The sequence below is a fragment of the Amphichorda felina genome (assembly GCF_050947745.1).
Source record: "Amphichorda felina strain 45539 chromosome Unknown scaffold_5, whole genome shotgun sequence".
Lineage (NCBI taxonomy): Eukaryota > Fungi > Ascomycota > Sordariomycetes > Hypocreales > Bionectriaceae > Amphichorda > Amphichorda felina.
Genome location: NW_028145045.1, coordinates 2154199 through 2652185, shown reverse-complemented (window position 1 = coordinate 2652185; position 497987 = coordinate 2154199). Strand labels below are relative to the sequence as shown.

The following is a 497987-nucleotide window of genomic DNA, read 5'->3' as shown; positions in this document are numbered from 1 at the left end:
CATCTTCATATAGAGTATACAAAACTAATAATTATCCTCCTCAGAGCCATTAGACTATCATTAGCCGCCAATGGCCCAGGCCGGGGGTATGACAGACTCCCACGCTACGCATACCTCGTATCGCAGCCAATTTTGGATCTTTCCGTCTTTGCTAGTCGCTAAAGGCCTCTGATGTACCCAACCAGACTAAGCTGCAGTTTAGACCTGCTCTCTCTACTATTCCACCAGGATCACGACGTCCGATATATCACTTTCCATCATGATGATCTAGACTTCACGTTCAACCGCAACATGGAGGGGAGCAGGGTCGCTAAACCAACACCTCTTCTAGTGTCCTTCTCTCTCTCGGTACGTACTCTCAGCTCATCACGCCCAGATCTGACTCGGTCTCCCTCCCCCCCGAGCTCTATAATAGGTGGGAACTTGTTTCGTTCGCCACAAACAGTCGCAGAAAAAACCTCGGGCACTGCCGTCGGGCAACTCACTTCCCTTTCCTCGGAGCAAAAACACTAGGTTGGAACAGGCGGAACCGGTGAGGCGTCAAGCCTTCGGAAGCGGTTTCAAGCGGGCGGAGTCGCTTCTTGCTCCCGACACTACGGGACGTCAACACGGCCCAGAATGCTTGCCCGCCCCTCCTTTCCCCTTCTTCTTCTTCTTCTTCTTCCTCCTCTTCTCTCTCTTCTAGCCACCCCGTCGTTAAAGGGGGTTCCATTTTCTTCAAGTCACAAGTAGTTACTAAACCTATTCGCACTCCCCCCCCCTCCTCTCTCTTCTTCATCATGACTCGATAGTCCCAAACAACAAACCCGGCGGTCGGCATGGAAGAAGACGGGAAAAGAAAAGAAGACGATAACGATTTCATCATGGGCCTTCCCTCGGCGCCCGATGTGTGACTGTGGAGCAGAACATGGCCCGGCTCGCCCGCAACCGTTTGTACGGCACGATAGCGTCACCCACATTCCAGACGGCGGCGGACGTGAACAGGAAAACGGTGTCGGGGCCGGTCCTCTTCCGTTTGGGCTCGGGGCGGCATCGCGGCCAAAGCCGTTGGAGTTTCTTTCGCCTAGACTGAAGTTCCCGCACGTCGCTAGGGCCACGAATGCGGAGGATTCGGAGCCTTGTCATGGATGATGATGGGCATGTTACATGTCTGTAGTATTTCCTAGGACACATGATATGGTACTACTAGTTCATTCAGGCTTTTCACTATGCCATGGCCGCGTCGGTCTATCTACCAATTCTCGTACTACCTATGTAAAGGAGGGGGTGACATGAGCAAAGCAAGCCATGTTACCTCATCCGTCGCGTGACACCTCCCAAAGTCGCAGAGGATGCGGAGAAGATAAGGCACGAGAGAAGGGAAACAGTGGACAGCCGCGCGGCCCGGGAAGCCATGGCGAAGTCAAAATCATTGGGAGATGATGCTACGTAGATGGCTGGCGAGACATGCCAGACGCGGCACGGAAAACCGTTGCCCAGATTTCAGAGTCTGGAGAAGGGGGCACGGGATTTTCGATCCGACTCAGACATGCCGTCCAGATCTCACACAGGCCACCAGGCGGGTGGAGGCGACAGACAACATGTGCTGCATGTCTTGGACAGGATAACGGTGGTCCGTGGGAAGGCAGGTTTCGGGAAGGGCCTCGCTCTCTCTCCTCCATCCCCATCCCCCCCCTCCTCGTCCGATCAGATACGAGGATTGGCTTCCAAGACGTCGACATCGGCGAACATCTAGTGACATCTGACATCTGATGCCATCTCCCTTCCACTGTCTCACCCCGTTGCTGTCTCGGACCCTCTGTACTCACATCGAGATGCTAGTGACCGCACACAGACCACTCTGCTGCGCTGTGCTCCGGACTTGTACAAGCCGACCCAGGTTGAAACAAGTCGAAATGAGACCAAGACACCCGCCTCGGCAGAAAAACGTGTCCAGTGGCCCTCTGCTGGAGCGCCCAGATCGCAAACCTTCCCGCCCAACCGCCCCTCGACGCTTATTAGCCGCACACCACCTATTCTCTGATGGTTGACTGGCGTGGTCTCCATCTCTGGTCCCCATCTCTGTCTGGCCTGTCCAGCTGGTCCCCTTCCCCCCTCCCCCCCCCCCTTTCCCTTACACGCCGCGTAAACCTTGACGCCTGGCAAAGTGGATGACGACGGCCACCACGGGGCGCACGGCAGTGCAAATGTGTCAAAGAAAGCTGCTGTCGGGAGCGGGATTGCCCTCATGCAAGGCACCAAACTCTCCAACGGCCCTCGTCATCTCTCCCCCTCTCTCTCTGTGTGCAGTAGTAGTGCTCGCAACGAGTAATAACATCTCTCTCGCTCTCCTGCCTCGGGATTTGGGAGGCTCCCACAAGGTCGCCGGTAGCCTCGTAGGGCTGCCCTCCCATATAGCACCATCTAGATGCCCATCCCGTGTCTCTGTGCCAAGTCGCAGATTGCGGCCGCTCGTGCGCCCACCACACAAGACACGTTTCTTGCCCCAAGTGACTCGTCCTATTGTTAAATGTCGAGGCGAGACAGAGCATCATACATACCGACGTGACGACGTTGCATCCCTGTCCGTCGGCTCGCCCATCTGCCACACGAGTCGAACTGTCGAACTCTTGGAGTCGTCTTGTCTCCCCGCGGGACACGTCCTCCTGCCCGCAACGCCTTCTTGTTGCGGCCTCTCTCTCTCACTCTCTCTCTCTCTCTCTCCATGTCTCTCTCTCTCTCACCCCCTCGGGCTCCATCATCCCCCCGTCACCACCACTCTCCATGAGCGATCTAGTCTCACCGAGGAAAAAAAAAAACAAGGTCTCCCCACAGAACCAAAGCCCTAGCCCGTCCCAACCTTGGTGGTGGTCCCCGAGTCAACTTCTGCACCTCCCCGTCGCCATCACGAGACCCCCCCCCCCTCCCTTTCCCTTCTGTCATATCTCAAAGCCTACATACCAAGTAAACCACCTAGTACTACAATCTAGGTACAGCCCAAAAAACCAGGGCGATGAAGACCAAAAGAGAGAGAGACACACACATGGAAACCCCCCCCCCCTTCTCAGCACCCAAACAAGTTCCCATCGTCAGCTCCCGCGACAAATAATAGACCACAAACCACCACCACCACACCGCATCCGAACTCCCTAGCGTCATGCCGCCGCGTAAAGTGGTCCCTTGCCTTAGCCCAACATGCGCTCCCCGTCACGGGACGCACCTCCCCTCGACTCCTCTCCCCTTGGCCCTTCCTGGACACCCCCGTTCTCTCCGTTTCCCCTCTCTTTTCTTCCTCTTTCGCCGCTTGCTCTGCCCCTCCCATCCATCATCTCCCATCTTCCCAGCACCTCATAACGCTCAAGTCACCACCACCAACCACCAACCACTACTGCACACTCCCCCTAGTCCCCGGCCGCCGCCTCCCCCCCTCCCCTCCCCTGTGCGGCCACTACGGCACTAAGGCAGACAGAAGCACAGCTAGCTGGTTACCAGCTACCAGGAAAGGTCCCAAGCACCCGGGCAGCGTTCCAACGCACTAAGAGGCTCCGTAGACCAAGCGCCCGAGAAGTCGGACCACCGCCCGCCGCCGCCGCCGCCGCCCCCCTCTCCAAGGGAAACCCATCCCTGGGTATCCGTACTACTACTTACCACGTAGGCAAGCAATGCGTGTACGAGGCCACCGCCCCTACGCCATGTATGTACGTTGACGCACATAGCAGTCGACGTACGTATGTACGGATACGTAGTCCGTAGTTGCAGCCAACCTAACCTGCAGGGGACCAGGCCCCCGTGAAGGACTTGCCTAGGCCAGCTAATTCCCCCCCCTCAAGACCCCCCCTCCCCCAACCCCCCTCTCAACAAGACCCCTCTGATTCGGTCGTCACTTTTTTCCATCCGTTTCTCCAGTCTGCCAGTGCCTAGGCAAAAGCCCCCTCCACCTTTTCTCCCCTCTCGCGCCTCTGGCCGCCTTCGCAACGACGGGTAATGGTCGGGTCCCACCCTCCACTGTGAAGCAGCAACTTAGCGAGCCAAAGCAGAGGAGGCAAGGGGACAGCGGGGAGAGGGGGGGGGAAGAAGAGGAACGACGGGGGGTGGGAAAGTGATGGTGATAATTTTAAAGAAATTCCCCGTGAAATACTAACAATATTGGACGAAGGATCCGGTGGTGAGGAACACAACACGGGAGCCGGGAGTCGGGGGTTACCCGCTGAAGGTTGCGTCGGAAGCACGCATGGCGAGCGGCATGGGGGAGGGGCGCTGGCGTCGCCATAGCAAAATTTCCTAGCCCCTCCCCCCTAATCATCACTTTGCTGCTGCTGTGTCGGCGGATGATCCCGAAGCTCTGCGACCCGTGAGCGACAGTAGGACGGGCGTGGCGGGACTGCCAGGCCCGGAAGAGAGAGACACGCAGGGGTAGAAAACGGTACAATCAGTTTGCATTAACGCCCACAACGAAGCTATGTACCGGCAAGCCCACCGGCTGCCCAGCCATTATCCAAGACAGTGAACCACTGCCCAAGACCTCAGACATCCTATCCTCCCCATCCTAAACCGAAGAAACGCTTAACTGGTATGAAGCCGTGAGGCTAATCCGTCTTTTTTGCTTTGAACAAACAGGGAAACACAACCGATTAAACATTGTCCTAAGCCCCTCCCCCCTCCTTTTTGCAGCGCCGCTATCATTCCCCTCCCCTCCTGCGCGTAGGCACACAGGCAGCGGAGAAAGATCAACGACGGGCCCTGGGGAGCAAGGTGGGATAAAAAAAAAGAAAAAGAAAACAGAGAAAAAGAAAGCTCCAAGAAACATGGGGAAGCACTTCGATGACCCAGAACCGCAACAATATTCGTGACAGCGAGTCTGTTTGTCGCCAAACTTGGTGTTCTAAAGACCTTTCGCTGACGCTGTATTGCCCAAAATGCCAACCCCCCCTTTTTTGTGTTTTTCCCTCTGCCGAAAACCCAGCGTGCATAATCTCATAGCGCATCGTCGTCGCGGAAAATTAGAGCTCTAGATTCCTTGGTGCCGAATCGTGATTCGCACGTCGCCTTCCGGCTCGCTGTCCAGCAGCGTCGATTCCGTCGCATCGGGATCGTTCCGTCGACCATAATTACTTCGGATCCCTTGGTCGGTTCAACCGATCAATCATACCCTTGTCGATGTCATTCTTCTCAACCAGATTGCTCAAGCTCATGACCGAGGACCCCTGCTGTCCAGGCGGGTTCGTGGGCGTCTGGCTCGCTGGCTGTCCATGGCGAGCGGGGGTCGAGCCACCGCTGGAGCCTGTGTGCGCTGCAGGAGAACGCCCGTCGTGCGAGGGCTGGCTGCCTTGACTCGCTCCTGTGGAAAGCTGCGGAAGCGTCGGGTTGCGTGGACTATTCCTCGAGAACGGCGGGAATCCGAGCCCTCCAGGGCTACTCTTGCTCGAGAACTCGGCGGGGGATCGTCTCCGGGGTTCTTCTTCTGTGGCCCCGACTCGAGGGGGAGGCAGTCGGTAGCTCTCCTCCTGATCCTCCGAAGACCGCCGTCGTCTTCTGGCACCAGTCTGGGAGCCTTCGTCGCCTCTGGCAGAGTTGTACGAGTAGGAAGATTCGGCGGGTGACTGGGCAGGCGGACCTTGTTGTCCCTGCGCCTGTGGCCCCTGGTGAGCGGCCGGCGGCGCTTGCGCCGGTGGGTGGGGGTAGTAGTTCGCGGGCGGCTGCTGCTGCGGTTGCGAAGGGGCGCCGGGCTGGTACTGGTGAGGCTGCGGCGCAAGCGGTTGGCCGTAGGCGCCGTAGAGGGGTGTCCCTGGAGGAACGCCACCTGGGACGGCTGAAACGGGGATGAAAGCCGTCGAACTCGAGGATGAAACCGGCTGGAAAACGCACTCCTGGTTCATGCGTGCGCAGTTCTGACACTTTCCTCCCGGAGCGCTCTGGTAACCACTGCAGCGAATCTGCACATGAGGTTAGCATGATCTGAGGCAGAGGAGAGAGATGTGGCGTTTGTATAAGCAGGTCGACTTGCCTTTCGCTTCCGACAGTATTTGCAAGCGATAGAAGTCCTCTGCCGGGGCGCAGCCTGTGCCATGGGAGGTGCCCCGCCTTGGGCCTGGCCGTACTCCGGGTATGGCATAGCAGACGAACCCTGAGGATGGTAGGGGTATGCGTTAGGAGGGCCGTGGGGCGCCTGGGGCGGAGGACGGTAGTAGTAGGGGTCATGGTGCGGGTACTGGGGGTCCTGCGAGTACTGGCCAGGCTGTCGTCCGGGATTGTACTGCTCCGGGGGCCGGTAGCCAGAAGACCGTGGATCTGACTGCTGCTGCAGAGGTGGGAGATAGCCCCCAGCTTGCTGGCCAGGAGTCGGGTACCCATTCGTCGTGTTGGGCGAGGCATAGCGAGGGTCCGAGGGGTAACCATGGCCCTGGGAGTGAGGTGGCTGGCCATAGCCCGGAGGTCGAGGGTCGTGCATAGAGGGCAGAGATACAGACGCAGCCATGTTTCCCCGGGGGTCTTCTGAAGGTCTCTGAGCACCTTCTCCAGGAGGAGGATAATGCGGCTGCGGGTGAGAGGCGTGCGGGGGTGGCTGGGCGTAACGATCCTCTGCGTGACTGGGCGGGGGATAGTCTTTTCGATAGCGGTCGTCGGCCATGCTACATCAAACCAGGTCGGTGGGCAACACAAGTCACCAGCCAACAGTGGCCTGGGCGTTGATTCGGGGCTCTGTTGATGCTAGATGCGACTTCCTTACCCAGGGAGAGTGGCACAGCTGCATTTGGAGGTAGCGCAGGACTAGACGGTTTCGCAAGATTGGTGTCCTGCCCTGCGTGTCACCACTGGGTCCCGTTGCTCGTGCTCTAGTGGCGATGGTTAGATTTGACCTCTGGAACCCCGAGTTCGTGTGTGCGTGCAGTTGTCTGGTGTGTGGAACTGAATATTGAGAGCCCCCAAAAAGTGATGTGGAATGGGGGATGAATGGAGGAGCGGGCGGTTATGGGGAAAGCGAATGGACAGATGTAGCGACCACCGGGATAGAGGTGTGTTATGGCTTCCGGTGTTAGGATAGGACGAGGAGAGGCAGGAATTAGAGGGCAAAGGGCAAAAGATGGATGTGGAAAGTGTGGAAAAGAAGGAAGTTTGAAGTGTGTCGTGGCGGGGAGAGCCGCGGGAGAGTGGGAATGCAGAAGGCAGCGGATAGGCCGGTGTCAGGCCGCTCGTCCCCAGCACTAAGACCCAAGCTGCTGGCCCAACCCGGGCCCTCGTGGTGGCCACCTTGCACTAGCAAGTCATGTCACTAAGGCAAGGGGACGCCCACCCCCCCAATCCGAGATCAGCCAGATGGAGTCCGGCGCGGGAGTCGAAAGACACCGCTTGGTAGCTTTTCTGCGGCCGGAGGGGTGGGAAGAGCCTCGATGGGCCTTTCTGGCTCCGAGAAAGGGTGTGCGGGTTAGACTTTCTCCCGAGCCTTCGCTGGAATGCCAATTCTCGACGGCCGTCGCCCGGGCTCAAACTTGACTCGGGCGTGGGTTGACTCGTGGTCGTCGTCCAGCTACCCCGCCAGCCGCTCTGCCATCCCCAGCCGCATACAGATCCGGGAGAGCGCGAGGCAGAAGGTAAACGACGGTTGAGGTTTTATACCGGCGGCCAACCGGACGCACTGGGCGAGAATTTGAGTTTGGTGGCGGCGGCACGGGTGTTGTGAGCCTCGCAACGGCGCGCAAGCAAGCCGAATGCGACAAGATGACGATGTTTCCTCTGGCGCTCGTCATGAACAAGGCCCCGATGTCACCCAGAAAGCCCGCCGCTCTCGCCCGCCTCGGGCTGAAAGATTGAGAAGCCCCGACGCAAATGCTCGGATTTCGACCGCCCCCAACTAAGCTCCGCCAGTGTCTGTCTGTCCGTCATGGCGCAATGCGCTGGGCCCTGGGCTGGCTGGCGGGCAACGGTTGGCTGCCACGACAGGACAGGCCAAGGCGCGAGCTGTTGGCCCCAACTCGGCGAGTTCCATGGCCACGAGGACGGGGAGAAATGGGGCCAGAGAGGGGGGTGTGTAGTGTGGAGAGTACGTTGGACGCGAAGGGGCAAGAGACGAAAGGGGGAAAACGATATATGAGGTGGAATGCCGCAATATGGGTGGTGTACGTACCTGGGAAGTTGAGAAGTGGTGAGACAAAGTGAAGGTGAAGATGAAGGATTGATGGGGTATGACGGGGTACAGTGACCGAGAGCGGCAACGGCGTGGTATTTGGTCGATTCGAGGGCTGATCGCGCGGCCGAGTCCGGACGTGCCTGCTGGGCGCACAGTTTCCGGCCGAACCCAACAGTCTGGATGCGGATGCAACAATTGGTGGCTGTGAGGCTGTGACGGAGGTGAGGTGGTGGTGGTGGAGGACAAGGGCGAAAAGGGCCGGGTGCTATCGAGGTGGGAAGCAAGGTGAAGTGAGCCCGAGATCGAGGGCTGCCAGTCAGGACTTGTCAGGTCTGATCAGGCCGGCCAGGCCCACTGGGATTGCCAGCAGCCCAGCACCCAGGCCAGGGCACCCAGGTTTGTTCGGGGACACCAAGCAGACTCCTCACTGACGTCGCGTGCCCTGGCAAACCAGCCCTCCGCTAACACCACTCCGGTGCAGTAGTGCGCACTGCGCGGCCTGGGAGCCTGCAACGGGGGCCCTGGGGCCCTGGGAGGTGCCCGCTGGGGCTTGCCGTAGTCCGTAGTCCGTACTCGTACATAGTAGGGCGGAGGTGTCAGATGCCCACAGCACAGGGCAGTAGCCCAACGGGTGCAGGTACGAGTAAGCAGCAGGGCAGTGAAGGCACACTCACACTGGGAGAGAGAGAGAGAGAGAAGGGGGGAGGGGGGGCAGGCCTCGTGAGGGGCGTGTGCCCACGGCGTCCACGGCGTCCATGGCGTTCAGGGCGTGGTGTTCAGGGTGTTCAGGATGTTCAGAACTTCAGGGTGCCCAGTGTGTCCAGGGTGCCATGGCAGGCCCATCCGCCAGACAATCCAGGCCCGGGGCGGTTCAAGTCCCCACAGTGTGCGAAGTTGAACGCCACCAGCTGGAAGTGGGGAGCAGCATGCAGCCAGATGCCACGAGCCACGCCCAATCAACAGCCGCCTTGGGCAAACCTCCGTCTGGGGCGTTGGGGGGGGTGGCCACCACCAACGGTAGCCAGTCATTGGGCTCGCTGGAGTCGCTGGACCAGCAAGGGGGGGCTTGTCGCGGTGCGCTTGGTCCCGGCCGACAGCGGTGCGGTGCGCCGCCGGGTGCAGTGCGGTGCGGTGCGGTTCGGTGCGGTGCGTCGCGGCGCCAAAGAGCGGTTTGGCGGTTGGGTTGCAGACGCGGCCGCAGGAAGCACAATCCGTGTGTTTCACTGTGGGCCGATGCAAGATCCGATGCAGTACGGAGTACGGAGTACTTCCTACGTACATACGTACATATAGTAGTAGTACATATAGTACGCAGTACGCACGTCCTCCGTGCAGAGCACCATGTCTGAGATTTTGCCTGCTTCCCGCCTCCAAGCCACGCCGCCGCCATGGTGCCTGCTCACTCATCATCAGCCTGACAACCCTCTGCTCCCGGCACGCGGGGAGGCGCAATCATGTTTCTGGCACCCGGATTCCAACAGACTCACTCGCCCGTCTAGTCGTATCGATAGACCGGGCGGATGTGGGTGGGTAAGCCGTTTGATGTGCCGTTTCTTGCTGATTCAAACCGCCGCCAAGAAGAACTGTAGCGGATGCCATGAAGCTGCTTGCTTACTTGCCCTCTGAGACACAAGGCGGTCCAACCTAGGCAGTCCAAACTGGGCGGTTCTTGCTGTCTCTTCCCGCTCTACGGCAGACAATATTATTAGATTCCACCCAGTGGACGAGGCAGCTGTGTTAGCTGCGCCGGTTTGGGAGGTTCTGAAAGGCTCCAAGCACGAGATGCACCGGAAGCCAACAGGAACAAATGTGAGACCCGTTGTCTGGTCGGTTGGCCGTGGGGCAAATCACGGCCTTGGTGTCGGGCTCGCGCGGAATCAAATGTCTCTAGTGTCGATGAGGCACGCGACGATCTCGGAGCCCGTTGAGCGCGTGGGCTTGTTGGCAGTTGCGGCAGCCCGAGCCAATCTGAATCTGGTCCAGATCAACTACAGTAACCGATCAACCCGCACACTAATGAGTGCGGGGAGAGTTGACAAACTAAAGACAAATACTTGCACAGGAAACTCGCTTTCATCCTCAGGTGGGATGGAGGGAGATGAAGCCATTTGACCTTGAATTGGACTCATGAAGTCCAACTTCTTTTCAGATTCCCATGGCCCGCCCAGCTGGTTCCCCCCGATGTATCATGTGGGCATCCTTTAGCAACCGTGGTTGCGAAGGGATATAAAGGGTGTTTGCCCAGCGAGCTTACCGACCATGTGCATCGTAGTTAGTCGGCGCCCCATCCCGGGAACCACCTGCTAGTCAGTATTATAGTACATGCTAGTCTTATGTACGTAGCCGTATCGTTTCGCGAATGAGTGCCATCGGGAACTGATATTGGTACTAAATGCCCGCTACTGTGGCTTGCCTTGTCGCGAACCCGCATGTCGGTGTCGAATGAGGCCATATGAGGGGAGGGGTGACCGTAACCAACTGCATGCAGTCATTCGTGTCTTGGCCTTCATGTGGACGCGTCGAGGCGCCTTCACCGCCCAACAGGACAACAAGGGGATTTGCGTTCACACATCGAACAATCCAACGCCAAACATTGCCGATGAATCGAGCCCACCAGCCTTGTCAAGCCCTTTGCGACCGCATCTCCATTTTGCTCCTCAAATAAACGAAAACTGGGGGTGAGGTTGAGAGGAGTGTGGCCTTGCCAGTTTTCACGCATTGGTCCTGCGACGCACAACGATTTCATCCACACCAAGGTGTCTAGTGGTCAGCGAGGAAATGGTTCCATGAATCGTAAACCCAGGACGCAGGGTCCTAACATGGTCAGAACTCATTGTCGCGCAACTGGGCCATCAAAAGGAGTTCAGCCCCCGATGCTGCCACCCTAGCCCAGATCGCTCTTCGCGGCTTGACGCCCCTAATAACCATATACAAGGTTCTACCATCGCGCCGTCCGGGCCGTTGTGGCCCGTTATTGTATGCTGTGCTTCCGCTTTGGCGTGGCGTACCAGGATCACAAGGTTTCTGACACTCGGCAATCTGGCAGGCACCATCCGCCCGTCGTCCCGTACCGCAGTGCAGTGGTCAATGGTCACGCTCCGCCATTACTATTTGTGGGGTGAAGCCTCAAGAGTCCGAATCAGAGACCAACAAAGGCAATGGCAGTGACGGCAGCCTCAGGTCGTACACCAAGACGCCCACCATCATTGTCGTTTGCCTGCAGCAGCTCCAAATCTGCGTGCACTTGGCCGTCACCCATCACACCCAGCTGCATGGCGTGGAGCGGCACGGCACGGCGCACCCTTCTCTCACCCATCCTTCCAGGTCTGGTTCATGCCTCTGTAATCTGGGGGCTGTCGGTGTTTGCAGTGCGGCCGTGTATCCTCCGTTTCTCGACTTGTCAGCACTGCCTCGAAGTATAGCGACACAACACGCCACAGCATGCGTGCGTCTGTCGACAAAAGTTCTAGCCAGATGGAGAGATGTAGCGGCAATATGATGCTTGATCGGGCGCCATCTCCCGGAATACAAACGTCGACACTCATGAGAAAATCGTTGTGAAATTGGGGGGAGGGGGAGAAGGTTCTGTGATCACCATGTTCTCGGAAGGGCCCCACCCACCACTGGCTTACCTGAACAGGTAGACCCTTGGAGCACCAGGATCCAGCGATATGCATTGCGGTTGAGCCCGTGTTGCCGCTGGTTACTTAACTCCCGAGGTCTTTTTCGGGCACCCCTCTCAACAGGGGCTTCGCCCAACTTAGAGTCCATGTACTTGGTATTAGAGCATGGTATCTGTATTTGTACTCCGGGGCTGGAATGTCTTTAAAGTCTTGTCGTTAATATCGAAAAATCGAAAGATTAAAAGCATGTGGGCGCCAGCCAATTCCAAGAAGAAGAATATCTGTGCACCAACTTGTCAACTGTGAGCAACCCAGACGTTGTTGTGAGGTGCAGCGTTGGTGGTCGAAAAGACGCCTGTTGCCGACGGCAATCGTTGTTCACCCGCGTGTCTCGTTTCATCCGTAGCTGTAGCCACTAAACTCGTCCCGTGCCGGCATGGTCCTTGACCTCCGACTCTTCTCGCAATTGGATATTTTTGACTCTCAGAGGGCAGGGTGCGAGGTCTGGCAGACTTTGTGTCATCGGCCGAAATGCATGAATCCACCCACCCCTCCCATCCACACTGTGGTCTTGTGGTCTGGGGTGACCTGAACGTGACGATGCTCTGCCCCCCCTCCCTTCGGCGAGATCCCCGCCCACCTGGGATTTCACGTCAAATCACTGGTGCTGGCTTTCATTGGTTTGTTGGCTGACGTCGGCTACTCCGTTGCGTTGTCGCTGCCAGAATCCTGGCATCGGCCCCAATCGGGAACCCGCCAACAACCTCGGAGCCTCAGACTGTTGGTTTGTCAAATTGTCGGGTCAAATTGTCGGAGAGGACTGGGGGAGCTAGGGTTTCCAGAGAACAGCAGCTGGTGTCAAGGGCCCGCCCAGGGAGAAAAAAATCGACAGTCCCCATCGGATCTAATTGCAAGAAATCGCACCTTGGCCGTACCGAGAGGGCGTACTCTATACGATCGTCCCCAAAACTGGGATGATATCAGTTTACTCCGTACGTAGTACAAGCACTAGACGCAGTTGTTGGGAACACCCTAAAGAAGCTGCTAGTACTGTAATGGCAATCACAGTGCGCCCGACAGCCTTCCAGAAGGTGGCAAGCGAGACTGGCACCAGTGGATGCGGGCGGCTGGATCGAGTATCGGAGACGATCCGTGTGGTGGAGCGACGCTCCCAGTCGTTTGGGATCGCAACAACGCTTGGCCACCCCGTGACGCGACCCTGTACTTGGCACATTGGGTTTTCGGCCAATCACTGACACATAGGCCTGCGTCGAGATTTTTCACAACCACGAGATTCCTTTCTCTTGGGGTTGATTTGCGCACAACGTCCTGCCTAGTCCCTGCTGAGGAACTAACGACAGTCAGGGTAAAATGGGTCTGACGGCGATGCTGGATTTCACCCAGCAATCCTGAAAAAGACATGTGACAGTGCCCAAAGAAGAAACACCAAGGTTGCACCTGACCAGTGTTGACTTGCAAGGCACAGCCGACTTGACACAGCCAACAAACATGAGGATCTTTGGTGGCAACAATGGCCATGACGCAACACCCTGCGTTGGATATCAAGTCAGCTTTCGAGGATGGAATATATCAGTAGGAACTAGACGTGTTCCTAGAGTCTGAGTGAGAGAGACTCGCCGAGGATTCCCCTTACCTCTACATGCCAATAAAATCAATCAACCCTTGGCGTTGTCTAATCTCAATACGTGACACCCACTGCATGTGGAAGCATGCTGAATTGATGCCAACGTACTGAAGACACTAGGTACCCAAACGTCCCGATTGATTGCTCCGGTTGCGCAAAGTGCCAGCGGCTAGGTTCATCAGGTTAGTGCACAAGGAAAGGATCGTAAGACAACGAAATCACAGACAAGATCCAGTTGAACAACAATACTTACCTACTCATATGCGTTGTTACGTAGAATCTATCAATGCGCGTTCTAAAATAGACCAAACGGTCCATCTGGCGAGTAGGACCCCTCAATCTACTAATAACAATGCGGCCGGTTTAGCCCCAGTTGCCAAGACATTTAGAGCAGGAAGTTTAACCTTACATACCTGTTTTGGGAGCTGTAGTCTAGGAGAATCGGAAACTCCCCTCACCCTACCGATGTAGCTGACGTCTAACAGTGATCATTCTAGTCAGATATCACGTTAGGTGCAACGAGTTTACCCAGTGCCAGATGCATACCACCCGACTTAGGCCCATGGCCAAGTGAGGGGTGAGACAACAATGGTGCGTAGGGGAAACAAAGCATGCAGACCCATCCATGCATGGGGTTGGGGTTCTGGGGCTCCGTTCGGTTGCAGAAAGCCCCGGGTCTTTGGTGGCCGCCACCCTCGCTGGTGCAGACCCGCAGGTCATGCAAAGCAACAGAATGACTTTGTCGACAATGCATATAGCTCAGCGGGTACCGCGCGAGAGGTTTCGAAAGTGTTTGTGTTAGGCTCAATCCGCATAAGAATCGCTAGCACAGACTGCAGAATGGTGCAGGGTGGGTTCAGCGTTAAGCAAGGCGCTGCCGTAACAACGCCCCCCTTGCGCTATACTCGTAGAATCCAGGGGTTCGTCCGGGCGGGTTACTGCTTGTAGCACCTTGGAGCTCCTAATCCACTATGATGGGAGTAGTATTTACCTAGCTGTCTCCACGTCGCCTGGGAAGAATGAAAGTTAGCCCTGGCCTGCAACTAACAGTAACGTAAAGGAGTAGTCTTAGATTCGAGTCCAAGAGCAGGGAACCATCCTTTGAGCTTGAAATCGTCCGCCAATGCTCGTTAGTGGTCCGAACTGAGCAAATTATTCGTGAGAATCATTGTTTCTGGTGTGAAGTTGTGAGGATACCCGTAATGGCAAAGAGTAGAAATTGCCGTGCTCAGAAGGCGATAGATTTAGTGAGGTGTATTCCATGGGTCTGGAGGGCAGTTGCGACCCTTTGGCCCAAGCTGCTCCAGCACATTCCTCAAACCTCAGCACCACGGGATATGCCCACCTCACTACCACCTCATGCAGGTGCTCAAGAGCGCGCAGACAAACAGGTAAGGCGGGCTAATAGGTAGTTCCTACCTTACTTATTTGCTCTTTCCATGGGACCCCAATAAATAGTCCTTACGGTTGCTTCCAGACTTGCCTCGGGGCACCATCGCTCCAAGTCATTGCAACGGAAGAGTGTGCCTCCCCTCCAAACCCAACCCTAGCAACTGATTGCCGATCTGTTGATACTTCGTTTGGCTCTAAGCATTTCTTCCATTGAGGATGGAGTTATTTCGCTACCTAGCGTCCACAGATCACGTTCGACCGCACAGTTGTTTGAACCCTTAGCACGATTTCAAATCGCATTTCGATGTCCGCTACGTAGCAACGATATGTCCTCTGTGTCTACTACTTTAATCACGGCCGACATAAACGACCCCCATGTTCATACTGGACGCCTGGCAGAATGCCACGGGGGGGTACAGCGGCTAGGAGACAACAAAGTGGTGACGGGGGTGGTGCGGCTGATGAACTGTCCAACAAGACGTTCCACCCGACGATTCCAGGGATCATCAAGCATTTCTCCTTCTGTTTCACGGACAACAGCTTCCAGTACAGGCATCAAGTCGGTTACCTATCCATGCTATCAGTGGACGCACTTCTCATGCCACATGTGCGCATCATCGCAGAAGCCCCAAGAAGAACGCCCAACACTGAGACCAGTGAGGTGAGATAACATGTCTGTCCCGTACGTCGTACCCTTGCAGAAATCGGCCGATTGCAACACTCACCGACACTTTGCTTCCTCTTTTTGGCGCACTCTCATTCGCCCGGGGCCAGACGCTACTATTATTGGTGACCCGAGCTTCTGGGTTTCGACAGGACACCTCACCGTCAGGCCAGGCAGGGATGCATCTAATTGGCCATTGAGGCAAAACATGGATCGGTCCGCCAATCGCACGCGTACGCCTTGAGTCACGTGAGCAAAATCTCATGCGGGCCATACGTGCAAGCTGCATAGCTCCCGCTCATAGTCCCTGGCCCAGTCGAGCCGGATTTGTCACTTACTTACCTAGTACTCCGTAGTATTCATCAGAAGTGCGAGTACGGATACTGAGGCATGAGCTCTTGCCCGTAACTTGATTCATTTGATCAAGTCAGGCCCGGCTCATTTCACAGCCTCTTACAAAAGGGGCTTCGTGCAGTGAGACCGTGATAGAGTAAGGTATGTTGTCGGCCACCCTCCTCCACTAGCATACTTACAATCGACTTGCCCGAGAAATCACAAGGTATCACAGAACAAGGATGCCTTTTTTGTGAGACAAAACATCATTAGTCACATGCTGGGCGGTTGACGAGAACCAACAGACAACCAGGTCAGACACCCACCCAAGTCTTGTAATATCTCCTCCCAAGACACGTTCACAATCAGACCAAATGAACGCTCCACTAATATTTCAGATTGAATCTTGCTATCCAGCCCTAGGCAAGATGGGCACATGGACTACCCTGTCGCAATTTCACAGCATGAGTCGACCCTCGACCATACACAAGTACATACTACTCGTCGTTCTTGTGGTACTACTCGCAGTATTAGCTATATGCGTTACTCGTACCACTCCCTCCCTGCACATCATTCCTCGTTAAACTTGGCTAGTCCTAGCAAAGATGACATGATGATACAGTGCGAGCGGTTCGTGTCGTACCCCCACCGACTCGTCAGCCCTCGATAAGATCAGGTCCCCAAGAAAGAGCGCCGGCCCATCGGACCCTACCCTAAGCCGTATTCGTGTCCAAGAAATCAATCATTTGATGATCACTGGGCGGCAACTCGGCTGGTCATATCCGTTAGGACATGGCTGACGAATGAATCAATCTCCCAGGTGATCCGATTAGAGCCCCGGAATCGGCTCCACATTTGCAAATCCCATTATTATTATCCGTACACTATTATCATAGTACTATGTAGTATTCGCAGTCCCTGGGATGTGGCACTTCTTGATGTTCGGGGGAGCGCCGTCGGCCAGGGCGCGGGTGGATGACGGGGAAATGAGGTTTCCTGTCAAGTTAACAGTGCCAATGCGGATCCACGCAAAAAGCAAAGCCGCACATCGATGTAATCACTCTCACAGCAACAAGGCAAAGACGTATATGACTCAGCCGCCACGGGACCTCATCTGCATGCACGGAGGCTTGCACATAAGCTGATGGACAATGCAGGCCAGGGAACGATGGACGGTGTCGGCTGTACCAGCCACTCGTGTCCCACCCCAATGCACACTCCCCAGTTCCCCAGATGTATGTACGTTATGTATCAGGGATTCAGGTTGTCCAAACCCCCTTTCGGGCCTCACCCGCAGCACACTTCTGCCTGTCCAAACTGCCTTGCAGATGCGCCGAAAGCATCCGCGCGGCTGGTCTCACGCCTAACACAACACAATGGCAGCACAATCGATTCTCTCCAGTCTTTGAGAATAATTTCCCGTGATGGGGAAGGGATTCGGGATTCGTCTTGTGCAGGTGCGGCTCGACTTCTTTTTCCCCCCAAGAAATTCGGGGGGAAAACTCTCTATTCGTACTTATCCGTGCCAATAGGTCGGCCACAGTTGGGTTGCCAAGAATGGAGAGGTTGGGCATGAACAGGGTACCAGACCAGCCTTGTTTTTTTGTCAACCCTGCTTCCAGAGCATATGATCCTTTCGGTAAGTGCACGCATACGTGCAAATGCAGGGGAGACACCTCCCAGAAACATGGGCGAATATCGCAGACGGCTCGGCACCGGATCGTGCAGAACTGCCTGATGAGACGACAATGACACGGCATGGCAGGCAAAGTCAATGCAGGTATGACAGCAAAAGAAACCCCAACACACGATTGATGGGCCCCAGACTGACTCGTCCCCAGCTTTCGGGCACACGATTGTGTTTGGTGCAGAAAAGCCCACATGCTCACATCTGCAGCAGCCCACGTCAAACCAGCGGTGAGCAGAAGGCAGCCAGGGAAACCTGAGCTCCGTCGCCCATCATCGCCGACAAGTGCGGGCCACAATGCGACTCTACGCCGATACGAGTACTCGACAAATGGCAAACAGCGCAAAGCTCGGCAACCATCGTGCCCACTACCGGATCAGCTAGGAATCAGCTAGGCGAACCCCAATCTATCCAGGGACGCCCAAACCAACGGACAAGGTACTAAAGGCATTGGCTTGCAGCGAAATGGGCAGAGATACTTCACAACAGCCCTCCTGGGGCTTGGACTTGTCCTGTGAGGCGAACAACGAGCCAGCCGACCATGTGTCGCGATGGTCATCAAGGTCAGACATGTCTGGCGACAGCTGCGCTGCGACATCGCTGAGGACACTCTTTTCCACGACCAGCCGGTGCTCACCACTCTTCCCCACATCCCAAAACCATATACTACCAGGGTGCATACTAGTACTACTACTAGTATTACTACTAGTACGAATACATGCGCGGAACTTATTCCTCGCGGATGAGATGCTTCGTGCTAACCCCGAGGCCCATGCACGCAGGCGCCGTCTTGGGGGCATATTAACAGCCCTCTATGATGTAGGTACGGACAGGTACCCAGCAATGATACTCAGCTACACGTGTCCATTGTCTCTTAGAGGGGTGTCGGTCAATTGTTCGGCACGCCCACCCGCGGAGACGGGCTCAGTCAGTTAACTAGCTGTCCTCGGTGGTCATCGTTTTCAACCGTGACGACTCTAGCACCAAGTTTACAAGCGCCAGCCCACGGGCCACACACAGTGGCACACACCTGACTCGGGGACTACCGGTGCGTCGTTTCGGGGCTAACACTATTAACCGTACCAACGGGAGGGGGTCACTACGGTCCGAGGCGCTCGTGCAGGTAAGATCAGCGGCCCGTCAACGATCAAGCAGGGCCGCAGGCTCAGCAAGGTTCAGCGTGGCAAGCTGCTGCCCCATGCTGCCATGCACACAGCCCCGGGCTATAAGCGCCTCATCAACGCCCGCCACCGACGGCCATGGCCGCGCACAAATTGGCGCCCAGCCCGGCATCATGCTGTGTTGGTCCATCCTCGGAGGGAACGCTGCGAACGTGCGGTGATCAGCTGGGTGTATCGGGAAGAGATGGGTCATGTATCCTAAAGGGGCGTCACCGAGCTGGTGCGCGATCCCAGAAACAACTGGTTGAGAAAAGGCATCGCTCTACGTATCGCAGCCAGCCACGTTTCTCCACGGCTGGTTACCCAGCAATGGTTACCCGGCGATGACCACCCGGCGATGGCTACCCGGTGATGGCTACCCAGTGCGAGATCCTGGTAAGGGATGGCCAAGCACCATGCAGGCTGCCGCAGTAGTACTACATAGGAGCACCCACTGTTGCCCTCCATGCTCCCGGCGCCACCAACAGTCTAACCGTCGCAGCTCTGCAGCCAACAGCTTTGCGCCGCAGGGGATGAGAAATAGGAGCGTTGGTGATTCCGACGGCGAGGCGCTTCGCGCTGCCACCGGCGCAGCTCTTGAGGGGTTGCTACCTCGACCCCGGTGGACGGTGTTTGGGCCTTACCGTCAAGGCAATTCTGGCAGCAATCCCTCGATATGGGCCTACCCCAGAGCATCCCTCCTTAATGCGTGGACTCTTCCATTATAATGAGATAGTGGCGGTTTTGAAAAAGACGCTGTGAAGTCACCGAAGTGTTCTCCGAGGTTAAGGTGAGAGCTTCCGGGAATGCCCCGTTAAGTAATAGTATCCGAAAAGTCTCCGCCCGCGCAACTTAAAGAGAGTGACTGTGTGACTTAAACTCTCCAACTTCCGCGTAGCAACTTTAAGCTTTATACAAGACTGGCAGACGACTTGGTTCGAAATTTCAATCCCATCATCGAGACTATAGGAGAGAATCTTTACAAACTTCGCAATGGCAGATACCACAGCTCTCAACCAAAAGTACTTCAAGTAAGTTGCGGCATCCTACGAATTCACACCATGTGGTGTGCTTGGGCATCAGACATGTAGACGAGAGAGCCTGGCAAAAGTAGATACCATCATTGTTGCCTCATACGCGTCTCTCCAACTGCACGACTCTTGTCCCGCACCCTGAAATATATTTCACCATAGATCTCCAGCTAACGCCATGGACACAGCCAGATCGCCTCCGAATATGACACGAGGTACGAGAAGACTCTCGGTCAACTGGAGAAGGAGGTCAAGAACAGTCGCGACTTCATCGGCATGAAGCAAGGGGGGAGGCTCCTAGACTATGCCTGCGGGACAGGTCTGCTGTCGAGAGTGAGTCTCCAGCCCTACACCAGGATATGAGACAATACGCCGTATTATCATTCTGACACTCGGGCAGTCTATAGGAGAGGAGGCCAGCCAGTGCATTGGAATTGACGTTTCCGACAGCATGGTAGAGGCGTACAACGCCAAAGCCAAGACCGAGGTGAGAAACCCAACCCCCCCCCCCCAAATCAAACAACCCCCATCGTCCCGAGACACAAACAAACTCCCTTCTTCTACTCAAATCTAAACACCTCGAACAGCATGCCTTCCCCGAAAAGCGCGAGGCACTCGTAGGCAACCTCCTCGACCCGTCCGACCCTAGGCCCCCGGCCCTGTCCGACGCCCGCTTCTTCGACTTTGACCTCGCAGGCGTGGGGGCCGGGTTCCACCACTTCGACGACCCGGCCCTCGCGGCGCGGCGCCTGGCCGAGCGGCTGCGCCCGGGCGGCGTGCTCTTCATACTCGACTTCATGCCGCACCAGCTCGCGGGGGAGGAGCACCTGCACGCGCGCGGGGTCGCACACCACGGGTTCTCGGAGGAGACGATGAGGACCATCTTCGAGGGGGCAGGCGTGGGCGGGGACTTTGGGTTCCGGGAGCTGGAGGAGCCGGTCGTGTTTCACAATGCAAGGGGTGAGGGGCAGCACATGGTCCGAAGGGTCTTCTTTGCCAGGGGGACCAAGTTGTGAGCTGAGAAGGAAGGGAGACGACAACTCAAATACCAGGGAATAGGGAAAGGAGTCAGTAAGTTATGTGTTTGTTTTCAACATATTGCAGGTACATGATGATGCTATGATAAGGGCATTCCCGTCTCGTCCGTGTCGACCTCAAAGGCACCGCCAAGCAGAATAGCAGGCTCCTCAATGTTGTGATGCTCGTAACTTCATAAAGCCAGTCAGCGGTTATATATCCTCTCTCACAACGAGAACGTGGACAATAAAAACTCACCTCAAGGTTCCCACACCACCAGCCTCGAGAAGAAACGCGGGTCCGTCCTGAAGCTCCCTCCCCGTCCACCGCAGGGCAAGGGCGCGGAGGATGTGGCCGTGAGCAACGATGAGGACGTCACCGTTGGGGTGTTCCCCTTTAGGCTTGCCGATGACGGGCTTGTGGTACTTTTCCCGGATCTCGTGGATGAGGCGGTCCAGCCGCTCCGTAACGTCCTGGGGCATCCTGTACCTCTTTTAGCATTTGAAATATCCGAGGGGCGGCAAGGGTACATACTCTCCCCAGGGGCAGCCATCCTTCCATATATCCCAGTAACCCTCATAGCCCTGCTCAGCGCGGAGCTTGCGGATGTTAGGGCTTGTCACGCCCTCGTACTCACCATAATCCCACTCACGGACATCCTCGTTGACTTCGACCTTGGCGGCGCAGCCGGAGAGGCCGTCACGGGGGGCCGGCTGGTCACCGTGGGGGGTCCAGGGCAGCTCCGAGGTGGGGATGCCCAGGTTGAGGAGCTCAAACGTGCGCTGGGCACGCTGCCGGGGCGAAACGTAGCTGGTGAAGGTGTTAATCGTGGAGATGAGATGTAAAGGGCTAAGTCGAAACTCACATGTGGGCTAGTTTCTTGGGGACGATGAGACGGTCATCGCCAACCATGGCCTGCCCCGTTGCCCTCACTCTCCTCTCACCGTTGGCAGTCAGAGGAATATCGCTGACTCCCGTATGTCGACCGCTGAGGGACCACTCGGTCTCGCCGTGGCGGATTATGAAGACGCGAGGCGTTGTCATGGCGCCTCGTGGTGTGTCAAACTTGTCGCTGAGCTCTGGAGAGATCGCTGTGGCTCCAGGGTACGTGGGATGCGGATGACTGGAATTGGAACACCCTTTCAGATCTAACGAGCCGAGCAATGGAGCTCTACAAAGGGCCTAGACGGTGCCGAGGCGTAATTGGGCGTTGAGGGCAAGGCTTGTCTGAAGGTTAGAATTGGCTCAAGTTTGGGCAAGTTGCCCCGCGCTGGAAGCATTTCAGCGTACGTTTCATGCTATTGTCAGTGTCGTCACCGGGGCTTTAGCGGAGTCTTCGGAGGCAACCTCGAGTCCTCGGCCATGAACCTAAATCGTCTGCAGTCAACCGCGACCCAGGCAATGAAAGACAGCTCTTCCACCCCAATTCACAGTACCTAGAAACCTAAGAGAATTCACGTAACTCTCCAGCATATTTTTTTTAATTTTTACTTACATGGCATTGCGCATCAGTTGGAACTCTCAAACATGACACCGTCCCCGTCTGGCCGCTTACTAAGAGCCCTGCACCCGGGCCCGTCCTCGGCCGAACCAGCCGGAGCCCGCGACCCTGGGAGCTCCACCTCCAAATCCCACCCAACCGCGCCTCCAACCGCGACGACTCCATCCTCCACATCCGCATCCGCATCCGCATCCGCATCCGCATCCACCTCTGCCTACGCCTTCGCCCCCACGGTCGACGACATCGAGCTCCTCCCTCTCCATCCTAACCGCTCCCTCCAGCGCCGGACCTCCCACCCCGGGCCCTCCTCCTCCTCCTCCTCACCCCCCCGCGCCACCGCACCGTCCCTCCCGCGCCGCCACACCTCCACCAGCGCCGCCTCCACGACATCGCGGTCATCCGCCGACCACCGCCGGGACATTCTCTGCCAGAGGCTCTGGCGCGAATACTGGTAGAGCGGAGGTAGTCAGGGAGAACGTGGGGGAAAAATCGGAGGAAAAGTAAAAGCAAGGCAGAAGCAAAGCCAAAAAGGCTGTCATGTCCGCCCCCGCCGCCCGCACGGCGTGGTCGCGCGCAACAAAGGTCAAGGCCGGCGTGTGGGCGACGGGCCTCGCGGCCGTCATCATTGTCGGCACGCTGACGGGCGCGCAGCTGAAGCAGGACCAGCAGAAGGAGCAGGTGAGAAACCCCTCCCCCCTTTCTCCAACACATACATGCCCCTCAGGTTCGGCGGAGCGTGTGCGCATAACCCTGGAACACGGGAGGTGCTGACTGCTCTTGGCGGGGTGTAGGCTATTCGGCAGTTTCGTGAGACGACGCCCGCGGAGCAGATTGCTGTTCTTGAGGAGCGCAAGGTTGAGCTGCTGGAGCAGAGGGATACACTGCAGCGCAAGCTTGATGTGTTCCATGAGCGGGTCAAGGAGCGCGAGGCGGAGAAGCAGAAGAGGAAAGAAAAGGCCGAGTCCCTCAGGTGATGGAGAATGTGAGTCGTGGCCCGCCTAGGTCATGCTGTATAAATATTGGTTGTATACATTTGGCTTCATAGGAGTTTGCATAGCCATGGGTTGGTAGCATCTTGGGCATCCTAAGATCATGGCGTTCCGAAGGGGGGGAGGGATTACAGTTTTTTCATCATTGAATTCCACACCTTTCGTTACCAATCGTGAAGAAACTAGGCTGCCAATCTATGGGCCCAGGTTCCGGGAACCATCCGCTCAACGCCAAATTGTCTATGACAGTTACGCAATGTCCCCATCATACCTTACTCCATGAGACCCTCGGCTGAAGGAAGAGGGATGGCCTTGTACAGCAGGATCAGTGCCGAGTGCGACTCGCCTCCTCCCGCCAGCGTCGCAATCTTCTCTGCGGGCACCTCGGTGACCTTGTCGTCGTTGAACCACCACCACTGATCATCTTCCTCCGTCTTCTTGCCCGTCTTGGGATCCACATAGCCAGACTTCTTCACATATGCCGTGTAGTGACCGCTGTCAGCGCTGCCACCCTGGTGCGTCACCACACCTCGCAGCTCGTACAGACCCGACTGGTTGGCACCGTCGTCCTGGCGGAGAGCGGGGTCGATGAGAGCGTTGAGCTCCTTCTTGGCTTGGAGTAGGGACGCACTTCGCTCAGCGTCGATCTCGGCATCGGTTTTGTAGGTCTCGCCCTCACCCATAACAGTGTCGCCGTCCGCCTTCTTCTCCTCCTTCTTCTCGCCCCTCCGCTCTGCCCTTTCCTTCTCCTCCTGCTCCTTCTGCTTCCTCTCCTTCTCAGTGGGAAGTCCGGCACCGCCGGGAATGTCACCAACGTCCTGCTCGTGGGACTTCTTACGCCGCTTGCGGGCACGCTCAATGTCCTCCTCGTCCTTCCTGATCTCCCGAACCTTGTCGCGGACTGGGATCAGGGCCTTCTTCAGATCATCCGAGCAAAACTCCACAATGTCAAGCTCGTGGGGGAACGTGACCTTGCGCATAATCTTGGCCTTCTTCTGCGTCTCGCGCTTCCAGAAGAAACGGACGAAGTGGACGGTCAGGTACTTGGGGGCGCGGGAGATCTTGGACTTCTTCGTGTAGACAGCATCGCGCCCGAGGACCTCCGACTTCTTCTCCAGCTTCTCGCTCAGCGCCGCCAGGATACCGTCCCTCAGGTGGTTCGTTTGTCCGTCGATATGGCAGTTGAGCTTGTAGAACTGGTCCTTGGCAACGACGGCCTTCTCGCCACCGTTGCGTGCCTCCTCTTCGTCACATTCGAGTTCCGAGGTGAACTCGCCAGCCATGTACTTGTCGATAAAGGACATCTCGGGCGCATCCGCCGACTCCTTGACCTTGACCTTTTGACTCAGCTGCTGAACAATCTGTGACCACGCCTCCTCCGCATCCTGCTGTGCGTAACCATTTCCAGACTTGGACTTTTCCGCAAATTGGGGAAACACAACTCGCAACGCACTGAGGAAGTTCAAGGGCGGGAAAGGCTCCAGCGTCTCGCCCATTCTCTTGTAGAGGCCAGCGAGTTGCGCGGCTAGGTCCATCTGCGACATCCCTCCCATGAGGCCGGAAGAGGCGGGGCTGTACTTCTCCAAAGCCTTTTGGAGTTCTGGGATCGACCGAAGCGCCTGGAGCGTCGAGTTGAGGTAGCATGTATTCCCCAAGTTGACCAAGCCAGCCGGCGTCGCACCGACCTGCTGGGCTTGCTCAGCCTCCGTCATATCCTCGACAAACTTGACCACCTCCTTTGGCCGCACAAGGGTAGATCCACCGGATCCCGGCGATCCCATCATCATGATGGTCTGCCCAGCCTTGAGGCCGAGCTTGCCCATGTCGGCATCATCCTTGAGTTGGCCACCCTTGACAAGGATCTTTTGTCGTTCGGGCTCGACGTTGGTCAGGCTGTAAAGCTGGAGCTTGAAATCCTCTCCGGTCGATGTCGGGTCGACCTCGACTTCGTACTTCTTGCCCTGGTGCTTAACGACAACTGCGAGTTGGTCAATAAACGATGATCACCAGTGGGGTTGGACTTTGGAGGGGTAACGAACCTGTTGTTGAAGCCATGATGCTGAGCAGAGTCTCTTGTGTCGTTGAGACTAGGAATGTGCTGGTTGTGTAATGGGGTTTGGAGCTTCGCCGGTCTTCTGCGCAACCTTGAAAAGACGAGACGACCGAGCGGTTGTCGTGGCAAGTTTGCTGCCTCGTTGAACCGACAACGCGGGCAGCTGCGTCACGAAGGTGGTACCTGACAAAAAGTGGGGGCTTTTACCGCCACAGGTTCCACGGGCTTCCCTGAGCTCAAGCCACAGACATCGTCCGCCGGCCGTACCACAGCTCATCTGTTCACCCTCACGTGACACATCCCGTTCCCCGTTGCGACGAGCCCCACCAACAGACGTCAGGCCGGTCTGAGCGGTGCTGGAGCTCCATCCTCCAACCGCAAGTGACCCCGCTGGGAGCCTCCAAGACGACACGACGACGACGAGTGAGACGACACATGCCCACCTAGGGCTCCAGCTTCAGCAGTCATGGTGAGCAGAAGCTCTCCCCCGCATGGTACCATCGGAGCTTTCTGTGCTGATTTGCCAATGTTCCGCTAGTCTCAATCTCTTCGGCCGTACCTCCAGTGCGTACGGAGCAGCCTGACGGCCGCGCTGACGCTCTCCAACTTCGCCTCCCAGACGGCCGAGCGACACAATGTCCCCGAGATCGAGGCCCAGACGTCGCCCGAAGTGCTCCTAACGCCCCTGACGGTAGCCCGCAACGAGAACGAGCGGGTCCTCATCGAGCCGAGCATCAACTCGGTGCGCATCAGCATCAAGATCAAGCAGGCCGACGAGATCGAGCACATCCTCGTCCACAAGTTTACGCGCTTCCTGACGCAACGAGCCGAGTCCTTCTTCATCCTGCGGCGGAAGCCGATCAAGGTCCGCATATCCGCGCCCGCGCGCAGTTGTATTGTTGTTGAGTGAGACGGGATTCTAACGCAGTGCAGGGATACGACATCTCCTTCCTAATAACCAACTTCCACACCGAGGAGATGCTGAAGCACAAACTGGTCGATTTCATTATCCAGTTTATGGAGGAGGTCGACAAGGAGATTTCGGAGATGAAGCTCTTTGTATGGAACCCAAGCCTTCCGTTGGGGCGGAGAACCGCGCTGACCTGCCACTAGTTGAACGCGCGGGCACGATTTGTGGCCGAGTCTTTCCTCACACCAGTAAGCTCCTGCAGACTTTCTCGGCATGCGAATCTTTCTAACATCCTTTATAGTTTGATTAAAATCGCAAACATCGCTAGACGGGGTTGAGCAAGCATAGGGAACTACCGAGGCGCAAACATGTTGGAGGCGGGCAGAAGACGCCTTGTTGAAACGTGTGAGAGTTAGAGGCTACGTTAAATGACTATAAAATACATAGGAACGATCGCGGTCCAATTCGCCATGCCCTCGCAGACCGAATGTGCTTGGAATTATGTTCCCGGGTATCGGCACATCTGCTCTCCTGAGCTCTAGTCTGCTATCCGTTGAGTGGGTAATGGTGGCACTCCTGATCTAAATTGCCCTTACATCCTCTGCCACTTGATGGCACACCATCATCCACGTAGCTTGGGTTCCTGCGCAAGTCGCAGGTCATGTCGTCCAGACGGAGATTACATGGCACATAGATACATGTGGCGCCCCCCTATTCAAGTCGACCCAAGGAGCTGATGCCAGAAGAACAACTTCATTCAATCTCCAGAGAAGTTTAGGCATTCAATGCCGACGTACGCGAATCGCCGTTTCGGCCCACTGGCAGCTGTCAACACTGCCCGCCCTATCAGGGGCTAATATACCCTGTTTCTCTTCCACTCGCCGCCTACCTTAAAGATAGTGTATGTGCATTACCTATTGGGGGTTTTTCTTATAAGCCAATCATGTTGTTTTCCTACAATCACTAGTCTTTGTGTGTGAGGTTTTTAAGTCGTGTGAATGCACCCCTTTTCAACTCCGGCACTCTCCTCCCACCACTTCCTCACTTCACCTTCACTCCTACTACACAACTGAAGCAAATTGTGGTTTGAATGACGGGTCTAGCATTGTTGGCCCTCTTCTCCTCCATCATTCAACAAGCACGATAGCACTTCTGTTTCTTCGCTTCATCGTCTCGATCTATATCACCTTTGCCCTGATTGAACACACACCCTCGACATCACCGTCTCGTGTTGTCTTCGTCTGTTCCATCCAAATCTTTCGTCACACCTCATACCAAATACCTCTTGCAAAGTCTTCTTTCTCCATCTCGCATTATCTGAAGAAAAACAAGGTCCTACTGAGATCTTCGATTCACTGCTCTTTGGTTCATTCGCAAGGTATGACTATCTGCTTCTTTTCCGTTACCCTAAGAGCCATCACTAACCCACTCTTGTAGAGCCCAATGGCTATGACTACCAACGAGGTGAACCTCGCTGAGGTCCAGATGCTTGAACATGCCCTCAACGGCCACAGCCGCGGCACTAGCTTGGCTTCTGGATACACCTCGTCGGCGCCCACCAGCGTGTCGACCCCCATGCTCAACAACAGCCAGTGTGTCCAGCTCCCCGTCGCCGACAACAACGCTTCCAGAAAGCAGTCCATCCTGAACCCGGCCACGGCCTCGTACTTTCCATTCCAGCCACCCGCGGCTGGAGTTTCTCCTCAGGCACAGCACCCTCCAACGCGACCAGATGAACGAGACTGCTAACTTCATCAGTTTGACGGCACGGTTCCCAGATATACCAATGGAACCCCATTCACCAATAACCCCGCTTGTACTCCCCAGTTCAGCAGCGATGTGCCCTCCAGCGATCATGGGCAGTACCCCGTGATGCCTGCGCATGATGGCACCACTGGAACACCTTAGGTAGGTGGTCTAGTTAACGGACACGGAAATGGCGCTGCGGCCCTAAATGTTGCTTCACCCCGGGGACATGAGCGCACGATGGCCACGCAGGGCACCATGTACACTCCCCAGCATGTCGTTCCCACCTTGAACGGGAACGGAAACGTTGCTGGCCAGCCTCAGAATGGTGGCATTCCCCAGAGCCAGTCGTTCCAAGGTATCCCTTCTCTCCCCATTTCCCAGGATACTCCAAAGGGTGAAGGCAGCGACGGTGATGCGGGTCAGGCGTTCAGTCCCAGCTCGTCCCAGGCTGGCCACCTCACCGAACCACGCAACTATGCCCCCCGAACTTCTGGTCAGCCAGCCACCCAGGAGCCGCCCCCAAAGTTCAACCTCGGTATGGTCCCTTACAATGCTGCTGGTCAAGGAGAGTCACAGGACGTTTTCTATCATGGAAATAGTATGAACGGTGCAGCGGCGCCGCTCATTGTAACCAGCCCTCTTCCTTCGACTTCCATCCCCGCAGGTCCACCTGCTCATCGCTCGGACAAGCTACAGGCACTTCTTGACACCCCAGCAGGCGTCCCCTCCTACAGCACTGCCATGCATCCGGAGAATTTTCCTTTTGTTGAGAGCTGCCGGAGTGGAAAGGCCATCAATTATGGCGTCGTCAAGATTGGCAATGTGAGTGTCCATGCCCCCTCCCCCAATGGAACGATTTCAACCTTCTAACCCCCGGTCCGCCCTAGATTCCCTTTGCAACCAAGCGTGCTGAGGTGATTGCATTCCTCGGTCGAAATTCCAGAATCCTCAATGATACTGATGAGCCTGTTCACATCATAATGGAGAGGGTGACGAGCAAGACTATGGATGCCTATGTCGAGTTCTGCACTCTCGAAGATGCGATGAAGGCTGTGGAGAGACACCACAACAACACCCTAAGCGGGCGTCAGACCCGCCTAGGCGAGCGCAATGTTGATGTTGAGCTTTCCAGCCAGGCTCATCTCATGAAGGACCTCTTCCCTCTCGCTGTTGGTCTTCTTTGGAACGGAGCGACTCCTGATTTCAAGCCCCACAACCCCAATGAGCCATGGGATAATTTCAAGGGGTTTATCTCGGAGGAGGAAATGGTGATGCTTGTCAAGCATGTTGAGGTCCCTCATCGGGTAAGCAGGACGGACTTTCTTTACTCACCGTGGGCTCTGGCTAACCTTGCCCCTTTAGTCTCCCTTTTCCAAGGAGTGCCCTCAGCGGCCATACGAGTGCCTCATAAGCACTTTAAAGAAGTTTCCTTGGTCTTTCACGGGCCGCATCACCATTTCTCAGCGCCGGGCGCTGTTCAAAGCTACTTGCGAGCTCATTCGCCTCCTTGGAAGAGCTATTAGCAAGGGTGACGATATTTTGAATCTGAACGCGCAGCTCTACAGACGGCTCATTACGACTGCCATGTCTTGCCCTGGCTTCACGCCGCTCATGAAGGACGACCTCGCGTGGATGGTCAACATGAGCTACGGCGAACAGCGCCAGTATGGACAGCCGCCTTCTGCCCACTGCTGGTGCCACCAGTACGCGCTGGCCCTCAAGCCCGGCATGCCGCTAGATGTGGTTGAGGTGAGATGATCTCCACATCACGACTTACTGAGTAGAGACTGACAGCACGGCTGCAGTGGTACATTGCCGTCATCCGGGAGCAGAGCCACCGCGACATGATGAACCGCCACGTCCGGGAGCGCAACGACCAACAGGACAAGGCCCGGGACACGGACATGCACTGGGGCTATTTCTGGGTGGAGCTCGGGTACGAGCAGTCCATGGGCCCGGCGTTTGATTCCATGACGCTGGCGCAGGCTGCCAATGTTGAGTTGTCTGCCATTGAGCGCATCCTTGCTCGTGCTCTTCCTCACTACTGAATGGGATAGACGGCTGCTTGGGCTGCTCCTCGGAAGCCTTTGGAGAATGTCACTTGGGGTTTTTTGTTCTTTTTCGAAAAGGTTTGGAGAGAGGGAGAGGGAGATGAATGGTTGACATGGTGTTGCCTGTGATCGGATGCTAGTGGATAATGCAGAAAGACGAGTTTTGGGCAAGGCGTTTTGATTTTCTGTTTCTTCCGCCCTCGTTCGGAGCGGCAGGACTTGAAGGTTGGTTGGGGGGGAGGGGGGGTTTGCTGATGGTGCTGGCTAGATGGATGGTTGTCGAGTCTGACATACTGCTACATTGCTCTACTCTGGTACGTACCACTAAGTAATAATGAGTTGCTGGCACTATGGCGCATTGAGAGCTGGATGCACAATTCCGACACGCATAGCAAACAATGCTGAAGATGGGCTGGTGTCGATGAAGAGCAGGTGGAAGGCCTCGGACGAGGTCGGAGATAATGATCCGTGGATGTGACAGGTCCATTGCACCGTGTCCCCCCTGTTCAGTGGCTTCCCGTTGGTGGCCAGTGCTCTGCAGCCGCGCAGCGTTCCCGCCAGGCAGCTCACCGAATCGCTGCAGCTGACCCCTGCAGGACCCTCCCGGGCCATTCAAGCTCAAGCTCGCTGATCCCCCCAGCAGCTGCAGCTTGCAGTGGCTCCACCGCCTGGCGCCAGTCGTCACTCCCCTCATCCACGCTCACGTCAATATCAACAACCAGCCGTCAGCCATCAGGGGCCGCCGTCAATCTCTGCTTCCTCTCCTCCATCCTCAGCCATCACCGCTCTCTTCACCGCAAAGACGCCCTGTTGTGGCTTGCTTGGTTACTTGGTTACACCTAATACCCCAGACAAGACCGAGAAGGGGTGCTCCCTCGAAATCAAACTCCGAAACCCACTACATCCCTGTCTCGCAAGTTTGCCCACGGTTTCCCGCAGTTGCGAGAACCGGTGCCCTGTTCCAGCCTCAGGTTTTCATCGGCAGATATCAACCAACGTCTTCCTCCTTTCTTTCTCGCTTATCCTCATCCTCTTCCAACACCTCCAATCCCCCACAGCCCCTGTACATCTCACCATGTCTGCTGAGGAGACCATCACTGTTGCCCCGGCGGCTGCCGCCCCTGTGGCTGCTGCTCCCGCAGCTGCTTCCCCTCCGCCAGAGACTCCGGAAAAGAAGGAGGAGACTTCTACTCCCGCCGCTGCCCCCGCCCCGGAGACGCCCTTCTCCAAGCTCGCCGCCCGTCTGCCGGAGATCATTAAGTCGGCCGCGCACGGCGAGATGTGGGGTGTGGAGCTGTCCTCGGCCGAGCACGTCCCGACCAAGGTGGTGCTGCAGAAGTTCCTGCGCGCCAACAACGGCGACGCCGCGGCCGCCGAGAAGCAGCTGACCTCGGCACTCGAGTGGCGCAAGAAGCTGCAGCCGACGGCCCTCGTCGCGGACACGTTTGACGAGAGCAAGTACGGCGGCCTAGGCTATGTCACGGTCCACAAGGACGACAAGGGCAAGGAGACGGTGATTACGTGGAACGTCTACGGTGCCGTCAAGGATAACAAGAAGACCTTCGGGGATGTCCAGGAGTGAGTTTTCCCTGCCCCTTCTGGCTAAATATGAGAACGACCAGTATAGCTGACGACGTATAGCTTCATCAAGTGGCGTGCCGGCCTCATGGAGCTGGGTGTGCAGAAGCTCAACCTCAACGCTGTGACCGAGCCCATCCCGGATGGCGGCGAGGACCCCTACCAGATGATCCAGGTGCATGACTACATGTCGGTCAGCTTCTTCAAGATGGATCCGTACGTCAAGGCTGCCAGCAAGGAGACCATTCAGGTTATGGGCATGGCGTACCCCGAACTGCTGGCCCACAAGTATTTTGTCAACGTGCCTACTATCATGGGCTGGATGTACGCCGCCATGAAGCTCTTCCTCGCGCCTGCTACCCTCAGGAAGTTCCACCCCATGAGCTCTGGCACCACTCTGGCCACGGAGCTGACCAGCATCGTGGATACGCTGCCCAAGGAGTACGGTGGCAAGGGAGAGAGTGTCAAGGAGGTTGGAGAGACGGTGAAGCTGATCGACATCGAGGGCCAGCCTAAGAAGGAGGACATTCCTTCTGAGGCCCCCGAGGCGCCAGTCGCGGCCGTCAAGGAGGGTGAGGCTAAGGAGGATACTAAGGTTGAGGAGCCCAAGGCTACCGAGACGAAGCCTGAAGAGCCCAAGGCTGAAGAGCCCAAGGCTGAAGAGCCCAAGCCCACTGAGACGAAGCCCGACGAGCCTAAGGCCCCTGAAGAGCCCAAGTCCGGTGAGCCCAAGGCTGAGGAAACCAAAGAGGAGCCTGCTGAGGAGACCAAGGCTGCCGAGCCCGAGAAGAAGGAGTCGGCCTAAGCCTGCGTCCCTCGAACCAGGGATTGATTTGTCCTTCTGTTCTGGCTTGAAATGCTCGTCTTCTATTGTTGATATACCTATACCCCACTACTTGGTTTCCATGGCGTCTATAGAGGCGCATGGTAGATACTAGATACCTTAGTTTGTTGTGTGCGCTCCTCTTATCGAGATTCGATGCATTAATAGATATTGTTCTGCTTGATATGCCCTTTCTGGAGTGTTAGTAGTAGGCTGACTCGTCGTTGCGAGTAAGATCTCGTTACCGTCATTCGTAAGACCTGGAGGTATGGCGTAGCGATTTCCTAGCGGTACCGCGATCATTTCGCGATGATGACTCGCGGCGCGGTTTTGGACGAATTTGCTGCGTGGATCCTTGCCACTTTGCTACTACGCCGAGAGCGGGATCGTGACCACCTGACGACGCCTGCATGAAGGGGGCCACCTCGATCATAGCAATCTGTACAATTTCTTATTGACAGCGAGAAATTGACTGCTGAACCCGCATAATTCGTGTGGTCATCTCACCTGGCACGCCGGTGGCTTTGTGTACCTCACTGTTCAGTGATTCGGCGGTTCGGCGGGTAGATGGTCATCCCGATGTATCCGCGGTTTGGTTCGATAGAACCCAAGATAGACGCGAGAGAGAGCGATCATCGACCGCTGGATTCTTCTTTGCTAGCGGGTAGTTTTTGAATGAATTGTCGCCCACTCTCCTTGCGCGAAGGGTGATTTGCAGTGCCCTTGAATTATGTGCCCTCTCTTGGCGCTGTGGCTGCGAGGTAGGTGGTGGCTTTGAGGGGGTTACGGATCTTTGGGGAACTAACCCATACCGCATTTTCACAGCACCAAAAACAATGGAATATCAGTACTCTGCTCTGTCTATTATTTCCCTGGGATAGAGAGGGTTTGCAAAAGTGGTATCTGGCAATCTGTTGACTAGTTGCCGTTGTATTGCTGTTGGTAGTAGGAGGTGATAATCACCCCTTTGGGCCGGGCGGGGCGCTGGGCAGGCTAGCCGGAAATTTCTCCTGAATTTTTCGAAGCGTTTCTTTTATAACAAGTGTTTTGTAACTTGCGACGCTTGGTTACTATGGATGTGGATATTACTGTGCTCAGGTGTTCGGCTGTGAGGTTGATCCTTGACACCAACATTAGGATTCGTCGTGTACCATCCCACCTCCAGCCGTGAGTGTCCCCGAGGGGGTGAAGGGGCAAAATTTGGGTAGCGAGACACGATGAGGACCACACAGCCTGTTTCCGATCGATTGTCTCCGATTGGGCCATAGTCGGACTCTTTCTGTGCGAAAATCGAAACCGTAGCGAGAATTTCTAGCAACATGGCCCTTCAGTCTCCTCGGAAGGGCCACGAGGCGTGGAGGGCCGTCCCGTGTCCCCAGGTGAGACCGCGGCCGCGTTTCGCGATAAGAAGCGCAAAATTTGCTCCGAGTCTAAGCATAAACTAGATTGATGGATTTGATTGAGATATCTCGTGAATATAGGGTTCCTGGGCAGAGGGGGCCGAGTGTCACGGGGACAGCCTCGCTGGCACAAAGGTGCAGAACCACCCAATAAGGCACCAGCGGGCAGTTTCCAGGCAACATGACACACTCACGAAAGAAAGAACTAGCTATCCAGTTTGAACGCGTTTAGGACAAGTGTGTTCATTTCGAGTAGTATTGCGCAGATCCAACTCCGATAGTCGAGTGTATCCGAGCAGGACAACTACTACCTATCGACCCTACCAGGCCTGACACTCGATTGTGCACGCCCCCAATTCTGCGTGTACATGATGCACGGGCGATCCCCGCAGGACGGGAGAGTTATATCAAAGGCGATGGCACTAGTTTGTGGTTTTGATCGACGAGTTAGGGGGTGGCGGATGGCAAGTGGGTGACATGGAGGAGAGGACGTGAGAATGTTTACGGCGAGGTGTTCGATGAGCAGCAGTTCCGTGCGCCTCGCCAATCATTGATGCGGGCCCTTATTATTTGGCTTTTCCGTCTGGCCTTATTAATAAACCAGGCACGCTCTCTCGCCCTCTCCTACATCCTACAAACTTCCCTTGCCTCACCTCTTACCTCTTACCCCCCCTCTTGCCTTCTCTGACTTTCTCCCACAACTCGACTCTCCTCTCCCCAACGTCCATTTCCTCATCACCCTTTTCATCACCCTTTTCACCACCCTGACAGACCTCCTAGCCTAACGACGCGCGCACCGGCCTGCATCTCAGACAGCTGCTGCGGGCCGCTATCGAAGCTGTCAGGCACTACTACCTACACCTGAACGCGTATCCATCGCCAGCAGCTAGTCTCGGCCTTCCCTTGTGCTCATTGCCCGAAGACAAGCTCAGCAGTGGCCAGATCCGACTGTGTGTGCCCGCCGTCTCTATTGCGGGACTCTTTCGGGTCAGCGTGAATCTGACCCCCGACCCGAAGAAAGCTGGAAGCTCTGCCGTTGTTTGGTGGTGTGCTCCAGTTGGTCCGTTGGCGGGCTGTGCTGGCTTCCAGTTTACTGGCTGGCCCACGCTCACACGCGTTTGTCTTTTTGGTTCCCACCCTTACACCCACCCTCCCGCCCCAAAACCCCTGCGGGTTTCCCAATTCCCATACCTGCCAAGTCCCAAAGTAGGGACGTGCCATAATAATACCTACCGCTCCCGGATACACGCACCTGTGCCGCGCTCGCTGTCACCCCTTCGACCGCGACACTCGACACTCTCCTATCCTCGCCGTCCCCGTCTATTCACGCTTCTTGCCAATCTACGCGGCACCCACGCGCACCCATCCATCCCTCGCTTCATATGTGCGCCATTCGCCATATCTAGCTGCTCCAACCCGCCTCAATGTCGCTGTCTCCCGAGAGCAGCTTCTCGGCTCCCCCATTGGATGTCTTGTCCAATACCGCGTCGTCCAAGTCCACGCCGCCCACCACTGTCGCCGACAGCGACAGCCTGCACTCCGACACGTCCAAACACGATGTCATAACTGTCGCGGTTGGGCCGGATGCTGGCCCCGTTTCCGAACAAGCCGGCGCGCCCCAGGACCACGCGCAGGAAAACGACCAAGGACCTGACCATGGACACGACCGCAACGCCGATACACCCGGTCGCGTTCGGCGGGCACGCGGTCCCCCTCCAGTCTATAACCTCGCCAAACTGGTTGGCACGGACGGCCACGGAAAAAGACGCGCTAAGGGCGATATTGTCTCCAACCGCCGCCGCCGGACCATTGGCAGGGCCACCATGATTGACCTAGAGGAGCATGCCGACGAGATCTCTGAACGGAAGCCTACCAAGGCTGCGCGGGCCACAATTGACGCGCTGAATCTCCAGTGGTCGCCCAAGGGTTCGACTTCCCCGCGCACGCGCCGCCAGATCAAAGAGTCTCCTCGTCCCCTGCGTGCCTCGTCGCGTCGAGCCGCTCCCGAACCTCCTTCCCCGACCTCAAAGGTATCCGCGGCCACCGCGAAGCGTAGCCGCAAGTCGACTAGCAAGATCGAGGTATCAAATATCCCCCGCGAACTTAGGCGCCTCCAGGATACCAAGGAGTTCTCCCATGTCGACGACAAGCCAGTCATCTACACAGTGTGGGCCAATGGTAAATATGTTGATCCCAAGGAGGCCAAGGCACCGCCGGCGCGCAAGAAGGCCAAGGTTGATCCCGAGCCCGTCGACGCGCCCGAAAAAGAAAGCTCAGAGCCCATCACCAACACCAAGCAGCGGCGCGTCAAGAAACACCTGGACAAGGGGCTCTATGCTGGTCAGGATGCCCCTCTGGACCAGGCCAAGGGCCTGACCCCGGCTGAGAAGAAGACGCTCGCCGAACTTCCCGAATTGATCCCCAGCGGCCGTGTTAACAAGATCATGCCGTCGCCCATGTACACAGGTCTGCGCCTCCTCATTGCTGGCCGGGACTTCAAGCTCCCCTACAATATCTGCAACCCGCTGCCGCCTGGTCAGCCCAAGCCGGACGAGTGGAAGAAGATGACCAAGAGTAAGGACAACACTAGCTCTATATCAGACGAAACAGGATTTCTGACCAGGTACAGACCGATTTGTCGGAGAGTCTAGGGAAGTCTGGCGGAAATCACCGCACTTCCACGACTACCAATCCAAGTGTGTATGCAAGCCGGAAGACGGCTGCGGCGAGAGCTGCCAAAATCGCATCATGTTATATGAATGCGATGCCACCAACTGCAACGTTGGGCGGGACTACTGCACGAACCGTGCTTTTGCTGATCTGACGGCTCGTCGGGCGAAGGGCGGCAAGTACCGCGTTGGAGTTGAGGTTATCAAAACCTCTGACCGTGGCTATGGAGTACGGAGCAACCGCTGCTTCGAGCCCCACCAGATCATCATGGAGTATGCGGGCGAAATCATTACTGAAGAGGAGTGTGAGCGCCGCATGAATGAGGTCTACAAGGACAATGAGGTCGGTCACCCTGAAAAACCCCCCCTATTACGATGCCACCATTAACCCCGGACAGTGCTACTACTTGATGAGCTTTGACCAGAACATGATCATCGATGCCACTACTGGCAGCATCGCTCGATTCGTGAACCACAGCTGCAACCCCAACTGCCGGATGATCAAGTGGATCGTGTCGGGCCAGCCACGAATGGCATTGTTTGCAGGGGATAAGCCCATCATGACCGGAGAGGAGCTGACGTATGACTACAACTTCGATCCCTTCTCATCCAAGAATGTGCAGAGCTGCCTCTGTGGAGAACCCAACTGCCGCGGCGTCTTGGGCCCTAAGACGCGTGAGCAGAAGCCCAAGCCTGACATTCAGAAAGCTGTCAAGGCCACTATCAAGGCCGGCAAGCGTAAGCTGCAAGACTTGATGGGTGGTGAGACGGCAAGCAGCAATAAGCCTAAGAAACCCCGCATCACGAGCACCAAAGGCGCGCTGGCGAACGTCGGCTTGCAGATGGCCAAAGGGACAGCAACTGCTATCAAGAAGAAGGTGTCCGCTGTGGCCTCCAATGCCAAGAAGGTTGCTCTTGGTGCCAAGACACCAGCCCAGCGTCGCGTCAACGCAAGTGCCGTGATTAAGAAAACGACGACGAGCCGCGTCTCCAAGGCTTACGGCAAGACGGGGGCTGCCAAGGGGATTGCTAAGGGACCTGCTAAGAAGAATCAAGTCGCAGCCCGCTCGACAGTCGCGGCAAAGGCAAATGGGGGCAAGGCAGTGAAGAAGACGACGACTACGACAAAAAAAACCACGACCACCAAGGCGGCCACTACCAAGAAGGCGACGGCGAAGAGCGGCGGCGTAACCAAGGCTCGCCCCACCAAAAAGCCCACCGCTGCTTCGCGAATGAGTGTTTCGGAGACGAAGAAGAAGGAAGAGTTGGACCGCCAATACGAGATCACGGTTGCTGACCCCGATTGAAGGACGTTGCATAAGAGTCAAGACGATGAATGAAGATGGACGGTGGATGATGATTCGGACACATTTTTGCTAGGGATAACACTGGAAGTGGGTTATTTTGCTCTGGGGCAGGCGGGAGTATGGTGCTCGGATATGTACAACAGGAATTGCTGGGCGTAACGGGACTTGCTTTTGCTTCTTGCTCACTCTGTTCTATCTTGCTTCATTCTGAGGGCCACCGGAGCATTATTGCCAAGGAGTTCCGGGGGAGGTGTAAGGTGTACGTATAGGGAGCTGCAAACACACGATTTCTTGCTCATGGTGCCAGTTGGGAAGGGCGACGTAAATTATTATTTTTTTAATGAGGATGTATGGTTTCTTGGTATTCTTCTGTCTATCGCCTGTGTACGACCCAACTACTATCCAGGCAGGGTATATATATATATTACTACTACTTGCATACTTTCCTTAGACCATCTGCCCACGCTCGTTGTGCTCGGCCCTCACGTAGTCCACCTTGTCGACGGGCAGCGGCTCAGTCAGACCCATGGCGGCGGCAATCTCGGCCAGCCTCGCCTTCTCCTCGTGGGCAGCGGTGTCGCCAAAGACCATGTCCATGTCCTCGAGGCTCTTTCCGCGGGTCTCGGGGACGAAGAAGTAGGTGAAGCCCAGGGCGAGCAGGCAGAAGGCGGCGAAGAAGATGTAGGTGCCCCAGCCGAGCTTCTCCAGCATGTCCGGGGTGACGAGGCCGATGATGAAGTTGCACATCCACGTGGCCGACGTGGTGATGGCCATGGCCTTGGAGCGGTTGCCGAGGTTGAAGATCTCCGAGGGCAGGACCCAGCCGATGGGGGCGAAGGAGAAGGAGAAGTTGACGTCGTAGATGTAGATGAAGGCGATGCCGGCCCACCCGGCGGCCTTGTTGGACACGAGCGAGGCGCCGTAGCCGCCGACGATGCCGCCGACGATGACGAGCGACACGAAGGTGCCGGCCGCGCCGCACATGAGCAGCGGGCGGCGGCCGACCTTGTCGATGAGGAACAGCGCGGGCAGGGTCGACAGGGTGTTGACGATGCCGTAGACGCCGGTGGCGAGGAGGCTGGATGTGTTGCCCGAGAGACCGAGCTGGGCGAACATGGTCGGGGCGTAGTAGATGATGGCGTTGCATCCCCTGGAAGCGTGTGTTAGTTAGTCCAGTCCCAAAGAGTGATGAACAGCTAAGAGGACAGGGAGGGGGGAACTCACATGAACTGCTGGAAGAACATGATGCAGGTGCCGATGGCGAGACGGCGGAACGCAGGCCAGGTGGACACGAGGGCCTTGTGCTGCGACAGGAACAGGCGAATGCCGGACTGACCGGGGAACTTGTCGCGGGTCATGGCCTCGTCGAAGAGAACCTCAGCCTTGATGGCCAGGTACTCACCCTGCAGGGACTCGGTGTCCGGGTGGACGCGGCGCAGCTTGGCCAGGGCGGCCAGGGCCTTGGTCTCGTCGTGGCGCATGAGGAAGAAGCGGGGCGACTCGGGGAAGAAGAGCATGCCCAGACCGAGGATGAGGGCCGGCAGGATCTGGATGGACAGCGGGATGCGCCAGGCGGCCTCGGACTGACCCGTGCAGCCGTCAGGGCCGACGTCTTTGCGAGGGTCAAAGGTTCTGTGCGACTCGGTGCCCCCCGTGTAGGGGATATCCGGGGCGCAGCGGGCACCGCCGATGTACTGTGTGCCGTACTCGAGCCAGTAGCTGATGAGAATGCCCAGGGTGACGCTGAGCTGCTGCAGGACGACGAGGGTGCCGCGGATGCCCGGCATGGACACCTCGGAGATGTACATGGGCACGATCATGGTGAGCTGGCCCACGGCGAGCCCGGCCACGGCGCGCCCTGCGAAGAGCATGGGCATCGAGTTGGCTCCAGCCTGGATGGCGGAGCCGAGGGTGAAGATGACGACGGCCAGCAGCATGTCGCCCTTGCGGCCCAGGCGATCAGCGATTGGGCCATTGACCAGCGACCCGAACCACGCGAACAGCAGCAGCGTCGACACGAACCAGCCCTTGAAGCCCGTGTCCTGCGAGATGCGCGGGAACGCGACGGCGAACGACTCCATGGTCAGGACCCCAGAGACGACGCCCTGGTCATAGCCGAAAAGGAAGCCTCCCATGCTGGCAAACTAGAACATGCCCCGGCGTCAGCAAACGGAAACTCAACAGCCACATCACGAATAATGATAACTCACAGCAGACAGGCCAAACAGGTACGGGTTCTCCCGCAAGAGGCGCCAGACGCCCTTCTTGGGGGCCGAGGCATCGTTGGCCGCGGTGGGCGTTGTGGTGGAAGTAGCTATTTCAGCCATGGTGATCAGCTCTACGGATACTATTCGCAGATTCGCAGTTGGCAGCTCTCAACTCCAGGCCGCGATCCCCGCCCTTTATAGCTGAGGGGAAGACTTCCCCCATGCTCGGCCAACGTCCGGCAGCCCCATGGGGAGCGGAGCCCCGTGGCACGGCCGAGTGGGCATCATGGCCCGATGCGACGTAATGGTGCGTGCATCTGGTCACCTGGTCACCTGGTGATGCCGGTAGACGGTAGACGGGTAGACGGGTCGACTCCACTGTGCCTCACCGGTGGAGGATCGTGTGCCGGTCAGCCGCATCCGGGCGACTGTCGTCCGGCCCACCAGCAACGACCCAACACCAGCATCAATGCTCCTTTGCTAGCCTCGCGCCTCCTCTCTCATCCTGTCACAGTCCTGGACTCCTGTTGTCGCCGTAGTCTGCCCGAGGAGCCCCCCGCTGGCCCAATTATCTTTTCGCCCTCACTCCACTCTGACAAACTTACCAAGAACCCGGGTTTGGGCAATCCGGGGCTCCATCAAATACCGGGGTCGAGCCGATGGACGACTGCCCTCCGCGTATACGACTTGCCAACCTGCAAGCTTGCCAGCGCTCGGAGCACAGTGACATGAATGCGTCGCGTCCCACAATATCCAACGTCGCGGCTCGGTTTGGGACATGGGTCGCAGTATATACTTTCCATTGACTACTAATCTCAACAGAATTTGCCAGTCCTGAAGTGGTTTGACATATGCCGGGAGGCTCTCCAAGTCCAGACGCCATGAGCCCACCGTCCAGCCTCGACAAGACAACGCTGGTGCTCCAGGAGCGCATTGAGCGACTTCTTCGGCACCAAAAACTTTCCGACCCCAAGAGGCGCATCCTCATCGCCCTAGCCGGCGTACCTGGCTCGGGCAAGACGACCGTCTCCGACGCCCTGCTGCGCACCCTGCCCAGCCATGGCATCACAGACGTCGCGGTACTCCCCATGGCAAGTTGGCGCCCATTTCTCTCCCCCCATTCCCCGTCGTTGAGGGGGCCATGGCTGACCCGAGACCAGGATGGCTTCCACCATACCAGAGCAGCCCTGGCGACCTTTGACGACCCGGAGCTAGCCTTTCGCAAACGGGGTGCCCCGTTCACCTTTGATGCCCGGGCCCTGCTCCGGCACGTTCTCGACCTGAAGGCCATTCCGGTCACGGAATGCGACGAGCCCGAGGTGGTGCTCTACGCGCCGAGCTTCGACCACGCGGTCGGGGACCCGGTGCCCGACGCCATCTCCATCTCTTCACGGTGCAGAGTCGTCATCGTCGAGGGCAACTATACATTGCTCGACGAGGAGCCGTGGAGTCAGGTGGCAAAGGCCGTGGACGAGAGGTAACAGGACCTGCATGGCCCCACTGCTCTGGTAACCAACCTTGCTGACTTGCATGACCAGATGGTTCGTCGATGTCCAACCCGATGTCGCCAGGGAGCGGCTAGCTCTCCGGCACCTACACGCGGGCATCGAAAAGACAATGGAAGACGCTGTCGCTCGCGCCGAGGACAATGACCTTCCCAACGGCCGCCTGATCCGGTCGAAGCTCATCGCGCCAGACGTCCGGATTGTTAACTGAATCAGGGAGGACGCGCCTTGGAACAGATTCTAATCAAATTGGGGGGCGTGGGGGTCCGGGCTCAGACTCCTGGCCCTGGGGCCGCCGGCCAGCCAAAGAGCCCAAAGAACTCGCCTCCGTCGCTGGGCCACGTCGAGAAATCAACCAGGCTCGGGTCGAACTGCACGCTGTCCCAGGGTACCGGGCCAGCTGGGTTGTTTGGCACCATGACATCCAGGATGTCTGCGCACCGCTGGGCCATGGGGTTGTCGGCGTAGGTGATGCGGAAGACGCCCCGGGCGGCGTCCAGCTCGGCCTGCCATCTCCCAATCTCGGGGGACTCTGCATCCCCCAGGATGGCTAGGGCAATGACGAGAGACGCATGGAAGAGGAAGTATCTAGCGCAGCCAGTTAGCCCCTAGATGGGAGAAGTCCCGGGGGGGGAGACCTGTACTTACATGGAATACCACGCCACAAGCCTCGTCATGATGCCGCTCTGCGAAAAGCTTTGAATGGACGTAACCGTAGAGCTGGCCGCATTGACAGCCGTATTCCTGCTCCTGACATCGGTCTCGCTGGAAGTAGTAACCGAGAACGTCTGCTTGCTGCGCTCGACCGCCCGCTTCAGGAGGATCTGGCGGAAGAGAATGATCTTGAGATTCCAGAACCGCCACCACAGACGGCAGCGCGCAAACAGAAAGGCCGGATCAGCAGATGTAGGACCCTGATCCGTGCGGAAGTACAAAGGCAGCCTCTCAGACCACGAATCCAGCTCGCGGTCCATCGAGATTGCGTCTTCCGGTGACAGCCCCGTGGACGAGAGCAGGCGGTTGGAGATGTGGTTTGAGTGGACGTGCAAGTCACCCTGCCATTTCAGACCAGAGTAGATTGTTGGCTCGAGTGACTCGTCGGGCACTATCGTAGTCCTTGCCGTGAGGCACTCGTCGGGAATGTTGAGAACAGGTTGGACATCCATGGCGTCCTTCTCGGGGAGAAGAATCGGTCTCCCAAAGGTAGTCGACGCGCCGCTGTCGAATATGTACAGGCCCCACCAGACCCTGCGGCGCATCTCCCGCTGGAGCACATTGATCTCCCAGTCGGGCAGCTCCCGATGTAGCCCCAGGCTGAGCGCCATACGCGTAGCCAGTCCCAGGAAGTTGGAGCCCGTGTTGGGCTTGTTGCGTTTCTGGCTCAGATTGCTGAGCAAGATCAGAGCCTGCACGAAGGTGAGGTTTGCACTCTCGAACAGGGACTCGTCTTCGCCAAACGAGATGGCGCGATGGTAAAGATCCTCGTCGACCCCAGACTGCGCGCCGTCTATGCAATACGCACCCAGGGCCAGGACCGTATGCACCAGCATCTGCCACGAGCGATAGCGTGGCCGGGGTATGACCTCGTGGTACTGGGCCCGGAAGGTTGCCTCGTGGACAAAGGGATACGTCCGGTGGTAGATCGAGAAGTAGCTATCAATCAGCTGCTCCACGACTTGGCGGGATTCGATGGACCTGGAAAGCCGAGAGGAAGCTTCCATGCGGCTGTAGCTCTCCGGCGAGTCGGCGAGCCTGGCGTAGGAGTCTGACGTAGCGTTGGAGTGGCCAAGCCAGAAGAGCATCGATCTCAGGAAGAAGACTCCCGCCGTTGATCCTATGATATGATTAGCATTCCCCGTTAGATTGACAAGTCGGATGGGGCGTCATACCTAGATAGCCGGTCCCTTTGGGCTCCACAGACAGAGAGGCCATACCGTCAGCCAGCTCGTTGACGTCCTCCTGCCAGTCAAACCCATCGGCTTCGTCAGGAACAGCTTCCGATATGGATTCCTCCACCTGTTCGGGCGCTCTACGGGATGTTACGGGGACTTTGGGCGACGACCCAGACGGTTCTGCCAGTGGCGCGGATGAGCGCCCTGCAGATGCCCCCGACCTTGAGGCGAGTGCCTCGTCTAGGTTGACATCGGGCAGCAGCTCGGCAAACAGGCTCTCAAGACTAGCAAGGCGCTTCTCAACCTGGGTCAAGTACCTGCGGGATACACCATGTCAGCAGCATGGACGAGTATGGCAACGGGGCGCAACGCGCGGTGTTTGCCCGGTGGAGCTGGGGGTGTGTTTCTCACACTCGAGTGAGAGGCGAGCGGGCAACCTTTCCGCTGTAGTTGCAGATTCGCCCATGGTGCCTGCATCCGCTGCATATAGGCCTTTGCTTGGAACACTGGGCGTTGGTCAGTTTTGCGCTAGATGTTGATGCTGATGGAGTCGATGGCCACTCTCACCTTCAGCTTCTTGACGCGACACGCATCGCACTGGGTCCAGAGTCAGAGCTGATTTCATCTCGATGGGGGTTCCGAAAGGTTATAAAACACTAAAATGGGGATCTGGCACATACAGCAAGGTTCTGCTCGGCATGTGTTGAGGTGGAGCTCATGTCGTTGCGAGATGGTGGTGGTTCAAAGATCTGAAATGGTTCTCTTTCTTTCCTTCTCCGTCCTCGGCCTCAAGTTGCGCGACTTAGCTACCCTGGACCGCATCCGTCATCTTTGGGAGGCTTACTTCACAATTCGCGACTTTCCATAAATGACCCAGAAATTAATAAGAACGCATAGACTTTTTTTCACTTTCGATGCCCGAATTCTCCATTTTGATGTTGATAGCCTAGCGTCATTGTTTCTGATACTTAGGGGGGCGGCGTGATACAACTACATGCTATATGCCCATGCTCTAGGCACGTCAGGAGTATCGCAGCTATATCCCAAACATCAAGCCATAAAAGCCTCACAAGGCAGAATGCTGTAATTCCACCTTGATGATGCATCACGACTCTGGCCTCCTACCTTACCGAACCGTGAGGGATAACAAGCCGGCCATCAACAAGGGGTTAGCATAGACTGCGCCACTAGCTATTATGAGCCTGTAACAGAGGAAAAGCCTCACTGCTGACATAGGCTGACACGTAAAGCCTGTATACTGGTTCTGGAGAAATTCTAGAGATCGTGTGACGTTCGATCCGGGGGTTGCCATGCCACCTGGCGGTTCACGGACTCTAATTAGTAGCGGTGAAAAGTGCACCCACCTTTTTGAAGAGCCTCATTCTAAATCTGACATCATGAAATATTGCAGTGCTGGAAAATAATAGGAAACGACCGGATATTGTATTCAAACCGAGTACAACCAAGTAATCCATAACTGTCTCCTACCCGTCATAAGCGCTTGGCTGCGTGAGCAGCCAGCCTCCCCAGACCCAGACCACCTAGACCCCTTCTATAACGTGCTGAACATGTGCTATTGCTAGCCTTGTCTAATTTCTCTAAACGTGCCCACCCTCTCTATCAGTATTGATCTGTGGTTGTCCCCTCGATGCCTTCAGCGTGGAGCTCTGTTGTTGTCGGAGTCTTGGGTGAACCACCGGGTCCTAGGTCTGCGGCCTTGAGAATGACTTGTAGATCCCATGTTGTTGAAGCGGAAATGACTGTGGAGGGCACGGCACCTAAGGGGGTGCCAAAGTGCCAAAGTATCAAGGGAATGAAAGCTTGAGCAGTTGTAAGCAGGAAATCACTTTTTCGGAGGTTTGGGGTTCTCACAGCACCACGCCTACTCCACGTCGCAGTTACCGCATCGCCTGTGCGAGGTGCACAAGTTATTGGGGCAATTGATGTCGGTAGGTACCGACAGATTGCCCATGAGACACTGGCAGCAGGTCCATCGGACTCCATCGTTGGCGGACATCGCGATAAAAGCAATGTATAAGATTGGGTATGTGGTTTGCGATTCAGACCGGTAGACTCGATGTGAGAGTCACTTGGTTGAGAACTCGACTAGGACGAGAGCTGTTGATGGTTATATAGGAATTGTGAGAAGTTGAGTTGTTGATGCTTGTGTAGAAATTACGAGAAGGTGAACTAGACTACCTTTCCATCTTATATACTCGGTAGGTTGCCCAAGTTTGTATAGGAACATACGGTATTAGTAGGGCGTGAGTTTGTAACGTATTGATTTGATCTCACCGAGGGCGGAACCGCCATTACACTGCCCTGAACAATCATCCACCAGTCGTCCATGGCCGTGTTCAGGGCGAGGGTCCTAGATTGGCGTTGGAAGGGTTGAATCCAACTTCATCTCGGTCATCTCCAGGTGCGAAGGCTAGAGGCAGAATGAGGGAACTCCAAACGAGTGGCAGCGAACCCTGGACAGCTGGGGCACGTGTTGCGAGGAAACATTCAGTCCGGGCGTTTGCCTTTCCTCGGAGTGTCATGAGCTGACTTGCCGCTCTCCAGCTTGGTTGCGATGACGCGTGAGATGCTCGGTGAAATAAGGGAGCAAGGCTGTATCTGCTTTCGGCGTTGAGCTTCGCCCGTGACCTAAGCCGGGGAGGAACTAGGCGTGCGGAAGCTTCACCCTTAACCGGTCACGGGCCATTGAGCAGCGCACGGTTGTGTGGCCTCGCCTCACGGAGAAGCAAGATTGTTCGAGGTTGTGTTTGTCGTTTGCCCACCATGGCTACACCATACACACTATGTCTTGGTGACTAGGGTCTACGTGGTGCCTCGGTCAGCATGCCCAACCGATGAGCATGGAATTTTCCAATGTTCTTTTTAAAAAACCTTAATTTTGAGCCCCATGGTTTGATAGAGGGCCGTGTGAACTGTTGATGAAGCAACGATGCGATATTATTGAATGTGTTTGCGCTAGCCTCGTCAAGTCAGTCATCCGTCATAATAGTAGTACTCGGGCGGATCGTGGACACAGTCGGTGAGTGCACTGCCACCGCAACCTGTGCCCGACCCAAAAAAAAGCGCAAAAAAGCTTACCGATATTGATCACCCAGATTATGCCCGGCTATACCGATGATTCTCTCTAGTAATATTGGCACAAGTGCGGTCAAGGACTCGAGAACGAAACCCAAGGTCAAGGCGAACAATGGCGGCACGTGTAGGTGCAAGACCAGTGCTACTGGCCCAAATTGGCGTGACATGGCTCGAACACAAAAATATACGCTTTATAATGTAAGTAATCGGTATGACATGCTTGACTTGCGAAAATGACTTCTTCGACCAAGTTTCGGGGAGTCTGGGAGTTGAAGAGCAAGGAGGACCGGGACGTGCAATAGGACAGACGGGAGTAAAGCGCCAAAACGAATCCGAACTACGAATGAGATGATTATAGTTCGTAATGAAACCTTGTGCGTTTAAGGTGCTGCGTGGAGGTTTTCCTTCGAATCTCTGTCCGTGGGAGGAGGGTGAAGTTCCCAAACATGCCGTTGGCACCACCAGGTTCGGAGGGCTCGGGGAATATAGTTATATCCCGCAATAAGCTGTTAAATGACTCGGGATTTGACGCATCTGAATTGTGTCCGTTGTAGTTTCTGCCCCGGGCGTGAATTATTGGGGTCATTATTTCGTGGGTGATTCGTTGCCGCGCCCCTTGTGACTGGCCGATTTAACTGCCATAGTTTGGCAACTGTGCCGTTTACCATCTCTCGACGATGAATAGAGAGGGATCTGGAAACAATCCGATAGTAACAAAATTGAAGGGAAAACAATTGGATAAAAGAGGGCACATAACTCTGCAGAGGGAAGCGCCGGGACGACGCCGGATTTTTACCCGCGCAAGAAGAAGAAGAAGAGCCCCTGTGCCACGGATCAAGTCATGAAGCCAACGTAGGGAGGACAAGCACGTCTTATACGCTTGATGCGGCTCAACGCCCCCCATAAATGTTCTTTTAGGACATATTCAATGTGTACACGCAAGCACACAATTAATCTTGCCCTTGGTGACGTGTATTTGCAGAGTTGGTAGGAGAGACACAAGGCTCTGCACTCAGTTGGGCGAGTGTGCAGAACCATAGAGGCTGCATCAGAGCCTATTGGATGCCGCATGGTAAAAACAAACTCGAAAAAGTAGGCAGAGTGTGATGTTTATCTGGTTAATGCAGCAGTTTTGGGTATGTGCAGAGAATCTCCATCTGAGGGTGCTCTGGGTTTCATCACGTCCTACTTGGGCACGAGGCAGAGAGTAACATCTGATAGCAATAGGCATTTGGCCAGAAGGCGGAGCTCCCTGGGTATAAATATCAAAGAATATGGAAGAAAAAGGGTAAAAAACAGAATATGAGAGAGGAAGAAAGTTAGGTTGATATGAGCAGACGCACGCGATCAAGGCGCAATACACAACGGCGCCAACGACCCAGGCGGCTCGAGCAGCCCAGGCAGGCGTCACTTGCCAATGATTGCTATGTCGTAAACACGAGCACAGCGGTCTCTACCTTTTGGCTCGATCGTATTTTGCCTGTGCAGTCGAAGGGTCTCAGCCGCCGGGCGTACGCGACACTTCTTGTTTCTGGCACTAACCAACGGGTTCTGGCAGACAGGATCTGGGCTGGTTTCCTTGCAGTTTACAAGGAAATAATGGCAGATCTGTAATCGAGAAATCCACCAAAAAGACAAACGAGGGCTTTTGGGGTGGGAGGGAGGCTGTGCGGTGTCGTGGCACGTCGACGTGTTGTTGTGGCCTTGGCTGAGCTGAGATGTTGTATGGAATTATTAGAGCATGTAAAAGTGGGAAGACGGGAACTGGAAGGATTAGAAGCTGGACTGCACGTGATGACTCTCTATTTCCGTGCCTAACATTCCCATCATCTCCCTACTGGTAGTAGTACGAGATTATTATTATTACTCACTTCGTGAGTTCCCTTGATTTGGAATTTCAGACATGACTTGGCAGGTCCCACTCTATGCAGTTGTTCCCACTCCACTGTATGGAGCAGAGTGAACAACATGCTGGGCTCCGTGAACCTGGCCGTAACGTAGAATCCTATCTCTACGAGTGGTATTACTAGGACCTAGTTGGTACTGCTATAGCGATGGGCACTCGGATTTACAACTGGGGTAATGCGGTCCAACTAGAAGCGGATTAGGTACCCGTAGTGCCTGAGCCTCCCGCGGGAACAAGGCCACGGCTTATTTGTCATCTCTCAAGAAGAAACATCGGCCACTGTGCGTTGTTTACTTCTCTGCGAAAGTATAATATCAAACCTATGCCCGTACCAAATTCCAATACATACTATTCTATCCTCGCTGGAATCGCCGGGCGTCCACGCTCTATTCTCCCCACAATACTCCGTACCTATGGGACGGCTGTGAGTCTCCACCTCCCGAGTTCCGACCCCGGCCCCCGACTCCTATCCCCCCGGTGAGGCTCCGGCCCGAGAGCCCGGCAACCTTGGGCGTTTGCGACGCCACGACCCACGGGCCACCATCGCCAGTCATCCTATACCCTACCCATAAGAGAGTCGTCCACCACGGGGCGTGAGCATAGCATTTCCGGTTATTTACATCAAGTTACATACGGAGTGTGATAGTGGGTGCCCTTTCGGCCTTTCCCTATGGGGAAGTGGTTAAGAACTTGGGGCTCCCTATCGGCAAGTAACTGTTCAAACAAGGATACTAAATATCTTTCATTTTGAATACATTTGGATTTCGTTGCTCATTTGAGGTAGATATTCTACCGGATTGTCGCTGGAACCCTCCTTAATCATCCACCATAGACGAGCGTCTCGCTCATTAGCCCTCCCAAGGGATACATCGCCGCCTAGATCTGCGCTGGCACATACAACTACGAAATAAACCTTAAATATCTGTCAGAGATCCGGTTTTGCTAATGCATACACCCAAGCCGTTGCCTCCCTGTGGTACTGAGGTTGCTATTACCTCGAGGGAATGGACGTGATCCAAGCAAGAGGCAGACCACGCATGGCGTCACTCTGCTCATTCGATATTGGTAATAAGAAGACTGACAAGTGTCCTGTAGCCTAGGCTTTCAAATGGGGGGCTTTTGGCTAGTATAGTGAAAACTTGTACGAATATATGTTGGGCCATTAATGATGGGGGTGCAAGGAGACACTCGGTATACCTATGGCATGTGAACTCCTTGTTCGCTCTATCACAGCCCATATAATATTGAAATATCTCCAAAACCATGCCCCGGTGATCTATGTCATAATCTAGATGCCTATTTCCGTTGGCCGACGTTCTGCAAATCCCAACTCTCGTTCAGAGAGAACGAAAGTTATCCGGATGTATCCCTAGCACCATCTGTCAAGTCTTAGCTAGTTCCCCACATACTCCTAGTGGTATTGATCAAACAGACAAAACAATGGAATCCAGAAAATTAGAGCACTGCAAGACGCCGTTGTCATCTCCGTTACCCAAAACTAGTTTCTTGGCAACGAGATTGCAGCCCGCAGGGGCAACGCATTCGACTGCACGACATGACTAGAAAGGAGCTGAGCGCTGCATACCAGTAACAATGTGTTTACTATTACAGTACTCGGCTTTATATGATTGACCCTGCATGTCTACCGGCCGTGACTTTCACCAATTACCGGCAGGTGGTCTATCGACAGTACCTAGGCACAGTATTGGGCCATATTAGTCGGGTGGGTTGCTACAGTGTAAATACAGTCTGCCAACACCGTACGGCAGGAGCGAGCCTCGGCGACGAAGGACAACACGCGTCGCAAAGCTTGGTACCACTGAGCACCAACGACGCTCCCTTCAACCCGGCGGCCACAATGCTGCGATGCCGTGCCAGGGTCCTGACAATCACGCTGCAACGCAGTGGACGATCCGCATAATCCCATTCTTTATCTTTGGCGCTTTCGGGTATGCCAAGTATGTCGTGATCGCACGTCTCTGCGGTATGTTTGCCTGGTACCCCGTACTACCATCCAATCTCCTGCCCAGTGCTGACACCTTGCTCGTGCAGTCGACTACCTCTACCGACAGGAGCGACAGCATGGCACAGCCATTGCCCTTATCATCCTTTACTTTGTCTTTTTCTTTCTAACGCTCGCGGCGTACCTCCGCACCTTCATTACGGCGAATCGCAACCCCGGCTTGGTTCCCTTCAATGACCGTCGCAAAGCCGTCGACGACCAACGCAAGACCCTTCCGAAACGCGAAAGGGAGCGTATTGAATCGCAGCCCGAATGGCTACCGAGTGATCAGGACCCCGACAGCCCGGGTCTCGAGGAATTCTATACCAAGGAGGTATTCGTGTGCGAGCAGGACGGCCGCCCACGCTGGTGTAGTCTGTGCTGGCACTGGAAGCCTGATCGCGCGCACCACTCTAGTGACCTTAGACGCTGTGTCCGGAAGATGGATCATTTGTGCCCCTGGGTTGGTGGCATGGTTTCCGAGACGTGTACGTTGCTCCCCGGGATCGCTGTGAGACAACGGCTTGCGCTGACGCGATACCAGCTATGAACTTCTTTGTCCAGTTCACATTCTACTGCACATTATTCCTGGCAGTATGCATAGGAACCGGGGGATACTGTCTTTGGAAGCAGCTGCGCGACCACCGAGCCCTAGACGCCCGCATTGTTGTCTTGCTGGCCCTGGCCGGCTTTTTTGTGATCTTCACATTGGGTATGACCCTGTCGTCGGGAAAATTAATCTTTGACAACATCACCAGTGTTGACGTTCTTAACAAGTCCCGTCAATACCACCTGGCAGTCCGCGTCCCGCTCGATAGCCCGTCGACAACAGAGTACTGGACTATCACATACCCGCTTCTCCGACCCGCTGGCCTCACACAAGGCGCGGACGGCCAGCCGCTCGCGCCGAGGGACGCGCGGGCGCGGCGCACTTTTGCCATCCTGCGCACGCGGCCGGGGGAGAACCCCTGGGACCTGGGGGCTTGGCGTAACTTCAAGTCCGTCATGGGGAACAGCGTGTTGGAATGGCTGCTGCCCATCAGACACTCTCCGTGCTGCAACCACGAGAGCGCGGAGAGCGAGTACGAATTTGGCCCGGTAATACAGGATCTGAGGAAGCGCTTCAAGACCCCAGAATTTGAGGAGGGCTTGCCGGTAATGACCGGTATTGAGATGCAGGAGACGACACGTATGGGGTCGTAGAGTCTTGCTCGCCAGTTGCGGACTCCTGGTACATATGGCAACGGCAAGTACATAAACAAGCATAATAGAGCAGCAGAGAAATAGAATTAGTCCTATAAGCGTGGCGTTATTATCTTCATATTACGTTCTTTCCCGGCCTGCTTTTTAACATCCTTCTGGCTACGGGCCACTAAGGACTCGCGGCAACACTTCATGCAGGTTGATCAGTGCTTGGAAGCAAGTGATCCTGGAAAACTTGGATGAGACTGTCGCAACTAATTAACCCTTCGGCCTGGCTACAGAAAAGAAAAGAAAAAAAAAGGGTAGGTAAGTACTTAGTACCTTTAGGAAGGCTCATATCGCTGTTGCCTGATGGTCCAATGCTGTGAGTTGCGAGCTGTGAGTTGTGACTTCCCGCGTTGCGGCTGTGACGCATTGGCTGATTGATGACTTCCAGCCGAAGGGCGAGTATTCGTAAATGCAGGTGGGATGGGATCCTGGTGGGGCAGGCGCCATCTGTCTCTGGCCTGGCGTGCAACTCTCTCCCCCAACTTTCAACCTCGCCTCTGCTTCAACTCCCTCCCACCTTGACCGCTCAAACTTCTAGTCTGCGATTGATTCCCTTGTCGTGGAGCTTCGCTGCTCACGATGCAGCCGTGATCACATTGCACGATGCCGTCGTCACCAATGCCGGGCGGAGCCTCCTCCCCCATTCACATCACCGCTGGCCGGCGCTCCCGATTTACGTATCGGCAACTCTCGCAGATGGCCTCGTATCAGACATCAAACCCACTGCGAGTGATTGCCCACATTGATCTGGACGCGTTCTATGCTCAATGTGAAATGGTCAGACTTGGCGTTCCCGAGGACAAGCCTCTGGCCGTCCAGCAATGGTATGCCACGTCTCTCATCCACCCATCAACCACGCGTTTAGCGTCTCGCTGACGATGTCAAGGCAAGGTCTTATCGCCATCAACTATCCCGCCCGTGAGGCGGGTATCAGCCGCCACTGTGACGTTACCGAGGCCAAGAAGCTCTGCCCAGATCTCATTGCCCAGCACGTCGCTACCTGGCGAGAGGGAGACGACAAGTGGGCCTACCGTGACGACGCCGCGGCCAATATCGCCAAAGACAAGGTATCTCTGGATCCTTATAGACTAGAATCTCGTAAGATTCTGGCTCTCATCAAAGACGTGCTTCCATCCAACCTGCAGAAGGTGGAGAAGGCAAGTATCGATGAGGTGTTCCTTGATCTATCGGCTCAAGTTCACTCTATACTTGTGGAGCGCTTTCCCGAACTCGCCAACCCACCGCCTTATGACGATCCGACAGAGGCGCTTCCGCTGCCTCCAGTCTCAGCTCTCGACTGGCAGGCCGATGCACTCGTGGATCTCGATGAGGAGGAAGAGTCTGTTGATCCAGACTGGGACGACATAGCCATTCTCATTGGATCTGAGGTGGTACGCGAGATCCGTGCCCATGTACGTCGGGAGCTGGGATACACCTGCTCGGCTGGCGTAGCGAATAATAAGCTCACCAGCAAGTTGGGCTCTGCTTTCAAGAAGCCCAACCGCCAGACCGTCGTCCGCAATCGGGCTGTGGCCGTGTTTCTACGCGAGTTCAAAATCACCAAGATGCGCAATCTGGGTGGAAAGCTCGGCGAGCAAGTTGTTTCGAGTTTCAGCGCAGATGTCGTGAAGGACTTGCTCAGCGTGTCTCTAGAGCAGATGAAGCAGAAGCTCGGAGATGAAACGGGGCTCTGGGTATACAACACCATTAGAGGCACCGACACAAGCGAGGTCAACTCGCGCACACAGATCAAGTCTATGCTGTCGGCCAAATCCTTCCGCCCCTCCATCCACACCACAGAGCAAGCCGTGAGGTGGCTTAGAATCTTCACCGCCGATATCCATGCTCGCTTAGTTGAGGAGGGTGTGTTGGGAAACAAGCGGCGGCCGCGCACCATTACATTGCATCACCGCCACGCCAGCCAGACACATTCTCGGCAAGCTCCCATACCACAAGGCAAGAATATCGGTGAGGATGTCTTGTTCGATCTAGCCAAAGACCTTCTTCGCCAGATCGTAGCCCACGGCAGCGTTTGGCCGTGTGCAAATCTGAGCCTAAGCGTTGGAGGATTTGAAGACGGTGTCAAAGGGAACATGGGGATTGGTGCTTTTCTTGTCAAGGGTGACGAAGCAGATGCACTCCGATCCGCCACACCGGAAGCTCGTTTGGGTTCCACCGAATCTGAACGGGTTGTTAAGAAACGCCGTGTCGATAATGGTGGGATCCAACGTTTCTTTCCCAAGCAGCCATCCGCGGGCAACATTCCAGCCGAAGATACGAGTTTGTTTGTCGCCAACCGCCACCACAAGCATTTCGCAGTGCAGGTCGACACGGCCTCTGTAGATGGTGGGCCCGGGCAAGCCATCCAAGAGGACGGTGCCATCGAACGATTCGACAGTCTGTTTTCGTGTTCACGGTGTAAGATCGGCTTTACCAACCCAGAGGACCTGCAGAGTCACGACGACTGGCATATGGCCAAAGACCTTCAGGATCAAGAACGTGTCAACAGCACATTCGCCGAACGGAGGCCTGCCTCGCGTAGCCTTAATCCAAAAGGGGCGACTGCAGCATCGAAACGGAACCGAGCCGGGAAGATTGAGCAGGGACAGAGCAGGCTCAAGTTCGGGTGACGAGCTCCGGGATGGGATGAGCACAGAGCTATCCTATGAATGGTCTGAACATATGCTCCCACATCTCAAGGCTCCATCGAACGCTTAGAACGCCTTACAAAGTGGTTTGGGAGGCGCATGGGTTCGACATCAACAAGCATGGTTACCCTCGTGCGAAGCTTGAGCTGGGCTTGGGACTCTGCGAAAGGCTTTCTGAATCAGAAGGTCTTGGTTTGATCACGATTTCAAATTACCGTCACGGGTTTCACAAACTGCTGCAAGGTGACGATTGACGGATAACCTAAGAAGGTAAAAGCAGAGAATGCACCCAGGGCTGGGCTGCCCTACGCCAGGTATAGCTTGGCAGGTCATTCGAGGCACGAGACCGCTCACCATGTGCGGAACGCCTGCTCGTCCATGAAACCGAGAGACAAGATGGGTTACTTGGTTCCCAAAGCCTAATACGGATCGTTCCACTTAAGCGACTGGCGAGACATGGAGGACTAGCGGATGGCGCCGTCTCGCCAGTCAGAACTTCACGGTTCAATACTGACAAGGCGTTGAGACGACAATCAAAGTTCCATGCGCACGAAGGACCCGTGGTATGTTGCCACTACGACACAAACCGGGCAGTGATTGGCCAGGATTGCATTGGGCATCGCCGCAACTTGGCGAATGGAGACGGGAGAGGGGTCGGGGCGTTGGGCTGCCATTACGGTGGAAGGCGTTGATACCCAACACATCGGAACCGCCGCACATGAACACCCTGGGATTCCTGCCAACCTCTTGGAACGTACATTTTGCTCGAGAGACATCACCAGGCTCTGCACAATCTTGCCTGGCGGTCAGATGATGCCGGCATCGGTGCAAGGGTATCATCCTAGGCATGTTTGGGACCTCACATCTCAGTTGCGTATCGGACCAGATGAGAATGGAGGGCCGTGGCCCCGTTTAGCAACGCACATACACTAATATCCGTCCGTATTTCATTCTCGTACCTATGGATGGGTACGTGTCGAGGCAAGGTTCGCCTTGCATACGGGATATGCACAGAAACACCCGGCGACAAAAATGTCGAAAGTGCAACTCGCCAGTGATTAATCGCATCGCGATGCTAAAGTCGCTGATGCTTCCCAATTCCGCAGTGTTCGTGTTCGCGTTGGCTCGTCTCATCTGCGCCGTACAGAGCACCTACAGCGAACCCTTCCCCGTCTAGGTATAACGGGTATAATTAGAGCCCCTCCTAGCTTCAACTCCCATCCCGTGTCTCTGGTATACCCCGGGTTGATCGTACTTCCTTACCGCCAAATTCTGGGAGGAGGTCCCGTCAAATGTCGTCATTGCAGTCTTATGATCCCATTACTAGTGTCAAAGCACGATCTCCCGGGCTTCGGGAAATAGCCTGGTTGTCGCACAACCGGAGCTCAGACAGAGCCCAACCTCGCCATCTCACAACCATCTTTGGCTTTGATCTGGCGGCTGACACTGCCAGCCTTTATCGCACAGGCCACCGAGGTGTTTTGGGATCTTTGTGTCTCCGTCTTTAGCGGCGAGAAACCATTGGGCACTGTGTGGCCAACGGAGAGGTCAACACGCTGCAGAGTGGCTGCATCCATCGCTGGGTGAGGCGTCTGCGAGAGTCGGCCCCGACAAGTACTCTCCCATTGCCGTCATTAGGACTACCTTGGTCCGGACATATCTCCAAGTTCACCGAAAACCTGATAGCCCGGTGTAGTCATTATCCAAGGTGTGTTTTTGGGCCTCCAGCACGTGAGCAAACGGGAGCAACAACACCACCATCGCCACAACGACAAGGCGAATCGGCGAAGGCGCCCGCCTGCGATCGAGGAGGTCTCCATCGGGCAGTCTGGCCAGTGGATCGCGTCGCAAGTCGAAGAAGTGTGCTGGGATTGGATCCGAGTGTGCATTCGGGCCCACCAATCATCGCCAGGCGACTCCTGACTCCTCCCTCTGCTCTGCTGCCTGCGTTGGGTGAGTGTGAGTGGTGAGTGGTGGTCGGTCCACGGTCCTCCACCTGCTGGCGCTCTCCAGGGTCAGCTGCAGCACCCTCTCGTCAGCTCTGTGGCCTGGCCATCTGCAGCCTGCAGTCTGGGTGTGAGGTGCAGTTCTGGGTGGATAAGGTAGGACAGTCTGCCCTGGACAAGAAAAACCTGAACCCCCCTTCCCCCCCACCATTGGGTCGTCACCTTGGCTGGGCACCTATCCCACCACCGCCACTCCCTTTCTCCCACCACCTCTCTCCTCCTACATCCTCGCCAGGGCCATTTGCCGCCTCTCCTGTCCTCTATTTTCGTCACCTTCTCCCTCTTCTTCTTCCCCCGTTTTCTCCCTCTTTGCCCTACACGCCCGCCGTCCCCGTCTTGTCGCTGTCGCTCCCTGTCGCGACCAACTCATCTATTATGTCAAGACAACCCCTCAACCAGGGCGGCTCCGTCCCCTTTGCTACCGCCCGACACAACGAGTACTTCGTCCCTCGCGATGGCATCGATCGGGAAGTTATTTCGGCCGATATCTGCCGCTACTTGGGCAACGATGCGTTGGTCCGGCCTGGTCACTATGAGGTGCGTCGAGCGGCATGAAGGCACCGGTGGTGGTGTGCGACCGGCATCACCCTGTCTGCTCCTGCCATGTATCCCAAGTCAAGCTGCTAACTATCGTTCATGGAAACAGGACCCTCAACGTGGACAGGTCGTTCACGGCTACTACATCACGGCTTACAGAAACCTGACCACCGTGAGCCTGCCCCCTTGCCCCCCAACATCGCCGGAGAAGGACTTCGACTAAACGTACATTAAGGCCATGATTGATGACCTAAAAGCCGATTCCCTGCGCTGGGATAAAGAGAGGCGCGCGCAAACAGCGCGCAGTAATACCTCTGGAGGTAGCTTTATCTCGAGAGATGCCTCCGGTGCTTCTGCCCGACTTTCGTCTAACTCACCCATAGGGCAATACCGTATGTCCGAGACGCATCAGTCACGCCAACATTACGGGCCGTCAGAGAGCGATGGCTATCCTCGATACCCTGGATCTGGCTCCGGAGGATTTATTGGCGCTGCCGCCGGCTTTGACAGGCAACAACAGCCGCCTCAACAGCAACACCCTGGCAATGGAGGCGGTTATGGCTATCAACAGCAACCCCCGTCGCAGCCTCTCCAGCAGAATCCCGGATATCCTGGAGGATTTCCCCAAGGAGCCCAAGGAATGGACCGTGGGTTTGCCCAGAACCAGGACAACCAATCTCCCTACGTCCTCACCGGAGCAAACATGAGCATACCCAGGGATTACCCCCCGAATGATGCCTACAATAGCAACCGGATGCCACAGTCTGCGCCGCCCCAGCAGCCCATTTATGCTTCTTCTGGTCCTCCTCAGCCGGGATACCCCGCTGCCACTTACCCATATCCAGGTCAAATGTCTTCGCCAGCGGGCGGCCAATCGTACCAGAACATGCATCCTCAGGATGGTTACGGTCGAGGTATGTATCACGCAATGCTGTCGTCTCCTCTTCATCTTCGCATCCCCATGTTACTGCCTTCTCCAACCGGTGTCTAATCGTGTAGTTTCCCCAGCAGGCCAGGGCTCACAGCAGCCGCAAGGGTATCCGGCCCAAGGACAACAGTATGGAGAAACCCCCAATTCTCGCACCTCAGTTCCCCCTCCGTCAGTTCCGACACCATCCAGTGGTGCAACCAAACGCCGTAGTGACCAGGATGACGACAGGCACACACCCACCGATCGCCATTCCCGCCCACCGCCGAGACGGTAATCACATGGAAGGACTAAGTCTTCCCGGTTGTCCAACCAACAAGGGTCCACACTACCTGACCGTGCGTTGATTTTTGCATATTCGGTTCTCTCTTAATTTTTTACCAATTGGAGTTCGACGTACCTGGACCGGCGTTTTGAGTTTTTGTTCCCGGATGAAGCCATCGGAACCGGACGCTGCCTCTGTTGTGGAGTTTTATAAATTACCACCATACTGGAAACCTATATTACAGTCCAGGGATCTTGGAGGCAACGAGCCGATCCCTGCTTCTTCACTGGCCACTTGGTATTCACCGAATCATGGGGACACCTTCAAGGCTCTTGTTGCCCAAGAAGCCGCCAGGGGATCACGGTGCGTTGCACATTTCTTCACCACACCCGGATGCTTGATTTTTTTTCCCGACCAATTTCAATTTAACGACTATCTCCACGGCCATTGGGATGATGATTATGCTGCATATTTCTGGATTCGGTGGCCGGCGCTGAGAGGGAAAAGACGGGCAATGTTGATGCAAGCGCCCTTATTTTGAATTCCTCTTTCTTATGAAGCGACCCTTGTTGCCCGGACACACGGCCACTGATGGTTTTCTGTGTTTTCTTTTTCCGGATCCGGATCTTGATTCCCATCCACGGTGTTTTTTCAAGCCGGGTTCCGATGGTCACTAGCGCTTGCCGCTTCGATAATAGAATGGTAAGGCCAAGTGTCCGGGCAGCGAGGTGAGTCCTCCTTGAGTTTGTTGTATACTAGCGAACCCACATCAAAGGACCTGTTTCTCGCTCATCTCTTTCCCTACCCGGGCGTTTCTTCCATGGACATGACTTGACTACAGCTTAACTACACAGCGACATCCGGACAGCTCGCATCGGGGTTGGACCCAACCAATTAATCCCTGGAAATTTACCGGATCAAGTGGCTTCCTAAACCTTTGGATCATTACCTGGAAACAACCAACTGGACTCGGAGACCTTATATTTTGGTGCCTGTACCATCTTACATGTGGACTGCTAAACGACCAACTTTGATCCGGCGTTTTAATCCAGGTGTTTTGGATCCAGGAGGTGCAACAGTCGTAAGTGCATTCTTGAAATCTGGTATGACCCTGATTTTTCTGCACTATCCGGCCGACCCCTGTGGAGGATTCCAGGACATATAGTACGAGCCAAGGATTCAGACAGTCGACTCTCGGACATTGACAACTTGCCCTATTCACTGCCAACTTCCTATGGAGATAAGGATTTCAATTTCTCTATGAATGACACGTTCAAGGAACACCCAACTCGGGTATTACTAGCAACTTTTATCATACTTGCATCCCAACCAGAGCAAGATATAACAAGCCTCGATCTATGGCCCCAGGATTCACCTTTACCGCAGGATATCAACTTCAGTTTGGCACATTGGGCACCTTGAGCAATAGATTCTTTCTTTGCTAGACTTTTACTACTTTGACGACAAGGAGGAGCAGTTTTTTTTTTTGGATGCTCACCACCCTGGAGCCTGGATCAATGCCAACCTCCCGGCTAGACTGCTCGGAAATTCCTACCCCACGGACATGCGAACTGCTACGTGATTTCCAACTTGCCAGGATTTAACGCCTCTCTTCCAGGTGTCTTGGATTCCTAGGATCAACGGCATGCATACCCCAGATTGTTGAGGACTTTTTGGACTTGAGTGTGTTAGGTGGATGGGATGGTACATTGAGGGGTCTTGGGCTTGAAGGAAGGGGCGATGTTTTATGTGATGATTTGATGAGACTAGAAGAGATTTGGTTAGAATGAACTTGGGGCAATATCATTGGGCTTTGGCATCAATCATAGCTTTGACTCGCATGTTCCCATTAATGTGACCGCCTCTTGCGGTACGCTACAACGCGACATAACTTCGGTGTTCCGGTTTATATCTAAGTTCAGATTGCAATTCCGCTACAGTCGTGAATTTCATTTTATCGACCCTGGCTGGCTCTACTACATTGACAATACGATCTAATCATCTCCATATCTCAATTTCTCGCAACATTACCACCAAAACAACCCCCGAAGCGATGTCAAAAGTCGGGGTGGAAGATGCAGAGAGTGAGGAGGTGCGCCCAGATGGTAGTTGCATCTCAAGGTGAAGAGGTCCACTAGCAGATAGCAGCAAGCAGTAGGGAAATACGACTTTCTTGATATCCAAGGTCTTGATTTACAGCTATATGGTCGAGTCCTCCTTTTTACAACCAGCCCGTAGTCACGTGGGCACCCTCTCCGTCAACCACCGCCCCCCAGCAAGCCAAGCGCACAGCATGCTGCTACCTTGGTCATGAAGAATTCCTTGTTGAGACACCCCCAGGATCCTCCCCTGAGGCTTCGTATTCCGCGTCGAGATCAATTAACCCCAGCCGGCTGCCCATGAGGAGCGCTTCTCGGATCCAGTCGGCCTCGTTGAACTCCGGGCGACTCCAGTCGGGGAAGGGCGCCGGCGGCCGGTACATGGAGCTGCACTCGTCTCGGAAGTGGAGGAGATGGTGCGGCGTGCCGTAGAGGTCGCCCACGCGCATGTGCCCGACGCCGAAGGTCATGAGGTGGGGCTCGTAGCCCGGGTGGGAGTGGAACCTCATGTCGTCGGCCGAGTGGTAGATGTAGATGCCGTCGAAGGGATGGGAGCAGGGGTAGGTGTGGATGTACAGCCGTTGGGAGAGGCGGTTCGGATCCGGGCTGTAGGGGTTCATGAAGGAGGTGACGTGGAGTGCGTAGCGGGGGGGAGCTGGGGTCGTGGGGGGCTGGAAGTAGACAGGCAAGGCTAATGTGCAGCCTATGCAGCCGGGTTCTTTAAGGGGCTCGACTAAGTAGCAGTCACTTCTGTATTCGGGTTCGTTTCGCCATGCGAACCTGTCGCCGGATTCAGCTTGGTTGTCGTGGTGGGTGTCGTGGTGGGTGTCGTGGTGAGTGCTGTCATGGTAGGTGTTGTCGTGGGTGTTGTCGTGGTAGCTGTTGTCCTGGCGGGTGCTGTCGTGGTAGGTATTGTCGTGGCAGGAGGTCTTATGATTCTTGGGCCCCTCTACACTAGACTCGGGGGGGTTGGACTCGGACTCAGGGTCCAGAGGATCGGGCTTATCGAAGGGCAATGGCTGAAGCTGGCTCCAAGTAGTTATGGGGGGCCGGTTGGAGTCCTGTGGAGGCGTATTGGGCCCAGTCCTCAGTTTCATGCGATTATAAAACTGTATGGCCAGCTCCACGTCATCGTCGTTGTAAATCTCTGGTCTAGTTTGGGGCCCATTGGCCTGGTTTGGCGCAGCAGTTGCCGAGGTCACCCTCATCTTCATCCTGTTTGTGTGTTTTCAAGGGTATCAAGTCAATAAGAACAGACAGAGGAAATACACAATCCAAGTTGGTGGAAATAATAAATAATGGGACGTTAAAAGCCCAAACCTGAAATGGTTATGCTAGAGCGGCTTCTCCTTGAGCCCGGGAGCATGCCCCCTTTTATGCTTTTCTCTAACAGTTTCGGTCAAGGCGTGGGAAGCACCCTCTGCGTTCACATGTTGGTACTTTTGAACCGTTAGAAAGGGGGAGTGACTTAGTAGGTACATAGTATACTAGTAGTTTTACCTACTCTTTAAAGCACTCCTCTTTTCTTAACAGGTGCCACAGAGATTACGAGACCATACTCGATCAAAGAGTTGTACAACAAGTGATTGATGTCGACCTCCACAAGCCATGATGTGCCAAGAGTTCGTATTCACGGAGTTAGGAGGTGGCACGAGTTGCGGTAGTCTTTGAGGCTTCCACAAGTTTAGAAAGAACTGTCCTCCTTAGTAGGTTTGAGAATAAACGTCTGCTTAGTCTACTGGTTTAGAGAACCACGGCGTAGCAGGAAGGGTCTGGGTGACCCGGCAGGTACGTGGGTTTATCCTGAGTGGCGCTATTCAAAAAGAAGCAGCCAACAGCCACCAAGATTGTACGATAGGCTGTGGCAATATGACTTGCTTATGCCTTCGGCGCCGCGTTCTCAAACTTAGATGATATACTGGCTGGCGGGGCCAGCGGGAAATCGTCATCGACTCATCCCACAGACCATGACAACCCCAAAAAAAAATGCTCCGTCGAAACCGATCTAGAACTTATTAGGGTGCGAGATAAACCCGATCTACGTTTAATTGGGTGTGCTTGAGAGTACTGCGTAGAACATGATTAATAGATGTCGATGGGTGATGATGACGGTGGCTTCCACATATTGTCCCTAAGAGTGCCGTGTATCTGGGAATCTTATGGTTTGAGACCCTCAAAGCGAACTGTTCCCCGGTTGAGAAGTGGGTTAAGAGAACAGACAAGGGGGCATCGCATAGACGGTGGGGAGGGAGCGCTTTGTTACCAATAAAAGCGAGAAACTTCTGTGATTGACAGTCAAGTGGCGGGTTGGGGGAGCAGACGAAATGATATCGCGGTGACGGCTGTGGAGGGAGCACCCTATCACCAGAAAAGTGAGGAATCCGCGTGGTTGAAGTTGGACGCCTGAGTCCTGGGGCTGTAAAAGTATAATGTTCCATGTCAGAAGTTCCAGGTTCCAGGTTGCCAGCCACGCACGAATTGGCGAGCGCAAGAGCAGGCGGGATACGCGGCAAGAGCCGTGACTTCCAATGCTCAAACCTGCACCAGGTCTGGACACCTGGGCCAGACCGCTGGACCAGACCTTTCCATGGGCCCTGCCCTAAGTTCAGGTTTGGAGTCTTAGTAATGCCGCGAGTCGTGTCTCCCGTGCACGCTTTTGCTGACATCTCGCCAGGTGTACGAGCACGAACTACGAGTCCGGATACAACTCCGTACCTACGGATAGTTCTAGCGCCAAGCCCTCGATTCCTAACTAGGCTCAGGCCCACCACGTGAGTCTACGAGGGTACTTCAAGGGTCGTGGGGCACGTAATGCCAAGGCATTCCGGGATTGAACGAGTCTACCTTCGAGCCCAACGTTGATACACCAGGGACAAACTTTAGGACCAAACCCTTCAGGGACGGCGGCTTGATCTGGGTATGACAATGTAGCATTCTTTCCATGTGCTACAACAAAAGATCAGATGGCTCTGGTGAAATGATTCTGAGAATTTCGACCGAGTTTTGTGGATGGCCCCACGGAATGCCGAGTGTTAGCCGCACCCATCCAATCCAACCCAAACCCTAGCAGCAATTTCTGCAAATCGCAGCACACAGAAAGGTGCACTGGTTTGGGAGCCTCAACAAGCTCGTCGTCCGGGTCGGCCCCCCGTCGTCGCCTTCACCGCCTTCGTCAATATCGACTACCTACATACCTACCTAAGTAGCAGCAGAGTGCTTAAAAGCTGGTACGGGCTGACATCCCGGTTCAAGCCATCCGTATATCCATCCCCGTAGCCGTATTTTTGTAATTGTGCGCTGCATTTGTGCTTTAGAGGATCTCCAAGGGAACGTGTGCCGCGTCGATATCATTCTGCTGGAGCATTTTTGGGGCACAAGTGTTACGGGTGGCCAGGGCAGTGATGCCAGGTGGACTTGACCCTCTGTCAGTGAGACCAGGCCCCCTGTCGCTCGCCGCCCCTCGGCCAATGCCCCGCCATTCACCAGCCCGCCCACGCCCAACCGACTCGCACTGATTGACTTTCTTCCACTACTCCTGTTTTATCGCCGACCACGACGACGACCAACGCGACGACGCGGCCACCAGGACCGAATAGACCTTCTATCAGCGCCTTCGCCATGGATTCCGCCGCCGTTAGGGGCTTGCTTGTCGCAAGCTTGGACCCCGATGCGGACAGTCGGCGTCGTGCTGAGCTTCAACTCAAACAGGTATGCGATCCCATCCAAACAAGTGTCCAACGCTGCATCGGGCTTTGCACGCTCCCGGGTGGCGCCCAGATCGTCGTCCGAGGTGGCTTACGTACCAGGGGGGACCCAAGCTGACGTCTTTGTCTACTCCTGCCTTTAGATCGAAGAGACCGCCGGCTTCCTCGACTGCTTGCTCGACATTCTCCATGCTGAGCAAGAGGCCAGCATCCGTCTCTCCAGTACGCCCAAACTCCATCCGAAGACCACTTACGCCCTATCGATTCTAACCTACGTGTCCAGCCGTCATCTATATTAAGAATCGCGTCAACCGTGCCTGGTATGAGGGGGAACAACGCCCGGATGGGGGTTCAGTCGTGAGCTCGATAGCGGAGGTGGAAAAGGCCCGCGTGCGCGACCGCCTCGTCCCTCTGCTGGCCGCCTCCGAACCGCTCGTCCGTCAGCAGATGATCCCCGTTCTCCAGCGCGTACTACAATGCGATTTTCCGAGCCGGTGGCCCCGCTACACGGACTTTACCATGGAGTTGCTGAACACCAACAACCCTGGTTCTGTTCTCGCGGGCCTACAGTGCCTTCTTGCCCTCTGCCGCGCGTTCCGCTACAAGTCTGTGGACAGCCAGGATAGGCAACACTTTGATAAGATTGTCGAGGCCAGCTTCCCCCGTCTGCTGGCCATCTGCGGCGAACTTGTCAACCAGGAGAGTGATGAGGCTGGAGAGATGCTCCATCTTGCACTTAAGGCATACAAGCACGCCACCTGGGTAGGCTGGCCTCTAGACTTCGCCCAGATGATCATAGGCTGACCATTTCTGTAGCTGGAACTCTCGCCTCACTTACGTGAGGAGCAAGTAAATATCGGCTGGTGCACTGTCCTTCTCCAGACAGTTTCCAAAACTCCCCCAGCAGGTGCGATGGCGGGCGATCAATACGATCGTGAGAAGCACCACTGGTGGAAGGCAAAGAAATGGGCCTACTTCAACCTCAACCGCCTCTTTATTCGGTACATCCCCCTTTCAGTCGCCGATATGAATCTGATAGGATTGTGCTAACCACGGTCCCAGTCACGGAAACCCATCCCAGCCAGGCAAGGGTGATGACGCCCTCCAGTTCGCCAAGAACTTCACCAATAACATCGCTCCTGAAATTATGAAGCACTACCTCCAGGAGATCGAGAAGTGGGTTGCCAAAACCTCGTGGCTCAGTCGCCCGTGCCTCTCGTACACCCTGATCTTCCTGGATGAGTCCGTCAAGCCCAAGGAGATGTGGGTTCACTTGAAGCCTCATCTTACAAATCTTGTCACCCACTTTGTCTTCCCGATTCTCTGCCTGAGCGATGAGGACTTAGAAAAGTTTGAGGACGAGCCGGAAGAGTATCTGCACCGCAAGCTCAACTACTTCGAGGATGCCTCTGCTCCTGACGTGGCTGGTGTCAACTTCCTCGTGAACCTGACCAAGAACCGCCGCCTGGAGACGTTTGAGATTCTCAAGTACGTCAACCATGTTGTCAACGAGTACGAGCAGAGCCCCGACGACAAGAAGAACCACGTCGCCAAGGAAGGAGCTCTGCGGATGATTGGCACACTGGCTCCCGTGATTCTCGGCAAGAAGAGCCCTATTGCCGGTCAGGTCGAGTACTTCCTCGTCCGCTACGTCTTCCCTGAGTTCACGAGCGCCCAGGGCTACCTGCGCGCCCGGGCCTGTGACACCATCGAGAAGTTTGAGCAGCTCAACTTCCAAGACCCCAACAATCTCATGACGATTTACCGGCACATCCTGGACTGCATGGCCGACCCCGCGCTCCCGGTCCGGGTCACCGCCGCGCTGGCTCTGCAACCTCTGATCAGGCACGACGCCATCCGCCAGGAGATGCAGTCGAGCATCCCCACCATCATGCAGCAGCTCCTCAAGCTGGCTAATGAGGCTGATATCGACGCCTTGGCCAACGTGATGGAGGATTTTGTAGAGGTGTTTGCAAACGAGCTCACACCGTTCGCCGTTGCCCTGTCGGAGCAGCTCCGCGACACGTATCTCCGCATAGTGCGAGAGCTACTTGAGAAGGAGGCCCTGGCCGGTGACGATGGTGATGGGTTGGGCGACTATGATGACAAGAGTATTACTGCCCTCGGTGTTTTGCAGACCATCGGTACCCTCATCCTGACTCTGGAGAGCACACCTGACGTCCTCCTGCACATTGAGGCTGTTCTCATGCCTGTCATCAAGGTTACCCTAGAAAACAAGCTCTACGACCTATACAACGAGGTGTTCGAGATTATCGACAGCTGCACATTTGCGGCCAAGAGCATCTCGCCCAACATGTGGCAGGCGTTCCAGCTAATCCACAGCACCTTCAAGGCCGGCGCCGAGTACTATCTAGAGGACATGCTGCCTGCCCTGGACAACATTGTCCAGTATGGTGCTCCTCAGCTCGTGCAGACCCCTGAGTATGTCCAGGCTCTCTACTCCATGATCGCCGATATGTTCACGGATGAGGTACAGGGCCTGGAGAGGATAAGCGCTTGCAAGCTGGCGGAGGCAATGATGCTATGTCTCAAGGGCCATATCGACCAGTGCGTGGAAGGCTTCATCGTCATGGCCATGAGCATCCTCGCTTCCCAGGACGTGAAGGTCAAGACGACAAGAATCCATCTCATGGAGATGGTTATCAATGCCATCAACTACAACCCGATGCTGGCCCTCCAGGTCCTGGAGAACAAGGGGTGGACAAACCGCTTCTTCAGCCTCTGGTTCAGCAACATGAACACCTTCAGTCGTGTACACGACAAGAAGCTGTGCATCATCGCCATCACGGCCCTTCTCAACCTCAACCACGAACAAGTCCCAGCAAGCATCTCTGTCGGTTGGCCGAAGCTTCTTTCAGGCGTCACGGAGCTGTTCAGGTCCCTTCCCGGCGCTATCAAGAGTAAGTTTTGATATTCTCTCGTCGTTTTTTATGATGCTGACATCGTGCCCACAAGATCGTGAAGAGGCGCTTCAGGATGACTTCCAGTTCGGTGGCTCGTATGAGTACGGGGACGAAGAGGAGTGGGCTGATGAGGAGGCCAACTGGGCTGGTGAGGAGGGACTGGACGAGCAACAGGAGCTGTCTTCCGAGGCCAAGGATGAGAACACGGCCTACCTGGAGTTCCTGAACGAAGAGGTGCGTAGACTCGTCTGGCTTGTTGGCGGGCACTGCTAACAACGAGAACAGGCTCAGAAGTTCAGCCGTGGACTCGACGACGACGACGACGGTGTTCTTGGAGAAGACAACTTCCTCGACTCGCCCCTTGACAAGGTGGAACCGTATCAGATGTTCAAGGGGGTGATGATGAGTAAGTCTTGTCTTATTCGGAAGTTAGAAGCGGAGCAGACACTGACAAATCTGAACAGGGATGCAACAGGAGCAGCCGCAGTTCTATGGTTCGCTGACTACGCAGCTGTCTCCCGACCAGCAGGGCGTTCTCCAGACCGTCATGGTTCGGGCCGACGAGATTGCCGTGGAGCAGATGCGGGCAGCGGAACAAGCAGCACTGCTCGCGCAGCAGCAGCAAGCCGGAGGTCCCACGGAGGGCTAGGAGTCTTGGAGCCTGATATCTAGACAATAGCCGGGACCAGGCCCTCGACCCTGTCCATGGTCGAGGCGATGTGATGTCGACTGCACACCGACGTCGAGCTGGGCCGCCATGCGGCTGGTCGTATGCTAGCAGCAATGGCGCAGGGAATGAAGACATGAGCCATGACCACCACGCCAAGACTTCAAGGAACACAAAAAGAAAGTAAACAAGCCCAAAAATGACAAAGAAAAGAAAGAATCTAGATAGTACGATCGTGCAAACAAAATTATACGGCGGGACGGGGAGGAGATTCTAGTACTTGATTGTGGAGGGCGCTACGATACCACTAACGGGAAAATAGGTAGGTTGGGAGGGGAGGAGGAGGACGGAGAGTTTCAAAGCCGGCGAGGGCGGCAGGTGAATGCGACCGGGCCAATATATTGAATACACATTCTACAAGATGCGCTAGGTAAAGCCTTTGAAGAGTTACCCCATAGTGCTGCTACCCGTACGTAAGTAAGAACCTGGAAGCAATATTAGTCTTGTTCGTAGCTTCCTTGGTAGTTGACGTTTAGCGCGTGTTGGCGATGAGACCTCCATCCCCCAATCGGAGGCCGTCAGTCGCGGACTGCGGCGCCTGCCGCGTCTGGCCGCGATCTCACATCGACGTGAAACGGGTTGCGCTTGCCATCACAGAACTGTCCTCGTCTTCCCATCTCTCATCGCTCCTAGTTCATCATAGAGCACCCCAGTCTGAACACGCATCTTCATACATCTCCATAGACACGGATTCGAAGCACCTCAGACAAGATGACGACTCGGTACCGTGTCGAGTGTGAGTCGCCGCCCTGCCCCTCGTTGCCCCCCCCCCCCCCCCCCCCCCCCGCCAGGCCATGTGACGTTATCCCCAGAACCCAGACTGACCCCGGGACTGTAGATGCTCTCAAGACGCATAGGCGAGACCAATTCATTGGTACGGCTCCGGTCATTCATCATTGCGGCACCAAGTGATGTTTTTCGTGAAAGACCTAGTGCTGATGTGGACTCCCAGAATGGGTCAAGGGCCTGCTGGCCGTCCCCTTTGTTCTCTACTCAGAGCCCACGGGTGTCTTTGGCGAGGGCGCCAACGTTAGCGAGATGGCTGAGGAGGCGCATCGCCGTTACGCTGAGATCATGCGCGACGTTGAGCTCATGATTGACGACCACAGTACGGCCCAACCACGTCCCCTCGAGGCTCAAGCCGTGCTCGAAATCCCGACTGACTGACCATCCGCAGTGACACGGCAGGTACAGCACAACGCCTTTCCCTCGAAACTACGAATGTTAGTACCTACTGCAGGGCCATTCTTCACCCGCCTACCGCTCGAGGCCGCCTTCAAGTACCAGGATCGCAAGCGGTACATCTCGTCACGGCGCTATGTGGCGCCCTCTTTCAACGATGTGCGGCTGGTTCTCAACTCAGCGCAGATCATGGCCGTAACGGGAGGTACGCTGCAGCTGGCTACGTTTGATGGTGATGTGACGCTCTACGATGATGGAGAGAGCCTAGAGCCAAGCAACCCTGTCGTGCCTAGGCTACTAGGTGAGTTGCCCCAACTTTCCTCGACATGATGGGTCGAAGGCGGCGTGCTGATGTGACAGACCTTATGCGCAAGAACATCAAAATCGGTATCGTCACGGCGGCAGGGTACACCACGGCGGAGCGGTACTACGAGCGTCTGCACGGGCTGCTCGATGCCATCGCCGAGTCCACTGACCTAGACCCCGTCCAGAAGCAGAACATTGTCATCATGGGCGGCGAGGACAACTACCTCTTTGAATTCTCGCAGCCATCCCCCCATCGCCTGACGCCCGTGCCTCGTAGCCGCTGGCTGACCCCCGAGATGGCCGCCTGGTCCGAAGCCGATATTGCGGCCCTGCTCGACGTTGCCGAATCGGCCTTGAGGGACTGCATCCGGACCATGAACCTGCCAGCTATGCTGATCCGCAAGGACCGCGCCGTCGGAATCGTACCCCGGGATCCAGAGGTGCGCATCGCCCGTGAGAGCCTTGAGGAGACGGTCCTGGTGGTACAGCGCATCCTCGAGGCCAGCGCACTAGGCTTCGCCGCAGGCGGCACCGGCACCTCAGTGGCGGCGACCAACCGCCGAGCCAGCGTGGCGCGGCCCAAGGTTCCCTTCTGCGCCTTCAACGGCGGGCGCGATGTGTTTGTGGACATTGGCGACAAGAGCTGGGGCGTGACGGTGTGCCAGCAGTGGTTCGGGGCTGGCCCGGGGCAGAGCATCCGGGGGGAGAACACGCTGCACGTCGGGGATCAGTTCTTGAGCGCGGGTGCGAACGACTTCAAGGCGCGCAGCGTGGGAACGACGGCGTGGATCGCGAGCCCGGCCGAGACGGTCGAGCTGCTGGACGAGCTGGCCGATTTGATGCAGAAGAAGTTGTCCTGAGATGAGCGAATATAATAACAATAGGGCTTTGGCCAAAACATTGGCCGACAAATTCAATCACTGTTCGATGTAGGGTGGAACAGACCTTTCCATGGTGTCCAAGTCCCTGCTCTTTACTGGTTGTAATCATGGGGACGCCAGATCCAGCCTACCCCTTTCTAAACCAATATCAGTCTCCAGGTCGTACCCACGGGCAACATGATGATCTAGTGCCTATGCAAACCTCCAAGGTTTGAAGCAACTGAGGGGGCGTCTTGTTGTTACCTGTTACTTCGTACAGCACTTTTCGTTGGGGGTAGGGACGGCATGTTTTCATAGCGTTCAAAGTCATGCAACTGCAGCCACGCATCATATCAATAATGAGAGTGAATGCTCTTTGTCTCTTCACAGCCTAGACGACACATCCAACTATCCACCCCAAGTATCTGCGATGCAGACACCCTCCATCTGCGTGCTTATCACTCCGGATATGGTCACATCACGTCTATTCCGCGCATCTTCAGCTACGATACGGATACACGTACGGAGTATGTACAAAGTAATACTGAGTTGTCATACAGACAATGCGGCTGAAAACGGCACATCTCTGCCGAGTACCTCTTATTTCCCCCTCTCCCCCACGCAAAACCCCGGCAATAAAGGATCAAAGGCCCCCAACGCAGGTGACAGCTCAAACCACTCAGACCAGAGAACCAACAACACGGATGCGCTGTCCTTAGAGTCCCGTGCGGCATCAGGGAGGGGGGGGAAGCTGAAAGGGGTCGTATTAGCCAGAGGCCTCGCTGACCTGCACACCTTACCGGTCAGAAAAGAGCCGCCGGCGCGGCCTGCCTGCTGGGAGGGAGGGGGGAGGGAGAAGCCGACTTAGCCGTGATGGCGTCGGCGGCGGCCGTGGTCGGCTCCATTCATCAGCCCGTTGCATCCCACCAGTGTCCCCAGAAGAATATTCTCTCGCCAGAGGGATAACAAACGTTTCCTCGACGTTATTAATAATACAGAAAACAACGGAGACAGCACACAGAAAGAAAAAAAAAAAAAAAGAAGAAGAAAAAAGGGACACAAAAGAGAAGTGCTAAGCCCCTACGCGCTTACCTACAATCAGAGGGCCGGGCCCGGCGGCAAAAGTGGACGGGCGTTCCCCACACAGCCGTCCCGCCAAGCCGGCTTTCCCCCGCCGGCCGTCGCTCCCTACATACAAGTAAAAGACCCAAAACTTCGCCTTTTTTCGCAAAGAAGGATTTCGGTCTGCAACGAGCTCCGATCACCGTCCACGTGCTCGCGTAGTTCGCCTTGCCCCCCCTCCCCAAAAAAAATCCCATCCCCGCCGCCTCCCCCTCCTTTTTCCCCCGGAGGCGTCTCTCTAGAGATCCCCAAAAGGGGGAGGGGGGACAAAAAAACCACACACCGCTTGGTCGTGCTGCAGTTTACCTTACCATGTACGGATAAGGCATTCAGTTACATAGATAGCCATGTACAACAGAGGACAAGACGCGGGGTTTTTTTCGCGTGGGCAGTGTCGCATCACAGCATCATGTCGCATGGGACATGTCAAGTATGGATGGTGTCGTGTCCGACGCCGTGTCACCGGCCCCAAATTCAGCCGACTTTGGCGTCTGAGGCCGACCTTCTCCTCGGATCTGCCTTTCTCCTCGGACGTTATGGCTGCTTTCTACTCACCGTCTGTTCCAGATTTCGGCGTTAATGGCAGGTCACATACATCAGGGAGGAATGGGTTTTTAACTTTGGCCGGCGGCCCACAACCACGCTATATACCAAAGTTCACTCAAAGCGGGAGAAGCATAACCTTATTTCCACCAGATTCGATTCTCAATTAAGGTCCGGGTATGATGTAATTCGGGCGCGCGGTGTGTGTTGTACCCACGGCAGCCTTAGTACGCTAACACACGTCGTAGCCCCATTAGGATTTCTCTATCTACAGGCCCCCCTCCCCATCTCCAATAACACGGCGAGCCTTGCTCGTATAGCCCAGCTCGCTCGCCAGAGGGATTCAATGTGGCCGCCGGCAACTCCGCGCCTTGCGGGGGCCGATCCCTGCTCCCAGCTTTCTGTGTGCTGCCGCAAATAATTCCCCTAATATAACGCCGGTATGCGGGGCTAGGCTCTAACAAGGGCCCTGATGTGCCAATGCGTCGTGCGTGAACGCTGACAAAGAAGGAAAGAAGAAGGATTCATTGATTAATACCGGTAGCGGTTGGCAAGGAAGGCGTTGGGGGGGAGAAGGAAAAAGGTAAAAACGGCCATTTTATGTGCGTTGTGGCTCTCAAGTCGTAGCGTGGACAAACACAGCAGCTCACATGCTCGTGTCGTCCTGTTCGTGGCGTATATACTGTATGAGATTGAGAAGGCAAAAATAAAAAAAAAATAAGAAAAAAGTCGTAAAGCTCGTTCTAATATCCGGGCTGCCCGGGCATCTTGCCCAGTGAGTGGCCCTGGCTCTTGGGCGGCAGGTGGTTGTGGCAGAAGATCTTCTTGTGCCCATTCCAGGTGGCGTCGCGCTTGGTTGCATCGATAACCTGCCCAGGGTCGTCGTAGGACTCCATCTGGCAGCACTCGACATTCTTCATCCAGCGGTTGTTCACCACATCCGCAATGCTGATCCGACGCGCAGGGTCCGGGTTCAGCATCTGCAGGAGCACGCGTCGCAGCGCTGGCGGGCTGACCATTAGGTCGAACGCCTTGTGGTGCGGGTAGTCCATCTCGGTGATACACGCGTCGGGGTCGGGATGCTTGGCGTTCCACCTGTCCCAGCCGCGCACCAGCGTGTCGTAGTGCTCATTGCCCGGCGCGGCCCGCGTCCAGATGGCACCTCCAAATGTCAGGTACACCATGACAATAGCCGTGCTCCACACGTCAAGCGGTCTCGGGTCGTAGTCGGACGACTTGGCCAGCACCTCGGGCGCGATGTACGGCTCGCTGCCGCAGATGCCCGGGGGGCAGAGCCGCACCTCACCCATATTCCTTCCGCACTGGCCACCAGACTCCCGCAGCCCCGGGTGCGTTCCCGAGAAGACCTCGGACACGCCAAAATCGGTGATCTTGAGCTTGCTGTCCTTGGTGATGAGCAGGTTCTCCAGCTTGATGTCGCGGTGGGCGATGCCATTCTGATGCAGGTAGTTGACACCCTGCACCAGCTGCTTGAAGAGACACAGGCGATCCTTCTTCCTGTTCTCGTCCTTGAGGTACCCCTTCGAAACCAGGCTGAAAAGATCACCCTCGGAGCAGTACTCCATGACGTGGTTCCAGCGCGAGTGGTCCGTACACAGGCGGATCGTCTCGACAATGTTAGGGTGGTGCAGACTCTTAGCGATGCTGAACTCCGATTTGATCTTCTTGTCATAGTCTTCTCGGCTCTCCCGGTTCGACTTGCCCCGGAACTCTTTGACCGCGTACAGCTCCTCGGGGCACCCCTTGCGCGCCATGAGCGTCACCTTAGACGCCGCGCCCTTGCCGAGGTGCTTGCCGTGGCGTCCCAGAAGCTTGTGCAGGTACTCAAACTCCTGCGACAGCTCCGCCACGTCCACGGTGAAGTCGTCGGGGAGGCTCAGACTCATGCGGCGGGCCTTGGCGCCCGTGCCGGCATCCGGGGGCAGCGCCCAGGGCTGGCGCTCAGGCGGGAAGGTGTGCTCCTGACCATGGGAGCTCTTGGAATAGCGGCCCTTGGAGTCGGGACGCTCCGTGTCGAAACTACTGGCACGGCGCGACCGTAGCTGCCCACTTCTAGTCGTCGGCGTCAGGAAGTTGATGGTCCTACCGCGCAGTGACAGCCCTGTCGAGGAGCGGTTCTTCTTCTTGGCGTCAAAGTCATTGGCCCCGGGAAGGCCACCGTTGGGGGCCGACGTCGGGGTGTTGGACATAGTCCGCTCGGCGGGCGAGCCGGGTGATGGGGGCGTATTGGATCGAGTCGTAACGGCCGATCTGGTCATGGAGAAGCGCCGGTGGTGTTTGCTCGGTGGAGGGCCGCCATTGACGACGGTACCATTTGACTTCTTGGGAGTATCATGGATCGCGCTATGCGGGCGCAGTGTAAGACCGTCGGTAGGAGCTTGCGCCAGAGATGGAGGGCTGGGGGTCCCGTCCATCTGCGGGACCGGCAGCGAGGTCTGCGAGCCTCGCCGGAAGAGACTCGACATGGTGCGCTTGAAACTGCTGGAAGTGCTGCCGCGTGTTGAACGGCGTGAAAGGGAGCCGTAGGGATCCTGTTCGGAGGGCGCAGGCTGGGACGACTGTTCAGTGGGGCCCGAGGCCGGATTCCCAACGGTCTCCTTGGTAGATTCGGAGGCGAGGAGGGGCGCCTTGGGAGGTGACGAGGAGCGGATATTAGAGCGGGAGTAGTTGTACTGGGAGAAATAGAGCTGCTGCTCGTCGACAGAATTCTGAAGCTTGGTGAAGTCCTGCGAGTGGCGGCCGCCGTCTGGGGTGGTGGGGGTCACGGGCTCGATGGGGGAGTCGCTGACAGACTCGGCGCACTCCTCAAGGATGGCGTCAGGAATCTCGGTAAGCAATTGACGCGGCGAGATGGTGTCGATGCTAGTATAGCATGACTGGTGCTGCTGCTGCTTCTGCTGCTTCTGCTGCTTCTGCTGCTGCGAAGGTGCGGTTCGGGGCGGAATGGGTTGCGAGGCGAGCCCATCGGAGGTGGTAGCGCCTGCAGCAGGGTCGTATGAATGAGGCGACGGTGAGGCTGCGCGGGGAACGAGTCAACAACAGGGCCAGAGGGAGAAGTTCGGAAATTAAAGAATCGTGGCAAAGGGCACAATAAGAGATTCGGGATTTGGCTTGCCGAGTCAAGTAAAAATTAGGCAGTGGGAAGGAAGAAAACTGGAGAGAGAGGGAATAAAAGCAGAGGCCTGAGTCGGAAATGCGACGGTCTGGGTGGGAAAGTGGGCGGGCACGCAGCCGACCACTTTGACTTCTGGATGGGGCCTGGAGCTGGGCCTGGCACCTGCTGAGCCTGCTGAGCCCGCTGGAGCCCGCTGGAGCCTGCCCAGGTGCCAATGAGCCCACTGCGCCAGCGCTGCTAGGACCATCCCAGGGCCTCTCGGGCGCTCTCTGGGCAGTCGCGTGCGTGCCTGCGTGGTGGGCAATGGCCGCCTGGCGACAGCAGGGCAACCTCGAAACCTTGCAAGGCCTGTGCAACACTGCAGCCCGCAACAGTCACGTCACCGGCTGCCAGGTGCGAGGCGATGCACCCCGATGCGAATGTGGGGAGCGAGCAGGCCACCGCCATTGGCGCGCGTTGGGGGCGCACAAATGTCGCAAAGGCTCACAGGCGCCAGGGATTGGCGGTGTCGGTTGGGGGTGTGTGTGTGTGTGTGTGTGTGTGTGTGTGTCAGTTTGTCTGAACCTGTGCTGACCTGCTGGCGGCGGGAAGCATGGAAATGTGGGCGAGCCCAGCCCGTAGGCCCCCCCAAGCCCCCGTACGACAATGAAATGCCCCAAAAACGCAGGGCAGTGGGGTGCATCCAGGCACAGCGCTCTGCCACTCACTGGAGCTGCTGCACTGTCACCCGGTGCTGCAAGCGCCACCAGACAACTCGGCCAAGCAGGGAAAAAAGCTGTGCAGCGATGGGGTAACACATATTGAAACGGGACGTGACAACAGGAAACAACTTACCGGAGGCGCCGGGGATGGGCTGCGGACGAGAGCCCGCGGCCGCGGGGGCCGCGGGGGGCAACATCCCTAGTGATGATGGTCCGTCCGGAAACGCCATGGCTGCTAAGAGCTGAGGAATGGAGGGGGATCGATGATTCGAATCCACCGATGACGATGCCGGTGGTGGTGTCTAACAATTGGGCCAATTGCCAACCTGAAAGACCCAGGATCAATTGACTTGCCGTGGCGGCCGCGGGCCCGAAGATTGGCTAAGCCAAAGACCTGTCAGCGGTAGGATAGACAGCTCGCCAAGCGCAAGAATTGGGTCTTGTTGGTGGGTGGGTGGTCGCTTCGTTTGGCTGGTCAGAGCTCGCGTGGCTTGAGTCTTCTTCGAGGCTTCGAGATCTCGGATTCGGTCCTCCTCGTTTCGGCCCTTCCAGCAAATCAACTTTACTTTGAATTTCCCACCAGGCTTTTCCTCGGCCCGAAATCAAGTCAGATTACGGCGTGCAGCTGTCAACTGTCACCGTGTTGATCTTGCTGTAACCGCAGGACCCGGATGTTTGGGAAGCGCTGCGATCCCGGGGTCGCTGAAATAGCCGAGTCAAACGGTATGAAGGCGATGGCGGTGGTAAGGTTGTGTGGGGAAACGGTTGAGAATACCGCCAGTGAGTAAAAAGGAGAAATTCGATATGTCCCGGAAGATGATATTCGAAGATAGTCAAAGGTCCCTCGTGCTTGATAGAAGGCAGCTGTCGTTCAGGGCTGAGTGGTGTCTGGGTCCGGCGCTCTAGGCGTGCACCGTCGTCTGTTTCGATCCCTACGGGCCCGTTCCATCGATTGTCTGTTGCCGACGAGAGACGCCCAGGTGAAGAAGGTGTTGTAATATGTGCTCTCAAAATTCGATGCTGTCGACTTCCTTCTGCGGTGGTGGTTTGGTGAGATGGTGGTCACGACCGGATAATGGTGTAAGTGACGGTGCGAATCCGAAAAATTGGTGCCAAGGGGAGAATAATAATTGAGAGGTGGTCGAAGGGGCTCCAAGGAGCCTAGTAATAGGGGATAGGTATAATTATAAAGACAGGATAAAAAGAAGGCCAGGCTTGAAACAAGAGGTGGAAGCCAGTGCTGGGCGTCCAAGTGGGCGGGTGGGTTGGCGGGTACGGGTAAGATGGAGTACCAGGCAGGAGGTAATAAAGATGTATCGGTGCAGGCCAAGATTAGCCTTTGATTCACCGGATGGGTCCTCGTCCTCTCTTACGGATACTGCTAGGCACTCTGTATACAGAGGATATATCAGCAAAAATGGCATTTGGGGGACTGCTATGGTTTTGAAGCCAAGTGCCAACAAGAGTTGTGCTGGTGACACTGGGTGCAACAAGAGGGTGCTCCTCGGAGCTCTGTCTTTGGCGGCTCTGGGCCCGTGACGGGCTGGCACTGGGCTGTTCTCCAGCAGCTGCTGGGCAGTCTTTCAGAGGGAGGGGTGTCGCCAAAATGGATCCCATCTGCATCACGCCCCCATCCTCCCCACCCTCCACAAACACCACCCCCAATGGAAAAAAAAGACGCGCGAAGGTGTGCCATTGCCAGCAGCATGTGGGTTTTGGTGGCATCTTCAATGTTCCGTTCGTGACTTCAAGTTTGCTTACCGCTATTACAGCACAGTACCACTCGGCTTCTGATCGTCACAGATCCAGAACCGAGGGGTCGGGATCGTTCGGCAGAGCCCCTCCCAACATTCAATTCCGGGTCTGAACCTTGAGGCGCCCTCGATGACGAGGAGAACGCCGCACGAAGCACCGCCGCATATGCCTTGCAAGGTCCCGCCTGCGGTGGATCTTCCCAGGGTCCTTGGGGTCCCGGACTCCTGAGCAGTGAGGCCAGAGCAATGCCGCAACACCCGACGATTCGCCATGCTCACGATGGCGGGTTGGCAAACGGGCTCAGGGTGCTGTTGCTGCTGTTGCTGCTGTTGCTGCGCGCCATCATCCTCGTTCTTTTGCTCCGTGTTGCGGCTTTCGCTGTGGCGGGCCGCGTCACTTCGCATGGCAACCCGCAACGCGGCGGCTAAGAATAGACGATATTACAATGGATGATTTTTTGCATGTACGAGATGACTGTGAATGTACATGGTATTCCAGCAACTGACAGCCGGCACAGCAAGCCCAGTTTGTACGTGAGACAGTTTGTCAAACGGTCAGGATCGGGACGCGACGCCATTACCGCATGTCGACGGTCCATCATGCCAGCGGGTGCCGTGTCAGTTGAATGCCTGTGTCACAGCATGCACAGTCACAGCCTACTCGTACAGGTGATCTTCACGCCGTTGGTCCGCCGGGGATGGCCATGCCCATTCCCGAATCCCGGCGGCTCCAGTTTCCGGCATTATGCTGGGGCTGCTCATCAAGGAGCAGCAATATTAATAAATGATTACACTACGGAGTACACATAAAGTAGTGATAGTACTGATAATAGTACGTATACTAGTTAGTCTTAGGATATAATAGATAAGTACTACGTAGCTGTCTAACACGGCCCGCAAAAACAGTGGCAATGGTCGGCTTTTGCTAGCATTGTTAATAGCCCCTCGGCCCCCGACGCGGGATGCCCCCAACTCCGCCCATCGTCATCGGCCTCGCGCTCGGTCTCCTGGCCAAACAGGGCCTGGCCCAGGCAGGCTGAGACGGTGAGAGCCTATCGTGACTCGGGAGCTCGAGTGGCTCCCAACTTCCCGCTGCCCGTGGTTCCCCCCTCTTCCGGGAAAAGTCATTCCAGCGTCCCTTTCCAGCGCACGCAGGCCGCTAAAAATACCCGTTAGTAACATCTTGGGAGCTGGGACACCGCCTTTCGCCCCTGCTGATTGGGACGCGACGGCACAGTCGGCAATGGCACCATCCTTGGGTCCAACAACGACGGACCTCCAGTCTCCAGGGGCGGACCTCCAGGGCAAAACAATCTTCCCTCAAAAACGGCTCGCCCACATGCAACACTTGCCGCCTCAATTCACATGGTTCGAAGGATGGATCATGGGCTACAGTTTCACGACTGATCCCGCGTGGGACCGGCACGCCCGTTGCGGCCTTGCGGCTTGTCCCAGGCGAGGGCCATGTGCCGACAGTCTCAGTGACCGGATCCTGTACTCGTACTCCGTATTATGCACGGGAGGTCAAAGTCTTTCTACGGGTACTCGCGATGATGCACACCGCATATACCCTCAGGCGAGCATTGTCGTCATCCCACGGTGGACAAGACTATAATAGGGCGAGAAAAATGGAGGATCGAAATTCGCCAACTTGGCGCCAGAGGCGACAATGGTGGCAACACTGTCTGTCGCTGGTATGCCAAGACGGGGCCAGGGATGAGAGTGATGGGCAAAAAGGCACAGGAATCAAGACATCGTGACAGTGACCCGCCGTAATGAGCGCGCCCCACGCAAATCATTTCTAAATTCCGGGGACAAGTGTGGGAAAAAAGCAACGTCCCGACTGCCCCCCAAGGCCAAGGTGAAGTGGTGAACCGGTGACGGGCCCGACGTGGATAGTAATGGAGAGACACGTTGATCGTCGCCTGGCCAATTTGGTAGCTCTCTTTTTCTGCCTCCGACTATTCGTACAATTGTTCAGCCAAGCATCACCAGTCAACGACCGAGTTCAGCATATCACATTCTCTCCCACGCTAATAGCGCTTGTGCCGGTGATTCTAACCGTTCATATCAACGTCGGAACCCTTCTTCGACTTCGCCTTACCAAATTCCGCCAGCTAATCCCAACGATAAGGTTTCCCGCGACATCTATCCGTTCTTGTGGCTTTTAGCTTAACATTAAGTTTATTTCCCCTGTCTAGAACCTCCCAGGCTCCCTCCTGATGTCTCTCCTTTATCTCAGACCCGGTCACCCACCCGCCCCAGCGAATTGTCGTAGATGGCATTTCAGTTGAGAGTCGGTCTCACCTGCGGTGTGGCGCCATGGAATGGTTCGCCTCATTTACGAGCATCACTACGAGTAATACGTTAGTACTCTTACATTACGGTCTCGAGACCCTTCGAGTTTTAGGGCTGGCTGGCAAGACTAAAATCCACTACGCAAGGTATCTTAGTGACATTGGCCGTCAGCAGCATCAGACCACTGCTATTGGTACATCCTCTGGTCGGCACCCGGTGGGAAGACACATACCATGATGAACCAGAAGACAGGACGATCCTCAGCCCAGCAATCAGTTCGTGGATAGTCCCAACAGGGCCAAGAGCAAGAGACTCAAAGACGGCAATGCCGCGAAGTAGGAAGTATTACAAGTAGAGCAGATGGGCCCTGACCAGCACGGCCACTCTTCTTTCGCAGAATGTCTCACAATGAAGCTTAAAACCTTGACGGCGAGGTTAACAGCAATAACCTCGCACTAGGGAGGGCTGTGAGATTGCATCATTGCGGATCGTCAATACTCGTAAGCGGCCGTCTCTTGGGTGGTCGAGAATCGACGCTGATTACGAGGCCTCCGCGTAATATTGTACGTACGTGCTTGTATGTACAAGGAGCACCTGATGACCCTGCCGGGCGTTGATGAAATGTTTCGGTCGCAGACTCGCAATGGTGCCAGTGGCCGCCCTCCATCAAGTGCCGGGCGGGTGCCGGGCTGTCATCGATGCAGCCCCGGTCGATCATGACATGCCACCCTTGACTGGATGGGGCTTGGGACAAGGTCTTGCCAATGGAGGCAGCAACCGGCATCTTGGCAGTCCTTGAGTGTCTCACTATTTTTCTGCTCAACCTTGATGTTCAGAGTGGCAGACGGATGCCAAATTTGTCACATCGCGAACGTGGAGTTGCAGATCTTCTTCCAGGGTGGGAGTGTTGCATCTCGTACGAATCGTAGAGCAATTGGAAGCGTCCTGGCGTGCTTCGTGGCTGTGTTGGAATTACAGGCAAGTACGAATAAGGTACTACTACTCCGTACTAGCAGTTTGCCAAGTGCCTGCACAGGAATGCTGGCGACGATCGGGGCGGGCAGGCACAGCGGCGCAGGAGTGCAGGAGTAGTGCAGAGTGCGACAGCGCACGCACAGAACTACGCAATCGCCATCATCAGCCGCCACCACCACCTATGAATCACGGCCAGCAAACCTCCCTCGTTTCAGGAGTCGTCAGCCGATGGCGATTGCAAGACAGAGCAAGGTCATCTTTGGAACATGGGGCTGTTGATAGCATCACGCCCGGCAGTGTCGGTTGCCTCAACCTTCCAGTGCGCTTCCAGTGCTTTCCAGAGCTCCTTCCATGACTCTCCCTCGCGTTTGTGTGGCGGTTCTACGGACAGACATCCAGCCCCTTGAAGCTTGGGGGTTTATCATTAATGGTCCGTCCAGAGTAGGGCTCTGCCAAGCCCAATACGTTAACAACTCACTAGGTACCTATTGCCGGAGATTCTACAGAGTACCGACACGGTACCTGTTCAGCGGAGAATACGAGGAATCCCGTCAAAGGAGCGGCATCGAAGAGGCTGGCTGTCGGCTGACACTAACAGAGAGTGCCCCCCACGTTCAATCCTCAGTATGTTGTTCCCTTGCTTGACCTAAAGCATGCATGCAGGCATCCCAATGCGAATCAAAAAGGGTTCCCCGGGTTCCCCTCGCAGAAAGAATCAGCAAGGGCTAGGATTCACCAAACACGGTTTTTTTTCTTCCCTTGACCCTTAACCCATGCCTATGCGTCGGCGGACCAGCACTAACAGCGGTGCTCCGGATTCCATTGAGGACGAAATGCGCACATTGAGATAAGACATCCGCACAGGAATCTTGAATCCGGATCAATGGAAAGCCACTTCCACCTAAACGGCAAAGCCGACCAGACGCCAAGCGAACGGACAGCAAGTTATCCCAACAATATCGCCTGCCACCATCCTGCAGCAACAGCAGACGTTGCAGGCCAACAACGGCCGACACCACTCTGTCCTCGTCCTGTTGGCGACTGTGACATCGCGCGGTGAGACGCCTAGTAGTCTCCGTGCACGCCGTGCAGGAGCTGGAAGCCTGGAAGCCTGGAAGCCTGGAAGCTTGTTAACCGACAAACACCTGGAGGTTGCGCCACCGCCGACCTTCTCGATTCGACCACCTGCGCTCCTCGATATGACCACACAGCCACCTCTCGCAACCCTCCCGAACGCAGAGGAGCGGAGCCGAGACGGATAGCTGGGAATCCTGGGATCAATGTTCCCTGCGGGCACGCAGCTGCAGTCTGCACAGGTGAAATCTCCCATCGTCAGGTGATGGTCCGATGGAGGACCCCCATGTCTTTGATTGATATTGGTAGATTCATGATTTCTAGTTCCCCCCGGGGACGCCCGGCTTCTACGGACTCTCCACCCCGAAGCAAGCCCCTGTTTCCCGCGGCCACATATGTTATTTTGGGGTAAGGAGGGGTGAACGATGCTCTTCACGATGCTCATTTGCTGCGTTCTGCTCGCCCCCAGGAAGTGAGGAAATAAATGCCTCACGACAACTAGCAAACCACCATCAAGATCACCAGAGGCCATGAAATGGCGGAGAGCAATCACGGTCTGGAACGGCGCCCCCTTGTTGAGATTGGGGCTCCATGAGGCCATGTCCCCATCCACATCTCGGGAGATTCCCTCCCCACACGGAACGTACACCGAAACCGAGATGACATGATTGCCATCTCGATACAGACCGCTTTACCTGAAATAAGGGTAAACGCGGACGCGCCCTCGGATGCTATACAACGCGGGGCTATATTTAACGTGCCTGGCTTGATTAGGACATCCGTCTGACGGCGGCTAAATAGGTTCAGTCACTCCTCGCCTCGATCTGATACCGATCCTCGTATAGTGGTACTCACCCGGTACTGCATAGTGTTGCATCTCGTTCCCTATGGCCGAGGGTTGCAAGCATACCCGTCGCCCCGACCTTTCTCATCTGATGCTACACCTCCTTCGGCCGTATTCTCCTCCTAGGTGTCGTACCCGTCGTCTTCCCCAGATTTGCTTGATATTATGTATATGCGCCTCATGGGATCTTCGAGCTGACCACCTATTACTATATGTCGGACCAGCAGATCTCCTGCGCTGCAACCTGCTCCGCAAGAATGTGCTTTTCATGAGCATGTCATGTGACGGGACTCCATCCTTTGCTCTTCACTTCTCGTGTTCCCGAGCTACAATCGGATCACTATCTCTAATAGAGGCTCGTGAAACCCACATGCTTGCCTAGAAGGCACCGTAGACATCCGTGTCCTCTGTCGGCTTTAACACGTATTCATGTCCTCGTGATGGGGTCACGTAGCATCCTCCGTACATGCTGTCTTTCGGCCGATATTGGCGTATGAAGGTGGTTCAATTGCTGATACCATCCCCATCCCATGCCGCACGGATGTCGCTGCCCGTGCCCATTCTCTGACGTAGCTCTACATACGTGCGGGCGCCCTCCACCCCTCCACGGCGCTGTGTCTGTTGTCGGGGGGTATCGGTGATCATAGGTGTCTCGGAGTTTAGGTACCGACCCACGAGCGGAGAGCCTCAATTGTCCAACCGGCACGGTACATCTTGCGGATGAAAAGGATACAGCTAAGTACTATGTTCACATGTGTGGTCCCGAAAGTGAGGCGACGAAGGTACCTTACGATGAAACGGAATGCCGGTAGTTTATTTCTCCTAATTATTAGACCTGCGAGCTAGGGATGCCTGTCTGCATACAGCTCGATGAAACTGTGACTTTGGCGAGAGTGCGGTGACAGTATTATACTACGACACCGAATGTACGTCTCGTGTATTATGGGGGGCGTAGACAGAGATATACCGCGTCTCTATAGATTTGTTGAATTGTCCGATTTTGATGAGTGACTAGCGAAGAGACGTATCATGTGTTTCTCGGCTTGTTAGCCCCATGGCTCGTTCGGGGGAGGACAGAAAGGGAAAGGGGGATATGATTACTATCCCTAACACACTGCCTTTAAGTGCGTGACATTATCATAGCAAGACATTACGAGTCGAATCTGCCCCCTCGATTCAGTGTCAATGTCAAAACGCTGGGGATGCGCCTCTACCCACTGGAGTTGCTGTTTATCGTACCCCAGTGGTTGAGGACCTCTATATCTGTATCACATAATTATTTATCACTATAAAGACAATTATGGCGCGTCGGCGTCAGATTACTGCCAATAAGATAGGTAGGTTTGCATGACACATGTCGAGACGGATGTCAACCCCAAGCGGAGAGAGCATGGTTCCATGATTACATTCCTTCGATCCATCTACAAGAGAATGGATTGTTCCAAAAATTCTCTTCTAATTTTTACATCTTTCTAATTCTTCCATGAGAAATTTGGGGATAGGGACTGTAGCTTGCTGGGACCCGGTCTCTCAGCACAGGCTTACAACCAACCCGGCAAACAAATTCTCAAATAAGGCATTCCTTGTTATAAGTACTCAAATTCTGGTTTCTCTTCTTTTAAAGCTGTTTGAAGCGTAAAATTTCTTTCCAGACAAAGTTCTTTACAGCAATCAACGTCGTGGAGTAGGACTACCCCTGAACTTGATTTAACACTTAAGAAAAGGGGAATAGTTCGTGGGCACGAACTGCGCTCCCGAAGCATCGTAAAGTGAATTATAATTAACGAGAATATATTTCTATATCAGTCTAACCAGTTGGACAGTACTTGGGCTTGCGAGCCAGAAGGGTCCTCTAATTATGAGCAAGTGTCAATAAGATGCTCCCACCGTTCAAGTCAATTAGCTTCGAGGTATCCCATGATTGGGAATAATTCAGTCTAGCTTGTGGATGAGCTATTCGAATTTTTCCATATTGAATATCTCCAATCATCCCTGTGGTGATTAACATTGCTTGCGTTGATACAATTTTCGTTTCTGGCATGCATGGCCAGTCGAGATCCTCACCCAGGTCAAGTTTCGTAGCTAGCTTCTGCATACCTAGGTCCCACTGCTCGCACAAGTGAGATATAGTTGCCAAACACCCGTTAATAAATGGCCGTTGTACTACAGTATTTACAATATCAGTATATGACCCCTGGGAGATCCAGGAGGGAAAGAAGGGGCGCCCCCTGAGAGGTTGTAGACCCTAAACAATCAAACCGAAGTCAAACAAGGAGCATGTTCAGGGAGCATTGAATAATACCAAAACGAGAACCTATCTAACTCTACCAACAACGTGTTGGCCCGAGTTGACACATCATGTGCGAGCATGTGCTGGAATCACATCCGAGGCAGGGGACAAAGAGTCGCCGGGATGCCATTGGCGATGCAACGACGCCCCCAACCCCCGTCGAGATATTTATATGCACATGAACCGATAGCTGATATCGTCGAGAAAACTCCCCCGTGCCTCGGCTGGAGGGTACTAGACCGCGGGAAACAGCTAAAGCAGATGTGTAGATAGTGATACAAGTGAAGAGGGGAACACATAAGGGCTAGAAAGACTTGGTCTCGTGATATTCAGAAGTCTACGGGGCTTAAGATGGAGAGAATATAAAAAATCCTGATGTTATAATGGCAAAAAGATGCCACCATGTCAGTAACTCCTTACTAGGAGCCACGTTGAGTCGTGGAAACGGGAGACGGGCTTTGGTGTAGGGTAGGCAATGAGCGTGAGGGGAATCGGTGAGTCGGGCCGGCAGATTGACAAACACGGCAAGTGGCGGGGACTTGCGGGTAAGCGGGTCTCGACAGCGTGCACCATGCCCCAAGCAACGCATTTTGGGCGATGGGCGATTGGCAATTGCAGAATTGTGCTTCGCGGCCCGCTGAGGGCAAACAAGCAAGCCTCCACTACGCCGGCATTTGGAGAATAAAAAAAAACTTGCCAGTGCCGCTCGGGGCGGATGCTGGCGGTGGATACATCGGTGGGCACGGTGGGAGAGGGGCACGGGCCTCTTGGTGTTTGAGGGCATCGTGACCAGCTGCTCGACTGGGTGCGTCTGGAGGAGCTGGCGGTGAGGCCGCAGGTGGTGGTACAGCCTGCGAGTATAGGTTGGTGGTGCGTGAATAACTGCTACAGTGCGAGCATGATATGCTGTTACGTATCACTTGGTCCCTAATGAGGTAGTATCTGTGCATGGGTCTCGGGAGACTGCTGCATCTGGGTGCATCCGCTCGTCCATGTTTGTACATGGCGTCTCAGTGGTCTGAGGCTGGGCGTCTTGAGGAGCAGATAGACCCAGGGGGCAAGGCAACGAAAGCACCAGATGGAAGAGGGATATTATTACTATGTAAGAACGGATTGGTAATTGCGGCAAGATGGTGAGCTACTGGCGTTCCGGTGCATTTCGGGGGCAAACCTGGGTTCTCTCGGGTCGTTCTGCAGGGTCCAGCGACGGGATGAATGAGGTGGCATTTGCCAAGCTGAGCCTGGTCACTGGACCCTGAAGGGATCAGCGAGATGCCTCCAATATTCACCAACCATCACTCCGTGCCACATTCTCCTCACAATAAGCCCATCAGGCCACGCACATCGTCCCAAGACCTGGGGCCTCCGGAACTGCAAGCCATCTCTCACGTCGCCGCTGCGTCCGCTGGTGCTATTTGTACGGAAACTTGTGCCTGAGCTAGACTGTCAGAGCATGTGCCTGTGCCTGTGCCTGTGACGTGGACAAGCATCCACTAGATCGAGCCTGTTGGCGCCACGCGGCGGCGGATCAGGCCGCATTGCAGGGAGTCTCTCAGCCAGCCTCTGGACGCTGGACTCTGGACGACTGTTTGTCGTCTGCCGTCCTGTCGAGTTGAGTCGCACGGCATCCAGCCCGCTGCTTCTTTTCCTACTTCCATCTTCGGCGTCTTCAGCCAGCCACCTGCTCCTGCGTCGTCGATACAGAGCTCGAGAAGCGGGACAGATCGGGACAGGAAACCCGGCTGGCGAACAGAGTGGAAAAAGAAACTCCAGAGGTTTGGGGTTCGTTCGCAGGTCCAAGACCAAGTTTACCGGCGAGATATCAATCCGTCGGTTCGCCCCGAGCACCCCCGTCGATCTCCCCCCAGTTGCGACGCTGCAACTAACATTAAAATCATCCACTCGAAAGTCTCGAACACAAGCTGATAGCCTGATACCCGCTCCCGGCTCCCAGGTGCCAGGTGCCAGCTGCCGGAACTTGATCCTTCACACCGATTCTTCTTTTACCCGGCCAGGCCTTTGGCGTCATCCCAACCCGCCAGCGCCCTCGTGTGAATCAATAGCCGACCGCCTCAACCTCGACGAGTCATTGACTCACTGCACCGCCCACGCGCCGCTCATGGAATCACCCACATTCGGTACTGCCTGAACCGAAGCTGCCCACAATGACGACCAAGCTGGCCTCGGACGCCTTCCTGCCCACCGGCGGCCTCGACATAAACCACCACTTCCACACCGCTAGCAGCCCTCACTCCTCCAATCGCCTGCCGCCCACAAATCAATCGCATGCCAACGGCAGCAGCTACAACGGCAACATCCCGTCGATCTTTTCTCGTCTGCCCAGCGCCTTCCCCCCTTCAACCCTCCCCCCATCGAATCCGAACGATCTTCTCCCTCCTTCGGGACAATCTCCTCCGCCGAGCCAGCAACGTTACCGCAGTAGTCTATCCCCGACCCGACAGACCGCCAGACACTACCCAGCGCCCTATCAATCGAGCCCTCCCGACGTCAACGGCGCCTCCTACCTCTACCGATCTGTCTCGGCCGATGCGACCTCGTCGTCGCCAACACACGCGCCAAACCACTTGGTGCAGCGCCTGGCCCAGCAAAACGCTTTGATCCGCGAGGCCTGGGAGGCTGAGCGCAACTACCTCGAGGCAAATAGACGGCGCGCAGAGGAGGTCTACCAGGAGGAGCGCATCATCATGGAGGAGGTACGAGAGGCATGGGAAAATGAAAAGGCCGCGCTGTTGCGCGAGAACCAGACACTCAAGGAGCGCATACAACGTTTGGAGGGCGAGAACACGACCTTGAAGGCTGTGGCTGCGCAGCAGGGTGCCCACGCACCAGGCCTTATGTCACCGCTCTCCAGCCAACGTGGCGACAGCGTCGATGCTTCAACCGAGTCTGGCCCTATTGGCCACTCTATATACCAGAACATTTCGCAACAAAATATTGCGCCTGTGGCTGACCTGACCTCCCTCCCTCCCGGTCTCGACGGAGCATCTCGTCGCCCACGACACCTTAGCCCGGGGAGTTCCAGGACCTCTCCCGTTGGACAACCCGAGTCATCTCCCTTTATCCCACTTGATCCTCGCATGCAACCTCAGACCCAGAACCCCAAGGACTTTTTGGCACCGGCCTCGAGAGACAAGGAAGAATCAGCACCCGTCATAGACGTCCGGGAGGTCCACCCTAAGCTCGAAGGCATCCCTCTGAAGGCAAACGCCCTCCAGAGGCCTACGTTTGGTGCTTCTAACAAAAGCTCTCCCGCGACATCGCCTCCCGCGGTTGCCGACGCGGGCCAGGCCGAGTCACGACACGGCCTCAAGCGCCTCTCGCCCAAAGACCAAACTATCCAGGTGCTGCGGGCCGAGGAGTCGCGACGACTCACTATGCACGCCGGGCACACGCCCAACCACTCCCTCTCCCTCTTTCCCACTATGAGTGTTGCAGGCGGAAGCGCCGCTGCTACGCACGACGGCGACACTGCACCGTCTCAAGGCGCACCTTCCGCTCCGCCCGAGCAGGAAGAAGAGATCGAAATGCATGAGGCTCCCGAGCAGAGAATCCGAGAGACAGAGACAGCCGAACATGGCCACGATGAAGATCAGCACCGTGTACACGGGGACGGGGCTGAGGACCCAGAGGAACGGTTCGAGGCGATGGGCGATGTGCGACTGAAAGGCCCCCTGATGGTCAAGAACATACCTGCGCAAGACGAGATTTTCTGGGATCAGGTCAATAAGAAGCTGGAGCCAATCAGCCACGGACGAGACGCTCTGCCTACCGTCATGCGGTCCTCATTCAGCGACGAGGATGCCGCCGGCCCCTCGGGTACCCAGCACTTGCCCCGTCATCAGGGCAGGTCTGGCGCACCTATGGGAGGCGACGTTTCACACAGCCTCCATGCGGGCATCGAGGACACCGAAGAAGACGTTGGCGATGAGAAGGGCGTTGAGGGCGACGTCCCACTGAAGCTCAAGACCACGACCAACTTTGGAGCTCCGTTTGGGGTAGCCTAGAGGGACCCCCAGCGAGCGCTCAAAGAGGTCGCCGACAAGCTGGACCAGGTGGAACTGGAGCGACGCTCTCCGGACCTACTGCTGAGGAGGCCGCCTTCACTCAACTTTGATGCACCATTTAGTGATGTGCGTTGGTCCCCCGTGGCCTCGAGAATTTCAGACTCAACCGAGGGGGTCACTGGACCAGTGAATTCGGCCAAAGGGTCGGAAGCGGCACCCTGAGTTCACACCTCCTTCTCTTTTCTCGAATCCAAACCTCTCCTCACACTTCCGATGCAGGACATAGCATCTTCGCACAGTCCACAACTTTCAAGATTCCCCTTTGTTAGAGCTACTTGTCCCCTTCAAAGATGGAGGGATCAGCTCTGCTCAGCATGATGACAATCATTCGTTCCCACAATAGACCACCCGGCTCTCTTCTTTTTTCTTATCTTTTTTCCTCGCATAGCCTCACAGGAGCACTGCATTTAGGCGGAAGAAATTGTTGAATACCCCACCTTGTTATTCACGGAGTGACGGAGCAGGGCGACCGATAGGGCTTGGTTTCGAGATAGCAAGGTGTTCTTTTCCCGCGGGTAGATGGAGCTAGGTTTCGTTGGTGAAGGATTATGGGTGGCCCAAGTTGGATTAGGCGTCAATACCAAGACCTAGGGCAAGGACATTTCCTGGCGTTCCCTGCTGGGTACTGAACAAGGGATGATGTTCGTTTATGAATATGGGTGCGAAGTCTAGCGTTGCATCACATCACATATCTGATGTCGGCCTGGGGCCAAGCGGTATTCGTATGGAGTATAGGATAAAACAACCACCCGAAGAAATGCTACTACCTAATAAGTAGACCCGTAAATTGTTCCTTCTAGACATTATTCAATACAATAGACCTAGAAATTCAGTATCGGATATCTAAGAGCGGCTACTCCAGAACGAAACTCACAACACGGCCCCCCTTATCAGTCCTAGAGGCACCTCGCCAGGTTCGAATTTCATTCCCCTGCAGTCACAAGATTTCCCCCGGGGACCAAAAGGGATGGATGGAAAAAGCAGAAAATGTAGCACATATGTTCACTGGATATCCAGTATATTGGGGAGATGTTGGTTAGCTTTTCGAGTAGATGGCCATATTTGCAGTTGTATCTCTCCGTATATACTACGTACAGTATATAGGAAATTTATATGGGCAAGGTTCAGAAACAGCTGGGAGATATAGACAGTATATACCGTTATACCATATGTTACGTCCACCCTATGTCCCTGAAGAGTGTTGGATTTATTTCGATTATAACCCTTTGCCCCAAGGAGGCTGGGTGCACCAGGGCCGAGTGAGATCACGGATACCTAATCCTACCCGAAACATAACAACAGCCTAAATCTCATTACCCCCCTTACTGTCCGTCATTAAACTCCATTACTCCTAGAAAATTCGTTTCGTTCATAGTCGGAGAGCGCATCAGACGCCCATGGTGAAGTCGTGCTCGATGCCGGGCGTCACGCTGGCCATGAACTGCATCTCGTTAGCCAGGGACACCGCAGAGAGTCAGCGGGTAAAACCAACCTTGAGGAAAACAACGAGGTACTGGTCCACCCTGATAGCAACCTCCTGGTCATCTACGTCCGTCTCGTGCACTTCCTCCCACTCATCCTTATCAGCAGCCTCCTGTGCACTCTTGACGTCCAGCCTGTCAATCTCATCCACAAGGCCCTCCATGCCCGTCTGGGCGCCCTTTCCGCTGGCGGTGGCTTCACCCGCGCGCAGCTTGTCGCGGCGGATGCGCAGCGCGGCGTCGGCACGGTCGAGTAGCGACTTCATAACGGGCGCGTGCTTGCAGGGATGCACTGACGCCATCTTAATGTTGTTGGCGAAGAAGGGGAAGTCCTCGAGCGTGACTGTCTTATCTTTGTAGTCGCCGACAATGTCATCCATCATGGCCTGCGGGGGTAGGGGCTGGCCGTTGGGGAGGTAGCCCGAGAGGTACAGCCGTGGGGTGCGGTAGTATGGCGTGTACATGATGTACAGGGTGTACGTACGACGGCCACTTTGAAGTCTTGTTAGGAGCGTGATTCGAAATGGGGGGGGTGAACATGGAGAAAGGCATACCTGTTCTTGGAATCAGCACCAGCGTCACGGATGATAGCCTCGTCGTCATCCTCATCCTCCATATCTGGGATATCATCGTCCTCGATATCGTCCTTCTCCGCGTTCCCCGCGTCGTCCACAGTGCGGACCTGCTTCGCCTTGAGGGGCTGGGAGCTAGCCAGCCCGCCCGTCCTCAGCCACCCGTCATCATCGTCGCCCGCGCCCTCGCCTCGGAAGTCCTCGCCGTCGTTAACGAGTGCCTCCTCGTGTCCCGCGTCCCCCGCAAAGTCGTCGTCGAGACGGCGGTGACAGGGTACGTTACGGGTGACGAGGAACTGCTTGCCGGGGGGCAGGTAGCTGACGCGGCGGGACTCGGCGTCGGCGTCGGCCCAGGACCAGGTGGGGAACTTGTAGACGAGGTAGTCGCCGGCGGCGAGGAACTCTTCTGGGGTGATCTGGCCGGTCTGACGGAAGGTGGAGGTATGGGTGACGGGCGTGTAGCGGTCGCGGAGGGTGTTGACGGTAGACTTGATGTAGTTCATGGTCAGGGAGTCCGTTGAGGGACGATCCAACAATGCGGGGTGGTTCTCGAAGGTTGGGTGGGGGGATGTGCGCCCGTTGATGAACGGTGTCGTCAGTCTTCTGTGGGATTTAACAAAGCGAGACTTGTCTGATCCAAAGCGTTCGGGGGTGAAAAGACTGAGAAAGGAAGCAAAGAAGGATAGATGACCTGTGGTTGCCTGCCTGCCCGACCGATGACTGTGAGCAAGTGACGACCTGGAGGGGATCACATGGCGGGGTGGGTGGTGGCTGTTAGGCTGTGGCTGGACCTGGACCTGGAGGCTCTGGAGCTGCCTTGTCACCTGTGGCTGGTGGGACCTGTGGGTCCGCTTGCGGCAGTGGGCCAGTGGTCATGCCCGCCGCCCAGGTGTGACTTACGGTGGGGAGAGATCAAGCCGCCAGCAAATGATAAGGTTCTAGCGATTTCGGACTCTGCCTAACTACGGAGTAATTGTTGTAGCTGTGGTTGATTGTTTGCTGAGGCCCTCTCAGTTGTTCCATCTGCCACGGGCCAATAGCATCGCACGGCCGTCAATCTGAGGCTGAGGCCTGGGAATAGGCTAGGAGATCCATATTTTGCTTATTTTCAAGCAAAAGCTTCCCAGGTGCTGTATGAAAACCATGGCCGCGAGCGGCGAGGACTCTAGATGCAATAGCTCGAACCTCAATCACCACCAATCGATCCCCAGCCCACAATATCTCTGAAGAGCTACTAAGCATGTCTTTCCTTCAGCTTCCACCCGAGATCCGGCTCAAAATCTTGCAGAGGGCAATATCTTCTCCAGCTGACACACCATCATGCCCTGCAGCCAGCCAGGAAGGACGTACGAGCCCGTATAGTGGCATTTGGCAACTGCCCATAAACAACCCCGCTCTTCCTCTTCTCCTGGTCAACAAGCAGATTCACGTGGAGGCCAAGGATGTACTCGAGCGCCTACGGGCCAACTATCATGTCGATATCATGTTCGTCAAGTCCTACGGCCTCTGGACGACTTGGACCATCCCAGCTCCCCCGCGAACGCAGTACATAGACTCCGTCCATGCCTCATTTCGACTCTTCGAGCCTACCAAGGATCTTGATCCTCGCTTTGAGCGCAGTCTGAGCTTTCAAGGCGGCGACGGCGGCCCCCCCGGTGCCGTCTGGTCCTTGTACGATCTACTATTCGGCCTGGTTAGGTCTGGCCCGGGTTACTTGGGCTGGAAAGATCATCTTCATCAAAAAGGGCTTGCACCCCGATTTGTCGTCAAGAGAATAATTATTGATATTAGCGCGCCTACTGACGGCGTAACCCATAAGAGCATTCTCTGGGAGGACGGCGAGCATGGGCGACTGCACAGATGGGAGATAAACCATGGACCGCACAATCCCTCGACCCCCCCGGAGGAACGGCTTGCCGATTATATGGTAGCTTTTCTCGATATTCTCTTGAACCTAAGCTATTATTCGATGAATTACGGGGCCTTCCTCTACGAAAGCGTGCTGGAGGATATTACAATCCTAGTCAGAGGCCAAGAGTATAAGCGATACGATATGAATCAGCTCATGGAGGAGCACGACGTTACTTACTGGGGAGGGACGCCAGAAATAATTGCACAGCGCCAAGAGGCGCATGCGAAGTGGCTGGCCTGGGTTCGCGAGCGAAGAAGACGGATGGGAGAAGGCCTCAAGTTGGACAGCGATCGTCCGGTCACAACCATCATGTAATGCCTCGTGTAGTGCATCCAGACATTCTCTACAATGGTAGGTGTGAATCTCTGACATATCTGCTACTACGAGTAGTGCTGATCGCCCAAGAGTGCAAGTTGTAGAATACTGCGTACTACCAGCGGCTATTGCCAGTTGCATTAAAACGTCCATAACACGACCACAACCTACATAGTAGTAGAGTCGGCCTCCAGTGGCCAGACATGGATAGCGACTGCATGTCAGCATATCTACCCCATAAATGCAGATTGACAAGGCACTTTCTCAATCTCTCCAATAAGGCCACAGCGTGGTCCGGCGACCCTGTCAGGCATTTGCGCCACCAATTAATTGATGGGAGTGGGCGTGCGGCGATGCACACTACAAGTATCCAGAAAGAGGGGGAGAGGGCCAGGCATTTAAGACTTGTCTCCTTACTCTGCACGTACGAATAGCCATGTCCGGGCTTGAAATCGTCGGTCTCGCTTTTGGGGTTGCGGGCCTCTACAGCTCGTGCATCGACGCCGCCGAGAGAGTCCAGGCCTACAACTCATTCAAATCCGACTCGCAAGTGCTGGATGCGCAGTTCAACGCCGAGAGGCTGCGTCTCGAGATATGGGGCGAGCGCATCGGCCTCAAGCATCTCATTCCTCACGGGGGGAAGCTCCCGGATCAGCCACTCGACAAGAACATCCACAGGGCGCTGCGGAACCCCAAGGTTCTTGAGGCGGTGGAGAATTCACTTCTCGTGATTGAGAACATATGCCTCGCAAATGATGATGTCCCCAAAAAGCCTACTCGCACAAAATCAGGCCTGGCAGGAGCCGAGCCAAACGACCATAGGCACGGCTTTGAGGGAACTTCGAAACAGTCTCGGAGGACGAAGCTGGCATGGGCCTTTGGAGGGAAAGGGGAGAGGACGACCCGGATCAAGCTATTTTGCGACCTTGTTCAGCAACTTCACAACCTGGTCCCCGTCTACGACAGTACGCACACGCCAGTTGGCGAACAAGGAGAGGACCAAGGCCAGGACATGGCCGAGAATGCCTACGGCAGCACACCGGTAGGAACTACGCTTGACCTGGGCATGTCTGAGGAAACACGGGAAATTTTAGCAAGACTCGGCGAGGCAAGTCGAGCTGCAACTCGCCGGGAGCTCAACTCTTGGCTGTTGGGGCGATCTCTGTCTAACGAAATCTACGAGTCTGCGGTCGAGAAGAGGCTTTCCGGAACGTGTGACTGGATCCTCGAGCGGTCAATCTACGCAAACTGGACCTCCTCGTGGGTTGAGTCCTCTGAAAACAAGCCCAAGCTCCTTTGGATTTATGGTCCGGCGGGCTTCGGCAAGACTATGCTCTGCTCAAGAGTAGTCCAGCATCTCTCGTCTACCCTCACAGCCCCCGTTGCGTACTTCTTCCTCTCGGCCGACTTCCAAAGCCGCAGCGACCCTTACATGGCCATTCGCTCGTGGTTAAGTCAGCTTGTCGCTGTCGACCAGGCTGCTCTCGAGCTCGCCAGTCATACGTGGATGACCGAGGAGAACCGCGAGGCATCACGTAGAACCGTCCTCAAGCTTCTTGCGGAGGTTGTTCAGAAGAGGCCTGACTGTGTGCTCATTCTTGACGGTCTGGATGAATGCGCCGGCATGGAATTGATGTCCTCCTCTCCCGTCTCGGACTTCCTTGAGGACCTTGACAAGTCTTTGGTGGGCACACGAACCCGCGTCATGATTTTCAGCCGCGACACATCCGAGATTCGACAGGCCCTCGAGAGCCTTGAGGTCTCCGAGCTCATCAAGTACAAGATATTACCCGAAGACGTCCACGCTGACAATGCGGCTTATTCTCAGAGCATCGTGGACAGGAGGCTGCCCAATAAAAGCTTAGAAATCCGCACGGACTTATCCCAGAAGATGGCCGACCGATGTGAAGGCCAGTTCATTTGGGTGAAGATGCAGGGCGAGTCGCTCATCCGCGGTTTAAATAAGAGACAGCTCTACAACGCTATCGACCAAACTCCCACCGAAATCGAAAGCATCTACGATCAAAATTGGATGAGAATTATGGGATTCCCAGGCCAGGAAAGACGGAGGGCGTTTTCATTGCTCCGCCTGGCTGCATTTGCGTTGCGACCGCTGACAGTGGCTGAGGTGGCCGAAGCGGTCCTCGTCGAATGCGAGGAGCTTGGTGAAGAGGAAGAAGAGAAGGACGAGGACTTCCCGATGCTGGAGCTGCCCGACGACATAGATGAGGACTATGTCAACAGCAGGATATTAGACCTCTGTGCACCGCTTGTGGAAGTCCGCAGCCCCGCGTCCGATCCGTCACCCGCTCTACAGACGATCCACCTGACGCATTTCTCGGTCAAGGAGTACCTACTCCGGAAGCTCCCTCCTCAGGCATTGCTCAAGGCCAATGGAAGACTTTGTGCTTCAAACGAACAATTCCAAAATGCATTACTGGCAAAGCTATGCCTGAGATATCTGGCCTTCGAGGCCGTCTGGGGGGAGCTACCCCTTCTCGCCGAGGATATATCATTCGAAGCCTCATTTCGCAAATATGCAGCATCTTCATGGCATCAACACGTCAATTCAGGCGGATATACCAGTCAAGTCGATTTAATGGCACTTGTGATGGAATTTCTGAGCAAGAGCCACCGGACTTGGGATTCCTGGAGAAGCTGGTTTGACGCCCGAGAAGATGAGAAGTCCCAGGATGAGGAGTCCCCAGAAGAGGGGCGATGGGGCGATAGATTGCCTGAACCACTCTACTATGCCGTAAAGCTGAATCTCGATGACGCAGCTATCTCACTTATCAGGAAGGTGGAATGGGATGAAGACCGAAGGACAGTCCTCGGCAATGCGGCACTCTGGGCTGCTTGCGAAGAAGGGAATATCGCAGTGGCTAAAGAGCTTCTGGACTTGAACTGCGATATCAACGCCACTACCAAGGCTGGTCGGACGGCCCTTTTGATATCCTGCATTGAAGGCCATAGCGATGTGGTAAAGCTGCTTCTGGATAAGGGGGCCAAGCACGCAATTGCAGATACGCATGGGACGTCACCCATGGAAACAGCCTGTTTGAGAGGCCACAGTCGCGTAATCTCACTACTCCTCCAAGCTGGCGCTGACCCAAATGCCCCAGACAAGGATGGCTGGCCACATCTAAGTCTAGTGGCCGACAAGGGTCATCTCGATGCTGTCAGGATCCTACTCGAGCATGGTGCCGACATCGACAGAGAAATGTCTCCGGGTGGCTACACAGCTTTGTATTTGGCTTCCTTTAAAGGCCATTTAGGGATTGTCAAGCTTCTCCTTGAGAAGGGAGCCAACGCTGCGATCCCCAACAGCCATGGATGGACGCCCCTCAATTGTGCATCCAAAAAAGGATACATTGATATTGTCAGACTACTACTCGAAAATGGGGCTCATATTGCCACAGCGACCAGTACCGGCATGACACCTTTGCATTCGGCTTCCATCGGTGGCCACCTGGGACTTGTCAAGATTATTCTTGAAAAGGGCGGGGATATTGTGAAACCCGATCATGGTGGATGGACACCCCTCAACTGTGCATCTGAAGAAGGCCACCTTGATGTTGTCAAGTTTCTTCTCGAAAAAGGAGGCGACATTGCGACCCCCGACAACGATGGATGGACGCCTCTGAATACTGCGTCTTACTTTGGCCATCTGGAGACGGTTAAATTTCTCCTTGACAATGGGGCTGATATTACTGAAGGGAATAATACTGGCCGGACACCTTTGAGTGCGGCTGCCCAATGTGGCCACCTCCATATAGTCAAGCTCCTCCACAGCCGGGGGGCTGATATTGCGGCAAAGGACACTGACGGGGATGATGCAATCAACGCCGCGGCAATAGGAGGTCACACAGATATAATCCGGTTCCTTCTCGACCATGGGGCTGACATAGCCACAACCAACAATCTAGGTCGGACACCGTTGATTACAGCGTGCGTGAACAATAGGCCAGAGACAGCAGAACTCCTTCTGAATAGAGGGGCAGATATCAGCGGCTCGGACGATGAAGAATGGACCCCGATTCTCCTGGCAGCAACAACTGGCTACATCGAGCTCTTCCGGCTGCTTCTCGATCACGGGGCCGACGTTACCGTCCCAACCAGCCGAGGATCTTTGCCCTTTACCATGGCAGCCTTAAACGGGAACTCCGAGATAGTAGAAATTCTTCTTGAGAAATCTTTTATGACAGAAGCTTTGATCGAACCGTATCTTATGGGCGCGGCAATGGGGGGACATACCAAGGCTGTCGAGCTGCTTCTTGCAGTGGACTCAACTGCATTCGTCGACCTCGGAACTAAGCTACAGAACGCAACACCAAAAATGAATGATATTAACGAAGGACCCTCAGATCCGCCGCCAACGCTTGGTTCCAACAAGGATGATGACCCCGGCGCAGTGGCTTATGGGCATGATCCACTCTTAATAGCAGCTGTTTACGGCCATACAGATGCTGTGAAGATGTTACTGGATGATGGCCGATTCTCAGTGGGCGATATCGACTGGAAGGGCTCGACGCGGCTCTGTATGGCTATTAGGAATGGCCATATCGAAACAACGAAGGTGATGCTCACCTACGCAAGCAACGAGTGCCTCAACGCGACCGACGGTTTCGGACGAACGCCTCTGTGGTGGGCGAGGCAGTGTGGGGAAAATTCCATGCCTACCTTATTGATTGATGAAGCCAAGAAACGAGGCATCCAGATGGAATTTGGCGACGAGGGACCGGTAGAGTTCAGCAAGGCAACACCTGAACTAACCCGTACGTGGTGTGACAGCTGCTCGTTGAAAATTCCGGGGGAGTCAGAAATCTACATGTGCCTTATATGCATCAACGGGAGTTTGGCAATCTGCTTTGAATGCCACGGCCGAGGCATAAGGTGCCTTGGATCTCACACGTTGGTTCGACGTACAGTTTCAATGGAGGGGGATATCAATATGGTCTAGGCAGGAGAACTGTTGTACGAGGAAGCCTGAAGGAACACCACGAAATAAGTCGCTCAGAGGATCATGTGTTTGATCCAGATAGGAGTATACGGTATCTACACTTACGGAAATGATTGACGCTCGCAATGGTGCAGCTCAAGGATTGCGGGAGATTCCCATTAATACCCCCTCAAAGACCTATCGATACTGGAGTTGCAGCCCATTGCTGGACACCCTGGCAGCCCTCAAGTTCCCTGCCAGATATTAATCTGAAGAAATTTGTAGCAAGGACATTGACTCGGGTAAGGTAAATAAACAACTGGCGTTGCAGCAACCCATTGCGATATGGAGAGGGGGTTTGAGAAAGACGAGCTTGGGAGTCCTTCTGGTGAGCACGTCGAACCATATTAGTACTATACCAGACAGACTAGGGTCTCGTTCGTTCTTTCTACGTGTGCCGTAGAGCTCTAAATGGACGGAAATAATGCAATCCCTGCCCTGTGGTGGCAAACTATCAGGACTAAAGGTTGTCGATGATCCTGACTCGTGATCGTTGGTAGTCAAACTTCGAAGGATGTAGGGAAAGTTATGGGTCCCATAATTAGTCAGCCTTCTAGAAGCTCGGGAAGCTTCATATTGTCGTCTTCAAAATTCCAAGTTCAACCCCAGGACTTCGCATCAACAACTCCACGACTCATCCACGGTCAATATAAAAGATAATGGCCGATCCAGAATCCACAGCGGCGCCCGAGGCCGCTAACGCGCCTGTAACCATGTTCAAAAAGCGAGGCACCAAGGGCAAGGCCAACATCCGCAAGCGCCCCACCACGCCGCCACCCGTCAACAGCGACAGCGATAGCGACTACTCGTCATCCGAGGACGAATCCGGACGGCGCTTGAAGCGGCGCAAGAAGACAGCCGTCGTGACGGCGTCGTCAAAGACGGCGTCGTCAAAGACGGCATCGGCGGGAGCGGGCGACAGGGACATCTCGGCGACGGTGTACACGGCTGACCGCAGCGGCATCACCAACTCGAACGATGCGACCAAGCAGACTAACTGGTACGACGAGGAGGCGGAGGGCGCCATGTCAGCCAAGAATCTGCTAGGGTCGACGAGGTCATCGTCAGCGGCCAAGGACTCGCAGCCTGATGGAACATACAAGGGCCTGGCGAATCAGACGTCCTTTATCCAGAGGAACCCCGATGCGCCGCAACGGCAGGTTGGCCCCATGAAGGCGCCGACAAATATACGGACAGTTACATTCATGGATTTCAAGCCGGATATTTGCAAGGATTACAAGTTGACTGGGTAAGTTGCTTTCCCCCTCCCCCCTGGTTCACCTTTACAGAACAGCAACTGACATCGTCAAAAGGCACTGTGGTTTCGGAGACGCGTGCATATTTCTCCACAGCCGTGAGGACATGAAGCAAGGATGGCAGCTTGATCGCGAATGGGAAAACGTCACGAAAGGAAAGAAGAACCTCGGGGGTATGGTGGTGGCCAGCGCGAACAGGGACAATGCGGGAGACAAGACCCAGGATGACGAGGACGAGGCGATCCTGGAGAAGATCCCGTTTGCGTGCATCATCTGCAAGCAGTCATACCGGGAGCCCATCGTGACGCGATGTGGGCACTACTTCTGCGAGCCCTGCGCGCTGAAGCGGTATAGGAAGGACCCGACGTGCGCTGCGTGCGGCGCGGGGACCAACGGTGTGTTCAACTCGTCAAAGCGACTAAAGAAGCTGCTAGAGAGGAAACGGGAACGGGCGGCTAGGAAGAGGCAGGAGGCGATTGAGGCTGGGGAGCCGGTCAGTGACCAAGAGGATGATGATACCAAGGAAAAGGTATAGTAGTGAGGCGCAGATATGCGATTTGACTTAGCGGCATAAATGATATCCACGTGGCAGACGCTCCACCTAACCAAGGCAAAATTGGTCTTTACTTTAAAATTTGCCTTACTCGTAACCAGAGATTGCAGGAGTTATGAGAAGTTAGGTAATACCTGTGGACTCTTGGGTCCAAAATGTCGTGTTCATGTTGAAGGCATAGGGTAGGATATCGGGCGTACCTAGCCGCAGTATCTTCGGAACACTATAGTAACATTAGGCATTCAAAACATAGCAGCCAATTCAACACGGCCATTTGTCCTTTGCTGGATCCATCTTTGTGTGTCAATATATAACAGAGACCTCCTGACCTCATGCTAGGATGATTTGGGATGTTTTTTACAACGTGCGGATATTATTCTTTGCGCCCAAGCCGTCTTGTCTCCAGATGGCGGTTTCATGCATTGGCAGCTGGCCCCGGTTTCGTCGAATATGACAATATGATTGGTGAGATACACCCCCTGCATTGTTTTCTTTGACCGAAATGAGGGATGGCCATGCGCGCGTCATTGTTTTTGATAGGGATGACGAAATGGGATTGGGCCTTGACAAATTTCAACGGGTTATCATCAGAGCTTTGATCACTTTGCGCGGCTGAGCTGGCCGAGTTGGAACTTGAGGCTTGCCGCGAACCAGGGGGACATTGCGGAGAGCCGTGAGAGAGCTTGCCGGGAGAGAATGAGCCGACATGAGCACGTACGAGTATCTGTACTCCGAGCACGGAGTACATACTAATAGCAATAGTAATATCACCTAAGTGAGGTACTCCATACACAGTAGCAATCAGATCAGTTCAAACATGTCCCAATACGGGTAGGGCGATGATGCGGCTGCTCGAGCGTGATCTGCCTATCATCTACGGTGGATCGCGTTGTGCGATGGCTTCCTTTGTTGAACTTTACAACAGGGGCAGAGACACATCTGTAGAGATGGTGGTTCTACAAAGTGCGAGGTAGGAATGCGTCGTCACTAGGGGAGAAATGAGGCTTTGTAGTGAATGCCAGATGGACAATTTATTACTCGTATTGACGCCAAGTCGCGTTGAGAAGAAATCAGAAACCACGGACGGCATCGCGCCGGCGGCTCTGAGAGTCGAGACAGGAATGCCACCTGGAACGCTCCACCGCACAATCCACCCCGGACGCCCCAAATTTGATGGGAGGCACTGCATTGGAGAGCGGAGGCTACGAAGTGGGATGTGGAATCATTCACCTTCTTTCGTCCTTCTCTCTTCCTCCTTACACTTCACGACCCATTCTCTCTCTATCCTTCCCTCTCGCCGTTCTTTCGTCGCCTTTTGTGAGAAGGACGGGCTCCCGGCAGACTCTGAGATCCGCGTGACTGGTTCTGGGGTTTGGCTTGTTTTGACGACTGGTGCAGCGCCAGACGCGTCTTCAAACTTGCAGCAATCGGGACAGCCCTCCCATCTCTCTTTTTTTATTCTTCTTCTCTTCGGCTGCTTTTATTCGGTGCTTTTATAGCTCGCCTCACCAGACCTGAGCTGTCGAGTCATTTTGACTTTCGGCAACCAACGATCTCGGAACGGCCCTTTTTTCGTTTTATTTTTCTTTGGTGGAGTAATGCCTCGCCCCGAACTTAATTCATCTAGGTGGGAGGGGAGCTGACAGTCGTTTCAAGAACCGCCGAGGTACGAGTACTGCGCGCGCCACAGCTACAACGCATCGTGCATTGGTGGTGGTCGCGTTAAGCACTGCACAGCAAAGCGCCAACACTGCGGCAGCGCCTTTAATTTCGGGTGAGGCTCACGATTAGAGACACCTCAGTGGCCTCACAGACCGCCCTCGTACACGCGACTTCAAGCAACCTTCATTCCATACCCTCCTTACTCGACCCTTTTTTGATTTTCAACTTTCGAACTCGGCCTTGTTTCTGTTTGTTTCGGTGCAGCTCTTCTCTCATTGTGCTGCATCACTTTGTCCGTTTCGTCGACTTTTGCCGCCGCCGGTCCTGCCTCCTTGGTAACGGTACCTAATACAACCTCCCCACTTGTGTGTCCAGCTTTCTCCGCGCCGGTGGCTTCGCACACTCAGCTTCTCCCTGCAGCATCTTCCTGGTGCACCTCACGCAAGGGGCTACCACCTCAGGTCAACCACAACCTGAGAGTTCAGGGTTGCTCACGATTGAGGACGGCGTGTCTGACATTGTCCATTGGGTTTTGTCGACTTGTTTCGCTCGCATCCACACGTACACGTCGCATACCCACGCCACGTCGCGGCACCACACGACACGGCCAGCCAAGATTTGATGGTCTCACAGTGCTTCTAGACAGATCTTCTGTCTGTCTGCGTCGTCTCATTTCTATCAATCGAGACCATCTTTAACCGCCGCCATGGCTTCCTATTCTTCCGACAATAGAGCCAATCTCTTAGCCCCCTCCGGGGCCGACTCCCCGACCGCTAGCTCCGACGACCCCTTTGTGTCCCGCGCCTCCTCCGCTTCCGCCCATCACCGATTCTCCAACTACGACCATGAGCAGTTTGTTGCCGGGCCTGGGTCGTCACCCAGCCAGGCCAAGCGGGCCTTGGAGGCACACCTCGCAGAGACCGACCGGAAATTAGACGAGGCCGGCAAGCTGGGCACCGCCCTGGTGACCCAGCGGAAGGCCCTCACCGAGCGGCTGCAGGAGGTCGAGAAGCTGGAGGCGGAGGGCCAGCTAGGCCCCGAGCTTCGAGAGAAGTTGATTGAGATCGAGAAGGAGTACAACGATCTGGCCAGGGAGTCGGCAAGGGTATTTTTACCCAAGCAGAGGGTACCCAGCAATGAAACCAATCCTGGCTCACCGCTTGTTTCCGAGGTAAAGAGTGGAAGGGTGAGTATCTGTGAATCATTCTGTCGAGAGCATGGACTGATTGGCCACTCTAGCGTTCCGTTAGCCCTTCCAAGTTCGAGAGTCAGGCCACCGCGTCTCCTGCCAAGCTTAGCGTACCCAACAGGAAGGTTAGGAACCAGCCGTCGAACCGTGTCCATGACATTGAATTCGCCGCCGAGATCAGCACTTCCCTGATCGCCCAGGTCCGTAGCCTGCAGTCGATGCTCGCGGAACGAGACGAGGAGGTCCGGGATCTCAAGACTGACAAGTCCTCGCTCGAAATCGAAACCGAGAACCTGCAACAGCGTCTCAAAACATTGGACGAGAGCGAGCACCGCTATAGGGAGGAGAACTGGAACCTCGAAACTCGACTTCAAGAGCTCTCCTCGTTGCAAAGGGAGGCGGCAGACCGCGAGAAGAAACTCACCCAGGCCCTCAGCACGTCAAACGCAGAAAAGAACGCCACCCAGAAGGAGCTGGATGAGGTTAAGCTCTCCCACGCGAAGCTCACCGAGGCGCATACTGCTACCGTCAAACACCACGATATTGAGCTTGGCACCGCGAAGCGCAATGCGGTCGTGGCTGAAGGCGAACGAACTGCCATGCAGCGCAAGATCGAGGACCTGACTAGCCAGAACCAGGAGCTCGCCAAGGCCTTCTCTACGCAGCGAGGCAGGGCTCTGGACCGAGAGAACACGTCTGGCCACAGCGATGACGATTTCGAGACGGCTGCTGATAATCTCACACCTGAGCAATCGCCGCCTCCATCTCCAATCAAGGGAACGCCCCGCCACTCGATGCTTGAAACGGAGACGATGAGGTCGTCGCTTCACCACGCCCAGAGGACTATCCAGAGCCAACGCAGTCTGATTCACCGTGAAAAGACCGAGAAACTGGAGCTCCGCCGCATCATTCAAGACCTCCGCGACGACTTGGAGAAGACTCGGGCTGAGCCTCATGCCGGCACATCCAACAGGCGCAGCAAGAAGGCCGAGGCGAAGGAAGTTAAGAGGCAGCCGCGTCTTCTCGGAAGCCACAGGCCTAGCCGACATGAGATTTTCTTCGAGGACCCGGAGTGGGAAGATCAGGAGGAGCAGCCATCCTCTGTGAGTGCCAGCCCTGCCAAGGGTGACGACGATGTCCAACCGACCGACACCACGGATCACTTCGACACTGCCAATGAAGCGAGTGAATCCGCCTTTGAGACCGCCAACGAGCGTGCCACCGAGACGGAGGACTTCCAGACCGGTAACGAGGGCCTGTCCGATAGCGACGATGGCGCTGCTACGGAGACGGACGCGGTCTCGAGAGGTTTTGGCAAGATGAAGCGTCCGCCTAGCCTCCCTGCGGGCCCTTCCAGACACGCTTCCCGGGGTTCTTTCGACAGCACCGCCTCAACATCCGGTGACGATGACGACTTCGAGGCCAAGACACCAACAGGTACCATTTCGTCCCAAAGGAGCCGATTCCGTGCTGGCCGTGGTTCGCTCCGCCGTAACTCACGCCACGCAAACGAAGAGCCTGCGTTGCGAGGCAGTCCTACCAGTCTCATCAGCAGCGGCAGAAGGACACCCCAGAACGGCGGGCAGAGCCTCTTTGCCGAGCTGCAAGACTATGCCGTCAGTGATGACGACTCTGTCGGCAATGCTACGCCTAGTCGGAGAAGCGTTCGTTCGGTCACCCCGGGCTCGATTCGGCGCCGCCCCTTTTCTCCTCCTCCAGCTGTTCCAGCTCTGCCCAGGGTCATCATGGTCGACAGTGGCGTCATGACCGACCCTGTGGAGATCCGGGCTGACGTCGTTGCAGCGTCGCCTGCCCCTCTAGAAATTGATGGCGATGAAATGCAGCGACCCGAGTCTATGGTGCTTGTTGCTGACAATGCTGCCAACCGCGAGTCGATCTCTTCGCTCACTACCAGGACTAAAAATTCTCGACCTGTCTCCACGGTGTCCTACAGTGATGCAGGTGCTCAGTACGAGGCCGATATGGACCCTAGGCTTTCTCAATTCCCAGTACCGCCATCGACTTTGGCCCTACCAGTTCTGAGCCTCTCGTCCATTCAAGTCGTCACTGAGAATTTGGCGCCTCAGCCCGAACCCGAGACGCCTCCTCCGGCTTTGACTCTGTCAACTATCGCCGCCGAGTCCCTGGAGCCTGTTGCGGAGCCAGAAACGCCACCGCCGACGTTGTCTCTGTCGGCCGTTGCCGGAGAGCAGGTGGAGCCTATTGCAGTGCCACCGCCGACGTTATCTCTGTCGATGGTTTCTGCAGAGCAGGTGGAGCCTATCGCAGAGCCGGAAGTGCCACCACCCATGTTGTCTCTGTCGATGGTTACTGCAGAGCAGGTCGAGCCGATTGCAGAGCTAGAGACACCACCGCCCACATTGTCTCTGTCGACCGTTACTACAGAGCAGGTGGAGCCTGTTGCAGAGCTAGAAATCCCACCACCCACCTTGTCTTTGTCGACGGTTACTACCGAACAGGTGGAGCCTGTCGAAGAGCCGGAGACACCAGCTCCCAAACTGACAACCACCTCGATCATGATTGAAGTTGTCGAACCAAGGGTTGAGCCTGAGGCCCCGCCTCCTGCCCTGACTTTGTCAAGCATCCTGGGCGAGCAGATTGAACCTGTGGAGGAGCCGCAGCCAAAGCCAGAGCCTATGTCCGTAGCTGCGGTACCCGAGCCCGTTGTTCCCGAGCAACCAGAATTGAGCATGTCGGGGCTCGTTATCGAACATGTCGAGCCGGTGATCGAACCAGAGATCGTGGTTCCTCTGCCTGTGCTGGGCCTATCTTGCATCCAAGCCGAACACCTGGAACCCATAGCGGAACCCGAGGTGATACCTGAGCCAGTCCCGCTAGGCTACTCGGGCATTTCTATAGAACAGGTTGAACCAGTGTCCGAGCCAGCGCCTGGTCTGCCAACGCTCGCCTACACGGGCATTTCTACAGAACAAGTGGAACCAGTGCCCGAGCCAGCCCCTGTTCTGCCAACGCTCGGCTACACGGGCATTTCTACAGAACAAGTGGAACCAGTGCCTGAGCCAGCTCCTGTTCTGCCAACGCTCGGTTACACGGGCATTTCCACAGAACAGGTCGAACCAATGTCTGAGTCAGCTCCTGTTTTGCCAACACTTGGCCTGTCCTCGATCACTGTTCAGGATGTCGCGCCCGTTATGGAGCCGCTCCCTGCACCACCGAAGCTGGTTTTGTCTTCCATCGCTGCCCAGGGCATTGAACCCCTGCGCCCCGTGGAGGTGGATGTACTTCCCCCCAACTTTGGTTTTTCAACTATCGAGTCCATCGAGACGCTGCCTACTTCACCCAGGAGCCCAAGGAGGGACGCTTTCATCCTCCCGAGGGATATGGACCAACCCGAGACACCCAAAAAGAAGGTTTCTGGCTCTATCTTTGGATTGTCCAATAACACCGACTCGCCCCCGATCATTGCCGAAGATGAGACGAGGCAATCCCCTGGAGAGACAGCTCAGAATGACACCCCCGAATCTCAACGGCCGTTCAAGGAGATCTCTGCTAATGCCGAGTCTCGTTCACTGCGGAAGTTGGCATTGTCCACAAGTGATCAGGGTGCTCAGACTTCCCTAACGGCCGATGCTATTGATCAACTCTTCAACAAGGCCGGCTCGCGTCCAAGCTATGGCCACGAGAGGTTCTCGTCTACCAGCAGCATTGGCAGCCCGGGCACCCCTGGTACAGTCCGGATTCATCGTTCCCATGATGGTGTTGTAAGCCCAACTCCCGATAAAGGGAAGCCGCTGGAAGATTCGATCTCGGAGGCTGGGTCCATTAGACGGCCTGGCAGCGTCGCTAGCGGTAGGAACTCCATGCAAGACGCGCCACCGCTCCCTGCCAACCACCGTGAACTTATTGAGGCTGCACGGACTGGCTCTGCGAGTGGCTCGCAGAGTAATATGGGGCCTCCCTCGTGGCCGGCATCTGCCATAAAGCACCGATCTCGTACCCCAAGTGTCCAACGCCCGACGTCAGGGCACTCAGGTCGCGGAACACCGACGCCTCGCGTCATGCAGACAAACTCGAACCAAGGAAATCTTGAGGTTCCCCACTCACCAAGGACGACTGTGCGGTCACGACAATCCTCAGTGTCATCTTTCGCATCCGAGCTGGACAACCGCTTCAATATCCGCCAAGGAGGGATGATAGACCCGACCGGATTGGGCCCCCATACAGATCCTCGGATGATACAGGCTATTACGCAGACAATGATTGGAGAGTACCTGTGGAAATACACCCGCAAGACCGGTCGTGACGAGATGTCCGAGAAGCGACACAGGCGTTACTTCTGGGTCCACCCTTACACGCGCACGCTGTACTGGAGCGACCGCGACCCGTCGATTGCTGGACGTACCGAACTCAGGGCGAAGAGCGTCCCAATTGAGGCTGTGCGTGTCGTGACAGACGACAACCCGATGCCACCAGGTCTCCATCGCAAGAGTCTCATCATCGTCTCGCCGGGCCGTACTGTGAAGTTTACCTGCACTACGGGCCAGCGACACGAGACTTGGTTCAACGCTCTGTCGTATCTATTGCTGCGAACGAACGCGGACGGGCAATCTGATGTTGAGGAAGTTGCCGAAAACATTACCCGGGAAGACGTGGATGAGTTTAACCCCCAGTATGGACAGCGGGCAGCAAATGGTACCCGGGCGCGTGGGACTCCATCACTATCGTCGTACAACTCACGGACAACCCCTAACCGGTCACCTATTCCAGGAGATGTGTCAATGGAAATTCCCACCCTGACACCTTCTCGGCAAAGAAGCCGGCCCTCACCAGGGCCGAAGGCCTCGGGCGGCTCGCTCAGCAAACTCGGCGGTTACTGGAGGAATAGTGGCGGGAAGTTCTCGGGGAGTTTCTCCAGCAGACGTGCCCGGAGACCCGCTCTTCATGACAGTGTCTATGAAGCTAGCGAGGTCCATGATAGTGCCGAGGACCTGCGTGAGATAATTGAGCGGCAGGATAGAGAGTCTGATCGACTGGAGAACGTCAGAGCTTGCTGTGATGGTAAGATATTATGATATTGGTATTTTCGAGATGCGAAAGACCGAAGAGGCTAATAAAGCTGCGTATAGGCAAGCATGATGTGGGCCAACTGTCCCACTCAAGGCGAGGACGTGGCGGACACTCCCATGCGCATCCTGGACCCTCGCCGACGAGCGCTCCCATGGCGTCTGTGGCATCTCGGGCGTAGTTTCACACTGCCCAATGTCAGCGCCATAGTACCACCTGTCAACCTGAACCTGTCAACCTGTCACTCTAGACATCTTCGAAACACGCGTTTCTGTCACGACAACTACCATTCGACGGAGTTTTAACGACCCTGACGATTTCTTTCACTTTTTTTTCCCTTACACTGTCGCCGCGCATTGGCAACTAATCATATATCAATCAATCAAATGAACCAACCAACCAACTGATAACCATCGCTCCTGGGCCTGGCCCTCTTTTCCTAATCTATACAACTTTCCCTTCACTTGGACCTTCTCGGCTCATCCTCCGACTACCAAACGCCAACCCTCTTGCTACGGCTTGGCATGATTTTGTTTATATACCTACGCACACCCCACTTCACTCAACCAGAGGCCGGGAAAGAATGGCCTCGTTGGCGTTTTGTCATTTACGTTGCAGCGTCCAGACAAGCTTTACTGGGGCATGTCTGGGCAACGGTGGGCGTCTTGATGTGCGATGGAGGAGCATTTTGCTCTCCGGATACAACTCTGTAATAATTGAGATTACTGGCTTCCGGATGGGAAATACGGGTTTCTTTTCATCTCCTTCTGCGGTCTTTGTCTCTGTCTCTTTTATGACTGTCTGTGAAGAACAAGATCTGCTATTTGTACCAAATCGCACACAGATGTTCGGAGGATATACTCGTACCGGATCATCGGTGGAGCGAGCAGGCTTTATAAATGTGGGAACTGGAATGGCAGACAGAACTGGAAAGTAGCGGCCAACCAGACTGCAGGAAAAGAGGGCTGCTGTGCGGGGTAGTAGAGCATACATATTGATGACTGAATGAAGGATCTTTTTTTCGTTCTATTTTGTATGTTGATGAACTCGATCTGGGCCGATCGTGGTTCTGGAGGCATTGGAGGGAGGTGGTTGCAACAGCCAGGCACAGACGGAGAAGGAGCTCCGCAGGGCTGTGCCGAGCCTGGGGTGTGCCTGTTGTAACTTGTGTGCTGTAGCCTGCTGTGCCTGCTCCTCAAGGTTCCCGCTGAAGTGGGGCAGACCCCAGCGGGTCACATGACGTAGCGCCCGCCATGACAGTGGTGGCTTCAGCGCCGACCTGTCATCAAGACAGACATGGGCCTGCTGATGAATCGCTGTCTCGAGTCCCTTGCTCCCACATTCATTCCCCTTGACCTTTTTGTTCCTGCGTGCCCTTTTTGAATGTTTCTCCATCTGGAAGCTTCCTGTTCAATGCCTTGATCTTCCCTCCCATCTTCCACTCTTCAGTGCCGAATCGTGACCAGAGCGGCGGCGGCGGTCCCCACACTGGACCTGCTCAGCCGGCGGACCACCTTGAGGAGCGATGGGGAGCTGGTCGGCGTTGCTGCTTGCTTACCTGTTCGGCGGTCTCACATTCATCCCGCTCCTTATCCTTGCTGTTCTTGCCCATGCGCACTTCTCCTTTCCATGCAGACACGATGTCGACCTCTCGCGAAACCCATCCGGTTCCGGCACTCCCGTCGCCAACGCCACTGACGACGACCACAACGGCAAGGACGGCATCGTCCAGCCCGGCGACGATACGACGGCCCTCGATGCGATGAAGCGAGATGGACTCGGTACATCTTCATCATCGACGAACGAGACAGCAACGACGGCGGCAGCGACCCGGCCGAGGGACCACCTAGATGTAGCGTCGGGCTACTTTGCCGTCTGCAGAGAGTACACGCCCATGGGGATCAACGCGAAGCCCATAGAGCGTTCGACGCCCGTGGGCAGCACGACAGTGGCGGCCCCAAGCCCTAGTGTGTACCAGACAATGTACCGGAGTATCTTTGACCGCAAAGCTGCACCGGGGGCCCCGACAGAGAATAGCGGTATGAGCCAGCGGCCGAAGAAAGCGGGCAACGTGTTCTACGTGGTGCTACGGTAGGGGTTACCCAAGGGGGTCATAGTCATAGACAGGGATTCATCGCTAATGATTTTGGGGGGATAGGCATGGGCATCTGATGCTGTTTGACGACGAGGAACAAATCGAGGTGCGCCATGTCATTTCGCTTGCGCACCACGACGTGTCCGTATACTCGGGTGGGGATGTGACCCCTGAGGGCGAACTCTGGATCAAGCGCAATGCTATATGCCTCTCGCGAAAGCTCGATGGCACCGAGCTTGGGCCCGACAGCCAGGTTTCGAAGCCGTTCTACCTCTTTTCGGAGAACTGCTCCGCCAAGGAGGACTTTTACTTTGCTCTCCTCAAGAACCAGGAGCAGACGTTCGGTGCCAGCACGTCAGCACCTAGCCCGAAGCACTTTGACGTCAAGAACATTATATCCTTGGTCCAGAGACTGCATTCGAACGAGGATAACGTCCACCTGAGATGGCTGAACGCCATGCTGGGCAGGGTTTTCCTGGCCATCTACAAGACCAAGGACCTAGAGAACTACATCTCGGAAAAGATTACCAAGAAGATCTCGCGTGTGAAGAAGCCGTCCTTCATGACCAACATCACCATTCAAAAAATCGACACCGGGGAGGCTGCGCCCTACTTCAGCAACATGAAGCTCAAGGATCTTACGGTGGAGGGAGAGTGCGTCGTGGAAGCCGATGTCAAATATACGGGCAACTTCCGTCTCGAAGTGGCAGCTACGGCCAAGATTGATCTGGGCACGAGGTTCAAGGCGCGAGAGGTGAATCTCATTCTCGCCGTCGTACTCAAGAAGATCGAGGGCCATGTCCTCTTCAAGGTCAAGCCACCCCCGAGCAACCGTGTATGGGTCTCCTTCCAGACCATGCCCAAGATGGAGATGGTCATTGAGCCTATTGTCAGCTCGAGACAGATCACATACACTCTTATTCTCCGCCAGATCGAGAACCGCATAAAGGAGGTGGTCGCTGAGACCCTGGTCCAGCCGTTCTGGGACGATATCCCCTTCTTCAAGACGGAGCACAAGAAGTGGCGCGGTGGCATCTTTGAGGGCGATGATGCCGTTGAGACTTCTGCGAAGCACGTTGAGGCTTTGTTAGCCCAGGCTGGAGATGTAGAAGCCGTCGAACGTGCTGAGGAAAGCCCGGATCTCTTGGCTGAAACCAGACCAATGGAGAAGAGTCACAGCATGCCCCTTGCCGATTCATCGCATCCGGCTGCCACTGGGCTATTTGGGAGGAAATTGGGTAAAGGCTCCAACGGCCCTACGCCGTCTGCATCCTCAACAAGCATCGATACGAAACCCCAATCCCCCGCGGCTCCTTCACCTAAGACGCTGAATACCGCCCCTGAACCGGTGGTTGGAACCGATGCGGCGCACGCAGAAATCTTCAAACCGCCATCCTCACCCCCGGACCATGCCACAAACTACATGGCAGCAATACACTCGCGATCGCAGGATACTCTGCCGTCAGGAACCCCGAGCGAGTCACCAGCGAAGCCGTTCCCTGTGATCCAAACGCCTAGCTTCTCTTCCGCTTCGCCGGCCGATTACAACAAGGAGGGTGGCGGGGAGAAGGATAATGAATCGGACACAACTTCGAGCCCGATTGGGCGTAGGAATACCACATCCTCGGCAGGCTCTGCCTCAACACGGGGGGACCAGACGGAGCCGCACGGGAAGACGTCGTTCAAGGACCAGGCTGGCTCGCTCGGCCGGAGCTTCTTCATGCGCAAGGAGAACTCTAACCTCTCTGTGGCTTCACTCAGCGGCGATAGCAACGGGTCCTCCCAGAAGAAGAATACGCTGGCTGCCGTCACGAACGCTGCCGCACAGGCGCGACAGTGGGGGTGGAACGCCATCCAGAGGCAGAAGGATGCGAGAAAGACAAGTGACGCGTCGCGTCAGCCAGTAGACCTTTCTCAGCCTATGGGGCGTGGGCAGCCTTTCCCCCCGATTGGTACACCGCTTCCTGGACCGACGAACGGGAAGACAAAGATAGGGCCTATTCCTGTTCCCAAGCGCAAGCCCGTACCTGGGCAGCAAGGTGCCGACCGGACATCTGATGGATCCAGCGAGGAGACGCACACGCACGCACAGACGCCCACAAAGCCAACCCGCAGGAGACGCGGGGCGAGTTACGATGCTGGGGATGATGGCGAGCACGGTATGCTCGTCGTTGCTGCTCCAGATGACTCTGAACCTGGTACACCAGGGGTGGAGGAGGATAGGGCTGAATACTTGGCAACGTCTGAAGGTGCCAGTATCACGGCAGCTGAGGGTACAGACGATGCGGCTTCGTCTAAGTTCACGGCCGAGGCCACTCAACTATCGACTCCGCCCACCGAGCCTATCCTGGAAGAAAGCCCGGTATCGGAGGAGGAAGAGGGCCAAATTAAGACAGCGATCCTGCCTCAAGAAGAAGAAAGCCCTGCAGAGACAAAGAACCTCAACATGGCAACTCCACTTGCCCCTGCGGCGACTGCAAGCCTGCCCCAAGAAGAGACCCCTGCAGAGGCAGAGAGCCCCGGCGTAACATCTCTGACTGTCCCTACGACCACAGAACTCGACGATGATGATGACTTCTCGGGCTGGATGGATGATGACAATATGGAGATGGATTTAGAAGAAGAACCACGGAAACACGGCAGCCCTCCGGAAAATGCGCCCACTCTCATTGCATAGGAAACCAAGACATGAATGGCTTCGTCATTTTTTATAGGAACAAGCGGGGAGTTGTGGGAATTATGGTGCATTGCCTAGCAGATAGAACCTTGTTTACCAGCAACAACGTTGATTGCGGTAATACGAGGTATTTGCGTGGCATGGATATGTTTAGGAATGATACGGCGTTGGTGGAATGGGGCTGGTGTTCTCGGATGAGGGCATCATATTATACGTATAATATATGCCGGCATTACTCTCCAGTGGATAGAAGTTGAGACATGTCAAAAAGGTATCATTGTTATCCTGCGTATCGTACTGTCGTAAAACGCCCAAAAAGACAGGCCCAACTCGCAACACCAAACCGTGCCCAAAGTGAGGAGCATAAGAAAAATGAAACCCCCTGAATTCAACCGTAAGAGACCGATATATTCCATCATGTCGTTGTTACCACTCTAACGCCAACCTGTCCACACCCTCTGCCAGACACCGGATCGCCGGCTCTGTCGCCGCCCTCTCCTGGCGCACCTTGCCCAGCTGCCTCATCCGCGTCCAGAACACAGGACAGTCCTTGCTATCGCACTTGACCTCCTCCGCGGGGCTCAGGCCCGAGCAGCTGCGGCACAAAGACAGCACCTCCTCGTACCGACGCTCCTCAGCCGTGAGTCTCGACTGCAGCGTCAGGAGAGAGGCGTCTGTCTTCGCGCGGCACGTCGGGCAGAGAGGGGTGCTGGCGTGGCTTCCCGTGCCCTCGCTCGTGAAGCGCCGCGAGCAGACGAGGCAGTGCGTAGACTTCATGTACGACTCGAGGGTGGTCTTCCTGCCGCCGTGGCTGGCGTGCTGGTGGATGCGCTGGACCTTGGGCATCTCGTCGTACCACCCGCGCACGCTGGCGCCGACGAGGTTGAAGATGCGCTCCAGAGGCGGGATGAGGTTCTTGGAGATGTAGTACTCGGCGTCGAGCTGCCAGTGTGGGTTGGCCAGGAGGTCCTCGGGGGCCACGCAGCGGTCGATGAGGCGCGCCCCGGGGGCCCCCGTGATGACGACGTAGGGCACGCGTTCGCCGTACTGGGGCTCTGCGCGGGCATCCTCGAGCATGCGCTTGGTGCTGATGAGGGCCCCAGCGGGTGCGACGCCTTTGTCCGAGTACGTTCCCAGGCGGACCTCCTTGGCGAAGCAAAAGTCTTGCACGGAGACGGATCCGCGCATTATCTTATCGCACTGCTTCTGGAAGTACTCCTTGATCTGGCTGAGGTCTGCCGTCTCAAAGAGCAGCTTCAGTGCCTTCTCCTCAATCTTCTGCTCCGCGGGAGTGCCATCCCGTCGGACAGTCTCGATGCCCTTGGCGTCGAAGTCAGGTTTGACCTGATCCTTGCTCTCATACTTGTAGCCCACGTATCGCTTCTTGGCAAGGAGAACGCATGGATGGTAGACCTTCTCGAACTTGAGCTTGACGGGCCGCGGGTTCATGTCCGTGACGGCCTTGGCAATTTCGTTGCCAATGTCGAAGGCTTGATCACGCGTCCTGCCCTTCAAGTACACAAACAAGCTGTCCGTGTCGCCATATACGACCTCTGCGCCCCATTTCTCTACCGAGTGGATGTATGCAATGGCACGTTCTAGTGTCTCGCGGCCGGTCTGTACGATGCTGTCCGCAATCTCTGAGCAGGGCATGCGGCCGGAGTAGGAGGCCGAGGTGTAGCCATAGGTGACGTTGGCCAGGAGCTTCAGGGCGAGCTGTCGGTTGTTGAGCAGCTGCTGGAGCATCTTGTCGTCCTTGTCCTTCTTCATGCCACTTTTGACCATCACCCTGGTTTCGAGAATCTCGGTGAGCATCTTTGCTAGTAGAGATTTTCGAATCTCCGTCTTGACATACATCATCCCGTTGGGGGCGATGTTGATGCGGTCCCGCAGCAGAGAAAGGAGGCCTTGCTGGCGCTTGTACTCGGTAAACCCCATCTTGTTCATCCCGCGCCAGTTTGCGATGCGCCCCAGGAAGGTCGAATAACAGTAATTGTAAGCAATCATGACGCTTGGATATAGGCTCTGAAAGTCGAGCACTAAGAGCGGACTGTTGTAGAACGCGCTCTGAGGCTCCATCACCAGGGGCAAACACTCCAGCGCATTCTGCCCACCCACTTGCTTCCGACTCGGCGAGACGAGAATAAAGTTCTCCGGTTTGGCGATCCTGAACATGATGGATTCCACCTTGAACTGCGAGCCCCGTGAAAAGACAGAGAAGAAGTCGACACCGAGAAGTCTTGCTTGTTCGCTGGTTCTCGGGATGAGCTCGTTGGCCTCGAGGATCTCAATGTCCAGTCTGGTGCGGACTTGGTAGTAGCGCACCAACTTGCTGAGATGCTGAGGATTGCCGCTCGTGTACCAGTTTGTAAGTGTTTTCCACGGGTAATGGGGTATACGTCGATGGAGGACATGCCATACGACGTTCTCCATGGTGTACTGGAGTAGATTGAGCTCTCCTCGCATCGCTCGCCAGATATTGATCATGTGTCTCCCCGTGACGCGAATGGTAGATGTCGTGGTGAAGCCCCATCGATCGTTCTCTTTCCCAAACCTCCCGTGAGACTCGGACTTCATTCGGGAGAACTCATCACATAGAGTGTAGTCGTATTTTAACCTTGCTCGCTCAATCAAGTAGCCCCAGGAACTTCCGTGTACTTCATACCCGGTGAGGACATCGGGGTCGTGAGTCCGTACAATCTCAACCATTCGCACCATGAGGTCAAGCTCCGAGGCTTCTTCTATAATCTCGACTGAGCTCTGCCTTTGTATTCTCTGAGCCAGAGTACCGTCGGCGTCGAGGACAATGATGCCGGACTGGATTGCTGCTGATGGGTCTTGGCTGTCCAGAGCCGTCTCGTCTGACTTGACGGACCAGAATATGCACTGGACTTCGTCCTCCTCGGGATTGGGGACAAATTTGCCCCGAGTATTGACGTGAATCTCTATGCTCATGGTGCTCATGTACTGAGCTTCGTGTTCCACGCTTGTCGACTTCTTCTTTTGCGTATAGGTGAACCCATGCTTGTTCTTGGGAGTGGGACCATCGATCTGGGACAAATATCGCTTGGGGGTTGCTCCAAACTGGCGGCTTTTGCTGTTCTGTAAAATAGCCTTTGCCTTCTTCTTGTCCCACCAGTTGCTGACTTCTTCACGGGATGGAGGGGGTTGGACAAACTCCCAGCTTACCCACGAGCACTGTTTCCCCTGCCGCTCAAATTCCCTTTCCACTGCTATTCTGTCTATTGGCTCATTTCCCTTTACACCATAACTTGCTGCCGATGTGCCAGTGGGATCAAAGGGTGGAAGAAACGGGAGTGTGTTGCTTTCGAGGCGATACTCACGCCCGGCGTATTCGCGTGGCCGGGTAGGGACGTCCTTTTCCTTGCTGTAGAAAGCATCCTGGTAGATGACGTTGGGTATGTTCATGTCTTGCAGTAACGAGGAAGCGGATGCAGGCTCAGGTGGTCGAGCTGCGAAGATCAGCGTCCTCGACGCTGGGGCAAAGGCATCCAAAGACTGCTGAATCTTTGACAAAGGAGTTTCTATTGCCCTTCCACTGGCAGCGGTTGGCGAAGATAAAAGGCCGAATGATGAATCCGCGTCCGGAAAGGAGTAAGTTGGGCTAAACGTCACTAGTTTCTTTTGAGTGGTGTCTCTATGATGAGAAGATGGTTTCTGGCTGCGCTGAGATCTTGTATTCGTATCATTGGGATCTTTGATAACTGCAAAGTTTAGAATATGGTTCGTTGCAGGCGACTCTCCAGACTTTTGTGACAACCGCAACTCCTGGGACGAATACGGCCTCACACCGGTGCCAAGGTTATTAAAAGACTGTCTGTTGCGCAAAACGACTTGACTGGAGCTGGGCCCAGAAGGTTCCGATACCGCTGAAGCCGAGGGACTGTGTCTTGGTTTTTTGGCACAAATGGTGACCGAGATTTCTGATCCTTTACGTTTAAGAACTGGCACAGCAGATACTTTCACATCCCGAGACCGTTTAGTTCGACCGACCAGGCCCTCATCTTCTGCTGCGTCCAGGAGCTCCTGGCAGATTGGGATACGGGGAATTCGGCCAGTCTTGAGACCGCTCGCGCAGACCCCAACCGGGTTTTCCAAGGGGTTCTCGTCCTCTACTTGTGGTGGTGTAAATTTCTGCTTTTGAGATCGCGAAGGCGTGGCTCGGCTCGGCTCAGCCATGTGCATTTCTCGTAGAGCTTCCTCATCAGAGTCGTCAGGGAAGAAATCCTCGTCGCCTTTTTGCGCTCGTGGCACCTTCTGCTCATCAACTTCAATGCTACTGGCCGGATTGCCCACCCCTTGTGAAGCATTGGATGGCAGGCCAAGAACGGGCATCAAGTTGGATGGGTACAGGTCCTCCACGGATTGCAACGCCGTATTGATGGTGTACTCGTTGGCAGCAGGCTTAACAAAGGTGTCGAAGTCCAGTTCTGTGTCTTGAAGGCCAGCCTTCTCACCGTCCATGAGTGCATGGATTTGCTCTCGATACTCTTCTTCGTGTATCCAGCCCATCGGTTGCGACTGGCGCGGATCTGCAGACATCGTGACATGAACCTCAGCGGGAAAGGGGCTAGCAACCCCCTCTGGAAGACCCATTTGGCGCCTCCTTCGCTTGCTCTCGTCCCTCCACAGGCCCGCCATACTGGAAACCAGTTTCATGTCGCCTGGTAAAGGGTTGGTACGTTCGATAAAGTCATGATGGAGCGGGCGCTCCTTCACCATCTTGCGATTTATGATGTCCTGGACACAGATATCGACCTCCACAGAGCAATGGCTAACTCGAGGCAGGGCGGGATCATCAGTGATTTGTTCACAGGACACAGACTGGCTGTGCCACAGATGGGATGAGTGGGAACCATCGTCCGGGTTGGGGACTGGCGACCTGAAATGAGTCCTAGAAGAGTCGAGATAGTCGCAGCCGTAAAGATTATAGTCGGTCATGAACTGTAGCAAGTACTGTAGATGTGCCTCGTAGGGTTGGAATTTCCGCTTCATTATGACACCCTGTTGGAGCAGGTCCGACAATCGCGTCATAACGATGGGATTGAACATGTAGATCTTCAAGAAGAAGCGGTATCCAACATGGAAGCCGAAGAACGGAATCCCCTTCACCAGGGTGATTCGAGCCACGAACCTGGCATTTTCTCCATATTGGTCGCGCCTGTAGCTCACAGCCAGCGCGTGGTCAATGGATAGATGAAGACGATAGATGAAGGCACCAACTGTGGTCTCCATTTAGCCATTATTCAGGTTTCACTAATGCATCGTCAAACGTACCTTCATCTGGCACTAAGCTTCCTTCATACTCCACATAAAGGTAGGGGAACGCTCCATGGATGTGGGCGCACACCTTCTGACCGGTTTCTGTTGACCCAAAGACCCTGACCACTGGTACCTTTGGCCCTTTAGAGACTTGCGACGGCCGAATGTCGTTGCGCAGCTGCGGATCATAACGCGTTGGGGTTGCCTGGTAATGATCGATACAGTTCAGCCTGACACGGAATAGCTCCATCGCCTTCGTTGCAGGGGTCCATTGAAATCTATGCAATCATGGTGCCTCTGTGCGCCTTGTCAAAAAAAGGAACGAAGCAAAAAAAAAGAAACAAATCGTTTGGCAAACCGTCATGCATGACGCGACTCGTGATGAAATGTTGCCTCGTATAGCTTACCAGCATCGCGAAGTCACGTGGGATAAGACCTCTATTAGTAAAGCAACTTTTCGATAAGGCGCCTTCCCGCTATTAACTTCTTGACCTCATCGGCGCGGATACTCAAGCTTGCGAACCTGACTTCTGGGTAGGGACACTCCTGGGAGTGCACGACGCGTACTCACTCTTATTTTTTTATCCACTGTTGCGATTGGAGGAGAACCGTTCTTGGCCTCTTTTCAAGCTGGGAGACATTGCTTGAGACTCCTTGACGACTTAGTTGCATCGACACGAATTAACCTGACAATATGCCACCACCTCAAAAGCCCGAGACGGGCGCAGCGTCAAAGGAGGAGAATATCTACATCCCCTCATTCATCAGTAAACGACCCTTCTACGCGGGCGAAGAGGGCGACGACAATGACTACCTCAAGCATCAGCGACGAGAGAAGAAGGACGAAAAGTCGCAATGGTACGACCGTGGCAAGAAGGCCGGCCCTGCTGCGACTAAGTATCGCAAAGGCGCATGCGAGAACTGTGGCGCTATGACACACAAGGCCAAGGACTGCCTGAGCCGACCGAGGGCCAAGGGCGCCAAGTGGACGGGCAAGGACATCCAGGCGGACGAAGTGCTCCAGGATGTCCAGCTCGGGTGGGATGCGAAACGAGATCGATGGAACGGGTACGATACAAAGGATTATCGCAACGTCGTGGAGGACTTCAATCAGATGGAGGAACTGCGCAAGCAAGCGCATAAGTCTGCCGCTGGGGACGAAGATGAAGATGGCGGCGATAAGTACGCCGAGGAGAACGACATGAGCAAGCACCAGAGTACAGCCACGCGACAACTCCGAATACGCGAAGATACTGCCAAGTATCTCCTCAATCTCGATGTCGAATCCGCCAAGTATGACCCCAAGAGCCGTTCGTTGGTGGATAGTGGTGCGACAAAGGACAAAGCGGCTGAGCTCTTCGCCGAGGAAGGATTCATGCGGTCATCTGGAGATGCGTCAGCTTTTGAGAAGGCTCAAAAATACGCGTGGGAGGCACAAGAGAAGGGCGGCGACACATCACAACATCTGCAAGCGAACCCGACAGCAGGAGAGTTCTACAGAAAGAAGGAAATGGAAGAGGCCGAGAAGAAGCGAGCCGAAAAGGAAAAGCAGCTGCTTGAGAAATATGGCGGTGGCGACCAGAAGGCCATGCCGGCAGCCCTGAGGAACCTGACGGTCACAGAGTCCGAGACGTTTGTCGAGTATGACGAAGCTGGGCTGATCAAGGGAGCCCCAAAGAAGCAGGCAAAGTCCAAGTATCCCGAAGACATTTTCATCAACAACCATACATCTGTATGGGGAAGCTGGTGGTCGAATTTCAAGTGGGGATACGCATGCTGCCACTCTATCATAAAAAACAGTTACTGTACGGGGGAAGAGGGCAAACAGGCATGGGAAGCCGCAGAGCAGCAACGGACAGGGGCCAACTTGATCGAAGCGAAGCCCGAGGATGGGGAGAAACAGGATGAAAATGAGGAGAACGCTGAGAAGGAAAAGGATGAGGGTGCATCAAAGAAACGTACTCGTGAAGAGATGCTCAATGGCGTTTCCGAGGCAGAGATGGAGGAATATCGGCGGAAAAGGACAGCAGCCAATGATCCCATGGCCAAGTTCTTGGGGAAGGATGAGCTTATCAGTTAGCATAGAGTGCTGCAGCGTAGAGTACTGCAAATTCAATACCCAAGCCAAACGCGTATAAAGTCTACATATAGATATGTGCTGGAAGGTTGCTCCAATACGCATCAGATCACAAATTATGGAAAGAGTCAACAGGCTAAATGTATTTGGGCGAAATCATTCCATTTTGTCCTCTGGCTAACGCCGCAACTATGACGAGAATCCATTTCCCGTGAGAGGTATTCCTTCCCTACCATCATTCCAGACATTGAGGAAGAACCATTGTCACATATGCTCGTGCATTTACTCCTCCTCCTCCTCCTCGACGTCCTCAGCGGCCTCCTCAGCAGCCTTGGCCTTCTTTCTGCGGACACGGCCAGGGCGGCCGCCACCGAAGGGCGAGGTAAGGGCGAAGTCGATGTGCTTCTGGGAGTCGAGGCGGACGATGAAGGAAGGCACATTGACCATCTGCTTGCCGACGCGGATGTGGCGCTGACGGATCAGGACACGGGCGTGGTGGATGGACTTGGCGAGACCGAGCTTGTAGACGCAGGTCTGCAGGCGGCGCTCGAGGAAATCCTCGATCTTGAGGGCCAGAACGTAATCGAGCTTCATGCGGGACTCGTCAAGGACACCGACGCGGACGAGACGGCGAATGAGGGCGTTACCCTCGAAGAGGCGCTTGGGATCCTTCTCATCGAGAGTGAGGAGCTGACTACACTGGAGTTAGCGCGCCCGAAAAGCCTGACACTGCGTAGGTCAAAGAGACATACCGGGCAGCACGACGGATCTTGGACAGAGTCAGACCGACACGCCAGACCTCACGCTTGTTGCGGAGGCCATACTCGCCGACGAGCTTAAGCTCAGAGTCCCTGGGGTATTAATGTCAGTTTCTTGGTCACAATCGACTTAAACAGAGTCAAGCTCATGTTCAGTGGCCGGTGATACTGACAATCGAGCGGCCTCGAAAGGACGACGAGGGACACGCGAGGTCTTGGAGTACGCGCGAGGAGGCATTCTAAAACAACTGTTAATATTCGTATCCTGCGACTGCGAGGTGGATTGGCGACGCTGTACTCACTTGACTTGCTCCGGATGATGTTGACTGGCGGATGCAACTTTTACACGGAGGTCAGGAAATCGGGAGGTTGTGGGGTGGTAATTTTTGGCGATCGAGGTAGTAGGGTCACGTGGCCCTCACACAAAGAACCCTAAGACTTGGTGGTGCCCCGCCCTCACAGTTTCGTGCCCTACCGTCAGTCCAGAAAATTGAGGGAAATTTTCGGATTATCTTTTCGCCCGCTCCCACAAGCTGCAGAGGAAATCCACAACACCAAAGCGAAGGCCTGATCATCCCCTTCGCCAAATTCCGAACACGATCACGACGAATTCTCCCCACGGCACCCCGACAATCTAGACGCCATGGGTCACTCTTACGGAAAGCGTGCGGGCACCCGCGTACGTTTCATCACGAATTGCTACTCGATTGCCGTCGCTAACACGCTTTGTAGTATGCCTTCAGCCGGGACTTCCGCAAGAAGGGCATGATTAACATGAGCACCTACCTGAAGACCTACCGGTCAGTCTGGGGATGAGAGCGATTCGAAGAAGACAGACGACTAACAACTGAGCAGTGTTGGTGACATTGTCGACATCAAGGTCAACGGTGCTGTTCAGAAGGGGTAAGGATTCGGCTACTCTGAGAATTGCGACCAAACGGAAGGCTGATACCTGGATAGTATGCCCTACAAGGTCTACCACGGAAAGACTGGTGTCGTCTACAACGTCACCAAGTCCGCCGTCGGTGTCATCATCTACAAGAAGGTCTGGGGCCGCTACATCGAGAAGCGCATCAACGTCCGCCTCGAGCACATCCAGCCCTCCGGCTCCCGAGACGACTTCCTGAAGCGCGTGAAGGAGAACGCCCAGAAGAAGAAGGAGGCCCGCGCCGCTGGCATCACCGTCGAGGTCAAGCGCCAGCCCCTCCAGCCCCGCGTTGCGCACACCCTGTCGCTGACCGACAACCCGCCTGAGACCCTCACCCCCCTGCCTTACGAGACGACTATCTAAACGGGGAATCTGGGAAAAGTGTGGTTATTGCGTCTTTTTTCTTGGGGTGTTAAGTCCGGATGGGAAAGAACTGAGCATGGCCAGGGTCTGCATTTCGGTGTCTATAGGGAACAAGACCCAATGACATCTTCATGACCAAACATTTCTCTGTCTCTCAGCTGCCAGGCATGACGAATGAATCTACCATGGGATCCGTGTATGAGGCTAGCTCTAGTGGCGCCCGCTCGATATGGACACTCCCCAAGAGGTCAAACCTTCACCCACCGTTTAAATCGCCGAAGTTCCCTCCGAGATATTCTAGTCGTACGTTGTGATGTTCCATTAGCACTTAGCATGTTCCTATCGACATGATGTGAACTTGCCGCGACCTCTGTCGTATAATTTGACAAAGCGTTCACCGCGACATGCCCCTCCAGTTTTTGTTCACTACCAGAAATTATCCACTTTCCGATAAACTATTCCTACGTTTCCTCAATCCAGTGGAATTAGATAGTAGTGGCAGTGAATCAAGAGAGCTTTGAGGCAGAAGAGGATAATATTACGAAGAGTAAAGTTGAGATCGAATGAAATGTCCGTGAGGCGGGTACGGTAGCCCGTCTCCATTGTGTATGACCTTAGATATTACGAAATCACGTAGGCATTGATTTGATTTCTTTTCCTCATTCTACCTACATATTCTTAATGATAAGGAAAACAATGCTCTAGAAATTGTCGTTCCCATCTCATCCAATATGCGTGATGTCGATTTGCGGGTCGGAATTTCCAAGCGCCGATAGTGCGGCGCCGGCTTGGGTGGTCCCCCAGTGATGTATGATGATCCAATGCTTGCTGCCCAAGCCAGTTGCATCACACGCATTGACTAGGTAGCTTCGTCAAACGCTGACGACAGCTTTCTAGGCACCTATATTCCTAAGAAGCACCCTTTTTCTGTGGTCATTGACAGTCTAACCCGGACTTGTCGAGACTAGCCTATCCTTATTGAGCTGCGCCTCGGGTTCTAAGGTCCAGGGGTGTGCTCACACCTCCGACTTGCGACAACTTGGTGCACCCCTTTATCGTTGCTCCAACCGCAGACGAGCTGCGGTCGAAATAGCCCGCCATGGCTTCCCTTCGCAGCGCGGAGCATACCAAGTACGTGACCCGACGACTATAGTCCAGCGCAGCTCTCGGGCTGCCGGGCCATAAAGCAACGCATGCTGACTCGCCCGACCGATCAGAACCGACCAGGAGCTTGCCATCAACATCCGCAAGGCTACCAACAGCGAGGAGATTTCCCCGAAACGCAAGCATGTGCGCGCATGCATCGTCTACACATGGGACCACAAGTCCTCGCAGGCCTTCTGGGCCGGCATCAAGGTGTACGTGCGATCCGGCCTCGCCGCATGTATGTTAAGTGGGCTAAATGGTTTGCAACAGGCAGCCGATCCTGGCCGATGAGGTCCAAACGTTCAAGGCCTTGATCACGATTCACAGGGTCCTCCAGGAGGGCCACGTCGTGGCCCTACGAGAAGCAATGGCGCACCGGAATTGGATCGACAGCTTGGGGCGCGGAATGACGGGCGAGGGTGTTCGCGGTTACGGCCCTCTGATTCACGAATACGTCTACTATATCCTGGCGAAGCTCGCTTTCCACGACGCGCACAAGGAGTTCAATGGAACATTTGAGTATGAAGAGTATATCAGTCTGAAGGCGATCAATGACCCGAACGAGGGCTACGAGACGATCACCGACCTCATGGCGCTCCAGGATAAGATTGAGCAGTTCCAAAAGCTCATCTTCTCGCACTTCAGGAACGTTGGAAACAATGAGTGCCGGATATCCGCGCTGGTGCCGCTTGTCCAGGAGAGTTACGGCATCTACAAGTTTATCACGAGCATGCTGCGAGCCCTGCACTCGAGTAGGTCGGCCGACTTTGGAAAGCCAATTCCCGTCAAGCTAACACATTTTCTGTAGTCACTGGTGACGACGATGCCCTTCAGCCCCTACGGGAAAGATACGACGCACAGCACCACCGACTTGTCAAGTTCTACTACGAGTGCTCCAACCTTCGATACCTCACCAGCCTCATCACCATTCCCAAGCTCCCCCACGATCCTCCCAACCTCCTGGCGGAGGATGATAAAGCTCCCGCACTCCCGGCGCGCCCCAAGCAAGAGATTGAGCGTCGCCCGAGCCCTCGACCCGAACCGAAGACGGAGGAGCCTGGTGAAATTTCCGAGTTCTGGAAGAGCGAGCTCGACAGACAGAACCAAGAATACGAGGAGCAGCAACGAGTCATGGAAGAACGAGCCCAGGCTCAGCTACTGGCACAGCAACAGGCTCAGATGCAGGCACAGCGCGATTTCGAGGAACAGCAGCGCCGGCTCGCTGAGCAACAGCAAAGGGAACAAGAGGCATTGCTGGCTCAGCAAGCTCAGTGGCAGACTCAGGGCCGGCTCGCAGAACTGGAACGGGAGAACCTCAATGCTCGTGCGCAATATGAGCGAGACCAGCTGATGCTGCAGCAATACGACCAGCGAGTTAAGGCGCTCGAGGGAGAGCTCTCTCAGATCCAGAATAGCTTGGGCCAGCAGATGTCCAGCAGGGACGAGCAGATCCAGGCGCTTCAGGAGCAGGTCAACACATGGCGCACCAAGTACGAGTCTCTGGCGAAGCTGTACTCGCAGCTGCGCCAGGAGCATCTTGATCTTCTGCAAAAGTTCAAGGCTGTTCAGCTCAAGGCGGCGAGCGCCCAGGAAGCCATTGACAAGCGCGAGAAGCTCGAACGTGAGATCAAGACCAAGAACCTTGAGCTAGCAGACATGATTCGCGAGCGTGATCGTGCACTTCACGACAAGGATCGGGCAACTGGGAGCAGCAAGGACGAGGTCGAAAAGCTCAAGCGCGAGCTTCGCATGGCTATCGACCGCGCGGATGGCCTTGAGCGGAGCAAGGGTAATGAGCTCTCTACAATGCTAGCCAAGTACAATCGCGAGATGGCCGATCTCGAGGAGGCGCTACGCAACAAGTCGCGAGCTCTGGAGGAAGCGCAGTCCATGGCTCGTGATGGTAGCTCGGACCTGGAGCAGCTACTCCGCGACAAGGAGGAGGAGCTCGAGGTGTACAAGGCGGGGATGGATCAGACCCTGATCGAACTCAACGATCTCAAGAATAACCAGGGCGAGACGGACCATGCCTTGGACGGCCAGATTGACGCCCTCATCATGGCCAACTTGGACAAGATCAACGACATTATTGACTCGGTGCTTCAGTCGGGTATTTCGCGGGTGGATGATGCCCTGTATGAGATGGACTCGTCGATGCAGGCCGGAAATCAGAACGCGTCGCCGTCGTATGTGCTTTCGCAGATCGAAAAGGCCGCGGCCAGCGCCATGGAGTTTGCTACGGCATTCAACAACTTCATCGCCGACGGCCCGAACAGCACACACGCCGAGCTCATCAAGTCCATCAACATCTTCTCCGGGTCCATTGCTGATGTGTGCAGCAACACCAAGGGCCTGAGTCGTCTGGCTACCGATGACAAGAAGACCGACGCCCTCATGGGTGGCGCCCGTCAGTCAGCTCTGTCAACGATTCACTTCTTCAGGGGCCTCCAGAGCTTCCGCTTGGAGGGCATGGAGCCGCTGCAGAAGACGGATGTGGTCATCAACAACAATAATGATGTCCAGATGAACCTCCAGAAGCTCAACAAGCTGGTTGAGGCATTTGCCCCTGGCTTTGGCAAGCTCACCAACAACAAGGGCGACCTGGGCGACCTGGTTGATTCAGAGCTTCACAAGGCTGCCGATGCCATTGCAGCAGCTGCGCAGAGACTCGCGAAGCTCAGGAACAAGCCGAGGGACGGCTACTCGACATACGAGCTCAAGGTACACGACTCGATCCTCGACGCAGCCATGGCCATCACCAACGCCATCGCGGAACTCATCAAGGCAGCTACGGTGACGCAGGAGGAGATCGTGACGGCGGGGCGTGGCTCATCATCGCGCACGGCCTTCTACAAGAAGAACAACCGTTGGACAGAGGGACTGATCTCCGCAGCCAAGGCCGTCGCCTCTTCCACCAACACGCTGATCGAAACTGCCGATGGAGTGATCTCAGGGCGCAACAGCCCGGAGCAGCTCATCGTGGCCTCGAACGATGTGGCGGCCTCGACGGCGCAGCTGGTGGCAGCGTCCCGTGTTAAGGCTGGCTTCATGTCCAGGAGCCAGGAGAAGCTGGAGTCGGCCAGCAAGGCGGTGGGCGCGGCCTGCCGGGCGCTGGTGCGCCAGGTGCAGAACATGATCAAGGAGCGCAACCAAGGGGAGGAGCAGATTGACTACTCGAAGCTCGGCTCTCACGAGTTCAAGGTCCGAGAGATGGAGCAGCAGGTAAGTTCTCCCCTCCTCTGCATACCCATGCTACAACCCCTCCCTCTCCCGCTTGTTTTTGCCTAAAGAGTGTCCCCCCTCCGTATTCGCATGACGCCCGTAACAGAATACAGCGCCTCACTTTGGCAACATCCATCTCCCACTGTAGCCGTACTGTGGGGGGTTGAGTGTTCCAGGGTGTGGCAGGGACAAGGGGGCTAATGTCGTTTGCCTGCGTGATGTTGTTGCTAGCGCCAACACTCCTTTCCAAGTCGAGATGGCTAACGTCGGCACTCTCCATAGGTCGAAATCCTCCAACTGGAGAACGCACTGGCGTCTGCGCGGCACCGTCTAGGCGAGATGCGCAAGATCTCGTACCAAGAGGAATGATCCAGGGCCTGCATTGGTCGGTGTTTTCCGTGTCGAAGCACTGCGCCATCTCTTATGTATGTATCCCAGTAGGGCTTCTGTGTCAATAGTGGAGAAAGGGAGAGCGAGACGAAGGAGGCGGATATTTTGTTGGCCTTGCAGTTTAGTTTAGAGTGTTATTCCACCGCAGGGCTGGCCGGCCTGGCGTCTCGGTTCGGTCGCTTGTCGACCGTCTGGCGCTTGTTCGAACATGACCGCCATCGCCTAATGTAACCTAACAGTCAGACACACCACGCAGCTTCGTTCATATACCCTTCGACCATGCAGCTCGGCTCTCTTGTCCTACTCCAGGGCATCTGTAAATGTGATCAACGTGCAGGGTGCGGTGACGTCTGTTGACGGTGGCCATTGGGCGCTGTGATGAACGTTCGTCACCCCCGACATCCATGGATGTTGGCCACGCATATTATCTCCATGCCAGACTGGTAGTTCAACGGCTCCTACCCCCAAATCCAGCGCTAGGTTGCGCCTACTACTAATAGCTGTCTAACATTACACAGAGTACCTCAACGTTCTGCAGGGCTGATATTATCCGTGCCGTGTCTCGGACTCTAAGTTGCCCATAAGCCCTGCTAGCTGGGTCTTGGGCCAGGCTAAACTCGGAGCAAACCAGTCACCTGGGGTTATCCCAAAGAGGATTCACTGGCATCAACGATCCCCTCACCTGGGGTTTATATTTTGGTGATGTTTGACGCCACAGATGCAAGTTGACGACCCCTGATTTGCTTGGTTCATGGTGGCTTGCACGTGTAGGGTAGGATTGCACATACCGGCACAGCCAGCAGGAGGGCAACTTGGGACAAACTACTGATACGGCGCTCAAGCGGCAAGCGGCTTCCTCAGGCTCCTTCTCGCGGAAATCTTTAGAAAAACAAAATTGATTAGGGGGTAAAGAGCGCAATTTGGGAGAAAGTGAGAGTCGGAGTTGGTCGCTGCTCAGCTGACCACAACCACCTGCAGGCGAGCGGCACAGTGCCGAGACATCACGCTTCCCCGGTTTTGACAAACGGGTCTTGTCGCGGGTATGGCCCGTATAAGCATCAAGGGTCTCAAATTCCAAGCTGGGAGCCTGGGATCTGCCTCACCGGGCGCTTATCTTGCCCCTGGCTGTCATCTAGACTCATCACTATCAACAACACACTTCTTCCCCCTCAGTCTCTGCGGGAGAAAGTTGCGGTGGGAATAATTTGAAAACGTCATGCGGACTTCGTGGTATGGTGCTTCTCGCACGGATCATGTCTTTTAAAAAGTCAATCATCGCTCAGCACCTTGTGTAAGCGAGGAATGAAGAACTACTAGTACGGATACGGACACTTGGGACTGAAAGGGGGGTTCATAAAGGGACGTGCGCTGGTGCAGGTGGCCTGTCACGATGTTGGAGTGATGTCGAGGTGGCTGGGAACGGGAATGTGAAAAGAGGGCGGGGGAGATATGGCCGTTGCTGAAGATGTAGAGGATCAAGCCTGTTTGTGGATACGGTGAATTGGAGGTGAAGTCGTCGAGGATACGAATAGTGGGGGGCCATGATGCATCTTGGTTGGAGCCTTGGTTGGAGCCTTTGAGGGCAAGCTGCAGATGGAGGAGTGTGGATGCAGAGGTGCCTCAGGCCCGCACCTTTGTCTTTTTTTGACATCTGGAGGCTGGAACGTTGGAAACGAATCTGGTGGGGCCGTGGTATTGAGTTGGAGTTGGGAAACACCGGGCTGCCTGGCAATACTGGCGGCTGTCAGGCTGTCAATCAGTTGCCTGAGAGCATTTGGAAGTCAAAGACCCCTGTCTCCAGCCAGTCTGTCACGGTGGATCCCCGCGGCTATTGCCCACTCGGCCATGGATCCGATCGCCACCCCTGCGCAGGCCTGGCAGGGATATTCGTTCTTGGGTTGAAGTCGAGGGGCTAGATGCACTGTCCGTCAGGTACTGTGCGACGACGGGCGTTGTGCAACAAGCTGACAACGTGGCCTGGTGTGAGCTTGCCGCATTCCTGGGGCCATGTTTGTTTCCCTGAACTCCGCCCGACTCCGGTCAAACCTGAGTGGCCATGGCTTCGACTGCGAGATTGCCCGTTTGGACTGGGGAATTGGGGGCCATCCCTATCCGAAAGTTGAACCCCTACCCATGTATCCGGATGTGATGGCTCAGCTTGAGTTTGATCTGTAGTTAATGCTTACCTTTCCTATAATGATGATGGATGTTTGCACGCGAAATTCATCCCATCGGATATGGGATATGGAAGAGGAGGGCGCTGAGAATAGCTCGTGCTCCTGCTGTGGAATGCGGAGGAATAAAAATAAAACCTTTTCACGTCAAAGCCCCAAAACGACGCCCACCATCTAAATGAAATGCAGGAGGAACTTTCGTCCGGACAGGCCGATCAGCCCCTCGACAAGAAAGGCATAGGAGGGAAACGTCCGCAAAAGGGCGAGGTCGCGTTTACGCGTGTCTTGGTACCGCCCTAGAAGTGAAGAAGCGAGGGCTCTAGCTTTGTGCCGAGTCTCATACTATCGGGAGGGGAACACTGAGAGGAACCCCAGAGCCTTGCCAAATATCGGTGGTACAGCAGCGGGATTTGGGCGCTTTGCGACCATCAGCCCTGCTGCCAAGTCCTGACGTCTGATGGATCTGGATTCCACGGGGCGCAAGGATCTGGTGTGATGCGAATCCGGGGCCGTATCCGTAACTCAGGATCTAAAAGTGATAGGCGAAGGCGAATTGGAAGCATCGAGCCTCGTCTAAAACTGGTCATCTGGACACTCGGACAAACAGATGGCGTCCATCTGCATCCCTAGGCACACCGGTGATCGTCTTGGAAGAGCTGGGGAACGCTGTGATCAGCCAGGACCAGAGAAGGATCTACAAAATCCGCCAGCGAGGACCGTCATGGCTAACAAGGGCTAGGTGCCGGATATACCTGGGGATCCAAATTCTGAACGGCAAGGCGGGAACAGCCAACGCAGCCGGCGGTTCTTGCCTTGATGTCTCTCCTCTGGGAGTTGTGGGCCTGCGCGCACGGCCGAACCCTGAACAGTCTTTCCATTCCTGTCGCTCGATGTGGGGCACAAAATGGCGCCAGCCGTCAACCCCGTCGGAGGATTCTGGTACACCCTACTCCGTAGCTGGTCAATGCACATTGGTCTCGGCGCCCCAGCCCCACCCGATTTGGACGACGTTTCACCGTGTCAGTCACCAAGTCCTCAGTCCTGACACCTCAGTCCTGACCGACACCTCAGGCCTCTGACTCCTCGCTTGCCTTCACTCTCATCTCACTTTACCCAATCGCCTCGGTTACCCATCTTGGCCTGTCACAATCCCACCAAATTGCCATGCCAGTTGGGGGCAAAAGTGTGCATTTCTCATTAGAGGCGTCTTGCCAAACCATCTGCCTGAGCTGTCCGTCTGTGTCCCTGTCCAAATCTATCATTATCTAGGTAATCAGCCACCTCAATGGTAGTACCGTAGCTCCATAAACCCGTAGCGCCAAAAAGAAATCCCCCCAAAATCATTGGGGCTCCATAACATGAGCTGGAAGTCCCAAAAAAGGGGGGGTGGGGGGTTAGTGAAGCCCACGTTTCCCTCATTCCCACACTCTGTAAGCCCTAGGATTGTGTTCATATCGTACGAATTGCCCGCATCGTAGCATTCATTCTCGGGAACTGTATCGAAGGTTAAACTTGTCTCGCAATAGAGAATCAAGATCAGGTGAACATGGTATCCCAAGACTCCGTATGTTCGGACATGCTCCAGCTCTCTTCAATCATAGCAGGATAAAACTGGCCCTCAATGCTTGGAAAAAGCTGCTCTCCGTCGTTTTGGGAGGATTTGAAATCATGGACAGTGAAAGAATCCATCGGCTGAATGATTTCACTGCCAAAATCCCAATTCATGTCAGCGCTGTGCAAGTTTTGTTGACCAGCAGTTGCTATTCCACCTCCATTATTAGGCTGAGGAAACATCTCACTGGGAGAGGGCTCTGAAACAAAATGAGAGCTGGCTTGAGGGGCAACTTGGGGTCCAGAAACGCCGTAGACATGAGAGAGACAGGCGCTCGGCGCAGATGTATTGGGTGGCGGAGGTGCCGCCGACAAATTCTGTCCGTTTATGCCAAATTGGTGGGGATTTTGGGAGAGATTCGCAGCCGGGTCGGTCGGTGCTGGAAATGGGGTCGTAGCCTGGAAGTATGATCGTGGGTCGGGATGAGCGACAGCGGGCTGTTGAGCTTCTTGGGATCAGTGAGGGCTGTTGTTGACGGTTGGACGTACTTACATTGAGGCAGGTCATACAAATGGTTCCTGCATCGCTTCAGAACCTCTTCCTCGGTGGCACAGGGTCGCATCGTGTAAGATATGGCCTGCGTGCCGCCATTCATGATGTAGGCGACTGAGAAGCCATCGTTGGATTGACTCGTGACAGTCCAGAAACCCCCAGCGCAGGGCTCAAGTGCTTGAAGAGCAACCTTTGGGAGCACACCAGGCATTGCCGCAACCGCATTGCTTTGGGACGCTCCCGCCGGAGATTGACTTGACGGCATGATTCGGGAGGGCGATGAAAGGTCGGGTTTCTTGGCTTGTCTGCTTTGATGTGAAGGCGTAGAGAATGTGAAGAGAAAGTGTAGGAGAAAATTGACGAAAGTTTGTAAGGAAATAAACGGTGGGATGGGGTGGTTGGCGAGAGGTGAAATCTGAGGGCAGGGTGAGGCTGTGAACATCTCCGGTCGATGTCGAGACTAAAAGTTGTCTGAGCCATTGCTGAATATTGGAAAGCCAAGAGTGGGGCAATCCAACTCCTTTAAGTTGTGTACCCGCCTGGATGATATGATACACCGAAGATGGGGGTTCTATTGCAAAAGGGTCAACATTATTCTGCAATGACCAAAGGGTATCATATTAATTGCCCACTGGTTTGATTTCCTTGGAGTTGATCTTAATGAAATCGAAATCTTTACAAATCTTGCAGAAGAGAAAAGCATTTTAATCCTGCTACTTACTCTTAATCCCCATCTCGTGATTCAAGTCCGCAATGGGACAGGAAAAGGAGCCTTGTCAAGATGAATTCCAGGAGCGCGTGTCCCAACTTTGGGAACGCTTCCAAATACGTCTGATTAAGTAGGATGATAAAATTTTAAGCAAATATTCCGGGGAATTTATCATTGTAAAACTAGATCGCGGAATTCCACTCATCGTTGAATCGTCTCCTATTCCAGAGCGAGAGCTCGTATCGCTAGATTACCATGGCGCTAAATAGCCACAAACCGGTCGTAGTATATCTAGAGAAAACATTTGTTTTCTCAGTGCGTTCTGTGGGAATGGATATTGTTATACTCTTCAATGCCATTTATTCGTACCAGAACTGAAAATGAAACGACTTAAAATATAACCATAAGCTGTTGTCTAGATTTCTTATTACTGCTGGGGCATGTTAATCAGTGGCAAGGGAATTTAGAGATGCGATACATGTAGACTTATCCAGCACTTAATATTCGAAGGTAGAAATGTTCTACCAGGAGTTTGAGCTGAGGCATCTCGTCTGTTACAGCATCTTGAGTTGAACCGTGGCAAGAGACACAAGAACTTGTCTGGGGGGTTCAATAAAGGAATAGAGGGTAGCTGGCACTGAACGTCATGGTATGGTTCCTTAGATGACTTTGGGAGCCTATGATCTATAATGTTCGGGGGTAATCCTCACAGCATGGTGAGATATCCAAGCAGTGTGAGGGTAAGCACAGTGCCGAGAAATTATGCGTAGCAGTAGCAGGGGAGCCTGGGTACCCAGGTACGAGCGCTATGGTGAGCTTGGAGTGAGATGAGGGTCAATAGAAATATCCTTATTGACAGCTGATGTCAATTGGACCTGACTTCTCTGTGCGCTGCCTGGGCTATGATTGGGTGACTGACAAGCTGTTTCCGACTTAAGGACCCCCACCTCCTCTTTCCCTCCTCCTTCTTTCTTTTCTTCACCTTCACCTTTAACTCGACCTTGAAAACCCCATCAACTTCGTTTTAATTCCCTACATAAGGTGGTCGTGGAGCAATTCTGAACCAATTTGTCCCATCTGATTATAAACCTCCATCTTCGCGCTCGTCTACTATCGTTGAGATACCTGGAAACCATGAGCAGCCACGCCCTCGTCTTGCCCGTGGGCGTCTTCACATCCAAAAGTGATTGGACTGCAGCTCAGCTCACCGCTACCTGGGTTCGCCTTGAGAGCCAAATCAATCCCTTTAACAGAGTTCTCAACATTCCCGGCGATCTTTTCCGCACCTTTGACGTTGGAGCAAAGAGATTCATTGCAAACGCTTTCATGTTGGTTATCTCACCTAAACGGATGTTCTGGAATGCTGACTCAAGAAGGCAACAAACTCAGGAGATGGTCATGTTCTGCCGCGACGGAACTGGATACGACCGCTACTTCCTCGGCAATCCTCGCCATTTCCTTGGGGGTAATGGTATCATCATGGAAGTTTCTGACAGCGAGCCGTTCTGGTTTCCCTGCTTGGACGCCCTCGAGATTACTAGGGCCGCAATGACAAAGCCAATTGTGCCTCCAACCAAGAACAAGGAGAAGAAGATTCCCCGGCCTCCCAATGCATACATCTTGTACCGCAAGGAGCGCCACACCATCGTGAAGGAAGCTAATCCTGGAATCACCAACAATGAGATTTGTGAGTTTATGCTTTACCAGTGGCACATATCCACTAACATCAAGAAGCCCAGGTCCTGGGTTCCGCCTGGAACACTGAATCTCGCGAGGTCAGGCAGAAGTACAAAGATATGGCCGATGAAATTAAGCGGGCTCTCCTTGAAGCTCATCCGGACTACCAATACAAGCCTCGAAAGCCTTCTGAAAAGAAGCGACGAGCCCGCCGAAACCCTCAGCAGACTCCATCCCAAGAAGATGGAGATGCACTCATGGAATCGTCCCCAGGCAATCTCGATGAGCTGGATGGTCCCACTGACGAGCTTTAAGCCTGTGCTCAAGTTGACTTGAACGCACCAAGGGTTACCGCGAAAGGGTGGATATAAACACGGCGGGGAAATGAGTCTGGAAATTAGAATTTTGCTCACGCATTAATGCCTTGTTATGATATTTAAGGGAGATTCCGAAGCCGAGCTGTCCATTTTCGTTGGACAGTTTCGCCCTTTTTCTATGTCAAGGGATTGGAACTCCATCACGAACGGAATGATTTTGCTTTTCACACTTTTTCTCAAAGTACTTAGATAATAGAGACTCTTCCTGAATATACCCAACCCGGTCAAGTCCCACTGTACTATTTTCATACCTCCAGCGTTGTACTTGACAGAAACTCACGGAGACATAGTGAGATGTTGACCTAGGTTCCTGAGTCAAAGTCAAATGGAGACTTGTGGACTTCAAAAACGGCGAAAAAAGGGGGTGGGGGGGTTTGTGCATCTAAACTCAAACGACGCCGTGGTTAAGTGTTGCCCATGAGAAAACCCCAAAAGAATGATTGTATAAGTATCACCCCATGTATCTCGTGGTCTATGATTTCCATCCCTCAACTCCCTGTAGGTCCCATCTCGCGAGGTTATTGCGACTGCGACTTGTTCCAATCGCTGCTCCAGATGAAGGTCCCGCATCGCCATTCCGTGTCCTTCTCCTTCTCACCGGAGGGGCCGAGCGGCCGGGGGCAAATATAGAATGATCGACCTAGCGCCAAAGTTAGTCCCGATCGTGCCACACAATTCGATCCACAAATTGCCTAATGGGAGGGTGTGCGGGTCAATATTGGAATAGGGATGGGAACGTACCGCAATTGACCCCAGGCTTTTTGGTGGTGAGGCTGATGCAAGGCTCGTTGTGCTCGCACCGCGGAGCGACCCGTTTCCCCAGGAGCTTCGACCAAGACTCCTTGGCCTGGATGGGGTCAAAAACTGTCTGTGATTCGAGGCTGGTATTCTTGGAAGACTCGGTCGGCTCTGGTGGTGCAGCCTGATCAAGACCTGGATGTGGAGGGGTTAGGTTCTCGGAGTCGGCAGGGTTGCTGGCGAAAGACGACGGGATGACCGCATCGCTGGCAGGCCCTGCATCGTCTTCTACTTTGGGAGCAACATTCTTCGGCTTGAAAAACCCCTGTAGTGTCTTTTGGCCAGGGGCGACTTTAGTTTTTGCATTGGTGTTTGTCTCTGCGCCCTGCTTACTGCGCTTTGATCTGACCGGTGTGCCTGTCGATCCTGCAGGTCGCTTCGGGGCGAGTGGCTTCTGTGGGCTTGCTAAACAGGCGGCCTCGGCCTCAGTGCCAGAATTAGCACTGCCGACTGTGCGCTGGCTGGCGGCTTCGCTGTTTCCAACGATAGCTGTGCTGCGCGGAACTATCTCGGCGCTTGTCAAACCGTCGGAGTACTCTGGTGTTGATAGCCCCTGTGAGGATGAGCTCGGATAAGTTGCTTTCTTTGTGAACATGTCGCGGATGTTTTGTCGACGATCGAATTCTGGAATTAGCTTCGCAGAAAGGGGGAGAAGATCCTTCTGGCCCCATTCACGTAGACGCTTCCCACCCTCAAACATGCCAGGGGGGTTCACGAGATCTGATAAGGAGACCTCCCTGCCACCGGCCTTCACAGTATCCGACGCCACGGCGAAGACGGGGCAATGGTCTGAGCCCATCAGCCCCTCCTGGATATTGGAGTCAATGAACCAATCCTTCAGCCCATCACTGCACAGCACGTAGTCGATACGGCTGCCGTAATTGGCTGGGCGGGTGTTCTTCTTGGTGTCCCAGCATGTGTTCATCCCTTTTCTCGTCGGGTGAAAACACCGGCAGAGATCCCATAGGACAGGCTGCTCCCGTCCTTCATCGCGATCGCCACGGACTGACCCTTCAAAGAGGAGCTGGTTGAGGATGCGGCGGGATGGCAAAGATGCCCAATCTTCCATTGTCATGTTTGACTTGCGGATACTTTCTGTAACGTTTGTGGAGTCTATCTCGGACCTTACGACATTCAGGTCCCCAGTAAGTATGACTTGCTTGCCTGCTGCGACAAGGTTGCGTACACGAATGTCGAGGGCTTCGAGGAAACCCACACGAAAATCGTCGCGGGACTCGTCTCGGTTTGCTGGACTGTACACTCCCAACAAGACAAAGCCAGGGAACTCCAAGGCAACACATCGCCCTTCTGAGTCAAGCGTCATCTCGTCAACAATTCCGGAGAGCTGCCCCGGGCGAGGGTACCCGCCAATGTGCTGATCCTGGGGCAGATCGCGAAAGCTAGTTGAAGACTTGGGGGCTGTGAGTATACCGGTAATACCCTCTTCCGCGCGTATCGGTGCGCATGTTGAGTTTCGTGTGTAGATGGCGACTCCGGAGTACCCTTTAACGCTGTCAGATCTGGGAACTTGAGATAGGGGAGGGAAACAAGTAACCCTTCTTGTGGCGAGGAAGACTGAAGTAAACATCCCATCCGGGGACTAGAACCATGTCGTCGCGCAGATCCTTTCTCTGGATTTTGGTCTCTTGCATCACCACGATGTCGGCCTCGAGAATGTCGAACATGGCCTGGACTGGAATCAGCCTTAAGTCCTGGGGTGCGTCAAGTTGTAAATCTCACCTGGAATGTCCTATTTTCCCTCCATGGCTGATAAGAGAATGGATTTCTTTGAATAATACATGAGCATTTATCATAGATGAACAGTTTCTCGCGTGGCTACAGACCTGATGCCATTCACTTATTGGCCTGGTCAGTAGACAAACAATTTGGAGAGTAGTAGCAAGCTCACCATTCCAAGTAGTAATGCGAAAGCCCATAGTGACAATAGGTTCTAATTAAGGACACAGGCCCGCGACAAGCTCCTTTAGCGAAGAGGAGAAGCCATGGACTCGTGCTCTCTTACAGCCACCGAGAGGCGGAGCTGGGGACTGTCATGGAGAAGGGTAAGATTTAGTTGGGCAAATAATTGAAAAGGCAGTTCAAGAAGTATAGGAGCTCAGACTTTCGGTCTATGTGCAGAATGAAACTACTCCGCACCACGTTGACCTCTGTAGATTCCAAACTGGATGGTTGAAATTGAAACTCAGCGATTGGGAGGCGTCATCGGATGCGCCCCACACCGCGATCCACGGTTTCGGCGGTCGCGCTGGGCTCACGGTGTCACGTGCAGCTTCAGCAAGTGGCGCCTCAATTATCAGGCAACCATAAATTAGCCCTCCAAGCTTCTCGGCAATGACCTCAGGTCAGGTCATGTCGTTTCAAACCTCAATTCTCTCGACACCACCCGAAAACCACCATGTTCGCCGCTCGATTCGCCCGATCTTCCCCGCGCGTTGCCGCGCAGCTCCGTGCTCCGGCTCAGCGTCGCTTCGCCACCGGTGCGACTGAGAACCAGTTCATCACCGAGCGCGAGCACATCAAGGAGCACGCCAAGGGCAGCACCGGTACGTCCGCACCCGGAGGAGGAGTCAATTGGTGCTGGCAGAGCGGGAGCTAACTTTTCTCAGAGCTGTGGAAGAAGATTTCCATCTAGTATGTTAACTGCTGCCGACCGAGACACCTGAGTGAATTCTCTCGTTGCTGTCGAACTGGTGCCGAGCTTTGCCGGTAGAGGGGCAATTGTTGGAGTATAAGCTGACAAGTGATGAAGCGGTGTTATCCCTTGCCTGGCTCTCGCCGGCGCCAACGCCTACTGGCTGTGGAATGAGCATTGGGAGCACTGGTCTCATATGCCCCCGCTGGAGGAGCGCACCGAGTACTCGTACCAGAACATCCGTACCAAGAACTACCAATGGGGTGAGGGTGACAAGGTTAGTTGACCCAAAGACTCCTTTGATACGAGAATAGATATGCTGACTGATTATAGACTATCTTGTAGGTGTTACCCGTTGGCTCAGATGGCTGATGTGAACTGCTTCGGAGGATCACACCCCGTTGTGTTGAATAAGATTGCTAACTGTCCCTCAACAGCTGGAACGACAAGGTCAACTACCACCGCAAGGACAAGGTCTAAACTGGATCGCTGACCCTTTACCATGGTTATCGACGGTGTTAGAATAGTATCTCTTCAATGAGACGTCTGTACAGGTCTATAGGACAGAGACTTTGAAATCAAGATTCCCTTTGTATCTCGCCTAAGCTCTACATTTCTTTTACTTCTGTGTGATTGTCGACAAAGCTTCAAGTCCTGTGTTTAATCGTTTAAGATGTCGGTCCACACAGAATGGCTGCCGAGTTGAGAATAACTATTGTGCTCCGAGGCACCTTGATCATCTTCCGTCGCATTCTCTGCAGATTTGTTTATGCGACTTATATTCGTGTGTTGCACTTGTATGAATATTTACAATGACAGTTTCTCTTAACCTTAATTTTTTCTTTCGTTATCTCTGTGGTGTTCTTCGTGGTTATGTTCGGTGTGCAGCGTGTGTGGTGATGTGGTTGGCCGAGGAAAGACCGAACCACACCACATAGCGGTTTCCCTCCACGGATCATGACTGCTGGACGCGTCTCCTACCAACTCTCCAGCTTATTTCTCCTTCCGTATCGTGCTCGAACTTCGAAACCGTACAAACCACGGTGCCGAATTTTGTTTTGTTTCCAGACCATCGCTAAGTTAGCCAACATGCACCCTAAACAAACTCACTGAGCGCTGCCACGAACCAAGTCGCGGGCGGCGCGACTGTCTGGAGGCAAAACCTGAGAGTCGGAAAGGGCTGCCGTCTCTACTGTCAACAGCACATGAAAATGGCTCGCTATCTCACGCCAGCCAAGATTGGGCTGCTGGCTCTCATTGAGCTGTACACTGATGAGGTGGTTCCTAGCGATGCGATACTCCCCGTCTTGTCATTCATCACCTCGCATCTGACGGATCGGGTCTCGACACCTGATTCATCGGGCGTCTCTACGCGATGGCGGAAGGCAGAGCAAACGGTTAGCCTCGTTATTTCAATCAAGGACTTTGAGAAGCTTCTAGGGAGCTATCCTTTCCTCATGGGCATGCCTGGAAGAAAACTCTGGGATCAGTTTCTGGGAAAGCTCTGGAGCATCAACTCGCTAGATGCACTACATGTTTTCTTTGAAGACCTGTCCAACATGCTAGCGAAGCCGAGAGACTCCGAAACCGGGATTAAACTGACCAGGAACTCACTATTCGGGGCGTTCATTCGCAAATCCCAAGTCGAGTTGGGACGGTTGCGATGGCACGACACGACGGAGCTTTGGAAAGATTTTGTCCGTTACCGTCAGCCCACAGCTCATTATCTAAGACGCAAAATCCCGGGCTTTGGGCGTCTCAGCTTTGACCACGTCTTGTTGATGGGCGAGCAGCAGGACTGGGACCCAGAGAGTATATGTACCTTGACCTCAGTGGCGTATGGGGATATGCTGGCCGGTGGGCAAACGAGCACTTTGCCAGTGAGCACGGATGATATCGAGAAGCTGCTTGAATTTCAAATTGAACAGATGCAAAGTATGTCATGAAGTTGGGGAGTTTGTGGCAGCTCTGCTGACTGTGACCCATCAGAATACGGGACCAGAGTCCCTTTGGAAATTCGCCACCAGTTCCAAGATTTGCTTCACGACAGCTTTACAATACCGAGTTTGACCCACCTCCTCAAGTAAGGCGCCTCGTTCGTGGTCGAGGAAGCAGTGCTGATGCAACTTGCAGCTATATGGACGCATGGAAGGCAGGAGAGTACACGACGTCATTCGACCTGCTACACAGGTATTTCGATTATACCATGCAAAGCCGAGATCGTCCGTTCTATCAGTACGCTCTCATGAGCTTGGCTACGCTGCAAGCCGACTTTGGGTGCTATAAGGACGCATTAGCTACGATGATGGAGACCGTCTCCACGGCGAGGGAGAACCGCGACATGGTGTGCCTCAACTTTGCCCTGAGCTGGTTGTTTCATTTTGGTCGGTCCCATCCGAAGCTGGTTCAACATCTGGAGTCCAACAGCATGTTAGGCACGGGCAAGGAGAGCTTGGCCTTCCTCCGCGTCAAGACTAAGGAGGCGGGGTCATGGTCACTCTGGAGCTCCGTCTTACTCACCGAAGCTAAGCTGGGGCTCGTCAACGGCGACAGTGTTGCAACGTCACTTGAGTCCATGGTTCGCAGCTCCCAGATCGTCGTGGAGAAGAATATGAAGATCCTGTACGGTTGTCAACTGTCCTTGTCTTTTGCTCTTTGGGCTAGGTTGGGCGTAACGCATCTCTCAGCAATGTCATCCGAGGTGTTTCTGCGTTGCCATACTTCAGCTGCTCATGTTGTCGACGAGGTGGGTCTCACGTGCCAGCTTGCACTAATACTTGCCGACAAAGGGAAATATGACGAGGCTCTCAGGAAGCTGGAGAGTCTAGATGAGAATAAATTGAGGTCTTGGAAGGAAGGCCAGTACTGGCACAAGTATAGGGGAATCATCAAACTCAAACGCGATCTGCGGCACAACAACCTCGATGGAGCAGAGCAGCTTCTGGACCAGCTATTGCAGTCCAAACACGACGATGCAGAACCCGACTTGGCGTTCTTGATAGACACTCTCCACCTCGAGTACCTCACTCGCCGCGGCGATCTACAAGCTGCGTTCACAAAAGTGGGCTCTGTTTTGTCCCAGCTTCGGGAGGAGAATAGGGACATTGCGCTTAGAGTAGGACTTCTTCTCTGGAAAGTCTTTCTTCTTGACCAGGCTGGACGGCCACAAAGGGGCTTCTCTATTGCCATGAAAGCAGCTGGGATCGCCTGGCGCGCGCGGTTGATTCCCTATCTGTGGAAATCCATCGGTTCTATCGCCAACATCCTGGTGTCGCTGGGCGAGTTTGAAGCAGCGTCTCAGCTGCTCGTTGCCACCATTCCCAGAGCTCTAGAGTGCGAATCACCAGAACTCGTCAGCCAGCTTTACTCCTATCTCGCGGATGCAAACATGGGTCTTGCTGGAAAGATGGGGCCAAAGTCTGCCAAACGCACGGAGTACATGACGGCGGCGTTGGCTGCTGTGAACAAGGCCTTTGACCACTATTCCAGCATTGAGGATATCAACCACCAGTGCGAGATGATGGCGAAGAAGGCTATGATTATGAAACTCTCAGGGGACATGGTGCTGGCGGCGGATTATGCTGCGGCGTATGTAGCGCTTCGGAAGAGTGCAGAGTCTCTGAGTTTGGGAGGAGGATGAATTATGATGGAATGAGTATATAATTATTGGACGTTGACATGTTATACATTGATGAATACACAGTTGTGTCCCTTGCCGTCCGTCGGACAAACTGGCTCGAGCGTGTAACTGATGCCCGAGCCAGCACTCGTGAGACACTATTATCTGACGATGAAGCATTTACGTGCGACGCAATGCTCCTTCTAGTCGGGCAGCTAATAACCCAATACGCGGGGGCATGTGTTCCCCATACCGCCGTTACCACTGAATCTTTTCGCCCTTGCGGTTCTTTAAGCCTTTTGACTCTTCCCCTTCCTTCGCATCCTCGGCACCAGCTATCGTAGCGCCCTCGTCCACCGTGTTGGTGGCCCATATCCTCTCTATGCACAGCTCAAACGGACCCTCCACCCGGTCCGTCAGCCCAATGCCCACCGTCTTGACCTTTTGCCGTAGTAGCTCCGTCTGCGGCTCCACCACAAAGCCGTAGTTTGTCCGCACAAAGTCGTTCCACCGCACCATGACTGTCTCCCACTGCCCGGGGTTCTTGGCAAAGAGCCGGTGCTGGTGTAGGTCCGACGGCTCCACGCCCTCGGTCTGCACGTTGATGAAGTAGGAGCGGTGGTCGGCCTTTATGCGCAGCGCGAGGTAGGTGTAGGGATCAATGTCCCACAAGGCGCGGCCGAAGAGCGTCGAGGGCTGGTCGGGTGTGCGGAAAGCGGCGTAGCCAGAGCGCTTGACTTTGGGCTTGTCGGCGGGGAGGGCGGTGGAGATGCTGCCGTGGAAACGGGCGTAGGAGGATGGCGAAGGGGGAGGCGAAGAGGAGGAGGAAGTGGAGGCGGAGGTTACGAGGTCGAGATTGCTTTTCGAGAAGCCACCGATGAGGTCGTCGCACATGACGACGCAGCTGTTGACGGAGTCTTTGTCGTGGAAGTCGTAGAGGTCTCGAGGGCCCTGTGGGCCTTTCACGGCTTCAAGCTTGAAGGCTAGAGGGAGGTGTTAGACCACAGCCAGCTAATGTATGGAGCGGAACAAGCCAACCTATGCTGGAGCGCCGCGAGAGCTCGTCGAAGCTCCGGCCTAGCAGGCCCTTGACGAAGAGCGGCTGCGTTACTCTCATGGCGGCGACGGGTGGTATTAAGTCGGTTCGGCTAGGAATGTTCGGGGAAGTACGAGATGAAGGAGCCAATTGGCTCAAGGAGCCACTTGTGTCATGGGACCGAGGCGTAGATTCGGATTGCGCACGCTGTAGATTGTTCTACAATGAAGCACCGGTTGGAAGTGGGACGTAGTGGGAGGCTGTCGAAGAAGAGGGAGCTTCGCATGAGGAAGATTCACACAGGGCTGTGGTGTGAATATGATTGCGCTGCTGCACAATCGGTTTTGGCACCGGGTACTAGTTGCGACGACCCCGGGATATAGATGATCCGGTGCTTTTTGGAGTCCTGGAGGAAATTCTTCGACCCGCGTCGCCGGCATCACCATTCCACTATGACGCCTCATTGGCGGTAATACCGGTCTCTCTTTCACCTTGGTTGGATTTCCTTCGTCTCTCTTACCACAATGTCTATGCCATACCGGTTAGGGACGGCGGCAGCGCCGCTACGGCGCCCCGCGATCGTTGCCTCCCCCCACGCCCTCCTCGTGCATCCCCGGACCGGCCAGCGATTCCAGCTCAGGGCGAAAGGCGATATTGTAAACAGAATGGGTCGCGAGCTAGAGAACCGGGCGAAGAAAACTCAGTCGGACTTCCTCATGTCCCAGGCTCAACGAGAAGCAGCCGCCTCGGAATTCAAGAGTGGAACGATGCCCATGTTCCCCAGTAAGACCTTCCCTGTGACTGGGGCTCAACCGCCTTTCGAGTCTTTGGAACCCAATTGTTTGGAACATATGGGCTGACTCGTGCTGAATCCTTGTAGCAACTTTCGTGTCCGCTCCTCTGTCCCAATACCCCAGAAACCCCACCGAGTTCCTCTCCTACCAGTGGCACCGAACAAAGTCCTATTTTGCTTCTAGGATGAGTGTCTTGGGAGCCAAGGTGGATTCCATGGGCAAGAAGTGGACGACCAAGCCCAAGTTGAAGATCCACAGCGGGAAGATTGCGCCGACGGCTAAGATTATGTACCGCGAGCTGCTCGAGGCTTTTGCGGCCGGCGACAAGGCCACCATCAAGAAGCTGTGCACGCCTGCTTACGCCGACAAGTTCCTCATGGCCATTGAGCGCCGCAAGCCCGGCGAGCAGCTCCACTTTGAGCTCAAGGACACCAAGACCCTCTTCTACCCCCGACTGCGGTCGCACATGATAGGCGATGGCAGCTTCTACGAAAAGGGCACTCTGCTGGAGCAGGCCGTGGTGGCCATCTCGACGGAGCAGAAGCTATACAAGACCAAGGCTGCCACCGGCGAGACTATTCCGGGGAGCGTCAAGGTACAGGACCGGGTGGAGCACGTTGTCCTTTCGAGGGAAATTAAGACCGCCACCTATACTCGGTCCCCGTGGAGGATATGGGGTACGACGAACTTCACGACTCTGGAAAAGATGCGTGAGCGGGCAAAGTTCTGGGAGAAGGAGCAAGCGAGGATGGCCGGGTGGAAAACGGACTGATAGTTGATGTGTTAAGAGATGGCGGTGGAAGTCCAGGGATATCCTGGTCAAGACGAAATCTGTAAAACAGTGTATATTTATGGCATGAATATGTACCATAGCCTAGCATGAGAGCGGCCAATGTGTGCCTTGACAGTTCTTAATGCTGAGCGAGCTCTCATCATGCTCCAGTTGCCCCGGCGTAAACACCAGCTTATCAATGGCGCTCCTACAACTATGACGACTTAACCACCAAGAGGACCCGTCTTTCCAAGCATGGTTCCAGTACCGAAACATCGTAGGATCCCCCCAGCCTTAACTCTTCTTCAGTTAACTTGGATAGCTAGAACTTAGAAGAATTTGCCCGCTCCTTTAGGAGCGACGCTTTCCTGCTGGGAAATATCATCTACGGCTTCTGCGGGCTCGAACTCGAGAGGCCGATCCAGGGCATCGAACCGACGCCCCTGCTTCTTGGCCATGGCATACTGGATGGCCAGACGGAGCCCCAAGGCGCCGAAACCCCAAATGAAACTTCCCACGGGGGCAGCCACAAAGGCGCCGAAGACGCCCCAATCGCCAGCGTATAGACCCTGCTGAATAATGAGGAGCTCGGCACCTTGCTTCGCGTCGCCGTAGTAGATGGTGCCGAAGATGAAAACGGTGAAGAGGCCGCCAAGCCCGCCGACCACAATTTCGCAGCCGCGCAGCCAGTAGAAGCGGTCCGAGAGGCCGATACAGAGGATGGGGATAGTGGCAGCCGAGACGAGGTCGCTGATGAGGTAGATCTGCAGGATGGAAGGAGCCTTGAGGGCGATCACGACGACGGGGAAAATGATCAGGACGACGAGAGCCCGTATGAACCAGATGTTGATCTTGTTGCGGAAGAGGTCATTGGAGGCGGTGGAGACCATGGCGGACTGGATGCTGTCAAATGCGGCGGTGCTCAGGCTGACGACCATGACAACAATGATGCCGACGACCCAGCTAGGGAGCGAGTTGAGGAGGGAGAAGAAGGCCACAGAGCCGAGCTGCGGAGGGTCGCCAGGCCAGACGCCAGACCACGCCGCGATGAGGCCGGTCGAGCCAACAAGTGTGAGGATGCACACCAGCGCGACACAAGCAATGGATGCGCCGATCACCAGGTCCTTGTCGGTCTTGGAGGAGAAGGTGCGTAGCCAGAACTGTGCAAGGAAGAAGTCGTTGGTGAAGACAGCGACGGGGAGGATGTAGAGTATATGCCAACCCAAGAGAGTCGGCTTTAGGAGGCCCGATTCTTCGATCAGATGGGGCTTGATGTCCACGTTCACGCCGATTGTGATGGCGGCGATGATGATGAGGCCCATCACCATGGTGCCTTGGATGACATCGGTAAAGAACGAGACTTTGAAACCGCCAACAGCTGGGCAATGTCAGTATATCCAATCTCTGTGTTCTCCAAGGTGATCGTACAGGTATAGATGGTGGTGATGACGCATTGCACGATAATCACCGGAAGCCCGTTAAGCCCCGTCAGCAAGTTGATAACCTGCCCGATGGCCGAGAGCTCCGAGATCATGTACAAAAACAGCGTTACAAGCGTCATGAAGCTGAGGTACAACATCGTGACGGTGCCATATCTCTGCCTTGTCCACTCGGTAAGGACGAAGCCTTCAGGGCACTTCCGGCGGATAATGGGGCCCAGGGTTGCGAAGATGAGCATCGGCAATCCCGACGCCAACGCGTAGATGATGAGACCCTGAACACCCGCAATGGTGGCGAGTTCGGGGTACGAGAAGAGGATTCCGGATCCGAGAGCTGTTTGCTGCTGTTAGTATATCTGTAAGTGTTAAGGGGGGTATAGGAGTAATCGGAGCGGCAGCACGTTTCCCACGCAAGCATTAACTTGATCGAGTATGACGGTACAATCTCAGCTTCGTTATACGACAGAGGCGAACATCTCCGGGGGCGTTTGAAAGCCCCAGGTTGGATGAACAGCCACCGCGTTAACTCAGCGCCCGTAGTGAGCCGCATCCTCTCCTCTCCCTGCGCAATGTTCCCAGAGTCTCTTTGCCTGAACGAGACTCCCAAGAGTCTTGGGTGAAGATCAGTGGCGACCCCACAGTGTCCATTGCGGGAGGGAGGGGAGAAGATACAAAGATTTTGATACGAACCTTGTCGTCTATCATACTTTACTCGAACAATAGTTGATAATGCCTCATGGCCCCGTCGGATATCGTGTTGCACGATTCGCTACCGCTTCGATCATGGTGCCGAGCATGTCTGCTCTACTCACCCGAAGCGATGAAGTTGAGGGCCAGAGGAATGGCTGTAAAATGTTAGCCTCTGCATTCGTGGACACCGGGGGGATTGGTCGCTCTGTTGGAAGTATCCAGCAGCTATATTGGCGGGTTCTCTGACCAGTCTGAGTTCTGTTGCTGGAGAGGAAGTCCATCTTGCCCTGGTCCTTCATCCGCCAGGCAATGACTGTTCCCATCACCCTATTCAGTCGGTATCAGTTTCAGACTCACTAAGAGGCTTGTCCAACTCACAGGAAGGCTCCATAGGTGAGGTAGATGAGGGCATTTGATGCCTCAAACGATGGTTGCCCCATGCTGTCGACGAAGCTGGGGTCGTGACAGTGAACGATCCTCAATCAGGCAAATGGTAATTCAACGACGATACAGAAAGAGATGGAAGCTTGCTGTTTGAGGCTGACTCGGAAGGTGTTGATGAGGAGAGAAAACCTTGTGCTCGCCAAAACTTTGCGCATGCCAAGGTATCGCCATGGGGGTTTGCGACGGCCGGGACACCGTTCTAAGTGGGGAAAAGCAAATGATTTCGTACCAACATGGTAATACGTAATCCGACCGAAAGCGGACGAAAAATTATGGAAGAATCATCGACTTGACAAATCGTCAAACGCAAGACATCATTTGGTGGGAAAAGCCCTTTTGTGATATTATTCCATCTACTGTTGCCTACTGAAAGAAGACCAAACGAGCACAACCACCACAAACGACTTTAAACTCTGAGGCACTTTTATCATCTATGATGAATCTAGTCATCCTCGAAAGAAGATATCGCGAGACATTCAAAGCAAGATTGTTCGTCCCCAGTCCCACAATTACCTGCCTCCCCCAAATCCCCGTTTCCTGAACCCCCACGCGACAGGAGACTGATATACCTGCACCAAACTCGCCGGAAACCTAAAGTCTTGGGAAACCCCGTCTGTCTACGCAAGTCAACCCCGGCGTTCCCCGCCAAACTTTTGAAAAATGATCCTGAGAAAATTATTGCGGACGTGTAAAGCCGCGTTGCAGTGAAAAGAAGAAGAGTTTGTATGCAGCATCAAAACGTCGGTGAACAAAGCGTGCCATTATGAGTCAGAAGCCATCGAAGCCACTGTGAGGAACTAATGGACCACACCTTACAGCCTAGGTGAGGAGTCGTGACAATGAAGTCATGATGGCCAAGACTCATCGCGTACCGCCCGGATCAAGCAAAGTAAAGGAACTGCGAAACTTGAAACTTGATAGCAGGGCAAAACAGAATATATATTTTTTGGATTGTTGCAGCCATTGTGAGCGTGTGAGTTGTGATAGAGACACAGCTGATGTAGGCGCAAGCAGTGTTGGCGATGATAAGTCGAGAAAGAAGCTGCAGCAAAATTCGAAGCTTTGTTGCAAAGAAGCTGAATTTAGAGAGATGAGCCGCCGTTTTACCTGGGTACGACATAGTCCCAGGTAATTAGCACGGTGTAAAAGACTTGAATCCCGAACCGAGATATTTGGTTGATCTTGACTGGTGGCGAGATGCGAAAGGGCAGATCAGCGCAGTGTAAACATAAATGAAGAAGGTAAAGAAGACAAGGAAATTTATGGCATTGAGTAGCCGAGATTATTGGCGAAAAAAACCACTTCGCGATATCTCGTATCGTTAGAGAGCTCGAGGGTAACTCTGCTTACTTGAAGGAGCTTTTGCCTTTGTCGTTGTCCGGAAAAGGCTCGGTCGACTTTTTCTTGGTCTCAGAGTGCTCGGGAGATTTGCCCGCAGCCTCAGAGGACTCATGCAATTTATTTTTGTTCTGAGAGTCGGCCGCACCGGTACGAGTTGGCGTTGGGTGGGCATCCGGAGAGGACGATCTCTTGGGTGGACTGGTCATCCCAGGTCCAAGGCCAGTATACATGGGGTTGCCATATGGATCGGACCAGATGAATCCTGGTGGGTAGCCCATGTAGCTATTCAAAATAGCTGGGTGAAGTGGGGGAGCATAAGCACCTCCCATGCCATATGGCATTGAGGGATGGCCGTAAGGGTTGATCGGCGAAGGTATGTAGCCGTATGGCATTGAATATGGTGGTGGTGGAGGGGGCGGCGGCGCAAGATGGCCTGGTCGCTTCTCTGGGGCGTTTCGTTCCTCGTCTTCGGACTTCCCATCTCCAGGTTTTCCATCTTCAGACATCACGTCTTCAGTCTTCTCACCCTGAGCTTTCTCGTCTTTCCCCCTGTCATCTTCATCATCAGCATCATACTGACGAGATGCTTCAGCCTTAGCTTCAGAATTAGAATCCGATCCTTCTTCTTCTTCCTCAGCTTCTGCAGACTTGATCTTGTCGTCCAACTTGGCCTTAGGGCTCGTATTTGGCTCCTTCATGTCCTGTGAAAACGAAACTCGCGGTTTGGCCTCGCTGTGCTTGTAGAGATAAACAGGGCGCACAGGCGCCTTTCCCTTGTACTTGGGGGTAGTCTCTTCATGCGCAGAGGGCGAAGATGAGCTCTGGATAGAATGCCGGACTGAAGAAACACGCTCAGGGATGAACCGAGCTGGCGTGCTCCAAGGTTCGCGGGTCCGTATCCTCGAAGAGCTCGCTGGAGTCCTGCGAGTCTCACGGAAAGATTCTTGAGAAGAGTCGCTGAATCTCGATGTTGGCTGGCCTGGGGTGTTGTAAAAGTTGCGGACAGGAGTTCGCATCTGAGCATTGTAGCCAGACGAAGGGGAGTCTAACACCGGAGGCCTGGATGACCGGCTCAAAGAAGCAGAGTGTCGGCCATAACTGGACGGTCCAGCGGGGGTATAGCCTCTCCCTCTGTACTGGTAAGGAGAGGGCGCTATTGGGGCCGGAGTACGGGGATGGGGACTCTGCGGAGGGGCTTCGAAGATCCTAGATTGCTTTCGTTGGACTCGGATGATGTGTCCGCGCAGCTCGAAATTGTGCTAAAACGATGTTAGCTATATTAACCCATTCGCGGGAAGAATGGAAAGTTAGTTATACGTAGGTCCGTACAACATCTTCGACCGAGTCCGGTCGAATGAACTCTACGAAGCCGAACACGGTTTCGGCTGTGCTTAGTGTCAGCAATCTACTCGTAGTGGGGGCAGTATGTTGACGGCTCTCTTGCATACCGGAACCACCAGCGATTGGTTTGCGGTTCAGCGTAACTTCGCCAACCTGTCCGCAAGAAATTGCAATCTCTCGCAGTTCTTCTTCCGTCATATCTCGAGGAAGATTGCCAAAGTAGGCAGACCGACGATCAATTTCGTATCGTGCCAACTGATCCATGGTATTCGCTCTACTTCGTTGAGCTGAGCTGGGTGTGGAGGTCTTCGTGACCTTTCCATCCCCGTATGGTAAAACCACGAATCGTTTCTGGCTCTTGACAGCCTATAGATGCATCAACACCTGGCGGGCCTAGTGGTCTTTGTTTCAATCTTACCTTGAGTACGTCTCGTCGAGAATCGTACATCTTGAAGTATACGACAGCAGCAGGGGGTAATCCAAACTCCTCGCGCAGCTTCTCGTCGAGCAGCTCGATGTTGGAGATAGCACCAAGAGGGTCAAGAAGTCGAAAAGCGTCATTCTCGGAAATGGGGCTGCCTGAGGCCTTGTAGACGATAAAGACAGCTGCAATTTGGTTAGGAGGAGCTCAGCTATATTCGGGAGGAAAACATACAGTTGGCCTTGGCCTTCTCAGTCCGACAAGCACGGCCAAAAATGACTATGCCTTTTCCTTCCTCAACAGCGAGTTCGGCATCCTTCTCGCACTGGAGGAGGTTAACATTTATCGCGACAAAGGAGCAGATAAAACCCTACAGTATACTGGCAGAAGGCAAATGGCATCTGTCGGCTATCTCGGCGGATTTTGACAAATGTTGTACCAAATCGACTGAAAATTCTCGTGACCTCAGCCTCAAGCCGGTCATCACGGACCGTTTGCGTGAGGCTATTAAATTAGACAGTCGTTAGCCGATCAGTACAAAAAAGAGCAATTAAGAGCTGAAACATACTTCGCCACAAAAATGCATGCTGTTGGAGGATAGATCCCCTGAGCATCAACCGCAGAAGCTTCAGATTGGGCCAAAGCAAGCTCTTCGCTCTTCTTGAACTCTTGCGGGGACTTGGGCCAAATGGCTTGCTCATCCTCATCATGTTGAGGGGGGAAATCTCCGGGAAATCGGTCCACGAAGACGTCATCTTCGTGTTCAGGCTTCAGATAGGCACCGGTTCTTGGGTCAACGTTAGCTCGGAGTTCTACGACACTGGGAGAGTTAGCTCATACCCAGGCTCAATTTCGGGCTGCTCGTCATCTTCCTCATCATCATCGGAAGAAGATGGCGATGACTCGTGCTTACAAAAGCTAGAAGGCGGTTAGGTGTTCTGCTAGAACAGTCCTTGAAAATGCGAGTAAACTTACGACTTGAGAGGTGACATCGAATTGGCCTTCAGGCGACGATGACCGAAGCGAACACCTTATTAGACAGTCAGCTCGGGTCTGGAAATCACACTGGCTGAGAGCTCAACAACTAGACAAAACAGAATACAAAGAGGAAAGTGAGTGTCACTCTCACTGGTAAGGGGAGTCTTTTAGAAGCCTACACGATCCCAAAGAGAGGTAATAGCGGCTGTTGTAGGAAAAGGGGCTGAGATTGTTTGTGAAGCATGCTGGGCGGCCCCCGGGGAAGCCAATCTCCTGATTGACACTCAACCAAGTGAGAGTCTCCCAGAGGATGTGGAAGGTGTTTTAGAGGTATTATGGGGTACGTTCTTCTCTCCCTTCAGTCATTCGATGGACGGACTCGATTGAATTGGATCGAAAATGGGGTATCAAAACCGAGACGGATGAGAACCGTGCAGAGTAGGAAGATTCAAACGTACCTCCGTCTGGGGAAGGCCTATCTCCATCAGATGAAGACGAGTCATTCAGATTAGCGAGAGGCTCATAGGAGAAGGCCTTGCGAAGTCCATCTCCCGTAGACGAGTTCATCGTCGGGTGTCTGTGACCAGACATCTACAGACAAGAAGAAACGGGTCGTTAGTCAAAACCATCTTAACCAAGGTAGAGAGCATGGATGACCAAACAAATTAGATGGGGACTTACCTTGATGTTACTAACTCTAGGAGAGCCCAGATAAGATGGATGACTCTCTCTGTGATGCTTAACGATGAGGAGAGGTTGTGATAAGTGGCAGAGAAAAGAGGTGAAGCGGTATAACCAGAGAGTTGACGGAACAAACTTGAGAGACGAATCGGGGGCTTTGGCGAGAAAGGGGGCTAAACAGGAAGAATATCCCCAAGCGAAGGTCCTGCTAATGCAAGTGAACGCCTGGGTGTTCTGCTGGTGATGCCCTATTTCTCGACACGAAGTGAAGGCGCGATGTTGTGATGTTTTTGAGAAAATGAGAAGAGAGGGGAGAAGAAGTGGGAAGAAGGAAAGGGGGGAGTGGTCAGGAAAGAAAGCAAGTCCAGGGAAAGTGCGCCACGGCAAGTCGAGGCCAGCCAGTCCTACAAGGGCAAGAGCAACCAATAGGCCTCCACCCCCCCTATACTGCCCTGGAGAGACTTTTATCGTAAAGACCAGAGTGGTAATTTAGGAGCCTCTATGAAATATTTCACCATCTTCATGGTTTTATAGGTCCGTCCATCTGTGTCCAGCATAAAGATTCCTGTACCACAGCAAACCTCTTCGATCGCCCTCCCTCTATGTGTCCTCTTGTATATACTTGTACGAGACAAGCGTCCTATTCAGGGCTACATGAAAACAAAAACACACTTCTGTTTTCACTGTTGGTATGTCTCCTTTCTGCAGTTATCCGCAAACCTACCAGTAGACTGACAACCGTGTTTGCTCAGACTCTGCCGGTTTACCGTTTCTGAACAACGCCCACCTCAAACACGACAACAAGGAACTAGTTATACTTCAGGATTATCTCGAGACCTTGTCTTAAGATCCGTTTTATCAGAGCTTACATATACTTAATTCCTAGCCCGAAGACCCCGCTCTGTTGTGTCGGGGATGCCGTCGCCGCAGAACCATAAAAACTAGTCTGACCGTAGCGAAACGAAACCAGCCATACTCAATTACCAACTCGCGATGAGTCCTGACTACCAAGGACAAAATATTTAATGTCTTTGAAGAGAGAAGAAGAGAGCGGATGACGAGAACGGCGTATTAGAGCCTACCCGATTGCATCACAGGGCCCAAGCCAAACAAACTCGGTGGGACACAGCTGCTGGGAGCATTTTCGGTACCTGGAGTCCTCAATGATAATTTGCCCTTATATACTACACCGTAAGTAAGCTTCAAAGAATCCCAAAGCTGCATAGCTTGAGTTAAAGAGAACAACCTGACTGTATCCTTCACAAAACACATGTCATATATTCCCATCCCCAGCTTCTGTCAGGGAGGCCAGCGTTTGCTGCACAGTTTCAAACAGAGACAACAGTCCAACTCCTCCACCCGTACAACCAAGAGACTACCAGATACTCCTAGGGAAAGCAAACCCAATAGCGAGAAGAAACCGTTCGCAAGATACCCAGGCCAACAGGGCATGGGTGGATTGGCCTATCGACGACGAACACAAGTCAGAGAGACATAGAGTCCACCGTGCTAGAACGAGACCTGTTAGAGAAGTAGTCCTAGGCAAAGTACCCGTGGAGTACCCAAACGTCAAAATGTGACTGACATTGTATAAATAGGTAGCTGCAAAGGCTCTTGGCGACGGTTCTCTGAAGAGAAAAGCCGAACCCGGACCGACTCAATCCACAAGAGGAATAGCGATTCGAGCGAGAGACGTATATTTATTGGGTGGCTCCAGAGCTAATGGGGTGGTATGGAAATGTAGATGACAAAAACGAATTCAGTTCCAGGTACAAGAAATCGTTACTCACCTACAACACCAGCCTGACCCTAGCCAGTGCTCATAAGCTCAATCCCCCCTTTTCGGGATTCTGTACAAATCCTCCTGTTGCACCTATAGACGGAAAGCCCAAAGCAAGGTCAGCCCAAATATTGTCACAGACCTTGAAGGGCCTTGTCGAAGCAGGACAGGGTAACAACCATACGATTCTACAATCAATGCAGAGAGAACATTCGGGTTGTTCTCAAAGAGCTTGGAGGGCGTTTTTCCTATGGGGATCGGTTTAGTCCTGAATAAGGCGCGAAGGATTACTATTCTATAGATTCTAGATACTTACTCCCACAGAATCTCTTCGTTTTTAGGTAATATAATCCTCCGTTTAAATATATCATATAGTTAATGATAATCGCTAGCTAGATAGAGGGACAAATTTCTCGACTATTAAGAGGTATATTTAGAGCTCTGGAGTATATAGCACGGTTGATCATCATACTCTTGGGCGGCCTGGAACTCCCAAGCCATTAGCATAGAAAAGGTATGGGAAAACAAATACATATTTCGCTAGACCAAATCACCAAATTATAACATGGCATGCAGGCAGCTTCGGGTTTTAAGATCAGTGAGTATATAGAAACTCTCTCAATATCCACCTGTGTCAACAAACATTGAACGATATCAACAGAGGCGTTATAATTTGCCCCTATCAAACTAAGCGAAGCTACGGTCTGGTGGTACCTGGAGGGTCCGAAGAGAGTTCAAAGGGTCTGCAGAGAGCGACGCCACGGTTATTTTGAATTTGAGTTCTTTCATATCTTCGAGGATCGATGCCATCTTTACTTGGAATTAGACTTCTTTGGGGCTTTCAAGCATCGACACCACGGCTAATTAGAAATAGACTTCTTTGAGGTCTGCGAGGAGGCTTGGTCTGACGTGGCCGTTAGCTAGTGAGCACCTTGAGAAACAACAACAGCCTTATAAACCCCCCGGCCCCTGATCTTCTACACATCCTCGCTACCCAAATTCATACTCATACCCACCTTGACCTTACATTCCGAAATCAAACCATTGATTGTCCGTTGTCCATAATGATGGCTTCTCCCGCCAACAATAAGGCTCTCACGCCCATCCTCCCACCAGAACTTCTGTTTCTTATTGTGGAGTCCTTTATACCCGACAACCAGCGAGCCATACTCCCCCCATGGCACGAGTCAACGAAGACACTGGTCTCTTTGTCCAGGGTCTGCATGGGCCTCTACTTCCCAGCCACAAGAATCCTCCGCCGACACTGCGTGTACCTTGATTCCAGAGAGCGCGCTGAGACTTTCGTCCAGTGTCTATCGTACTCGCCCCCGTCGTTCATCGGAATAGACCCGAGGGCGGGCCGTGGCCTATGCGAGGTAGAGAGTCTGTTTCTCGCACCCTTTCCAGAGGAGCACGACGGTTTTGATCCGGAGGGAGAGAAACTTTCGTTGTCTGGGGCTCAGGCTCTGGCCGGCCAGTATTCATTGGCAGAGTCCACCGTAGATCTTCCAACCGCATCATCGCCAGACCAGCTCCTAGCGGGTAGCAATCCAGCCAGTGGGAGCCTCTCATTGGAGAATTATAGCTTGGTCGGCTCAGAGGAATTCCGGCTCCCGGCCCTTGACAATCTCACCATCGCCAAGGCCGTGCATGCCATTCTCGTCAAAGTCGCCCCGACGCTCAAGCGACTGATCATCGATATGCCCTTACGCAGTCTCTATCCGGGGGATGACACCAGAGGCGTCAAGCCAATACTCCGTTGCGCATTTGAGGCTCTCGTCAACATGGAGGAGTTTGTCAGCATCCGAGATGAGCTTTTCCTCAGTCTCTCTTCCAATCCATCCGTGGAGGAGCCACCAGTCTGGGAAACGGCTTGGCCAAAATTACGTCATATTGCCCTCTACAATGCTGACCTAGATACCGAAAATACTATCTGGCGTTCTATGGCAAAGCAGCAGCATATCGAGCTGGCCGTCTTTACTCGCCCGGATGGTCTGATTAACTATATGGACGAGTTCCTGGATGTTAAGGATGCCTGGATCTCTGCCATCACCGAGACTAGTGGCCAGTCTCGAGAAGAAGTTCTGAGTGGCCCCCGAGCCTTGACTTTTGTGCAGCTGGATGCTCTCTTGGACCAAACCGACTGGTCCTCGCTTGTTCGTTCGTGGCGCGGCGTCGATCCTGGCAACCGCATTCGAGTCAAACAAGGCATGCTTAAGGACTTTGTGGGTGAAACCGCCATAAATCCCGAGCCATCTTATGATGACAACGCTTGGGACATGGCAGGATACCCCGACTTTTGTCAGCGGAGGGTGCTGCAGCTTGCTGTCGAGGGGGCACTATGGGATGCTGCTGCATCCGGTTCATACGAGCCTTGCACTGACCCGGATCTCGCCTAAACGAGGTATCCGAGCAAGAATATACTTGGGTATTCATATTGGTTAGTCAAGCGGCTCCGGCAACTGTCTCCGAATCATAAGACTAACCCTGTTCTGCTGATACAGATCAAGATTGTACGATTATTCTCGGCATTATCGTCACGGAGAACATGGAGCGCATAGATCATATTTGAATACTTCATTAAGATTGGACAAGATGTTTCAAGTCGCCCATAGCGTATATGATTGGATTTCTCCTACCCATGCACCATTGCCGCTCTTAAGATCAGTTTCAACTGTACGGATAGTAATCATTCACTTTCTGTCTGTGGGGCCACCCGCTGGACTTATTTGTTTGTGTTACATACCTAGGTAGTATCAGCAAATGCATATTAGCCACCTTAGTGGAAGATTCGCCTAAACACTGTGACACTATCCTCGTGCCTGCTTATTTGGGTATTGGTTCGACCACTTTTCGGCACGTTCTGGACCATGCGTGTAGCATATCGCGCCAATAAGTAATCTTATCTCCCATGGCCGAGAAATCAGGAATGAGGGAGAGGTGGCCGAATCCGAGTCCCCCAAGTATTCCCATGTTGGACTCAAAATTATCAGTCGGAGGATCAATTGCCCCATGATTACTTCGGGTCGTTTTCTGCATTCTAAGTCCCTGGGCAACGAATGATAGTATTGTATTCTGTCGCCAATTAGCGCCCAATCACGTTGCACACAGATTTGAACACTGTGGGAAGAACCAACGAACTCAGATTTTCTCGTAATCTACCAGTCAGCCTTCGATGACGTTGCGATATCCAAAACAAGTAAATGAGGCAAACCCAAATACTATTGGAAACACCGTTTCCTACACCCTCCAAACTTCCCGCCGGTCTCTCCAAATCCCCCACACCAAGAGGTGCCCGTGACCCACCCTAGCTGTAATAGTGAAGGGCTGGACCTGAAGACTGAACCACCCACTGAACCCTGAAACCCCTGTCCCACATCGTCGTCATCCCTCTCCCGCCCGCCCCCAACTCCTCTGTCCTCTCCAGAGGCAGAGGTCTCTCACCCCCGAAACAAAACCAGCGGAATCCCCCCACCGCCACCGCCGCCGTCGCCCTCGTCCCTCTCCCCATGGCCCCGTCCGTGCCATGGCCCCCCGCGCTCGTCAAAGCCGCGCCTCCTCTGTCCCATCGTCACCCACCACCACACCGACGCCCACGCCCATAAAGCCGTCCTCGTCCTCCTCCGCGGCTCCCGCGGCCGCCAAGCACCCCCGCGCGACCGAAGTCGCTCAGCGAGCCTCCCTCCTTCAGCCGCGCGTCGCCGTCGCCCTGAATGTGCCCCGGCCGTGGCACCCCTGGCTCTTTGCCCTCCGCCTGAGCTCTATTCTGCCCGCCGTCTGGTGGGGTACCCCGTCGGCCTTGCGGCTGCTCCTGCGGGTACTGGAGATCCTCGTCGAGAGGAACCATGGCGGTGTCGTGGACGCGGGGGATCCCTTCGTGCCGCTGACAGAGTCGGCGCTCGCAGCAATATGGTGCTTCGCGTCCGGATACCTGTCCTTCTTCTTCACCGACTGCCTCATGTCAAGATGGTACTGTTTGGCTCCCTGTGGCTCGATTTAGCCTTCTGAGGGGTATCGCGAACTGACCCAGGCTCCTCGCAGGCTCATAAACTACACCCCACAAGCTACCATGGTCCGCCTCCTGACCATTAACGCCATCAATGCCTACGTCACGTCCATCCTCCTTTCCCTCGCCGGGGGCTTCCATGATCCCCGCCTCCTCCTACCAGGCTGGATCGGCATCGCGACGGTACACTTCCCTTATCGAGATGGTGGGCAAGACTCTGAAGGCAAAAGAGCTAACCAAGAGAACTTTTCGCTGCAGACATTGACGGTTTGCTACCACATTACCCACCAAAAGATCAACATACGCAAGGAGACGTCGACGTCCGTTAACGTCTTCTCCATTGCCAGCTACATCACCATGATCACCCTGCTCGCATATATATACGTCTCCGAGTCCGCATACCCGGCTATTCCCGTTCTTGTGCGAACTCAGCATATATGGGACGAAACCCGTCGGAGAGCGTCCCAGATCCGAGATTATCTAGAGCAGCATAAGGAGTTTTAAAGGAAGGGCTAGAACAGGCGTTGGGAGTACCGAGTACATGGACTTTTGCCATATTATATTGCAGAGCTGTTAGACGCTAGGCATGCTAACCTAGCATTTCGTTTCGAGTTTACAAGGAATATGAGACCACGCGAGCAAGGAGTTGGTTGGGACACCTGATTCTGGCAATCTTTCACGTATAACCTGCCTAGACTACTACTGGGTTCACCTGGAATGCAACGAGTGACCGGCAAGCCACAATGGTTTCCCTGTTGTCCATAGTCCGGCCCCTGCGCGTGATCATAGCAATGCAATGCAGACATCTACCAAAGTCATGTCCACCTAGCCGCCAAAGAGCACAGGCCAACAACACGCGGCCCTTGACCCAACACGAATCCACCGCCGGTGGATGCCCGTCGTCCTGGAGTCGTCAGGGACGGAGCCTCGGATGCCGAAGCAATCTCGTCCAGATGGCGAGGCGCGCAGAATCTGGGGCTGTGCGTTCCCGACGCGCACTCTCACCGTCAGGGAGTGGCAAGGCACTCGCCGACGAGGCGACGGGGCATGGTGAGTTTAGAAACCGTGAACCTTGATCGTCTTACCGTCAAGGCCCAGGCCCTCCTTCTTGTCGATGAGGAACTCCTGAACGTCCTTTCTCTGGTCTCCCTGAAGCTGAATCACCTCGCCCATCTCGGTGTCATTGACAATGGTTCCATTGCAGGCTGCGGATTGGTCAGTTGATGCTTGCCCAACGCCAGCCAGGGATGCGACATACCGAACTTCTTCTTAATGACCTTCAGAATCTTCTTCTGGTCAAACTTCTTGGGGAGACCCTGGACGGTAGTCAGGGTCTTTCGTCCATTTCGCTCTGTGAGTCACCTGTTAGCATGACTGTTCGGTATGGCTGTGACTCCACGCCCACCACCTCACGTGAGGGTGGCGAGAGCTGTTGGAACGGCAATGGGAGTCTGGGACGGGGGGACGTACGTTGAATTCGTATATGGATATAATTCTGCGCCTGCTTGGTCTCTCCGGTGTCTTCGTCGGCTTCGGCGAAGGGGTCTGTAATGAAGGCCAGTCAGCAACTTGTTGTGGTTGATAGTGTGATGCATAGGGGGTTGGCGGGGGTGGAGGGCGGGGTTGCCACCATGCAGGAACAGGTGAAGCGCAATGTGGCATGACGATGCGGCAGTGCAGCCATCGGTGGGGATGGTACGGAAAATGATGGAATCTGCCAAAAAATTCCGCAGACGAGGGCCAAACATACCGTAAGCCTTGAGATTTTCGATGGACATAAACTCGGAGGTCTCGGGGTGTCCTTGGGAAATGGGTCTTGTAGGATAAGAGGGGAAAAAAGCGACCGACGGCTGTCAAGAGCGGCCTCGCTGAAAAGCTGAGCTGGTTGTTGGGTTTCGAGTCGGAGTGGCGACGGAGTTGCGTAAACGCGACGAGAGGAGGAACGGAGCGGTGTTGCTTGGGTAGCTGAACCTGCTTGATGCTACTACTGTTGCTTGTGACTGGGAGACTTTGCAACGTTTGCAGAGGCGGAAGTCAAGTTTGGTGGTAGTGAGATGTTGGACTCGAGGAGAAGAGGGAGGAAATGGGGCAGATAAAAGAGGGAAGGAGGGGCAATCCGATTGCACGTTCAACTGACCTCAGCCACGGCGGTGCCGATGGGGCCTGAAATATGAGGCACCTACGCCGTATTTGCGTGGGACGAAGGCTGCTGTGCTGCTGTGATTTGGTGAACGCAGTGGGCGCAGGGGGTGGTGGGAAGCGCTGAAGGAGCCGCCCGCACGAGCCGCAGTCATGGGCACAAGGGCACATTGTGGCGCATCCCCCACCGCCATTCACCTCCCAGGCTCGCTGTCACCACTCAAGCAACGGCAAGGACGGGGCGCGGGATCCAACTTTGGCCACCAGCATCTCTCCGATTCCGACGATTTCCACCGATCACTGTTTTCCCGTTTCCAATCCCCTCACAACCAAATCACCTTCGGCGCCTGCCTCTGCCCCCATCCACCCACAACTGCCGAAGATCTCGAGGTGACCTGGGCTTGTGACACCTGCCACCACCATCTCATGCAGGCGATGACTCCCTGCTCACCCGTCGTGGCAGCACAACCCACCATCCGCGCCCGGCTCCTGGCGCTATAGCCTATACGCGTCTCCCCAGCCCTACACCCCACCCTTTCGCTGCCGTTGAAAGTGAGATTCACTTTGCTACAATCTCCATTTCAAAGTAGCACTAGTCTGCTGGCATGCCCGGTCAAACAGAGGCCTGAAACACAGTAGTTTTAACTTTGTCGTCCTGTTGAACCACATCTTGCCCTATTTCCCCCCCACTACCAAGTACTACGGGTGGTTGCATCTCCTTGCCGTGCTAAAGCTGCGGGTTGGTCAATACCGGTCACAGGGGACGACTGCTTAGGCGATCGACACTCGTATATTATCGACAAGGCAACTTCGTCCAAGCCTTGCTCAACATGGTGTTCAGCCCAGATGAGATAGCACGTGGTTCGCCACCGTCCTTCGAGGATCTGTCGGGCGATGTCTGGGTGCAAATGTACCGCCATGACTGCTCCTTTGGCCCGGATATCTTCTTTGACAAGATGATGAACCTTATCAAAAACCCCAATATCAACTCCTCCTGGCTCTTTCGCGCGGACATCATTTACGACGACCGAGAGAGCGCCCAAGTCGGGCACGGCGACGATGACACCCGACCTCGAGTTCGAGAGATCCGGGATATTGCTCGCAAGAGGATATTGGTTCGAACCCTGATTCCCAGAAACACGCGAAGAGATGCCCCTCTCCATCAGACCTGCACATTTCACCAATCCACAGATACAGATGGCTCGATGAAGTCTCTCGTTATCTACATCCCTCACACCTCATCTCCCGAGGAAATGCCGTTCTACCACCCCAAAGTCAGGGGGATAGCCCATTATCACGAGTGGGACCCGTCCACGAGCAGTGGCTTCGTATCGGTCCATTTCTTACCTTTCCCTGATGATCCGCTGGAAGACAAGAAACTGCAGCGGACAGCATACCATCTACTTCAAGTCTTACACAAGCATGGGGAGGGCGCAGCGTCAGGCTACGTCAAGCGAGTGCACCATGATGTCGTTGTGCCGCAGGCCAGGTTCCAGGACCGGTACGCGTCGCTCAAGACCAAGTATGCGAAATTGTTGATCGATTCCTGGGCAGAGAAGACGGATCCCCTCAAACACGTGTTCGAGGACCTCGGTATCGCTGCTTTTCTCATCGAGCTTTGGGCCGACATGTACAAAGACCACGAAGCGTTCCCTGGATTTGTCGATATTGGTTGCGGCAACGGCCTCCTCGTGTATCTCTTGAACCAGGAGGGATACAGGGGATGGGGGTTTGACGCCAGGGCGCGAGAGTCGTGGAAGCAGTACAAGACGTCTACTTCAACTTCACCATCTGGCGTCTCCCTGGAGCAGCGCGTCTTATTGCCTAGCATTATCACGGAGAGTGGTGAAACCGATATCGCAGAGCCCTTGGACCCCAACACCACACACGATGGCGTCTTCTCCCCCGGTACCTTCATCATCTCCAACCATGCTGATGAGCTTACTCCCTGGACCCCAATCCTGGCCGCCGGATCTGGGTGTCCATTCATCATGATACCCTGCTGCAGCCATAGCCTTACCGGCGACAAGTTCCGAGCCCCTCCGCCGCGAGACAAGTCCAAGGGTCATTCCACCTATGCCTCTCTTGTCGAGTGGGTCACCCAGATTGCCGACGGCTGTGGCTGGCAGGTCGAAACTGAGATGTTGAGGATCCCGAGCACAAGGAACACCGGCTTATTGGGTAGGACCAGACGAGCTGGGGAAGAGGACATCGATGTGGCCGATATCCTACAGAAGTATGGAGGTGCTAGTGGCTACCGCGAGAATGTTGTCCAGCTCCTGAGCTCCGGCCCCAGAGCGCATTAGACCAGGATTGGAGTTATGGAAATATATTCCTAGACTTGGATTAAACTATAACGGGAACAAAGGAGAGGTCAGGGATAGAACTACAAATCATTCTCAAGTTGAGATAGCGTTCATACCCATCCACATGCACATTGCCAAGCACAGAACGAATCACATACGAGTTTCAATCAGTACGGCCGTTGAGACAAAATTCGCATATTACCCTCGCCGGATATCATCCTCTATCGAGTCTGTCAATCATATTATCGGACCAGTCCACTCCACCAAGGCTCACCTCAGGTCCCCCTCCATCCACTTCAATGGCCAGATCACAAAAACAAGTCGTAGAACCACCCACCCAAACCAGTCTAGCCAGACAGCAAGCAAAGACGGTCTTTACCTGACACCCGATCAAATCGTACAAAAAACGTGGTATCTGCCAGAATGCTAACTAAGCATGCAAACTCCAACCCCCATGGTCATTTCATGGTCGTGATGCAACAAAAATCATTTCCTCCGACAATCAGATCATCAATGGCCACCGGTGGCCATACTTCTCACATATGCTCTGGTATCATCTCCGTACTCTCCCGTAAAGAAAACCCGGCCATGACTCATCCATGAAATATCACTGATGCTGCTTCCTCTCAATACTCTTCTTCATCCTCCTCGATGGGCGCTGGCGTACGGCGCTCTGTGCGTCGTTTCGGGCGGCGGTGGCGGGAGCTGCTGATATTGCTCGCAGAGTCGTCTGGCATAAGCTCCACGTCGTCCATACCCCATTCGCTATCGCTGCCGCCATCGAAATCGCTCCCGGCAACTGAGAATGGCCGGTCAGGGCCCGGAGTCTGTGCGTTGACAGGCAGAACGTCGATGCGCCTCCTGTTCTGCAGGTTCTGCATGAGCCCTGCTCCTCGCTGGCGCAAGGAGTTCCGAACCATCTCAGCCTGGTGGTGCAGCTTCTCAAATGCGTCCTCTAGACGCTCCATGCCACTGTATATCTCCCTCTCAATCTCTGCAATGACGGCCATCTCCATCTCCTCATCATTGGAAACGGGCTGTCGGCCTCCGGGCGTGGAAGATGATGCAAGGCTGATGTGGGATGCTGGAGTCGCTCCTCGAGAGTACGGCGAGAAGGGAGTTGTGATTCTCGAGCTCATCGCCGATTGGGGTCTTGAACCAGGGGTCATGGTAGACCGACCCGCTGGCGTAGGACCTCTCGAATCGAAGATTGGACTCGACCCATCCGCGTCAGCGCCGGACCACAGAAACCCATCAAAGCGTCCGGATGTCAAAATCTCCCATTCCGAGTTGTTGATGTTTGACAGTGTAACCAGCAGGTCGTGGGTGTGTGGATTCTTGATGAGGTACATGACACTCTCAGCGTCGCGTGGGGTCTGCTGAAGCCGATAAAGCCGCTGCAAAGACAGTCCAGTCTTGATGATGAAGTCGTTCCGTAGATGCTTTGCCGGCGTTGGAGCCCGTGTGGCCGGACGAACCTCCCTAGAACCAGCCAGAAGCGCATTGAAGAATGGGCGATCCTCCAAGTCCAGGCTCGTTAAGATGGCAAAGGCCAGCGTCTCATCGTCGACGTCTTGTGGCGGTGGGATAGGAGTTTCAGCAGTCTTATTAAGCCACTTGTCCACCGCCGAGCGGACCTTCTTCGACTGGCGCAAATAATGTTCTCTGAACTGCTCATCGATGTCTGGGTCCATCTTGACGGGCGACGCTGGTCGCTGCGGCACCTCGGCAGAGACCTCGGCGGCCTTGTTCCCTATCTCGGCGAGGTCGAATGGCGGCCATTCGGGGAGCTCGATCCGGCCGCTAGCCCACTCAAGGACATCTCCCCAGGTCAGACCCCGGTGGATCTCATGCCCCTGTGTCTCACACATGACACAGGAGCAGCCGTGGGGAGGAAGATCTCTCGAAAAGACATTCTCCAGTCGATTGAGCAGCCGGCGTGCGATCGATCGGTGGCCTGTGGCGACGGCTATGGAGCCGTGCTTGTTGAGAACAGTCGAGTATTGATCTAATAGGTTAAAAAAGGGGGCGAAGAGGGTATCGGCACCAGCCAGGGGCGGGTTGGAAGGTCGTGTTCCGTTCTGCCGGGGCAGTACGCTCAAGAAAGTCTTGGGAACTGGATAGGCAAGTCCACCATTCTGCAGTAGGTAGTCGACACGGGGTAGGTCCTGGATATCGACAGCGGGCGGAGGAGGTGGTGGCGGTGGTGGAGGAACCCCCATGCCCGAGGCTGGCGTCGCCGTCTTTGAAGGGACATCAATATCATCTTCGTCGATATCAGGAGTAGCTGAGGGCTCTGGTCTGGGGCCTCCGTAAACATGGGGCGAGAACTGTGCGGATTGGGTAGGGGTTTGCGGTGACAAGTCTTGGGGAGTGGACGGCGACGAGTCTGCCTCTAGAGATTCAGGATCTTTGCTGTCCCGTTTCGAAGATCGCTTCGCCGAGCGCCGAGAAGAGCTCGATGCCCGTGAATCGGAGCGCTGTAAGTCATGCGACTTCTTGGTGAAAGCCTTGACAAATGTCGCCTGGCTGGACGACCGAGACTTGTCGCTCACACGAGACTTTTCATCCCGCAGCGAAGCAGCTCGTGAGATACCAGAGGCCCTGGACTTGGGTCTCGGCGGTTCTTCTTCCACTTTGAGCTCTCCCTCACGCTTCTTATCGGCGGAGAGGTCTGTATCGGGTGGTGTTGGCGGCCGGGAGGACTTCTTTGATGCCGAGGGCTCGGCGGTAAGGTCTGCCGACTTTGACCGCTCCTTTTTCCTCTCGTCTTCTCCTCCTGTTCCGCCACCAATATCGGTCGTGTCGGGTGTGAAGGGGATCGACGAGCGCCGGCTCGAGGACACATCCTCGCGGCTTACGACAGCTTCCTTGCTGTGCGCCTTGCTGAAGGAAGGGTAGGGGAGGGAGATTCGCGGCATGTCGAGAGATGTCGTGGATACACCCCCGAAGAGTTCACTGGCCGACGTGGAGCGGCTCTTCTTGATCCTGTCCTCATCCTTGCGGTCACGGTGGTCACGACCCTTCCTGCTGCTGCGGTGCCGCCGCGTGGATGACGTCTCGCTTCCCGCTTCGCTGAGCCTACTGAGCGTCGACCTGGAGGAACGGTGTTTTTCCCTGTGTCTGTCCTTGTCTTTATCTTTATCCCTGTCCTTATCTCTGTCCTTGTCCTTTTCACGGTCGGCCTTGCGCTCGGACTTGGAGCGGCGGTGCTTCTCGCGGGGTCGATCGTCGGCAGCGTCGACATCGACGTCACGCTCCTTGGAGGGCATTTTGTGTCATCGGGGTGAGGGGAGAGCCGAGCGGGATGTCAAAGAAGCGTAGGGGACGCGGGGAGGGGGGAGGCGGGTGGAGGTGAGGAGACCCTGAGGCTGGGGCTGTCGGTTGGTCGATATGGCGGTGATGACTTCAGAGGATCCCAGTGGCGCAGGTTTGACTTTGGCGAGGGGGAGATGGGGAGATGGGCCCAGAACAAGAATGAGGTACAACGGACTATGAATAGCAAGATCAAATCAATGCAGGCTGCTTTTAGAAATGGAGAAGGTGATGATGGAGAAGACGGAGAAGGTGAAAGACGAAGAATAGGACCCCAGCCACATGAACTGCGCGTGGGGTGAGGGATGTGTTGGTCAGTGGATGCTCCCGAAGCTAGAGAGAACGGTCGTTGGTCTGAAATCACGCTGGCCATTCTTAGCCCAGTCGAATACCTGGGTACCAGCGTTAGGTCACTAAGGTGGGCAGTGGCCGTCAGGCAGACGGCGCTGCTGGTTGGTCGGATAGCGCTGGGAGCGGCTCACTGCGGGGTCACAGGCGCTTCGGTCGGGCAAGAAGCACCCAAGTGCGCATTGCAAGTCCCTCCAGGGCTGGCATTTTGACGGTGCATCGATGCCTAAAGCTGTGAACCAACAACCCCATATTGTCGGATCATTGGGCCTCCAAACACGTCTGCTTGACATCAACCAGCTCGCCGTGTCCAATCTATTGGAACCAGCTTCACCACCCCAGTGCGACCCAACAGCACTCTTTGGCCCTGGGATCTCAATTCCACCATCCATCGATGGCCTCGTGTGACGTGCAGCCCCTGCGTACGAACGTAGCATCCAGCTCTCTTGTCTGAGACATCGAATCTTGCACTCCACAACCACGAGAACGGGCCTCGTCCAGGGCCTACTCTAATCATCCGCCGTTTACGAGTACTACACATGCACGGAATTCTGCTCTTCCATACCTATGGACTGCAGCCCGCTTCACTTTGTGCCGGAATGACTAGGTGGTCATATCAGATCTCGCTTTCTATTCTGAGGTATCCGACATCTCTATCAAAGGCACAGCACAGCCACTTCGAATATGTGCCGCCAAACGACATCGACATACCGTATGGTTTGGCACCCCTGATCTAGTACATAAAAGTTGTGTTCATTTCCTTCAAGATCGTCCCAAAATTGTTCAAAACGCCGCTCTAGACCATGTCTAGAACAAATTGTGGTTCTTCCTCACGTCATATATATATGTGTCTTCTCCCTTCTCCTTCTGCCTCCCTCGCCATTACACGCGGTCGAGCAGACCACGGCTCTCGAGAAGCAGGATGATCTCGTGCACAATGGAGCGCACGTTCTGCTTGTCGAGGCTGACGACCAGGTCGGGCTTGGAGGGGGTCTCGTAGGGGTCGTCGACGCCGGTGAAGCCCTTGATCTCGCCGCGGCGCGCGGCGGCGTAGATGCCCCGGCGGTCAGTCTTCTCGCAGTACTCGAGTGGGGTGGCGACGTGGATGAGGAAGAAGGGGCCCGACTTCTCGACGGACTCGCGGGCGTGCTGGCGGGCCTCCTCGAAGGGGGCGATGGGGGCGGCGATGACGGCGGCGCCAGCCTTGGTCAGCTCCGAGGCGACAAAGGCGATGCGCGAGATGTTGAGGTCGCGGTCGTGGCGGGTGAAGCCCAGCTCCTGGGACAGCTCGTGGCGGACCGTCTCGCCGAGCAGCATGGACACGGGGCGGCCGCCGTCCTGGTTGAGAGTGACCTGCAGGGCGCGGGCGATCTGGTCCTTGCCGCTGTTCTGGTAGCCCGTGAGGAAGACGGTGAAGCCCTTCTCGCGGGGCAGGGGGTTCTGCTCACGCAGCACCTTGACGACCTCGGGGTAGGAGAACCAGGCGGGGATCTCCTTGCCCGTCTTGAGGCGGTTGCGCAGCTCGGTACCAGAGATGTTGAGGGTGCGGGTGCCCTCGGGGATCTGGTTGGCGGGCATGTACTCGTCCTTGTCGGGGATGTAGATCATCTCCTGGAACTCGACCATCTTGATGCCAAGCTCGTCCTGGTACTGCTGGACGAGGTGCTGGGCGTCGTAGGGGCCGTAGTGGTCCTTGCCGTTCTTGTTCTTGCCGGGACCGGCGTGGTCACGGCCGACAATGAAGTGGGTGGCGCCGTGGTTCTTGCGGATCACGGCGTGCCAGAGAGCCTCGCGGGGGCCGCCCATGCGCATGGCTAGAGGCAGCAGGGCGAGGGCACCCATGCCGTTGGGGTAGCGGGGCAGCAAGGCCTTGTAGACGCGGACGCGGGTGAAGTGGTCAATGTCGCCGGGCTTGGTCAGGCCGACGACGGGATGGATGAGGACGTTGGCCTGCTGGGAGCGAGCGGCACGGACCGTCAGCTCACGGTGGGCGCGGTGCATAGGGTTGCGGGTCTGGAAGGCCACGACCTTCTGCCATCCCAGCTTGTTGAAGTGGGCGCGGAGCTCGGAGGGAGTGACTGCGAGAATGAGAGAGGGTGTGAGCGAGCTGCGATTCTCGCGGTGAGAGACAACATGAAGTCTGGCAGTGGATACTTACAGCGCAGTTCCAGGAAATCGTAGTGTTCGAGGCGCTGGACGGCCTCAAGCTTGCCACCGACGTAGTAGTCCTTGGAGGTACTAAAGAGGTACTTGATACCAGGGTGGGTGTCATCGTCGCTGCCGAAGACCTTGATGGCCTCGTTGACGCTGTCTTGGTGTGAGCGAGGGGCACTGCGCCAGAGCTGGGGTGAGGACTCACCGGTCGGGCTTGTAGACATCATCAACGGTCAGGATGGCCAGGTTGCGGTCGTCGCGCAGGTCACGCAGGGTGATCTTGGCGCCGGGCTTGATGCCCAGGTCGTTGATTTGCTTCTCGTCGACATCGAGGGTGATGGGCATGCCAAAGAGGGCACCATCGGCCAGGCGGAGGTTCTCGACAACGCTGCGCAGTGCGTCAGTCAATTGCAAACACCTCCGCTTCCGCTTAATTTACCTTTCGTAGTCCTTCTGGGACATGAAACCTGGATTTCAGCCACGATCAGCACACTGCCGCCCCTGAAGCTCGTAATTTTGACTTCAAATCCCCCTGGTCGGGCGATCGCCCGGTCGTGTGCACCCCACCACCACAACCAAAAACAGGCTCGCAACGAGCCAACACGGCTGCCACAAACCACAAAAAAAAGATGGGGAAAAATTGTAGAACGAACCTTCCAGAGGCGAGAAGCCACCATTGAGGATCAGCTCAAGATCGCAGAGATGGCGCTCCGTCAGGGTGAGGGCAGGGAGGGTGTCGGCCTCGGCGAGCAGCTCAGCAGAGCGCGGGGCATCGCGGGCGAAGAGATCCTTCAGGACGCCGCCGTTGGGAGTATTGGCCATTGTGAGAGGGATTGCAACTGTCAAGAGGGAGCAGATGGCGTGGTTGCAGCAGTGCAGCAAGAGAGGACCGTCAGGCAGAGGACCGACGTTCTGATAAAGTTTCGGCAACAGAGACCACCAGTGACCACGGGGCAATCACGCAATCACGCAATCGCACAGACGAGAGCCGGTGACGCAGGTGAGGCAGGCGAGGGATTATGAATTGGGAATCGGGGAAATGGGACTCAAATGGCGAGAACTCGAGGGGGTATGGGACGAAGGACCATCGATTTAAATAGGTACCTTCTATATCCATCAACACATCATCGACTGAGCAGCCGTGCAATCCCCGTCTCTGCCAACCTGCTTTCCTCAGCATGGCCTAATACCCCTTAGATCATCTCCCTCATACCGTTGTACTCCGTCCTGTAGGTACGTACGTAGGTACGTATGGGGAGTGGATAGTATTAGGTACATAATGACGGAGGTGCAATTGGCCCCTTTCCCTAATCCAGCTACCGCAATCCACTCGTGGCCACTCGTGCCAGGGTCGAACATGCCCATCTGGGTGGGAGGGGAAAAAATTGCGTGCACTAGTCGTCGTGGTGGGCAGCCCCAAGTCAGCGCAGTTCAGCAATACTCGGTACCTAATAGTGAGCGACTTTGACGCCAGTCTCTTCCCCGATTGGGCAGAATGCGGGTGTCGTTGGTGTCTTTCTCGGCGGAATGGCGTGCTCAAAACACATGTAGCCGGACACATCTCCCCGCGGTCTTTTGTATGCAGAAGGAGCCAATCAGTCACGAGGCTGTCCGTGATGTCTCTTATATGCCGCTGAGAGCATGACTAGGTGTTGCTGGTTTCAAATCGGCCGAGGATTGCGAAATACCGCCTTTCCATGGGTTGCCAAATGGCATCCCCAGCAGAGGTGCAGAAGCGGACTGGGAGGTGCGCATCTTGCGTCACCCGGTCCCAAAATTCCACCTTCAACCGACATATCGTTTATCCTATGTAAGGTTATTAGGAGCTCGTTTAGCCTCGTCTCTAATGTTATTCCGTTTCTTTTCTTATATAGTGTCAGGACTAGATGCACGGAGGAGAGTGAAGAGGTATAAGACGTTCATCTCTTAAGAATATAAGGCCCTGATGGGAGGGACTGGTCTTATAAGTCCCCATCACGTGGCTCCTCCTTAGCCTGCTGCACGTCACCTCATGCCTCCAGGGCAGGTCGATGCGGTCTCGCCTCTTCTGCCTCTGACATATTAATAGTTCCGATTATCACAGTAAACTAAGGATAAATAGATCGTATAATCGTTCACGCCGATTATAATGCTTAGTATCGTCCCGTAAGTAAGTTTGTCTGCCTAGTTAGGCTAGATTAATTCCACTTGATTCTATAATATACCTAAGCTCCTATTATAATCAGTTCCCTTCTTAGCCCTAACGAAGCACTGATTTATTTAAGTAGAACACAAGCGCTTCTTATACTCCAACGCATCCGCCACTTTGACGGAGATATCAGAGCTCGCGCAGATAGAGGAGTTGCACTGATCGCCCTCATATAGTCACCATGTTAGCTGCCGTCAAGGCAGTCATGGCGGCTAACGACAGCATTCTGCTAGAAGAATCATCGTACGAGCCGACCTCCGTTCTTATACCGTAGCGAGAATCAGGTCTGCCCTTACCAGACGCCAACCACCATCCTCCCAACGGCTCGTCCTTGAAAACCCCATTGTATTTCATGCCGGACCTCCTCGAGGCAACGTAAATATTCCTCCCACAGGAAAGAGCCTTGGCCGAGATACACGTGTCGGCAGTGACCTCAGACACGTCGAAGTCCAAGATCGTGTCGCGACTCTCGGTGTATATGTCCAGCGTCCCCTCCCACTTCGCCTGCCCGGGCAAGCTGCGCACCTTGTAAGTTCGCATGTGCCTGCACCTCTCGCACCTATGATCAAGGTAATGCAGATACGGACAATCCAACGTAAATTTTTCCCGTCCTTCGACAATGTTGGCCGCTGTCCAATCAAATCCTTGTCGCATCAGGCGCGCGACGCTCTCAACCTTCTGGATATGCAGTCTGGCCGCCCAAAAGGGGTGTTTCTTCTTGCTGAACATTCGACGAGGGTTCAGCTTGTGTCGATGCATTTCAGGGATGCACACAAACAACAAATGGACGCCTGAGAATCCGTCGTACTTGGATGGATATTCCTGTTCCCATTCTGCGATAATTTTCTCATCTTCTTCATCCAGATGTGGTAGCATGGTGGAGTCCTTGTAGATAAATGCTGGCATCCCGGGCGTAGGAGTCGGCTGAGTTAAGACTTCCGTTTTGTCAGGCTTGGAGCTGCCTCGAAGCATCTCTAGTGCTGCTTTGCGCATCTTGGAAGTCAATTCCATAGGTACTGAGTGTTCTTTCTTGTTGGTTCTTCTGACGCGTAATCCTTTCCGGGTTGAGCGTTGGTAAGTATCGTTGGCCTGGAGACTTGAAATGTTAAATTCGGATTTAATGGTGAAGACCTAAAGATGGAGGGAGGGATGGTTGGCGTTATTATAATGGAAGGAGCCGAGCCATTCTTCAAGTTGTTATGCCCAACTACGATAGAGTTTGGGATTACGAGTGGCTGAAAACGACCCAACAACCTGGTTGCGCCAGCCACAATAGTCAACTAGCAAAGGTTGGCTTGGAAGGCTTTTAGGGCTGGGATGATAGAACATGTCTTTTTGTACAGACCAAAACTAAGGGGAGACTCACAGGCTGGTATAATCCTTCGGCCTTCTATAGCTGTTCTAAGACCAGTTTATGGTTGCTTACAACTGTTGAGTATTGATATGAACTTGGTAGCTTTGGGGCTTTAACAGCCTGTTAATATCAGTTTGGCGCTGGTCTCTCCTTTAACTAGAGCACAGAAATTTAATAAGAGAGGTGGCGTGGGAAGAGGTTGGACCGGTATTGGTTTCCAAGGCAAGCACGAACCCAGCATCCCATTTTCAGCCACCAAATACAAACCTTTGAACGACACGACGACCCAGTGCCACCTTTACATGAACCTTTGACACCTTGATGGACGCGAAACATTCGATATAGAATCCATATACCCATTGGCGGAAGGTGGGTCATCCACGCAGCCAACTAAGGTCCTTTGGCACCTTGATGGACGCAAAACATTCGGCATGGAATCTATATAATAGTGGCATCCCGCCACAAGCGTGCCTGTTTTCTTTTCTTTCTTCTACAACTGAGGACAAACCGTACGACCATCAACTTTTTTCAGAGAAAAGATGACCGACAACAAGGATTCTGTCCCAGACTGGGTCCCCGCTGCTGCTCAATGGGGCAGCTTCATCGTGGCGGTGCTTACCTTTGGGTACACTGCTTAGAGGAATTGGAAGGAAAGGAAGCAGCTCGCCACGGAGATAGCAAGCCTGAGGGCTAGCTTGTCGATGACCGACGACAGGCTCATGTATACGGAGGCCATGTACGAGGCCCGTATCCTGAGACTGGAAATGGATCGGACGCTTCGACCAGCCGTCATCAGTCGAGTCACTTCAGCGTACACGCCGGTGAGTGGCCCCCCTCCAGCTCCCGCGCTCACCGACTCCCAGGCTTCCGGGCATGTCGCCCCTCCGACAGCGGCTCAAGGAGCCGCTCTTCCAGCGTCCGAGGGTGTCGTTGTTGTGGGGTCCGGGGACGGGGACTCTGCAACGAGCGAACACACGACCGGCAGTGTTGCGGGGGGGGGTGAACACACGACCGGCACGGGAGGACAGTGCAGCGGCGAGAGGGGAGGATCACACCAGCCAGCGTCACCCGAGTGGCTTCGACTGGCCTTTGAGTAGGACGGGGACCCGGGAACAGCGATAAATATTTTTATGATTTTTTTGTTTTTCCCCCAGCGGTATATAGATAAGTATATAGGTATATAGTCCCAGCAGACGTGCTTGTACCTCATCGTGGTTGCTGGGTCTAGTAGCCTCAAGCGAGGTGAAGCCAAAACAAGCACACTTCTTGTGTAGGTAGACATGAGAATGGATAATGAAATTCAACCGCCAGAAAGTTGACAGAGTCATATGCATTGACCCATGTTTCGGCACACTAACTTAGTCCATGTATATTATGATCATCTTAACGAGACATCAGATCTGTACCTAGCGAAGCGAGTCCTCGTTATCAACTAGGTACCTAGCCGCTTTTTACCACACGGCCATTGTCAGACTACCCGTATCCTGCATGACGGAGCACCGGAATACCAAGACCAAGGGGGATGGAGACAGAGAGGGAGGAGGGGCGAGCCGGCCAGGGCCAGGTCACAGCCAAGGCAGAAAGGAACCCGACGAGAGAAATTTGAGGGGGGGAGGGAGAGGGATGAGGAAGAAGTCAAAGATACCTCGAGATGGAGGCGGGCGGCCATCAAGTTTACATAGTACATAGGCGAGAGGAGCGGCGAGACGCTGAGCGGCGAGAGCCTCGCCCTTGTCGCCTTGCCGTGGACCCGTAGTGACGTGGACCCGTAGTGACGGAGCCGCGCCGTTCATGCCTCAGCCTCCACCTTCTTGGGTCCATTGGCTCCCCGTTCAATTGATGGGGCCACAGGGCCCCCTAGCAAGCCCTGGTCTGTCTGGGCTTGAGCGAGGCGCCGATGGATATCTCTGACACTCGGGCACGCTGTTTCACCTTTATCAAGCAGGCCCGGAACCTTTGCGTCTCAGCTACCCAAGATGGAAGTATCAGTGCTGCATCATCAGAGCGATCAGCGGCTCCATATCGGAAGCCTCCTTATTTTGACATGCGGAGCGACGGCGTGCCATGCTTGCGGCAGCCAATCAACTCTCCGGCCGCATTGAAATGGCATTCACCATTTACAAGGAGATGACTTTATTAATATATATACATATATATACGACGTAAGTAACTGGCATGCCTAATAAGGTAGCTACTTAGCTGGGCGTACTCGTACGTATCCAATTGCGCAATGTTGTTTGATTGTGATGGCCGTCGATTGTCCCCAGCGGGCAGGGCGGATGCCGGGGATGACGCTGATCGGTCCATCGGCGGTCAATTTTAGTTTCTTTTTTCCCTCAAGCCCCCGGGGGGCGGCATGGCTAGAGCGCCGATGACCCGATCCCGGAGCATTGAGGTTGTCTACAAGTCCGGATTGCACCCGTCAAAACTCATTGGAATGATGCTCGAAATTGATGCCTGTGATACTTGAGGCAGGTCCTAGTTACTACTCCCAACAGCCTAGGCATAACATCCATGGCTCTGAGGCTGGCATCTATCCAGTGCCACCCCGACTTCCGTGATCCATGGTGTGGGGATGGTTTGCCGGGTCGTGGATCCACTAGGATCGGGAGACTGACGGCACTGATAATAGTACATACCTAGGTACCTAGTAATTGAAGTGGATGGATCCAAGACCTCGCTGCTGCCACTTTTGGCAAGTCGGGAGAACCGTCCAAAGATCGCCGCCTTACAGTCGCAGCCCGAAACAGCACTCTGAGCTGTGTCGACCTGCCTCGATATTATGTAGTACTAGTACCAAGTCTCCCCGGAACAGCGGGAGAGATCAGAGAGCGCCAGGAGCACCAGGACCCGCACCGAGTGGCGCACGCCACGCACCGTCCGACCTACCCGGAAGCTCTCCATCTCACCCGAGTTCTCACCCGAGTTTTCAATGCTGTCTCCGGTGCCCTGAAAGCTGTCGTGCTTGTAGGACATATTCTCCAATTACGCGTTAGATGCGTCCATCACGAAAGCCAAATTCAAGTGCTTATGACACGTCGCTGCAGGGTTTGTTGAGAACCTATGACTCCCAGTGAGATAGGTGAGATGAGTCAGATGGGGCGCTCATCAAACGGAGCAGACATGGTGTTGAATATTCTCAGCTGCCTGTTTGTGGCATCCAGCCGCAACTTGGAGAATGTAGATGGGGAAAATGTCACCCAGTTCGGGAGTTCGAGAGGCAGTATCGTGGCCCTATACTACAGGAACAGGGCAGCAACGTTGGCGATCAGGGCATAGCTTGGCCTTATATGCAGGTACCAGCTCGCAGCTTCCAGTCCGTACTGGGCGTTGGCTTGTTGGCACTGCTATTTATATACGCCTACTAGTAGTTGGAAGAGTCGAATATTGTCAAGACGGGAGACACGAGGTCGCCGGTCACAAGTAGGCCATCCTGAGAGCAAATACCTAACTACTTTACTTACACGTAGGGAAGCAGCGATTCTTCAACTTTATGCCATAGGTACCTACTTTCGTCGGCTACTAGGTACTAGTAGTTTATGTATTTAGTGAACATTCTCTTCAGTTGGTGCTTGGCCACATACTTCGATTCCTGGGGAAGGAACAATGCATTTGATCCCGCCGACGTCTACCAGGAAATATACCTAGTAGTAGCTTCCAGCCTCCAATACACAAACATCTCTTGAGAATCCAACTTGAATTGTAAACCTCTGCCCAGAATTGCATATCTCGGGACACCTATAGGCCGCTCTAACTTGCTACGAATACGCCTTTGGGCATGTTTCGTCTTCGCCCTTGACCTCTATTCTCGCAGGGCAAGACGAAGCTACCATCAGGCGTCCCGCCATGGATACCGCCACCTTGATAGTATTTCTTCTCGTACAAAATAGCTTATGGACCAATAGTGATGCTCCCACGAGGAACACTTGGTCGGTACGAGATCTCACCGTGGATGAAAACGCCAAACTTCCAGCCACCAGGGTTTGCCACTCTGCTACGAGCCCTACTCGTTCCCCAACGAGAGTTCGAAAGTCTATCAATTTCGAAAAAATATCGAAAACCAAGTGCCGAAATGGTGTGCGTATCCCTCTTCTTAAATATCCCACCCCTCAGCGCAAGACGAAGTTCTGTTCGACCCACAGAACATCGTATCGACAGCCTTGCACAATGTTCCAGCTTTCAACACTTACCCTGGCCTTTACGGCTCTTGTCTCCTTTGCTTCGGCATCTGCAAACGATACGGTCTATGTAGCCGGAATGGGGGTCGATGAGGTAAAACGCCAACTCGATATTAGCCGGTATCCCGCCCTCTACACGGGGAATTTCGACGACTGCTTCGCCGAAGAGAGTCTTTTTTCTATCGGCAGGTTCGATGCCGGCTACTATGCCGACAATCTTACTGTCGTTTTCCACCTTAATGGGATCACGAGAGTCCGGAATGACAGCCTGATGAGTAAGTCATCCCTCCTCGCGTGTATCGCCTCGACTAACAACCACATCAGTGCACATCCAGGTCGACGCCTACGGCGAAACTCGTCTCAGCCAGACTTATGACCCCTGCAAGACAAATGTAGCCAGTCTGTGCCCTCTAGATACCGAAAAGTATATCGAATCTTTTGTTGCCCTTCCCATCTCGCCGTACGATGTTGCCGGTATACCCACCATCGGCTACAGCATTCCCGACCTGGACGCCGTCGTCCGCCTACATATCTTCTCAAACTCGACCAAGAGAGAAATAGGATGCTACCAGGCCCCGCTGACAAATGGGAATACCCTCTCCAAACCTGGTGTATCCGTGCCAATCCTCATTGGGTCCACCTTCGTTACCGCCATGTCGTCGTTTGGCGCAAGCATCTACGGCTACAGCATGCCGGAGACGAGGATGCACTATGCGCACACACTTTCAGTTATGGTCATCATGGATGCATTCCAGTCCATCTTCCTAACCGGAGCCATATCTCTCGACTGGCCTGCTGTCTTGCCTGCATGGTGGAGCAACTTTGGATGGTCAACGGGCTTGCTTGCCGACAAGAAAGTTCTTCAGGCCTTCGGCAGATGGTCCAGGAACCCCGACGTTGACTATCGCCTCGGATGGCAGAGCGTCTCTGACCTAGCGCGGCCCCAGACGCAGGCGTTAGAGCAGCAGATCTACAATCTGTCAGAAACGCCCACGACTGATCTCGTGACAATCGATACGGCCGCCCTGCCCCTCTGCCCTATCAAGTACAATGCTAGCAACCCTTACGACTGCTCCTGGTCCGGCCAGCAGAGTATGTATGGCCTCCCTCTTCCGGGAACCTGGCCAGGATTCAGCGGCACCCTATCTGCCATCAACATTCCCTACATGGATGCTCCGCTCATTGCCTATATCTGGTGGGCGATGCTATTTATCTCCATCCCACTTTTGGTTATGGCTTTCACGATTATATTCATCCTTATTCCGATGGTCTTGGGGTGGTACAATAACAAGGCGTTTGACTACTTCATCCGCTACTGCACGAGTAGCCGCGAGAACTGCGGGAGCTTCTCGCTTGCCATCCAGTGCCGAATGGTGGTAATCGCCTTTCCTGCCCTGGTCACCCTGTCTACGTATCAGTTATCACCGGGGACACCAGCCCTCCTGGGTTGGATTGCAGTCTTCTTGATCGTCTTCCTGCCGACTTCGTTGGCCATCGCCGTGTTGTCTGCAGGTTTCAACAAATTTCCGCCTCCTCAGTCAGGGAGATATGGGCAGATTGGTTGGCGGAGATTCACAGGACCTCTCCCTGCAAACACAACTGGGAGCGCAGACGGGCATACAGATGGGAGCGATGAGGAGGATACAACTGGGATTGGAGACGAGAATACAACTGGGAGCGAAGAGGAGGGTACAGATGGGAGCGGGGGCGAGAATGCCACTAGGAACGGAGGCGACGATACAACTAGGAGCGGAGATGAGAATGCAGCTAGGAACGGAGAGGAGAATACAGATCCGGGCGAAGAGGAGGGTACAACTGGGAGCGGAGACGAGAATACAACTGGGAGCGGAGACGAGAATACAACCGGGAGCGGATACGACGATACAACCGGGAGCGGAGACGACGATACAGCCAGGAGCGGAGGCAACGATACAACTAGGAGTGGAGGCGAGACAGCGACGCAGCTTGACGTCCCACTCAACGCCCAGGACCATTTATCTAATCTGGACGAGCGCTTCATCGCGGTTTTTGGGTGGCTCGCTGCCAGATATCGATCGGACAGGTGGTGGTTCTGCGGCCTTTACATCGTCTACCACCTTATTCGAGGCTCCATTCTCGGCGGCGGCAAGGGGTGGCCAAAATCCCAGATCTTTCTCCTGCTTTTGTGGGAGGTTGGATTCCTCATCCTGATCATCAAGTGGAATCCGTTTGAGAGCAACAGAAACGCTGCCGTTATGGTGATGACGTCTGTCACCAAAATCATCTGTCCCCTCTTGAGCATAGCTTTTGTTCCAATTCTCGGGCAAAGCCGCATGGTCATGAACATTGTTGCGTTCGTCATTGTCATCGTGCAGGCCATCCTCGTTGGCGCGATCCTGGTCCTCATCGTCCTTAATATTGGGTCCACGTGGATGTCGTTGCGTCGATACCAGACGGGATATCCGCAGGTGATTTCCCGTGCCATGGACAAATACATTGAGCACATGGAGCTCCGCACATTCGAGTGCGCGAAGCATTTACAGCCTAAAAACTTCGTCGTCCACGGGGGGCGGTTCGTATCGCGGGATTCCGGGTATACCACCGTGGGCTACACTTCGGGGCAGGGAGATACAGACAGTCCCAATGGGGGCATCAACCACGCATCGCCCCAGGACCGGGGGAACCTCCCGCCTCGAGCATGCTCGTCCTGGACGACATGGAGCGCGACTCGTCTTACACCCCAGGATGTTGAGAGCGGTCGCGTGGGGCTATGGGGAGATGGCGTGCCGAGCGGTCCGTTCCTTACATGACATTGGTGTTGTAAAATGAGATAACGATGGTACTGTATACATACATGTGTTGCTATTGCATCTTTTAGCTAGCGGTATGCCTCGGTAGGACAGATAGTCAGTCAATAAGAAGGCAAAGATAGCGTCAGAATAGGGACTTGTGATAACCCGAGAGCGTTGCTCGACAACGTTCGTCAACAGTGAGCGAATTGGTGGGATATACTGGATGTCTGACATGGGTGATCCGCCTTGGCTAGGCGAATGTATCTGTTTCCAAACAGATATTATGCCAAGTGAAGCTTCAGCGGGTCCCCGAAAAGTCCAGGAGCACGAGCCTCGATGGGTCACTGACAACATCTCGTGTTGCCTCGGTGGGCCACCTGCAGCCCAAACCCACCTTGAAGTATCGAATTCCCGCCCCCGTAATCACAGCAACATCTGAGGCCTTGGTGGCGCAGCGGTTAGCGCGTGGATTTGCAGTGTCTAAGGTCCCTAGTTCAAATCTGGGTCAAGGCTTCCTTTTTTGCATTTATTTATAACTGCTCCGGCGTTCTTTTTTAGACCTCTAGGATGATTCCCATGGCCGATATTCGTGGTGGTTTGGTGTTTGGGCCGTGTAAGTGAGGTCCACGTGGCGGAGTCGTGGTGAGGGAAGGAAGGCACCGACCCGCCCTCACTCACTTGCCAAGTTTGCCTCTCATCCGCCTGTAATCTGTTTGTGACTGCGCTCTAGGTATGATTTTTTATTCTCATCATTTGGGCCCCCATTTTCATCTCCTTAATTGATCCATTTGTGTCTCGTTATTCTTGATCCACCTCGTAAATCTGTGGGTGCTGAGGGGTCTCTCACCTTGGTGGGGAGATCTCGCAGTAGGCTGGACTGCTGGCGTCAAGTTCTCCCCCTTCTTTTTCGCTTTGGCGTTACTTCATCGACCGAATCCAAGAGGAAGTTCCCTACTGCTGCTCTCCCTGAGCTACAGGTGGGTGGACTTGCATATGGAAAGTTTCACAGTGACACGCGCGAGACGACTAGGTGGACGCACGAACGTCCCCGTCCTCCACCCTTCCCCGGGCCCCCGAGCTTCCACTTCCCAATTTGCCCTCCGGAGCTTCGAATCCAGGCCTGAAAAGAACATGGCGACAAGGTGAAGCTTCTGCGTATTACGGGTTGGCAACCAACCAACAGCTCACACCAAAACGAAATGCCCAGCACCGTGGCAGGCTTCTTCTCTCTGCCCGAATCGCATACGAGCTTGGCCCCCAAATCGGACCCTAGATCCCCATGCCACTTCGGTCAGGCTATCCGGATCACTCCCATGACTTCCACTTGAAAAGTTGACTCTCACCCTCATCCCCCCTGGTTATTACGTGTACGGGTGACCCCAGCAAAGAGCTTCTGGGGGAGCATGATCCGCGGTTCGATCTGGGTTCTCTCAACTCTTGGTCAGCCTCGCGGTGAGTCCGCGGCGCGACGCACCCAACAAGCTTACACATGAGTCCCTATTACCTAGGTATTCAGCAGGCTGTTTCCAAACGCCATCATCGACTTCTGCCAACCCCCATGTTTATATCCGCCGTGTTTCCAGTTGATTAACCTCCAGCGCGTGCTGCAAGCCGTCCTGATCGGTATGTAGGTTGTGTCTTGGCAGCGGTAAGCAATACCAGGCTCATAGAGTCACGATGCCGCTGACAGCGTATTGCCCACCCCTGCCTCGACGCTTTTCATAGTTTGCGCCGCTTCGAGTGCAGCCTTGCGCGCCTCCTCGCCCAAACCAGATTCCTCCTTTCCGAGCTCCTCGAACCGATCCAGCCAGAAGCCCCACCGTTTCAAGCACATGGCGGGAGGGCCATGGTACAACGGGCCCTGTTCAACATATGTTGCCTCGTGCTCCACCGGGACATCCGCATAACCAATGTTATCCCGCGCCCACCAGAGAAGTTGTTTGCCACCATGACCAATCTATTCACAGGCGACCTGCACTCGGCATTCAAATTTTACCTTGTCCGTCGGTTCCTCCTCGAGCGCTAATCGGAGGGCATCCATTGCCTGGTAGTAGGGACCTACTACACCCGATCCAAGGCATCGGGCCCCGAAAGTGCTAAGGTTTCTCCATGTCCGGGCTGACTTCTCAGTCAACTCTCCTGGTTCTGATGTCGGATCTTTTGCCAGAAAACATAACAAAGTTAGGAATGGTCCTGAAAGGGGCCCGAGGAACTAGGGGACAAACCAGTAAAGTATGCTTCTATACACATGGGGAGATGCGGGACGTCTTTCCACACGCGTTTCTGAGCCTGGAGATGAGATTGATACTGTCAGTAAATACGAAAGTGGCGAGAATCGAACTGATGGATACTTAACCCCCCAGACGTTCAACTCCCCCTTTGCACACTGCCGCGGGTTCTCTACAACGCGCAATAGACAATCGTGCACCTGACTCGTCACGTCGGGACTCTGGGCAATACTGAGCATAATATACCAGACCGTCCATAGATATTGATGGGCGTCTTTCTCCTGGTCGAGAGGGGGACAAAAATAGTCGAGCCAGAGAGCCGCTTCGGCTGCGGTTTCTAGTGTTGGGGGGTTGCACAGCACCAGTTTGCTCTTCGGAAAGCTCTCTCTCTCTCATCAAATCGAAGTTGAACAGACTGGTTCCATTTCTCGCCATTGTATACATATATGTGCGCGTGTGTATGTCGTGTTAAAGAATTCGGAACATGAACTTGCGTTGGGAAATGGGGGGTTGTGGTGAATGGTAATTCACCAGTGACTGTAACAGATTTGGCTGGCGGAGTGAGGGGATGGTGAGTTTTGGTACCGTATCTTGTCATGTCTACTACATATCATGAGATGGGAAATCGCAGTGCAAACCGACTTGGACCAGACCACCTGTCCTGTCACTCCGCGACATGCGTGGGCAGCCCAGTGGTCGGAGGCCATCACAGCACCACCAAATTCATACAGGACTTCTCGATTTAAATGAAAATCATCCCAGAGAAAAAAAAGAAGAAAAAAGAAAAAGATGCTGGAGCAGTTATAAATAAATGCAAAAAAGGAAGCCTTGACCCAGATTTGAACTAGGGACCTTAGACACTGCAAATCCACGCGCTAACCGCTGCGCCACCAAGGCCTCAGATGTTTGCTGTGCATGAAACTCTAAGAATTTGGTACATGAATGTAACCCCCCACCAAACACAGGGGAGACCACGATGAGGGCCTCGCGTCAGTGGGAACTTCTCTGGGGTCTGGACTCCGCCTTCCTCAAATCACCAAGTGGCATGTACAATGCCTATTTTGAATATTTTCCCATGTGTAGGTGAAAGGGTGATCGCCGGCCGCACGACTACGAGCACGTTGGGCATCCTAAGGAGTGTTGACAGGGAGGAGACAGTAGACGTTTTCCAATTTCACCCACAAGACCCGATAACTCGGTTTTATACGTGATTCCTAATGATGAGCTCCATGGTTCTGTCACCGAAGCCATCTAATTCATGCACGTGTTCTCTGGCTGAAACAGGGCGATCAAGATGCCATCACAGAGACCTCATAAGCTCCGTTGTCCGATGCCGGACAAGAAATCTTCTATTCCTTGCCATGTCTTTACACATGTTTAAGCCCATGAGACAAGCACTAAATGTCTCGCTCCACGCCTGCCATAATATACAGCCTCCAAAACACCCCTGCAACCGGCCCTCCTTCATGCGCAGTCCTGAATGATAAAAGGCATGTTGCCCGGCTAGCGCTTAGATTACAACAAATGATATATGAATGTGGCCGTCGTGCCAGAGTGAGCCCAGAAAACAAGTCTATCGAGCGTGAAAAATGCGGTGCAAAGCTCTACGCGTAGAATGCCTCCACAAAGTAGATGAAGCCAAAGACGAGGAATGCCACAGCGCCGCCGACAGTAACTGTGAGTCGTTAGCATGAGACGCCCTTTCAACAGAATGCTGCTGCCACAAGCACTTACCAACTTTGAGACTGACCCGTCCGGCAATGGCCCGGCCGCCGATCACGGCAGCGCCGGTGCAGATGGCGTGGCCGACCATGGCTCCCAGCGTCACCCACCAGTAATCTTGGCCCGCCGCCATGGCAATCGTCGCAATCTGGCTGCGGTCTCCCCACTCGCCCAGAAAGGTCATCACAAATGTCTGAACCCAGACGGGGCTCAGCAGAAGCGAGAACAGGTTGCTCACCCCCTGGAGGGTCTGGCCCAGCGTGTTGGACCCTGCGGGGGAGCGCGGTGGGGACTGGGACGGCGACCTCGGGGGAGAGGGGAATCGGCCTCGCGACCGAGATCTTCGTCCGTTCAGCCCCATCTCCAGGGTGTACGGGTCGGCCGCGTGGCCGTGACGGCCAAGCTCCTTCTCCTTCTCGGCAAGCTCCTGCTCCACCTCGCTCATCTCAGCGCCGACACCCTCATTGGGATCCATCTGCATACCCTCCCGTAGAAGTCGGGCGCCAAACACAAAGAAGAGGCCGGAGGCCAAAAAGCTGGTGAGGCGGCGGGGGATCAGAGTCGGAACCGTGTGGCCGAGGATCGCGGACAGGACGGTCATGACAAGCAGAGCACCAAAGGCTGCTGTAAACACGACCATCCGGTCGTGCTTCATTGCCATGAGGGCAGCAACCAGGAAGGTCTTGTCGCCCACCTCAGAGACGAGAATCATAGTCAGGGACAGCACGAAGGAGTGGAACGGTTGGATGATGCCCTCCTCGTCATCTTCCGGCAGCTCGGCACCCGTCTTGGTGTTTCCAGACTTGGAGTTCTCATCGAGACGGTCATTCTGGACTGAACCGGGTAAAGGAGGCGGCTTCTGGCCTGTCCTGTCTGGGAGATCGTCTGGTTTCTGCGAGTTTGAGTTAGTCAAGAACGATAAAGAGAACAAGCGCCTAAAACTCACATCAAGTCCTGCATACCCCACGGTATCATCACCCTCGGAGAGGCCAATGTCCCTACTCTTGCCCGCCGCCTTAATCTTCTCCTCCTCGCTGTGTGGCAGAGGGGGCTGCTCCTTGGGGGACTCGGGCTGTGCCTGAAGCTTCTCGCCGGCCATGTCCTCCTGCGCCTTGCGCACCCTCTCCTTCTCCGACACGCCACCCTCGGTGCCCGTGGTACCCTCCTGGGGATGATCACGGTTCTTGTCGAACATGACGCCATCGTTGGTCTGGGGTATCTCCTTGCCGTCGATCACGGTGTAGTCGTCCGGGCGGCCCTCCAGCGGGGGAGGCTCCTGGTCTCCGACGCCTCTGGCCCCATCCGTCTCGATGAAGGGACCTAGGTGCGGCTTGCCATCCTTGCCGTCAACGGGCGCGTCCTTGGTGGGGACACCGCGTCGCGCGCTGTTGACAGAGATGTGGGCAGCAGATTCGATCGCATCGTCTGCTGTGTCGAGGGCCGCAGACCGGCGATTCGCATCGACCGCATCTGGGGCGAGCGCGCTGGCGAGGGACGGGAGGAGGAGAAGAAACAGGGGCGAGTGCTTGGTCCGGATCTTCATTGTGGTGGGTCGTGATTCGGCAGTCGCAGTCGACCGGTGAAGAATGGTAGAAGCCAGCGGGCGAGACCTGCACAACCCTGCAAGCGAAGTCTAGTAATGGCAATCGGGAATGGATGGACAGGCTGGGCGGTTCGATGTAATGTGCCACGGGGAGCTGGCCAAGCGAATGGACTGGGAAAGCGGGCTCGCGTACGTGGTCGGCCGTCAGCAATTAGTAAAGTCGTAAGCTGGAGGTACCCAGAGAGAATGGACGAGCGGTCGGGCCAGCTACAAAACCAGGGAAGGGGCTCAATGAAATTCGAACAATTTGTTTTGGTGTTTGAGAGACGGAAGAATCAGATGTCGAAAAGGGATGTTGCTGTCCTGATCCGCATGCAGTTAGGTGCCTTTGGGGATCCTGGCCCAGTGAAGAACAGTGGCAGCACCGCCACAGAGGTCGAGAGGCTTAGCGGCGTCATTCCTCCTGAGACCTACAGGCAAATTAGGTAATTCATCCCAGTTGCTCGCCTTCACACTCTGGTCTGGTTACTCTAGTACTACGTATAGCTACGGATAAATGGGTCATGAAAAATCCGGCAAGTATCTGCCCATGCGTATCTATATTCGCCCTACGATTTACGTATACGAGTATGAATTAATTTCAAGCTATATAAGCTGTCACGTTCACTAATGAGGTTGTGGCGCCTCCACATTTCTACTATGAAATCGATGGGTTCTTCTGACAAAACTGATTTCACAACATGAACATGAGATAATATATATAAAAATTCTAGGAGAGTATAAATTTGAACACTATTATTGGCCTATAGCAGTTTGATTATCAATAATGGCCATCCTGACTGCTCGTTATTCGGCTATATTTGAAGGTGTAGGGTAGGTAGTTGACCCCCGGATCCAGAGCTTATCTCCGCCAAAGCTACGGAGTACAGTGCCCCCGCTGATGCGTGCACCTCATTGACGCCATGTCGTCACGGCTCACGAGTCCCCGTCTCACCTCGGGTTCATTGCGAGCCACATCAATCCGTGAATACCATGCGAAACCGATGCTTCTGCAACCCGTAAACCTGTAAATCCTCCCAACCTTTTTTCGTCGGTTAACGCCTTATCGCCCTGCTCTGCCTCAGCTCCATCAGCGCCGAGTAGCTCCGAACCCCACACCTACACCGACGGTGACCTTAAGCGCTGCGGAACCCCATCATGAGTGGCCTCCCGAGAGGTAGAGAGAGCCCGGACCCGGTGCCCAACCCGAGTACTGCTTCTTCTCTCGGATCAACCGGGCGCGACTCCCCGACATTGTATCACGATCTGGACCCCCTTGACCAGGATATGGACGATGATGAGGACCCTGATTACCAAGACGCGCCTGACGAGGAGGAGGATGATGATGATGAACTGGCCTTCTATGACACCGTGGAAGGGACTGGGGCCCTCAATGAAGGTAAGCCTTCGCCGTTGTGATCTATAAAACTCAGCCGCCTAACGTCCTAAAGATGAAGATGAAGATGAAGATGACGACGAAGACGAAGGGTTTGGAAGTGTCGGCTTTCAAATTGTCCTTGGAGACGACGAGGAGGAAGATGACGATGGTGAGCAAGTCGAGGGTACCGTCCCTCTGCTGAGCCTCCTGAGAGGTATGTCCATCCCACTTCTTCCGGCTCGCTCTAGCTAAACAAGGAATTGTCGCCACAGCCGCTCAAGCAGGCCAGTGGAGCGGTCAGCAACTACTCAGCTTTCTCCGAGACCCGGACGCAATTTTGGACACGTTCGGCGAAGACGATGAGGATGAGCTCGGCCCTCCTTGGAGAAACATATTAAGGCGGCGGCGGAGAGCTCCCAAGGACCCGAATCGGTTTCCTAAGATCCCCAGCGAGGAAGGTATCAAACTCATGCGGTCTGGCGTGTTTGGCTCTAACTGCGTTGACTATGACCGGCGCGTGAGGAAGCACGTTGCGAGGCGGATGCTTGAGCGGGAGCTGGGTCTCGGCAACAGGGAAGACAGGAAACGAAACAGTGATCTTCTCACTCAGGTATATCTCTTCTATTCCCCGCTGCTGGATCATGTCTCTGACAATTTTCCAAGGACCTCATACCAACGACCCGGGCGGAGCACATCATCCACTACGATGACCCGGTTTACTCGGGGCAGTTTTCAGACGATGGCAACTTCTTCTTCTCATGCTGCCAAGACTTCAACGTCCGCATGTACGATACGTCAAACCCGTACAAATGGAAACACTACAAGACCGTCAACTATCCTTGGGGCCAATGGACACTCACCGACGCCTCGCTCAGCCCCGACAACAAGTGGCTGGCCTACACATCCATCTCCAGCCTCGTTTCCATCGCCCCGACAGATCCCTTAGACACTGGAGACCCTTATACACTGGAATTAAGTTCTGCTCATGCGACGCGCCGGGGCCTATGGGGTCATCCTGGCGCTTTCTCCGGTATTTGGTCGATCCGCTTCTCGGGAGATGGCAGGGAGCTCGTTGCCGGGACGAATCAGAACTCGCTCGTCGTCTACGACATTGAATCTCGTCGAGTCCTGCATTACATTGAAGGGCACAAAGATGATGTGAACGCCGTCTGTTTTGCGGACAAGTCATCGCCGCACATCATTTACTCCGGCTCGGATGATGCCACCATCAAGGTCTGGGACAGGCGAAGTATGGGTGATAAGCGAGAGGCCGGTGCCTTTGTTGGACATGTTGAGGGCTTGACATATATTGACAGCAAGGGCGACGGGCGGTACATTCTCAGCAACGGCAAAGACCAGAGCATGAAGCTATGGGATCTGCGCATGGTCATGTCGACTGACCGCTTCAGCGAACTGAACCCCACGCGGCACACTCGGTACAACAATTTTGACTATCGCTCAGGTCGATACGACGAGGAAGACTGGGACGTTCATCCCAACGACAACTCGCTCGTCACTTTCCGCGGTCACAAGGTTCTCAACACGCTCATCCGCTGCCACTTTTCGCCCCCTTCAGCCACCAATTCACGCTACGTGTACTCTGGTAGCAGAGACGGCAAGGTCTACGTGTACAATATGGACGCCACCATCGCCAAGATCATCGATGTCCGGGAGGCGACTAAGGATACGCGGCCCATGGACGGCCATGAGAGGCGGTTCTTCCGGTCCGAGGGGACAGGGCATTGGTCGACCTGCGTCCGCGATGCCAGCTGGCACCCCAGCGCACCGTTCATTGTTGGTGAGTTTACCGTCTCCTGTAGTCGCGACTTGTAATTATAGACTGACTCTTGACAGCCTCCGCATGGAACGGCTACAACATGTCGCGCGGGACCTGCACGATGCACTCGTTCAATGAAGTCGAGGATGATGAGGGAGACCCACCCATGTCGCGGAGCATGAACGATGTGCTCCAGCCCGCATCATGGCAAGATCGGCATGACGACGAAGATGACTGATAGCCTCCCCCTGGCCTCGGATGGGGCTGTACAACACGATTTCATGACATGTATGCAATGCAAAACGGCACTGATCTTCTGGCGTATGAAGAATGCGGTCTACCAAGGTGTAGTCGGGCGATCCGTTCGCAGTGCATGTATGACCGGTCCAATCGTAGGAACATGGGCAATAGCGTCGAGTAAACCGAGCTTGTTTTTGAAACCGCTTTTGTACATTACTACCACACCCGTCCGTGTAAACCCGATGAAATGCGTAAATATGAAGTGTTTGCGCCGGCCTTTCTGCTCGCTCATCTTGATATCTCCAATGTCTCCTTTCTGTTCATTCTCGATCGCTTCGCTTAGGCGCCTCCGACGAGCACGCGCGTGAGAGGCATGTGTCTGGTAGCCAAAGTTAGTCCGGTCGACGATTCTGGAGTCGCATCGTACATACACTAAGTCCGAGTTAGCATCATGCTTCCTATAGAGCCACGTTGTCAGGACAGCTTACCTAGCTTCACGAGGTATCCCACCGATCCCATGATGATCAGGCCGACACCGACGGCCTGGCACAGGCGCAGGTACTCAGACTTGTCGGCTATAAAAGTAGAACGCGTTAGAAGCTTCCTTATCTGGGCAATAGAGATTGCGCAGATGCTGCTCTGGGAGACGCAATGGACAACGGGGGGTAGACGGGGGAGGGAGCATTTACGCTTGGTGCAACGGCGCATAAACTGGATGCCGTTCTTGGCGAACTCGGTGGGCGCCTCGAGGAGCTCCTGAACTTGGTCGGCCATTGTGGAATGTGTTATGGGGGATTGATTCGTGGTGAGGATGAGAAGGTTGTCGTGGTCACTTTTCGCGATGGGCGTCTGGGGGAATTCAGGGACCAGCTTAGAGACGTGTTCACAAGATTGGCCCAGCGAGCTGTCGGAAATAGTTCGGGTGCCAAGAGGTGTGGCACCCTGGAATCATGGATGGGGCTGGACTGCTGGAGAAGGGTGCGGATTATCCGAGATTCCGGGGCCGTCCACTCGTCCAAGCTGCCGGGTTGGAATGGGAGCAGCAGGGATCTCGGCAGCGAGTGTCATAGCGCCCAAAAAGCTGTGCCTGCCTCTTCTTGATCGGTCCACTTCCACTCCCAGCTTGTCACTTCTCACCACTTTTCCCCCTTCCTCTTCTCTCGTTCCGATACAACTTCGACCCCAGAATCTCTTCTGCATCGTCGTTGCCCGTCGCCATTGCACCATTGGCGGCTAGCTTAAACAGGAGCCTGCGTCGGTCGCGCATCCATCCTGGTCGACTAACTCACGTTCTGTGAACTTACTTCTAACCCAGTGGCGCCCTTCGAAGCTTGTGGCTACTACCCGAGTTCATCGTACGACGGCCGACCTTCTCCGAGGAGAGCCCCAGATAGAGATCGAGCGCCGGGACGCGTGGAGGCTTTTCTCTTCCTGGGCTTGGACCAATCCTGTCGAAGAACCTGTCTCCGTATACCAGAGCTTTTCTGTCATCGTCCTCGAGCTTCGGCCGGAAGCAAGGCTTAACTGGGCACTGAGGATTGTTAGCATAGAGCTACGTCCGCACTTGTGTATCATATTTCACATTCTCAACCTCGAGAGTCAAGGGTGACTCGGGTCTGAGGTGAATATTTTCTTCTTTCGTCCTTGGATCCTGTACGTACTACTACATGCGCCGTGTTTGAAGGCCTCGCACTGGAGTTTTTGACTTCTTTCTTTTTCTTCTTGTTATCTTTCCTTGACCGCTGCACCTGTCTCCCGACTAGATGCTGGGCGACGCGCCACGCACGTTGAAGCTACGAGAGCTGATGAACTTTCAAAGATCAAAGACGCCCCATTTGTATCTCGAACATAACCTTATAATACCATACCTAGTTCCTCTGGTCCTTCTGACAAAGCCAGTTCGTCATCGCTGAACGTTGGGTTGTTCTATCGCCCTGAGAAGCCTTCACAATGGCTGAAGAGGACTACGAGATCGACTTCTACGGGGATGCGACCGGCGACGACCAGCAGAATCCCGGCCCTCACAAAGACGGACACGGCTATCAAGATGATGCGCGTGAGAAGGGCGACCACGGTGACTCCCATCATGACCACGGCCATGACCACGGCCACGAACGCGACAGCCACGGGCACGAGCACGAGCACGAGCACGAGCAGGAAGACCCCAAGGGCTCTCAGAGCTTCTCCAAGCCAGAGGGCGATGATCGAGGCCCTGTAGACCCCCATGCCACAACAGCACTCATGGTCTCCGAACTTAGTTGGTGGACGACTGACGATGATATCCGTGGCTGGTTGCGCCAGGCCGGCTGCGAGGAGGGTGTGAAGGACATGACATTTAGCGAGCACAAGGTCAACGGGAAGAGCAAGGGGTAAGTCTGCAATGGCACACTGCGTCTGAAATTTTGCTGACATTTGCTCCCGCAGGCAAATTTACATCGAATTCTACACGCCTCAGGAGTCGACGGCGGCCAAACACTTTGTTGACAAGATGCCGGCAGATGCCGGCCAGCTGGGACAGAAGAGGATCACGACACAATACTGGAACCCCGCCGTCAACCCATTCCGGACCCTTCCCAAGGACGCGCCAGCGCGAGGAAAGGACCAGGGACGCTCTGCACCGTCTGGCCCTTACAACGATCGGGGTAACTTCAGTGGTGGCTTCCGTGGCCGTGGCGGGTTCGGTGGCCCTCGTGGCAACATGAACCAGGGCAACTACAACCGCAACTTCAGCGGCAACATGGGTTATAACAACATGGGAGGTGGCGGCTTCGGTGGCCCTGGCGGCGCCGGCAACTTTGGCTTCAACAATCGGGGGAACATGATGGGTGGTGGGATGAGGGGAGGCGGCATGCGCGGTCGAGGAGGGGGCAATATGATGGGCATGAACCCCATGGGTGGCATGAATATGGGAATGCCGGGCAACATGGGGATGGGTATGATGGGCGCAGGTGGAATGCCAGGTACGATACCCTTTGCACAACAATCCCCTTTGTTTTCGCCATCTCCGCAGGCAGCGGCCGGCTAGCAGCCGCCATCCGCTTTCTTCGGCTATGGCTCCAGCTCGCATCGTCGCCAAGTGGCAGACAATTGGAGAAACCCTGCACAGCCATCCCGTGCCACGGCTGGACCGGCTGGGGCAGCTTCTGGCCATGCCGGTGGCCATTTTTTGCGGAGGCTGTAATGGCGCCGGCCTCCTCTGACGCTGCCCAGTGGTGGCTCGAAACAGCACTCTACTTTCGATTGAAGACCAAAACTAACGGGAGAACAAGGGTTCCAAGGCATGCCCGGCAACTTCAACGCGCCCTTTGGATTCGGCCAGAACCAAGGAGGTGGAAGCGGCGACTGGGGCAACCCCCACGGTGCTAAGCGGCCACGGCCAGAGTAGGACAGGGTCGCTGAGCTGTAGTGCAAGGCTGGACGAGGGGGAAGTGCCAGCAGGTGAGATAATGGCATGTTTCTCGTTGGACTGAAAGCGCCTGGGAGTTTGCTGGGTTTATTTTTCTGCTCTGTGCCTAGTGATAGGCAGATTGGAGCCCGCTTGCGTTTTGAAGCGGCGGGGATATTCTCTCCTGTACAATTAGGACATGGATTTAGGAGGACACTTCAGGGTTTTGGCGTCAACATAAGAGGTTTATTGATTTTTTGACACACTACTGAACCTCCGAGGCGTATTCGGTGATCTGAACCCACATTGGGATGTCAAGCTCACAGCAGGGTATCATGTCTACAGAAGGGGCGTGATGGTAAGTAGTGCTGTGTGGGATCGCAGTCTTGAATATGTCATTGTGATATTCGGTCTATGGCGCCGTCTACCATCTCTGCGATCTGCTGCCACCGATCCCTCAGGGTATTCCTCATGACATCCCCCACGCTCACGTCATTCACCCTGGCCCTGACCCCGTCCACGTCCGAGGAGTACCTGCGCAGCACCCGGAGCAGCTGCCGGTCCACCACCTCCTGGTCCTCGCCCTCGTCGCGGGTCCCCTCCAGCACGTCGGGCCACGCGGCGGGGGCTAGGCACAGCACCCGCAGCGCCACCTGGGTGCGGTAGCAGGCCGTCTCGGCGTCGAGCATGTACCCGGCCCAGAAGCCGCGGGCGTCGAGGGCGTCGCGCTGGGCAGGCGACAGGCGCGGGCACAGGTACGGGTCGAGGCAGACCTCGTCGAAGGTGTTGAGCCCGCGGGGCAGGGTGAAGCCGTACTCGACGAGGAGGAAGTCGTTGGAGTGGGAGCCGTAGCGGATGAACATCTCCTGGCCGGACTCGGTGGCGGCGGCGGAGGGGGTGGTCGGGGTGGTGATGGTGAAGCCGGCGTGGGTGAAGGAGACGGTGCAGCCGAGAGGGGAGTGGTTGAAGAGGTCGGCGACGGGCTGGAGGGCCATGTGGTCCTCGCGGGGGAGGTCCTTCTTGGTGCGCGGGGTGGTGTGGTAGAAGGTACGGGTGTTGACGAGGAGCCAGGCGTGGAGGTAGTCGTCGCGGGAGAGGGAGGCGAGGTCCGGGAGGGCGGAGGAGACGAGGGACCAGTCGCGGTCGAACTTGGCGCGCTGTTTGGCGAGCAGGCTGCGGGCAGCTTCGGGGAGGAGATCCTGCAGCGCGGAGGGCCAGCAGATAGGCATGCTGGTGGTGATGTCGTGGTGCGTGGGGAAGACGGCCTTCCAGATGGTGAAGTCGGTGGAGGGCGGGTCGGCGAGGTCCAAGGCTAGGGAGGCAGCCAGGATGGCATGGACGGTGGCGCCTTGGAGGGCATTGGTGATGGTCTTTGAGGTATTGTCAAGTGTACGCAGGACGGGCGTTGGTACGGTGAGAATTGTCTCGCCGGGCTGGGAAGAGTGTGAGCTGGGTGATGATGAGTGGGAGAAAGGAGGGTTACCTCGATGCGGCGCGTCGAGACGATACCGATGCCACGTCCTGGGAGGACTTTGGGAGTAATTCCATTGAGAATGATCCCTCTTGAATCAGCCCAGCTTATCAGCTGGTCGATGGGATCCATGCTGGGCGAGTTTATGTGGTGATGGTGTTGAGTTGGGGGAGATTTCAATCCATGAGTCAAGTTTTCATGGTGTCACGCTCAGTCCGACAGCCGGTGGGGGAACTGGTGGGCTATAGTGGTGGCAAAAGCCCGCCATTGTCGCAGTGTGAAAGAGATATCTCACTATTCTATTTTAATTTTTGAATTGCTATTTAGAGGACCATGATATGGGATATGAGGACTTTTCTTTTCAGATTGTCTGTTGTTCTCAAATCTCATCTCAAAAACTGAATCTCATCTCAAAATTGGTCACTCACCTCACACTCTACACCGCGTCGCTCACCGACGCTTATGCACCTCGGTGCTTTCCCCTCTCAGGCTAATATTGGCTATGAATCCGAACCTTAATATGTCAGCTTTCATATTGACCTTTTGAATCTTACGACCTTAAGCTTTTACTCGCTGTCTGGTCTTAGTCGCGTAGGAAACCAGCCAGCCGGGTGGCCATCAGCAATATTGGCATGCAATCTACGGAGACATAATGAAAGCATCAACAAGTTGAGATTAGCTATATTCTCTGGGGACTTTGGTCAGCAATTGTATTCTCAGCGAGGGGGTTTGCCCTGGTGTTGTTGTACTATCTGAGAATGAAAATGGTCTAAGTTCATGTTAGGTGTAACATGGCGATACATAAGAGCTTCGTCTGCCTAGGCTTTCGGTTAACGTCATCTGCCAAGTCGGCACATCCCACATATCCCACAGTTCTATACTTAAGTTCACAACCCAAGCCTCCAACTTCTAATGCCAAGCAAGGCCTTGAAGCCGGGTCTGGGCCCACGAAGATCGGCGAGTGATGCGCTCCCGTCCCTAGCGCCGTGGCGAGCAGATTACCGAATTGGTGATTCGGTAATGCGTCCTGCATGTCTCACTCTCAGCCATAAAAAGGGAACCTTCATCCACACCGTGGACCTGCGTGACTGCCTATCACTAACGCGCCCACCAACTCTTCCACTTCCTACCGTAAGCTGCCCAGTTCAAGCTGTCGCCATGGACACTACCACAGACATTAAACCCTTACCTCCACCATGGAAGCTCCGCGGCACTATCTACACATTCCCCTTCTGGACTAACAAGTCTGAGATTGCTGCGGCCAACGACGCCGGCCTCACGTACCCGCCGCTCGAGGCCAAATCGGCTTTTGCCTCGGCCTCGGCCGGGAAGCACCTTGGGGGCATGAGCATGATCCAGATCATCCGCTACAGCGAATCCCCTGCCGGGCCGTACGATGAGCTGATCCTGTCGCCGGGGTCTTTCGAGTACGTGGTGGAGGAGGAAGATGGCAAGCGCGTCAAGAGGCGCCATTTGCGCATCACGAGGATATACGTCTCGCAGAATTTAACCTGCTGGAATGGGAGGAAGAGTAACGGCGCCCCCCCCCCTTCGTCTGGACCGCAGAGGAACGGCGACAGAAAGCGAAAATGGATAATCAGTGAGGAGCTGACTCTTGGCAGACTGGAACATCCCCAAGCACCTCGCGTCGTTTGACTTCAAGGAGGACAAGAACGGCACCACCCACATCCAGGTCTTCCCGCACGACACGACGGGCGATGTATCTGAAGCGGCGCCAAGCACAAAACCGTTCTTCCGGGCGACATTCAAGCCGGTCCCCCTCGTCCCGTCGTTCCCCGCCTCGCTGGGCCTGCTCAAGTATGCCGGCTTCGACCTGACCATCGTCCACCCGCCATTGCCCGAGGGCAACGGCAGCCAGGGCGAGCTAGCGGGGACGGATAGGTGGTGCGCTGTGGACCCCGGGCAATCGTCGCGCAGGACCAGCATAGGGTGGTTTGACATGCGGCAGGCGGATGGGGGAGGCGATGCTACGGGCGGCTTTGAGAACTTCTGGCCGGGGCTGAAGAGGTGGCATCTTGGGGTCAGGATGGATGACGCTGATATTGACTTCCCCGATGGCCGGTACTGGGAGGCTCCCAAGTCGGCGTTATGAAAAAAAAAAAAGGGCCGCTGTCGCAAGCCCGAGTCGCTTGTTAGTTTTGAGTCCCTAATGGATCATGTGTGTAGGACGGATGGCTGGATACAAGATGGTGTTGGCCGATGGAGCTTCATGGAAGGTAAGAGCCGGCGTCGAATTGAGTGGAACTACTCATCCGAGCAGATGATTGCCATGCTAGATTTTGTACTCGCTAACGCTGATGGACTCTGGCCCATGTACAGTCACGCGATCAAGGAGTGTAACTGGTGACGTATACGAAGCACGATGATCCTATTCCGCGCTGAACTGTTTCAAACTGTTTTCAGATACAAGAGTTTGGTTTACATGACGCTAATAATGTATATCAAACTATCCATCAGTCAGTTTGTCTATCCCATCCAAGCTACCTATGCACATGTCTTAAATCTCGTCAGTGCTGTCACTCCAAGACTTAGCAATCTCGGAGCGGTCGCCGTCCATGGGGACCTCATCGACGGGGCGGCAGTCGTAATTTTACTGCTGAGGAGTTATTGACACTTGCCATTTCTGTGTGTGTATGCAGATGCTCAATCTACTACTACGTAGGCCCATGCTGCGATGCTTCAAAATTTCCTAATTAGGCAATTGGAGAGGATGTGGGGTGTTGACGAACGGGGGCGTACTCGTACAAGCCTGCAACGCGAGCCACCTATTAACACCTAGTTGCTAGGCCATTATTTTGCAATTTGTTTCTTCTTGCATTCAAGACTGATCTTTGTGAAGGATTTCATCGTGATGATCACGACATCAATGCCCTTTAAAGTGAGGTTACAGTGGAGCACTGGCGGAGTTCTCCTGTTTGATCAATCACCATCGAAGCAGCATAGTACGATTAGTACCCAGAATAAACCCTGCGATCAAGCAAGATTATTTTAAGCATAATAATAGTGTTACGGCTCATGAAGAAATGACGGGCTTGAAAACCCCCAGAATCATTTTCCCGCTCAGCCAGATGCAGCCCCCTGAAAATATCTTGTCCTCCCACCCCACACAACATCTATCCGAGTTGACAGAACTTCATAACAGACGATTGGCGCCCGAGTGCAGAAACAGACAAACACAATAATAGGTAACAAAAGACGCTTCCCGACCCCGCTAGAAGTGGTTGAACATAATGTTGCTAAAGTTCTCGCCCTCCCACCAGGCCATGCCCCCGCGCGTCTCGCTCATGGTCGACTGCGACCCGTCGTAGCCCATGTCCTCCATGCTCACAAACTGCGCCGCGTCGGCGTACAGCCAGGGCGTGAAGTTGAAGCTGAGGAAGTCGGTCGTCGCCTGCTCGCCGCCGTGCTTCTCGTCGCCCCACGAGGGCCCGCCGCCTCGGGCTGGGTCGTCGTGCCCGGGGCGGGGACGTGAAGCAGGGTTGGGGTTGGGGTTGGGGTTGGGCCCGCCCTTGTAGGACGACACCGTGGGAGCCTCCTGCCCGCCGTCGGCCGTGTTGATGGTGATCTCGGGCGACGTGGCGACGATGATCTCGAGCGTCGAGCTCCCGTCATCGTTGTCATTGTCCTCGTTGTGGCAGGCTATGCGCGGCGCGAGCGACGCGTCGAGAAGACCCGCCGTGGGTGCCGCGGCGCCGCGGCGCGCGTCCCCGGCAAAGGTGAACTGCAGGATCTCCCACATGAGCGGCACGCTGAGGTAGATCTTGGAGGGCATCCAGTCCTCGACGTCCATGCTCTCGGGGCCGGCGGCCATCTGGGCCATGCGGTCGAGGTTGCGGTCCTGTGGCCGATAGTTAGAAGGGGTTCCATGGTTTCGTGCATGTTGGGGGATCAAGAGGAAAGAACACACCAAGGCCCCGCAGGCGGCAGACGACGGGATGAAGCGCTTGAGGAAGCGCCTGCACTTGGCAAAGTCGGTGTTGGACTTGTGCTTGAGGCGGGCGGCGGCGGCGCAGCAGTAGTACAGGTGCACGGTGGCGGCGATGGCGGCGGCGTGGCCGAAGAAGGGGTCGGCCAGGGGCACCTGCTTGTCGACGACCATGTCGATCATGCGGACGATCCAGGTCGAGTGCAGCAGGGCCAGCTCGGACGAGCGGCGCCAGAAGGTGTTGGGAATGGCCAGCGTGGGGTTGTGCTGGGCGCCCACGATGTACAGGAATGGGTGGTTGAGCACCGTGTGGATGGCGTGGTACGTGAACTGCTCCTTGAGCCACGGCGCCCAGTAGTCGCGGTGCACCTTGAGCTCGTCGACCTTGCGCTTGTAGAACTTGGCCGAGTCGTAGCGGTGGCAGATGGGGATGCGGTTCTCCGTCTCCATAAAGTCCGACACCACCTTGGCGTACATGGAGTCGTGCCGCCACGGCTCGCGGATCGTGTTGTGCGCGCAGTTGGACACGTACTTGCGCACCTGGCTCCAGACCCAGGCCAGGTGCACGCTCGTGTTCCAGATGCCGGGCTCCTCGGGGTTCGAGCAGCCCAGGTCGTCTCGCGGCAGGGGGGGACCCTTGGGGTCGTAGTCGGCGTAGCCCACGGCCGAGGCGTACGAGGGCCGCCAGATCTCGCTGGGCACGCTGAGCAGGCCCGTCTGGCGCCCGTAGAACTGCTCCAGCAGCTGCAGGCTCCAGAACAGCCGCTTCTTGCGCTCGGCGCTGGGGTCGTCGACGGCGTAGGCCGACTCGAGGTCGAGCATGGCCGAGCGGCAGAGCTGGAGGGCGAGCCCGAGGTGGAACTGGCCCAGGTGGACGTTGCCGTCTAGTATCAAAGCAATGAATGTCAGCCATTGGGGGAGGGGGGCAAAGAAGAGCACAGCAAGGGAAAGTAAATACCCATGAAAGACGAGTAGGCCAGCAGGCACAGGCTCTCCATGGTGGTGACGTCGACGGAGCCGTTGGCGATGCGCAGCATGACGAGCGTCTTTGCGTTCTCGGCGTGCACCTGGCCCCTCCCCCTGCTGTCGGAGAAGCGCGAGGTCAGGGCCAGGATGCTGCAGGCCAGCTCCTCGGGGATGCGCGCGTAGTCGCTGACGTGGGCGCGGTCGAAGCACCAGATGGGCTGGCGGTGGCAGTAGTGGAAGTACAGGCTGACCGCGGCCGCCACGTCGGAGAGGCACGGGCGCAGGTTGGGCTCGTCGGGGTCGGAGAAGCCGCTGCTGGGGTGTCTGCTGGCGATTGTCTGCTCGCGGGCTGGGGGCGTAGCCGAGAAGGACTTGTCGGAGCAGGAGGCCATGTCGCCCATGCTGGCCATGTCGTGGTTGAGGCTGTTGATGTTGTTGAGGCTGCTGAGGCTGCTGATGTTGCTGAGGTTGTCGTCGATGAGCTGGGGCTGCTGATTCGCCCTGAGAACCGCGTCAGAAGGTCCGACGGTAGCTTTCTCGGAGCCGTATGTCTTGTATATTACATGCTGCCGCTCAGGAGACGGTCGAGCTTCTCTTCCAGGTGGGCGAGCCGTTCCTCCTGTGGGGGCGGGGGACGGTTAGAAGTCGGATGTGACAACGGGGGCAACAGGGGCAGCATTACCGATCTGTCATTGTGTGGCCGGGATGAGGGAGGATAGGAGCATTGTTTGCGGAGACGGACGCAGCTGGAGCAGGCTGGGCGCTCCCCGGGGCACCGTGTCTTCTGCCGCCTGGAGATGTTAGCATCATATCACGATTGATGGTAGTACTGGCTGGCAGCAAGAGTAGCAGAGATAATACCTGCAGGTGAGGCAGGCATGGTGGGAGCGGCGTCTCCCATGGCCATGGCCGACGGTGCCCTCCTCAGGGGGTGTCATGGTGTGATTGATTGTCTATGGCGTCTAATACCTGTCTACTGTGTGTAGATCGGGAAGAGGGCGGACAGCATGTTGTAGCCTCCGAGGGCTGCAGCTTGAATTAAATATATACGGTAATGTACTTACGCCTTACGCCTTACGCAATGGCCCTCGCCACAGGGCAGCTATACATAGCACGAGTACGCGGGGTCAGTTGAGTCTTTTCCTCATTCAGCTAGCACTGAGCTAATCCATCATCTCTCAATGTCCGGAGACTCCGTTGTAACTTGTACTCGCACCTGGGGCAATGATAAGACCAATTCACCGACACGGGCCCCCCAAAGGGTCCCCAGTGAACCCTCCCATTCGTGCATCTCCAACGGCATATCTGACAAGGCAATGCCTCCTCTGTGCTCTCACTTCTTTTCTTTTTTCTCCTTCCCCAGGGTCCAACGCCAAGAGTGCCTCCGAGATGCGGACGCAGGGCTCTCATGTATATCGACTGTCTCGGGTATCGAGAGGGAGGGAGGCTGAGACACGGTGACAGCCCAACACGAACTCTCACTTACATAGTAGCACTCGCACGATCCGCCAATCTCGCACGTGCCCTCGATCACCTCTCTATCTCACCGGACGGACGACTTGACAGCTCACAGAGGGAGGGGGTCCAAGCTGGGCCAGCGTCCATGTTACATGTGGCACTCGCCGGAGGGGACGATACGTACTAGCAATGATAGCAGTCACGGGTCTGAGCCGCCCTCACCCATGCAGACCGAGGGGGTGGCCTCACGAGAGGAGACCACTGGCTTGCATTTCCATAATTCGGGGCCACAGTGACCCTCCCGCGTGCACGACTTATATGCCTGATGGGCCTCCACACCGACCGGGGACCCGGACACAACGCTTCTGCGGTGTTCGGACCTCCCGGCATTCGGCTTCTTGGCTGAGGAATTCCCCCAGTGTGAAGGGTAAAAAAAAAACAAGAAACAGAGCCGTGTGTGTGCGCTCCCGTGGTCCGGTTCCCTGTGGTGGTTGAATGCTCTATGTACTAACATGACGGACGGACGGACCAAGATGATAAAAGCGTGCTAGAATCAAACACCCTAAAAGTCCCATAATATATCCCCTTTCTTTTCCTACGATTCTTCCCAGGCCACCGCCCTACAGCCTAGCCTCCACCACCGGATCCAGCATGTCCCGCATCTCGGCCCGCGGCCACTCCGGGTTGAGCGCCGGATCCGGCCTCTCCCTGTCCCAGGCCCAGCGACTCGCCAGCTCCGGCTCCAGGTTGTCCGCGAGCATCTGCGCGACGTACCGCCCGATGACGGGGAAGAACTTGAAGCCGTGGAACGAGCCGCACGTGGCGACGTACAGCCCCGCGGCGGCCGGGTGCGCCGACACGATAAAGTCGCCGCTCGTGGTGAAGGCGTCCCAGCAGATGCGGTGCTTGACCATGGGCCAGGCGTCGCCGCGGGACCCGTAGAAGGACCGCCTGGCCTGGTCGACGTCCTCCTGCAGACGCGACGAGACCGCCCACTGGGCGTAGTCCGGGGCCTCCGGGGGCGCCGAGATGGACCGGCCCGGCAGCACGGGGTGTGTGTTGCGGAAGATGGTGCGCCCCCACCACTTGATCTCGCGGTCTGGCGTGGGCGGGAGGCTGCCGAGGAAGGGGCCTGTGGTTTTTTTTTGTCAGTCTTATACACATGGACATGGTAATGTATATGCGTGTAGTATATGAGACTTACTGCCCATCCCGGCCGTGTACCCCTGCATCCCAACAGGCATATCGGCAAACCGCCCAAAGTCACGATCCGGCAGCCGCGCCATGCCCGTGGCGATAGCCCCGGCGACGATCCTGGGTCCCGCCCGGAGGCCGTCGATGCCGCTGCTCGCCGCGCTGATCTCCAGCAGCTTGGCCGTGAAGGCCCCCGTGCACAGGACGACTCGGTCCGCCGTCAGCACCTCGCCGTCCTTGGTCTGGACGCCCGAGCAGCAGCGACTGTCCCCCTGGCCGTCGAACCGCAGCGTCGCCACGTCGGCCGTCACGTACCGCACGCCCAGCTCGATGGCCCGGCGCGTCACGGCGACCAGGCAGTCGCCCGCTGCGGCCCAGCCGCTGGAGCGGTTCACGAGCACCTCCTTGGCGCCGTTATAGTCGGCCTGGTTGAACAGCCCGCCGTACAGCTTGCGTGCCTCGGCGATGGGCACGGCCTCGAGGTCGGCCTTGCGGCCCAGCCTGCGGTAGTTGTCGATGACGTCGCGCGCGTAGGCGCTGCGGCAGATCCAGTAGACGCCCGTCTGGTGGAAGAAGGGCCGCCACAGCGGGTCGGAGCGGAAGACGTCCTGGGCCTCGAGGGCGAGCCGGCAGTAGGCCAGGTCGTCGTAGTCGGCCCGCACCACCTTGTTCCAGTCCCACGAGGCGGCCACGCGGCTGGGGGCGTCGAAGGCGTCGCGGTCCACGAGCGTCACCGAGGCGTTTGGGTGCTGTGTGATGAGGTGGTAGGCTGTCGACACGCCGAAGACGCCGGCGCCGATGATGAGGTAGGAGGGTTGTTTTGGGGGAGGGGCCATTGTGGGAGATGTGGGAGATGTGGGAGATGAGGGAGATGAGGGAGGGTTTCCTCCGGGGGTTGGAGTATAGTATGAGACGTATCAACGATGGAATGCTGGGAGTAGACGAGACGACCCGGAGCGGGCGGACGGGGACATAAAAAGGGTCAATTATCATGGGAGTTCCCTACCGGTTCGCAGCAGACGTCTCCCGTGGGCATAGCATCTCCCGCAGCACATCCCGAGAGATGGCCGCATCGCCGTACCATGTATCACGATGGTGTACAATGATAGGTACAATGGTACAATGATACATGCTGATATCGGTGGGCTCCGGGGATCCGCACGGCGGCCGGTCACGTGGGTCCCGGGGGGTTTCCCCAGGGCGAGGGTGTTTAAGCATAGAGATAAGGATGATCAGATGATCAGATGACGGGTGGGCATCCTGTAAGCCTCACCGTAGGCCTCGGGTGTGCCACCGGTGCTCCATCTTTTGCAATGGTGCGTGACGAGTGTCGGCCAAGGCTCCGGGGGTCCAGGCATACTGCATCATCGCGGGCGCTAATGCGGTGGATGCCATCAGCTCTCCCAACTGGGAATCATGGTACGGATACGGAGGAGCACGTATTGCGGGTGCCATCACGGGTACGTACTATTCGCAGAATCGTAGGTGGAAGGGCGTCTCCAACTGCCGGGTCGGTCAACTCGGGTGGCACCGTGGCACCGCAACCTCCACACGACGCCCGAGCCTGACGCCACGATCAGTACCATGATGGATCTCCGATGTCGGACGACTCCCGATGGAGGAAAGCAGAAGGTGTAGAACGGCTCCTACCCGAACCCGTGTGTCACTGGTTTGCTAATGTGTCTTGCGCGGCGACAATGGCTGGCAATTCCATGGCAATTCCTGGCAATTTATGGCAATTTATGGCAATTTAGGGCCATGGCTGGCATTAGCCTGCGGGGGAGGCGCATCGAGAACTCGCCAGACTGACCTCGACTTCAAATGTTGTCTCTTCACTTCCCCTGCCACTTCATCTTGACACTTATTTTTGACACTTAGTTTCTACATCTTGACACTTGGAATCGGAAACCTGCAGGCCCGAACCTCACCTTCCCCCCCTCCTTCGCACGGTTGATACGAAACCAGTGTCACCGCTGCTCCGGCGTTCTAGACCCGTGTGCCCTTATCTGGAGCCTCGCCCTTACCGTCATTCCCTTGACGCAGCGGGCGAGGCAGTTGGCTCCAGGCCGTCGGTCTGTCAGACGACATGGAAGACACGGGACGCGGACAAGCTCCAGGCTAGCCCTTGGCAGTTTCCCGCGGCGAAGCTTGCAAAAGGACCGTCCGCCAATCCCCGAGCCTATCATCTCTCCACTGGGACCCTGACTCTGCGATCGACAGAGCCAGCCTTCCTCTCTCTTGGCGTTTATGATATCCTTCCAGAAGCTTCGTGCCAAATGTTCCTGAACCTTTCTGAGCCTCCTGCTTACCGGGTTCAGGGTTCTCCTCGCCCAAGTGAAACCCTGGCATGCTGGGTCTGGTCGTGGTATCTTTTTATATCCCAAAAAAAAAAGAGTGGCATATACCCCCCCCAATGGGCTGAGATGGTGGAAGACGGTTCACCGTCGCCTCGACCGACGGACATCCGATCATGCTGCCGGGGCCTGGGGCCATGTGCATTTGACCGAGGTCTCATGGGACAGCACTTCCACGGCTGATCTACTATGACAACTCATCTCTGCCGAGTTACAACGGCCACTGCGCGGCCGCCCACCTACGCGCTCCGGACCCCGTGCTCCCCGCCGCCTTTCCCAGCCCGTCGCCCCCCCCAAGGAACTCCGGTTGTCCTTGTGCCACGCGAAGTTGCAACCGCTGTGACAGAGGCTAGGGGACGGGATGATTGTTTGCTGATTTGATACTACAGTCTTTCGGGGTACTGTGTTCGCCAGCGCGATACTACAGTCTTTCAGGGTTCTGTGTTCGCCACTGCGATACTACAGTCTTTCAGGGTACTGTGTTCGCCACTGTAATACTACAGTCTTTCAGGGTTCTGTACTCACTATGTGATACTACATGGTTTTCAGGGTCCTGTGTTCGCTGAGCGATACTACGGTCTTTCAGGGTACTGTGTTCGCCACTGCGATACTACATTCTTTCAGGGTTCTGTGTTTACTAATGTGATACTACATAGTTTTTCAGGGTACTATATCCACCATGTGATACTACATAGTTTATCAGGGTATACTGTGTTCGCCAGTGTGATACTACAGTCTTCCAGGGTACTGTGTTCGCCACTGTGATACTACAGTCAAGGCTCTTTGTTCGCCACTCTGATACTACAGTCTTTCAGGGTCCTGTGTTCACCAAGTGATACTACAGTCTTTCAGGGTCCTGTGTTCACCAAGTGATACCGCAGTCTTTCAGGGTCCTGTGTGTTGTAGCTTGCCCCCGGGCCCGACTCGACACTCCCGACCATGTGACCGGCGAGAATCCCGGAGTCGGCCCCGGGGGACAGCAGCTGACGGCCCCGGGCATCCAACGCTACCAGAGGTGTGTAGAGCTATCATGCTTGGAATGCAACAGCGAGGGCGGCTGGTTGGACATCTGTCTCATCGCGAGAGGAACCCATAGGGATATAACAGGTCCAGGGTCCAGCCCGGATCCAGTCGTAGATGTAACTCGGTAGACTCCAGCTTCTTCACACCCAGCCGCTTGCCAGAGAATATTAGCCAGCCCTATACTCCGTCCCCCTTTAGTTACATCTAATACGGCATGGCGTCCTACCTCAAGAACTATCTCGGCCTCGGCCGCACCGCCCCTGCGGGCGACGACAGGACGCCCGTACGCGCCCTTCCCGCGTCCTGGTACACGTCGCAGGAGATGTACGAGCTCGAGCGCCGGGCCATCTTCTCGCGAAAGTGGCTCCTCACCACGCACAGGCTCCGTCTCCCCGAGCAGGGCGACTGGCTGCGGTACGACGTGGCCGGGTTCGAGTTCGTCATCGTGCGGGACCACCAGGGCAACATCAACGCCTTCCACAACGTCTGCCGCCACCGGGCCTTCCCCATCGTCACCAAGGACCAGGGCCACAGCCTCATCTTCTCGTGCAAGTACCACGGCTGGTCGTACGGCCTGGGCGGCAAGCTGGCCAAGGCGCCCGGGTACCAGGACCTCGAGGGCTTCGACAGGTCCCGCAACGGCCTGCTGCCGATCCACGTCCACGTCGACGCCAAGGGCTTCATCTGGGTCAACATGGACAGCAGCCGGCCCGAGCCCGAGGTGGCGTGGGAGGACGACTTTGCGGGCATCGACACCCAGCCGCGCCTCGACATGTACGACTGGGACAGCTACCAGTTCGACCACGCGTGGGACATGGAGGGCGACTACAACTGGAAGATCCTGGCCGACAACTACAACGAGTGCTACCACTGCCAGACGACGCACCCGGACATCCCCTCCATCGCCGACCTGAGCACCTACCGCGTCGAGACCCAGGGGGGCCACATCTGCCACTACGGGAACCCGACGCCCGAGCAGATCGCCAACGGGTTCCGCGTGGCGAGCACCTACTACTTCCCCAACGCCTCGCTGAACGTGTCGTGAGTACATACATGCAGTCCCAAGTGTGATCCCCCCGCTGACCCCAGGCCACCCAGCCCGCACTTCTTCTTCATCCAGCGGTTCGTGCCCAGCGGGCCCGGGCGGTCGACGATGCGCTACGAGGTCTTCCGCAACCGCCACTCGAGCGACGCCGACTTCGAGGTCATCAGCGCCATGTACCGGCGCATCATGTCCGAGGACAAGCACCTGTGCACGCAGGCGCAGCGCAACATCGCCGCGGGCGTCTTCGTCAACGGCGAGCTGCACCCGGAGAAGGAGAGGGGCCCGCTGTTCTTCCAGCGGTCGGTGCGCGAGCTCGTCACGGCCCACCGGCGCCGCGAGCAGGATGCCGGCTGCCAGATCTGGCCGTCGAGGCAGAGGCTGCCCGGGGACCGGGGGGGCGAGGTGGCCGAGAGGGACCTGGGGTTCTGTGCCGAGGTGGACTGTGGTGGGAAGATGTGCAACAGGGAGGAGCTTGCCTTCTAGTAGAGTAGAGGGGACCTGTCGGCATTGAGATTGGGTCATGATCGGTTTGGGATGAGGTGATGATGGTCTTGGTATTAACACGAGAACGGCTAGCATTGACGCGGAGATGACGCATACTATTAGTGATTGGCGTCCGGCTAATGCTCCGGCATACGATTTATGGACATGGAATAATGAGCTGAACGAGATGACTCCGTACGAGCTGATGTATTGGTGCGAGTCCCAAAGTGTGAAAGGGGAGAGTGAATCGTGTTGGTTGATTGGCTGGAAACTCGATTCCCACGTCTAGAAAAATGCTACCATCGTGGACGGGCCAAAGACCCTGCGTCAAGCTGGGTACCCACCCGCCCACTCATAAAAAAAAACCCCCCCAAAAAATAGTCCAGCATAAACAGAACGATTGAAGGCAAAAAAAGGAAGGGCACGGTGGGGATCGAACCCACAATCTTCTGATTCGTAGTCAGACGCCTTGCCATTTGGCCACGCGCCCTGCGTGATTTGTTGAAGAACAGGCGGCTTGGACAGGATCATAAGGGAACTTGCCGGGACGCCCAGGGCAAGAGATCTCACACCTCACACCGATGGGCACCGCCTTGATCTGTGGAGGTCTCGGTTCCGATGAGAGAGTGACATATGACAGAGAATATTCTTACACAGAGCATTGTGCATTCAAAGCCAAGAAACGCAAAGGGGAATAAGAAAAGAGAGAAAAGCTACTGCCATCACCACCAAGTCCCTCCCTGAGACCTTCGGGGGCAGCCCCCCGTGTTCCTCGAAGCTTCCCCGTGCCCGACGCCCGCCCTCAATTCGAACCCGGTGCCTGATGCCTAAACAAAGGACCCCTAATCCCAGCCCTGGGCCGCCCTATCTCATGCATACGGCACCTGTCGCCGTGGCTGCCAGTCACGCGCCTCCCCATCTTCGGCCTCGACCGACTTACACCGATCACGTGACCGCTCGACCGCGGACACCCGGCCCTTGGGCGATGCTACACGTCGTTACCATGATATACATTGTATCATGCAGATCCCCAGATCTGTAGATCAGAGCTCTTAGGGTCGGAAGGGGGTCCCCGTGATTTGTTGTGGTATATACGTCCGAGATGTTGGTATATCCCATCATCCCCGTGGCAAGCCAGGTCGCCCCCTTTCTATGACCACTTCATGTTGCTTGGTTTCTCATGTCCTCCTTCTTGTTCATACCAACCTCAAATAATCAATCAATGGCTCCTCCACGCGTCGTCATCATCGGAGCGGGAATCGTCGGCACTAACCTCGCCGATGAGCTCGTCTCGCGCGGCTGGACCGACATCACCGTCGTCGAGCAGGGGCCCCTGGGCATGCCCGGCGGGTCGACCTCGCACGCCCCGGGTCTGGTGTTCCAGACCAACTTCTCCAGGTCCATGACGCAGTTCGCCCAGTACACGGTCCAGAAGCTCAGCTCCCTCCAGAGGGACGGCCAGACGTGCTTCGACCCCGTCGGCGGCCTCGAGGTGGCCACCACCCCGGAGAGACTCGACGAGCTCAGGCGGAAGCATGGCTGGGCGTCGTCCTGGGGAACCGAGACGCGCCTTCTCAGCACCTATGAGTGTCTTTCCCTCTATCCCCTTCTGAGCAGGGATGTTGTCCTCGGAGGCCTGCACATCCCTGGTGACGGCCTGGCGCTGGCAGCCCGTGCGGTACAGCTGCTCATGGAGCGCACACGGGCAGCTGGTGTTCGCTACATGGGATCAACGCCCGTCACCGGCATAGAGCAGGCCGACGGCCGCGTCACCGGTGTGACAACCACTGGAGGCACCATCCCCGCCGACATTGTCGTCTCGTGCGCGGGCTTCTGGGGCGTCGAGGTGGGCGCCATGGTCGGTCTGCCCATCCCCCTACTACCCATGGGGCACCAGTACGTCAAGACGACGGCTGTACCGGCGCATGAGGGCCGCAACGAGCTTCCCAATGGAGCACAGCTGCCCATCCTGCGGTACCAGGATCAGAGGCTCTACTACCGCGAGCATGGCGACCGGTACGGCATCGGGTACTACGGCCACCCGCCCATGCCCGTCGTTGCCTCATCGCTGGGCCCGACTCCCAAGCATGTCACTGAGAGAAACATGCCATCGCGTCTCGAGTTCACGCCCGGCGACTTCGCCGAGGCGTGGAAGCTATCCCAGGAGATGCTCCCGGCGCTCAAGCAGAGCCAGATCGCCGAGGGGTTCAACGGCATCCTGTCCTTCACCCCCGACGGAGCCCCCCTCGTTGGGCAATCTCCCACCCTGGATGGCTTCTACGTGGCTGAAGCCGTGTGGGTGACGCACTCAGCCGGCGTGGCCCGGGCCATGGCCGAGGTGCTCACCACGGGCAGGTCAACCGTCGACCTCTCAGGCGCCGAGCTGTCCCGCTTCGACCCCGTCCAGACCACCCCTGAATACGTCAAGGAGACGTCGTCGCAGAACTTTGTCGAGGTGTACGACATCGCGCACCCCTTCCAGCCCCGCGACTCACCCCGGGGCCTCCGCGTCAGCCCCTTGCACGCCCGCCAGGTCCAACTCGGCGCCCACTTCCTCGAGGCGGGCGGGTGGGAGCGTCCAGAGTGGTACGAGGCCAACGCGGAGCTGCTCCGGAGCCTCCCCCGCCGATGGAGGCCTGCTGACCGCGACGCTTGGTCCTCGCGGTATTACTCGCCCATCGCGGCGGCTGAGGCGTACAAGACGCGCACTGCAGCGGGCCTGTTCGACATGACGGCCCATCGCCGGCTGGAGGTGTCGGGCCCGGGGGCCGTGGATCTGCTGCAGCGCCTGACCACGGGAGACATGGCCAAGTGTCCTGGCGCCGTCACGTACACGCTGCTCCTGGATAACCAGGGTGGTGTGCGGAGTGACCTGACCGTGGCGAGACTCCTCGAGGACTCCTTCCTGGTCAATGCCAACGGGAACGTGGACGTGACATATCTCACCCGCGAGGCACGCAACCAAACAAGAGCCAAGCCCGAAAAGTCCGTGCAGGTGCGCGACATCACGGGGGGGACATGCTGCATCGGCCTCTGGGGCCCTCTCGCGGGGGACGTCATCGCCGCTGTCAGCACCAGCGAGGACCTCGCCCGGCTTCCCCCGTCGCGGGCCAAGAAGGTCTCCGTCGGCGGCCTGCCCGTCACGGCGCTGAGCGTTTCGTACGTGGGTGAGCCAGGCTGGGAGCTGCACACGAGCGCCGAGTGCGGTGCGTATCTCTGGGATATCCTCTGGCGAGCTGGCCATCCCCTGGGCATGATCGCCGCGGGGAGGCATGCCTTCTATGCGCTGCGTCTGGAGAAGGGCGTGCGCATCTGGGGCACCGACATGACGACGGAGCACGACCCGTACGAGGCGGGGCTCGACTTTGCGGTGCAACCGGGTAAGGAGGGATACATCGGACATGAAGCGATAAAGGGGCGAGCTCGGGACACGGTCGTGAGGCGGCTGCGGTGTTTAACTGTAGATGACGGACAGTCCATGGTCATGGGCAAGGAGCCGGTGTACGTAGATGGCAAAGCCGCAGGCTATGTGACGAGCGCAGCGTTTGGGTATACTATCGGGAAACCCATCGCCTTGGCCCACCTCCCCAGCTCAGTGGCCCAGGGGGCTAGCGTCGAGATTGAGTACTTTGGGCGGAGGATCAGCGCCACGGTCGTCGCAGAGCCGGTGTACGATGCCCAGGGAAGCCGGATGAGGGCAATCAGGGGGCAGCACAAGCTATGATGATGGAGCTTGTGGTTAAGTAGTCAGTTAGTTAGTCAATGTATAGTTTCCTTCTAGCAAATAAACAGCGAGCGTTGCCTCATCAGATCGGAATCAAGCTCCGCGTCCGCTGCCGCCCACATGTAGCCAAACGCCTCCGTGAGCACCGTCCGGGTCTGCGACGGGTAGTACGCATCTAGACTCTGGCTCTTGTCACGGATGAGCGCCCGGTGGTCCTCCCCGACGGCGGCCAGAGCAGCCATGTACAGAGGTAGCGAGAGGGCGCTGTCTGGTCCGCAGCCGATAGGCAGGGTCGCCAGGAGGTTTAGTAGTGCTAAGAGGCTCATCTGTACGCGGGGCGACTCTCGCGCATCGAGGAAGATTCGTCTCTGGAGTAGGATGACGGCGCTCCAGTAGTAGCACCGGCCAACGATCTCGACGTGGCTCGAGGGCGTTGGGCTGCCCATGTTGTGCTCACGAGCGGCAGCCGCGAGGTCACTTTCGAGGGCTAATGCTCGCGTGGCCTTATCGCCACTTGACAAGCCATCATCCACGTCAGCTACCAGGTGCGAGATGCGTGCCAGGACACGAACCACCCAGAATGGACACCCCGTTGTATCCTGGAACCGGGGCGTGAGATCCGCCATGCGATATTCGTCGTCCCGCTCAAGGAACCAGAATCCCGGCGACAGCAGCGGCCGGCGACGCCAGAAGACGGAGCTGAGGACATCGACAAAGGCCATTCGATGGGTGAGGATGAGCCCTATGGGTGTCGCCGGCACGTGGTCCTCGTACCCCAGCTCGCGGAACAGGCTGGCCGCGTAGGCAATATGCGATTTGACGACGCTGGAGCCGTTGCAGATCTCGACCGTGATCTGGAGGAGGATCGTGGCAAGCACCTCTCTCTTCAGACAGGCCGTCTCCGCGGGGGATGGGGTACTGTCGTTGGGGCTTGCCAGCCAGTCAACGCTGCGACGTAGGGAGGCGAGGGCGCGGGACTGGGTGGTGAGAGCGACGGATCGGGGTGCCATGTGGCGGCGGTGCATGTAGGTGGTTGCTATCGAGATGATGGTGTCGAGCAGCATGGGGGACTGGAGGGAGAAGGCGGCGAGCTGCCTGTAGCCGTTGCGATGGTCCGAGTGGCCTGGTAATATCAGGGATACACAGTGGACGACTGGGATGGGTCAGCACGGATCGTGGAGAAAAGTTGAAAACGAGCGTACAGTAGATGTATGCTGCCTGCTCTGATTTCTGCGGGAGGAGGGCGGAGCAGAGATCGCCATCAAAGACACTGTGGAGGTTCAAGTGAACCGATTCATCTGCGCTGTAGTTTATCCAGAGCTGGTTGATATTTGACCCTGCCAAAGTCATATCGCTAGCGAACTCGGATAGATTCTGGCCATCTTCTGCCAGATTTCCATGGTTGAACTCCAAGAAAGGCCGGCTTTCTATTGTGCTAGGCCTCACAAGTCCGACTTCAAGCTCGCGTCCCCGAGTCGGAGTGTGAGGTAGTTCCTCAGGAGGAGGGCTTTCTGGCGCTACCGTAGGCCTCTGCCCAGCCGAGGGACCGGCATCCCCATCGTCAGAGATGGATGGATCGGTCACTCCAGACGCCTCCTGCGGGCGTCGCCGAGGGCTCCTCCGTGGGCAGCGGTGCAGCCGAGCGCCGTTGAACCACCGGAGTCGAGGGTTGTAGTCACACGGGATTGCCAGGCGTGCGCAGCGGTGGCAGACTGGGCGTGACTCGTCACACTTTTTGTGCTGCTGCAGACATGCAGCGCAGCCTGTCCAGTATCAGCCTCATCGTCGGGACGGGGCACCGTGATCGGCACCGGGGTCACTTACCTCCCCTGGACCTCGAACTCATCGTGCTGGTGGATGAGAAGGAGTGAATTGTTGGGGGGCGGGTGGGTTCGGAGCGGAACCGGATCCCGGATCGGAGCGGGGTCGGCATTGGTGGAGCCCCAAGCGGAGCGAGTGGAATTGCCCAAAGTGGCAACGGCCTGGAGTCGCAGCACTAACCCCAAACAGGCACTTGCACTCGCTCTCCCGATAGCGGATGGGGATGGGGTGGTGTATATAAGTCGAGGCGAGGTCCAAGGGAGCAATGCCCCAGGCCATACTTCCATACCGCCATACTCCCATCATACCGGAACCCCACCATGACCTCCATCTTCCACCGCTCCCTGGACAAGGACTATCCCGAGGCCGTCGCCGGCCAGGGCGTCTTCCTCGTCAACGGCAACGGCGACAAGGTCCTCGACGGCAGCAGCGGCGCCGCCGTCTCGTGCCTGGGGCACAACCACCCAGAGGTCATCGAGTCCATCGTCGCCCAGCTGCGCGGCCTCAGCTTCGCCCACACGTCCTTCTTCACGTCGTCCCCGGCCGAGCAGCTGGCCGCGCTCATCACGGCGCAGAGCGGCGACGCCTTCTCGCGCGTCACCTTTGTCTGCTCGGGCTCCGAGGCCGTCGAGGGCGCCCTCAAGATGGCCCGCCAGTACCACATCTACAACGGCCAGCCGGACCGCGCCAACATCATCGGCCGCTGCCACTCGTACCACGGCAACACCCTGGGCGCCCTGGCCACGGGCTACAACCCGCAGCGCAGGCTGGCCATGCAGCCCATCCTCAGCCCCGCGTTCCACCACGTCAGCCGCTGCTTCTACGGTGCCGACGCCGATGGGCGCACCGAGGAGCAGTACGAGGACGACCTGATTGCCGAGTACCGGTCCAAGATCGGCGAGCTGGGCGCGCACACCGTCGCCGCCATAGTGGTCGAGCCCGTCGTGGGGGCCACACTGGGGGCCGTGGCGCCGACACGGGGATACCTGCCGCGGCTGCGGTCGCTGTGCGACGAGCACGGCATCCTGCTCATCTTCGACGAGGTCATGTGCGGGATGGGCCGGGTGGGCAGCTACCACGCGTGGCAGTCGCTCGGGGGCGTGGCGCCGGACATGCAGACGGTGGGCAAGGGCCTGGGGGGTGGCTACGTGCCGCTGTCGGCGACGCTAATCGGGCCCAAGGTGGTGGACATGTTCGAGCGGTGCTCCAAGGGCGCGGACAAGTTCATGAGCGCGCACACCTTCCAGGGCCATGCGCTGGGGTGCGCGGGCGCGCTGGCCGTGCAGACGATCCTGCAGCGGGACAACCTGCTGGCCAATGTGCGCGAGATGGGCGACGTGCTGGCCGCGTCGCTGGAGGCGGGTCTGCCGGCAGAGCTGGTCTCGCATGGGGCTCATGTCCGCGGTCTCGGGCTGTTCCGGGCGGTGGATTTCGGCGCCGCAAAGGATGTGCTGGGAGGAGCATTGGCGGGCGAGGTGGCGGATGAGTGCTTCAAGCAGGGCGCTGCCGTCTACCCGTGCTCATCAGTCGTGGACGCTGTTCTGCTCGCGCCGCCATACATTATCTCGGCGGACGAGGTTGCGCAGCTGGTGGGCATATTCCTGCGCTCCCTCACCACTGTCCTCTCGAGACGGAACAGTGCATAGGAAGATGGCGAGAGGGATATTTGATACCGCGTAATCAACACGAGTATGTGAAACGATCATAATAGGCCGTTGGCCGACTTCCGGACTGTGTGTCCTGCCAATAGTATGTCAAGTGGTGCGTAGGTGGCTGCCCGCGGAGAGTTGTTCCTCGAATCCCAGCATCATCCCAGGGGCTTCCCCAGGATCCAATCCATGCCGTGAGGGGGAATTGTGGGCCAGATCCCGGGGTCGTGGTGAAATCTCCGGGGCTGGTCATCGTAGGTCACTCGCCAGTGGCCAGCCGTCACCTGGAAAGCTGGAATGGAGATGGAACATTGCGCAGTTGGGGGCTCTCCAAGTCGCTCGGACCGATTGTCAATGTCACCTTGTCTCGTGGTGAGAGTGAGGGGAAGTACTTAGCTGTTGGGAGCCGTTCTCCTTCTCATCGTCACCTCCTCCTCGCCTCACCGACTGTGATTGTCCTCTCACCTCATCTCTGGAGCCTCTGGCGCTCGTCTCCCGCTGACGCCAACCCCCACAGGTTCAACTCCAGCCACCTCCAAAAAAAGATGCGCCTCTCCCGCTTCTTTGCAGCGGCCCTGCTCAGCCATCACGCCCTGGCTGCTCCCAACCCCAACCAGGACGACATGGCCATGGACTCCTCGTCTCCCCAGTTCTATAATTCAGCCCGTCACACCGGCGCCGACCCCTTCGTGCTGTGGGATGCCGCCAGCGCCCGGTACTACGCCTACTCCACCGAGGGCGCCGACGACGGCTTCAACTTTGCCATCTACAGCAGCCCTGACCTGTCCACGTGGCAGAAGCACCCCGGCGGTGTCCTCAAGGCCTGTCGCGATGCCAACATGAGACCTCTGGAGGGCGGCCAGGCCTGCTGGGCCCGCGACTGGTTCTGGGCCCCCGAGACATACCACAACCCCAAGACGGGCTGGTACTTCTTCTTCTTCGCCGGCCGCCTGCGCGAGGACCTGGCCAAGGACCACTTCCGCTACTCGGCCTTTGAGGAGCCGTCCAAGATTGGTGTCGCCGTGTCCCGCTCACCGACGGGGCCGTTTCGGGAGATTGAGTCCAAGCCCATCGACTACTACCCCTTTGACCCGGACTACCACGACGTCAACCTCATCATGGACGACAAGCAGATGCTGCCGCCCCAGACGCTCGAGGAGGGCCAGACGGCGCCCAAGGGCACCTACATCCCCACCATCGACGTCAACATCTTCTTCGACGAGGATGACCGCATCTACCTCTACGTCTCGCGCAACGCCTACCGCAACTGGAACTGGGACGCCGACCTCGGCAAGTACATCGAGGAGTCCAACATCATCGTCGTCGAGATGGACCGCGCCTGGTGGGACGACCCCTCGGCGTCGACCATGCCCGAGATCATCGCCTCGCAGCGCAACGTCCACGCCGACGACGCGCCCCCCCTGCCCGCAGACATCGCCTCCTACAGCGGCACCGGCGAGATCGGCGACCCCCCGCGCAAGGACGGCTGGAAGACGGTCATCTCGTACGGCGCCGACCCCCAGCCGTGGGAGAACTTCCACGTCGACGACTACGCCAAGTTCAACGGCACCAAGAAGGACCGCCGCTGGTCCGAGGGGAGCACCCTTATCCGCCGCGCCGATTCCGACACGGGGAAGCCCGTCTACCTGCTCACCTACAGCGCCAACAACTACGAGGCGTCCAACTACGGTGTCGGCTTCGCCACGGCCGAGTCCCCCCTGGGGCCCTTCCGCAAGTCCGTCGCCAACCCGGTGCTCTCGCAGGCGCCCGACGCCGAGGTGCCCATCTACTCGACGGGCCACGGAAGCATCGTCGCGTCGCCCCCGCGACGCCCGGATGAGGAGGTTGGCGCGCAGGACGTGACACGGCAGACTCCACAAGGATCCGAGCTCTTCTACGTCCACCACGCCCGCAACGACACGACACACGGCCGGTCCATCTTCACGACTCGCATGACGCTCGACGAGGCGGCCGTGCATTTCGGCAGCGACGATGCGATCCGCATGCACCTGACCCCGCTGGATCAGCCCCTGCCAAAGAACACATACCCAATCAACATGGAGGCGCGCTGTTCCAGGGGCAGCAACTGGGAGCGCCAGTTCCACGTCCGGGTGTCTTCCAAGCCCGGAGCCCCGTTTGACCTCCGGGAGGGCTCCAACAGAGTCATTGCGTACCCGGGAAGCAAGGAGCCGACGTCCATTGAGGATGGCAGGTGGCAAGGCTCGTTTATCCTGAAATTCGACGGCGTAGTAGTAAAACTGGCGTATCAGAGGCAAAGTGTCGATGGCAGTTGGTCAACCGTTGACAGCACATGGACTCTCTGTATATGATTTTTGTTTAATACCTAGCGTGTTAGATTCTGAAGATATCAGCCCACCTTCAGTAGTATGTCTCAAGTAACCATCTCTCGAGTAGAAGAGAGGCCCAATATGAGTAAGCGAATCAAGCGACAAATTTCCCGATGTCCTCTTCTCTAAGCGCCGAGGCGGCCATTGGAAGCTGAGTGCCGCAGCCCGGCCCCGTGCCCCGGCCCTGCAGATTACAGAAGTGCAGAACTGCACAGCCGCAGATGCGGGACAAGTCACAGGATGGATCTCCGCCTCATGGTCCTGGCCGCACTCCCACGCCCCTCCTTCCGTCGCAATTGCAGCGTGAGACACCATGGCCGACGCGCTGGGCATCGTCGGCGTCATTGGCGTTGCGGCCCAGATCATACAGATTGGCGTTCGCCTCGGCCAGGACTGGAAGAGCGCGCCCGCCGACGTGCGGAGCTTTCTGTCCGAGCTGCAGGCCCTCAAGCTCGTCCTCACCGAGGCCAACGACAACATTGTCCGCAGCAGCGACTTTCGCGATGCCTTTGAAGGAAGCCACTCGACGCTGCTATCGCAGTTCGGCAGCGACGCGGAGGACCATGCCAAGCCAGCGTCGGGAGGCCGAGTCCTTATCGCAACGTGCTCAAGGGAGCTGCACGCCCTGCTGAAAGAGTTGCAGGCCCAGGCCCGGGGTCATCAGCTCGGCTGGGAGAGGCTCAAGGGCGCTTTCAAGGCTGCAAAAACACGCGAGGCCGTCCAGAATCTCTACCGGTACTGCCAGTCCCTCAACTGGATGCTCGCTATCGACTCTCTGGCTTTAGAGGTGAGGACGCATCTCGATATTCGAGGCATGAGGGCCGAGCAGAAGGTTTTGCACAAAGAGGTCATGGAAGAGCAGTCCGACTGGCGCAAAGAGGACACCAAGGCCACAGCGACCGTGATAGACAACTTGGACCACCTCATGCGTGAGCAAAAGGAGTCATCCGAAGCTACGGAGAAGCACCAGTCCGAGGTTTCGAAGCGCCTCCCGGTTCTGGATAAGTTCATCCATGATGATAAAGGTGCGGCTTGGAGGGCGGCTTCGAGGGAAGCTTCGAAATTGCATCAGCTAACTGAGCACCACGACAGACGAAAAAACTAGAAAGCTGATTACTTGGTTTTCGAGTCTTCCGAGCCGAGAGAAGCAAACTTTTGTCCTCAAGAGTCGGCATCCAGACACGGGTAGCTTCCTGCTTGAGAGCAAGGAATTCGACAGTTGGGTGCACGGCAACGAGAGGATCCTCTGGTGCATCGGTGCCCCGGGGACAGGCAAAACTGTCCTGGCCTCCGCCGTCGTGTCGACCCTGGAGACGACAGTGGCTTCATCCGAGGTTGCAACAGCATACCTTTACTGTACCCACGGGGAGAGAAATAATCAGACCATCGAAGAGATGGTCGGAAGTCTCATCCAGCAGCTGCTGTGGCAAAGGCCGGTCCCCAATGACACCATCAACCTTTACAACTCGCACAAGGACTTCGGTACAAGACCGAGTCTTGCGGAGCTTTCCGCTCAGCTCGAGATCCTGTCCTCCATGTTCTCAAAAGTATACATTGTCGTCGATGCTTTGGATGAGTGCCCGGATTTGAACAACACCCGGAGATCGCTCATTGCCCACTTGCGCAAACTAAACTCACAGGTCCGCCTTCTCTTCACCTCGAGGCCCCTAGGGATCTTGGCAGATCTCAAGGATGCCTCCCGCTTCTCAATTGTCTCTCCAGAGGAAGACATGCGAAAGTACATTTCAACACAGATTCAGCAGGAGCCGCGATTGCTGGCTCTCTGCCAGAAGCACGTTGGCCTAGAGGCGGAAATACTCGATCAGATCATCGCAAAGGCTGATGGAATGTAGGTCCGCACCACAAAATACGTCCTACTTTTTTCTGACTCTCTTCATAGGTTCCTTATGGCCAAGCTGCATATTCAGTCGATCGCAGGGCAGCTGAGGCTCGGGACCGTCCGCAAGGCACTAGCAACCCTGCCGGAGAGGTTAAACGACACATACAACGATACGATGAACCGAATCGAGAGAGGTCAAGACACGCAGCAGAGTGAGCTCGCAATGAGACTTCTTATGCTGCTCTCAAAAAGTTTCGCCGTGCTAACATTGGCCGAGGTCCAGCACGCCTTACTAGCCATGGAGATTGCCGAGGACGAGGAGTTTGATCCATCCGACATGTATGCCTCAGACCTTCTGCTCACCATCTGCGGCGGCCTCGTTATCCTGGAGGACGAGACGTCTTTTCTTCGCTTTGTCCACCACACGGCAGAAACATACTTTGAGGCGAACAGCGAGCGACTCTTCGAAGACGCCGACCTCCAGCTAACGTTAGCATGTCTCAACTACCTTAGCCTTGAAAATTTTGCATCTGGACTTTGCGAGACAGCCGATGAACTGAACCTTCGCGTCGAATCATTTGGCTTCTATGAATACTCGGTTGAATTCTGGGGGGATCATGCGCGCAAGTGCTCGAATCACCATGACGCTGTCATGGCTTTTTTAAGACAGACAAAGAAAGTGGCTGCAGCCACACAGAGGCTCCTGTCCGACCATCGTTATTATAAACCCGTCTTTGGCGGCAACAACCTCCATGCGACAATGGGAAGCGTCCATTTGGCTGCGTACTTTGGACTCGGAGATGTGCTCAGCACCTTGCTTGGCGAAGGCCAGGATCCTGGCTCGAAAGATAGCTGGGGCATGAGTCCTCTGTCTTGGGCGGCGGATCGTGGGCACACGGCTCTCGTAAAAAAGCTACTGGGACTTGGAGTGGACGTGGACTCAAAAGCCAGTCTTAAAGGCCACGAGTGCCGGACGCCCCTATCTTTCGCCGCCCGGTCCGGCTACGCCGACGTGGTGGAATTATTGCTCGAGCAAGGCGCCGACCCAAGCTCAAGACAGCAGTCTGCGCGTTTGAAAGGGGCCCCCCGTTGGGCAATTTCCAAGGCCGGAGACAATCGACGGTACTTTATAGATCATTTATGCAAGGAGACAACGTGGCTTGACCCCCGTAAGCGCTTTCTTCTCAAAAGTAAAGGCGGGGGGTCCAAAAGTCCCGAGAAAAACCAGCAAGTGCTCAAGGAAAACCCAGGAAGAGTCCTCGGCGCAACGCCTCTACACAAAGCCGCCTATGGCGGGCATGAGACGGCCGTCCGCTTACTCCTCCGCAGGGACGGTGTAGAGGTCGACTGTTACGATAACCAGGAAAGAACACCGCTGTCGGGGGCTGCCGAGTGCGGGCATGAGACTATCGTCAAGCTCCTTCTTGAGGAGGGTGCGGACCCGAATTCTCATGGATGCTCGCTACCACCCGCATCTGTCCTTCGAAGAGATATCGAGAGCAACCGCCTCTATTTTGTTGATCATGTCCAGCGCTCAACATCGTGGAATGATCCGAGAGTGCTATTCAGGCCTGGAATGGAAACTCATGGCTGGATCTCCCATGGCGCGACCCCCATTGGATATGCAGCTGCGGCCGGTCGCGAGGCCGTAGTCAGTATGCTGATCGCTGCTGGTGCCAACGTTGACTGGGAGGACCATCTTGGTAGGACGCCGCTGCTCTATGCCGCCCGGTTCGGGCATCTAGGTATCGTGCGACTACTACTGTCCACAGAGAATGTCAGGGTAAGCCACACAGACGATTGGAAGCGCACACCACTTGATTACGCCAGGGGGCACCGCCATTCCGATGTCGTGAAGGACCTGGAAGAGGCGATTGCACGCAGAGATGCCGCTATTGAATTATCAAGGGCTAAGGAAAGGTCGATGAAGAGACTTTACGCACGCAGAGAATGCTTGTGGATGTATCAAGACAGGGTGAAGTCGTATAGACTCAAGCCGTCAAAGTACAGACAGGTAAAGTGGAAGAGGAGGATGGCGTCGCGCATACGCAGACGTGAACGGTCCAAAGAGATCAATGATGCCGAAGGCGGCGAGGAAGACAGCCCACAGCCATCAGTATAAATATAGGAACTTATACAAAGGGTGAAATCATAGATAAAAATGTTGTGCCGGGGAGCTGACTTTAGAGTCGCGTCTTGATGATGGGAAGTTCCCAGCGTTCAAGGCGCGTAAAGAGAGACGTCAAAAAGTCGGACCATTGACAGCCAAAGTGGAACCACCTCCCAGCCTACCCGTGGAAGTTGCACCCATGTCTATCGCACCTACGAGTTACTCCGTACGAGAATCCGTACCTCTAGCTACATCTGCCTTTTGCCGATCACGACACGTCAATTGAGCTTCGCGGTCTCGCCAGTGTCTCTCTCTGAGGACAGAACTCACAATGGAGGCCGCTGCCGTCCGATTACTACCGGCGTCCAGTGCCTGCCGCACCACAAGACTTGCCGCAAGAACCTGCGTCGCATGTGCAGCATCGACTTCATCCTCCAGGCGCTTCTCAGCTCTGAACCGGCCTCCGCCAAACTACCCAGGCCATGTGCCTCTCACCCGGGTAGAGCGCGCTGCGCTCGCCGTGGGCTCCAGCGTCATGTCCCTTATTGACCCTTACCGCCATGGTGCGTTAGGTCTTCTCACACATTAGAATCCCACAGCTAACAGGCCGCTCCCCACAGATCTGATCGCCGCCCTCGGCGAGGCGACCGCGACACCCTACTTCATCTACCGCCTCCGCGACGCCATGCTCGCCGACTCGACCGGCCGCCGCATCCTCCGCCTCCGCCCGCGCATCAGTTCCAAAACCCTCTCCGTCGAGAAACTCCGCCAGCTCCCCGAAAATACGGTCGGCCGCGCATACGTCGACTGGCTCGACCGCGAGGGCGTCTCGCCCGACACGCGCTCGCAGGTGCGCTACATCGATGACGAGGAGTGCGCCTACGTCATGCAGCGCTACCGCGAGTGTCACGACTTTTACCATGCCGTCACGGGCCTACCCATTGTGCGCGAGGGCGAGGTCGCCCTCAAGGCCTTTGAATTTGCCAACACCCTCATTCCCATGACGGGCCTGAGTATGTTCGCCGTCGGCACCATGAAACCCCAGGAGCGGAGACGCTTCTGGACCATCTACCTACCCTGGGCGCTGAGGAATGGCGCTCGCAGCAGGGAGGTGCTTAATGTCTTCTGGGAGGAGGAGCTCGAGCGGGATGTCAACGATTTGCGGGCCGAGCTGGGGATTGAGCGGCCGCCAGATCTACGAAATATACGCAAGAGGGAGCGCGAGGAGAAGAAACGCCAGAAGGAGATGCAGAGCCAGGGCTACTAGTGTCGACAGCCCGGCCATGTGATACTAGATGTATTATTACCAGCACGAGCGTGCTAGCCTGTACCAACAGCTATAGCCCTAATCCATCGGCTCCAAATGCTCATTCCACATATAGAATGCCCGCATCTTCCCAGTGTCCATGTGGTATCTCGCTTATAAGTCCAGGAAATCGTCGTCGTCATCGTCCCACGCCTTCCGCCTGCTCACTACAATCTTCTCCTCCTCCTGCTTGCTTGCCACAGCGTTCAGGAGCTCCTTGAGCTGCTCCTCCGTCACCTTCTGCCTCAGCTGGCCCGATTGCGCCAGCATGATGAGTCGGTTCTCCACATCGGTCGCTCGCTGCTCTTTGACGAGACGGATCCGTCCGAGGCGGTCCGCAGCCTCTGGGTGGAGGATCTGGCTGAGGATATGTTGGCGCGCTTCTTCTTGCTTCCTGGCACATCGTAAGAATTTTGAAGAAAAAAAAACATAGCCAGTAATACTGCGAAATGACATACTGCTGCTTCTGTTGCTCGTCCTGCCCGCCAGAGGATCGCTGGCCGCCCGACTGGCCGTCGCCGCCTTGGGCCTTGAGCTGCTCCAAACGAGCTTTGCGGATCTGACAAGGTAAGTTACTTGGGTTAAAATATAGACAATTCTTCGAAACCATACCTGCTCGAGCTCAGAATCGTCCATTTTGAAGATATCGTGCTTCAGGGACAAGGTTCGTGTGAATTTGCGATGATCGCGGGGTGCGGAATGCTTTAGGCTCTTGGAGGGGCAAGTCGCCAACATCACCTGATGACTAATCCAGGGCGCTCAGGATCTCAGCGAGAACAAAGTTAAAGTCAACAGACCGTAGGAAATGCTTGAGCTCACGTGCATCAATCCCAAATTCTAGGGACTGTAAGTCACTTAATATATGCTTATTGATCCGTGGGAGCTATCCGTCTATCCGATGACCGCCCGTTCACCCAGTACGCCGGCTATGCCACAAGGAAAACATTACTGTACAGTTGTCTCATCTCACAGGTGCCTCCGATACCTAAACCCAAGCTCCGAAGGGACAGAGGTTTCCTCCAAAGGTATATATGAGTTGAGCTTTTCAACACCTTGAGAATGCCGCGCCTTGACCATATCAGTCATCATAGTGTTGAACCGTAGGTCAATGCCCATCTGCCGGCCGCGGCGGATGAAGAACCCATTCAAATAATTAACGTCCGTAGGCAAGCCTCTTTCGAGCTGCCTTACCAAAAAGCTTGGTTGGCTTCGCTTCGCCAAGATTTCGTTGTATAGGAGCCTTCGGATGCCCCTCCCCTGAACGAAGTCGCGAATAACAATAGATCCCCGAAGCTCTGGCATATTCTCCAGCACCTCAATAATCTCAGACAGAAGCCGGTTCATCATTCGGTCTGCTGAAGGATTCTGGAGCAAGCCTTGGTATGATAAATCCAAGAGCACACAAACTGTCTCCGCCACAGAGTTGAAGATGATGGATGGCAACTTGAATCGTAGCCATTGGTCATATTCAGCCATGGAAGAGTTCAGATCTTCGACACTCTCTAAACTCTTTACAAAGTTGGTCCGCATCTCAACTTTGCGCTGTAGTTCCTGGGTGCGTATGGTGGTCGTAGGAGGCGTCGTCACCATTAGCTGGCCAAACCTAAGCGTCTTGACGGCGTCAAACTTGCGATTAAAGGCAAGTTTGTGGCTCATGTGGCCAAGCAGGAAATCGGGAGTCGCCTTGGATCCCGCAAAAACTTTCCTTCTCACGTCCTCGAGGACTCCCAAGCCGTCACTCATCAGACATACTGTGGTGTCTTTGGTGATACGATTCTTCACCGATTCCAGGGCAGCTACTGCCTCATGCCCATGCCCAGTAAGAATAAGCTGGTCGATATGCGAGTTATCCTCCTTCTTTTCCCCCTCTTGAATGGCGGCATTCTTCTCAACCACTGGCGCCGCACGCTGATTGGCCGAGCGGGCTCTCTGTATGTTGCGGTACTTGGTAGAATATTGCCTCGGCGTCCATCCCAGCATTTCAACTGATTCATACAGCCCCGAAAGTGCGTGCGCAATGAACTTCGACCTCTCGTCCTCGCCCAATATGTGTATCTTGTGCACCGTGGGCGATCTTGCAGCTTCGGCGGGAAGTAACACCGACGGAACGTATGAGTTTATGTCGGGTTGCGCTCTCGAAGTCGCGTTTGTGGTTGTCTGGGTTTTGATGGCTCCAGCCCATGGTCGGCGCGTCGGTGGAATGTCTCCTGGCATCGGAATCATGCGCGATTTGCGCTGGTCGTTACTCGAGGCCACTGTGCCATAGCACCTACTGGCCACCCGGCCCTCGCAATTGCTACAGCGGATGCATGGTGTTCGTCTCTGTAGTATCCTCGCGGATAACCGCGGTCGCGCGAAGCCAGCCACCTTGAAAGCTGTTGTGATAGCTAGCCCGGCAACGGGTGTGAGGGCCGCCTCGTGGAGGTCGGATCGTATTCGAAATTACCGGGCGTGTGCGCACATACGGCGAGCAAGGACACAGGAGATAGGGTCGCTGGAAGGGGGAGGAAACCAAAGGAGTCAATCGGGTGGCAACGGGTGGATGGGAGGGAAACCAGGGAAATCGGATAGGACTCATAGGAGACGCCTTGCCGACACTTTTTTCCTTGGCCCCACATGGAAACAAAGCCCCGGTAGAAGCATCTCTACCACATGCAACCTGCATTCTCAAAATCGTCAAAAGCTCTGCTCACATGAAATGAATATCATCGGACACACCGTACGACCTGTCAACGCCCCGGCCACAACCATTTCACAGTCATTTTGCTGGCTTCTCAGCAGAAATGGCGGACATCAAAGATATCACGCCGCAGCTGGACAAGCTGGACTCTCAGCTGGATGATCTCGAGGAGGCAATGAAGCCTCTCTTAAGCAACCTTCAGGAAATGTCTTCCCAGCTCCCACTGTTAGACAAGGCGAAACTGTTTTCTCTCACAGCCTACGCTATCGAGTCATTATTATTCTGTATGCCTCATTCACTCCGCGCATCCAGACTGCTCATTCGCTGACTTGCTCGTCACAGCTTCACTAAAACTGCAGGGTGCCGATGCCCAGAATCATGCTGTTTTCACTGAACTCAAGCGGATCCAGCAATACTTTGCCAAGATTAAGACCGCAGAGGAACCAGAGGCTCCGAGGAATCTGACCGTCAACCAAGAGGCTGCCGCACGCATGCTCAAATCAGACTTGGTAAGACCTCGCGAGAATGCGCAGCTGTGAGCTCATGCTAACTCTATATACAGTCTGATAACAAAGCTATGAGTGAAAAGCTCGCGGAAAAGATTGCTGCAGAGCGCGCCAAGGCCCTCCTCAAGTCCATGGAGAACAAGAAGCGCCCTGCTGAGGACTCGCCGCAGGCTTCAGGCGGATCGGCCCCTGAAGGGCAAAAGAGCAAGAAGTCCAAGAAGGGCAAGGATAAGGACAAGAGCAAGAAGAAGAAGAGCAAGGACTGAAGCTGCGATCTTGGAATCTAACAAGGTCAACTACATCGGAAACGGATGAACACCCATCACCACTAACGAAAGCCGGTCTGCCGTCGAGGTCACACAAGGCCACACAAAGCCTATTCGCTCGGCTCGGGGCCTGAGAGTACAGATCTGGAACGGCAGAATTCAATGTTGCAATAAATTCAACACAATTTTCTATTTCCGCGGCCATCGCAATTCGCGAGCTGCAATTTTGGCGTTGAGGATGGATGGCATAGCACTGGGATAGAATATAGGGAATATGGATACCACTTTCTGATCATGCCAACGAAACAGCCGCAATAATTGAGAAATAGCAAACTCACGGCACAGCCACCTACGTAGAAACCGAATTGTACAACGAGCGTTTCTGACATTTCCCCAGATGAACCCCTAGTATGCAGGATGCATCAAACGGGGCACTAGCTGACACGGGCAATCCTTCCTCCATGATTGGTCAGGCACTCAACATCCACATTAAATCCGAGGCATCGGAACTTCAAGACTTCGTTCACCTTCCAGCATCCTCCTCCACCGCAACAACTCATCTCCAACCTACAACTCTCCCTCAAACCACAATCAAGATGCCTCGCCAACGCTCCGCCGGCCGCGCTCCCGCCTCCCGCGCCCCTGCGCGCCCCACCGCCGCTGCCTCGGCTCCTGCCCCCCAGCAGCACCGTCCTGCCACCACCATGGCCGCTCCTCAACAGCACGCCCCGGCTGCCCCGGCGGCGCCCGCGCCTGTGGCCTCGCAGGGTCCTGGTCTGCTCGGCCAGATGGCTAGCACCGCTGCGTAAGTCGTCCGCTCTCGTTGTTCGCGTTGTTCGCAATATACCAGGTCGACATGCCGGGTCAGCTCGGAGCAACTGTGCCCCGATATGTTCGGGCACAGGGCTTCAGATCTCTTGAAACATGGGCTAACCTTTTCTCTCCAGCGGTGTCGCGATCGGTTCCTCCATCGGCCACGCCATCGGTGGTCTCTTCTCCGGCGGCTCCTCCGAGCCTGCTCCCGCTCCCCAGGCCCAGGCTGTCCAGGCCCAGGCCGCTCCTTCCCAGGACAACCAGTGGAACGCCGGCAACTGCCAGGGCGCCGCCTCGCAGTTCACGCAGTGCATGGACGACCACAAGGGTGATATGCAGGTCTGCAACTGGTACCTTGAGCAGCTCAAGGCCTGCCAGGCTGCTGCCAAGAACTACTAGAGTGGAAGAACTTGTCGGGAAGAGCGCAGTTTTATAATGCGATAGCGTGGGAGCGGAAACGACACTATGCTTCACCAAGACATGCATGAATTTAGGGGGACTGATTAGGTTTTTGGGTTCTTTGAATTGTATACTAGAAGTACAACATGCATCCCCACTCTACATGGGGCTCATCCGCGTTCTCATTTCTCTTCGTCGTCTGGTCTAGGTTCAAAGTTCAACTGTGATGTATTAGCGAATGTTCATGGGCGAGAATATCAGATACTCACAGAGTTCCCGTTGTATAGCTGATGGTCCCTCCGCCGATCATCTGGATTCTGGAACCCTCGGACACGAGACCGGTCCTGGGCGGCTTCAGCCTGGGGCTGCGCCTCAGGAGTGTCCGGCTGCTGCGGTCCTCTATTGCCACCAAGACCTATCAAGCCGAGAATCCAGGTCAAAACGCCCAGAAGGAGGCGAATGATGCGAGTCAGAATATTGTTGGAACCGCCCTCGTAAGCTGATGAATAATGCGCCACGGGGATGAGGACCAAGGTGGATGACGGGGCGAGCCCTAGCACATTCAAGTCCCTTGATTCCTCCGTCTCGTCGATATTCTTGTTGGGCAATGGCGTCAAGACCTGTTTGAACGTGTAGGGAAGGCTCCCATCCTTGCGATTTTCGTCGACCCAACTGCGCACCTCCTTCAGCGTTGACTTGGTTGGAAATCGCGAACGTAGAGTCGACCCGTCAAACAGCCTGACTTGAAGTGCCGTCTTATCACCGATTTTGGTCGTCGACGGCAGCTTGCTCTCGGTTGCGCTGGCCAGTGCTCCCACCACATCCCCAGTCTTTTGGCTGTCAATCCTTTGTCTCTCGCGCTCAGCAGCACGCTCGCGCCGCGCCGCCTTGTCGTCCTCAATGCGCTTCAAGATCCTCCGACGCTCCTCTTCATCCTGCTTCCTCTTCTTCCTCACAAGCTCCGCTTGCTTGTGGGCTCTAGCAGCATCAGTATCCGCTCCGGCCTCGGCCTCAGACTTGGCCTTCTCCTGAGCCTTTGCCCGCTCCTCCTTTGCCTTGCGCTCGGCTTCTTCCTTCTCGGCTTGTAGCCGTGCAGCCCGCTCAGCCAAAACGCGCCGCACATTCTCTGATGTCTCTGCTTCTTGAGGTACTGCGGTTTGCTGAGAGCCATCCTGCGCAGACTGGGAAGTAGATGATGCCGACTGGGGCGCAGTAGGTTGAGTTGCTGGAGGAGAAGCGCTGAAAGCAGTCTGGATACGGCGGATAAAGTCGTCTTTCTTGACCCCTGGGGTGATGTACTCTTTCAACTCGCCATTTTTAATGATGACAATGGTAGGGGTCTGAGGCAAGGGGAATATTTGCGAGAGATAACCAGCCTCCTCGGAACCAGCCTTGAGTCGAAGGGCCACCGCTTGGTTCTTCAGCAAGTCGCCCAACTACAAATTGTGAGCGAAAAATGATCGTGGTACTAAAGGCGCGAGGGCTTACCGAATCATCCTGCAGGAATTGGTGCTCCCAAGTCTGGCTCTCATCATTTTCGTCTGCCTTGGTCAGTGAATGGGCTTCTCCGCAAGTCTCCAGGGTGGTCCGTACCCGTCACGAAGCAGAGGACAAGCTTCTGTTGCCCTACGGCGGTAGAAATACCCTCCTGCAATGACCCCTGGTAAAACATATTCCAAGAAGGAATAAAATCCCGTGACAAGTGCTCCTTAAAAGATGGCGATTCGACAACTTTTGCTGCGTGGCAAGATGAAGCTCAGCTGGCGTTTGAGCTAGGTCAGCCAACGTGGCTCAAAGAGAGTGCTCGTTGGGCGGTGGGCCCTTACCAATCAGAGAAGTCTCCGCACAAAGCCGATACGTAGTGTAGAAAATACAAGTGGGGAGCGGCGGTATATGATAGATCGATGAATATTCTCGAATTGCGGGGCTTCCAGAGACACAGGTTTATAACAACCGGAGGTGCTCTTGTCCCAGGCCGGGTTTGTATGTTCGGAAGAATCGTGATGCTGGAAAGCTGTGGAACTCATATGCGTCACGACGACCCCAACCCAATGCTGACCTGGCAGAATTCCCTGTAGAACAAATGCAGAAGGCGGTGAATCCCCCCACCATGCCAGGTGACCACCTTCCTTCGACCATCATTCGCCCGCTGGGGCTTTGCTAGTCCACGACGACTTTGCAGCAAACTATCATCACGACGAGCAGATATCGTGAAAAGACATAGCCCATTAAATATTATACAGTCCGCTACTACTCTTTACCCGTACTAAGTGTATATGAAACATTATCTCGGCCCAAATCAATGCCGTCCCTCTGCAGAACTTGACCTCTTACCACCTCGCATTCACTCACCTTCTTCACTTTCTTCCAAATCGCCTACATGAGATAGCCAGAATAGAGACCAAATCCATCCTGCCTTTTCCTACTTTTCCCAGGCGCACGCTCGCTTTGTACGGTAAATAACACTGATATCTCACAATCACAATATGGTAGACGTTATTACTAACAAGCAGTATCTGTAACCATACAGTAATTCGCCCAGGCCCCAGTTCATTCGATTTCATATCATGACCAAATGAGACGGCTTCAACTCCTGGCGGTATAATATTTATATCATGATAAACATGTAAACTCGAAATAAAACACCCACAGCATATCTTCCCAACACTCACAGGTCAATTTAGCAGTGTTTCACTTGCAGTCAAACCTAACTCCTTCCTCCTACTCATACTCATACCAGTAGCATGTATGGATAGCGATTCACTTCGACCACTCTATCTTTAATGGAATTTCACGACAACAAGCCCACAAATTAAGTCGGAAATAAAGTATTAAAATAATAATCATGGGCTGTTTATTTGATTCAAGTATCAAGTAACATCTTTATTTCATCGAATATTGTCTAATTTGAATGGTGTTCTAGGGTAAGTTCACTTGCCGCTCACCAGAATGTCGGTGGGGCGCAATCCAACGTCTCGCGGGAACGACATCATCGCCCGACCTCGACTTTTCCTCCCGCGTCACCCTCACCGAAGCTCCACCACAGCACCGGCAGCGTCATGAACACCGCGAAACAGCTGCTGCGCAGCTTGCGCACCCTGCGCACAGCTCAATTCGCAGCCAGCGGGCCCGAGTGCGCCCGCACGGCGGCACGCCAATCCCCCATCCGCGCCCCCCGAAGACCCTTCTCGTCCACCCGGCCGCGCTCCGCTAGGCACGAGCAGCCCGTTGACAGCCCGGAGTTTGTCTCCATCCTCGACGGCCCCCCCAAGATTGTCCGCGCCGGCCGCCGTCACGGGCCGGGCCTCATCATCCTCGGTACGTTTGTTTCTTCGCCTCCAGACACGAAAAGCAGCCGCCTCGTCCGATCGAAACTAACCGCCCCAATCTGCGGCAGCCATCATCCCCATCACGGCCTTCGCCCTCGGCACCTGGCAGGTCCAGCGCCTGGGGTGGAAGACGGAGCTTATCGCCAAGTTCGAGGACCGCCTGGTGCGCGACCCGCTGCCCCTGCCGCCGCACATCGACCCCGATGCGATCCACGACTTTGACTACCGCCGCGTGGTCGCCCGGGGGAAGTTCCGCCACGACCAGGAGATGCTCATTGGGCCGCGCATGCGCGACGGGCAGGACGGATACATGGTGGTGACGCCGCTGGAGCGCGAGGACGCGTCGACCATCCTCGTCAACAGGGGGTGGATCAGCAAGAAGCACCGTGATCAGAGGACTCGTCCGGACGGCTTGCCCAAGGGCGAGGTCACGGTCGAGGGTCTCCTGCGCGAGCCGTGGAAGAAGAACATGTTTACGCCTGATAACAGGCCCGACAAGGGCGAGTTTTATTTTCCTGACGTCAAGCAGATGGCTGCCCTGACGGGGAGCCAGCCCGTGTGGGTGGAGGCCACTATGGGTAATGTCCCCCTCTTTCCAACCTTTCCAAAGAACTCCGTCGCTAATATTTATACAGAGCCGGAATTCATGCAGATGATAGACTATGAGACTCGGGGGATACCGTTTGGCAGGCCCGCCGAGGTCAACCTGCGCAACAACCACGCCCAGTACATTTTCACCTGGTACACTTTGCCCCCATCGTCTCCGGATCGTTTCATCGTAGCGCTAACCCCGTCATAGGTACGGTCTGGCCCTTGCTACATCTATCATGATGTATATGGTCGTCAAGAAGCCGTCATCAGAAGTCGCTCGTCGTGTCGGCCGAGCAAGCAGGAACGTGTAAAAACAAAGTCTAACAAACCCGTTGTACGAAAATCATGTAATCTCTTGCCCTTCCTCGCCGTCGTCGTCTCGACGTCGTTTCTCCCGGCGTTTCTTGGTGGGCTGGGGTAAAGGCATTCTCAACTCTTGGAGAAGCTCCCTTGGGAGGTGCTTCTGTGCGAGGGAGAACATTGTCGATGTAGAACCAATCTGTCGTTGTCTGTACAATATTAGTGTTAAGGGGGTGGTGGGAAAAGAAATGGGATACCCGGAATAGACAAACCTGCGCATGAGCGTGACAACGTCGCTCTCCTCAACCGTCTTTCGCTTTGCATGGTGGGCGTAGGCACCGAGATCGTCCCCCAGCTGCTCAAAGAACCAGTCCGACGCCTGCGTCAGCGCTGTGAGGGTATCGGCTGGTATTCTGGGGTTGCTGAGACCCGAAGACTGCAGCGCCGTCTGGGCTACTCTCTTGACGAAAGCCGGAGGCAGGGAAGGGTACTCGATGCCGTGGCGTGATATGCGGTTCTTCATTCGCGGGGGCATGGGTTCCCTTTTGGTGCTGGGCATTTCCTGGTGGTGTTGCTGGGTCGCGGTCACCTCTATGTCACCTCCGCCATCACTGGATACATCGCCCGGTGGTATACCGCCTTCATCGCTTCTGACCGAAACATCATCGCTCGGAGGACCTTGGTCCCAGATATCCTCGGCAGGTTCCCGATCCGAGAAGTCGTCTGCGGAGCCCGGAGCGTCCATGGGAATATCTTCGGCCGTAGGCTGGTCGACGATGGGCGAAGTTGGCTCAGGATCCATGGGAGGTGCGGAGAGCACAAATGTTCCCGAGGGTTCGTCCAGCGCCGGTATATCGAAGCCAAAGCTGCTGTCACCGCCAATGGTGGGGTCATCATTTCTGCCGCCCGTTAGCCATGTTCTCCTTCCTACCCATAGCTTACTGCCTGGAGCTCCTTACGGTTGAAATCCTTCAGCAGTGACCTCCTGGCCCTCTGGGAAGATGTTTGATGGCCGGCCCAAGTCCTCGGTGAATTCGTCGTTACGGAACACGTCGCTGGCGCGCATGCTTCCCATACTCTCGCGATGGAACTCGGACTGCTGGTCGGGGTCGAAGCGCCTGGCGAATTCCACAGACCTCATGGTGATGTCGGATATGCGCGGCTGACGCAATGGCTCCTCGTCGTCATCGTCGTCGCTCTGATCAATAGGCAGGGAGAAACGAGGCCGCTTGGGGAGGGGTTCGTCATCGTCATCTAGTTCATAAGTATCCTTCTCATGAATCGATGTGAAGCCCGAAGACCTCATCCGCGGAGGTCTCTCAGGCGGGGTGTCGGAGGATGCTGATGACGAGGACGAGCTTATGGGCTTGCTCTTGGGGGCGAGGGTGGATCCAAGCCTGCGCAGTATGTCCATGGGAGTCTCGCGCTGCTCCATCTGGCTCTTCCTGCGGTTCTTGCCCGGGGTGAAAATGGCAGTGCGACGGTCGTTGAGGGCCCTCCTGGCGGCTTTGGCGTGGGGTGTAGGTGCATTGTTGTGGGCGCCGCGGGGACCGCCGGAGGCAGAGGTGCCGCGGCGAACAGAGTTGAGGAGGTCTCTGGATACGGAGCGGTCGAGGGGCGTGTGGACGGCGGAGCGAGGTGTTCGCGATGGGGTCTTGCCGGCGACTCTGGGGTTGGTGGGCGTGCTCGCCATGATGGCGGCGGGTAGAGGCGCGTTCGCCTGGCGGGGTTGTTTGAAGTGCGATGGGCAGAGGCTGGGGGCATTCACTGTTGGAGACGCTGAAGACGGGGTCTGAGGGTGACTGCAAGGGGTTGCAGGGGCTGCGCCGGGGTGGTTGTTGGATAGGGTCGGTGGGCTGTCGATGGTTTGTCTTGGGAGGAGTGACGCGATGGCTGTTGAGACGCGACAGAAGCGTCAATTGACGTGGGGTCTGGCTTGGCTGATCTTGCAGGGATCATGAAGGGGCTCCACAGGTGGGAGGTACGTACCTAACTTACACTGCACACCACCATCAGCACCGTCAGCACGATGAACCCCCGCATGTCCGTACCCTCTTCTCCGCCAGAATACCTGACGCTATCTTGCTGTCTTCAGGGCGTAGGATACGCCGCCCTAAGATGGGCGATCCGTTAAGTATTGCTAGCGGGATCATAGCCATACTGCAGCTGGCAGCCAAGGCGACAGGCTACATCAAAGATGCTCGGGGCGGCTCGTCTGATAGGACCCGTCTGCGCGACGAGCTGCGGAGTACCGTCTGCCTACTAGAGATGCTAAAAGACCGTCTCGACGATGATGAAGACGCTGAACTAGATGCTGCCTCGGTACCTCTTGGGCCGCTGAGCCACCCCGAAGGGCCCCTCTTCCAGTTTCGACGCCTGCTGGAGGATATCATCGCGAAGCTCGTCCCTCAGGGAACCTTGCGCCGACTAGCCCAACCTCTAACCTGGCCCTTCGATAAGAAGGATATTGCGGAAATGCTCTCGACGCTCGAGCGGCTTAAGAGCCACTTTTTGCTTGTTATGCAGAACGATCTCGTGTATAGAGAAGCCGTGGACCCAGTAACACTACGAGTGATGCTAATACCGCTGCAGGCAATTGGCAAAGATCTCAATTCTGAAGCTGGAAAACTTCGACAAGAGAATAGAGACAGCCGAGTCAAAGGCGTTGGAGGAGGAGATGCAGAAAATCATACGGTGGATTAGCCCTCTCTCCTTCAGGGCGCGCCATGCCACAATCCTCGAGAGCGTACAGCCCGGGACTGGCACCTGGTTCCTCGAGCATGATAAGTTTTTGCTATGGGCTAGGGAGGCAACACCTCTACTTTGGTGCTCTGGTATTCGTAAGACTAGCCCCTACGGGAAGACGTACGGTTGTAGGGCGCATAATGTGCTAACGTCTTATAGCCGGGGCTGGTAAGACGGCGCTCATGTAAGTTGGAAACTTTCGTGGTTCCACAACCGATATGTCATTAACGCAATCCCAAGGTCTATGGCAATCAACCACGTCAATAAGATGGACACAGTACCTGATGTTGCATGTAGCTATATCTACTGCGATCATAATCAGCGCCATGAACAGACACAGACTGCCCTTCTCTCGAGCCTGCTCCAGCAAATCATCCAACAAAGGACTACGGGCACGCTTCCACCGGAAATATCATCTCTCTATAACCTTCACCAGAAATACGGCACACGGCCGACCCTCTCACAGATCACGGAAAACCTCCGCAAGCTTCTCTCCGAACTGAGAGTCGTCTACGTCATTATAGATGCCCTTGACGAATGTGCAGAGAATGAGGAAGAAGCGCTGGCGTTTATATCCACTGTCTGCTCCCTGGGACCCAAAGTAAAGGTTCTTTGTACCTCACGACCCTCGGCTACCTTCAAAATATACTTTGAGGGGTCCGCGACGCTCAATATATCGGCTCGAGATGATGACATTCGCAAGTTCCTGGAGGCGCAGATTCAGCAGCATCATAAGCTCCAGCGGCATACCAAGGGCGATCCAACACTAGCCGAGGATATTGTGACTTCTGTAATACAAGAATCTCAGGGAATGTAATTCTCGCACTCGGCAGCCTCTTAGCACGATAATGCCTCCTAAGTGATCTGACTGTCTTGATAGGTTCCTATTGGCGAAGCTGCATATCGAGAATCTGTCTCAGAAGATCAACCGCAAACAAGTTCGCTCATCTCTCCGGACACTTCCGACAACATTAGATGCCACATATCTCAACGCGCTTGAGAGGATCTACAGCCAATCACCAGATACCGTCGAGCTGGCACAGTCTGTTCTTTTCTGGGTGGTCTGCGCCAAAAGAGCACTCACCGTGCGCGAGTTACAGCATATCTATGCCACTCAGGAGGTCGACGATGAGGTAGCCCTGGAAGATGATGATCTGCCAGACAGCGAAATTCTGATGGGCGCATGTGGCGGTCTCATTGTTGTGGACGGCGACCATCTAACCGCCCGCGTCGTCCACTACACAGCACAGCAGTACTTTGAGCGGTGCCACGTACAAGAGCTGATGACGGCAAAAATGAGCCTGACACAGGCTTGTCTCACGTACCTCACACTGCCTAACTTCTCCGATGGTGTCTGCACCAGTGACGCCGACATGTCCAGGCGCCTTTTGGACTACCCATTCCTGGATTACGCCGCCAAGTACTGGGGTTCCGAGGTTATGGATCTGAATGTGGAAGCGCTGCTGGAGCCTATAGTGGAGTTTGCGTCCAAGCCCGTATCCATCGATGTGGCCAACCAGACGTGGAGCATCGGCACCGGCCGCCATCGACAATGGAGCCAGGAGTATCCGAGAGATGTGCCTCTGCTGGTCCTCGCTTCTGCGTTTGAAATGCCCCGTATTCTGTCAAAGCTCATAGCAGATGGTCACGATGTCAATGGACGGGGTAGTGATGGGGAGACACCCCTCATACGGGCTGCCACGTACGGTTGTAACCAAAATGTCAGATTTCTTCTCGAGAACGGGGCCAACGTGGATGCTCGGAACTACGTGGACCAGAGTGCACTCTTCAAGGCCGCAAGAAAAGGTGACCGAGATGTCGTCCAGACGCTTCTCCGCCATGGCGCAGATGTCAACATGAGAGCCTCTAGTCAGTGGACAGCACTCATGTCAGCTGTCTCAAGTGGTAGCATAGAGGTTGTGCGGCTCCTTGTAGAGCATGGTGCGGACAAGGAGGCTTTGACTGTATGGGGAGACTCTGCCCTGAGCATCGGCACGCGGAATGGCCTTGAAGAGTTGGCCACGTACCTCGCGGACCAAGGAGCTGTGCTGCCGCGAGGACCCGCTGGGCGTCGGGCTTCGCTTGTTGCATCCAGAAAGGGGCTGGTCAAGCTGGTCAGGAGGCTCACAGCTGATTACAGACCTGTGGCTAGCCTTCCGCTGCAGCGGCAGGGGACGAAACTTATGGGAGGGCTACCACAGGTCGAGGAGGCTGCTGAGGTGGAACCGCCCCCCGAGACCGCCCATAGTGACGATGAGGCCTTCCTTGAGCTCCTGGAGGCAGTAGGGCATGGCGTTGGTTTCTTAAGGCGGTATAGCCTCGCTGGGCGGATCGGGAAGGGCCATTTCGCCGAAGTGTTCTCGTGCTCCAACCGGGCCACCGGCGTGACCTATGCGGTCAAAGTATTCGCCGTCCGAAAGTGGGAGGGTTTACGGATCCAGGATCTACGCCAGGAGATTGACGCTTTGAAGAACTGCTCCCATCCGGGTATTGTGCGTTTCATCGAAGTATTTGCCGAGTACGAGGAGAAAAAAGTATACATGGTTCTAGAGCTGATGCCGGCCGGGGAGCTCTTCCACATCATTGTCAGTAGGCAGAAGCTCACCGAGGCCGAATCCCGGACCGTATTTTCCCAGATCTTCTCTGCTCTGGAGTACCTAGTAAGTAGAAGCACGCCCCCCCTGCCATACTGTTATTATCAACTAACTTTTACCAAGCATGGGGAAGGATGGGTTCATCGGGATATAAAACCGGAGAATATCCTAATACTGGATGCAGACAAACTAATCATTAAGTTATCAGACTTTGGACTGTGCAAACAACTCGGAACGGGAGAGTCATTTACACTCACGTCGACTTTATGTGGCACACCTTCGTGTAAGTCCCCTGCTGACTTTGGACGGCCGTGTGTGTCACCTAGGAACCTATGTTGACCAAAACGATGCGCCAGACGTTGCACCAGAGATCCTTGAAGAATCCTCCTCCAGGCGATATGGCTTCACCGCGGATATTTGGTCCTGCGGTGTCGTCCTATATGTCTGCCTGTGTGGCTTCCCGCCTTTCTCGGAGGAGCTTTACAGTGCCGAATTCCCCTACACTTTGTCACAGCAGATCAAGTCTGGCCGGTTCGACTACCCGTCTCCATACTGGGATCCAATCGCGGACCCTGTGCTGGACCTCATTGACAGCATGATTGTCGTGGACCGGGAAAAACGGTTTACGGTGTCCCAGTGCCAGAATCACCCGTGGGTGTCTGGCACTGTTGAGTCTGTGGTGGAAGATGCGGTCCGTTCCACAAGCCCCAAGATGATGGGGCAGCCCTGGCCGCGCAATGGGAGTCCCTCGGCGGTATGATGCTGAAAATCAAATGGCACGATTTTACGAGCTGAGCGATGTGCGTGGATGTAGTAACGAAGTCATTCTAAGCGTTGGTACTGATTGAGCAAAGCGGCCCAGTTATATAGTCGAATGGCCTCCATAGGTAGCTGGCGACCCATCCAGATATTAACGTAGTTCTATAATGTACTGGACTGGAAATAATAGATTTTGAATTACAACTCCGCCTCGCCACGTGGGCCGATTGCCGCCGCGATCCGCTGCAGTCCCAAGTCGAGGTACTCCCTCTCCTGGGAGAAGACGATCCGGAACCAGCCGGGCTTCTCGGAACCAAACTGCGCCCCCGAGGCGAGAAACACCTTGTTCCGCAGGAGGGAATCCATGACGACCTGGTCGAGATCCGCCTCTGCCGCCTGGGGATTACTCCGGCGATACGCCTTGCCCAGATCCACCCACAGGAAGAATGCCGCGTTGGCCCCCGGGGTGTACTCGATACCATTCTCCCTCGCCCAGGCAGCGACATACGCGTAGTTCTCACCCAGCAGCCGCCTGTTCTCGCGGATATAGCTGTCCACCCAGGCGTCGTCGGCGAGGAAGCTGGCGGCCGCGTGGTCGGTCAGGGCCGACGTGGAGCTGTAGAGGGTGACGGGCGTGAGGGCGGCGTGCAGCCTGGGGTTGGCCTGGGAGACGATGGCGCCCAGGCGCAGGCCGTTGGCGCCAAAGTCCTTGGAGATGCCCCAGATGACGTGCACGTAGGCCGGGTCGATGTGGGCGGCGACGTCGAGCGACAGCACCGACTCGAAGGGGTGGATGGCGACGGCGGTGTCGACCGTGTTGGTGAATGTGGACAGGGCGTAGATCTCGTCGCTGACGAGGTGGATCTTGTACCTGCTGCACAGGGCCAGCAGCTGGTGGAGGACGGCGCGCGGGTAGCACCGGCCGAGGGGGTTGTGGGGATGCGCGAGGATGAGGGCCGCGATCTTCTTCCCCTGGGCGTGGGCCTCTAGGATCTTGTCCTCGTAGCGCCTGGCAGCCGTCTCGCCCAGGGGATCCTCGCCGTCAAAGTCGACGGTGAGCAGCTGGGTGCCCATGCGGAGGGTCAGGTCGGGGACGAAGGTGCCGTAGAAGGGCTTGCCCAGGAGGAAGCAGTCGCCGGGGTCGCCAAAGGCCCAGGAGGTGTGCTCGACGGCGGAGCTGCAGCCGTTGGTGACGGTGATGTGGTCGGCCTGGACGGGGGTGAAGGGGTTGAAGTGCCTGGTCAGGAAGCGGGCGAGGGCGGCCCGGAGATGCTTCTTGCCGTCGCCGTAGGTGAAGTCGTCGTTGGGCAGGGCCATGTGCTTGTGGATGTGCTGGGACAGCGTGTCGTGCATCAGCGTGTTCTCGGCGATGCCGAGACTGACGTAGCCATGGGGATTGGACTCGGCGTGGTACATGTCCTGGAGCACATCCCAGAGGATGAGGGCGGGGTTTGGCTTGGCCAGCTCTTCTGCGCGGGCGGATAGAGCCATGACTGTGGCGGCTGTGGGCGTGCGTGGCTCTTGGTCGATGCTGATCCTGGGGACATGTAGGGTGCTTCACGATGGCAGCAGGGAGGATGAATTGGAGGAGGGGAAGAGGTTGTTGGCATGTCGCGTTGGTGGTGACGGATACGGAGTACTACTAGTTCATTCCATGCTTGCGTGCAAGTAGGCTTCAATTAGCAAATGCTAACTGGCCCCACAGGTGCGCGTCCGATACCGGGTGTCTGGGAGCCCTTGCAAGGTGTCTTCTGGTGACGCTGAATAATGTGCGGGAAACTCTAATATCGTCGATTGACAAGAAGGTTTTCATCGACCCGCCTCCCCGGCGCTCCCCCCGGACACGGCCGATCAACCGGGCAATCGGTCATCGGGCCGTGTGGAGCCCTCATCGGGATGTAACTGTCCCCAATGTCTCAGTTGGCCCTGCATCTCTTACTCGTCCCTGCTCGTAGCCCAAGCCCAGACAGCCGACAGCGCAGCCATCCCGGCACCAGCTGCCTGCACCACAGCATCCACGGCTGCGCTCTGCAACGTCGCAAAGACGCTGCCCGAGGCGACGCTGCCGATCGCGGGATGCACTGCGGCCACGGCCAAGCCTGTAGAACTCATTAGACGCGCATCCATGCAATACGGGTGTTGGGGATTCTCTCATACCTGTAGCCACACCGGCCGCGCCAAACCCTACTGCTCCTAGTAGTGGAGTAGTGACAACCGCTGCCACAGCCGTGACGAGGATTCCGGCGCCAACAGCAGCAGCAGTGTAGGGGTGCCGTGAAGCTACATGTAGTTTGACGACCTGCGAACTGTCAACTGCTGGTGTCCTCTACTGATTTGCTGGCCGCCAACTTACTCACGCTGCCATTTTGTCTGCCACTGCGGCCATTTTTCGCCAGAGGTGCTCCCATCTTGCTTCTCTTTGCAGGGTTGACCTGAGGGCGGGATCCGCAGGCGTTCTCCAACGTCGAGTGCTGTACTTTCTGGTCTGACCAAGGGCGTTGCGATGGGCACAAAGTTTGACAATGAGTAGAATAGCCACAAGGTCAGGTTCAGATGAGGAGAAGGCAGATGTATTTTGTCAGGTTGAGCATTTGATCCTCGTACTAGCAGTCACTGCGGCCTCACTTCCAAGACAACCGGCAGTTGAGATGTGTTCAGCCCCCCAGCATCTGAAAGCGAATGAAAGGCGATCCAGCGGCGGCTGATTGCCAAATTCGGCAATTGGCGACAGCGGATGGAATCCCACCACACACTCGTCCATGTCATTTTGATAACCCCCAACAGTCACCTTGCAAATTGGTGTGGTATTATTACGAGCACAGATAGGAAGAGGAGGCATATGGTATTCCAGGTTCAAGTCTTTCCCCGTCCTTATTAATGCTGTAGGTCTGAGTATGCCGAGTCCTGACAGGGAATCTCGGCGTTCTTGTCGTGGGGGGCTTCATCCACACGCACCAGACCCCTCGCTCCCTGTGCGCTAATATTACTCGCAGACTCACAGTGGCCATCTAGCAGACTAGCACGAACTTCAGGGACCAGAACTCTGTCATGTTAGTGGAGCCGATGGTCCCTTAGCGGTGGAAGCCACTGGAACTGGTGCATTTTGGTCATTTTGGTGCCTGTTAGCGTCCACGTGGTGGCGCAGGAACAAGTTATCGGCCCAACCACGTCTTACAGCCATCTTATCGCAGCAAAAATTGTTTTACGCAGTCCACAAGTCCACAAGTTGCGATAATAATAACCCCGTCTTTGTCCCTGCGAGGACCCTGTCCCCGTTCCCCAGATCTCGGGCCACGATCGTCGGCTTTTGTCCATCTTCCCCTCTTACTCACCCACTGCCGTCCACCGTCTGGCGGATAGAGAATTAGAGATCCAATGCAACCCGCGGGGTGCCGGCCTCCCGCGCCGAGCAACCTGCCTGCCCTGCGCACCCTCGACTCCCTCTCATCTGCCCAGGTCTTTGACGCCCTCCAGGGCCTCGTCCGCCTCTACTGCCCCCTGTCCTTCCATCTGGATCCCCGTGCCAGCAAGACCCTCGACGATCCACTCGTCGACTCTGGTTACGCCTCCGGCGCAGACGACGACCATGATCATGACCAGGATGCCCTCGCCACTCTCCGCTCCGACGCCTTTGAGCGCTCCATCGCCGAGCGCTGGCTGACGGGCTTCATTGCGCGCGCCGAGGCGCTGCCGTGTCTCGCCGACGACGACCACGCCCGCGAGCGCGCCGTCGAGGAGGCCTCCTGCGTCCTCGAGTCCTTCTTCGCCAACGCCTCCGAGGATGAGCAGGCCCAGGAAGAACTGGCCGACTTCACGCGTGACTTCTCCTTCCAGGTATCCGCTCCCGAGGGACAGCAGTCCCCGGAGATCAGCGTGCGCCTCAACGACGGCCTGGCCGGCCGCAACTCGGACCAGCCAGACGATGTGGGCCTGCAGAGCTGGGGCGCCTCCATCGTCTTCTCGCAGCTCCTGTGCGCCGAGCCGGGCCGCTTCGGCCTGTCAGCGGAGGAGGCCCTCGGATCCCCCCCCGCGCCCCGGATCGTCGACCTGGGCGCCGGCACGGGGCTCGTCAGCCTCGTCCTCGCCCAGCTTCTGCCCCTGCTGGGCCTCGCGGACGCCACCGTCATCGCCACCGACTACCACCCGGCGGTGCTCGACAACCTGCGCGCCAACATGGCCGCCAACCTGTCCGCGGCCGACTCGGACCGCATAGCGGCCGCTCTGCTGGACTGGTCGGCGCCGTCGCGCGAGCCCCCGCTGGATAAGCCCGCCGACGTGCTGCTGGCGACGGACGTCGTCTACGCGCCGGAGCACGCAGTCTGGCTGCGCGACTGCGCGACGGGGTTCCTGGCCCCCGGGGGTGTCTTCTGGCTGGTGGCCACGGTGCGGGAGACGGGGCGGTTCGACGGGGTCAGCAACACGGTGGCCGCGGCGTTTGCGGCCGAGGATCGACCTGTGGGGGAGGACGGGCGACGACTGACGATTTTGCATGAGGAACGACTTGAGAAACGAAAGGGCATTGGGAGGGGGGATGAGAGCGCGTACAAGTTGTTTAGAATTGGGTGGGCGTAGCATGTGGGCATAGCATAGCATGTGTGGATTGTTCATAGACGATACAGGGCATAGAGGCATAGACAAGACATGACGAATAGAATAGACATTGCACCAGGGGTCCTGGATATTATTGTTGACATCATTAGTACACCACTGGTGAGCCTGGTGGAGATCAGGCGTGATTACGGATAGGATCCTCCGCGATGCCGACTTCCGATCCCCAACTCGCTCACAAAAAGATCGACGACGGAACCCGTAACCGTTATCCTTTTTCTCACGTGGAACGAACCGGATTATCGGCACAAGCGACCTGGATCAAATCCTCAGCTTGCAAAATCACCGTTGATCTGCGGCTGGAGCCAAGCCCTGGAGAATTTAGAAGCCGCAGATCCTAGAGTTTCGTCGATGACGACTACGAGGGCGATTTGACGGCCCTACCAACAGGCTCCACCGTAAGCTTGCTGTGGGCACGATGCCATCATAGCTTGGCCCCCTGTCGTGCAAATTCTCCGGTTTTAGGATCACTGAGCCTCATAATCTCCAGTCCCCAAGGTGGAGGAGTATCCTGGTCCGATAACTCAAGTTCCCCGGACCGTTGGCGTCGGGTGCCTGGAAATACCCGTCGGCGCCCAAAAATAGGTCAGGCTTGCCACTCTACATACGTCAGAAGTCGGATGGCTGTTATGTGCTACGTATTACGGCTGGGATGAAGGAAGTGATGAGCTATTGCTGCTTCTTCCAGTCAAGGGTTTGCGTCATGGCCATGATAAAGAGCACGGAGCTCCGAGTATAAGTACCAGCCCGTACTCTGAACTCTGTTAAACTTCTTGTTCATCAGAATCACCAGCTTCACCAGAACTTCACTAGTTGCCCCATCGCACGCACTATCCCGCCCCCCCTTTGTGCGTCAGCTCCAACACAAACACGCCTTCAACATGCTCTCTTCCGCACTTTCTCTCGCCGCCACTGCCCTGCTGGCCATCCAGCCTGCTGCTGCAGGCTTCGTCGTCTATATTGGCTCGAGCAACGATGGCGTCCCCGGAGAGGGCACCGGTGGCGGCGGCATCTCGTCCAAGACGGACATTGCCATCTTCTTCAACGAGAAGCCCAAGGGCTGCGACGACCCAGGCCAGACGATGAGCGTCGATGGGACACAAGACCTGTCCAATGACAATTCGAACGGCTTCATCTGCGATGGCTGCGGCCAGAACGAGGATCTCCACGAGGAGTACCCGTACCGGTTCGAGGTGCGCGACGACCAGGGCGACGTCTTTGACGGCGGCCTGTGGTTCAGTGAGTAACCCCCCTGTCGGCTAGAGGAACAACAGATGAGACTTACTCTTCCCCCCCCCTTTTACCTGCAGCCCTGTACAAGGACGAGGGAAAGCATACGTACGGCATGTACGACCCCGATGACAAGAGGATCGGCGACTGCGAGATCACCGACGACCGCGACTCGCTGACCTGCGCTCATGCCATCTTCGGCATTGATAGCTCTACTCTGTACTGGTCATGTATGTTGAACCTCCTATTCCAGGTATTCTGATGTATGGACTCGCTGACACAAGGCTGTAGGCGATACCGACCACACCATTGTTGACTCTAACTAGGCGGACGACTAGGGACGGCGTTGGTGTTGGATAGCAAGTTTTTAACCTGGGATGTTGGTGCTGTATGGTTTTAGTTATATTAAGCGACAATGTGTAAATATAACACGGTACCTGTTTCTCTCAATTATCCGTTTGGTCATCAATGATTCCAAGTATTAAACGTGGGCCGAGTTCATACTCATACTGCCTGTATCTGCCTGTATCTACTTGTATCGCTGCACCTATGCATGCCAAACTCATCAAGAGCGTGCGGCCTCAAAATACATGCATAATACCACAGCATCGCTAACTTTGTATGGGACATTCTATTTATTGCGCTAAGAGCCGAGGTGGTTCTCTGTCCTATGTCCTACGGACAAATAAAAGCTAATCTCCTACGCATCTACGCATTCAATATTTCCTTCTTCCATCTTTCACAGTCCTCTCCACTGAAGGCCGCCCACACTTGGCGTCCGTCAGTCTTCTGGCCCTGGCAATATGTCAACAGATGAGGACACAGACATGGAAAGCGGAGAGGTCAACCACGAGTTGGATCCCTATGGCGACACCATCCTTGTGCTTTGTAATGCGAACGCCCCCTTTGCCGTCTGGGATGACCCCGAACGCATGAGCATGGCTGCTTCTCAGTATGAGAAGGCAGACTTTCCAGCGTCACCTGCTTCTCAGGATGGGACGACAGACCCTCCAGAGCCACCTCACATCCGTTTCCGTCTCTCCTCCCGGCATTTGATACTCGCGTCTCGCTATTTTGAGAAATTGATGGAGGGCCCTTGGGACGACCCTGCCACGAGCACAGGCCCCGAACCGCTCCATATCGTCCACGCGTATGATTGGGACGAGCAGGCGCTGCTGATGCTGATGAACATTATCCATGGGAGATCGAGGGAGGTCCCCCGGCAGCTGGACCTCGAGACCATGGCCAAGTTAGCCGTACTGGTTGACTACTACCAGTGCTTTGAGATCACCGACATCTATGCGGAGACATGGCTCCGCCATCTCCCTGAAATTGAAGACGCCTACAACCGTGATCTTATGCTCAGGTTTGCCGTGTCTTGGGTATTTCCAGAGAAGAAGGCGTTGAAACAACTGGCCCAGGGTATCGTTCGCCAATGCACAGGTCCTATCAAGACACTTGACTTGCCGATACCTAAATCTGTAGTTGGTGAGTTCGACATCCTAGTGTCTGTCTTGCCAATTTCATTGAGTCTAACGACGAGCACCATAGATGAGCTTGATTCATTTCGACAAGATATATTGAAGCAGTTGATGGATCAGATTTACATCCTCATCAATAGTCTTTCCAGTCCAGATGGATGGACGGGGTGTGGGGAGGCCTGTGACCTCATGCTCCTTGGCAGTCTGAGTAAGGCCTTACATGCAAAGGGCCTGCTGCTCACGCCATGGAAGGCACCCTATCTGGGGTATAGCTGGAGAGACATGGGTTATTTCTTCATCGACGTACCACCTCGCCCGGATTGGCACAGACACCTGGAACCCAAAACTGGAGTCTACCGTGGAACCAAGGACGTTGCAACGGGGCATTCATGCACTGTTGGCAACCTGTTGAAGCACAAGTTCCAAGAGTTGGGGGCGGCTCTCAGTGAATTCGACTTGACAGGTGCTAGGGAGAAATTGGCTTGCGAGGGACAGTAAGTGATGAACTGCCGAAATAGGCTTCGAAGTATAACAAGCTTGCTAACGGATACCGAAGCGCTGTCCGATGGTTTGACCCTTAGTCCACCGGCAATCTCCACCGACCTTTGGTTGCATCTGTTGTGAATTTGAATTAAGAATAGGGCCTGGCTTTCAGAAACAGACTCCCTTGTTTTCCTTGCTATCTCCTTCTTCTTTAACGCCTGGTTTCTATCTCTACCCATCCTAGTACTATTTTCTCCCAATCCCAAGGGGAACCCTTTTCCCCTTTAGTCAAGATGAGCACTTAGCGGCTTAGCGGGAGCAACTATGAAGTTTGAGGCCAGATCTACCCCCGAGATCTAGTCAAGTCACGCCCAAGAGTGCCCCGAGGCCGAGGGAAAGGTCGTAAGCACCTGTGACTCACTCTGATGCCCATCGTCGTGCTTTCAACCATCGTGTCTTGTCGGTACCGTTATTGGAATATTATAGACAGGCACTAGCTTCCCCGTTGCTTGTGCGTTACTCTAGCCCTCGACAGCTGCCTAGGTAGTCAGGCGTATTCGACCGAGTCCCTGTCATGATGGCATGCACGCCCTTCTTCCTCGTGGGCGTCGCTCAGGGTTTTCCGGGTCGTCATGTGCACCTTGGGCGGCGTAGCGGTGGTTGGTGACTTCTGTCTTGGCGCCCTATCCTCTATAAGGAACACGATCATGAGCAGAAGATGCGCTATTGTGGTGGGTAGGGAGTCAGATCTAGTCTATACATATGCTATGCCTCATACAGTCCGTATAGAAAGCTTTAATATCGTATTATGTCGCATTATCCAAAACAATGAAATTACTTAGATGATCTATTTATCGAATATCTCGACTTGATCGATCGAGATTTTGGTTGAAGTGGAGGATTTGGCGTCGTATTCTTATTTCTCGAGGCGATACGGCATCTAGTTCTTACGGGACAAGGACTGCCATTTTATCGTATGCGTTACTACTCGGCACTCATGCTATAGTGCTCTGGCCATTTCGTGCGCTTATATCAGATTTTTTTTTTTTTTGCGTATTTAATACGCATATTTCGCAATCTTTTTTGTATTTGGGAAGAGTCGGGATTTGCGTATTTGTTACGCACATGTGGTCAATATGCTGCTGACTGCATGACTTGGTATCCCTTTTCAGTTTCCCCGTAAGGAGTGTGATTGGTGTTAGGGGGGCATTATAGGCGTACGTACGTCCCGTGGGCAATTCCTGAAGGAATCCGCTACGTAACATTGACCTGAAGAAGCACGCGATGATGGTGTCTGTGAGACTATTGGAAGATGTAAGTGCTTGGTTAGCAGCAGGCCAGGTTCTTTTGCCAACATATAATAAGCCATGTTCCCTAGACCAGATGATCGAGGCGCTTCTATCCTGTTTCATAATTGTGCTTTTCCTCTGAAATCCCCACCACTGTGGGTGTGGTCTAAGATCCATTATGAGGTCTCTGTCGACGCTGCTGTCCGTCGCTGGGCTTTTACTCCAAGGCCCCATTGTCGTGACCGCTTCCCCTAAGCCGGACGCCCCCGCAAAGTCCAACGATGCTTTTCCTTTCTCCGATTTTGACCCTGATCATGGCCCTGCACTATTTCCGCGTGCCGATGATAGGATTGGCTTGAGAATTATGCCACTGGGTGCCTCCATCGTCAATGGAGTGGGATCCAATCCTGAGCATAACGGGTTAGTCTTGAAGTTCCTTGCAGCCAGGTATCTAATCTAACATTGTGATTTTCCAAGCTTTCGAGGGCCATTGCGACAGGCACTAAGGTACAATGGCTTCCCGGTGGACATGGTGGGCGGCAGGCAGGACGGAACCATGGACGATAATGTAAGTCGAACATCCTCTGCAACAGCTCAGGCATATCCAAGAACTGGATCGGGTAAAAGGAAACCAGCTGACAAAAGTAGGATAACGAAGGCACTCCGGGCGCCGTTATCTCCGAGACGCCGGGACACTTTGACAGATCGAAACCCTTCAAGCCCAATGTTATTGTCCTGAATGTAGGCACTAATGATGCCAATGGAAATGTAGACATTGCCGGTGGAAAGAAGCGGATGTCTGATTTGCTCACGCATATCTGGTCAGCAGACGACATGGCCAATTCATGCATCATGTTGTCGACTCTCATTCCCAGTGGTTTTGATGGTGGCAAGAAGAATAACCCGATCCTTAACGGATACTACCGAGAATTGGTTGATGAGCTGAAGGACCAGCATTGCATCTACTTGGCTGATATGGATCCAACCAGCGGTCCTGCACAGGGCTGGATCAATCCGAGCGGGGACAACACTCACCCCGACAAGGAAGGCCATCGCAAAATGGCCTATGTATTCTGGCAGGCCATCATCAGAGCATACAACGACGGGAAGATCCAACCTCCTGTACCCATCACCGAGGAAGACCTGAACCCCCCTAGCTGCGACAAAGAGTATGGTTCAGGCGAAGACGGCGGCGTGACGCAGCCCAGCTCCGGTGCGGACGACGGGATCTATTACCATTCCAGCACAAACGAAGGGGTCATCTGGGAGCATACCTCCAAGTTCGACAAGGGCCAGTTCTTCTTTGCTGCCCTATACGGCCGCAAGTATGACGACTTTGTGGGATGGTACGAGGCTCCTAATGCCCCCTACGACAACCTATTTGCTGTGTGGCGGAACACTGGAGGCAAGTTGGAGAGAATTGCGGATCTCGACCCGGATCTACACTGCCTTCCAGCGGGAGTCAACTTTATTGACATGAACGGTACGTCAACCTATCCTTTTTTTTTAACTGTACATGGAGCAAGGGCTTATAGTATGTAGCCGACGGTCTTGATGACATTGTCTGCATTGGCCCTGATGGCGATGCCTACCTCTCCATCAACCAGGGCGACGGCACAGACTCCAAGCCGCCAACCTTCAAGCGCGTCAGCGAGACAGCCGAAATCAAGAAGAACGTCGGATTCAAGCAGAACCGCATCCGAATGGCCGATATAGACGGAGACGGTCGCGGCGATTATCTTGCTATCGACGATGGCGGCAACATCCAGGCCTGGCGTAACGGTTGGGTCGACGACATCCCCAAGTACTGGCAGAGCTTGGGCAAGCGATTCGACGCCAAGGGCAAGGGCAACATCACCGGCGTCCGGATGCTGGACATCAACGGCGACGGCAGGGCGGATTGGCTCTGGGTCAGCGATGTTGGTGAGGTCGAAACTTGGACTGGCTCGAGGACGTGCCAAAGCGGCAAGATTGGCGACGGACTCAAGGTTGACTGGCGCCAGGGCTTTTCCAAGGGCCAGTCGAGTGGCTACACGCATGCCGGTGTCGGGGGGCTCAACCCCCAAGGTGATATTCGCACGCGCATCCTCTTTGGTCGAGTCTGGGGCGTGCCGCAGGACTTTGGCAACTTTGGCCGGAAAGACTACGTTTATCTTGAACACAGTGAGGCAGACGGTACCCACTCGTTCAAGATGAGGGCCTGGAAAAGCTCGGGGTTCGGCGGCACCAAGGTCAAGGCAGACGGGGACAAGTACTGCAACATGCTGGGTCATGAAGATGGCAGCGAGGACTATGTGTGGACGTGGTCGACCGGCAAAATGATCTTGCACCCCAACTCTGGCAAGGATAGGATCTCGGAGGGCGAGTCGTATTGGGGCCCCGAGGAGACCATGTTCGACCCTCAAAACGCGATTGGGAAGAATCTGGACCGCCGCGACTTGCATCTCATGGATTGGGATGGCGATGGGGATTGCGATATTGTCTGGACTGATCCTGAGGACAATAATAGGCCCTCGGTATGGCTGAATGAGTACAAGACCACCGGTTCGTGGTCATCGCCCGACACGTGGAAGTATTACGCCAACTCAGATTCTTCCGCATCGGGTGTCTCCTGCGCTGAAAAGCGTGGATTCAACCTCCATGATCACGCGGTCCAGTTTGCGGACATCGACGGCGACGGTCGAGATGACTACCTCTGTATCAAACCCAATGGTTATATTTCTGGGTTCCTTCACAAGGCCGAAAACAGCTGGGAGGACATCGGCCAGATCAAGTTTGCCGAGGACAAGGACCGTGCCAACTTGCGATTCGCAGATGTCACGGGCGACGGCTTTGACGACATGCTCTGGGTCGACAAGTTCAATGGCGATAGCTTCGTCTGGTACAATAGGGGACCTGGAAACCCAGCGGACCTTGGTGGATCGTACATCCACTGGGAGAAGAAGGGCAAAGCCATCTACAACAGCGACCGTGCTGGGACCTGCGTCTACTTCCCCGACCTGGATGGCAGCGGCCGCGCTGATATCCATGTCATCAGGAATGTGTACAGCAACGAGGCGCAAACGTGGTTCACGCCTTCTTGCCACCTAGTGAACAACGAGGGCGACGGAGAAAGCTGCTGCGATGACCCCAGCCTCCCTGTCCAGCCTGGCACCACCCCTATCGGCCCTAGCAGTTAATGGCGACAGCAACTCCGTACATTTGTACAGTCGAGAAACGGCGACGATCCCTACAAGCTCGCTAGCGATGGTTAGATGTGACCCAACGCTGTGGTTTTTACTGTCAACCCTAGATCCGGGTCTGGCGGAGACGGTTGTTCAACAACAATGGTAGTTCTATGATGACTGACAAATACCCAGACTTCTTGTTATTGTACTTCTTGAAAGATCACCAGCCTACTTTTCTCGTTCTTCCCATACTTGCCACTCTACGTACATATTGCTATCTCACTTCATTATATATCAACAGTAAGTTATCACAAACTGCTCAATATAACGTAAAATTATGTAAGGCCAGTACTAAATAACACGGATAGTCTTATATCGCGTCCTCCTGTCTGAGTGACGTGCATTTTAGAATATGCGAGACATGATTCTTGTAAGAGAATTTAATCTAGTTCCATAAATCAACTCGCTTGCAATGTACAGCTAGTATAGATTATGTAAAATTCAAGCTTCTTTATTTACATCATGAATACATAATAACGTAGAATACCATGAGGTTCCTTGAGGAATGAAATAATTATTTGAATAGAAAGGTATTTGTCTGATATATGACTTGTAAACCTTCTGCTACATGCTAACCGTATATATATCTAAGCCTTGTAAACGAGTTAATCAACTATTTGAGGTCATCGACATCATAAAAATAAAGACCTTTTAAATACGAATCGCCCCCAGGCATTATAAAATTATTGTGATGAATAGAGAGTAGGTTTTGGAATAGTTTTTGATAGGCCACCGAGTAACCTCAAAAGTGACTTATTCGACTGGGGTGGTTCAAACGGGATCCACTACTCCGTTGTAGAATACAATGGGCGGCAGGAAACATTCACTCAGACGCTCACGTGCGAGTAGAGACGCAAAGTAAGAATGGGATGTTCTTAAATTCTTTTCTCTCTATCCAGAGGGTGACAACTCCATCTCTCTTAGCGGTGACAGGCTGGTAACGTGCTGTCCAAGATATCTGCTGTCCACGTCTAGGTAGTTTGCGGGATGGCATGAAGAGTCATGCCCACTTAGCAGCTGCAGCCGCAAGCATCGCAGTTGCCCTTGCCGCAGGCCATGTTCTGGGAGCACTGGCTGTCGCTGCTGCAGCTGATCCAGTCGCCCAGGCCACCGTTCTCGGCAGCCCAGCACCACTGGCCGGAGCCGGCGTCGCCGCACGACTTGTAGCACCAGCCGTCCTTGCTGCAGCCGGGGGTCTTTCCGTACCAGCAGTCGCGCTTAGCGAGGAGGGGCGAGTTCTCCTCGTTCTCGGAGCTCAGCTTGCTGGGGTGGTCGGCGCAGGTGCGGATCTTGGTCGGGTCGACGCCCTCGGGGAGGTTGGAGAGGTCGACCTCCATGACGCCGAGGTCGCCGCAGACGTCCTTAGCGGCAGGCGAGGCGAAGACGCCGGCGGCGTTGAGGGCAAGGAGGGTGACAATGGTGAACTTCATTGTGAGGGTGGGAAGATGGTTGTTAAGGGGTTGTGGTGGGAAATGTTATTGTTGCTGTGTGGTTGTGGTGGTATTGCTTGCGGTGTGATGAGGGATCAGAGTCGGGTTAGAGGAGGATGAAGGACCCTTTTTATACTATTATACTCTTCGTTTTTAAGCGCTTTAACACCGATGTATGGAGCACTGCCTCTAAAACAAGATCTCACGAGTTGCCTCTCCAATACGGGTACTTCGCATGGTCCTACATGGATGCTTGGGTCTCCGCGCGGGTATGGGCAAAGGAATCACAGCTCCAGAAATTGCTACATATGGAAGTTGCGAAGTATGGTGCTGACGGACCTGAGTGGCTTAGCGAGCCCCTGAGTCCGTTCGCCAGTCACCTTACGTACATGAATTATCAATTTACTTAGACTAATGCAGTCATCTGGAAGTACTTGAGATCGCCGTGTATGCATGTGGTTAAGATCAAGCAAGCAGCTTGTGGAACTGATAGGGTAAAGAGTGTTCTGATACCTGAAATGATGCTTATTTTCATACCAGCAGACATTAAGAGTACTAACTAGGCAAATCAATGTCTCGGGGAGAACGGCAGCATGTGCAAGCTTGCCGTCACGTTCATACTATGTAGTAGCAAAGCCCCATTTGTCACCTCGGTCAGACTCTGGCTTGACAAAACAAACCTGTGGTCCAATGAGTACTAAACCTTATTTGGGAGTATGTAACTAGGTAGGAAACTACTAGCATTGCTTGGATCTCCTTTTCCCAGGAAGTCCCTACCCAAATATAGATTGATGTAACCCCGTTTCGTGGGCCCGCAGGATCCAGCGATCAGTGTATGGAGTAGACCCCGGAGATACTGTGTCTTAGTCTAAGTGTATTTGGGCTCGTAATCTTTTCCGACCCTATTCGTACATGTACTCGACGTTCCCCATGCATGTCCTCCGCATCTGGAATTATGTAGCGCTCCTCCCAATTTCGAAGCTATGGGGTGGAGATGTCATTACACCTTGATCTCACATGGGATTGGAAGGCTGGCAACTCGATTGTAGAACTAGAGAGACCTGTGGAATTGTTCATGGAATGATAACCGATCATTTGACACTTTCTCACTGCATGTATTGCCCATGTCTGATATAACCTGCCCATCATCGCACCTCAAACTTGATCTCCCATATACCAGGTAATCTCGCCAGGCAACAGTGACGACGTCGCTGGATGAATGTGGCACAGAGATGGGCCAGTGTTACGTTCCTTCCTGCGCCAGCCCAGGTTGTCTCATCTGTCTGCAGGTGAGAGGCCCGAGAGCCCGAGACTCCATGCACGCATTGGGGGATGCCGTCAGACTTGACATGCATACATATGGTACGAGTATCAATTTGTATTGGTAGACCTTTCAAAGTTTCACATTCCAAACAGGCCCTACAAAGTGACGACTGGCGAGGAATGCTAGCCGACGTTGCAACGGACCAGGATGATCCATCGGCTGGGCATTCTTGTTTTAAGCGAGGAAGGATTGATATGCAATCACAGTGCCACATGGGTAGATATTCCTCAAAGCCACACAATGCTTACAAGGAGGTAACATGTATCATCAAAAGTCCCCAATGACACTCATTGTCTCCGTGACAGCTGATGGCAGGGGAGCTCTGACGGACAACCAGACTTGAGGGGATCAACACGACTAACCTAGAAAGGATTTGGGGTCATTGGACAAGGTTCAATTTGACCGGTGAGATGGCTGAGCGGCGTCAGCGACCACCCGTCGAGTGGCCGTTGCATCTCCATTATTATTGGCTCGGTCGTTAAAGGCCGACACATCATGTATGAAAGAGCGGGAAACAGGGTGGAGCTGGGGAACCCCGGTAGTCTCTCGGGCCATTTTCCCTTCAAGCTGGTCTCTTTATTGGGCCCCTCGTGGGACACTCATGAGGTAATCGGGATGCCCCTAGCGCTGATGGAGCGGCTGGGCGGCTCTAGTGCTGACGGGCTGTTGTACATGATACGAATGCAAGGGGCCGGAAGCTCGGTGGAGGATCGACCGGCGTGATTTGGCCCAGGAGTACTCGAACCCTTAAGAAACGCCTGTACGAGTAGTATGTCCCAACTTCATGTCCAATCATGTTGGCGATAGGAGGATACGAGCCGGGGAGCCTCGGAAGTCGAGAGTGGCATACGGGACGGACGGGGGGGGGGGGGGAACCATGAGGTCTCCTCTGCCCTCAATCAGCCGCCAATCCCCGCGACCTGCATTCGAAGCATGCACTGTCAGAGTGCAGAAGATACAGGGTCTCGTCGTGGTATGAGGCTTGCCGCTTGCCACCTGTGATGCGTAGTATGCCAAGGGATGACGGCGTCTTTGCGACGGTGGGAGGAGAGAAGAGACCTGGACATTTTGGGTGAGGCGATGAAAAAGTACCGCATGCATCGTGCAGCTACTACCCTTTTGGAGTACCCTTTTGGAGTCATAATTCGCCGAAAAACTGCGGAAACGCGAGGTCTCCTCGGAGTTCAGCGGATCGCATATGCTGAGACCCGGGGCCGACGACCCGACCTCCCCAGACAGTTCCCCAGTAAATGTGGCATCCTCCACCGGCCAACGTCCGGAACGTGCGAGGAGTCGTGGCTGATCAGATCTGCTTGGGGGCCGGTTCTTCAATGCGTGTCTCAGGTTGGAGTGGAGCGCCATTGACTGTCCCAGTGATGTTGTACTTAAACCCAAAAGTTTCCAAGATGTTTTCTTATGGCTTGAGTGCATACGGGGGCATGGTTAACAGTACGGTGGTGCATTCTTAATTTCGTCTCGCGCTGGTCGGAGATGCACGAGTACTCGTATATGCATCGTAATCCGACCTGAGCCTAGGACCGGCTGGTTAGCTTTATAAGCTCTGCCAGAACAGAGCTTAAGGTAAATTAATTACCATTGGATCGGCTAAGATGTGGAAGAACCGAGATCTACGGCAGTCTCCGAGACCTCTGCACTGCTACCACATACCGCCTATAGCAGTGAATCGGAGTAGCGCACGATGCTACCCCGTACATTGTGCCCTACGGTGGAATGATGGCTGAAACAGACATGACGGGGGTTAGGTAAAGGGGAGCACTGGCTGCATAGCTGGGAAGGGTGTAGAGTGGCATGTATAATTGGCATGGGAGGTTTCTCCCCATGGGTTACATCATGAGTTACATAAGGGGTAAGATGGGGGACAGTCGAATCCAACTTCGGATGAACACAGCAGAATTGGTCGAATCAATCCAAGTCTCGCTAGTGAAGAATATCTAGTTGAGCATGACAACCACCTCCAAAGGACTCCAACGTTTAATTGAACAGGGCTAGATGTCCCATGAGTATGTTTCACCCAAGGAGAATGATTGATTAATATTTTGTCTGCTCAAAACACCTTTCCTAGGGCTACCTGTGTTCCTGTTAGATTAGAGAGGTCAGCCCAAAGAAAAAAGAGGGGCGTATCAACTGTTTCTAGCGCAACGGTGTCTTTGACACGGCCGTCGGTTCATTCCCCAGTATGCTTTTGGTACTATACCTTGCGTGATTTTCCTTTTGCTTCACCTATATTTAATTGAGCTGGAATTTGCGGAAGTTGAAAATTGCGATGCTAATACCACTTTTTCTTGCGCAGGCAATCATTGATATTACCACCGCTCACAATGAAGACAAGACGCTAATCAGTCCTGAGCTGGTGAACCATCAATGGGCTATGTATATGTTTTTACAATAGGGCCAAAGACCTTTCATTGGCCATTTTCGGGCGCTTCCCTAACATAAACTCGTATCAGGCGGGGTTTACACAGACGTGCATGGCGGTCTATCTATATACATACTCAAATACCAATGCCTAACTTGTGCAGGTACTCCATATCTTATACGGAACATTATCAGGCCTTTAAAACTCATGAACATAAACGGGAACACGAATGTCAAGTATTGATCAGAAGGACGAGTTTTACAGGCCACGGCCGCCACGTCTAGTCAAGGTTTGGTACGTTGACGATATGCCAAAAACTGGCCGGTTGCTGATTGACATTATAGATGCCAAGTCTCAATAAAAGCTGAAGGAGAAGAAGCTCTTCGACAGATCGAATGCTCTTCGCTGAGATAATATCGTGAGTCTGCTATCTACCATCCCCTGTCCCAGGAGGCTCATGAATCTAGTTGATTGAACGTCTCTGCAGAAACAAGGGCAAATTATGTATCGAGAAACTTATTTCCCAAAAGCCATGGTTATTGACGAAGTAGCCGTCTTGATACACATTAATAGCCGAAATCTGGGGTCCCCACACCGGGGCGAATGCCGTAACAAGGAATTCGCGGGGTAGAGAGCGGGGTGGGACCCAGAACCCTTAAGACTATATAACATACCATTATTCTCATGTCACAGGTCGTCTTTCCCCAGCTCGTATCATCACATCTCACATCATTTCGTTTGCCTCGTTAGATTTATTACTGAGCACTAGGCTTAAAGCAAGGCATCAAACATGGGCTCTGCCGGTACTTCAGCCGGCCAGTTGGCTGGAAAGGTGGCAATCGTCACAGGTACTTGAAACCTGGACCTTTTCTTCATGCCTCTGAGAGGAGATTTTAGGGCGAATAGTGCTGATAGATTCCTGGTTTTTCTCCTCTCTAGGTGCTGCTTCTGGTTTCGGTCTCGCCACAGCAAAAATCTTTGTTGCTGAAGGCGCCAAGGTGGTCGCTGTCGACATGAACCAGGACAACCTGGCCAAGGCCTTCAGCGAACCATCAGACACTCTCGTAACTGAGTTCGCAAACGTAACATCGTTGAGCGACTGGGAGCGGGTCCTTGCTACCGCAGTGTCCAAATTTGGCGGCGTGGATATTCTCATCAACAATGCTGGCACCAGTTACCCCAACAAGCCGACGCTCTCGGTTACCGAGGCCGAGTTTGACCGAGTTACCAATGTCAATGTGAAGAGCATCTTCCTCAGTGTGCAGACTATTGTTCCGCACATGCAGAAGCGCGGAGGCGGAAGCGTTGTGAACATTGCGAGCATCGGTGCAACAAGGCCCAGGCCTGGCCTTGTGTGGTACAATGCAGGCAAAGCCGCCGTTGTCAACGTAAGTTCAGTGTTCTATGGCTGCCCTCTCCCCTCCCTTCACCCCACCATTGCAGTCAGCCATTGTCGTTCGCCTTGGAGAAACTAGACAACATGGTGATTGATCAAGATCGCTGACCGATACATCTTCACCAACAGGCGACGAAGGGCCTTGCCGCAGAGTTTGGCAAAGATAACATCCGCTTCAACGCAGTGTGCCCCTTGCTGTCAGCAACGGGTCTGTTCGAGACCTTCTCCGGCGTGCCTTACACTGAGGAGAATATGAAGAAGTTCCTCTTTAATGTTCCGATGGGCAGGCTCTGTGAGGCGGATGACATCGGCAATGCCTGCCTTTATCTAAGTTCTGACATGGGAAAGTTCGTCACTGCTGTCAGCCTGGACGTTGACGGAGGGCGATCCGTCGGCTAGATAATTCTAGTGTCAATATTCAAGGGGACACTGACCAGAGCCGGGGCTTGGTAGGTAGAATCTAGGCAACTGTGGTACAGATTCGTCGTCTATGTTGCTGCTCATTTTATGCGACTGCAAGATTTACAGATTTTTCCTAGTCATATTAATTACCAAGAAGGCGCTTGTTGGACTATGGCCCCTGATCTGTTAGGCTGCATTTCAAGGCAAGCAGTCCGAAGGAAGGCTGGGGGACCCTCTGGTTCTCAGCCGCCTTGGACCTGTTACATACATGTATACACGAGTATCAGGCTAGTGCCGCGTTGAAAGAGCCACACTCCGGCGCCCGGTGCCACGGTCCACCCAGCTCCTCATCAAACTCATCTTTGATGCCCTCGAACCGCATCAGAAGCCCCTCACCCACGACATGACACAGGCTGCTTGTCATAAAACCATAATCATCATAAGACAGGTCTCCTTGGAAACTCCCGGCATCTTGAAATATGGGGACAAATCTTGGAATCGAATTGCAATGAGAATTAAATCCTCATTTTCCTACTGTTACCCGATAAACTTAATTGCTCGAACGAATAGGATCTGATGCACCGTCAAATTAACACCAATAAACTTCTACACTTGCTAATGACTTCACGGCCAGGGTCACGGGCTGAATAGCACAAAGTAACAGCAGAGAAATTAAAGCAAATATAGGAAATACTCCCAGTTGGGAAAAAAACAGTGATATAGCAGGTGAGGCGTAGAGAACGGCCATCATACACTTTACTAGTACACCTCATCCACGACCGCCCTGGAAGACCTTCAATTCGTGTCACTTCATGATGTGATATAAGCCATGGACCATATCATTTATCTGAATTATACCTGACCAGGTACGTACTCCCTCCTGGTACCGCCACCAGCACCTTGAATTTCGCCAGTCCAATAGTGTGCTCATCTCGCGGAAAACTGATACGGCTCTGTGAAGCCTTGAGCTTGCAATTTAAACAGCAATTGCACATCTAAGTCCTTCAGCAGCTTGCAATCCGCTTTATGGCCCTTGTCATTCCAAGAAACAGCCTGGCATGCCTGGTTTAAATCCCCGAGTCAGAATACCGTGGTTGTTAAGGACTGCGGCGAGCCATCGAGGGGATCCACATACCTTGTCGCAGTACCATGCGAGGCCGCACCTGGAACACTTCTTCAGTGTCGATGCCTTCCGGTTGCAGCCCTGGCAGGTCCTCTCGCCATTCGCCTCGGTGGCGTATTGCTGCACTCTGTCGCTGAGGGCGAGCAATCGATCGAGTGGAACGGGAAAGATCTGTCAGAACTAGTTGTCAGCGGAAAGAACTTTTTGCCCGCCATAGAATAAAAGCACTCTGTTCTTGTTGCTAACCTTGATCGACTTGGAGTCTTCCTGTCTGATTCCCGCTGTCATATCGAGAAATCCATGTTTCTCTGCGTAAAGAATAGCGACGGTGAAGCCCTCCTGCACATGCAAAGAGTCTAGAAGCGAGCGTCCGCGGTCCTCGGTATAGAAAAAGACGGGCGTTTCACGTCCGTCCCGGCCCTTGACATTGAGCCTCAGGCGCATAAGGTATTCCACATTGAGAACCTCGGTGAGAAAGCACCAGTGCTTGCGGGGGGCGTATGTGAACCCGTCGGCCGATTCGAAGTATTCGAGGTCAATGTCGTTCTAGTCCGGCAGCTCACAGAAAGGGGGGAACGTGGTGTCGTCTCGGAGGTTGGCATACTGCCTCAGCTCCTGGCAGCGGGCGCTCTGGTGGCCAAGTTTGCCCGTCTTCTCCGACTCCCTCCAGAGCCAGGTTTCAATTCCTCTTCCTGGAGGCCCGATGGAATGTCGTTGATTGAGGTTGGCCACTGCCGAGTAAGCATAGACTCGCCAAAGGATGAGTGTTGCGTCGGGTCCCTGGCTAGGTGCCTCATCCGACGCACCATGGGGCTATCGTCGCCTTCTAGTATCAGTCGTGTTGCAGCAGCCCGCTCGGCAAAGACCTTGGCTCGGGCCATGTCGCCGTTAAATTTGGCAATTTGGAAGGCGTCGTAGTAAGCACAGGGCACGCTCGCATCCTCGACACTCTCCTCCCGGTACAGCCTCAGCAGCTTGCGCACATTGTGCAGAGCCTGGAGGGGAGAGGACATGATTTGACTCCCGTCGCCGATGGCCTCGTCCAGCTGTTGTATTTCGCCCCGTCTGGCATCGCTGAGACGTGATAGCGAGGGAGGGAGAGAACAGAGGGCACAGGAGCAGGTGAAGACGAAATCTCGCTGGAGAATATGCCGCAACGATATATTAGTATTCAATCAGACGGTGCTATTATCTATATAAAATTAAGATTTTATAGGCCTCTAAGGTTACCTATAATCGTTACTTTTAATTAAGAGGGTACTTATCACTACTATCATTTAAAAAGTTAGATATAGGTTTCGTAATTAAAGCTAGCCCTTATAATCAGGGATAATCAGAGGTAGCCTAGGGGCTTATACTTATAGCTTACTAAATGATTTAGTAGTAATCTTAATCGTTTATTATATATATATAACCTAATATACGTGGTTTTATGTTAGGAGTAAAATAGAGTTTGCCGTTCTAATTATACCTTCTTTTGTTGAGATAGAGCCTTAAATGGAAACGAGAGATTGGTCCTGTCCCGTCTGCACTTGACCGAGTCTGTCTATTGTTTGTCTGCAGACTGCAGTTAACCTGCAATTTGTCTTGGATTGTTCTTTATTGGCTCAAAGTGTTAGAAGGTGTGATCCCGTGGTAATACGATGGATTCCGTGATACCCAACTTGATTGAATCTCTGCCCAACCAAGTCAATGCCACCTCGAAAATGGTCGAAGCAGCTTAGTATTTGTACTCAGTTTTTGGTGGTCAAAGGAGCTTTTCGGGGAGACCTCAGTGGCCAAATGTCATGCAGGGTTAAAATCTAATTGTACTAGACTTTACCTCTATGGTGCCGTCTTCAATGCGTAGTATCTCCAGCGAACATGGCTCAAAATCAGAGACCCATGACTCGTAGTAACGAAGAAGCTCATATTCATAGACTTTACGGCTTACGCCGTGCTTTCATAAGTCCAAGTTGTAGATTCTATATCAGCGCCTGTAGACGACCATAGCTATCTACGATGTAATAGTCATCATCGATTCTGACTACGACTAAGAATGTACTGCTGTCGCTCTGATCCCCACACTGGCAACACTATCGATAATGGTGCCGGTTGCTCTTCTCCTTCTTGCCAAACATCTGGATCGAGAGTGCGAATTTTAACACCTTGTGGCAGTCGGAGTCCGTTGTCCTCTGGAATCCCTTCGTCTTCCAGTCTCTCCATAGCGCGAAGCTGCTCAGGATTCGCTGCTCGACGAAGCAGATCCCAAAATTCTGCGTCGGATACTTGCCACAATATCCCATCATCCACGGATCCTGCCTCCACCAGTTGGCGTATTACCTGGCCCGTCCGCTGATACATGTCGATGTGGGCCGGATTTGACCAGACATCGTTGTCGATAGCGATGTATGCGCGAGAAAGTATCAGTGCTACGTGGGGATCGTCCAGCACCAGCAGACGGTGGGCCGCTGTAGAGCTGGGAAACGCCTTCAGTGAGCCGACAACCCTTCTGGCGACTTCCATGGTAAGCTTGCCGAAGCCGACGGCGTCGCGCAAAGCATAGTCTAGGCGGTCGGCACACAGCTGAGGCGATGGCATCTCCACCAAAGGGAACAGTTCTTCTTCGAAAACCTTTTGGTTGATCCCATGTCTGGCGAGCATGGTCGGCAGCCGTGTCGTCTCAAGATAACGTGTCTTGTGTACCTCGTGATAGCTTTCTTCCCCAGGCTTGGAGAGGGCATGGTCGATGACGTGACTGAGGGTGGTATGGGAGATATCATGGAGAAGGGCAGCGACTTGTTCTTCGATGGTGGCACCAACTCTTCGCACGAGTATAAATGCACCGACCGAATGCTCGAGCCGTGTGACTCGCGGTGTCAGGCCCAAGAATCCAGTGACTCCATGCTGGCAGACGCCTTGCAGTCGCTGCACCTCGGGGCTTTGAAGAAGCTCTACTAGAACTGGCTCATGGACCAGTTCCTCTCCGTATATTTCATCTCGGATCAAGATGGTATGATTCTCGATGAGTAAGTGTGTCTGGAGGACTCCGGCACTGGTAGGAGATGACATCTCTGTTGGACCAACATGTATTGAAAGGAGCAATCGAATCAGGATGGTTGGGATAGGTAAGTAAGTAACTAAGGTACTGATAATACCTAAGTATGTGCGCGGTCTAGGAAGGAGCGTGAGCCAGGTTGAGGAGTCGCGACCAGGTCGCGTAATACAGCGCTGCTGCCTGGCGCCCCTGGCGGTGGTGTGACATTGATGGGGAGCCAACTTGATGAGTGGGCAAGGGCGCGCCCGCCTTTCACGCCGTAACGCTTCCCTGTCGGGTAGGCCATCAAGCACGCTGCTGCGATGCTCACAAGTCACAACAACCACCGCATCACCCACGGGATGAGACGCTGGATACCCACCGCGGCACGCACTTGGATATCTTCGCTTCTCCGAGCACTGGAATCCAAGTCGATTAATCACGATGCGGCAATGTGTGGCTCGTGAGTTGCTCAGCCTTGCGAGTTGATTCTCCAGCGTCATCATACCCCGCCCGTGGTCAACTGTGCTCTCCTTATATCGCGGAGCGCCACAAGCTTATCATGGTCACCGAATTAATGCAGTTTGCAACGTACTCTACTTCATAATCTATCAATTTGCTTTCCCTTAGTATTCGTAGATTAACATATAATGAGGTGAGCATCCTCCGAGACCTTTCTTGGCGGCTATGATAACCTTGTACGATTGGGTGCTGAGTGTATAAAGGAAATGATCGTCGGAGCCTTAGAGAGCCTCCACGAAGATATCGTCATGATGAAACATCCGTCCACATCAAGTGCCGTGTTCTCGCCAGAGCACCGCCGTTAGAAGTAATGTAGATTGCCTGAACAGTCGCTACCTCTTCTTCATTAGGATCAAGGCTATCGGGACTTGCTTGGTTAGTGCCCGATTCTTTCCCCCAGCGAGTGTCTTTACCCCGTATATTCTGTAAGCCCCGAGGACATGCTCAAGGACAGAGCTCATTGAACAAAGAGCCTAAATTATCCTCCTCTAGCCTTGCATCTAGCGGAGATTGGTCCTATTGATCATACCCCGTGGGCCAGCTGTCCAAAATCCTATATTGTCTATGTTAGGCTTTCATCGACAGGAGGAGATTGGGACAACTGACTGACATTCAATGACTTATTCCATTATTAGCTGCTATAGTTAGGGAGTTTTGTCGGTAGTGGTGGGTGCCTGCGCTGCAGCGGCCATTGCCGCCTTGGAAGCAGCTCGGAGTTCATTACGCGCAGCTGTGTACTCGTGGGCTATCTTCCGCTTCTCAGCATTCGATATAGTGTAATTGCTCTTCGCAGCCTGACGGATCGCTGAGATCTCATCATATCTTTTCTGGTACTCTGCTACGCTAGGCATGGTGGCAGATCGACGGTGAGTGTGGCGAGAAATCCTGACTGAAGTTCGAAAGGCTGTGGAGCGGTGTGGGGGAAAAAGGACGAAGCTCGTACATGGTATCCGTAGACATGGGGGGGTTCACCAGCCTTTTTGTCTGCCAATCTGTGGGGCTAATCGCATTATTTGTCAGCCGGTAGCCCAATGAGATGCGGTCATCTTCAGTGTCACCCTTACACGTGCAGAGAGCATGATGCCTAAGTACTACTTCGTAGTACCTATCAAACAATCAAATACGTAGGTATTCCTAAGTGACAAACAACCAAGCAAGCAGGTACAGAGTTTGCCCAAAAAGGGCGGAAGATATCAGCCTGATTGAAGAACATGACTCACACAAAATTCGAGACGGGACAGGTCGTTGAGAAGAAGGCTCGTAATAGCATGACAGAACAGGCATGTCACAGAGCGTGCTTGGTTCTGGGGAGTGGGCGATGTGAGATTAATAAGCGGTGAGATTGAATGAGGCAAAGGGCACATAGAGTGGTACCAAGTACCTACATTGCGTTGAGTGGCAGGTGCCCGGGTCCAGGGGCCACGACCAACCATCGCGGAGAAGGAGTTAGGAGACACTAATCAGGTTTGCTACCCCTTTATGTCCTATATATAAAAGGAGTTTAATCCTATGAAGAGGTTTTACATCTCAGCTAGCTGACAAAAATTACGAAGACCTTCTAGTGATGTTAGAGTTGTGGTGTTGATGGAACCGTGCGTCCGGCCTTCGGACAGAATATCCCGACCCCACTCATGAGACATCACAACAACGGCCTTTGTTGTTATGGGTTCCTTGTGTGTTCTCTGTGTGTATTTATACGTGTATATAGTCTAAGACTCGTTTCCATTTAAGGCTCTATCTTAATAAAAGAAGGTATAACTAGAACGGTAAACTCTATTTTACTCTTAACGTAAAACCATATATATTAAGTTATATATATATAATAAACGATTAAGATTACTACTAAATCATTTAGTAAGCTATAAGTATAAGCCCCTAGGCTACCTCTAATTATCCCTGATTATAAGGGCTAGCTTTAATTACGAAACCTATACCTAACTTTTTAAATAATAGTAGTAATAAGTACCCTCTTAATTAAAAGTAGCGATCGTAGGTAACCTTAGAGGCCTATAAAATCTTAATTTTATATAGATAATAGCACCATCTGATTAAATACTAATATATCGTTGCGGCATATTCGGTATGGAGCTAAAATGCAGTTTCTGCTGTCCCTGTACACGTCTTCTTCCCTACCACCCTAGGCAGGCTGCAGATGCGAGCAGATTGATGCTGTTTAAGGACAGTATAGCGAGGTGCTGAGTTATTCTGGATGCTTCATGTTCGTTGCTTTTGCAGTCAGGGGACTACAGCCACCCACTACTTCGGGGAAATTAGCCCTACGAGGTTAGAGGTTATTGTAATTATATATATAAGATAGGCATTAATCATATAGATGATTAATACTATCATAATCATTTGTTATCATTAATTTATGCGATCATTTCCCTTTTCATATATATCATCTTATTATTTAGTAAGCTATGACCTTCGGGCTAATCTAGCCTGCTGGTTACGATCATAGCCCACGATTCTTTTCCAAACACTTCTGACGCCTCTTCAGCGACAATTGTTGATCGTACAAAAGTTGCAGCTCATTCTTCGCGTTCTGTCCAAAAATATGATGCTCGGCCATCCCTTCATAGTATGAAATTTTGTCCTTGATGGGCTTGAGCTTATTCCTGATGTTACTATTTCGGTTGTAATATTCATTGGTTCTGCTAATGCGGAAGATGAGGACTGGTCTTGAGAAATAATTGAGGGTTGAGTACGTAGTAATACTAGACAATTGGTTTCACATTCTGGTACTGAGTTTGGTAAATGGTTGCAAACGAAGCGTTGATAATTGCAATGATAGCTCAAGAGCTGGCAAGTATTCTAGCTAGTGAGAGAATGCCTTTATATAGTTGCATATTTAGGAGCGACGGAGGCCTGGAACCCGGCACTATCATGCTTGTCAAGCGTTGGGAGGAAGGGGGGGGTAATGTGAGCTACTGCTCCTACGTTTGTCAAGCTCAGGGGGCGAGGGAGCCACCTATCTCAACTTTGTTGTTGCAAAAAGTGGTCCTCACGGAGGTGCAAGCAGGTTTCTGTCACTCAGCAGCTAGTTAGAGATATATACTTATATTGCATGCCTCCTTTCATCACAAGCCGCGTAATTGGTTTAGTGGTAAAATTCTCCGTTGCCATCCGAGCAGCGTCGGGGAGCCCTGGGTTCGATTCCCAGATTACGCATTCTTTTTTGTCGTTCTTTTTGTCGTTCTTTTTGTCGTTTGTCGCTCTTTTTGTCGTTTCTCGTTCCTTTTCTCGTTCTTCTTCTCATCAAGAAATATGTGAGGAGCCAAGTTTGCAGACCCGAGGTCACGTCAAGTTGTGGTGGAAAGGATGGTCTGTTCGGGTTCCCGAGTTGTGTATACCCCCTTCACTGGTTTAGGGGGCCTCCTTTTCATCCACTCTTTGTCATAATATCGTACCATACAATTTTGAACATCATCACCCTCCGTCCTGTCTACCCATGTCCAGCATCGCTGTGAATCACTCCTTCGCCCCGAACCCTCCCCGTTCCACAATCACCGCCGCCAGCTCCCCCACAGTCTTGTCGCTCAGGACCTCAAAAACCGACACCTGGACGCTGCAGTTGCTAAACACCCAGTTCCGGACGCCCACCGCGACGAGCGAGTCCACGCCGTAGGCGTTGGGCGGCTTGCCGGCATCCATCTCCTCGAAGAGCATGTTCATGGCTTTTGCCAGCATGTGCATGAGCCCATTGCAGACAATCTCCGCTGCCGCCTCGGCATCGGGACTGCATGCTAGCATTCCCTTCACGTCCCTGGCCGGACCTGCGCTGCTGTCCTTGGTTAGGTCTGGGGGCGGCATGTCCACCAGGTTGAGGTAGCTGTATAGCGCCGTGCGGGACCAGTACGGGTCGGCTGGTTGATTTTGCAGGATCAGACCGCCGGTGCCTACACCGAGGGTGACCTGCGGTGGCATGGGAACACCTGGGAGCGTCTCCATGGTTATGGCGTGCTTGACGATCTTCAAAAAGTCCTCATGCCGGATGCCGTAGAACCCGCTCGCCCGCAACATGTCGAGAATCTCCTCGTCCTCAGCAAGCATCCCGGCGCCAAGGATGGGTCCCAGATCAATCGAGACAGCGTGCCTGCCCTTAAGCCGAAGGCTACGAGCCAGAGCATCTTCGAAGAAGTTTCCGGCCGCGTAGTTGGCCTGACCGCGGTTGCCAATGACGCCCGCCGAGCTGGCTAGGAATATGAAGAAAGGGTCACTGCCGGTGCGGTCTGCGGCTTCGACAAGATTCCAAGAGCCCATCGCCTTGGGCCGGAAGGCTGTGCACCAGTCTTGATAACTCATGTTATCAAAAACCGAGTCTTTGATGACAGCGGCGCACTGAAAGACGCCTCGAATGGGAGGCATCTCTGCCGAAATCGTATTCCCGACCACGTCCGCAAGAGCCTCAGCGTCGCAGATATCAACACGGTACACTCGCACATTGATTCCGCGGTCATCGAGGCTCCGGAAAAATTCCTTGGCTTGCTCCGAGGAGACGCCACTGCGTGAGAGGAAGGCTAGGTTCTGCGCTCCAGCGCTGATGAGCAGCTCGGAAATGCTCCGCCCCAGCCCTCCCAGGCCACCCGCGAGGACATATGTCCCTGAGGGGTCGACTGCCTCGCGCAGCGGCTTGGTCGTGTCTGTAGCTAGGACGGGAACTGTATCTGCTGCATCCGCCCTGGCAACGACAGAGGTGTAGCCAATGTATGGAGACAACTCGAGGTTCTCAAAGGCAGTTACCAGGTTGCCAATCTCATGTTCCTCGGCCGTGTTAGCATCTGCACCAAATTCGACTCCGGCCCGATCAAGGAAGAAGACAGTGCGCTGCAGCATTTTTGCGACAAACTCGGGATCGTCTTTCATCAACTGGCCAAGATCGAAATTGATGTAAGTACCGCTTGTTGGCGCGCGTTTCCTATTCTTTGGTATACTCGACCGATCCTGGAATTGCACAATGATGCCGCCTACCATCGTTAACATCATCTCCAACTTTGAAAAGGGAGGGGGGGGGGACTTACCAGGTCGTATACATTCCGCGCTGGCATCAACATTCTCCTGGGTTGGATTGTACACCACGTCCACACCCTTTCCACCCGTCGCTTCCTTGACAGTCGCCGCAAAGTTGGGGGAGTTGGAGTCGATTATCTGCTCAGCTCGTAGCCCTTGAGCCTGGAGTATCTCCCTTTGCTTGTCGGAATCATGAGAGTCACCCTCCAAGACGGTGACAAGAAAGTCGGCTCCCGCAACAGAGCACACCGCGATGGCAGCACGGCCAAAGCAGCTCGCCCCTGCGTGGATCAGGACTTTTCTTCCACCACGGATCCTTCCCACATGGACAAGGGCGTAGTAAGCACTGACAAAAGCGCTCGGAATGAAGCCTCGGCGAGCCGGCGTCAGGAATCTCGCATCGACATTGACCATATTCTGGAGACTGCCGTCCGGGACAAGAGCAGCAACAGGATCTCCGATTTGAAATTTGTCTTCCGACACATTTTCGCCAAGGCGCGTCACTCGTCCAACAAAATCCAACCCAATTGCCAGGTCGCTCGTGTGTCCCAGAACAACCTCGAGGTCTCTGAATGTCAAAATAGCTCGCCTGAACTCAACCTCGACCTGGTTGGGTTGGAGCTGCGGGTGTTCGAATTCAACGAAATGAAAGCTATCATTGGAAATGCCGTGTTCCGCGATCTCGAGTTTCAGCCCTCGCCTGGACTGGTCTGAAGGGTCACTGGCGAATGGCACCTCAGTCGTGCCACTGAGAGACCCATTGCTCTCGATCAGTTTGTTTAGGCCAGTCACCGTAACCAGCCTGGGGATGTATAGCTTTCCATCTTTCACTGCAAACTCCATGTCCCTGGGTCCTGAGACAGAATCTTGGAGGAAAGTTAGCACCAGGACGGACCACACCGTTAGTGAATCGTCCGAGTCCAAACCGGGCGAATCGGCCCCGAGATCCAATGTCACAAAGACCTTCTGCGGGTCCTCAGACATCAAGGTCCTCGCCAAAGCAATAATTGGCGATGTTTTGGGGTTCGAAGGCTCCATGTGAGCCCCCCGAGTGATCCAGACGATACTCTCGGCCGCCTTTTGAATCGCATGGAAAGCATCAAAATCGGCGGCTGTCCAGTCATGGACAAAACCGCCACTGCCCAATGGGCCTGCAAAATCAAGCATGGATACAACAATCTTCCCAGAAACTCTCGAGGTATCTTGCGCCATCTCGTCGAGCGACATGACATCAATGTTACTTTGGAGATCGACCTCGAGCAAACCGGACACGAGTGAGGAAGTAGACACTAGCGCTTCCTTGAAATCGTCGGCATCGGCTCTACACTCCTCTGTGCAAAGCAAGACTAGACTCAGAGATCGCTCGGATGACAGCGATCCAGCCTTCCGACGGGCTGTCATGGTCCCGAAATCGCTCGCAACTGTTTTCTCCAACGAGTCGATGCCGTTCAACGACCCATTTGAAATCACCGCATTGTTTTGGACCATCCACCCACCAGGTTTAAGATGGTTGTGGAGGATGTCGACCTTCACGCCGTCCAGGGTTAAAACCAAGATGCAGTGGTATTCGGCCAGTGGCTCCGACCCATCTATCTTGGCCAACTGTACGTAGGGAAGCATGTTGGAGTTTTCGAGGCGACGCATGGCCTCTCTTCCACTGTCATCCCCTGTGTCAGCAATGGTGTATCTTGCCAGTCTAGGAGTCCCAGCAGCATCGGAAAATAGTTGTTCGAGCACGTTGCTAGAGACATCCCAGCCGCCACCGACTTGGAGAATAGAGAGATCAGGGAATTTGTGGGATAGGAGGTCCAGGTGCTCAACAAGCGTCTTGGGGTACGCAAGTGTGTGTTCTTCCTTCCACACAATCTCGGTACAGAGATTTCGGTGATTGGGGAGAAACCCACCCTTTTCAGGGGAAGGTCCCGCGATGCTGGAAAGATGAAGACCGTTGATGATCACATGAGAATCTGTGCCAGCGCGTTGCATGGTAATGTTTGCCTTGGCGCCGCCCAACCCCGTCCGCTGGGCGGTAGAATAGCCACTGAAGAGGCCGGATCCACCTTGATCCAAGTCGCTGGATACAAATAGGCTCTCGATAAAGGTCGGTACCATGGGGACGGGCTCGATGGCGAATAACGTTTGGAACATTGAGTCCAGCGTTGCCGGGTGAATCAGATGGGGATACTCGAACTTGGCCGGCATCTTGGACTTGGTGTCGGGGATTCGGACATCTGCGACACAAGAGCCGTCTCCTTTGTGGAGCTTTACGATGTTCTGGAACAGCGGTCCGTAGTTCATGCCAACCGTGTCTAGAAGCTCATAGAGCTGACGAGGTGTCACCGATTCGGTACAAGACTGAGCAAGCTGAGTGCGCCTGTCGGAAAGGTACTGGATGCTTGCGTCATGGTCGACATCTCTGTACTGGAACCGCAAGAGACCCGTGGCGTTCTTTTCCCAAGGACCGTCAAGATTCTTGGTGTAGATAGAAAATTCGTGCGAACCAGTCAGTCTAACATCCTCCGTATGGTCCATGTCCCGCTTGATGTTGAGTGCCATCTCCAAGCCGTGTGCAGTCGAGGGAATAAGCATAGCCTTCTCCAACCGCATATTGGCTATTTCGTAGCCAACGATGTCATTCTGGTCCTGTGCCATTTGCTTTGCGCCCTCTAGTACCATGGATACCATACCCGAGGCAGGATAGATGATGGTCTTTTGCACCTGGTGATCCTGGATCCACGGGTTCTCCGAAATGCGAAGGAATCCACGCCACCGCGGCTCAAAGGGGATCGAATCAGCGGTTGGTGCTCCTATGAGATCCTGTCGAGGGTACTCGCGGAAGCGATTGGCTCGGCCCAAGTGCGACTCGTGCCAGTACGACTTGCTGTGATTCCATGGGTACGGGGGGATATCAACAAGGCATTTGAGCTTTGGCGCCTGTGTTGCTCGATTAATGACACTCTTTATGTCAATCTGGAGGCCTCTGGTCCACAAGTCACCGATAAGCTGAAGCAGAGTCTTCATGCCACAGGTCTTGCCATCCAGCGTCGATCGATATCCCGGGGTAGCTTTGATGTCCATGCCGGCCAGGATGTCCATGGTCGGAGATCTCAAGGTAGCGCGAGGGCTCAGTTCGACGAGAATGCTAGGACGCTCTGCTGGGGAAAGACCCATCATTTGACGGACAGCAGCAAGATACTGCACTGGTGAGACCATGTTCTGCACCCAGTATGAGCCATTGAGGTTGGTTCCTTCGATAGCCCGCCCCGTCAAGGATGAGAACATGGTGATTGCACCAGTCGACTGAGCCTTGATGTCCCCGAGCGCTCTTTCGTAATCGTCAGCGACAAGCGTCATGTGCTCTGAATGATAGGCCGTCTTGACCGGGAGAACTCGATGGAAGATGTTCTTTTCTTTCAAGTCTTGAGCGATGAAGTTGATGGCGTCGGCTTGACCAGATACGGTGACGGAACGGGGGCTGTTGATACAGGCGACTTGGGCGGGCTGATCAACCGAGATCAGATACTCTCGGCACTCCTGCTCAGACATGCCAACCGCAATCATGCCTCCTTCCAGCTTCGGTGCCTTGAGAGGAATCATGCCCGCGGAAAGCCCGCGATAGTAAGCAATCTCCCAGGCAGTCTCTCGAGAGATGGCCCCAGACGCAAACGCAGCAGCAATCTCTCCAGAAGAATGCCCGACGACGTGTGTAGGACGGACAGACATGGATGCCAGTAGCTCCACCAAAGCGACCTGAAGGGCTGTCGTGGCAGGCTGGGAGATCTCCGGGTGAGAGATGCGAGACTTCCCCTCAGGCTTGAAGATCTCGTCCATGAGAATGAATGAACTCTGTAGCGTCGTCAGGTGGCGAGATGCCGCCTCGAGGCTCTCTCGGAAAGCCGTGAAGGGCAGCAAGTCTTGCCCCATTTGAGCCCACTGAGATCCTTGACCGCAGAACACGAAGCAAATGCGAGGCTGCTTCTCGCCAGATGATCGCATCAAGCTATCCGCGTCAATGGATCTCATCCTAGCCACCAGATCCTCAGCCGAACTCGCGACGATGGCACCCTTCCATTCCAGCAATGAACGTCGGCAACCGAGAGTGTATGCATAGTTGGCGAGGAAGTCGGGTTTCGCGTCCTTCTCTGCTGATTCAATGTATGGTATTTGTGAGTCTAGAACGCGCTGTACGCCAGCCTTCTCGTTCGCGGAGAAGCAGAACAGCTGCGGCATTGGGTCTCTTTCAAGAGTCGACCGCAAGGTGCCATTCGTTAGGTTTTTCCCATTGACCGACATGTGGTTTCCTTTCAAGGCACGGGATTTCAGATGCGTCGCCGCATCATCCATGATAACATGGGCATTTGTCCCGCCAAAACCAAAGCAGTTGACACTGACGCGACGGAGCCCCGAAAGTGGCCATTCCATGAGCCCTCTGGGAACCTTGACCTTCCAATCGGCAAAGTCGATATCCGGGTTTGGGGTCTGAAAGTTGATGTTTGGTGGGATTTTGCCGCGCTCCAGCATCAGGACACCCTTGATCAGACCTGCCACACCGGCGGCTCCCTCGAGATGGCCGATATTTGTCTTGAGAGACCCCACGACGATGGGGTTGTCAACGTGGCGAATCGATCCAAGCGTCTCCGAAACGGCCTTTAGCTCTCTCCAATCGCCCGCTTGTGTGCCGGTGCCGTGGCATTCCACGTACGCCGTCTGGTCGAAGCTAAGGCCTGAGGATTCATACAAAGCTCGGATGTTGGCAACCTGGGCTTCTTTGCTCGGTAGAGTGATTCCTGTTGCTGTTAGGTCCATTATCTCCACTTCGAACAGGGTCCTGAGAACTTACCGGTAGTTCGTCCATCCTGGTTCACTCTGCTGCCACGGATGACGGCTCTGATTGTGTCGTTGTCACGGACTGCATCCGAAAGGCGCTTGAGAACAACCACGCCGATGCCCTCTCCCCGGCCGTAGCCATTGGCGCGCGAATCAAAAGTGAAGCACTTTCCGTCGGGGCTCAAAAAGTTGAGGGCCGTCATGGGCATAATAGTGTTGGGAGTCAGTATCATACCCGCCCCTGCGGCGATAGCCTTCCTGCGCGTTAGCAAATCGGTAGGAAATGTGTAGCCAGGATTGAATTACCAGAGAAGACTCCCCGCTACGCAGACTCTGCGCCGCCAAATGAACCGAGACAAGGCTCCCACTGCAGCCAGTGTCGACTGTGACGCTGGGGCCATGGAGGTTGAAGGCGTAGGATATTCGGTTTGCCATGATGGCAATCCCGTTGCCAGTCGCGGCATATTGGGGTTGCCAGTCAGGATCTCGGAGGCAGATCTGCTCGTAGTCTGCCTATTGTTAATCTTTGCAACCATAATACTATCCCCAGGGTTGATGGCACAGACCTTTCACAAACGAGCCAACGTACACGGCGGTATCACTGCCGTCTATATCCTCTTTGCGAATGCCAGCTACAAGGTCCCTGTTAGCTCCGCTTGACTCTGTAGCGAATCAACGTACCATTTTCTAGTGCTTCATATGACACTTCTAGAAGAAATCTTTGCTGCGGATCGATTGCTTTGGCGTCGTCTGCTGCCACAGAGAAGAACTAGAGGAGAGCGTCAGGGGTACTGGATGAAGCCGGGTGCTGAACACGACTCACCGGTGCGTCGAAAGCTGCAACGTCTCCTCTCAGGAAATGCCCCCCTTTGAATGATATCTTCCGCGATTGTTTAGCTCTGTTGTCGGCGTGGGGCTTGAGAGGGTGGGCTTACACTCCCCTGACGATCACCGCCGGGGTGATAGTAGCCATCGATGTTGAGGCGATCCTTTGGGAACTCTGACCATTGCGATTCCCCCCTTTCGAGAACACTCCATAGCTCCTCGGGTGAGGCAGCATCGCCCGGAAAACGCAGGCCGACGCCGACGACAGCTATGTCGTCCATGGTTCTGGATTTCCAGTCCACGTGTGCACCCACACGATGGAAACTTCGGGACGCAATGACGAAGCAAACAGATGGACGCTAGTGTGAAAACAAAAGACAGCTAGGCACGACTGTGCCTGAAAGGGAGAGGTGGTATGGAAGAAGAAACAGAAACTCCAGAGGTCAACAAGAAGTAAGCCGTGGGTGGACCAGCTCCGTCAGTGAATCACTGACCAGTGGAGGCAGTGCCGGGGACGTGGCTAGTGGCAGTCATAAGTTAAAGCACAGATGCTGCTCAGGACCTGATCAACGCGGAGTATTCTGAGAATACAATGAGAAGGATGTCAGTAAGCGGGTACGGTATCATTAAAGTATCATGAGGAAGGGAATTGGGCTTGTGCGTACGACGGGTGCCCTACTAAAGGGACTACCTAGATCAAGTTACTCGTAGAAAGATGCCAAGTATCTACTACCCCATGCGTCTCACTTGCAGGTCTACGGGCTGCATGGTATAACCAAAAGAAACAAAGGAGGGTAGGAACAATGTTTGCACTACCATGGAGTAGTGGCTCCGGCCGGGCTGGTCCACAGACGCTCACGCATATTGTCCACTGCATATTACCCCAGACGCCTGGCAAGAGCCCACGGATCGAGGTAACGAGCGCTCGCTCCATTCATCCAGATCCCAATGTTCTTTACCCGGCACCCCTGCTTCGTAAGTGAAGATATTCTGACACGCTAGTGCTCGAGAGCTCATTAGTGCTGACAAGTGACAAGAAACAGTTGACGGGCGGCGGGCAGTGGCGGCTCCTGCATGAAGAAATGTCAGCCACGGATTGGAAATGCCAAGTAAACGGTAGCATTCGGCTGCACGGCTCGCATCACGCAGCCTACTAGACGCAAACAGATGTGGGGACATGGTTGTCGCAATCAGAATAGAAGGATCGAGGCCTGCTCACTATCCGTTTGGAGTGAGGAGTCATAACACCGCCTGGCTGACTAGGAGTTAGGTAGCCATGATCACATGATCCGCCAAGTGCCTTCCTCGTTTCGATCCGCACTCAGTCCGTCTTTCTTCTACCCACCCACACCTTAACATGCTCTTGAGGTCTGCCAGCTGGCCAGGAGCAATCAGCAGGTAATATCGCCTACTTACTTACGCTCTAGTGTCTTTCTTTTCCAGAGGTTGCCTTGTAAAGGCGCATCGCTTCCGTTTCGCCACCTACTACAACTATGTAGGTAATAGTATCACTGTTCGTGATCAAGCAGTTCCGACGCACGCACCGCCAACGCATCCGTGGTTCCGTGTCGATGCAACCATTTCACCCAAGCATGGAAACCAACCCATGCTGGTGCAGCATCCGTGCCAATCACTCAGAAAAAGACAGACCCTGTCTTTTCCATGTCTTCGGCATCGTTGCCACCACGTGGTGTGACGAACTAGTGCTGACCCAGCCGGCAGACGGTATCGCGATGTGAATATGCATGCAAAGGCGTGGAGCGTTTGCGCAGATCAACTACAAACCTGCAGCCAACTTGACTAGGACCAACTGCATCTGGCCCCCAATGCGGCTCAGGCCGCAACCTAGCAGGATTGTAGACGACTTACGACTATACCAACAGCCAAGCCACATAAGGCCAGGAAATGCCATTCAGCGCAGTTGTCAACTTTCCAAACACTCCATCAACCCCGCAAGCCATGTGTGTGTGTGTGTGTGTGGAAGCGGGCGCCATCCTGCGGTACTTGCGCTGTCCAACTCTGAGCGCCTGCATATGAATGGGTTTAAATGGACTGCAGGTAGCGCAATGTGCGTAGGGTCTCGCTCGCCAGCCCGGCCGTCTAAGCCGACTCCATGACCATCAGGGACGGCCCAGAGTCGGATCCTCTAAATGCGCCATGTCCCGAGCGCAAGGGCAAAGCGGAGAGGAAGGCGACTTGCAGCCTGCCCCGAGGAGTCGTCTTGAATGGGATTGGGACCCTCATTCAATACCTAATAGGACGAATATGAGATCACATGAAGTGAATATGAGGCTTCATCGCCAGTATATTCTTCTTCCTGAACGCAGGCGATGCCTCGGGGTCCTCAAGTGACATCAGCTGTTCCCGGAACGGCTGACTATGCGGAATATGCAGCACACTGCTCAGGGGCGCAACCTGCTCAGTCCACCGCGGCACGCTCTCCCACTTCTTCGGCGTCGCCGCCCACGCCAGCTGCTCCTCGAGGGACAGTATGGAATGGGGCTCCTCGCGGCGCAGGCCCTGCTCGATGCGCTCGTTGAAGCTCTCGGCCAGGAGGGCGGGGATGCAGGCCAGCACGGCGTAGCGCTCCGGGTCTCCATGCTCTCCCGGGTCGGGGATGCCCGCGACGGGCCAGGGCTTCCACCAGAAGAACTCGAGCTCGTTGCGCATGTTGACGACGTCGTCGACCATTATCCACTCGTAGATGCGGTACAGGGCGTACAGGGGCGAGTCCTCCAGCACCCCCTCGGGCGCGGCGTACCTGCGGTGTCTCATGCGCTCTCTGTAGTAGTCTCGTCGCGCGAGCATCTCGCGTGGGTTTGGGGGAGGCCATGAGGGGAAGAGCAGCTCGTCCGGGATGGGGCCGACACTCGAGGAGCCTCCAGAGTGGCGGGACTCATTGGACTCGTTGCCACTGGATTTAGGCAGCTCGGTTGGCTCCTTTGGGCGGCGTTTTTTGAGAAATCCAAACCGCATGATTCTCCATGGACGCGTTTGTGGATAACCTGAATTTGAGACCAAGAGAAGAAAGTAGTGGGGGTGCGGATAGAAGGAGATGTTTCTTGAGTGGCGCGTATTACTAAGATAAGCCTTTGATCCAGGGTGGCTGACGGGATGGAGCTTATGGGACTTTCTTCGCTTTCCTTCATTTCATGCGTCTTTGAGGTGATATAACTGCCAAAGACGGGATGGATGCATCATGGGTGGGAATATAAAAGGGTATCTACACCATGGACACAATTCTCATCCAACGGCATCCCTTGCCCGAATCAAGCAGCGTCTCTAAGAAACCAACAAAAAAGAGGGGCGTTTGCTGAGTTCGCTATATTACTATTAACTTATAAATACAGGTATCCTTTACGATTACGCATCACTCCTTGTGTGACCTTGCCAGAGACCACGAGTTACTTTCCCCTCTCTGCCTCAACTCACACTCGACAGCGCATTTCTACGCTCTCCCCCCAGCCAAAAACACGATCCCGTCACGCCCATACACCTTCCTGTAACCCTCGTTAACCTGTCGGAGGACCTCCTCCGGGCACAGCGCCTTGTACGTCTCCCCCCAGCGCTGGATCCTGTCCACAGCAACGGGCTGATTGGAGTTACTCGTCGTGATAAACTGGTGCAGGTACGTCACCGCATCGGACCCGTCATACGCCCTCCCCGTCCCCTGCGTGATCCGGCTGACCTTCTTGACAAATGCATAGCCCCAGGGGTCGGCCAGCACGCGCAGCCCCGGCCGCTCGAAGACGACGACGTCCTGCCTGACGGCCGCCGCCTGGACGAGGGCGTCGATGTTCTCCACGACCTTCGGCATGCGGGCCGTGGCGTTGTTGAGCCAATCAGCGGCGAGGGGAGCGTCGCTGCGGTCGACGGCGTAGCGCGCGGCGTCGCGCAGGGCGGCGAGGTGCGGCTGGTCGAGCAGTTGGGTGAAGAAGTCGACATCGTGGGTGGTGCGGCGGGACTGGAGGACCATGGTGTTGACGGCGCCTCCGACGGCCACGAGGGTCATGTTCTGGCCGCGCTCGTGGAGGTAGGAGGCGACGTGGGAGAGGGCCGACTGGAGGTTCTCGGCGGTGACCTCGTGCTGGGTGTGCTTGACCCAGAGGCCGCGCTCGTCGCGCTCGGGGGCAGGGACCTGGCCGGGGGGCGTTGATGGGGCGCCGATGTCGATGTCTTGCATGGGCACCTCCTCCGCCGCGCCCTGACTCTTGTTGTTCCTGGGCTGTTGGGCTCGAGCTGGTCTTGGGGCGGGTTCCCTATCTGCTGATCTGGAAGAGAAGCATCTGCTGCCCCGGGACCTATGTTCTGGCCTCGAAAGGAAGCATCCTTTGCATCCAGATCCGTCTTCTAACCTTGAATTGAAGCACATGGTTGATACAGAGTAAGGGACAATATCACAGGCACAGATAATGGGATGGCGGTGATAAGACGGAGGAGTCTTGTCTTGGAAGTCTTTATAAGTACTTCATACAGTAGTTATATAAATCAAGCACACCTTTGAGCTGTAGAAAGCGAGTGGAACGGTCGGATGGCATGGGAAGTTCCGAGAAGAACTACACATATACTCCCTCGAAAATGGACAGCATAGAAGTCGCAGCTTGGGCAGTGTAGCGCCACGCCGTCAGCATGATTAGATTCGTCTCATCGCTTCACACGGCACCGAAGAATTATCGGGACGAGCGGCCAGCTACTGCATGGCAAATTAGTCCGTGGCCTCTGAGGATTTAAAAGGCTATTGTATTTATAATCGACAAGTCTATGTATAATGGGGTGTGTTTGGCCAGGACGTCGGGAATAGGGGGAAAGCAACCGCGAGACGAACAATAGTGTCTACCAGTGACGAAAACTGTTAAACGCCAACGGACAATCTGCTTCCAGCAAGGACCCTCCAGATACCAACTCAACCGCCCATCACCATCACGTAGCCAAACAAAGCACCATGCCAGCCGAGACAATCAGCCGGCCCTTCATCCCCTCGCCCTGTGGCTATACCGGACAATCCGTCACGCCCAGCCACCACCACCATTCACCACCAGAAGACCCTCCAGCCCCATCACCACCGTAGTCTGCAGGGAGGGGACAGGCGTGGCTGCCGTTTGACCCTTGGTAGGCGGGAGAGGAGACTGCATCCAACGAGACCCCATCGCCTTGGAGGTCTGATCAGCCGTCCGATCCATCAAAAATCACTCCAGCACCGGCCCCTCATCGCCATAGATAGGATCCCTCTCGAACCACCCCAGCCCCTTGATACCCTCCACCTTGGCCCCCTCGCCTGGCTCCCCATAGCACATGTCCCACTCCCCGACATCAGCAGGGTAGCTGCCCACCATCTGGAACCCCCCGTCCATGTCCTCGAGCAGGCGGTGCGCCACGCCCGCGGGCACGACGACCACGTCCCCGGCCCGGACGACGGGCTCGACGCGGCCCGCGTTGTCCTCGCCGCCAAAGCACAGCCGGGCGCGCCCGGAGCTGACGCAGAGCACCTCGTGGGTGGTGCTGTGGAAGTGCGTCTCCGGATACATTGTGTAGCGCCAGCGGGGGGTGACGACGCCGACGGAGGCGAGGTGGGATTCGATGGCCGAGGGCGAAGAGGATGAGCCAGGAAAGGCAGAGTGGTAGATGAGCAGCGGGCGGTGCTGGAGGGACGTATTGGGGAGGAGGCCGTGGGCAGGGATCTGGTGGCGGGAGACGCGGAGGGAGGCGAGGGGTGTGGTTGTTGTGTTCGCTGAGGGCATTGTGTGTGCGTGGAGGAGGACTGGAGATGCGATGAAGCTGATGATGATGAAGCTGATGATGATGATGATGATGTCTGGCGATGGTGGGAGATATGGGGTGGGGGGTGTGTCCTGGAGTATACTGCCACTAGCAGTGACAGCTGTACCTGACTATGAAGTCACCATGAGATGGGATCCATTTGCCCACCCACCTGACAATCAATGGTGGGTATGTAAAATGTTCCAAATTAATATTATATACATCTATCGAAAACACTCAGTCTAGGCTTGCTTGCTCGTCTATGTCTACCCGCCTCCAACGCACCCCCGGGGAACACATTCCCGCCCATCAAACCTGCATGGCCATGGCGCGCTCCCACGAGGCCCGGATGGCGGCCCAGTACTGCTCGCCGTGCTGCCTCATATGACCGACGTGCCCCGTGCCCGCAAACACCTCGACGTCGGCCTGCCAGCCCAGGCGGCGCGTCTCGGCGACGTGCACCTCGATGTCCTGCCAGCGGATCAGGTCGTCCTCCTTGCTGTACATGTACAGCTTGCGCGCCAGCTTAGTCTCCCAAGCCTCGTTGTTGGCCGCCTTGCGGCTCCAGGTGCCCGCGCTCTCGCGGCCGATGATGGCGCCGTGCGTGCCGCTGGCCAGCAGGAACAGGCCGAAGATGGACTGCGTGACGAGGAAGGGCCAGGGGAAGAAGCCCGCGGTGCCCAGGGCCATGGCGCGCGACCAGCGCACGAGGTTGTCGGCGCTGAGGTCGGTGCTTCCGGGTGTCGAGTCCATGGACAGAAGCTGGTGGGGGAAGGGCGCGTCGTGCATCTCCTTGAAGGCGTTGATGGTGGCCGCGTAGTTGACGGCGCCCGTGTTGGACATTGTGTGCGCCAGGATGGTGCGAGGGGCGCCCTCCGCGCTGGGGCCCTCGGGGAAGAGCTCCTTGACGATGGGCACCATGAGCTGCGTGCGCTGGTGCAGGTCCGTGAACATGGCCTTGGCGATGGGCGACAGCACCAGGATCTGCTTGGCCCGCGGGTACAGGGCGCGGAAGCCGTCGGTGTACTTGACGACGTGCTTGGGGAGGCAGTCTCCCCAGCCGTAGACCATGACCACGTCCGGGTGGCCCTCGGGTGTGGCCGGGTCTGCCGAGTCCGCCGAGTCTCCGTCGTCGGATGATGATGCTGATGCTGATGCTGATGCCTCGTCTGGGTTGCGCACATAGATCTGGTCCGACAGCGCCGTGAATCCCGGCACGGGGGGCCCGTTCTTGTGCGACACCGCCAGCGCGGCCTGCTTGGCGAGGATCTTCTGGCGAAGCTTGATGAGCAGGAAGACGGCCAGAAGCAGCCCGGCGACGTGCCTCTTGGAGGGCCGCCGCGCGAGCTGCGCGTACTGCGCCAGCATCGAGGGATTCCACAGCGTGACCATGGCAGCAGCGACGGCGACGGCGTGGGGGGTTGGATGTGGTAGTAGTGGTGGTGGGTGGTGGTGGTGTGGTGTGTGTGTGTGTGTGTGCGTGTGTGTTGGATCAAAGGGGGGGAAGCCCCAGGAGAGGCAGCAGCAGCCAAGTCTCGAATCTCGGGTTATTGAATCTTGAATCTCGGATCTCGAATCTCACATGCGAGCGATGCAAAAGGGATTCGGGGTTCAGCCCCTGGCGCTGGCAGTGGGCGGGCGCGATTGTATACGATTGGGCAGCACCCAGAGTACGTCAGCCTTGCAGGCTTGCAGCGCGCCCAGCAGGCCCCATGCATCCATCATAAGTTCATGACCGATCGACCTGGATGCCTAGTTAGGCAGGCCGTTGCGCCCTGGTTCCATCCCGCTCTGGTCGTCTCCTGGGGACAGGTCACCGGACCCGGCATACATGTATGTACTAATATAGTATGCAGTTGCATAGACGCATCATCATTCTTCTACCGCCTCTTCCACGGCTTCCAGCGCCGGCATTTGAAGGCCACCTCTTAGCAGCAGAATGGCAGAATCTGAGAGTTCTTGAATCTTGTCCCTTTTTAGTAATTCCTCCGGGCTCCGCCGGGCTCCACCGGTCTAAGATGCCGAGGTCCAGGCTCAGCGCCGGTCAGTTATAGATATGTGAGTCCGTAGTACGAGTAATTAGCACTTGTTAGCCCCCCGCTTACACAAAAAAAAAAAAAAAAAAGAGCCAAAAAAAAAAAAAAGAGCCAAAAAAAAAAAAAAGAGAGGACGACTCGAAGCTTGAATGCCGTTCGGACGTCGGGATTCGCAGGCAGTTCCTCAAGTTCTGGATGTTGCCCCCATTTCCAACCCTCACCTCCACCTCCATCCATCATCAATTGCTCCAGTCCATGAGTCGTGTCTCGTCTTGTCTCACCATACGTAATCGTGTATTACATATACGCGTACAGATTACGCTGCTCGACTATGAATAATATGACTTTGCTAAAACCTCCCCGTAAATTTGCTGATGCTGATGCACACCATGAGGACAATGCTACGGGCGAGATCCCGTCAGTACAGAACCTTGGCACGACGTGCTACATGGGACGTGGGAGTTCAGCATCGTCCGCCAACAAGCCCACAAAGGCAACTTGCAAGTGAAGCCCCCTCTGCCCACACCGACAATTACAATCCACGACCTGGCGGAGGGCCTTATATATAGTCGTGGCCACCATGCCAGATCCCTCCCTCTTCATCTCCCACCTCACCCATAATGATCAATACAACAATATACGACTATAAATTATAAGCAGGTCCGGGCCAGCTCCGGTCTTCGCACCGGGCCGGTGTAGCTGCACGTGGCATGGCGGGCCGGGATCGGGGTCGGGGTCGGGTCGGGGCCGGTCCCACTGATAGGCTGTGAATCTAATCGACTCCAACAGTCTGATCAGTGATAGCCCCATGCGGCGTCTTTGACATGGACGCCCTTCTCCTCAATGTCTTGTACGCCCTTCCTGCCCGCATTATAACCAAGCCCCTCCTTGGAACACACTCACAGCGTCAATCTCATCATCCCCTACCATTACACACACACGCACATACACACACACACCTCTACTCGGTACAGATACCTAGGTACCTACATATAGCACCCACCCACCATGGCCCGCCTCGCCGACTTCCGCCTCCTCTGCTTCGACGTCTTCGGCACCCTCATCGACTGGGAGTCGGGCGTCGTCGCCGGCCTGCAGCCCCTCCTAGCCGCCAACAACAGCACCTCCATCCCCCGCGAGCGCCTCCTGGCCGCCTACGCCGAGTGCGAGGCCGCCCAGCAGGCCACCACGCCCGACATGCCCTACTCGCAGCTGCTGGCCACCATCCACCCTCACGTGGCCGCCAGGCTCGGCCTCGCGAGGGCCCCCACGCCGGAGCAGGACGCCGCCTTCGGGGCCACCGTGGGCACCTGGCCGGCCTTCCCGGACTCGGTCGACGCCCTGCGCCGCCTGGCCGGCCACTACCGGCTGACGGTGCTGTCCAACGTCGACCGGGCCTCCTTCGCCCGCACCCTCTCGGGCCCCCTCGCCGGCGTGCCCTTCGACGCCGTCTTCACCGCCCAGGACGCGGGAAGCTACAAGCCCGACCCGCGCAACTTCGAGTACATGCTGCGCGAGGTGCGCGAGCGCTTCGGCGTGTCCCCCGACCAGGTCCTGCAGACCGCCCAGAGCCAGTTCCACGACCACCACCCGGCCAGGAGGATCGGGCTCAGGTCCTGCTGGATCGTCCGCCCGGGCGCCGTCATGGGCAACCAGGACGAGGAGATCTACGACTGGAAGTTCGATACGCTCAGGGAAATGGCTGATGCGCTGGACGCAGAGCTGGCTGAGGGGAAGTGAGGTCCTTTCCGGGGTCTGGACATGAGAAATGGCAGCCTTGAATTTGACACAGCGCTTGAAAATGAGATAGCTTCATAGGAAATGACATGGGCAGATCAACCATGTGAGATGCCACAAAGTACTTTATTCTGAGCTACGTGTATAGTACAAGTAGTTTTCCATGACATCCCCCACTATTAGTCGACTCTTCACAATCCAAAGGGTACGTTCCCAACCTCGAGCAACCTGTGTTTGCGCGGAATGAAAGACTCGACGCGGCCGCTTAGGAAGGTACACAAGTCTTCGCTTGGTTTCGCCTTGTCCTCCATCACTCCAGGCATTATTGGCGCTTTACGGCCCCATGGTCTACTTGTATCTTCGGACTCCAGGCACCTCGCCAGTGCTTTGGCCAGTTCTGGCAGCAGTTTGCATGCTTTGCTTTTGCATTGCTCTTCATCCCTAGCGGCTTGCTTTTTGTCCGTAATGAGCTCTAGCATCGCTACGGCCCTCATTCTCAAAATCTTCCAACCTGAAGAGTCCTCAAAGTGACGGGAGAGGATGTCGTAAAGAGTAATATGGCAGTCCACGAGATATTGCACCTTAATCACCAAGTTTACCTTTGAAATCTTCTGTAGCCGTAGTGTCCCAATACCAGCCAAAAGCCTGCCCGTCATGCCCAGGCTTCAAAAGGAAACCTGGGAGACATCCACATAATGCACCCAGTCAGGAGGCTCGATGTAGATAGCGAGACTCTTGATAGCCCAGTTCCGCCCTTTCTCCACAGGCGGCCGCCTCCGTTCGAGGACTTGCTAGTAATGAATACGAACCACTTATTGTCTGGAGCTATTTCCACAGCTGTGCCCAGATAGTAGTATACCCTGAGGCTCGGTCCATACAAATGATGGTTCAAGGCGAGCTGAACAGTCTCATGCACCCTAAGCTCCGAGATTCGGGTCCATTCTCCCCTGCAGCGAAAGTTTGAGAGCTTGCTCTCAGATTTTCCCCTGGAATACTCGACAAAGACCCCAGTCGACCCCGAAGGATTATGAAATGTTATACTTTTGCCTTTGGCAACCATTCAGGCTTCAGGGGGAAGGCAAGGTTAGACGGGAGCGCCGAAAGAAGTAGCTAGCCAAAACAAAAGACAACTTATAACAGGCCAGCACGGTGACAAGAGAGGAAAGTGGGCCAATGATGTGCACAAAAGCCAGCTTCTGCGAGTCAGTATTAAATAGAAATGTTGTGATGCTATGGGCTTCCCATGTGCTGGGAAAGATAGGGTTATATATTCCTATTGCTAGCCCTCGAGGCATTCACCTTCGTACATCATGGTTGGAGAGCGACAAAGATGTTCCCATCGACAAGTACGTGTCTTTCCAAGGTACGAGTTGGGGGGCCGGAATTGGCCGTGAATCGGGGAATGGCACTCCACCGTGTAATATATCATAGATTCAAAACGTCTAGCCCCTAGCTTGGCCAATTGGCCATGAGATTTCACGTCCGCCATGGAAGCAGACAGATAGCCAAGAGCCTCTGTCTGCGGCAAGATGAATGATTTGGCAAAGAACAAAGAACCCGTCGAAGATGAAGGCTTGCTGCGAATGTATTCGCCAGTCGAGGAAATCAATTTCCAGGTCGACCGCCATGATGGTCCGTATGGCCTTTTAATCGTGTGAGAAGTAGCCCGAGCCTTTTACCTTCTCATATCTATGCCGTCATATATCAGACGCGACAAGTGCTCGGGGGTCCCAGTGGCTTGACTAGCCGTCTCAGTTGGCGTTTGAGCGAAGTTGGTCGAGATGGCGGGTGGCCAAGGAAGAGGGGTCTTCAAATGGCTAGAACAAGGGTTGAAAGTCGAAAGTTGAAACCAGCAGAGTGGAATCGCTGGGTTGCGTTAATGGTGGCTGGTCGGCCCGCAATCTATCAAAAGCGCAGCGGGCAAACAAGGCACTCCCAGTCAACCCACCACCAATGATGCCATGTCATCGTCCATGCCATCCGATCCCACAGCGCTGACGAGAGGATTGACTATTGGAAATCCTTCAGTGCCAGCAGGGCCGCGGGGATTGGGCCGCGGGGTCAGCTTTTGTTCATCGTGCAGTGCAATCCGAATATTCCTACTCTGTATGGAGCAGAGGATCACTAGCTGGGATGCGATCGGCGTGTGGGATGACATCCGTTGCGTGGGGCGTCTGTGGCAATACGGCAGAGGCCGAGACACGACGTCAAGCCCCCCGCGTCTACGAGTAGTCGTTCGGGGAGCAGACCGATTTACTACTCACACATATTAATAGTCGAAGAGGCTGGGGGAGGATGGAGGAAATTCTCGAGACGGAGTCTGTGCTCTTCGCTAGATTATTCCTTTGAGATTCGATCGCAGGGAAAGAGCAGGGAAAGAGCAGGGAAAGAACAGGGTCTCTTAAAAGCAGGTCGGGGCCTTCCTTGGCAACCTGGAACGGCGGAAATCATCACGGATCGATCTTGCCATGTTGGAAGCTCCGCTGCCTCCGCTCGACTCCATCCCAATCCAGGAAGTCGCGACTGGCACGGTGGCACCAGCCAGCCTCAAGGGCCACAGGGCGCATCAGCCTGGCCGACAGGGGGCTCCATCCTGATTGCAGCCATAGTTCGACAATAGGCACCTTGGGCACGTTGTGGACAGCACAACTGCAACCCACAATCCAGCCCCCGACGCCCGGATATGTATAAGTGCGCATTCGTGCTATTGTAGGCCAGTGTGGCAGATGTCACCTGTCGGACCGTCCTGTCACCAACCTAGCACCTACATACATAGGTACTGATCATACACACAACATCCCACCAACGTGCAACGTGCTCACCCACATCCGACGGATCACGGACGTGCCAGCTGGCATCCATGGCTGACACTGGACGCTGGCCCCAGACAGCCCTGTGGCGTGCCAGTGTCGTATTCCTGCGTTCCGCCGCAATTCTCGAAGGCCACAAGGCTCTGGCATAGTGGCACTGGCTGCAACTTGATAATCATGGCTGTCCCTCCCATCCTCCACCTCTCTCACAAGGCTCCGTCCATCAACCGTTCTCGAGAATGCCTAGATACCAGTAACTCCCTCGACCCTCAGACAAAAAAGGCACCTGAGCCGCTAGTAGCAATGGACGTCATCACCGGCGCGTACGCACACTCGAGGTCGGCCACCTTGACAACCAACACCAAGCCCATCACCTCGTCCCTGGCCTCCTCGTCACTCACCTCCTCCACCTCGTCCTTCTTCTCCCAGGACCTACCCAACGGCACCCCCCTCCGCTCGGCCTACTCGACCAACTCGCTGAAATCATCCACCTCGATATCCTCCATCGGCGAGTCCATCCCCGCCGGCCTGCGCCCCCGCCTCTTCACGCCAGCCCTCAGGACGCCCACATGGCCCGAAGTCAACGGCACCATGTCCATTGCCTGCTCAACCACCATCCGCGCGCCCCTCGGCCTCATCCTCTCCCTCCTCCTCGACGCCCGCACCTACCCCTGCTGGAACCCCTTCGCCCCCGGTATCAACATCACCCACCAGCCCAAGTCCACCGCGCCCCTGCCCGCCTGCGTCGCCTCCGACCCCGTCCTCGCCGCCATCGCCAACAACCACAGCACCCTCCGCGACGGCACCGCCTTCGTCATGGAGGTCTGCATCGACCACCCCGGAAGCAGCAGCAGCAGCAGCAGCGTCCAGAGCCGGCCCCGCGGCCGTCCCCGGTCCATGTCGTCGCAGCCGCACTCCCAAGCCCAGCCCCTCCCTCACTCCAGCTTCCGCAGGAGGACGACCCCCAACCTGCAGGTCTCCTCGCTCGAGCAGTTTGAGCGCGAGGGCGACGGCCGCGTGGGCGTGCGCCTGTCGTGGCGCATCAAGGGCAAGGTGGCCAACCTGCTCACGCGGAGCGAGCGCGTCCAGGAGCTGGTGCCGTCCGTGGCCGCCGACGGCACGCCCTGCATCGAGTACGTCTGCTGGGAGACCTTCTACGGCATGCTGGCCGGCACCATGAAGGCGTGCTACGGCCGGCAGCTCGAGGCGGGGTACGCCGCCTGGATGGAAGGCCTCAGGGGGTACGCCGAGCACAGGGCGCGGGTGAATATGCGGTGACGCCGGTGGAACGGCGTGTCGGTGAAGTGACTGATTGTTTGATATAATAGACGACCGCGAGGTTGGACGAGAGTCGGATATTTTATGAGCCAACGAGATACCCCCCTTGCTTTAATACATACATCCCTTTTGTCGTTTACCTCAAAGTCCCTCGCCCCTCCAGGATTTCGCCAGCTCAAGCCTCAATTCCGCCGGTGGCCTGCGCCTTGAAGTACACGGTCAAGATCCCATCGACCGTGAGCGCCTTGATGAGGCTCCTGACCTCTCCATGCGCCGGGCACTCGTTCTCAAAGTACCGCATGTCCTCCATGCTCGCAAACTCCGACTTTGACACGAGCGTGTATCCCTGCGAGCGCGGGTCGTCCTCGGCGGGGCCCACCGTCATGGACAGGATGTACGGCTTGCCGTCCTGCTACGTGGTTAGCCACCAGTCTTTGTCGACCCGGGGGCTGGGTCGCTGTGTGATAAAATAAGCGAGTGTAGAACTTGCCTTCTGGTTATCCTTGGCCATCTGGCGGTACTGCTCCAGCATGCGCTGCCTGTCCTCCTCCTTGGGCATCTTGAACATCGTCACCCGGTGAATGCGATCCGCCATGGCTGCTGATGCGTTGCTGTAATATGTCCGTGGGGGGAAGAATGATGCTGCGGGGAATCCGGGTCTGAAAAGGGTCAACCGTCGCAATCCTCCCGTGGTCATCGAGGCTGGGCTGCTGGGAGATGCAGCAGGATGACGGGCTTGAGGATTAAATACCTGCAGTAACTGATTACTTCGAGAGCGTAGAGGGGCGAATGAGATTGTGGGGGAAGAGACTCACGGCGCCTGCCGTCGGCTATTCAGGGCGACTTTTCCCCCCCCTCTCATGCTCCAACTCCGTCCGCTATTCTCCGCGTTGGCCGTGTGGGGTTATAGTTATGGGGCGCTTATATATGGCTCTGTTCGCGGCTCGGCCTGGTCCAGGACTCCAGTGGTCGGTCACCTGGTGGCGGCTTTGTTCCGCTTCCCTTCCGAATCACCAGCTCCGACTCCGATGCCGTCATCTGTTCCATTCCCAGTCTGCGAGTCTCTCACATGAAGACCTCATGTTCACTCTGATCACATTCCTCTATAGGACACCAACCCGCCGGATCGATGGAACGAACGAACAGAGGCATATCATTATGGGGTCATACTTCTGGTTCATATCAAATACCGACCCTGTCGGCCAAAATTGTGCGCATCCCATCATGGAACCCTGCACGCCACGACCCGATCGGCCTCCGTCCAACAATCTTCCACCAGCCAGAATTCGTTCCGTGGTTGCATACACCTTGTCTTAGTTACATGTTTAAACCAACCCATCTTATCTCCCAGCGCCATTCGAAACCTTACCAGTGGGAAAATAATGCTAACCCGAATACCAACTCCTCCCAAAACACCATCCATGTCCAGCGCCGCGGGCACGTAGGAGAACTCAAGCCCACGTTACCACGTATGCATGGCTCCCTTCGCTTTGCCCGAAAGATCCAGGTGCCTCTTTTTCGGATAGCCAGGTCACCTCCCTCTCTCAACCCCCTGGAGAGTTCGGACTCAGGCCTCCGATCCTCCTAACTACCACCTGGATTTTTTCGATCAGCTCCGGTATCCTGTACGGCTTCACCAGGACGTCGTCGCATCCAGCCTGTTTCGCCTCAGTCACCTGCTCTGCTCGTGCGTTCGCCGTCACTGCGATGATGGGTATCCGCCCGCCCGATGCGCAGAACACATCCCCATTGGCTTCGAGTTCCCGGATACGTCGTGTGCACGTCAGGCCGTCCTGCACAGGCATCTCAACGTCCATGAGCACCAGGTTGATAGGTATCGGCTGCGGGCTTGCGCTGGCCCCCAATGTGGGTTCCCCGCCACGATCAGCGGGACCATCGAAGGCGCCGCTGCTCCCACTGGCTGCTACCGTCGCGGCACCGACTGACCTCTGGAGTTTCTCCAGGGCTTCGATACCGTGGTTGGCTACATCGACCGAGTACCCCCTCCCCACCAGGCCGCGCCGGGTGATATGTTGATTGATAAGGTTGTCCTCGACGATCAGGATCCCGTCCACTCGGAAGTTGCCCCCAGGGTTAAGCTTTCCGCGTCCTTGGTCATCCGTCGACCTGCTCGCGCGTTTGGACCCAGTTTGGCTAGAAAGCCCCGGTCCGCCGTAGATGTCTGTGCTCAACACTATCCTAGCTGCTGCCGCAGTCGCTTCAGCTTCCTGCCGCGAGCTCTCACTTGGTACGAATGCTTGGATGTAGAATGCAAACGTCGAACCAACGCCCTGCTGACTCGAGACTCCAATGGCTCCGTTTTGCAGCTCCGTAAGCCGCCTCGAGATGAAGAGCCCAAGCCCCGAACCCCCATATTTGACGTGCGTCTTCGCGCTGGCCTGGACAAACTTGTTGAACAAGTTCCCTTTCTCCTTCTCACTGAGACCCTGGCCAGTGTCCTTCACCTCAAATAAGATGTATATTGGATCTGTTCGCTGCTCCAGCGCGGGTTGTTCGTACTCCTCCGCCAATTGCCTAAATCGTGGGATGAATTGGGCCGTCGTCATCCCTTGTCCGGGCGGCTCGTGCGATCCCTTGACATATATAGTCACATTTCGTACCTTGCCCGTCTTGGTAAATTTCAGGGCGTTGGTGAGGAGGTTGATCAGGACCTGTTTGACTCGCGAGGGGTCCAAATCCAGAAACTCGTGGCCCAGGTTGGTGTACGAGGGATCGACAACCGAAGTCAGGTCAATATCCACCCGGCGCGCCTCTACCTCGAACATCTTGAGCGAATCCGTAACAATGTTGATGGGGTTCACCGTGCACGGCGTGACCGCCAAAAGCTTTGAGTCCAGTTTGGACATGGTTAGAATATCATCGACGATACGCTTCTGGTGCTGCGCGCATGTCTCAATAGTCTCGGCGTGGTCAATGGCATCCTTTAACAGCTTTCGCCCTTCCTGCTTCCTTTCTTGCTCTTCACTCTGCTCTGTCTGAGGTTGCAGCTGCCCTTCATTGCTGGCCGTGGTGTTGGTAGGTGTGGGGGGCATTGAGACATCGTCAAGGTCTTCTATCCTGGACAAAGACGCAATGATAGCGTCGGTGCAATGGATGATTGCACTAAGGGGATTGCGCATCTCATGCGATGTCATGTCGATGAAGTTTTCTTGCTGTCGCTTAGACTCAATAGCTTCTTCCTTGCGCTTCTTCTCCTGCTCAAGCTGCCATCTTTGAAGAGAAACGTCACTGATGCAGCCTGTAAATGATTGGATAAGACCCTCAGTGCTCTTGACGGGCATGAATGTTGCAAGCACAGAGCGGGCAGCCGTAATCATGCTTCCACCCCTGTCCTCGACCGCCCAAGTCGTCTTGAGCCTGACTTCGGCGCTCTGAGGCGTACCCAGAGTCTTCAGCTTCTCCCAGCATTCCTGGAGCACAGGCAGATCATCGTCTACGACACACGTCTGCCAGGGTTCCACGTTGACTTTTGCAGGGTCAACCATGTTGACTAACGTGGGCTCAACCTTGGATAACCCACTCAGCTCCCAGAAAGAATTGTTTGCGCTGAGCAAGCGTCCGTCCAGACCGACATCATACATTCCAACAGTTGCAAACTCGGCAAGTCGTTTGAGATTTTCCGCTTCTTGAGCTCGCCGAACCGCCTCCTCTGCCGTATCCTTTTGCTGGGTCACGTCGGTCAAGCAGGTCAGCATTCTCACAACACTTCCAGACTCGTCACGCTCCGCTTTCGCGGACGCCAGAATGTGTCGACCAACCCGCCCGTCGCACCCCGCCGTAGAACTAGGAGAGCTCACATCCTGGCTTCCATGTCGGCCATCTTTCGGTATGCGAAACTCGAATGTAACCACGTCAATCTTTTTGAGGTCATCGTACGCCTGCAGAATCTGGAATTTGTCCTCGGGCATCACGCACTCCAGCAATGCGTCCCGGTCGATGCGCCCCTGGGGGTAGCCAGTGAGGCGGTACCAAGCGTCGTTGGCAAACGTGACATTACCCTGATTGTCCACGAACGACATGCCCACCGGGATGAACTCGGCTACAGCCTGAAAGTTCTGGATGGACTTGTTGGCTTGCTCTGTCTGCTCAGCAAGCTTTTTCTGTAGCATAGCGGTGTCATAGGCAGCTTGCGTTGCCGCGTTCCTACCACGCCGCTGCTCCTCCTCGAGTAAGACAGTGGACGCAAGACAAGTTCTGAGCTTCTGGTTTAGAAGTGAGATGAACTGTTTGTAATCATCGTCGTAAGGCCTCCGAGGATTCAACCCAAGACACAGGATCCCCATAGTGTTTTCTTCTCTAGTAGGTCGGAGAGACAAGATCACGGCCGCCTGGCACGCATCGCCGAAGCCGCGCCACTCCAAACCAGTGAGAAGCCTCTCGGGTAAACTCCCATCCTTTTTCTGAACAAGGAGAGGAACTTGTGTCTTGAGAGCCTCCCGGAAACTAGGGGCTAATCCTTCATCGGTTTCACGAAGCTGAAGGGTATCCGGTGCAATAGCATGACCCTTGGGGACGCCAAGCGCACCGACTAATCGGCAGGTTCTAGGGCAGTTGTAACGAGATCCCAACGAACCCGCTTCGCCATCTTCCTTAAGCGAATATAGAAAGGCGAGGGGTACGTCGCAGCTAGGCCTCCAGCTCTCCAGCTCCTCGATGATCTTGGCCCAGTAAGATTTGACGTCTCTCGCAGTGCCCAAGGTCTCGCCGCAGTCAATGAGCATTTGCATCCTCCTCTCCCACAGACGCATGGACGTAGTCTCAAGCAAGGAGTGCTGTATGCCGACACACTTGCGATTCTCCATAATCGGACTGAGGGACCACCTGACATAGGTCTCCTCGAGTGAACCGTCCGGCTTGTCAACAAAGATCCGAGACTCGTCCTCAGACTTCTTGCAGCGCATGTTTGGAGGCGAATTCCACAATTTTCCCAAATCATCCTTCAAATGCGGCCAAGTGTTCAACACAGGCTCGCCCAGCAAGTCAGGATGGTTGGAACCGCAGAAATGTGAAAAGGCCTCGTTGTATATGGCGTGGTACTCGGGACCCCAGTAGATTGCTATAGCTCTGGAGTCATGAATAATCTGGTTCAAGGCCTGCTGCAGTCGCAACGGCCACTTGTTCACGGGGCCGAGCTTGTGGGAGTTCCAGTCGATGCTTTTTATGACATACGGAAAAGGCTCCAATTCGGCCATACAGTCCTCCGGCATGAGATCAGCGTCAGGCTCGGGAGCAAACAATGGGGACGACTTGTTCTCTTCTTGCACATCTGGGTCCGTGAAATCAACGCCATGTGCCTTAGCAGATTTGGGGTGTTGCGCCTTGCCAGCTTCTTGGCCCGGGTCTGCCTCGAGCCTAACCTTCCGCGGCGGTTCAGGAGAGGGCGGCAGGTCATTACCGCTCGTGATTATCCATCGGTCCAGTAACATTCTTCGTGTCCAGTGTACGCCTAGATGGGTAAGATTGTGGCATGGGTCGGGGACCCCTCGTTGAAGTAGGGAGCTGGGTGGCAGAGGGCTGCTGACCCAGTCCCAGAAAGGCTCTTGGTTCCCATCCTGAGGCACTTTGGATAGCGCACCGAAGAGTTTTCCGTCAGCGGCCAGCGCCGTGTTCTTGTACACGATGTCGCGTGTCGCGGGGCTGCCGAGCGGTTGGGGCTCAACGATAAAGGTCGGGCGAGGGTCGGAGTCGAGGAGCTGAGCAAGGCCTACGCCATGAAGCGGCGATTCCATGATCAGGTCCGACGCAGACGTAGCAAAGGTAACAAAGGCACATCAAGAAACAGAAGCAGGCCGGAGAGCGAGGAGGTGGGCGGCGCTCCATTGATCGATGACGCAGTAGTCTTCCAGCGATTTGGCTGCACTTCTTTGATGGAACCAGCAGCGAGCCCGATGCCCGGTGCGCCAAAGCCACTACCGACGATAGAGCTGAGGATTTCGCGGTCCAGGATTACTCAAGTGGTAATTTAGGGGCTGTCGAGATTATTGGGCCTTTGGAGCTGGGGTAACCATGAAGCTTAACTCAAGACCGGCTCGGCCGATCGACAAGCTTGGGATCTCCCAGGTTGCGAGACGTTGGCGGTAAGAGCACGGCAGGCGACACTTGCCGGGCGCTGCCGCGCTAGTACTCCGTAATGCTGCACTTGCCAGTTTCCACTGTTCCAGTGGAGCGCCCGCTGACCTTTGAAGTTCAGTTTGGGACCGTGGGAAGGCTCCACCCCCAAACTCAACCTAATCGGGGCCGCCACTTCCAGTTCGAGGTCGTTCTCTTTGTTCTTCACTGGGGGTGTCCCCGCAGGCAGAGGATGTCAGCAGGTTGTAGGTTGTATGGAAGATTCAGCGCATATTAAGGCAGTGGAAGGTAACCCTCCTGTCATCTCCACCGACACCCAAAGTCGGCTCCCTTCTGGAGGACATTGGTCGAGTCCAACCGTCACAATGGAGGGCTCCCAACGTGGCTGGCCGAACATGGTTCAGAAGCAACAAGGGTATTATCCGCACAAGTGCAACACAGCGGAACCGTCCCCCGTGGAGCCCGCCCGCGCCTGCATCTGCATGCATGGCATTACGTAGTCGTACATTTCCAACTGGGCTGCTGTGACGAGTATCAATTGATTTTTTATTTGTCACCGATCTGGGGATCTCAGGAGCCACCTAGCTGGGATCCCCTTGCAATATATACAGTCCTCCCGTCTATAACGCCTCTGAACTACGAGAAGCGCGGCTCAACTGAACTTCCCCGCGCTGCCCGTAATACATGTATTGCCGTGGAATTCCGCTGGTTGTCTCTGAAATGCTGCAAGCTAGGCAGTAATAGTACTAGCTACTACGAGTACTAAGCAGCAGATCGTCATGTAGCACTCCATCACTCGCTCAGTTGCCGATCCAAAGCCTGCGACAACATGGTAGGGTTAGTCGTATTAGGTTACAGACACGCAGGAGGCTCGGAGCAGGTGTGGTCTCTGCAGGGGAGACTTTCTACTTGACATTGAACGCAATGACAAACGCAATGGTGATGCAATGACAGTTGTGGCGTAACAGCCACTCTCAAAGAATCAACCAACTATGGCTTCTACCTCTGAAGCAACCCTAAGCGCCTAGGTCTTCTGCTCCCTTCTCTTGTCCAAAAAACTTTATTCGAGTCCCTCCTCAAGACCCCGTACGGCCCATTGCAAATCTTCTCTTCCCTGGGCCGCTAGATTTCGCCGGGTGCTTCCCAGCCCCCGCGAAGTACGGGATCCTATTAGACAGCGATCTCTGCTTCTTAGAGAAGCCTACCATTACGGCTCAGTGGCGCATGCATTGCGGGCCACGATCCCGCTCGCCCCTCAGTGAGAGGCGACCATGCTCATGTACGTGGCCCAGGTAATGCCGGCCAGACCGCCAACCAGGTTCCGTCCCTGGATCGTCTTAACCAGCGTGTAGTTGACAATCCCCACAGCCGGCCACAGGGCCCACCCGGCCCGAAAGATAGGCCAGAACTCGTCCTTCGCCATCTGCCACACCTCGGCGAGGTCGACCCGGCCAAAGTCAATCGCCCCGGGGCTGTTCCAGTAAGCCATAGCCTTGAAGATGCTGTGCTCCGCCGGCGCGTCGCCCATGGCCGCCCGCAGCGAGCGGTTGAAGACGCTGAAGAGGAGCGTGTTGAAGGTTGCGCTCAGCGTCTGGTCCAGGAGCATCTTGATGGCCGTGTTGCGCACCGACAACTTGGCCGGTGGCGGCGGGTCATCAGACTTCTTGGGGTGAGGGGGAGGGGGATACGACGGGAATGTCGACTCGAGCAACTCTTGCCTGGAGGGTGGGTGTGAGAGATATTCCGGCCGCCTGGACACACACGTAGAAAAGAACTCACCACAGGTAGTTGGGAGGCGTGCTAACCATGGCAAACAGGATGAACTGGAACACGGGGATCCAGTCAATCTGAAGCTCGACCTTTCAATTGACCATTAGCCTCAGCTCATCGGCCGCAGTGAGAGGCCGCAAGCCAGACTGCCTGGCAGGGAATGATCAGGCTCTTACCCCGTCCTTCATCGATTCGATGTACTGGGCCAGGACATTGGAAAAGACGTTCATGAGCGCCGCCTGAAGCGTCACCTCAACAATGGTGGGCAAAGGCATTATGGCCTCTATTTCTCTAGTTTCCAGAGATCTGAAGATGACAACAACAGTGGTGACTGCGAGATTGACTGTTAGCATCTGCTCATCCGTTCGCGCAAAGGGACACGTGTGTGTCTCAATAGGGGCGCCCCAACGCTCGCTCTCCCGACTCGCATGCCAGTGTCGCAGCGAGAAGCAGGCTAGAGGAGATATTAAAACAAACAAACGCACTCCAGTTAACAAATACCTTTAAAGCCCGGCAATTGACAGCATTAGTCTACGGGCCGAGGGAGTATAGCGATAGTCGATGGATGGCAAAGTGTAGGTAGCGCGTCGGTTGTGGGCCAGGCAAAAAGTGAGACCACTTTGAGCCTGTCGAGGGATCACCTTCACGCGCGCGCTGGAATAAACCCCTGAAATGTTCCATTATCAGCTCAGGCATATTCCAGTGACGAGTGCAGGGATCAGCAATCAATCATCGATTACGGATAGGAACCGCGTTTGAGAATATGGAATTTAGCTGATAACCCTAACCCTACGTTCAATCAACCGACATTTGACTAATTACCGCGAAAGATCTTCGGTAGGTAGTTGACGATACGCTAAACATATCTGCAGCCAATATATCATCCATACTACTACTCCTAGTATCGCCACAACATTCCCGGCGCCCAGTGCAGGTGATGCATCGTACGTCCCAAGATCCAGGAGTGCGCCAGGCCCACCAGCTGCATCGAGAAGCGCAATGGGGTAGCGACGCTCGAAGCCCCAGCGGATCCAGAGCACAATGGCCTCGAAGGGGCGAAGCGACTTCCATCGTCGCCGGAGAGCCTTCTGGGCCGGGGGGTCCCGAGAGGGATACATGCTGATAAAGCACAGAGCTGGCGGCATGAAGAAGACACACGGCACTATGCCAAACCGCAGGGAGGACTTGCCAAGCATCATGCGCCGGAACCAGAAATAATTCTCGAACAGACTAAGGATGACTATGGCGGGGAAGAAGGCGACTACGACGAAGACATAGACGCCCACGACGAGGAGGGCCATGAGGAGCTGTGCACCGACTATACACCACCAGCTGTCGTCGCACTCGCCTGAGTACGTGTACATGCCGTCACGACCCCTAATCTCAGCATCAACATAGCTATCAGGCAAGCTAAGCGTGAAGAATGCCGTCGTCGCTGTCGGCGCAATCTCATCTTTGGGCGCAAAAACCCTCGTGTCGCTACACATGGCTTCGTTTTCAGTCCGTTGCAGCGCCTTCGCTGGGACACCAGAGGGCAATATGCCCGCCATCAGCATGGCTAGCAGACACGGCGCAACCATCTTAGATGCCCGGATGTGGGCTGCCAGGTACTGGATTGGTATAGGCCAGCTTCCGCCCTTTTACTCGTGGGATAGTGAAGGGGGACGACGCTTGGAAGTGGTGACTGCATGTGGTACGTATCGATGGCAGCGTTGTTGATACTGGTTTCCTTGACAGAAGTTGGCAATTCATCCAACAGAGTGCAGAAGGTCCATATTGTTACGTGGCGTCATTGCCTGTAAGATCGGTTGGACTCACTTCCGACCGATAATTTGACGACCGCCGTTGGCATGGCACAGCAACTTGAAGTTGCCAACATCCAGTCTTCTGTCAAGGAATTTCCCCATCACTTCTCATATTTGCTGTAGAACTCGGCAAGATCATATACATGTATGATACTCTCGCCACAACTCAATCTGAAGAGACCCCCGATTCTCTGCTCACATGACACCTTTGGCCTCAAACTCGACATACATGCCCGCCAGGCTCTCAACGATATGCTGGATCCCAAGTATGGAATCCCCCAGAGGGAACAAGGGTGCATATGCGAAGAGTGTATGACGGCCGAGTGACCGAAGGAGAATCAATATAGTTGCCATCATAGCTGATGCAGCTTCTAGGTATTGTGATGGAAGAGAAGGGAAAGAACGGGGAGTGGGTTTGGGGGATGGCGACAATTTTCGCCCATGTACATGTTGAAACACCTTTTCGCAATGAATTCTTTCCTTCTTTCCTTCCTTTGTCTAGAGCAGGTGCTGGGATTGGCCCCTGAGACAGTCAACATCAACTTCTACATATGAGGGAAAAGCTGGAAAGATCCATTTTCTCTGCAAGTATCATTTGAGCAAGACTAGTACTACCTACTGTATCAGGTAGCAAGCTAGTAGTCAAGCAAGAGGCGCACGTGACAAGAATTGGCTACGAGCTTTACTTAGTATCTAGAGCCGAGAGCCCAGTATCTAAAGCACAGGCGTCAATCAACTCCCACTAGCTGACCGTCAGTCGACGTGGACGGTCTAGGCAGCGATTGGATTAAATCAACGCGGCTTAGCACTGGTACGTTGAAGGGTCGAAGGTCCGTTGCCCTAGACGGATCATAAGTACTCGGTAAGCTGCCTCGTTGAAACATTAAATTGGTTAGTACTAGTAGTAATGTCCTATCAATCTCCAGCTATCCTCTAGACCCCAAGACTCTCTACTACGGTAAAAGAAGGTACCCTGCTTCCTGGGGAAATTGCAATTATTCATCCGACTGCTTTGAAGTTTGTTCAATTCACATGTGTCATAACATTAAATACGCCTTTCATCCGGTTTGCTTGTCCTTCTATGTCCTTCTATGGTCCAGCAATCGCTTTGTTCATGTCTGCGCTACCGAACCTCTTTGTCCTACCCCCCGCACATTCCCAACCAGCTCTTATGCTTGCCAAGCCATAATGGGCTCCCCGTGACCTTCTGGTCTAAGTCCTAGTGAGGACCCACATAAAGAAGACCTGTACAATGTACGAGTAGAAGAAGAGGAACTGTGTCCGCTGGTTACGCTTAGCCCGAGAGTCAGTGTGCATCGGCCCGCCCGTGCTTCCCGACGTCTCGGGAAGAAGGACGTATTTTAGTGAGCGTAGCTGTAACCCCAGTCAGCTGACAATAGCAAAGCTTCAAGAAGAGAGTACCCACCAGAAAGAGAGAGTTGGCCAAGAAGGTATAGATGAAGACGAGCCACCCGACCCAGCCGCCCGTGCCCTTGCCGCCGTTGAACGTCTGCGCCACAATTATCGTAACGATAATACCGACAAACTTGTACCCAGAGTAGGCAATGAGGTCAAAGAGCTGCGACTGGCTCGAAATGCTCAAAAGGTAGCATCCCAGCTTCAGTGCCACAATCTCCACAATCACAATGATCATGCTCGTCGTGGTCGTCACACCCAGCAGCTCCGGCTTGAACTCGCCCCTCAGACCCGCAAACAGCGTCGACAGAAGCACGTATGTCACTAGCCCCATCACTGCTCGCTCGTTAGCCCTCCGAACATCGTGGTTCGGGTCGAAAAGACCCCTGGTCCGCGCCACGCACCTGGTATGTACATGTCCGGGCTGTTGATGTCTTCCCGCGGAGGAAGGTAGTATCCCTCCTGTCCATTGGCACCGACCGCCTGCTTGCGGGACCAGCCCTTGTGCCTCCACGGGAAGAGCACCAGGAACAGCTTATTGACGACGTACGAGTTGGAGACGTTGAAGTAGTGTTTTAGCGCCGAGACGTTGACGTATCGCCCGAACTAAACATAGCCGTGTCAGCGCTCAGCCGGATACCAGGGATAGGTTGGCACAAGCAACATACGTTCTGCTCCACGATCTCCTGCCCATGCTTGAAGGCGGTCTGGCCAAACTGCGCCGCGACCTGCGCAGTCGGGTCGTTCATGAATTGCCCGTACGTGCCAAACATATTACCGCCCGCCCCGCCCTGCGGCTGCTGCGGCTGCTGCTGCTGGTACGGGTTGCCGCCGTAGCCTTGCTGCTGCGACTGCGCAGAGCCCGGTGGAGGCGGTGGTGAGCGCAGCTGAGGGACGGTCGACACATGCTGCGGTACCGGGTGGTGTAAGGGTGGGGACTGCCCGAATGTATTTCGTTGCATCGTCGACGTGTCAGAGGGTGGCTCGCGGAGAGTCGGGTGGAGGCGTGAGGAGAGCTCCAAGTCAGATGGTCGAGCGGGAGGATCAGAAGCTGAGTGTAAGCTGTCAAACTCAAAGCTGTTGTTGGGTCGTTGGAGGATCAAGAAATGTGGTCGCTACCTCAGTGGCTCATCCGTCATCCCGCGCGAGCACAAGCCACAAACGAGCAGCCACAGTGGAGGGGAAGCATCTGCGACACCATAGACGCTACCACGTGATGTTCCAAATCCTATCGATAAGAGAGCCAAGGCCACGATTCTGGGCCCTGACAGCCTGGCTGTCCCACGCAGTGCGCTGGTTCGATTGTTTAGTATTATGAGTATATAAATGGAATATTTCAAGTAACTCAAATTACTGTAAAAAAAAAAAAAAAAAAAAAAGTGTCGTATCTATAGTATCTATAGTGTCTAGCGCAAGCCCATTGTTCAGGCCACGCAGCGCCACCGCCCACCAATCAGATAACCCCCTGTCACCTCGATTCAGTGCACTGCCTAACACTAGTAGCGACCCACGCGCGCCGTCATTCGATATCATAGTCTGGCCACTTGAGCCGTCCCCAAAGCTTCATCCCCTTTCCCCTTTCTCCCCACAGCTTCTTCATCGCACAGCCGGGGCCAGCATGTTAGACACATTCGAGATCCTTACCACTTCAGGCGTGGTCCTGTGGTCCAGGACCTATGCCCCCGTCAACCCCTCGGTCATCAACAGCTTCATCGCCGACACCTTCATCGAGGAAAAGAGCGGCAGCGCCGCACTCCGAGACGCCCAGTCCGCCGCCACGAACCCTGCATACAAGATCGACCAGCACACATTAAAATGGACCATGGTCAAGGAGCTGGGCGTCATATTTGTCGTACGTAGCCGCCAGGCGCAAAGGCGCAGGAACCCGCTAGCACCAAGCTAACACCAGACAACTCGCAGGCTGTATACCGATCGCTCCTCCACCTCAGTTGGGTAGACAAGCTCGTCGACAACATCAAGACCATATTCGTCAGCCTCTATGGGGACCAGCTAACGAAGCCGAACACAACACTCGTCGAGTGCGCCAAGTTCGACGACTACTTTGAGCAGCAGCTCCAAGAGCTTGACAAGTCGAGCGCCGACGCGCCCCCCGTTCCTGATATTTCCCTCCCCCGCGAGGAGAAGATAGCCTCGGGAAACCTTGGCGACGAGCCTCCGCCGGCCCCGGGGTTGACATACAAAGGCCGTGCTCTCAACAATGGCACCCAGGAAGCTACATCCACCGAGTCGACGCCGGTACAAACGCCGAGCACATCTCGACCATCCACCCCTGGCGGGAGCAATCTTATAGTCGGCAAGGCCGGCCCTGGCGGCAAGCTTTCGCGCCGAGCACGAAAGGCTAAGAACATTAGCGTACCAACGCCGTCTTCTGATGGGGGGTCCACCAAGCAGAAGAAGGGCAAGCCGATAAAGGCCCATGCGTGGGATGACGCGGAGGACGATGTGCGGCTCGACTACTCGGCGCAGCCCACCAGCCAGTTGAGCGACTCAGAGGTCGAGGGGCGGTCGACAGCAGTTGACCAGGTCGACTCATCGACATGGGGCTCCAAGAACCAGGGCAAGTTTGTCCTGAAGGACCTGGGCGACGAGGTCCACAGCATCCTCGCCTCTGCCGAAGCCGAGAAGGTCTCCAAGGCAAAAGAGTCGTCCTCGTCGAGCGGCCTCTTCGGATCAGCCACGAGCGCCGTCAGCGGACTCTTCCGCAACGTCGTGGGCGGCAAGACGCTCACCAAGGAGGACCTTGACAAGGCCATGAAGGGCATGGAGGACCACCTCCTGCGCAAGAACGTCGCCCGCGAGGCCGCCGTGCGACTGTGCGAGGGCGTTGAGAAGGAGCTCATCGGTGTCCGCACCGGCAGCTTCGAGAGCATCAACGCCAGGATCCAGTCCGCCATGGAGGCCTCGCTCACCAAGATGCTCACCCCGACCACATCCCTCGATCTCCTCCACGACATCGACGCCATCACCTCTCCTCCCGCCACCTCCCTCCGCCAGCCCCGCCCCTACGTCATCTCCATCGTCGGCGTCAACGGCGTCGGCAAATCCACCAACCTCTCCAAGATCTGCTACTTCCTGCTGCAGAACCGCTACCGCGTCCTCATCGCCGCCGGCGACACCTTCCGCTCCGGCGCCGTCGAGCAGCTGGCCGTCCACGTCCGTAACCTCAAGGAGCTCACGGCCCGCGAGGGGGGCGGCGAGGTCGACCTCTACCAGAAGGGCTACGGCAAGGACGCTGCCACCGTGGCCAAGGATGCCGTCCGGCACGCCACGACCGAGGGTTACGACGTCGTCCTCATCGACACGGCCGGTCGCCGCCACAATGACCAGCGCCTCATGTCCTCCCTCGAGAAGTTCGCCAAGTTCGCCCAGCCCGACAAGATCCTCATGGTCGGCGAGGTACGTAGCCCACCACACCACCCCTTCTTGTGAACTCGCGCACACAGCACTAACCCGCATCATAGGCCCTCGTCGGCACAGACTCGGTCGCCCAGGCCCGCAACTTCAACGCTGCCTTTGGTTCCGTCCGCACCCTCGATGGGTTCATAATCTCCAAGTGCGACACCGTCGGCGACATGGTCGGCACCCTTGTCTCGCTCGTCCACGCCACTAATGTCCCCGTTCTCTTTGTCGGCGTCGGGCAGCACTACTCCGACCTGCGCAACTTCTCGGTCAAGTGGGCTGTGGAGAAGCTCTTGAGCAATAGCTGATGTATATGTACGAGGGAAACAACCTATATACTAATGAACACAACCTTATCTTGTGCAAAGGGACAAACTATATAATGAATACAACTTTATTCTGAGCGTCACATCATCACATGTCACTGTGCATTAAATTCCAGACTCATCGAGTTGTAGAGGAGTGTGAATTATAGTAATTATGTACATCCAGTACCAAAAGTCATCGCACTGCTCATGTGTCCTCAAAATGAGCGACTGTACCATCACTTCCCGCTCCGCCAATGCTTTGTTCGACAAAGGAAATAAGTAATAATCCTTCGAATAAAAGAGTGATCGAAGTAATAATTGTACTGCGCTCAAGGAGTATACGTCTCGGGTTCCAATCTTGGATGAGCGTCTGGTCAGCAGCGCTGCCAGGTCAAGTCGAAATGAAAAAAAAATCCATGGGTATCTTTCTAGCTTTCGCAGTCTGCATGTAGACATCTGGGTGTATAGCCGTTTGAAAGCGTTGCAAATTTATCAAAAGCCATAAAAGCACTCCGGGTGTGTTCGAAAGAAAATAGCACAAAAGCACAATGGCCACCGCTACAGCTCAATTCCGTCTCTTCTGTTTTTTTTTGGTCTGCTTCATCCAGAATGCTTATTCGTCCTCGAAGAACCCGTCGTCATCAAAATCACCCGGCTGAGCGTCTGAATCGTAAACCGTAGGACGCATCATAGGCGGCGTCATGGGTACGTCTCGCTCTTGTTGGCGTGGCGAGACGGGGTCCTCCGCAGGCGTCTTCTCTGCCCGACGAGTAACGGAGGCGTTCGAGCTATGTCTGCCGTGGCCGGAGCCACTAGCACTGCCCTGGGATGTGAAGCGACGCCCAGTGCTGCCGAACGCGGTAGGCTGGGGTCTGTTGTCCATCAGGGGGGATTGGCGAATACCAGAGGCAGGAGGTGTCATAAGGCCACCGAGGTTGCTCTGTAGTCCTGGCCCAGGCTTCGACGGCGTGGCATTATTCCTTGCAGCAGCGGGGGAATTCAGTCGACCACCAATGCTACTAAAAGATCCGGTACTTCCCTTGCGCCAGCTTCCCCAAGCAGCCCCAATAGTCTGTGCCACCCTGGGCGTTGCAGACTGAATGCTCTGCGCAATGTTGGGAAGCTTGATGGATGAGCCGCCATTCATAGCACGCTCGCGCTCCTGTTGCTCCATCTGGAGGTTGGCCTTCAGTCGGATCGCCGCATCCTTAACCCGGTTCTGGTCAAAGGACTCGCTTGACAGGGCCATGATGATGTCCTGAAGATCACCATGCCTAACAGCCAAAAGCTCCCGCAACCAGGTAATCTCGTCATCGCGCTTAGATATCTTAGAGGGAGCGTCTGGATCAAGGCTGGCATTGGTCTGCTCGAGCTCCTCGATACGCTGTTCGCGGGCCTGCAGCTGCTCCTGGAGAACCATGATAGACTCTCGGAGGGCTTGGGGAGAGATCTTCTCTGGCATATTGCCCTTGGCAGAGCCAGAGATGGACTGGGCAACCGGGCTGGTGACACCCACACCTCGGGCCTCGACGCCAGCCGACTTGGCTGCAGCTGCGGCTGCGGCAGCAGCCTCCTTCGAGATTTCAAGTTTCTCCTCGAGGTGAAGAATGCGGTCCTGGAGATGCTCAATCTTGGAGGCCGAGAAGCTAAGACGCTCAAGCAGGTTCTGCTCGGTCCTCTGGCTCTCGTCAATAGCGACAGATCGCTGCTGGTCGTATCGCGCCTGCATGTCTTCCAGTTCGTTCTGGTGTTTGAGGTTAAACTCTGCAATCTCGGAAGCCTTGGTGGTTTCAGCATCTTCCAGGAGCATCTCGTTGCGCGCCTTGATAGTATCCGCCTCAAGCTTGAAGTTGTCAAACTCTGCACGCAGCTTGTTGTTCTGCTCTTCGAGCTCCTCCCGGATGGCGTTGACCTGGTGATTTGCCTGGTCGAGCTCAATTTGCATAGCCATGCGCGTCCTCTTAACCTCGCTGGCGCCAGACTCACGGGCTTCTTCGTAATCACGCTGGGCCGCCAGAGCACGCTGTTCCACCCTGTGGTTCTCGGTGCGCAGCTCAGCCAGCAGGCCCTCAAGTCGCTCGCACTCCTTGGTTGCCCGTATGCCGGTCCGCTCGTTGGTCTGGAGACGCTCCATCTCAATTTCTAGGCGCTCGCGAGTCTTGGCCTCAGCCTGGAGTCTAGCGTCTAGGACCTCCTGTCTGGCGAACATGGCCTGGTCCTTCTTAATGCGGCGGGCATTCTCCTCAGCAATCTCCCGGGCAGCCTTGCTCATGTCCTCTTGCAGCGACATGTACTTGGCGCGCCAACTCTCCCGCAGCCGTTCATTCTCCTCGAGCTGGGTGGTCAGCGTGTTGAGCGACTTCTCCATGTGCTTGTTCTCTTCCAGAACATGCGCAAGCTCGCCAGAGTGACGACGAGCAGCCTGGTCGGCACGCTCAGCTTCAGCCCGCCAGTGGTTATTGTCTTGTCGAACCGCTCTCAGATCAGCCTCCACAGCATTCAGTTTGTTTGTCATTTCAGACTGGGACTGGGTCGAGTTTGTCTGGGAGGCCTCAAGGAGAGCCATCTTCATGCTCGTCTTGCCAGTAGCCTGCTCCATCGACCTAATCTTCTGGTCCTTCTCCTCGTTAACCTCACGAAGGCGGGTTTCCTCCTCTGAGGAGATTCTGAGCAAACGCTGCACCTCGGACAGTCTGTCCTCAGCTTGGCGACGGCTATGGACTTCCTCCTCCGTCTGATCTTCCTGGTGTCGGAGCCTCTCCTCCAGGTCGGCCACTCGCTGGTCAAAAACGCTGCGGTTAATGATCTCCACTTCAATACGAGTCTCAGCCGCCTGAAGCTGGCGGTGCAGATCAGCAGCAGTGTCCTCGGCTGTCCTACGGGCGACAATCTCCTTCTCGAGATTACCGTGCTCGGCCTGGAGTCGCTCCTCTAGGTCATCCACCTTGGACTGGAGAGCCTCCATCTTGTTGAGAAGATCTACATCGGGATCCTTGGGAGGGGGCATCCTGGTCTGAACGGCATTCTCAATGAGGTTCTTGAGTTCGTCACCTCCAAAATCGGGCTTCGCATTGGCGACCATATGCTCCTTCATTTCAGCAATAGCCTTAATCACGGCCAACTCAGTCTCTTCGTTGTCGTCAACTGCAGCAGGGGCAACCATGGGCTGAATGCGCTGGTGGGCGGCAATACCTTCCATAACAGCAGCGCGGATCTGATCCATCTTGCGATCTCTGCGGGGGCTAAGCGACCGGCGGGGTACCGGTTCCTCGTCTTCGTCATCAGCATCGCTCTGCTGGCGCTCACCAGATACACTGCGCATATCACGGCGGGCTGACCTAGAACGGCTGGCCTTGAGAGTCAGAGCATCCTGGATAGCGAAGAGGGTCTGCTCCAGAGGCTCAAGTCTGGACGCCAGCAAGTTGCCGACGACTTCATTGACACGGCCGTCGAAGAACTGGGCCCTGTTCTCAAGCTTGTCGTACTCATCGGCGGGGAAGGCAGCCTCCCAGTCACTAGCCAGGGGGCTCCGAGGCTCCTCCGCCTCCTCATCAGAATGCTGCGACTGTGGTTCGTGGTGGGAGGTAACGAACGGGTCATCCAATTCTGGAACGGCCCCAACCTCGGAGAGCTGCTGGTGGTCCCGTGGGGAGACGTCGCTGGCAAAGGAATCGGCAGGCGGCTCCAGCTTGTAGGTCGGGGAATCGGCGACATTGGCGAGGGGAGCATGCTTGCCAGTAGGCTCACCAGTCCTGTTGACACCAAGCGAAGGGTCAATTCCAAGCTGTTCCATAATGGCGTCAATCTCCTCAAAGGTTTGTTCTCCGCCGACTTCAACAGATGGCAGCGCAGCATCGGCCTTCTCAAAGTCGATAAAATTCCGTAGCTGGCCGTCATGCTCCACCGATTCAACTACCTCACCCTCGGTAGGATCAGCAGGCGGCGATGGTTCATCAGCAAATCGGGACGCCGCAAGGCCCTTAGGCTTGGGCGGGGGCGACGCAAAGCGAGAGGCACCCAGACCAAGACCCTTAGGGGCAGGCTTAGATTTGGGCTTGGGGGTAGGAGAGGCAGAGCGCTCGCGGGGTGAACCGTCGGCCGCACGTTTCCTATCGCCGCCAGAAACATCATCGGTAACAAATGGCTCAGGGTTAACGGTGAGGGAGGGCTGATGGGGAATCTCCTTGAACACCTCCTCGCCGACAGGGCGCGCCTCGCTGAAGTTCTTCGCCTCAAACGACGAGTCGAATTCAAACGGCGGGAAGCGGTTATCATTCTCACCAGCGGGGGAAGTTTCTGAAGGCGCCGCAGTCGTGGCCTTTGTGTCAACGTGTTCGGTGGTGCCAACCGAGGACATGGAGGTATCGGCGGGCAGAGTATTCTCGCCCTCAGCATCTAGCTCCTCAACAGCAGGCTCGGGCTCCTGGACCGGTTCAGCCGGCTCCTCTTCTATCATAGGAGTAGCATCGTTAGGCTGCTCGGCAAACAGGGGAATATCATCCCCATCAGGGGCCTGGCTCTTAGCGCGCTTGGCACGAGAGTCATCCACTGGGCGACCGTCGGCGTCTTCCTGGATCTGGTCATCGGCTGAAGTAGTATTCTTGATCGACAGGGCAGAGGACCGGCTGGAGGGTCTGACAATCGGGATTGCCTTGGACTTCTTCGCCGGCTTGACGATGTCGCTCGTGTTGATGCGAATGTTGCCAAAGATGCTTTCACGCGGCTGGTGCTTGTTGCCACTCGGAGGCGGGCTCGTGATGGACTGGAAAGGAGTAAAGGAAGGTGCGTCAGGTCGGAACTTGGGTCCGGATGAGGAGAAGCTGAACTGGCTCTGGCTTGGAGCGAAGCTGGGGAATCCGCCTTCGGCCTTGGACACACCAGTAAAGTTGGGTACAGGGGACTCCGACGGAGACTCTGGCACGGTATTTTCTGACACTGCCTTGTCCTCGCTTGGCTCATCCGCAGTCTCTGTCTCCGCCTGGAAGATTGATGGCTGATCCACTGTCTCCGTTGCAGCCTGCAAGATTGCTGGCTGGAACGAGGTGCCGGCGAAACTGAACTGCCCCGGTGTGAAGGTGCTTTCAGGGTTGAACTTGAATTCGGAGGCCTTGGCATTGAGCTTGGAAAAGGATGACTTGCTCCCATGGCTGAATTCGCGATGGGTAGAAACAGACCCGGCCTCGTTCCATGGGTTGCTGACATTAGACGCCGTTTTCTCGTGTCCGAAGGGAGCCGAGAACTCAAATTCCGCGTTCGGTGTTCCCAGGTCGCTCGGATTAGTATCGATCTCGTACGCCTCGTCTCCCTTCTGAACCTCAGGGATGCCATTGAGAGGAGCAAACGGCTTGAGGTTGTTTTGGTCACCGCCCTCCTGGAACTTGTTCTCATCTTGGAACATGTTCTGCGTCAGCGAGTGGCCACGGCTGTGAGGCCTAGGGTGATGCAGAACCATAGGCTTTCCAGGTTCATTAGCAAAGTGCTCATGAACAGGTAACTGGCCAGGGGCCTGCATCCCATGCTCAGTCCCATCTCTCTGGCCTTGAGTAGGGTTGTAATCCTCGTGCTCGAGTTGGTTGCGGAACTGCTCCTCCAGATGGTATTCGGCCTCCTCGATCTCGGCCTGAAGGTTATCGCCATTCTGCTTTGTAGGCTCTGGAGTCTTGGATGGGCTCTTCGCTCCTTCCTCTTCATCCTCACGGACCTCTTGTAACCTAGGCGAGCCCCGCATCGACTGTGGTTGCTGGTACTGCTGATGCGGCAGCATGGGATACTGCAGCGACTGGTGCCTCTGGTGCATGTTGAAAACAGGGCTACCAGTGGGCTGGATACCATCGATGCCAAAAGGAGATTGAGGGGACATCATGCCGTTGAGGTTAGCAAACGACGGAGAGTCGCTCCGGTTCATGCCCTGCATGTTGGGCCACTGAGCACCCTGCTGAGGAAACTGGAAAGGAGAGCCGCTGATAGACTGGCGATGGTTGAATTTGCCATTCGGTCCGAGAAAAGGAACAGGCGATGCGCCAGGAGGCACTACAGGGCTCTGAGTCGCCGGTGGCTGGAACTGTTGGAAAGGATATCCCATTGCAGCCTGGTTGCTCGAGGCCGAGGAGGTCGGCAACGGCGGAGAGAAGGGATTCGGAGGGTACTGAGCCGAAGCTTGCCTGCTGGGGTTTGTTGTCGGAGGTGACGGTGGTGCTGGTGGCTCCTCGTCGACCATGGAGACGCCAAGAGCTCTAAGCTTGGCCTCCTGGAGTTCGTTGACGTAGTTCCTCCATGCTGGTGAAGGTTAGCTAGAGACTTCACGACGTGCGAAGAAAAAATAGTTATCTTACCATTTAGGTCAGGCAACGTGACCTTGTAATTCTGCTGAGAACGCTCCTGGATGAGATCTTCGCCAGTCGGCCAGGCTTCGCGGCTCTGGGAGTCATCCGTGCCAGGAGGCTGGTAGCCCTCAACGAGCAGGTCGAAGCCGTCAACACCGTATCCTAGCTCTTCCCATGAGGCAAACATCTTCTGGATCTCATCTTGGCGCAGAGGCTTCGGTGCCTTGCCGGGGAGGCCACGCTCTTCATCCCGGGGCAGTAGGACCATAATATTCTTGCCCTTCCATGGTACCTTCTTCTTAATACGAGGCGTCGCAGTAGGCTCCTTAGGCAGAGGCTTGTCGACCTTCATTAAGGGAGTGGACAGTGGCTTAGCTACGCCGTTGGTGCCGAGGGGTTCTTTTGTCGGGGAACTAGGCCTCAGGGCATCGTTCTCAGTGGGGGGAACCTCTGGCTCCTTGTTGTCCGCCGTGTCGCGCACGACAGGTTCCACCTCGGAAGTGACCATTTTGACTATCCGACGAGCTCTCGGACTAGGTCTGACCGTCTCGGTGCTAGACTCGCCACGGGTATGTCGAATTATCCGTCGAGCCGCGTGTTTGATTGCCTTGGTAGCCCTGGGAGTTCGAGGGTTGCGTTCGTCCAACCAACCAAATTCTGAGCCGCTCAGTGAAGAGTGCTCACTCCCACTTCCGTCGCTAAACCAGTGGCGAGGCTCGGTATTATTGAGGTCACCCGTGGTGTGCGTACGAATCCAATCCTCAGTCAGACCACGGTTTGGGCGTCGGGCACGGTTTGCGAGTACCGCTGCTGCTGCGCTGATTGCCGAGGTGGGGTCCGCGTCGTCGTCTGCGTCGGCGGCGGCGTCCTCGGATCGCAGGATCTCGGGTGCAGGACGGAGGAAAGGGGTATCGATATCCAAGGTATGGATGAGGGATTCGTCAGATGCGTCACTGCTGAAGCTCTGGGGGCGAAGATTAAGATCGGTGCGAGGATAGGGGGATCCCCAGCTTGCGGTACCGAACTGAGTCTCGTCGTTAGGACCCGGGGATGGCGTCCTCAGAAGCTGCTGAGCCCGCCGAGGAAGACTCGGGGCAGGCAGGGGAGGAAGAGCGGGTGACGATTCGATCTCGCCTTGGCCGTCGGCGGTGGAAGCGTCCGACAGCGCAGGCGATCCCGGAGATGGGGATTGACTGAGCCGAAAATGTACAGCGCCGTCCCGTGCAGGTGCACCAGGAGAGTCGGCTTTCGACGACCCTGGGGGCGACGTGGTTTCGAGTCTAGAATGCCAGGTCAGAAGGCAGAGTTCCAACCCACTGATACTCGAACCCCGAGGCTCGACTTACCAGGTGAGATCAGCGCAGACGATAACGTTGTCGCCTGCAGCTGAGTCTCCGATCGCACGTCTTAAGTCCCTCGGCTTACTCGTCGTCGATGGGCCTGTTGACGCTGCGGATGGCCTCTCCGTGGATGTTGTACGCGACGCGTTCGTTCCTGGAGTCGCTTTTTCCCCTTTAATTAAACGATATGGGGTCGCGGGTCGAAATGGCGCCTTTTTGTGCGCTTCGCAGCTCCGGACCGCGAGAAAATGATTAAATTGACCGCAGCATGGAATGGCAAAGACTGGGGGAATTAGAGAAGCGAAAAGGAGCGACTAGTGAACGAGAACGAGGCAGCCGGCGGATGCAGAAGGATACATCGAGAGGCGCTTCACAGTCGCTGTCAGACTCGCACAGACTGACAAGGGACGGATGGCGAATCGAGGAGGCTCCCGATGATGGTTGGATGGGGGGCGGAATGGATGGAGATGGGTTGGAGGTGAGGATGGAAGGGGAGAGGAAGCGGAGGGAGGCAAGTGATGAACTGTCCACCAGCGAACAGGAAGCTCTTCTCTCCTTCCTGGTGAATTTTTTCGGGTACCCCAAGCACCTTTCCAGGTTGTCACTGGCTCTTGCTGCGTCCCGAAGGCTGGAGGCTGGGAAGGCACCTGTCTGTCCTGTGCCTGCACCATCATCGACCCCATTAAACTGACCGGACCCAATGCCCGCGCTCGCTGGAGCCGGGGTTCCGCGACAGGGGGTAACAATAGGGGGATACACCCGTGGCCAGGGGCGAAAACACCAGAGACACTGGGTCCATGTTTGTACCCCACAAACTCGCGGCGTGGACGCGGTCCCCTGTCACCTTGTCCCTCGGGCGCGGATGGCCTGCTCTCTGCGTTGGCAATTCAAGGGCCCCATCGTCACCACACCCAATGTTACGGGTGGTGGGCCCATTAAGCTCGACTGGAGATGAGACGCGTCTTGGTGGTGGTCTTGGTCTCGGCTCGGGTGAAGAAAAAGCTCATAAAGACGGACCGTGATTCACCACCACCGGAATGAAGCAGGCTCACCATGAGATCACTTTGGTTATCTGGGGAGGATGGCCATGCCATCCACACCAGCTCCCAACACCAGTCCAACAACACCTACGTCAGCAGAGCACCGTTGACACTTGACAGGTGAGCGAGTAAGTTAATCGACGGTTGGTCCCGCCACACCCACCCCCTTGTGGCCGTTGACGTGACTAGGCTCGCGTCCGTCGTGGCGCAAACTCAATCCCGTACCAACGCCCGCGACCAAATAAATAGAAACAAGTTGTTTGGGGGGAAGGGCAAAAGCTGCTCCCGTATAGCACAGTCCCTATTTATTTGCAACCCTCCTGAACTCTTGCATTAGAGGGCCAGCTGGGATAGAGGCAGTAATAGCAAACACCCAAGGACGACAGGCCTGGCCTGGGCCCGCCGCGCCACCGAAAATGGCCGCGCCACCTATCCAAAAAGGGCGGTCAGTCAGGAATGTGGCCGAGTCGCTCATCTGTCCAGCACACCGCACCATCGAGGCACGGCCCGAGAGATCGTGGAAAGATCTAGCTCGAGTCATGCTGGTCTCCAAAATATTTATTTAACTGCGAGATGCCCCCGATATTGTCCATGGGATGCAATGTTCGAAAATGCGGACTTCACTGGGGGCCAAAAAAAAAAAAAAAAAAAAAAACCCAAACGCAAACGAAATCCGCCTCTTCCGGAACTCCACCGGAAGGACCTCCATCTTCAAACTCGCGAATTTAGGGGAAAAAATCGGCACCGGTGCCTTTATTGTAATTTTTGTCGCTGTCTGCCGTGCTTCGACACTTCTACACCTCAAAAAAGACAACCCCCCTCCATTCTATAAAACAAAACAAAGGGATCATCATCAGTGTGTGCTAGTCCAGGGTAAGTGATAGGCTAGTGATAACGAGTACGGCGCGGGAACAACTCTCGGTCGACACGGCAGACTCGTAAATTCTTTTGTACGGACTACGCCGGACGGCCTGTCTGTACCTGCCGTCGACTCAAACTCTGTCTGTATCCGTACATCCGGCGGATACCCGGCATTAATTCTAGCGAGAGCAAATGTGTGCAGCAGTGAGGGCAGCTCGCGAAGTGTCGCCCTCAACTTCACGTCCCCCGAGTTGGATACTACTATCTTCCAGTAAGGTACAACGCATTAGTCTGCCTGCTAGGGAAGTTACCAATGCTCTGGATCTTGTTCTATGCGACAAATGCGCCACCAGTGCTCTGAAAGAACCTGAAGAATCTTCAGCTTGCCTTGGCCGCAGCTTCGTCATTCACTCTCCTCGAACATTCTCCGTGACGCCTACACCCATCGGCCGCCTCACCTATGCCAGTTAGGAGGGTGGCAACGCAGCATATATTAGCTATCTATTCATCGGGCTCGGAGATTTTATGAGCACCAGTAGTAATGGTAGCAAGTGGCAAGAGGCAAAATGTAACAAGAAGACCTCGCTACATAGTAGTACTACTCGTAGCTGTCCGATTTCGGCCCCGGGAGAAGTGTTCGGCGATCGGTCTACGGATAAGTTGGATTCTGAAACCAGAATCCTGTCCCCGGTGCTACGTGAGTGCTGCGAAGAAGCCATCCCGACGCCAGACAATGCTCTGAGACAAACCCCACGTCTGAGCCCTCATACCCTCGGCACGCCCAAACCCCGTCCTCGTCCTTGCACAGACATTGACGCAGATGTGTAGGGGAATGCAGTCCCCAGCCAGAGCTGAGTCACCGTGGTGAGGGTGGACGTACTCGCCCCGTATGAAGCACAACTTTGGAAAGTGAGGTTGAAACCGCCTAGACTGGTCGGAAATTGTTATTAAGGATTGTTGTCTATTCTAGATACAGGGCCATGCCATATATTTTCTTCGCTATGCAGTCTTGCCATATCCCCACTAGATAGCTGCTAGGAGAATTGGCGTCATGTTTGTTCACAAGGGGAGTCGAAGCCCACCAATTCTCGTTCGTCTAAGGAGTCGACGAACACGAGACCATCCGCTGCCTCCCAATTAAAAAAAAAAAGACACACACACACACACAAAATTTCAAGTCGAGCGCTTGTCCTCAAAACGCCATCTATCCCAACAATAAGAAAACAAGCGAACCCGGCTCGGTCGAACGCTCAGTCGTGACGTGGCCCAGTGTCGCAGTTAATCATCCCCATGCACGCATGTTCGTCAATCAAAAGTTGGACGATGTGTTGATCTGGTTCGGCTGGTGGTAGGTATCCAGGGTGGTCTGGAAGGGACTCCTGCCCGCGGAGCTGGCGTTGGTGCCGGTGGCCGAGTTCGGGGGCTCCGACTTGTCGACCGTCGCGTAGCCGGAGGTGTACTCCATGAGGCTCTCGCTCTCCTCGGCGGCCTTCTTGCGGGAGCGGATTCTCCAGGCGACTAGGCCGAGGGCGCCTAGTAAGATGGCGCCGCCGACACCGACGACGACGCCGATGACGATGTTGCGCGTGTTTGGGGACATGCCGCCGCCGTTGTCGTCCGAGTCACCCTCCTGGGGCTCAGGGGTGCTGGTGGTGATGTGGGAAGTGGTCATGACCTGGTGGCTACCGTCCTCGTTGGTCTTGGTGACGACCTCGATCGAGGTCGAGGTGACGGGCTCTAGGGTGGTCTTGCTTGGCTTGTCATCTTTGTCATCGTCGTCCTCGCTTTTAGTGGCGGTAGGCTTCGGCTTAGCAGTGGTCTTGAGAGTGGTCTCCTCCTCCTCCTCCTCCTTGGTCTTAGTCGGAACCTCTGTAGTAGGCGTCTCGGTAGGCTGTTCAGATGTCTTTGGATCGGTGGTAGTCGCTGACTGCACTTCAGAAGTAGAGACTGGGTCATCTTCTTCGGTGGCAGTAGTAGAGACTGGGTCTGGTTCGCTCGTGGCCGTCGCACTGGGGGTCGCAGAGGGCGTTTCACCTGGGAGGATATCGCCCAAGAGGCCATCATCACCGAGGTCTTCTTGCCTCGGGATCATGATACCGCTCTCATCGTATTTGACAGTGGCCTGGGTGAGCGTGGTGAAGCCCAGTGCCACGAAGAGCAGCTGAACTAGCCGCGGCGAGTACATGGTGGCTCAGCGCCCCGGTAGGCTGTTGTAAACAGGTGATTTGATAAGGAACAGCCCCTTCTCAAAGTAGGAGTAGTAGATGCTTCGAGCGTCACGAAGTGTCCCTGATGAGGGAAAAGTGATGGCCGCAAAGCACGCGTTCGGTTGTCTCGGTGATGTGAGGGGATTGAAATTAGCGTGCGGTGGAGTTAAGGTGAAGCGAAGGTCCGGTTGAGGGGCGCGCACGTGGATGGCTGATTAGGGGAGAGGCAACGAAGGACTAATGGAGATGAAAAGAGAATGAAAGAGGGGGAAGGAAAACGAAGGACTCGGTACAGTAGGACTTGGTGATAGGTGACTGAAGTGTGCTGCAGCAGAAGACGGGAGAGAAAATGGGGAGATGACTTCGTATTCATGTGTTGGCGGCTCTGACATGGGACCCACCTCCAACCTGGCACTTGCAGACTGCCTGTGCAGTGTTCTAGGTCAGCGTGAGCGGCCTGCCCGGAAACTCCAGCAGCATCCATGGATCCATGGATCTGAGCATCCACTAAACATCCACTGAGCATGGCAGCAAATCCGGCAAATCCTGCCCAGGCACCCACTGGCCCAGTGGAGCGATGATTCGAGCGAACCTTGGAACACTGCCACGGTGACTGGAGCCCCGAACGTTGCTGCCCGTCCCGCACACGCGACGCTGTTCATTGGCTTGGGCTCGCTTGGCCCTCGCGAGTGATCGATCACTGATTTGACTGATTGTCCCCCAGTGCAACGTATTGACTGCCCACCTTGCTGCGATCCCTGCAGGGGACACGACATTCGGACATTTCACCCAACAAAACAACCGCTGTCTGTCTCACAGGCTCACAGGCTCACAGGCTCACAACCCTCCCCAATCCCACTGCCTTGCCAGAGTTTCCTCATTCAGGTGACCAGTCGAACCCTCGTCAGTCATGATCCCAGCCCAAATGCGCAAGCATGGTCAGCTCCAGCCCAAATGCGGCATCCTCCCTCAACCCACAAAGGCAAGCCCCGATGATGGAAGGGTCGCCCTTCTCACCACTCCCCGAGCGAGTTTCATAGTACAGAAGGCCGCAGGGCCCTGGCCCACGGGTGAGTCTGGAATGCAGTTCACGGGAACGAACGGGCAGACCCTTCACCCATGCCACCAAAAATAGTTCCGGCCTCGCGCCATAGGTTTGAAGTTTGAACCAACGCCTGATCCGGCCATGCTCCGACGCTCCGTCCTATCCCCGGGCGCCCTCGTACTTTGTATACCGGGTAAAAACACAATGACGTTTGTTCGTAAAGCGCTGAACGCTATTGAGTTTAAGATCTGCGGCTTTTAATATATATTCCACAAGGCAGGGCCGGGTTAAGGTTGCAGACAGACGTTCTGCCCCTGGGCGCCAGCCACAACCCAACGGCCGTCATCAATGGGGCTCGACTGGCCCCCAGAGTGCGGTGGCAGTGCAACTTCAAGCTTGGCAGCTTGCTGGGCTGAGACGTCATTAGTATTGGTCAACGAAGGGACTGGACCCCGGATTCGGCAGCTCAAGTAGTGCCGTCAATGCCATGCTCCGTCGATCTACGTATACACTTCGGTGAAACTACCTCAGTGGACCTGGCCCTAGTAGAAGGATTCTGGAAGGATTCGTCATTATCGACCATGAGAGCACCCCTGAGTACGGGGTATAGTTCAATGTGGAAAGTAAACATATAATTTTCGAGCCCTTGAGAGCCCACCGAGTATGTATGCTCCGTATGCTCCTTGATCCCAATATAATTCCCGTACCCAAGTTCCCGTTGTCTGTATATATATGTATGCGAAAATTCGTATATCTCGTGTCATTTGTGAAGCTAACGCGATCTTGTAAGACAATTGCCAGACAACTCCAGCTATGGAAAGATCGAACATGAAAAATACAGGTTAAAAATCCCAGGCCAGGTTCATGGGCAGTTGGCAGCGTGGCGCCGCTGCGAATGCGGTACGAACCCAAAATATGTGTGTGGTGCAATATGTTCGATGTCGAGGATTAAACGTTATTGTCCAAAATGGGCAATAATTATCGGGAACGAGTTGCAATAATTAGTTCCGGACTGGCACGCCTTTGTGGGCGGATAGGTTGTAGCTGTGAAGCACGCGGTACGACGGCCCCTGAGAGTCATATTCGCCAGGACCATGATGGGGCCCGTGGACCTGGGAAGAATAGGAGGCGTTCGGCGGAGCGCGCGGTGGGTATCGCCCGATGCCCATGTCGGACTCGGAGCGTGATACTGGCAGTTGGTAAACAGGCCTAGTAGGGGGGCGCCGGTTGTATCCCACGCTATGCTCTGGTCGATTCCCGAGACGCTTTGGGCTCACGTCGCCTGGGGGACGCGGTACAGGAAAGCTGCGGAGAGACTGTCTCAAGTCCTGCTCGTTGGTCGAGTTAAAACCGAGCCTCCCGTCATACCCACGCGGATCGGGCATCGGCGGATGCTGCTGTTCTATATAGCGGGCACCATGGGAGGTAGAATGAGGGCCCCTGCGCCGCTTCTTCTTCTTCGAGCCGCGTGTGCGAATGCTGATGGGCGGTGGTGTTTTTGGCTTCTTTTGTGAGTAGCAATCCACAGATCCGGGGCTGGCGGGCTCGGACACGGTCTCCAGAAAGTCGGGCGCAGATGACCTCGTCCTGAGACGAGGGTATGGGCGCGGCGGCCCGTCTGGAGTTCTGGGGATCGGCCCTGGCGGCCCCATTCTCCTCATTGCTGCCTCCATCTCATTATCCTCAGCCATGGGTACAAACGCAGCGTCGAAGGCGCTGTTACCCGCACTTCGCCGGATGCTGTCAATGCTTGCAACTTGAACCTCGTAGCCCAGGATGTAGTCTGGGACGCCTTCCTCGTCGTCCGAATTGTCTAATAAATCGGCTGCAGTCCTTGATGTCCGTAAGATAGACTTGCGCGGAGCGCGAGGATTGGACGTTAAAACCGAGATCGATCGACTCAACTGTTGTGGAATGGGACCGGTTGATTTTGGCCGTGGTCGATCAATGGCGGCGGTCATTGTGTGCCGTACCGAAGGTTTGTCCACAACCTCTTTGCTTTCCACTGTCACAAATGTCTTTGGTACTTCCCGGGCGGCCACATTGACCTGGAAGGAGGGCTGCTTAGATCCTTCGTCAAAGATGCGGTTGTGTTGCTCCAACTTCTCCGCCGCATCAGATGGCATAGATGGGACGTCATGTTGTCGAGGTTGGCTGGGGGCCATGCTAGGGAGGCTTCGACGTCTGGCGGTGGCGATGAGTTTCTGCAGCTTCTTCGGCTTGTGGGTGTCGTTGTTCGCGCTCGAGGATGGGGAGGGTGTCTCATTCTGGACATCTCTAGGAGGTACATCGGGGGCTGATAAGCCACGAGAGTGTCCAGATTGCTGTGTTTGCGACTCCCTGGACTTTCTTGATTTGAAAGACCCTAGGAAGCTTCTGCGTCGGAGGGCTGAATTACTTTCATCGCGAGTCGAGGCGTGTGTATTCTCCTTTATCCCTGGCTGACCTTGAGACTCAGCCACCTCACCTGAGTCTTCCGAAGTGTCTTTCACCGAAGGCTGATATGGCGCCTGGTCCCTCAAATCAAGACGCTCTTCTTGACTTTCGACTGATGCGGGAGGTAGTTGGCCCACAGCTCCATTCTTGGCTTGCTTTGCACCCCTCTTGGAACCGAGTAGAGACTTGAGCGAAAGACTTGAACCGTATCCGCTATCCGCTTTTGAAGCAGAGTCCACACGCGGTCCCTCGGAAGATGAAGAAGACGAAGACGAAGAACCGAAGCCACTATCAGATCGACCGACACCTATAGTACCCTTTCGCTTGTCATTGGATGTGGTTGCGCTTTCCGACAATCTGACATCTGGCTTCTGGTGCATGCTCAATTGGTCAGGAGCATCCTGTGCCGAAGGCTGCATCGCCGGTGGCAAGGGACTCGCGCCGTTCGGGGGCTCGACAGCGTTTGTGGAAGCATCACTGGAGCTAACCACGACAGGGCTCAGAGCACCAGAGAGGGGTTTGGGTTGTTTGACCTCTGCGGCCGATGGCGCTAGGCGATGTATAATAGCTTCTTCCGGCCTAGAAGACACCTGATTCTTCGCGACAACGAGCGATGCGCTTGACGATGTCATCTTTGCTGCCCTTTCGGGCCCGGGGCTTGGTGCAGGAGTTACGTTTGTGATCCGCAAAGAGCCAAACTTGATACCACCAATCTGCTGGTACTCGGCCTCGGAAGGTGTAGCTACGCGTTCTGGAGCATCCGAGATTTCGGACGACAGTGGCGGCGTTGATAGACGTTCATGTACCCGAGACTCATCCAATTCCCATCCAGACTCGCCCAGAGGAGGTGGAGCGCTCTTGCGGAAGCACGACTTGGTTGACACAGACACGTCGCTGTGCTCAGAACGAGTGGCCACGCCCGGTGTTAGGATAGCAGATCGCCTGCGGGAAGGGGCGTATAGCGAAACTTCCGACTCTGCGCGACCAAGGGCTGTATTACTGGCCGGATGTTGGTGGGACTCATGCGGCGAGGCGTCTGGGGATAGCTCCGGCTTGATTGAGCTAGCGACTGGCGAAGTCGTCGTTTGTGCACTCCCCGGAGGGTGAGCACTAGGAGACACCGGGTCGTTCCCACTGCTGGCGTGACTGCATGGGCTTTCGGGACTTACGGCAGAAGTCAATGGCGACAGATGGGCACGTTGCACCACGGAACGGGACCTGTTGGCGCCGTCAAAGGTCTTAGATGTGACTATGCCGGCACTTTGCCTCCTCGACAGATGTTGACCCTGCGACGGCGTTGTCGAGGACCGAGTCAGCCCATCTGGCCGGTGTAAATGACCATCCCTCTGCACGCCTCCATGGTTGACCGTCCGAATATCCTCGCCAGAGACTGCTTGGTCCGGCAGAGGGGAGAGATGGGTCGTCTCGGGAGACGATGCCGCAGCGGGCGAGTTGGCGAGGTGAGGGCTGGAGAATCGAGCCACAGTCGGGGCGGAGGCACTGGGGCTTAGGAGGTTGTTGGTGGAGGAGGCATGGTTACCCACACGAGGCTTGGAGAGCTTCTGGGCCGGGCGGCGTGGTTGTTCGGAGGAGGGAGAATTGCCCATGACGCTGGGGGTTCTCGACAAGAGGGCTCGCTCAGATGACGACGACGGAGATCTAGAAGACAAGACGAGGCTCCATGGGTGAGGCGGCGTGTGCGATTATCGACGATGCATGCCGCAGATCCGATCTGAGGGTCCCGGCGTCCTTGTGATGAGAAAGAAGGCGATTACAAGCGATGGACAAGAGGGAAAGGCGACCAACGAAGGGGAAAGGGAAGGGAAAGACAAAGGGGATACGAGTCTGGGAAAGTCTGACTCGGGAGAGAAAAGATGGGAAAGAGGGAAAGCGAGGCTGATGAGACGATGACGGGATGGCGGTGGAGGCCGCGGGTGCTGAGGCGTGGTGATCAGTGCCAGGGGCCACCCAGCAACCAAGAAACCAACAAGGGGATCCCGTAAATCCCAGGAGGGAGGCGCTCGAGGCGCTCGAGGCGCGCGCTGCAAACAAAACCGGGAACTGCTCGACATGCAACTTGACCCAGTCCAAGGCCACAGCACAAAGCGTCTAGCTCCAGCTCTAGCATCGGCCAACGGTGGGCCAAGCGAGCTATGTTGGTCAATGTGCTCAAAGTAATCAAACGAGAGCCCATCAATTGACCCCGTTTGCGAGGCTCTGGAATGTAGCGTCCACGCCCAGGCCGGATGCGCCTTGGCCGTATCTGGGTCAGCCCGTCCGTGCGAGAATAGACATGCATAGTACGGAGTAGAACCCGTACGGATACCTTAGAGACGAGCATTTATTAAGCATTAGACGGCCGAGACCTATGGCCTATCTGAACTCGTCCCAATGGTCACGATGGTCACTTCCAGGTTGTGTCCTCCCTTGGCGGTCGCCATGGTCCCATTCCTCTCGGTTGACAGGCTGCCGTGGCTCTTGCCCTTGTTTCAGATAACCCCCTCGAACGGCACGCTCAGCCGGCCCCAGGACTCCCCGACAATATAAGGCTCTCCGTGGTACGGTAGGCTTACCAAGCATCACAACGACCAACAAACCCATCAAAGGCCCATGATGCTGATGCCGTAGAGATGCTATCGTGTTCGCCTCTCATTTCCCAAATCTCTCCGAGTCTTCAGCCTGCTGGGCCGGGGGAGCAAAACGTCCGGACACCCTGCACAGTGGACACCGGTCGGGAATTATTCAGCCAATCCGCAGGATGGCGATAAGGCGAGTACGAGTACGTGGGAAGGTACGATACGCGATAATCGCGATCAGGTACGGATATCAAGGTAGGTATTTGTCGACTCGTCTTCCAATCAGGACTCTGCAGATAATAGAGGACGATATTTCCACAAAAGACTGACCGACTTTTATTTCCGCATCTCCGCGGTATCATCATACGATATCACCATAGATACCGCAACTATCTAAGCCATTTGTCTTATACTATGCATTAGGCTCCGGCTCCCTTAGGCCAAGCTCCCGCTCCCACTCCCGCTCACACTCCCCACGCTCCTCTTCTCCGCCACCTCCACAGCCACCGCCGACGCCGCCACGGCGCTGCTGCTCCTCCGCCTCATGACCACAAACGCAACAGCGCCCACAAGCCCAGCAACCACCAAGGCCACCACCGCGCCGATCACGCCAGCCACGGCATTCGAGATGCCTCCGCCGTTGGTGCTCTTATTATTAGACGCGGCGCCCTCACCGTCCTCCCCCTCCTCGTCAGCGTAGGCAGCGCAGAAATCCACCGTCGCCGCGCACACGCCGCACCACGTGCCCACGTCCTCCACGGCGCGCTCGCGCATCTCCGCCACAAAGTCGGTGTAGCGCAGCACCGGCTCGTTCCGGCCGAACAGCGGGAACGGCGTGAGGTCGCCGTCGGTGCCGTTCTTGAACAGCCAGCGCACGCGCAGGTCCTTCTCGGCGGGGAAGGCATCCTCGGCATCCTCGTCGTCGCTGTTGTCGGAGCTGTCGCTCAGAAGCTCAAACGCCATGGTCGATGCATACCCCGGCAGTCCCGTGAAGTCGTCCGACAGGTCCGTCAGGCCCATGACGCCAAAGAAGGCCAGGAAGGTGTCGTAGCTGCCCGCCAGGACGGACAGCTTGGCGCGGCCGGCGGACCTGACGGTCTCGTCGAGGCGGGCGAGGACGGTGCCGGCGAGGGTCTGGGCGCCGATGGAGCGGGCGGGCTGGGAGGCGTTGTAGTTTGCGCCAAACTCGCTCGAGTCGGCGAGGGTGCGGAGCTGCAGCATGTCGTCGGCAGAGATGTCGAGGGCCGAGGAGGACTCGTTGTGGATGCGGGCGACATTGAGCAGGTCGAAGATGTCGTAGGCGTTATCGTAGGTCATGCCTTCGGGCGTCAGGTCATACACGCCGTCTAGGTAGCGGTAGAAGCCGGCGTAGAAGTCGCGGGTGGCCTCGACGCGCTGGAGGTACTCCTTGCTCTCGGAGAATCTCGCGGAGGAGTCCGCATAGGCCGGGCAGGCATCATCGCCCTTGATCCAGATGGAGTCGGGCGAGTCGTCGTCCATGCCCTGGAGGAGGACATACTGGTAGCCTTCCAGGGGTGCCGAGCTGTCGCTGCCATTGTTGAGGGCCTCAATGACCAGGTCCGGGTTGGAGTCGGACAGAGGAGGGTAGAGACCCTGGAGGAAGGCGGTGGCCGTGTTGGAGAGGATGGCTTGGTTGGGGGCACTGGCGTATATCTGCGACTGCTTGACCTGGTCGGGCGAGATGCCACGGATCTGGTGGTCCGACTCGGGGTCGAGGTACCGGGACCGGTAGCTGGCTCCCACCTGGTAGTTCTGGGTGGCCCCCAGAGGGGTCAGTTGCTGGTTGCCGTAGTGTTTGGTGGTGCCTTTCGGTGTATATCAGCTACAAGGACCCTGTCTAGGGCGGATTCACGTTTACTCACGGTCACCATGGCGGGAAAAGACGACAAGGCCGTGGACCGTCTCGGCGACGGCAGTGCCCGCGAGGAGGCCAATAGCCGCCAGAGCGTTCATGTTAAAAGGCTGATGGTGGCAGACGAGTCGCGGCACCAAGCGTTGAGGGAACAGGGAGGCGGGGGAGGAGCGGAGACTACGAATTAAGCATAAAAACAACTCTGAACAACGCAGAATACTAAAAATGACTCGACGGCTACGTTCCGCCCCCCACGGAACGGATCTAAATGGACCTTACCGGATGCTCCGATAGCCACGCCGACGAAGCGGGGTCGATGATGAGTGGCGGCCATTGACTTTTGATCTTCCTGTCGCGCTTGTACAGAAGCAGCAGCTCTATGGGTTATGCCATGGTTCGTGGCCTGCTGCTTCTTGTGTTGAATGCGGCTTGAATCGGGAGCCAGCGGTTGTCGGGGGATGCACACCGAGAACCTTGGACGATGGAGCCGAGAGAGAGAAAAAAAGGCGTGCAGGGTGATAGCGACATAACAATAGAACCTACTAAGGTATGTATTGACCTCACTCGCCAATAATGTACGTACAGCCGGTATCGCCCATCCAGACCTCGTGGACTCGGCCGGCGTCGACATCGACACGCGACCCGGGCCCGTAGGTCGCCTTCTCACGATCCGCCTCATCAGGGTACCACAGCGTCATCTCGCCCTGGACGACCAGGTGCGTGGTCAGGCCGCGGTGCGAGTGAGGCGGGTAGTGGGCATTGCTACGTGTGTCGATGAGCGTCAGTCGTCTAGCAGAGGGGATGAGTACCGGGTAGGGCACCTGGGACGTACGGCCCATCGGTCCAGGCAAAGACGTGGTCGAACCCCCACGAACGGACCTGGTCTTCGTGCTGTCGGCCCATGACTGCTGTTGTGCTGTAGCTATCGGGGTGCGTGGCTCAGCTGGTTGGTTGGTGTTCGATGCGGTCGGTGGGCGACTTGGGGTTAGAAGCGTAATGTGGTGATGGCTCGATGGGTATGATATCATCATCCATCACCACGTTTGTGTCCAGCGCCGGCCCCGCGCGGCGAGGACCGACATTAGTCTCTCACTAGGAGCCATGGCATAGCTAATAAGGTCCTGTTCGTACGGAACAGCAGGTATTCCGTATTAGTATACTATGAAGAGCTGCGCCCCGATCGCCCCGGTAGTGTGTCGACGGTAAATCGACCCCCGGCCCCCGCCCCATGTTCTAAGTTATCGGGCACCGAGATCAGACAGATCATCGGATGGATGACACAGCCCCCTTGAGCCTCCCACCAGAGCTGCTGTACTGCTGTGCTGCTGTGCTGCCGCGCTGGGACTCGTACGTACGTACAGTCATAGGTACTCATTCAGGATGGGAGCACGCTGCAGCCCTCAGCCTCCAGGCCCCAGCAGGTGTCTGTCCAGCTCCAGCCGCAGCGGAGCCGAGTGAATGCACCTCAGTGAATGCAGTGACTGCAGCAACTGCAGTCAGGCTGCCCGGGCACACCTTTCCTGGTTTCTTTCGCCTCCCCCTGCCACGCCCTCGTCTGCTGGACCGCTGCTGCGCCATTGCCATGCAACAACAACGACCTGCCATGCACACAACTTGAACAAGCTAATGAACCCCTCTAGGATGCTGGCCACGCTGGCCCAATCAAGGCCTCAATTCGTCCACAGCACTTCCGGTCCCCAGAATTACAGGGGTCCTTCCCTCCATTTGCCTCCCTCCATCGATTGGGAGTCATGGCTGTGCTGCATGTCTCGCGGCCTGTGGTTTAGTTTGCACCAGAAAAGCGTCCGCCTCGGAGTCGATGCTTATGGTCAATGAAACCGTCAGCCCGATTTATAATAATGCGCCAGTCTTTCGCTCGCCGCTTCAACCTGGAGTCGTGGACTTGGACTTTTGTCCCCAATGCCACAGTGCCACTCGTCCTCATTCCCGTTCCCATTCGCGTCCCCGTCTCTAATCTATTCTGGGCTTCTAGTGCTCTTTTCATCTTTTTATAGCAGGGGCCAGCCGACAAAGGACAGGGCTCCGAGCACAACTCCGCTGTCCCAGTGCCCGCTGTCTAAACTGTCCACCACGGCCGTCTCCGACTCCTTACCTACATAGTACGAGCACTTATCCAGCTCCCCATCTAATAGCCCCCCATCCAGCTTGGCCCAGTGGTCTATCGAGTCTAGCCCTCCACACCACTTGAGTCCTTGACCACCCACGGGCCACCGCCGCCCCAGGCTCACTATCCAGCCTAACCCCTGTCTCTCGGGGCGTCCAGGGCTCCAGTCTCCCACTCGTCAACTTTTACATTGGGCCACCCCGGTTGATATTGGCCACTCAGCACCTCTCATCTGCAGCCTTACGAGGGCTCCTCTGGTCCCTCGCTCGTCATATCTGACCAAAAATAAGGTCGACCTTCGCTCCCCTCTGTTGAGCCACATCCATCTCCTCCTCCTTCTCTTCACCAACCTCGCCAACCTCAACCACTGCCCTCCAAACTTCCGACGCATGTCTAGTCCGCGCTCAAGCCGCGGCTGACGTGCCTCTAGCCCCCCATGACCTCCCACAGCAGCCCGTGATAGTCCAATCCCTCTCTACTCGGTCCCGGAGCTCGACCGCCCGACTGCTCACCATGTCTATCTTCTGCGGACTCTTCGTGCGTTTCTTCGTGCCCGCCGCCCCCGTCTCTTGTGGGACCAGGAACTGACTTACCCATTCTCAGAGCCGCCGCCGGAACGGTGACCCCAACGCCCGCAGACGACCGCGCCGCGCCCGCACCCTGTCCATCTTCGGCAACTCAAACTCGTCCTCCCGCAATCTTGTCATGAGGCTGGTTTATGGCACGGCTTTCGCATCCCCAGAGATAAGCTCCCCGCGCAAACCAGCAATTGCAAAGGACGTGTCCACCGCCAGCTCGTACTTTCATAAATCAGATCCTGGTGACATGAGCCATGAGATGCACAATGTTCTTGAGGAGCTGTATGACAGTCTCAAAGGCCGGGATCAGACTCTGTCCAGGGCGAAATTCGCCGCCTTCTTCAAGAACATCCAGGGCGAGACCACCGATCTCCCCAAGGCATCCTACTCCCTTGGCGACTTCCTATGCACGTGGACCGCGTACAGCTGTGCCATCAGATCACCGCCGGCAAAGGATTTCACCAAGCCCTTGACCAACTACTTCATTAGCAGTAGCCACAACACCTATCTGATGGGTAACCAGCTCTCTTCCAAGAGTTCACCTGAAGCATATAGAACTGTACGTCGCCTTTCGGATCCCATGTTATACAATTGGTCGGTGACTGACACACCAACCTACAGGTGCTCAAGAGAGGCTGCCGCTGCATAGAGATCGACGTCTGGAACAACAGCGACGCCCCGATCCCGACGACCGCTTCGAAATCCCACAAGCCTGACCATCAGCGTGGCATCTCTGGAATCTCTGGAATCTCTGGCATCTCCGGTAGCTCCCTTCCATTCATGGCCACTACGGTCTTTGATAAGGTGGAGGACATGAACGAGAGCGTCAAGAACTACATCGGCGACAAGTCGGCAAGCCACTCCCGCAGTCCTAGCACAGTGAGCCGTGTCGCCAACGGCGAGGACGTGTCGCCGAGGTCGAGCACCCTTTTTGCGCCCGACTCCAAGGAGTCGACCACGTCACGTCCCAGGTCTCGATCACAGATACTCAGAGGCGAGCCTATAGTCATGCATGGGTGGACAATGACTCCTCCCTGCGGCTTTCGGGAGGTCTGTGTCGCCATCGGGGAATCCGCCTTCGCCGACAACAATGATCTGCCTCTCATCATCAGTCTCGAGGTCCACGCAGACCGTGAGCAGCAGGAAGTCATGGTCAACATTATGAAGGAGGTCTGGCAGGAGAAGCTTGTCGATAAGCCGCTCGAGGAGTTTGACCCGAGGTTTCGGCTCCCAGCGCTTCAAGATCTGCGGGGGAAAATCCTAGTCAAGGTGAAGAAGGCGCCTGCTAAGATGATTGCACTCAACGGTACTGTCAATCTGCCGATATCCTCTGCTGTTGACGATGACACGTCCGACTCCGAAGACGACGAAAGGTTACCGCGGCCCCCTCAGAAGTCAGCCTCTGAGCAAATTAACGGAGCAAAATCAGAGGCGACGCCGGAAATCATTTGGCCCCAATTTCACATATGCCAGGCACTCGGTGACCTTGCCGTGTACACGCGCAGTGAGAAGTTCCACAGCCTCGATACACCCGAAGCCAAGAAGCCCCCACACATTTTCTCCATCAGCGAGAAGAAAATCTTGGAACTCAACGAAAAGTACCACACTGAAATTTTCAAGCATAACAAGCGGTATTTTATGCGGGCGTTCCCTGCAGGGCGCAGGATCGACAGCTCGAATCCTGACCCTAGCCTGTTCTGGAGGAAGGGCGTTCAGATGGTGGCCATGAACTGGCAGAGCCTCGATGAGGGGATGATGCTGAATGAAGGCATGTTTGCCGACGAGATGGGATATGTGCTCAAGCCCCCCGGCTACCAGAGCTCGGACAAAGACAGCGAGACACCGCATGAAGCCGCGCCGGGCAACACTCTGGATCTTACCATCACCGTCTTCGCAGGGCACCACATTCCTCTCGAGGCCGCTGACAAGGAGGGCAGCAGTCGTGGCGCCAGTGAGCTGCGTCCTTTGGTCAAGGCGGAGCTCCACGTCGAGAAGGCCGAGGACAACAGAAAAGATGGGCAGATGCAAGGATGCACCTACAAACAGAAGACCAATACCGGCAAGACCAGCCATCCCCATTTCGGCCCAAGTGGCAAGGACCTCCGCTTCCACAACATTCCCAAGGTTGTTCAAGAATTGAGTTTTATCAGGTGAGTTTCCTCACTTTCATCCAGTCGAGGGGCGGGATACAAGTTTGATGCAGTGCATCGCATGGCAGCGTTTTGGCCTCTCTGTTTGCCGAGTGGCCCAGGAAAAACTTGTCCGTTGCCTTCCCTATTCTCTTCGGGTTCCTTTCACTCGTGGATACGTCGTGGATGTAGTTGGCCGTTGTGTGACATCCCGAGCCTATGCAAGGCGCATGCAAGGCCTGGCCCGAATATGCAGCCTCTGCCGTCAACGTGTTGTCCTTCGCCGGGAAGTCATTTGGTGAAATGCGGTGAAATGCTTGCTAGAGACGGGCCGTTGCATACGAGTCGCTTGTTCGGCGTGCTGACAGACTTTTATAGGTTCAAAGTCGAAGAGGAAGGGGCCATGAGCTCCACGCTGTTGGCTTGGGCATGCATTCGTCTGGACCGTCTCCACCAAGGATTCCGCTTTATACCCCTCCGAGACGTGAAGGGCAACCGTGTTGATGGTAGCAAGCTTCTCGTCAAGATCACCAAGACCCTTCGATGATCATTCTCAAGATCATCCTCACCTGCGGCAGCGCCCCTGGAAAGGGGTTTCTTTTCCTTGCTTATTTTCTTCCAGCATAGCGGACTTTTGCGTTTTGGGATACCTGTCGCTACCAGACCAGGCCGGGGGCGTTCGGTTGTTTGATTGTTGATAGACTTGGGGCTCGAAGCCAGATGGTACACACACGCGGCTGAAAGATGGGAGGTGTGACACCAGCAGCAGGTGTAGTAGCCTAGGAAGCAATCAATGCTGAGAAAGCACAAGGATAAGATCAAAATGTAAGGTGGTCGAATTGTGCGATGCGTTTATCATCACAGGACTTGTGGGAAGTCGGCGAATTGGCTCGTCGAGTACAGGCAGTTTCGATACGATGAGCCACGCCACTAAGGCGCATCCGCCTTGCCGGTCCTGTAGCCATCCGCTAGGCGGGGGAGAAAGCGGTGGGTTGATGAGGTGCAGCAGCTGAGTTGAGTGGTTGCAAATGACATCTCGGCTCTGTGATCATTGTTGTGAACGGTGTGTGCTGCCGGCGTGTGCTGCTGCGAGGTCCCGCCCTGGCAGCTCCTCTCGCTGTCGTGCAAAGGTGGCCACGCGCGCGTTGGGATTTTTTTGACAGCGGCCATCTTTGTGTAAAAGCAAACTTTCCCGTTGTGTAACGGCGGCCACGCGTGTTTTATAATTACTTGACAGCGGGTGGCGTTGTGGAAACACAAACTCTCCCGTCTCCTCCCGCCATTGAAGCTGAGAACCGGGAAAACCAAGGTGGTATTAAAGGCGGTGTCCAAGATACTACAGTACGTATCCGTAGCCTGAAAAAGTCCGATTGAGTGAGCGTCGCACTAGACCTTGACCTGCTGTGAAGTTGTCCTTGCCGGTTGGTCCCTGGCTCAAGCTTCGTTCGATGAGGCGTCCCTATTCGCGTCAATCCAATTAAGGTGTGTGACTGTTGGCATAGGTGTGAATACTCGACCAAGTCATTCAAATATCTACTGAACATGCCACTAATGCTAGCTTCAAGAAGGGCGATCCTAAGAATAATACAGTCGGACATGAGGCGTCAAGCTGAAGTCTCTTCATGCCCCCCACCAGAGATGTTGGACTCCCTGCGGGAACGGGCTTGGAGTTGACCATGTTAGTATGTCGCACAACATCTCAAACGGTATCCCATGTCGGCCCTGTGTGGCGATATGCTAGTTGTCGACTCTCGCGTAGTGGAACTGGAGGCTGTGTAGGGTGTGTGCCCCAGGGATGCCTGAGAAATCCGTACAGTTTCGACAGGTGTCATAACAACCACAGGTCTCACTTTCACGCATACGGCGGTAATGGTGTGTTGCTAAAGGCAAACGCGGCCTCGAGGGATGTCCGAAAGGTTGTGCAAGGCCGAGCACCTGAGACACTCGGCCTACCGTTGAACTACTTTCATGTCGAACTTCTATGCCACAATCGGCTGACTTGCCATGTTGGCAGAGTAGTATCCGCCGCAATAGCCAACCAAACTCTCTGTCACTCGACTGTGGCTAACCTCACGCATCTAGCCCCAAGCCTTGTAACCCCGGCCGAAATGTCCTCTTTTCACTGGTGGTATCGTAATATGTTTGAATCCGGATAGGTCCACAAAAGTACGGTTTGGGTAGACTTGCTTTAAGTTGATCACGGGCTGTGTAGGGTCTGAAATGAGTGAGAACGTGGCTTGTGTGGGTTCGAAAGGGTCGTGTCGGAGATCAGCGTCCAGGGGGCCTAGTAGTCGAAAGTTCTGGATCTATGCTGGCAAGACTCAAGAGTGCTATTCCGTACTAAATCGATGAATACCAGGTAATGTTATAGACAGCGGGTTTGTTGAGAGGAACTGCTAATACTCGTAGACCGGGGGATGGTCAGCACCACTTGTAGGCCAGCCAAAGAGTAGGACCGCATCGGTTCCCAACTCTCTGTATCGGTCGGTCCCCTCCACATGCTGGTTTGATTTAGAGGAACATAGAACGTTCTGTTGGATTTCTGCAGCAACAACCACCCCACCAACAGATGACTGTGCAAACTTGAAGTTTGAGCCAACCAAAATGGACAAACATCGATGCAGTCGAAGGTCTGCAGTTGCCACATAGTACATACGTACCCGTTCTGGTACTCGTACAGATACTGATCCCGACTCAGATGCTGATGTGGGGCCTATGTCAAGTAAAAAGCAAACTCGACATCGAGGCAAACTGACAACCACCGGAGCAGCGGTGAAGATGTACGGAGTATTCGTACGAATATTAGCATCGAAGGAAAACTCGACCTGGCATTTTCACCGGGCGTAGCCGTTCCGCCAACGAATCAAATTGCACCCCATTGGTCAGTAAGGGGCTGAAGCAAGAAGCGCAACAACCACGTGTTTTGTTGAATGAGTAACGTACAATATCAACAACTGCTCGTGGCGGCCAGCTACCTTGCGTTGGTCTTGATCGCAGTTCGAACTGACTAGCAGCTTAGCTTCACACGGCACGGTGCGGAATGCAGTGCGCGCCTTCCTTGCATTATGTGGATTCTTGTTATCTCCAGTGAAGAATATATGCGAGTTCCGGGAGTTCTCGCACAAATCGTGGGCAAACGGACTTGTCTGGCTGTCCCAAGGTTGTGATCAGGTGTGGGCGTGCAGATGGGCCACTCGGGCATGCCCACGCGTCGTTAGATGACCGCTAGATGATAGGTATACCGTATTGTGACCAAGGAGGCGCCACTGATCAGACGAGCCGGCCGTTATTTCATGCAGTGAAATGTACAATGTACGGCGTTGAAGTTAGTGTTGTCCAACTGCAGGCGGCCAGCAAACCACAATCGCAGGAGAACAGTCGGGGTGTGCATCGCCGAATAATAGCTCGTGGCAGCTCCACTAGCCGCTGCATGGCGTTAGTTTGCCAAGCGCGGGTGGGCAAACTGGAATCGCAGGTTAATTTGTCGTCCGTAGAGGATGGGAGAGTATTAGTCCATGAAGATTCTTGGGCACATACCTCGAATGAGAGAGGCATATGAGGAATGTGCATATGAGGAATGTGGCCACAAAGCAAATGGTGGTCATGGCCTGGACGTCGTTTCCTGTCACCTGAATCGTCGAATCCCGATAAGACGGTTGGGAGAACGGGCGTGTGGGATGCGAGAAGTAGATGCGAGAGCAAAAGCAAAACGCGTTTGCTTGCGGCCGGATCGGTATCCCGATTATTACAGCTTGGCATCAATCAGCGTACCGAGCCACGCGCCGGCATAGTACTTGCCTCGTGTGCTAGTTCAGTTTGATGAACGATTTGAAGCGCCTGGTGGGGTCAAGAGACAATCTTTGACGGGAAGCTAGCGAGGTTCGAACGGTGAGCCGCCAAATTGATAGCTACTAGGTAGGTGGGTAGAGCAGACATATGGCACTGGTGACGGGGAGAGCAGCAAGGAGTTGCATGGGTGGCGCACCACGGCTGTTGGTGGCTGAAGCTGCTGGCCAATTGAGGTTCTGGGCAGGGGCAACCCCGCGCCAAGAATGGAAGTCTCAGCCTGGCCCAGACGAGGTGCAGTAGGAGCTCGCAAGGTTCGCGGCAAAGACCCTCGTCAGAACCTTACGGAAGGTGCCTTTGTACCCGCTGGCTGCTCTTCCGGCAGGTGATGCGATATTCTCGCCCCGGCATTGCTTGCTCGCTCCTTCCAGCCCACCTGTTGTGTGCAGTGGCAAGCGCTCTTCAGGATAATTTCGCCCAATGTGACTCATCACCAACCAAAGTGATGGATCTATCAGATCCCGCTTCGACCAAACCCTGATCCCTGGTAGCAATGCGCCTTTTCTCAGTTGTCGACCAAAGTGTTGACCATTCTGGCGAAGTCAACTCACAATGCTGGCCACATGCCGTCCTCAGCTCCCTAAAGCTGCTCGAGGGACTGCGCTACGCCTGAGTTGGGTAAGCAGATATCCACATCTTATTTCTCGTGCTTGTTAAAACTGACTGTTAATACTAGTACTAGTACTACTAGTTCCTTCAGTACTCGTACAGGCTAGTAGGACACCACTACATGGTACAGATGCTAAGTACGAATATGTACGAAATCTGATTATTAGGTAGTATGTGCGAATACGTATGTATGTGCATGGCTTGCCCCTGGGCGTAGCCCGGAGATCATGTTGGCAACTTGGCAAACGCTCGTCCTTTGGGATTGAGTACGAGCACGTACTCGTACGCATCTTGTCCCAGGATAAACGGGACCCGCTGTTCCCCGAGACACGGCCGTGTCAAACTGCTAATGGCCCCATCTCATGGGCCTCTCTTCAGTTGACTCACAGCACTCACAGTCTTCCTCGGCTTCCATCCTCTGGGATTTCGCTTGTGGCATGCAGAAAGACCCTCACCTACTTGCAGGTTGCTCACATGAGAGCTCCTCATCACCGCCTGCGCCGTCATCAGTCTCAGTGCTGCTACGTTGCCCCCCACTTGTGGAGCCTGCGAACGCTCCCCAGAGCTCGGGGACCTGATGATACTAGTTAGTATGTAGATGCACGATGATCATGGATGCACGATGGATGCTGACGCACCTCGCAATTCTCCATTCCGGAACCCTGGAGCTGGGAACCATTGCGTCTGCCGACATGGGGCCCTTGACACTTGTACGAGTAGCCACTAGACCCCCACCTCATTACCCTGTCGTGGTCCCTATGCTTGACCCGTGAGTGACGCTCAGGTCTCAACATGTGCCCATCATTGCCGGATGGATGGGCCTGTAATAACAAAACATCAGGTCAACGCTCGGTTCTCTTCTTTCTAGACAAGCAAATTGAAGAAAATCTTTCTAGTGTAGCGTCCGGCGAGAAGGCTCCCGTCTTCCCGACGTGTTGAAACGTTTGATGACCCAAGTTCCGCCCGGTCGAGAACAGCGGTGGGAACAGGCAGCTGTTACGCCACATATTAATAACAAGACAGTCGCAGTGCGCTCTACAAACGTCACCACCAAGAGGATTCGTTACGTGCGACTAAGGGTGTGCTACATATCCGTAATAGTAAACGCGACCCTGGCAGCTGGGCCCTGTCCTGTCCTGTCGTGCCGTGTGTGTCCGAGTCTGGGTATCCGTGCTCCACCGTCCATGGCTCCCGTTCCCGCCGGTGCTGCCCGGCCCACTCTGTTTCTTAAGCAGGGCGGTGCCACTGTCCTACCTACGCATGTACTCTGTAGGCAACTATTCGTGCACCTGGGAAAAATCCACGTTGGCAATCTCTCCGAGTCTCACAGCCAGTATGATGGCCCTGTCGTGGCCCGACCCAACACAGCAAGGAGTCTGAGGGTCCGTCCGGCTGCCTACCGATCAACGTGTGCCACGGCCACCCGCATTAGCCAATGTACCAGGCGTACGGGCCAGTCTATACCCTTCAAGCTCCCGAGAGACCAACACCATCCAACCGCCTCCCGATGGTGATTGACTGCCGTTTACTCCCACGTAGTTCGCTCGTCGCTGTTGGCCCAACATCATATATCAAGGGGACAACCCACCATTGCTACTTTACTTTCAGCAGCACTCTCGAACAACCTCAACCCAACAACTCTACGGCTTGCCTCTTACAACTCGTCCCAGGGAGAGCTTTGCCGACCACTTCTCGTGCACATCCTAAGAAATACATCTTCTCAGTCACTCATCGTCTCACTCCGCGCTTGCCGATACGCGCCCAGAACGACCCCATCACACACACAAGATCCCCTTCCAGATCTCAACTCCCCTCGCTCTTGCAACCATGACGCCTCCCCATTACCTCGTTCTTCCTCGGCCGCTCCCAGGAGACATTCCCCCACAAGATGCTCCTCTCGTGGCCCTTCACCCTAGTGGCGAAGACATCATTGTCGTCAACCCCAAAGTATGTTTCTAATCCAGACTTGGCTAGGGTGGCGAGCTAACCACCTGTCAGTCTCCCGGAACACGCTGCCCAACATGTGCTCTAGAGGGCAAGGAGGTCTGGGTGATCCCTGGCCGTTGTTGCGGCTACTGCGGAACGCCCTGTGACGCTGAACACTAATACGGCCGTCAGTCCGTCACCGAAGCACGCCGGTGTGTGTCACTTGGCGCATCCTTTGCGTGAAGCTGCTCGTGACGACTTATGGCGCCGCAGTTTTCTCTTTTGATGGACATAGAACCTAGCCGGATGGAGTTGGCTAGTCTGGCTTGGCCTCTCAGGGGACAAGCCCATGGCCCTACGAAATGGCGTTCTCCCTTTCTGTTCTCACGGTGTTTATGGTGTTTGGAACGGTGCACAAAATCTACCGGGCTTTCGGTAGCCAGTGGGTTGGTGAAGGCTGCTAGGATATGCTGGAGGATCCCGCGAGGGAGGAGGATGATCCACTTTGCATTTCGTATCATTTGGAATCGGATCGACGGAGTTGGGCTCGACTTGGGAATCATAATCATAACGCGTCGACAAAAAGGATGGTACTAGCAGAGGGGGTCGGCTTTTGGTTTTTACTTTTACTCAAGCACGACCTCATACTAAATTGGAAGATCTTTCTCAGCCATTGGGATGTCTCCCCGGGACGCCTGTGTCAGAGATGGGAGCTGATGGAGGGGCGAGTGAATCAGCTCAAGGTAGGGGTCATTGAGCTCTGTTGGTTGCCATTGCTGAAAATGACGGAAGACCTGAGCTGGGATGCCTGGGGCAACCCTCGCTGCTTACGTGGATCTCCGTCCCAGGACAGCGGATATGGTATCCAGGTCATGTGGGTGAGTGTGCTCGCGTATAACTTCCGCTGACGAGGCTCTTCGTGCCTGGGGGGGGGCCAGCTCGGTAGGGGTCAGCCAACACCCCCCTGGTGTAAATCACAGCGATCACGGCGATCAGAGCCCAAAAAAGTGAGATGTGACAACCGCAACCATGGCCCCCATGGCGCTCGAGCTGCAGTTGATCAGGTGAGCCATTGATAGTGGTGGTGGTGATGATGCTGCTGATGATGATGGTGGTGAACAGACAAGAGAAGGGCGACACTTGAGTTTATCACCATCTCAGTGCGTACATGGTCACTGAGATGATGTGAACTGGGGCTGCCAGTAGATTGTCGTGATCACATTATGCAGGAACTAATACAAAGAAGATGGACCTCGAGCGGTGGCAGTCCGGGGGGCAGGCCCCAGTGCCCCACAAGCAACGGTACGCTGGAACCGGCTCTCCAGTCTCCACATCGACAGTAATTCGCAGGACCCCGCAGGAGGAGAGAAGCCAGAGGTATTTGAGTTGTTTTATTACCTGCGGTCGGCGTTGGTCAAGGATTCGACGAGCTGGGAACTCGGGGACTCGGGGAGCTCCTACGGGTACGAACCCGGTAGATGTGGCGGGTCAACGACTCAATATCATGATGATGAATCCCCGGAGCTCGGGGCAATGCCGCGACGATGCTCCTTAAATTGGCAGCGCTGACTTCCAGGTTCCATCAGGTGGGCACTGGCCTGGACGGTGGTGATGGGAGCATGCTTCCTTCCTTCCAGGGTAGGCATCTACTTCCTGCAGTACGAGTAGGTCTTTCCGTCTTCTGGGGGCTAACCACCGCAAATTCGCAAGACGGAAGGCGCTTGCCATTAACAGCGATCACCGATCTTGTCAGGATTGGATTGGTATTGGCAGCACTGTTCTCTCATTCTCTCCCCATTGTCTCTTCCCTCACTTAGTAGTTGTAGCATTGCTCATCAGCAATAGGAACATCGATCGTCTCCCGTTATCACTGTGGACAGAGAACTCCGTCTTCGTTTCCAGCATGTCTGACGAATTCCACAAGTCTTCTCCTCGTGTTGGAGTAACCTTAATCCCGCCAGATGCGATATTGAGACAACTATCGCGTAGTGGAATCAACCCCGGAGCGTTCGCTGGTAAACCCGACTTCACCAGATCAAATCTCTTTCCGAACCTACCCCAGACGCCCCCTGTCGTGGCATCAGAACCCCTACCACGGCATGACGACTGTGAAGGATCTTCCCAGTCAAAGCCTTGGAACCGAGCTCGGACGTTCGATTACTATATTCCAAGCGGCCATCAGGTATCCGAAGCAGAAGATCCATTGTTACAGACAATACTACGTGCGTTATTGGACCATGGGGACCCATCACCGATGCTCAAAGACATCAAGGAAAAATACTTGCGTTTTTCTTTGTTCGCTGGTAATAAACACGATAATGACATACTGGTCACGCAGCACATGCATCAATGTGCTTCTTTGTGGAGTGCTCCCTTTCCTAGATGGTATTACCTGGCCATGGACCATCAACTTGGGAAAGGGGTGCCTCCACCTGGCTATGCACACTTGCTCCTGCATTGCCTTGCTACTCATAAAGTTATATCGGCGTGCACCATAAAGTTCTGCGATGCCTACATCAACGATGGCCAGCCTCGTCCGGCGCGGGCGGCCATAATCACAAACATGTGGATGCACTCAGATTATCGTATGGGAAAACACTCAAAGGTGTTAATACTCGGTCTCGGGAAGTGGCTGGACGCAATGAACATCAAGATAAGCGTCTTCTTCAGCCCTATTGCTTCTCCTCTCTTTGCAGATTCAGACTAGAGGCCCCAGAGAGTTGAGCAGCTCCGGATTCGACAGTATAAGAATGCTGACTTCGATGCCGACATGGAAGTCAAGTTCCTTTCCTACGACGCATTGCAGTCGCTCTGCGACAGTGACTTGAACACAGTCAGGTTTCGTGTGGCGGGACGGCGCCGAGACAGGAGGACTCATATCCAGATACTGCCCGCGGCCCGCCTCATCGCCTATCATCTGAAGCGAGCTAGGCTACGTGCTGCTGTCCTGTGTCCTAATTTTCTGAGTCGCACAGCTGCTATCGGCGCAATAGTGCCGCTCAACAACACATTGAACGAGTCGGCGTGGATGTGGTGGGAACACGACTTCCTGAAGCAGAGACTCATAGTATTTCGCGTCCATTCAGAGCGACTGTCAGGCTGCTCTCGCGAGATGAGGAACCTGTTAGCAGCGGCCGTGCATGAGGCTGCGGCAGCAGGTCTCTCCGAGGTTGTAGTCTGGGACCCTCCAGCGGATATGTGGGATGCCGCCATCAGTATGGCGGACGATGAGAAGTCCGGCTGGTCGATTGCGGTGCACAAAGAAGAGACACATCTGACGCCCCTTACGCGCTTTCAGTTTGGAATGGACGAGGATGTGGTTTGGCACGAAAAGCAGTACTACTTTTGCACGAGTTGAGTAAAGGGTGATGTCTGCTATTGAATTATACGATGATAGGATTGGTAAATTGTTTTTGTCGGTCCCTTTTTGTTTAGAGGGAAATTAATTCATAGGTATGCTACCCGATTGGAATTTTTGTTCTCAACAACTTGGGACGTGTATTCTGATTGAGCGGTTCTGTGACTTGCCTACTACGTTGAAGTTGACCAGGGACCTCATCATGACCAAACTTGGTGGTTGAGTGACAAATTAGGCGCCTGCATTTGGCCTACAGAGACTACGGGTACGCTTGACCTCGGTAAATCAATGCAAAGCAGTTGGCGACGCGGGTGACTGGAACTTGGATTTGGCAACTACTGGACATCTGGGTGAGGTGGTGTGATGGGTAAAGATGGGGTTCTGGAAGGACGTGACATCACGACGTGCTATACCCCCCACCACCAAGCACCAGCCCCACCTTCACCCACCTTGAAGCTCCGAAGCTGTCGCCGCCTTTAAGCATCTCCTCCCGCTGCTTCTCCGCCCCCCGACGATTCCTCCAGTTGCAAACACACCGTAAGCGCCCTCCCTTCATGCCCTCTTCCACCTCGCTGAGAGCATCCTCCAGAGCCAACAGGCCAGCCTTCCCGTAGACCCTCAACTACCGCGTTAGCAACATCCGTCCACTTGCGTCCGCGACCCCGATCCCGATCCCGACCCCGGTCACGAGGACACCCCAGATCAGCCCAGAGAAGCCCCAGCAGCCCCAGCAGCAGCTCCGATCTCCCGCTTTTAGGCAGTGTTTTCATATCCAACCGCCCAAGATGTCGACCATGCCCGCGTCTCACGGTCACAGCCAGCCCTGCTGCAACATCCCTCCCGTCGTTTCCTCGGGATACCAGCCCAAGGGCTCTTACGAGGAGATTGGTGGATTCAAGACCTGTATGTTCCCTCTGCGCCAGGTGTAGAAGGAAGGGGGGGGGGGGGGGGGGGGGGGGGGAAGAGGGGAGATCAAGAAAGACCGGATGGGCTGACAGCTATTAGACGTCACCGGTCCCGCGGATGCCACCAAGGCCATTGTCGTCATCTACGACATCTTCGGCTACTTCGACCAGACCGTCCAGGGCGCCGATATTCTCGCCTACAGCGACGACAAGCAGAAGTACAAGGTCTACATGCCCGACTGGTTCCACGGCAAGCCTTGCCCGATTGAGATGTAAGGATGCCTCTAGTTTCGCTGTTGCGGGGTTTCCGGGACGGGACTCCGACCGACCGAGCGGGCTTGTTCTAACGGGTGTCTTTGACCAGCTATCCCCCCGACAATGACGAAAAGAAGAAGCAGCTGGGAGAGTTCTTTGGAACCTACCCGCCTCCCAAGGTTGCCGCCCAGGTCCCCGGCTTTGTCGACGCCGCCAAGGCCAAGGACCCGTCCGTCTCCAAGTTTGGCATCCTAGGTGTACGGCCCCCTTGGCATCTGCTTGAAACCTTTGAACGTTATCGCTGAGTCTCGCCATTGTAGTTCTGCTGGGGCGGCAAGGTCGTCGCCCTCGCAGTGAAGGCCGACACCAACCCCTTCTCCGTCGCCGCCTCGGTGCACCCGGCCATGGTCGACCCGGCCGACGCGCAGGGCGTCACCATCCCCTTCGCCATGCTGGCCTCGGGCGACGAGCCCGCCGCCGACGTCAAGAAGTTCGAGGACGCCCTGACTGTGCCCAAGCACGTCGAGACCTTTGGCGACCAGATCCACGGTTGGATGGCCGCGCGCTCGGACCTGAGCAAGGACCGTGTCAAGGCCGAGTACCAGCGTGGGTACAAGACTGTCCTCGAGTTCTTTGGCAAGAACTTTTAAACAGGGGGGAGAGTATTGATGGCAGAAACACAGGGGGGGGGAGGGGGCGGGAAAGAAAAAAAAACCCCCCAGAAAGATGTACTTACGATGTGGCAGAAATGACTGAATGGATGAAAGGGAGGCATGCAACAGCCCAGGGAAATCCCTAGGCAAGCTTTACACACGGGAAGCATTGACAAAGCGATGGATCCGAGTATGTAACTTGGGGCAAATTGAGGATTGAAGCGTCAGAGCTCTATCATCAATGCCGTGACCTGCTAACTTTGACCCAATCCATAGCGCCACGGCCATTTTTGGTAGCAGTAATATGCTCTGCATGTAACACTAAAATGCGAAAGACGGGCTGAAAATAAAGACTCATGAATCATGATATGCTCTCCTGTCCCATTGTGGCTCTTCGCCGGAGCCATCTACCGACGCACCATTGGTTCAGGGGCCGTCAGACGCGGCAGCCCGGGACTTCTCGCCAAACGAAATGACCTCCTCCACGTCCAGCAGCTCGTAATCCCCAATGTCGAGCCTGCCCCCCTGGCTGTCCTTGTGCGTGGCCGTACATATGATGAAGTCATCAAGCACGTTGACGAGGTGCAGGTCCACGTCGTCGAGCCGCCTCCCCTCGAACCATATCTCGGTCCGCTCGACGGGCGCGTCCTCGGGCGGGGCAAAGCGGCGCATCTCGAGGCTCTTGAGCCAGGGTGCCAGGAGGGCCTCGCCGGTCATCTTGACGTAGGCCTCGCGCAGGCACCACAGGGTGTAGAAGTGACGCATGCGGCGGTCGAGGTCCGGCAGCGGCAGGCGGTGCAGGGCGGCGACCTCCGGAGGCCCCAGGACGTCGGCGTGCATGTCGACAAAGGACGGCCACCCCTCGGCGCGGACGAGGGCGTGGTCGCGGTCGCGGCGCTCGGTGGGGCAGACGACGTCGACGCCCAGGGCGGCGCCCGCGGGGGGCTGCAGGGCGGCGGCGAGGACGACGAGGCCGGCCTGGTGGGAGACGTTGAAGGCGAGGGGCTCGGAGCCGTCTGGGGCGCAGAAGACGGGCTTGGTGTGGGCGTTGCGGGTGGCGGAGGCGAGGTCCCAGGGGACGTGGGCGTAGCGGGCGATGAGGTAGCGCTTGAGGAGGCGGGAGCCCAGGGCCATCTTGGCGTCGCGGACGTGGACGTAGCGGAGCACCTCATCGCGCTCGTGGGATGGGAGGAGGGCGAGTGCTCGCTTGGCGTGGTCGACGAGATGGGCAGTGCGGGTGGCCTCGGGCCAGAGATTTCGGGTGTCGAGGACCCATTGGATAACGGGGGCCATGCCTGGCATTGTCGGCAACGATGGTGGTTGGAAGATGCTATCAAGGGTGGAAGAAGGGGATCCAGGAGTCGCCTCAGGCACTCGGAAGGGCGAAGACGGTTTTAGCGAGTGACCTCAGCCCTCGGAAACGAATGTGTCAGGGTCTATCAACCGCTGACATCGTGATGGAGTGGAATGAACGGTTGGGGGCAGAACCCAGATGGGTGGTCTGAGTGAGGCCTGAGGGAGGTGATGAACATGGGAAGGCTGGAGGTTAGGTGGCACACTGAGGTGGGGGTTCCAGGTTGGTTCTATCTACATAAGAGGAGCTGTCCGGGTAATCTTTACATCTAGGTACCCTGGGGGGTGACTCCCAGGGGCCTGTAACGGTGCAACAATGCTGTATCACCCAGGGCGGCCAGGGACTGAGCCGCTGACAGGCGTTGTGGGCTTGGGTACTCAGTGGACCCCGCGCTGTTCCGTCTGTTAGACTGCCCGTTGAACGGTTCCTGAGCCCTCGGAGTGGCGGCGGGGCCGGAGGCTTGGCGCGGCTTGTCAACCGACTTCATATGCTGTAGGACTACGGATAGGCACACTCGAACAGAATCCCCCTCGTAAGTGGCATGTAGGTCTTTCACTTAATGATCATAAAACCATAAGAATGTCTTCACCTTTGGTGGTTTTGATTGAATACCAACTTCATTCCTCGCCTGCTCTTCCTTGTCACCCTAGTTTCTACCCCTTCCCCCAGTCCGTCACTACGCCGACAGGATCCCTCCTCTCCCGTCATTCCCGCCAGTATCTCCCAAACAGCCTCTCCTCTACTGGCCTCTTCGGGGTTGGCTCCTCCTCCTCCTCGCGGCGATTCAACTCCCTCTGATCCGAGTCCCCAAACCCCTCCCACCTGTCGTCGTAGTAAATCTCCTCCTCTTCCCCGTCTTCCTCCCTCTCCTCCTGCTCCGAGTCCTTGGGTGCTATTCCGCCGGAGGCTGCCCCGACTGTGCCGGTGGACTCGGTGCTTCCCCCGCTCAGATTCCCCACCTCGGAGTCTGTCTCATCCGGAGACGCGGCACCGTCCCGGCGACTTTCTGGGCTCCTCCCCATACTACTAGTAGTAGTAGTAGTGTTGGAGGAGGAGCAGACCAAAGTTGGGGCACCTTGCTGGGTGGCCTCACTGTCCGAGTGAGACCACCGGCGGCCAGGATACGAAGTCTTGCGACGCTTCGCGGCGCGACGGCCAAGTTCCGCCGAGCAGAACGGGAAGGGGGGAGGAACAGGTGGCGGCGAGACGGGTGGAGAGGAAGGCTGGGGGGATTCCTCGAATGAGCCTCGCCGAGGAAGAGAAACGGACCTATCCGGGGTATTTGGGGGACCCTGGGGATCCTCCACGGGGTACTCCGCGAATCTGTTTCCGAGAATCGAGGTCAGAACGTCCGCCTCCCCTAGTAGAGTGGAGAGGGCAATCGTTTCCTCGATCTCAGCTGCAAAAAAAAAAAAACATATTAGACGTAAATGGGGTAGAAACAGGGGGGCATTAACGTACTGTGGATTCCGTAAGACATGGTGGCCAAGTGTAGGAAGCCACGGGATGTTTGGGCAGTGTTGTATGGAGAACTGCCTAACAAGTGATGTGAGCTGAGTAACTTGCGCGTGATCAGTGGTCCCCAGTGTGTTGCCTGAAGAAGGAGAGAATTCCGATCCTTGATAAGGAATGCGATCTGTTTATACACCACCAGAAAGACTATTTTGTGGCTGTTCGATTATGAAGGCAGCCCCTTATTCCTGCCACATGGTTATCATGGCGTCCATAAGGTTTAAGGGGCAAGTCTAAAATAGGCAATTGTAATCTAGAGGCGCACACAAATTCCCCAAATTAGACTTCGGAAACATCTGGGAGGAGTTTCCTAGAGTGTTTCCCAGGAGACTGAGCTATGTGGCTGACAACACTCCCAGTAGCTCTTCGAATGAGATACCAGATATCGCCAATAACCTCGACATTTTGCCCACAATTCAATAATAACACATGAGTCACTTAGACCCTTCTATGGGGAGGCCCAGGATGATTTCTCCCGAGCCTGGGACTTGACTCACAACCCTCCTGGCTTTTTAAACGAGATAACAGGCGTCGCTGGGAATCTAGACAATTTCCCACAATGAGGGAATACTCTAGGCGTCGTCTAGATGCCTCTGCTACATACTCGGAAATTCGACAGAGAGCATTGGTTTACCAGTGTAGGCATGCTGGGGTGGGGGTCCTTGACGGACACATCCAGTTTACACCCAACCACCTATCTACCTAGTCACCCTGAGCTCTCTGCAAATCTACTAGTTCACATCAAGGTTGCCCGAGGCAGGAACACGGAATACTCCGCGTAGTGTTTTGGCTTCACCATAAACGCTGCCCGAGGTAGAAACACGGGGAAAATCTACGAAGTGCTACAATGGTAGGTACCTAAGTACTTGGTGAATAATCGTGTATTCGTCATCTAGCGACCTTTCTCCGATGCCCCTAAACTAGCCTAAACCCGGTAGGCCTTATTCTTGAGCCTCCGAAGGTGTTTCTAACGAGACGTAAAATACCTTGTGGCCCTTCTTGGGTTTCTTGCACTCCCCATCCGCATCCTTGACGCCCTCCTCCCCTCCCTTGGACCCTCTTTTCGAGCCATCTTTCTTCTCATCCTTCGAGCCATCTTTCTTCTCATCCTTCGAGCCATCGGTTTCTTTGTCCTTGTCGCCATCCTTGGTGGTATCGACGACGCCATCCTTCAGCTTACCAACCTTCTTCACAGCCCTTCCATCACCATCCAGGTCCACTACGACGTCCCTCGTGTCGATGCTGCCATCTTCCGTGTAGGCCCAGATCTGCTTCAGCTCACCACGCACCATGGCCGTCAGGTATAGCGACCCCAGCACACCGGGAACGAGGTAGAGCAGTGCTGGCTGGCCCCTCTTGAATACCAGAAGCATGGCGAGCGTAACGCCCATTCCGAGGCTGTAACCCCCCACGGTAGCGTGAAAATAGGTTTTAGGGAACTTGGACGCCGCCACCTCGGCCGGCAGTGGCTTGGAGCCAAAGATCATGCAGGTCTGTGCCCAAAATCGGTCCGCCCAAGCACCTTGCGCGTTGACATAGGGCGCCTTGATCTCTTTGTGCTTGGTTTCGCTCCTAGTCACAATGGCACCCGAAGTGGCATCCTTCTCGATGATTTTCAGGTCCGTTGCCTCGTACTTGATCTTGCGCTGGTAATGGAGCCAGAGATCCAACCGGAGGGCCCAGCCCATGACAATCCCCGGGAGCACAATGTCCCCCAGACCCAGAATACTCTTTCTCGCCGCGGCCTGGAAGGTGAGCTTGATAGGCACATCTAGGGTGGTGGCGACGGTGACCATGTAGGGCCTAATGGGTAGTCAGTGATGATGCTCAGGGCGCCCGAAAGCGAAGTCACATACGTGTAAAATACCATGATGATATCGTAGAAGAACAGGCCGGTAAGGACCAGAGTTCCGGTCAGTAGGTCCGTCGGAGACAGGATCAAGAACGATCCATAGCACAACCCGTAGCCTAGAACATTGGAGAGAAAAGGAGACGTCGTCGAGGAGTAGACGATGGCTGTGCCGACCGACGCCAGGAGCGCGATCATGTGGGAGAACTTGATCTTGGCCTTCTCCTCGCCCATCCCATGGACATACAGCTTGAACAGCCACTCCTGGGTAAACAAGCCGCGCACGTCCCACGCCAACTTGCGCATCCTCCCGGTAGGAGCCAGCAGACACAGGAAGCTGGGGAGGGGACTCCGAGATGCAGGCTCCACATCCGTCTGATTACCGACATCGTCGCACAGCCTGGCGACGCGGTCCTTCTGATCGATCTTGCGCAGAGACCCATCCCGCCCACGCCAGTACCGCGGGAACACAAACGACGTGGCAAAGTCAATGCCGTGTGCGTACAAGGTGAGCATGCTCACAATGGACATGGACGACATGTACCATCGCAGGACCTTGTTGAGGATCTCGGGGTCCTTAAGCCACTGGATAAGATAGTACAGGCCCACGAGCATGATGCCTGCCATGACGGGGAACAGGATGGCGTCCGACAGCTCTAGGCCCTGGGTCACCCGGTCCTCGTCCTCGTCGTGGTCCTTCTGGCCGGGCCTTCGGGGCTTCGAGGGTGCCGCCGAGGGCGGGCGGCGGAGTGCGGCGTGAGAGCCGAGATAGATGATGCCCAAGGCGCTGAAGACGAGCTTTGCCTCGAGCAGGAGGAAGTCGAGTTGGAGGAGCGTCTCCCATATCGTTTCGGGCGGCACTGTGTCGCTGGCGGTAATGTTCAGGGAGTCCAGGGCGCCCTCAAACACCGTTACGTTGTCGGCCATGCTGGCTTGGGCCTGATACAGGGAATAGTGCTTGACCTGCGGTGTGGGATGGAGTTGAACGGGTGAAGTGAGATTCACCCAGCAACGTGGCCTCGGTCTACCAACGGGGTGAGGGAAAAGAACGACTTGCGCAATAGCTCATGCCAGAAAGTCTAGTCCTGTATTGCAAGCAAAAATGAACGAATAAGACGAAGAATCAAAGAGCAACGGTTGCTGTCTTAGGAGAAGGGGACGGTGTTTGTTCGAAGCTTGAGATTCAGCAGTTGGTGCTCGTCGCAGCCACGAAGCAGGGATCGGGAATGGTGGGGTCCTGCAAGGGTCAAAAACCTTGGGCAGCCAATGCCGTTTTGGAGCGCCAGACCTTCGTGAGAGCTTCCCAGCCTTGTCCCACGTCACTCTATCCCCCCCCACGTTCTTCCACGACCATCTACACAACAAGGGCCTCTCGCCATGGCCACAGACGTCCTCCTTCAGACCTCGCTGGTAAGATCTCCATCTGCCCTTCCCTCCCAAAGCAATCCCTCTGCCGGAGACACCCCGCTGACCGCGCGCATCATCCCCAGGGTCCCATCACCCTCGAGCTCTACACCGAGCACGCCCCCAAGACGTGCAAAAACTTCGCCACGCTCGTCAGCCGCGGCTACTACACTTCAACCATCTTCCATCGCATCATCCCGGACTTCATGGCCCAGGGCGGCGACCCCACGGGCACCGGCCGTGGCGGCACCTCCATCTACGGCGACTCCTTCGAGGACGAGATCAGCCCTTCCCTCAAGCACACCGGCGCCGGCGTCCTCAGCATGGCCAATTCGGGCCCCAACACCAACGGCAGCCAGTTCTTCATCACCCTGGCCCCTACGCCCTGGCTGGATGGCAAGCACACCATCTTCGGGAGGGTCAAGAGCGGCATGCAGACGGTCAAGCGCATGGGGCTGGTCAAGACCGGGCCCGAGGATCGCCCATACGAAGAGGTCAAGATTCTCGAGGCGCGCGTTCTGGAAGATAACGAGGAGGTCTAGGCGAGCATACTAACCACGACTGGCACGGCGATTTTGGCGTTGGGGTGTTACTCGGACTGGGGATCATGGAACCACAAGACATGGAGCTGAATGACGAGACGGTCATGGCATGGCAAATATAAACAAATATAATATATATATATATAATATATATATAAGAGAGAGGCAGAAAAGCAAAGAGTAAATTTGTACTGTATCCATTCTCGTAAGCACCTGTTGCGCCTGAACGCCCCTGATCCCCGTCCGTGAATGCTGTGGGATATTCTGCTCTTCCCAAGGCCATAGCCAACTGGAGGCGCACCTCCGATGCAGTGAGCAACTGAAATTAGTACAATATCAATGATGGGCAGTGCAATAACGCATCCCCTTTGCCCAGGCCCAGCGATCTTTTCACCGCTGTGTCTATCCGTGCTGTATCCAACCCTGCCACATATCGGGTTGGCCATGAAAGCAACCTGTTCGACTTCTGCTCTCCCATGTATTATCCCCACCCCTAGCAAAAGGCGAGTGGAATTTTAAAGCCATCAGTGTTGGAGGTCATGAAGTCTGTACGCCCACGCTTTACCGTGGCGGTGATGAGAGCGTCCCGGACGACTCTGACTCGGCATCCGCATCCCGGCCATTCTTGAGAGCTGAGGGCTGCGCCGGCTTTGCAACGCCCTTGACCTTCTTAGCCGGGCTGGCAGACTTGGACATGGATTTCTTAGGTGCCACCTCGACAGACTTATTGTCATCGGGGACGTCATAGTCGGCCTTTTGCTCCTGGCTCAATCCGGACGAACCCTTGGGCATGTCCTTCTTAAACGACCCCTTGGTCTTGAGTATCACCTTCTTGGCGTTGGCACTGGCAGAGGCCTTGAGCTTCTTCTTCTTAGGCCCGTTCTCGGACTCCTCCTCTCCCTCCTCGCTAATGTCTCGCTTTCTCGGGCTGGCAGCACGGGATCCAGGCACCGGCGTGGCCTTCTGGGAGGATGGCGGCGTCCCGTCATTCTGGGAGGAGCCGTTCAGCTTTTGGGCTGCAGCTCGGCTGGCGTTCCTGCCGCTATTTCCAATGCAAGATCCCATGTGGTTGTTCAGTCGGGTGACGAGGATGCAGCGCTTGCACTTGCTGCAGGTGGCAGAGGGAAAAGAGAGCACGTTCGGGGGACGCTGCTCTGGTGTGTCCACGCCGTCCTTCTTCTCCATGTCCTTCTTCTTCTTGCCCCGACCTGGGCCTGGCCCAACCCAGCTTTGTCCATAGATGTCGCACCCAGGCTTATCAATGAATGGGTGTTTCTTGCAGTACATGATCGTCGGGTCCACCTTCTTAGCTCCTTTGCCGTCAGTGGGATGTAGTAACCGCGGGAGGTGGCACTTGGGGCACAGGATCTCGTTGGTCGTCTTCAGAGGGTTCCCCTTGAGGTACACCTTGCCATCATCGTATATAGCCGCATCCGTTTCGATTCGCACGTCGGGTTTGGAATCGGGCGTCGGCACCTCGGAGGCTTCAGCCGCCAGCTTCTCCACTCTGATCGCCGCTGTAGTAGCCTTGGCTGTCTTCTCTTCTCGATGTGTCTGCAGGACCAGGTCTGAGATGATGTTGTATAGCAAATCATCTAGGACAGAGTGTGCCTGAAGGGACATGTGTTAGCGAGATGGTTATCCGAGCAGCACATGCTCATCTCTGGCAATTTATTTGTTTCCATCCTCGTGGAAAGCAAATAACAAAAAGTCAACCTGGAAATTGGGAGCCCTACCAGCTTGTCCATGCTGCCATCGTCATCGCGAGCGTGGATCACGCCGGCCTTTCCCGTCGTCGAATCCATTTTGGCTTGCCGGGGTCCCGGAACGAGCGATTCGGCGAAGTGGATGTCCGTCGGCTTTTCTCTCGCGTATCACCAGGTGGTGTGTGTGATGATGTGGTGCGATGCCCGGGTGATGCGAAGGGTGGAGGGCGTTGACTTTTGGGCCCAAGATTTCAGCCACCAGCGAAGCTTCAGCAGAGGCTCACTGTCGTCACTGGGGGACCATTGTTCGTAGGGTCAATGGCAGAGGGTCGGCCCGTAGGAACGAGACGACAAAAGAAGTGGCGGGAGGGGAGTGAAGGGGCCAATAAGAGAGGCGGTACACAGGATTAGGAGTAATTGCAAGCCGTTGTACGACAAGCAACAGCTATTTTATTTTCTTGCCTCACCTCCGGATCCTGGAGACGGAAATTCGAGGAAGAGTTTTGGGATGGGGATGACGGAGGTTGGTGCCAACCCTCGGGCACGGCTTAACGGATCCTGCGTTGGCGTGGTTCGGAAGGGCAGCAACTGTTCAGTAGGCAGGTGTGCAGGGTGTTTCGCCTCCATGCGACCCCCTAAAGTCGGCAGGCCCCGGGGCCCCCCAAGCCGCCTGGAGGACGCCACTGCAACCACTATCACGTAGTGGGGCGCTCCCACTGGAGCAGCGCACGCCGTGCCTGGATTAGCGCCCCAGCGACTAAGGGACTGCGGCGACCTGCCTGCCCGTTTCCAGCGGGAGGCCGGCAGTCGATTCAACGATTTCAGAGTCGAGTGTTGATCATCCGTCACCGAAACCAGCCACATGTCTCGACGTCGTCCCTCGCCAGCTTCATAAAACCATGCCGAGGCCTTGAACCTTTTCGTCCGTTTCCCCTCTCGTTCAAAAACTATATATCCCATTCTTGTCTATACTCTAGCTACCTGCATAATCTTTGACCCCATTCGCTCGCTCACAATGTCTCTCCCGACCAGCAAACCCTCCCAGCTCTCCATCCGGTCCTTCTTCCAGTCCAAGCAGCCAAAATACGCGCCTCCGCCCTCCCAGAGCAAGCAGCCACCCGCGCCGACACCGCAGCCAGCCTCTGATGGCCCTCCCCGTCCTCCTCCTTCTCCTCCTGCCGCCGACGCGCCCGCTGCTGCCAGACCCTCCGAGCCGAGCCCGGTAGAGATCCCCCCGCTGCCCGCCGACCTGCCCCACGAAGCCTCCATCCGTCTCGTCACCACGGCCGACATCAACCCCCTCCGCCGCATCAACGCCCTACTCCTCCCCGTCGCCTACCCGGACGACTTCTACCGCGGCACCACCGACCCGGATGCCTGGGGGAACACGTCGCGCGTCATCACCTGGGCCCACGACGGCGAGGAGCCCAAGGTGGTCGGCGGCGTCGTCGCCCGCGTCGAGCCCGTGCACGCGGGGACCACTGCCCAGACCGTCTACATCCGCTCGCTGTGCATTCTCTCGCCATACCGGTCCCTCGGGCTGATTGGTGCCGCCGTGGACAACATTGTCGCGACGGCCGTGGCGGACCCGTCGCTGGACGTCAAGACGGTGTCGGCCCACGTGTGGACCGAGAACGACGAGGGCCTCAGGTGGTACGACGCCCGCGGGTTCAAGCGCGACGCGCAGCCCGTCAATGGGTACTACCGCAAGCTCCGTCCAGACTCTGCCTGGCTGGTGCGGCGCGATGCCTCAGCGCCCGGTGTCAAGTCAGTACCCGCCGGCGCCCAGCCGCGAGCTGTCGTCGAGGCCAGCCCCACGGCTGCCGTTGTGAACCTACCGCCCATGGCCGGGCCTCCCATGGCTGGGCCTCCCAAGGCGGCGAGCACGCCGCCCCCGAGAGCCTCCTCTGGCCAGTCTTACCAAAACCAACGGCCGGAGACGGAGTGGAACGATCTCCCAGCGGACATGGCGTCTGGTCTGGGTCCACCGAAGAAGGGATCTAGTGAACCCGGCTCAAGTGCGAGCTCTCAGAGCGGATCTACTATGCGGAAGAAAAGGGACAGATCGTACCCGGCGGCAGCGTTTGGAGGGGCATGAGAGGGGTAACAAGATCGAAGAATAAAATAGAGACGATATATTCGTAGCACATCATGATTTATGACGAGGGATGATGCGGGGCCTCAAAATATGGCAAACCCGAAGAGAACAACGGGATCAAATACAGTTCACCGATATCCAAACAAAGCACCGGAATAGTGGTCTGTCGTGAAACGTGAATATCATTACCTAAACACCGATACAATAGTGTCCCCATTTTGAACCAAACGGCACAACAAGTCCGACCAGAAACAAGGACAGTCAAACGCCCAACTTAACGCTGTCTGCTCCACCAGATCGCGGCAATTGCAACAACGCCAATGATTCCGCCTGCCACAAGCGCCGTGTTCGAAAGAGAAGAGTCCGCTGTCAGTGTATTAGCCAAATTGCGTGCTGACCGACCGAGGGTCGCCTCTGACATACCTGGTGTAGGAATCGAGTCGAGCTCGTGCTTCACCCCGCTCGCAAGGGACCCGCCCGACTTTTCCATGTTAGCCGCGACGAGGGCGATGAGAGCAGCACCGACGCCACTGCCGTCCTTGGCAATTCCAATACGGATCTTGTCGGCTCCCTTGGCGCCAATTCCATCAACGGAGCGCAGCGCCTCGTAAATCATCTCCCTAAAGAAGGGATAGTGCTCGACGAGGCTGCCGTCGACGCCAATGTCAATGACCTCCTCCGCCGGGTCATCCAGCTTGCCGGATTGGATGACAATGGCGCCAATAGCCACAGCCGACAGCCTGGCCGCTCGGCGGGTAATAGCGCTAGCGATTGCCTTGAATGCCTGGGCATCTTCGAGAGATGGGTCGTAGACGCTCAGCATCTTGTCCAGCTCTTGGCGCAGAGCCGACAGCTCCGGGGTGTTGTCGGCAGCAGCCACAGACATGATGGCCGTATCCACGCCCCATTCGGTGAATATACCGGACGTGGAGGCAATGTTGGTGGTTGTGGTCCAGTCGTTGGTGCTCGAGTTGGCATCTTTGAAGAAACATAGATTTTCGTTCTTGATCAAGTCCACAACGGCCAGGCGCAAGATCTCGCCGAGGAACATGCCCGAGATTCGCTTCTCAAACATCTGGAACCCCGGGTTCACACTCTCGGCATCCAGCGCCTTGTCCCACAGCGTCGTAGGAAGGACGTTGAGCTGGTTGTCAAAAGACCCCCATTCAGTGTTGATGATCATCTCACCTGTTGACTTGTCGTATTCACCTTCAATCTTCTTCTTGATGTTGCTCGTCTTCTCGATGTAGGCGCCGTTGGTCCCTGTCCCAAAGATGGCACCCAGAAGGGAACGTTGCTTGCCGGTAGAGGTATATGATCGCGCCATCAAAGTCCCCACGGTATCGTTTACAAGCGCCGCCACCTTGACAGGAAGACCGAGCTTGTCAATCTCGGTCTGTAGGAGGGCACAAACGTCCTTGCCGACTGCACCCGGAATATTGAACCCCTTAGTCCACCTTATGAGATTGCCTTTGTTGATGGCAAGTTGCTGGACGGGGAAGCTAAAGGTAAACCCGAGGTGGAAGATTTCTTCTTCCTTGACGCCCTCCACGTTACTGCCGGTGTTGCGGCGCCGGATGTGGGCCCGGAAATGGTCGCCATGGTGCTCCTCCAGGAAGGTTTCAATCTGCTTAGCCAGGAATGCGAAAAGCTCCGACGCAGAGTTGTTAACCATGAGGTCCTTGGGGATGGGAACCTTGTTGTAGGTCAAATTGAAGGTGGTGTCGCCGTTCAGAGTAACCGAGCAGACTCTAAAGTTAGTTCCACCCAAGTCCACTGCCAAGTAGAGGCCCTGCGAAAGGAATCAAGTCAGCATATCGCGTCGCCAATATTTCGAGCTTTCTTCTACGTACCTTTTCGGTGCCATTGGGCACTCCGGTGACGTAGGTGGGGATCTGGCTCATACTCGTGCCATCCTTCTCCAACCCCTCGCCTATGGAGATGGTGGTGAGCTCTCGGGTCAATTGCGTCACAGAGTGTCGTCACAAGAAAGCATACCCATTTGTCTCAGGAACTCCTGGACATGGCGGTTGAGGTCGTCATCGGTAAATTCGAACTGCGACACGACGCGGCTTGTCTCGGCGGCCAGCGCCATGTTGGTGAGAGGTCGCGAGGTGGGTGGGTGAGTCGAGAATGGTGTAGGATTGTCGCAGACGAGCTCAAAGTCGTCGTCGACGACAATGACGGGAGGCGAGAGGGAGAAGCGACTTGGGAGGAAGAAGGAGTGATGAGAGGAGAAGACAGAGGTGCGGGAGTGAAGCTGGACAAGGTGTTGCTTGGCGTCGTGGAGCAGGAGCTGGGCAAGCTATAGTTCGATTTCACACGGAAAATGTCAGTGGCTTGCAACGGAGCTCTAATACTGGATGGTCAGGGTGTCAATGGCGCATGCGCTGGGGGTGTCATGGCGGGCTAGCACCATGTATTGAGTACCATCCAGACTGTTTGGGGCCATGCGGGGGTGAGTGGGCAAAGATTCGCCGAGCGCCAAGGAGTAGAACAGTTCGGCCACCGTTGAGGAACTCGAGGTCCGGCGCAGCCGGTGGGGGCGTGAGGACGGATGCGGATGGATTGAGCTCGGAAGGGAATGTGATCACGACCCGAAGACGGACGTTCTGGGGAGAACCTTGAAACTTGAACTTGAAGGCTAGGTAGACACGAAGTAGTAATAATAGCAGTTACTCACCGAGACGAGGACCACAACTATCAACACCCAAACCACCCTAATAAGCCACCCAGGCGCTGAGGAGTGTCGGCGAGACTTGACGTCCCCAGCCTCGCTCCCAGCGTCCTGTTGGCGCCACCGCGACCACACGGCGCTGACCGTTGTGCCGTCGTCACTCTGTGGCGAGCGACGTCGACGGTAATACAGAAGCGTCAACCAGACAGCTGCTCCGAGTCCCTGACGCGCCCTAGCAGGAGACGCGAAACGGCCCGGATGGCGACTTTCGGCGACGGGCCTGCTGCAGGCGGTCGATGCTGGCCCAGACGCACTCACGCAGATCCCAGATAAGCTTGCTGCCGCACAGTTGGAGCCCTGGAAGTTGGAGAAATCAATCAATGTTGGGGATCAGAAATGAGACATTAACTTCCATGATTCGTGTACGTGCACGTATGATACACAGCTCCAGACCAAATCTCGTCGCGGGAGCGGTAAAGAGGCCAAGTTTTTCTTGGGAGCACAGAGGCGACCCCGTAATAGAAGCTACTAGCACAGGTGCCAGGTTGCAAGGCCTCTTCAAAGGCGGAGATCCCCGGATGGCACGTCCCCTCGTCCCCAATTCCAATGCTCCTTCTCCCTTGACAAATGGAAACTTGCACCCTCCAGATACTCCGTACACAGTATGAGTAAATATTCTCACCTCACTGGGCGTGATTTCAGAATCATCCTCCTCCTGTGATAATTCCCCATCGTACGTACTACTAATAGAACTAGCAGTGCGGATACCTGCTAGTTTGTCGATCCGGAGTCTTTTACTTGCAAGGCACGTAATCCACGCGCACATATATGTACCCGTGACAAGTTGATGACATCTCCGCCTTGGACGCTTTTCCACTACTCGTACCAAGGTATTCCCACGGTCACGGAAATTTGACCAGGGTCACTACAAAGCCCGCAGACGGTCCGACTCAACAAAGCGGCTACAGAGGGCCCATACAACTCAATAAAACCCTCAAAATTCGACAATAAAGCTCGCGGCAAATCCACTGCTTAATCATAGTTTTGGACCTCTAGACAGCATTGGTGGCTCTAAGAGCACCTCCGAAATCGTGTACGCATTCATCGCGATAGACTGTGGACCGTGATACCAGCGTCCTGGCTTCCAACGACAACAACCCTCAAACGTCAACGCATAGGAGTTCAGCGGCCTCGTGATTTCCAAAATCGGCCATTGGGAACGGCCATTGGGAACGGCCATCGTTATTTCTGCACATTGAATATTAATTGTTAACATCCGTCTCCAGCCATGATGATTGCAATGCTGGGGAAAGGACGATCCAATGGCCGCCACAGAATCCGTCCCTGTGAATTGCACAATCCATCAGTACTAATGTCAAGTAGTACGTAGTAATCCGTACCTCGCCTAGGTAGTAATATTGAGTATTTCTCAGGGACCTCATCGACCACGTGGCGCAGGATCAGATGAGATCATAGCCCAGGCATACGGGAGGCAGGAGACTAGTCAATCAATCAACTACATCACATCAGACCATTCGTTCATACGATCGATCCAGACCGGCTTCATTAGCCGGATTGAGGATCCGTTCGGATCGCTCATATCAACTGGTAGCAATTCTACCTGAGGCTCAGACCCATACCATCCCTCGTGAGAACGAGACGACCTCTCGGGACACGCCCGTCCCAACACACCACCCGGCCCATCCCATCGGCCTTGCACTTCTGGATATAACAGACGATGGACACGGGTAGCATTTTAGTACTGACCTGCCACGTGGGCCTGCGGATTATTTCAGTATGTAGGTGGGAAAGAGGTGCAAATCAATCCCCCATCAGCGGCACAAAGCCCGGACAACTATCATTTGATAGGAACGGCCATGTCTACCTAAAATTACATGCGCGGTGCCCCCCCCCCCCCCCCCCCCCCCCCAATTTACTTTGTTGTGCGGAGGATACTAATATATCAGAAGAGATGCGTGCTATATAATAGTAGCTGCAGTAGCGCAAGGTCTCCAGAATCTCTAAATAGTGCTCAATCCACATTCTTAACCGCTAGCAGCCTTTGATACTTTCGATTTCAATAGCGCTCTTAGCATCAAAGTACATGGGTGCGTGCTCATTAGGTGCTATTCTACATCGATTATTCTAGGGAGTTCATGTGTCCAAGTATACAAACTATGCCACTGGTATGCTTCCGCAATAATAAATCACCCGGAACTTCTGATGAGTTATACGTTGTAAATGGCGTAAAGTGTGATTTCTATGCTAGCGATATTAATATCTTGTCAGGCAGAACAGGAGATGGGGTGCGGCTGCGCAGGGTAGGCCAGGGCCCCACCGTGGCGCACCTGCCTTACTGGGGGTCTCTGGAGTCTGGCGATCGGTTTCCCAAAAATAAAAAAACGTGGGCGCTAAAGGCCAGGTGAGACAGCATAGACAATTAGGCACTGCGTTACGAATATGATTCGCGCTGAGCCAGTCTTGATGGGTATGGCAAAGTATCCCAATGCTTTGATGGTTAGACAATGGAATCGGAGGTTACGTAGTAGGAGTTGACGCCAACATTGGCCCGGGCTGTAGTCGAGGCGAACAGTACATGCCTGCCAGGTGACCACAGTCAAGTATAAATTGATGGATATGATGGCAAGGGATGATGTTATTATTGTGTCTGTGCTCTTTAAGGAGGAATATCCGCTTTAATCCCGTTCTATTCGTACTTCCATGGATAATACCTAGATCCCTGAGGTTTTGGTGCTTACGTGGGCAAACAGAAGACGAAAGTCCTTCACCCCACTCGCAAAGTCCTACTTCATGGAGGCCCTGGAACGCTGCCCTGCCAAGGCCTTGTTAGGCCTCTGCCACAGGGACTAGTGCCCGTATCAAAAGGACTCCTACGACGTAGTTTTCCATCGGTACGTAATACTCGTACTATTCGTACTTCTCTCGGTGCCAGTGCTTGTAGCGCAAAGCGCGATTATTCTATGTAGCTACCTACTCAGTCAATATCAAGGGCTTCGGTGCGTGGACAGGGAGATCCTACGAGTACGCTGGTGCCAAGCTGGTGTTGCTTATTACCGGTGCGAACTTGCCAAATTGCACGGTATCATCACTTTCAGCTCCCGGTACCCCTCCAACACTCCGCACTCCGTACCCCTTATTAGCCACAGACTTAACTGCTGGCGCGTAATTCATTCCTAGCATGCATAACATGCAGAGGGTAATACTGTGGAGTCCTCTCGCCTTCCCGCATCTGCATGATTCCATGGCACATCTTAGTCCTGAGTCCTGACCGTTTCTTTGGCCGGGCATCCGTAGGTTTGCAGCCAGCGAAACCCCCCCCCCTAGTGTTCAGCCTTACCAAGGACACACACCAAGGACACCGCCCGAGACCGTTGCATCTGATGTCGTGATTGGCTCCATCGCTGTGGCTCTGCCCCTCGACCCATCGACAAGTCACACCCACAGCAGCCTCAGCCCCTCTCCACTCCCAAGTCTCCATCTTCTGGGTTGTTCGTATCATCAGTCAATCACGAGCCTGGCGCCTTTTCTCTTTGCGCCGCCTCCCGAGTCCCGAATGCACATACATGCGCCGCTCAGTTCAGCTTCAGCCCCTTCCCTCCCTCCGCCCAACCGACAAACACCCCAATCCGTCAGCGCCCAACCCAGCCAGCCAGACCAGCCCAGCAAACAACTCCTCAATCGCGAACCCACAGCGCGCGGCACAGCGCACAGCACCAAGCCACAGCCTGCGGCGCCCTCCACTCGTTACATAGTACAGCACCAGCCGCACCGGGAGTGACCAGACAAGAGACGCCGTCCAAGACAAGACGGACATAGCATCAGCGGGCCGAAACTTGGACAAACGCTACTGCCGTCGGCGAGTCAGAAAAGGCCAAAGAATCCGGAGACGCAGAGAGGGGGGAAAATCACAACGGCGGTCACTAATTTCTGACCCGACTCGCTGCTTGCTGGGACCGACTTCCCAAGTCGCAGTCGGCCGCATCCCTCGTACCCCCCCGCTTGGATTGGAGTCCTACCTTAACCAGACCTGGGCCCGGGCGCAGTACCTGACCCTTCCCCATCCCCATCCTCTCACCCTCTTCGTCCTATTTGGCCTCGTACGCTTTCTTTTAATCTCTCCCCTCCTTTTCACCCTCCCTCCATTCCCTATGAGCTCTATGAATTCGCGCTTCAAAGGCTTTGGCTTTGGTAAACGGAAATCCGCTGCTAGCATCCAGAACCCTGTCGACGGCCAGCAGCCTCCCAGCCAAACCCCGCCTCCCGGCCAGCATCCGCAACTGCCTGTACCCGGCCAGACGCCTCCTCTCGGCGCCTCCTCCTCCACGACCAGTCTTCCGATGAACCACCCGGGCGCAGGCAATCGCCCGCCCAGCTATACCCCGAGCTATCAGCAGGGCCCTCCATCTGGCCCCCTTGGACGTACGAGCCCGCTCAACCACGGCCAGAACCGCACACCACCGAGCCAAGTAGCTGGAGGCCCCCCTCCCATCAATACAGGCTACCCACCCCCAAACATGAATCCTATGGGGGGCCCGCCACCCATGGGCGGCGGTCCTCCGGGCTTTGGTGGACAGGCCGGATACCCTCCTGGTGGACCTCCTCCTCCAGGAGGCCCAATTGCCCAGCAATTCCGGGGCAACCCTGCTGCTGAGGTCGAGGGCGCCAGTAAGAGCAAGGCGCAGCTGATTGTCGGTATCGATTTTGTAAGTTTTCCTGTGGTCGACAACCTCAGTTCTGTGAGAACGGAAACTGACCGCACGTAAGGGTACCACCTTTTCCGGTGTAGCCTTCGCCTTTGCCACGAACAACGAAGCCAAAGAGGACATTATCACAGAGTGGCCCGGCGCTGGCTCCTACACGAAGCAAAAGGTGAGTTGTTCGCCATCGCAATGAGTACTTGGACTGGCCCGAGACTAAATAATGGTGATCCTATAGATCCCGACTGTTCTTTACTACGATCAGTACCAGAAGGTGGTGGGATGGGGTCCTGATATCGCCGACGCGCTAGCTCCCACCGGCTACCCCAAGCCCGGCGTACAAAAAGTCGAGTGGTTCAAGCTGCAGCTGATGCTCAGCGGCAACACCTATATCGACCCCATCAACCTGCCTCCTCTGCCCCCGGGCAAGTCCGAGATCGATGTCGCGGCCGACTACCTCTTCAAGCTGCGCCAGGCCATGCGCGCTGCGCTGCTGAAGACGCTGGGCGAGGTCTTCAACCGTGAGGAGCGCAACATCCGCTACTATCTGACCGTGCCCGCCATCTGGAACGATGCTGGCAAGGCCGCCACTCGTGCCGCAGCTATCCAGGCCGGTTTCCTGCGAGACGAGAATGACAACCGCCTGACCTTGATTTCCGAGCCCGAGGCGGCAGCCATGTTCTGCTCCAAGACTGGCCTGCTCAACCTCAAGGTGCACGATGCCGTTCTGATTGTTGACTGCGGTGGTGGTACTGTCGATTTGATTGCCTACGAGGTCGAGGATGAGAATCCGTTCACAGTGGCTGAGTGCACGGCTGGTTCTGGTGACTCTTGCGGTTCGACGGCGCTGAACCGCAACTTCAGCAATATCCTGCGCACCAAGATTCGCAAGATGAAGCTGCCCGACGGTTCCAAGACGGCAGGACGTGTCTACGCCAAGTGCATCATGGATTTTGAGAACAGGATCAAGGCTGATTTCCGCAACAACGGCCAGAAGTGGGCAGTCGACGTCGGTATTGAGGCCGAGTTCCCCGAAGCTGGCATCGAGGAAGGCTACATGACCTTCACCAACGAGGAAATCCTCCAGTGCTTCGAGCCCGTGGTCAACCGCATCCTGGAGCTTGTCCGCAATCAGATTATTGCCATCCAGGCCCAGAACCGGACGCTGCAGAACATCCTGGTTGTTGGTGGGTTTGGTGCTTCCGAGTACTTGTTCCAGCAGATCAAGCTTCACGTGCCTCCCCAGTTCCAGTCCAAGGTTGTTCGGCCCATGGACTCGGTGGCTGCCATCGTTAAGGGCGCCGTCACTTCCGGTATCTCGGAGCGTATTGTCACCCATCGTGTTGCCCGTCGACACTACCTCATGGCCACTCTCCAGCCCTTCAAGGAGGGCTATCACCCCGAGGCGTACCGTGTGCCGTCGCTTGATGGCAAGGATCGATGCAAGTTCACGCGCCAGATCTTCGTGCAGAAGGGCCAGAGGGTCAAGAACGGAGAGCCTGTCAAGGTCTCTTTCTTCCGACAAGTCGCCCCTGGAGCTACGCTCATGTACGAGGATGTCCTCTACGCTTGCGACGATGATGTGTGCCCAGAGTACACCAAGGATCCTCGTAAGTCTTTTTTTCTTTGATCGCCCTCCAAGTGAAATACGTGCTGACGATGTCGATAGGAATCAAGGAAGTTGTCACGCTCACCTCGGATCTGTCGCGCAAAAACCTGGAGAAGGACTTTGAGCGCATGGACACACCACAGGGTACCTTCTACCGAGTCTACTTTGACATCTACCTGACTCTGGACGGTTCGGAATTCAGCGCCGAGCTCGTCTGTCAAGGCGAGGTCATGGGTCGCTGCCGAGCACGCTTCCGGTAAAGGGGTAAAAGACAACGGCTCAGTGCACAGGCGTTGGCGCGAGCATAAAGGCGACGGCTTCGACGCGGCGGAAGAAGCTTTCTTATCCGATTCAAGATGATACCTATTCCAGAGATATACATTTGCAGGCACGCAGAAGCATTTGCGGGTGAGGAAAAGCCAATTTGGCGTTTTGGGGGGTGTGTGCCTGACGGAGGTGGAGATGGTAGATGGTGAGAATCATGTCAAGATGGACTACCTGGAGACGATCTTGGATGAGTCTCTGACATGTGGGGACGAGATAAACTCGCTTATGTACGTAGACCACGTTACCTTACTCAGGGCGATTGTTTGGGTCGCTTTCTTGATTTCGGTGCGGAAATGAATAACGATTCCATCACCAAGGTTTATCTCGGTGTGTTTTGCAGGGTGTCCACCAAACATCACCATCCACCATGATACCTATTGCCTATATCCATACCTTTGACTCCGTCTGCCCGCGCATTGTACGGGTAGAATGAATCAAGGATGGAATTGATGCGTCGATGGGTACGGAGTAATAGTACGAGGTACGTATCTGGGCTTGATGCAACCCACCACTTCCCTGTTCCTGGCGCTTGTCCCGTCAAGGCCCTGGCATCCCAGCCAATCCGTCCTGCGTCATACCTCTCGCGTCACACTGGGGAAGCAGAACCGGCAAGATGGATGGCGAGAGGTGGCCAAACATGCCGCCATGGATCGGTGACCTATCTTCCTCCTCCTCTTCATCACCTTCTTCTTGCGCGTCTTCATTACTTGCTCGTCCTTGCTATAACCCCATCTGGCGCAACTGGTCTCTGGAGAGCTAAGTGGGTGACACGATGAATCAACTTTTGGTGTCTGCCCTTGCCGTTGGAGCAGCTGTACTTCAAAGTGTCGATGCGAGGAAACAGCAGTACACCTGGAAGAAGGGATGGAAAGATGATTTGGCCCGCGGGACAGACGCATCCGTGGTCGCCAAGCGTAGACCCTCAGCTGACTGGGATGGGCGGATCCCCATACACATCACGAACAACTGCGAGGACACGATATGGCCCGGCATCGCGACACAGTCGGGGAGGGGCCCAGACACCGGCGGGTTCGAGCAGGGTACGGGCAACACCACAGAGCTCTGGGTGTCCCCTAACTGGGAGGGTCGCATATGGGGTCGGACGAACTGCACTGTCAACGGGAAGTCGGCCTCTTGCGAGACGGGAGATTGTATGGGCAAGCTGGACTGCGAGCTTGGTGTAAGTCGGTTGGACAAGACCACGAGTTGTATGGAGAACTAATAGCAGGACAATATAGGGTGCGACGCCAGCGACGCTGGCCGAATTCAATCTCGCTGGCGGGACAGACGGTACGCAGACCTTCTACGACATCTCTCTTGTCGACGGATACAACATACCCCTGGCCATCAACTACATACCTGCCAAGAACACGACCTTTATCCCACCGAACCTGACCAACTGCGCCTGCATCGCCACTCCGGGATGGTTGTATGCGCCCAACGGAACCGGCATCGTCTACTCCAACTCATCCTATCCCATCCCCTGGGAGGCCGGCGAGACGAACGAGAGCGTCCGCGACTGGTGCCCCTGGCCGTCCCTCCTGTCCCCTCCCACAAAACCTGGGGATGGAGTCTTTCCCTACCCCGACGACAAAATCAAGCGGCCCACGTTCTCTCCCTGCAACAGTGCCTGCGCCGCCTCGGGTGATTCCAAGGACTGCTGCACCGGCAAACATGACGACCCCGAGACCTGTAAGCCGTCCCGCTACAGCAAAGAGGCCAAGGCTGTCTGTCCGGATGCCTACAGCTTCGCCTTTGACGACGACAAGTCGACCTTCACCATCCCCGCGGGCGGAGGCTGGGAAGTGGTCATGTGTCCCAAGGGACGGTCGACCAACATTCTGCGCCAGCTGGGGGCCGAGCTGACGGAGCTTGCCAGCGATGGGAAACTGTCGGACCTTGCTGTGTCGCGCCTCCGGAATACGACTTATATCAACATGGACAAGGGGGACGCCGCGGTGGGCCTGAGGCCGGTGCTGAGAAGCCCGATGGGGACGACGCTCGTCCTCGTCGCCTGGCTGGTGCTATAACAACCATCCGAAGAGGAATTTGGCGGGATTAAGCCTTCGGGTTTGAGATGAATCAGCTCAGATGAGTATCCGGATGTAGGACAGTGTTGAGAGGTGAAACGTAAGCGAGAGATACCCCAGTGTTTGGATTTGGAGAAGACTCCCCTTCTCTCGTAGCTCATATATACCCCTTTCCTTGGGTAAATGTAAATGGAATGCTCGAGTTTTGAAATCTAGCCTACATAGGCAGCTCTATCGCTAGCTCCATGATGTGCAAATGGCACCTTAATTCCCAGCTCATATAAAGCACCCCCAACGCCGCCTAAACATCTCATCAAACAAGTCCCACCCTTTCCTTTCGTTTTTCGACCGCTAGCCCCTGCGTTTCGTCTCCCTCCGCCTGCGCTCCCACTCGGCCCTCTCCTCGTCGTCGCTACCGCTAAACTCGGCATCCTCGTCGCTCTCGGACTCGGCCTCGACGACGGCCTTGGCGCCCTTCTTGGACCCGCCCTTCTTGGGCTCCTCGACGACGTTGACGTAGTCGCCGACGTTCTGCGACGCGAACTCGGAGCGCCGGATGACGTCGCGCAGCTCCTCGTTGGCCGGGTCGACGAGCTGGTAGGCCGTCAGGCCGCCCTTGTTGCGCACGCGCGGGTTGGACCCGGCCTCGAGCATCATCTCGACCAGGGCGCGGCCAAAGGGCCGTTGCGCGGGGGGTTCCGAGTTGAGCCACCGGATGGCCGAGTGGAGGGGCGTGTCGCCCTCGAGGCGCGTGACGGGGTCGCACTCGAAGTCGGGCTGGTCGAGGAGGAGGTCGATGATTTCGTCTGAGTGAATGGAATGTCTGGGTTAACTACCGGAGAACCCGTGGGAACGTGCGTAGTGTGCGAGAGAGAGGGGGGGGTTTACAATTTCCACGCATGGCGGCTTCGTGGTAGAGGTGATTGCCCATGACAGTGACGGTCTGGTTGAGGAGTTTGGTTATTTCGGCATCGGGCTTGCCCTCAAGGAGCTCCTCGAGCAGCTCGGTGTTGTTACCGCGGCAGGCAGCGATGAGCTGCTCCTTGATGGAGGCGCCCTGGATCTAGGTGTGGATTAGCTCTGGATAACTGCTCTGTGGCGTTGAATGGCAAGACCTACATCTTGCTCGTCGTCGGCCATGTTGGCGTTTGGAGGTGGTGGACAGAGGAATGCACGCAATGGACCGAGTTAGCGTAAGGGAGAAGAGAATCAGAGCCAGTCGTCATCAGTTGTCGCAAGCGTTTGGTGGCTCTGACGCCAGGAGGTGGCAGTGAAATGGACCTGGCGGGATGTGGTGGAGGCGGCGGGGGGCAGCCGCTGCGGCAGGCGCTGATGGAGGGGCAAGCCAAGCCTCCAGGCTCTGACATGCACTCATGCAGCCTGGAACCTGGAACGTCAGGACCCCACCATCCAAGCATCAAATGTGGCAGCGCTTGACCATGGTCACCAGAAATTTTGTCCACTCCCCCAAACGGCACTCTTTGGAAGCGCAACAACGTGATATTCTTCTACCATAGGGCCCCGCCCTCCCAGGAGCCATCATGCTTCTCTGTAAGCCATCCTCTGCCGTTCTGAAAATCCAGTCATCCTCCCTCCCATGGCAGAACCCTCGCTGACTTACTGCCTCGTCCACAGTCTGCCCCACCTGCGCAAACATCCTCACCGTCTCCCTCACCAACCAGGGCACCAACCGCCTCGAGTGCCGCACATGCCCCTTCGAGCACCCTATCAATGACCCCGTCTTCTCGCGCCGTGTCTACGAGCGCAAGGAGAAGGAGGATGTCTTCGGTGGGCCCGGCGCCTGGGACAATGCGCAGAAGGGCCGCGTCCAGTGCCCTGCTGATGGCTGCAACGGCGACGAGGCCGCCTTCTTCCAGGTCCAGATTCGCAGTGCCGATGAGCCTATGACGAGCTTCTACAAGTGCATGACTTGCGGGCAGCGGTGGAGGGAGAATTGAGCGGCGGGCGGGCGTGTTCTCGTGTTCGTTTGGGAAGGGGGAGCTTTGGCGTTATGGTTTGCGGGATAGATGGAGTTATATGGGTGTAGATTCGTTCGGCGTCAATACCACCGGGGCCATTTGTCGCGTAGTTTCTCATCGTATCCCACTCCGTAACCGAAAGTAATCGAGGTTGTGTTATGTGATAAGGCTTGGTAGAATGGCCGCAAGGGAATCAATCTATCCCTCGCGATGCCAGTCAACAGCGGCCTTCATCTCGTCCTCGACCAGCTTCTGCACCAGGTCCGGGCTGATGATGTCCTGGCGGAAGCGCTCCTGCTGGAGCAGTTCAAGATGTCGCAGCGTAGGGCCGGGATACGTCAGGTACTTGAGGTACGGCGGCCGAGACCAGTACTGCAGGTAGGCGAGGTAGGCGACAAAGGCGGGCTGCGAGAGAAACTTCTGGGCGGCGAGGTGGTTGAGATAGAACGGGTTCGCGAGGGACTGGACGAACTGGAGGGGGCAGTTAGCATACGGCTGAATACGGTTGGACCGAAAGGCCGGGCGCCCCGTGGAGCTCACCTCAAGCTCAATCTCGAAGCGCGTGAAGCCACCATAGCGTGGCTCGTCGGGATTGGCGTCTGGAGCTGGGGGAGAGGACCGCATTGGGACGTCCTGAGCGGCTTCGGAAGCCATCTTGCCGGGGAACAACGTGTGCAGCAACAGGTAGAAAGGAAGATGTCAATGTGTGATGCAGCTGTTGGGTGCTGGGGTTGATAAGCAGCAGCGACCGAGGGGATGTCAAAAGGGTATGTTCGGGATGAAGACGAGGTCCACTGTCGCGGTCTATGAATCCACGATGACAGCCACCGAATCCTGGTCCTCCACACCGCACCTAGTTACTGTGTACATACACAACACAGCGGCAGCCGTGTATGTGTCACGAAACCCAAGGCCAGGCCAGCAATCTCGCTTAATCTTAGTCATTTCCATTCCGTTTGACAATCATTCTATACTCCTCATTGGCTTTTTTCCCAAGGCACCAAGGGGCTCAACTGTAGTGCCTAAAATCCCAGTTCGGAACCAGCGATCCTCACTAGCATGGCCAAACACCATTCAACTTGTACTCACTAAATCACCACAACTCAACACCATCCTATCACGAACTTGGAGAATCTGCCAATCCGCTACACTCAGCTTCCGTAGACAGGAAGCATTTCTAAGCGTTCATCACAACGTACCTATCCTGTCTCTCCTGTCTCAAGGACAGGCTTAGACAGAATGTCCCCGGACAAAATCAAGACCAGACTCCTTATTATCTCCGATACTCATGGACAGCAGCCCAAAGAGAAAGAGGACGGGGATAGAGATACAGATGATGAGCTGAATCAAGAGGACATTCGACGGGTGTTCACCGGATTCCGCGACCCTCTCCCAGAGGCCGATGTGGTCCTCCACTGCGGTGACTTGACCAAGAGTGGCCTTCCACACGAGATCGAGGATACCTTCACCATGCTACGCAAGTGCCGAGCACCTCTCAAGTTAGTTATTGCTGGAAACCACGACACTGTCCTAGACCCAGAATTCTGGTCCAGGAATTCCTATGCGAGTTACGTTGCAGGGGACGACGCGCAGGAGAAGTCATGGCAGATCATCAAGGACGCCGAGGCGGACGGCGTGCGGTACCTCGACGAGGGCGTGCACACCTTTGACCTGGACAATGGCGCGCGCCTGACAGTCTACTCAAGCCAGTGGACACCCGTGTACGGGGCGTGGGCCTTCCAATACGACTGCAACCGGCCACACAAGTTCGACATCCCTTCGGGCGTGGATGTCGCCATGACCCACGGCCCGCCCCGCGGCGTGCTTGACTATGCCGGCATGGACGGCATCCGGGCGGGCTGCGAGGACTTGTTTGCTTCCGTGCGCCAGGCACGGCCTAAGATTCACTGCTTCGGACACATTCACGAGGCGTGGGGTGCGTACCTGGCACGGTGGACGGACGGGGATACGGGCCCGGCCATGGACAAGGAGGGCTCCCGGTACATTGCTAGGCTCCGGGGGCTGGCGCCCTTCTTCCAGGACAGCGTGGAGGAGTCGAGGCGCAAGATGCAGAAGCTGAAGGAGATGAGCAAGCGAAGGGGATACCATGTGGATCTGACCGAAGGCGACAACAGGCTGGAGGAAGGGAACCAGACGCTGTTTGTCAATGCGGCCATCATGAGCATCAGATACTGGCCGGTCCAGTGCCCCTGGCTCATCGACATCGACCTGCCCAAGGCACAGGCATAGCAAAGGGGGCACGGAAAATGACTGGTACAGGCTACCTAGTAGATATAGACACGACATTTTATGACATGCGGAGTTTTGCTATTAAAAAGAGGGTATTATCTTTGATCCTTGTCCCAGCTGTATTCTGGCGAGGCAACATCGTCATCTATTTCGTATCCATCCACACCAACCTCGTGTTCCTTGTTGTATACATCTCATAACCCGTGAGGGATTGCCGTCCACCAAAGCAGAGTACATGTAATAGGTCTACAGGGCCGCAATGACGGCGATGGCCGCAGCGGCGAGGCCGATAGCGGGCTTAGCGGCGGCATCCTCGCCATCGTTGTTGCCGTCGTCCGTCTGGGTAGCTTTAGCATCGGTGGCGGTGGCGTCGTGGGAGGTCTCGGAGCCGGTCTTGTCCGTGGAGGTGCTCTCGGGGATGCTCAGGGAGCTGGGCATGGTGGACACGACGTTCCTGCACAGCTTCAGGGCCTTGTCCTCGGCCTGCTCGAGCTCCTCGCGGGAGCAGGCGCCGGAGAAGCACCCGGACGCTGTCGACATGATCTTGTTCAGGGATCCGCAGACGCACTTGGGATCCGTGAGGTCTTTGCAGCCGATCTCGGGCAGGGTCTGGGTGAGGCACTTGATCTGGATGGTCGTCAGCTTTCATGAGGCCTGGAAGATGGGCGTTGCTGGGAGGGGCCCGTACAGCGCACTCGGGGATTCCAGCGATGGACTGACCGGCGACAAGGCCAGCAGCAGCGAGGGAGAAAAGAGCGGGCTTCATCGTGACAGTGGTGGTGATATCGTGTTGCTCTGAGTCGTGGGTGTAGAGTGGGTGTTGTTGACGCTGGCCGCTAGTATCTGTATTGCCACAGTCGAGAGGAGTTGGATGACACGAACAAAGAACCAAAGCCGCCCAAGGGTCTTAACAACAGAACGGTATTACGTCTCAATCCATTCCAGTCCAAAGCTATCGCCGTAGAGACTGTCCCCACCTTGTCCGTGCGGTCCGGATCATCGGCTCACATCGTACTAGAGGCCCAGAGTAGTACTCTGTACGTCACTTCGTATTCGGCGAGAGCACGGCACATTTCTAAGTTGAGACTTGAGGCTCGAGAGGAGGCTCCAATTGGACCGCGTGCCCCCAACGTGGACCAGAAAGAGGCTCAGCTAACAGCCTAACAGCGTCCCGTCCGTGGGGTGTCACCGTGTCTCAACTGCGTGTTTGACCCAGAGCTTGACGCGGTGGAAAACTGGAGATAGATGACGGCAGTGCTTTCGTCACTGCCTCGACAGAAACAGAATCATCCGAGCTCTGGATCTGTTCCTTGACCCGACAGGCTGAATATCGCTGTACGCCGCGCTTTTGGTTGAAACGAAAAGTCTGTTGAGTTCGTGCTGATCAGCGATGTCGCGGAACGAGACAACACAGCCTCAGAGTCACATGGTGAGCGAGGTGTGCTGAGGTTCCAGGTTCTTAGAGAAGAATTAGAGGAGTTCTGCTCCCAGTCTCCTGCCTATTTACTATACTTATTCTCTAGTGGTCGCCAGGATATTCAGATATTCCTGGTCGGTTCGTACTATCTTGAGGCAGCTAGCCGAATAGTTTCCATCATCACCGCACCTTTACTTCTTTGTCGTTGTTCCCATCATCCATCCAGCCAAACACAAGGTATGGGAACTTAGATTCCACCACGCTCATGATATCATCGCAGCATCGTAGCCGCTGGCGTACCACGCGTCTACCGGCTTGCAGAGAATGTACGCATCAGTGACCTGTGCCGTCCAGATCGCGATATCTACTCGCTCAATATTGGCATCGAGGAGCTTCTTAAAGGCTTGGTGGAATATTCCCGCTCTTTTGACTTTAGAGGCCTGGCCTAGCTATATAATGCCTTCAGCTTCCCTCTGAGCGTTGGCTCTGTGTCCAGTAAAGGGATGTAGTGAGGGGCAATGCTATTCCTTACCCTGCCCTTGATGATATTAACATCCTTCTGTCTGTCGTTGAATGTCTGCCGCGCAAAGGCATAGTCAGAAGATTGTCGTTGCCGTGCGATATCCAGATACAACTTCAGGTTGTCCCTCTCGTCCTTACTCAGGGGCTAACACGTCGGGAATGTCCCGGAGAGTTTCCAGCTGCTGCCCCGTAAGCACTGCACCTCTCCGCCTCGATAGATTCACTCCCAGCTGTGTTTCGTCTGGCAGTAGATGTGGAAGAGGGCGTGCCTTGGTTGGGGGGCAGCAGTCTCTCAATCAGACCTTCCAGGCCCGGGTGAGGTTGTGGCCTCTCCGGCCTTTACAAGGTCACTCCGCCCTAGGGATCAATGTATTCCCAGACACCCAACTCAATTGCCTCGATTTTGATGTGTCTGAACCAGCGAGTCCAGTCTTGCGGCTTGTTGAGCCTCACGCTCGTTGTCTTGCTCCTTGGTACCATCGCCAGCTGCTTCTCGTTGAACAGCTCCTGGGAGGGGGTATTGTTGAGGCCAAGCCGGAGGTTCCAAAATCTGGCCAAAAGAAGGGAAATTCCGCAACGAGGTCCGTGAAAGGTGAAGAAGTGTCCAGTCTTTCCGTTGATGATGCTCGCGCAGAAGCAGACGCAGCCCCATAATCTCCTATCCCAGCAGATATCACCATATTTCTTCAAGCCTTCAGCAAGCCGGGGTAGTCACAGGTATTATTATTCTCTTGCGCGCTATTGGGTTTGTGGGCGGTACAATGGAGAACCAAGAGTGGTTCAGAACTGTAGATTCTAATGTACGAGTGGCGAATTTCTAATACGAATACTAGTTTTGCTCATATGTGCTTCGAATAGAATCGGGGGATTTCTGAATGTCGGTGGACTTGGGTTTAGCATGGTCCCCCAAGTGACCACGATGGGTTCACGTCGGTCGCTTTGATCTATTCACCGTCGTAGTTCCCAAAAGTCTCTCATAATTGTTGGCACGTCGACATCCTTACCAATCCTGATTTTGTGCTCCCAGTACCACACCCAGTATGGGAACTTGGAACTCAGGGAGGACAGGATCTGGGATACGGCTTGGTTGCCTATGATAGCCAGCGCAGCTTGAGCTTTCCTCTGAGTGTTGGTGCCTTATCGATCATAGTGAGGTAATGCCGAGAAACACTGTTCCTTACGATCTCCGTCACGATTTCAACACTCTCCTTCCTATCTTCTTAGACACGCATGGCATTCTCATAGTTGAACGAAAGTCCGAAAAGAGTGAAGAAGGGTTGAGCCTTTACAGCGATGCTGCTCGCTCAATGGCTAGTGTGAGGAGTGCAACGTAGTGTGATTCATGTAGTGTACCCAAAGAGACACAGATAAATCATCAAGGTGTTATAAGCAATAAAGGCACCTTCTAACTGAGGCGTTGCAGTGGATGACGATACCCGATAGCTTCATGTTACTCGTGACCACATTAGCGACTCGATAGCGGAAATTACTACATCCATAGTTGGCATAAACTACGTCTTATCAAGAAGTCTCTCCCCCGTTCCAAGTTTCCGGTTCCCCGACAGCAAAACTCGGTTCGTTTGCGCGGCTTGCGCAAGGAAGCAAGTCTAGATCGCACTGTCAGTGGCCCCAGCTACCAGTATGGCCTTACGCCCAGTTGCCAGCCGCGTATCGAACCGCAAATACTCGTAGCTGAGTCAAGTGTCTTCAGAAGAAGCCAAGCTGGGTAGTGATGCCAACCCGTGGGGTAATACGAGCGATCGCCATAGAATCGAGATTAGCGCTAGACCACGGTGGCTGTGGAGCGTGGTGGCATCGTCTTGGATCATTAGGATTAATACGTATTAATGCTGGCGAATCCTTCAATCTAATGAGTCTATCGGTCTTCCCAGCGTTGTCTGCTCATGATGATGGGACGGGCCGGGTCCCAAGGGCCCCGTATCTCGTTCTTGTACTTTTGCAGTCCAAGAAGCCACCAAGTACAGCCTCCCGTTGCCAATACCGACAACAAGATACTGACTACCATCCCTACTATGCCGTTCTTCCACGGCCAGCCTCCATCCTTCCCCTCGCCCAGAACCATGCCCCCGCCCAGACCAGCCCCGAGCACAAGGAGAATGGTCAGGACCACATGATATCGCCAGCTGCGATGCCGCACATGCCTTCGAAACACCGGGAATAATCCAAAGACCTCGATGCTGAAAAGAGTGAGGCTGAACACCTGTTTCGTGGAGGGCAGGCGGCTCGCCAGCACCGTAGACGCCATGAGCGCTGCGTTCGTTGACAGGGAAGCCGGGAACTTAACCCCAACTCCGCCAGAGTAGTCGAAGAAGAAGATGTTGATGGCCAGAAGCCAGAAGGACATGGCCCAGATGCTGTCACTCGATGTGGAGCGGGTGAGAGACTTGAGGATGGGGCTGAGGCCGAGGAGGGTGGAGTAGATGAGCGCCGCGGACTTGATGGTCCCCAAGCGCTGATGGGTGCGATTCTGCTCGCCAGGATCAAACAGTGGAAGGTCGTTTTGAAGTGTCTCCAGGCTAGATTTAGCCGTCAGGGCGGTCATTGGTGATAATCGTGGTATCTGCTTTCCAGCCCCAGCCGGGAGATTCGTAGATGAGCTGGCAGCCGAACCCTCGTGGGATGGAGCCTTGGATGATGATGAAGATGGAGTCGTCTCCGACAGTATTGACTCGGTCTGTAGCGTATCAGGCCGGCGGACACTCGCTGCCCTAGTGCGCCGTCTGCTCAAGCTGTTACTACGCACAATGGCGACGGCCGCAGCACCAGACCCGGGCTCCTCGTCCTGGGTTTGCTCCGACACCCATCGCTCCCACAGGAGCCAGCCAAGGAAGGTGCCCAAGCTACTCCAATTCAGGATCGAGACCGGGGAAACTCGCTCCTGGAATATGCAGGCGAAGCAGACGACAAAGATGATGACAGAGCAGACATGTTGGAGAATGACAGTGGAGTCGGCAACGAGGGGCCAAAAGTCGTACGGTTTCAGGCGGGGGTTGCGCTGGAGGTTCTCGAGGAAGGTCGCCTGGTCTGTGTAGTTGTCCGGGTCTGCGGTTTTCTTGAATCAGCATCCAACCCGTTCATGTTGGCGACGTTGTAGAAGGGGGCCAGTGGGACGACGACGTACATGACTGCTTCACCCACATGAGCTTCTTCCACGCACGCTTGCGCCTGCGGCTTCCGTGCTCGCCGTTCAGACGCCTGAGATGCGATCGCGTCGACTCGGCGGCGCTTTCGCCTGTGTAGACGCGGCGCGGAGGGGAGATGTAGGCATCGTCGGGGGAGAGGTGGGAGCTGAAGGTCGGAGGGCCCTGCCAGTCGAGCGTGGGGAAGGGCGTCTCGCTCTCATCGTCGTCGGTGTGCGTGGCCATGATCGGTAGCCGGGGAGATGATCGGCCAGGAATTCTGGCGACGTTGCCTCATCAGTCTTGATTTTTGTCCTGGTGGACGGTGGCGTCGTGGGATGGTTGTTGGTGGTTTCGTGCTGGGGATTTGGGGGAAAGGCCGATGGCAGTTCCTCAGGGTCCTTAACTACTACGGTACGTATACTCGTATCCATGTCAATCTGGCAGCTTACCCTACGCCGCGCATCATCGCCCACAACCGCCCAAAGTACGATGGTATACCCACTGGGTCGCGATGAGCTATGCCATTTTTAAAGAGATCAAACTCATGTGGATGCCAGTTCCCCTGTCGAAGAGGCTGTATCGGATGTGACGGCTTCATATTAATAATACCTAGTAGATGCTGACGTCTAATGTGCCTCGGTTCATTTTAGGTAACGGCGTTGTAAGCAGAGGCAGGAGCACCTCATTATCCAAAGAGGCCCTCCTTCATGCGAATAGCTAGACTTCTCCTCAAAGAATTAATCTCTCGGTGGACGTGTGTCTCCAACTTGGCATTAACCAGTACTTCATCATGACTACTTACGAGACGGCCCGCGACCAGTTTGTTGCGGTGGGCGACATCACATTCGCCTATCGACAGCTGGGTCGAGCGCAGGGGATTCCCCTCGTCTTGCTGATGCACTTCCGGTTCGCTTATAGACTTGGACAGCAACTCCGATACGGGTGCTGACGATTTTCTCTTTGCAGGGGAACAATGGACCATTGGGATCCAGCTCTGATCAACCCCCTGGCGGAGGCTCGACCGGTCCTGCTCATCGACAACGCGGGGGTGGGCAGGTCTGGTGGGGAGGTTCCCAAGACCTTCGCTGGTTGGGCCAAGCACTACATCGATGTCATCTCGTCGTTGGGAATGCGGCAGGTCGATGTCATGGGCTTCTCCATGGGCGGCTGCGTCGCCCAACTGGTGGCTCTCAATGCCCCTGAGGGCATGGTGCGCCGTCTTGTTTTGTGTGGCACCGCTCCCAGCATTGGAGAGGGTGTGACAACCGCTCCCCTGGGTCCGTTCAACCAACTGAAGGCGGCCGCCACCGACCACGAACAAAAGCTTGCGTTTCTCTCAACCTTCTTCACCGACTCCGACCGTAGCCAGACCGCTGGTGTGGCCGCGTGGAGGCGCATCACCAGCGCTCGCCAGAACCGTGTCGACCACCTTGCGGCCGAGGCCGCCCATAGACAGGCGATAGCGTTTGCAAAGTTCATGGATCCAAAACGGGCACCCGAGGCCTCATATAATCGATTCCACCAGCTGCGGCTGCCCGTCTTGATTGCGAATGGTGAGGCTCAAGACCCCGTGGCTAGATCGCTGTCTGACACAGCTTCTAGGAAGCAATGACGCTCTCCTCCCGACGGAGAACAGCATCTTGATGTGGAGAAAGCTCAGCCATGCGGACGCACAGCTGCATCTCTATCCCGATTCAGGGCACGGATTCCTGTACCAGTACGCTGACCATTTTTCGAGGCTCGTTAACAGCTTCCTCGACCAACCTGTTGAAAGGACCAGCCGGCTTTGAAGCCCCGGTTCGCCTGGAGGTTCTCCTCCTGCAGGTCAGCTTTTTAGCTTGACCGGGTCTCTCTCTGCGAACTGCAGTGTGCCCTCATGCAGCCGCTCCCGAGGGATTGCGCCGTCTTTTTTTTTTTTTTAGTACATGCATGTACGTGCATGCGAACTGGCCCTCCGTTCTTCGGAGGCCCAGGAAGGGGGTGAGATCATGTTACATTTGTAGAAAGCAGAACGAGGGCATTTGAAAAGTAACAGAACAGCCTTGTGGGTTGCTGCACCCTTCTGGTGGGACCGGGACTGGTGAGACACGCCCTGGGCACTGATTGGCAGAGGTTGACCGACCTTGGGTCAGTCCTGCAAACACCCAGCTTGGTCGAGTTGGAACCTTCATCAAACTTTCTTCCCACGGAGCGGCCGGCAGCGCTACATTTAGGTTGCCGCTTGATGGTATCGACGGTTTTTTTCCCGGGCTGGATGGCATTAACGTTAGCGTTACTTGCATGTGGCCAAATCGGCGCATCCCTGCGACACCATGTGCTGCTGGTTGGTGCCGGCCGATCTGGTCATGTCCGGCCACTCTGGCATGGGTATCCGTAGTATTACTACATTATTAATATCATGATCTTCCACGCGGACCCCCGTCTTCTCTTCTCTCCCTTCTCCCTTGTCACTTCCTCCTGCTCGCGTGAGCATGGACTGCATACTTGAAATAGGTTGCACAATTCTAGTGGTTGAGCTGCTTGAACCCCCACAGGATTCCCAGGGTCTAAGCGACCAGCAGGTGTTTTGGAAATCTGGAATGTCTGGATCAGGACTGGAGCACCGGTGCTGAGGCTCAGAAGCGGGTAGACCCTCTTGCGGACCGAACCAAGCTATTGCTGCCAACCAACACATACATGCATGATCCTGTTGCTAAACCCTGTCTTATCACAAATATGCGTGACGCCTTCGGGCTTTTGCAGCCCGCGGCTCGCGGCTGGCGTCTTCCGGATCGAACAATGGCTGGGGCAGTACTGGAGCAGGCCCGGAGGACCTGCAGCTAGCCGATATCCACAGACCGTCGGTGAAGAACATGGCACCCGCTCGGCGACCATCTCAACCTCGCAAACATGACTCTTCCTCGCGATGGCTTCACACTGGATCAACTGGTCCCCCCGTTGCCGGATCTGGCTTGCTAGCCCACGCCGCAAACGGACACGAGGGTTTCCCAACCGAATGTGGTAAAGATGCCGCCTGCCATGTTCGTCACACCGCTCCGCCTCATAAGAGATGGGAATGCGACAAAGTTGCCTCCATGTGGCCTGCCCAAATTATTCGCTCCCCTTAACACCAGTTGCTGCCCTCATTCCCAGCTCCATCACCCTATTTGACCCCGAATATGACCGAAGCAGCCGACGGAGCGCCGCTGTTGCCCGCATCACCTCTGTCGGCGCTCAGATTCAGCCATCTCCCTCCGGAGCTGCGACTCAAGATCTGGTCATGCGCCGTCGAGCCTCGCATCGTATTGCTCAATGACCTCATCCACAGCCTCAGGTCCTACCCGCTGCCCATTGTGACCCAGCTGAACGCCGAGGCTCGCAGCGAGAGTCGTCGAGGCTACAGCTTGGTCGGCCGTGGATCCTATGTTCACTTCTCGCGGGACATCTTGGTTTGCGACTACAAACTGGCCGACCGGACACCTCCCAACTGTACTGCGGAGAAGCTGGCCCCCCAGATCGAGCGCGTCGCATTCTGGGACTGTGCTCCTGACGAGGAGCGCATAGAGGTCCCGGAGCGCTACTCGGACTATCTGTCCACATGCTACCAGCAGAGGAGCTTCGGCCAGGTTATTTTTGACAGGTTCTGGTTCCCCAATGTCAAGGACTTCTGGTCCGTCAAGATTGGGGATGTCGACCAGAGCTGGATGGTCCAGGTCGACAAGAGCGCGCCGTTTGAGGTCCAGCTCCAGCAGTCGGCCCGCGAGTTCCGGTACTGGGTGGACGAGAACATGATCGAGATGACCGCGTTCGACCTGAAGGACCCGGAGTCTCTCATGATCCTGCGGGAGGGCCGCTGCGAGAAGACGAATTGCCAGGAGCTCAACTCGGGCCGCACCCACATCATCTCCAAGGTCAACTTCATCGACGGCAAATACCAGGAGCCGAGGGACGGGAGGAACTGGGAGCGGATCCTGCCGTCGGACGACAACGAGGAGGAAGAGCCCAACAGCCGCGCCGCGGTCAACAGGATGCGCTGGGCTCTCGTAGAGAGGAGCCTGACATTCTTTCTCCGGTGGGACTGGCCGGGCGACTCGGAGGGGAATTCGAGGAGGCGAAGGCCCCCTGTATAAGATTTCAGGGCGCTTCTACTTCATTCCCCGATGGCCTTAGATTCGGCGAAGCTGTTCTCTTGTAAATCCTCGCGTATTTGTATGGCGATGAGGCAAGGCGGGTTGAAGCACTTGGTCCATGATATCGAAAAAGGCGACTGCCTGGACATGATGAAACCAGAGGAGTTGCTGGGATCTCTTCGAAATCATATTGGCGGCTTGATCACTGCCAGTAGTCCTCGGACGGCCAAGGCGCCATCGAGGATTGCCAGACGAGCCCTCTCAGTATTGACCGGGCGACAGGCGTGACTCTGGAACATGGCACATCCTGGACCTGGGCAGAGGAGAGAGGCATGGTCTGGCAATTCGCTCTAGACCTAGGCGCAATTCTCGTCCCAAAGCCATTGAGCGAGTTCAGCAGCGCCCACTCGCCGATGTAGCCAATTACCTGGTATGCACCGAACGCAATGCCCACTGAGAACCCTCCAGGTTGTTTACTATTCAGCAGCTCCACAGGCCGCAGTCCTTCTGGATGCGCAGCGTCGATCTCGGGGGAACTCGGAAACAGAAACCACGCGGCTGGAGGAGACTTGGATTGGGGTTCACAGTCGTATGCGTAGAGTACTGCGACTGCTTGGGGGAGGAGTGGTGTCTCATGGCACTACCGACAATCTGGGACTGAGATGATGAACCCGAGGGGACGGTGCAAGATAATGAACAAATTGGGACATGAGCATGTTTGTGATTTGCCCAACAACCGTCGGCAGGTGCACCTTGGCATGTCTGTCTCACACCGTGGGCAACTGGGTATGCAGGGTACGGAGACTGGAGTACGAAGACTGGAGTACGTACTGCGAGTGTGATGATGGGCTGTGATAATACGTACGGATAGAGTAAGCCTGTCGTGGGGCAATTCTACGCCCTGCGCATGTCATCTGGACCAAGATTCCACCCCACACACCCACAAGAGTGGCATGGACAACGCCCTTCAACTCTTTCCTGGTGATCGTGGCCAACTGCACAGACGATGGGGCAAGCCCACGGCGCCGTATAAGATGGACAGGCTACTACTGCTGCTCTGGCCAGGATGAGAAGCGAAGCTCGCACGCTCCTCGCCCATGCCATTGCGATATCACCGCCCTGTCACCTGGTAACTTGGTAAGTGACCCCGCCGGATGCGTGTGTGGGGGGGAAGATGGAGTAATAGGATTTGGACTCACAGGCCCGCTCTTGACGTATAGTGGTACAACTAGCAGCCTAGCAGCCTACCACCTAGGCTGGAATATGACACTGTGTGTCGAACGTCTACACAGAGCCACAGCGAGTATAAACATAAACTCACTCTCGAGGACCCTGAGCCTATCGCGCCAGACAGCCACAGGTCTACCGTACCGCCATCACCACCCCACCACCACCGCCGCCAGCGTCAGAACAACCACCACCACCACCACCATGCCCTTCACCGAGGACAAGCTCCTCGTCCACCTGCCCGTGGCCCCTCCCCCCGGCTGGCTGGACCGCGTGGCAGAGCGCTTCCCGGGGCTCGAGGTGCGCTGGGAGAAGGCCCAGGTCGTGGCCAGCGGGCTGAGCAGCGCCGACGAGCTGCCGGCCGAGGTGCTCGAGGGGGTCACCATGATGTGCCTCTACCCGCCGCCCAGCCCGGCCAAGATGCCCGACGTGCGCTACGTCCAGCTGGCGTCGGCTGGGTCGGATCTCTGGATGGGCCACCCCAAGTACATGGACCCGGATGTCAAGTTCTGCTCTAGTAGCGGCGTCCACCCGTATGTACTAACTAATCTCTGTTCCTGTCCCTGTCCCTGTCCCTGTCCCTGCCCCGTCCTTTTTCTTTGAGTTTGGGTTTGAGTTTGGAGCATGGCTGACGCCCAGGCATCAGGCCGCAGATTGCAGAGTGGGTGATCGGGACCTGGCTGACCCATGCCTACTCCCTGGGTCGCTACGCCATGGACCAGCGCAATGAGAAGTGGGATCCCCTCGTGGACTTTCACTCCTTTGGCGCCGACTCTGTCGGGCGACGCATGTACGTTCCCCCTTCGGCCACCTACTGGTAGTATCAGTGCAACCATGGATGGATCTGACCGTATATGGAAAACAGGGGCATCCTCGGCTACGGCGCCATCGGCCGCAACTGCGCCCGCATGGCCCAGGCCCTGGGCATGAGCGTCTACGCCTACACCCACTCCCCCAAGCCGACGCCCGAGTCCCGCCGCGACACATCGGGGTACCGCGTGCCCGGCACCGGCGACCCGGAGGGGACCATCCCCGAGCGCTGGTTCAGCGGCAGCGTCGACGACTTCCTGGCGCAGGACCTGGACGTGCTGGTCGTGGCCGTGCCCCTGCGCGAGTCGACGCGGGGCCTGCTGGGCAGGCCGCAGTTTGAGATCCTGGGCCGCGGCGGCAAGAGGACCTTCATCTCCAACGTGGCGAGGGGCCCCATCATCGACACGGACGCGCTGATCGAGGCGCTGGAGGCGGGCACCATCGCCGGGGCGGCGCTCGACGTGACGGATCCGGAGCCGCTGCCCAGGGGCCACCCGCTGTGGAGGGCGCCCAACGTCACCATCACGCCGCATATCAGCTGGCAGTCCAAGAATGTGTTTGCGCGCGTGGCGGATATCCTGTTTAGCAACCTGGAGAGACTGGAAAAGGGGGAGCCCATGCTCAACACCATCAAGCGAAGCTGAGAGTAGCTCAATCATAGAATCAATAAACCAAATTATAATAACAAGGTGAAGCAGGGTCAGGAACTGCTGTCGATACATTGCCATAAATGAATAAAAAAGAAATACTCGAAAACGCCTAGTGCTATCAATACAAACCCCCAGGCATGATCATCACATTGATTACAGATGTGGTACTGGTGTATTACACCATCACCCCTTCCTGCTGTTCCTCCGCATACTTGACGCTCTGGACCACGAACCAGCCGTCTTCTTGAACCTCCCCCCAAAGCTGAGCGCGACTGCTGACGGCGTTGGCGCCAGCCCACCGCCGTGGCCAATGCTCACCACATTGGGCGGCTCCGAGGCTCGCCTGCCCCTGTCATCTTCCTCGTCCGCCTCATCCACGACGGGGGACGGCAGCTGCGGCATCTTGTGCTGGCTCTTGAGCATCGCCCCCTGCAGCGCGGCCCACGACTCGACCTGCCCATCCGCCGCCTCCTCGACACAGTTGCACTCATCGCCCGCTGGGCACTCCGTCTCGCCCGCAGCATGCCACTCCGCCAGGCATGCTTCGTGGCTGGCGCAGCCGCACGACAGGCACGGCGGGAAGAGGGCGTCGACCGGCTCCAGGCAGTACACGCAGCGCAGCTGGCTCTGTGTGTGGTGGCAGCGGTCGCACAAGCCCACCGCCCCTCCCATCCTCGCATCCGAGGACGCATACCGAGCGGGCTCCAGCTGCGTCTCGTGGACGCGGCATATCCCCGTCACGTCCAGACCCCGGCCGGACGCGACGAGGGCATGGAGCTGGTCCTTTTTACCCATGATGATGTTGGGCGATGAGCCCGTCTTGGGATGCGCCATGCTGCTGGCCTCGTGGATTGTGAAGGACTCGTGGACGCTGTCCTCCATGGTCTGGGAGGATAGGTAGTCCGCCCTGATGACGTTGAACTTCATGATCTCGAGTCGAGCCAGGGGCTCATTCCACATCTGCAGCATCTCGGCGTATGCGTAGCGATAGTTCGCTTGAGAGTGCACGCGGTTTTGATCCAGCAGCGGAGCACTCAGCCATCCATCATCGTCAAACAACGTCTGGTCCTCCACAAAGACGGAGACGCTGACGGGTACCAGGGGTAGATTCTGCTCTTCGTCATCGTATTCGTCGTCGTCCATCGAGGTTCGCCCAACACTCGAGTCTCCCATCACAGTTGAGTTCCCCCAGACAGAGTTAGCCCCACCGGGGTGCAGACTGCTTATAATCGTCTCAACAGGGCTTGGCCTCTTCTTCCCCTGGTTTGGTGGCGATGCGGAGCTCCCTCCTGTAAATGACCGGGAGACCCCCGTGAAGGAGGAGGCGAGACTGGTGTTTGCCTTGGACATTGCTGCTGCATGAGTCGACCTTGACCCAGCGTGGGTAATCTCCATGCCCCCAAAATTGCCCTTCCCGCGGGGTGGAGGAGTCTCTCCGCATGAGAAGGAGTTGGACGCCGGATCCCCATTCCACACAGCTTCTTCTGAAGCTTGCGACGCAGCGTAATAAGGGGTGAGTGGTGTTCTCGGAGTCGTCATTGCCGAAGTGTTGCGGCTCTTGCCGTAGAGATTCCAGACCGGGGCGGCATCGGTCGGATAATAGTTGAGCGAAAAGGACGGGGCTTTCAAGGGGAGAGGTGTCACTGGCTGTGGGAGCTGAGACTCGGCGTATGCCACGCTGTCCTCGGCAGATGTCTCGCTGAATATGCATGATAGCATCGCCAGCATTTGAATATCTGACATCTTTTCAAAGTAGTCGAATAGATCCGTGACAACGTTTAGCGCAAGCGGGTGCTCACCCCATTTGACTCTTCCGGAGAGACCTTCACTGGAGCTCCGTGAGGCGTATCCCGAATCCGGTGAATCGTCTCTGCGAACCTTGGATACAGAGTTGCGGGCAATGACTAGGATGGAGCTTCGCCTGTTGTCTTGTGCCAGGATCTCCAGGGGCACACCCTTCCGCAGTAGCAGCGTCAGGTAGCGCCACACATCAGCCATGTCTTCGTATCCATGTTTTTCTGCAACGGCCGCATTGTGCTCACAGACCTCGGCGCCGTCTCCAAAGATGGAATACTCTTGCGCGAGCTCCTTTTTGGATGGAAGTAGTCCTCGAAAGTCATGGATGGACACCAGATTGCGAGGTCGCCCGATACGTCGACGGCTGTTAACCGTGCCGGTAGCTGTGCCGATGCCAGTGCCAGTTCCTCCCCCGCTTGAGCGGATAGACCGATCCTCGCTCCATGTCTTCCTCAGCTGGCGGCTCGGGTGATACCAGAGATTCAACTTGTGGATCGAAGTCGACTCCGAGTCACTAGATGATGATGACGAATCTTCAGAATCATTTGAATCTGACAGGCCATCGGTGGCGGAGGCTTCATCCCCGTTGTACCTGTATCTTGGCGGGGCTTCATGTGGGAGTCGGCCAAACCCAGCAAAGAACGGCTCTCCCCTGGGTCGATCTTTATGCAAATCCGGGTTGCTGGAGAATAGTGCCCTTGCTTCCCTTGCTTTCTCCTCCTTGGTAGGAAAGAAGCATACCAACCGCCCGTCGTGTGAAAATCGGGCACCGCATGTGCGCGGCGGGGGCGGGATAATGGCTCGATTTGGGGGCGCCAGAGTTGTATCAGCGTCGCCATGAGGTGTCAATTCCTGTGACATGGAGGCGGAGCCGCCGGCTGGGATATCCTCATCTTCCTCGCTGCTAGAACTTTCGTCGACCAATCCGGCCATGTCATCCTCTAGGCCGATATCCTTGAAGAATGAGGTGCTCGACTCAAGGTCCACCTCGCCTAGCAGATAGGTGAAGGCAGCGTCCAGAGAATTTTGTTTCCTTCGCAGAAACCGCTCGGCAAGCTGGTGGATTTCTCGGGTCATTCGGCGGTGTGTTTCCTCTGGCAAGAAAGAAGTCTTCTCAATGAAAAACTTGGGCGCGCTCATTGTAGGATAGCCATCTGGAATGTCGATCTTCACTTTAATAAAGATGCTATCCCCATCAACGCCCCAGGGACCGTAGAGCGAAGCATTCAAGGTCAAGTTGTCCATGTCGATATTTTCCCACTTGACTTTTGGGATCTGGGTGCTGATACGGAGCAGTTCGTCCTGAACTGTATCAGGCTCCATTACCCAGTACTCATCTGGGTAGCCGTGGCCAAAGACGCTGGAATCCTTAGACATCTGTCTCTTAGGCATGACACCTTGACCGGATGCCTTCCTTTTGGTAATCGTAATTCCCTTGAGCCATCCAATCTGAGACTGATTACGGTCCTTTTTGGATTTGACTTTGGCCTTCATGGAGGGTCCTCGCCAGCCGGGTCTTGCATGGCGTCCTTGGGCCCCTGAGCGCATGCTCAGAGTAAGGGCGCTTGGCCGGTGCGCGCCGGCACTGCGAAGATCGCTCATTGTCCCCGCTTTGCGGTCGCGATTCGAACTTTCGTCGACGGTCCGGAATGTCTTGTACACGGCACCCTTTCGAGTGAGGACGATGCCTTTTGCCGCGGGAGATCCCCTGGTATATCCAACGGCAGACAATACATTAGAGTCAATGCATTGAAGCCTGAGCTCGTTGTCTGCGCCCCATGATACGAGCTGGAACTCCCGATTGTCGATACTGTCATCGGAGATGCCACCACGGCTTCTCCATAGGAATTCTTTGGCTTTGTGGTGACCATGGCCGGGGAAGACCGCCACGGGGTCAGTTGGCGTATCTTTGGGCGCATCATCTAGCCGCCTTCGATCGTAAAGATACAGATCGCCAGGTTCATTCTGCGGCATAGCAAGCAGACCCGATCCGAAGGGTGTATGCCGGGCCCTCCATACGGGGTATTCGGTGTGAATCACGTGTTCTGGTTCGTCGATGTTTTTGGCGTAATCCCAAAGCTTTATGCTTTTGTCCAGTGAGCAGGTGAGGATACCAGTTGGGTTGGTTCGATTCCAGTCAACGCCGTAGATCTTGGAAGCATGTGCGCTGATGGACTTGAGAGGTTCACATGTCCGCCGCTCATCCCATATATGGAGCCAGCGGTCGTGCGATGATGCCAGGATATGGGGCTCCTGGCGGTTGTATTTGACCTGAGTTGCCCCGGCGAACCAGTCACAGAAGGTGAGGACTGGCTGCCTCGGCCGGCGTAGATCCCAGGAGTGGACGTAGCCGTCCACAGAGCAAGTCGCAAGAATGTCGGGGTGATGGGCCGAGAAGTTGATGTCGGTAATGGCGCGGCTGTGGCCCTGGAGGGAGTGCTCTATGGCGCCCGTGTTCGAGTCCTCGCGCAGATTGAGATTCCATACCAGCGCGCGGTGGTTGGCAGTAGAGACGACCCAGTAGTCTCGGGCCGCAAAGGGGGACCATTGTACGTCCGTCACCAGCCATGGCATTCCATGACTGCGAAGCCGCCGTGGGGGGTTGTATGGCGAGTCAAGGTCGATGATGGCTAGTCCGTCCGGCGAGGCCAAGGCGATATCTCGCCCCGACGGAGAAATGGTCGCCGACCCAACAAGCCCGTCAACGTGGATGGTGCCATCGGACTCGAAGCTCTCGCTGTCGTATGCTGACTTGATAATCTTTCCCTTTTTGGGAAGATCAACAGCTTGCTCAAAGGGCGATATCATCATGGCGCCCTGAGGGTTCACGTCGCGTGATGAGCCTCATGTCGAAGCTTCACCAGCGCAATCATCAGCAGGCGTAGAGGGATGACGGCGGACGCTGTGCCATCTCACTCCATCTATCAATGCCTCTTTCTGGGAGTCTCAACGTCAGGTCCTGTTCATGTTTCCGGGCTTGCCTCGCGATTCAGGTGGTGATGGTTGACGCTTGAAGTCAAAAGTTGGGGAGCTCGATGGAGCTTTGAAATGGCGAGCCGCAGGTAAATGCATGCACGTAGGAGGTAAGTACCTTGCTACCTGATTTTGGTACGAAGTTACATCCCCACAAAGGCGGTGCACGTGGACCCGCTGGGCCGATCTGGCTCCCGTTGATGACTGAGATGCAATGCACTTTGGCCTGCCAAACTTCTAATGCCAGGCTCCAACTTACCGGTATTGTTTGTTAGCACTTCGTCTCTCCGTCACCACCTAAAGCGCTCGTCATTTCACGGTAACCATCCGGCTCGCTAGTGATAGTTCACCGCTCTGGCTCTGATCAGAGAGGCGTCTCTCACCCTTCCATCCCCCACCCACCTTTATTGACGTTATCGCATTCAAAAACCGTCGCCCCTCCTGCTTGTGCCCCGCCCTCGTTCGGAGCCAGTGCTTCTAAACGGTCGACGTTGCGCCTCTTTTCCTCCTTTGCCTCTACGTGTTCTCTAGACTATTATTCGACCACCAATCTCTTACGAAATTTACCTACTCATTACCAGCAATATGGCACTTCCCAAGCGGATCGTCAAGGAGACGGAGCGCCTGATGGCAGAGCCGTAAGTGGTCGCCTCGAGACCTAGTCAAGGGAGCCATCATCGCTAACGCCGTTTGATAAGTGTACCTGGCATCAGCGCCATCCCCCATGAGGATAACCTGCGATACTTTGACGTTGAGATCCACGGACCCTCCCAGTCTCCCTACGAAGGTACCAACGACAGATAGCATGCCGTTCCGGGAGACAGCAACTGACGGATCGCCAGGCGGGATATTCAAACTTGAACTTTTCCTCCCCGACGACTACCCTATGACACCGCCCAAGATTCGCTTCCTGACCAAGATCTTCCACCCGAACGTGGATAAGCTCGGGCGCATTTGCCTCGATGTTCTAAAAAGTATGGCCCCCCAGCCGTGTATCGGTGGCTGGGAGAATGGTACTGACGGATCCCCCCAGACAACTGGTCCCCCGCTCTTCAGATCCGAACCATCTTGCTCTCGATCCAGGCTCTTCTTGGAGCGCCCAACCCCGACGATCCTCTCGCCGCCGACGTTGCAAAGAGCTGGAAGGAGGACGAGCAGGCCGCTATCGCAACGGCCAAGGAGTGGACCAAGAAGTACGCCACGCCGGCATAAACAGAAAAACAAAAAGAAATCAAATAAAGTATTTGGCATGAGACAAGAATTCATGAACCGTGAGTATGGTCGATCAGTTTGTTGGGCTGAGAAAGATGTTGCCACTCATCAGGCAGCTGCATAGCACACAGGCTCCCAAATTCCGTCGAGTGACTCTGCTGGTGCTACTGGGAGTTCACATCCATGGTGGTTTCCTGCTAGAAGTACATCTCGAGGGCGGCGAATGGAAAGCTACCACGAAAGAGTTACAAGCTGTGTTGCAGATGCTAGGAAAGATACCCGCTCAAGCCCCCCCCATTCCCGAATTCCCACCCGTTTTCAAAGGAGTCAGAAGAGTCCAGGTACATGTCATTTCATAGTATTACCTAGCCTCAGCGCAAACGATTGTCCAGCCTGCCTTTGTAGGGCAAAATGGAAGATAGGATAAAGGCAGGCACAAATAAAGAGATATTCAGTTGGGGTATAAGTAGAGTATATTCGCTCTACCGCCACGATTTCTCGTTCTACAATGCTAGAGTACACAAAGGGAATCTTTCTGTATGTGGTAGCGAGTGATCCAAGTCGCTTAGACAACAGCGAGATCGCCGAACTTCTCCTGTAGCGGGTGTCAGAGCCATCCCAGAACGTCGTCCAGACAGAGGCACATACCTTGTATCCCGGCACCATCCAGCGACCCTTGGAAACGAGCTCGTTGGTCTTCTCGTCAATCGTCTTCTCGGCGGCGGCAACCTCGTCAACGGTGAGGTCCTCGAACGGCCGGGCCTCCTCAATGTTCTTCAGCGTCGCGGCAAGGTCCTTGAGCTCCAGGTCGACGGCCTGCTTGGTGGCCTCGGCATTCTTGACGGCCTCGGCCTCGAAGGCATCGATGGCCTTGAGCTGGCGGTTGACGTCGTAGGTGGTGGGCTTGAAGTCCTTGAAGCGCTTCTCGATCTCGTCGACGATGGCCTGGTTCTTGAGGACGGAGCGGTAGGCGGCGAAGTCGATGGTCGTGGGCTGCTCGGTCAGAAGCGCGACGCGGCGGCGGGCGTCCTCGTTGCGCTTCTTGAAGGCCTGCAGGGAGGCAGCGGTCTGGCCGCGGAGACCCAGCGAGCTGGTCACCTTGGTCCAGTCGAGCTTGAGAGCGGCGCTTCGCTGTTGAAGGGGCACGGAGAAAATTAGCTCACCACGTCGGCGGTATCGGGGGGCGGCAATTGGAAGTCCGTGGCGCGGAGAGATGAGATGGAGGTGCCTGTACGGACGCCAATTGGCAGGTAGCACTTACCGTGGCCATTTTGATGGTGCTTTGGGGGTTGAGGGAGTGAAGAGCGTGATGCTTGGAATGGCGTTGATTGACTTTGCCGAACAAGAGCGGGTCTTGAGGCCGGCAAAGTGAGGTCACGTGATCACCGGGGTGATTCGGCTCGCGGCCTGTCGTCTGGTGGTGCGGGCAATGACCAACTTCTAGCTTAAAATCACGAATAAGTTATTAATTCTAGAAAAGCCAGTGAAGCTAATGTTTAAGCCCAGTACGCATTCACACGGGGAGGTTGCCTCAGAACGAGCGGCGCGGAAGAGAGAGTGCGGCGATGTGGAAACCCGCCCGAGAGCTAAGTGTGTCTTTAAGGATGAGAACGTCAAGAGCTATTCATTCCCCTAGACGTAGGTACAGATAGGTACCAGGAGATGCAGACATTGACCAGGTATGCTCTGAGTTGAATTCATTTTTCGTACGTTAACAGATACGGAATTGACCCCATACGTTGATCCCATTTTTGGTCCCAACCATTTGAAGCCCAAGTAGAACTCTCTGAGACTGATACAAAGCCAGATGCGCTGCTCACGCGCAGGCCGTAGTAAACAGGCGATGCTTAGATACTCAATGCCATGATCGAGTTGACAATATCATTGTCGTTCTCCTTCAGAGCCTTGACGGCCTTTTTGCGGCTGACGTTGGCCTGAGTCATGACGAGCTCGATATCCTTGTCCTCGATGCCCTCAGCGTCAACCTCCTCGCCGTCATCCTCTTCCTCATCCTTCTTGGCCTCAGCAGACTCAACGGCCTTGCTGGGCTCGGCGTGGCTGTGGCCGGCGTGGTCGTCGGCACCCTGGGCAGCAAGCTGCGCGGCGGCGGCCTGCTGGGCGCTGGCGTTGATGTCCTCGATCTTGGCCTCACCGAACACACTGAACAGCTGTCAGATGCGGCCATTTGATCTCGGGTTAGGTAGTTACTCACATGTAGGTGTTGCTGTTGGGAGACTTGTAGACCTCGGGGTTGTTGATGACGAAGAGCATCTGCAGGACGTTGTCTTAGCTCCCATTGTCCCTCTCAGACTATTGTCTTGGGGCCAGGATGCATTGTACGTACGTTCTTGGGGCGACGGAGAGTGACACGGGTGATGCCGGGGACGCGGGTAAGGTTCAGCTTCTCCAGGGCCTTGCGAGCCTTCTTCTCGTTCCTGGAGTGGACAACGGCGGTAGAACCAGCAGGCATGTTGCCCTCGCCAGCCTCAACCTCGGACTCGTCGCTGCTCTCATCCTCCTTCTCCTCGATGGTCACCTTCTGGGGCTCCTCATCGGGCAGCTCCTCGACTCTAGGGTTGGCCATTTTCGGTAGGTTATCCTGGTGAGGGACAAGCAATTGTCGTTAGCTCGGAGCACTCGATTCAGCGGTGAGGGGGCGGCTTCTCGACGGGAAACTTGGCGGATTCGACTGGATTCGTGCGACGGCAAATTCGGGTCGATCAGCTGGGTGTGCACTTACTGTTCTGTTGAGCCCTGTAAATGCTTGATTGGGCTGCTTTTGCAATTCGTTCGTCGTCGGTTTGTGAAGCGAAACTTCTGCTGCGAAATTCTAGGGTTTGGTGGTCTCAGCCGAGCTAACTCGATTAGGTAATCGGACTTGATCTTCATTCCCCTCGTTTAGAACAGCAGCCGACCCAGATGGACGTACGTAGGTATTCGTTGGAGACAGCAATGAGCCATTGTTCTACATTTTGGAGAGTAATTTCTGCTTATTTGATGTTTCTACAATTCACATCGATCCGCAGATATGTCTTTGTTGCGTGAATTCATTTGGTGTTTGAATTTCCGTCTTGACGCCGTTCATCGTGAAGATGAGAGATGTGACATACAGCCCATTTAGGACGGGGGAGAGGTCCAGCGTGCACATACGGCGCCGCTATGCTTTTGCCGTTCCCTCCCTTGCCTCCCACTCTAATGCCAGCTCCAACTGCCCTTTTGACTCCAATGCAAGAAACCCATTACGCCGAGGCCTTGATCTTGGCCAGAGCCTTGCGCTCCTCGAAACGCTGCTGCTTCTTGAGGCGCATGACCTTGAAGCGCTCAAAGTCGGTGAGGCCGTTCCTCCGCGCAACCTGGGCGCGCTTCTTGGCCCAGTTCGTCTCCTTCCACTTGGTGTCGATCTCTGACTTCTCCCACTGCTTCTTCAGCTGAGCATGGCGGGAACCACGGATGAGGCCTTCGACGATGAGGGGAGAGAGGAGAGCCCGAGAGAGGCGGAGAGGTTGTCGGGGAGTGGCGAGGTCGGGGTCGGAAGAGGGGCCCTCGACAAGCACCTATATGTCGCTTCGTCAGTCTTCCGCTTTTTGACGCCCTGTCCGAGTACTTTAACGTACGCGCTTGTGGTCGATGATCTCGACGATGGCTGCGAGGCGGCCAGCGTGGGGGTGGTCGCCGTCGATGACAACGACGCGGCCAACCTCAACGAGGCGCCAGTTGGATCCCTCAATCACGGCTTCACCCATTGTAACGGCGGTCTAATAAATGCTGTGTCAGCCCGATTTCTTTGCTAGAACCGCGCGCACAATGTTCCCGATGGACTTGCTGATCGCGGAAGAGGAAAGGGTGTGTGTTCGTACCAGTTGTCGTGAATTGTCGGTCTGGAGGTGGATGTTTGCTGGAGCCAGGGAATCGCCAATGACTTTTTGATGGACTCGGCTATCAGCGTGTGCGGGCAGAAAATCTCCAGTGCCCTAACTAAAATTCCGGAAATTCTGGTTCCGCCGACGCCGACCTTGATAGCCTTCGGGGCTGGTGCACGGACCACCAACGCGGCTCCAGAACGACCACTTCAAAAAATTTCCTGGCGAACTCTTAAACGTTCTTCTTCTTCTATTACACAAACTGCATTTCATGCAGGGACGCAATCATGCCTTAACTGGTATCCAATTATCTGCGGCCAAGGTAAGCTTTCAATCTACTTCTGATCCCTCCTTGCAACATTTCACCCTTTCATGATGAGGTAATTTGCGTTTGATACCTCCTGGTGGCACTCTCGCCGGAGTCGCTAAACCAGGTGGACAAGTGATATCTATTTCTTACATATTCTGAACTTTTATTACATACCACTCTTCTCTCGAGACATCAGTTGGCATCATGAGACTAACATCGTCTTCAGTAGATTCCCTTTTGAGAGCTGTCCTGCAGCCGATATTAAGACTCTTGTTACAACGACATTTGGGTATCCTAGGTAGCTTTTTGCATCCGTGATGACAGCTTTTCGAGCGTAGACCAGCTTCATAACTTGCTTGTGTGAGTTGACGACCTGGTATTCGACCGCCAGAAGAAATAAAAAAAAAGTTGGTCGTGATGTGAATGATCATTTGACTTGCTACCAAAAACGCCGAGTTGCCCTGACCCAGCGCCCATTCGTACATATGCATTCATCATTTATTTGCCCTTCTTCTCACTGAGACGCTGTTCGTCCTCTGCCTGTAGCTCGGCGTCGATCTTGGCACCCTTCGACGGCGAGTTGCCGTGCATCTTGGCCTAGGCGATGGTTAGCTCCATGCCAGCTGCCATGCGTGTGATAGAACAGGGCTCACTGGGAGGGTAGGATCCTTCTTGGACATGGCTGTCTCGAAATCGTCCTTCGGGCCTTCGTTTCGCTTGCGGACACATGTTAGTGGTAGCTCTTGTCCGGCGTAGAACCAACAATGCGACGAACCTCCTCGGCGGCCAGTTTATTGGCGATGGAACGCTCATCCTCTAGATGTCAGGTTAGCGGTTTGACCAGGCCTTCTTCATGGTCAAGATGGGACGGGTTGGACGAACTAGAGTCCAGGTTATTGTGCGAGTTCTCTTTGCCCTCGGCATAGGGATGAGACTCCATAGCCTTCCTCTCAGACTCCTTGTAGTTGCGCTGGTCGCCAGCCTCGTACACAGCCTGCTGGCCAACGTTGGATGTTCCAGACATGATGATGTGATGTGTAAGTGGGTATTATGGAAGATATCAAGAGAAGATAGTCGGTCAATTTGCGGACGATGTTAAATGATGACTTCCGGATGTTTTTTGACGCATCTCATTGCCGTCTTTTGTACTTCATACTTAGTATTGTTGGCGTTCCGTCATGGACCCGGAGCATCTGCTCCACGCCTTACGCATTACTTCATCTCATACGTCATCTAGGTCCCAGTCTCCAAGTGCGACAAACATCGATCGGACAATTTTGGAGCTTCGACGTCATGAGAAGACTCTGGTTGGAGAGCAATTCATATTAGCGATCTTCTGTGCCTGAATGGAGCCGGGAGTCGGAATGTTTCTTGCCCATATTAGCTTGATGTGTAAGTGGCTTATCCCTAGCACGTTGCATGCGGCGTGGGATCAGTAGCCTGAGAGGCTCAGAACACTCCCTGGCCACTGGTACCTAGCCACTTCTGATACAAACATGCATGGGCAGTATGTCGTAGTACATAGTAGCATGGAAACCCACTCATGATGCAATTGGGCTTATTGTCATGGCAGTGCTCGTGTGGTCTTGGGTATGACGACTGGTACATGAATGCCAACTCTTCCGTACATGTCCAACGATGGCAAGGAATCATCATGCGAACTTTTGACTGTGTCGACATTGCACGTATAGATTTTGCTGTACCCTTACTAAAACTTATTTGGTCGATCAACCTCGTAAAATTTGACTAGGTTTCGATTCCCTCGGAGCTACTTGTACTAATAGCACGAGTAGATGGTTGCTCTCAGGGCCAGCTTCAACATCTAATACAGACAATTACCTTTGTAGTGTGGTGTCTTGGCATGCTCCATCGCAACAATTTTGCCAACCTGGAAATCTGGGTACTATGCTGCTATTGCCTATATCCAAATTTCCACAAGATGAAATTAGAATCAATAGAAACATTTTAGAGTAAAAATACTCCGAATGGTTGTATTTACATGCCGGATACCAAACGAAGACGTCTACTGCCAATGCATTCGTACATGGTTGTGCTCGGAAATGCTCGGGTGAGACAGGCACCAATGCACGGACCACATCCTTTTGGTGGTGACGACGTTAAGTCATCATGCATAGCGGCACAAGCCAAGCTTCACGATAGCTATCCGAATCTGGATACCTGGGCAACCTCCACCCTTCACCATTGCGTCTCTCTACCACATAATTCTCCTCTTGTACAATCCCCAAACCGCCCAGCATGTTCCGCTTCGTAAGTCACGAGCCCAATGCCATATTTTTCCGCAGCACATGATAGCTTACGTCGAAGCGCAGCACAAAACCCTCGACATCATCACGCTCTTCCACAAGGCCGGTTCGCCAGCTTCGACCCGGGTTGCCAACCTGCTGAAGCAGGCCTCGGCCAACGCGACGTCTGGCGCCACGATTGACCAGGCCAGCGACCACACGGCGCAGACCAAGACCCAGCGCGATCAGTTCGAGCTCAACATCACCGAGGACCATCCCACGGCCGACCAGGTCCAGACGATCCTCGAGTATGTCGGGAAGAGCGGCATCCCCAGCGTCATCCAGGGAGCGCGGGACGAGAAGGATGCACTGAAGAAGTTCAAAGAGAGCAAGGACAGCCTCCAGAGGCCCCTTGTGAGCATTTTCCCTCTGGCGGTGCGGCACGTGTGGATGGCTAGACTAACGGACTTGCAGGTTGTCGACTGGAATAACGGAAAGGCGGTCGCCGGGGAAAATGAGTCGGAGATCCTGAAGCTCGTCTATGGAAAATAGATGCCTACAGGACGTGGGCCTGTACTAATGTCTGCTTTCCTATGTTAATGTTCTCACCACTCACGAAATACACACTATATAACTGGCTACGCCGGCATCCAAACACTTGTGGCTAAAGTAAAGATACTTGAAGACTTTTGTGGCCACTGAGCATGGTGTTGAACAGAACATAATTCATGCTATTGCTGGCGCCCGAGACCCATGGCTGAGGGGCCAACTGCCACGTCTTATCTTTCTTTTCCGTTGCGGAGGCTTTTCCTACTGACTGCGGGAGAACTGATGAGAGCAGAATCACTGGTTTTTCCGTTGTGGATGTGTGGTAAGGAAAGGCGAGATCTACTTGCAGTTTCGGAACTTTGGTTTGGGCACTTGGGTTGACATCTTTCCCAGCGAACTGCATCCACAACGACGGGGCCAGTGGGTGACTGCGGCTGGCCATTCTGGACGATGCTTCGAGGAAGGCAGACTCTCATAATGAACCCTCGCGGCCTGAGGGACTGCTGCTGCTAGTGGTATACCTGGTCATTAGCAAGTACCTAGACATCAGTACCTACTACTACTAGTAGTACTGCTAAGGTACTAAGTAGTAGGCGCTCCTTCCATTTTCCCGTTTGCCCAACTTGATATACGCGGCTATTTATTTCTATGACGATGTAAATAAAGGTGAACTTAGAACTTATGCGTTGGGGATTATTGTCTGGCTGTTAAATATAATCGCTAACACCCCCAGTCGCTAAGCACTATGATGAGGCCATATCTTCCCATTAAACATATCTCCTAAGACGGAGCGACCAGCAGCATCGAGGACATCAAAGAGAGGGCAGTCGACAGCCCGCTAGCGACTGTTGTCTGCTTCCCGCTGGTTTGTTGACGATATGGCGAACCCACCCACCCCTTTTATTCTTCACTTCTAGCCCAGCCATGCAGCCTTCGTAGCCTCCACGGCAGCCCTAGGTTGCTTAAACTTCAAGTTCCTGGAACTTTCTGGCTCTCCTTTTCCCGGTCTCCTAGACAACCGATACGCCATTAAACCTTCTGGATTTCCACATATACAAGGAGCTGTTGTTTTCCTCGTTGCCCTCTCCCACTCCCACTTCTACACACCTTCTATTCGTTCCTCTCTCTTCAGATTTCCATTCTACTCTCGCTCATAGATTTCCGACTCCTGTCCACTTCTCAGCTCTATACTTTTACCAAACATCTACCTTTGGTTGCTAAACATAAACCAGGTGAGTTGAGCTCTCCCCATGCGGCGTTTGGCAGTTGTGCAGTGCCCCCCGTCTAGAGAAGATCTGCCTTCGAGCCAAGTTTATTTTGTTTACACCTCTTCTAACTTCTGGACAAGCTCGAATATGGCTCCTCCGAAGCAACCGAGGCGCTTTCAAGCAAAGAGCCAGCAGCCTCATCAATATCTTAGGTTCCATAATGATGGGGGCGGCTTCTTCAACTTCTATGCTACTGGACTCCCCATTATACCTCCGAGGGCCCCGGGAATTAGTACAGGCGGGGGTTCTGAACACTACACTGAAGAATCTCTTCCCCCGTTTTACTACTCGCACCCGCCGCCTGGATCTCCAGGTATCTTCTCCACTGAGGGAGGTAAAAGGTCTTTTCGGATCCTTCCGGCCATTCCACCTCCACGTCATGTTTATTATTGGTCAGAAGAGGAGATTCAGTCGGTTGCCAACGCTATTCGCAGACCCTACTGGTACCTGATGGAGGGCATGATGACACCTACACGTTGGGTTAATCTCTACTACTGGTTTGATGCCTATGACCTCTATCAATATGGGCCTGCAAATCTCTGGATGGTCATTAAACGTCTTACAGAGGAAAATGTGGTCATCTGGCATCAGTTTCAGGCCCAAAAGCATAGACTGACTGAGGATTGGGTCGCTGGTTGGATGGGTTTCGAATACAACCGGGCTAAGCTCCTGTATTGGGACCGAAATCGAACGCACGTGTTGAGTGTGCTGGCCCGATGGGATTTTCATGACCTTGGTCCCGTTGAGGGACACATCCTTGATATCATCTCGAGGGCTCTCGAGCACCATTACTATCACCTTTCTAAGAGTTACATGCCAACAGCTCATGAGCCCTCTAACGTCCACTCCGAATCTTTGGCTCAGGAGGCAGAGAGGTCTGAAGAAGCAAGATTGCAAGATCTATCTCAACAATACGTTTTAAGTATCCAGGAGCTTCCCTCTGCTGGGCGAGCTAGTTTTCCAGAGCAAAAAGAAGGACAGCAGCAAATGCCTGTTGAGGGAAAAGCCCCCGAAAAGGACCAAAGCCAAGGGGGAAGGATTGAGCCGGTGGGGGCCCAAAGCCTGAGCGATACGCCCAAGGCAAAGAGCATCAAAGCTGTCGAGGGACAACTTCCCCAAAAGGAGAGGGAGAAGACTGGACCAGTGGAGACCCAAATCCCACACCATGCCCCCGAGGCAGAGAGCACGAAAGCTGCCGAGGAACAACTTCCTCAAAAGGATATGAAAGAGACTGGACCGGTGGAGGCCCAAATTCCACACCATGCCCCCGAGACAGAGAGCACGAAAGCTTCCGAGGAACAGTTTCCTCAAAAGAAGCAGAAGAGGGTCAACCCGGTGGAGGCACAAACCTCACGCGATATGATCAAGGAGAAGAGCACAAAAGCTACTGAGGAACAACATTCTTCTGAAAGGAGACAAACCCAGACGGGCCAGGCCCCTGTTGGGCCAGAGTCCGTGCCTGCAAACTCGCACCAGCAGTTGCAGACTCCTATCGAAACTACTTCTTTCGTCAAACCCTCGTCGCAGGGCAAGAAAAAGCTCTGGAGTGCAGTTGCAAAGGGCCCAGAGACTTCCACTGGTGCTGCCCCTATCTTCAAACCCCCAGACCAAAGCAGCACAAAGCCCTGGAGTAAAATTGCAAAGGCCCCGAAGACCTCTATGAACTTGACCGAAGTTAAGTTTAAGGAGAGAATTCGGACACAAGTGCCTTCGGGTTCACAAAGGAGAACTAAGCGCTCTTTGGCCTACTTCACTCCAGCTGCTACAGGTAGCACGGCCACCCCTGGGGCTACAGAACCTAGCATCCCAGCCAACCAGCCTGGGAGTGGTTATTCGACTACACGCACTTCTGCTTTGAAGTCAGAACCACCCTTAAGGGGAAGGCATAGAGCTGCCCTCTCCAAATATCCTTCTCGGCGCCATGGCCCGGGGCTGGAAGAGGCCCCTCTGAGGTTCCACCTACCGAACCGATTCACCGCCTTGAGCCAGCCCGAGGATGAAGAGAGTCAACACGCAGAGAGCCCTGTCAGAGACTCTCAACAAAGTGTGGGGATTGAGGAGGAGAGTGCCAGCGAACCGGTTCCTCAGAGCGTCTCTCAAGCCGAACCTGAAGCTGTGGGTAGAGAAATGCACGGCGATGGAAAACCCAAGGCAAAAGCCAAGAAAAAGTCCAAGAAAAAGAAGTCAAATAGGACCAAATCGGGGAGTTTGAGCCCTGTGGACTCAAAGTTTGGCGTTGCTGAAGGGGAAGGCTTGGTGGCTGGATCCCAAGCAGCCCATGTCAAAGTTACACCTGAAAAAGCACAACCATCATCCCCCACACCTCCAGGAGGAAAGCTGAACAAACCCATGAAGGAGAATACGGCTGGAGAGACGAAGACTGGCAGGTCTAAATCTGAAAAAAGCCCTCTTGTGCCCGGCCAGGCGGAGCAACTAGGAGATCCCGAGACATTCAGAGCGCGTCTTCTCGAAACCTTGTCCCAGGATTCACCTAGTACGATGCCTGCTCCAACTTCTGGCCACAAAGCAGAAAATAGTAGCTCCTTTCGCCCCAAGAGTAGGTGGAACAACCTGTATGGCTTCAGAGCACCGGAGAGGCAGCCTCGCAAGTCGACCTTCGATTTTGCCTTTACCCCTCCCAACCCTTCCGGTAAGACCCCTGATGAAGGGCCGTATCATCCATCAACTAAGTCAATGGCGGCAGAGCATGGTGCCGGCAAACCGCCGAACCCTCAGGGTAGTTCTCCAAATCCAGCAGCGGCCAAACATGCATCCGCCGGCATGAGAGTGTAGCTGCGAGTAGGGGCCCTGGGTGGAACCAACGTCGACGAGCCCTGTTCCAGCGAGGGCCCCTAGAGCAGAAAGGAACAAAGTTAGCAGCAAGTCAAGGTGGCTCCTGTTCCGATAGAATTAGTTGATGCATGCAGAAGAAGAATACTGGTTAATTTTGTGGTAATAGGATAGTAATAATGGCTAGAAGCATTGGGCATGTTAGAATAGAAATCAGCTCGCTCACCACATCTGCATATCCCCGTGATCCCGGACGCTCACTGTGATATCAAAAGACCAGACGCCCCTTCAGAACATCCAACTTCGGAACCTGGGTGACACTAGCGCTCTCGAAGATGGATTCCGCCGCATGCCACCACACCATGGCCGAGGCGCATCGAATCGGCGGTAGATGTTCGGTAACGGGCACGCTTCGCAAAGGTCAACAAAATGATGATGGTACAGTGTTGTCTCCTGAGCCTCGGGTGATATTTACACGCGGAGTCGTCATGACGTCCTCCCAAATTGCCTCTTCAACTGCCCTCCTCCATCGTTGGAATCTCACGCTCCGTTCTTCACCAGACCCGTCACTGTCTCCTCGATCTGCTTGTCCGTAAGTCCCTCCAAGCTCTGCGCCTTCTCGTTGCCGAATTCTACCGCCAGACTACTATTAGCTACCTGTCTCTCGGCACCACCCACGGGAGTGGTGACCTGGGAGGGGAGGGGAGGGGTCCGGTTGGGGTGTTTCGGTGGACTGGTCGTACCATATCGCGCGTAGATCTTGGGGAGGGTGCCGGCGGCTTCGCGGATGAGGATCGGGGTCGTGGGGTTGTTCTTCTTCATGGTCGGGTACGCCCTCGTGAGGAACGAGCTGCATCGGATGCCATCAACTGTCAGCGTATGCCTTTTCCATGCCCCCCCGTTGCGCGCCCAGGGCAGGATGGAGGGGAGGGGAATTGACGAACCGCACGGCGGCGCTCTGCTCCGAGGTCTGGCAGAAGAGGAAGCGGACCTCCTTGAGGGTCTTGGTGAAGGCGTATCTGCTCGACATGGTGGGCGCAGTTTGTGGGGGGGGATAAGGGCCGGAGGAGCAGGAGGCTGCTTGAGGGAAGCTTTTGGTGATGGAGTGCGAAGTGATGTCGAATTGGGCCTTCGCCATTGGCAACTTGGCGCCCTAGGCTTGGCCTTGCATAAGCCTGCCAGTGTGGCCCGTGCACAAAATTTGTGCATTCATTAAGAGCTGTCCGTCATCCGGTGTCGCAGGCACAACTGAACTGCAGCGCTTGTGCACTACCTACGTATTTTACGGCTTATCTCCGGGCGCGCAACTTAACAACCCCCGTTGAGTAACGGTCGATCCCTCAACAACCCTCGCCGACTTCATTCCCAGATTCCAAACCGGTACGTCAAGAGTCGTCGATCCTTCCTCTCGCCCCCCCCCCAGCCCTGTTGCCATACGACAATAAGGATAGCATCTACCTTGTAAAGGAAGACTAACGCGGTGTGTTTGCACGGAACCACAGGGCAAGACGCGACCTGAACGAGAATGGCCTCGACAACCAACACCATCCTCCGCGCCTCGCGGCCGCTGTTCCGCCAGCAGGGTGCCGCCTTCGCCCGCCAGGCTACCACCGGCGCGCCTCGCTTCTCCTTCCGGCACAACTTCTACCAGCAGGGCAGCCGCCGGTGGCAGAGCGGCACCACCGCCAACGAGCAACAGGGCTGGTTCAAGCGCATGTGGGAGAGCGAGATCGGCTTCAAGACGGTGCACTTCTGGTACGTCCCCTTTGCGGCCCCCTCCCTTTAGGGGTTGCTCTTTATCCCCCTTATATATATGACACATATACTGACTTTGAATCTTCGCGCAGGGCTCCGGTCATGAAGGTTCGTTTCAACTCCAGAGCAGCATCAATTGGGAGAGGAGGAAGCTATATATAAAAAAAGCAATAGCGCTGACATGTAGGATTTTCCCAAATCGCAGTGGGCCCTCGTCCTCGCCGGTATCTCCGACTTTGCGCGCCCGGCCGAGAAGCTGTCGTTCACGCAGAACTTTGCCCTGACCTGCACTGGCCTGATCTGGACGCGCTGGTGCATGATCATCAAGCCCAAGAACTACCTGTGCGTTCCACCTCCCCTACCCTTCCCCTTCCCCCCAGTTGTGTTCCCTGGGGAGCAATCTGCGTTTTTGTCACTGACGAGAAAACCCTTTGCTGAAGGCTTGCCGCTGTCAACTTCTTCCTCGCCCTTGTGGGTATCACCCAGGTCACCCGCATCGGGCTGTACTGGCAGGGCCAGAAGAATAAGGAGGCGGAGGCGGTTGTTGAGAAGCAGTAAGGAGGGTCTCGACGAGGAAATATGAGCCCGTCGAGCTCCCAGCTTTGTCGTTGAATATGAGCCAGGGGAGGAAGTCTCGTCGATAACGAGAGGGAAAAGGTCTCCGAGTCCGCTGTCAGGGACAAGGAGACAGCGGGGAGAGCGGTCCCCCGCCTATGCTTCCGTGCACTCAATGCTCAAGAAGTGTGTTCCATAAAGCCAGTTGCTGTAAAGCGACTTCGATCTGTACTTCATTTAACACCCGGTAGGGAAGGGATAACTATACAAGAGATATAAACCTCGCTTGTTCCAAAACTTGCAGTTAATAATGTCTTCGATCAGATTGATAACCAGTGTAAATTCCATTCATAAACGTCGTTGATCCCACATTGATCATTACTTATATACTAATATTCCAGCCTTTGTCGCCGGAACCCATCTTCTTCCTCTTCTCCACCACAACGCCATGCCAGACAGAAACTCGCCTGCGTCTCGAAATCCAAGCGCTGATCTGGGTGCAGAACCAAATTAACACGCATAAAATGAGAACACGGTGATAAGGGTCACCAGTTGGAGGGGTGGGGGGGAGGAAACAACGTTTCCATCAGACACACTAACATACACCTCTCCATTCGTTGTCATCAACATCGTCGTCGTCATCGCCTTTGTGTCCCAACATTCCGCCATATCTCATCCGTCTCTAGTTCTCGCTGTGGCCATCATTGAGCAGCATTTCCAGGACAATCTGTCGGCCTGGAAGTTCCGGATGGCACATGGCAATCTTGACCGTGCCCTTGGACGCGTCGCCAATGTTGGGTTGCAGACCGTCGCGCCCTGTTGCCTGTTGCCATGCCGCAGCGTTACCACCAGTAGGTCCTCTAATTCCGTAGTCGAGCACGCGGACGTCCCGCCCAGCAATGATCTGCCGCAATCGACCGTTCTCTGCGTTGCGAACCTCCACATAGTCCTCATTGAAGAGCAAGAGGTACTGGCCGTACATGGTTGCGCCTCGGGCCCTCTTCTGTTTGCCAGTGTACTCCATGATGAGGGTCCGACTGACATCACCATGCTTGTCGATATAGACAGCGCAGTCCTCGTATGTCAGGATGAACTCGTTCTCGTTGAGTCTGAACATACCCAAAGGCTTCTGGTCCCGGATCCGACTAGCAATATTGGCGATTGCAGGGGCCTTCAGATCAGGAATGGACATGGGCTGCTTCTTGTCAAGGGTAAGCATTTCCAAGCCCTTTGAAGTTGCGACGGCAATGTACGTCTGAAAAACACTAAGTGAGTAGCACTCGGTCGGGAAGAAGAATTCGTCAAAGTCTCGGAACGACTCTGTGCTCCCTGGAGCGGCTTTCCGTCCTCCAAAGAGGCGCTTCTTCTCGGTCGCCTTATTGTATATCGGCTCCACAACTTTGAAGATGGTGTGGAGGCCTTCCTTTTTCTTGTAGAAGACCAACGTGCGGTCCTTCATCCTGGCGGTTGCAAAGTACGTCACATCCTTGGAAAGACGCTGGGGGGCTCTGCGTGTGCTATCGCTGGCGGGTGGTGGAAAGTCGGCCACTGGTGCCACGACATCAAGAGGGTATGAGATGAGTGATCTATCCGAGATGATCAGACAGACCGAGAACTCCTCAAGCACAGCGAGCTGCGTCACGCGTGAGGCTTGAACAGTCTGTAAGTAATGTTAGGACTATACACCCAAGATTTCTTATGAGTAGCTGGGAACTTACTCTAGTCCACCCACGGGGATTGGAAGGGTCGGAGATGAAGACACCGTAGTCTGTTCCAATCGCGATGATGGACTTGCCAAAGGCCGAGAATCCCGTAGCGCAGTTTACCTGGGCCCGACAGACGGGTGCTATCCCCTGTGCAGAGCCCAGGACGCTCTCCAGATCCTCAATGGCCCGGTCGAGCGGCGTTCCCTTCACAGGAACGGAAGCTGCCCTAGCATACATGGACGAGCCGTCGTAATGAAAGGCAGCATCGGCGAGGACGCGAAGACGGAAGGGCTCGGCGTTCTGCGAAAACAGGGCCTTGGCATGGTTCGTCTTCGCTGTGATGATCCTTTGGCACCACTCCATGCGATCACGGGCTGAGGAAGCGTACAGAACGTAAACCTCATGGCCAAGGTGTTTCACCCTGAATGGGTACAGGATCTTGCCATCGGCATCGTTGGTACCCGTAGGGGTGAGAGAGGAGCCGAGGGAAGAGCTTGTGGTTATATGATCCAGCGGAGGTCTGCTGCCATTGGTGGCCACCTTGTTAAGCTGAGTCCCCGACGCCGACGCGGCCGTGGCTCGCCCCAGGGGTGTTGTGATGCCTTTTTGTCTCTGGATAGGCTCGTCATTCATGCTCTCCAGGAAGAGGAGTGGCATGGGAATGGGCTACTACATATTAGCATGAACAAATCAGAATTTCGTGTTCAGTAACGACGCACCTCCTTCGACACATCAAACTTCCTATCGCGGCCATCCCGTGAGACGACTGATTTAGCCAGAATGAGGTAATGGTCGAACAGCAAGGCGTGCGAGTCGACCCATCTCACGCCCTTTGATCCCAATCTCGTCAGCTCACCCTGCATTATCAGCTGCCGGCCTAGATGGTCAAGATTTAGGACCGACTGGAAGCCGGGACGAAGGACCAGCATGCGATCCAGCTCCATCATCTCCACCCTCTTGTTGGTCTCATCCACCTTGGCGTCGCATTCCAGTGTTACCAGCTTGATCTCTGAAATAGCCTTCTGCAGGTTCGCCTTCTCTTCGCTCTCCGTGACCATCTTGTGATCGATGCTCTCAAGTAGGAGGGTGTAACGCTGTAAGCGCTGCAGGGGGGTGATCAGGAAGTGCGTCCAGTCTTGCTTCGACATGGACTTATGTCTCTGTTTCTCTTCGAGAAAACGCTTGAACAAAATGTTCCGATCGGCTTCTTTTCGCACCATGTACTGGGCCCGAGGATACGCAGTCGCATACTCAATGTAGTCAGACTTAGCCTTGCGAATCCATTCCCTAAAGATGTCACTGAACCCAGTGATCCAAGGGCCTTGCTCCTGCTGCCGGTACTTGAGCTGAGCCAAGAGGTTATCCTTGTTGACGCTAAGGACCGTATCGAGCTTTCCGAATACGGCGGACAAGAACTTCTCTTGCCTTTCAGGTTTGAGGATCGGTGGTTTTCTAGCGCGCAGATCGTCTCGGTAAAGGGTTCGGAAAAGATCGAGTTGCTTGATGTAGGTTTCTTCACCCGTGACAATCTCGTGGAGAATATTTTGACGCTCCACCTCCTTCTTGGGTCTCGATTCAAGATCCTCCTTGGTGAGTCCGTAAAATTCGTGCCACTCGATCGTCTTGACGTTCTCGGGGTCAAGGTCGTCCAGATCAAGCTTTTTCACGGTGCGTGTGCAGTGGTGTGAGTAACAGCGGCCACCGATCTCCTGGTCGTGCACTTTGGGGGCGTAGCATCCGGACCCGGTCATCTGCCATAAGACTCCGGAGATGTGGCCGTCACCAAACTTGACCCACTCCTCCTCAGGTAGAAGAAGCTTCGACTCCAACATGAGCATCACAATGCGGTGGCTCAGCGTTTCGGCGTCGGCAACATTCATGGTCGGAACCTTGAATGTGAAGAGGAGGACTAGAGCTTCCTCCACAGTCTTCTCCCTGAGATCCATCTCGCCATCGGCCATGTAGCGAACCCATGCTTCCAGGCCGCTAAGAGCCCAGGGTTCGGTGCACCTGCGGAAATCTCCTGCGCTAAGCTTCGACGGGATGAATCTCCTCTTTCGCCCGCTCGGCAACGTGATACTGTCGAAAGCCCCTACAGTAGTCCCACTGCTGACTTCATACTCAGACAGTGTGGGGCCCGCATGAGTGACGACATGAGGGTGGCGATGGCCCCTCTTACGTTCATCGGCGGCGTCGGTTCTTGATCTTGCCGGAGTATGGATCTGCGGAGTGTTGCTATGGCCGGTAAGAGAAATCGAGCGCTCGGGCTGGGGAGACAAGGGCGATGCGGAGTTGTAAAAGGCCTCTGGATTGTCATGGGGGTAGTACCGCGAGTCGGTGCTGGTGGAATAGGTATGCTGCAGCTGGCCCCGCGTATTGGTGTTGACGGAAAGCATTGAACTACTGTCTGATTCAGGCTCCTGCTGTGGTACAGCAGGAAGAGGCCGGTTTGTCAGGCCCGGATGGTAGAATAGATCCTGATAACCTTCCTTTGTGGGTGACTCTGCCCCGCTGTTTCGTGAATGAATAGAGACGCGCTCATCGCCTTCGTCGAAACTAAGCCGCGTCGCGGTAGGGGATTGCAAACCGCCGGTTCCACCATAGTCCATCTGAGCATCATTGTAGTTAGAGGTGCCGTCATACTTGTCACAGGGCTGGGCGAAGAAGTTGGGTGATGGTAAGGGTCGAGCCTTGTCCTGCGACATAGGCAGTGATCCGGCATCATCCCCGTAGGCGAGGCTGGTTTGAGGTCCACCACTCAACATGCCTAGGTCGACCATGTTGCCACTGAAATCACTATCGCTACTGCTAGGGTCTTGTTCCTCTGGGGGTGGCGGCAGGGGATTTGACATGGCAGGGGGGTCATTGTGGACAAAGGTCGTCCCACTGAAACGCCGGTCTTCCATCTCAGCCTGGCGCATTGCCAGAACACCGGCGGTGCCCTCGGGGTCATCGTCGTCATCTTCGTAGAACGTTGTCGGCACCGAAGGTCGACTGGAGGCAGCGCTAGCAGTATGAGCGAGAGTTGTGGCGTTGGAGTTGTAGCGGCGCAGCTGCTCGGCTTGGTCGTCTGCGTAGTGAGCGCTATACTGGCCATTGGCCGAGCTAGTTCTTTGCGTGTCTCTCAAGTCAAAGGACCCCAGCTTTGCCTCGATATCCTGCATTAGGCGATCCTGGTCGCGATCATAACCGCGTTCACGCCCGGAATCAGGCCGCGTTGGGAGAGGCGCATTTGTGGGATGTCGCTGGAGACCGGACGGTGAATGTGCTTGCTCAGAGGGTGAGCCCATCGGAGATGTTTGGGAGTTCGATCTCGAATCTCGGTTATAGATCGAATTGGGGTCACTAGTGGCGTAGTTGGGGCCGACGGGAATGTTCGAAGTTGTGGGGTACGGCGCCCGGGAGTACGATGTTTGGCTCGGGCTGCCGCCGTTGGAGTTTTGGAGAGACTGGTGTCCACCGGTAAACTGAGACGGGTGGTATGCGGCAACCGGAGTCTGTGGGCTGAAACCAGGTATAGATTGGGAGTTTGTGGGTTGGGAATAGCTATTTTGGAAGGTAGAGATGTGGGTTGGTTGAGGAAAGGCAGACGAGTAGGTCGGTCCGGGGGACTGCCCATAGGAAGGGGGTGCCTGTGAGCCAGTAGGGCCGCCATAACTGTAGTCTGCACCGCTATAGCCGTGATATGTAGGCTGCCGCTGGGGAGAGGTTGCACCAGCGTAGGCGGCAGGATTGTAAGTCGGGGGGGTATAGTTGCTCGGAGAAGTAGAAGAAGAGAAGGAGGTGCGGTGGGGAACGTATTGCGACGGTGCTGGCTGCTGGTAGGTCAACCTGGTTGACTGGGATCGATCGAAGGTTGAGGAGGGCTGCTGCGCAAAGGTCTGGGGGTTGTATGTGGAATGCTGCGGCGTGGGAGGCGCCGGGTCCTGGTACTGATGCTGGTAGCCAGATAAGGCGGTACTTGTGGAACCAAATTGGTGTTGCCTCGCAGTCGAGGAGGTCGGACTCGTTATGAACAGCTCATCCTCGGTAGCGTTGTCGAACGTCGGTTCGCGGCGGTGGGGTTGGGCGTAGTAGGCAGCATCATCGCCGCTATTGAAGCTCTGCCGTCGGCCAACACCGCTCTGGTCACCTTGCTGGCCGGTGACGGGATACTGGATGGGGGGAACATGGCCGTAACGCCCCCGGCCATCTCTAAAAGACATGGTGGAAGCCTTGGTTCACGTTGAAGTGGTTGCGAACAGCGTGGCTCAATCGGGGTTTGAGATGACAATGGCGCCAGTAGTCGCGGATTGGGATAGTGCAGCGATGCGCACTATATCAACCGGCAAGCGCTCGCAAGGAGTAAGGGGACGAAGCGTCGCCTCAGGCGCCCGAGAATTTCAGGACTTGATGTCGGGGCTCATGCGCTCGCAGGACTGGTGCAGGCGGCGATCAGGGTTGCTGGCGCCAGAGTGGCCAGGTAAGAGAGAGACGGGGGTCGGCAAGAAGGACGTGGCCGCTGGAAGTCGCAGTCGTACTCGTAACCGTAGTCGCAGTCGTAGTCGTAGTCGCAGTCGCGGTCGCGGTCGCGGTTGCAGCGTCGCCAGGCTCGAGGGAAAAAGAACGTGATAGGGACTCGAATGCGAACCTGGAGGTTCGTGGGGGATCGAGGATATTGAAGACCGTTGGCGTCGCGGGGGTCGCGGGCGTCACGGGTGAGTTGGTCGTCGGAGCGTTGGAGGCGTTGCAGAGAGTGGGGTGTGTCTGGAGCCCGCCTGGCTGCTGGAGGTGAGACGTCACTGGGGAACGAGTGGACTGAGACGCCGACCTGTCCGGCAAAGGTACCTTGCGAAGTAATAGTACAAGGCGCCTTGTTGTCTACTAGCAGCAGACCTCAGGGCGAGCCTTGTTGGAGCGGACTGTGCGGTATCTGATGGATACCAGCAGGTAGGAAGAAGGTCCCTGGGCGTTGCGTGCGAGCGAACGCCGGGCGTGGCTGCGTGCGCAGGCGGTGCACCCAAGCCCACGTTTGGTGGACTCGGAAATACAGCGGGGCCCCAGTTTGAGCCTGTCAACCGGTGTCGTGTTGCCGGGTGCTCACTGCTCACTTGCTCACTTTCTCAGGCCTCCAGTGCCAGAGTGGGCACTACCTGCGTATTCGTGGCTGAACGAGGCCGTGCTTGTTGGCTTGTTGGTCTAGTTTGCCACGCGCCGCGGTTTGGCCGTTTGAGGGGCCTCGGGGTCGTATTACTCGTCCTCAACTGTACGGCCCACGGATACACGCAAACTCTCGCCGTCTCAAAATGATGGGGTTTGCGGTTTTCCCAAGACAGGACAAGGAGGTTGGTCGCACCGTCCGCGTCGCATCTCCCTGCTTGCCAAGTGATGAAGCAGCAACAGCTGCCTGTTGTTAGGCTACAGTATTTAGGTCAGGGTAATAACCTGGAAGGTACGGAGTACCAGTACTCGTAGGAAGGAGCGTGCTTTGCCCTACCAACATGCATGCATGCATGTGCGCAAGCTTTGAATGCAGGCATGCCACATTCACCCCAAGGAGCTTCCCGGGGCCCCTCTAACAGCCATACAGGGCAGCATCTGAAGTCACCGACATTCATCATGGGGATTATTAGTGGAGGCGCCGTCGCTGTACGAGTACCTACGGTACCACCAGCCTGCACCTGACAAGCCTGCCCAATCATGTGGAACCCGCGCCCACCAACACTCGCAGGGCTGACGCACCGGTTTCCTGTTCTGTTCCTGGCCTAACTCTGTCCCAAGTGAAGACGTTGAACCAGCCGTCCCGCGCTCAAGGCACTGCCACAACATGGCATCATTGGGCAGAAATATTTGATTGCAAACTTGAGACTCCAGGATCTCAAGGGAAAACTATTCGTACCTACAGCTTGTTATGATATAATGGTCACTACCACGAGCACCCCTCAGGATTGAAGGTTTATCCGATCAAGACATAGGAGGAGTGTTTGGCATCCGTACCTACGGAGTACTTCAACGCTGATCCTGCATGCCAAGGTGCTCCTGGACGCCCCTATATGAAAGAACTCGTGGCAGCGCTGACCATGAACAGGTAATTAACGAAATTGCCAACGCGTCCCTACGGTGCGCGGGGTTTGAGTACTACTCGTACGAGTGAGAAGTAGTAATGATGATCCACGCATCGGTCCATGGTCATACACAGAGGTACGGAGTACTCGTATGAATACTAATACTAACCTTAGATTCTCGGCCGAGCCTCTGGAATATACTACCGTATCATAGAGACTCATCCCTTTCGTACACCGTAGCGCGTTTTCTCCCCAGAAGAGCCTACCCACCGAGGTTAGTAAACGCTCTGTATCGATAGCAAAACCATTAACAGGCCAATCCCCACCCGTCTTCGTAGATGAGACCGCATCCAATCATTCAGACGAGCTAAGGTGTACGAAAGAGATGAGTGCTTACGGTACGGATACGTAATAGTAGTAGGTACGAGTACGGATAGTATCCGTATTCCGTACGAGTAGTACTCCGTAAAAACCCCTGAAACTTCCAACACGACGTCTTACAATCCTATTCGACGGATCATAATAGCTCCGATATTAAGCTTGATAAGCTTTGATACTGACATATTTAAGCTTCAGGGACGGGTGAACTGATTGATTGTAGAGTACTTGCAGGATTAATCTATGCTCAAAAAACCTGCGAGGAACAATCTATAATATCTATTAGCTATGTCTATTATTTATATTACCGAAAGTATGCCTAGTTATCATGTTGGGCACCATTCTCGGGGCGAGACTCGTTCTGGTCTCCCCGCGATGCACTTTTTTTGTTTTATGGATTTTACCCCAGGGGCCGCAATTGCCCGTCCGCCGCGCAGCATAAATTATAATAATCTTCATATGAAGAGACTTTCTGTCCGTGGTGGGCAGGTCAATCACAGGTCAATCTCCCCATAATATTCATGACCGTTACTGGCCAATGTCGGTTTGTCCCTTATCCACTTTGGACGCCAACTAGAAAAAAAATTAAAGCACGATTCAGATTTCAGGCACTCCTGTCAGAGGCTCAGGGACAGCAACACTATTACTGGGCAGCAACATTCCTTCACATGCTTTTAGCTCGGACGAGGGAAACAAGCAGAGCAATTACTAGCCGGGCCACCAGTGACCAGACACCGTTCAGGTGCAAGCGGTCCACCAGTTTGAAATACAGAAGATTTAACTGGCTTGGGGTCACAACCTACATGTACTATGTAACACTCGTGACTTGAGTTGATGATAAGGTCGCTTAGCTTTGGCGACTAACGCAGCCACATCTATCAGTATCTGCCATTGGCCCGTCGTGTTGTCATTGGCATTGCGGCCGTTTAAAGGTACACAGCCACCCGAATAATAATCAACGTTGCGCCAGAGATCACTACGAGTATGTAGCAGAGACATGTCACATCGCAGAGCAACAATCATAAAGGGGCTGAGGCGGTGTGTCAGTTCGGAAAGGGGACGATAATAGCAGAGGCGGCTGAAGGGGTCCTTGCTGCTGGCCCCAGGGTCCCTCCACTGTGCCCTCCTCTCCACGAGTAAGTGGCCGAGTGGCGGGTGGTTTGGCGGGTCAGCAAACGGGTCCATGGGGTCCTCAACGGTCCAGCATTTGGGACATTCAGGGTCCCTTGCCAAGGTTGGGAAAAATTGGAAAATTTCGACTCGGTCCCTGCCGATCTCCCCTTTTCGCACCTATTATTGCCGCACGCTAGTTGTCCTACCGAATGCCTTATATAACAATGATTTCTGTGGCGAGGCCCGGGGCCTGTCCCCCCGTGCTACCTGTGCTACCTGTGTTACCTGTATGACCTCGGTGTTGCTGCCAGGCCATCCGAAAATCGTCCAACATGACGCCCACCGTATCAACCACTACCGAGACCCAGGTCAAACTGGAGCCCCAGTTCCCGGACATCAACACCCTGAGGCGCGCCATCCCCAAGCACTGCTTTGAGCCCTCCGCCGTCCGGTCTCTGAGCTACGTCGTCCGCGATGTGATCCTCGCTGGCGTCCTCGGTTGGGCCGCCGTCACCTACATCCCCACTCTCCCCGATGCCGCCTCCAGGACCGCTGCCTGGGTCGCCTACGGCTTCATCCAGGGCCTCGTCTGCACCGGTCTCTGGATCCTAGGCCACGAGGCCGGCCACGGCGCCTTCTCCATGCACCCGCGCCTCAACGACGTCGTCGGCTTCTTCAGCCACTCCGCTCTCATGGTCCCCTTCTACTCGTGGAAGTTCTCCCACCACCGCCATCACATGTACACCGGCCACATGGAGAAGGACATGGCCTTTGTGCCCAAGACGCGCACCGACTACCTCAAGAAGGCCTTTTACCACGTCGAGTTCCTCGAGGACACCCCCGCGTACCAGTTCATCACCCTGCTCTTCCACCAGCTGTTCGGCTGGGTCACCTACCTGTGCTTCAACGTCTCGTCTGGCAAGGGCAGTCTCCAGAGCCCCGCCAGCCTGTTCCGCCAGAGCCACTTCGACCCGCGCAGCGCCGTCTTCCGCCGCAGCGAAGCTCCCTACATTGTGCTGTCCGACATTGGCCTCGCCATGACCATGAGCTGCCTGTACCTGCTCTCGGGTGTCGTCGGTGTCCAGAACACGGTGCTGCTCTACGCCCAGCCCTACTTCTGGGTGCACCACTGGCTGAGTAAGTTGATTCGCCCAATCGCAGATCCCATCCACATGCAGTTTTCATGCAGGCCAATTTTTGCTAACCGCGAGCCGCACTGCAGTTGCCATCACCTACCTGCACCACACCCACATGGAGGTCCCCCACTACGATCCCCAGAACTGGACCTTTGTCAAGGGCGCCCTGGCCACCGTTGATCGGGACTTTGGCTTCACCGGCCGTCACCTCTTCCACGGCATCATCGAGCACCACGTCATTCACCATCTTTTCCCGTACGTCTATGAGAAATGCTCCCCTCGATCCCCCACCCTCTTTTTATTGCCCCACCTGCTAACTCTCCATCATAGCCGCATTCCCTTCTACTACGCTGAGGAGGCCACCGAGGCCATCAAGCCTCTCCTCGGCAACCTCTACTTCCGCGACGACCGCAGCTTCCTCGGACAGCTGTGGACAAACTTCACCACGCTCAAGTTTGTTGAGTCCAGCGATGCCGCGCCGGGAGTCCTGAAGTGGGCGCACACCAAGAGCCAGTAAAAATTGGGATCTGGCAAGGGGGAATCGTTTTTGCCGCAGGCCTACGAATACATACTTACTCCAAGTCGTCTTGCAGCAACACGGGGAAACAACGTGGGCACCGTTCGGATGTGTGATTTTGTGACTTTGCAGCGAAGTTGGCTTATAGACTATTAGACTTATATTATAGACTTTTAGACGACACAAATCACTGGGTTTTTGAACGAATTCTTGCCCGTGCCGCTCCTGGAGCTAGCGATGCAACCCTGATTCCACCAGCAACTGACATTAGCTAACAACTTACTGGTGGTCCCATAGAGGTTGCACGAATGGATTACCATGTCGCTGAAGGGATCAGGTCTATAGCTGGGACTGCCTACATGACCGAATTAGCCACATAGCTACTACTCGTATAGGTGAATCATTGTCTTTCACCTATGTATCACACCACATCCAGGAGCGCCTCTTCAGCTGGGACGTAATATTTCTCCGCTCTAAAAGAGCAACATCTTCAGCTACTAGCACTGAACTTGATACCCGACTAGGGCAATGCACACCGCCCTTCCAGTCACACAGGCGCTGCCCGCTACACGGGAGGATCCCGATAAGTCTGGGGAAGACATTGTGGGGGTTCCGGCGGTTACTGTAGGCGGGCCGCCAGTTTACCTGACTGGCGGAGAACAGGAACGAGTTCCGTGTACGAGATCGCAAAGGCGTAACCGAACCCCGGCAGAGGCAGGGCCGCAAGAGGGAGCCCCAAGTCATGAGGAGGAAGCTCTGCGGGGAAGAGTCCACCATGGGCCTGGATCACTGGATCAGATGTTCCGCGAGTATCGGCTTGCGAGCGATCTTGCCAGGATTGCTGTGGTAGTGCATAGCCGTGGTCGAGATGACCCTTCTTAGCTGAATTTTAAATTACTAGTATCCTGTTTCGACGGCTTGATGGAGGGAGCCTAGCTGCTGTTCCAGGTAATCTCTATGCACTACTAGTACAGTATTGAGAAATTACAGATAAAGGAAGTTACTTACATACTAGTCCTCGTATTGCATGTTCATAAATCACGTACCCTAGAGTTTGAACCCCAATTACCTAACTGCGGTTTACTATACTGCGACAGATCCCTATGATCTACTTACGGGAAATACAGGCGTCCGTGATTTCACACTCGGCGAGTGATTCCCATGCCATTTATTCTAATCAGACTTGAAGGTTGCGATGTAGTCGCTGTGACATATGGTTGAAGTGGGGAGTTGGAACATGAATGGGTCGAAAAACCATATCGAAGTGCGGCAACGATTATTCCACCGTCCACCCAACCAGACTACTCGTAAATACTCACTCTAAATACGTAGGGATGAATAGCACAAACTCCGAAGTGCTTAGACAATATGGGCGCGCAAACATTTTCTGATCGTCAGGGATGTCCAAGACACCGAACAAAGCAGTTATTTTGGGGAAGAGGGGGCAAAAAGCAAAGGTGAAAAATGCAAAAAGAAATGCGTAATCTGGGAATCGAACCCAGGGCTCCCCGACGTTGCACGGATGGCAACGGAGAATTTTACCACTAAACCAATTACGCTGAAAAAGCCATGTGCGTAATCTGGGAATCGAACCCAGGGCTCCCCGACGCTGCTCGGATGGCAACGGAGAATTTTACCACTAAACCAATTACGCTGGTGGCGTCATCTGACTGGCTGACAAATGTGGCTGCATTAGTGGTATTTATTCCTCGGGACAGAGCCTTGGCTTGGGACGGTGCTTGAGAAGATCGAACGTACAACTCTGATCAGACAACATCCCCACCTGTGATTAACCTACCCGACTTCTTTATAGGACCCGTCGCACCTGAGTGAGGATGAGAACCCTGCCGCTCCCATATCTGTGGGCGAAAGGGTGATTGTGGCAATATTTCATGCCTGTAGGGTCTAGATCGACCTCTTGCCGTTGCATCCCGTCCCTTGAGCATATCAAATCATAGGCATCTAGACTGAGATGTGATTCCGCAGTTGCAGCGTCTCAGTCGGCCAGCCCTGCTCACCATTGTCACCGTGGCGGTTTGCGGGGGTGGCTGCTTACAGGTGACAGCTGTACATACATATATGGGCTATTGGCGGGCTATTGACGGGAGATCGTAAGATCTACCTGGCCTTGCCGATCTTCCACTCCTGCCAACGTCACGCGACGACAATAGGTGTAGTTTGCTTTTTAATGCCTTAAGAATACTACCAAACCACCTATAGGCGTCATCTTTGGGCGCCAAGTATGCAGGAGGGTTCGTATTGCCCGAGTCAATGCGCCCCCATGCCTAACTTGTACACTTGATGTCATCGCGGCTCTGTGTAAGATGGTACGGTAGCAGTTGCACCTCCGAACCGGCGATGCAGAGGCAACTGCGGATACTTGAAGGCGGATATTCCCTAGCAGCTCTCTCAGTTTGAACACACCCTCCAGATCACTTAGCTGCATCCATCTTAAGAGCCCAAGGCCTTAATACTAGTAGCCCTAGCTTCTTCAAACCACCACTATGAAGTTCAGCATCATCGCCGCCGCCAGTGCCCTCATTGGCTGTGTCACTGCCGCCGACCAAGCAGTTGTCATCAACTCCTGCGAAAAGTCCATCTTCGTGCAATCTTTTCCCTACGACGGAGGGGAACCAGGCGCCTTGACGACAGTGAAGCCTGGAAAGGAATTCTCGGAAACCTTGCGGTCCAAAGGCTCGGTTCGTTGAGTCCATGATTTCTTTTCTAGGCTTTTCAAGACGGTGTTACGGATAGCACTCTCGACAATGATATCAGACCTCAACTAATCTCAGAGCCTTGCAAAATAGACTGTCAAAATTGCTACCACAAAGACACTCACTAAGCCGCTCTTCTTTGGCTATTCGTTCTCTTCTAAGCCATCCTACGCTTACTGTAAGGATTCACTTACCCCTCTGTCCACATTGATAACGACATTGTCCTGACTTTTACTTTTTGTAGATGAGTTCAGCACGTAAGTGAATGCGCTATTGTTTTCTTTACAAGACGGGGCCCGATTACTGACACCAATTTTCAAGTGAATTTGGCAACCCTTTTGCCGCCAACCACAACATCCTGAGCCCCGGCGAGGGCTGCGAAGAGTTTGACTGCAAGGCAGACGACGCAGAGTGCTATAGCACTCCTAAACACAAGAAGGTCTATGGCTGCCCTCAGCCTGTTAATTTGACTGCGCATATTTGTGTCAAATAAAAGGCAAGTGTCGAGGGGGATAATGAGATGCTTAACCCCCAGTAAGGCTGACCATGCCGATTGGAACTGCAGGGGCACCAGCATCAGCTCGCGGCGAAAGTCAAGTCTGAAATGTCAAAGGAGCATCTGGGTGTTCGTCTGTAGGTAGCGATACACAATTTTTTTTTAGGAAGTTTATCGAATGAGAGAGACGACCTATGCCTAAATCACATATTGTATCAACTTGCCAAAACGCAGCGACAGTGAATGTCATTTAGAGGCTCGATTGAGGAAGGCTTCGTAAAACATGCACCTGACACGTCTCATGACTTGGGGTTGGCCTCCATGGTTGCGTATACTATCCGTAGTTAATTTCCAATTGAAAATGCCCCCACTTCTAACGTCTAATATCTTTGGTTTCACTGAATTAGTTGTCTGATGGTGTTACGGTACTCGTACATGTACCTGATCGTTAGCGCGTAACGACGTCATTTCGCATTCCCGACTTGATTATACTAGTAGTAACTAACAGCTTCCTGTAAAGATGCTACTGAAGTAAAGGGCAAACTTACGGCTCCTGAAATGCCGATACTACTATCAATCTTGGGTAGTAACAGATTTGGTGAGACAGTCAGACGTATTTGGAAGGCCGTTGCGTTGGTCCATGGCAATCGGAATGTTGTTTGGACCCACAGTCTCATCAACGTCCATCGCGCGTGCCTTTCTCAAACTGCAAACCATCCATCCCCCTTCTTGATGATCGATGATGCTCGCCTCTCCCTCCTGCTGGAAAACACTAGCCTGGATTTTCTGTCAGAAACCTCTTATTATTCTCTCATTCTCTAAAATGGCTACGCTCGATATGTCTTTAAGGACTTTGAAATGAAGGACTACGCGGCTTTGATGTCTACTCACTTCTGGAGGTTCATTGTGCGAGAAGAGACCAGCATGCTGTTATTGATCAAGAACTATTTACCTTGGACAGTAGGATTTTCTCAATGAATGAACCGTGATGGCATCGATCCCGATGACGTGGGTGGTGAACATAGGTCGGTTATTGGAACTGCAGCCGCCGAGCATTCCATTTCTGGTCCCAGCAGGTCTCCAAGACCGAGACTGTAATTTTATCCTGTTTGGATTGGGGGATCATGTATCATGTGTTGATGGATGGAATGTGTCGGAATGGATGGAGATGGCTGCACCAGAGGCCACCCGATGCTCGAAGAGACATGGGGGTGCGCGGGTGCCATGCCTAAGCTTCACCTTGCACTAGAATCGACAGTATGTGCATTAGGTACTAGTAGCTTGGACTGGCGGCTTGTTGTTCCTTCTCACCAATTTGGGGACTTATTATTGCAGGTTGGCAGCTGGCAGCAGCCGTTAATGGCGGAGCCGTGATGTGGACAGGCTGCCGGATGTCATATCAGATGCCAGTCCATGTTCCACCTCTCCCCTCCCTTCACTTTCCCATACACCGTCGCTGAAATTTAAACAGACATCTCTCTCTCTGGAACTCGAGGCTGGCACGTGGCAGAAAAATAGCCCACCACCTGTGTTGGCCCAAGTGAACATTGCATTCCAATTTGGCCTGCCTCAGCCCATCTCAATCCCCCTCGTTCCACCACCAACGCTCCTCAATGCTGCTCGAGGCCACCTGCACTTTGACCTGTTTCTTTCCAAATCACCCTCTTTTTGTTTCTTTCCCACTGCTCCTCTCCTATACCGCCTGCTTGGCTCCTCACCGGGCATTCTCGCACTAGCTTCTCTCCCATTTCGCTCCTTAACTTGTTTATCTGGGACCTTCAACACCATTCTTGTCGAAATTTACTTGCCTCACCCACACACACGCACACACTTTTCTCGATTGCTCCTACGTATTATGTGCTAACTCCACCACGTTAACGGCAATCATTATGGCGGATGCCTCAGTGTGCAAGAGTCGCTCGCCGTTGTCCGAGGCCGCCCACCGCATCAACGCGTCCTATGCTCCAATGGACCAGCATCTTCACAAACCGCGTCTCCATCCGAATTCAAGCTCTGCAAGCATCCACGCCTCGAACGAACAACATCCAGACACCACAGAGCAACCCGATATTCGAATCTGGGCCCCATTAGGCTCCCACCCTCCAGACTCTCCCGGCATGAGACCACCTCCAGAGTCTGATCCAGCAAAGCGTCTCTCACAAGCGTCGTGCAGCTCGACCTCTAGCGGCCGCAGCAAGAAGAACTACAAGACGCATGTCGGCCCGTGGCAGTTGGGCAGGACTCTCGGGAAGGGCTCGTCTGCCCGCGTCCGACTATGTCGCCACAACGTGACGAACCAGCTCGCTGCTGTCAAGATTGTTAACAGGCGAATGGCTTATCTGGTGCAGGACAGCAGCTTGGCGGCTCTCAGCAAATGGGACAGCAGTCTCCCGGAGCAGATCAATGGCGAGATGAGAGTTCCCATGGCTATTGAGCGAGAGGTGGCCATACTCAAACTTATTGAGCACCCACACATTATGAAACTCTACGATATCTGGGAGAACCGCTCCGAAATGTAAGGATAAAAACCATGTTTATCAAGGACGTTACTGACCAGCTAGATACCTCATCCTCGAGTACATTGACCACGGTGATCTCTTCACTTTTATCAACTCAAGGGGCAGGCTGTCTGAGGATGTCTCCATGTACTTTTTCCGGCAAATGATTAGCGCCATCACTTACTGCCACTCATTCAACATCTGCCACCGCGACCTCAAGCCCGAGAACATTCTGATCAGCGCCGATCTCCAGATCAAGATTGCCGATTTTGGCATGGCAGCTCTGCACCAGACCGACAACCATCAACTGGCTACGGCCTGCGGAAGCCCCCACTATGCTGCCCCCGAGCTTCTCAAGAACAGGCAATACCGTGGTGACAAGGCAGACATCTGGAGTATGGGCGTGATTCTCTACGCCATGCTGGCAGCTACCTTGCCATTTGACGACCCAGATCTGCGAGTCATGATGAACAGAACGAAGAAGGGTCAATACGAAATGCCAGACCACTTGAGTCCAGAAGCTGAGGATCTCATTCGCCGTATGCTTCAGGTTAACCCGGAGCGTCGAATCTCTCTCAAGGAAATCTGGCGTCACCCCCTGCTGCAAAAGTACAGCTACCTAGACAACTACGGCGACAACAGCGGCCAGCCACCAGACATGCGCAAGGGTTTTCAGTACGCCCCCGTGCCTCAGCAAGACATCGATACCCAACTCCTTCGGCAGCTGCGATCTATGTGGCACATGTTCAGTGAGCATGACCTGGCACTGAAGTTGACCTGCAAAGAGTGAGCTAATCCATCCGATGCAATGCCAACCCCTTGCTGACCATGAAACAGGCCAAATGACCAGAAGGCCTTTTACTGGTTACTCTACAACTATCGAAACAAACAACTGGAGGATTTCAAGCCCGAGCTGGCCCACTCCATGAGTGACTACCATCATCTCAAACCTGGGGCCTGGAAGCAGCGAGTGTCTACTTGCGAGTTCTCCCGGCCACACGCCAGTGGCCATGGTCGATCTTTTTCTCGCTTCACTGTCATATCTAATACTGCCGAGACCGAGGCCGATGCCACCCAGAGTTATGACCCCTATAGGGTCCAACCCTGCAGTTCTCAAGCCAGCCACGCCAAAATCACCGTTCACCGCGATCAGTCCGCGAGCAGCAACCATGTTACACACACTCCCCGGATGCGTAGCGGATCTAATCCCCGTCGTGCGCGTGCCGGCTCCCTGAGGACCTCCAACACCGGCCGCCCTGCTTCGTCCAGGGGTTCCATGACATCGCTTCACAGTAATAGACAGGGGACCGCCCGTGCTCGGGGCCCTAGCCTGCGTCATAAGAGAGGGGTGGACTTCTCCCAGGTCCGGAGGCTATCTGGCTCTACCGGACTGTCGAGGCAGAGTGCTGGAAACGTATGTCCTGAGTCGAAGACATCGGATCAGGCTACACCCCAGGGACAGGCCTCTCGGGCCTCTCGCTCCCATTCCCCAGAACTGCTAACAAAGGTCGCTAATGGCACCCATCCGAAAGCAAAAGGGGCTCCCACGCCTGCTGTCAAAGCTTCTGATGCCATGTTCAAAGAAGAGCTGCGGCACTTCAGCAATAACATAGCGAAGGACTGCGACGAAGCCTTCAAGAGCTCCCTAGCCGAGGGTGATTCTACTACCGACTCATTAACCGACAGCGATAGACGACAGCGGGATTCTCCATTCACTTTCAGCCTTGAGACCACGCCAGACGTCGCTCCTGTGGCAGAAGCTTTCTCGGCCAAGCCCTGGGACTCACGACCTCTTCCCCCCTTGCCGTCTGATAAGACGCTTCCCAAGCTCACCCAAAGCATCGCCCCATCTATTTACGATGCTGATGATGAGAAGGCGGTAGAGCAAGTCGCACGTCTCGCTGTGCCAGTGATGTTTCCAAAACGAGCGGACAGGCGGATTGTGTCTGCCCCAGCTCAGACGCATCATTCCAAGAAGCCAATTGCCATGCCTCCAATCAACGAAGACAAGGCCGTGAATGTGGTGTCCTGTGACAAGGCACGGATTGTCTCGGCTCCTCCACACACTCCCCCGAGGGAAACAAGCAGCCAGGCTCGTGGAATGGAGTACCTGAGCGCTATTCAGGACACAATCCGAGTTGTTCATTCTCCCACCGACCCAGGCCCGGTAAAGATTCCTAAGCCCCTCAACGTGCGGAAGAAGCCAATGGCGGCAGATGCATGCTCCGCAGGATATATAGCAGAAGCACATGGTGGATGCCAGAAGTTCCCATCTCGTGATTCGCTTGGAAACATGAAGAAGAAGAAGTCATGGTTCACGCGACCCTCGAAGGCGAATACGGATAGCGGGATCTCTGGCACCGACTCCCAGGGCCAGGCAACATTAGTTGGCTCGGAAACAGGACTAGAGAGCGATACGAAGTCAATGTGTGCCGCCGCCGCCCGGAAGAAGAATTTCAGCCTGCCTTTTTGGAAAAATAACAAGGGCAATGGCCTAAAAATGTCAATCGATGGTGAGTTCAAACTCGAGCACAAGTGGGCACGGCCGCTAACATGGACAGACGGGCCTGGCATCTCCAATGGCTTTGAGGTCGCCAAGAGAAACTCGAGCACCAGGAATCCCAGCTGGCGTCACTCGGGCGCGACAGATGGCAGCCGCAACATCGAAGTCAAGCAGAGCTGGCTTGCGCGGCTGTTCAGAGTCAAGCCGGCTACCAGCTACATGTGCATGGCGATATCTCGCAAGCGAGCCCGCCAGGAGGTTGCGATTCTTCTTCGAGAGTGGCGAAGGTACGGGATCAGGGGTGTTCAAGTGGACAAGGAACGCAACATTATCTTTGCGCGTGTGGGAGCTAAGAACTGTGAGTGGTGTCTTGCTTGGGCGGGCTCTCTCCCCGTGGCTAACGTAATGACAGATCTCAACCTGAAAGAAGTGTCGTTCGCTGCCGAAATCATGACGGTGATTGAACACGGAAAGCGGCAGGCACTGAGCATTGTGCGCTTCACACAGGAGCGGGGAGCTGCCAGCAGCTTCCACCGAGTGGTGGACACGATGAGGACGGTGTTTGACAGCCGACACCTTCTTGTGGCGGACCGAAGCAAGCAGAAGATGATGATCAAGACGCTCAACGCATGATCTATGCGGGTTGGCGCAGTTGGTGTTGGAGCGGTGTAGATGGATTGACGTTGACAATGGCGAACTTCTTCGCAGGCAATCTTCGACGGGCTCTGTTCTGGGCAGTTGAGAAAGGGGGGGGGGGGGGGGGGGGGGGTTGTCGAAAAGTCTGCTCCCACATGGCTTGTATGTGGAAGTAATCTCGCCACGATGACTCTATTAGGATGGATAGGAAGATCATATTGTTGGATTGAAGGGGTGCATTGTGCATTGTTAGAATTGTTTGTACAAGCTGTTAGCAGTTAGGGGTTTCACTATTAGTATTTGCACAAGGGCAAAACCATGGATGGCGCTAGGCATTTGACAATATTATAGGACAGGCTCAATGGATTTCTTGCCGAGTCTCGTTGATGCCGGCTTGTATGCATTGTGCTTTGTATATATATCATGAATTTCGAGGTTGACCTGTTGAACACGGTGACGATAGATACATCCATCAGTCGACCATTTTAGAAGGGAATCTGCGGAATGCGACAGCCAATGATCTGGTATATATGTACTCCGTACTGGCCTGGAATACCAATCAGCCGACGATGGTCCTCGGCATGCGAGCTCTCGGGCAATGACGAAGGTTCTGGGATGAGTCGTTGTCGTTGGTCAATGGCCGGAAAGGAACGGGTTGTCGAGGCACTTGGGAGGCAATCGGAGGCACTTCGAGGCCTCGGCTTCTCGGCCGGCGGATCGGAAGAGGTGGGGGGGGGGGGGGTTCGGGTGGTGGTGATTGGCTATGTGCTCGGTACAGCCGCTGGAGATGGACAGCTTCAGCACTCAGCAGCAGTTAAGTCTGCAGGCCTGGCCAGTGAGTGTCCACTGACGTGCACCACTGGAGGGGGCTGAAGGGGCCTGGAAGGGGACCCCAGTCTGCCACTGCCGATGACGCTGCCTTCCACATGCTTGTTATGTACCCCACCATTCAGCGTCACCGACAATCACAGGCTTCACGTACGAGTAGCTCCCAGGCTCCATCCACCCGAATCAGACCGAAATGCTTTTGCCGACGCGGATCCAGCTGAGACGGCGCAGCTCCGGCGCATACCGGTGACCGACCGGGCTCCAGTGCTCCAAGTGATGTGCCAGATGGAGAGGCCACTCATTGACGTCGATATGATGATTCGGGATGGACTCTGGAGGGGCAATCATCGGCTCTGAGGCCAGGTTGAAGACCCTAGCTACCCATTGCATGGCCTATGACATGGGGGGTTCCCACCTTCACGATTGCATCTGATAGCCGAATATATCGATTCTTAGAGGCGTCGGATAGCATCCGAGCATCTTGGAGTATAATCGACACGTGAAGCCCTCCATTGCCGCCTACACCATCTCCGTCATCGCAATCGCAAACATTCAACTTCCTCCTTCACCTCCCTCCCAACTTCCCCAACTTCTCCCCATTCTCCTCACCTCCATCCCCCCCATCCCCCCCATCTCCTCCATCGCCTCCCGCATCCAACCCCATCGAGACTCTTCAACATGGCTAGCACCGACACCATCCTCCAGGGCGTCAACGTCCTCGGCAAGGTCGACGAGACGCACCGCAAGATCCTGACGCCCGAGGCCCTGGCTTTCATCGCCCTCCTGCACCGTTCCTTCAACCCTACCCGCAAGGCCCTGCTCGAGCGCCGCAAGATCCGCCAGGCTGAGCTCGACCGTGGTCAGCTCCCCGACTTCCTCCCGGAGACCAAGCATATCCGTGAGAACGATGCCTGGAAGGGCGCTCCCCCGGCCCCGGGCCTGGTCGACCGCCGTGTCGAGATCACTGGCCCTACCGACCGCAAGATGGTCGTCAACGCCCTGAACGCCGATGTCTGGACCTACATGGCCGACTTTGAGGGTAAGCCACCCACACACCACTCTGTGCCTATGCTCTTAAAGAAGCTGACCCCGCCCAGACTCTAGCGCTCCCACCTGGCAGAACATGATTAACGGCCAGGTCAACCTCTACGACGCCAACCGCCGCCAGGTGGACTTCAAGCAGGGCCCCAAGGAGTACAAGCTGCGCACCGACCGGACCCTGCCTACCCTCATTGTCCGCCCGCGTGGCTGGCACCTCGAGGAGAAGCACGTCACCATTGACGGCGAGCCCATGTCGGCGTCCCTCTTCGACTTTGGTCTCTACTTCTTCCACAACGCCTTCGAGACGCAGCGCCGCGGCTTCGGCCCTTACTTCTACCTCCCCAAGATGGAGAGCCACCTCGAGGCCCGCCTCTGGAACGACGCCTTCAACCTCGCCCAGGACTACATTGGCATGCCCCGTGGCACCATCCGCGGCACCGTCCTGATCGAGACCATCCTCGCCGCCTTCGAGATGGACGAGATCATCTATGAACTCCGCGACCACAGCTCCGGCCTCAACTGCGGCCGCTGGGACTACATCTTCAGCGTCATCAAGAAGTTCCGCAACAACCCCAACTTTGTCCTGCCGGACCGCTCCGCCGTCACCATGACGGTCCCCTTCATGGACGCCTACGTCAAGCTACTCATCCAGACCTGCCATCGCCGCGGCGTCCACGCCATGGGTGGCATGGCGGCCCAGATCCCCATCAAGGACGACAAGGCTGCCAACGACAAGGCCATGGACGGGGTCCGCGCCGATAAGCTACGCGAGGTGCGCGCCGGCCACGACGGCACCTGGGTGGCTCACCCGGCCCTGGCGTCTATTGCGACCGAGGTCTTCAACAAGCACATGCCCACCCCCAACCAGCTGTTTATCCGCCGCGAGGACGTCAAGATCAGCCCCAACGACCTGCTCAACATGAACGTGCCCGGCGGCATCACCGAGGACGGCATCAAGAAGAACCTCAACATTGGCCTCGGCTACATGGAGGCCTGGATCCGGGGTGTCGGCTGTGTCCCCATCAACTTCCTCATGTAAGCCACCGCACCCTGACACCCTATTTTGCCATGTATACGCATCAAGAGGGAGCTGGTTACTGACAACGACCACAGGGAGGATGCTGCGACGGCCGAGGTGTCACGCAGCCAGCTGTGGCAGTGGACACGTCACGGCGTCACCACGTCGGAGGGCAAGAAGGTCGACAAGGCGTACGCGCTGCGTCTCCTCAAGGAGTGCGCCGACGGGCTGGCGGCTAAGGCCCCCAAGGGCAACAAGTACCACCTGGCGGCTCAGTACTTTGCCGGCCAGGTGACGGGCGAGGACTATGCCGATTTCCTGACGACGTGAGTTTTGCCCTCTCTAATTCCTTCCCTTGCTCCCCTTGTAGCGAGACATATGCTGAGTCGAGGGTTTAGGTTGCTGTATAACGAGATTACTCAGCCTGGTCAGGCGAGACCGGCGGCGAAGCTGTAAGCGGAGAGAGCGAGAGCGAGTTATGTCTGGTTGGTTTAGGATATGAACGAGCGGGAAATCCGTCCTTTTTTTTTTGTGTGTGTTTGTATAGTGACGCAGGCAGTTCCGTGTAGTTTTTTATCGAGATTGGGATTGCAATATTATTACCTAGTACCTACCATGTACCTGAGCTTGTCGACAGCAGAACCGTGCCGTGCCATTGTCGCGACTTGACTGGACCGGAGACGGCTTCGGACGGAGTTTTCTCAATGGCCAGAGAAGATTTCTCCGATATCAAGAGCGTGGGGCCGAAGGCCTCATATGCATGTGGACATCCATGCAATGCAGGCTTCGGCCAACATTGAACACGGGGCACCACGTCTCGTCTCCCAAGGACTCTCCTCCATCCCATCCCATCCCATCCCCATCCCCATCCCTCCCGCGCGCGTTGTGCGTGTTTCGCACACACCCCTACCCGCCGAGAACCGAACAGGAGGCTGAGAGATTCGAAAGGGGGCCCCGAATGAGCGCATTCCAGGCATCGGGAAGTTTTCCCTGCCTCCCTCTCCCCCCCACCTCCCCCTCTCTCGAAACTGTCCGCGGGAATTCACTCGCCTCGGGCTCGCCGTTCGAGACCCCTCCGCGGTCGAAGGGAAGGAGGAAAAGAAGCCCACATGGCACTCGACTCCAGCGCGGGAGTGTGAGAAAAAAAAAAGCGAATAGCCTCACGCGCGCATTAGCGGTGGCATGGGATGGGATGGGGCTCGGGCCTGACTCAGGACGGGCCGGAATTGAACTGCCTTGGCCTTGCGTTGCCTTCCGCACACTAACATACGGGTAGTAACTCGAGTGCAGGGTGCTAGGAGTACGGTATGTATTACTACTATGTAGGTCGCCAGTGTCAGTCAGTATATGCAACGCGGACACCGCAAAAAGCAATTGGATTCTCCGGGTGCTTATTCGTCGCGTGGCCAAGGACGGGAGAGCACGCCGTTCAGCTCGAGGGGGCGCAGATAGCAGACACCTGCTAATGCTCGCTCCCAGCGTCCTGGTCGAATCATTGTATTCCGTTTCGAGTCGTCCAATCGTGTCTTATTCGGCAGGCAAAGGGGCTCGTCCTTCTTTTTTTTTTGTTGCCCACTTGTTTTAGTCTGTTCCAGGTTCCCATCCGAGACAGAGCATCAGAAAGCGAGCCCCCAAAAATGTTCCGCGGGAGGGAGCGCTTTCTCCCCGCGCGTGGATGAGATTGTAGCGTGGCACACTATTATGTCTTCTTTTCTTTTTATGATATTTTATTTTATTTTTCTATTTGTTATTCTGATGTGTTCGTACTTCGTGATACGTACGAAGTATTCGAAGTACTTTGTGATAGCAACTATTCATACCTAAACGTATGGTTTGTTGACAAGTTGGGAGCCTGAGATTGTTTAATCTGCAATACGAGCTCGGGCCGTGTTATAAGATCGGCGCAGGGATCGGGACGGATGGAGCATGTACTATATAGTATACATACACTTGATACACGGTAATAGTACTGTGCTGGATAACATTGCGCTTGTCTCTAAAAGCGAGGAGAGAAACCGAGCAAGCGTGCTTCGTACGTTGTACGGAAGTCCTCATGTCCCATCTTTGACACCCTTCCCTCCGCCCCCATCCTTTACCAGGCTTTTGCTCTCCAACAAGAACCCCTGTGACCTCATCTGTCTTGCAGGGGCCGTTCTTTTCAGCTTGCCTGGCTAATAATAACTCGATATTCGTATTACTACATACTCGTAGTCACGACCGATGATGGGGGGCCCAAGACGCTACTCCACGTGCTACGACACCACGGTCCATGTTCCCTTAGTCCCAACATGCAGGAACATTGACAGCACGAGCCACAAGCTACTACATGGTATTACTAGACCCAGAAGAAATAGAGTACCGGATGGGGATGGACCAACCAGCCTCTGGGTGATGGCTCGCCCCCTCCCTTCATGTGACTTGTGAGCTTTGAGGGGCGGCCGCCCCTGCTTTGAGGGGGCGCGTCCCAGCTGTGAGGGTCACACGATCCAAGAGACGCAATCGAGATGGTTGTCAAGATAACAATAAGTTGCAGTAATAGACGTTAGATTGCGCAGGTGATGAGGGGGGTTGACGGGGGCGGGGACGGTGAGTCTGGCTGACTTGTCCGCCTCACACGAGACAGGGCGGCGAGCGAACGGTGAGAGGACAAGACGGCTTGTCACCCGATCCATGGCGATGGCGCATGGTGCAACTGTGACGAGGAAACATAGTCGTGCATATCCTCATGTCGTCGGCGGCAGTGCTGCAGATGAAGTCCAGGAGGCGGTCAGGCGAGCAGCTCCGGCGAGGAGGTCAAGAGGAGGAGCAATGTACTGTTATGTATTAGACGAATTGCTCGTTTCGAAGCGGTGGGCGGTTCAGCTGAGCGGGCCGGTGACCGGGTGTGGAGGATTCCTCTGCATCCTGGCCAGTGTGCCGTGGACGAGAAGGAGCGAGGGGGGAGGGGAAGCAGCTCGCGATCCTAGGTGAGTTGAAACCATGGTATTGACCAGATCGGACAAGATGCCTTGCAGTCGAGCTATATCAGGCCCCAGGCGTAATCCGGTGATTGACAAGCTTCCCACCAGGCCAGATCGGCCCCCATTTTGGCAGCGCCCCAGAAGCCATGGCGTCGGGACGCCGTTGCAACGAGCTTCCTGTTTAGAGCAAGAGTCGCCAGCCTTTCCCGCAGCCCGCATATGTGATGAGCCCCGAGCGCTGCGGGAGGCGTCGTCTGTGGCAAAGAGGCTAATTGATGACTGTGGTCCACTAGTAGTAATAAGCGGGCAGTAGTTCATACGACTTGGCGGGAGTTTCCCCATTGACAGCTTGTTCCAAAGAGGATGCAAAAACTCACATCTTGTCAAACCAAATGGAGCCCGCAAACCCAGCTAGCTGTTCACGTCCTGGGGCCTTGGGGCCTTGGGGCCTTGGGGCCTAGGGCCTGGGGCCTGGGGCCCTGGGCGGATCCTGCGCTGCCACTTGTTCGTCCGTCGCTGACGAGTGACGGCTGTCCCCGAGCAGACCCAGGCGCAGAGAATGTACCGTAGGCGAATCAGACGGTGCGAGTGTCATCGCTGCCATGACCCCCCAAGACTCGAGGCTTGCGGTCCACTGCACAGGCTATTACAGCCTACAGCTGCACCACCCACCACAATCACCGCCCTGCCGGTCTGGCATGCCGATGGCTTGCTAGATGCAGCAAGGGAGTAATAGGTACATAGGTACTCTATGTATGCGCTTCGCATGCATCAGTCCTGCCATGAGATGGCCTGGAGGTTTCCTGGCGAGTATCAAGCGCTGGCATGAGGTAGGTGCGAAGCACGAGTACATAAGTACATACTCGTACGCGAATTACATGGGCTTCGGACTTTGCTCAGAAAGCGGGGGTGTTTCGAGTCGTGGCTTCCTTTGTAGTCTGTAATAATGTTGGGCGTCGGGGACCGCTAGCCATGGCTCTTGCCGTGATTAAATGACCAACATCATGTCGGGGCTCCATTTTTCGAAGCTGCTCCGGCATCTTCCATGCTGTTTCAAGTTTTCAAACATCTGCGAAAGCACCCACTCCCACCCGCCGACGGGGTCTAGATCTCGCTCATCAGCTTGGCCTGGCCTGGGGCCAAGTTATCCAACCCAGCCAAGGCAGAATACTTTGGCAAAAAGACGCGTTAGCCCCGTTAAAGACGCGCCTCCATGAGCAAATTAACTGCGGTTGTCGTTAATCTAGCCCTCGTCGGTCACCGAGTGCCGCGCGCCGTCCCATGCGGCCGTGCCAACTCTGGAGAGAGGAACTCCTTGACTGGGCCCGGCAGTTTGTCATGGTGGTGAGTAGGAACTGACGGGAACCCTGACAAGTTAACCCTGACAGCCTAGTCAAGCCACGCAGCCCGGCCTCGTGGGAAGAGGCGCCGCCCATCAACGACCCAGTCGACCACACGAGCCCCAGTCCCCAGAAAAATATTTGGGGCCCAATTGCTCAAAAGACTTGGCTTCTGACCGTGGCGCCAGGATTCCGCAGCCTCGCGACAGGGGTTTAGTTCAGCGCGTGGCCTGGCGCTCGTTGCCGATCGGAGAGGCGCAGACCGATGATCCCCCAAGTAATTGTCATGGGAGAATCGGCCTATCGTCTACCGCCGCCGGTCTCAACCTTGTTTGACGCCATGCCATCGTGATGGAGACCCCCATTATCACACGCAGAAGGAGTGTGGTTGGGTTTGCGCCACGGGAAGTATCAATCGCACCGCCATGGCCAGACGTGCAGTCGCGCAGATCCAGTGGGTCTTCCTTCGGACACCCAAAGCACCGTCTTCATCCTCAGCGTCCAAGACAAGGCGAGGACGAGGTTGAACTTGCGAGGTAATAATGGCAAAAAAATCCCTACAACACAATAGTACACACGGTGCATGGTAAATCGTCGACCTCGTCCCAAGGTACACGACAGCTCTGCCCACAGAGCCCGGAGATTTGTTTCCTTCAGGCTGGGCTAGAAACGAAAACCGCCAATCGGTATGCTGTTTCTGTCTTGGGAGCTGAGTCCAACCTGTTGGTTACACAGAGCCTACGAGTACCCTGCGTTGTCGCACAAATCACAGACGCGCAGCGGCAAATGATGAATGGGAGACATTCCAGTGGTCAATACCACTTACGAGTACTCGTACAAGTACGAGTACTATCGACCAGCAGCAGAACTAGTTCAAAGTGATTAATAGTATTATCACGAATTCAAAGCTCCCCCGAGAACGGTACTTGAAGGTGACCAGGCAGCACCACTATGAACCTGTCGATCTCTCCCAGGCTTGCTTGAATAGCCAGCAATCATGACGGGTCTTGGGCAAGCCTCGCATATTATCCCCTGGTCTAGGTAAGGCTGCTGGGGATATGCAGGTCTTTGGCGCTTCTCTAATTATCTACCCAGGGCGCAAGGGGGGTCAATCCAATCCGCGAGATTTGTGAACCAGACTCTCTTCTCTTCCAGGACAGCAGCTTTGCTCCAGAAGTTCGGACTAGTCCAACTTGTCCTTGAATGATAATACTAGATGGGATCCCAGGTTCCGGAATGGCCCAGCTAGCTATGGGCCCAAAAAGGGTGGTGGTCCATGACACCCGAGTGGGCGGTATCCACACGGCTCGTCACTGTAAATCAGCCCACACACCTACCGTCGCCACAGCTGGCAACTTAACGAGTCCCTCTGGCCTCTTGCAGCTTTGCTTCATCAGGCCTGGGGTCGCCGTCGCAGACTCTGGGGGTCCAGCGCCAGGAATCCAGGACTCTTAGGGCGACCACGAGGAGATCCGCCAGCCCCAACCAGGGTCAGGCCAAGGCAATTATTGTTGGCTGTGTTGGGCATGCCATGCGATGCCAATATTGACTGAAGGCCCCTGCATCTCAAGCACCCCAAAAGCACACCAGAGATGACGGCTTTGTTCCGTTGATGAGAAGATACAACTGATGAGGACCCTCCCTTGGCAAACGGACCAGTGCTCGACATGGGACCACGGACACGGGCCAGAGTGCCAAAATTGCAGCAAATGTCCGTCCGCGACTGAGCTTCGGAACCTGGGCCAGCGGCCGCTTTTTGATGATTCAGTCTGGCAATTCTTTATTAACATGCATCACTAAGCTGAAAGAGGTAGGACGACCCTCCGAAGAAACAGCCAACTTTGAGCCGTTGAATGCAATCGCACTTTTATCCCATCGTATCCCATCCAATAGAGCTCCAATAATATTGACGACCTCCCATTTTCTACATGCTCTGTTGCTCAACGCACCCCTGCCTTATGTGCTTCAGCTGAGTCTAGACCTGCAGCTGGGGCGGGTCCGAATCCGACTTGGAGACACTACGGGTCAAGACGGACACCAGGGGCCATATTACACCCAGAACTCGACTGTCAAACTTCAACGCCGACGCTCGTTGAAATGTCACCTAGAAGAATCGGTAACGCGTCGACATTGATTAATATCAACCGCCGGAAAGATGAAGCGTTGACATGGCTCAAGAGATCTCATGGCAAAAGCCCTGGATTGCATAGTAGCAACTCCGACACCTTCCCTTTTCAAGTTCGGGATTAATAGCCAATGCTTCTATGAACGAGCAAGGTTCTTATATCCCATGCAAGACCGACCTATGAAGAAGGCACAACAGGGAAACATCCGCATCACGTACGTCCACTTACAAGTACTATGTATGTAATTACTACCCGCACATACTGCGTATTAATATGTATATGGTAGCATGTATGGAATGGCCCATGGTCCGATCTCGTGGGCACACGACCTGGCGCAATTAGTACTAGGAGCAGTATCGTCGGGACCCCTCCCCGGCCTCACCTTACCCAAGACTTGTACTACAAGTGGTACGAATATTGGTCCCAGACCCGGGGCATCGTGAATGAGAATGGGGGGTGTTATCATGATTGAGGGGTCTTGCGATTGTTAGACTTGTTGGGAGAGCAGCGCAGATCACCTGGGGTAGCAAGCGCGTTTCACGATGCGGTCTGTCTGGCTCTGTAGGCGCCGTGATCGTGGCCAAGCCAACACCATCGATATAGTATTATCGTGGTCGCCGAATCGCCTGCCTGTCGCTTTGCCCGCCTTCCGGGGTCCCCTCTCCCGGGTGGCATCCATGCACCTTCTCTTGGAGTCGCTGTTTATTTGGCCTGCTAGGGTACGTAGCTTGCCAGGCCCAGGCGAGTGTGGAGGAGGCGTCACGCCGTCAACCGCCCAGCACACCCTCTCTCTTTTGGGCGTCCACCTCCTTTCGCGCCAACGGTCTGGGCGGATGCTGCTAGGGCTCACCACCTAGTAGTAGCCCACAAATGGTGGATACATCCGAGGTGCATTTTTGAGCAGTATTATAATCATGATAGGATAACCAGGTTTACAACTTACAAGACTGCACGAAGTAAGGTACGTACTACGAGCATGTACGCACTAGTTAAATAATAGTATGTACATGGTACTTGTAGTACTTAAGTAGTACATAGTAGTAGTATTAAATATTTCGGATCAGGGCGAAAATGGCCGTCATGGCCTGTCCCGGGGAAGATCATTCTGGACCAAGCCTATTGGTCACCTGGGCAGGCAATCAGCAACTACGAAGTAGTATTACACAGAGCCATTCTCCGTAAATGGGACCCATGTTGAATGGAGATGCAGACAGGAGGCGCCCTGTGACCGCCGCAGGCCCAGCTACCGCATCTTTCATTCCAGTCAGCTGGTATTCGCACAGAGCAGCCACACAGCTGAAGGAACCATCACTAATAGCAAGAGGCAGAAGGGTGGACGCCTCTCAGAGACTCAGACATCTCCCCCACTGTCAAGGGGCCAACGGGGGCAGATCCAGTGCAGCCATGGCTTTGCGGCTGGCTTGGCGCCAGGTGTCGGGTGGCTGGTTCCCCAGGTCCCTGGGACGGGATGGCTCATGGCTTTTTGCCTTGTCCGGTGCTGAAGGGGCCATGGCGGACGCCAGAACGTGCTGCCGGTACGACGAAGGAATTAGTGACGTCGGGTGTCATTTGTCAAGGTCTGTGAGCTATAATAGTACTAATCCCATCGCAGAGCTCATTGCACCGCGACCCGGTTCGTCCTCCATAATACAATACAGGGCACGAATGAGGGAGAGCTAGCTGTGCAGCAGGGTCATCCAGTCCCACAATGGCAAAATATTGATGTTGGCCCAGGACAACGGATCGTACTCGTAAGGTGGCAAGTGACAGTGAAATGTCTCTGGAAGATATGCCAATGGGGTACATGGCAGGCGACGGGTCCCTCGTCTACCCGGGCAGTTCATGCCGACGAGTCCCCAATGTCAATGTCCTTAATCTGCGCCCTGGGACGCCTTGGCAGATGTCTTGTGTCACACTACGGATAAGCTATGCTGTTCCGTCGGCAGAGAGGACCCTTCGGCTGCGAGCCGTGTGAGGCTGTGGGCCAGCGACCCTCGTCGCCAAATCCCAAGTTGAGCAAGTTCTTAGCTCCCTCCTAGGCCATGTTTGCTGTGGGACCTGGTCGGACCCTGGCCAAGGACTGGAGTCCACTGGAGTCGCTGGGCTGGGGCCTGGGTGTGTCTCTTGAGGCGTGTGGGTGTCTCAACCCGGTCAGGGACAGGGGTCTCGCGTCGAGCTGGAGCCTCCCCTGCAATCTGAGCTGGCTGGATTTATTCTTCTCATTAATTATGGAGGTAGCATCACTACATGCTCCGTATCCATACATGCTGCTATGACTAGGTGGGTACGATTATGTACTGCTCTATCGGTATATTGTCAGTACGACTAGTCGTGAAAGGGGCAGGGCGACAGGCCAGCAACACGCCTGCAGCATACGAGTGTTATTACTATATCGCCAGCCAAGGCCAATTCCCTCGAGCCGCGTCGTCGATGCCATGTATGCACGGATACTACGGATACCACGGATACCACGGAGTATTGGGAGCTACAGGTAGTACGAGTAATAAGAACAGAACCCAGCGCTGCATCTGGCCATTGAAGACCCACCTGTCCCCGCGCCGCGCCGGGGCGAAGCAGGTGGCAGGCCGAGAGTCAACCGATGATCCGAAGCATGCAGTGCAGTGCAGTGCAGACTGTGCAGCAGTGCTGTTCGAGGCAGATCACTTGAGATCAGATCGTCAGATCCATTGAACACGGGCTCCAATGGCTTCGAGTACCAGGCACAACAAACTTTCCAAGCATAAGCTTTTGCTCCGTGGCAACATCGAAATAGAGTTTCGAGAGATTGAGTCGAGCTGGTACCAATCTTTGCATCGTATTCACAGGGCAACTGATGAGAGAATAACATGTACGAGTAAGACGACAAAAACTTAGAAAAAGCAAATGGGCAGGCAGACCGTAGACGTCGCACAGCGGCTAGGAAATGAGTTTCCCAACACATTAACCAACAGCATCCGTACATACAGATGGTCCAGGAGATGACACCCTTGCACTTACATGTACTCTGTGTGTCACCTCACCCTTCAGTGTAGGTATTACTTTGCCAACCGAAAGCGAGTCTTCTTTGTTGTTGTTCAATTCTCCTGTCTCTGTCTGCCCCTACTTTCGATATATGACGATGTCATGTGAAGTCATGAAGCATCACTGACCAGATTCTGCCTCTCCCCGTGAGTTAATATCGCAGCTCAACAAACCATCAAGACGCACAGGTCAAGGGCCCAACCCGGTCCGGGCCCCTGGACATGGTGGTTGAAGCATCATTCATGCGGTTTATTTCGATGGGTTGAATGTTTATTTTGGTTTGATGACGGCATGTACTCTGTACGAATGCTACACATGCATGGGCGACGATCTCTTTGGAAGTTATCATGCTGCTACTAGTACCAAGTCACTACTGGGAATTCATAGGATGCAGAGTACATACGAGTAGTATGTAAGTCACCAGGCCAGAGGACCGACAGCGTCGCAGCGTTGGCTGGGCTGACTGCGAGTACCCACGGATGCTGTTCGACTCCGGGGTAAATTTGTCATGGGCATTGTTAGCATTGGGCAATGATAGGGAGAGAGAGAGACGGGTGCGAAGTACGAGTACATGGTAATATCGCGGGCAATAGGTATTCTCGTCGTGCGCGCGCGAGCGAGGTTTCGGCACAAATGGGCCATTATTACGAGTACTGGTACTAGTAATTCTCACGAGTAGCACAGACATAGTAATATTACTATATTACTAGCACGGATACGTGGGCGCGGTGCCTGGAGCGTGCAGCGTGGAGCGAGCGTGGAGCGTGGAGCGAGGAGCGTGGACAGCATTCCATTCCATGGGGCCATCCTTCCTTGTTCTTGGGGGTCTCGACATGGGTGGGGCGTTTGACCCGCACGCCCCCCCCCCCCCCTCTCTCTCCCATATGCAAGACACACCCCACACCCTTGGCGGCGCGAGCCAGCCAAGCAGGAGCGAACCGCAAGCAGAGGCTGCAGAGACCGCTGGAGAGCGGATCCACGAACGCGCAGGGAATCCCAGGGATAGCTCTTCAGCCCTCAAGCAGCTATCCAGTCCTCGACTGCGATGTACCTGTTCGCTGGGACGGGGCCCAGCAATACACAGGACCACGCTCTCACCGCTGGATACGAGGACATGGAGGACAAGGAGAGGATGACTACTATTACCACCATCACCACTACCACCACCACCACCAAGAGGGACAGCAGGGACAGCAGGGACAGCAGGGACCAGACGGCGACAGCTGACAGAGGGCCCTGATGGGACAGAGGCGACTAGAAGGGACTCAAGGTGCATACTTTTATCCAATGCGCGGGCGACGACTCCGTATTCAGTCCACTCAGCCCACCCCCAGTCGTCCCAGTCGTAAGAGCTGCTATGCCGCCCCCCCCAGGACACCAGGCTATTGCACCCACTAAACTCAAAAAGATGCCAAGTCCATTGCAGGCCCAGGCCCCGATCCGGGCCCTGTCTCCAGGCTCTTACCGAGTAGTGCTGGAGTGCTGGAGTACTATAATACATATATACTTCTCACATGTAGCCCCATCCAGGCCTGCAAGGCCCAGCTTCTTGCCAGGACAAGCACCAGAACGACCCCCAAGGACGACCCCAAGGAACGACTCGAACGAAATCGTGACGACCCAGACTACGACGACTCAAGGACGACGCCACCGAGCAGAAACCTTAATGCTCCCCCTCACCCACTGCTCACTTTAACCTCATGTCCCTTGCGGGCTGTGTCTTTTTTTTCCCTTCTGGCCGTGGAGCGAGCAACCTTGCTGCTGGTGGCGCGTGAGGTAGTGACGATACGATAGACGCTCCAACACACAACACTTTTCGCCTTGCTGAGCCCACACGTGCGCCTGTTGCCATCGACTGTTCGCCATCAAACCGGCATTTTCCGAAACTCTTTTGTGCTTTCCAGAGTAAAGTTTGCAAAGAAAGCATCACAGAGTTGTATTCTGAGGAGCTGGATTTGAATCGAAGAGCAAAAGGACCGTCGTTGTAGCACACTTGTTCACATTCTTGTCCCGTCCAGCCCACTGGGGGCTTGCATTCGAGGCCGCTTAGAGTGTTGGGCAGAGCTTATGTCCTTGGAGCCTATCGGTTGGTCAGCTTGGCACATCATCCGGTGCATATAGGTACCTACCTGACCTCCTCGCTCGTCCACCATCGCCATCAAGCAGCCGCGCGTGCGCTGCCAGCAAGCCCCAGTTTCTCTAAAGAGGCAAAGCCCACAAGCCCGAGCGCCGTTGCCGGATTCCGAGACGCCATAGTCGACGCCTGACCCGAACGGCAGCCATCGCAAGCGTCCGTCGCCACCATCTCGAGGCTGTTGCGGCTCCAGGAAGGGGGGGAAAGCTTAGTTGCGGGTTTCGCCGTCGATAGAGGTAGCCCAAGCTCGAGGCCCGTCTCAAGTCACAGCGTCAGGGAGGGAGGGTACCTTCCCACCCCGAGCCAAAAAGGTGCGACTCTCGGTCGTCGTTGCCGTCAAGGTCCTTGGGTGTTGACGTCGTATATACGGGATACGTGCTACTTCCGTCAGCCCTCGTCTGACCGAAGCTGGGCCACACCTTCTCGACAAAAGCCATAAATCCTACCGGACTTCATGAAGGTTTTCAGCGCACCCGTATCTGTTCCTCACTGGGAGGTGCCAAGAACGAACCTTCTCTCGGCCCCCTTGGCTATAAGACGGACACCTTGGGCCTCTCCGACAGCCACCGCCAGCTCTTATGCCCCGTTGTCTGCCACCCCGTCTGCCACCATTGATAGCTCAAGCCCACGCGCCCTACCATCCGCCTCCCCCGAATCGCACCAAGATCCGCTTCACGCCATGGACGAATCCCACAGAGGCTACCCGCGCCGCCCCGGCTCTGAGTCGCTGCCGCCCTTCCACGTCCCGAACACCAATGCTAGTTCGGGCTTCCAGGTCGGCCACGGCTCCAGCTATCTCCCCTCGCCCTCGCAGCACTCGCCGTCCACCAGTCTGCCTAACAATACCAGTTTTCCCCTCCCCTCGCCTTCACACCACTCTTCGTCGGTGTCGCTGTCCAACGCGAACAGCTACCATGTCCCGACGACTGGGTCCCAGTTTTCGCACCAGCAGCACCAGCAGCACCACCAGCAGCAGCAGCAACACCACCAGCATCAGCATCAGCATCAGCAGCAGCAGCAGCAGCTCCCTTCGCCCACTCACCACTCCCCCCCCACGGGAACCCTAGGCGGTTCCAACGAGTACCATCATGCTCCCTCGTCCGGGGGCAACTATTCCCTCTCGACGACTTACCCTGTGATGGCACCCCCTAGCCAGTATCGGCCCCAGAACTTCTCGTACCAGCAGCAGATGCCGCTGCCCGGGAGCATGTCGGGCCTGCATCATCATCAGAGCGCCATGGGCTTCCAGGGAAACCCCCACATGCACCACATGCCGCAGCATTATATGTATGCCACGCAGCCGGGGCCGCAGCAGCTGGACCGCCCCTTTAAGTGCGACCAGTGTACCCAGTCCTTCAGCCGTAACCATGACCTTAAGCGGCATAAGCGTATACACCTGGCCGTTAAGCCCTTCCCTTGCAACTACTGCAGCAAGCAATTCTCCCGCAAGGACGCCCTCAAGGTACGTGTTGTCCCAAAGGGGGGGGGGAACCCCTCCCCCCCTTTTCCCCGTTTATGAGTGACGAGAGGGGCTAACATGTTGGAAACAGCGCCACCGTCTTGTTAAGGGCTGCGAGGAAAAGGCCAAGGCCAAGGCGAAGGAGCTTGAGAAGCAGATCCAGAACCAGGGGAACGCCGAGAACAAGGAGAGTGGGGAGAATGCGGAGGGCTCAAGCCGTGGCGCAAGTAGCGACCATGCAGGGAGTGCTGAGAATGAGCCGGGAAGTCTGCCACAAAACCCTCCGCAACCCCCACCTATGGGCTGAGGGCTTTGATGGAGGAAGGTTGATGTGTTCAACGTGTACTACATCTTTGTTTGTTGTTGCGGCTCTTGCCGCTTGCTTTACCAGCATTTCAGCGATGGATTGGGGGGGAAGGGGGGGGGGACTTCCGGCCACGGGGGCTGCATAATACCATGCATCATGGATACGTGTATCGATCTCGACACTGGTCTGGATAAAGTAATGGGGCTGCTGCTTCGGGTGCTGGCATGGACCAGCATCCTGGAGTCGGACATGCCTGTAATATTGTTAGATACCCCCAGGCGGTGTTTTGCGCAATACCAGTTGCGCAAATCGAGCATGATAATGAAGGGTGGGGAGCATTTGAAGTTACACAAAAAATCATTTGTATGCATTTTGAGCGCGTGTCCCCTGCCAGTCGAGTTTCTTTGAGAGTGCGAGTGAAAGTGTTTTTGGGACTCGGTGCTAGGCAAACTCCCGAGAGACGTGAAGAAGCAAAGTGAAGCCAAGAGACGGACGGGATCATCAGGGCCCGCCCCTCCTTTTATAGCAATAGTACTCGTACTATAATTGTTTCGGGACCACGTTGGACTTTTTGTTTTCTTTTTTTTGTCAAACGAAACATGTCGCCGATTGGAACTCGGTTTGCGCATGGCGTTTTCCACGAGGTTCTCGTTTCCACTTCCCGACACTGCCGATGAAACCACACTCTACCTAATACACGCCACTGCTGAATACATGGCATATTGCAGTAGACTTCCCGGGTATCTCGGGGGGGACTCAAATCCCCGAAATGGGGGTGGGGGTTTTCTTGAGAAATGAATTTAACACAATGAGCTGGTCCGTCGATGGTTCGCTCTCGGTGCTAATAGGAAGTCGAGGTGTCACTACCCTTGGAAATAGGAATATGAAGTCCAAAAACCAATGTGCTAGATCAATGACCAATTAATATAAGCAGGAAAGTCTCATAGGTGTTCTTATTGCCACCTGAGCTACTACTTATTAAGTTGCTCGCCTGCACGGTAACCTCCTAGTCCCCCCTGAGCCCCGAATCGGCAGGCCAAGGAGATCGAACAGTCCAAGCCATGTTCACAACATTCAGCCCGTACTCCCCCGATGATCAAATTTCTTTCTATTAATATTAGCGGAACTAAGTTTTTACTCGTTTGTTCATGGTCCTCATACTGCTCGACTGGGCACCCGGTGACCCTCGTAACGTTACACCTAAAATAATTGCACTCGGGCTCAGGCACCGCAACTGATCCGCTCGAAAGGAGAGGTTCTGTCGCATATCAATGATGCATATGCCAAAGGCAGCGCCGCAGTTGCAGCTGAACTTGCAGCAAACTCCTGTTACTCCCCTAACCACCCAGGGTACCACGGACTTGTGAGGGATGGTTGCTTTTGCCTTGAGATATAACGAAGACAACACGAGTGCGATGCCCTGTCGAAACCATCCACTCAATCCTTGTAGGTTATGCTATTTTTCGATGATACCCAGGGAAGCACGGCGCGGGCACCCGATATATAGCTAGAAGCCCAGAGGCAGAGCAATCCTAGAAATAAGCCACCACCTCCGCAAGCCAAGGACTCCAGGGCACCAAGCCCCCGGAAAGCGTCTTTGAAACACTTTAGCCCCCTTGTGAAGCTACAGCCACTGCCGGAGTCTACCTGCCGTGTTGGTCATGGCCCCCATTCATGTGGTAGAGACCGGTTCACGGGGGCGAGACCATAACCCACGTGTGTAACCAAGTTAGAAATGGTTACTCTCAACTTCAAACAACCTACGACAATTAGGCACGAATTCCCAAGTAAATACTAGTATCATCATGTAGGAAACCCATCCTCGTGAACCTCACCCAAGGACAACCTTCGAAGATCCCAACCAGCCCGACATCACAAGCCATCCAACCCCGATATCAAAGCTTCTCGACTCCTCTTCTTTCTCTGCCTTTCTCCCCATCACACACACACCCCGCCTTCCCTTTGGACCCTAAAGAGGGACGGCGTTTCCGCCATAGGTCTACTACGTGTATTGGCCAACCCAGGAAAAAGCGCCACTTTACCCAGGTTCTTGGGACGCTCGGGAGCCGTTGGCGCCACGCGGCCGCCCAAAAAGCGTAGACCTGTCGTCCCGAATTGGCAAGTTTCTCGATTTCTCAACGGGGGCCAAATTGCTTTTCTTTTCTGGGTCGTGCTTCCGATCCGTGGCTTTTTTAAGCTTTTCAGGGTTCCGGGTTCTCCGCGTTGGAGCAAAACCGTTTGAAGATGACTTCCTCATCGGGGATCGGTCCCGAGAATATCGTCGCCTTTCCCCCACTTACTCTAATCGGTGAGCCTCGGTGAAGCATGTTGGTCCTCCAGGTGCCAATACTGAAAGGGGACATACGCAAAAAGATGTAAGAGCAGGTGTCATATTATCTAGATAGAAGGGAAGCCTCTGTCTCCTGGCCCCTCCTATATTCATCAGATCCAGTACCTTCCCAGCCATCACTTCTCATACTCTCATTCGCTACCCGCCGTCCGGGCTTCATAAAATGTTCCCTCTGTCACCGCTCGCTGTCGCCACCACCACTCTACTCCATCTGAAATTCCAATTCCGACGGACCCAGATCATCCGAACGCAGGTATCCGTCAGAGAGCACGGCAAGCTAGGATAACCTCCAAGCATGTATGCTCCTCCCGTATAAATGAACCTCTCTCCAATCAACTTTCCCCCATCACCCAACGACGCGCTGAGGTGCACAAGTAAAATAAAAAAACATCCACGGTTGGTCCATCGTGTCAAGCTTGAAGAGTTGTCGGGGATTCATGCAAGAACTAGTCCCGTGGAAACAAGCTGAACGCGCGCCAGGCAGTGCGATCGAGACCAAATTAAAATTGGCCATAACAACAAAGGGAAAGAAGAGAAGCCAAAAATGCAAAATGGCATATCAACACCTTACAAACGCCGAATCACCACCCCTCCAACCCTATCAGTGGAGAGAGGTGGACCAGGTCGAGAGGCAGACTGTTGAAAGCCGGGTATCAACGACCAAAGTCCGAGTCCTGTTCGAGCATCTCATCATGACTGATGGTGGTTGTTTGGGGCCATTCCAGGCTGGGGCGGCATACCCGACCCGTACCCCTGATTCCTCTGCACGTAGTTCTGGTACGCCATGGCCTGCTGAGGGTCCATGGGCATGTTTGGAGGCATATAGTTTCCAGCTGGCATGTGAGGATTCTGTGGCATGCCGGGGCGGTTGCCTTGAGGTGGCAGGTGCTGCTGGGCAGGCTCTTCGGGCGAGTCGACCTGGTCGGGGCCGTCGACACCGTTCTCGTTGCCAGCAGTGGGCTCGGGTGCATTAAGGCACGCCTAGAGGAGAGGAGCGCGTTAGCACAGAAGTCTTCTAGATGCGAATTTCCTTTCCCCCGCCCGCCACGGTGCAACGCGGAGCCGCGGGGTGGGACGATGCGCAGTGTGGGAGAACAATGCGCGCGAAGCGACGTACCTGGATCAAGTTCTTGCCCTCAGCCTTAGTGACCAACGGTTGCAGCTTGGGCGTAGTGAAGGTGTAGACAAGACCAGTCTCAGACACGACCAGCAGGAGGACTTGGGTGCCAGTCAGGACGGAGAGTTCATAGGCCTGCTCACGATTGTGTGTCAGTAGGAGGTCATCCACAGTAGCTGCGTTAATTGCAGAGGAGCGCGACGCGGTCAGTTCGCGACGCTCGGGGCGTGATGGTGCGATCGCGAGGGAAAAGGAGGAGGTAACTCGCTATGGCAATGGACGCGGCTCAACTGACCTTCTTCATGATTCCCGCCTTCCGCTTGGAAAAAGTAATGTGGCGGCGAGACTTGTCGCTGATGAACTTGATCTCAATCTTGCGACGCTCCCGGCTGCCCTTCTCATCATCATCGTCGTCGTCGTCGGCGGGCGCAGGTCGCTGGCGCTTGACACCGCGAGACTCGGGGGCGGGAGCACTGCCATTGCCTTGCGACTCTTCGAGCTCGGTAGGCGAGTTCTGCTCGTGCTGATCCGTGATGTCGGCCATGATGAAAGTCGTGCAGTGTCAGAGGGTTTCAGTCCAATCCAATCGTCTGTATCACACAGAGCAGGCTGGAAAAGGCAAAAAGTGGTGGAGATACTGCTTTGAGCGTGGTGCCGATGGATCTATACTGAATCTGGAGTCGAGGCGGAGAGGAGGGAAGTGCCCTTTCTGTCGCAGAAAGCTGGTTGGGCGCGCTTGCTTTGTCCCTCTGCTGACCTGAGCCTCTGGGGGGAGCCGGGCCTTGGGCTGTGCAAGCACGCGTGCGCCAGTGAGTTCCTCAGGCAGGCACTCCTCAGGAAAGCAGCGGGGTGGGCGGAAACAGCGAATGACCAGGAAGGAGATGGTCGGCTTAAGTTTTGCCTTTGTTTGGCCGCTAACGGGCTTCTAGACCAATCAGACACGCCGACTCTCCGCAGGCGCTTGCTAGCCACCATATCGACCCAGAGGAATGCTGCATCTTGCTGGGGCCAGAGGCCAGCTGGAGGAGCAGCAGCCGCACTGGTGCGACCTTCAGGGGGTCCACAGGGCAGGAGCGGAGGACCATCATTCGACAGCACCCCCAGCCTGACTGATGCATCACCGTGCAGGTGCGCACGGTAGTTCCTGTATACAGTGCGAGTCTCTTGCTGGCCGTCGACGGGCAGGATTTACCGGCCGATGGAATTCGCACCTTGCACTCCGAACCGAAACCTGGCCCGGCTTCTGTAGAACAACTGATCAGAATAACAAATTCAATATTTGGTTACGCCTAGAAAATATTAAGCTGTCTATATTAACGAGCAAACTGAACTCGAGTACGGATAGTACTTGTAATATTCTAAAAGAGACCTCTTCTCACGATACAGGTGCTTCAACCTGGGTACTGAGCTATCACAGTGCTAAAATGTTTTAGCTACATCCCACCGTCGGCTAAGGATCAGGGAGCTCGGTCTCGACTCTCGACTGCGATTCTGCAGCTTCCCGACGGCACTTTCCCTACCGACGCGCAGCGGCGCAGGTCGCTATCTTCGCCTGTAATCTGAGAGTCGCCGCAATTAAGTTGCTGATTACTAGTAGATGTCGGATATCTCTGCGTCTCATCCACCAAAATTCCATGTTTGATTGAGAGATTGAGAGATCACCAGAATTTCTCAGACAATCTGGGAGTAAGACGCCGAACAGTTGTTGCTGACTCTTGGACAGTGCGTCAAGAGGCAGCATGCATGGAAACCTGGAAGCCGGGGGTCCAGCGGGGAGCAAACCAGGATGCGATCCGTGCGTCAGCCCGGGGGCGGCAACTCCTCAGCCCACCATCACTGACCATGAGATTCACCCGTGCCCCGGTTGGCTCATGTTCCAGTTGTCTCCAACGGAGTCCAACCTGACAGCGGGCCAGACACTGACAGCCAACGAAGTACGTACCTCAGACACTCAAGAAGCCTCCACGAGAGCAGTTTGTCTGTATTATCCTGGGCAAGATGCGCGGTGACACAGTTGCTCCCGAATTCTATAGGAGATGGGATATGGGTGTCTTGATGATGACAGCATCCCGACAGAACACCAGTCGATCTGGTCTTGGGAATGAGACAGCCGAAAGCGATCATGGAGGCTGGCTGCCCAGCGACTGGATGTCCAAACCATTCCAGCTGCAAGTCTCATCAAAACACGGTGTTCGGAGGGCGGGCCCAGCCTGCCTATCAGTCGTGTGTCCTTACACCGATCAGCAACAGGATTCAGCACCCCCATCCTCACACACGAGGACCGTCAACTGCTCCGCCACCCCAAGACGGTGTGGCCGCCTCCAATGTTAATCTGTTAACTGGCAGCAGTTTATTCCATTTCCTCGTCTCTGTCGATTGGATTGGAGACATTGCTTTTCCTCCCCGCAGCCCAGACCCTTTGTAGCGCCCACCCGCTTTGCTCCAAGGCATCCACGAGTGGAGAAACAGGATGGTCGCGATGGCCTCGGCAGGGGGACTGCATCACAAGCCTGCTTGGTTGATGCGGGAAGAACAGTTCATTCAATTCCATTCGCGATATTATTATCATAATAGTCTACGGAGGGTAAGTGTTGGCGAGCCTGCCCCGTGATGCTCCGTACAACAAGTGCCTACCGCGGCTGCTCCTTATTATTACTCTGTAAGGGGGGGTCCTGTAAGTGAGCGGAGACTCAGCGAGCGAGAGGGTCCGGATTACGGACACGCCACGACGCGAGGACACAGGGACAAGCAGAAGTCATGGGGAGGGGGGGGGGAAGACGAGCCTCGATTTCGCATCGTCAGTCTCACCAGCAGCGTGGATGGAAGTGCTATGGAACTGGAGGCGAGGCTTTCCATGATGCTGTGACGCAAGAGATCACTTCCGTAGCGGGAAAGGCGTCGGGTGAGCCATTCGCGAATGAAGAAGAGGAGGACTTCCAAGAATGGCTTTGTCGTTGGCGATGTCAGCAGTACCTGTGACCTGAGCACCGGGCGCGGCGCGGCCGCCGCGCGGGAGGTTGGGGCCCGTTGGCCCAACAGGGGGCCACAGTGCCACACGGGCTCGCCGAACTGCGCGCCTGCGGAGGCGGAAGAAAGTTCCATTGTGACTGCGCGGGATCCTGTCATCAATGATCCTCCGAAGTGTTGTGAACTTGTGATTTCTACATTTATTCTTATGTACGAGCACGTCCGCATACGACGTACGGTGGAGCACAGGCTGCACGACAAGACATCGACCATGGAGACTTGTCCCGGTTGGGCAGCTGACACTTGGGACAGTGGATCACGAATGGCTCGCGATACTAAGGTACGTAATGTAATTGCTATTACAGAGTACTAGTAATAGTAGCTACGAGACTAATATACACATCCGTACATATAATGCGCACTATGTAATATGTATTACAGGGTAGACACCTGTCAGTTTTGCTGATGCGAATAATACATCAATGCACAGTCAACTTGGGCTAGAGTGCAATGTCCGGAGGCACCGGGCCACGCAGTGTGCTCACTTCTGCAGGAGAGGGGGCAGAAGAGAGTGTTGCTACATGTAGACGCAAAGCGAGGGAAGAAAAGGCAAAATGTATTATGCGTACCCCTGGATTAGCATCTGCAGTCGGTAGGATCCCCATGCGAAACCAGTTTCAACTTGGCCCAGGCCTGGAGCTGGCATCGCGTCGCGTCCCTCATCCATGTCGCGCCTTTTCTTCTTCTCCTCGTGACGTTCGAGAAAGTGGGACTCCCAAGTTGCCACTCATCAAAGATGCCACCGGTGTCGGAGACTTGGAGTAGAGGCGTTTTAGTACTCGTAATGCTTCGTCGAAAGGGCAGCCTCGTCCTTGAACGGCCTTTTGGTGGGCACTTACCCTGTAGACAATACACACATGACTGCGCCTTCCATTTGACCTCTCAAGCTGCCCTTCTCTCTAGCGAGAAAGAAATTGGCGTTCTGCTTGGTAGATTTTTGGAATTTCTGAAAATACGTCACCAAAGTTTCACGATGACTAGGTGTCTGTATTTTTGCGTGATTCTTATCAGTTTTGGTGCTTTACACCAGTGCTAAAAGGTGCGGTGCACACACAACATACGTAGGTTGAACCCGCCTGCTGGCTGCTGACTCCCCGCTGGTGTCGTTGACTACGTGAACAATAGGGCCGACATTTGATTCCCAATAGAGGGGAACATTGGAATCACTATGTGGTTCACACTCAACTCGAGCCGCTGCCATGTCACCGTCTCGTCTCGCCTTGTCGTCAGAGCTCCCGATCGGGGGATGAGAGCATGAGATGCGGGGCTGTGATTGGGTGGTGTCTTGTCACGAACCAAGCGCTGCTTCAAGACTCGACTCTGAAACGGCACATGTCGGGAAAGATAGATGAGACAGACGTTCTGAAGTAGAATAGAAGCCAAGCAATATTTAGCCCGTATGAATCTTATTAATACCATGGAGATTTTGTTCGGCTTGTCTTTTGATCTCGAGAAGTGGGAGCGATGCCCCTTCGCCACCAACCCATCCCAAGGCGTTGACAAGACGCTGGACGTCGACCCAACAACAGCTTCCCTAGCACACAAACTCACCTTGATAGGCAGAGAGAGAAATACTTGATATTCTGCTACCATGGTCAACAAAGTCCTCTTCTCTGCTGCCCTGGCAGACGCGCTCTTCATGGGCTCCGGCATCCTCGAACTGACCTTCTCCCTCGTTGTCCAGAAGGATATGAACAGCGACCCCTCCGATGGACGACAGGCTCTCCGTAACGTCGTCTACCAGCGCATGCCACTAAACGCCGGCATAGTCAACGCGGGATTCATCCTCGCCGCCTTTGTCGCCACCATTCCCGGCCTGCTCATGCAGTCAACGCGCGGTTGGGTCAAGCTCGCGGGCTACCTTGTCACCTTCTGTGCCGTCTTCACCATGTGCGTGGGCGTGTACCTGTGGGTAATGACGATGCGTATCGGTCAGGATTTCTTCTCCGTGTATATGGACCTGGAGCCAGAGGTGCAGGGTCTCATCCAAACAAGTGTATGTGCTTTGACACCCCTGGAGAGGTAGTTAAAAAGGATTTGTTGGAGGGGCAATACTGATGATGACTACTTGCAGTTCGAGTGCTGCGGATACTTCAACAGCACGTCGCCCGCCTTCGTCACTAATCCGACGTGTCCGAGCCCGGCGGCTGCCACTCTGCTCCGAGGTTGCCAGAAGTCCATTGCGAACTTTGCTAACCTGCTGCTCGACGAAATCTTCACTGCTCTTTTCGGTGTTGTCGGTAAGTCTGGCGTCTTTAGCGTGCTGGGTTTTCAACGATATGCTGACCACCACCACCCAGGGGTTGACGCCTTCTTTGTCCTTGCGCTCGCTTGCCTCTCCAAGGACCGCAAGGATCGTGAGTGGTACCGGCGCGTCGACCGCAAGAAGAGCTACTGGTAGTCCTCCTCTATCAAGGGTTCGTGGCAAGGGGTAGAAAGCAGAGGAAAAACTTGCTCCATTTCCCGGGGGTCTCATGGCATGAAAGAGGGTGACAAGCTGGAATTCGGGCGACGGCTCTTCGCCGCTCGATGACTGTAAATTCAAGATGGTATAGAAACAACTGCGACTTTCCAAAAGCCCAATCCCAAAATATTCCAATAATACCCATGTGTATCTATAGTACGCCTTCATCGCCGCGCAACTCCGATGCGTGTCCAACAGTACTCATACAGCAGAATCATTACGTCTCCTGCCGGCTTCATCGCTTCCCCGCCCGTCTTCTTCCAGATTGTCTCCGAGAGACAGTGGCGACGGTGACGGTGAGGACGGACCGGCTGATGCGCCCATCGAGCTGATGGAGCCTCGTTTACCTTTGTCCTTCCACCACTTCAGGGTGAGCATGTTGCCCAGAGACCCTGATATCGAATCCTCCCTCTTGCGGGAATTCCGACGTGCCACTAGCCCGGGAAACCCGGTGCTCTTTCTGCGGCGTCTAGTAAATTTCCTCGGCGTCGACTCTGTGCTAGGCCCGGGTTCATCCGTGATCGCTGAGCCGCTAAAAATCCTTCTGTTGTGTGGTAACAAAGGAGATGTCTCGGTGCGTCCTGGGATAGTGCTGGAACGCATTCGCCCAGCTGGTGTAGTAGGTTCGTCTTGATCTTCCAATTCCCCCCAGATCTCCGCACGCTCCGCCCACCGGAAGCTCTTCTTCCGCGTTGGTGTTAGGGGGGCCGTCTCGCCGTTGATCTGAGCAAATGTCTGATAGGTTGAACTTGAACGGTCGTCTTCGACTGCGGACTCTGAGCTGAGGAGAGACTCTTCTTCTCCCTCGGTATCGTCCACGAGCCCGAGTCCCGGGGCCAGTGATGATTGTCCGACGCCGGGGGTGTGTTGCTCTTCGCTGAGTCGCCACGAAAGAGCTAAGACTCCCGAGAGCAGAATCACCGTCCCGAGCGCAATCAAACAAGCTCTCAGGGGCGAAATAAGGCTGGTTTGGTCGAAATAGATGAGGCCATCCAGAATGGCAATAATATTGTAAATGCAAAAGACAAGGGGATAGAGAACAGAAGTCGAGACCAGCTTGAGACCTCGGTGGAGATAGTAGAGTTGCGATAGGGCCAAAGCGATCAGAGCAAGGACTATCATCCAAGACTGCCAGTACACAAACTGATTCGCACCACTGGCCGTCCTGATAACAAGTTCAACGGAGGATTTGGCGAAGAGAAGTGCGTGGGCGGACAGAATGCCACTGATGGCGCCGTACACTATCCCGCGAACCAGACGGAACCTGGCATTATGTGAAACGCTTGAGACGTAGTTGACGACATCCATGATGACGGCAATTGCCACCACAAATAGCGCCTGTAGGATCATCCACACGATGAATGGTTTTCGAGCCAGGAGGGTGAGTAGCTCCTTTAGATCGTGGGCTGGTGACGGTATTGCTCCGAAGATGGCGATGAGGACTGCACCGGACGTGACAAGTGTTGTCCCATAAAAGCTCCACCGCGTAAACGGCTCGTGGAGGATGATCGTCGCGCATATCGAGTTGAACACGAGGCCCGCAGCTTGTAGAGTCGAGAGAACAGGGAGTGGCAGTGTAGAGATCTGAACCGAACTACCAAGGATATTGGCGACTAGAAACATGGCCATGCCCACCTGCCATCGCCTCCTCCGGTATGGCGGTCGGCGGATATCGTGGGGTCCTTTTTCGTCTTCGAGGATATGCGACTTTCGTTGTAATGTCAAGCCGACACTTTGGACGCTGGTCGATAGAATGCCCACCATGATTCCCAGCTATTGAAACCCGGTCAGTCAGCAAGATAACACGAGCGCGCACTGCCGAGCGGCGCCATTCCAGCAAGGGGACGTACGGCTATGGCCCCTCCGGGGGAGAGACCACCTAGAAGGCCCATTGCGCCGTACTATCCAGACCCGTGCTCATCTGATGACAGCGGCGGGAAGGGAGATATTTGGCTGTCGCATAGGGGCAGTCGTCGTTGTGGATGTGTAACGCGTCTTGGGTCCCGACGGGTGGCTGTGAGTTGTCTCGACAACGGCTGGCTGGGAGAGTCGGGCAGAGCTCCAAGCTCCTCGGTATTGGCTTGCAGGTGGGAGTGGCGAGCTTGGAATGACCAAAGTCGCGAGCGATCACTTCGGTGAATGGCCGAAAACAAATAATCGGATGGCGATTTCGATAGTAAAGTATAGATACACAAGCAGTTCAACTCTTGTCGATGGTGGTACTACATTCGTTGGATCAATGGGGCCGGCACCTGATGCTCAACGTAATGTGACCTGCGCTGAGACGGACTAAGTGGTTGAAGATGTGGCTGTGCGATCACCTGAGATCAGGTGATAAGCGGCAAGCTGTTCCCCTGAGTGGCAGTATTTAGGGCGAGTGGTGGGGGCTGCGTCTAAAAACTGTGGCTCGATCCTGTCGCCTCGAGCTCCTGTGGCTGGTGAGTCTCAGGATTGGATCTCGTGCAGTCAACAGCTGGGCTCCATCGTCATCAGCTCCAGTGCAGCACTCCACTCTGCATTCAACCTCCCTAGCCTGCCATCGACCCGCCGACTCGCTCGTCCGTCTACAATCTGCGGGGAGCGTTCCATCGATCCTTTAGTCCTGCCTTCACCTTTCTCCGGATAGTCATTCATTCCTCGCAGACCCGCCCATCATGTCGCAACACGCATTGTCCGACCAGCAGGTACGCTGACGACGCCAGCGACGTTGGCAACCCCCCCCGAAGCGCCAATGCTCGGCCATGCTAACCTCAGCTACAGGTCGACAATGAGCTCCGCAAGATGACGGCGTTTATCAAGCAGGAGGCCAAGGAGAAAGCGCACGAGATCGAGATCAAGGCCAACGAGGAGTTCGAGATTGAGAAGTCCAAGCTCGTCCGCCAGGAGACCGACGCTATCGACACCCAGTACGAGAAGAAGTTCAAGCAGGCCACCATGTCTCAGCAGATCACGCGCTCCACCGTCTCGAACAAGACGCGGCTCAAGGTCCTTGCCGCCCGCCAAGAGCTGCTCGACAGCATTTTCGAGGAGGCCCAGAAGAAGCTCGCCGACGGCGTCAAGGATAAGGCCAAGTACCAGAAGACGCTCAAGGGCCTCATCCTGGAGGGCTTCTACGCGCTCAACGAGCCGGAGCTGAAGGTCCGGGCCAGGAAGAAGGACTACGATACGGTTAAGAAGGCAATCACCGAAGCTGAGCAGGAATACAAGAAGGAGGTTGGGACGGACATCAAGGGCTCTATCGACGAAGAGAACCCTATGCCGGAAGGATCGTATGTTGCTCCCAATTCTGGGAAAGAAGTCGACACAAATGCTGACAATTATCGAATAGAGCTGGCGGCGTCTTCGTTGTTGGCGGAAACGGAAAGATTGAGGTCAATAACACCTTCGAGGCCCGGCTGGAACTCCTCAAGATCAACGCTGCGCCCGCAGTACGGGAGGCCCTCTTCGGAAAGAATCCCGACCGCAAGTTCTTCGACTAAACCTCATATCTATCTGCACCTACGTATATTCACGCATGATTGGAGAAGAAGCTGTTGCAAGTTGTTTCGTGTCATCTGGTATCGCATTGTCTGGAGCCGTCTATCTAGCTTAGAGGCTGTATCATAAATCATTGTCATGCTGCACTGAAGTATTTGTCTGCTATGACCAAGTCGTGGGGATATTAATACCCGTCTTGCGACACCCTCCCTCCCTAGGGTCCGCTCGCAACAGGGGGCGAATTACCCCCTGCCTTCTTGTTTCCTACAGGCTTCCCAAGAAAGTTCCTCATGTGACTCTGCTGCTGTGAGAGGAAGGGATCATCCCTCCGAGTGGCTGTATCGAAAACGCTCTTTTTCATCTTTCTTCTCGTCCGGACCGAATGAGACATGCGCTGCTGCACCCATTCAATCACGCTCTTGGCCTTGGTACGGTCCAGTTTCATACCGGCGTCGTTAATCTTCCTCCATATCTCCCTCAGCCTCGTAGCCAGCTCGTCGACCTCGGCGTTGAATTTCTTCTCGTCCTCCAAATCGCCGGTTGTCACGAAGGAGCCATCGTCGACAGCAATATTGAGGAGCAGAATGCTGGCACGGAGCTCTTCAAAGTCGGTCTTTGAGGTGACGGCAAAGTCTGGCCCGTTGAGACGATCGATGATGCCCCGCAGCGTAATCACCGTGTCTGGATGCTGGCCTCCAAGAGCAGGGTCGTCGAAGAGAAAGGTGATGGCAAGTCTCCTCCGAAGGTCATGTGCCCGTCTGCTGCTGATGGGTAAAGTCAAGAGGCCGTTTATCCGTATAGATTGTATCTTAAAGGTTGTGTGAAGGAATTGGCCTGTCTCGGCACACTATCGTGATCGTTAGCATGTTTACTCATCAAAGGTCGGCCGGGGGCTGCTTACGAAGGCATCCCAGGATGACTGTAGCAGTGCATCGAGAAGGCAATGGACAGTATTCTCGTAGTCGTTCAAGACGTCAAGGGTGCAGATTAAGAACTTGTCTATGGACATCCGAAGCATGGTTTGAAGAGCATATTTGACGGATGGAAGCGACAAGTGCTCTGACATGAGCGCTAGCAGTTCAATGAATGAACGCACGCATGACCAGTCTCGATCTCGGTATGGCTCCCCTTCGAGTTTGGATACAACTAGCTCCTCTCTATTCTTCTTGAGCTCCTCGTTGGCACCGACTCGAAGAAACAGCTCTTCTAGCCGCTCTGGGGTGACACGACTCTGTACATGTTCGGGACAGTTGCTGATGAGATTGCAGTACTCTTGCTGTATGAGTCTCGATTTTTGGACGCAAATCTCGTCAAGTATCCATTCAAACAGTTCTACTGGTAGCCCTCCAGTCTTCTGAAGAATGGTTTGCGGGAGCCCAGAGACGAGGTACTGTTCACGTGCTTCCAAGCTCCCATGTGTCAATAGTCGCCATGGTCCGGAGCTCACACCTCTCGGAACCGTGGACGAGGGCGGTGTTCTATACTCTTTTGAGAAGAAGCAGTACTGCGCATGGGAATGGCTCGGGGCGGCCCTCTGGACTGCTCTCAGGACCTTGTGAGCATTCACACCGCCTCTGTCCTGGACAATATCCAGGAAAGCATCGCCGGAGTCGTCTCGCGGGGCCTCCTCGGCCGTCTCCCTGTTCCTGAGGGAGCTCGCATTTGTTGCATCATCTCGCATCGCATCCATGGCCAGAGCTTTCATGTCGAACTGGTGCTTGGGGTTGATAGTGAGAGGGGACGAGTGGAGGCTACCCGTCATGGTCCGCTTGGCTTTGGGTGTCTCAAAGGGACCGCGGGGAGCCCTTTCCGGGACTAGCGATGCATTTTTCCTTGGGTCGAACTTGGCCATCAAGTCCTCGAGCTCATCATCCTCAGAGGCATCGTCGTCATCGTCGTCTGAGGCGGCAATGACGGCATCACGACTGCGGGCAGCGGGTTTCTTCGGGGTGCTGAGGTGACTGACGGGCGATGAGGGTGGCAGTGGGGATGGAGCTCGGAGGGCTGATTCTGCAGAAGCCGGTTGAGAGGGGGGCTGTGAGGCCTGTGAGCTGTGGTGCGCCTGAGGGCTGGGCACGGGTCTGAAGAAGTTGGTGATGGAGCCGTTGTTCTTGCCCGTGGCTAGCTTTGGCGGCATCTTTGGCGACAGTTGATACGAGTTATGGCAGATAGATGATTAATTCACAGCTATGATGACGCAGAGCGCACGGGCTGCTATTACTGGCCTCTCTCGTTGAGGCGTGCAGATGGGTTGGACGTGATCCGCGTTTAGGTAAGTTGATGGTGATTGGCGAATTTTTGCATCGCAGCTGGCACTGTGGACTTTACCTAGTACCTAAGGTACGTACCTGGTACTCGTAGGTGGTGCTGTTAGTGCTGCGCTTACCCCAACCACTGGGGAGCTAGTTGGACTCGGCTTTTGCTCCTCGGATGAACGGTTCGTTCAACTTCCTCTGGACATCCTTGAGCTATGCATGGCTTGGAGTTGACTGCGTCGACCAACTGCATACCTACTCGTCGACCTTTGGTCTTTGGGGGTGACGACCCCGAGCCCTACCGACTGCCATATTGGGAAGATTTTCTTCACCGATGATAATGCCTGCTGATCTCACGTCGCATTGTGGAAGGTGAATGTCGCCGCATGTGGGACTTACATGTAAGGTAAGGTACACAAAAGAACAGGAAGACGCTTGAGGGCTCATTTGGAGCTGGTTTTGGTGATTGTATGGATATATCATTATAATACCAAGACGTGAGTCGTCATTCTTGCTGTTGTACATTACCAGCTAATACGTCAAAAAGGAGAGCTGCTTCCCATTCCCAACCCAATTTATCCCTCCATCCACAAATTGTGATACATCTACCCCCTCGAAGCTATTTGGAGGGAATGGATTCACATCAAAGTCCTGGTGGTACGGGATCGGATTTGGAGGTGGTGACGGTAGCCAGTTGGTTGGGCTCGGGGTTTGGTTTGACATGTTGAGGATGTCGAGGAGCTCTTGTCGAGGTAGCGAGAGGAGATGTGATACTTCGTAGTCGGGGTAGAGTCTGTCGAAGATTGTGCGGTATTCTTCTAGGGTTTTGGAGACCTTCTCTAGTTTTCTTTAGGGAGTGTTAGCACAGCCATACCATCTTCCATAGGGCGACCAGGGTAACTCACTGCTTCGAAGGGTGTATGCGTTCGCGGTGTCTTGTGTAGGAGCATGAGGGCCCAACGCCGCGGGTTGTGCATCGTCCACATGGGTGGCCGCCATCACAGCGGATTTTGCGTCGCTTGCATTCTGTGCAGGCATGTGGGATCTTCACCAGGCGGTTTCTGGGGTCTCGGCGGCTTTTGCATGAGGAGCTGCCAGCAGCTGGTGCCTCAGCCGTATAGCTTTGGACTGGAAAAGTACTCAAGGTCAGCTATGGAGGGTAAAATAAGCCCGGGTGGGGGATTACTGACAGACGGAGAACATGGCTGATGAACACCAGGCCAGATAGATGTATGGAGTGAAGCGATGCTGGGAGATCAGTGCCGTAGATGTGCTGCTTGGCGTGCGTTTTCTGCATTTGAATTGAGATGGACTCAATGTCCAAAGCAAGTTTATATATACTGGCGACATTTGCCTCTGCTCCACCGGGCTTTCTTTGATGGTGACGAAAATGGTCGTGGGCACAGGATGAAATCGGCCCGCGAGAGATGAAGATCGATATTCTGGGGCTAGTCTAAAACAAACCACCCCGATCTATCCAGACATGGGGTGTATTTGGCGACAAAAAACGGTTGTTGAAAGGCCGAGCACATGGCCGGTCAAACCAATACCGGTGCGAGCATTTGCCGGGAAGCTGGACGCCCTGAATCCCCGGGATGCCCCTGAAGGGAGCTAACAGGAGCTGAAGCACCCCAGATTCCCGGAACGACTGTGACTACATTGTACATGGTATGTGGCAGCTACTGGTATGTATCAAGACTGGCATCTCCTTGTCCAGGGACTGCTGCCGGATGGTGGAGATGGAGACCAGTACATGTGAGCTACGGACGCTACGGCACTGTCGGCACGCGTCGATTGAGTCACTGACATGTACCTCCAGTACCCTCGCCATGTCGTCTTGCATTTGGCCGAGGTATCAGAGAGCGCGTGAGCGTGCGGTTGATTGATTCAGGAACATGGTGTTTCCAGCACCACCACAACCTGAATTTGGGGCAGAACTATGACGAAGCCGAGTTGTCGAGAGTCGAGACAGCCGTGTCTGTTTTTACAGGTTTGGCGGGCAATGGCTGCGTCCTATCTCGGCCCTTTCCATGAGCCACAGACGCCGGCCCTGCCAACGGGCCTGTCAGATGGGCCGTTACTGGACCACCACCTCCCCCCCTACCCCAGAGTCGCATGACTACTCTCCACAGTTCACAGCTTCTTGCCCTGGGAGGCTTGCAGCCCCCGCATCCATCCCCTGATGTCGCCGGACCGACGACATTGGAGGTGGCGCGAACCGGGGCGAGCCCCGGGTTGGGCCACCCCGGTTTGGACCCCGTGTAAGCCGACTGTGCCTTGATGCGGTCAGTATGCATGCATCATCGTCTCTTGCGGGTTGTGAGGGGGGGCACTGGACGTGTGGTTTGTCAAGCCGCGTCTTCCACGAGGAGGCAAACTTGGATTCTGCCTTGTCAAATGGAGGAGAGCTGTCAAAACTTAGACACCGGCCTCTGTGCAGTGACGAGACCCCCGTCGGTCCGGGGTAATAGCTGTGTGGGCCACTTCATCTCCACATCTCCCCAGACGGCATTTCACACGATACGCAACGCGCGTACTCATACTCGTAGAAATCTTCAGCAATGAAGCAAATTGGATCCCTCTGCCATGTCAATACTGGTAGCCCCAAAATCTACTGCCAATGACATCTCCTACTACTTACTATGTAGACCGTCCCTAGCGGAGTTCCACTGAGATGCGAGTAATACGCCCCAGCCTCCAGGTCAATATTGGCCACAGTCAGTCAAAGAGGGTGGACCCCATGATCGGGACTCATCAGGCGACGTATGGCTGATGACAGCGGCGATCAGGGACGGAATAATACTTGGTATTCCTTGGCGTATCAGGACTTTGCCAATGTTAGGGTCATGACCCGTCTTTGGGGATCCCTCCGCCTTAGCCCGTCTCCCTCTCTCCAGCTCACACGAAGGCTAAGCCTCCCTTGAAACTCTTCGCATGTATTGAGTAGTAGAATTCGGAAGTAGAACACTAATTATTTGGGTGTTGTCGTTAGTTGGTCGTAGTGCCGATGGGGGGCCTGCTGTTGTTGGTGGTCTCGAGCCCACCCAAAGAACAGCACGGGGAAGTACTATATAAAGCATTAATATCACGGGTCTAGACCAAGTATTATTCCAAGTAGAAAGTCTAACAGTGACTTTTTTTTTGTTCATCTCCTCGGGACACGGAGTATTTAGGGGTCTGTGGCGAGTCTAATAGTCTTCTAGTCGACTGACAGCGAGATCCGGCTTCGGAGCCGGACGGACGGGCAGAGTGCCGACAGAGTGACAGAATGCTGCTGGGTTCGGTAACCTTCAGAGGCACTAGGCGTGTCTCGCTCGGAATTCCGCACAAAGCACGAGCGAAATCAAAATCCCAGTCGATTGCTGACAGGGTGCAGGCGGACACTCCGCCTCGTACTCGTAGTGATTTATTGGAATCCGACGTGCCATGCCGTTTCGGACTGCATCACATAATCGTGGCGCCACTATTATTGGGAGCTCCCATACGGGGCCCTAAGGGGCTTTGCTGGCATCGGGCCTACTTTGCGTCAATACTGACACTCCGCACTCCGCACCGCATGCATTGGGAGTTGGTTGGTGTGCCTGTTTGCGGCATCTCAAGGATCGACTGCGCATATGCTACTAAATGATACTGCAATTATGCCGTGCCTTAGACATTCGTATTGGGGGAGGTAATTTTAAATATGCTAAGGAGAAAAGTACCCTTTCCATGAACGAAGCAAAACGGGAAGTGACGACACAGTCATGCCGATCTATGGTAGGAGGTTTGGGGTTGCTGTTCCACGGCACCACTTCGTGAGGAAAGCACGCCCGCATAGCACAACCTGGAATACGGCAACATTGTTGCGGGAAGGAACGCCTGCAATGTAAATATACTACTAGGTACTAGTAGTACTATGTTTGCTTGCATCTTCAAGGTTTTGGCAGGTGCATGCCTACAACAACCTGGGTCCTGCCTTGGGTATCTGCTTACCTTAGAGGAAGACTGGGCCATAGGAACCGACACTACAACATCTGCCTTTAGTCCTACGTCTCTGTATCTCGGTATTGGGTAGTAGCAGCATGTGCTCTCGATGAGTGTTTGGTCTGTCGAATCAATAATTACCTACATCTGTGTCATCTCCCGTTTCTATCAATGCCATCATGCGGCCACTGTTCCTTGTACCTGAATGTGCAGCTTGAAGAACCAACACATTCTCCATGTCTTTGACAGGTACGTTTGAGGCCCCCCGTTTCATCGCCACAGGCCCCGGGGTCCCAGGCTGCGTGGCGGAGCTTCCGCCCTTGCATCCGGCACTTGGTCGCCTGGGCCCCTGGATTCCGAGAGCCCATGTGTCGTGGGGCCTCGGGGTTGATGCAACCCTATGGTTATTCCGCCAACATCTCTCGCCGGACCGAGACAGCTCATGAGGCGCCATCTTCCAAGCCTCAATTCGGCCCTATAATGCAGCGCCTGGCGCGCTCGAATCGTATCTGCCTCGGGAGGGAGCACATCTGAGAAGAGTGGCTGACGCCTCGATTCGCGCGCAGGACGACATCATTGACCATCGTGATTTTCTCTGTCAACAAGTACCTACTGGCAGGATGATCCAGGAACGGCTCGCGGAAACCTACCTAGCTACCAAGTTGATCAGACCGGTCCTGGGAGGACATGCGAGGGAAAGTGGAACGCTGGAGTAAATTCCCTAGGTAAGGTATCCTTCTAGTACTGTGCTCATGCTCATCTAACTCCCCAGGACCACCTTGCAGTCCACGACCGTCGTCATCCCAGCCTGCACCTTGGACACCGCGTCCTTCAGCACGCTCTCTAGCTGATCGGACGTCGTGGTCTTGAGCGCGTGGATCTCGCCAGCACCCGCGGCCCGCGCGATGCCCGCATAATCTGGCGTAGGGGCGAACGAGATGTTGAGCTCTTCGTTGGACACCTTGGAGCCCTCGCCCGTGGGGTGGATGAGCTGCAGCGAATGCCGTGGCGCGTTCCATCCTGCTCCAGTTAGCCAGGTACATTCTTCATACATAGTACAGTTTCTTGACCTACCATTGTTGTTGAGGACAATAGTCAGCACGGGGATGTTGTATCGTCTCGAGATCCAGTACACGCTCCCCGGCACGGAAAAGAGATACGTTCCGTCGCCCACGATCTGGCAGACAAATTTCCCCTTGCCGCCGCCGTGGAAGTCAGTTGCTAATTTGATACCAAGCGCAGCGCCGCCCGACCAGCCTAGCCCGCCGCCACCACAGTTGAGCCAAGAGCCTGGCTCTGTCGGCCGCAGGTTGTTGCTGACAGCGCCTGTATTGGTCACGGCCTCAACTGTCCAGATAGTATCCTCTGGGCAGACAATGCGGAGCATGCTAATCAGGTGACCTGTTCCAAAGCTGCCGTCAGCATGTGGTTGCGCCGCCATTGCGATGGCTGCCAGTTTGGCCTCGTACGCCGCCTTGCGGGACTCCTCGTCGGCGGCCAGATTCCGAGCTGCGAGCTTGGTGGCAGCCCCGCCGGTTCGAAGCTCGCCGAGAACCTGCTCGATCGATGTCAGGGCGTCGGCACGATAGCGCGCTGTGGCCTGGATGTAGAAGAGCGGCATCCCCTGCTTAAGCGGGTCGATGTCGATGTGGAAGATGCGGGCATCTTCCTTGGGCTTACACAAAGTTGGAATCCAAGGCACGTCGCAGTGTAAAACCACAATGACATCTGCCTCGCGCACAAAGTCTTCGGGGTGGCCCTGCTTGACGCCCAACCAAGCAGGATGATTACCAGGGAAAGACATTTCACTTCCCGCCGTATCAAGCACACGTAAGCCCTTGACCGTATCGGCTAGCTCGACTAGAGCTCCGGGTACTGCAAGGTTGCGAGCAGCATACCCCGTCACCACCAGGGGCTTGTCGGCACCAGCCAGCGCTTCCGCGATGGCAGTCACGGCCTTGGAGGGCAGGCCGCCCATCTCAACGGGCTGCCACTGTTCCTGCTTCAGTGAATACGGCTGAATCTCCGACTCCATGACCTCGCGCGCCGCACAGAGATACACAGGCCCCGCGGGGTCGCTTGTAGCAAACTGCAACGCCCGATTTACCATCTGCTTGATATTGGTGCCCGTCTTGATCTCCGCGGTGTACCGACAATACTGTGAGACAATAGCCCTCTGATCAGGGACATCCTGCAGCCAGTGGATAAACTCGGTACGCGACCCACGCATCTCGCCCTCGAGCGTAAAGGGGCTCAAGCCGGCGAAGACAAGCACAGGGGCCCGGCCCACGGAGGCATTATGCATACCGACTCCTAGAGCCTGTGTTCCTACGTCGACGTGGACGATGACACACTGAGGGCGATTGGTTACACGGGCATAACCATCGGCCATAGACATGGCGACCATCTGCATAGAAGGTTAGTGTCTGAGACAAGGCATGACGGAGTCGTCGGATATAATGAGAGCCGACGGAGAGGAATACTTGCCTCGGAAGGACAGGTGATGATGCGTGGGAACTTGCCCGTGGTATCGCGCTGACCCTTGACTATAGCCTCCATGATGCTAGGGTGGTCAGAGCCCAAGTTGACGAAGCAGTGGGTGACACCGGCGTCCGAGATGGCCTCGAAGAAGGCCGACGACGCCGTGTACATGGTGGGCAGGTGGTGCTTGGGGTAGCCCTGGTGTGTTCTTGTTGTTTCGCGATACTACTTGTACGTGTAGTTGACACTCCCTCCGTGGGACGGTATAGTATGGAGACACGTGCAAGGACGATTGGCGATCTGATGGGAAACTCTGCGCGTGTGCCGAACCTATAGCAGGACCGTGGTGGTGGTAATGGTGTGCAGGTGCATGCATAATAATGAATCAATGGATCAATGGATGGGCTGGATCGATCGCCTACATGTACGTACAATGGGCGGCATAGTCTCCAAGGCCATGTCCCGTTCCCGATCCCCATTCCCGGACCCCATTTTCCTGCATCTCAAGGCCCCAGAATCAAGAACCCCTCATTCCGATCCCCCGAGGCCCCTCTTCCCCTCCTTTGTCTTCCAACCCCAGGCTCTTATCCGCGCCATGGCCCATGGGGGTCATGGCACTGCAACGTGAGTCCAGCTATCCAAGCGCGGCCAATGCGGCGTTGAACCCGACTTCGGAGGAGAAAAGCACGACTAGCTGTACGAGTACTAGGTACTGTCTCAAGTCTCAACTGGGCCAAAGCGCTGCCAAGCAGTCATCAGGTGGATTGATCAATGGAGTGGCGAGAAGTGAATCGGCTGGTGCTAGTGGGTCACGGCGCGAAGTGCGAGGCCGAGTCCAGTTACAACCTCTAACCGTGTGGAGAGCAGCATCTCTCTGCAATACCTCTTTGTGAATTATAAATTTGCAAGGATAGTTCTAGCAATTACGTTGGGTCTTTTGGTCGGGCACCTCTACGCTATCCGACGGGGCCGTGCCAACGTCTTCCAACTCGTAACTTTTGCGGTTGTCTGCGGGTCAAGATGGTGAAGACTGAATTACTGATGGCTCACATGCAGGTTTTCTTGGTGAGACAATCTCATCTCTAGCAAGCAGCATCTCAGCTAGCCTCGTCTCGGAATAAAAAGAAACCTCTGGCACCGGACTCGACGAAAAAAACCAAGTCATTGAGGTATGTTTCATTGCATCGTTCGATTCATATGTTCAGTAAAGCGTACATAACACTTGTCCCGTCAGACTCGTATATCATGGCCCCGATCTTTACCACGGCAACGCTGTTTCCATGCCCAGACTAGGTACTCGTAATAATATCAACACCCTCTTACAGAGTGAACCGGAAGCTAGGGTGGTAGTCGCCCATATTCCCCCTGTCCTTCTCGGGAAGCAAGAGCCTGCCATCGCGCATACCGGCCGCGCGCATCTTGTTCTCGCGCCACATGAGCAGGGCCATGAGGGCAGCAGAGAGGCCGCCCAGCCACATGAATCCCAGGGAGACACTGTACCCCATGGTGTAAGTGGGAGCATGGTGGATGGGGAACAGGTTGGCGCCGATGATGCCGGCAATGTTGCCAATGGCGACCTGCGTCGAGGCTCCAAAGGAGCGCTTCCAGTGGCCCGACAGGTTGTTCTGCAACCAGGCCAGGGCGATGGGCGTCACCATGTAGGCGCCCCCAAAGACGGGGAACACGGCCCCGAACTGGTAGTCGCGCGACCGGCCCTCGGCGCCCAGCAGCATGCCGTATCCCACCGTCACCATGGCCGTGCCAGCCAGGACGAAGGCGCAGCGGTGCTTGAGCCGGTCCGACGCCCAGGCGCCCAGGAGCATGGTGCCAGCCGCGAAGACGTACACGGGGATGGTGCGGATCTGCGCCTCCTGCGCCTCCCAGCCGAACTCGAGCAGGATGGTCGGCAGGAAGAAGGCCCCCGACAGCCCCGGCACGCCCACTCCCATGTACAGCAGCGCCCCGAGCCAGATCTTGTAGTCGCGCCAGATGAGCCCCCACGAGAACCTGTTGAGTGTGTCCATGTGGCACGAGTCGCCCACGTCGGCCGCCATGCGCCGCCGCAGCAGCTCCTTCTCCTCCGCGTCCAGGAACCGCGTCTGCTCCGGCCAGTCGATGATGAGGAACGCGGCCGCCACGGCGAGGAGGCACGTGGCCGCGCCCTCGATGATGAAGATCCAGCGCCAGGCGGCGAGCCCGCCCGCGCCCGCCATGTTGGAGATGGCGAAGGCTAGGAGCCCGCCAAAGGCGCCCGCCACGACGGTGGAGCAGAAGAAGAAGGACATGCGCCTCTGCAGCTCGTGGCGCTTGTAGTACATGGAAGTGACGTAGATGATGCCCGGCAGCACGCCGGCCTCGAAGACGCCCAGCAGGAACCGCAGCCCCACGAGCGCGCCGTACGAGTGCACGAAGCCCATGCACATGTTGATGACTCCCCATATGAACATGAGTGACGAGAGGTACAGCGACGGCCGCAGCTTCTTGATGATCATGTTGGAGGGGATCTCGAGAAGGATGTAGGATATGTAGTAGACCTAAAAGGGGGGATGGGGGAGTTAGTTTTCTTTTTTTGTTCTCTCTTTCGCTTTGTTTCTTTGTTTCCCCACGGCAGGCAAGAGAGGAAGCAAGGGGCACACTGACAAAGAGGGCCACGGGGAACCGGTTGCCGTAGAGGTCGAGGTCCTCCATCATGCCCTGGATCCTGGCGTTGCTGATGTTGATGCGGTCGAGGAACGACATGGTGTAGATGACGAAGAAGACGGGGAAGACGACGAGGTCGAGCTTCGCGAGCAGCCTCCTCTCGGCGTCGGCGTCGATGGGCGGCTCGTCAGACTCGGCCGAGGTGCCCGTGCTGGGCGTCGTGGGCATGCCTTCGTCTTGTTTGACTGCCTCCACGACCGTCTTCTCGTCGATGACGGACATTATGGGTGGGGGTGGGGGAGTAGGGGGTTATGAGGTTTCTGGAGTAAGGATGCTAGAACTATAGAGGAAAGAAGAAGAAGAGGAGGAGGAGGAAGCGATTCAAAAGGGAAAAGGGGGGCTATCAGTATTGGTATTAGTACGGAGTATTAGTATTCGTATTAGTAGTCGTAAAAGCAAAAGGTCTCAAGAAACGTGGTGAAGGGAGGGAAGAGTGCTGTCTCTGCAAGACATTTTCAACGATTAGCGGTAAGCGAGAAACGTGCGAACGCCCAAGGGGAGGGCACGAGCACTGCGATGGAGGATTAGAGTGAGACACTGGACAGCGCAACGTGGCTGTCACGAAGGGGGGAGGACGGCGGAACGTGAAGCACACGGTATGGATCTATGCGTGCTGAGAAGAGGGCAGAAGGAGAGAGCAGGCCCGTCCTCCTGCGCTCGAGGTTACATGTTGAGCCGCGATATCGGGCATTGGCCAATCAACCGGGAAACGGTGAGATATGAGAAGTGTCTCCATGCATGTCACCACATGGATATACGTGTCGATCGGAAAGCCCAGTCGATAAAGGTACATGTATCTGTCGTGCCATGCAAGACGGGTGCTGTTGTGCATGGACAAGGGTCACCATCGGAGCGGGCGAGTATATATATGCGTATAGGACGGCCCACTAGCCTTGTTCAGACCCTCGAAGCCGTGCGGTAAAACAGGCGTCTCAGAGTCCGTCATCGCCTTTGGTCATTGCCCTTGGTCATCGCCAGCCCAGTTCCCAGCTCCAGTGTCGCCGCCGGGCACTTCCTCGGTGTCGGTCGAGTCTGCGGCCTTGGCGGGCTGGTTGAGATGTGACATGTGGGCGAATACGAACCTGCTAACTCCTAGCCGCCATTGCATCGGGGAAAAAGAAATACACCTGGGCTTAATCACACGGTAGGAAAAACACGCAAGATCCTGGGCGGTTCGTGGCCTCCGGGGGCCGGGAAGCCCGGAGCTGCAGTCCCCGATGCGGAGCCCCGACACATGTGGAGCAGCCCCGATCAAGATCAACAAGATGAGAGACACGATGACATCTGTGATCTGGGCCCTAGATTTATGTCGGACTGAAAATCCCGACCCCATGTCTGTTTCTCCTGTCTTGTTGTGTCTCGACACATGCCACGTTTGCTGGGGATGCTGTCCACAAGTTTACCATCCGGCGTAGTGAAATATTTCATGGCTCGGAGCTAGAAGACCATCCTCATCGGCCGCGGATGAAAATAGTCGAGCATAGTATTCAGTAGATAGCACGAGATATTAAGAGCAAGTAACAACAAAGACATGGGCGAAGAGATCGAGCTCCGATTAATGCCAAAGTCATCAATCTCCTCCGGTGGTCGTTCCACGAATATGCCAAATGGCCTATCCCAGAGACCTTCTGAAATATTTTTGATACAAAGACCTACCATGAACGAAGGAATGCAGGCGGCCATGTGGGCTCGATATAGTTCAGTGGTGAGTGTATATTCAACACGCGTACCTGTCCCAAGGCTAGTCCTCGTTCATGAGAGTATAGGTAGCACCATCATCCCTTCATCACACCCGCCGTCTTTGACCTTGTTTGTTTCTTTGTTCAATTCTCTTGCGATCCTTCAGAGTTAGCGGTTAGCTTCGCTCAAATAATGGAGGAGAGATGGGCACGTCATTTGACGATTGAATATCCAACATCGACACTCCCAATAGGATCCAGCAGCCTTGGATGGGCCGGAGCTATATTCTCAGACAGATTCCTCGCATCGAGAGATCCGACTTGAGGGGTGTTCACCATATGCTCTCATAATCGATGCCCACACGTCGTTGGATGGCGGCTTCTCGCCTCTCTGCAAATGGCAATGCTCTCACGTGTTCCATTTGTCGCTCTCAAAGCCCGAAGGCGGGATGCTGAACCCAGTGGTAAAGAGCCTGACAGAGGTAGAACCGACGAATCATAGACCACCTACATAGATAGCTGGCCAGCTACAGTGGCCATCTTCTCGTTTCTATCCTGCCATGTCGTATTTCTATCGGATTCTATTCGGAGTGATGGAGGTGCGAGGGCCGAGTGTCCTGGTAGACTCGCGAATATGTGGTGCTGTGCGAGAGAAGCATGACGTCGCGTAGAAGCGAAAACCCTGTGTATCGCACTCGGGATTATGCACTACACCATTCCATACACTTCGCCCTGCCGGCAACAAGCCATCCAGAAGATGAGTCGCGAGATGTACTTTATCTGCTCGTGTCAGCATGGTTGGTGGCTGTGGCTGATTTGACTTCGCCTTCGTCTCACTCTCACTCTGACAGTGGGCCCCTCGGCGCGCCCATCGTTCATGGGTTTAATTTTTATTTAACTCCGAGATGCAGCTCCTAAAATGCCAAATCAGCCAATCAGAGGAGCTTGGGGACCGTTCATGTAGAGGCTAAGCCCAATTCGGCCGGAGACAGATGCGGCGGCCCAGGGCCAAATGTTGCCACGCTGGGGAACAACCGAACCAGGACGGGGAGGGGAGGAGAGGGAGTGAGGGAGGTGAGGGTCGAGGGGGACGGCGAAAAGCTTGGTACGGGATGCTAGTAGTACGTCAAGTACTATTATGTAGTAACTGTGCTAAGGCCTGAAACACAGCCCTGACCGGGCGCCCGCCGCTATGATTCATGGCTAGCGATCCCACACCTCTGGTCGCGATGATCTCAATGATCTTCGTGATCTCACAGGTGATATCAGTGCCACCCACCCGGAGCGCAAAGCCTCGCGATGCCCCGAGAGCGTGCTTCCCCAAGCTCACTCGGGAGGCCGTCAACTCCGCTCTCGGAAGGCCTCGGATTGCATTTTCCCGTCGCCATCTAGTCGACGCTATTTTTCAACTCGTCTGGCTCAATTATCCCCTTTCCGACCCAGATTATACTCGTACCCATAAAACCCGTTGCAAATTAATTCAATGGATCAGTGGTGACGATCGGCAGGCTAAAGTGCCTCACCTTCTAGAAATTCGTACCCGGATTGACTTCTGGCACTTGCGGCCGCCTTGCACGTTCGTACGAAGTAGTTGAATGGGATTGTCATGTTACGGCAGCCTCCCAGATGCATGCTTGTCTGTCCTCGTGCCCAAATTGAAGCTGATCAATTGGGCTTTGATATCTCCGACACGCACGGTAATAAGTAGCTTACTATGGTGGCTGCCACCCATTGATCGTCCATCGGTATCGCTGGTCTATTCCTTGGAGGGAAAGACGGAGCCAATTAGTGTGGGGCAAGGAGAGTCCAGTTCCGGGGTCTCTCCAAAACGGACAGATCGCTCGTTGGTGAGATGCGACCAAAAGCGACACGGTTGTTTTCCTGGACCTGTCCTGCCCTCTTTTGTCTCTCCTGCTGGTGTCACCGAGATGCCATGCCATGCCATGCCCTGCCATGCCCTGCCAGTCACGCAGCATTCATTCCCCAGAGACTTCAAATTCCCGACGAGAGGGGCCGACCACGCAGGTCGCAGGCAAAGAAAATTACCCAGGAGTCAGGACCCGTGGCTCCGGTTGCACGAACGGAGGCAGTACTCGTACTATTGAAATCGAATTGGCGACGCGGCCCGTCGCGTCGCAAATTAGCCAGTACATTATGATAGTGTCGGAGTCCGAAAACCCCGACAGATCCACCAAACCGCCAGTACGAAATCCGTATCCGTACTATCGCAGCGGTTGAGAACATTCTGGAGTCTGGACTCGGACCCGGCGCCATGGCATTTGTGCCCGATTGCCGGCGATTGGAGACTGATCCTACGGTACATCCTATTCGTTTCGTCTTACAGCGTGGCTCGGGAGGGTGCACCTCTGGGGCTGAAACGTTGAGGGAATCCTGGAAGGGGCTGGCTGAAGTCGAAGCAAGCCGCCATGAATGAGATGCAGTCCGAGGTGGAGCCCAAGATGCGACCCGGAGTGCATTGTCCATAATACTCGAACCTACTATGTACATACATACTGCCGGACTCGTACAAGTAGGTGCTCGTAGAGACTGCAGGCAGGTACGATAGGTACCTACTTTACTTGGAGAGTTGGGAAGTTGGGGACGGTGTGGCACCAACATGCAAAGTCTAATACTACGTATTCATCCTGCGCGCAGCGTTGTGCACTCATCCATTGTCGCAATTGGTCAGCAGTGACGCCAACCCCCCTCAACGATCCCGCGTCAACTGCCTCCAATTGCTCCAACTCGCCACAGGCACGGCAGTAGTACGGGGTATCACTGAGTCGCTAATTGTCTTCGCGGCGAAGCATATGCAATGCGAATCCGCCGAGGCAGATCTCTGTCTAGGACTCCGATAGGGTACGAGTAGCAATACTATTATAACTGGCCTAATCCAGGGGCACGGGTCGTGTTTTCCCCCCTCTCAATGCCTCGACGGCCAATACTACCCCTGGCCAGGGTCGCGTTGATGAAAATACCTGAAAGGGGCAAGACGTGGCCGGAGCGGTGGGCCAAGGCCATAGGGGAATTAGGGATAGCAAAAGGGGGGGTTCCCGACCTGCATTTGTAATGCCAGCCCTTCGCGGTTGGAAATTGACCCAAGATGACGGCGGATGGCCGGTGAATGAATCATGCTGGCACTTGTGCTGACTCTGAGTTCACGTCTATTCCCAGGGCTGTTGAGCGCTGTTGCCACTGTTGGAGGAATCCCCCAGCGCATCCTTCCCCCTGTAGCACTGCTGGCATTACTAGTATTACACCGGGGACTGACTGAGGTGGGCACCCACACTGTCAGCATGCAGCGGCGCAGCGCCTGGAGGCTCCCATCCTATCCAGTACCAACCAAGCAACCACGTAGAAGGGACTGACTGAGCGTGCCGGATGGCCCGGGAGTTACGAGGCTGTACTGCTTGGTACTGGCTATAACGCTCACCCACCCGTGCGCCAACCTCCACCCTGCCGCTGCAGCCTGCGTGGGAGGAAGCGGGTCGACACCAATTGTCCTGGCCTCCTGTCCCTTTTGAATCAGCTCGTCCACTAACCAGCTACGTAGCCTAGCCCAGCCCAGCCCGTCCGCACCATCCATCTGTCATCCATCCCACCTCTCCATTCAGGGAACTTTTTTCCTCCTTCCCGCAACACATCGGTTCATTCGTCTTCGTAGGCCGAACAACAACTCGCGCAACTATCGCCTTTCGTTTCGAGCCATTTCGAGATTTCAAACCCAACGACCCGCATCTAGGGACTCCGACACGCTTGGATTGTGTGACCGTCGATTCTTCACACGTTCATCTCCGTCTCCCCCGTTCTATGTTTGACGGCCGCCCGCGCCCGTCCCGACGTACGACTTAATCAGACTCGACGACGCGACACCCACCCCAATCCTGGCTGACGACACGGGGCTGAACGGGCTCTTGCCCGCGACCTCTTGATCATCTCCTCGACCGCCTAATCCTCCATCATGACCAACTCGTTACATCCCGATTCCGCCGCCGGTGACGGCACGGGGTCCAAGAGCGCGACCCAAAGGGCAAGATGGGCGACTCGCCGCCTAACCGTCAAGAGCGGTGGCTCTAAGAGAATGGCCCTTCTGGATCGCATGCAGCAAAAGAAGCATGGCGACGGCGAGAAAGAAGACGGCCCTGAACGCGATCCACACGATCCGCACGATCCGAATGCCGGCCCCGATGCGACCCTCGACAGCGACGAAGCGCAAGACATTGAGAAAACTAGCCGGACGCTCTTCTTCAACCAACCACTACCCCCCGACTACTTGGACGAGGAGGGCAATCCCGCCCGCTCGTTTCCACGTAACAAGATCCGAACGGCCAAATACACACCCCTATCCTTCATCCCCAAGAACTTGTGGATCCAGTTCCACAATATTGCCAATATCTACTTCTTGTTCCTGGTTATCCTGGTGGTAAGTCGACATTGCACCCTAGAGGCGATTGGGCGGCGATATACTTAACATTTGTCACAGTTTTTCCCCATCTTTGGCGGAGAGAACCCGGAACTCAACTCCGTACCGCTAATCTTCATTGTGGTCGTCACTGGAATCAAAGATGCCATCGAAGACTACCGGAGGACGGTTCTGGACATTGAGCTCAACAATGCGAATGTGCACCGCCTGCACCACTGGACCAACGTCAACGTGGCTGACGACCAGGTGTCGGTGTGGAGGAGGGTCAAGAAGGCCAACACGAGGTTCTTTGGCAGCATTTTGCGCGCGGTTAAGAGCCTGTGGTCCAAGAAGGCCAGAGAGGAGAGGGAGCGAATCAAGGAGGCCAAGTTGGGCCACGAGGAGGAGCCTCGTCCGTCAGTCGAGACACAACGCACCAAGAGGAACGTTCGCGACTCCCTGGCCTCGCCCTTCACAAACCGCGAGTCGTTTATGTCTGCGGCCGAGGACATTCAGATGACTCCGGTCCAGTCTCCCTCCACACCGCACATTCGCATCGAACTTCCCGATGCCAGCGACGAGCAACGCGCAATTGCCCTGCAGAAAATAGAGGGCGATGTCATCAACTATGAACACCCCGTACACGGAGCCCGGTTCAAGAAGGATACGTGGAAGAACTTGAACGTCGGCGACTTTGTGCGACTTTACAGCGATGACGAGCTGCCTGCCGACGTCATTATTCTTTCCACATCGGACCCCGATGGCGCCTGCTACGTGGAGACCAAGAACTTGGACGGCGAGACCAATCTCAAGGTTCGCCAGGCTCTCCGATGCGGCCGGAACCTCAGGCATGCCCGGGATTGCGAACGGGCCGAGTTCAAGATCGAGAGCGAGGCGCCACAGGCCAATCTTTACAAGTACAACGGTGCCATCAAGTGGCAGCAGCGTGTTCCCGACGTTGGCGGCACGGAGCCCGAGCCGATGACTGAGCCCATCACCATTGACAACATGCTCCTGAGAGGCTGCAACCTGCGGAACACCGAATGGGCCCTTGGCGTCGTTGTTTTCACGGGACACGACACGAAGATTATGCAGAACGCAGGCATCACACCTACCAAGCGTGCGAGGATCGCTCGTGAGATGAACTTCAACGTCATCTGCAACTTTGGTATCCTGTTTATCATGTGCCTTATTTCCGCCATCGCCAATGGCGTGGCATGGGCACAGACAGATGCTTCCCTGCATTTCTTTGACTGGGAGCTCCTTGGGAGCAGCCCCGCTGTCACTGGCTTCATCACCTTCTGGGCTGGTCTCATTGTCTACCAGAACTTGATCCCTATCTCTCTCATCATCACGGTCGAAATTGTCAGGACTCTCCAGGCCATCTTCATTTACAGCGACGTCGAGATGTACTACGAGCCAACGGATCAACCCTGCATACCCAAGTCTTGGAATATCTCAGACGACGTCGGCCAGATCGAATACATTTTCTCCGACAAGACCGGCACACTGACGCAGAATGTCATGGAATTCAAGAAGGCGACCATCAACGGCCAGCCCTATGGCGAAGCTTACACAGAAGCCCAGGCGGGAATGCAGAAACGAGCTGGTATCGACGTGGCAAAGGAGGGCGAGAAGATCCGAGCCGAGATTGCCGAAGCCAAGGCCCGAGCCATACGAAGTCTCCGCAATCTGAACAACAACCCGTACCTTCACGACGAAGATATGACGTTTATTGCCCCAGATTTTGTCGCTGATCTCGCCGGCGACTCGGGGCCCGAGCAGAAGACAGCCAACGAGAGCTTCATGCTTGCGCTGGCCCTTTGCCACACCGTCATTCCGGAGAGGTCCCTTAACGATCCTCCCAAGATGAAGTTCAAGGCGCAGTCGCCCGATGAGGAGGCGCTCGTTTCGACGGCCCGCGATATGGGCTTTGTCGTCTTGAGCAACTCCACCAATGACGGCATTAATTTGAATGTGCTGGGCGAAGATCGGCACTACCAGGTCCTCAACACGATCGAGTTCAACTCCACCCGAAAGCGTATGAGCTCCATCGTGCGCATGCCGAATGGTAAAATTATACTCTTCTGCAAGGGTGCCGACTCGGTTATCTACGCGCGCCTCAAGAAGGGCGAGCAGAAGGAGCTACGGAAAGCCACGGCCGAGCACCTCGAGCTGTTTGCTAGAGAGGGTCTCCGTACACTCTGCATTGCTCAAAAGGAGGTTCCTGAAGACGAGTACTGGGTCTGGAAGAAGGAGCACGACGCGGCTGCTGCCGCCATCGAGGATCGAGAGGAGAAGCTGGAGGGCGTTGCTGAGCTCATTGAGCAGGACCTCTACCTCATCGGAGGCACTGCCATCGAGGATCGCCTGCAGGATGCTGTCCCCGACACCATTGGACTCCTTGGTGACGCGGGTATCAAGCTCTGGGTCTTGACCGGTGATAAGGTGGAAACGGCCATCAACATCGGCTTCTCATGCAATCTCCTCAACAACGCCATGGACCTGATTCACATCAAGCTCGACGAAACCGAAGATGATGATGTGCGCGATGAAGATCTACTGGACCAAGCAGAGCAACAGCTGGACAAGAACCTCGCGACCTTCAATATGACAGGAAGCGATGAAGAATTGGCAGAGGCCAAGAAGAACCACGAGGCACCGGGCCCAACTCATGGTCTCATCATCGACGGCTTCACCCTGCGATGGGTTCTTGACGACCGCTTGAAGCAGAAATTCCTCTTGCTCTGCAAGCAGTGCCGATCCGTCCTGTGCTGCCGTGTGAGCCCTGCTCAGAAGGCAGCTGTCGTGGCCATGGTCAAGAATGGCCTGGATGTCATGACCCTGTCTATTGGAGATGGTGCCAACGACGTGGCCATGATCCAGGAAGCCGATGTCGGTGTTGGCATTGCGGGTGTGGAAGGTCGCCAGGCCGCCATGTCTTCTGATTATTCCATCGCTCAATTCCGCTTCCTGCAGAGATTGGTGCTGGTCCATGGCCGTTGGTCGTACCGACGACTAGGAGAGAGTATCTCCAACTTCTTCTACAAGAACATGATTTGGACGTTTGCCATCTTCTGGTATATGATCTACTGCGACTTTGACATCACCTACCTCTACGACTACAGCTACATCCTTCTCTTCAACCTTGTGTTCACCTCGCTACCCGTTGGTCTCATTGGCGTCTTTGATCAAGATGTTTCTGATCGAGTATCGCTTGCTGTGCCACAGCTGTATCGGCGAGGTATTATGCGGCTGGAGTGGACGCAGACCAAATTCTGGTAAGTTTTGGATTCCTCTACCATCCCTCCAACTACCCAAATCTCATTTCCTAACGAATCCTAGGATCTACATGTTGGATGGGCTGTATCAGTCAGTCATGGTCTTCTACATCCCCTACCTGCTCTTCGAGCCGGCGAGATCCGTCACCCAATCGGGGCTGGACATTTCGGACCGCCTGCGTTTTGGACTCTACATCGCTCACCCCGTCATTTTCGCCATCAACGGATACATCTTGATGAACACGTACCGGTGGGATTGGATCCTGCTCATCGTCACCGCGATCAGCAACTTCTTCATCTTCATCTATACGGGCATCTACACGGTTATGGACTCGTCTGAATTCCTGTTTGGCGCTGCTAAAGAGGTCTATGGCGAGGCTACCTTCTGGGCAGTCTTCTTCATGTCCATCATCGTGTGTCTGCTCCCTCGACTTGGCGTCAAAGCGGTGCAGAAGGTCTACTTCCCTTACGATGTGGATATCATCCGAGAGCAAGAGAGGATGGGCATGTTTGACTATCTCGAGGGCGGCAAGAAGCGCAAGGGACATGTCGAAACAGACGGCACCGAGCCGTCTTGGTCGGACAGTTCGAGAAAGGCCAAGCATGTAGCCTATGGAAGCGTCGACGAGGACCTGCGCCCGATCTACCCTCCGTCGACGGCGACACGTACAACGCACCAGCAACATAGCCAGAATGGCAGCGACTCGACGAACTTTACCGTTAACCGCATGTCGTTGGACGTGCCACAGGTGCCGGAAGTGCCCAATGGGGGCAGGCGACCATCGGTAGACCGGGCGAGGCCATCGTACGATCGCATCCGTGCGTCTATGGACCGGGTGAGGCCGAGCTACGAAGCTACGGAAGAATTCACCTCTGCAGCTCGGCTGTCGCGCATCGAATCTTCGCACTCCGCCATTGGCCGCTTCAAGCCCCGGTTCCGTGGGCTGTCGCTGTCCAAGAGCGCCAACAACTAGGGTTCGTTGAGACGACGTTTATCACGATGCGATCCCTGAGCCCTTCCTTCCCTGTACACCACGTCATCAACGAACATCTCGAATTCCCTCATCCGTTGCGTCTTTTTTTTTTGTTGATATCCCAGAATCAGCCTGCCGTCATGCATTTATGATCTGCATGAGCGATCTACGAGTTGCAACTCTTGCAAAGCATATTGCCCTCTTGCGAACACCTACACACACCTAAATCTTTCCACCCCTGAAACAAGCACACTGAAATACAACACGTCATTCTACCAGCGGACACGACCGAAAGAAGAATCGGAATAAAAAACAACAGCATCGACCATAGAGAACCCTTGGGTCTTTCTGCCGGCCGCGACGGGTCCATGTTTCTCTTTTTCTTATTTATTGGCAGGGCGTTATATCTTAAGGGGTTCACGAAGAACTGGGAGCTATTGTATGATTCTTGGAGTCTATTTCCTATTACGCATATTAGAGCTGACTTGCGGAGTCACTCTGCCGAGTCTTTGCTTATTTTCCTTGTCGAATCAGAGGGTACGAGTAGGGCGTTGAGGTCCATTGGAGAAGTTGAAAAGGAGGGTCGGAGGACATGGATATGGGTGTACATAGACGAGCATCGACATAATAGTGGCTTAAGAGAGAAATCGAGACCTGGACTTATTTCACAATATGCTGCTAATGGTGCTGGTGTTTTCTTCTCATGGGGTAGATGAAGTAGCCTGTGCTCATGGTTAGGGTCGACGGGGGCCGTGCAAGACATAGTAGGAATGTGATGGATAGCATATTGTACTCCGTACTACGTGTGCCTTGGACGGCACGGAATTCCAACAAAAGGAAACAACAGCACGGCAAAAGGAGGTTTGAAGGGCGGTCTAGATGGAGCTCATTGATCATAGACGAATATTGATAGAGGGATGGCGGGCTTTGGTGGGCTTGTATTATAGAATCCAGTGTCTTTCTGAAGAAGCATTAAATAGATATGAAAGGTATATAGGGTCAGATCCCCATCATGAGGGTAGACCACGCTAAGTCCAAAAGTTCTAATCATCGCTCCACTCCTCAGTCTTCTTCACCTTGGCTGAGAGCCGTCGGAGAGAGCATGTGTCCACCGCCTTCTGCCATGGTCGTAAACGTCGCTGAGACATTTCGACGAAGAAAGCCATCCTCTAGAGACTCTCTTATAATCGAGACATAGATGCGCTTGACACTTTTACTGGTCATATTTTATTAGTTGGCGCCGTTGAAGGCCAGGCTCTTTGTCGTCACAAGCCCCTTGAGCCCCGAAACCTGGTCCTTGGTGGCCAGGCTACGGATGCGGTCGCACAGGTCCTTGGGGGAAGCCTCCCCCTCGAGGGCGAGGAGGTAGGCGCCCAGGCCAGCAATGTGCGGCGCGGCCATGGAGGTGCCGCTGAGGACGGCCGTCTTGTGAGGGTCACCGATGTAGGCGCTCTTGACATTGACACCGGGGGCGACGATATCGACAGACGGGCCGTAGTTGGTGAAGCTATCACGATGTTAGTACGCATCCCTGCCTAAAAGTATAGGGCCGTGCAACTTACGACGCGTATTTATCCTTGCCGTCGCTGGCAGCAACTGTGCATGCCGAGGGCTCAGACGCAGGGGTGAAGAACTCGGCAGGCATGGCGCTGTTGCCAGCCGCGACGGCCACGAACAAGCCAGCATCTGTCGCAGCCTTGACAGCGGCATTGTTGGAGTTGCTGAGGCGAGGCCCGCCCAGGGACAGGTTGGCAACGGCCTTGCGGACCTTGCCCCGGCGCTGCATGTCCTTGACGGCCCACTCGATGCCCGAGATGATGGCCGACGTCGACCCGCTGCCCTCGTCGCTCAGCACCTTGACGCCCACGAGGGTGACCTTCTTGGCCACGCCGTACGTCGCGCCGCCGATGGTGCCGGCCGTGTGCGTGCCGTGGCCGTTGCCGTCCGCGTGCTGGCCCTCGATGAAGCTCTTGGCCTGCACCGCCCTGCCCTGGAACTCGGCGTGCTGCGCGTAGATGCCCGTGTCGATGCCGTACGCCACCACGCCCTCGCCCGCTGACGAGTCGTACGTGTAGCTGCTGTTGTCGGCGGCCTGGTGCGAGAGCCGCGCGAGGTTGTACACGGGGTTGCTCTGCGTGACGAACTCTTGGGTTCTCACCATCTTTTTTTTTAAACATCGGTCAGTATTGTCATGGTTCTTTCTTCCAACATCCTGTTTCTCTCCTCGAGGTCTAAGCAGACTCACTGTATCCGGCTCGATGAAGGAGAGCTCAGAGATGGCCGTCGAGAGGGCGTCGACGAGGCTGTTCTTGGCACCGAATGCGAAGCCCCTGAAGCCGTCAAAGTCCCAGACGGTGTCGGGCTCGCTGCCCTCCAGGTGGGAGGCCACCCTGGTCAGCACCGACTGCAGGCCAGCGGACCGGACGTTGCTGTTTAGGACGGCGATCCATCTCTCGGGGATGACCGAGTCCTTGTCCCGGGGCTCCAGCACGGGGGCGGCCAGCGCCAGTGGCAGAGCTAGAATGTAGGTGAAGAACTTCATGATGGATAATAAGATACTGGGTTGAGAAGGGAGGAGGAGAGAAGAAGGGAGGAAGAAGAAGAGGAGGAGGAGGAGGAGACTGATGGATATAGGAGGCAGAAGGGTTGTTCAACGGCCGGCAGGCTATTATAAACAGAAGCAAGTTCATCCGTGCATGGGAATGACAATTCCTCCTGCGGATGTTCATAACACTACTCGTAGTATTATCCTCTCTGGTATTACATAGCATTATTATTCCTCCCTCTGAAGAGTGTGGAAGGCTGCTGCTGATCATGCTCAAAGCTGTCGAGACTGGTTCAAAGGCGGCGCGCAACCCTTGCAGCTACATGCAGCTAGCCAGCTACATATAGCATGCATGTGCTTACGGAGGGGGCGCGTCCTCTACCCTAACCCGCTCTCTCCCGCTGTCCATCGGTCCATTCCCGCATGTGGCCCAACCAGAGGGAAGAATCTGGGAGGACAATGGTGTTCTGTGCTGTGCTGCGTGGTTCAGCTGGCGACGGTGTCAACTGTCAGGCTGTCAACTGGCGTCGGTACCTGGTAGGTGCGTCGGTACATGCCTGTCAGGTGGACAGCGTCTGACGGCAGATGCAGAGGCACTGGGCAAGGCTCTGCCACGGGTTAACCCGTTCTGGGTGTGCGATTGCGAGGCACGAGTCGATCCCTGTTGGGGGGTTGGTGATGGCCCCGAGGGGATCTAACTACGGATAGGTGGTGGATTTATTTGTGAGTGCCACTGCCCACTATTGGCCGATAGCCGACTTTTCCGCGGGATTGCAATCGTCGGGCGATCATCGTGGCTTGGGCGACCTGTGTGATATTATCCGTGCTGGTGGCTTTGGATCTTCAACGATCTTGGGTTTTCCAGGGCCAGGAGGAGTGCCAGTGACAGATTGACAGAGTCCAGGTCGAGCGCTGAGTTGAGCTGAGTTGAGCTTCGGTGCCTCGGACTCTGCCATCTCTAATCTACACCATGCTGGGGAAACCCCGCAATCGCGAAAACAAGCCTCTGGTGCCTGGAGCTTAGAGCTTAGATCCACATGGCTATCCGTAGTGCGCAGTAGTGCTCCTGCTAGTACGGATACTCGGTGCTACGTATTTGATGTTAATGAGGATTTCAGGATAGTTGGGATCTGAGGTGGACATCAAGGGCTGCTGACCCGACAATCGCAAAGGGCCTATGGCAAGGGTGGGTATACTGAGGCTCTGAGCTGAAGTGATGCTGCACCTTCTTTCACATCCTTTCACGTGCTGCAGCACAGATCAGGCCGGTGGAAATGCATTGCGTGTCCTGTTGTGTTGATATTAAATGCTATGATTATGGCTGTTATCGACACAAAGTACGTACACACAGACAGGGTGGCTTCCCAGTTGCACGGTTGGTTCGAGGGTCACCTTACGGATACAAGGTAAGTACTTTGCAGACACGGCTCAAACTCCCCAAACGTCGATCAACTGACTACAGCAATTCATCCTTGCCAATGGCACGGGAATAGCCAGCGCCCCAACATACTCGTTACTCCTTGGCCCGTTGTTCTTTCCTGCACTCCCCCTCCCCCCTCTCTCATCCCCTCTGCGCAATTTCTGAATTCTCCCGTTTGCCTACTTACTCATCACTAACCACCATGGACGATGCCTTTGCCTCACCCCCTCCCACCTGCACCGTCGCACTGCTGAGCTTCCCAGCTCCCTTTGTCATGCTCGTCACGATAAACCGGGAGAGCTCCATGAACTCGATCCCCATGAAGGGCCACTGGGAAGGCCAGGCGCTTTGGGACTGGTTCGACGACGAGCCAGCCCTCAGGGTCGCCATCCTCACGGGAAAGGGGAACAAGGCCTTCTCGTCTGGTGCCGATCTTTTGGAGGTGAGGTCCCTAACAGCTGATCACTGGCCTCGCAAGGTGCCGCCCAACAGCTTTTTTGGCATCAGCCAGCGCGTTGGGAAGAAGCCCGTTATTGCTGCCGTTAATGGCTACGCATTTGGCGGCGGCTTTGAAATGACCCTCAACTGGTGAGCAGCATTCGTCATCATCATCGTCTAGTAGTGTTACTATTATAGATCCGCTTTTGTCGCATGCTAATAAATTCTCCGCCATGCAGCGATATTGTCATCGCATCCCCTCATGCCTCCTTCAGCCTCCCCGAGGTCAAGAGAGGCATCGTCGCAGGCGCAGGAGGCCTTCCGCGCCTCGTCAGAGTCTTTGGGATGCAACTTGCCTCAGACATGGTCCTGACCGGACGAACCGTGTCTCCGGGGGAGCTCAAGCACCACGGCTTCCTGAAAATATCCTCCACCCCAGAGTCTCTGCTGGACGAAGCACTCGACATGGCCAAGCACATTGCTGCCCAGTCGCCAGACGCCATACTCGTCACCCGCTCTGCTCTGCGTCAGGCATGGGCGGCAGACGTCGACCAGAGCGCCCGGATGACCTCACAGCTCTATGAAAAGGCGCTCATGGAGGGGGAGAATGCCCGTATTGGTCTCAAGGCCTTTTCTGAAAAGCGGGTGCCAAAATGGGTTGCATCCAAGCTGTGATAAAAGAGATGTGGCATCATGAGACGATTTACGGTCTATAATGAGAGGGGAAGGATCAATGACCATTGATATGGATGGAGAGCTGGAGCTTGGCGTCGGGTGACCTTGGAACACTCTCGATAGACCGCAGCGCGGCTTCTGGGCTATTTATCACAGCTTGGCTCCTCGTCTCTTGGCCTGGCCCATCTCCTGTCGAACGGCCAGATCGGTAATGATCTCCTCGCTCCCGCCGCCAACGACGTGTACCCGCAGATCGCGCCCTATCTGCTCGACCCTCCAGCCCAAGCCGCCTCGTTGGTAGCCCGCCCCTCCAAAGATCTGCAGCGCCTCGCGATTGGCGAGCTCGAGCAGCCGCCCGCCGTGGACCTTGGCGAGGGCAATTCTAGCTGCCAGCTCCGGTCCGATGTCCCCCGTCACCTTAGCATGGTAGGCAATCTGCTCGATCCACGACCAGTGCGATTCGATGTAGCGCGCCATGGTCGCCAGCTTGTGGCGGATGACTTGGTTCGAGAAGAGCGGCTTGCCGAACGTCTGGCGGTCAAGGGCGTACGCCCAGGCATCCTCAAGGCAGATCCGGGCATGGGTGTTGGTGAGGATGGCGATGATCAGACGTTCTCGGTTGAAGTCTGGCCATGGGCAACCACCGCGAGTTAGAAATACCCTTCCGAGTTGGGGATAGGGAAGTATACTCACTTCTCATCAAACAGGGGAATCCGTTGTTCTCCGCTCCAATCAAGTTCTCGGCCGGAACGACAACGTTCTCAAGGGCGATCCAAGTGCTCTCGGCGGCATTCCACCCGGTATTCTTTATCTGGCGGCGTGTGACACCTGGGAGGTCTAGGGGGATGACGAGCACAGAAATGCCGCCGACCCCGGGGCCACCGGTTCGTACGGCAGTGGTCATGTGGGTGCTGCTCATGGCCCCTGATATCCATTTCTGGAGGAGGTTGCCCAATGTCAGTCATATGTCGGGGGTAATATCATATCCCGGGATCTGGGGCATTGGCACCTTGTGTCCGTTGACCACGTATGCCTTTCCATCAACAGTCTTCTCGGCTGTTGTTCTGAGATTGGCCAGGTCCGAACCGCCTGATCAGACTTGTCAACCCACGACTAGGCGACACGATGTGTGGCGAGCAGCCGATTCCCCTTGATCTTACCTGTGGGCTCGGTCGCACCGAGACAGAATGAAGTCGTCCCCTTGAAAATGCCCGGTAGCCATTCCTTCTTTTGGTCATGGTTGCCAAAGTGTACAATCGGTGGTGTGCCAATGGCCGACCCTCCGCCCAGGCCCGTTATGACACCGCTGCTGGCCACTCTGCCCAGTTCGTAGTTCAGTACTACCAGGTGGAAGATGTCCCATTCTGATTTTCGTGTAAGTTCAATATCCTCGGGTCGCTCGGGATGACGTGGGACTGGATGGCATCAAGCAGCGTACCTTTGGTATCAATGCCAGCGGACGTTACAGAGCCCCCTGCGTACTCAGCGGGAATGTCGCGAGAGGAAAACCCAGTCTGGACGAAGCGGAGCTTCTCTCTCTGGGGGACAGCGCCCGCCTCCTCCCATTCCACCACATGGTCCATGACATGCTCCTCTAGATAGCTGCGGACAAACTGGGCTAGTTTGCGATGGCTCTGGTTGTAGTAGGGGGAGGCAAGACCGCCGTTCCAGGACGGCTCTGCAAAGGGCGCCTGGTTTCCGAAGGGCTCCATGCTAAATTCTTTTTCGTAGGGGGGCCAAATTACCAATGATGAGAAGTCCAAGGGCGGTGGACGCTTATGGGGAAAGCAAAGTTTAGTGGAAAGTACAGGTTAGATGTCAGGCGAGATAGAATGGTTCAAGGCGTCCTGGTGTGATCAATAGGGTGGGCGGGGCCAGTCCTATGCCGATATACCATGTAGGTCGGCAATGGACCATCCCTCGCTGGTCTGATGGGGAAGATTAGTGCTCTCCGACTCCTCTCCTGGCCGCTGGTGTTCGCACCATCGATTCACCCTGCTGGTCCAGGATTGCTCCTGGTGGGCCCACACGCATATCCATGCCGGAGTGCGGAGTCGAGCTCCCTACCCCAGATTGTATGGATTGCGCCGCGTTGAGTTGATGCGGAGAAGTATGATGCCAGCCGAGGCCCAGTCGGCCAAGGCCAGACTCCCATGATGTGGGGGAAAGTGTTTGCCGAGCTCTAAGGTGCCTTGGTCTGAATACTGCCCTTCACCGCAACAACATGGGGGAGAGAGAAAGGCTTGGAGATAACGCATTAATGAGTAAGAGACATAAAATAATAGCCATACCCAATATTACAGACAATCAGCCTGCCTTGTTGTGCGACCAAGTTGCTCGACAGGTCTCGGCTGGCGAAAGCAAGGTGGTCATCATTGCGGGAGGGGAGGCGCTTGCATCTTGTGAGTCTAACTCATACATATAGTAGTGAATACTGTCGTTGCATGAGCTAATCAATGTCTGTTGTGTTAAGTTGGCGGCTTGCGGGGAATCTGGGAAGATGCCTCCTCCTGGATGGACGGCACCGGACCCGACAAAGGCGGTAGTCAGCGCCAGTAATCTCGATACTCGAGGGAAGAGCAAGTCATTCACAGGGCATATTGACTGGAAACCTGAGATTAATGTTCCTCGGCTAACGTTTCTTATCAGATGTTGCTACCCGACACGAGACGAGCTTGGCAGTCCGCATCTATCCCTTTTATGAGAATAGCTTGAGGTCGCACAAGCAACAGACGTGTAAGCAAAACGTGGACGAGTCTGCAGTCATGTGCGCGGCCTTTGATGAAATAGCATGTCGCCACGAATGCAGCTGACGATCAGGAGAACGTCCAAGAAACGCCGACGATATCGGAAAGGTGACTGAGCGCAATAGGATGATTTGCGCGCCCTGTAGGTTTGTCCCATGTCTCCAGCAGTGACCCAATCGCACGGGGAAACCCAAGGTAGTGTGCTGAACCAGGCCAGATCCTCGCCTGATGAATGCCTTCAACACTGTCAATCTCGCGGCGTCTGCTATCGTGACTACGATCGAGCACGCTGAGGCACTCAACATCCCGCAGAACAAATGGGTCTATCTCCTTGGAGGAGCCGGCGCTCGCGAGACTGAACACTGTGGGTCTTCACACCTACCTCCTGGTAGAATAAAGAAGTAGTGGCAGTCAAAGACTGACCGAGGCTTGCGACATACGCAGTCTAGGAGCGACCATGCCTCTACCGCAGTCCGGCGCTGGAGCAGTGCATTGATGAGGCCATGAGCGTGTCTGGTCTGAAAAAGGAAGACATTGACTGCTATAACTTTTACTCGTGGGACCCCCTTTGTTGCTGCTGCGGAAAAGATGAGCCTTGGACCACGGTAGGCTGATTCGAATTCTCAGGTGTTTCCCCGTCGTCCCAAAACTGGCATGCAGGCGCCTGAGTCTTGACATTATCTCGCCAGCAAAGCCAATCTCACTGCTAGGCGACCTGACATCTTTTGGCCGCGCGGGGAATAATTACTCGATGCATGTGAGTTCGTCATCGCGCCTATCGGGGAGGTCTCGGGGTCGACGTGATCCAGGCCCTTGCAGAGGTTACGCGACGTATCAGAGACGGGACGTTTCGAACAGCTCTCATCCTTCTCAACGGCGGCGTGCTCACATACCAGAATGCTCTGTGCCTGTCTCAACACCAAGAAGGGACCACTCAGAGTACCGACGGATGGGGAACCCCGAGCCAGCTTTGGCCAAAGGCTTGACGGTGCCGCCTGTTGTTGAGCTTGCACAGGGTGACGCATCCATCAAGGTACGGGTGCTTTAGCGCAGATTTGGCCACGATCTTCCAATCAAGCCCCTCATAAATATAGACATTCACGGTGGGGTTTGATCGCCGGGGCAAGCCGCGCAAGGCCATGATCATTGGCACCGAGACAGGAAGTGGCTATCGCTTTCTGGCCAACTATGGCGACGAGATGACTTTGAACAAGCTGTGCAACACAGGTTTGGATCCAGTGGGGATGCGTGGCTACGTCAAAGTGCAAGCTGACGGCAAAACAAGTTCTTTGTCAGCCTGGATGGCAGGTTGTGAGGTTCAAACATGTCACGTTCGCTCCGTCGTGGTTGTTAGAACGGTGACGATATAATTACTCCCGATTCCCGACGACACCAGTTGCAAAAAAACATCCAAAAAAAAAAGCCAAAAAAATTTGTAGCGTCTCTTTGATTACATGTGTCATCCTTAGTGCAGGGGCCATGCTAATCTTCTCTGTCTGTGTAGCTGTTAGCGGGATTCGAACGCGCGACCTTGAGTCGGGGAAAAACCTACATCGTTTCAAATAAACCATATGCCCGAAGGCAAAGAATGGAGGAGTAATTATTCTATATATACCTTTACTCAACCACGGGCAGCACAAAACCTTGAGGACATCGCCATTGTCATAATCTTTCTTATTCTTATTATTATTATTATTATTATTATTATTATTATTATTATTATCATTATTGTCAAAATAATCGTTAGTTATTAATGCACATAGTGACAGCCTTAGGTTGGTGCCGCTGGTGTACGTAGGACTTTGCAGAGTGAGTTCGTGAGAAAGACTAGGTACGAAAGAGGTAATGCCCGACAATCCGCGGTCATGCGGCACAGCAAGGATGTCTTCGCAGTCTTGTTCTGCGCGACAGTCCCTACACTTGTCCCTTCTGAGAGAAATGAAGCCTTTCGCTAGGGATACTATTGACACAGGAACAGATGGGGAGCCAGCCGCGACCTTCTCCTTGGAAAACATTCATCAAATCCAGCGCCCCGTACGGAGTATCAATGAACATGAACTTAGCCCAGCAGCCCAGGAAACTTTTGAGCCCACCCCCAGGCCCACTTGGCCAAGAGTGGTACCTGTCACCGGACCCGCATATGAAGTCATCAATTACAATCGTATCGAGAGCGACGAAGAAAACGGCTCATCTTTTTCCTTGGGCCGGCGATGATGGTGGTGCACCATGTTAGTAATAGGTAAGACAACACAAACCGCGTCGCCGCCAACATAGGCTTGAGTACCCGAGGCCCTTTGGTGCCTTACCGCCATTCTCACACTGATTGCTCTGGTACTTGTTCTCCCGATATATGACAACCACCTCATGCCCAGGTGGCCGCTCGGCATCACTCTAAACACAATTGTCGCTCTTCTGACCACGATGTGCCGTTCCATCGTCATAAACCCCATACCCGAAGGCATTTATCGGCTAAAATGGAACTGGTTTGCGATCCGCTCGCGGTCTCTCAGAGCTCTCGATGATAGCTTATTGCTCAATACAACACTCCCTCTGGATAATCCCGTGTACCTATGAGAGGTTGTCTACGAAAATGACAGGGCTTGAGAATAATTCAACCGAAGGGTTCAGGGGATCGTACTCAAATATACACAGTGAACTGAGAGATGGCTTTTGGAATCCTCTAATACGCAATTGGGGAAGGGCCTGTTTGATGGCCTGAATAATAACACGACGACCAAGGATTTCGACGAAAGGACGTGGAACAACTTGAAAATAGCGGCAGAGAACATCGGTTAGAGCCTAACAAACTAGTGTGTCAGCCCTTGTGCCGGGTGCAATCTTCAAGACTGGAGGGTGATGCTGTATGCGAATATGATGACCGAATTGACAGCCTGCAAACCCTGGACTCAGACGGACAAGTCCACGGCCAGATTCTCTCCATCGAAACGTTCATCACTGTACGTTGGGAGTGTTTGGGCTTTATTACCGCCCAAGTTGGCTTGGCAATGGTGTTTCCGGTAACGATTGTTTCCTCACGGTGAGACTACATGTAGTTAGCATCGTCAAGAGCTCCAATGTCGCAGAGTTATTTGCCCGGCAGAATGGGCCGAGTGGGGTTCAACCAAGAGCCGGCAATGCGTTACTAGGGAAGTGGGAAAAAGAGGATGGGAAATGAAATTTGAAGCTGGAACCCTGGACAGTTAATGAAGGAGGGGACACACGCAATTTGCAAGGCCCCAAAGCTGTTCAGTGGGATATTTGGCCAAATCTGGACGCCAACAAGAAAAATATACATAGCGTGGTCAAGCGGCGTGACGAGTAGAATAGAAGTCGAAGCCACTTCTAGGATATCCCTGATCGCGGGAACAATCTCACGACTGGCACCTTGCAACTGCTAGTATTCTGGTACTCCAAAGAGTACGTCGGTCCTTCTAAGAGACTTTGTAAAGACTAGAGAGTCGTTCCCTTTGAAAAATTGAGGGTCGTAGGTTTCTCCAACAGGATAATGATTTAAAAGATACATGTGGCTTAGCACACATGGTGCGGGGAAGTAACTTCAGCTCACACTTCTCCCCAGTTTACGTCGATACCTCTAAGGCTACTCGTGGTCTCTTCCCGTCCAATCTCTTCCGAAATTACAAACCCTTCTCTTTCCCACAATGGCGACTCTGAGCTCTGATGGATCTTCGTCTGGACCAGGCTGGATCGCCACCTTCCAGGCACAAGTATTGCATACTCAAGCCCTGTGCCGCTCGGTGCAAACATCGGCCGTCCATGAGGCTGAATATGCCAAATTGCTCTCCGAGGCTCTCCAAAGACTCTTGTATGAGAGGATGCGTCTGGGGAAAGGAGACAATACTATGCCAGAACAATGGACCAAGGATGCAGTCTCTTCCCTCTCTCGGCTCGCCTCCAGACTAGACCCGGACAACAGCTCACGCAGCCAACCTCCCAGCTCAAGACCGGCGCTTACATGGCAACTAGAGAACGATGAAGTGATCAAGTTTGTGGGGCTACTTGATGGCTTGCGAGGCGACATTCGACGGGCGCACCTGAATAAGATGAAGTATTATAAAGCTGCATTTGAGGGAGCTTTTCCCAGGAAGGTTCTAACATCAATTTAGTGATGACTCACACATGCCTTCTCCTGCGCCACCTGTGCTATATATCAGCAAGCTGAACCAGTCGAGGAACCGGCTATTCCCACCCCCACAGCTCGGGCCGTGGGTAGATGTAGGCAGACTCTCTCGCTGGCTGCTTCACTGCGGCAAGCACCATAAGGCCCACTGTCAATTCTCGGCTCAGAGCGAGGAGATATTCAAGTACCGTCCGCGTCGGCTCATAGACGTGCAGCGCATGTGTCTTGTCCCATCTGTCCCTGGGCAGCAAATGCGGTATGCGGCGCTGAGTTATGTTTGGGGGGCAGGGCCAGCGTTCAAGACGTTGAGACGAAACATCAATCTATTGCAGCAAGAGCGCTCCCTAAGCGCCGATGAGCAGGGTCGCAAACTGGCACAGTTGCCAAGAACTATCAGGGATGTCATGGAACTCACACGGCGACTTGGGGAGCAGTTTCTTTGGGTAGACTCGCTGTGCATCGTGCAGGACGATGAACAAGACAGAAACGAAGAGTTGGAACGCATGGGATCCATCTACGCAAACGCGTATCTGACCATCGTTGCCTCCGGAGGCACTGCGTTCACTGGCTTAAGGGGAATCGAGGAGACAACTCCTCCGATGAGGCGGGTATCACGGGCGCCAGAGTATCTGCTACACGGTCAAGATTACAGACTTCGCCGCGCACTACAAGAGTCCCACCGCAAACTACAGTCGTCTCCTTGGAACCACAGAGCATGGACCTTCCAGGAGCAAATCTTCTCGCGACGCCTACTCGTACTCGACCACACATCCGTCGCATGGGAGTGTCACTGCGCGGTTTGGCTAGAAGGGATGGAACCTACCGAGGGTGGATGCCAGAACAACAAGGACATGGTTGCTCAGGGTTTCTCGTTTAGTGTCCAGCCGAGTCTCAAGGACTACGCACGCCACGTGGCCGAGTTCAACCGCCGCGAGCTCAGCTTCCCGGAGGACGCCTTGGACGCATTTAGGGGGATTCTCAGAACCCTCACCAGCACGGCGTTTGCTGGGGGGTTCATCTGCGGGCTGCCGGTGATGTTCTTCGATGCTGCGCTGCTGTGGTATAATCAATTGCCATTGGAAAGACGACGCGCTCGACGAAAAGATTCTGTTTACGGAAGCGCCAGTGCCAGTCTCTTACCTCCATCATGGGCATGGGCTGCGTGGGCGGGGACAGTTACTTTCCCGGACTGTGAGTATAGTCCTGTTGGTCCTCGAGATGCTGATGTGCGGCCGCTTGTACATTGGAAGCTTTGGGACAATGAAAAAGAGAATTGGGAACCGATATCATCAGCTAGGGGTGATCAGCCACTGGAGGCGCTCGCAGAGCTAGAACAGTCAGCCGCTGCCTCCGCCGGGGAACATAACAGCAGATCAGGTTGTGTTAACCCCCCTTTGTTTAGTACGGAGGGGAGGTCCCATCTGTTGTTTGCGCATGCCTCGAGGGCATATTTCTTCATTATGGAGGTCTTCGGTGAGGTGCAGCTTCTCCTGTCAGATGGATCTGACGGCTGTGCTGGGATGCTCACGTCTTGTGAAGTACTTGACCAAGATATAAATGCCTCGGATTACGTCTGCGAGGTAGTTGCTGTTTCAACTTCCATCATAAATGACGAGAAAGTGTATAACGTCATCTGGATTGAGTGGGAGAATGACGTTGGATATCGAAAAGGTGTCGGGAGGGTATTACAATCAGCCTGGGAGACGCAGGATTCTCAGCGCATTGACCTTTTTCTTGGTTAGACTCCCGTATCATACAGAGAGAAGGTAGATGTATATTCAAACCAAAGTTCAGTGAAAGATCAGCTCCAAGGGTGAGTATGCCCCAGCCAGACAATGTCCAATATCGTTTAGAGCGCCATCACACCCGCGACCAACCGTGCAATTGGCAGTAAGAATCACAACGGCGCCCCCTACCATTAGCATTACCAGAAAGGCTTTTAGTTTCGGAATGAATACACCCAAGATGTCTAGCATCAACGGTAGTCGCGAGGTCTAGATAAGATTAGTAAGGTACGAAGCCGCCTAGATGAAGTATCTTCGAAGTGGCACCCAATAAGTACTAAAAGCGTTCCGCCTTAGGCCAATGGTGCGTGTGCATATGAAGTGGAAAGTAGCGCTACGTTCTTGACAGGAGTAAACAATCGTGAGCAAAGTGCGAATAGAGTAATGCAAAGTGATATAAATAAAATAACAAACCCGAATTTGAAAAATAAATAAAAAAAATTAAGCAGTCCGTAAAGACGGACTGAAGAAAGGGTCTGGCCGGGGATTGAACCCGGGACCTCTCGCAATGGTGCTTGGGGTTATTCGGCTCGCGCCGTCCCTAAGCGAGAATCATACCACTAGACCACCAGACCGGCTATTGTGATTGGTTCCAGGAACGCTTGGATCTACTCTTCAGGGGAAGCTCGCTGGCTCACCACGAGCAATTCATGGGGCATTGCACCAAGACTTAGTCTTCTTGGAGAGTGTTTCCGGTCTGGTGTCTTGCTTTTAACGTCTACTAAATCCTGACACTTCTGTTTTCATGGCCTATCTAGATAGTAGTGGCTAGAATAAAATAGTTCTAGTAGACATACCTTCAAAGTATCTGTTCCTCAGTACTACTTAGCGTTCCCCAACTCCGTTTGACCATCGTCAATATATGTATCCAGAACTCGTCTTCTACGCTCTCACATATACCAGCAAATGCGTATTTTCTTTAAATAGGCGAATGCTCACTACAGGTAAAACATTTATCACGTGTCTCCAATGTCATGTTCTGTCATATCCGCTCCAAATCATTATGTATGCACCGGGTAGCTCATAAGTTCCTGACGACCACGACTGAAGGAAGGTTTCTCTGCCCAAATATCTTCTGCTATCTAATTCTCTTCGTATCACACACTAGTGCTAGTGAACTCAGATTATAATGGGAATATATTGACCCTGTCGATGCATGTCTGGTTAAGTGGCTCAACCCATGATGGTCGGGTGCAAGTCGACTGGCGGGCGGGATTCCTGGAGGCTGCTTAGTCATGGCCCACGGCGCTCCTGCAAGCAACCGCACGCGCGTTCGTTTGCCAAATTCAACCCCCACCCAATCCACGTTACCAGAAACTCGAGTTCCTTGACCAACTCATCGATTTTGTGGATAAACATCGACTTGCCCTCATCTGAGGTGTTAGTAAGATATTCGCACTGCACTCCTCTGTCCGCCAACTTAGATCGCTGGATTGCGAGGCGAAGACCACGCTCGTCTTGACGCGAGTCGACGTCTGCAAACAATCTGTGTTAAACATCAGCTGTTTGGGCTCTGCGATCCCGTGGTCATCGAGACCACACCAAACGTAATTGGCAGAACACACAATGCGCACCCGCCAGGCAGAGCGGAGAGCTGGTGCTAGACGGCGACTTCCACGGTCGGCGGGCGAAATCGTTGTGGATCATGGCGGTCCGACCGACCGGCTGGCTAGCGAGCAGGAAGATCAGGGAAGTGAGTATTCAGAGGGGGACGAAGACAGCGAGCCAGATCGGAGAAAAATCCAATCCACGCAGCGCCACATATCAAAAGGCCAAGAAAAGTCAAAGCGGCGAAGGTGGCCTGTGGGAGAAGCGACCAAGCAGCGTTATATCAGTCACATCTGCAAACGTTGGAAGTTGGCCGATGTAAAAGACTTCTTTCAGCTCCCTGCCGAAGATGCGCGATTCTCAGCTGTTGAAAAAGACGAGTTTGATCCCGAGAGCTACAGCGACCATCTTCTCAAGAACCTGTGGACCATCGCAAGAGATTTGGGATTAGACCTCGACAGTGCGAGGCTAGAGGTTGCTAAGGCTGTCCTCCAAAGTAACACGACCACCAGAGCCACGAGGTACGGGCACAAGGTCCTGCCTTCAACGCTCCAGCAAGTGATAGAAAAGCATAATGCGTCTAAGGTGCGTTGTTTATAATCTAGAAGCTTGCATGAGGCACTGTTGGCGCGGGACTCTGGGGAGTTGGCTGTCATTCATTCACCTCCATGAAGACGTCACTTGGCCGGTCTTCACCGCGGCCGCACGTTCCCCTCAGACCCAATTTCTTGAATAGGTGCTACCCTTTCAGGAGTTTCATCCGACTGATTGTTTCTTCCTTACTACAGGGTGATACGACGAGATCCCCTCAACTCTTGCCCCGTCCAGCGCCAGATCTGCCCGAGCCCAACGATTCTCCACCTATGGGTCCAATTCCCACCTCACCTATTCCCGATGCCGCCGCGACTACATCTACTAGGCAAAATTCGAAACCAGGCACGTCTTTAGTCATTCCCGAGACCCCTTTATCGTCTCGTCGTGGAGGCCGACTTGCCTCACCCGATCTCGGTGGAACAAGCAGTCTCGCGGCTGAGTATACCTCGCCGTCAGAGGGCGTTGGAAGTGGAGAGGGAGAACAGTGGTGGTCCCCAGGTCGGGATTCCAGAGAGCACACTCCACAACTTCCATCGGAGAGATCGCATCTTGGGGGACTCCAGACATTGCCAACGGTAAGCAACAGTCTAGAACTCCTCTGGTCGCAGGATGGCATCTAAAACTACTCTCCAGCTGAGCCTCGGTCAGCATTCCTTTGCCGTTTCTCAACAAGCTCTACCATCTTCTCCAGGCGTCCACCACGGTAGAGGCCCTTCCTCGAGAGTTATACTGTCGCACCCAGCCCAACGTCTCGTTATTAATCGACCGCCGAACCCCGCAACCATCTGGACTACCACGTCTACCGATGAAGCGGCCGCAGTGCTCGCCAGCATGCCATCAGCCACCTCCGGTCACCACCTAACCTCTCAGTCTGCATACGAGTCCACCCCTGATGCCACATCTGTCGGACCAAAGAGAGTCACAAGCAGCCAGGATGCTCATCCGCAACCTTCGCGGAAGCGCCCACGGACCTCGACTATTTCTATAGGTTCCTTTCCGAAACCCGATACCGTGTCCAAACAACTCAAGGCTTTGCGTCTCGAGAGAGATGTACTTAAGGCCAAACTTGCCGTTGAACGAAACAAGATGGGCGACATAGCGGATGAAATTAATGAGACTAAGGCCGTGTTGGAGGAGCTCGATGCAATTATTACGAATGATGAGTTAACCACCCAGCACACCTCTGCGCTCCAGGCGCTTGACGCACTCGGGCGAGAGTTCGGTAGTCTTTTTGGCGGGCCAGGCACATTACTTGACACGAGCAGTGAGAAAAATATGAGGGCTCTTTGTTTACTCAAGCAGCAACTGGAGTCGAGCAGGGAAACCTCCATTAGTTGTCGGGAGGAGGCCGAGTCTCAACTCTCGATGATGCAGAATAATCTTGAGGAACAGGAACAAGAACTGGAGGTGTATCAAGAGAGGGCACAGGGCCTGGAGCAGGAAATCGGGAAAATAGACAGAAATATTCACTGGTTCGAAAGGAGTGCTGACAACGCCGCAGAATGAAGGACAGGCAGAGGGTTAGGGGGACTGTACTAGCTCCCTGGATTCCAGAGTCCAAATTGGACGTGTCTGATTAGCGTTTGGAGTACTGGAGTACTTATTCTTCTCATGGATATGGTTCTATGGCAGATTGGGTATCGTTTGTAAAGAGGCAAAGTTTGTCCTTGGTTGTGTAATAGAGAAAGAGGCAAACCCTCTTTTGATGCATCGAAGATACCCGCACGTTCCGAACACCAGAGACGACTTAAGCGATCTCACATACACAGAGAGAGAAACACCACCAAGACGGTGAGTTGAAGGGGATGATCGATGCTTGTAACACTTACAATTTTCTAACAGCTCACTATTTCTTGCAATAAAGTAAAAACAATGCAGCCGCTATTTGAAGGCACGGGCTGCTATTCAAACTACGCTATCATATTAGCTGACAAGGCCAAGTATATTGGACTATTATAGTAGATTATATGTGGGTTGAGTGCTTGCTGAATGCAGGTCGGGTGACTCCTGGCAGCTCCTCTTTAGGTTACTCGCCAAGTTCAATCGCACGAGGCATTCCTAGAGCCAGTACAACGACAGATTTGAAGATTTTAGAGCCTCTGAGTCACCAATCGTCTTGGGTCGCTTGTTGGAAATGGGTACCTCACGGAAGAAGACAATTAATGACAAACTTAACTTATCCGTAGAAAGTTTTCCCCAATTAACCACCTGGGCAGTCTGAAGAACCTGATCCTATGCTCCGCGGATTCGGTTGCGACAATAAAAGCCAAACGTGTGGCACTTGATATTCCTCGGTCAGCCAACCGTTTAAAAGAGCTGTCTCGCGCCTACTTACATGTACTAATGTGCATACAAACGTGCATACTTCGCATCAGCCGACTTAGCTCGATGATGAATCTAGCAATCCTGTGTCATTCACCAGGATGACAGGATCTTCTCATGGGTAGCCATCAGCCACAGCTGAGAAAACTCAGTGGCCTGCTGTCTTTTGATTCCAGTTCCTCTTACACTCGCGTCTCCTCGCTACTCGGCGTCCGAGCTCTCCAATGTCCAGTCTTCAGTCTTCAGCCTTCAGTCTCCAGGAGGCCACTGAGCACCGCTGGGTATTGCCGAGTGGATTGGGGAGACCCTCATAACTCATACCTTTCTGTTGCTGACCAACAAACATTTGCCATCCAAGTTTCCTGGCGCTGGGGTGTCAGGTACCATGAACGACCAGGCCCCTGCCAACGGAAGCAGCAACAGGGGAGTCCGTTCCTCGAGCTCTCGAGCCTACAGTCGTCTAGCTTGCTTAGGATGTCCTATGCACTCTAGCGGGGGCATAGCTGCCAGCGATAACTAATGCCACGATGGCCAAGTCGGTGATGGCGAGGCCAAGGTCGAAGATAACGACGAGGGCAACAACGAGATTGAAGGAGAAGACAACAATACGGGTATTCGCCTATTAAAGGCTTATCGCCACTCCCCGGAAATGGTCATTGGACTTCTAAGAGACGAATGATGGACCCCCGCGCAACGACAAAAAAGTCCAATGTTGATGACAAATTCCTTAAACAGCTTTTTAGAGAACTCGACAACGAAATCGCCCAGAATTTGATCAACGCCCAGAGCGATGGCAAAAGGGCCACTCTTCATTATGTTGTTGACGCTGGCCATCCCAAAAACGCCAAAGTGGTTCAAACGCTGCTCGATCAAAAGGCGAATTTGAACGCCAAGGGAGAAAGAAACCGCCATCCTCTACATATTGCTGCTATTCGCGGTTGTAGGGACGTCACGCAGACGCTCCTAAATCACAAGGATAATCTGGTTATCGACGCCAAGGATACCGTAGGGTTAACCCCCCTAGACCTTGCATGCTACCAGGGTCATTACGGCGTAGTCGATTTGTTGATAGAAGCCAAAGCGAACATCAACGTGAAAGACATAAAGGGAGAACACTGATGCGCAGTGCGGTCTCGAATGGCCACGAGCGTATCGTCCGCTTACCCATGGAAAAGAAAGCTGACACCTCCATCCAAGACAATCTTGGTCTCACTGTGTTGCACGAGTCAAGTCAAGAAAATAAGCTTGGCATAGTTGAACTCCTGCTCAGTCATGACGCGGATGCCAACGCTACAGATCAGGATGGATGGACATCTTTACATACTGCTGGAGTGCACGGAAACGAAGATGTTGCCAGAATCCTGGCAAGACGGAAGTCTCTATAGACGATGTGGACAACAGAACATTTACCGCCCTGCACATTGCCAGCTCTGGAGCGCCAAAAGAATCAGATATGCTGGACAATCATACCGAGTTTCTGGACGATGACGTCCCTAGGGGACAGCAGCGCAAGTGGGATTCCCGCAAGCCATACAAGTATGCCGAAATTGTCAAAAATTTTCTGTCCCAGGACGTCAATCCCATGGCAACTACAGACAAAGGTTGGACGGTTTTGCACCTTGCGGCAGAGGCGGGAGACGCGGAGAGAATCAAACTGCTGAAGGCAGGCTGTGACGATCCGGAGAAGCGGTGTTATGACGATTTAGAGAAGGTGCGACGTGCTCAATGGAAAAGAGGAAAAACCCCTTTCTGTTGCATTGCGAAAGAAAAACAAAGTCACTGTTGAGCCTCTATTGCGTGTGGGCACGGCCAATTTCGGCGTGAGAGATATCGACACCAAATTTCTGATCTGGGCTGCTTCTACCAACAAGACGCTTGAGGTCGCTCGACTTCTGCTCCAGAAAAGCACCAAGTTCAGCGGGGATCTCAAAGAAAAGAAACAATGGGGCCCAATAGAATGGGCTGCTCACCGGGGTATGCCGGAGGTGCTGTGGGCTCTCCTGTGCAGTAGTGAGCGAAGTAAAAATATGGATCAGAAGATAGAGTCCGCAACAAAAGTAGCGAGGGAAGCCCGAGATCGTGCCGGATAGACCAAAGGTCCAGCTGGACACAAGTCTGGAGCCTCGGCCGGCAAGGTAAAGCATAGGTCTCGGAGACAAGAGCGAAAACCCTCCTCTGTACCAGCAGGATCAGGGGTGAAAGTGCAATCATCAAAAGGGGGGATTCGGTGCCCAAGGGGGGTGAGAAGGATTCCCGTCCAACTCGCCATAGACAACCGGGCAAGAAACATAACCCAAATAAAAATCGGCAAGACGACTATGACCTCATTCTCAACATGCTACACAACCTTCCCATTGACTAAACGTTACGCTACAAGGAAGTGTACCAGAAACCGCTCCCTGACGGCTACTCCTCGACCATCCTCGATGACTACAGCGCTACAATGGGTTCAATTCTACCCCCAAGGAGATCAGTCTGGGCACTCAAGAATATGTAAAACTGTCAACGACACAATATATGGGGATGGGCCTGGTGCGACCATGTTCGGAGCCGAAAGTCCTATGGACCAAAAGGGCTCAGAAATTAAACATGGAGACAGCGAGCGCACAATCGAGCAGCGAAAAACGTACGCTGGGAAAGGTCGACAATTCACATGGATCCACCCACCTACAAATAATGTAAGTTCAATGCTTCCATGCATATCCCACTCTTTGAGAAGGCTCTGACCTGTTATAGGTAAGATGTTGGCTCTATAGCTTCACATGTGAGATCCCCGAACTTTTGCTGAAAGCACTTTGCTCACTAATCCAGATTCTCTGCTGTAGCTTACTCACTTCTTGACGGCATTCCTCATCATCACCCTCGCCTCAGGTACTCCGCTGGATGAACATAGCGACCTCGCCAAAAGAGGGTGCTACGGGAGCGGCATGAAATGAGGTGGCAAGAGAGCGGCCGCCATCAACTACGCTGGCCAGTAGTGTGGTGAGAATTGGAAATCCTTTTATATCGAGAGTAGATCCGGATACTCATCGCGATCACTCACACCCTACTCGCCGAGTTGAAGGGGGTCAAAACGGGCAGGCGTCCCACATTTCAACCGTTGGCTGAGATCGGGGGTTAAAGGGGGTAGTATGGCCCTGTCCGCCGTTTTGATCCCCCACCCGGCGGCCGAGGCACCAGGGTACATTAACCTGCAGAGAGTGTCAACCACCCCCTCAAAATCCACTGCTTTGCAGCATAAATGGCTTTCATTTAAAGGTTCCCTGAATCAATATTATGCCCCATATAGAAGCTTACATTGAAAAGCTAGCCTAACCGAGGCAGGGGTGTACATAGAACCAACAAATCCCGCTAACAGCCACCGGGGATATGTTCCGTGGCTAACGCCAAGCAATTCCAACATACCTACGAGCAAGCCGTCAAAAGATCCTCTCCAGGATAGTTTTAGCCGTAAAATTTTTGAGTCAATACGAGGTCTTGGACATACGTACTTGCTATGGCGGCGGGTGGCAGTATTCAACTGAGGCAGGAAGACGGGCAAAGGGTCAAGTACTGACGGGAGTTGGAGAAGACTGGGCATGCAATAAACACACCAACAACGGACCCACAGAAAGGTGTTGATGGTGGGGCATCGGGATTTCTTGAGGAACAACACCACCACTGCGTCCATTGCCACCAAGCTCTCTGATTTCCGCAATTTCCCCCTCCTTCGGTTAGTCAGATTCAATGGGCATGCATCACAAACGCAATTGTGGAATCCAAACGCTGGAACCAAAGTTGGCCTGGTAATCACCGGCGACTTCACTGTACCGCATCACGGTGAAACGATGCTGCTCTACACGGGGCCTTGCCTGCGCATCAGCATCGTCAAGCTGTTTGCCGCCATTTCATCCTTGCTAATCCTCTCTATCATACTTTTCTATTATTTTGACCCATTTGACTCTGGATTCTCAGTCCTGAACTCGACCACAGCGGCATCCGATCACGAGATCCCCCCTATCCCGTCCGATTGCCCCAAGCCCTATCCCGACACTCCAAGTCGACAACCCCAAGCGATCGCGCCATCCCTATCCCCGAAAGACCTACTATGTCGACAGGTAAACGTCAACGCTACCGGTATCCCCAAGCTTTTCCATCAGAGCTGGAAGACGACAGAGCTACCATCTAAGTTTGAGCGATGGAGCGAAACTTGCCGCACAATGCACCCAGACTGGGAATGGGTATTATGGACAGACGATGATAACTATCAGCTTGTCCGGACGTATTTTCCCTGGCTAGAGGAGACATACTTGGGCCTGCCAGGGCCTATATACCGCGCAGACTTCTCAAGAAATCTTTATATGTATATGTTTGGCGGGTATGTATAGTACTAGGCATATCATACGTAGAGCCCTAGAATAATATAGGATCATCTACTAATAATTTAAACACAGGGTTTACGCTGATCTCGATCTCGAATGTTTACGGCCTACGGCGGAAGCACTAGAACCATACCGTATCCGTATCATCAACACAACAGACACAGCGCCTAACGAGCGCCCTATCGCAGACCATAGACCCCTTGCTGTCTTTGGTCGCCTAGGCTCTGATGAGTCTTTCGAGCATAGTATACCAAATGCTTGGATGGCTTCCTCCCCACGACACCCCTTCTTCATGCTACCGCTGAAATCCGCGCAAGCCGAGGTGAAAAAGAGCAAGGCTTTTCTCCATCAGCTATGGTATTGGGTCCCATCTGCTGAAGAGGTTACGGGCCCTATTGCCCTACGGAAAAGTATACTCCGCTGGAAGTCATCTCTGAAAGATCTGTGGGCTGAAATAGTCCTACTCCCACCCGACTTAATATACCCGTTCAGCTGGAAGACGCCGGGAATGTCGGGGTATATATGCTCTACGATGAGTGATAAATTCGACGAAGTCAAGTGCAAGGAGAGGCTGCAGCTGGATAAGAAGGGGAGTCTGACATTGACGTTTTGGAGCCATACACATGAGGGCTCGACTTCGAACACAAAGAACATTGAGTATATCAGCCATGATAAGTAATAATAATTCACCTTTGGGATTTCCCGCATAGTTACTCAAACTAGTATAATTGACGTCCTGTCGTGATGCGCGCCGGTGACCAAGCTATTGATCGCTACCGGCATACCATAGCTACGTCTGAACGTTGTATAGTATGAAGGGTGTGTGGCGGCATGGCAGACTAAGACGATTAAAGGCCCTTCGCAAGTCAACCAGGGGAATTTTGGCCACAAAAAAGTTACGCAATATTTATATAGATACAAAGGCACTATAATAGTAGCATATTTCTCAACGGCGATAAAAGATCATAGACAAGGTAGCCAAATACAGCATACCTCAGTGACCTCCAACTGGCATTTGGAGCCCATGCCTAGTTGGAAGCAGTTTCGATTTATGATGAGCACCTAATATGAGCAAGATTTCTGTCGAGATTTACTGGAGACAAAAGTAATAGACCGGCGGTCTTTAGATTCGGCGCCGTCGGCTGAATTCAGGCCCATACCGTGGCTCAGTAGCTCTAGAAACCTCGGGGAAATGAGATATTTGGATAGGCTTCTTTTTTATATTAATTATGCTAATACATGGCGATCAAAAACCAACACCATAAGGTCCGAGAAGAAGGGCCAAACTGTTGGTCTATTGGGTGTCACGCCTCCGTTGTGCCCGGGTTCACTTTCAGATCAATTCTTATTTTTGTATTTCAACTTCATAATACATGTGCATTAGTGATATAATGGCTGCTGAGTAGCAACATTAGACCCATTCAACCCTCGAGTCGTAAGAGTGCATCTTACCTGCATAGATACATGTAATGGCGATTGCAGGACTCCATTTACAGAATCCCAGAGCCCGCCCAGGTGAGTCTCAGTTCACTTTCAATCCCCTCTGTTCCCTCAATGACAAAGTTCCCTCAGTGACACGACCAAGGAGCTACATACATGTATGGGTATCGGGTTCTCGGCTACCAACAAGAGCTGTCTATCGTTTAATCAAGCAAGTCTACTTAGTAATTATTCCTGCCAGACTCTGTCTTAGATTATAGGTTCGTGTTCTCCACCAATGGCAAGGCGTTAGAACTGTTGTCCGTAGTCAATGCCATTGTCAATTCCTTCATGTTCGCATTAACCCCCTCGAGACAGTGGCCACCTGGTGCGCCCTGTAGTTCGATGGACTTTTGTCATTGTGTCCTAGTAACTTGATTGTTCTTTACTCGACTCTTGTTCTCATGTCAATTATACCCATTTTTAGAAACAACGAGGTTTAGTTTTAGAACAGCCCAGTTTCTTCCTAGATGGCCTAACAGCTTGTTAGTTCCCTAGTTCCTTGAACTCAACTATTTTACAAGTATAAAATCGATGCGCTTCGTCTCCAACTTTAGCTTATCCCCACTGAGTTGTTAGACAACACAGCACAACACTAAATACATACATGCCTGCGGCATATCCATTCCCCCATTGTCAGAATCAAATCGCTCTCACAACTCAACACACACACACACCACTATTTGCACAATGTGCTGCCACTATAATCCTTCCGGGGAGGGCTCGCAGCTTATCAAAGACACCTACACCTGCCAATGTGCCTTCTGCTATTGCTATGTAGCCGTCGTCGGGGAGTGGGATGTGTGTGCCGACTGCGATGCTGGCGAGCATAAGTCAACTGAGGCAGTGCCTTAGGCCAAGGTTAAGAGGTCTAGCATGCGGTGCTTTGCTGATGGAGGCTTTCCCTTCCCCTTTCATTCTTCTCATTGTCCGGCCCTCGTTTGATCAAAGCAATTGATGTTAGCAAAGCTGACTGAAAGCGTGTGCAGGCATAGAAAATTGACAGAGATCGGGGGCTTAAGCCCTTGAACAAAGAGATCGTTTATCATCAAGAATAGTTTCCATGCCCATATGTGACTGCCGGCAGTTCCAAACTGCGCCCTAAAGTATAATTGAATTGCCTGTCTCTGATCTAGTCTTGTCTGAACATTAAGACATAGGACTTGCATGTTCTTATTAATAGCGGATGGAGAGTAGGAATGATGTGGCCCTAGGATGCTGCAAGACAACAGGCCACAATACGGCAGGTGGATTGGGTGGTACCACGTCACTGCGACGCCTGATATGCATGTTAGTTAACCGTATGGCTGAATCCCCGTAGGGGAGGCCTGCTTCTTAAGACCCCGCTCTCGCCAGCAACCTCAAATGTTGGAATTTCTTGAGTCTCTTCCCCCCCCATGGGTATTTGTCGAGACTGCTGCTGATGCTGGGCACGACGACTATGGCCGAGGTACGGTGCCAAGTTCAGACTGGCCCTCTCGTAATGGGGTATCAGGTGGGCCGCCGTGGTCCAGTTCCACGTCCACGCCGAGGTAGGCAAGTTCTTCTTCCGCCTAGCACTGGAAGTATAGCGCATCGTACCCTGTATTTTCATGGGATCCATCCTTCTCTGGGAATTCCTAGATAGGAAGGCCAGCTTCGCGGAAACCCGAGACGAGTTGCTTTTACTTGCTCGAGAGGACCTGACCTTCTCGCACCAGGTTAATCTAGCTGGTTTGAATTACCTCGAGGTATGTCTTGTTATGAACCTCTCTATATAAGATTCACGGAGTTGAAAAGAAGAACAGCAGTTTTTGGGGGATGGATGGAACTCATTGTGAATCTGTGTCGCCTATATCCAGGCAAGGGCTTCGTTTCAAGCCGGAGAATACCCATAGAGGTGATAATAACAAAACATGTCATAGAAGCTGCAGGAATGACACCTCTTTACGAAGCTCTATTGTTTGAAGATTTCACATCTCTTGATGACCTGATCAGGTGATCGGACAAGGATGTAAGAAATGGGTTTGGCCAAACGCCAATGCATTTTGCCGTACGGTACCCGGAGCATCTGGAGAAACCTCTGCAAAGGGGCCACGATACGAATGCTGCTGATAATTTTGGCGCTACGCCCCTCACATATGCCGCCCGGGCGCGCCAGATAGAGACTGTTACCATCTTGCTGGAATCTGGAGCAGACATTCAGCATTCGCTAGACTCTACACGTACATATCTTGATTAGGTAGCTGGAGTCGAGTGGTATTTTAACCTGGTTCCGAAAACCATTGGTACACTCCAACATATTGAAAAGATATCCGCCGCTGAGCTCTTAACAGAGCACTTGATCTACAGCATATTGCAGGGTAGCGTCCCTGGAAAACAAGTAGACGAGGTGCTGGGAAACTTCCTTCTACTCCGCCCCAACCGAGATCCTATATTAAGGTCCGTGGGTTATGATAACAGTGGCCGGATTCTGGTGCATGAGGTGTCTCGAGTGGAGCATCTGGAGATACTACTCGAGTACGATTACGACATTATGGGACCTACCACAGCATCCGGAATAGATTTCCTTTTAGTCTCGACATCACATTGCGATTATTCCTTTGGCAATCTCCACCGACTAATCATCAAAGTTGTCGACTTGGGAGCAGATGTGAACTATACAGATTTGCGGAATCGCACGGCGTTGCACGGCTTGTTGTCGAATCGCCGTGTAATAATATGTGATGGCTTTTTCGGATCCATCGTAACACTGTTGAATGCAGGTGCCGAAATGCTACACGAGGACAACTGCATGTGCTCCTGCGCACCGGATGGTTGCATACCTACTCCTGCCATGGAGGCAGATGATGTCCACCTCGCGCTTGTCACGCTGGAGATTCTTTACACTACGGAAGAACATGCAGCAAAACTTCGATAAAAGAAGCTCCTCCTCTCATATACTCGCAGGCTCAAGCACGAAAGGCTGGGAATGACTCATGTCTGCTGTCAGCGAGATCCCGGCTGCATGTGGCCGATGGAGCCACTTGCCGACGAGGCAAGTCGGGAGATTCTCCAGGAGGAGTCTGAATTCATCGTCATCCTATAAAATGAGATGAGCGTTCTAGAAGAGAAGAAATATAAGGAACTGCTCGGAATCTGGTTGTCATACGTGGGACAACCTTTCCAAGAGGTGGTAAATGCAACCTCATGGTAGCAGGTACGTCTACACGCCCTCGTACACAAACATAGACGACGGGCCGTAATGGCAAGATATCAATTACACCCCATCTCCAATATTTCTCCTCCTGTTTGTTTGGTCTCTGATTTTTATTAATCTAGTCATCCTTTGTCCCTAACTATGAGAGAGACTGTTATTCCACAATCATACAAGAATCTCCAAGACGTATGGTCGATCTTTTAATTGCGTAGACCATTACGTATTTTTGCTACGTTGAGCAGGCTTTCCAAAAAAGCTCTATTCGGACAGAGATGGGGCTAATAGTACCATCTATCCTCATGTGCCGATAGGTCGGGACTGAGGCTGAGTGGTATTCAAAGAGACGTGCGGGACTGCATCAATTTCTACCTTGTTTTGGGCTGCCGGTCGAGCTGTTCGTCAACAAGGTTCGGGAGCAGGCTCTAGATGACTTTGCGTGGTGGATGAAATATGGTGATAGTGTCCCATTTACCACCGTGGAGGGTCTCGAGGAAGCCATTGGTCAATTCCTCCACGGGCCGAATTTCGGTCAGGTAGAGGTTGAATAGACGGTTAGTATTGGGGAAGCCGGAACATTTAGCGGTCTCTCACAGGTCGCTGGAGGGTGACTAAAATTAATCGGGGTTCGTTTATTTATATCAAAATGTGTGTAACTGCAATCGCTCATCGTCCAAACTTAGTTGTACATCGATGTAGAACGATGGAATGACCCAATCCAACATGAAGTTCCCAACGCCATAACTCCGGATGACCCAAATCCCCCTAGATTATTTTACCCGGCCAGGGATTGATCAACCCGCTTTGCAGCCTGGATGCTCAGCTCTAGTGACTTCTTTTCCTCTCCCGTCAGGGGCGTCACGGCAGCACCACCCATACAGCTCATATCTGGCTTTGTCGCGCCCTTGTGCCACTTGCCATCCATCATCCACGATTCCGGAACATCATAACCGTCGGGGTCTACCAACTTGTTCTTCAGCAAGCTCCCGTTGTACCATATCAGCTTGTCGTCATCGTCGACGTGGGCAATAACAAAACTGCAGACGCGGGTTTCGCCTTCAGATTCCTGCTCCCAACCCAGAATAGACCCGTAATGTGCTTCAAAGGCGTAGCCGGACCCGGCGAGTTCTAAGCCAAGCCACCAGGACTCCTTATCCCCGTAGGTGAGCTTGTATGTAACTTCGTCGCGAACTTCGAGCGTGTTCTGCCATGCGGTGTGGAGGAGACCCATTAACACCTCGGGGCGAGATTTGTCAAGCACAACCACACCAGAATCACACTCCTCCGCATAATCCTCCGTCCAGACTAGAGAGTCGAGCATAGCGGGAGACGGTTCCTTGATCTGGTCTTTGAACCAGTCGTGTCTGTCGCGGAAGGCATGCTGCCATAGGAGTCTGTCGTGGAAGAGAAGGGCGCCATGTTCGATGAAGGCGCGCTGGTCAAAGAGGGCCTCGGCCTTTTGTAGAAAGACGGCATCTGCATCCAATACGATCACCTGCTCAAACTTGGATACCACAGTGGCGAATGGCTTAATAGCCCAGCCCCCTTCTGCCAGCTTCAGTGTTGAATCGTCGACGAGGGAGAGAACATCCAGGAAGGATACATCGCGCGCACCCTCGAGGGCAGCAATCCTATCGCGGTCTCGCTGCGGGAGATCTTTGTCGCCAGCATAAGCGACCTGAATAGGCAACTCACAGCCCAGAACAAGTCTCAGCGAGCTGATCAAGTGGCCGGCGAAGCGAATAGCAGCCTCCCCTCCTCCGACGGGGATGACTATTCCGCGCGATCCGGGTTCGAACGATGATCTGAGGTCGTCAAGTGGCGTCTCACTCGAAGTGTATTTTAAGAAGGGCAAAACGCCTATAGCCACCTTCTCTATGGCGGGGAGGACTTGTTGACGGGCCGGGCTTCTGCGATTGAGGTGGTCCAGAGCGGACAGCCATTGTGCGACAGCTCCCAGCCGCTTGCCAACCTCCCAGAACTGATCTTTATACGGTGCGTGAATAGGGTTGCTTGTGTACTCGGAGGCGGTTTGGGTGATGTGATCGATATCTAAGTTGGATACTGAGAATGGTCGATGGTCGCCTTCGACGTGGGAGACAATCTGGCTCCGTTCATATAGGAGACCCAACACGACGAGAGAAAAGATGAGAAAGGCAATCACTTTTGCCAGTCGCACTTCCAAGGCATTTCGAGTGAGGAGTTGCAGGCGCCGTTGAAGCATCTTGGCGAGCACAGAGTGTTTATCGCCTGTTGACTGGGTGGCTAACTCGCAACATGGAACCTGGGCTAAGAAATGGAGATGTAAAAAGTTTGAGATGTCGGGAGGGTGACGGCGGTCGTGGACTCGTGGTATTTTCGTGGAACCAACGACAGTGCGGCAAGACTAAGGGGCGCAGCAGCACATTGCTGACGGTGGGGACTTCAGCCAGTTGATGGTTTGGCAAAAGATGTGTGGGTATCGGGGATCAACTCAGAAGCTTGAACGGATAAAAACACCAGACATTCAGGAATAAAAATGGAAATGCTATAATAACTGAAGAAGACGTTGCAGGAGGAGGGCTGAAGGAAAGGCACAGAACAAGTACGGAGTAGTACGAGAACGTGGGCCAAGCTTGAGCTTGTGACGGACCCGAGACACATGGGGAACGCCAGTGGTGGGAGGACAGATGGCCAAGACTCCAGGGGGGTCTAAGCGGCCTGAAGGGTACGTACTCTGTATACTTGTACCTAGGTAGTACTTATTACAGCCTGACGCGTGGTTGCGGTGATTTCCTCTTTAATTCTTTGTTCCGCAAAAGGATGGATAACGAGCGATACCCGTCCCCTATTACCAGCTTACCCGTTGGCTGAAGACTCCGTGTCTTGAATTTAGTTGGTGGGCTGCGCCCCACACGCACAACCCTCAGCCAACGGTTGGGGGCGATTTGGGGGCGATTCGAGGCGAGTTGAACCTGAGTGGCTGGTGAGCTCGGAGGCAGGAGGATTTCGGCGCCCAGTGGGGTCCCAGTGGGGTCCCAGTGGGCCAGTGCTGTTGATGATACGAGTACGATGTGGGTTTGGTGGTGGATAAGAAGAATACTCCGCCAAGTCTGCTTGACGTGGATCGGACGCGCAATTGGGCAAATGGCGCCGCCACTTCCCGACCAGATTCCCACAATTATCAGCCCTGGGCGGCTGGGGCCCCTGCCGGCCGGCCAGGTACAAAGTACCTGTGAAGCTCTTTTACTGTCCAGAGACATGTGTCGGGTACGCAGGCAGGGCCACGCACAGGAAACGTGGTAGGCACAGAATGTACCAATAAAAAAAAATACACGGATAGTCCTTGCGGACGTTAATAATGCCCCATGTATCCAGCCAGCGCGGAGCAGGCGCAAATCCCGGGGCCACAACTTGTCATACAGGGCCAATCTACTAATGGTGCCTGTTGGTTCTGCAACAAAATTGCACTCCTGAAGTATCGAATCATGGCCTGGCGAGAGCGCTTATCACAGCCTGGATTCCCAGCAGGATTCCTTGTTGCCATTTGGCAATGACCCGGACGGGCTAGCATGCTGCCATCCATGCCCTGCAGTGTGCATACATATCCGTATGTATCCGCAGTACCTACATTGAAAGGCGAAGCTGACCAACAGTCCTCACGACCCAGCCAAGAACAATCTAGGAGGAGCCATCTGGGCGTCTGGGATTCTGGGAGTCTGGGGGTTTGGGGTTTCGAACTAATTGGGAGTCTGGGGCCGGCGCCAACCCGTCATCGTCTATACTCCACTAATGTATGTAATAGCAAGGCTGCTCCGGGGGTGGTAACATCTTCTTCTCCCTCCCGAGTATTCCCAGTCTTGCCACCTCCCACCAAGTCCTTCGTAGCAGAACTCTCCCTCTCCATCTGTGGGACGCTTTCTCTCTGGCGAGGACGATAACTTCAAGCCTTCATCGTTCCATCTTCACCATGGCAAGTATCGTTAGTCTCGCCTTGGCTTTCATTGTCGCTGTCGCGTCGGCCGACGGCAAAACCACAACTTGTTATGGCTACAACGGAGAGCCCTTTGAGAACAACACCGTCTGCCCTGGGTCAAATGCATGCTGCGGCGCGCAGGCAACCTGTTTATCGAACCGCCTATGCCATAACCCCAACGACGGGCCAAACACCTTCGTCAGGGGACCTTGCTCCGTCGAGTCATATGACTCGGGCACATGCGCACAAATATGCCTATACAGTAATAGCATCTCAACGCCATATTCTGTTCATGTAGACTGACTTGTTCCCAGACGAGGAAGGCGGCGCTTTCCCCCGAGTAGTGGTTTGCGCAGATGGAACTCTCTGTTGTGACAAAGACCCACATTGCTGTGCAGATGGCAAAGGGAGATTCCTCGATAACGAAGGGAAAATTGCCGGCGAAGCACCCAGCACAACGTACTCGTGGGGACCCGAGCGCACGGAACCCGGATTTCATACCGACATTGCCAGCAGCACTCCCGCCGCTTCTACGACTGTGGCCAGCTCCCGTGCCGCCGTCACCAGCACCTCCCCCGAGCTCGAGGAAACCACTTCTGCCGAGGCCTCCGATGACGACAAAGCCGAAGACAACAAAGACGACGGAAATAGTCTCAAAATCGGTCTTGGTGTTGGCCTGCCCGTCGGTTTTATTGCGCTGGGGCTGGCAGCGTTTTGGTTCTTTTGGCGCAGACGGAGAGCTGCCCAGCAAGCGTCGACTGGGCAAGATGGTGGAGTTGCCGAGTCCAACGAGCCTAAAACATACTACGGTGGTCACCAAGAGAGTCAGGAAGTCTCAGAATTGGACAGCTCCGGGCACAATAACAGAAACAGCCACTACGAGATGGTCGGATAGGACGATGCAGGTTGAGTTTGGATGGAATGCGCATCACCGTCGGACACGGCGGCTCCGCAATATGTGCGCTTCATCCAACAATCAATTTACAATTGCCATGCTATACGGGCACTTCTTCGTTGTCGTCGTCCTATGTCCGCAAGCCCACTTCCGCCTGCTAAAGCTCATGTGGCTAAGGGGGGTCCTCAGCGTGGGCAGCAAAAGAAGACGGTACCGTGCACCACATTATCCTTTTTAGCCATGGCAGCCAGACACAACGCGCCATTGGACGGTTCATACCCCTGTTCAACACGCAGCCCGAGCGAGAGATACGACACCACTCAGTGGTCTCTGCAGAGAAGGGGCGCGGCCCGCAACAAAAGACAGGAAGGGGGGGGGGATGGCAGATCCAGCTGAGACACCCACAACCTTTCATACGACTACCTCAGGTTTACGTCAGCTTGGTGATTCTTAATGTAGTATCTGATGACGCAGCGTTTATGGTCAGGCCCTTCGGTTGGTTTATTTGAGCAAGATATGGGTGAAATAATAGGTGGTAATACCAGACACGAGGGGACAGTGTGAAGGCGCTGAAATCGTCGAAATACATAGTATATAGCATCTCGTAGGCGATGCCAAAACACAATAAAATTAGTTTACGTGCTTTAGAAATGACTTGAACTATCTACATCTACTGTATCGATGGCAACCAGGTTACTTACGCTCCCATGGACAATCTGTCGTAAGTGTTTTGCGCCTGCAACATTAAGGCACGGTGCCGCACACAGAATATTACTGATATGCGAACAATTGTAGAGCAGCTAGCTCTCATTCATAGGCCCAGATACTTGACTACGGATAGATATTACTATGTAATAATGTGCACCGTAAATCTCCCCTTGCTCTAGAATAAGTACTGGGGGAAAGAAGAGAAAGGGGGAGATGCTACTAACGATGTGTGAGCGCTTGGCCTCTCTGTCTTCTTATCGGCAGTTCATCATATTTCACACGCCTACGTACTCCGTAGCAACGTAGGCGGGGTGTAATAGTCCGTTTGACACTCTCTGATCAAACCCTAACACGCATCCAGCAGGAATAATACATGGGTCTGTTGCCAGGACCCCTGTTCAATTCTGGGTCCGGATTCCGCCTTGCTGCAATGACGATGACGATCTGGCAGCAGGAGGTTAACTCACAGTCCGTCCCACACCCACAAAAGCAAATAATATATAACCCATCCGCGTTGGAGTAGAGATCTATGCTCAGATAGTACTCGTAGCCGACAGTACACTACTTCACTCGTCCTCTCAACTGGGTACAAATGCCTTGGTGGGATAGATCCTGGCCGACTCTTAATAGGCTCGTTTATTATGCCCACTAACGATTGCCTGATTGTTCGGATAGATTCGTCCAGGCCATCGTAGTGGTTGGCTTTCTCTGCCGCCAATAAAGGATGCAATGCGTGAGGGAACGGGATCATGGGGATCCGAAGTTGTTGGGTGAACGGCTTCTTACCCGCTTCCAAAATGGTACAGGCTTCAGGCAGGCTGCAGGTGCAGAGAAGCTCCTCCAAAAGCCTTCTCCCCCTGTCCGCGAGGGATGAGTTGGTTGGTTCGGCACTTTTCGACAGCAAGCATTACGAGTGCCATCAATATGGAGTATCCGTTTTCGTACAACTAATCGTAACATCAATTAATGGAAACTTGGCCAGTTCTGGGCGTTGGGGCTACTAGAAGAACGCGGTATTAGGTTTACCAGGGGGATTGGCCCAACGGCCATCAAACTCTCCCCGAGCCTAGATAATATATCACTTGAGTAATGGGGACGGGCCTATGGCCGCATGGTGGTGGAAATTAACGCAGTTTGTCTGAAACTTCCGAACATGCACTACATAGGCATGGAAGCCTGGGAGTTGAGGCAGTGAGAAGGTCATTCGGTCGGGAGATGTATGGTAGCGGCACAGGCGGGGGGGATAAGTGCAGTAGCTTGCAGTTGGATGCGCCAAACCCCATGTACGGAGTAATACTACTACTACTAATAGACGACGCGTGTCGTTGTGGCCGTGGCTGAAAGATCGTCATCGGCCCTTAGGGGCCTTGCAAAGTACTGAGACGCGCTCTGGACTGCAACTTGCAACACTACAAGTTATTATTACTTCGTACCTACGGGCACATGCATCCTGATATAGAACCTTTGGACCTGCAAGTTGACAAGCGTTTTTCGCCCGCGGGTGGCGGTGCGGCCTCTCACTAGGCCGACCATAGCATAGCAGTATCCAGGTACCCCGAGGGTCAAGACAGCCCCTGTCCAGCAGCACCTCTTCTCCTTGGCATAGACTACAAGATCCACAAGGCTAATGTACGAATAGTTCACATCCGTTTGTCTTTGGTCCTTAAACAAGTCGGCCCAATTCTCACACATGCATAGACATCTCCCCCAATCATTAATGTCCTTGTCGGGGTGCCAGACCCCTCGGTCTTCTCCCAGCGCGAGCATGATGAGCTGGCCTCTCCACATCAATCACACGAAAAATGTTTCCTGGCCGCACAGCCTACCTATTACGCCTAATGTTCTGGACGGGAAAAAAAAAAGGAAGGGAAAAAAATACCCCATTTCTATGCGATCTCGGCTCGGCTAGAATGGGCAGCGACAACTACCAGGGCGATATCAGCCTGATATGTTCAGAGCACCGGAGGTATGGGCATAGTGTACATGAATTCACAGTGTGTCGGGTGGTTGCTTGTGTTCATGTTTGTGTTCGCACAGCCCAAGCCCCCCAAACCTGCTCATATCGAATCAATGAGAAACAAGCTTTGCATCGCATGCCCGGCCCATACCAGAAGCTCCCTTGATCTTATTCTTCACCTTTCTTCTTTTGTTTATAGTACTTACCACGTCATTGTGTTCATTGTGAATCCCCATGCCCTGTTTAAGCCGCCACCTCTGGGCATGGAATAACGGCCGTGTCCAATACTCAGACGACCATCAGGTCAAGCGTGAGCATCGAGACCCAGGGTCTGACGAAATTGCCACAAATTCCGAAGAGAATACGGGCGGTGAAACGGGCAACGGAAAAGCAGACACAAACAATTCACCGAAGGCGGCCAAAGACGGCAGGCAACAGATGGTAGAGTCCATTTGCAGCAAATGGGGCCTGCAAGACGTGGATGAATTCTTCGACATGCCGTATCGCTGGAAATCGAGCCTTTTGAGCGGCCCCTACAGTACAGCGACAATTTCCTGCGGTCATTGCTACGCCTTGCCACTCATTCTAACCTCCCCATCAACGATGTGAGAGTTGCCATTGATGAAGCTCTCGAGGGACAGAACAAGCACGCCAGGCCCAAGTTTGTGCGCCTTCTACATAGTAGTGTTTCTACATAGTAGTGTGATTGAACAGACTCTCAAGAACATTGACGGCGAGAATTTGGTAAGCCTCCAGTGCTCTCCTCCGCCACATACGACTCCTTTTCAACTCACGCTCACCTCGCCTTATTATTCAGCCCCAACGCCGAGCGGCTACCACCATCGCATCTACTCCTTACCCCGACCTCGACAGTTCAGGTGAAGTAGTTGGCTTTCCGTCGCTTGAGGGCTATGAGGAGGCTGGAACGGTCAATTCTCACGTAAATCCCCATTTCCTGGTTCAATATGGCCTTTGATTGACTGATAATATTTCCCAGCTGGAGCTGCGTTCAGGTCAACAAGCGCGACAGCCCGAGCCGCCGTTACCTCACACAGCCAGAAGGACACCCACGACCAATAATCATTGATGTCTAGGGGATGACACAATAGCAGCGACAATTCCGAACAGCATGGGTCCATCCGCCCTTCTCCCATCCGGAACCAGCACATATGTTAGTCGACTCGGCACCTACGACTCTGACTGCAGAAGAAGCAGCGTCCCTCCCCCGCCGCGGAAGCGGCAACGCCTCTCCAATTGTTGGATTGATAACCAGAAGCCTGATGAGGGCGATGTCGACCAGATTTGATTGGACTTGATTGCAGTCCGGGCGAAGCTCGAGGCGACGGACTACAGGATCCGGTCAAGTGAGTGGCGACTTCGGGAATAGGAGAGGAATTTACAGGACCTCATGTATGACGACGAGAATGCCTCCTCAATCGATTCACAATACCGAGAATTTCTGAATAGTCTAAACTCTCTGATCTCCAGGTGCCCGTGTCTCTTCCCGGGCACCGACACTGTGGAAGGGCGTGACGGTCAGACCGACAATGCCGAGGAGGTCGCCGCCCTCAGGCGGCATTTCTGGGCGATGTGCAGCGTCGACATGTGCACAATCACGCAGGAGATTGAGACGTATAGTCGGAGAAGAAGGCGTTGGAGCATTGAGAAGATAACTACTGTATGAAGATGAAGGAATTGGGGGTGTAAACGGACAACGGATCAGTTCGAGTGGACATTGAGCGATTGATTCCGGTCGAGTTCTTAAGTCAGATTGTTGGTCTTGGTTTGCATACAAGGTAGATAATACTCCAGGTTCCTTGAAATACTTGGTGTATGGATGATGATGCGCAAACCTTAACAACATGGACTAGAAATAGGTAAATTTATTGGGTAGATATGCATACCGCTTTGTAGAGAATTGCGGAATAAGGCATCCAGGAATGGTAATCGAGCATCAACGGCAATTTGGGTCTAGCGGAGATATCGCGAGGCTGAACTATGGTCGGCTGGTAATACATGCAATCTGGCTTCGATCCAGTGTGATCAACTACAAACTTGAATTTTTTTACTATATTGAGACTATTACATGGATACCACTTCGCTAGAAAATGGAATAGCTACTATTTCTAAGCTTAAGCCAGGTAGGTTACCATTGGCGGACTTACTCATAGTCGAGGACTAAAAATCGCGACTCTTTGCACGAGGAGGAAACAAGGTTGGAGTCAGAGCCTTGGAGATCTGAGATGGGTGCACCGTCGCAGCCAATCAATATGATCAATTTAAGCAATTTAATCAATTTGATGGCAACCCGAGCTACTGAGTGCAATGGGCGGGCAGCTGCTCCACCCTTGGCAACGCCTATCCTGATCGATGGCACCCCAAGGGATCAGATCCAGGAGATTCGCCATATTATTACTAGCGTGTTTATCCAGCAGAAGCAAACATTGTCGGGCTCACTTGGCAACATGAAGCTTGGGTAAGACAAAGTGGGACTAGGAGAGATCCACGCGTTTACCAAGTACGGGTATCCGCATCCGTACTCCGTACTCCATACGGGGTACTCGTACTAAATTGAGCAGATCTAGTCTTGATCGTGGATAATGACCATCCAATCTCAGTCCGACTCTGCGATTGAACCCACCCCTTACGGATACATCTCATAGTATATCCCTTCCCGCCACAAAAAGCTCACTCCCCCTCTCCATCCCCTCCGCCATCTGGTTCGAGTCAACCACTGGCACCCTCCCACGATGGCCGAATGCTGGTTTTGTTGTAGGTACTTTAAATCCCGGGAATCTTTCCTCCAGCACTTTCGGAGCAAACACCCGACAGAGTACTGCACACGGTGCGAGCGCGACTTCCGGTCCACACATGCGAAGGAGCAACACATCGCCAACTCGTCCCAGCACAATGTCTGCAGAAGATGCTGGCCCGAGCCGGATTTCTTCTCCAAGTCGGACCTCAATGGCCATCTCCAGATGGACCACGACGGCTGCCCGAATTGTGACATGGCGTTCGATTGTCCCAGTGAGCTCACTCAGCACCATGTAGAGGTGCACAACATGTGCAGGACGTGCTGCCAATGTTTTCGTTCTCCCAACAATCTAAAAATGGTGTGCCAGCTTAGCCTATTTCCTTCTTTGCGATATACCAGATGACAGGCTGTAGCACCTCCAGACTCATGCCGAGAAGACCATCGAGTGTCCCGGGTGCACCACGACATTCATCTCCCAGTCCGCCATGGTGCTTCATCTCGAGGCTGGGACGTGCGACTCCGGAGTGGATTGTGCTCGCATTACCAGCATCGCCTTGGCTTGCTACCAAGCAAAGAAATACACAAGCTACGACGACTCGCGGTATGATTTCGAATGCCCGACTTGCTGCATCCCTTTCAGGTATATGAGCAGCCTTCTGCAGCATGCCGAGAGCGATAACTGCAGCGAAGTATTATCGCACCCGAGGCCCTTGGGAAAGTTTCTTCGCTTCCTGTGGGCACGGGTTCAAAGAACTGCCGGGTTGGATTTGGGGCAATCAGAGACTTCATCGGACGAGGGTGAATGGAGACCTAGTTGCCACTATTATCTATAGTACCCACTTATTGAGTGGTCCTCTTTTCCCCTGTGTGATAGTGCAGAGTGTGCCGAGGATTGCTTAGACTCGGAGTCGGACGATACGGAG

At 54.9% G+C, this 497987-nt stretch overlaps 140 protein-coding genes and 7 non-coding genes across 147 annotated transcripts; 72 read left to right on the top strand and 75 right to left on the bottom strand.

Annotated features, from left to right (window-relative positions):
* Window positions 1-5087: 5087 nt before the first annotated feature.
* On the bottom strand, window positions 5088-6454 carry ACO1O0_005663 (uncharacterized protein; the record flags this gene model as incomplete). The annotated part of the gene is made up of 3 exons (XM_083195075.1): window positions 5088-5912; window positions 6103-6145; window positions 6189-6454. The coding sequence occupies 3 exons, from the start codon at window positions 6452-6454 to the stop codon at window positions 5088-5090; spliced, it is 1134 nt and encodes a 377-aa protein (XP_083049988.1).
* A 13147-nt stretch (window positions 6455-19601) lies between these two features.
* On the top strand, window positions 19602-20655 carry ACO1O0_005662 (S-adenosyl-L-methionine-dependent methyltransferase; the record flags this gene model as incomplete). The annotated part of the gene is made up of 4 exons (XM_083195074.1): window positions 19602-19639; window positions 19828-19972; window positions 20040-20126; window positions 20227-20655. The coding sequence occupies 4 exons, from the start codon at window positions 19602-19604 to the stop codon at window positions 20653-20655; spliced, it is 699 nt and encodes a 232-aa protein (XP_083049987.1).
* Window positions 20656-20756: 101 nt separating this feature from the next.
* SHB17 (histidine phosphatase superfamily) lies at window positions 20757-21700 on the bottom strand (the record flags this gene model as incomplete). The annotated part of the gene is made up of 4 exons (XM_083195073.1): window positions 20757-20847; window positions 20915-21139; window positions 21191-21466; window positions 21522-21700. 4 exons carry the CDS (start codon window positions 21698-21700, stop codon window positions 20757-20759), a joined length of 771 nt encoding a protein of 256 aa, XP_083049986.1.
* Window positions 21701-22694: 994 nt separating this feature from the next.
* On the top strand, window positions 22695-23131 carry ACO1O0_005660 (uncharacterized protein; the record flags this gene model as incomplete). The annotated part of the gene is made up of 2 exons (XM_083195072.1): window positions 22695-22835; window positions 22949-23131. 2 exons carry the CDS (start codon window positions 22695-22697, stop codon window positions 23129-23131), a joined length of 324 nt encoding a protein of 107 aa, XP_083049985.1.
* Window positions 23132-23418: 287 nt separating this feature from the next.
* Window positions 23419-25201, bottom strand: UBP6 (ubiquitin-specific protease UBP6; the record flags this gene model as incomplete). The annotated part of the gene is made up of 2 exons (XM_083195071.1): window positions 23419-25124; window positions 25186-25201. 2 exons carry the CDS (start codon window positions 25199-25201, stop codon window positions 23419-23421), a joined length of 1722 nt encoding a protein of 573 aa, XP_083049984.1.
* Window positions 25202-25665: 464 nt separating this feature from the next.
* Window positions 25666-26312, top strand: ARC19 (actin-related protein 2/3 complex subunit 4 family protein; the record flags this gene model as incomplete). Its single annotated transcript, XM_083195070.1, has 3 exons — window positions 25666-25668; window positions 25738-26064; window positions 26133-26312. 3 exons carry the CDS (start codon window positions 25666-25668, stop codon window positions 26310-26312), a joined length of 510 nt encoding a protein of 169 aa, XP_083049983.1.
* A 1652-nt stretch (window positions 26313-27964) lies between these two features.
* Window positions 27965-29906, top strand: ACO1O0_005657 (RNA-binding protein; the record flags this gene model as incomplete). The annotated part of the gene is made up of 5 exons (XM_083195069.1): window positions 27965-27971; window positions 28022-28680; window positions 28746-29162; window positions 29221-29607; window positions 29664-29906. The coding sequence occupies 5 exons, from the start codon at window positions 27965-27967 to the stop codon at window positions 29904-29906; spliced, it is 1713 nt and encodes a 570-aa protein (XP_083049982.1).
* A 1078-nt stretch (window positions 29907-30984) lies between these two features.
* sfh5 (CRAL-TRIO domain-containing protein) lies at window positions 30985-32292 on the top strand (the record flags this gene model as incomplete). The annotated part of the gene is made up of 2 exons (XM_083195068.1): window positions 30985-31487; window positions 31551-32292. 2 exons carry the CDS (start codon window positions 30985-30987, stop codon window positions 32290-32292), a joined length of 1245 nt encoding a protein of 414 aa, XP_083049981.1.
* Window positions 32293-35134: 2842 nt separating this feature from the next.
* On the top strand, window positions 35135-37686 carry ACO1O0_005655 (uncharacterized protein; the record flags this gene model as incomplete). Its single annotated transcript, XM_083195067.1, has 3 exons — window positions 35135-36284; window positions 36340-36722; window positions 36778-37686. The coding sequence occupies 3 exons, from the start codon at window positions 35135-35137 to the stop codon at window positions 37684-37686; spliced, it is 2442 nt and encodes an 813-aa protein (XP_083049980.1).
* A 447-nt stretch (window positions 37687-38133) lies between these two features.
* ACO1O0_005654 (general substrate transporter) lies at window positions 38134-40013 on the bottom strand (the record flags this gene model as incomplete). The annotated part of the gene is made up of 3 exons (XM_083195066.1): window positions 38134-38836; window positions 38911-39830; window positions 39897-40013. The coding sequence occupies 3 exons, from the start codon at window positions 40011-40013 to the stop codon at window positions 38134-38136; spliced, it is 1740 nt and encodes a 579-aa protein (XP_083049979.1).
* A 761-nt stretch (window positions 40014-40774) lies between these two features.
* Window positions 40775-41609, top strand: ACO1O0_005653 (P-loop containing nucleoside triphosphate hydrolase protein; the record flags this gene model as incomplete). The annotated part of the gene is made up of 3 exons (XM_083195065.1): window positions 40775-40972; window positions 41054-41370; window positions 41432-41609. The coding sequence occupies 3 exons, from the start codon at window positions 40775-40777 to the stop codon at window positions 41607-41609; spliced, it is 693 nt and encodes a 230-aa protein (XP_083049978.1).
* Window positions 41610-41670: 61 nt separating this feature from the next.
* On the bottom strand, window positions 41671-44009 carry ACO1O0_005652 (transcription factor domain-containing protein; the record flags this gene model as incomplete). Its single annotated transcript, XM_083195064.1, has 5 exons — window positions 41671-41986; window positions 42047-43232; window positions 43288-43594; window positions 43858-43887; window positions 43971-44009. 5 exons carry the CDS (start codon window positions 44007-44009, stop codon window positions 41671-41673), a joined length of 1878 nt encoding a protein of 625 aa, XP_083049977.1.
* Window positions 44010-50158: 6149 nt separating this feature from the next.
* Window positions 50159-51497, top strand: pfa5 (palmitoyltransferase PFA5; the record flags this gene model as incomplete). Its single annotated transcript, XM_083195063.1, has 3 exons — window positions 50159-50276; window positions 50345-50782; window positions 50839-51497. The coding sequence occupies 3 exons, from the start codon at window positions 50159-50161 to the stop codon at window positions 51495-51497; spliced, it is 1215 nt and encodes a 404-aa protein (XP_083049976.1).
* A 666-nt stretch (window positions 51498-52163) lies between these two features.
* RAD30 (uncharacterized protein) lies at window positions 52164-54175 on the top strand (the record flags this gene model as incomplete). Its single annotated transcript, XM_083195062.1, has 2 exons — window positions 52164-52369; window positions 52432-54175. 2 exons carry the CDS (start codon window positions 52164-52166, stop codon window positions 54173-54175), a joined length of 1950 nt encoding a protein of 649 aa, XP_083049975.1.
* Window positions 54176-60237: 6062 nt separating this feature from the next.
* ACO1O0_005649 (uncharacterized protein) lies at window positions 60238-61236 on the bottom strand (the record flags this gene model as incomplete). Its single annotated transcript, XM_083195061.1, has 1 exon — window positions 60238-61236. The coding sequence occupies one exon, from the start codon at window positions 61234-61236 to the stop codon at window positions 60238-60240; it is 999 nt and encodes a 332-aa protein (XP_083049974.1).
* Window positions 61237-63646: 2410 nt separating this feature from the next.
* Window positions 63647-67305, top strand: NMD5 (armadillo-type protein; the record flags this gene model as incomplete). Its single annotated transcript, XM_083195060.1, has 8 exons — window positions 63647-63736; window positions 63876-63954; window positions 64016-64494; window positions 64615-64733; window positions 64795-66653; window positions 66709-66890; window positions 66942-67062; window positions 67121-67305. 8 exons carry the CDS (start codon window positions 63647-63649, stop codon window positions 67303-67305), a joined length of 3114 nt encoding a protein of 1037 aa, XP_083049973.1.
* Window positions 67306-68094: 789 nt separating this feature from the next.
* On the top strand, window positions 68095-69731 carry ISN1 (IMP 5'-nucleotidase; the record flags this gene model as incomplete). The annotated part of the gene is made up of 5 exons (XM_083195059.1): window positions 68095-68119; window positions 68222-68257; window positions 68336-68491; window positions 68624-68866; window positions 68926-69731. The coding sequence occupies 5 exons, from the start codon at window positions 68095-68097 to the stop codon at window positions 69729-69731; spliced, it is 1266 nt and encodes a 421-aa protein (XP_083049972.1).
* A 2408-nt stretch (window positions 69732-72139) lies between these two features.
* On the bottom strand, window positions 72140-75430 carry ACO1O0_005646 (kinase-like domain-containing protein; the record flags this gene model as incomplete). The annotated part of the gene is made up of 2 exons (XM_083195058.1): window positions 72140-74397; window positions 75367-75430. The coding sequence occupies 2 exons, from the start codon at window positions 75428-75430 to the stop codon at window positions 72140-72142; spliced, it is 2322 nt and encodes a 773-aa protein (XP_083049971.1).
* Window positions 75431-86633: 11203 nt separating this feature from the next.
* On the top strand, window positions 86634-88493 carry ACO1O0_005645 (uncharacterized protein; the record flags this gene model as incomplete). The annotated part of the gene is made up of 1 exon (XM_083195057.1): window positions 86634-88493. The coding sequence occupies one exon, from the start codon at window positions 86634-86636 to the stop codon at window positions 88491-88493; it is 1860 nt and encodes a 619-aa protein (XP_083049970.1).
* A 1447-nt stretch (window positions 88494-89940) lies between these two features.
* ATG3 (autophagocytosis associated protein) lies at window positions 89941-91109 on the bottom strand (the record flags this gene model as incomplete). The annotated part of the gene is made up of 3 exons (XM_083195056.1): window positions 89941-89994; window positions 90046-90526; window positions 90589-91109. 3 exons carry the CDS (start codon window positions 91107-91109, stop codon window positions 89941-89943), a joined length of 1056 nt encoding a protein of 351 aa, XP_083049969.1.
* Window positions 91110-93269: 2160 nt separating this feature from the next.
* ACO1O0_005643 (uncharacterized protein) lies at window positions 93270-95979 on the top strand (the record flags this gene model as incomplete). The annotated part of the gene is made up of 2 exons (XM_083195055.1): window positions 93270-95813; window positions 95956-95979. 2 exons carry the CDS (start codon window positions 93270-93272, stop codon window positions 95977-95979), a joined length of 2568 nt encoding a protein of 855 aa, XP_083049968.1.
* Window positions 95980-98491: 2512 nt separating this feature from the next.
* CWC24 (U2-type spliceosomal complex subunit CWC24) lies at window positions 98492-99623 on the top strand (the record flags this gene model as incomplete). Its single annotated transcript, XM_083195054.1, has 2 exons — window positions 98492-99081; window positions 99185-99623. The coding sequence occupies 2 exons, from the start codon at window positions 98492-98494 to the stop codon at window positions 99621-99623; spliced, it is 1029 nt and encodes a 342-aa protein (XP_083049967.1).
* A 2386-nt stretch (window positions 99624-102009) lies between these two features.
* Window positions 102010-107546, top strand: ACO1O0_005641 (uncharacterized protein; the record flags this gene model as incomplete). The annotated part of the gene is made up of 2 exons (XM_083195053.1): window positions 102010-102489; window positions 102543-107546. 2 exons carry the CDS (start codon window positions 102010-102012, stop codon window positions 107544-107546), a joined length of 5484 nt encoding a protein of 1827 aa, XP_083049966.1.
* A 1288-nt stretch (window positions 107547-108834) lies between these two features.
* On the top strand, window positions 108835-112310 carry ACO1O0_005640 (SMP domain-containing protein; the record flags this gene model as incomplete). The annotated part of the gene is made up of 3 exons (XM_083195052.1): window positions 108835-108908; window positions 109174-109629; window positions 109697-112310. 3 exons carry the CDS (start codon window positions 108835-108837, stop codon window positions 112308-112310), a joined length of 3144 nt encoding a protein of 1047 aa, XP_083049965.1.
* A 426-nt stretch (window positions 112311-112736) lies between these two features.
* Window positions 112737-115739, bottom strand: REV3_2 (DNA polymerase zeta catalytic subunit; the record flags this gene model as incomplete). The annotated part of the gene is made up of 1 exon (XM_083195051.1): window positions 112737-115739. One exon carries the CDS (start codon window positions 115737-115739, stop codon window positions 112737-112739), a length of 3003 nt encoding a protein of 1000 aa, XP_083049964.1.
* A 397-nt stretch (window positions 115740-116136) lies between these two features.
* Window positions 116137-117843, bottom strand: REV3_1 (DNA-directed DNA polymerase; the record flags this gene model as incomplete). The annotated part of the gene is made up of 3 exons (XM_083195050.1): window positions 116137-116214; window positions 116292-117553; window positions 117609-117843. The coding sequence occupies 3 exons, from the start codon at window positions 117841-117843 to the stop codon at window positions 116137-116139; spliced, it is 1575 nt and encodes a 524-aa protein (XP_083049963.1).
* A 444-nt stretch (window positions 117844-118287) lies between these two features.
* On the top strand, window positions 118288-119673 carry SLU7 (mRNA splicing protein SLU7; the record flags this gene model as incomplete). The annotated part of the gene is made up of 1 exon (XM_083195049.1): window positions 118288-119673. One exon carries the CDS (start codon window positions 118288-118290, stop codon window positions 119671-119673), a length of 1386 nt encoding a protein of 461 aa, XP_083049962.1.
* Window positions 119674-119952: 279 nt separating this feature from the next.
* On the bottom strand, window positions 119953-120666 carry RPS9B (40S ribosomal protein uS4; the record flags this gene model as incomplete). The annotated part of the gene is made up of 3 exons (XM_083195048.1): window positions 119953-120364; window positions 120423-120521; window positions 120602-120666. The coding sequence occupies 3 exons, from the start codon at window positions 120664-120666 to the stop codon at window positions 119953-119955; spliced, it is 576 nt and encodes a 191-aa protein (XP_083049961.1).
* Window positions 120667-121071: 405 nt separating this feature from the next.
* RPL21A (60S ribosomal protein eL21) lies at window positions 121072-121719 on the top strand (the record flags this gene model as incomplete). The annotated part of the gene is made up of 4 exons (XM_083195047.1): window positions 121072-121107; window positions 121161-121228; window positions 121284-121331; window positions 121389-121719. The coding sequence occupies 4 exons, from the start codon at window positions 121072-121074 to the stop codon at window positions 121717-121719; spliced, it is 483 nt and encodes a 160-aa protein (XP_083049960.1).
* Window positions 121720-122818: 1099 nt separating this feature from the next.
* SLA2 (ANTH domain-containing protein) lies at window positions 122819-126456 on the top strand (the record flags this gene model as incomplete). Its single annotated transcript, XM_083195046.1, has 5 exons — window positions 122819-122850; window positions 122937-123077; window positions 123136-123617; window positions 123674-126087; window positions 126370-126456. The coding sequence occupies 5 exons, from the start codon at window positions 122819-122821 to the stop codon at window positions 126454-126456; spliced, it is 3156 nt and encodes a 1051-aa protein (XP_083049959.1).
* Window positions 126457-132598: 6142 nt separating this feature from the next.
* ACO1O0_005633 (mating type 1-2-1 protein) lies at window positions 132599-133455 on the top strand (the record flags this gene model as incomplete). The annotated part of the gene is made up of 2 exons (XM_083195045.1): window positions 132599-133151; window positions 133199-133455. The coding sequence occupies 2 exons, from the start codon at window positions 132599-132601 to the stop codon at window positions 133453-133455; spliced, it is 810 nt and encodes a 269-aa protein (XP_083049958.1).
* Window positions 133456-134036: 581 nt separating this feature from the next.
* On the bottom strand, window positions 134037-136001 carry APN2 (Class II abasic (AP) endonuclease; the record flags this gene model as incomplete). The annotated part of the gene is made up of 3 exons (XM_083195044.1): window positions 134037-134158; window positions 134260-135735; window positions 135872-136001. The coding sequence occupies 3 exons, from the start codon at window positions 135999-136001 to the stop codon at window positions 134037-134039; spliced, it is 1728 nt and encodes a 575-aa protein (XP_083049957.1).
* Window positions 136002-136732: 731 nt separating this feature from the next.
* Window positions 136733-137449, top strand: EAT5 (cytochrome c oxidase subunit VIa; the record flags this gene model as incomplete). Its single annotated transcript, XM_083195043.1, has 5 exons — window positions 136733-136880; window positions 136944-136968; window positions 137087-137246; window positions 137303-137310; window positions 137407-137449. The coding sequence occupies 5 exons, from the start codon at window positions 136733-136735 to the stop codon at window positions 137447-137449; spliced, it is 384 nt and encodes a 127-aa protein (XP_083049956.1).
* Window positions 137450-138180: 731 nt separating this feature from the next.
* apc5 (anaphase promoting complex subunit 5) lies at window positions 138181-140609 on the top strand (the record flags this gene model as incomplete). The annotated part of the gene is made up of 3 exons (XM_083195042.1): window positions 138181-138904; window positions 138959-139052; window positions 139103-140609. The coding sequence occupies 3 exons, from the start codon at window positions 138181-138183 to the stop codon at window positions 140607-140609; spliced, it is 2325 nt and encodes a 774-aa protein (XP_083049955.1).
* Window positions 140610-140846: 237 nt separating this feature from the next.
* ACO1O0_005629 (complex I intermediate-associated protein 30-domain-containing protein) lies at window positions 140847-141705 on the bottom strand (the record flags this gene model as incomplete). The annotated part of the gene is made up of 2 exons (XM_083195041.1): window positions 140847-141571; window positions 141627-141705. The coding sequence occupies 2 exons, from the start codon at window positions 141703-141705 to the stop codon at window positions 140847-140849; spliced, it is 804 nt and encodes a 267-aa protein (XP_083049954.1).
* Window positions 141706-142148: 443 nt separating this feature from the next.
* ACO1O0_005628 (uncharacterized protein) lies at window positions 142149-143190 on the top strand (the record flags this gene model as incomplete). Its single annotated transcript, XM_083195040.1, has 2 exons — window positions 142149-142407; window positions 142505-143190. 2 exons carry the CDS (start codon window positions 142149-142151, stop codon window positions 143188-143190), a joined length of 945 nt encoding a protein of 314 aa, XP_083049953.1.
* A 329-nt stretch (window positions 143191-143519) lies between these two features.
* Window positions 143520-145759, bottom strand: ACO1O0_005627 (uncharacterized protein; the record flags this gene model as incomplete). Its single annotated transcript, XM_083195039.1, has 5 exons — window positions 143520-144568; window positions 144619-144963; window positions 145442-145474; window positions 145567-145646; window positions 145698-145759. The coding sequence occupies 5 exons, from the start codon at window positions 145757-145759 to the stop codon at window positions 143520-143522; spliced, it is 1569 nt and encodes a 522-aa protein (XP_083049952.1).
* Window positions 145760-147109: 1350 nt separating this feature from the next.
* Window positions 147110-149858, bottom strand: ACO1O0_005626 (uncharacterized protein; the record flags this gene model as incomplete). Its single annotated transcript, XM_083195038.1, has 9 exons — window positions 147110-148363; window positions 148434-148489; window positions 148553-148811; window positions 148864-149051; window positions 149101-149191; window positions 149241-149370; window positions 149435-149653; window positions 149707-149784; window positions 149842-149858. The coding sequence occupies 9 exons, from the start codon at window positions 149856-149858 to the stop codon at window positions 147110-147112; spliced, it is 2292 nt and encodes a 763-aa protein (XP_083049951.1).
* A 3624-nt stretch (window positions 149859-153482) lies between these two features.
* ACO1O0_005625 (uncharacterized protein) lies at window positions 153483-154704 on the top strand (the record flags this gene model as incomplete). The annotated part of the gene is made up of 2 exons (XM_083195037.1): window positions 153483-153522; window positions 153548-154704. 2 exons carry the CDS (start codon window positions 153483-153485, stop codon window positions 154702-154704), a joined length of 1197 nt encoding a protein of 398 aa, XP_083049950.1.
* A 1127-nt stretch (window positions 154705-155831) lies between these two features.
* On the top strand, window positions 155832-156815 carry ACO1O0_005624 (N-glycosylation protein-domain-containing protein; the record flags this gene model as incomplete). The annotated part of the gene is made up of 2 exons (XM_083195036.1): window positions 155832-156274; window positions 156347-156815. 2 exons carry the CDS (start codon window positions 155832-155834, stop codon window positions 156813-156815), a joined length of 912 nt encoding a protein of 303 aa, XP_083049949.1.
* A 552-nt stretch (window positions 156816-157367) lies between these two features.
* SUI1 (translation initiation factor eIF1) lies at window positions 157368-158089 on the bottom strand (the record flags this gene model as incomplete). Its single annotated transcript, XM_083195035.1, has 4 exons — window positions 157368-157516; window positions 157570-157662; window positions 157782-157856; window positions 158062-158089. The coding sequence occupies 4 exons, from the start codon at window positions 158087-158089 to the stop codon at window positions 157368-157370; spliced, it is 345 nt and encodes a 114-aa protein (XP_083049948.1).
* A 1191-nt stretch (window positions 158090-159280) lies between these two features.
* TRM44 (tRNA (uracil) methyltransferase) lies at window positions 159281-160756 on the top strand (the record flags this gene model as incomplete). Its single annotated transcript, XM_083195034.1, has 1 exon — window positions 159281-160756. One exon carries the CDS (start codon window positions 159281-159283, stop codon window positions 160754-160756), a length of 1476 nt encoding a protein of 491 aa, XP_083049947.1.
* A 626-nt stretch (window positions 160757-161382) lies between these two features.
* ACO1O0_005621 (uncharacterized protein) lies at window positions 161383-164028 on the bottom strand (the record flags this gene model as incomplete). The annotated part of the gene is made up of 1 exon (XM_083195033.1): window positions 161383-164028. One exon carries the CDS (start codon window positions 164026-164028, stop codon window positions 161383-161385), a length of 2646 nt encoding a protein of 881 aa, XP_083049946.1.
* Window positions 164029-165301: 1273 nt separating this feature from the next.
* Window positions 165302-167395, bottom strand: MET3 (sulfate adenylyltransferase; the record flags this gene model as incomplete). Its single annotated transcript, XM_083195032.1, has 5 exons — window positions 165302-166497; window positions 166578-166726; window positions 166779-166961; window positions 167013-167040; window positions 167227-167395. 5 exons carry the CDS (start codon window positions 167393-167395, stop codon window positions 165302-165304), a joined length of 1725 nt encoding a protein of 574 aa, XP_083049945.1.
* Window positions 167396-174282: 6887 nt separating this feature from the next.
* On the top strand, window positions 174283-177082 carry ACO1O0_005619 (transient receptor potential ion channel family protein; the record flags this gene model as incomplete). Its single annotated transcript, XM_083195031.1, has 2 exons — window positions 174283-174568; window positions 174618-177082. The coding sequence occupies 2 exons, from the start codon at window positions 174283-174285 to the stop codon at window positions 177080-177082; spliced, it is 2751 nt and encodes a 916-aa protein (XP_083049944.1).
* A 422-nt stretch (window positions 177083-177504) lies between these two features.
* Window positions 177505-177577, top strand: ACO1O0_005618. Its single transcript has one exon. It is a non-coding gene; the product is annotated as a tRNA-Cys (tRNA).
* Window positions 177578-180116: 2539 nt separating this feature from the next.
* Window positions 180117-180189, bottom strand: ACO1O0_005617. Its single transcript has one exon. It is a non-coding gene; the product is annotated as a tRNA-Cys (tRNA).
* Window positions 180190-180896: 707 nt separating this feature from the next.
* Window positions 180897-182557, bottom strand: GDT1 (TMEM165/GDT1 family protein; the record flags this gene model as incomplete). Its single annotated transcript, XM_083195030.1, has 3 exons — window positions 180897-180967; window positions 181027-181906; window positions 181961-182557. The coding sequence occupies 3 exons, from the start codon at window positions 182555-182557 to the stop codon at window positions 180897-180899; spliced, it is 1548 nt and encodes a 515-aa protein (XP_083049943.1).
* A 1197-nt stretch (window positions 182558-183754) lies between these two features.
* On the top strand, window positions 183755-185989 carry ACO1O0_005615 (WD40-repeat-containing domain protein; the record flags this gene model as incomplete). The annotated part of the gene is made up of 5 exons (XM_083195029.1): window positions 183755-183995; window positions 184048-184188; window positions 184247-184584; window positions 184638-185772; window positions 185829-185989. The coding sequence occupies 5 exons, from the start codon at window positions 183755-183757 to the stop codon at window positions 185987-185989; spliced, it is 2016 nt and encodes a 671-aa protein (XP_083049942.1).
* A 99-nt stretch (window positions 185990-186088) lies between these two features.
* Window positions 186089-186765, bottom strand: ACO1O0_005614 (translocon subunit SSS1; the record flags this gene model as incomplete). Its single annotated transcript, XM_083195028.1, has 3 exons — window positions 186089-186423; window positions 186480-186566; window positions 186681-186765. The coding sequence occupies 3 exons, from the start codon at window positions 186763-186765 to the stop codon at window positions 186089-186091; spliced, it is 507 nt and encodes a 168-aa protein (XP_083049941.1).
* Window positions 186766-187941: 1176 nt separating this feature from the next.
* ACO1O0_005613 (uncharacterized protein) lies at window positions 187942-189376 on the top strand (the record flags this gene model as incomplete). Its single annotated transcript, XM_083195027.1, has 3 exons — window positions 187942-188360; window positions 188416-188951; window positions 189261-189376. The coding sequence occupies 3 exons, from the start codon at window positions 187942-187944 to the stop codon at window positions 189374-189376; spliced, it is 1071 nt and encodes a 356-aa protein (XP_083049940.1).
* A 395-nt stretch (window positions 189377-189771) lies between these two features.
* Window positions 189772-190979, bottom strand: ACO1O0_005612 (SET domain-containing protein; the record flags this gene model as incomplete). The annotated part of the gene is made up of 2 exons (XM_083195026.1): window positions 189772-190809; window positions 190860-190979. The coding sequence occupies 2 exons, from the start codon at window positions 190977-190979 to the stop codon at window positions 189772-189774; spliced, it is 1158 nt and encodes a 385-aa protein (XP_083049939.1).
* A 1026-nt stretch (window positions 190980-192005) lies between these two features.
* ACO1O0_005611 (uncharacterized protein) lies at window positions 192006-192960 on the top strand (the record flags this gene model as incomplete). The annotated part of the gene is made up of 2 exons (XM_083195025.1): window positions 192006-192378; window positions 192470-192960. 2 exons carry the CDS (start codon window positions 192006-192008, stop codon window positions 192958-192960), a joined length of 864 nt encoding a protein of 287 aa, XP_083049938.1.
* A 1119-nt stretch (window positions 192961-194079) lies between these two features.
* On the bottom strand, window positions 194080-196452 carry ACO1O0_005610 (uncharacterized protein; the record flags this gene model as incomplete). Its single annotated transcript, XM_083195024.1, has 4 exons — window positions 194080-194706; window positions 194776-195677; window positions 195752-196260; window positions 196442-196452. The coding sequence occupies 4 exons, from the start codon at window positions 196450-196452 to the stop codon at window positions 194080-194082; spliced, it is 2049 nt and encodes a 682-aa protein (XP_083049937.1).
* A 1385-nt stretch (window positions 196453-197837) lies between these two features.
* On the bottom strand, window positions 197838-199247 carry ACO1O0_005609 (sarcosine oxidase; the record flags this gene model as incomplete). Its single annotated transcript, XM_083195023.1, has 2 exons — window positions 197838-198349; window positions 198422-199247. The coding sequence occupies 2 exons, from the start codon at window positions 199245-199247 to the stop codon at window positions 197838-197840; spliced, it is 1338 nt and encodes a 445-aa protein (XP_083049936.1).
* A 2755-nt stretch (window positions 199248-202002) lies between these two features.
* ACO1O0_005608 (aromatic ring-hydroxylating oxygenase subunit alpha) lies at window positions 202003-203316 on the top strand (the record flags this gene model as incomplete). Its single annotated transcript, XM_083195022.1, has 2 exons — window positions 202003-202829; window positions 202887-203316. 2 exons carry the CDS (start codon window positions 202003-202005, stop codon window positions 203314-203316), a joined length of 1257 nt encoding a protein of 418 aa, XP_083049935.1.
* Window positions 203317-203734: 418 nt separating this feature from the next.
* ACO1O0_005607 lies at window positions 203735-203806 on the bottom strand. Its single transcript has one exon. It is a non-coding gene; the product is annotated as a tRNA-Arg (tRNA).
* A 732-nt stretch (window positions 203807-204538) lies between these two features.
* Window positions 204539-207040, top strand: ACO1O0_005606 (uncharacterized protein; the record flags this gene model as incomplete). The annotated part of the gene is made up of 1 exon (XM_083195021.1): window positions 204539-207040. One exon carries the CDS (start codon window positions 204539-204541, stop codon window positions 207038-207040), a length of 2502 nt encoding a protein of 833 aa, XP_083049934.1.
* A 53-nt stretch (window positions 207041-207093) lies between these two features.
* ACO1O0_005605 (transcription factor domain-containing protein) lies at window positions 207094-208390 on the bottom strand (the record flags this gene model as incomplete). The annotated part of the gene is made up of 2 exons (XM_083195020.1): window positions 207094-208163; window positions 208243-208390. The coding sequence occupies 2 exons, from the start codon at window positions 208388-208390 to the stop codon at window positions 207094-207096; spliced, it is 1218 nt and encodes a 405-aa protein (XP_083049933.1).
* A 791-nt stretch (window positions 208391-209181) lies between these two features.
* On the top strand, window positions 209182-210507 carry ACO1O0_005604 (uncharacterized protein; the record flags this gene model as incomplete). Its single annotated transcript, XM_083195019.1, has 1 exon — window positions 209182-210507. The coding sequence occupies one exon, from the start codon at window positions 209182-209184 to the stop codon at window positions 210505-210507; it is 1326 nt and encodes a 441-aa protein (XP_083049932.1).
* A 548-nt stretch (window positions 210508-211055) lies between these two features.
* ACO1O0_005603 (glycosyl hydrolase) lies at window positions 211056-212840 on the top strand (the record flags this gene model as incomplete). Its single annotated transcript, XM_083195018.1, has 1 exon — window positions 211056-212840. The coding sequence occupies one exon, from the start codon at window positions 211056-211058 to the stop codon at window positions 212838-212840; it is 1785 nt and encodes a 594-aa protein (XP_083049931.1).
* A 331-nt stretch (window positions 212841-213171) lies between these two features.
* On the top strand, window positions 213172-216820 carry ACO1O0_005602 (uncharacterized protein; the record flags this gene model as incomplete). Its single annotated transcript, XM_083195017.1, has 3 exons — window positions 213172-213883; window positions 214038-214707; window positions 214759-216820. 3 exons carry the CDS (start codon window positions 213172-213174, stop codon window positions 216818-216820), a joined length of 3444 nt encoding a protein of 1147 aa, XP_083049930.1.
* Window positions 216821-217139: 319 nt separating this feature from the next.
* Window positions 217140-218075, top strand: COQ4 (ubiquinone biosynthesis protein COQ4; the record flags this gene model as incomplete). Its single annotated transcript, XM_083195016.1, has 2 exons — window positions 217140-217371; window positions 217429-218075. The coding sequence occupies 2 exons, from the start codon at window positions 217140-217142 to the stop codon at window positions 218073-218075; spliced, it is 879 nt and encodes a 292-aa protein (XP_083049929.1).
* A 153-nt stretch (window positions 218076-218228) lies between these two features.
* On the bottom strand, window positions 218229-218750 carry ACO1O0_005600 (PDCD5-related protein; the record flags this gene model as incomplete). The annotated part of the gene is made up of 3 exons (XM_083195015.1): window positions 218229-218508; window positions 218573-218673; window positions 218727-218750. 3 exons carry the CDS (start codon window positions 218748-218750, stop codon window positions 218229-218231), a joined length of 405 nt encoding a protein of 134 aa, XP_083049928.1.
* Window positions 218751-218859: 109 nt separating this feature from the next.
* On the bottom strand, window positions 218860-220094 carry ACO1O0_005599 (ketopantoate reductase PanE/ApbA C terminal-domain-containing protein; the record flags this gene model as incomplete). Its single annotated transcript, XM_083195014.1, has 2 exons — window positions 218860-218951; window positions 219167-220094. The coding sequence occupies 2 exons, from the start codon at window positions 220092-220094 to the stop codon at window positions 218860-218862; spliced, it is 1020 nt and encodes a 339-aa protein (XP_083049927.1).
* Window positions 220095-220897: 803 nt separating this feature from the next.
* Window positions 220898-221566, top strand: ACO1O0_005598 (Sas10/Utp3/C1D family protein; the record flags this gene model as incomplete). Its single annotated transcript, XM_083195013.1, has 3 exons — window positions 220898-221078; window positions 221137-221303; window positions 221357-221566. The coding sequence occupies 3 exons, from the start codon at window positions 220898-220900 to the stop codon at window positions 221564-221566; spliced, it is 558 nt and encodes a 185-aa protein (XP_083049926.1).
* Window positions 221567-222270: 704 nt separating this feature from the next.
* Window positions 222271-222778, top strand: ACO1O0_005597 (uncharacterized protein; the record flags this gene model as incomplete). The annotated part of the gene is made up of 2 exons (XM_083195012.1): window positions 222271-222371; window positions 222514-222778. The coding sequence occupies 2 exons, from the start codon at window positions 222271-222273 to the stop codon at window positions 222776-222778; spliced, it is 366 nt and encodes a 121-aa protein (XP_083049925.1).
* Window positions 222779-222960: 182 nt separating this feature from the next.
* On the bottom strand, window positions 222961-224450 carry ACO1O0_005596 (ubiquitin-related domain-containing protein; the record flags this gene model as incomplete). Its single annotated transcript, XM_083195011.1, has 4 exons — window positions 222961-222999; window positions 223048-224214; window positions 224267-224319; window positions 224372-224450. The coding sequence occupies 4 exons, from the start codon at window positions 224448-224450 to the stop codon at window positions 222961-222963; spliced, it is 1338 nt and encodes a 445-aa protein (XP_083049924.1).
* Window positions 224451-225837: 1387 nt separating this feature from the next.
* SHY1 (cytochrome oxidase assembly protein SHY1) lies at window positions 225838-227009 on the top strand (the record flags this gene model as incomplete). Its single annotated transcript, XM_083195010.1, has 4 exons — window positions 225838-226096; window positions 226176-226685; window positions 226743-226848; window positions 226907-227009. 4 exons carry the CDS (start codon window positions 225838-225840, stop codon window positions 227007-227009), a joined length of 978 nt encoding a protein of 325 aa, XP_083049923.1.
* Window positions 227010-227041: 32 nt separating this feature from the next.
* ACO1O0_005594 (centromere kinetochore component CENP-T-domain-containing protein) lies at window positions 227042-228691 on the bottom strand (the record flags this gene model as incomplete). Its single annotated transcript, XM_083195009.1, has 3 exons — window positions 227042-227207; window positions 227271-227897; window positions 227958-228691. The coding sequence occupies 3 exons, from the start codon at window positions 228689-228691 to the stop codon at window positions 227042-227044; spliced, it is 1527 nt and encodes a 508-aa protein (XP_083049922.1).
* Window positions 228692-229116: 425 nt separating this feature from the next.
* On the top strand, window positions 229117-233097 carry ACO1O0_005593 (uncharacterized protein; the record flags this gene model as incomplete). The annotated part of the gene is made up of 5 exons (XM_083195008.1): window positions 229117-229535; window positions 229591-229863; window positions 229984-230556; window positions 230624-232403; window positions 232708-233097. 5 exons carry the CDS (start codon window positions 229117-229119, stop codon window positions 233095-233097), a joined length of 3435 nt encoding a protein of 1144 aa, XP_083049921.1.
* A 197-nt stretch (window positions 233098-233294) lies between these two features.
* On the bottom strand, window positions 233295-234587 carry ACO1O0_005592 (pyridoxal phosphate-dependent transferase; the record flags this gene model as incomplete). Its single annotated transcript, XM_083195007.1, has 1 exon — window positions 233295-234587. The coding sequence occupies one exon, from the start codon at window positions 234585-234587 to the stop codon at window positions 233295-233297; it is 1293 nt and encodes a 430-aa protein (XP_083049920.1).
* A 1884-nt stretch (window positions 234588-236471) lies between these two features.
* ACO1O0_005591 (putative methyltransferase-domain-containing protein) lies at window positions 236472-237668 on the top strand (the record flags this gene model as incomplete). Its single annotated transcript, XM_083195006.1, has 1 exon — window positions 236472-237668. One exon carries the CDS (start codon window positions 236472-236474, stop codon window positions 237666-237668), a length of 1197 nt encoding a protein of 398 aa, XP_083049919.1.
* A 917-nt stretch (window positions 237669-238585) lies between these two features.
* On the top strand, window positions 238586-240913 carry ACO1O0_005590 (uncharacterized protein; the record flags this gene model as incomplete). Its single annotated transcript, XM_083195005.1, has 4 exons — window positions 238586-238943; window positions 239015-239164; window positions 239748-240422; window positions 240486-240913. The coding sequence occupies 4 exons, from the start codon at window positions 238586-238588 to the stop codon at window positions 240911-240913; spliced, it is 1611 nt and encodes a 536-aa protein (XP_083049918.1).
* A 1452-nt stretch (window positions 240914-242365) lies between these two features.
* On the top strand, window positions 242366-245366 carry ACO1O0_005589 (uncharacterized protein; the record flags this gene model as incomplete). Its single annotated transcript, XM_083195004.1, has 4 exons — window positions 242366-242607; window positions 242665-242755; window positions 242836-243670; window positions 243730-245366. The coding sequence occupies 4 exons, from the start codon at window positions 242366-242368 to the stop codon at window positions 245364-245366; spliced, it is 2805 nt and encodes a 934-aa protein (XP_083049917.1).
* A 1058-nt stretch (window positions 245367-246424) lies between these two features.
* Window positions 246425-246844, bottom strand: ACO1O0_005588 (uncharacterized protein; the record flags this gene model as incomplete). Its single annotated transcript, XM_083195003.1, has 1 exon — window positions 246425-246844. The coding sequence occupies one exon, from the start codon at window positions 246842-246844 to the stop codon at window positions 246425-246427; it is 420 nt and encodes a 139-aa protein (XP_083049916.1).
* A 4491-nt stretch (window positions 246845-251335) lies between these two features.
* On the top strand, window positions 251336-252340 carry ACO1O0_005587 (uncharacterized protein; the record flags this gene model as incomplete). Its single annotated transcript, XM_083195002.1, has 3 exons — window positions 251336-251393; window positions 251485-251933; window positions 252071-252340. 3 exons carry the CDS (start codon window positions 251336-251338, stop codon window positions 252338-252340), a joined length of 777 nt encoding a protein of 258 aa, XP_083049915.1.
* Window positions 252341-253270: 930 nt separating this feature from the next.
* On the bottom strand, window positions 253271-254479 carry ACO1O0_005586 (zinc finger MYND domain-containing protein; the record flags this gene model as incomplete). The annotated part of the gene is made up of 4 exons (XM_083195001.1): window positions 253271-253396; window positions 253479-253637; window positions 253713-254012; window positions 254273-254479. 4 exons carry the CDS (start codon window positions 254477-254479, stop codon window positions 253271-253273), a joined length of 792 nt encoding a protein of 263 aa, XP_083049914.1.
* A 1062-nt stretch (window positions 254480-255541) lies between these two features.
* ACO1O0_005585 (uncharacterized protein) lies at window positions 255542-256351 on the bottom strand (the record flags this gene model as incomplete). The annotated part of the gene is made up of 3 exons (XM_083195000.1): window positions 255542-255721; window positions 255789-256203; window positions 256347-256351. The coding sequence occupies 3 exons, from the start codon at window positions 256349-256351 to the stop codon at window positions 255542-255544; spliced, it is 600 nt and encodes a 199-aa protein (XP_083049913.1).
* A 3742-nt stretch (window positions 256352-260093) lies between these two features.
* On the top strand, window positions 260094-260175 carry ACO1O0_005584. The gene has a single exon. It is a non-coding gene; the product is annotated as a tRNA-Gly (tRNA).
* A 300-nt stretch (window positions 260176-260475) lies between these two features.
* Window positions 260476-267947, bottom strand: ACO1O0_005583 (uncharacterized protein; the record flags this gene model as incomplete). The annotated part of the gene is given in 8 exon segments (XM_083194999.1): window positions 260476-261971; window positions 262026-266801; window positions 266855-267095; window positions 267148-267350; window positions 267408-267473; window positions 267523-267610; window positions 267665-267757; window positions 267777-267947. The coding sequence occupies 8 exon segments, from the start codon at window positions 267945-267947 to the stop codon at window positions 260476-260478; spliced, it is 7134 nt and encodes a 2377-aa protein (XP_083049912.1).
* A 1990-nt stretch (window positions 267948-269937) lies between these two features.
* On the bottom strand, window positions 269938-270642 carry ACO1O0_005582 (uncharacterized protein; the record flags this gene model as incomplete). Its single annotated transcript, XM_083194998.1, has 2 exons — window positions 269938-270580; window positions 270638-270642. The coding sequence occupies 2 exons, from the start codon at window positions 270640-270642 to the stop codon at window positions 269938-269940; spliced, it is 648 nt and encodes a 215-aa protein (XP_083049911.1).
* Window positions 270643-271114: 472 nt separating this feature from the next.
* ACO1O0_005581 (uncharacterized protein) lies at window positions 271115-272038 on the bottom strand (the record flags this gene model as incomplete). The annotated part of the gene is made up of 2 exons (XM_083194997.1): window positions 271115-271937; window positions 272022-272038. The coding sequence occupies 2 exons, from the start codon at window positions 272036-272038 to the stop codon at window positions 271115-271117; spliced, it is 840 nt and encodes a 279-aa protein (XP_083049910.1).
* An 814-nt stretch (window positions 272039-272852) lies between these two features.
* On the bottom strand, window positions 272853-273404 carry ACO1O0_005580 (RmlC-like cupin domain-containing protein; the record flags this gene model as incomplete). Its single annotated transcript, XM_083194996.1, has 1 exon — window positions 272853-273404. One exon carries the CDS (start codon window positions 273402-273404, stop codon window positions 272853-272855), a length of 552 nt encoding a protein of 183 aa, XP_083049909.1.
* A 328-nt stretch (window positions 273405-273732) lies between these two features.
* On the bottom strand, window positions 273733-274815 carry ACO1O0_005579 (uncharacterized protein; the record flags this gene model as incomplete). Its single annotated transcript, XM_083194995.1, has 1 exon — window positions 273733-274815. One exon carries the CDS (start codon window positions 274813-274815, stop codon window positions 273733-273735), a length of 1083 nt encoding a protein of 360 aa, XP_083049908.1.
* A 1652-nt stretch (window positions 274816-276467) lies between these two features.
* On the top strand, window positions 276468-277199 carry ACO1O0_005578 (HAD-like domain-containing protein; the record flags this gene model as incomplete). The annotated part of the gene is made up of 1 exon (XM_083194994.1): window positions 276468-277199. One exon carries the CDS (start codon window positions 276468-276470, stop codon window positions 277197-277199), a length of 732 nt encoding a protein of 243 aa, XP_083049907.1.
* Window positions 277200-280309: 3110 nt separating this feature from the next.
* Window positions 280310-281284, top strand: ACO1O0_005577 (uncharacterized protein; the record flags this gene model as incomplete). The annotated part of the gene is made up of 1 exon (XM_083194993.1): window positions 280310-281284. The coding sequence occupies one exon, from the start codon at window positions 280310-280312 to the stop codon at window positions 281282-281284; it is 975 nt and encodes a 324-aa protein (XP_083049906.1).
* A 175-nt stretch (window positions 281285-281459) lies between these two features.
* ACO1O0_005576 (Dabb family protein) lies at window positions 281460-281879 on the bottom strand (the record flags this gene model as incomplete). Its single annotated transcript, XM_083194992.1, has 2 exons — window positions 281460-281693; window positions 281727-281879. 2 exons carry the CDS (start codon window positions 281877-281879, stop codon window positions 281460-281462), a joined length of 387 nt encoding a protein of 128 aa, XP_083049905.1.
* A 949-nt stretch (window positions 281880-282828) lies between these two features.
* ACO1O0_005575 (hybrid sensor histidine kinase/response regulator) lies at window positions 282829-287018 on the bottom strand (the record flags this gene model as incomplete). Its single annotated transcript, XM_083194991.1, has 2 exons — window positions 282829-286942; window positions 287014-287018. The coding sequence occupies 2 exons, from the start codon at window positions 287016-287018 to the stop codon at window positions 282829-282831; spliced, it is 4119 nt and encodes a 1372-aa protein (XP_083049904.1).
* A 1611-nt stretch (window positions 287019-288629) lies between these two features.
* On the bottom strand, window positions 288630-289419 carry ACO1O0_005574 (Mpv17/PMP22 family protein; the record flags this gene model as incomplete). Its single annotated transcript, XM_083194990.1, has 3 exons — window positions 288630-289092; window positions 289154-289233; window positions 289321-289419. 3 exons carry the CDS (start codon window positions 289417-289419, stop codon window positions 288630-288632), a joined length of 642 nt encoding a protein of 213 aa, XP_083049903.1.
* Window positions 289420-289958: 539 nt separating this feature from the next.
* ACO1O0_005573 (uncharacterized protein) lies at window positions 289959-290724 on the bottom strand (the record flags this gene model as incomplete). The annotated part of the gene is made up of 2 exons (XM_083194989.1): window positions 289959-290000; window positions 290041-290724. The coding sequence occupies 2 exons, from the start codon at window positions 290722-290724 to the stop codon at window positions 289959-289961; spliced, it is 726 nt and encodes a 241-aa protein (XP_083049902.1).
* A 1437-nt stretch (window positions 290725-292161) lies between these two features.
* Window positions 292162-293327, bottom strand: hrf1 (protein transporter YIF1; the record flags this gene model as incomplete). Its single annotated transcript, XM_083194988.1, has 4 exons — window positions 292162-292323; window positions 292376-292701; window positions 292770-292971; window positions 293034-293327. The coding sequence occupies 4 exons, from the start codon at window positions 293325-293327 to the stop codon at window positions 292162-292164; spliced, it is 984 nt and encodes a 327-aa protein (XP_083049901.1).
* Window positions 293328-293983: 656 nt separating this feature from the next.
* On the top strand, window positions 293984-296093 carry ACO1O0_005571 (signal recognition particle receptor subunit alpha; the record flags this gene model as incomplete). The annotated part of the gene is made up of 3 exons (XM_083194987.1): window positions 293984-294217; window positions 294286-295782; window positions 295848-296093. 3 exons carry the CDS (start codon window positions 293984-293986, stop codon window positions 296091-296093), a joined length of 1977 nt encoding a protein of 658 aa, XP_083049900.1.
* A 613-nt stretch (window positions 296094-296706) lies between these two features.
* ACO1O0_005570 (uncharacterized protein) lies at window positions 296707-302924 on the bottom strand (the record flags this gene model as incomplete). The annotated part of the gene is made up of 2 exons (XM_083194986.1): window positions 296707-302369; window positions 302426-302924. The coding sequence occupies 2 exons, from the start codon at window positions 302922-302924 to the stop codon at window positions 296707-296709; spliced, it is 6162 nt and encodes a 2053-aa protein (XP_083049899.1).
* A 4042-nt stretch (window positions 302925-306966) lies between these two features.
* On the bottom strand, window positions 306967-307842 carry ACO1O0_005569 (uncharacterized protein; the record flags this gene model as incomplete). The annotated part of the gene is made up of 1 exon (XM_083194985.1): window positions 306967-307842. The coding sequence occupies one exon, from the start codon at window positions 307840-307842 to the stop codon at window positions 306967-306969; it is 876 nt and encodes a 291-aa protein (XP_083049898.1).
* A 6514-nt stretch (window positions 307843-314356) lies between these two features.
* ACO1O0_005568 (histidine phosphatase superfamily) lies at window positions 314357-315895 on the bottom strand (the record flags this gene model as incomplete). The annotated part of the gene is made up of 2 exons (XM_083194984.1): window positions 314357-315747; window positions 315805-315895. 2 exons carry the CDS (start codon window positions 315893-315895, stop codon window positions 314357-314359), a joined length of 1482 nt encoding a protein of 493 aa, XP_083049897.1.
* A 459-nt stretch (window positions 315896-316354) lies between these two features.
* Window positions 316355-316697, bottom strand: ACO1O0_005567 (uncharacterized protein; the record flags this gene model as incomplete). The annotated part of the gene is made up of 2 exons (XM_083194983.1): window positions 316355-316556; window positions 316627-316697. The coding sequence occupies 2 exons, from the start codon at window positions 316695-316697 to the stop codon at window positions 316355-316357; spliced, it is 273 nt and encodes a 90-aa protein (XP_083049896.1).
* Window positions 316698-318432: 1735 nt separating this feature from the next.
* ACO1O0_005566 (PLC-like phosphodiesterase) lies at window positions 318433-320651 on the top strand (the record flags this gene model as incomplete). The annotated part of the gene is made up of 3 exons (XM_083194982.1): window positions 318433-318456; window positions 318523-319056; window positions 319119-320651. 3 exons carry the CDS (start codon window positions 318433-318435, stop codon window positions 320649-320651), a joined length of 2091 nt encoding a protein of 696 aa, XP_083049895.1.
* Window positions 320652-331150: 10499 nt separating this feature from the next.
* On the top strand, window positions 331151-332175 carry ACO1O0_005565 (Alpha/Beta hydrolase protein; the record flags this gene model as incomplete). Its single annotated transcript, XM_083194981.1, has 4 exons — window positions 331151-331268; window positions 331371-331542; window positions 331635-331782; window positions 331846-332175. 4 exons carry the CDS (start codon window positions 331151-331153, stop codon window positions 332173-332175), a joined length of 768 nt encoding a protein of 255 aa, XP_083049894.1.
* A 429-nt stretch (window positions 332176-332604) lies between these two features.
* Window positions 332605-333480, bottom strand: ACO1O0_005564 (4'-phosphopantetheinyl transferase family protein; the record flags this gene model as incomplete). The annotated part of the gene is made up of 1 exon (XM_083194980.1): window positions 332605-333480. One exon carries the CDS (start codon window positions 333478-333480, stop codon window positions 332605-332607), a length of 876 nt encoding a protein of 291 aa, XP_083049893.1.
* A 756-nt stretch (window positions 333481-334236) lies between these two features.
* ACO1O0_005563 (uncharacterized protein) lies at window positions 334237-335012 on the bottom strand (the record flags this gene model as incomplete). Its single annotated transcript, XM_083194979.1, has 3 exons — window positions 334237-334555; window positions 334802-334931; window positions 334994-335012. 3 exons carry the CDS (start codon window positions 335010-335012, stop codon window positions 334237-334239), a joined length of 468 nt encoding a protein of 155 aa, XP_083049892.1.
* Window positions 335013-335985: 973 nt separating this feature from the next.
* Window positions 335986-337820, bottom strand: ACO1O0_005562 (aspartic endopeptidase; the record flags this gene model as incomplete). Its single annotated transcript, XM_083194978.1, has 2 exons — window positions 335986-336847; window positions 336901-337820. The coding sequence occupies 2 exons, from the start codon at window positions 337818-337820 to the stop codon at window positions 335986-335988; spliced, it is 1782 nt and encodes a 593-aa protein (XP_083049891.1).
* Window positions 337821-338270: 450 nt separating this feature from the next.
* cyp1 (cyclophilin-like domain-containing protein) lies at window positions 338271-338839 on the top strand (the record flags this gene model as incomplete). The annotated part of the gene is made up of 2 exons (XM_083194977.1): window positions 338271-338303; window positions 338384-338839. 2 exons carry the CDS (start codon window positions 338271-338273, stop codon window positions 338837-338839), a joined length of 489 nt encoding a protein of 162 aa, XP_083049890.1.
* Window positions 338840-339400: 561 nt separating this feature from the next.
* Window positions 339401-340644, bottom strand: ACO1O0_005560 (uncharacterized protein; the record flags this gene model as incomplete). The annotated part of the gene is made up of 2 exons (XM_083194976.1): window positions 339401-340450; window positions 340576-340644. The coding sequence occupies 2 exons, from the start codon at window positions 340642-340644 to the stop codon at window positions 339401-339403; spliced, it is 1119 nt and encodes a 372-aa protein (XP_083049889.1).
* A 916-nt stretch (window positions 340645-341560) lies between these two features.
* Window positions 341561-342643, top strand: ACO1O0_005559 (uncharacterized protein; the record flags this gene model as incomplete). Its single annotated transcript, XM_083194975.1, has 1 exon — window positions 341561-342643. One exon carries the CDS (start codon window positions 341561-341563, stop codon window positions 342641-342643), a length of 1083 nt encoding a protein of 360 aa, XP_083049888.1.
* A 274-nt stretch (window positions 342644-342917) lies between these two features.
* GLK1 (glucokinase) lies at window positions 342918-344738 on the bottom strand (the record flags this gene model as incomplete). Its single annotated transcript, XM_083194974.1, has 4 exons — window positions 342918-343009; window positions 343067-344435; window positions 344497-344576; window positions 344642-344738. 4 exons carry the CDS (start codon window positions 344736-344738, stop codon window positions 342918-342920), a joined length of 1638 nt encoding a protein of 545 aa, XP_083049887.1.
* Window positions 344739-349855: 5117 nt separating this feature from the next.
* On the top strand, window positions 349856-351907 carry ACO1O0_005557 (uncharacterized protein; the record flags this gene model as incomplete). Its single annotated transcript, XM_083194973.1, has 4 exons — window positions 349856-350044; window positions 350106-350210; window positions 350277-351648; window positions 351708-351907. 4 exons carry the CDS (start codon window positions 349856-349858, stop codon window positions 351905-351907), a joined length of 1866 nt encoding a protein of 621 aa, XP_083049886.1.
* A 712-nt stretch (window positions 351908-352619) lies between these two features.
* Window positions 352620-354004, top strand: ACO1O0_005556 (thaumatin family-domain-containing protein; the record flags this gene model as incomplete). Its single annotated transcript, XM_083194972.1, has 3 exons — window positions 352620-352627; window positions 352800-353154; window positions 353213-354004. The coding sequence occupies 3 exons, from the start codon at window positions 352620-352622 to the stop codon at window positions 354002-354004; spliced, it is 1155 nt and encodes a 384-aa protein (XP_083049885.1).
* A 351-nt stretch (window positions 354005-354355) lies between these two features.
* Window positions 354356-355144, bottom strand: ACO1O0_005555 (uncharacterized protein; the record flags this gene model as incomplete). The annotated part of the gene is made up of 3 exons (XM_083194971.1): window positions 354356-354810; window positions 354893-355067; window positions 355124-355144. The coding sequence occupies 3 exons, from the start codon at window positions 355142-355144 to the stop codon at window positions 354356-354358; spliced, it is 651 nt and encodes a 216-aa protein (XP_083049884.1).
* Window positions 355145-355545: 401 nt separating this feature from the next.
* On the top strand, window positions 355546-355962 carry RPC11 (DNA-directed RNA polymerase III core subunit RPC11; the record flags this gene model as incomplete). The annotated part of the gene is made up of 2 exons (XM_083194970.1): window positions 355546-355555; window positions 355640-355962. The coding sequence occupies 2 exons, from the start codon at window positions 355546-355548 to the stop codon at window positions 355960-355962; spliced, it is 333 nt and encodes a 110-aa protein (XP_083049883.1).
* Window positions 355963-356181: 219 nt separating this feature from the next.
* SOH1 (mediator complex subunit SOH1) lies at window positions 356182-356637 on the bottom strand (the record flags this gene model as incomplete). Its single annotated transcript, XM_083194969.1, has 2 exons — window positions 356182-356454; window positions 356524-356637. 2 exons carry the CDS (start codon window positions 356635-356637, stop codon window positions 356182-356184), a joined length of 387 nt encoding a protein of 128 aa, XP_083049882.1.
* A 585-nt stretch (window positions 356638-357222) lies between these two features.
* On the top strand, window positions 357223-358233 carry ACO1O0_005552 (Metallo-dependent phosphatase-like protein; the record flags this gene model as incomplete). The annotated part of the gene is made up of 1 exon (XM_083194968.1): window positions 357223-358233. One exon carries the CDS (start codon window positions 357223-357225, stop codon window positions 358231-358233), a length of 1011 nt encoding a protein of 336 aa, XP_083049881.1.
* A 246-nt stretch (window positions 358234-358479) lies between these two features.
* ACO1O0_005551 (CFEM domain-containing protein) lies at window positions 358480-358999 on the bottom strand (the record flags this gene model as incomplete). The annotated part of the gene is made up of 2 exons (XM_083194967.1): window positions 358480-358860; window positions 358922-358999. The coding sequence occupies 2 exons, from the start codon at window positions 358997-358999 to the stop codon at window positions 358480-358482; spliced, it is 459 nt and encodes a 152-aa protein (XP_083049880.1).
* A 3049-nt stretch (window positions 359000-362048) lies between these two features.
* On the bottom strand, window positions 362049-363558 carry GPI2 (phosphatidylinositol N-acetylglucosaminyltransferase; the record flags this gene model as incomplete). Its single annotated transcript, XM_083194966.1, has 2 exons — window positions 362049-363235; window positions 363315-363558. 2 exons carry the CDS (start codon window positions 363556-363558, stop codon window positions 362049-362051), a joined length of 1431 nt encoding a protein of 476 aa, XP_083049879.1.
* Window positions 363559-364105: 547 nt separating this feature from the next.
* ACO1O0_005549 (Alpha/Beta hydrolase protein) lies at window positions 364106-364927 on the top strand (the record flags this gene model as incomplete). The annotated part of the gene is made up of 2 exons (XM_083194965.1): window positions 364106-364221; window positions 364282-364927. The coding sequence occupies 2 exons, from the start codon at window positions 364106-364108 to the stop codon at window positions 364925-364927; spliced, it is 762 nt and encodes a 253-aa protein (XP_083049878.1).
* A 1546-nt stretch (window positions 364928-366473) lies between these two features.
* Window positions 366474-367424, top strand: ACO1O0_005548 (2EXR domain-containing protein; the record flags this gene model as incomplete). The annotated part of the gene is made up of 1 exon (XM_083194964.1): window positions 366474-367424. One exon carries the CDS (start codon window positions 366474-366476, stop codon window positions 367422-367424), a length of 951 nt encoding a protein of 316 aa, XP_083049877.1.
* Window positions 367425-368855: 1431 nt separating this feature from the next.
* Window positions 368856-370105, top strand: ACO1O0_005547 (D-isomer specific 2-hydroxyacid dehydrogenase family protein; the record flags this gene model as incomplete). Its single annotated transcript, XM_083194963.1, has 3 exons — window positions 368856-369184; window positions 369298-369441; window positions 369517-370105. The coding sequence occupies 3 exons, from the start codon at window positions 368856-368858 to the stop codon at window positions 370103-370105; spliced, it is 1062 nt and encodes a 353-aa protein (XP_083049876.1).
* A 189-nt stretch (window positions 370106-370294) lies between these two features.
* ACO1O0_005546 (uncharacterized protein) lies at window positions 370295-374719 on the bottom strand (the record flags this gene model as incomplete). Its single annotated transcript, XM_083194962.1, has 1 exon — window positions 370295-374719. One exon carries the CDS (start codon window positions 374717-374719, stop codon window positions 370295-370297), a length of 4425 nt encoding a protein of 1474 aa, XP_083049875.1.
* A 747-nt stretch (window positions 374720-375466) lies between these two features.
* Window positions 375467-376093, top strand: UBC35 (E2 ubiquitin-conjugating protein UBC13; the record flags this gene model as incomplete). Its single annotated transcript, XM_083194961.1, has 4 exons — window positions 375467-375519; window positions 375580-375668; window positions 375724-375855; window positions 375915-376093. The coding sequence occupies 4 exons, from the start codon at window positions 375467-375469 to the stop codon at window positions 376091-376093; spliced, it is 453 nt and encodes a 150-aa protein (XP_083049874.1).
* A 565-nt stretch (window positions 376094-376658) lies between these two features.
* On the bottom strand, window positions 376659-377363 carry ATP7 (F1F0 ATP synthase subunit d; the record flags this gene model as incomplete). The annotated part of the gene is made up of 3 exons (XM_083194960.1): window positions 376659-376688; window positions 376742-377224; window positions 377355-377363. 3 exons carry the CDS (start codon window positions 377361-377363, stop codon window positions 376659-376661), a joined length of 522 nt encoding a protein of 173 aa, XP_083049873.1.
* Window positions 377364-377940: 577 nt separating this feature from the next.
* EGD2 (nascent polypeptide-associated complex subunit alpha) lies at window positions 377941-378677 on the bottom strand (the record flags this gene model as incomplete). The annotated part of the gene is made up of 3 exons (XM_083194959.1): window positions 377941-378253; window positions 378306-378364; window positions 378438-378677. The coding sequence occupies 3 exons, from the start codon at window positions 378675-378677 to the stop codon at window positions 377941-377943; spliced, it is 612 nt and encodes a 203-aa protein (XP_083049872.1).
* A 655-nt stretch (window positions 378678-379332) lies between these two features.
* Window positions 379333-379836, bottom strand: ACO1O0_005542 (60S ribosomal protein eL14; the record flags this gene model as incomplete). The annotated part of the gene is made up of 2 exons (XM_083194958.1): window positions 379333-379647; window positions 379708-379836. The coding sequence occupies 2 exons, from the start codon at window positions 379834-379836 to the stop codon at window positions 379333-379335; spliced, it is 444 nt and encodes a 147-aa protein (XP_083049871.1).
* Window positions 379837-380761: 925 nt separating this feature from the next.
* Window positions 380762-381287, bottom strand: ACO1O0_005541 (uncharacterized protein; the record flags this gene model as incomplete). The annotated part of the gene is made up of 4 exons (XM_083194957.1): window positions 380762-380860; window positions 380917-380979; window positions 381039-381079; window positions 381146-381287. 4 exons carry the CDS (start codon window positions 381285-381287, stop codon window positions 380762-380764), a joined length of 345 nt encoding a protein of 114 aa, XP_083049870.1.
* A 1232-nt stretch (window positions 381288-382519) lies between these two features.
* Window positions 382520-383058, top strand: ACO1O0_005540 (thioredoxin-like protein; the record flags this gene model as incomplete). Its single annotated transcript, XM_083194956.1, has 2 exons — window positions 382520-382531; window positions 382567-383058. 2 exons carry the CDS (start codon window positions 382520-382522, stop codon window positions 383056-383058), a joined length of 504 nt encoding a protein of 167 aa, XP_083049869.1.
* Window positions 383059-387653: 4595 nt separating this feature from the next.
* On the bottom strand, window positions 387654-388143 carry ACO1O0_005539 (thioredoxin-like protein; the record flags this gene model as incomplete). The annotated part of the gene is made up of 2 exons (XM_083194955.1): window positions 387654-387963; window positions 388058-388143. The coding sequence occupies 2 exons, from the start codon at window positions 388141-388143 to the stop codon at window positions 387654-387656; spliced, it is 396 nt and encodes a 131-aa protein (XP_083049868.1).
* Window positions 388144-388638: 495 nt separating this feature from the next.
* Window positions 388639-389426, top strand: ACO1O0_005538 (mitochondrial pyruvate carrier family protein; the record flags this gene model as incomplete). Its single annotated transcript, XM_083194954.1, has 4 exons — window positions 388639-388868; window positions 388961-388976; window positions 389056-389210; window positions 389309-389426. 4 exons carry the CDS (start codon window positions 388639-388641, stop codon window positions 389424-389426), a joined length of 519 nt encoding a protein of 172 aa, XP_083049867.1.
* A 679-nt stretch (window positions 389427-390105) lies between these two features.
* TUS1 (CNH domain-containing protein) lies at window positions 390106-394419 on the bottom strand (the record flags this gene model as incomplete). The annotated part of the gene is made up of 3 exons (XM_083194953.1): window positions 390106-391083; window positions 391142-391795; window positions 391849-394419. 3 exons carry the CDS (start codon window positions 394417-394419, stop codon window positions 390106-390108), a joined length of 4203 nt encoding a protein of 1400 aa, XP_083049866.1.
* A 4577-nt stretch (window positions 394420-398996) lies between these two features.
* On the top strand, window positions 398997-400317 carry ACO1O0_005536 (fatty acid desaturase-domain-containing protein; the record flags this gene model as incomplete). Its single annotated transcript, XM_083194952.1, has 3 exons — window positions 398997-399801; window positions 399887-400055; window positions 400131-400317. 3 exons carry the CDS (start codon window positions 398997-398999, stop codon window positions 400315-400317), a joined length of 1161 nt encoding a protein of 386 aa, XP_083049865.1.
* Window positions 400318-401794: 1477 nt separating this feature from the next.
* Window positions 401795-401876, bottom strand: ACO1O0_005535. Its single transcript has one exon. It is a non-coding gene; the product is annotated as a tRNA-Gly (tRNA).
* A 13-nt stretch (window positions 401877-401889) lies between these two features.
* On the bottom strand, window positions 401890-401971 carry ACO1O0_005534. The gene has a single exon. It is a non-coding gene; the product is annotated as a tRNA-Gly (tRNA).
* An 850-nt stretch (window positions 401972-402821) lies between these two features.
* On the top strand, window positions 402822-403524 carry ACO1O0_005533 (uncharacterized protein; the record flags this gene model as incomplete). Its single annotated transcript, XM_083194951.1, has 3 exons — window positions 402822-403020; window positions 403276-403288; window positions 403353-403524. The coding sequence occupies 3 exons, from the start codon at window positions 402822-402824 to the stop codon at window positions 403522-403524; spliced, it is 384 nt and encodes a 127-aa protein (XP_083049864.1).
* Window positions 403525-405644: 2120 nt separating this feature from the next.
* On the top strand, window positions 405645-409161 carry GIN4 (serine/threonine-protein kinase; the record flags this gene model as incomplete). Its single annotated transcript, XM_083194950.1, has 4 exons — window positions 405645-406042; window positions 406089-406811; window positions 406863-408886; window positions 408941-409161. 4 exons carry the CDS (start codon window positions 405645-405647, stop codon window positions 409159-409161), a joined length of 3366 nt encoding a protein of 1121 aa, XP_083049863.1.
* Window positions 409162-410670: 1509 nt separating this feature from the next.
* ACU9 (malate synthase) lies at window positions 410671-412507 on the top strand (the record flags this gene model as incomplete). Its single annotated transcript, XM_083194949.1, has 4 exons — window positions 410671-411031; window positions 411090-412068; window positions 412147-412377; window positions 412450-412507. The coding sequence occupies 4 exons, from the start codon at window positions 410671-410673 to the stop codon at window positions 412505-412507; spliced, it is 1629 nt and encodes a 542-aa protein (XP_083049862.1).
* An 11804-nt stretch (window positions 412508-424311) lies between these two features.
* On the top strand, window positions 424312-425398 carry ACO1O0_005530 (C2H2-type zinc finger protein; the record flags this gene model as incomplete). Its single annotated transcript, XM_083194948.1, has 2 exons — window positions 424312-425094; window positions 425183-425398. The coding sequence occupies 2 exons, from the start codon at window positions 424312-424314 to the stop codon at window positions 425396-425398; spliced, it is 999 nt and encodes a 332-aa protein (XP_083049861.1).
* A 3040-nt stretch (window positions 425399-428438) lies between these two features.
* On the bottom strand, window positions 428439-429409 carry MCM1 (transcription factor MCM1; the record flags this gene model as incomplete). The annotated part of the gene is made up of 3 exons (XM_083194947.1): window positions 428439-428729; window positions 428866-429000; window positions 429161-429409. The coding sequence occupies 3 exons, from the start codon at window positions 429407-429409 to the stop codon at window positions 428439-428441; spliced, it is 675 nt and encodes a 224-aa protein (XP_083049860.1).
* A 4074-nt stretch (window positions 429410-433483) lies between these two features.
* On the top strand, window positions 433484-434293 carry ACO1O0_005528 (uncharacterized protein; the record flags this gene model as incomplete). The annotated part of the gene is made up of 3 exons (XM_083194946.1): window positions 433484-433888; window positions 433967-434132; window positions 434193-434293. The coding sequence occupies 3 exons, from the start codon at window positions 433484-433486 to the stop codon at window positions 434291-434293; spliced, it is 672 nt and encodes a 223-aa protein (XP_083049859.1).
* Window positions 434294-434888: 595 nt separating this feature from the next.
* ACO1O0_005527 (uncharacterized protein) lies at window positions 434889-436248 on the bottom strand (the record flags this gene model as incomplete). The annotated part of the gene is made up of 3 exons (XM_083194945.1): window positions 434889-434937; window positions 435030-436129; window positions 436207-436248. 3 exons carry the CDS (start codon window positions 436246-436248, stop codon window positions 434889-434891), a joined length of 1191 nt encoding a protein of 396 aa, XP_083049858.1.
* A 762-nt stretch (window positions 436249-437010) lies between these two features.
* VMA4 (H(+)-transporting V1 sector ATPase subunit E) lies at window positions 437011-437835 on the top strand (the record flags this gene model as incomplete). The annotated part of the gene is made up of 3 exons (XM_083194944.1): window positions 437011-437040; window positions 437117-437625; window positions 437685-437835. The coding sequence occupies 3 exons, from the start codon at window positions 437011-437013 to the stop codon at window positions 437833-437835; spliced, it is 690 nt and encodes a 229-aa protein (XP_083049857.1).
* Window positions 437836-438047: 212 nt separating this feature from the next.
* ACO1O0_005525 (uncharacterized protein) lies at window positions 438048-439970 on the bottom strand (the record flags this gene model as incomplete). The annotated part of the gene is made up of 2 exons (XM_083194943.1): window positions 438048-438680; window positions 438735-439970. 2 exons carry the CDS (start codon window positions 439968-439970, stop codon window positions 438048-438050), a joined length of 1869 nt encoding a protein of 622 aa, XP_083049856.1.
* A 4841-nt stretch (window positions 439971-444811) lies between these two features.
* Window positions 444812-446703, bottom strand: ACO1O0_005524 (uncharacterized protein; the record flags this gene model as incomplete). The annotated part of the gene is made up of 4 exons (XM_083194942.1): window positions 444812-445071; window positions 445126-446404; window positions 446448-446458; window positions 446535-446703. The coding sequence occupies 4 exons, from the start codon at window positions 446701-446703 to the stop codon at window positions 444812-444814; spliced, it is 1719 nt and encodes a 572-aa protein (XP_083049855.1).
* A 1148-nt stretch (window positions 446704-447851) lies between these two features.
* On the bottom strand, window positions 447852-449454 carry ACO1O0_005523 (uncharacterized protein; the record flags this gene model as incomplete). Its single annotated transcript, XM_083194941.1, has 2 exons — window positions 447852-449066; window positions 449173-449454. The coding sequence occupies 2 exons, from the start codon at window positions 449452-449454 to the stop codon at window positions 447852-447854; spliced, it is 1497 nt and encodes a 498-aa protein (XP_083049854.1).
* Window positions 449455-454872: 5418 nt separating this feature from the next.
* On the top strand, window positions 454873-459568 carry DNF1 (uncharacterized protein; the record flags this gene model as incomplete). Its single annotated transcript, XM_083194940.1, has 3 exons — window positions 454873-455334; window positions 455395-458594; window positions 458659-459568. The coding sequence occupies 3 exons, from the start codon at window positions 454873-454875 to the stop codon at window positions 459566-459568; spliced, it is 4572 nt and encodes a 1523-aa protein (XP_083049853.1).
* Window positions 459569-460798: 1230 nt separating this feature from the next.
* Window positions 460799-462110, bottom strand: ACO1O0_005521 (S8 family peptidase; the record flags this gene model as incomplete). Its single annotated transcript, XM_083194939.1, has 3 exons — window positions 460799-461075; window positions 461131-461729; window positions 461814-462110. The coding sequence occupies 3 exons, from the start codon at window positions 462108-462110 to the stop codon at window positions 460799-460801; spliced, it is 1173 nt and encodes a 390-aa protein (XP_083049852.1).
* A 1625-nt stretch (window positions 462111-463735) lies between these two features.
* Window positions 463736-464646, top strand: ACO1O0_005520 (enoyl-CoA hydratase/isomerase family protein; the record flags this gene model as incomplete). The annotated part of the gene is made up of 2 exons (XM_083194938.1): window positions 463736-464121; window positions 464211-464646. 2 exons carry the CDS (start codon window positions 463736-463738, stop codon window positions 464644-464646), a joined length of 822 nt encoding a protein of 273 aa, XP_083049851.1.
* Window positions 464647-464796: 150 nt separating this feature from the next.
* Window positions 464797-466358, bottom strand: ACO1O0_005519 (acyl-CoA dehydrogenase/oxidase; the record flags this gene model as incomplete). Its single annotated transcript, XM_083194937.1, has 5 exons — window positions 464797-465272; window positions 465340-465583; window positions 465656-465735; window positions 465807-466061; window positions 466085-466358. 5 exons carry the CDS (start codon window positions 466356-466358, stop codon window positions 464797-464799), a joined length of 1329 nt encoding a protein of 442 aa, XP_083049850.1.
* A 7429-nt stretch (window positions 466359-473787) lies between these two features.
* Window positions 473788-473890, bottom strand: ACO1O0_005518. The gene has a single exon. It is a non-coding gene; the product is annotated as a tRNA-Pro (tRNA).
* Window positions 473891-487569: 13679 nt separating this feature from the next.
* Window positions 487570-489018, bottom strand: ACO1O0_005517 (uncharacterized protein; the record flags this gene model as incomplete). Its single annotated transcript, XM_083194936.1, has 1 exon — window positions 487570-489018. The coding sequence occupies one exon, from the start codon at window positions 489016-489018 to the stop codon at window positions 487570-487572; it is 1449 nt and encodes a 482-aa protein (XP_083049849.1).
* Window positions 489019-497987: the final 8969 nt, after the last annotated feature.